Below are 547,467 nucleotides of genomic sequence, written 5' to 3'. Positions count from 1 at the left end.
TCAAGGGGTCAGTTTTGGTGGGTAGTGTTTGTGTGGTGCACCAGAGGACGAGGTCCTGCTGGGGGAACTGGAGCCCAAGGCTCTTTGGCCTTGGGTCCAGGTAAGGCAATGTTAAGGGTTTTCCAAATTGGGGTTTAGAGTCTTTTCCAAATTGGGGTTTCAGTTTCTAAGAAATGATTTATACAGTTCCAGTCTACTATACCTTTTTGATTGTTAGTTTATCTTTGTGTTGTTTTAAGTATTAATAAAGTTGGGTTTTGTAAGCGAGTGCTGGGTTTCATTCCTGAGCTACGTTACCCAAAGTAACAGTGGGTGCCTCAAGTAGAGGACCCACCGTTACACAAGCCTCGCATGGAAACTATCCTACTTGTACCGTAAACACATACTTTCCGGCCTTGTAGATTAATATACAAGGATTATCCGTGAAATAAGGTCTCCACTAAGCTCACGACCAAGCTAATTCAAATATCAGACCTGCACTTTACATCGTGATCCCAAGTAACTGGTAGTATTAGGTAAGAGTATTAAAAAATTGTTGTAATACTATTATAATACAACAAAAATGTATGAATAATTGGACTTATTCAATATCCAATAAATTTATTAACATCAACATAATTCACAAATGTACAATTCTTATCTTAAAAGAGTCATTCATACAGGGATCCAATTACATTATATTCAAAATTCATAAGCATAGTGCAGAAACTTGAGAGAAATTTGAGCAGAAATTTGAGCATGCGTCGTCTGCTATGGTTGTATGCCTATAGTTTAATGTTAAAATTGGACAGTTTTAATTTTGTAATTTAAGTGGTTTTTCAAGTTTTTAAAGTGAAAGTTGCACGTCAAACTCCACTGGAAACATGAGTAAATATTAATAATAAATAAACTTTAAAATATCTCAATCAGTTAACTTGTCATTAGTAAAATAAAAAACTTACGTTTATCTTGCTGAAAGTCACATGTTTTTCAAGCATTCAAAATAACCTCTCCAGTAAATCACTACTTTTTAATATCATTCTTCTCTGGTTGGATATTTCAAATTGAACACCACAGTATGTGATTTCACTGTTCTGACAGTTTGATTTTTGAACATTCGAAAGTGGATTAATAATTAAAACAGGAAGAAAGGTTGTGCACTTGATCAGAACAAGACCATTTCCTGTTTGGAAACAGGAATCAGGCTACCTCTCCACCTGTTGCTAGCCAACTTGGACCCTGAGCTCTTATCAGTGACCTGTCAACCATCTCTCTCTGTCCTGCCTTCCACCACAACAATGGTTTGTTTACATGACTTATCTGTCTGACTTATTTGTTGAGAACTGTGATAGTGAATGCATGAACTTATTTATGAAATATTTATTCTATTCAATATTTTAATTTTTAATTGAACTGTATTTGAACTGTATTTCAACTGTAGTTTGAACTGTAGTTTGAACTTATTTTATTTTATAATGAGTAAATGTACTCTAAAGACTTTTAAATATCCATGTGGAGTGTGTGGAAAAAATGCTAATTTTGGGGCAATTTTATGTAATGGTCAATGTGGGAAATGGCATCATTTCAGATGTGTAAACATGTCTTATAATAAAGTAAAAAATATACCATTAGCTGAAAAAAAATTATGGAAATGCCCAATCTGTTCCAATGAAACTACACAAGGAAACACAGCAAACGTTGATCTTAGTCCCACTGCAATAATGGAAGAATCTCCTGATCAATTAGACTGTTCATCTCTGGCTGAAGAAATTAATAAATCAATAATAAATGAAAATGATGAATTGCGTGAAGAGCTTTTTAAGGCCAAAAATGAAAACTCTCTATATGTTTTAGAACTTGAAGACAAAATAAAAGAAATGGAGGAGAATCTTGAGTTGCAAAAGAAGCTGCTTAGTGATGCAGAGGATAATTTTACTCAGCAATTAAAATTTTTAGATAGTAAATTGGAGAAAGAAAAGTTAGCTAACATGAATCTTTTGTCACAGATGGAAGAAGATATCAAAGCTAAAACTATAGTAAATCACATGCAACCAAAACCATGCAAAGCATGCACTATATATAAAGAAGAGACTAAAAAAATGCTGGAATCCATGAGGACATTAGAAACTATAATTAAATGTCTTGAAAAAGAAAATAAAGCTAAAACTGATAAGTTAAGTAAAATAAAATCACAAAAATCTCCATGTTTACGTTGTTTTCCACCTCTTGGCACTCCTACGTTCCTACAAACATCACCTTCTGCTAAAACACGACAGCGAGTAACTCCAACTAGATCAACAAAAAACTTACTAACCAACAATCCGTCTGAGCCTCAAGAGAGTATTTTTGTCAACGGTAATAACTTAATATCATCTTCACCAGCTCACAATTTTATTATACCTTGTGAAAATTCTTTTGAAATTTTATCTTCTGACATTTTCAATGATGAACAATCCAATGGGGATCTTCTACCTAGTAAGAAAAAAAATTACACAAGTAACATCACCAATAAGAAACAGAAGCCTAGGCCTAGTTCAAATAGACACACCTCAGTAAAATTACCGTCTGGTGTAATTCATCCATTAAAACTTGTCATACTTGCTGACAGTCATGGAAAGAATTTAAGTAATTTAGTACACCAACGGACAACTGCTAATGTTTGTTCATATGTCAGATCTGGGGCAAAGTTTGACAGAGTTACTGGAGAGGTCAAACAACTTTCTGGAGACTTGTCTAAAGATGACTATCTACTGGTAATAGCTGGTACAAATAATGTTGACAGTGCTGGAGAAATGCAACTTATGGAGGATGTAAATAGATTAATCCACAACTCTACCCACACCAATTTGATTCTTGCAACACTGCCTATGAGACATGACCAGCCGCAGTTGGACTTGAAAATTTCACATTTTAACTCTGAAATAGAAAACACAGCCAATGAAAACCAAATACAAATTCTTCCCCTCCACTTACTTCCCCGACATTTATACACCACTCATGGGATGCACTTCAATAGGAAAGGTAAAGCTAAAGTTGCAGAAATGGTTGCAAAACTGCTAATTAGGAAGAAGCAAAATGAACCCTCAAAGCACTCTTTTAACTCTAAATCAGTGGTTGTAGATCAAGGTATCGAGTTAGTTGAAGAACACATGAGCCAAGTTATAGACCGCTACAAACAGGACTCTTCTGTAGGTTTTGCTCACACTATATCGAGCGACCTTGACCATGCCAGAAATATGTCAGCTGGTGTTGCTGTTGTCTTCAAAAACAAGTTTGGTAGACCACGTCCCTGCGATTTTATTGCAGACAAACTCACCTGTCAGAATGTAAATCAATGCGCTTTTGTTTACAGCCTGGTTACCAAACCAATGTATAGTGGGAAACCAAAAAAAGACGACTACAATGAAGCCTTTTCTCAACTCACACGGGATTTTAAAGCAAAAGGACTAAAAACATTAATCTGCTCCCCCATGGGTTGTGTGAGGGATCTTATTGCACCCACTTTATCAAACACTTTATCAAAAAAATTATGGATTTTCGTCAAGAAACAGGGGCTGCAGTGTTCATCGTGAGCTACAATCAAAGATCACAAAGAGAGCTAAGACGGGGACTATCACATGGCGAATTCCAATTGAAACTAGATGTTCTGATAAAGGAATACAGTTTGAAGAACTCAGCTGATGATACAGTTACCATCACCCCCACTCCACAATCGGGAACTGATGCTAACATCTACACTCCTTGTGGGACTCACGAGGTTGACGTCAACACGCCCACTACACCACCCGAGGTTGAGGTCACCACGCCCACCACACCACCTGAGGTTGAGGTCAGCACCCCTACCCTACGAGAGGTTGATGTCGACACCTCCTCTAATGAATCTCTAAGCCAGTCAGCCATTGAAGTGTCCAATCTAAGTGAGAGTGAAGTTATTCCCCAGAAGTGTAGTGTTGACCGCGCTGCCAGTGTGTCATTTGCTCCCGTGGATCCAAATAGGCCTAAGAATAATGTTTAGCCTTAATAAGACTGCCAAGCAGGAACCACAAAAAAAACCATCAATTTTAAATGTAAATCCTTCACTCTTGTTTCTAAATATCCAAGGCTTAAAAAATAAAACATAGATTTTAGAGTCATTTGTACTTAGGAATAATATCTCCGCTATTGGTCTAACTGAACATTGGTTAAAAACAGAAGAGGTTGCTTTAGCTTATCCTGATGGTTTTTGTTGTGGTAGTGCTTACTGCAGAACTGATCATATAAGGGGGGGCTCTTTAGTTTTCACTAAAAATTCTTTGCAGGTTAAAATGTGTGATTTGGATCAGTTTTGTTCTGAAATGAGTTTAGAAGCAGCAGCGGTCTTTATCGAGGATTTTAAATTAATTTTCGTCTCTGTCTACCACTCACCTTCGGGCAACCCTGTGGTTTTTCTTGAAAATGTTGATAAATTATTGACTCATCTCTCTCGTTGGACTAATTATGTTTCAATCATCGGAGGAGACTTTAATAAAAGTTTTGACTTGACTCAGAACAACTACCTCTCTAAACAATTTCTTAATATGCTACGCCAGCACAATTTTCACTTCTTAAATCACTTCCCCACTCGAGGCAACAATTGCCTGGACAATGTATTAACAAATTGTAGTAAAAACGCAAATATAAGCTGTAAAGTATTTGATTTCCCCTTCTCTGACCATAATGGTCTTCTAATTAATTTGACTTTGAATTTGGATAAGGATTGTGTTAATCAATATGCTGCTTTAAACTCTTTTTCTAAAGTAATTTTGCCAAAAGATTCGGTTGGTTTATTAGTAGAAAAGCTTGGTACTTATGATTGGATACAAGTGCTTAATTGTATAAATTCAACAGCAGAAGATACGTTCAGAGTTTTTTTCAAAGTTTTAAAAGATAACATTTCTTATTTTTCTAAAGTAATAAAAATTCAAACTGAAAATTCGAAAAAAAATAATTGTAATACTTGGTATAATAGTGAGTTAAGAGTTATGAAAGAAAGATTAATTTTTCTAGATAAAATAGTAAAAAATAGTCAAAGCGTTTCAAATGAAACAAAACAAGCATATAATGGGTTAAAAAATCAATATAAGCATTCAATTAAGAAGGCCAAAATAGAATATAACACAAATCTCATAGAAAAAAGTAATAACAAATGTAAAACTGCCTGGCAAATCATTAAAACCAGTAGCAATTCTTTAATCAATACAAAAAAACCCAAAATATCTCCTGATGTTTTCAATACCTTTTTCATTGAATCAATTGAAAACATAAAAATGAAAATTGTTAGTAATGCTTACAGTTCAAAAGATTTAGTTAATAATTCCTCCATTACTCCTGTACCTTTTTTCTGGAATTTTATCACACCTAATGATCTAATAAAAGCCACAAAAAAACTAAAAAACTCTAGCAGTAATGATGTTTATCTCATGTCTAATAGTTTGCTTAAACAGATTATTGGTAATCTAGCTGAACCTCTATCTTACTGCTTTAATCTCTGTCTCCTTGAGGGTGTCTTTCCAGATGAATTAAAGGTCACCAGAGTCTGTCCCATTTTTAAAAAAGGTAAAAAAGATATTCCAGAAAGTTATCGCCCAATATCAATCATTCCTGTTGTATCAAAATTGTTTGAAATCATGGTTTTTGACCAGCTGAATTCTTTTTTTGAAAGAAACAACTTTTTAAGTGTATCACAATTTGGATTTAGAAAGGGCAAGTGTACATCAGACGCAATAGATAAATTGATTAATGAGGTACTAATGGTCTTTGAGAGGAAGTCACTTGCTCAGGCCACTTTCTGCGACCTGAGTAGGGCTTTCGATTGTGTCGACCATGATGACCTAATAATGAAATTAAGTTTTTATGGTATCAACGGATCTCCACTTTCTTTTTTCAAATCATACTTAAACAATAGAATACAAAAAGTCAATATTGATGGAGAATGGTCCCAAGAATTAAAAATGAAATATGGCGTGCCTCAGGGATCTGTTCTAGGTCCTCTATTATTTTTAATTTGTATTAACGACCTCCCAGAATGTATAACCAGTAAAACTTATTTGTATGCAGATGATACAACATTTTTAAATATTAATCCCGATCTTAAACAACTTCAAGAGTTAGCTCAAAACTCAATCAATGAAGCTTCTATTTGGTTTGAATCAAATGGCTTCCTCTTAAACAAAGATAAAACTCAAAAAATTGTTTTTAGCCTTAGACCCTGTGAATCAAATATGTTGGATGGTTATGTAGACAATGTTAAATTTCTTGGTATTTATCTGGATAAGACCCTTTCTTGGGGAGATCATATAGATTACATAAGTTCTAAGCTTTCAAGGGTAATTTGTCTTATAACTAAACTAATTCATTGTATAGATCAAAATTATATTAAAACAGCTTACTTTGCTTATTTCCAATCCATTTTCAGATACAATATTATTTTTTACGGAAATTGCAGTAGGATAGAGGAAATTTTAGTCTTACAAAAGAAGTTAGTTAGAATCATATCTTGTGAACCCCAACAGGAACACTGTAAACCCCTGTTCATTCAGCTACAAATTCCAACAGTAATTAACATTTATACAGGGTGGTGTTGTGACCCATCATTTCAGACTACTTTTTTATGCTGAATTTAATGCCGCAATCCGTTTTGCATTTTCATATTTGTTTTTTGAAATATTGGAAATTCAAGTAAGATAATTTTATATATGTCATCAAGAAAGCCTGAAAAACAAAAACGAATTGCGGCATTAAATTCAGCATAAAAAAGTAGTCTGAAATGATGGGTCACAACACCACCTTCATATTTAAATTAATTTATCAAACTTCAAAATGGCAGATCCAAGATGGCGGCCGAAAAAAATAAATCTGTCATAACCAAGTAATAATAGGTCGACAATGAATGGTGGTGTATACTTATCTTTATCTAGCACTATTTTGGGATTATGGTCTTAATTTGTAAATGCATAATGTTAAAATGGGCTAAAAATAAAGTTATAAAAAGTCCTCATAACTTTAGAACGGATCAAGATTTTTAAAAACTAATTGCGGCATTGTAATCAGCGTAAAATTCTAGCTTGAAACAATGGGTCACAACCCTGCCTTTACATTTGAAAAAAAAATGTTGTATCCAATATGGCGGATCCAAGATGGCGGCCAAAAATGTTTACCCAGTCAAAATGAAGTACTTACTACACTACAATGATCTGACGTGGTCCGAAGATGATATCTTAAGAAATGTATAAAAAAGTAGGGGGGGAACTCATTTAAAATTCACCCTGTATATTTGACTCTGTATCATATATTCTACAAAATCCCAACCTTATCAAACAAAATTCTCATGTTCATAATACAAGGAATAAAAACCTTGCTACCATAGATTTTTTTAGACTGTCTAAAACTCTTAAAAGTCATATTGTAATCTCACTAAAAATATACAACAAGCTAATACATTTAATAACAAAATATCCTAATAAAACTTTTAAATCTAAATTCTACAAATGGCTTTTGAACAACCCTTTTTATTCTCTAAAAGAATTTTTTGAAATGCCTTTTATTAATTTTTAAGTAGAGCTAGCAAATTTATCAAATTACTGTTGGATTTATTTGTTTATGGGGTTTAATAACTTTCATTATTCTAAATGCCTCACATTTTTCTGAACAATAAGATTATTTGGTTGTAATATTAAAGTATGTATTGTAACATGTCTCCTTGTGTGTAGTATTCTTGTAAATATTGTATATTGTATTCATTAACTGACTATGCTAGTTTTAGCAGTTTTTCGGACATTGTCAATAATTTGTATAAATTCACAAGACAATAAACACATTTCATTTCATTTCATTTCATTTCATTTCATTTCAAACAAAAATAACTTTAAAAAAATAGAAATAACAAGAAAATAATAACAAGAAATTTTTTTTGTAAATATTAAATGAAGCCCTGCTCCAAATATTAAGGTTTTTACACAATTCTTTAATTCCATGCCAGTCTAATAGAAGATTTCATTTTATGAAAATCTTCTAAATCAATTGAAATTTTAGAAAAAGGAGGATAGCAGCTTTATAAACTCTCTCTACACTTGACAAAGTCCCTTAGGGGACGAAATATTGTGTGCAAATTGTTTTCTACTTGTTCTATGTACCCTACCCACACTTTCAAGGTAAGCTAGCTGCTATCCTCCTTTTTCTAAAATTTAAAATCCTGGCCTAGAGCCTTTCCTTAAACAAAACTAATTCTAAATCAATTGATTATTGATGCATTTATGATACTAGCATAAAACTGTATATTCATTTCCTTTCATGTTTCTTGTAGAGTAATTCACCAAAATACATCTTCTAACCCTTAACTAAAAATTGTTTCAAAATAATAAAAAATACAACAAGCAACAGCAAGCTAAATTTTCAAAATGTTTACTACAAAATACAGTACAGACATTAATCATTTAAAAAAATTATATCTACGTTGAAACACTGCTAGTTAAGGTCACGTTAAATTAGAATACTATTACTGGAATGTACTAACAAAATTAATTTTTGATCTCGAAAATTCTTAAAACAATAAACTTCTGACATTTTTCTTAAAGCGTGTTCCTAGCAGCATGGATTGATAGGCAAGTAAAATACTGCCGCTGCAGAAAAAATGCAGACTAAATAACAACACCAAAAAATTATCTTAAATTTATTAGATTTGTTTCCTATTTAAATAACACCATGTTAAAAAGGAGTACTTAGGTATGCTATAATTGACCAATTTTTGTTTCATGTTTTCTTGTTCATGTTTTGTGTATGTAAGGATTCATAGCTTCTTGAGTAATTTAAGTTCAAGTTCATTCATTGTCTTGATGATTAAAAGTATCACAATAAAAATGTCTTCTCCTGCATGTACAATTTAACAATGTTCATAATACGGATTGTATAATGTAGTTTAAAGGTAAAATGAGTAATATTTTGCTTGAATCCCATGAAAAATTGTATGTGGGTTTTAAAATAAAACTGAGAATAAAATTATTCGTGGTGATTGTATTGAAGATAGAAACACAATGTTTTTTTTTTATAATAATCAAAAGAAACACGATATATAAAAACATTAAATTAAATAACTTTCAGCTGTCAAGAAATTAGGATGGGAAAGTAATATAGGAAATTGTAATTAGAACTAAGAGGAAATAAAATTGTAAATATATTGAAATCAATTTGGAATATAAATAAGGAAAAGTGATGAACTAGTATGCAAAAACGTTTGTACCAAATTTGATCAAAATTGTATATGATTTTGCTAAAGTTATCATGTAAATGGTCAAATTATGAACGGATGGGGTTTATAATATTTTGCTTGAATCCCATGAAAAATTGTATGTGGGTTTTAAAATAAAACTGAGAATAAAATTATTCGTGGTGATTGTATTGAAGATAGAAACACGATGTTTTTTTTTTAATAATCAAAAGTATGATATATAAAAACATTAAATTAAATAACTTTCAGCTGTCAAGAAATTAGGATGGGAAAGTAATATAGGAAATTGTAATTAGAACTAAGAGGAAATAAAATTGTAAATATATTGAAATCAATTTGGAATAAAAATAAGGAAAAGTGATGAACTAGTATGCAAAAACGTTTGTACCAAATTTGATCAAAATTGTATATGATTTTGCTTAAGTTATCATGTAAATGGTCAAATTATGAACGGATGGGGTTTTTGGCCTCTGGAGACATCAAAACGAAAAAGCAAAGCGGTCCTGGCTGGGTCTAGGTCTTACTATGAGACCTACGGTAATAGCTTATTCTCTATATGGGAAATTCGCTATAACAATTCAATAAAAATTAAACACTTCATTATGTCGTGGATCAACTAGTAGGTAGTCTACCAATGTCACCTTATTTATTTCTAATGACTTCATTAAATAACAGCAATATCAACCTTACAATATTCAACTATGCTTAGATAAACAGTTAATTTTAAAATTAAATGTATAAGTTATATAAATAACAAAAGTATCACAAAATACGAATACTGAACTATGTACAGGGCATTTAAAACACCATAAATAATATTTAAAAAAATAAATTGTACAGATATAAAATTATTCATTGGAATGTAACACTTATCAAGTTCTTTGAGAGATTGTTGACAGGCCCTTGATTGGCTTAAAGTGTAGAACCAGGTCAGCTGAGGTTTTCCAGATGAACTGTCGAACCGTCCTCAAGTCCATGTTAGGATCCAATACCTGAAAAAATGTTTATGAATTTTTATAACGATGGAATACAAAGCGATATAAATATGGTGTGAAGCTCTGACCAAAATCTCTCCTAGCTGAAAATTGAGTGTAAACAATAGTTAAGAGGACTGATACTGATTGAATACAATAATTTATTTCACATTCTCACACCTGATCATTGCACAGCAATTCCACTTTCTCCTCGGCCAAAGATCCGTTGTCCTGGTCCTCCATTCCAGGGGACACTGCCACGGAGCCTGAGTCCGATCCAAGCACCTTCTCATACACATGCTCGGCCACCTTGTGCATCTGTATGAAGTCGTTTGCTATCAGTCTGTCTCTGTAACAAGGTATCCAATGTTAAAAACACTGCGAGGTTGTTTATCACATAATAAATTGACTACATTGTGGAGTCCTACTATTCTAATTTGACTGTGATCGAAACCTATAATTATAATAAATTACCATCACTATTGCGGATGATAATCACCGTTTTGCCGCAACTGCGGGAGATGTCTTTCCGACCGCGTGACTTGATTCTTCATGGTTTCGCCGTGTTTTTCGATTTCATCTTGACTGCAGAAGATCTTCACAATTTGGCCATATTCACGAATATTCCGTGTAACCTCAGAAGATTTTTACAATATCGCAATGACTGTGCCAAACCTTTTTTGCGAGCTGGAGACAATGATTATGTCTCTTTGACCAAGGTAAATGTTTTCGTTTCCTCCAAGACTGCGGGTGTTGTTTTGGATTTCATATTAGCTTCAACTGCTATCAGGTTTAAAAACAAAAATGTAAACCCCATTGACACCTTCACTAGTTGAGATTAATCAAGTTTTAGACACAAGAACATGGATATGGTCAGCATATCAAACTATGCTGGTAACAAATTTGATCTTCGGCATTCCCCCCAAAAAAATTAAAATTTCAGTTGACGCAGAAAGGACTAAGCAAGAGACAGACCCTCGTCACCCTTTACACGGCCACCAACCTGCAGAGCGACGGCTTCAGTCCAGAAAGAGCTTTTTATCACGGACACGAGTCCTGTTGGATCACTCTCAGGCAATTGGGTGGCAAGGTGGGAGGCCACGTTGACTAACCCTCCCATACCAGCCAGGGAGGAACTGGCTCCTGGTGGAGGCCTGCATTACATGGTGTGGAAGACCCTAAATCGAATCAGGGTCGAGGTACCAAAATGCAAGACAAACATGCAGAAATGGGGTCTCTTACCAGACGAAGAAAACATCTTGTGTGCGTGTGGTGCTGTTCAGGATCCTGGCCATCTGCTGATCTGTCCACGCCTAGACCAGTCTTGCGCATTAGATGATCTTTTACAAGCGAATGACAAAGCCATATCGGTAGCTAATTTTTGGAAAAGCTAAGTCTGATTTCCGGACACGGAAAGTAAGTAAGTATTTCTTTAAAAGTGTTTGATTTTTTTTTTGCACGAAATTCTCCTAGCGTAGGTATTGACATAAAATTGAACAAAGACAGTTAAATTTGAATTTTAATGTCACGAACCATTTGGCCCTCAACCTTCTAGACAACAGTCAACATGTCTACAGACTAAGAAGAGAAAATGTTTTAGATTTTCCAACTCAATTTGTACAGCAGCTCTGAAGTTTCTTTTCTTTCCTATTTTTGTTAGTGCTAAAGCTGTTTAGCTGCTAACTCATGTTTTCAAATTTTTATTTTATTTCTATAAATGTCATCATATTTACTTATTGTTGGGGACCAAGCAGGTTTTTAAATCCCTAGGGCCGCAAAATCAGCAGCCCGCTTACTTACTTATAAAAACATGAATTAATATTAAATACACAATCAATATCCATAGCATTGCAATAGAATTGTTTTATTGTCACCACTACCTAGCAACTATTTAATTTATTATTATTTTTGCTGATTCATCAAATTATTTCTTTGCATAACCTTAAAGTTGTAGTTGTATTGACTATCAGTGTGCATTATTATTGTGGTGAATAGTGGTAATAGGGTATAGTGTGGTGAAAAATAGCGTTTGTACCAAGGACCAAAATGGTTTTGCAGCTCTCGGATCGTTTTAAGTTCTCGACTTCGTCTCGAACTTAAAAACTATCTCAAGCCGGCCAAACCTCATTTTCAGCCCTAGGTACGAAATATATGTTATGACTAATTTGACGTGCCAATGTATTTGTATGGAATATTAAATGGAAAATAAAAATTTCATTCTAATTATACTATTATAGCATGCAATCGTAATATTATGCTCTTCCAATATGAAAATCAAAATAGATCTCAAACAGATTGCTCTATGCCTTCACAATTTTGTTAACTAAAATAGAATATAGCCTTTTAAGCTGACAGTGACACAACTTTATTTGAGCAGAGATTGTGTTTAAAGATACAACAAAGCAAAGTACGATAACTACTGAAAATTTGCGGTTTAACAAATAATTAACATACCTCTTGGAATTCTTGGCTCCAGCAGAAGGCAATGGTATGAGATAGAAAGGTATTTTGTTGAACTTTGGCATGTTCTTCTCCACTATGATGTCCACTACCCATGAAGGTACAGTCTCATTCAGCAGTACAGTCTCAGTTTCACCCCCGGCATCTCTCACCAACAGACGATACAAAGTTCTTCCCCCCACCTCACTGGAAAATTTAAAAACATATCAGAGCTGTAAACATTTATACCATTGAGTTTACACTTGATGTAATTTAAATTGTATGATACTTCAACCACCAGTAAGCAGATAGGAACATTCAAGTAAAAAACAGTAATTAAAATTTGTAAGGAATTTCTGGTGAATGCGAATACGAAAAATTCAAAGTGAAAACCATAAACTATGAAGCAAGTAAAAGTGCAAAAGAACATCTAAGATGCTTGATAGCTGATTAGCTGAGAGCTTAAACAATTAAAAGGTTGCTGGATTGATCCTGAACAAATCAGTAGGTTTTTCATGACTTGTAACTGCACCCTGATCATTGCGCTTAAAAATAATTTATCCTGGCTAATAAAACAGCTGATCTTGGTTAGTATTGATCAGTAACAAAGATACACAGATCATCTTTCTTCATCCACCCTGCATTCATGTCAGGCATGTTTCTGTTAAACTTTTTTTCTCAGCTCGTGTGCATCTGCCCGTAGGGAAGATCTACGTATACTGTTAGAAAGATATTTTCCTGTAGGTGTACAGAATCCCTTTATAAATTAAAATAAGCTCAAAAATAAGCACAAAAAATAAATTTAAAATTAAAAAGAAATAACATAGGCCTTATGGGTTGCCATGCTGGTGACGAAATATAAACAGAAAATCAAAACTAATGGAAGAAATTCCAATCACATGTTTTATTTACAGCGTGGGGTGAAAATACAGAAGTCTTTACACTCGATATTTTTGGTTCAGTTTTCAACCAAAGAATTGGTTAATTGATGGACTGGGTTAATTTAAATCCCCATAGCCTGTTTATACTGGAGTTTGAAATGTCCATGTTATTCTCAAAGCCATTAAGTAATATTTTACAACATTGGTATCCATAGTAATTAGTGACAGATTACAGATTTTTAAATTATAAGTATAAATTTGGTACTATTATACGTTAAAATCTTAAAACAGTGTTACTCAGTTATAGATAAATTTAAAGATTATTATGTGACCTCATATAGCACAAAGAATTAAATGTGTTTTGTTGTACGGTATCCTATTATACACAATGGATTAGTCACCTAAAAATCAATGGCGTGTGGCCAGGAACTTTGAAGTACTCGTTTCCAAACTTGGACTGCTGAGGCATGTTGTGGGCATCGCCTGATATCTCAGTCTCTTCATCAACATGCACTGTTGTCCACCAATTCTCCAACAAGGCTTTCAATAATAGGTTTCCATAGTTGACTGAAATTCAGAAATTCTCTTTTGTACATTAGTCAACACAGTCATGTACTTTTTATAGAAATAACAATTACAAAGAGGAGGGGGCCCCGTGCGCATCGTACATTATTAGTTTTTTGTTTTTTTGTCCTAGGACGCTAGGCACGAGCCTTGGATTGTTTTTCACATTATTTCAGGCTAGACTTAGGGGTTGTGGCATTATCAATTGGTTGATGATAAAATCCATTGGTGATTTCAACCCAGGCCCCCAGGCACTGAAGCCCTGTTCTATAACCACTAGACCAGCTCGCTCCCCAACATCTTGCAATATAGTAGGCGAGTAAAAAAAAAAAACAATTTAGCCACGGGTAAAAAAAGGATGTTTGAGAGAAAAACCCTTATTGTATAAAGTATATAGATTAAAATCTAAAATTATACCAAACAGCTTGAAATTTTATAGGAATATTAAAGTATCAAAAATAAAATTGCATTGACTTACCTTTTTGGTCAACCATTTCATTGGGAGCAAGACCAGCTTCTTTTGACGAGACCCAGGCAGAGAAGCAGTCGTTTTCATCTTGTCCCAAATGAATTGTAAGCATCTGATTCAAACAATTAGTCTTAGAAAAAAAATATGTGCTGGCTTGTGCCAGCACATATTTTGTGGTTAGCCTTTTAACCATAACTTATTTTCTTGTGAAAATAAGTTATGGTTAAAAGGCTAACCAAAAGTAATAACTAAAAAGACTGGGTACGGTATAGATTACTGTTAGTATTGACCCTTGTTGAGATGGACTATAAATTTATTATCATTTAGAGACCGCCAAATGAACTATAAATGTATGATTTTACTAATGAAGTCTCTTTGTTGAACATTCTCATTTCAGTCACTTGCAATGAATGTATTTCTCAATTAAAAATAAAATATTATCCAGACCTTTACCATTACAAAATTAAATTTGTGATAAATGAAAAAAATAATCATCCAAAATAAAATGCAATTTTATGAGTTGTGCGTTGCTTTTGGTAAAATGTATTCTCAATGATCAAACTGTTTAAGAACTCCTTAAACTAGAGACGTTGAACTTAAGCTAAATCTGGTAGGTATCACTAGAATACAACATTCACATTACAGTACATTAAAAAAGTAGTAAAACTTACCCCAGTTTTGAGGTCTACATTAAACCAGTTTGGAACGTACACCATTTTGAATCTTGCTTTAACCTCTTCATCAAAATTTACTTGTCCCAAATCTTCAACCTTGCAAGCCTGTAATTAAAAAACATTTTTTTTAAAATTACTTATAATATAAGATTAAACAATTTCATCAATACCATAAAATGTTCATTATGAACAGAAAAAGCTTTATGAATAAATAAACTATTGGTAACATTTAGAGTCTTATCCAACTATTTATATTTGTAATTTCAAAGCCTTACTTAAGGATAATCTACTCCTCATTGAAACAATCTCATGATATTGTTTTTGGGATAGTTTTGCCCACTACGGTATTCATAATCAAATCAGAGGTCGCCTTGTTTTGGTTTTTCGCTCTCACAAATTAAAAATTAAAACAAAAAACCCCATCATAATGGGATAATATTTTCTTGGTACCTGACCATAGTCGACCATGATCTGCCTAAAAAAGAAATACAAAAAATTGGTCGAGGTTTGTTAAGATTATGATTTTTGAAAGATTATGTGATAAACAGACCAGTTATACTCTCAATACAAATTTGTTACTTGCTGTTCCATCTATGAAATAAGTTAATAGTTCGTATTATGTTTATTTACTAAATCTATCAAATAATTCATAACTAGTTACTTAGTACTACTATTATTCTGTTATGTAACTCTGGGTTATATTTTACTGCATCATTTTGCTTAGTTAAACAAATACTTAACGCCTACCGGTACTATATTTTATTAATTGATATTGATATATTTATTTTATGATAGAAAATTAAATTTACCTTTAAAACATCAAAGATGGCCACGTTGTTTTCTGTATCCTGTGTCAGTATGTGCCTCTTGTCATTCAAGATGTGGAACCTGCGTATCGCTGGACCTCCTTTGATGGTCATATCTGGCTTTGCGTTGATGGGTGTGACTCCGTTCATGCAATCACTCTCGTCCCCCGAGCCCACCCCACCATCAGAGATCCAGTCCCTCTTAGGTACCGCCTGCAAATCACAACAAGACGTCTCATTTTCAAATACCCTTGGTTTTATATCACCTCTAATCACATGTTATTGCAAACCGCTATAAGAAGACAAGCTTGATTACAAGTATTAATTGATAATCCTCATGAGAAACTTGCTATCCGGGTTCTACACAGTAAATTTCAATAATCTGGATGTATACTAGTCCAATAATCCAATCTAATAACTGATTTTTACTATATATAGCTGTTTTTCAGGTCACTGTTGAATTGTAAGGTTAATTCAAGTTTAGAAGTGGCTAGTTTTTCAGCTGTCTAACCTAAGAGTTTGAATGATTGAGTATCAAGTCAGGAAATCGAGCAGGGCTTTTATTATTTTCTTTCTTAAAACGTGTCCTCTCCCATTGCAAACGCTAAGCACGAGTATAACTGCAATATGCATTTCATACTTATACGCCAACCCTGTACGAAGGACGGGTACTCTACTAGTATAAAATATATTTCAATATAAAAATAGTTCAATATTGAATCAGTTTACTTACCGGTACTCTTATCACTAGGCAGTATACTCTGATTTTAGCAAATTAGCAATTTCTTTGTTAAGTATCAAGAAATATGTTTACAGATTAAATAATACTAACAATAAAATCAAAGAAAGTGAACACCAGATCTTCAGCTTTATTTAATACTTTCACGAATCATTAAAAAAAATTGCTTTCACTTGTATTTTAAACCTACAAAAGAATACTTCTTTTTAAAAGTTACCCAGTAGTTGATGGTAGATTCTGACGTAGCTACCCAAACCCCACTAAAGTCAGGTGGGGCAGCCATCTTGAGGATCGGAGCGCTCTCTTCACAGATGCAAATTGACTGTTTGTTTAGGTTCCGTAAGTCTGTCATGAGTACCTTCCGATCCCTACCTCCAGATATCACATGGGTGAAGTTTTCCGTTGCCTGATAAATAATTCATACATGGTTAGGGGGGAAAAGTCCATACAGTTTAATGAGTTTTTTTATGTTTGTAGAAAGAGGGAGAATTAAGGAGGCCTACCTTAGCTTAAATGAGAACATCAGAGTACTGGGACTTATTGGTCCACAAAATTCACTACAACACTGAAATTTTGTTCTAGTGTAGAAAAGAATACCTAGCATACTAAAATACTGATCATTGAAAAGTAAATGCACAAAAGTAGGTAGTTAGAATAAAGAGTATAAAGTATAATTACAAATATTTCTAATGAAGTATAATCATTGAATGGTTGAATCTTGAATCAAAATCATCACCCTTCTCCATAGTGTTAAATTTGGTAACACTTAGAGGCTGTCAGTAAACCCTATGTTCACTTTTGGGTTTCAAAGATTATTCATAGATTGATTTAAGCAAAAATTCCCAATTTAGGTGCAATTCACAAAGAGTTCAACAATCCTGTCATACCTAACACTCTACTAAACTATATCACAGACAGATGGCTTATTAGTTGTAAATCTCCCTTTACTGAGACAGGATATTACCCCTCTCCTGGCTAGGGAGAAAATGCCTTGGACTATTCAGTCATTGATCAAACTTAACGATCGACTAACTACAATGGTCTCCCAAAATCCTTGGCATACTAGCATTATACTAGTTATAAGCTCCAAAGTAGCAGTACAAGCCAGGAACTGTACGACTTGCAGCTGTTTTATTTAGTTAAATGCTCAAATGGATGGTTATAATTTAAAGGAAACCCAAGCGGCTGGTTAGGAATTATTTTGAAAAGGGACAGCATTAGCTGAAAAATTGAGCCAAGAGCTTATATATATATATATACACACAATTAAAAGACCACAATTACCCTAGGTACATAAGTTCTTAAACAAGTAAATTGACAAAAAATACTACATTTTTCTCTTCAATCTCTTCTCTGAACAAGTCCCTGTTGTGTGTTGTGATCATTTTTATCTGAGTATCTTAGCCCCTGAACTCTAATTTTCTCAAGTGAGCTCGTTGAACTCAAGCCCTACCCAAACTAGTTCATAGACGTGAGTAACAGGTAGGTTGGGTTTATTATTGACCCATAAATCAATATAACTTAAACTGTTAACAGCACAACAACATATTCCTTTATTCAACAAATCTTGATCGTCCTTACCAGCAAAGCCCAGACGCCCTCGGAATGTATTCTGAAGGTGTGAACACACTGCTGCTGGCCGAGCGACCACAGCTTGATAGTTCCGTCTGAACTGCCTGACAAACACTGAGTTCCGTCTCTGTTCACTACCAGGGCCTTCACGTTGTCTGCGTGTCCTGAAAATCAACAACTTGCATTGTAAATACAAATGTATAAAGTTTGTTTAAAACTTGTAATTTGTAAACAAATTTCTTATATATTATATTTATAATACCTTGCCGATGCCATTAGCTTGAGCATTTAATTTATAAATCGATCAAAAGTAATAGGTGTAAGTAATAGACCTAAAGAGGTTTTTGATAGTGCCTGTTATGATTGATAACTGATTACTTACCGATGAGTTTCATGAGTTTGTTGCAAGACCGTGGGTCCCAAACCCTCAAAACTTTCTCTGTACTTCCACTGATAATCACAGTACCAGGAGGGTTCATTGCTAGGCTGTAAATGGAGTTTTTACTTCCATTCAAAGAAGATGCTGAAAATTAAGCAAAAATGTTTACATTTACTACAGTTTAATTGAAAAATTTCCAAAACATGGAAGTATCACATAGAAGAAATGTTTATCAACATGTTTCAAAGGGTTATACATTTTTAGAGTTTTTTTTGTGATGTTACTTAAAGTGTGCAATGTCAGAAGTTCTAGTTACATTACTATCAGTACCTGGGGACCGAGCTTTGCTCAGGGAAAATCATTTGTTTACTCTGAAAGCAGTCTTAGTGTTGCAGATACATTAATCCATTCCCAAACTCCACACTGCTCGCCTTACTACTTCCTTCACCACTCACTCCCTACGTTGTGGACCTGTTTTCATCTCTTTCCACAGCATTTTAGTATTTTAGATACATTAATCTAATTGCCACAACCTAACCTAATCGCCCCAGCTTGTGAAAATTGGTCAGTATAATAAGTAACTTTTCAGGATTGTCCTGTAGATAATAGAAGTACACTAACGACATTTTTGAAAAATGAAATTTTACATCATCAATTAAACAACCTTTGAGTTTCTAATCAATAATACTAGGTGAGTAATTGTATAATGTTATCAATCATAGAGTAAGTAAAGTACAAATCTGGAAACAATGCATTTGAATATAAAAGTGAACAACTTACTAGTAACAGTGTTATTGCTGGCAGTGAGTGCCGTAAGAGTGTTAACGTCCCAGAGGAAGATTGCACGGTCGAGGCCAGCAGACGCAACTTGTTCCCTGTCCCGAGCGTACGCCAGCGCTCGCACGTAGTCCTTGTGTGTACGTAACGTTGACATGCAGAAGCCCTTGTGAGCGTTCCACACTTTCACAGTTGTGTCTGAACTAGCTGATATCACTGTAAAAGTATTAAATGGACGTGATTGAGCCATGCGAACGAGCTCATCTTGAAAATGAACGAGCATCTGACATAAAACCACATTAGGACAGGACGACGTCTGTCGGGCCAGCTAGTAACAATATAAATCCAACTCATAATCGAAAGGAAGAGATGAAAATTTAGAAATTGGTTACTAACAATTTATGACCAAAAAAATCCTCATATTTGTAACAAAGACATACTGTAATCAAATCTTAAGAGTAATGAGCATGCACAATCTAGCTTATTTTTTTATTATTTACGGGTTAACAATCATGAAGAAGCTTTACTATGATTCAAGATGAATTCAAGATTAAAATATCTTTATTAATTTTTTTATACATGCGTACATAGAATGGCGTCAATCCCAACAATGGCGTGTTACCGTATGTTTGGTTGTATAAGTAGCAGACGAATTATTGTTTATGATTAGATCTTTTATTTGGTTAAACGAGGGTTTAAATGAATGTTATAACAAAAGAAACAAATTGTAAACAAACCCAACCTACAGTGCACCAGACAAAACTAACAATAAATTTGGCTACAGCTGTTCCATAAGCACTAATAAGGGTCATATTACCTGGCTTCAGCGATACTAAGCGATTAGTTTTATACATGCTAGAACTCTGTAAAACGTACAGTTTTTCCCGCCGCAACATAGAACGATGTCGTTGACCCAGTCCGTGTGATGCTCCATGGACTGGATGTACGGATCCTTGGGTTGTTTGCAGTTCCACGTGCGGATGATGCTGTCTCGACCCGCTGAGTATAGCCTCTGCAATGTCGGATCATACTGGAGCGAGTTCACTCCTGCACGGTGTTGTTTTTCTACTTCATCCCGAATAACAAAAGATACCTGCGGTCAATGAGTAAACAATGCATCAGAAGAGATTGCCGCTTTACAATAATTTATAATTTCAATGATTGATACTTTAAGCCTGAGCCAAAGTATTGCAAAAGACCTGTTTTTCTTCTTTTTAAATTAGCATGGAGGAGGACACACATTTTTCTGTTTTGGTTTTATTTTGTTAAAATATGGATATATTGTTATACTGTTAAATATCACAAACCTTTAATGCACATAATTGTATAATGTAATTTAATTTTCCTTAAGTCCATAATGAATTTTAGTACGTCCAAGATGAATTTTAGCATGTCCAAAATAAATTTTAGTACGTTCAAGATAAACTTTAGTACTTCCAAGATAAATTTGAAAATCATATGGTTCAACTCAACTGTTCCAGGTTTTGTTGTAGCCTAATCTTGTTTGTCATTCCATGTTCTTGTTGTTATGTGTAAGTTTGTTTTTGTCCTTTGAATATTTAACAAATAAGTAGGGCCTATTGTAATATCTCTGTTACAAAATTATGTAAAAATGGTAAATCCGTGTAGATAAATAAATAAAATAAAAGACATATCATATTGAACTACAAATGTAAGTCATAAAAAACAGCATAACCTTTAATACCTCTGCCGCAGCAAACCTGCAGACTATACAAATTTCCAATTACCTCTCCACTAAAATGTGTCCTTTATATTATTAGATTTATTAGTATTATAGTATTTAAGTATTTCATATTTAAATAACATTAATTTTAATGAGTAGGCCTACTTAGATTTGATACCTAGGGAAGGTAGGCCAAACCAGGTGTTTTTCTATTCAAATGTTGATAGCAAAGTATGAGAAAAAACAAATAAATTGCCAAAATTTTATTAAAATTTATCCATAAACAAGCAAAATAGAGTTGATTTATTCTCAATAAAAATAACAGGAATTTAAATTTTTTTATTTGCTCTGTAACCTACGGTAATAGCTTTTCCCTAAATGGGAAATTCGCTAAAATAACTTTAGGGAGAGAAATTAAAAAAATTTTGAATGGGTCAAATGGGTCGAAAAAATGCTTAGGCCTAACCCTTTCCATTCCAGAAGTGCAAACCAGATGACCTAGAAAGCAAAAATTTGTAAAATCAAAATAAATAATTAATTTAAATTTCTTGCCCTTTTCTTAAATACCGGTAACTAAACAATTAACATAAAGTAACAAACTCTTTATTTATATCCATTATCTGAGGTCACAGCGCTTATGCAGAGGGCCATCATTGAACGAACTAGAATTAAGATGGTTCCCGCCAGAGAGTTGGCGGGAATTACCAGTCCTGATAAGATAAAGAAAACACTCTCTACTAATGGTTTAGCCACACCATTTCTACAGTGTGTAGAATACCTAGGCTACATTGACATGCTTTGTAGAAATCCAGGAGAAAACTTTAACTAATATTTAATTTAATGTAATTTGACGTTATTTTATACTTTAAGATTTTGTAAATCAAAAGTGCTCCCTCTTCCGATCAGCATCATCTACAAACATGTAGTATCCATCCGTCAGGATGTGAAAACGGGATTGAGACTGATGAGACAGAAATGAGATTTTACCTGGACTTTCTTGCGACCAGACTGACCACCAGACTTGTGTGTTGTCATCATTCTGATCTTTCATTGGCAGCTCTAAAACTAAACATAAAATATAAGTTAGTCAACATTTTAGTAAAAAAAGTGCCAAATTTCCTTTTGTTTTGGAAAACGAAAAGGAAAAAAATTAAATTTTACAGACCTATGCTAAGCCTGGCTAACAGTCACTAAGCTGTGACAGAGACTGATAGGGGAAGGTGTTGTACCATGGACCTATTTTACCTTTTTATTTTCTTATTTTGATATGACACTTTAAAACACAATAAATGTTAGGGAAAAGTAATCATTGTTCTTTAACACAATACATATATTTTATTTAACCCTTTATTTGAACCCAAAACAAATATTTTCAATTATTAAACAATTATTAACATTAGGACCAAGGTACAATACCTACGTTGTACCTCGGACCTACATATGTTGTACCTTGGACCACTGATTTTAAAGTAGAGGAAATAAATGTAGAAAACCATTTAAATGTTATAAAATTAATAATCAGTTTTTATTTGATAAAATATAAAAACAACTTACCCTTACAATACATATTTTAACCATATTATGTAAGAAATTTACTTAAGTTCACTTATAGCCTAGTTAAGGCCTGAGACGTCAAATATTCGTCTAACTGTCTTGGGGGCTGTCCTGTTCGTTTATAGCAAATTAAATTACAAATGCCTATAGTAGCCTAAACCTTTTTAACCAAATTTCTTTTTTTAGTAGTCTGCTTTTAGTAGCCTAAGCTACCAAAGCTTATAGCTGTGTGCTATGGATGGTTTGGTTGTCCATGGTACAACCTATGAACTAGGTCCAAGGTACAACACCTGGCCACAGGGCCGATTTACCAAATAGGCACGGTAGGCACGTGCCTAGGGCGCGAGGCAATTGGCTTTTATGGGGGGCGCCAAAAAATTGGGAAATAAAAAAAATTGGTAGTTGTATTTGCATGATCGCAGTAAACTTCCAAAAATCCCTCCCTGCCGTATAGAAATCGTAACCGACTCCCGCAATTGAGGCAAAATTCTGACTATTTTTCACGGTCGTGTATACATAATTATTGCCTTCCATGATCGCGGCAATATATGAACATTTCCCGCGGTCGTGAGGAGACAATTATCGTGTACCGCGAATGAGGCAAAATTCTGATTACCCTACGCAGCCGTGAAGACATCATTAATTGTACCCCGCGGTCGTTTGTTTATAGCAATTGCCTCCCGCGATTGAGGCAAAATGGTAATCATTTCCTGCCATCTTGTGGCAATCATCATCGTCTTCTGCGATCGCGGCAAAATTTTTGCTGTTTCCTGCGTTCGTGTGGACATCATCATCGCCTTCCGTTATCGCGACAATATTCTGATCATCCCTCGTGGCTCTGTAGATATTCAATTCAAATCAATTCAATCACCATCGTCTTCTTCGATCGCGGAAAATTCTGATAATCCCTCGTTGCCGTGTGTAGACATATTGTCGTCTCACGCGGTCACGGAAACGTAACTATTGTCATTCGCAATGGCGGTAAATTGAAAATTCCAGGTGCATATACAAAATTCACGCATATTTCCTGGTTCAAAAAAACTCAAGCATAATTCACGGATTCCCAGTTTTCCTGGTCGGTGGACACCCTGTATATATATATATATATATATATAGCAAAGGGGCGCTACTATATAGTTGTGCCTAGGGCGCTGACAGGGTCAAAAACGGGCCTGCCTGGCCATTTTGTAAAAACTTGGTTCTAGACTATTCTAGGTAAGGATTAACATGGTGTGAATCATATGAAACTGTAGCTGAGTTGTTGGTTTATAGCACCAAATTGCAAGCTGAGAAACAATCATTAAATCTAACATAATAAAAGAAAATTAAAAGTTGCATACACTTACTTTTACCTTATAAAAAATTGTTACAGTTTTCCTGTCAACAGGACACATACAATTCCAACTTTAACACATCAGGATAGACCTCTGGTAGCAAAAGCATTAACTAATGGTACAAGTTCTTCCTTTACTTAACAGATAGGCCTAGTGCTAAAATGAGTATAGGTCCAAAGTACAACACCTTCCCTACTCAGAGGGAGGGAGATGACCGAATGTTTAACAGTGATTAAAATAATGACAACCAGTATTACAATAAAAAATTCAGGAGGAAATTGATTTTAACCTAACATTTAACTAAGTATCAAAAACAAGTTGTTCAACTGACATAGGCCTAAAGGCCTACCTTACCAACCTAACCTGAATTGTGAGTTATAGCATAGAAAAATAGAATAAATATAGACTGTCAAAGGAAGGTTCCGGCGCCCACCGCTAGGAGTGCCGTGTAGTTACGACGCACACTGCTGCAGGCGAGAAGCGCAGGAGCCGTTTGCGACCAGCAGACGCTGCAGCGATGTGCGCCGTAACTAGACAGCAAACCTAGCAGTGGACGCCAGAACTTATGCTGACTGCAGCACAGCTGACGGTCTATATTTATTCTATTTGTCTATGGTTATAGGCAGGCCTACTGCTTCAGGATGTTATATGATCCATTTTAGTTTCTTTGCATTTTTCTAAAGACACACTTTAGCTTAATCTCCAGCATAATGTTTAGTGTTGACCGTACATGTTGAATTGTAAGAATTGATAGGTATAGATATCCCAAGAACAAAACAACCTGCGCAGAAACGAAAAGATCACGTGGTTCGCGCAGGTAGGTGTGGCGTAGCATTCAAACCTGCGCGGCTCGAAACGGCCCAGGGTTCTTTTGTTTCTGGTATTACTATAGGTTACTGTTTGCTCTCTTCATAGCTCCCCCTCTCCACTGCCTTGTCATCAGGATACACTAAGTTATTACAACTAAGCTTCCAGCTTTGTTTTGTTTATAGTAAGCTAAGTATTAATAACACTCATCCCAACGTTGCTTTTACCAATAAGTTGTTCAAAATTTAGTAAGTTAGAATTCCGGGCATTTTTTAGATATCCCAATCAAGACTCGGTTCCAGGTAATTACGAGAATTGACTTATGGCCAAATTAGTCGGCTAAAATGACTACAGTTGAGTTGGCAACGCTATCTGCTTCCCATTGGAGCGACGAAATTGTGCATTAAGTTATGTCTCCATTGTAAACTTAGCCTAAGTTAGATTTGAGTTGGTTTGGCTGTTTCCAAAAATGTAAGTGAAACCTATGTGGATTTCGGCTTCAGTATACAAAATACAGCAATAAAACACTATACTCTTTACTTATCTTTATCTAAAATCAATTAAAACAACTAGGCCTAGTAATAGGTTACTTAGCATGGAAGTTAATATAAAAATTATTTTCAAATGCCTACTTACCTACTACAATATCATTATCGGTGTAGACTAGGCTCTCCGCTCTAGTGAAGTTAGGTTCAAACTCAAGCTATAACAACGAAATGTGCACAAATTACAAACCAATAGTATTATTATAGCCTCTTTTGGGTTAGGTATAACTTCAACAACATCCCCTAGATCAAAATGTTTTTCTATTTTGATTTTGATTATAGGACCAGACGACAAGACAAGTACTGTACTACCTAACCTAAAACTTGTTGTCGTTCGTTATTCTTATTTATTTTGACATGATCAGACGACAGACTATACTATCACAAGTGAGATAATAATCATTGATTATCAGTGATTACGGCCAAAAAATGTATAAAATTAACAATTTACTAAAGAAACAGTGATCTATTAGCTTTGACTATAGTATCCAATAGTCAATGCTATTAGCAAACAGATATTAACTTAATATTAGTGGCGAATGGTACACAAACGAAACGATCAAATAATATCATAGATAAAACCATAGATAAAACATATCTATGATAAAACATAGTCCCTTAGTAGATTTCCCATCCTTATGGAACAGCTGAAGCCAATTTTATTGTTAGTTCTGTCCGGTTTTCTGCAGATGTATGTTTTGTTTACAATTTGTTTCTTGTTATTTCAAACCTCGTTTAACGAAATAAACCCCTCTAATCATAAACAATAACTCGTACACTACTTAAATACTTGAGGTCTTCATCCTTGACCGACAATGTCGGATAGATTGCGTCAACGCATATGAGTTTGTCAATAAGAAACATATATTTACAATTTAATACAATATTTACATTTTACTGTGGCATGGCGGATATATTTTAGCTAGGATCTAAAAAGAGGCTCCTCAATGAGTTCTCCCAATGAATACAATGGCCTATCCACTAGGGCTCCATGAACAACCTTTTTAAATTTCGGTAGTTCCAATTTACGCACTCGAACTGGCAGGGTATTGAAAACCTTTACTGTATTGCAGAGCGGGGATAACTTTTTAGGGTGCGACTCAAGCGACAGCGTGGCATATCCAGGTCTTGTGCTCTTCTTGTGTTGTAGCTGTGCTGATATTCCCTTTTAGAATATTCTCCTTCGCGTTCTTTTAGGAGGATAAGTATGTCATAAACGTATTGATTGTAGATGGTAAGTATCTGCTGATCTTTGGAAATAGGCCGGCAATGGCAATGCTCAGTGTATTCCGAGGATGTTATAATTCTGAGTGCCTTTTTTGGAGCAGCAGTACATCATGGGCTGCAGGAGCGTGTCCCCACAATACCAGTCCATACATTATGTGGCTGTGGAAGAGGGAATGATACACAGTCTTTAAGTAAGGCTGCGTTATGATTGATCTAAGTTTCCTTAATAGGTACAAAACTCTGGAGAACTTTACTAGCTATATAACCAAACAGTGAGACACAAATAATGAGAAACTAACTAGTCTAGGAGCTAGGCCAACTCCCGTGTGCACTTTAATGTGCCCTCAGTTTTGTTGCGGGGCTTTATTTAACACCTTTGGGAGCTTAAAAAAATACTGGTCACGTGGTCCAAATCATGGTCGTTTGGCCGCCATATTGGAAAATGGCCGCCAAAACACTAGATTATTTGCTAATACGTATCTCCGCACCCAGCGGTCCGATTTTAATTTTCTAAAGCTCATTTTACTCCATATGTGATTGCAAACAACTTTTGTATTTACACTTTTTTGCTAAACCCATTATTTATTGAGATAAATTAACATTTATAATATTTCCAGTAACGTTGTGGAAATAATTGTTGGTTAATGCGTCCATTCGTTCCAAAAGCTTAAAAGTATCGATAGCCCCAGTATTTCGCTCCGCTACTGTCGCTAGCGATATAAACTGTCAGCTGTTTACATGTCTGATTCATTGTTTACGGTTTCTTGTTTGTTTGTTTAGTTGGTAAAATATGGTTGGTTTTAGTGCAAGGTCGCAGAGAGAAATAGTTTATAAACTGCGATGTGAATAAACTTTAAGTAGGTATTTACTTATACTTATCTTAAGTAAATAGTCCAATGTGAATAAAACATAAGTAATTTCTTTTTTTAAGTGTTTACTTTTTTCTATAAGTACCTATTTACTTTAAGCACACAAAGTTAATTTAATGTAAAATTATACTCACCTCTAAATAAGTATTTGATTTACTTAACAATTAGGTTTTACTTTACTCAATAAGTATTTACTTATAAATAAAGTTTATTCACATCTCAGAAAGAGTAGATAAACTTCAAGTGAAATAAGATGAGTGACACCGTGAATCTGGTCCACCATAGAAAGAGACGTAGAGACGTTGATGAAGACATTGACTTGTGCATTTTCTGTAAAAAAGTCAAACGTCCGTTGCAATTAAGTTCAAGCGAAAAAGGTATAAAAAACATTAAAAGTGCGACTGAAGTTATTAAGGACGATGTGTTGAAAGGCATTAAAGATGAAAATAGCATAAAGTATCATTTAGCCTGCTACAGACCTTACATATTGAAAGGAAAATGATTTAAAGAAAGACAAGAAAAAGACACTCAGTTTCGGAGTGAACGATTTGAAGATAAGTCACTCAGTCTAATGCAACCAATTAAGAGACTAAAAAAAAGAGTAGTAAACCCCATAATCCGTTAGAAGAGGACGTAAAGAATGAAACCGCCCATGCTCTGCGTTTAATTGACATTTCACGGTGTCGAGGATATGACATAAATCATCTTTTGTCCTATGAATTAACTTCTACATCTTTGTTTTTGACCAGAAATGGATTTCTGACAAAATCAGATAAATCGCAGCTGGTTCATGAACTTGAAAAAAGTTACAAACACCACCAAATTCCGAAACTCCTCAATCACCTGGCAAAGCAACAGTTATAGATTTTATGGCATTTGCAAGGAAGGTACCAACTAAATCTTTAAAACTGAAGACATATGAAGAATTGGTACGAAGCATTTGGAAAGCTATATCCCAAGCATCTTACAAAAGTGAACGCATCGATATTGTTTTCGACGTTTATAATGAAAAAAGTGTTAAAGGGTTTGAGAGGTCCAAGCGATCAAGGAAACAACCTGTAGAATATGGAGCCCCAAATGACAACACGCCACTTCCTGTGGATACTGACGCTTTCTGGGCCTCATCTAAAAATAAAGAATTGTTGCAAGCTTACTTTTTTGAATGGATATCCCGGAAAGAGGATTCATTCACTGCGTCTTCTATCATTTATCTCGGTGGTGTAGTAAAAGATGGTCAGCCAAGATGTTTTGCTATTGAAAACGGGATAGTTGAAGAAGAGCCTACTTTGGAACCCGAACATGAAGAAGCCGATGACAGGATCTTAAGCCATATTTCTCACATAACATTGTCTTCAAAGTTAAGCAACGTAGTTATCTGTTCTACTGATACAGATGTTTTTGTTAGTGCACTCTATCAATACCAACAGAAGTGGAAAAGCTTAGGACTTAAAGAGCTGTGGATTGCTTTTGGAGTAGGCAAAACATCGCGGTACATCCCACTTCACTCCTTTGAAGACAGAGTACCACTTACTGTTTTAACAGCTTTACCAGCCATTCACTCTTTAACTGGCTGCGACACTACAAGCAAGGTTAGTACGAAATTAGCAGCTTTAAAAACAGCTGAATCCTGTGCAGGAGACCTCTTGGTAGAGTTTGGAAAAGGGCCATTAAATGAGGACATGGAAAAAAAGCAGAAGAATTTTTGGTTCGAGCACTTTCTTCAAGTTCATCAACAATGGATAAATTGCGTTTTCATCAGTTCCATCACAAGAAACTACGAAACTTTCAAGATTTAGCACCAACCTCAAGATCTATCCGTCTTCATAAAAAAAGGAGCTACTTGCAATGTTACAAATGGATCCATGCTTTGGAACCATCTGAGAAACTTAATCCCTTGGACTATGGTTATGTAGAGGAAGGTGATTCTCTGATTCCACAAGTGACAAATGATCCAATGTTCCCTGAAGATTTCCCTAAGCCATGTAATTGCCAGACGTGTTTCAGAGAAACTGTATGTCCCTGTAGAAGATTGAAAGTAATGTGCTGTGACTTTTGTAAATGTAAGAGTAGTGTTTCAGACAATTGCAAGAACCCTCATACATAATTTTGCAATTCTTGTTCTTGATAAGATTTGAAACCCTAAGTTTTGGAAGACTATGTCTCTATATAACTTTTATCAGTAGGTAAATAGTAATGTCTCTATGTAAGTTAATAGTAAATATATATTTTAAACACACGTTTAAGTCTTTTAATATATTTTTAATTGATAGTTTTAAGCTTTTGTAACGAATGGACGCATTAACCAACAATTATTTCCACAACGTTACTGGAAATATTATAAATGTTAATTTATCTCAATAAATAATGGGTTTAGCAAAAAAGTGTAAATACAAAAGTTGTTTGCAATCACATATGGAGTAAAATGAGCTTTAGAAAATTAAAATCGGACCGCTGGGTGCGGAGATACGTATTAGCAAATAATCTAGCGTTTTGGCGGCCATTTTCCAATATGGCGGCCAAACGACCATGATTTGGACCACGTGACCAGTATTTTTTTAAGCTCCCAAAGGTGTTAAATAAAGCCCCACAACAAAACTGAGGGCACATTAAAGTGCACACGGGAGTTGGCCTAGCTCCTAGACTAAACCCTAAAATAATAGAAACAAATTGTAAACAAAACACGACATCTACAGAAAATCGGACAGAACTAACAATAAAATTGGCTTCAGCTGTTCAATAAGGATGGGAAATCTACTAAGGGACTATGTTTTATAGGTTTTATCTATGGTAATATGTAACCATAGGGGTTTCTATAATCGCTTTGTTAACCAGATCTCCGCCATTTGGAATTTTATTATCTTTGGATTGTTCAAACCGCAATAGTATGTATGGTAGAAGTAAGAGATATGTTATAGAAACAAATTTATTTGGCCCAATTCAAAATTTTTAAATAATGGCAGTTTAACTACATATTTTAATAAATTAATTCCAAAAAATAGCTGGTTTAATGAAAAAATGTCAGATCACTTTTATTTAGAATTTAAAATATCCTATAAAACGACCAAGATAAAAAAATACCCCCGCCACAGCAAACCTGCAGACTTAGCGAATTTCCATTTGCCTGATTGGATTTAAACTAAAATGTCTCCTTAAAAATATCACATTTATTCCCTATTTAAACAGAAATAGTTTAATGAGTACTTAGGTTTGCTGCAACAGGGAGGGTAAAAAAGTTTTTTTATATGTAAAATGTTAAAAGGTACTGTGGTTTAGTAAGAAATTAATGTATTTTCCAAATTTGATCAAAATATGTTCATAAACAAGCAAACTACAACAGTTGACTTATCCTCCATAAGAATAACATGGGAATTTTAAAATTACAATTTTTATGAATTTTCTCCGTAACAATTAGGCGCATAATAACGCTTCAATATACTAAATTATTTGGTTTTTAAGCTCTACAAAATGGTTTAAAAATAAATTGTTAAATTTTGTGTTTTTAGGGTCAAAAATGGGAAAAACCTATTTTTATCCCATAAACCCCCATTCCCATAGTCCGATCATGCTGGTTCGCGAACTCATTCAACTTCATCCCGCCTTACACCTTCAAACCAAATTTTATCAAAATCGGACAAAAATTATTTAAGTTATCGTGCGGATGGACACATATATATATATATCTAAATATAGATATATAAAAATTTGAACGAATGGTGTTTTTGGCCTCTGGGGACATCAAAATGAAAAAGTAAATCGGTCCCAGGCCTAGGTCTTACCATGAGACCTACGGTAATAGCTACTTCCCTATAGGGAAATTCGCTAATATTGAATAAAGAATAGCTTGACTTTATTACCTCATTTTAAAACAAAAAATTAGGATATTTCAATTATACTTATATTATTTTGATCTTTTTTACCTTAGGTTGTTTCTTAGGTACCTAATTTTAAATGCTAAATCAAAGTATTCATACCATTTTTTCATAAAATCAGCCATGGTAATTTAATTATAAAAATTAAAATTGCCACCATTTTGAATTGGACCAAGTAAATTTTTTCCTGAAATAAATCATTAAAGTGATTTGTCATTTACGATTTTTTTTCACTCGTAGAATCATTTCCCGGAGTTTGACTGTTTAATTACAGGACATTCTGTACATACGGCTAGATGAGAGTGACAGTGTTGCCATTTATAAGCGCAAGCGTAAAGTTTAAAAATGGCTATTAAACCTTGGGCGGGAGTTATCAGAAAAACTACTCCAATCCTCATACACATTTGGTGGCAATTTCAAGCCCTGAGGGTATTTTGATTGGTAATCTTAATCTATGCTTGATGGTGATTTATTGAATTGTTCATTTTGGCATCTTCAAGTGTATAGATGGACCAGAGAACTTATTAATTGTTTTTTTTTTATCTGATTCTGAACTAATATCAGTTAAATCATTAATTTGAAGTTTATTATGGTTTATAATGGTTTAAATACCTGCATTCAGTAATCCAATATGCTGCTTGTGGCAACTATAGTTTCGGTTCACAGGGAACCATCTTCAGGCCGTACAAGGCGTCGTTATTCACTTCCATATATGAAGGTCGTCATTTAATAAATAAGTACATAGAACACGAACACACGAAAACGCACATTGACACGAACATTTAACATAAAAATACCGAGTACTCGGGAACATGAGACAGGTGACGCGGCCGGGTGGAAGTTCTCCTTCCACCCGGTCGCGTCACCTGTCTCATGTTCCCGAGTACTCGGTATTTTTATGTTAAATGTTCGTGTCAATGTGCGTTTTCGTGTGTTCGTGTTCTATGTACTTATTTATTAAATGACGACCTTCATATATGGAAGTGAATAACGACGCCTTGTACGGCCTGAAGATGGTTCCCTGTGAACCGAAACTATAGTTGCCACAAGCAGCATATTGGATTACTGAATGCAGGTATTTAAACCATTATAAATATTCAAACGTAATCCGGAGGCTAACAACTCTTAAAAATGAAATTATTATGGTTTTGTATTTAAACAAAAATCAGTAGACCAGCAGCGGACAATTTTTTCGTTTTGCAAGTCTAGTCCATCTTTTAAGTTAATTTAAAACAAGCATTTTATGTTAAGCTGGGTTTTCCTAGGCGTGGAAACGGAGCGCGGACTCCTCTTGTCTTAGGTAATTAAATGTTACTGTTTTCCTAGAAGCGGAGCGGCATGCCTTGTTAATCGCTTTTCTACTCTCCGCCCTCCGCTCTCCTCTTCCGCATCTAGGAAAACCTGGCTTTAAATTTAAGTGATCATATTCTGAGCTTGAGAATCAGCTAATTTCTATGAAATTAAACATTATATCTAAGTTTTGCTTTTTGTACTTGGATTAATGATTTTTGTTAGAATGACTTAATATTTTGCAGATTGAAATTGTTGTATTAACTGATATAATCATTACAGTATTATTATTTAGTATGATGATTTACTGTCAATAAAAAAATAAAATACCTATTTAAAGTCTGATTTTAATATCTCTGTACAATTTACCATTTTTTTCAAAGAAGGTAAAATTTGAAATGATTAAAAAGTACAGAACCATAAAAAATCAATACAGTGACATTCATACCCATGTTAATACTATTTACCTACGACAGTTTTGTAAACTAGCCGTTTCAGATCAGTTCTTAGAATTGAAAAGATTCTTTTAACACGGGTAACGTACCAATGGGGTTCAAGGATTGGGAGAAAAGACTCAACTCACGTAAATAGGTAGCAACTCATATAGATATTCAACTCGTATAGATGGATTCAGGAGCAGAATAAGTAAGCGTTTAGTATCAAAATATTTTTATTTGTTTTCATCGATTTCCATGTTGTTTTTACTTAACTCATTCATTATTCTGGTGTCTATTTTATTGATGTCTTGACCATTCTCATTAGATTCTACAGGACTAGCTGGTCTGCTCTTTAAACAACCTCTTTTCAGGAACTCTCTGGAAAATCTTCTTAGCTTGAACTGCTGTAGAAATCTGAGTTCACCATTCCATCTGCGCAAAAACTCTACTTGGACTGGTAGGAGAAGATTGGGTAGTTCTGAAAATGAATTAAATCTGTTTAAGACTATCTCAACCCTTAGGCTACGGTCACAACTAGGCAACTCAGTTGCCGCAACCTGGTCGCAAGAGCAGGGACATATTTCCGAATAGGCGGAAAGGGCGGCAAATTTTAGGGGCGGCAAAATTTTGAGGGTAAAAAAATAAAAAAAACTAAATTTTAATCTAAAAAAAAAAATTAGCAAATAATTTTGGAAACGGCAAAATAGCCATTTCAAATATTTTGATTAAGTATACAACTATTTCAGAACGCATCCAAGTCAAACAAACGTCAATAAATTATTACACAGCTGTGTAGAGTTGTCCGTGCCGTCCGTGCTGCCCTATTGGTCTGGCGGACACGCTCGCCGCGGGTGCGGGTCGCCGTGCCACGTTTTCTGTGGTGCCGGCCGCTATGTCTAGTGACAAACGTAGAAATCACTCCCTTCTGTTTACTTCATACACCACTACGCAGCGGCAGCTCTATAGCTCAAACACAACTAGAACTTTAAGGTTATGTGAAGAAATAATTTGAGGAATCAGCAAAAGTTAAAATAGATAGTTGCTAGGCAGCGGTGACAATAAAACAATTCTATTGCAATGCTATGGATACTGATTGTGTATTTAATATGCATTCATGTTTTAAAAAGTAAGCGATCAGCTGACTTTGCGGCCCTAGGGATGTAAGAACCTGCTCGGTCCCCAAATGACGATGACTTTAAATCGTCATTTGGGCTTAAAATCGTAACTTTCAGCCACCAATTAACACATGTAAAACAGCTAAAAACATCATAGTGTAATGGAAAGTTATTAAATTTGTTGATGCAGCATGCAATATTACAAATTATTTTTCCACAAAACCAGCTGACAGGGCATGTATTGGCCATTGGGGTGATATTAGTGAGGTCGGGGAGTGCGTTGAAAAGTGGGAGCGGGAGGGGCGGCGGCAAACTTTGTTGCCTAGAGGCGGCAGATACTTAAATACGTCCCTGCGCAAGAGGTGATAGCACTAGAGCGACTTCTAACTGTTTGGATGACATTTTTGGTTTTTAATGAGAGAGGAACTGTTGCTATTTGTTAAATATCTATAAAAGGAAGGGGAAACACAGATTCGGAGTGCACTCCCTGAAACATTGTCATTTGGCACCCTAACAACATTGTTTCTAGGGATGATGTATTTTCAAATTGCACATTATTTGTAGTAGGCTATTTTCATATGAACTATTGACACATAGCTTTATCTAGAAAATAATCAAGCACACCAATGTAAAAAATAAACAAGGTTTAGAATTCCTATTGCACAAGATGATACTTAAGCTTACACTTGCACGCAAATATATAAATCAAACAGTATACTTTCCATAATGTTCTTACGTAGGCCTTCGCGGCCGATGTCATAAGAGTTCATGGTGTTTTTTGACGTCAACCGCATCGTCCCTACTAAACTATTGCCAGACGTTTCGCCCTTAATATGAAATGGTAATGTTAATGTTAAATTAATGTTAGACACTTTTATTCTTTGTCATCTAGTGTGGCCATGGGAAATCTATGTCCTAGGAATCAATGAGCATTAATAGCCGATGTTTACAATACATCAATGTTTTTCCACTGATGTTTGACGCTTTTTGACGTTGATGGTAAGTACACATGTTTTTTTACACCAATGTTTAGGACTAAGTATGTTTGTTTTAGTAGTAAGAGTGTTGATGTTTTTGTTTGTTCACATAGTATATAGTGAGATATTTTTATAATCAATGCTAAGTGAGCAATGCTTTTTAGAAGCAAGATCACGTGTTTAATTTCATTCAAACCATAATATTAGCCAGATGTTATAAATCATTGTTTGTCTATGTTTGATTTTATCATTTAAAAATTAAAAGCAAGTTAAAGCTTTGAGTTTTTTATTTGTTTTATTGTTTGAAAATGTTATTTTATGTACTGTAACTAGAAAGTTAAAAGTTTTTGATTGGTACATTTATTGGAATCTATATATTTAATACACAGTTGTAACACTGTTTTCTCAGTAATTACTGGACCGATCTACAAGATGTCTCAAATTAAAGGGGATAGTGTGTAGATTTGCCGAACTTCCTTAGAATTTACGTTTTTTCTAAGGGCTACGACCTACAGCCCTTTAAAGGTTGAGTCAATACAATTCTTATTGAAGAATATAATACACAGTTTATAAATTATTTGTCAGCTGTTTAATGTTTGTCAGACATTTGTTATTATTTTTATAACCTCACTTTCAGTATGCAATTATTAAACTTGGAGTTTCTATTTGTAAACACACGATTTTCATCAAGGAAAGTGTATTTGTTAACTTATTTTTGAAATGTTTTAGTTTTCCTGCAAAGTGATCTGAAGGGGTAATTGATTTTAAGTTTGAGTATGGAATGTGAAATAATACCCTTAGTAGGGAACGGAAACTTATTGTTTTGATCAATATAATTTATTTTGTACGGCCACCAGAATAATCATGGGGAAATCCGCTTGCAAGTTGTACATATAATTGCTAATGAGTGGGAAACGTACAAACATTTTATAGTAGGTGACAAATCTTACTCAAGATCAGTGTTAGACGTTCAGTGGTACCAAACTTTACCTTCTCGAGATGGCGAGTACGCTTGGATACGTGGAACTACAATATATCAGTGAATATTTTTTTTCAAGTACACAGGGAAGTTGGCGAAGAAGTATGTGACGACTTGATGTTTAATGGCAATGTTGACTCGGGTCATTATAGCGTTATAAAACTTTATCATTAACCCCAGGGTGTGAAAAGTATAAAAAGAAAAAGAAAATGTAATCATTAACCGGGCGTAAAGAGACATACCAAACGAAAAAAAATGTAGAGAACCATCAAACTAAAAAGGTAAAGAGCAGTGTTGGTGTTAAATGTGCTCTGGAAGTCCCTACAGAAAAATACCAACTCTTTTGAGTTGGGGTCGTTAGATTGGATTTGTCACTACTTCAAATCTATGAATTTCGAGTCAGAACAGACTAACTGGGACACAAAAATGTTTTAGTTTTCCTGCAAAGTGATCCGAAGGAAAGTGGTAATTGAGTTTAAGTTTGAGTATGGAATGTGAACCATCGAACTAAGTAGGTAAAGAGCAGTGATGGTGTTAAATGTGCTCTGGAAGTCCCTTCTAAAAAATACCAATTTTTTTAAAATTGGGGTCGTTAGATTGGATTTGTCAGTACTGCAAATCTATGAATTTTGAGTCAGAACAGACTAACTGTGTAACGCACATTTTTGTGTACGTTAGAATTTAAATAGATTTGAGCGTCGGATAGACAGTCTAGCAGTGTGGGGTTTCTTTATCTAAGAAAATTCCAGGGGACAGAGTTAATCGGGAGTTATCAGATAATCTTGTAATAATATTAGGCCGAATGTGTAAACAAAGATAAGGGCAAACCTTTTATTAGGCTACTGAATACTTTCGGTAATTTCTAATCTCTCTGGGATAGATGGATTAAAGCTTCCAAGTCAAATTAGGATTACTGAAAGATATGGACAATTTAAAATAAAATACGTAATTGATTCAGAGTGTGGTATTTCTCATGCGAGGCCAGCCCACAGGTGTTGGTGGTTTAACCACTCATCATAACATCATAATCAATTACGTTGATCGGAAAAATTGAATGACTTTACACTGGTGAACGGTGATAATTAACAAATTTCTTGACTATTCAGCTCGAATACTTTAATTGATATAATTTGAAATAGCCGTTTGTCGAGTAGAAAGGACACGATTGACTAACCAACAAAGGGAGGTTGGTGTCAATAAGCTCAGGACTGTTAGTGGAGGTTAGCAATATACAGCAATGTACTCTATGATACCTGTACTATGTTCTAATATCAAAGCCAATTAGCCTTAGGAGTGGTAGCGTCAGTTAAGATTCAAGTAGCAAGTAATTAGCAGATTATTAGCACACTGTATGTTGACTAACTAACGGTTTAAGAAGGTTAGCGTCAGTACAGGGATCTCGGGGAGTATTAAGCTGACCAACTAGCTGGAAAAGTGCTAGTGTCAGTTAAGAGACAATTAGTAGGTAATTAGCGGATAATTAGCAAACTGTTAAGCTGACTAACTAACGGTTTAAGAAGGTTAGCGTCAGTACAGGGATCTCGGGGAGTATTAAGCTGACCAACTAGCTAGAGGAGTGCTAGTGTCAGTTAAGAGACAATTAGTAGGTAATTAGCGGATAATTAGCAAATTGTTAGGCTGACGAACTAACGGTTTAAGAAGGTTAGCGTCAGTACAGGGATCTCGCGGAGTATTAAGCTGACCAACTAGCTAGAGGAGTGCTAGTGTCAGTTACGAGACAATTAGTAGGTAATTAGCGGATAATTAGCAAACTGTTAGGCTGACTAACTAACGGTTTAAGAAGGTTAGCGTCAGTACAGGGATCTCGGGGAGTATTACGCTGACCAACTAGCTAGAGGAGTGCTAGTGTCAGTTAAGAGACAATTAGTAGGTAATTAGCGGATAATTAGCAAACTGTTAGGCTGACGAACTAACGGTTTAAGAAGGTTAGCGTTAGTACAGGGATCTCGGGGAGTATTAAGCTGACCAACTAGCTAGAGGAGTGCTAGTGTCAGTTAAGAGACAATTAGTAGGTAATTAGCGGATAATTAGCAAACTGTTAGGCTGACGAACTAACGGTTTAAGAAGGTTAGCGTCAGTACAGGGATCTCGGGGAGTATTACGCTGACCAACTAGCTAGAGGAGTGCTAGTGTCAGTTAAGAGACAATTAGTAGGTAGTTAGCGGATAATTAGCAAACTCTTAGGCTGACGAACTAACGGTTTAAGAAGGTTAGCGTCAGTACAGGGATCTCGGGGAGTATTAAGCTGACCAACTAGCTAGAGGAGTGCTAGTGTCAGTTAAGAGACAATTAGTAGGTAATTAGCGGATAATTAGCAAACTGTTAGGCTGACTAACTAACGGTTTAAGAAGGTTAGCGTCAGTACAGGGATCTCGGGGAGTATTAAGCTGACCAACTAGCTAGAGGAGTGCTAGTGTCAGTTAAGAGACAATTAGTAGGTAATTAGCGGATAATTAGCAAACTGTTAGGCTGACGAACTAACGGTTTAAGAAGGTTAGCGTCAGTACAGGGATCTCGGGGAGTATTAAGCTGACCAACTAGCTAGAGGAGTGCTAGTGTCAGTTAAGAGAATTAGTAGGTAATTAGCGGATAATTAGCAAATTGTTAGGCTGACGAACTAACGGTTTAAGAAGGTTAGCGTCAGTACAGGGATCTCGCGGAGTATTAAGCTGACCAACTAGCTAGAGGAGTGCTAGTGTCAGTTAAGAGACAATTAGTAGGTAATTAGCGGATACTTAGCAAACTGTTAGGCTGACAAACTAACGGTTTAAGAAGGTTAGCGTCAGTACAGGGATCTCGGGGAGTATTAAGCTGACCAACTAGCTAGAGGAGTGCTAGTGTCAGTTAAGAGACAATTAGTAGGTAATTAGCGGATAATTAGCAAATTGTTAGGCTGACGAACTAACGGTTTAAGAAGGTTAGCGTCAGTACAGGGATCTCGCGGAGTATTAAGCTGACCAACTAGCTAGAGGAGTGCTAGTGTCAGTTAAGAGACAATTAGTAGGTAATTAGCGGATACTTAGCAAACTGTTAGGCTGACGAACTAACGGTTTAAGAAGGTTGATAAAATAGTGAAAATCAATACAAACTAGGTAATGTTTGATTGCCGTCTCCTACCTTCGCCAGATGAATTCCAGGACACTAATTACTCCAAGGGTTCACGCCGGCCGTAAAAGGATTCTAAGAAGGTTAAAACTCGAACTGCTCGGATTTAGAGTCGTAGATCAACTGTCCGACCCCCTGGAGTCGATCGCGGCCGCAGAGATGGTTAGCCGCTTGTGCGCATGTCCGGTGGTGTGCAGGAATCGACACGCCGGTCCGGCCAAAAGAGTCCACGGCGCATGGTCGGTGGCCTACACGTTAAACACTGTCAACTGGACTGGCGGGCTTTTCAAACACTCTAAACTTGTACTAATTCCCCACTACATAAAATTAACTAATCATATAGGTAATTTTCTCAAGTAATAATTTCTGATAACTAATTTAAATATTTAAATTATTTATTTTCAAGCTGAGGTGTAATCTTATTCTAGTATTCAGGCTATTTCCTATTAAATAAAATACACTTTAGTAACATAGTAAAAAAAAATATGTTACATTCTCTTCTCAACTTCTATAACAAAAAAAACCCTTAAAAAAAGAACTAAAACTATCTCGGGAGTAGGGAAGGATAGATGTGGGCCCACCGGAAAGGTAGGGTGCTTCCACTCATAGGTATAATGTAAGGTATATTTTTTTTTTGGAAATAAAATAATGTAGCCCTTTTTTCCCAAAGTAAACAAAATATATTCCTAGTAGCCTTACACTTTTTGGCTCTTATCCTACTCTAGACAAACATTTAACACAATTGACAACTCCTTGGGTAAAGACTTAATTAAAAATATCCATGATACAAAAACAGAAAAAGGAACAAAAAACAATCACTTCTAACGTAAAGGAACAAAAAAGAATCACAGCTCCGGAACTTATTCACTTCTACCACTTCTTGGTAACAACATCAGAAAGATTTAACTAAAAATAACCATTTTTCTAAAACGAAAAAGATACCTTAAAACAAAATAACTTCTCTGGGCCTTATTTATTTATTTTTTTTTTATATAAATATATTTTTTTTTTTTAGTAACCTAGCAAAAGTTTTCTGGGCACCTGCAGTTTGGTGCCGTCGGGCAGGTAAATTGTCCTCTTCTTGTTCCTCCGCCGCCACCTTCTGGGCTGGAACGTCGACGGCTCCTCCCTCGGAGTGGCCACATGGGGTTCGTCCGGGACAGTGCTGGTCGTAGCCTCTTCTTGCTCCGGAGTGGCCGTACAGTCCATGTCTTCCAGAAGCTCTTCTGACGCCTGGACTGACAAGCAAGGGGAGGCAGGCGAAGCGACGACGACTGGTGGAGGCAGAAGATCTCCCTCAGCTACTCCGACTAAGGCGTCCTCGATCACCTTCTCCCAATCCTCCTCCCCTGACTGCAATGCTGGCTTCGGGTCGATGGGTGAGTCGCAGGCTTCGCCCAGGGCCTCCATCAGGGTGTTCAAATCCATGGCTGGTGAGGGGGAAGGTGCGCTGCCTTTGGATGCCTCTTCCATCCATTCCCAACCGGACAGGTCTATTGGGATTTCTCCTTGGAGACTTACGCTTCCCAAATGTTGGTTTGTTAGGGTCTCGACTATGTGATTACGCCACCACTTGGTGTCCAACTCGAAGGGAGCGTGCGGGATGGGTTGCTTCCTGGACAGCAGCTCAGCAAACCATAGTACAAAGATTCCACAGTCCACTCCATTCTTTTTACGTGGCCCTAAATCAGAGGTGTCCTGCAGATGCCAGGCTTCCGGGGACCAGGGAATGTCATTCACCCGCGCGTATCTCTGCAGAGCGTGAAATAGCTGTCGCATCTCCTGGGGGTGTTTGTATCCCATCGAGTCATACGTGTGAACCTGCTTCTTTTCTGGGTGTACCTCTAGTAGTACTCTAGTAGACGCAAATAGCTGTCTATATGCAGATCGTTTAGGTAGCCCCCTTTCTCACCATCTGATAAGGGTAGTAGACGCAGTTTGTCAATTTCCTGTTTTGGGACCTTTATAAGCTCTCGCTCCATGCCTGTAACAGAAAGTGAATGTGTGTCGGGATCAGTAGGATACGACAATCGTCGGGTTAGTAGGGAGGAAGGGGCGACACACCCGCGGTGCAGGAGTGCGAGGTGTCTAGGAGTGAAACAATTTAAGGTCCTTGGCATGAGCCACGCAGGTAGTTTGGTTCCCCTGACATTCCAGCCTAAACATGTTTCGCCCTATCCCTGCGATAATTTTGAATGGTCCGTCAAATTTTGGTGCCAGCTTGCCTGTTACGTGATCAATAGCCGAAGAGAGAACATGCGTTCTTTTTAGCACAAGTTGACCAATTTGGAATGGATTCTCACGATGACGTAGGTTGTAATAGCGGGCCTGACGGTTGTGCGATGCTTGCAGACTAGCTTGGCACTTATTCTTCAATTGCTCCATCAGCTGAATGCGTTGGCGATGTCTATCGTCTGTAGAAACATTCTCATTGGCACCTTCCTCCATTAAGGCGCCGTAGAGTGAGTGAGGTGGCTTTAGTTCCCGACAGAAATTTAACATGGCAGGGGTATACCCTGTTGACTCGTGAACTGAGGTGTTAACAGCAAATCGAAATTCGTCAAGGTGGTCATCCCACGCGCGATGATCACCCTTCACGTATTGAGCGATCATTGTTTTTAACACTCTGTCGGATTTCCTTGGGGAGAGTACGGGGCAGTAAACTGGTGAGTAATGTTCCAACTCTGAGTTAGTGCGGAAAATATCTTAGAGGTATATTGGGTGCCATTGTCGGTGACAAGAACTTCCGGGGCACCATATCGTAGTAGGACAAGATCCGTGAATCTTTTGGAGACCTGATGACTAGTAGCGTTTGTCAAAGGTGCTAGCTCCACCCACTTGGTAAAAGAGTCCTGACACACCAGTAAAAAGCGATTTCCTTTGCGAGAACGAGGAAGCGGCCCGACGAGGTCACTAGTGACGGTATACCAAGGACCGTGAGGTTGACGAAAGTGCATCTTCCCAATGGCTTTCTGTTGGTCCACCTTGTGCCGTTGGCATATCTCACATTTTCGCACATAGTCCTTGACAGCCTTCCGACAGTGGGGCCAGTAATAGCGGGCTGTTAATCTCTGTATGGTTTTGAACATCCCAAGGTGTCCCGCAGTAGGGGAGTCATGAGTTTCTTTCAGTACTGAGGCTTGAAGATCTGGAGGGACACACAGTTTCCACCAAGACGAAGAATCGCCCTTAGTAGACCGAGATTTAATTCTCTTGTACACCTTCCCGTCTCGAAGGGTGTAATTCCTTCCATACTTTCCTTTCGTTAACTTTTCCCTAATGTCAACTAGCCAATTAGCCTTCTGGGGATTTCTCGTGTCATATTTTGGGTCCACTACGCTATCCTGCATTGACCTCGTGGTATTTCCAGTGGTCGCACAGCTTAATACTCTTTCTTCTCCCTTTACTTCAGGGCATTCTAACGTCGGGTAACGAGAAAGGGCGTCCGGGACCTTATGTAGAGCTCCTTTCCGGTATTGTATGTCAAAGTCCAGTTGTTGCAGCTCGAGGATCCAGCGAGCCAGTCTCCCAGATGGCTTCTCTAGTGACATCAACCATTTTAGGGCTTGGTGGTCCGATATAGCCGTGAAATGGTATCCCTCTATGTATGGTCGGAACTTCCGAGTGGCCCAACGAGTGCCAAACATTCCTTTTCGGTAGTGGAGAATTTTTTCTCGCCATCAGAAAGAAGACGACTTGCGAAAGCAATCACCTTTTCCCCATCATCCAACTGTTGGGTTAATGCAGCCCCGAGTCCTTCGTTTGAGGCATCGACTTGAAGGGTGAAAGGCTTAGTGAAGTCTGGACAGCTTAATATCGGAGCCGAAGTAAGCTTTTGCTTCAGAGTCTCGAACGCTTCTTGTTGAGCTTCACTAGAAACCCATTGACCATGTTTCTTAAGCAGTTTTGTTAGTGGTGCTGATATCCGGGCAAAATCAGGAACAAACTTCCGATACCAAGATGCCAGGCCAAGAAAACTTCGGACTCCTTTTACGGACTTTGGAGCTGGAAAATCAACAATAGATTGAGAAAGCGTTATATTCCCTGGAAGAGTATTTTTCCACCTCCCTTCTTAGCATTAGTAATTAATTCAGTTTTGATTATTTTCATTTCCTGGTTCTTGGTTTTTAATGTACATAATGATCCAAGATATGCAAATTTGTAAATTATTAATTTAAGATAGATTTAAGTTTGTTGACGCCATTCAATGTACAAAACTGTACTTTATGAATAAAGCATATTTGATTTGATTTGATTTGATTTGATTGTACCTTCTCGGGGTCCGTACCAATGCCTGTGTCGTCTACAATATGGCCCAGATATTTTAATTTCTGTTGGCAGAAGTTGCATTTTTCCACATTCATTACCAGCCCAGCCTCACGCAGTCGTTTGAATACCAATTTCAGAATTTCAAGATGTTGGTCAAAATCCTTGGAGACAATAATGAGATCGTCTAGGTAGGCGAAAGCATGGGGTTCAAACTCAGGTCCGATTACTTGGTCCAACAAACGCTGGAATGTCGCTGGCGCAGAGTGTAGTCCAAAGCACATGACCTTCCATTGGAATAATCCCCGGCCTGGAATCGTAAAGGCTGTGATTGGTCGGCTCTTCTCCTCCAAAGGCACTTGCCAATATCCATTGCGTAGGTCAATGGTTGAAATATATTTAGCTTCCCGCAGCTTGTCGAGTATAGCATTGATTTGTGGCAAGGGATATGCATCCTTTTCCGAACACTAATTCACCCGACGCAGATCCACACAAACCCTATATTTCCCAGAGGGCTTTTTGATGAGTACTAGAAGTGAACTCCACGGACTTGAAGATGGTTCAATGACGTCCTCCGCCAACATTTGATCAATTTCTTCGTTAATCACGGCCTGCATCGCCGGATTCCGGGGATAATATCGTTGCTTAATCGGCGTGAACGATTTTAGACGGATTTGATGTTGTAACAGCGTGGTGCGGCCCGGAACGTCTTTGAATAGCTCCAGCTCCTTCTTCAAAAATTCCTGGAGACGCTGATTTTGAACTTCGGTTAGAGTTGAGATCGCATTTGTGGAAGGTGACTCATTTCTCATGGACTGTTTCTTCGGGGGTATATACTTCGGTATCTGGATCAATTTCTCTGCCTGGATAACGTCCATACCAATAATCATCGGTGAAGTTAGCTGAGGTAAATAGAGTGCTCGTATGATGCATTGATGTTGATTAATTCTGGCTGTGAATTCAAAAGCCTGGTTTACCACCGCACGAGAATTATCAGCCAGGCTTAGCGAGATATTTGATCTCTTGGCTTGATATCCACTCGTAATCAAATGTTGAGCTACCTTTTCTCCCACAATAGTAGCTATCGAGCCCGTGTCCAACAGTGCTCTAAAGACTTTACCGCTGATGTCAACCGTGATGAAGGGCCGAGTGTCCGCAGATTCGTGCTCTGTAAAATTATTTACACTGAAATTCTTTATAAATTCCAACCATTTCTTCCAGCTGGCTAGTTCTGAGGCTTCTCCTTCTCGAGACTCGGGTTGCCTCTGCTGTTCCGGCCTCGACTCACATTTCCCGATAGACATCGACAATCTATGGTACGAATCCCTTCGGTTTTACAATGGACACATCTTAGTTTCTTTGGTAAGCGGCATTCCTTATACGCATGTCCAGGTTTTTCACAATTGAAACAGCGAACTATCTTCGGCACCGGGCAGTCTCGATATAAGTGGTCACTCTTCAAGCAGTTCCAACATGAAGATCTCGTATTAGGTGCAGAAGCTGGTGAGGGAGACGCCTGGTGCGAAACCAATTTTGTCCGAGCTACCTTGTGGCTATTGTTTGTACTCCGGTTGGGTTGCAATCTTGGTGGGGGATGTAGAGATTTTCCTGTGAACTGTGATTCGTCACTGGGGGACGGATGGTTTAAAGGCTGACTTACGGCATCTATCTTGAAAACGTTTGATGAGCGAGTTTTAGTGTTGTAGGCTGTTTCCGGCACTAACGCTTGAGCAGGGTTCGGGGGTGGTCGGAAATTTTTCTTCTCCCGGAGGTAAAGTTCATATCCTTCAGCTTGATGAAGAAAGTCTCTAACCGTGTGAAAATTCTCTCTTCGCATTATAAGCTTGTACTCTGGTCTCATGTTTGAGTAAAGTTTGTTCAGTGTCTCGTTCACTGAAAAGGTACCTCTACGACGCATAAGGGTGGTGAGAGCAACCGTAAATTTTCTGATTGGTTCTAATTCACCTTGTGTCCTTTTTAGGATTTCCAGGTCCAAATTTCTCAAATAGTCCGGGGGGTAGTATTGTTCCTTAAAACTGGTCAGAAAGTCGTCATAAGTGTTCAAAGAGGACTTAATATTCCTATACCAGAAAAGGGCTTCACCTTTCAGGAGTTCTGGTAACACCTTCATCAGCATATCGCAAGATATGTCATATGATTCCTGTAGTTCGCACAGTCGCTCCATAAATGACACTGCGTCGTGGTCACCGTCAAATTTAAGGCCCCATTTCCTGACCTGAGTGCAGACTTGGGATACGTCCTTGGTCTTAGTGTTCGGGGAGAAGTTGTTAGCTTCTACTTCATTCTGTTTTTCCAAATTCGCAAATGACCGATTCTGCTGAGATGATCGAGGAAATAAGTACTCTTGAAATTCTGAATGTGGCCCTAGATCGGTGTTTCCCTCTTGGTAGGGATGGAAAGTAGCTTGCGGTTTTGTGACTGGGGAGGTCCCTTCGTGGCTAGACGACACCTTGAGCTTTTCTTGTACCTCTCGGAAGCTTGCAGAAGTGGGAAGGCCTAGCATTTCACGGATACTTATCTCCTCGGCACTACGGATACTATGTGGACGAGATGTTGGAATGGGTGGTCTCCATGCGGAGGCAACTTGGGTGTTGTCATAGGATGGTGGTTGAAGCAGTCCACTCGCTACTCTGCCAAGTGGGTGTACAGGAGGTTGTGTGGTTGCCGTCAGAGTTGATGTTTCTTCGTAATTTCCCCCGTTTCGGATGAATGAGCTGAACCTTCTTCGAAGAGTATCCACGTTTCCTTCAATGGATAAATTAAACTTCAACATTTCATTTTCAAGTTCATGTCGTCTGAGAAGATAGATCCATCCTGTTCTGGGATCCGATTCGCTAGGGGATATAGTATCAGTTCTCGCGGGTGGTATCTGTAGACCGGGGCAACTAGCAGTCATTGCAGCCGGGGTCTGGTCTATTGACGTAACTAGTTGCTTAGGGATAGCTCCCGTAGCTGTTGACGGTGTCGTCGATATCAAGCCGGACGATGGTATCTCTGTCGTCATTGCGGTAGAAGTTTCTGCTAACGGAGAAGGCGTTACCGGTGGTGGAGACAACGTGTGAGCGCTTGTTGTTGGTGTCACCCGCGAAGATGTACTAGTGGTGGTAGGAGCACTAGCTATTCTCGTTGTAGGTTGAATTTTCGAGGATCGGCCATTTTTTGAGTCACTTCCATTCACTCCCATGAAGAGAAGATTATTCCAAGGTTTGATCAAGTATTTCAAAGGAAACATCAATGAACTATCCATTGTTAGTTCAAGGTTTGTAGCAGGCAAGCGGCAAAGCAGAGAAAACTTTTGCAAAAGCGTTTAGTTTAGCAGGGATACTACTAGGATTATATGGAAAGGGTCGTTATATACAGGACAAACAACCACAGAGAAATATTCAGGAGTAGAACAAGAGGTGGACTGGGAAACTTCCTATTTAAGTGAGAGCTTACAAGTCACAAATTCCCTATTACAAGTCCCTGTTCGGGCGCCATTTTGTAACGCACATTTTTGTGTACGTTAGAATTTAAATAGATTTGAGCGTCGGATAGACAGTCTAGCAGTGTGGGGTTTCTTTATCTAAGAAAATTCCAGGGGACAGAGTTAATCGGGAGTTATCAGATAATCTTGTAATAATATTAGGCCGAATGTGTAAACAAAGATAAGGGCAAACCTTTTATTACTGAATACTTTCGGTAATTTCTAATCTCTCTGGGATAGATGGATTAAAGCTTCCAAGTCAAATTAGGATTACTGAAAGATATGGACAATTTAAAATAAAATACGTAATTGATTCAGAGTGTGGTATTTCTCATGCGAGGCCAGCCCACAGGTGTTGGTGGTTTAACCACTCATCATAACATCATAATCAATTACGTTGATCGGAAAAATTGAATGACTTTACACTGGTGAACGGTGATAATTAACAAATTTCTTGACTATTCAGCTCGAATACTTTAATTGATATAATTTGAAATAGCCGTTTGTCGAGTAGAAAGGACACGATTGACTAACCAACAAAGGGAGGTTGGTGTCAATAAGCTCAGGACTGTTAGTGGAGGTTAGCAATATACAGCAATGTACTCTATGATACCTGTACTATGTTCTAATATCAAAGCCAATTAGCCTTAGGAGTGGTAGCGTCAGTTAAGATTCAAGTAGCAAGTAATTAGCAGATTATTAGCACACTGTATGTTGACTAACTAACGGTTTAAGAAGGTTAGCGTCAGTACAGGGATCTCGGGGAGTATTAAGCTGACCAACTAGCTGGAAAAGTGCTAGTGTCAGTTAAGAGACAATTAGTAGGTAATTAGCGGATAATTAGCAAACTGTTAGGCTGACTAACTAACGGTTTAAGAAGGTTAGCGTCAGTACAGGGATCTCGGGGAGTATTAAGCTGGCCAACTAGCTAGAGGAGTGCTAGTGTCAGTTAAGAGACAATTAGTAGGTAATTAGCGGATAATTAGCAAATTGTTAGGCTGACGAACTAACGGTTTAAGAAGGTTAGCGTCAGTACAGGGATCTCGCGGAGTATTAAGCTGACCAACTAGCTAGAGGAGTGCTAGTGTCAGTTACGAGACAATTAGTAGGTAATTAGCGGATAATTAGCAAACTGTTAGGCTGACTAACTAACGGTTTAAGAAGGTTAGCGTCAGTACAGGGATCTCGGGGAGTATTACGCTGACCAACTAGCTAGAGGAGTGCTAGTGTCAGTTAAGAGACAATTAGTAGGTAATTAGCGGATAATTAGCAAACTGTTAGGCTGACGAACTAACGGTTTAAGAAGGTTAGCGTCAGTACAGGGATCTCGGGGAGTATTAAGCTGACCAACTAGCTAGAGGAGTGCTAGTGTCAGTTAAGAGACAATTAGTAGGTAATTAGCGGATAATTAGCAAACTGTTAGGCTGACGAACTAACGGTTTAAGAAGGTTAGCGTCAGTACAGGGATCTCGGGGAGTATTACGCTGACCAACTAGCTAGAGGAGTGCTAGTGTCAGTTAAGAGACAATTAGTAGGTAATTAGCGGATAATTAGCAAACTGTTAGGCTGACGAACTAACGGTTTAAGAAGGTTAGCGTCAGTACAGGGATCTCGGGGAGTATTAAGCTGACCAACTAGCTAGAGGAGTGCTAGTGTCAGTTAAGAGACAATTAGTAGGTAATTAGCGGATAATTAGCAAACTGTTAGGCTGACGAACTAACGGTTTAAGAAGGTTAGCGTCAGTACAGGGATCTCGCGGAGTATTAAGCTGACCAACTAGCTAGAGGAGTGCTAGTGTCAGTTAAGAGACAATTAGTAGGTAATTAGCGGATAATTAGCAAACTGTTAGGCTGACGAACTAACGGTTTAAGAAGGTTAGCGTCAGTACAGGGATCTCGGGGAGTATTAAGCTGACCAACTAGCTAGAGGAGTGCTAGTGTCAGTTAAGAGACAATTAGTAGGTAATTAGCGGATAATTAGCAAATTGTTAGGCTGACGAACTAACGGTTTAAGAAGGTTAGCGTCAGTACAGGGATCTCGCGGAGTATTAAGCTGACCAACTAGCTAGGGGAGTGCTAGTGTCAGTTAAGAGACAATTAGTAGGTAATTAGCGGATACTTAGCAAACTGTTAGGCTGACGAACTAACGGTTTAAGAAGGTTAGCGTCAGTACAGGGATCTCGGGGAGTATTAAGCTGACCAACTAGCTAGAGGAGTGCTAGTGTCAGTTAAGAGACAATTAGTAGGTAATTAGCGGATAATTAGCAAATTGTTAGGCTGACGAACTAACGGTTTAAGAAGGTTAGCGTCAGTACAGGGATCTCGCGGAGTATTAAGCTGACCAACTAGCTAGAGGAGTGCTAGTGTCAGTTAAGAGACAATTAGTAGGTAATTAGCGGATACTTAGCAAACTGTTAGGCTGACGAACTAACGGTTTAAGAAGGTTAGCGTCAGTACAGGGATCTCGGGGAGTATTAATCTGACCAACTAGCTAGAGGAGTGCTAGTGTCAGTTAAGTGACAATTAGTAGGTAATTAGCGGATAATTAGCAAATTGTTAGGCTGACGAACTAACGGTTTAAGAAGGTTAGCGTCAGTACAGGGATCTCGCGGAGTATTAAGCTGACCAACTAGCTAGAGGAGTGCTAGTGTCAGTTAAGAGACAATTAGTAGGTAATTAGCGGATACTTAGCAAACTGTTAGGCTGACGAACTAACGGTTTAAGAAGGTTGATAAAATAGTGAAAATCAATACAAACTAGGTAATGTTTGATTGCCGTCTCCTACCTTCGCCAGATGAATTCCAGGACACTAATTACTCCAAGGGTTCACGCCGGCCGTAAAAGGATTCTAAGAAGGTTAAAACTCGAACTGCTCGGATTTAGAGTCGTAGATCAACTGTCCGACCCCCTGGAGTCGATCGCGGCCGCAGAGATGGTTAGCCGCTTGTGCGCATGTCCGGTGGTGTGCAGGAATCGACACGCCGGTCCGGCCAAAAGAGTCCACGGCGCATGGTCGGTGGCCTACACGTTAAACACTGTCAACTGGACTGGCGGGCTTTTCAAACACTCTAAACTTGTACTAATTCCCCACTACATAAAATTAACTAATCATATAGGTAATTTTCTCAAGTAATAATTTCTGATAACTAATTTAAATATTTAAATTATTTATTTTCAAGCTGAGGTGTAATCTTATTCTAGTATTCAGGCTATTTCCTATTAAATAAAATACACTTTAGTAACATAGTAAAAAAAAATATGTTACAACTGGGACACAAATATTTTTTCCTTATGTTGTCACAAGGGGAAGGTAAAATGAACTCCTTATCAACATTGTGAGTTTATGGAAAATCTTATCAACAGTGACTATAAAAAAAGTATTAAGGGTCAAAAGAGACAAAAAACTATTTGACTAAAATATAATACAAATCTGCATTTGAAATGGCCAGTTCTAAGTCTCACTTGAATCAACATCTTTCTGGTAGTGGTAGTCTACATAGTTTTAAAATCCACGACTCCTTTTCCATCAAATTGGACCGTTAATACCCTCTAACATTGAACAAAGTATGCCCAACTTTATATATACGACGTAAACACAGCTTTTACTCACAGTATGGGTCAAAGATTCGTGAAATGCGACCAACTGCTGATGCGTGATTTACATGTAGGCTAAGTGACTATCTTTATTCCATAAAACAAATGTAATGAAAAAAAAAACTACGAATAAAGGAATATACTTGAGCAAATTATCTAAATAGCATAAATAGCTGCTTATTAGGTTATCAGCATTGCCCAGTTCGTATACTATTTATTTTTCAAATGAAACTCGAATTAATATAAAACATTCATTTGGTTAAAATAATATATCGGTTTGATTAACATAAAATAGTTTATACAGGCAAACTATCAGTTCTATTTCATGTAAAAATTAAACAGCCCCTAAATAAAATACAAAGATAAACAGTATTTGTTAATTATTATTTCTTTTTTTGCTGACAATATTCCCGTGGCGGAGCACGGGCGGTTAACTAGTTTAATCTTATTTTACACGATTTTTCATTTCAGATTTCAAAAAGCACCATTTAAACATACATCAACCCCGGACGAAGGACGGGTACTCTGCTAGTATACTATAAATAAGTATATAATTTAATTATTTATATTGTAATATCTTTTCAACATAACTGAAATGTATTAGTTTTAATGAAACGTTGAATGTTGGTATTGGAATGAAATTGAATTTTGTATTTCTTCCATTGAAACACTCCAAAAATATTTCAAACTGGAGGAAACTTAAACAAGAGTAGAGAGAGATTGAGATGACTATTTACATTGTTGAGGTACTTGTTCTAAATACGTTTCAGCAGCCTCCTGCATAATCAATTAATACCGATAATTCATCTTGTAAATAAATGTGGAAGAGAAATTGCCAATCTAGAATGTCTCGCTGGTAGCAATGTTAATTAATTAGGTGAGGCAGAAAGAGGACAAAAAACTCAAATTGACAACCATCTTAACTACCTATCAATATTTTTGCCCTGGTATCATTGATGTCTTCTACATTGTTATCGGCAGCCTACATCAATTGTTGGCCTATCGATGCTTATCCCTACCATAGCCTGTGTGATAAATAAAAAAAGTCATACAATATTTTTCAAGTTGAGAAAAATAAATAGTTTTATAAAACATTTAGTAGTTATCAGGGTGAGTGCACCAGCGAATGGCCATTTAGTTTGTGTAAATTATATTAAGCTTTTGGTTTTGCCTAGTCCATCACAAACAGTGGTTTATCTTTTCATATTGTCTTATCAAATTTAGTAACATCAATCTTGACACATTTAGTAACATCAATGTAGGACATGGTCTTTGAGATTCTCTTAACACATTTTTAAAGAATTGTTTCAGTGTTTTCACTAGATGAGGAAAAATTACTTATAAATACTGTATTTCTGTACCCACCTATTCCGGCTGCATTATATTCCTCTTCTTCTTGTTTTTTTGTCAGTTTGATGACATCTTCTCTACTAGCATGTTGCCTGTTATTTTTCCGTTGACCTACAGAATGCTTCAACTGTATTTGTTCCAATTCTTCATCAAATCTTCCCAGGTACCTAAAACGTTATGGTTTGTTAAAAATGTTTTTTTTTAATTGAACGATTAAATTGGAGTACATAAGACTGTTTCAAATAGTAGTTCAAAACATTTTCTGAAAAGTAAACGGCTTACTACCAAATTTAAATTCAACGACTGATTATTGTTGTTTTTATGAAAAGACTAGCTGACCCGGCGAACTTCGTATCGCCTAAGTTATAGACTTCCCCTAAGACAGACCGATGGAAAGAAAGTACCGTTACGTTTAATTTTCAAGATGATCTCGTTCGCATCGCTCAATCACGTCCTAGTTGAAGTTCGTTCGCTACGCTCACTCACCTTTGGTTTGGAGCTCGTTCGCTACGCTCACTCACCTTTAGGTTGGAGCTCGTTCGCTGCGCTCACTTGCCTTCAGGTTAGCTCGTTCGCTACGCTCACTCGACTCCAGGTTGAAGTTCGTTCGCTACGCTCACTCACCTTTTGGTTGCAAATTAGCTGTTGTCATAAATGTAAAAGAAATAATAGTGCTGCACCCTGTTGGTAATCCTTGTAACTTTAATGCTATTGAACATAAAAAAAAACAGAACCAACTTGTTTAATTGAAACAGCTGTTAAGATTCATTAATTCCATTTCTCATAAGGTTAACATGGGAAACTCCAGAGCCACTGGGGCGGAGCCCTTTTAAGAATTTCGAAACGGGAAATAGTTTACGTCCGATTCGCATACCTACAGAATTTACACACCAAATTTCATAACGATCGGTGAAGTCGTTCCGGAGGAGTTTGCAGACAAACACTGTGACACGAGAATTTTATACAGGGTGATTGATATAAGTGTGCCAGCCGTTTTATTCGAAAACTATAAGAGATATCAAAAAAAGTTAAATGGTAAGTGCCTTGGATTTTTTATTAAGCATTAAGCATATTAAGTCAAAAAAATTATTTAGCCGCCATTTTTCCAATATGGCCGCCAATTTTGATTTTTCTTATGGAACACCCTGTATTATATGATGTATTCTGGCAGAAAAAGTAATTTTAAGACGATTTTATTCTTGTGATTTTTTTCTTAAACCTAACCGTTTCAAAGATAATAATGGTTTAAGTTGTGAAATTTTGAATGGGTTTCGAGCAAAACAGCTGGCATGCTTGCTTAGGCCTTTATCGAAACTCTTTCTCATGCAGAAATTTCAAAACTTTAACCATTATTATCTTTAAAACGGTTAGGTTTATGAAAAAAATCACAAGAATAAAATCGTGTTAAAATTACTTTTTCTACCAGAATACATTATAAAATACAGGGTGTTCCGTAAGAAAAATCAAAGTTGGCGGCCATATTGGAAAAATGGCGGCTAAAATAATTTTTTTGACTTGACTATAATTTTTTAAATAAAAAATCCAAGGCACTTACCATTTAACTTTTTTTGATATCTCTTATAGTTTTTGAATAAAACGGCTGGCACACTTATATCAATCACCCTGTATATTAGATTGTATTTGGAAACATTTTGAATGAAATAAAGATAACCTTTTTAAAATCCTGTTTCAAAAATTGAATACTTTGCAATTGGTTCATAAGGATGGTTTTACTTGGTTGTTGTTGATGAATGATGCTAATCTAATGAAACAAAAAGTTGTCTTATCCTAAGTTTTTAACTCATTGGCGATGCAAATTTTTAAATTTCTCTACTAACACAATAATTTTTAGTCCTTTTATGTCTTATTAGTATTTCAAAACAATTTGTCCATTTTCAACAAAAATAAAAGCCATAAAGAAAAATCTGTTTTCTATTGCTCTAAGGCCCGGTTCACACGAACGACAAACCTAGCAGACTAGGCTTGGACTAGGTAAGCACTAGGTAAGCACGACTGGGTAGCGGACCACAGGATCAAATGGAGCCGTTCACACGAGCCTAGGACGCCGACTAGCTAGTTGTGTTCGAGCTTGATGTCCCAAAACCTAGTCGGGCCCCGCTTCCCAGTCCGTCGTGGCAACTACCCAGTCGCCCAGTCGAACTGCGTAGCAGTACATGTAGCCTTATGGGAGCGTTCACACGAGCGATCGGGTAGTCGAGCTGCAGCTCGCATTCTTACCTTTGTTCTCATTGTGCACCAGTGATGGAACCGAGTGGTTTTGATATCTATATTTTCACCTAGTCCGTAGACATGTCGCTCGTGTGAACCGGTGTGATCCTGTGGTCCGCTACCCAGTCGTGCTTACCTAGTGCTTACCTAGTCCAAGCCTAGTCTGCTAGGTATGTCATTCGTGTGAACCGGGTCTAAACCAATGTAAAAAGAAGCGAAACACGTAGTGTGCAATCCTTACTAAACTCACTAAATGCCGTCAACTTCCACCTAAGCCAGTTACAGTTTATTTAAGGTAACCCCTCCACTCCAGCAACGCCACATTAGCAAGCACAAAATGGATTGCGAAATCTAGGGGATTCAAACCCGTGCATGTAGAAAGAACTCTACGCTACACTCGTCAGTGCAACACCTTAGTCAACTGAGCTACCATGCCACTGTCGACTGAATGGGTCGATTGCCAGTATAAGCAATTGTACGTTAGATTTGACATACTAGTTGGGTTCAGCAGTATGACTATCTCTCGGCAAAATGTGGCGACGGGTCTTTGCAATGGGTCAAACATCAAGTTTACTATTACAATTATAACCATTATTAAATACGCGGAAAAACAAAGTTATAATGCAATGAATAACAGCTTACTTTTCGATTAAAGATGCAATCTCACCATGGCTTATTTCTGAGACATCTGCTGGAAGATTGTTTTGAAACCACAAGAACTTTTCACCCGTCACATTTAACTTCATTTGATGTACCATCTTTGATTTCTTTCTTGCTGATTCTCTGTAAATGAATATTTATTATTAATGTTTATGTTATTACATTGTAAGTTAGGAATGAATGTACTTTACATCCATGCTTTTACATCCTTTCAGTCTCATATGGACTTATTATAAACACTAAATACCTAATCCTTTTTTAAAGAAAATATCTAATTCAACTTAGGAAGATTTGTTTAAGGTTTGGTTACACTTGACAGGAAAAGAAACAGACAAACTTTGTTTAGTGTGACAATAAAGGACAAAGCAAGGAAACAACACGGACAGTCTAAGCCTGGATGATCTTTGTTAGCTGCTGTGAGGATAAGCCAGCTGTGCTTGGGCTACACTACATAGAACACAGACAATTAATTGTCAAAGTCTTTGTCTGGATGATCTAAGCAAGTTTCTTGCTCTTTGTTAGCATTGGCATTACATTGTTGTGTTGGTGAGGCATTATGTCCACTCGATACCATGTTTCTATTCCTTTTATTAGTCTTATGAACAGTCCACAAAACGTTTACTGTACTTCTTAGCTATGCACGTAGTTTATAAATCACTTGAAATTGTTTTCCAAGGTCGAATAAAATAAAATCATCTTTAATAAAATTGTACATTAATATATGAACAGAGTTAGTTTGCAGAAATATAAACAAGCACATTATTTTTCTTATTAATTACATAGGATGCTTACATAATGTATAAGTTAAAAACAATCTGTGGTTTAATCATAGTTATTGAAAGATGACCTATTCCTACAATATTTATCTGTTATTTATCTGTGTCTACAATTTTGTGTAATTGATACCTGATGACTACAACGTGTTTTGCTGTCAAATTTTTATTTTTTTTTGCACACATTACCTAAATTATTTAAACCAGAAAGAACATTATATATCTAACACATTTTCACCAAGGAATACAACCTTTTCCAGTTTGATATACAATCATGCAATGCAGTTAGGTAATGCAGGTATGCTTACTAAGTCTCCTATGAGTAGGGACTCATAGCAGCAATGGTGTGGGTTCAGATTCAGGTGCCCACGACTAATTTTCACCAGTACTGTACAGTTCAACTCTCATAGTGTATCGGCTCAATCTTTGCTGAGTAGGCCTATGTTCCATGTGTAGACCCGAGGCTTGTGTGGACAGAAAAAACATAGAGGCCACCAACCTCCTTTTAATACAAAAAATAGTTTTGTTCTTTCTGGTTCAGTGTGAAACTCCCCAAATGCCATTTGCAAGGTTTATAAGGAGCTTATTAGAAATAATCTAACAATCCAACTTACTTTTTTGCTTGTTTAGTCAGCTGACGAACTTTCCTTGAGTTGGGATGTGATAGATTTGCAACGGAGACACTTTTGACTTTACCCTGAAATTAATGCAATCATGATAACCTTGTCACAGCAATAAAATAGGCTACGATTAAAAATTGCAGTGAACATAGATAAATAAAATTTGTTTTGGAATTTTGGTATAACATTTTTCTTTTGTCTATCACGCCCTGTTTCGATTAGAGTTTGAAAAAACAGATTTAAATATTTTGTTGTGTAAACGTAACTCGAAAAAAGTTACCACATGTATCAAACTTCACGAGAAAACAACATTTCTGCAAACAATGAAAGTTATATGTTGACACTGGTGTATAAACACTATTGAAGAAGTTATTTAGTTGAATATGATTTGTCAACATCTTAAAACCTTAATACTTTTCAATGAAATTGTGACCATAGGCTACAAAGTAGACATTTTAAGCCAATTATGAGTGGAGATGAGTGTAGTAAAGTGTAAGTGTGGGTGAGGTTCATAATGTCCAAATTTCACAAACTCCAACGTCTAAAATATTAAATAAACAGTGCGTTTCATAACCTCCAAACTTCATAAACTCCAAAACTATAACTTTCAAATAAGCACAGTTTCACAATGTCCAAATTTCACAAACTCCAACGATAATATATTAAATAAACAGTGCGTTTCATAACCTCCAAATTTCATAAACTCCAAAACTATGATTTTCAAATAATCACCGATTCACAATGTCCAAATTTCACAAACTCCAACTTTTAAATATCAAATAAACAGAGCGGTTCATAACCTCCAAGTTTCATAAGCTCCAACGGTACAGTCTCTGCCATAAGTCAATCGAATTGGCGGGATACCGAGGCGGACGGGCCGAATGAACCTCTCTGTTTTACACAAACATACATTCACTCAACCTGCTCTGCTACACTTCTTTGTTAACATACAAATTTCAAATTGATATATTATTTTTCTGGAAAAACCAGTGCTCATTACTATGTAGCTAGTTTTTACCTTAACATAATTTTTATAATTTATTTAGGCAAATTAAAACAGATGATTGTTTTTTAACACCATAAAAAACATGAAAAATGTAGTAAGCGAGGAACTTTTTTATTTTTTGGTCAGGAAAAAAATTCCTGCGGCAAAGTTTTAGATCAAAGTATGAATTTTATTTTTTATTTGAAGCTTTTTTTGATACGGAGCCTGCTTGTATAATTTTTAAGCGATTAAAAATAGGCATAAAATCGCTTGGCGCGGCATTGGCGCTAGGAGTTTGGCCGGCTCAGCATCAGTTTACGGGATATAGAAACTGAGTTTCTAGCATTTAATTATCATTATATTACATCAAATATGTCATTACATTACGAAGAATGGTAACTTAATTTACAGGCGTATGTTTGTGCATTTTAATGCTTACCGGTAGTCTATAGTTAACAAAATTCTTTGATATAAATGCTTCCCCGATTGTAATTTCGGATATTGTCTTCGTGAAATGTGAAAAGGCATATAAAGATGTGGAGATAATTTAAGTTCTTAGTAAAACCCACTGAATTAGCGACCTGGCCCAGTTATTATTTCTACTTTTATTCTCCTTTCGTTAAGGTAAACTAAATTAGTGTAAATGCATCCCTTTGACTAAACTTTACCCTAGATTTGGTTCTGGTCAAGGTCAAAATAATATAAACAAAAATAGAAACTACTCTTATTCTAAGTTTATGTGGTGGAATTCCTGCTAAAAGTGCGATTGACTTTACATTCTATCGAAATAGGCCTATTTAAAACGTTCAGAGGGTTCATAGTTGAGACCATGGTTGAGGTCTAACATTTTTGCCACTGCAGTGCATGGTTTAGGGTTTGATTACCCATCTGTCGAAACCAATCACGAAATTACGTTTCTCCAGCATTGACATGCATATAAAGAAAAGGAAACTACCTCAAAATATTATTGTTATAGGTTTTGCCCTGTACTTTATTCATACTATGCATGCTAGGCTATATGATTTTAACCCCTTTTCCTTTCAGAAACAGAATGTACCTAGTTAAAAACCTTCTCCAAACAAAATTAATAAATATCGCTCACTGGAACTTGTCATAGTAATTGCTTTAGTGAAAAAATATATTGTCTCTACGAACTTTTTTAGTTTAATTCTCAGGTTAGTTCCAGAGTAGCCGTTGAGGTCATTCCACTTTAAACAAAATATTGATTAAACACTAAAGTAAGCGTCAAATGTTTACAGAAACGTTTAGAATATATCATCTCATTATAATGTTTTTGAAATAATTTATTTTTGTAAAAAAATACAACCGACTTTAAACGCTCTAAAAAGAATGAAATAATTTCAATAAAGTAAACTTTTGTATTAGGCAAGCTCACGTATTAAAAGTCGGCGCGGCTCTATGATGATTTTTGATACAAAATTGAAAGAGGGTGTCCATATTGCAGGTGACTATCTATAACTAAAGTTGTTAATCTGCATGTCTTTTTCATAGCTATGCGTTAAGTGTTATTTTATTACCGTAATCAGAGATCGGCATTATAGTGGTATTAACGAGCATCTTTAAAAAGATTATAACACATTTAAATGTTTCTAACATGGAAAAGTAACGTTTTAATACCAAACTAGCTTCTTTTCCCTATCATTATATAAAATTAAATTATTTTCCTATTCATATAGAACATTTTTGTGTGTTATTTTCATAATGCATTTATTCTGAAGTAAACATAAAATACAAGACAATATTTCCTTTAATATATAAACAAAACAGTTCAGTATGTTTTTTATATATTTATGTTATCCAGCTAAATTTATTGATTTTCAAAATACACACACAATATTTAATTTCAATCATATTTGCAGTTTGAGCTGCGCCGACTTCAAATACGTGAGCTTTCCTAATACAAAAGTTTACTTTATTGAAATTATTTCATTCTTTTTAGAGCGTTTAAAGTTGGTTGTATTTTTTTACAAAAATAAATTATTTCATGATTTTTAGTGACTGTATAATTTTGTATATATTAATTACTTGAGGTTTTTTGATAAGCAAAACTGTTTGAAACAATCAAAAGTTCAACAGAACAATCATTATTTTAAAACTGTTTTAGTCACCTGTTCAGGTTACATAATCAATGGGTATGAAAATAAACATTTTTAGATATTCCTTAAGAAAGAAAGAGTTGTCCATTACATTAGGCCTAATGAAAAACTAATTGTCTTTTCTTGATACATTGAAATGTCAGACATCATCGTTTCCTGCAATCGGTGTACTTCTACATTATAAAAAGAAATACAGTAACATCTCAAGCCTTTTGGAACAATATGAAAGTTATTCCTCAGCTACCAGCACTAAAAAATCTATAGTACCTTTGGAAAATATTATATGAAAGATTGGTTCAGCTAAAAGTGGTGTAAGTCATGTAGGGGGTTTTGTTTGCTCAAGATATAGCCTAGTATAAATTGCAAATCATCTTCCTCTAGCACTTTCCGAAGCAGGAATAATAGTATTGATATGATATAGTAACTGGGTAGAGAATATCAATAAACATTCCACATCTGCAAATGCATGTTTAGTAATTAAAATATTTAACACTTTTAAGACGATTGACGATTATGCACTGTCACACTTCTTAGGTCGTGTAAGGAATAATTGCATTTAATTTAGATTTAACAGAATAGTTAAAGATTGCAGATAATTAGAATTTTACATTTCTGCTGCCATTATTATGTAGCTTAGATAGGTGCCTGCCACAAACCGCCATGGAATTAGTAGCGCTAGAATATTTATATTTGTAAAAAGAAAAAGAAAAAAAATGTAAATTTTGTTTGTTACATTTTTGTGAATCAATTGGACCTCGCCGACAAGTTTTGCAAACTTGGCGAGGCCAGATTTTGTATTATCACAAATAAATAAATTTGAATTTGAATTTTTTGAATTTGAATTTTGAATTTATATTTAGACCTGTTTTACAAATGCTTTGGTTTTCACAATACACCTTTATTTGTCAATATCATACAGCTATTCACTGAAACATATATGTTTTTTTTAAGTCAGAATATTCAATACTAAAAACAGAATTACTGTACACAAATCAGATCAAATGTTAAAATACATTTTTTATAATGTTTTTTTTTTAACCCAGTGACAAGACCTGTATTATACAGTAATTATTTACCTATTTTGCCTGAAGGTCATGTAGTTAGAATTAACACTCGATGCGCATTTCGCCGCTCAGTGCGGCATCTTCATAGAGTATCTTCTTAAACACTACTGTTACTATGTACATATTTACACTATATTTTCGAATCACTTAAGCGGTCACACACTGTCATAACACTGTCACTGTCAACCACTCAGATCCAGTACAAGTCCATCACGTCAACAGTGCGGAACGAAATGTACCCCGCCGCTCGTGTCGCCGCCGGGCAAACGCGACCGCGAATGTGACCGCTTAAGTGATTCGAAAATATAGTGTAAATATGTACATAGTAACAGTAGTGTTTAAGAAGATACTCTATGAAGATGCCACACTGAGCGGCGAAATGCGCATCGAGTGTTAATTCTAACTACAAGACCTTCAGGCAAAATAGGTAAATAATTACATTTTTTATAGTAACCAAAACAAAATGCATGGCAAGAAATAGTTTATTGATCAATATGAAGCAACTGTTTCATGAAGAATTGTCTCTAGCTTCATTTAAATAGTTTTAACTAACAGCTGTAGGAATGTTATCATTATTTATTGCCTTCTCTGCACAAATGTAAACAATCTGCACAAATGTAAACAAAATGAATGTTGAATATTTAAGGTTTTCAGAATTTTTCATCAAAACAAATACTATACTTAAACATAATATATAAGGTACCTAATAGAAATTCTCCTGGATATTTTGGTGGTGGAACCACACTGATCGGTAAAAGAATCACAGAGAAATTTGTGAACATACATAGAAAAAAAAAAAACATCGCCACAAACAAATTGAGAACCTCCTCCTTTTGTTGGTAGTGGGGAAGTCGGTTAATAAAAACAAAGCAGGAGTTTTCCATTTAATATTGAATCCATAATTAATTAGTGAAAGTGGTTATTGATTGTTAAACATTCCTTCAACACAATAATACGCTTGAAATATGAAGACATGTAAACAAAGTAAAATAGTTTTGTAGACTTCGTAAACATATGTTTTAAAATGAAAATACCCCCGCCGCAGCAAACCTGCAGTTGCGTTACATACATTACATACACTCCAGCCAGCTGTCTTATTCTATTGCCTAGCTGTTTGCCCGTTCTACGTACGGGAATCTTATAGTAAGTTAAAACCTTATATTCAGAACAGGAGTTGCATATTTAGTGTGCATTTTTCGAGATATGATGGAAAAACTATAATTGTTTACGATTACATATAAACCTTCTCAAATACAATATCTGACAGTTTTTAAAGCCAAAACAAATGCTTCGTAACTAAATGTCACCCGATCGTGTTAGTCCATATTTTATATCTAACGATGAAAGGAATTGCTTTACAGTATAGATCTATGAGGCATAGCGCTAAGGTAGGCCTGTAATTGAAAGTTACTTTTCACACTGGTTAAAAGTAGTTAAACACTACCTCAACCTCACTACTGCACACTTTATTCGGGTTGAAATTTTTATTAACAATGGTGCTCTTGTCTTTTCCACGAAAAATAAGGACATTAATGCGTTACCAATAGACATACACACACAAATACAGAATTGAGTCCACACAACATTTTGGAGTCGAGACAGAAAACGCTAAAAATTATACAGTAAGGCATAAATTAAATTTAATGAGCAATAAGGTGCAGTGTTTATAAATAAATAGTGAAAATAGTGATGTGTTTGTAAGTTATGTAAAAATGATTCTTACTGCTACCACCGGTTCTAAAAAAAGGAAAGGAAAAGTAGTAGTATCAAAAACCAACGTTTACATTTGAGAAAAGAACTGTAAGTAGTACTTACGACTAATTCAAACTGTACCTATTATAGGTGTTAATCTGTTGGCAAATATATAAATAAATAAATACACAGGCCACAAAACATGTAACATGTAACGTTAACAACGTAAAGCTTTGAAAACTCACTATGGTTTGCTAAAAAAAACTTTCACTTGATGTGGTGCAGTACCGAAGTTATTAATCTCCTTTGGTTTTAAATTTGTTTTTAGTTTTCGAAAATCAAAGTTATTTCCCATTAATAACATTATTTGTAAGCAGCTTTTAATGTTAACACATAAATGACAGTTTGAAGAAACCACCTTCATCCAAACAAAGGTTTCTTATTTAAAAGATTACGTAATCTCTAAACAATAATCGGTACATATATCCAGCAAACATTCGGAGGAAATGTGACAAAAAACGCACAAATCTGGGGTTTTGTACGTTTTTAGTTTTATTTCCTAAGTAGGAAAAGTACCGATATCGTTGTCGAAATGTAAGTAAGTAGAAACCAAAAGTGACACATTGGAAAAGCGAGTTTAGCTACATCTGTTAAGTTAAACCTCTGTTACGGTACGATCACAGCGAAATCAGAAAGATCTTCCAAGATCGCAGCAACATCCACGATCACCCACTGCAGTTGTAATTTTTTACATTGCACTTTACACAACTGTCCTTGAAGCCCTGTAAATGAGGGGAAACCTTTGTAAGCTACGGTATTGGTGACGATGATAAAAAAAATAAGTTTCCTTGCACTAATACAACACTGATTCACGGTATTTTCCCCGGTTATCAAAACTCAAGAACAATCGTTGCACTTGCGATTAATTAAAGCGGTTAAAAAAAGGCACAACGTTTTTAATCTCACTTGGTTTGGATGTGCTGACAAAACTTGATCGGAAATGGTTGTGGTATTTGTAAACAACTTTGAATGTAAACATATCAGTGGCAGCTAGAAGTGAGAACTAATCCAAACAGCTGATCAATATTTCATAAAATGTAATAGTAAACATTGGGAGAAAATTTGACAAAAATCGAACAAAATTGGGGTTTTGGTGGTTTGTTATTTTGTTTTCAAAGAAGCGAGGCCATGTTTTTATAGCCAAAGACACTCTCACCAATCCAGTAAATACAGAAAAAATATTAGAACCTTTATCGGTACTCTAGTTTTCTAGGAGTAGGCCGCGTAAAATGACATTTTGACGTTACAGACGGAGTCACAGAATGGACAGACAGACATACAGACAGAAATTGAGATAAGACTAGTTTCGGCTTTCTTAGGCTATGAAAAAACCCTTAGGCTATTAAAAATAACCAAAAACTGCATGATTCTAAGCAATGTACAGACAAAACTGTAATTTTATTTATATAGATGTTCAATAGCATAAAAGTTACAAGGATTACCAACAGGGTGCAGCACTATTATTTTTTTTTTATTTATGACAACAGCTAATTTTCAACCAAAAGGTGAGTGAGCGTAGCGAACGAACTTCAACCTGGAGGCGAGTTAACGTAGCGAACGAGCTAACCTGAAGGCAAGTGAGCGCAGCGAACCAGCTCCAACTTAAAGGCGAGTGAGCGTAGCGAACGAACTTCAACCAGGACGTGAATGAGCCATGCGAATACTTATGAAGTTAAACGGGGCAAAGCTCGCGGGTACAGCTAGTATATACATATATAACAATTTTAACGAATGGTGTTTTTGGCCTCTGGGGACATCAAAATCAAAAAGTAAATCGGTCCCGGGCCTAGGTCTTACCATGCCACCTACGGTAATAGCTACTGTACTTCCTTATAGGGAAATTTGCTAAATAGAAACTAAAAACTATAAAAGGTACCTATCTAATAACTTGTTGAATTATTTACATTGAACACTATTTTTAAATAGAATATGCAATGATCGTTACAACAACAACAACAACAACAACTTCATACCTTAATATTTTATACGACAGTCAAAGACTCCACTGTTTGTGATTACGCATTTTTTTTTTTTGTAAATAAAAGGTATACAATGCTTAGCTCTCCACTGAAAAGGCAAATCCAAATATAAATTATCACCTTGTCAAAACTTTAACATTATTGAACTAGCCACATTAAGTTGCAAAGAGAAACGAGACTGCTGTCGAGTAAAAAAGTGTAAATACTCGAGTATGAACTTTTATTGAAACGTGACCAGTATACCTACAATATGATGAATAAGTTAAATCCTATTTATAAAAATGTATTTCTGCGTGTATGTATGTTAGCTTCTACCTTTTTATGTAGTTTAAACTCATCCTTTTAGTGGGTAGAATAAATAAAGTACAAGGTTTTCGGCACTTTTCTAACAAAGGGCTATTTTTACACATAACAAAAAAAAAACTACTTATGTAATCATCATGAAATTTTAACAGCTAATAGAAAATATACTTATAAAACATATTTATATGTTTTAAAATTTTTCATCGGTAAAAAACATCTCTTACGATATTTGTAATGGCTTTTTAATTGAGATACGGAACAGTTAAGAAACTCAGCTGAAAGCTTGAATTAAAGCTATTAAAAATATAAAAATGTAAATTTGATTTGCACATTATGTGCTAACACATATTTGAGTCACACAGCTGAGTGTTCTTCAATCATTAAAATGCACGTATAATCAGTACAGTCCACTCTTGGTAATTCAAACACTTGATAATTCAAAACTTTCGATAATTCAAAATGAAGGCTCAGTCCCTAGAGAATCTCTCAATATTTCAAAATTTTACCATGCATTTTGATACACTCGGTATTTCAAAGTCCAAATAGAGGGCAGGTCAATTTGTAACACGCAGTAATTCGAAGTTTCGTCGAAAAAACACTCTATAATTCGAAGTAACTCAGTAATTCGAAGTTTCGTCGGTTAACACTCTTTAATTCGAAGTCATGCTGTAATTCGAAGTTTCGTCGAAAAAACACTCTATAAATCAAAGTCACGCAGTAATTCGAAGTTTAGTCGGCAAAACACTCTATAATTCGAAGTGATCTCTTCCTGTTATAACAGGAAACTATACAGTACAGTACATCCTGTTCCCATGGTAGGCTAGTGTTGGACGTTTTGATGTTTTTTTAGTTAGAGCAGTAGTCTGAGTTAGTTCGCTGACTTGTTTTTCTAAGTTGGTCTAAGTTACTTACACAAACGTAGTTGTCGACAGCTGATAGTTCAGCTATTGGCGAAATATATAGCGCTAAATAACAGATTTTTTTACAACTACAGTAATTGAAAAATAAGCGTTGATTGTTTAAAAGTGTACTAAAATACAGTATGATGTTTTATTGTAACGTGCTGTACCTTTGTATGTATTAAACAAACAAACTCTCTGTAATTCAAATGGTTTATTTTTCTCCCGATAAATCGAACTCTTGATAATTCAAAACTCTTGATAATTCAAATTGATATGCTTGGCCCACCAATTTTGAATTATCAAGAGTCTACTGTAGTTGAGCGCTGGCGAACGGTGCCTGCTATCTGACTGTGGCAACCACTGTAGAGACTTCTGGCTCAGACTGTACCGTTGGAGGTTATGAAATTTGGACATTATGAACCGCACTGTTTATTTGGTATCTTAACGTTGGAGTTTGTGAAATTTGGACATTGTGAAACAGTGATTATTTGAATGTTATAGATTTGGAGCTTATGAAATTTGGAGGTTATGAACCGCTCTGTTTATTTAATATTTAAACGTTGGAGTTTGTGAAACTTGGACATTGTGAAACAGTGATTATTTGAATGTTATAGATTTGGAGCTTATGAAATTTGGAGGTTATGAACCGCTCTGTTCATTTAATATTTTAAGCGTTGGAGTTTGTGAAATTTGGAGTTTATGAATCGCTCCCGTAAGTGTATGTTAGTGTAGTGGTAATGAGAGTAGTTTTAGTGGCGCGATCTTGCAGTCTTGTTAGTGACTAAGGTCGACATATTCCTTAGACACAGCTATTAATTTAGCCCATACAGCTAATGGCAACAAAGGACCTACGGTACAGTTTATAGTGGAATCCGAACCACATTTTGCCTTGGTAAAATCAAACAGTGGTTAAACTAGCTAAAAAATGTTCTATTAACTCCTTCACATACTTGTTTAAAAGAGGTTTTAAGGTCAATCCATATCAAGTGATCCAGAAATAAAATAATTGGTTGCTTGACCATTTTTAAAATAAATAATAATTTTATCCTAGATACCTCTATCAATTCTGGGTTCAACTTGCACAACTCGGTAACCATGAACACTAGAGTGATGAAACAAAAAGCATTTTAATCTGGAAGAAACAGCCTAAATATTATGTTCTGTACATATTTATTGAAATGTGTATCAAAAACAGTTTTAAACCCATCTCAACATTTCATAAGAAAACGGAAAAATTTCAACTTTTGAAGGCGTATTACCATTGGAACGAATAAAATCTTAGACTTGATTTTTTTTGTGTGTGTAGCAACTCAGTAGAACTGTTTGTATTTCAAATATCAACCATGAGACCTAATTCCTTTAAAAGTTATCATTTTTCAAAAACTGAAATTTTTTGAAAAATTCAAATTTTGAGTCTCAATATCTTTTTTGGGACAAAGTTTAAAAATCTGAAATTTTTACCAAAAACCCCTCTTATGGTTGTTATACTGCTGTATGAATTTCATCTTTGAGATTTACTTTTAAGCTAAGTTACAGTATCATGAAAATCGCAAAAACCCCATAAGCTCGGCCAACGCGGCTAGTATTGTAGGTAGCTTAAAAATTAATTTATAGGTGTTTGTAGGTAATTAATTATTTTATTTAATGTAAACTTATCTTAATGTACATTTCAAAAATCCAAAACAGATTTTTAACTTTGTACCCAAAGTACAAATTAGGCCTATATGTGCTACGGTACTAAAAATAAATAAAATCCTGCTAAATTTTAAGTTTTATTCATCATTTAACTTAAATAAAACTTAGTTAATTCTATTTATATTGAGGTCTTAAAATTTATTTTCCATTTAGATTTAATGTACCGTAACCTATATAACACAAATCAATACTAAAGTGTTTATTGTGGTATTTTGAAAAAAATAAAATCACTCATATCCTGTGGGAACTGTTACAGTCTCCAGTACCTACAGGAAGTCGTAAATGAGTCACAAAACACAGTTTTACTTAACAAAATAATTCATTTTTATAACAGATGAAGAAATCACTCAACACCACAACAACAAACTCCTGGACCGATTTGAGAACTGTTTAAAGATTACTGGAACAAAAAGCTTCCATTGTTTTATTCCTGTACCGGACAGTAGTAATGTTAGGTGCTTCGTAACCTCACTAGCAACTGAAAGCTGTAAAAATTACACTTCATACCAAAGACTCTATTGCATTTGTGTATGACAGTGGTGGGTGGCAGAGGTGATTGACATCAGTTATCAAAATAAAGATCCAGCAGGACCAACAACCAACCGCCTTTAAAACAAATTAGAAAGACCAAGCTTGGGTGCCTATGAACAAAGTTTTGAGAAAATTAAATCTCTTTTAACTGACAAAAACCACTGGAAGGACAAACCCAAACTGAATGAAGAAACATCCAAACTTCCTAATTAGCATGATCAAAGTAGAACAAAAAACACTAACAAGTAAAAAAAGTTGTATACTTTAAGAACTTGTCTTTCAAACAGCTTTTGTATGTGAAATTTCTAATATTCTTTATTAAAATGAAAGTGGTTCAATAAATTAATAAATGAGTTCAAAATATTTAGGCCTATTGAAAAAAAAGGTGTAAACCTGAATGAATCTGATAAAAAGTTTTTTTTTAATTTCACATAAGACAAGAAATTTGCAAGAAAAGGCTATACATTACTTTAAAGTAAGTTAGGTAAGTTTACATTAAATAAAATAATTACCTACACCTATAAATTAATTTTTAAGCTACCTACAATACTAGCCGCGTTGGCCGAGCTTATGGGGTTTTTGCGATTTTCATGATGCTGTAACTTAGCTTAAAAGTAAATCTCAAAGATGAAATTCATACAGCAGTATAACAACCATAAGAGGGGTTTTTGGTAAAAATTTCAGATTTTTAAACTTTGTCTCAACAAAGATATTGAGACTCAAAATTTGAATTTTTCAAAAAATTTCAGTTTTTGAAAAATGATAACTTTTAAAGGAATTAAGTCTCATGGTTGATATTTGAAATACAAACAGTTCTACTGAGTTGCTACACACACAAAAAAAATCAAGTCTGAGATTTTATTCGTTCCAATGGTAATACGCCTTCAAAAGTTGAAATTTTTCCGTTTTCTTATGAAATGTTGAGATGGGTTTAAAACTGTTTTTGATACACATTTCAATAAATATGTACAGAACATAATATTTAGGCTGTTTCTTCCAGATTAAAATGCTTTTTGTTTCATCACTCTAGTGTTCATGGTTACCGAGTTGTGCAAGTTAACGCAAACCCTTACATGAGCAAAAATTTGCGTGTTCCGCAAAACAAAAATGGCCGCCATAGGAGTAACAAAATAGATAAAAAAAATTTAAAATCACTTTTGAACCCAGAATTGATAAAGGTATCTAGTATAAAAATATTATTTATTTTAAAAATGGTCAAGCAACCCCTGTTGGATCACTTGATATGGATAGACCCTTTATTTCCTCTAAGTTAATAGGCTATTTACTAAGTTCTTTTTTTTTTTTTAATAGATCTAATTTGGTACAGAGTTTAGTAGCCTATGTGGAATCTGAAAATGTGTTCTTTACGTACAAACCAAAGTTCACAAGTCAAGGTTAATTATTGGTTCCGAGAGTGCCAGTTAATTTGTTCCTACATTAGGCCCCATTCGCCTATTGGGTCTGATGATGATTGGAGTCTCCAATCAAAATTGATCACCACTTACCATCTTAAGTATACCGTCTTGTGAGTAAACAGTATAAGTGTAAATATATTATTATACATTTTTATTTTTTGTGCTTTCAGGTAACAAAAATTACTTCAGTTGGGGGAAAATACTTTGAGAGGAGAAGTTATGAGGATAGCAAACATCTGACATATAGGCTACACATATCTGACATAGCCTATCATATAATGTTCCTACCATCCAATATGCTTAACATAAACAAAAGTGAGGGTCATTGATTGTCCTTGATATCAAATCAAATTAAATATCAAAAAATCTTTATTTTATAATCATAGGAATGGTGTCAATACTATAACTAAGACTAAACCTATAAAATAAAACATTAGGTCTACCGGGACTAATATTCTTCTAATGTAGCTACAGTAAAAAGGCAAATTTGGTAAAAATATTCTCTTTCTTTATGTAGCCTAATGCAGTCTGTTGTAGACAGTTAGATAGGCCTATATAATAAATAAGTCAATAATACAGGCCAAAATCCCAAATAAACTCATAATTGAACAAATTTATCCAATAATTAAAAAGGCCAAGCTAGAGACCTAAACAATTACAGACCCATTTATAATCTGCCGATCATCACCAAACTCCTAGAGAGAGTAATGTACCGGTATAACCAATCACGCACCTCGGCTCCAAAAACCTCCTCTCCATAACTTATGCAACACGGCTTCAGGAAGACCCTTAACATCACTACCGCAATCTCAAAATTAGTCACTCACATCACCGATATCTGGGAACATCCTCAGAACAAAATTAATCAGTGTAAATAAATATCCAAGGCGAAACCTTGGAATGGGTCAAAATTTATCTAAAAAAGGCAGACGGCAATATGTATAAATTGAAAGCCAACGCCAAAACACAATTTTACCACCAGATCATATCAAGTTGAATTCCCCAGGGATCTATGTTGGCCCCCCTCCTCTTCATTTAATAGGCCTACATAGCTTTCCCTCCAATCTCAACAATAACCTAAAATGCAATACTTTGCCAATGATACCACCATTGTTGTTCCAACAAATCGTAAAGCAGACAATGTTAACTTAACCAAATAACAATGGATAGAAAACAACCTGTGAAAATTATGAACCTCATAATTAAGAATAAAACAGTGCATATTAATTTCCGAATAAATAACAATAAAAGAACAGAGATGATTCAACCAGACTGAGCATTCCCACAATCAACTAAAAAAAATCCATGGAATCTATCTAAGTTACATTGATGGAAATCTAAGTCAAATCAAATCATTTATTGTCCATAAACATATATAAACAATGCATAGACAAAAGTCACAAATGTCAAAAATAAAAGTCATACAGGAAAAGAATGCAATTTCAATGTATAGGCCTATAAAACAATAAGTATTACCTCTTAGTGTACAAACCTGGGCTCAACTTAGATCACTCAAAATGTAGTTTTCCAAATTGACAGATCCATATAGATTAACTTACCTAGGTTAAAAACTGTCTAACTTAATGCACTCTTGGTAGGTACCGGTACTGTAACTTACTCTGTAGTAGGGATGTTGCGATACCACTGTCTTTCCGATATTTGGTATCGATACCATATCGCAAAAAAGTATCGATACCGGCTCAGTATCGGAACTAAAGTATCGATACCGTCAGTATCGTATCCATTCGATACCAGTGACGTCATGTTCTGATTTCAGTACAGTGCAGCCAATATAGGATTCGAATTCAAGCTGCTAAAAACTTCCTAAATATGTAAAACGATAAAATTAACCAAACATAGCTAACCTTTGTTTTCAATTTTACCTTAAAGTAAAAGTTCAAGTAGGCCTAATCTTACCTTATGTTCTATGCCTATATAATTTATCTTTTCAATAGACAATGAATTACCAACGTAACACATTCGTGTGTACCATCAGCCTAAATAAAAAAACGTTTATTTTGTTAAATAACTTTAAGTGCCATCTTTTTAGTTTATTTATTTGATGTTAAATAGTCGACGGTTTCATTTTATTTGCCTAACACAACGTTGCTAACATTGACTTGTAATAAAAATAACTCTGCACCCAAACCCGGTATATATAGTCAATGGTTTTAGTTATGTAAAGTGCTATGCTATGAATGAATAGTGAATCATAATTTACTCAAACCACATATCAGACAAGCTAGATAAAAAAAAAATTAATTGGGTTAAAGTTTGTTTCTTTTTTGGGTCATTGTTGCTCTAGCCTTGGAAAATAGCCGCAGAAGGCACGAGCGTGGCAATTTTACTCAGATTTGTCAGAAATTACCTTCCGATACTTACGATACGATACTGGCCTCTTGGTATCGATACCAAGTAAATATCGGAACAACCGATACCGATACGATACCAGCGGTATCGCAATAAAAGTATCGATACCTACTGGTATCGATAGTATCGCAACATCCCTACTCTGTAGAAACTGCAACACCACCAATAAGTTAGATCTGGACACCACAATGCTAGCCTACCACTCCATCTACGCTTCACACTTGAGAAATGGAATTGCAGCATGGGGTTCCACATCTGCCCAAAACCTCTAACGAATAATGATCTTACAGAAAAGGCCATAAGAACAATACTTAAGTTAGATTGGACCCAAAATAACATTGCAAACCACACTTCATCCGCCTTAGCATCCTTACCATCACATCACTGTACGTCCTAGAAAATATAGTTTAATTACTCATTTACTCCATAACTTAACACCAGTCCGCACACAGGAACTCCAGAAAAATAATACAAGACACAAAGCAAACATTGGCCTAGAACTATCCTGACTAGCGAAAACCTGTCCAGACAGAAGAACCATGGTGATTCCCCTGTCCAAGCTTACGGATTGTGGTGACTTGTGTGAACCTGGCAATAACTCCAGCCATAAGTAGTGCGCGCGCCCGAAAAAATCTATTGCTGGCCGTTTTGCGGCAAAATACAGGCCCGTAACATATTACTGATGATGTCACCAGATAGAGGACACTTTAACGGACACAACAGTATCAATAACATGTACCTGGGGGATAAGAAAGGGGGGGTAAAGTCAGCAATAAGTAGAGCGCGCGCCCGGAAAAATCTATTGCGGACCGATTTGCGGCAAAATACGGCCGCGTAACATTAAACCAATGATGTCACCAGATAGAGGACACATTAACGGACACGACAGTATCAATATCATGTACCTGGGGGATAAGAAAGGGGGGGTAAAGTCAGCAATAAGTAGTGCGCGCGCCCGAAAAAATCTATTGCCGGCCGTTATTCGGCAAAATACGACCGCGTAACATGAAACCGATAATGTCATCAGATAGAGGAGACTTTAACGGACACAACAGTATCAATATCATGTACCTAGGGGATAAGAAAAGGGGGGGAAAAGTCAGCAAAAAGTAGAGCGCGCGCCCGAAAAAATCTGTTGCCGGCCGTTTTGCGGCAAAATACGGCCGCGTAACTTGAAACCAATGATGTCACCAGATATAGGACACTTTAACGGACACGACAGTATCAATATCATGTACCTGGGGGATAAGAAAGGGGGGGTAAAGTCAGCAATAAGTAGTGCGCGCGCCCGAAAAAATCTATTGCCGGCCGTTATTCGGCAAAATACGGCCGCGTAACTTGAAACCAATGATGTCACCAGATATAGGACACTTTAACGGACACGACAGTATCAATATCATGTACCTAGGGGATAAGAAAAGGGGGGGAAAAGTCAGCAAAAAGTAGAGCGCGCGCCCGAAAAAATCTGTTGCCGGCCGTTTTGCGGTAAAATATGACCGCGTAACATGAAAACGATAATGTCACCAGATAGAGGACACTTAAACGGACACTACAGTATCAATATCATGTACCTGGGGGATAAGAAAGGGGGGGTAAAGTCAGCCATAAGTAGTGGGTGCGCCCGAAAAAATCTATTGCCGGCCGTCTTGCGGTAAAATACAACCGCGTAACATAAAACCGATATACCGGTAGTCATCAAATAGAGGAGACTTTAACGGACACGACAGTATCAATATCATGTACCTGGGGGATAAGAAAGGGGGGGTAAAGTCAGCCATAAGTAGTGGGTGCACCCGAAAAAATCTATTGCCAGCCGTCTTGCGGCAAAATACGGCCGCGTAACATTAAACCGATGATGTCACCAGATAGAGGACACATTAACGGACACGACAGTATCAATATCATGTACCTGGGGGATAAGAAAGGGGGGGTAAAGTCAGCAATAAGTAGTGCGCGCGCCCGAAAAAATCTATTGCCGGCCGTTATTCGGCAAAATACGACCGCGTAACATGAAACCGATAATGTCATCAGATAGAGGAGACTTTAACGGACACAACAGTATCAATATCATGTACCTGTGGGATAAGAAAGGGGGGGTAAAGTCAGCAATAAGTAGAGCGCGCGCCCGGAAAAATCTATTGCGGGCCGATTTGCGGCAAAATACGGCCGCGTAACTTGAAACCAATGATGTCACCAGATATAGGACACTTTAACGGACACGACAGTATCAATATCATGTACCTAGGGGATAAGAAAAGGGGGGGGAAAGTCAGCAAAAAGTAGAGCGCGCGCCCGAAAAAATCTGTTGCCGGCCGTTTTGCGGTAAAATATGACCGCGTAACATGAAAACGATGATGTCACCAGATAGAGGACACTTAAACGGACACTACAGTATCAATATCATGTACCTGGGGGATAAGAAAGGGGGGGTAAAGTCAGCCATAAGTAGTGGGTGCGCCCGAAAAAATCTATTGCCGGCCGTCTTGCGGTAAAATACGACCGCGTAACATGAAACCGATATAGTCATCAAATAGAGAAGACTTTAACGGACACGACAGTATCAATATCATGTACCTGGGGGATAAGAAAGGGGGGGTAAAGTCAGCCATAAGTAGTGGGTGCGCCCGAAAAAATCTATTGCCGGCCGTCTTGCGGTAAAATACGACCGCGTAACATGAAACCGATATAGTCATCAAATAGAGAAGACTTTAACGGACACGACAGTATCAATATCATGTACCTGGGGGATAAGAAAGGGGGGGTAAAGTCAGCTATAAGTAGTGCGCGCACCCGAAAACGGCCGGCAATAGATTTTTTCGGGTGCACCCACTACTTTTGGCTGACTTTCCCCCCCCTTTCTTATCCCCCAGGTACATGATATTGATACTGTCGTGTCCGTTTAAGTGTCCTCTATCTGGTGACATCATCGTTTTCATGTTACGCGGTCGTATTTTACCGCAAAACGGCCGGCAATAGATTTTTTCGGGCGCGCGCTCTACTTTTTGCTGACTTTTCCCCCCCCCTTTTCTTATCCCCTAGGTACATGATATTGATACTGTCGTGTCCGTTAAAGTGTCCTCTATCTGGTGATATCATCGGTATTATGATACGCGGCCGTATTTTGCCGCAAATCGGCCCGCAATAGATTTTTCCGGGCGCGCGCTCTACTTATTGCTGACTTTACCCACCCTTTCTTATCCCCCAGGTACATGATATTGATACTGTCGTGTCCGTTAAAGTCTCCTCTATCTGGTGACATCATCGGTATTATGTTACGCGGCCGTATTTTGCCGCAAATCGGCCAGCAATAGATTTTTGAGGGCGCGCGCACTAATTATGGCTGACTTTATCCCCCCTTTCTTATCCGCCAGGTACATGATATTGATACTGTCGTGTCCGTTAAAGTGTCCTCTATCTGGTGATATCATCGGTATTATGATACGCGGCCGTATTTTGCCGCAAATCGGCCCGCAATAGATTTTTCCGGGCGCGCGCTCTACTTATTGCTGACTTTACCCACCCTTTCTTATCCCCCAGGTACATGATATTGATACTGTCGTGTCCGTTAAAGTCTCCTCTATCTGGTGACATCATCGGTATTATGTTACGCGGCCGTATTTTGCCGCAAATCGGCCAGCAATAGATTTTTGAGGGCGCGCGCACTAATTATGGCTGACTTTACCCCCCCTTTCTTATCCGCCAGGTACATGATATTGATACTGTCGTGTCCGTTAGAGTGTCCTCTATCTGGTGACATAATCGGTATTATGATACGCGGCCGTATTTTGCCGCAAATCGGCCAGCAATAGATTTTTGAGGGCGCGCGCACTACTTATGGCTGACTTTACCCACCCTTTCTTATCCCCCAGGTACATGATATTGATACTGTCGTGTCCGTTAAAGTATCCTCTATCTGGTGATATCATCGGTATTATGATACGCGGCCGTATTTAGCCGCAAATCGGTCATTTATAGATTTTTTGAGGGTGCGCGCTCTACTTATTGCTGACTTTACCCCCCCTTTCTTATCCCCCAGGTACATGATATTGATACTGTCGTGTCCGTTAAAGTGTCCTCTATCTGGTGATATCATCGGTATTATGATACGCGGCCGCATTTGGCCGCAAATCGGCCAGCAATAGATTTTTGAGGGCGCGCGCACTACTTATGGCTGGAGTTATTGCCAGGTTCACACCAATATTGTGGTGAAGACATTGAAGGTAAAAGAAAAAAGTATTAGAGCTTAAAGAGACAGGTTAGTTTACCAATAAGTTACTTATAGTTAAATCAGAACAAAACTAGGCCTAGCAACAGTGATACAAATTAGGGCTGTACTTTACTTTAGGTCCTACACTCATTCGAATGAAAATATCATTATTCGATTGTTTCATTTGGTTAGTTAGGTTAGGTTAACCTTATAACTAACCAAACGGTAAATCGAATGAAACCCAAGTTAAAACATCTTGATGGGAATAGGTTTAAGGTTTACGAACACTGATTAAGAATTATATAGGTACATACAGCTCAGCGATTAATGTACATAATTTAAAACATTAAAACTAGGTAGTCCAACTTACCATTTTGGTTATATAAACCTACGGAGTACGGTATTCGGTATTCTATTTTTTTTTCTCGTAATCGTGGTAGTATGTATTTCAAAACGGCACACGGGAGATTTCTCAGGTGCCGTTTGACGTCACTTTAGCACGGGTCACACTAGGCTGTTTGCCAGCCGCTGGTAATCAGCAGCTGGCACCAGCATCACCGGCTCACCAATCCAGGCTGGGTCAGCTCAGTAGTCCAAGCAAACTAAACAAACTTACATAGGGATCGTTAAAAAAATTGCAAGAAAACGTTTTATGGTTTTATTTTGTAGAGTTGGGTTTGCAGAATGACATACTAAAAGTTGCCAAAAATCGGTGCACGATAAAACCACTAACACTAGAATTTAAAATGGCGGCTATTTCCAACATTGGACAAACTAAAAAAACCTATTTCACATGCATTTGTTATGCACATTTTTCGAGATAATGACTTGGGACCACCGCCTGTATTTATTGGGTGGTTAGTATTTCATTTTGATGGGGAACATGTTTTGGCCGCCATCTTGGATCCGCCATATTGTACATAGATAATTTTTTATCAATGTAATGATAGTGTTGTGACACATCATTACCAACTACATTTTTACACTGATTTCAATGCCGAAATCCGTTTTTAAATATCTTTATTCATTTAGAAGATATATTCAAACGAAAACTCTCCACCATACATTTCTTATGGACGTTTCGTAGTTTGATAATTGTTTTAAAATTAGTTTTCTTATATCTCCAGTTATTATTGACGCTTGTAGTTCGGTCTAGGCTTAAAATATTCAGTAATGTAAGGGCTTTCATTTGAGCTCTTGATCATTAAGATCAGACGAGTTAAAGACCAGCTACGAACCTCAGAACAATATTAAGTTTAACTTTATATAAATATATTTTTATTAAAAGATTTATAACTCAGGTTGTTAATACGTCACCAAGTTCTTTCTGGTCTCAAATTACTCAGTGAATGTTTAGCTTTGATTTTATTAATCACTAAACAAAATCTGACAATTTTAAAATGAGTCATGGTTCTTAATTTAACATTAAAATGTATTTGTTTTGAAATTTGTCTTTAGTTAAGGGCATATATCCCAAACCCTAATAACTCCCGGAAAGTAATCCATGTCTAAAATAAAAGTCAATATTTTGGCGAATTATTTAAGACTATAAAGAGTTTTGGGAGTTATTTAAAATTGGGTATATACGTCTTTAACTAAAGACAAATTTCAATATAAATACATTTTAATGTTAAATTATGGTCCATGACTCATTTTAAAATTGTCAGATTTTGTTTAATGATCGATAAAATTAAAGCCAAACATTTATTGAGTAATTTGAGACCAGAAATAACTTTGTGACGTATTAACAACCCGAGTTATAAATCTTTTAATAAAAATATATTTCTAAAAAGTTAAATTTAATATTGTTCTGAGGTTTGTAGCTGGTCTTTAACTCGTCTGATTTTAATGATGAACAAGAGTTCAAACGAAAGCCCTTACATTACTGAATATTTTAAGCCTAGAACGAACTACAAGCGTCAATAAGAACTGGAGATATAAGAAAAATAGTAAAAAAAAATTATCAAACTACGAAACGTCCATAAGAAATGTATGGTGGAGAGTTTTCGTTTGAATATATCTTCTAAATGAATAAAGATATTTAAAAACGGATTTCGGCATTGAAATCAGCGTAAAAATGTAGTTGGTAATGATGTGTCACAACACTATCATTACATTGAAAAAAAAATTCTATGTCCAAAATGGCGGATCCAAGATGGCGGCCAAAAACATGTTCCCTATCAAAATGAAATACTAACCACCCAATAAATACAGGCGGTGGTCCCAAGTCATTATCTCGAAAAATGTGCATAACAAATGCATGTGAAATAGGTTTTTTTAGTTTGTCCAATGTTGGAAATAGCCGCCATTTTAAATTCTGATTTTAGTGGTTTTATCGTGCACCGATTTTTGGCAACTTTTAGTATGTCATTCTGCAAACCCAACTCTACAAAATAAAACCATAAAACGTTTTCTTGCAATTTTTTTAAGGTCATATCCTATATTTCTCCGACTACAGTGTCAGCTGCGAATTTTGTGGTCACATTAAGCTGACAGTCGCGGCTTCTTTCAATTCGCCGCTGATGCCAGCCTAGTGTGACCCGTGCTTAACTGATGTCACTTTGAGGGAACACAAAAATACCGCAACGATACGGTTATGAGCCATCGGCCTCGGTGGTGTAGTGAATAGCGAGGCGGGCTGGGAATCCGAATGTACCGGGTTCGAATCCCGCTCGTAGCACTAACTTTTTGCCAACATTTTTTTTCATATCAGCAAGTTTGGTTGGTTTGGTTAGGTTTTGACAGTTTAATTTTATAATTAAAAAATTATAAAATTAAATTTTAGGCATTTGTAATTTTATTTTATGAACAAAACTATTTTTTAGATTAGTAAACCTTCATTCGATTTTTCCATCATCAGCACGTTTGGTTAGTTTGGTTAGGTTATGACAGTTTAATTAATAGAAAAATTATAAAATTGTCTGTTTCTTCAAACGCAGCAGTTAGTGACGTCAGCAGTTAGTGACGTCAAATGGCACCTGAGAAATCTTCCGTGTGCCCCACCGGTATGTATTTTCTAGTATTCATTCGTGGTAGTATGTAGCCTATAAAATAAGTTAATAATGTAATGTTAAAGCCCCCGACACACTACCAGACCAGACCTCCAGACCAGACCGTCTGGCTGCAACCAGACCGTCTTGGACGGCTCTACACACTACCAGACCAGACGCGCCAGACGGCCTAACATTCGTAATTGAGAGACCGTGGTGAGAACTCCAACAAATGGATGAAGATTGTCAAGATGGTCGGCCGTCTGACAGACAGCGCTACACACTCACAGACCAGACAAAAATAGTGGTGGGGGAACCTCAGACCGTCTGTGGTCTGAGGGTTCAACCACAGACAATCAGACACGCAGACAGTCTGGTCCGAGAAAATTGGTCTGCAGACAGCCCCACACACGATAAGACAAGTGCTAGACGCCAGACCAGACGGTCTGGTCTGGAGGTCTGGTCTGGTAGTGTGTGGGGGGCTTAAGCTAGGTCCCACTAGAAAAAAATTGAACATACATAGGCCTAGTACAATACGTGTGTTGATGTTAAGTTGAGTTTACAGAAAGTGAAAGAGAAAGACCGATGATCGAGCCCCAGGCCGAGCGAGAGACCTTTTTGGATGCTGATTGCTGATGCTGATAATGCTAAAAAAAATTAGTGATGTGACGAGTTGAGTTGGCGAGTCGAGTTGACTCGAGTCAAGACCCGAGTCGAGTCAACTCATTCACAACTCGAGTTGGTACCATCGAAGTATATAACACAACTTGTGTTATATACTTCGATGGTTGGTACGAACTCGTACGGAGATTGCCAAAGCTACACGAACTCGTAACGTAACGAGTCCGACTCGCAAAACTTAAACAGGCCGCGGCTCCACTTGCCGTAGATTGCAGCGCTGCAAATTGTAGCCGGTCAGTTGAAGAAATGGGAAGGCAGCGATCAAACGAAGGCGGCTCCACTAGCGACAGTCTGCAGCGCGCTACATTTTACGGCGCGCCGTAGAATGTAGCGTCGCGCGGGAATGGAACTCGGACCATTTTCGCGCTACATTTTGCAGCCAACAGGTGGCTCCACTAGCTGTAGATTGTAGTGCCGCGTCAAGTCACGTACAACCGACAGGCATACATGGACAAGACACACACGCTACAATCAGTTTAGACTTTTTAAAGTGTCCTTACTTTTTTATTTTTGTGGATTGATTTGTAATCAATGAAGCCTGAACTGGACTGTGAAGTTATTACATTAGAAATTATTAAATTATTACATCGGGAGTGTGGGAATCTTGTTTTATAGAGGTTGTGTAGGAGTTTCCTACTTTATATTATAAAGTAAAACAGTAGTGATTGGAGACACAAATACGTGAAAACATTCAATGTTTTTAAGTGCAGCAGTCGTACAATTGTTATAATTATTAGCCCTATAATAAAAAGCTAATAATGGCTGTTTTAGATTATTATTACAGTAATAGGTACAACAAAAACTCACGAAACTCATTGATATTCGCCTTACATTGGTTACTTAGAAATATTACTTCTGAGGGTGAATGAGTGTAATAAAATTAAAATAGAATAGAAATAGAGATAAAATGGCCATTATAGTAGAGTAATTCGACACACCAAGGATTGTTGAAGCGAGGGTTCACTGTATAAAATTAATTAGTTAAAATTCAGTACCTACACTAAAATTACCTTAATTTCTTTGAAAGCCTTTCCTATACTCCAATTGCTTCTTTTAGTTTGGTATCCTTCTTAAAACGTGTTGATACTGATTCTATTAAGTAATCAAACTAGTTTTGGGACATTCGATAATATTCAAAAAACTTGTCTGAATACTTTTGTAGTTTAGTATGCAATGTGTGGAACATCCCTTCGGACTTTCTGTTGCTTAATATTGGATGGATCCACCATTTTCCTGCTGTGATCGGCGTCATCTTGATAAAGTACACCACGATTACTAGAAACTAGTAATCGTGAAGTACACTGATAACAACAACAACACTACGAATGTTAATTTGCGGCTTTATACTAGGCCAAGTTGACCTCCGCGCTACACTAAACTGCTAGTGGAGCCACGGTGCTTATGAGGACGCTGCAGATTGTAGTTCGTACTCTGCTGCTAGTGGAGCCACCAACTGTCGCGTGTAGCGCGCTACAATTTGCAGCGCGACAATTTACGGCAAGTGGAGCCGCAGCCTTAAACGCTAGACGCTACGCTATTGGCTCACAGCCTCAAAGCGAGTCAAGAAACCGAACTCATACGGAGAAAGCCGAACCTTTACGAACTCGGGACGTAACGAGTTGACTCGAGTTGACTCGCTTTCGGCCAATAGCGTCACAGCTTTACGAGTCGACTCCATAGATTCAACGCTATTGGCGGAACGCGAGTTGAGTTGACTCGTATACCTGAAACCCTATTGGCCGAGTGCGAGTCTGGCGGGATCTGTATCAGTTCAAATTGTATAATTCACTGGGTGTTTCAAATAGGGTCCCACAAAGAGATTTAAGTAAATAAATGTAACTCGGATATACTTAATGGGATAAAAATAAACAAATAAATAAAATGATAACAATTTAGTGGTATATATTTTGAAGTGTTCAGAAATACGGTACAAACATGCACAATAAAATAGTATGCACTTTTTTTATCTTTATATTATGTATCTTACCAAAAACACTTGCAGCAGTAAACATAAATGATTTAACTGTTTAAAATTGACTATTTTCCGGTACCGAGTCGGCCGATTCGCAAAACTATAACCCTTCATTATAAAACTATAAAAACCTCCTAATTACACATGCTAACAGAAACTTTTTAAAATAGCGTAGCTAAAAAAACAAGCAACCATAGTTGACCACATTTATTATTTGATAAAGGGTTAGAGGGAAAATTTCCAATACATATTCCTAAGTGAATGTACCATAGTTTTGAGTCCTTATTTGACTAAGGATAAGGAGGAGTTGACATGGTATCTTGATAACTTTATTATTGTAATTTGGTTAATACAATAAACACTTCCTCTATAGATTGAGTTTTACTAACTGTCTTGATTAGATCATGTTAACTGGTTTTCATGTGGTTTTGTGGGGTGAATATGGATTTGTTGCATATTTATCATGAAAACATCCAACAAAATTCAGATATTTTCAGCTCTACCGGTACATATTCTTTAAAGACACCAAGAGAGTTGTCAAGATCCCTTTTCTTTAGTTTGCTGGCGATATAAAACTGTTTGTGGAAAGTTGCTTCCCTCCATGACTTTGAGTCCTTGCTCAAGGCTCTTAGCTAAGACTTGTCCAAAGCAAAGATGATGGTAAATTCCACCAAGAATAAGTTGAAAATTGTTAGCATTAAATACAATTATCTGGATATTGAATATTTCCTAGATTCTTATTGACTCGTCATATGAGTCTGTGCCAGATATTCACCACATCTGCGCCAAGACCTCTGGCATTCTTGAAATGATCTGCTCTGCAAGACACTGTTTGAGCATCCATGCTGATCCATGACTGCTAGATCCAGTATACATGTAATTTCTATGTGTGACAACAACTAGGTTACTACTGTGTATTCTGGTCGGCTTTACCAGTGCAGCCTTATTCACAGTCTTCGTTTCGTCCCAATACAGGAAGAATGAGCGTACACCTAGTATATATATTACCATATTTTCTTATTTTTATATTTACTCATAGTGTATTATTTAAAGTAGTGGCCACATTGGTTGGCTTCCGGGCGGTGGTGAAGGAAAACAGGCAGAAGAAGACACCGAAATTGGGAAGAGAAAAACAAAAAAACCCAAGTAAAAGTAAACAAGAAAGAAACGAAACGAGGAACGAACGTCGTAAGTCTGGAATTGGAAATTGGAATTTGGAATATTTGGAATCTGGATTACTGGAATAGTGGAATGGGCGGTCGGTTCTTTGCCAGTGCCGGTGCGTCTAAAACTAAAGCTAAGCTAACCAACTGAGGCAAAATCAAGGCAAAGGCAAAGGAGGAGTCTGGGCTGGGCACCGAGTTCAGTTATCATAAATCAGAGTTGCGTTGTTAGGACTTAAAGATCTGTTTGATGAAAAGTGTGTTTTAAGTAACTTTGGTCTAGCCTATCTTGGTCAAACAGCAATCTTAATCACACCTGTTGATCTTATTTAGGATAGGACCCACTAACCATGAAGAAGCTTAATCAAGAAGAACCTCGCTGCGTTCAGTGCTCAACGAGTTTTTACTTCAGAGGTGAGTGAACGTCTGAATTTATTTAGGCCTACCTTTTCCATGTGATTTTTAAGACTTTTTAATGGAAATTATTTGATGGACTGACTGAAAGTTACCTAGGCCTAGGCTAGACATCCTTACAACTAAATTGTCTTGCCCTAGCCTAACTTATGACACAGGTGTAGCCTAATCTTGGTTCCAAGTCTCATTGCCTTTTTTAGTACATATTTAACTTAAGTGTTAAGATGATATTCCTTCTTCCAAGGAATGTAGTTGGTCTCATTAGGCCCTAGGCCTCTTTGCCGTTTACTGTCAAATAAGACATATTATTTTCTTACCGTAATGTAAATTAGCCTAAGTTAGGCTAGCCTAGGCCTAGGTAGCCTACTTAACTTAGTACCTGACTAGGTCTACTCCATAGGCCTACTTAGCGGTAAGTTAGGACTAAAGCTTTAAATGTGTTTAACCCTAGGACTGCCTTCCGCCGACTTTTTAGTCTGCGGTTTGGTGTGTGCGCTCGTTCCCCAGCCAGGTTTGGACATTAATTTCCAAACGCTTACGGTATTACACAATGAAAATGATCCAGAAGCGTAATAACTTTTATAACGTTGGAAAGAAGAGATTCTGAACTTTTATTTTCATAAACGAACGTCATAGCACTAACTTAAGCTTAAGTTAACAGATCAATATAAATGCTATATTTTAATTTGAACAATATTTTGCGCGCTTAAAATTTTCAAGCTGCAATCGACAAAATCTTGTACCCTAAAACACGCTTTATTGATAATAATGTACAAGTTTAATTTTGCCTAAACAGGAAGTGTTTGTTACCATTGGAAAGAACATGAGTTGTTCTTTGTGTTTGTTTAGAGAAATTTGTCATACGTTAACTTAGGGAGTCTGAAAAATATATTTTTGATAAGTTATCAGCTGTTTTGTTATGTTTTTGCTCAAACCGCCGGTTTCTAAATCACGAATAAATATGTTGATAGCCAAATTGACATTAGATTGATGAGAGTCATCTATTTGAAGATATGAAAATGTTCTATCTCTATGTTTTGATGCCTTTCAGTACCTACCTATTAAGATTCAGGTGGGTCGCTGGAATCATAAAATGGAACGAGCATTTTAAAAGTATTTAAATAGTAAACTTGAGGTAAAGAAAAACAAACTTGCTGATAATCAATATTAAATATTTAGGCTAATAGGAAACGTCATTTAACAATAGGCCTACAAAGTTAAATATCTAATTAATGGACGAATTATAAGTTTTTAAATTTACAATTACAACCTGAATTGTCAGCCAACACAAGCTCAGTATTATAATAGGCAACGTCTTCAAAACGTTCAACAATATACTCGGTGAATTACTCTACTCCAACACAGTACTGTAACTGTACAATATATTTAGGTGGTGTAGGTACATTTTTATAGAGTTTAAGAATTCAAATAACTTTAAGTGCTCGAATAATACTTTGGCAAAAAGTATCTGGTTTCAAAATTAGTTCACGAAATAGGGCAGACTAGGAGGCGTTGCTCGCCACTCCCAGGCTGCCTTCTACAATAATCGCCGGGAAAAATACCCTCAATACCTTAATTGCCACCAGCACCAAAAAAGGTTTTGTGACAATCTTATAATTCATTTTGATAGCCCCAGGTTTGCGTTTTATGATAATAATGGTAGTGTTTTGGCGGTTCTTTAACTCCACCATCGTCAGGCTTACAAAAGGACCCACTTTAGGAGGTGTTGTCAGAATATGTTACAAACATTAAACAAAAAACAATAAACGATAACAGATAGGCCTATCAATTAAACGTGTGTACATTGCCGCGTGCAGAACTGGAAGTAAACTAAGAATCAGGTTATGGCGGACCGACGTGGTCTCTGGATTGTCGTCTGTGTTATCTACAGCTTATATTGGACTAATTGTAGTGTAGTGACGGAGGAGAGTGTTGAAAATATAAAGGGATTCATAATTGAGTTTCACATTCAAAATTATTTCGACAATAATAACCACTTTAATGCTAGATATATAAAAATTCTACATTACTGCGGGAAAAAATTTCCTTTAATCAATTACTTTGGAAAAGTTTGAAATATTTAAATACATAATACTAGGGACAGCATAGACCAATTTTGAATGAAAACACTTGATTAATTATGAAATCCAATTATACTTTCTACACTCTTCTCAATCACTACAATGGTCCAATATCAGCTGTTGAAAACGCAGACGACAATCCAAAGACCACGTCGGTCCATCATAACCTTAACCTGATTCAGTTTACTTCCAGTCTTGCCGACGGCAATTTACACGCGTGAATTGATAGGCCTATCTGTAATCGTTTTGCGTTAAATGTTTGTTACGTACACTGATGACACCTCCAGAAGTGGATATTTTTGTAAGCCTGACGATTGTTGAGTTAAAGAACCGCCAAAACATATGTAGCAAGTAAAATTTGACCCTACCGTACATGTTAAGGATTGTCTAACTAGGTGCGTTTTTACCATTCTTACAAGCAACCTTAATTAAGAGAATGGCAAAATGTTGTTGGTGTTGATAGTGAACTACCGTACTTTTTTGGGCTGCTTATACAAAATTATACATTCATTATGACAGCTAGCAAAAAAATATCCCCCCGAAAAGTTTGTGCCACAGTACCTCCCCTCTGGGCACCCCTGGTGCGGCTACATTATTATCTGTGCTGATTTTCATCAGAGGTTAGTGTAAAAGAAGTGTAGGGCCTATTATCAGGGTGTATGAGTTAGTAGTAGTGTTTATCCATATTACGCTGGGATATTATTATTTATGTCCAAATTTTGTGTTATTGATATAGCCTAGTGATTGTTTAGAGGTTATGCCTATAGGCCTAGCCTAGGCCTTAATCATAGCCTAGCCTACAATGGTATTATGTGTGTCTCACGCCAGAATAATGCCTTTGTATATAAATTGTATAACCTCCTCTGATTATATTTGTATGTTTCAAATTTTCAGACCAAATTTGTTGATTTTCCCCAATTTCCGTATTTCCCCCCATAAAAAAATTACTGCATTTTTGAAACAAATCAATCACATTTTCATGTAGGGAAATAAATTACTTACATTTCATATATCTTAGATTGTCTGTAAAAAATTTGGTGTAGGCCCTAAAAATGCTAGGTGTGAAAATTATTTAAAAAATTTGAATTCATTTTTATATTTTAATATTTTACAAAAAATCCACCAGCAGGGATTCCTGGTATTTAATTTTATTTTATTCTAAATCTCCTTTCTTTGCTAAACAAAACAAGTATGATTATGACTAGGTTATCAACGGTACTTTAGGCACTGCAAACTGTTATAAAAACCTCTCCAAAATTGCCACGGCATTCAGCATTTTGGCATAAATCTGGCCAGGGCAATAATAGGGTTAAAAGGCAAACCCATTAGCTGTAGCTTTTAAGTACTATCAAGGCCTACATTAGCCTACATTTTTATCCTTCACAAATTAATCAATCATAAATTTTCTTAATGTTATTACCCTATAACTACAGCAGAACCTCTTTAATCCGAACTAATTGGGACCGGGGGTAGTTCGGACTATTGAATAGTACGGATTACAGAACATATTGTTGTTTTTACATAACAATAGCTAGGGGAAACTGAAAAATGCTTTATAAAGTAAAAAAAAGTGTCTATTTAATACAGAAGTAAACATAGGGAATAAACAGTACTGTACATTACAATTGAAATAAATACGGTGCGTAAATACAGTATACAATAAAGAACTACTGTACTGTGTTAGAGTACAGCAATGAGGCGTTCGGATTAGTGGACATTCGGATTACAGGGGTTCGGATTAAAGAGGTTCTACTGTATACAGTTAACTTAGTTGCTTGGTTTCAACCAAGCAATAGACATGAAATTGATTTTTGTGTCATGATGATTGCTCAAATTTAAACTGTCTTAAAAGCTCACAAACTTGTTCTTAACCGAGAAAATGTTAAATCCTAATATCTGTACTGGAAGTATCATCAAGATGTCACTGTTTTAACTTTTGGCCTTTTTATTAAAAGTCATTGAAACCATTTCTTCGCATTAAAACACTTTTGCTGTTACCTATTAAATAAATTTAAATAATTATGTACTATGTAGTCAACTAAGATTTTTTTTTGAAATTTGTACAGTTGAATGTTTTTAAGTTTTATTAAATTGCGGTTTACTGAGAACAACAAAGGATAGTGAGTTTTAACTAAATTAGGAGCTGTTACCAAGTAGTGAACTATGTACTTTATTTTTGTGTTGTGTTTGTATGTGGTTCAAGGGAACTAAATAACATGTTAGGTAAGGGAATAGTGTGGAGTTAGAGGGATTAAAGTTCTTATAAAGGCTTGTTTTGTTGTGTACAGTAGGCCTAGAGAATATTTTTCAGTTTTATTAAGCGGTTTACTGAGAACAACCAAGGTTAGTGAGTTTTAACCAAATTAGGAGCTGTTGTGAACTGTGTACCTTATTTTTGTGTTATGTTTGTATGTGGTTCAAGGGAACTAAATCAAATGAACGGTAAGGGAATAGTGTGGAGTTGAGGATGTTTTGTTATACATACCATATTTTGTGTTCCAGCACTTAGTGGATGACCCATGTTTCGGCTTCTGTTAAGCCATAGTCACATCTTTCAGGACCGAAAATGATTCATCCTCTGATTTTGTCAAATAATTAACACCTTAAGAGCACAGAACACTTAACATGAATACAAGAACAATATGGCAACAAGGCCTACATTAATACTGAAAAAATAGTCGACAGGAATGTTCCTCAATGGTCGGTAAAAGTGCACTAAATTACGCTGAGTCATCCACTTTATAGGACGAGACATGGTTTGGACGAAACCTGGTTTGTTTCAAACATCAGTAATAAAGTAGATTCCTGATTGATAATGAGCAGCTGAGTGATTGTGGATAAGCAGACATAACTTAAAATGCCCAAGAAATAGATAACATCGACTTGGAATTTATAGAAGTTGAATCTTTAATACCTATAGGTAGATGTTGGTACTAATAACTCGTTTGATATGCAATGTAGATATCTTTTAACACGTTGAGTGCGGGCTACATTTATTGATATAGTGCGTCACGACGAGCGCTCCTATAAGCCTACATCTATATATGTAGTTGTGCCACTCCCACTACATTAGTTCAGTATGAGCTCAGCCATTGCCGGGGAACGTTAAAATCCTTGCCAGTCTGTAGCTTAGAATGCGAGCTTTAGTTTGGTTTTGGTTGGTACTAAAATTTCCTGTAAAATCCTGTCTGGCAATGCTATTGTCCAGGTTTCGGGGATTTTTCTCTCTTCGAGTCACATTACAAAGACACTGGCTATGCATCCAGGCAATGCTGCTACCTTCGGGTGTATCAGTGAACTACGTCCAATCTCGGGGTAACGCAGAACAAACACTGCTGCTCTTTTGTGATTCGTCAGACTGAAATATTTGAATGCAAATTGCGTTCGGTGGCGCGCCGGAGCTTCGCCCCCATTCATTGGCGAATGCCTGATTACAGGTTTTCAGCACTCAACCGAGTGCTTTTATATGCAAATTTAATACCTACAGTAACACACAAAATGTAACTTATGAACTCAATAATTGTAATCGGTGACTCGACACTGGTTGTTGAAGCAACTCTTATCTGCAATAGTCAAACTGTGATATGATGGAGATGCTAAACTTCTTGGTCGTTACTGTATAATGTACATATATTTTTTTGCAATCGTTATAAATTCACTTGTGGATAATCGGGAGTCTACTGTTTATCAAACAACTCCTTCGTGACCAATCACAAAGAAGACTTGGGTCGTTTCTGCCGATAAGACTGCCGCCGGCGCAGTAGACCTGTGTCTGCAAAACTACAAAATGTTGGTTTATCGATGGACAACTGTACCAAAGATATACTTTCCCCTATTGGGTCTGATGATGATTGGAGTGTCCAATCAAAATCAATCACCACTTACTATCTTTTTTGTATATTTACCGTCTTGTGAGTAACAGTATAAGCGTAAATATATCTTTTAAGTGTTATAAGACGTTTCTTTTATTTACTCTCTATATACATTTAGGATAAAATTAAATGAGATACAGAGACAAGTATTAGTAACATCACACCTACAGGTCTAGGCTGTGGGTGATATTTTATACCAGTGTATCTTATACCAACACCTGTTCTCTTCCAGTTCATCACTTTAGTAAACTCCTTAAATAATTACCTACGTGTAACTTTTGTAGATGCTGTAAATCCCTATGGCCACAAATGCCCACGTATTCTTCAGTGTGGGCATTCAATTTGTGAAGGGTGTCTGACCAACGGCTTTAAGTCTAACGGCTCCTTGACATGCCCATCATGTGCAAAGATATCTGAAACAAAGAAATTGTGAGTTGAAAGGTTTATTTAAAATTTACATGTGTGTCTTCTACTTAAGTTTCTTTAAAAGATTTCCTCCTGACCAGTCCTAATGTGATCCATATCTAGTCCAGTCATATTAGGGTTTTAGGTGGAAATAGTTCCCTAGGTGGTAAAACTTTGCACATGTCTAGTACTAGTACCCAGTAACAACAAAATATTAAAAATCAACTCGTGCCTGCCGTGCTACGGCCGCCATCTTGGAAAATGGTGGCAGATTTTCACTTATTGTCCATATTTCACACAAATAAAAAAAAAAAACACAATATTGTTCACAAAATATTGTTTCACAATTAATATGTTTTTTGAAATATTAATTTCAATTTTTATCACTAACCGTTAGAGATAGGGTCTTCTTCAACTTTTGTATGAATAATATTTCTGTATTTCCAACAATTAGTGAAGTGTGGGCAAACAAGTGAAAATTGGCCACCATTTTCCAAGATGGCGACCGTAGCACAGCATGCTTGAATGTTGATTTTTGATATGTAGTTACTGGGTACTAGTACCCAACTACACATGTGCAAAGTTTCATCACTTAGGGAATTATTTCTAGGTAGAGGGGTATTTTTACCTAAAATGATTGGACTAATCTTGTTCCTCCTAAATCCTGTTACTAACCTGCCTTTTCATTCTGCTGTTTAGTTCTTCTTTTGACTGTCTTATGTTGAGAACAAAACCAATATCTAAACTAATGTCACGTTTGATACAAACTATATTTTGTGATGAATCCATCAGACTGTATGAAAATCTGTTAGTGACTGTGAAGCATCAATTGGTTTTGTTTTTAAACAGTTCCATTTATCATTATACAGTGTGCAGTTGTTGACATTAATCAGGCTGTGTGTGTGTGTAAACTAATGGATATTGTTACATCAATTAGAAGGTTTGTAATTGCATGATACCTACTAGAATACAACTGCTGGCAGAACTGAACTACTCTGTAGTATTTAAAGTAAAACTTAACAATCCAAATCGCCAAATCCCTTACAGAAAGAGAAAAAAACCTAAAATCCCAGCAATAGAGATATTTATTGAAGAAGGCAGAAGCTGTGATTTGACAAAATCCAAAACCTCTTTAATGCCTCTTCCCTCACGGAACCATCCTAATAGTTCTTGTGTGGTAAAATTTTGCCTATGTCCCACGATCTTGTAGGTCATGGAAACATAATAATTTAAACTTCCATGATCTGTGAATTTTTCGATTGCAAGATAGCACTTGGCTAGGTGCGTTCCTGGATCGCTATATATTTAAAGCTCACCTCACCTATTTCGGTATGCCCTGAATTTCGGTAAAAATCCAGTTTACCGAATTTTTTATTATCTGAACGGTCCCAATTGATTGGGTAATTTGAGTTCTACTGTACTCTAGTGCCATTTTATGCACGTTTTTAACGGTCTACTCTGTGGTAGTTAAGTCATTTTCATGGTGGGTAAGCCTCTGGATCGAAAATTGCAATATAAAATGGTTTATATTATCTTTAACGTCAAATGATCCGTGTTGTAGTTAGCATCAACTCGAGCTATTTCATGCGGCTGGGACAAATAAATATGCTTTCCTCATACACCAATGCCTACCTCGTGTGTTTGTCACTTGGCAAGTTTGTGTTTTTGTGAATTTTGTGTATAATAGACATTATATATCTTGACAAACTCATCCACAGATGAAAGCATATTTATTTTAACGTTCTACTACCTGAAGATGTGCCCCAGCGGCATGAAACAGCTGTAGTTGATGCTAACTACAGATGCTAACAGATCGTTTGATGCAAAGGGTAACAAAAAACCATTTTATAGTTAGTCATTGATTGTTGAGTTACTTCATAGCCTATAGTCTTTCTTGTTTGCGAAATAAAAAGAAAAAGAAAATAAAAAGAAAGTAAATGTTGCGTTTCTTCTGAATAAAAAGAACCATTTTACTATTGTATTGATTTTGTAATCCAAACTTTTACAAGGTAAAACCTTTAGAATCCCAGGATCTTTTTGATCGGCAGGTAATGTTTTTTAAACGCAAGTTTCAAATTTCATTGAAATATCTTCTGTTGTTTTAGCAAATTTCCTCATGGGGAATAAGCCTAAGGTTACCTTAGGTTTCATGGTAAGACCTGGGCCTTGGACCAATTTAGTTTTTCGTTTTAATAGTGTGATAACTCGAGGTAAAATGATCCTATAAGGATAAAATTTGGTGAAATTTAGTGTAAACTTACGTTTATTCAAAAGAGTTCACGAACCAGCATGATCGGAGTATAGGAACGGGGGTTTATGGGGTGTTCTATGGGGAAGAAATTGGCTATTCCCATTTTTGTCCCTAAAAATATAAAGTTTAAATTTAATTTTAAACTATTTTGTAGAGATAAAAACAAATAATTTTATATATGAAAGCATTTTTGCATGCCTGAGGGTTACGAAGAAAATTACTAAAAAGTCTAGCCTAAATTAAAACAACCGCTTTAGGCTAAATTAAAATAACCTAAATTAAAAAAGCTGCTCACCTTTGTTCCCTTTTTGTACTTACTATATACTATTGCTTGTTTATCTCCAGAATGTTAGTTCTGCTCTTATTTAAAACCACCATTCTTGTCTCAGTAATTGCCAATTGTTGTTTTGGTTTTGAAATTATTTTTGTTATTTGCTATGCATGCACTATTTATTATTACTTCTTATTTATTATAAAGCGCTTATTGATTCTTGTGTGAGTATGCATGCACTTTTACCAATTGTATAGCTTTGCATTTTTGTATGTATGGTATTTATTGTACAATGGTTTTTTCCGTAAATAAACAAATTGAATTGAATTGAAAATTCCCATGTTATTCTTATAGGGAAAAAGTAAACAGTTGTAGCCTAGTTTGCTTGTTAATGGATTTTGAATTGATTGAATTTTGCAAATTTGTTTATTTTATTCTAAGCTATCAACATTTCAATAAAATAAACGGTATCAGCCACATACACATATACCGCCATATACAGCCATTACACATATACTCTCTCCCATTAGCTTGTGATCAACCTTTATAATGGGTAAGCTGTTGGAGTTTACGTATAATATTTTATAGGGAAAATAACAAAAGTTGCAATCCTTTGAACCATAATTTTTACAATGCACTATATTGTTTAGAATTATAAGGATCATAATACAGTATACTAATTTTAATCAAAACCGGCATTGAAAAAGATCATATTTTCCATTATTTTATGGTGTTTTAATGGGAAAAACACTCAATCTAGAATAATTGATTGTCGTTATGACTCCGTGGTCACGGCGCGTTCGTCGTTATGACTCCGCGGTCACGGCGCGTTCGTCGTTATGACTCCGCGGTCACGGGACGATCGTCGGTATGACTCCGCGGTCACGGGGTGATCGTCGGTATGAGTCGCGGTCACGGCGTGATCGTCGGTACGACTCGCGACCACGGCATGATCGTGGGTATGACTCCGCGATCACGGGACGATCGTCGGTATGACTCCGCGGTCACGGGGTGATCGTCGGTATGACTCGCGATCACGGCATGATCGTCGGTATGACACGCGATCACGGCATGATCGTCGGTATGACTCGCGATCACGGCATGATCGTGGGTATGACTCCGCGGTCACGGGGTGATCGTCGGTATGAGTCGCGGTCACGGCGTGATCGTCGGTATGACTCGCGGCCACGGCGTGATTGTCGTTATGACTCCGCGGTCACGGTGCGATCGTCGGTATGACTCCGTGGTCACGGCGCGTTAGTCGTTATTCAATTCAATTCAATTCAATTCAAAACCACTTTATTCATTTCCTGTACATAATACATTGAATAGTGTCAACAGTTGCTTAGGCCTAATAGTTATGAAATACATTTCTAACATAATAAAATAAAAACAAAATTTTACAAACTTAATTTTTTTTTAAAGTCTAAACAAAAAATACATAAATTGAATTTGTTTTTGACTTCAAAGACTATTCAACTCTTCAAAAGAAAAAATAGCCTTGCTGATGAGAAATCTCTTTAATTTATTTTTAAATATTGTTTTGGAAGTCTCTGATTTAATTTCAATTGGGAGATTATTATAAAATTTTGATCCCGCATACATGGGTTTTTTCTCAAAAAGTTTTAGACTATGGTGGCCAATTGCAAGGTTTTCCCGATTTCTGGTGAAATAATTATGACTATCCCCAACTCGTTCCAAATCATGAAGTCTGTCCTTTACTGATAAAATTGTTTCATAAACGTACATTCCGTAAATTGTCATTATATTTTCCGATTTAAAATGTTCTTTATTAACAGAAGTTTCAAAATCTAAATTGCAGATAATTCTAATAGCTTTCATTAGCTTTTTTAGAATAGAATTCAAATTGTAATCACTAGTTGCACCATAAAGTGAAATCCCAAAAGATATACTTGAGTGGATATATGAAAAATATATAACTTTTAAAGTTTGTTTTTCACAAAAGGGTTTCAATCTAGATAAAGCAAATAATCCCGATGTGATTTTGGCAAGTAACTTTTCAACGTGACTGTTCCATTTCAGATTTTTATCAATTACCAATCCCAAGAATTTCATGTTGTCCATACTTAGAATTTCCGTGTTCTCGAGTCTGATGATTGGTTTATTTTGATCCCCTAATTCTCGAGTTTGAAAACTAATGAAATTTGTCTTATCTGGATTAAGAAGCAAATTATTAGAATTAAAAAAATTATTTAAAACTGCTATATCGGAATTTGCCTTAAGTTCAATTTCATCATTTGATTTTGCAGTGATTGATTCCGCGGTCACGGGACGATCGTCGGTATGACTCCGCGGTCATGGGCCGATCGTCGGTATGACTCCGCGGTCACAGGGTGATCGTCGGTATGACTCGCGATCACGGCATGATTGTCTGTATGACTCGCGATTACGGCATGATCGTCGGTATGACTCCGCGGTCACGGGGTGATCGTTGGTATGAGTCGCGGTCACGGCGTGATCGTCGGTACGACTCCGGGGTCACGGCGCGATCTTCGGTATGACTCCGCGTTCACGGCGCGATAATCGGTTTGAGTTAGCGGTCACGGCGCGATCGTCGGTATGACTTCGCCTCCTGCGTTCGCGGAACATCTCTCGCGATAGCGGCGTTATCGTCACTCGCGAAGCGGCAAAATCGCCGACAATCGGATTAAATCCCGTCCCGAAAAATTCCCGAATCGAATCCAATCCCATCTTGAATATCGGGAATATTTTTTTCCCGAAAATTTCCCGAAGTTTCGAGACCCGTCCATCCCTATTATGTTAGGTTAGCTTAGAACAGTTTCATTTCTTAATCCATGTAATAGACTATTTTGGCCTAAACAAGATTAGTTGTCAATATGTAATGGATCGGTAATAAAAAATATCGATATATCGAAAAAAATCATCGATAATAATGAATGTTCCCTTTAACGGGAAAGTACCCATCTTCTATAACATTTTAGAGTTCAATGGGTATGCCAGGTTTCTAAGCATCTCCTAAAAAAATTCAAAGAAAAATCTATTTTCTGGTATTTAAAATTTCATTTTTTTGCAGAGATACGACCAATTTTAAGAAGACTGAAATGCTCACTCTGAGAGAAGATTTCCCCATTAATGTCTACACAGTGGGACAGGTATCATTGAAAAAGAACAAACAGCAAATCATGGGAGATGAAATGATATCATTTGTTCACAAAAAGAAGAATATGTCGCAACAAAAAACAGGTATAGGCCTAAAATTGTTTAAATTGCTTTAAATAAGTTATATCTTAATAATTTTTTTCTAATAGATAAACTTCTACCAGATTGTTTTACACAAAAAAAAAATTAATTTAAATTGGTTAAATTAACTAGGGCTATAGGCCTAGTTTAAAGACTGTGTTGTATAGGAATATCCAACAATATAAATCCAAGGATTGCTGGCTTAGTGTTGAGCGTGGTCCAATGCTCCGAGCCCTACTCCAGATTGGCAGAAACCACTCATACCCCTATGCACAACAAATTAAAAATTTTAACATTCTTGCCAAAAGAATGTCTGATTGTATGAAATAATATAAAGATTACACTAGGTGAAACCCGTCGAAATCAACGGTTACTTTCAAGGCTTACGCTAATTCACCTAACTGCGATAAATTGAGTGAAATTATACATATTTTTAACATTTAGCATGGTTTAAAGATTAATAAGTGTAAAAACAATAATGATATTAATTGCGTTAGTTACCAAATATGGTTGATCATTCAATGAATAAGATACTACTGTACCTGTTGCTCGAATTCGAGCAATTGCGAAGCATTACAGGCGTTATTTTAAAACGAATAATGGTCATAATTTCCGATGACTATAAAAGTCGACTCAAAGATTATGGAAATACTCACGATGTACACAACAGTTAGATATAATCAAAATTGTTTGTAAATCCTGATTTTGTTTTTTAGAGTTTTCTACAAATGTTTCCCACTCATAGCCGCATTAGGTTTTCTATAATAACGATTATAAATGAAGAAAAAAAAACATTATTTCTATTTCTTCTAATTCAGTTTTATTTTTAGTAGGCCTATATCAAATTGTCCAGGATATCTCGCTTTTTTTCCATTGTAATAATTACACCAACCCAAGAATCGTCTACAGATGCAGTATGCCAACGAACATCATCTACGTGCAACACGCCTACGTACAATCTCCAAGAAGTGGTAAAAAAGGGCAGAAACCAACCCATACAATAGACATAAGATAAGTTAACTCCATAAGAAATAATTTTTAAGAGTTACTGTGATATTAGGATTTTCCACTGATTTGGATTGCACATTATAACATTACAACATTACAGCATAATATTGCAAAACATGACACGATGCAGAGGAAATTCTATTTTGAAATCAGAAAAAAACCTTTGCAAATACTTCATTTTGACAAATTCAGTAAATCACAATTCAAATATTAATAGCTGTTTCATTAAAAAGTAGTGTAAAATTATACATATGGTCTTAATGTAAACAAATCTGCTGAGGGGACTTTAAAGGCCTCTGGGGCAGAGCCCCAAGGGAATTTACCTCGTTTCTCTTTTGATGGCTCATCTACAGACCAAGACCTTTCTTTAGAGACACCTACCAAGTTTCTACGCCCAGCCATTATCTGAAATTAGCTGTGACAAAATCCCCTTTTTCACCCATAAGAATAACATGGGATGGGAATTTAAAGGCCACTGGGGCAGAGCCCCAAGGGAATTTACCACGTTTCTCTTTTGATGGCTCATCCACAGACCAAGCCCTTTCTTTAGACACCTCAACTGAGTTTCTATGCCCAGCCGTTCTCTCAAATTAGCTGTCACAAATAAAAACAAAAACAGTTTCAAATTAATATATAGATACCTCTGTCCGTCTTCAGTACTACTAAAAAATAGTGAGTTCCGTCATATCCGCCATACAACCTGTGTCGGTTTGTCCTGTGTGTGAATAAATGTGGCCGGCCTACAGCTTTTTAAACGTATTAAAAAGGTTTAAATACCTGCTATTAAGCAATCCATTTAATTGCAGTTGCAACTAGTTGTACAAGGACTTCTTCTTTCTTCACATGAAGAGCGTCATATTTAACAAGTAAAAATAAATAAACATTTACACACGACACAAAACACGTTACGGACACGAAACATTTACTGATCAGTTACGACAACAGACGACGCTAACCCGACGGAGTTTAAGTCCAGAACTCCAGATTTTTAAACGTATTTAAATGTACTCGTATCTATGTGTAAATATGAACTTTATGTGTCGACTTGTATATACGTTTTGATGAAGACTTCCGGTGGGTTATAGACTAATCAATTTGATGTGGATTTAATAATGGGCCTTTGACCTGAAACTAGTCATCCCCAGACTATAATTTTAAGACTGAAGACGGACAGAGGTGTATGTAACCTTCATATAAAATTTAAAATGTACCAATTTTGGCTGTTGCCCTGAAGTTATAATATATAGCAAATTTAACTGTATATGCCAAACATTTATCATGGCCTTAAATAATATGTTTACTCTTCTTGTTTAGTAGAAAGTCAATTATTTGAATCAATTTAGAGTGAAATAATAAAAATAGAAAAACAAAAACCTATTACAGTATTCGCAATCAGCATTATTTTTAAACAACCTAAAATAACAAGCTCGTTTACAGTTCCATTCTACCAACAGTTGAACATTTTACCCATTCAGCACCTTTTTGTTTTCAAAGTTCGTTGATTATTTTTTTGTTCAAAATCGAAATAAGGTCAACGTCATGTCAAGTATTGCACATCCGTACATATAAGAAGCTGTACCAATAATACACTTAAATCACCCAAAGTGCAATTCAAGTGCAATGCAATTTTTGTCCATTCTCTTTTCAATACTTAGGCCCAAAATAGTATGGCTATTTACCAATTCAAATAAAGAATACAGTAGTTTGAATTCAGACAGTTTAGCTGAGCAAGGATAATAGGTACTTTCCTGTTAAAGGGAACATTCATTATTATCGATGTTTTTTGTCTCGATATATCGATATTAACAAATTGAAACATATCAGCTGACAACTACGATAAATATTGTTCAGTATCAACAAACAATAATGAAATGAAACTGTTAAAAAAATAACCTAACATAACTAACCAAACTTGCTGTGTAACATTCCAGGTTTAACTTGCCTTTTCTGTTATCAAAAGGAATTTTTAAATAGTACAGCAAGTTTGGTTGGTTATGTTAGGTTAGCTTAGAACAGTTTCATTTCTTAATCCATATAATAGACTATTTTAGCCTAAACAAGATCAGTTGTAAATATGTAATGGATCGGTAAACAAAAATATCGATATATCGAGACAAAGATCATCGATAATAATGAATGTTCCCTTTAACAGGAAAGTACCGGATAATAATTTGGCTTTATTCTCAGAAGGATGAAAACCATACAGCCTATGATAAAATTTATATTAATAATATTTAGTTAAAATTGATTTTCTTTGTACTCAAATAACACGTGTCAAGGAATTAGGCCTACCATCATGTTTTCAATTTAGATGAAATGCCTCGTCTATATATACAGACTGTCCCAAAAGTCCCGGACCGGTTTTATATTTTCTAAACGACAACAGATAAATCAATAAGATTTACTACATCAACACCACACCTAAAAAACTACTTTTTTAAGGAAATATCAATTTTTTGTCATATCATGGGGACGCAAGGAGTCAGACAGAAATCTTAAATAGAAGCATAAGTTGACATGTACATCAAATTAAAGACCTTTACTAGCAGAATAAAATGCAGCAAATTTGAACTACGATATGAACTGACGCGACGTGACAAAGGAAAAATCAAACTTACACTTTAACGGGTATACCTCCCTTTGAAGTTAGAACGTGTCTTCCCAACAAACATATTTTTTTCAAATAAAATCTTAGATTAATCTGCATTACACTGATGAAATCACAGAAGTGTTTAACTAAAAAAGATCCACCAATACGATTTTAATACCATTTAAAGTTTCTTAATCTTCCAAAGGAAGAGATACCAGATAGCATACTAACAACTCCGATGACGTACAGTATGGGAATTATTTTATTCATTGAATGATCAACCATATTCGGTACCGTAACTAACGCAATTAATATTTCTCTAAATCCTAATTTATTGTTGTATTGTTGTTTTGTGGAAAGAAACTTAATTTCATTTTACTAATATTCCTTTTTAAAAGAAAAAAAAAAACTGGTGAAATATTTTAAATCTCTAGGGGTTGTACTTGAAAGACTATCTGCAACTGTGATGTTAGCATTATGATCTCTGCTGTTGTAAATACTTCCCCAGAGGACCTATATGACCAATTTGTTGTTTATTTGTCCAGTTACGTGTAAAGAATGTGCAGCGAGGCAGGCCGATTGCTCCTGTCGTCAATGCGAAGTAGAGCTTTGCAACTCCTGTTTCTCCACTGTAAGTTAAACATTCTACATAAAAATCTATTTACTATTGTTGTATGGGTAACAGAACTGTACCATAGAGATGGGAATATGACTTTCACAATTATAGAGAAAAACCTTACATCTATGGCATAGTTTGTGTACAAATCTGATTAAAAGTATATTGTTTATTTAAATGAAATGAACAAAATACAAATAGCGGACGTCATGGCTACCAAAATTAAAGCAAATCCCCCCCCCCCACTCCACTTGGAGAGGGGTGTTCTGATATAACGTAGGAATTTCGGTAGGTTAAGCTGTCAAGAGGACTCCTGACAGGCGTTCTCCTTGCAGGACATCTTAAGGTAATTTTCTCAAGGACTGTTCACACCGGTGTCAGTAGACATCTTACTACGTCTTCAATAGATGTTGCTGATGGAGCCCTTTGTGCTATTTAAATGAGCATGTTCTCACCACCATATTAATATGCGAGAGAAGTCGCTGCTACTATGCCAGCTAGCTGAGCGTTGCTTTTGTTGCTGGCGTGCACAGATGAGGGATAGAAGTAGGGTATCCCACTGTCTGTGGCATGAGTGTTGCGTTGAAGGGGTGGTAAAGGGGGAAAAGCGGTGGCTACGTAGCCAGATGAAGCAAGCGGTGTAAATAGAGCGCGGGCGACATAACTATACAATGAAGACATAGCAAGATACCGGTGTGAAGAGACCTTTTGCATACTAGCAGAGTACCCGTCCTTCGTACGGGGTTGGAATATAAGTATAATACCCCCGCCGCAGCAAACCTGCAGACTTAGCGAATTTTCATTTGCCTGATTGGATTTAAACTAAAAATGTCTCCTTAAAAATATCACATGTATTCCCTATTTAAACAGAATTAGTTTAATGTGTACCTACTTAGGTTTGCAGCAACAGGGAGGGTAAACAAGTTTTTTTTAATGTAAAATGTTAAAAGGTACTGTGGTTTAGTAAGAAATTAATGTATTTTCCTAATTTGATCAAAATATGTTCATAAACAAGCAAACTACAACAGTTGACTTATTCTCCATAAGAATAACATGGGAATTTTAAAATTACAATTTTTTTTGAATTTTCACCGTAACAGTTCAATATACTAAATTATTTGTTTTTTTAAGCTCTACAAAATGGTTAAAAAATAAATTGTGAAATTTTGTGTTTTTAGGGTCAAAAATAGGAAAAACCTATTTTTACCCCATAAACCCCCAATCCCATAGTCCGATCATGCTGGTTCGCGAACTCAATCAAGTTTATCCCGCCTTACACCTTAAAACCAAATTTTATCAAAATCGGACAAAAATTACTCAAGTTATCGTGCGGATGGACACGTATGTATATATATATATATATCTCTATATATAGATATATAAAAATTTTAACGAATGGTGTTTTTGGCCTCTGGGTACATCAAAATGAAAAAGTAAATCGGTCCCGGGCCTAGGTCTTACCATGAGACCTACGGTAATAGCTACTTCCCTATAAGGAAATTCGCTAAAATGCTTATTGCAGTTATACTCAAGCTTTGCGTTTGCAAAAAGGGAGGACACAGTTTGATAAAATTAGCTTTTTAAATTTACAGTATTCTATAGTATTACACATCTACCATAGCCATAATGTTCTACCACTTCACCTAAACAATAAAGAAAAATAAATTATCAACAATTCGCAAAATATCACAAATTATTCATGAAATTAAAAACATAAACATAAGTGTAAACAATCCTACTTTGACAGTTCTCATTGCGAATCACAGTTTTTTGTTGCTGCTTAGTTCAAATTAGCTGTTTTCATAAATGCAAATAAATATAGTGCTGCACCCTGTTGGTAAATCTTATAACTTTTTAATGCTTTTCCATATCAGAGAACCAACTTTTTTAGTTGTAACAGCTGACTAAATTAATTAATTCCCTTTAAATATGAATACTCATAAGGTTAACATGGGGAATTACAGAGCCACTGGGGCGGAGCCCGAAAGGATTTTTGAGATAAGAATATGCCTATATGTTAATCGGGAATGTAAGCTATCATCATGCCAAATTTCAGCCCAATCCGTCCAGTGGTTTATGCGTGATTGAACTTCAAACACACAAACAAACAAACACACAAACTTTCACATTTATAATATGTAACAATTCAATATTTTCACCAATATTTTTTTATAGAATAATTTAATTTCCACCATATGTTTTCATTTTATCTAAACGTTAATCCCTTTTCAAACCATATATAGTAATTAATTGTCCATGCAGACCAATAGGTAATCAATTTAATACAATATAATATAGAAATTTTCAAATAATAATATATCATGTAAATATATAATAACCTATAACTTTTGTAACAAAATTGCTTCAAATTCAACATAAATTTATTTAAATAACTTTTCAAAATTATAATTTAGCTCTCTAGCAAATGAAATGTGTTATAATATATATTTGTGAACAGTGGCCTATAATTTTATGTTATTAAGTCGGCATTGACATATGTGAGTGCAACAATACATCAGACCATCATCACTTCCAATAGAGCCAAGATAGTATGAAGATGCAAATTAGACACTACATATTTAATATTAGAATTTTATAAAGAAAAGTACATTATTCGGACAAAGTTTGTGAAATTTGTTGAAAGAAGAACCATCCTTGTGACGAACATTCATAATTTATAACATCAAGAACTTAACTTCAAAGAAGACATCAATTTTGGTGAGATTACTCCAATAGACTTTTACCCCTTTGGAAGCCATTAAAACTTTTTTAGGCCCAACCTTTGGACATTTGTACTCAAATTCAAAGTCAAGAACTTATAGAAGCTTAACCTATTCAAAATTATTATTAATTCAACCAATCTATAATTCGAACATACTTTATATTTTAAAACAAAATTTAATTAGGCTTATATCACAAGATTAATTTCAAATGCCGCTCGATCACCCCACCTGAGAAAGATCCTTGCAGTAGCCTAAATTATAACATTGAACTTAAATAATTAAAACCATTGTAATAGGCCTAGCCTAAAGTTTTTTTTTAAAGTAAATTCATTTCCCACTGTTTGTACAATTTATTGTGAACCCCCTTTCTTTTCTTTCACTATCAGATTTGTATAATAATTAATAAATTTAAGTTTCGATTTTGTACATGGAGTTTCCATTGTAGACCTAAGTTGAAGGTTGATTACAAAAATGGCGCACCAACGTATTGGCAACGAATTTAATCTTGTGATCCAAATGAAGCAATTTTGAAACCTTAGAACGAAGTTTGTTAGCAGTTAAGATAGAGAAATAACAACTCACAATTTAGTTAAAGAGATTTATTGAGTTAACATACCATAACTGTAAATAATATCCTTTTCCCTTTTGTGTAATCCCATGCCCCATAATTATAACTTAAGGTCCCGCAATACCATTACCATTCCCAACCCAATAACTATGACTGACACAGTTGACAACGTCCAAGTCCCCACTGACAATAATAACACTTCAACATTCACACAACACAGTTTGTTCGTAAATCCCGCACAACCCGACAACGTAATAACAGAACACGAAGACGAACAATCAAACAATCTACCCGGGCACAATAATAACGAACTTTTCACCGAGTTTAATAAAACCGAAGCAGAAGTAAACATGGCAGACGCCATTTCGCAAGCAGACACTGACACTGGAACTCGCCATCTTGAATGTCATTGTCAAGGCCAACCGATGCCGATCTTCGCCGACGACAACACCCGAACGCTACCGAAGACTTCCGATGCTATCCCGTCTCCTTCTCCCTGCCAGCTGACTCTCACAAAGTTAAACAGTGACGTCACTGCACCTGTCAATGCCTCACCAACTAAGTCGACAGTCGTTACGGATGATTTTCAATGCAAATTAATCTCATTATTCGAATTGCTTGGAAATAAAATCGATAAAGGTCTTAATGAAGTAAAAAGCGACCTAAATGAAGTAAAAAGCGACCTAAATGAAGTAAAAAGCGACCTAAATGAAGTAAAGAACGAGGTCAAACACGAATTAAACGAGGTTAAAAATGAATTAAATTCTAAATTTGACACTTTAGCAGAAAATCAAAACAATATGCGTAAGGAGCTAGACGAAATCCGTGCTATCCAACAAGTACAGACTTTGGAACTACAACAAATTGAACACAACATAATTAAAAAGGTGTATAAACAGAATGACGAAATTAGAAAAGAAGTGTCCAATATTGTAGCCAATGAACGCATTAAGACCAATCAAATCATCACTGACGAAAGTCGCAAAATTGAAACCAAATTGACCCTAAATATCCATGAAACATCCCAGAACACTAAATCAGATTTAGAAAATTATGTAAATTTAAAAACCACTGAAATCAGAAATGAATTAGCACCGGTAGTTGAGTACAACCAAAACACAATTCGGCAAACAACAGAAACACTTAATCAAGTAACTAACCTTATACATGAACAAGAAGCTAGATTTACTAACATTAAAGTCGAGCTTGAACAAAAGCTAAAACAAGAAACCACTTTTCTAACACCTCAAATCCATGTAACTTGTGGAAGTTCAATCTTAACCAATGATTTGACTTTACCTAAATTCAGTGGTCGATCCCATAATCCCCCGGAATATCTAACACGTCTGAAGAGGTATTACCAAAAATTACTTTAACGGCAAAGCACCGAGCAAAACCCCATCGAAACCTTAAAAGACGTTCTTGAAACAAGCCTTGAACACCAAGCTTCACGATGGTTTTCATTGGTAAAGAATGATTTGAAGTCATGGGAAGATTTTGAAACACAATTTATCTCGAAGTATTGGAATCGTGACCTTCAACGGGCAATCAAGCACAAAATCGAATCCGAACAATACAAGCCCAACGGAAAGTTAACTCGATCCGAGTATTTTATTGAACGAGTCATCACGCTACGATCCCTCACTCCAGCGCTGACTGAAGATGAAATAGTCGCTATTTTGTCAGACCATTTCTGCCCACTTATTCAAGACGCACGACGTGTGCAAAATGCAAGCAGTGTTTACGAGTTTGAAGCACTACTTCAACGACAAGATCTACACGACGCAGAGAAACGGCCTAAAAATAACTCCAGTCCATCACCATCCCACAATAACCAAAATCGAAACGATCGTCCTAATAACTACCATAACAATCGAAACTACCAGAACCGACCCAGCTTTCAAGTTCAAAATCATTACCAAAACACTAATCCCCATATCTACAATCCAAAGACAGAAAAATCTCAGTACTATCAAAACCACAGGCCCCAACATAATCCAAGTTGGCAGCCAAGATATCCACCACCACCACAACAACAGCGAGGCAATGTGAATTACATGACGGTTACTTACAATCCTCAACATAACACGAATCAATTCCATGACCGTGAGTACCCAACATCAGAGCAAGTCCAAATGTGTAATTCAATTTCGCAAGTTCCTTCACAACACCGACCGCCTAACAGTACGACACAACAGTACAGCGGGCAGCTGCCTTTAAACGGGTAGGCGCTGTCGAAACTGCTGGTCTGTATACAACACTGCCAATTAACGACAACAATCTAGAATCTTCAGCGCCTGTAACTCAAATCGGACTAAACAGACCAAATAATCAAATAAATAATTACAACCAAAATAACATAGAACCTTTATATATTAACACAATTTGTTGTAACCGTGAATTCCTATTGACTGAAGAAACGATAGATGAACTTTGTACTAACAATTTTAAAGCAAACTGCCCAGAAATAAATGTAAAAATCAGTAATATTCCTATCTGTGCTTTAGTTGACACTGGTTCTAACATTACCTGTCTAAACGAAAATTGGTTTAATGAAAATAAACATAAATTAGCTGAATTTGAAGAACTCCCTGTTAGTAACACATTCATTAAAACTGCCACCGGAGAGAAATCTAAACGGGTATCTAAAATCTTATTGCTGCCATTTGAAGTGAATAATCAACCAACATACATACAAACTTTGCTTGTACCGCACCTAGTAAGATCATTAATTATAGGAACAGATGTTTTAAGCTTATGGGATGCACGAATCGACTTCGAACACAAATCAATAAATATAAATATTAATAATAATGATGTGAATTTGAAGTTTGGAGAGGTAACTATTGACGGAATATCTTGCTACATTAACTACAATACAAGTGAAACATACAGTTATGAAGATGATTTGATATATAATAATACCAATGAAATAAATACACAAAGGTACAGTTCACAAATAAGCAAAACTCAAAGCAGCATTTCACCAGAGATAGTCAAAAGTTCTCTTGCCGATAATCAGTTAATTAATGAAGAACAGCGTTCTAAACTTGAATCTCTAATACTAAAGTATAAAGATGTCTTCTCAGACGAACCAGGAGTTTGCAACAAATACAAGCATACTTTAAAAGTTGAAAATCCTCAAAATTTTAAGAAGAAATCCTACCCAGATCTCAAGAAAACATACCATGTCTATCAGTACCTAGATAGCGGGGATAATGCTGAAATTAAGTGCAAATATGGACCTTACCACGTCTCTGCCCTCAGAAGATACATCACCCCTCAAGATTCAACCAATCAAAATTCCCTCCAATCAAAGCCTGAAGAATGAAGTGTTGTGATTAGTGCGCGCCTGTTGTGTACAGTCGTCAGTCATAATAGAAACAATTCCCCTCCCCTTTCCCCATAAAACAATCAAATGAATGTATGTATATACAACAGTAAACGAATCATTACATAATAATACATTTTAGGAAAATGATTTATAAAAAACAATAGGAGTTAGTGAAGGATAAAGACCTTGAAATCCATCTATGCTATATAGTTAGGAAACCCCTTTAAATATTGTGTTTTTTTAAATATCTCTCATTATGTTAGCTAGGATATTAATGTTTTGTTATGTTCATGTACTTTAAAGTAATAATTTATTGTTTTTTTTCTTTTCTTGTTTGTATGTTAGTTGTTATCAGTTTTAATCAGTGTAAATATTTCATTGTTAGTTCGAAATGTCGTTAGTAATTTCATTATAACTCCATTTCTGCGGGGATTTTGTAACAATTCAATATTTTCACCAATATTTTTTTATAGAATAATTTAATTTCCACCATATGTTTTCATTTTATCTAAACGTTAATCCCTTTTCAAACCATATATAGTAATTAATTGTCCATGCAGACCAATAGGTAATCAATTTAATACAATATAATATAGAAATTTTCAAATAACCTAATATCATGTAAATATATAATAACCTATAACTTTTGTAACAAAATTGCTTCAAATTCAACATAAATTTATTTAAATAACTTTTCAAAATTATAATTTAGCTCTCTAGCAAATGAAATGTGTTATATATTTGTGAACAGTGGCCTATAATTTTATGTTATTAAGTCGGCATTGACATATGTGAGTGCAACAATACATCAGACCATCATCACTTCCAATAGAGCCAAGATAGTATGAAGATGCAAATTAGACACTACATATTTAATATTAGAATTTTATAAAGAAAAGTACATTATTCGGACAAAATTTGTGAAATTTGTTGAAAGAAGAACCATCCTTGTGACGAACATTCATAATTTATAACATCAAGAACTTAACTTCAAAGAAGACATCAATTTTGGTGAGATTACTCCAATAGACTTTTACCCCTTTGGAAGCCATTAAAACTTTTTTAGGCCCAACCTTTGGACATTTGTACTCAAATTCAAAGTCAAGAACTTATAGAAGCTTAACCTATTCAAAATTATTATTAATTCAACCAATCTATAATTCGAACATACTTTATATTTTAAAACAAAATTTAATTAGGCTTATATCACAAGATTAATTTCAAATGCCGCTCGATCACCCCACCTGAGAAAGATCCTTGCAGTAGCCTAAATTATAACATTGAACTTAAATAATTAAAACCATTGTAATAGGCCTAGCCTAAAGTTTTTTTTTAAAGTAAATTCATTTCCCACGGTTTGTACAATTTATTGTGAACCCCCTTTCTTTTCTTTCACTATCAGATTTGTATAATAATTAATAAATTTAAGTTTCGATTTTGTACATGGAGTTTCCATTGTAGACCTAAGTTGAAGGTTGATTACAAATATTAGTAAGATATGTGTCTGTTAGCACGATAACTCGAGCAAAAATGATCCGATTTCGATGAAATTTGGTTCAAACGTGTAAACCTACGTTATTTAGGACGAGTTCGCAAACCAGCATGATCGGACCACGGGAACAGGGTTTTATGGGGTAAAAATTGTTTTTTCTCCTTTTTGACCCTCAAAACATAATATTTCCCAAATTTTCTCTAAACCATTTTGAAGAGCTTAAAAAAACAAATAATTTAGTATATTGAAATGTTTTTGTATGGTTATTGGTTACGGAAAAATTGTAAATTAAAAATTCCCATGTTATTCTTATGGAGAACTAGCTGTAACCCGTGGGCTTTGCCCCGTTTAACTTTATAAGTGAGCTTGTTCGCATGGCTCAATCACGTCCTGGTTGAAGTTCGTTCGCTACGCTCACTCACTTTTAGGTTGGAGCTCGTTCGCTGCGCTCACTTGCCTTCAGGTTAGCTCGTTTCCTACGCTAACTCGCCTCCAGGTTGAAGTTTGTTCGCTACGCTCACTCACCTTTTGGTTGCAAATTAGCTGTTGTCATAAATGTAAAAGAAATAATAGTGCTGCACCCTGTTGGTAAATCTTGTAACTTTTTAATGCTTTTGCATATCATAGAACCAACTCTTTTAGTTGAAACAGCTGGCTAAGTTTCTTTAATTTACTTTAAATATGAATACTCATAAGGGGAGCCCCAAAGGATTTTTGAAATAAGAATGTGCCTATATGTTAATCGGGAATGTGAGCTACCAACATGCAAAATTTCAGCACAATCCGACCAGTATTTTTCGCGTTTACTTGTCACAAACATACATCCATACATCCAAACTTTCTCATCCTTATATATAACTAGCTGTAACCCGCGGGCTTTGCCCCGTTTAACTTCTTAATTTTCAAGATTATCTTGTTCGCATGGCTCAATCACGTCCTGGTTGAAGTTTGTTCGCTACGCTAACTCACCTTTAGGTTGGAGCTCGTTCGCTGCGCTCACTTGCCTTCAGGTTAGCTCGTTCGCTACGCTAACTCGCCTCCAGGTTGAAGTTCGTTCGCTACGCTCACTCACCTTTTGGTTGCAAATTAGCTGTTGTCATAAATGTTAAAGAAATAATAGTGCTGCAACCTGTTGGTAATCCTTGTAACTTTAATGCTATTGAACATCATAGAACAGAACAAACTTGTTTAATTGAAACAGCTGTTAAGATTCAATAATTCCATTTCTCATAAGGTTAACATGGGAAACTCCAGAGCCACTGGGGCGGAGCCCGAAAGGATTTTTGAAATAAGAATATGCCTATATGTTAATCGGGAATGTGAGCTATCATCATGCCAAATTTCAGCCCAATCCAACCAGTATTTTTCGCGTTCACTTGTCACAAACATACATCCATACATCCATACATCCATACATCCAAACTTTCTCATTTATAATATTAGTAGGATACGTGAAGGCGATTTCTTGAAAACACTACTCCTCCGTTAATAATGGACGGATTTTTACAAACAACGTGTCAAAATAAAGTATTTTTTGTGTAGACGCCCCCTTTCACCAATTCATGTAATAAAAATCCTCGGGCTTTGCCCCACAGGCCATCAAAGTTGGATTTTCTCCCATAAGATTAACATGGGGGAATTTAAATATTTAATTGGAAACTTTGTCCCCACTAATTTGAGAGAACGGCTGGGCGTAGATACTTGGTAGAGGTGTCCAAAGAAAGGTCTTGGTCTGTAGATGAGATATCAAAAGAAAAACTAAGCAAAATCCCTTAGGGCTCTGCCCCAGAAGCCTTTAAAGATCCCTCCACAGAGTTGTTTACATTTTGGCCATGTGAATAATACTTTTTAATAAAACAGCTGTTCATTTTTAAATTGTATTTCAAACCACACATATTTATTGGGTTACTGAATTGTACCAAATAAGTATTTGCAATGTTATTTTCTGATTTTAAAATTAATTTTCCTCTTCATCATGTCATGTTTTGCAATATAACGTTCTATTACGAAATCAGTGGAAAATCCTTTGATAACAGAAATTCTTAAATTATTTCTTATTGAACTATCTTATATCTATTGTACGGGTTGGTGTCTGCCTTTTTCACCACTTTTGCCTAAATTTTATCATATTATTCTACACATATCAAATATTCATGTAGAAATATCTGCTCTTATCGTGTCTAATAAAATCCAAACATAGAAACATTGCCTAAAATGGTACCCATCTTGACAAATTATTTGCACCTGCCTATATTACGGACTTTGGCGCACTGGGTTGGTAACATTATTGAAAATAACACAACATTTTGGCTGTAAAATATGGTACAAAGAGAAAATACTATTTTAGCAGTTACTGTCATGACAGAAAGGTCATATTCCTTTTAAACTAGACCTCATAATCCTTTATAAGATACGTTGATTTACAATATGTAAACGTCAATATATACGCAACAGCCAATTTACAGTATTTTTTTTTTTTTTGGAAGTGTCCCATTGCTATGTCATTTGCATTATTTGTTGCCAATGAAGCCGCAAGACCATATAAACTAGGAGGTCCCTAACAGTTTAAGAATAAAAGCCAACTTCACTTCAAGTATTCCACTACACCTATCATTCCGTAGAGAGATTATATTGACAACTTTATGTTATTGATAAGGCTGAGACAACTAACTGACATCCCCCATGTCAAGGAATTCCAGCTTTAACAGTAACCCCACAATAAATTTCTCATAACTATGCTAGAGGGTTCATTCATTGGCACAGAAGTACGATATGAACTGACGCGACGTGACTAAGGAAAAATCAAACTTACACTGTAACGGATATACCTCCCTTTGAAGTTAGAACATTTCTTCCCAAAAAATATTTTCATTTCAAATAAAATCATATTACACTGATGAAATCACAGAAGTGTTTAACTACAAAAGACCCACCAATACGATTTTAATACTATTTAAAGGTTCTTCCAAAGGAAGGGATATCATATAACATACTAATAATAACTCCGATGAGTCGAATGACGTACGGTATGGGAAATATTTTAATCATTGAATGATCAACCAAATTTGGCAACTAACGCAATTAAAATCATTATTGTTTTCACACTTACTACCCTTTAAACAATGCCAAATGCTCAAAATATGTATATTTCACCCAATTTATCGCAGTTAGATGAATTAACGTAAGCCTTGAAAGTAACCGTCGATTTCGACGGGTTTCCCCTAGTTTATAATATTAGTAGGATAAGAAAACAGTTGTAGTTTGTTTATGGATATATTTGGACCAAACTTGGCAAATCTATTTATTTTATACTAAGCTACTAATATTTTATAAAAAAAAAACACACTTTATTACCCTCCCTGTAGGCAGCAAACCTAGATACTCGTTAAACCTAAAGTTATTTGAATAGATTTAATTGAAAATCAAATCAGACAAATGGAAATTCGCTAAGTCTGAGGGTTTGCTGCGGCGGGGGTATTTATTTGATAGTTTAATAAATTAAAACAGCCTTAGGACTTTAATTTTTAGATTTAATAACAGGGTTTTGCCTGATGTAAAGTAGTAGCCTATTACATTATCTAACTGTTTATTCTGCTGCGATTAGAAAGTACAAGTGAGTGTAGATAATTAGTGCTAACATTGTGATAAACACTTTGCTTCTAGATCATAGTATGCCTGAACAAAAGAGAGATTGTCAAACTTAAATTAGGCTATTACAGTCTATGGTCAGCCCTGAAAATCTTAAACATGCCAATCAGCAAGTTTCTTTAAAATTCAATCATGTTTACTGTCTTGATGGAAACAGATGAACAACCACTGCCGGCTCCGTTATGTCAATGTTTACTGCCTTCTGCAGACACCTTAAGCTACTTGTGTGCACATTTTCTATGTGAAAATAATTGTTGTTGTTTATCAATTACTGGCAACAGTGATTGACCAAATTCCTACAGGAACCAAATCAATGAACGCAATTTATTCATGGCAGGAGTGTCAGTCTTCTTTCAAAACGTTTTCCTATTTTATGATGAGCCTTATTAATTGTACCACAGCAGTAAGAATGGGCTTTACGCCAGTATGTAACCTAGTGGATTAAGTAAGGAGCACAACGTTGGTATCAGATTTGAAATAGCCTAGTTCGTTTGTCTTCAACAGGAGCTTGTTAGTGACCTTAATTTTAAAACAATCCTTGTATTGACTATATGACATGCTTAAAAAAGGTATGCAATACTACAAGATTGATAAAGATTACTAACAAGTGTACTAATCGTTTTATAAATATTTTGTGAACCACTATTGTTTGTGTGTATAGTGAATGTTATTTTAATCTGTTGTCAACTTTCAGATTCACGACAAAGTGACTCTCCGAAATCACGAGAAAGTGCCATTGATACTGAAAGAAACAATGGAGTTCTTCAAAGAAAGCATGTGCACAATCCACAGTGGAGCATTTCTCAGTATTTTCTGCAGAGATTGTAAAATATACATCTGCAAAGAGTGTGCAGTCAAAGACAGCCATCTTGAACATTGCTGCGTTGACACGTTTAACTTGGTGAGTGGTAATTGCAGCTTTCTCCTTAAAAACTAATATACAGCCTAATAAAACAACCGGGATACAATTCAAAAAATCCACTTAATCCAAAGACTTTTATTTAGAAACATTCCCAAAAAAATAGTGGTAAAAATGGTCTGGTTAGGGCTTTTATTAGGTTGACTTGATATAAACCACCAGTAAGGATATTTCAGTGTTTTAGCAAAGTTAGATGCATATTTTAATGTTGAGTGGTTCAAACATGAATTCCTATAAAACGCAGTAAAATAATCGGTTTAGAACTTTTGGATTTATTATTTAAATGTTTAAAAACAAGTGGGTGTCAGTTAATTTGTCAAAATCTGAAGGAAATGAAGGAAAGCAAGTAAAAGGGGGTTTCTTTATTTAAATTTGAGGTGGTGTGATAGAGGTTTTGAGTTCTAGGAGTATGGATTTTGTTTTTATTTCAGGGAAATAAAATAAAGTGATAGATCACCAAGAAAAAAATTTAGCCAAATCATTGCATTATTCCCCTTTAGAGTTGTTTGTCAGAAGTTGTACATCTCCTTCATTTGAAGAGAATTTTTTAACCAATTGTACTATGTTGATATTATATGATATGATGTAGAGTCAATCAACGTTTTATCCATTTTATATATTTAAGCCTTCTTAAAATCAACCAATGAATTTGTTAGTGTGGTGGCTCACATTTGCACATTGCAGATCTAATCTCTGATGTTGTTTCCTTTCATTATTTGCTGGCTGGTGAAATTAAGGGCAAATGATTCAACATATTACACAATTGCTGAGTGGTTATTTTGCATTTCAGAATGAAGAGAAACTACCAGAATTTTCAGAGCTCTTTGATGAAGTGAATGACGTGCTTAAACATCTGCTTGCAACAAAAAAGGTAAGTTATCCAAATTTTGTATTTTACTAGCTGCTGAACCTGTGCTTTGCAACAAGAATAGGACACAGAAGGGAGAATTTTGTTCTTTAAATCTGTTGTACTCTATAGTGGGACATGCACTATTTGTTTTGGAAAATGCAGTGTTTTTTATGTACAATGATGAAAAAGTGTCACTTCGTCTATCGGGATGTAATTAAAAATAACATAAAATAGCTCCGATATACAAAATGTCAGCTCATGAAGCCTATGTTGACAATCGTCCAGTAACTAATGAATGAATTAATAACTAACATAAATAACAATTATCTCATAATTAAAATACCACCGGATGTTGAATTGGTGGTGCCGAGCGGAGCTAGCGCCGTTTTCTGCTGTAACGGCAACTTAACCATCACATATTTTAATTGTGATGTAAAAGTTTTTTATTGCATTAACTTAGCGTGTGGTATGATAGCTTAATAATCCTTTATAATATCAGCCAGTATGTAGTTCCAGCACTTAACCTCCAGATAAAGTAGATTTTTGTGGTTTGTGTTTGGAAGGTATTTTATTTATTACATTACCACTTGACCGCCTGAGATATTCAGGATTTTGCTGCGATCGCGGATGACGATGATAACGTTTCCGAGACAGCGGGAGCCAATAACGATGATCACACAACCGCAGGAGATATTCAGGATAGTGTTTCAATATGGCGAACCAACCACTTTTTGTTCCAGAACTGTCTTTTGATGTCCATGCTACTAAATCTTCTCAATGAAAAAAAAAACCAAAGCCTTGCTCCATTACCAATAATATGATGATGCCGCTCTGCACTCTAGCGGAGAAACATGTCTTCTTCTATACTCTACTTGCGCTCCTTGTGGCAATATTCTTTCGTTTGAAGACAGTTTTCTATCATGTGCTGCCATCTGCGGCAATGTCCTGTACTATTTTTTATTAAGTTCTACACAATATTTGCTATCGGAAATTTCCACAGCAATTATTGATTGTTGTTTAACATACTTCATTTTCATTTTTTATTATTCTATTTTACTAGATGGACACCCATCACAACAACCACCTGAGATATTCAGGATTGTGGCGCGATTGTGAGAGATTTTGATAATGTTTCCCTGACCAATGGAGATATTCAGGATTTTCTATATTTATTTTATTTTTTTTTCATAATCACAAAAATCTTACAACATTTTATATACAAAGCTTGCTGCAAAAGCCAGGAACATTTGGCTTGTCTGCAGCTCATAGAGATAAACTTGTTCTAGATAACAATGTACTTTGTCCCTTGGTCAGTCCTTCTCCATATTACACTCTGGTTTTCCTTGTTTCTTGTCAAGATCTGCTATTATATTGTTGTTTTGACTTATTCTCTACCTTTCTATATATGACTAGCTTGCTTTAAAAACAACTTGAAACAATTATCTTAAATAAATAAAATACATTAAATACTTCTCAACTTTAACAATAATATAATGAAATAATTTTTATAACAATACAACAATACATAACTAAATAAATAATAAATTATAAAATAATTTACAATAACAACAATATTAAACCAGTTTTAATGGATTCCTTGAGATGTTACTGTGGGAGATAATGATTTTAGAGTTCTTTTACGCTATAAAGCTTACCAAGTAAATGTTTGTTTCATTTTAATCAAATTTTGATACTTAACTCTTACGTTTACTTTTTATTCTGGCACATCTTTAGTGAAGAACAAGATTAGTTCGACAAATCAGGAAAATATACAAGGGTCATTCAATAAGTAATGAGACAAACTATTATTTGTTCTAAAACAGTTTAATTGAATCAGTACAATTTTCGGTTTCTTTCAACAAGGTCCCCAGCAACACTTATACAGTACACTTGTCCCATCTTTCTGGTTGATTCTTTAGGTTGATCTCAAAGTCACTTTTGCACCTGGTTTTTTTACCCCTTCATTTGATTGAACATGTATCCCTCGTATATCATCTTTAAGGGGTCCAAACAGATGGAAGTCTGATGGGGCAAGGTCGGGGCTGTGAAGAATCTCCCATCCCAGTTTCTGAAGCTTTCCTTTCATCAGCTGTACCGTATGTGGACGGGCGTTGTCATGAAGCAAAATCACACATTCAGTCAAGTGCCTGGGCGTGAGTGACGTGACCTGGGGATTTGAATCCAATTGATATTTATGTTTTCTGCTTCTATTTTAATTTTGTTAAATGAAATGTGTTATTTCAATAAATATAATTTGGAGCCTACTGCATATCAATTATGGACTGAAATAGTTAGTTGAATTTACAATCCATTTTTAACAAACTAGGATAACGGGTTAAATACAATTTTAAAAATTTACTTGGTAGGCCTACCTGTTTTACGTGTGATAGTGAGGTTATGTAACATAATTTTCGGTTCATAAAGGTCTTACTGAATTATGCTTGGTGGCAGACAGAGACCGTAATTACCAACAATGTTTTAAACTGCAAGTGTTTTTGAAATTGCAGGGTATTTTTCAAGGAAGGGCAGTAGGATGTAAACAAACCTTTTAAATCACTGTCTCCAGCCAGGCCGGGCCCTCTCAAGGTCATAGACTCTCCCATCTTAGCCCTCCCTTGTCCTTTTATTAATACAATGCTGCGCATTGCAAACAAAATTGTGTTACGAAACATTAAGAAAAATGTCAAAAAAAGATATTTCTCTTGTTTAAAAACAGAAAACTGTTAGAGATTATTTTAAAGAAATTATTTATTGCACTTTGTGGCTTGTAAATATTTTATTTCATCTTAAATACTGTACATCTTAGTATTTAAGTGTGTCATTGTGTTAGAAATTTACTTATAATGGCATCGGAGCGCTCCAAATAACAAGAGAAGAGCACGAATCGACGTTCATTTGACCTTGGTAGTTCTTTTCTCCTTTATCTCTGGTGGTTCTGGCGATTCAAAATGGCCTATATGTATGTTAATGGGGAATATAAGCAATCAATCATCATGCCAAATTTCAGCCCAATCCGACAAGTAGTATGTGTGATTTGAGTCCCGAACTAACATACACACAAACCTCCTTCTTTATAATATCATAGTACTTGCATATAGTATGATTATAGTGAAATATAAATTTATGAAACATTTTTTTTAAGAGGTTGGCGGCCTCTTTTAACTTTACATTTGCCTGTCCACATGACTAACTGCCCGTGTATGGAATGCATCCAGCAAAGAATGGGGTGAGCCAGTACAGTACGAAGGTGAACTGTGCTGATAAAATGTTTCAGTGACCAGGATCCGAACCCACGACATCACTGCCTTGAGCCCAAAGTCCGTGAAGCTACCGACTGAGCTCTATCGATTTACTAAAATAGATATTTTTCTTTAAAACTTTTACTGCTAGTAAAATATAAAAATCTTTTAGGCAGTTCTAAAATTTGTTGGATGATATTTATATTGAATATTAATGCAGCCCCTGTTACACTAGGGTGGCCGGCTACAGGTTGAAAGTGTTTACTTACACTGAATTAAATGGAATCCTGTTAGACTACAATGGCTGCAGTGTGGCTATAATGAGCTACTTGTGTGGCAAGCTACACTGTGGCTGTTCTCAACTATATAGTAGCTGGTCACCCGGGCCGTGGCTGCTCCGCACAGTGGAAGTGCACTGTTTCACATTTGGATTAATGAGAGCTTGGTTATTGTTTTTGTTCATCCTATTCTACCTACTTAGTTTCACAAACTGTGTAATTATAAACAAGTTTTTTTTTACTAGTTTAGAATGTCAAAAACATTATTTTTTGAATTACAAGAGAAGGCTTACATTATGAACGATATAGTAGGACAAGAGACTGGAGAGAACCCATATAACCAGCAGAAAAGCTGATTCTTACTTTGCGGTAAGTTGTGGTTAAAGTGGTTGGTGGTTTAAAGGCCTTGTGTATGAAATAATGCGCTGCCCACTGTAGTGTAGTTAAGAACAGAAACAATAACCTGAATGTGCTCTGTTTTCTTCCTTAATTTCGTTTTCTTTGGTAGGAGAGCTAGCAACAACATGAAATCATTGTTTGACGGCATCTATACAACTAGAAAACTGATCGGCGTTGATCAGTCCACTGTTTAGCTCGGTGAATGGTGACGTAGCCAGCGACCGTGTCAGTTGCAAGGCTAGTGTGGTGGTTTGCCACTGTTGCAGTGGGCTTACCTTACTCAGTATTTTTACACTTGTCTACCATTTTGTACAGATAAAGATCACTCTTTTTATATTTTAATCTCTTAAGTTTCTTATCTTTTCCACCCCTTTCACCTTCGTAAAAAAAAAATAATAAAAAAAGGAAACTAGCAAAAAAGTTTAAAAAGTTCTTGAATGTTAATTGTGTGATATATTGTCACACCTGTTATATAAAAGGTACTGAAATAAATTACATTTATTACAAAACAGTTTATTTACAAAATACAATTACAACTTAATACTACAGCAAGAAGTAGGCCTACTTGAGTATTTATTGGAACTATTAACAATCTTGCTCAGTTGGTGGATTTCTATCTTGAAAATAATTAGTTTTAAGTGATGTTTACATTTTTATATTTTTAAGTAGAACTCCAGTTTGTTTTTTAATTCAAATTGTTCTTGATCTTTTTCTGAGCAAGAATAATACTTATTCATCTATATTGCACTAAATATAGAAAGCTATAAGCTTAATCTAAATCTTACATACAAGTGCCTGGGCACTATTTAATTCTATCACTATTTTTCTACTCTAAATATTTACATACAACACACTTATTTCAGTCTGTAGTATAATAAATTACTTTTATTGGACCTTGAGTTAACTAATTAATCTAGGGTATCAAACCACTTTGAATTTAAATGATTTGACAATTTTGTTTTCTCAATCAATGTTAAACAGATCTACTTTGCTAAAGTTACGATGTAAATACTATCTTCAGGTTTACCTAGCCCTTTAATTGTAACAGTTGCCTAGATATTTATGATTGATTATTCTAAACTTCTGTCCAAGTATAATACTGTGTATAATTCGTTCGCAATATTTTTTTTCATAATACAATTGAAAGAGTACATTTCATAATAAATTAAAATTCATATTCAGTTCTGAGCAATACCGTTTTCACATTGAATATAAATAACTAGCCTAAAATGTTGTTGCTCATAGAATGGAAATAATGTAATTGAAAAAGTATTTATTAAAATGGATATCATTACCTATTGTAGCCTACAATAATTGAATTCTTGATTACTATACCTTGGAATGATAATTTTTTTAATTTGGCATTTAAGTTCACTTAAGCAGTGGCGGCGATCATCAGAAATAAGGGACATAAACCACCCGAAGAACACGGAGTTATGCTTTTAATTTAGTTAACATTACATAAATCTGTCAATTGATCTTCTCTAAAACTTATTATTGAGGGGGGAAGGCAGCCACCACTGCACTACAGTATACTAAAATTTCTTCTGTAGAATGATAAACTCTCAAAGCTAAATTTCTTAACACATTATACAAAATCATTCCAACTAGCATCTTTTACACAAATTACTCTGAACATTTCTGAGCACCCTTAATATGATCGTACACTTCTAATTATTAGTCTTATCACACCGTCAGATTTTTGGCATTACGAAACATGACATAACCTAATGTTACTGTTCATTTGACTGCCTGGTTGACTTCGTCATTGAGCAGCACTTGCAGCGTGTTGGGTGATTTCTCCGTTGTAGAATTTTGTTGTTTCTTCGCCTCGATTTCTTGAAACTTGAGTGTCAGGTATTCATCTACAAGTGGTCCCGCATAGTCCTCAGGGAAGCTTGGTTTCACTGGCAGAATATATTTGTAGAGCCGTTCGTTCAGAACGTAGAGCTGTGAGGTGGATTCACATTTTACATTGAACCACCAGTCGCAAGTTAGCGCTACTTGGCTGAAAATAGTTCCGTTGGGACACAGGAAGGAGGCTTGACCACCATTTAGATCACAGTAGTGCCAGACCTGGAAAATTAAGAGTATTTTAATCTACGTGAACTACAACAATTGAGTGGCAACAATGCTAAGGAGAATTAAGTCATTGCCTAGTCCATACAGATTGACAGATATGATAGGTTGTCTGGGATATTTAGACAATTTAAAAATGCCTAAGCTTACTCTCAAATTATAAAAAAATACATACAAGAGGCTTGCTTATGTTTAGGACTATGGCATTACTGGATTATTTAAAATGCCGGATTAATGATTGCCCTCTTAGGAAAGCTGTTATTATGAGACCAGTGAAAATACCACTAATTTTGGAGCATCAAAAGGAAACCATTAATTGTTTTATTGAGCTTTCATTAATTTTATTGGTGATTAAAAATACTAACAAGAAAATAAATTTAACTCAACTCCTCGAATTTCATTGTACCTGACATCATCTATCAATTAATTGTGTCCGAAGTATGCTAATTATTGCTCCCTGAGTAACCTGTCCACTCGCTCCCTACTCTACCGAACGTTTTAACACGGCTCAAAACAGCATTAGAAAATCTTTATTCTTATACATTGATGCCAAAATATTAAATACCTCAATTCAACTAATCTTTACAATCTAAAAATAGCTACAAATTTAATATGGAAATGTAATGGGATCTCTAGTTTTGAAGCAGTAAGCTTATTGGGGAGCGAGCTAATCTAATGGAAGGGCATAGAGATTTGGTTCCCAAGAGTGGTTTGGACTTGGTTGAAATTGTGCCTATCATTAATCGCTTTTACCCATGTAATTATGTTGCAATCCTCTAGGCCTAGACTGAAATAATGTGTAAAATGTAAAGGTAGAAAAAAGTACATGAATATAATTAGGTGTCATTGATCATTGGGATTATTTTTAATAGTCTTGGTTGATGAACTAGCAGTTCCCAATCCAAAACCAAACTACACACAATATCACATCATCCCAATCTCTTAATTTTTACTGGCATAAATAAACGCACTGTATGTTGTAATTACCTGACAGTTTGTCTCTGGGTCGCCAAAGAAGCCCTTGTATCGCTGGCTCTTGCAGGTAAAGTGAGTCTCAGGTATTTCAGAATACGCAGGGTAGTCTATGCCAGCTCGGCCCGGCGTGCTGCCCTCCGTCTGCTGGGGGGAATAATCAGGGCTCACTCCGTTGTCATAATCTTCCTCAACATAAGCTCCGCCTGTCGGCTGACCTTTGACCTTTTGCAACAGCTTCAATAGATTCGTTAGTGTTTGTATACTGTAGCCAATGTTTGAAGGTGTCACTTTCTCTGGTAAAGCCTTGTTAAGTTGGTATCCAGCAAGTAGATCCAGCAGGTTATTCTGCTCTACTGTAGGCACTGGAGGAACTGACTGTTCGTAGTCACTTTGTATCTTCGGAAGCGTCGTCGGTATCGGAATGTGTTGGTTCTCCACAGGTATTTGTACTGGTACATTTTGTATCTCCGGGACATTAATCTCTTGACTTTTTGTAATCGTCATTACAGGGTCAGGAACATAACTCTTTATATTCTGGGTGTTCTCCAAGTTCGATTCGTAATTGTTGTGAAGCTGAACGTATGTGTTTTCTTTCAAAGGAGGGTACGTCGGTCTGAAACTTTTTTGAATATAAGGTTGTCTAATATTTTGAGGCCTGTGTCTAGGTTGGTAATAGTTTTTAGATTTATACTGTTGATTGTTTGAGGGGTTTTCATTTGCGTAGTGTAGTTTAGTTGTGAACTGTGTCGGTCTTTGGTCCTTCTGTGCGACTTGCTTGGCGATAGACAAGTAGTTCTGTGTGATCATGCGGGTAAGGTCTGATGGGTTCTGAGGCGTGTATTGGTAGTCACTCTGGGGTCGAGAGTAGACAGGGACTCGTCTGTAACCTCCTCCGACCAAGTATCCGACTGGCACTAGCTGATACTTCTGTTGTGGCTGCGGTTGATATTGTGGTACATAGTACGGCTGAGGACGCAAGTTGTTGTTGATTTGTTGTGGTAATGCGTCGTACTGTGGTGCTGCTGTTACATACTGTTGTTGGGGAGCTTGTGTGTTGTAGCCTTGGTCCAGGTAGTAGGTCATGTAGGGTATGAGTCGTCGGAACCTCTCCTTGACTGGCAGTAACGATTCCTCCTCCATCAGCTGGGTCATGTTTTGTTCAGATGATGTACACCCACTCCATGACAGAAGACATCCTGCAACACCATTGTGTATCTGTGTAAAAATGCACTCCTTGATTGTTTTCATACCATAAAAGGTTATTTACTCCATTTATTATACGTACCAGTAAAAGGGAAGTTTTACCATAGTTAAATATAAGAAATATTTTTTAATTCACGTTGGAACAAATTGATTATGATTCTGTATTTTCCTGATTCGGTGATAGAAAAAAAGCGTTACAGCGGCTAGTGTAACATAAAGCCACCATGAAATATGTTTGGAATTTAAATAATTATGATAATATTTGTTCACTTAAATGGATGTTTATACCCTGTTAGTTTTTAGATGTGATGTCCTTTGTCCAATGTAAATTATCACACAATTACAAACAACCCCTAATTAGTAAGCTATATCCATCATTTTTCTTTGGACGATAATTTTATGAACAAAAATGTAGATGAGGCGCATTCACCATTAACAATACTTATGTTTTATTTTCTTTTAAAAATTATAAAGCATACCCTTAGGCTATACAAACAGCCCCCAATACCGTACTTAAAAATTTAGGTGGCTGCTATTTGATACTGCATTGGATACACACAAGACACATAATTTGTTGGTGTCTAGCTTGTAGGGTTTGCTTTTTGAATCCTTTTTGAATTGGAAATTCACAAAAGTAACACTACTCAAAGAGTTTGTATGGTTACTTTAGGGCAATGGTTGCAATTTCAATATCAACCGAAAGTTAATTTTATATAATTTAAGATGTGGTGACAGCTGTTAGTAGTATTCCCGATAACAAGTGACAATTTGAGTAGTTAACTTTTTGAGATTTTTCAAAAGACAATGTTTACATAATTAAGTTGTCAATTTAGTATCCAAACACTGCATATAAATATAAAACACTATCAACTAGTGAACTAGATGAAAACCAGTCAATTTGACCATTTGAGGTCAGTTGTCAGATATTACAGTGGTAGGAGTGAGAGATTCCAACCATCCCAAGTATTGAGGTTGTCAATTGCTGGCCAGATGGGTGTGTTAGACCTTTCACTGACGATATATAGACTACACTGTGAGATGATTCTCTCTGTTGCATAATAACCTGCTTGAGATATGCTGTTATGCTTTTATTGCTGTCGTCTCCTCGTTTGAAAGTCTGTAAATCATCGACCACTTACATGTACCAATTGTTTATGGGTAGGGCAGCCTGAAGGTATGGATTTAATTTTTTGACATAAATCTACTTGTGCTTTGTTGGAGAAAATCCAGAGTGCACAAACATATAACGGCCAAATTCCAGGGCTTGTACATTTGTTAACAACTGAACACAAATTTTTTGCATCAGGTTGAAGTATGAATTTCTCTAAATATAAATTATATTGTAGATTACATCTCTCAGTAAACAATACAATTTGCCTCAAGTCACCCATGAACCAACAAAACTGTGTTTGTCGTCCTGCCTTGACCATTTCATATTTTTAAAGATACAGGAGTGGTAACAAGTTTTCATGACCACATTAAAATTTTTGATCGTGTTTTATAAAATGTCTACTTTTGATTAATTTGACCATGTATGACACAATTGTGGCTGGGTAGCTGATTGTTTATAGTGCTCGCCAAGTAAACAAAAAGTCACCAGTTCGATCCTGGGAAAAGAGAGACCCAGCTGTCCTTGATCATAGGGCGTTTAATAAATGGTCTGGCTAAGAAACAGCTGGTCTTTGTCAGTAACAAAGTGACACAGCTCATCTCGCTCCATTCTACACTCACACTTCATATATCAGCCTACAACATGTACAAAAAAATGTGCGTCCATGTTCTAAACAATAGGAATTGAATTGAATTGGTATTGTTCTGTGTCAACACCTAAAGTAGTATCTTATGGGTCACTGGGTTTGCATCTCTATTTTTGGGTGGGTCCACCTGGTCATCGGTGACCCGCCAAGTTGTGTAACACGTTGAACCATTGACTGGGTCTGGGATGTCCAAAGGCCACTTGCCCAGTTGTATAACAAATGATGCCCCCGTGACTACCGGAACTGTGTTTGTGTATTATGTGACCTCAGTGGCAAGTGGTATTTGTCATACCTACTGTGAGAGGTTCAAGGGTCATAAAGTAGTCGGGTTAATTGAAAAGATAAAGTGGCTAACTTGGATGGTCTAGTCTGTACTTCAGAGGTGGGATGAGTCAGTTAGTTGTGCAAAAATATATTCACATGTGGTTGTTGATTTTTGGGACGCTATTTTAATCCAATAAAACAATTTTTATTTTTATTATTCTCAGAAGGTTGTTATTTAAGAATAACTGCCACCTTTAATGACCCATGGGGGGAAATATTTGTATTTATTATCACGCAAAATATATTATAAATACAATTGTTCAACATATGTTTGGTACAATTAATTTAACTAGATACTTTTATTTTTCACTGGTGTCTGGTTTGCAGTACAAATGCAGGTCTTGTTACTCTCTAAGCTCCTTATTTTTGTAGGCAGCATCATTAATTTGTTAGCCCAATGACAAATAATGGCATCTAGGTGCAGAATATATCCCTCGTGGAATCTGAACCAACAACTTAAAAATTGAAAGACAAGAACTATAACTCTCGCCCACCAGACAATTCAAGCACATAATCCATTGGTGTATTCTCGTTTTTAGATTATAACTCTAAGAGCTAACTAATAAATCCTTTTTTCGATCATACACTGGATATTCAGTACAAGATCATGATATTTTTTTAAATTTTCTCTTATGATAGTTTATTTTTCTCTGTTTAAACCATGAAGACTTTCTCAATTAAATCTATATATATAATACGTGAAGCCGTATTTTGTTAACGCAACTCCTCCCTTATTTGTGGACCTATTTCAACGTTTAAGGTGTCAAAAGATTCGTCTCAATATGTAGTTTTGCAATAAGGTTTTAGAACTTTAAAATTTTTACTCTTAAGGGCGTGAGACCCTCTTAAAGGTCGGGTTTCCCCCATAAGAAATACACAGAACAAATTAAAAAAAGACAGCTGTTTATAATAAGAAACGCATTAGCTTTTTGGAAGTAAATATTGATGTTTTAATATTCAGTAGGTTAAGAACAAGTTAAACATTTAATCAGTTTTGTTGGAAGAACGGAAAATGCCTCAAGTTGAAAGAAAAAATGTTGAAAACGGGAGGAGGAGACAATTAATAATAAGGTATCATATGCGTATGAGGAGAGTAGAGAAAGAGAGGCCTGATTTAACAGATACACATCCATATACACATGCACTTGGTGAGATGAATAATATTTTCCATTTCTGCTATGCAACTTACTTTGGAAGTGAAAAATATACGAAGCACATAGTGTTGTCACGGTCGTAAAATAAACTTGCCTAATCACAGATCAAATGAATGTATGCAAGAAATGTTTACTTATGACACTGACAGATCAAGATATTTCAAAACATTTATTAGAAGCCATAATAATGCCTTGAGTTGATAAGTTCAAGTAGTAAGATTATACCAAATCTTGGCGGACTTTATGTTTTTATTGTAAACTTTTGTATTACTCGCTCTACTTTGATTGAGGAAAAACACAAATGGATTGTTTATTTCTAGGTTATGTTGCCAGTTCCTCGGACAAACGTATAAAAAGTTTTTTGACTGAATTTTAGTGGCAATATTAGACATAAGTGAAGGAATTAGTGTTTATGTATTCAACGATCAAGTAGTTACAGTCAAGATTATTGTTATGATTCAGGAGAGGCAAATAATATACGCTGTTCAAAAAGAGAAAATGAAAATTGCTATCCAAATCTTATAGCTACAAAGTTGTCCAACCTATTTCGACAAATGAATCCATACTTTCAAAACTTTAGGACAAGTATTAAGAGAAGCTCCTCTCAACAACGTGAGGACGTCCTGATGCGGGTCATATACTGTGACTAACACACAACACGTTAAAATACGTTAACAAACAAACTATCAATGGTGTTGCTGCTTTAGCCTATTCAAAGCAGATTATGGCTTTCCAGTTGATAACCCAGAGTTTGTGGGTAAAAAATTGAGCACATTAAATGGTTGATATCACCCCACTTTTCAGGATTCTCTACGGAGAAAATTAGTTTGATTAGAGGGATGTCTAGGCAACAGTTTTATTCAATTCTCAATGCTGAAAAAACTTTGTTGCAACATGTTAGCTCGAATTGAAGCAGATCGCTTAGCATTCATTAGAAGATATCAGTTAAAACTGAGAGCAGAAATAATGCATGTGAACCTTGACAGCGCAAATAGAGATATTTAAAATTAGTTTCTAGCAAGTGTTTAAACAACTCTAAGATGTAGGCCTAACTAGAATTACTCGAATTTAAGCATAACGGTTTCCTTGGTGTTATGTTTCATACTATGCGGCTCATTGAGCCGCACGGGTTCTCTAGTAAAACCTAATCCTTCTAAGTAGAGAAGTTCATTTAATCCCCTCAGAGTCCAGTAACAAGAGAAACAATTATTGAGAGCCGAGCTATCAGATTGTATTAATTGGTCTGACCAAGACAAGTGGCCAGAGTGAAGGTAATAAACGTGTGAGTGGACTAACATTGCATAATGTCTCAGTGATATAATAGCAGGGAAAGCATTAGGTACAGCAAGTTGACACCGTGTTTACTTTCTCTGAAGACACTCCCGAGACCCGACTGGTGCTTTCCCCGGGTCACCCGTGCCGCTGGGTCGGTCGAGATAACTTCGTGCTGACCTCGCAGTTAGCGGTTAATTATTGCTCTAGAGCCCATTCTCAACCGGCTATAAATATGGATTGCCTTTTACAGAGGTTGTGCCCCTCACTTGGTGGCAAATTATCACATGTTTTCATTACTGTATGCTTTGTTTAGGTTTGGCACGGTTTTATAGGCTGAGTTAATTGAGACGTTAAGAGGTTGTTGGGAAATTACAGCGTGATGTGTTGCAATTGCAAGATTCGAAAGGTTATTAATATTTCTTGTATATTTTTCACAATTTTGTAATATTATGGATGACTTCTTTTAAATTATTAATGAAAGAAAATTCAGATATTTTGATAGAATTATTTGGTTATGTTTAAACTAAAAATTGGTTTGTTTTTCAATCCTTTTACTTTTTTTATTCACTGTCTAACCGAACCGAGAATTTTATGTGAAGTTTTATTTAGTAACTGACTATAAAGAAGAAGACGTAAAAAAAACTACAAGAGCTTTTTATTAATTTTTTTATCATCTTAAAAAATAATCTTTATGTTAATCCTTTCAGTGCTATGCGACGATATATCCTTGTGCGTCTTTTTCCCAACGATATATCCTTGTGCGTCTTTTTCCCAACGATATATCCTTGTGCGTCTTTTTCCCAACGATATATCCTTGTGCGTCTTTTTCCCAAAAAGTGCTATGGAACGATATATCGTTGTTCATGTTTCATCCGAAAAGCGCTAAAAGACGATATATCATGCCGGCGCGACTTTCAGTGGTGTGAGTTTAAATGAACATATTTGTTGACTTGTTGTTGTTTTGAAACAGCGATGGATTTCTTTCAATGGAATAGTAAGTACCAATTAGGGAGTTTTTTTTGTTTTTTTTTAGTTTGACCTGGAAATTTTAGATTTAGAAACAGGAAAACCTGGAATTGCTCAACCTTTTATTTATATTGGATGCTGTGTACCTTCTGTTCCTTCTGTTTTTAGAAGAAAATTTTAACATATGGAATCAGTACAAGTTCATTCACTCAATAATGCTCACACAATTTATGGCTATGGTAAATATAAATACTCTACTATTTTTTTACTACAATTAATACCACTAAATGTGTCTTAGTGAGAGTTGAAAAAGTCTAGTCTTTGGTAAACTTATAACTTTACTTGATTGATACTGTTACTTTGATAGTACATCTGGTACTTAAACTGTTACTCCCCTATGTTGAGCAATTTAGAATGCCATCAAAGCGAGATCTTGCCCAAACTGAATCCTCCTTTAGTAGTTAAACATTCATTAGATACTTGTTATCTTGCATAACTCCAGTTGCCCTTTAAAATGCCCTGTAAAATGCCAACTATTTACTACTGCATACACTAACATTTAGCTTTCACTGTTATGGTTTCCTAATTGTTTACTTCCTCTTTCCCATTCTTTGAAAACAGATGAATTTTGTGTTAACACACGAACTTTGAAGTTTGAATTCTGTTTCCTCCACTTAAGACTCAATTTTAAAGGCTTCTACTTTAATGTTGTGATAGAGGTTTTAAATTAATCTCTCCCATTGAGAAGAATACTCTTAGGTGGCATGGTAAAACCAAATCTAAGACTAACTGACTTTTTCAATTTCCCCAGAGCACAAAAACATTTTTTCCCTAAATTCATGTATACATACATAGGTTGTATATCTTTTAATGAATATACCAGAGTATTGGGACTCACTACAAACTTGAAACTCTACTGATCTAGGTATAATAAAGTAAAAAAAATTATCCCAAATCTATTCATTCTGAATACATCTAACAAAATAGCAGAAGTAAAATAACAACAAAATTAGCAAAACATTCAACCAGCTTGATAAAAAAGTGCATTGCAATTTATGGACATAAGATTGAATTAAGGGTATTAATCAAATTTATTTTATTCTTGAGTTACCAAACTATCCTTTCTCTTAGATTTTACTTCTTTTTAATTTACTTTAATTTTCTTTGCATAAATTAACATTGTAAACAATTAAATCTAAACCGTTAACTGTTTTAAATCAAATTACTTGAACAAAAACGCTTCATTATCTTAATGTTTCGCTATTTCGTTCTGATTTGGTATCAAGTGGGTTTCTGGGATATTTTTAAAAATATGTGTTTTTGAAGCTGTAAAACATTCAAGTTGAAGCTTGTTTAAGATGTGTCTGGTATATTAATAAAAAATAACAACCTCTTCGTGGGATACCCCATTATGTATATACAATATCTGCAATATACAATAATAAAATTTGTCATAGATTTTTAAGGCCGGATATACTTAATTATTATGTTTGTGAACCAGCTAGATTGGTAAGCAGAATGTTATAGAGGTTTGGATTTTTTAAATAAAAAAAAAAATTTTTCATCCTCAAAACATGACAGTGCCTATTTTTTATTACAGTCATCATGTAAAGCTTAAAAACAGATGATTTTTTACATTGAAGCATTGTACAATCAAATATTGTAGAGAATAAAAAAACAATACTTAAAATATTTCTATAAAGAGAAAAGTATTCTTGTAGTTTGCCAATTTATTGATATACTTTACTTTGATAAAATTTTGCAGATTATTTCATTTCATGCAATGTACTATTTTACATAATAAGGTTAGTTCATAGAGTCCAATCCATCATAGAGTCCATATATAAAGGGGAGAACGTAGTGGGCATATTTATGGATTTAACAAAAGCTTTTGAAAGCGTAAATCATCATCTATTACTTGATAAATTATTGAACTTTGGTGTCAAGGGAGTTGCATACAATTGGTTTAAGTCATACCTTTCCGACCGATATCAGTATGTTGAAATTAACCAAACCATTTCAAATAGGATCACGGGCGCAGCATCGGACTTATGTTTGGTCTCATGTGGCGTCCCACAGGGATCGATTCTGGGTCCTTTGCTGTTCTTATGTTACATAACCGGACTTCCTGAAGTGCTACAAACTGTTCCCCATAGTAATTTATGTTTATATGCAGACGACGCAAATTTAAAAATCTCAGCAAAGAACCAAAATGAAATTGAATATTTAAGTTTTATAGAACTAGCTAATATAAAGCAATACTTCAATAATAATAGTCTTTTGTTAAATCCAAATAAAACTAAATTTATTACATTTTCCACAAAGCAAAATCGTAAAAAAATATCTCCAAATATAATGATTGAAGATGAAATTATTGAACAAGTGAATGAGGCTAAATTTTTAGGTCTACATATTGATGAAAACCTGTGCTGGGACAAACATGTCGAACATATATCAAGAAAAATTAACTCCGGTTTATTCGCCTTAAGGCGTATGGCCAGCCTATGCTCATTGCTTGTACTAAAACAAATATATTTTGCTCTGATTCACTCTAATATTTCTTATGGAATTGGCTTGTATGGTGCAACAACAATAAATAATCTGAATACAATTCTAAACCTACAGAAAAAAGCAATTAGATGTATGCTCAAACTTGAAGATGATGACTCCGCAAGAGAACACTTCAAAAATCTTAAAATTTTAACTGTGTATGGTCTGTATATTTTTGAATGTATCTTATTTTTTATAACAAAAACTTATGTACAACCAATAGGTCATCAATATAATACAAGAAGACAGACCGAAAAACATTTTGAAAAACATAGATTGGAATTTTTAAAAAAAAAGACAACATACATTGGCAATAAATTCTTTAAAGCACTTGCGAATGAACTAAGATCAGAAAAAAACAATAACAAACTAAAATGTAAATTGAAAATATATTTGATCAACAAACCCATGTACTCAATAGAGGAATTTTATGAATACAACAAAATTATGAAGCAGTAGTGGTAGTTTTTTTTTTTTTTTTTTTTTTTTTTTTTTTATAATTTATAATTGTATTGTTTTTTTAGTTTTATATTTGACGCCATTTCTTGTAATGACATGTACAAGGACAAATAAAGTGATTTGATTGATTGATTGATTGATTGAGTTTCTTAGCTCAAGTATGTTTGGGTTACTGTTATGACCTAGTTATGCTTCCTGACTGCATGCTCATATGATCACCATCGCCTCTTACTAGACCTTGGCCTGTTTATCAACCGCCTTACTACTCCTCAAACTTAATGGAATTTATTTCATACTCGGCACTATGTTAAGTTGGTGCCGCTTAAATGTCGCAAAAGATTGGCTGGCATTTTATATGGCCGAGTAATGTATGTTAGAAATGTTGCTCAGTAGGTTATTGAGGTTGTAAAATACAAACGTGGAGGAGGAACTTAATATAAATCTATGTCCAGTTTCTGTATGGACGGTTACATCAGTATGATTTTAATCATTATACATTTATTAGGGTATAAAATTGTATTATTGTTAACGATAAATTATCAAAGAACTTTTCGTAATAATATGTAACTCATTATTAGCAAAACCGTAAATTTAACAAAAAAACTATCAAAGAGGTGTTTTGTTAATAAAACGTAACTCATTAATAGTAAAACTGCACATTAGACAAAAACAAAAGTTTAAATTGTGGAGATTTTTTTGTATAGATATACTGAACATTTTTTGAAAATTGGCTCTAAAACTGGATGTTGAAAAAACTGCCCATGTCAGATCCCGGCCTCTAACGTTTTGCAAAATCCTATTTTAAATAAACAAGCCACTAAACACTAGTGATTGAATTTAAAGCACTTAAAAAATCCGTATCCAGTGATAACCTTGACTTTGAATATCTGTAAATAAATTATATCGGCTAAAACAAGTTTTTATATAGTTTTCAAGAAAATCTCAACAGGGCGCTATTTTAGTATTGTTTTAGTTTAAGGGGCTTTGAGGTCAATAACAAGACTTACAAGATTGCGCAATTCATCTACACTCATCGCCATTCATACTTGGCTTAAAACACCTACATTCGTATGGTTGCCATTACAGAAAAGTATTAAAGTCTTTTTTTCGAACGGCGGACTATTTTTTAACGAAGTCGTAATAAAAATGCCACATTCGGTACGCAAGTCGGGCTCTGCATATCACACTGCGCATTTTCGTGTCAATCAGTATAAATAAATCAACATTCATATATCGGCTCGCAGAAGACAAGGGAAATATTTATTCAATAGAACATCAATGCATAACAGTATGCTATTTGAAACGATTGCAGTCAACAGTCAAGTCCCTATTCCCTCGGTGGCCAACGTCCTTGTATTGTGATGGTAATGAGATTTTTCTTCAAGTTTCCCAATCTCCTCTCAGCCAGTTAACAATCGGGTCGTTTAATTTTAACTTGCAACTGTCTTTAACTGTCGTAAGGAATGATTTCTCTAGGCTACTCTCTATCCCCTCTATGTTTGCTATGATCAAATTATTTGAAGTGTGTAAAGTAAAGTAATAGCAAGAACAACATAATTGATACCATATGGTGTTTGTAGATCGATGACAAATGCTTTTATCGATCGCCGTTTTTGATTCCTATAGGTTTAATAATTCCTAAATAAGTGGTGGTATTTAGCATTTAGAACGGACTGAAGCGTTTTTACGACCCGCTCATTTTCCAACTTGGTTCACACTTGAGCTCAAAGGGTAGCTTTTTCAATTCACTCATTTCCACGGTAACACCGTTTTACAAAAGTAATAAAGGTTATAATATCCAACTTAAGTTGAGAACACGTCGGAGACGTAGTTTCCAGTAGTTTTACTTAACTTAAATCTCTTTTTAGGCTACCCTGATTATGTTAACTGTTATTGGTTATGCTATGCCTCGTGCCTTGTATTGCAACACAAGTTCATCATACACTAATTACACCACAAGCAATTACAGAGTTGCTAATTGGTAATTAATCGCTAAGACCTCGCGGCCCCCCTCCCTCGTACACTGTACAGCATTGTCGATAGTGGTGCAGGTAATAAACCACGGTGAAGAGACGCTAACTGCGGGGAAACTAGCAGAGAAACAACTTGTTGATTCATCGCCGCCACAAATTGACGATGAAATCTCTCTTGGACGTGGTGGACAACAATGCTGATTGTACCACTTTGTGGCCGTCTCGTTTCTGCTCGGAAGTGGTCGGTTGCGGTGTCTTCCTCTTTTGTGATAGCCACCAGATGTTATTCGTGTCTTTGTCAGTGTATTTTTAGTGCTTGATTACTGGAAATGTGGTTAAGGTATTGTAATTTGTCGAGCGATAACCACTCCCCTATATTTCAAACGTATTCATTCTTATCCACGGTAGACAGTTCTGTAAGGACAACACAAAACCCTCCGCTTGAGCAAACATCCAGACGAAGCGAGTTTCCATTTACATGGTTAGATATTCCCTTAAAAATTATCAGAATTGTTTCAATTTAAATTAAATAACATTATTGAGTACTTCGACTTAAAAATGAGATGCCCTCGCCATTCGATGTCACTGGCTTGCTCTTATGATTTATATAGAAACAGTATTTCACTGTCTTGGCGATGGTTATCTAATTTGCAAGTATGATTTGCTTCAGTTATGCTTTGCACTATGCAGTCGAATAAAGTTCTTTCACGTTTCAAGTTTCAAACCTCGGAGTTGACGGTTGCGTGTTAGAATCAGCAATGTCACTTGCGTTGTCCGTTTACATCATACGTATATTTCCCGTATACCTCTGTCCTCTATTGCATACACTGGTAGAACACAGCTCAGCCCTACATTGTTGCACTCTCTACACACAATGTCTCCTCACGACCGGCTGGCGGTAAACACCGGGTAACTGTTGTGATTTACATGCAGTATAGGCTGTGGACAGTGGTCGTGCCGACAGTTACGTCATGCGAGATGTTTAGATAGCCGACGCGTGCCACTAGGGTCACGGGTCATTTGAGGATAACTGATAACATCGTGATTACTTCCTTCCACGGAGTGCTTTCATATCCCACTCGATGCTAGATGGACGTGATCGATCTTCTGTTGTGGAAACTTTTTTCGCAACGTGTTTTACATCTGTGTAGTTTGGATTTAAATTTTTACGGGATAGGCTAACAGATAAGTTATTAGATTTTGTAATAAATAGTTTGTGTGTCTGCTCATTTTGTTTCGTTACAAATGCAAATATTGTTACGATCAGGAACCGACTGCTAATATGAGTGGTTTTATTGTCGTTGGCTATCACCTGCTGTGTTCATAATATAGCGATGCTTCTTGGATTTTTTTTCAATATACTGATCTTTAAGCTCATCGCGTGAACATTTAGAAACTTGATCAAGGGTCCAGGCTACATAGTATCAGGATAGACCTACATACGTTGTTTGGGATTCGCAACATTACAGAGGTTTTGAAGTCCGTCATTCACTCGCAAACGCAATATTTTCAAATGACATAACAATCAAAGAATGCAAATTAGTTTTGTTTTGTTTTGAGATTGCGTTATTACTAGATATAGGCAAGCATGTTTCTTTAAAACTTTTTTTCTCAGATCGTGTACATCGCAGGGAAAATCTACGAATACTGTTAGAAAAATATTTGCCTGTAGATGTGCAGAATCCCTTTATAAATTAAAAATGGCTAAAAAATAAGCACGAAAAGTGGATTAAAAAAAATTAACATGGGCCTTATGGGTTGTCATGTGACGAAATAACAACGAAATATAAACAGAAAATCAAAACAAATGGAAGAAATTGTAATCACATGTTTGGGGTAAAAATAGAGAAGTCTGTACATTACATATTTTTGGTCGAGTTTCCGACCACTGGACGACCTCTAGTTACTAGATATTCCGTATAATTTTCGTTTAAAATGTACAGGCCTATTGAACTGTTCTGATGCATTATTTGCATTCACATCACTGTCGAGGGAAGTCCGTCGGCGTCTCGTGAATAACCATAAAATAATGTAAATTAATCACCTTATACGATTGCGTAACATTCCGTTTACATTTTGTTCGATACAATCCATCTGTCTTGGGTGCAACCTGGTTTTGTCGTCCGATCCCTACAAGGCGAGCGAGGACGGTAAAAGTGGTACTGTATACATCAGCGGAGGACGTCTAGCCGGGACACGGCCTTCAGTGACCTCCCCAGTGCAACCGTTAACTGAACAGGTGGCCCGGCCTTTGACAAGTTAAAATTACACAAAGGTTGTCGGTATTTATTGTTCCGAATATTGATCTTCATGATATGATTGGGCGATAATAGTGCCGACGTTTCGGATACTTTGCAGCAATCCATCTGTAGGTCAAACTAAACTTTCAAAACGTCCGAATCATGGGGTGGATGTCCCCGAGATAGTTTCCTGCAACGCGGACGAAACGTCGACCACTAACTTCGCCGATTCAACAGCACTGTAATTTCCCGAGGATTCGACAATCTGCTTATACTTAGACCGTAGAAATTTACCATCGAGATTTATGTTGTTTACCTTTTGTTAAAATCACCGCTTCGAATGGCCTCCCCACGGTTAACTTGGCAAGTTATCTAGTCTTTGAAATTGAATCAAGATCTAATAACCAAAGGCTTTTGGAAATTTCTCTTTTTTACTTTCTACTATCTTAGAAGCTTAAAACCATTTAGTATACACTAGAATATACAGTACCATGCTTGTACTCTCTTTACGTTTTTCTGAGAAACTATCCACTTTACAAAACGGGTGCACGATATAACAGAATAGATCATAGTTTAGTTGTAATTTATTCATGAAAAGTAACAAATTACTCCTAGTCAACTCAATAGGGAAGTGGTACAGAGGAAAGCACGCCTCGGGCACGCACTGGGCAGAGATGTAGTCGGAAGTGACTATTAGAGAACAGAGCTCAGTAATTATATCTCGCACTTCCCTTCCGTTGTCCTACAGTGTGGCCGTTACTTTTTATTTGACGTATACAAATATTTGGATGGTTTTAGGTTATACCATTATAATAGGGGCGGGGAGCGAGCTGGTTAGAGGTTCCGGGCTCAAATCCCGCTAAATTAACAATGGATTTTTTTATCCAAGTGATAATGCTGCAACCCCTAGGTCTAGCCTGAAGTAATGTGAAAAACAATTCTGGGCTCATGCCTTAGCGTCCTAGGACAAAAATATATAACACGGACATCGGACAAATTTTAGTATTATGTGTTAAAACTGTCAGCAAATGTTTGACAGGAATCGTTACTGTGAAATGAGCCCCATACTCCTCTGTTTGTCCTTACTGAATCATAAATAAATCAAAATAGTAATACAACGTCTCTAATGTGTTTGTTTTTTAAACTCTATAATTCACTGATAATTGTTTCAAACAGAGACCTGCTAATTTTGACTTGCCGAAACTGACGGAGTAGTTTCATTAATGATTACCAGTTATTCACACGAGTCTCCATTACCGCGTAATCTTGTGCGACCTAATCATGTTATGTTCAACACGCAGCGCGACGCGTAATGGTGCGTGTGGCGGGATCGGTGTGCGCATGCGTGAGGTCCGCGCAGGCGCAGCTCGGTGTAAACAAAGCGCGAGGGAAGCCACGCCACAACACAACACAATGATGTGCGGTGTGCGGTAACCTCGTGAAAGTGGCCTGATGCTGGTCGGATGAAGCTGAGGAAACGTCGCACTTCCGATCATGTAACCTTCACCTTTCGATCATCCCGCACGACTGTGACCTCAAGATAGTATCTGTAGTTGCTACAATTATGGAAAATGCTTTATGTGCGGTGCAATGTGCAATGATGCATCATTTGTCAACTATCGTTTCAAGTGTGGTTCGAACTGGTTAAAGCGGGAGAGAGTTGGTTTAGTGGTATAGTTCAGGCTCGAATCCCACCAGTCGTCAATAGCGATGTAATGCCGGGACCCTCCTGGCCACTTTCAATTGTTTTATATGATCGCAAGTAATTTTGCCCGTAACCCGTGAGGTACCAGTGATTTTAATTCGTTGTTGCAAACTGAATATGTTCTGATTTATCGGGTTTTATCGTTTTGACCTACCGACTTTAATTCAAGTCAAAAAAATTTGGCTTCTTTTTGTACTGTCATGATGCAGTGACCAAGGTGTCGAACCTTAAGGATCGTCGCTTAAGAACTTAAAAAATGTCACTAGGGGTTAATGAAGTTTGTCACAAGATGAATAAGACGAAAATACGGAGAACACTTTTTTTTACAAATTCTGCACAGCCACAATATCTTGCTTAACAAACTGAACTGATGTGTAAACAATCTTTTTGGCAAACTACCTAAAGGTCCAATTATGCTTAACCACGTTCAACTTAATGAAATTTATAACTAAATTTAAAAGTTCAAAAAGGCCAATATATAATACATTACTTTAATCCACAAGCGCTTTCAGAAACTATGTTTTAATCGTCAGGTTTGTGGATTAAAATAATGTATTATATATTGCCCTTTTTGAACTTTTAAATTTAGTTATACATTTCATTATTCATTGCCAATATCTCCAATATAAGTTACGTTCAACTTATTTGATGTAAGATTGCATAAAATATACAAGATACCAAAATACGATTACAGGATAAAATAAAAACTTGCAGTACGAAGCTCAAGTTTCTCCAAATTATCCCTCGAGAGGTTTGTAATACTACATACATGCCGAACACTAGTCCCAAGGTTTATTAATCTGTTATGTTTACAAGCGGAAGCAACATGGTGATTGTAGGCTCCTATTTCCGATCACGCAGCTCGCCTGATAACTAGCAGATACTGCACGGAATAGCAGCAGATATTGACTATTGTCTGGTTAATGAAAGTCTGATGAGAGCCACAAGCCTTGACAATGGGTCTTGTTCGCGAGGTGGTTAAAATAATTACTTATAGGTTAATTGATGTCTGTAGGTAGGGTTATATGCTGTAGACACGACTTTGCCGTTGAGCTTCGAGGCAACTGTTGGTGGAAACTTGTTTTTTTTTAACATTTTCTTTTCGGTAGCATGCGTCAGAAAATCTATGAAAAAATCCGTCTATGTAGCCGAGTGACTGTAGTTCCCTTCAAATCTGGTAGATGGAAGCTGGTTCGATTTCAGACTAGAATGACGTTATTGTCATTGAGCAATAAACTGATGCTATCTAACAAAACGTATACCGTAGACATTAGCAAGATCAATGATTGGACTATCGCCTGACAAAACTCTTAACCAATGCCATTTACGTCAAACACACAAAAAATGCTTTTATACTTCAGTTATTTGAAGCTAGAAGCTGCGTGAGCGCCAGTCTTATGGTGTACGGAACAACATGCTCAAGTATTTGTTAAAAGGACTACAAGGACAAGTTACATGCAACATAAATACTAATAGATTGTGATAGAACTTCGTTCTGAAAAAAATAATACAATAAAAAAAATGACGGGGAAGCTGTAGTGCGAGCAACATACATCGGCACAGGCTATAGAATGACACGGATGGTCGGTTCTGATGATTACACATTGCTGGGGTGGCTGATGACGTAACTGTATATATGATTATCACCACAGCTGCCACGCTCTTGGCTCACTTCCTCTAATTGACGTACACAGTACTTTCTATCCATACGGTCCTCACTGAGGTGTCGATCAGTGTTATTTTTGGAGATTACACCAAATCACTGCTTTCATTGTACGGAAACAATCTTTGATAATTGTCTAATAACGTGTAATCATGATTTCACACGTATGTTTTAACAGTGTTCATAGTTTAACACGTGCCCACTGGTAGTTACAACGGGCGTGACGTTTTCTCAGTAGATGAGCTCACTGAAGCTTTTCTGGATCTTGTCATCTTCAGCCTTGGGTTGTACATCTTTGACACACACACTTGGTGTGTTCGAATTACCGACATGTCGCAGCTGTTGGTGATGGTAGGTTGTTCCGTTATGGGTTTTGAGGTGGGATGCGGTTGTTGGGACTGGGTTGGTAGGTTTGTGAGTTGGGTGGTTGTGAGGCTTGGGCTGTCGATGAAGTAGGGTTGGGAGAGTTACTACGGTGGTTGAGGTGGTAAAGACGTCTTTGAGGGGTGATATGGAGTAGGTGACGTAGACATCCCTGTTTCCGTTCCAGGTGTTTTAATTTAATACAATGCAGTCCAGTTTTGTCACAACCAATTGCGTGATTAAACCTATTAAATGAATTGTCAATTGTACTCAATTTATCATGGTCAAATCCTCAGAACTTTTATAGTACAAGTAACAATTCAAAGCATGGACACAACTTTATGAAGGCATCAGATCTTGTGACAAGGAGTGTGTGATACATAAACATACAAATTCTCAGTCAATTACAGTACTGTATTTCATCCTTTCAAAACAAAACACTTTCGTTAAACACAATCTGTATACAGTAGTATACACGTCTCTGTTCCAAGTGTTGACGTGACACGTGAGATGCAGCAAGATCTGTCACTTCGAGTTTTCTCCTGTCAGTTCCAGGAGACACTGACAGTGTCGGTGCCGTATCAGTCAAGTAGTCTGGTGACAAGGCTATGTTTGGTGTATGAGGCGAGTGTTGGCTGGCCCTGTTCGTCCACCCAACGGCACTTGGCCAACAGTAGGCCTGTGAGAATGTCGAGAAATACAAAGCCCAATTACGTTACAGAGGCCACCACTTCATTGGAACATTGCTAAGCTGTGGACGTTTTGTACATTTGAAAAAAATATGTCGGGATTTTTAAAACTGAAAACTTGTATAATATTTTACTTAGTTGTACTTGGGTTTCATTATTTAAATGTTAGCGTAGCATTTTACATATGGATTGCAGTTTTATTGATGTAGTGACAATATCGCAAAATCGCTCTTTGGTACGGTTTACGATAAGAAATTAAATCAGGTATTTTGTATCTGGGTAACATGCATGATGTTAATTTTATTATAAATTATAACTTGACATCTTATGAAGAAATAACTGTACATTACAAGTGTAATATTCCAAAATGTGTTGAGAGTAAACCTTAGTTCTGAGCTGAGAAGGAGTAAAAAGTATAGTCCAACTAGCGTTCTTTAAGCATTCAGAAATATGCTTGAAAATCGTGTTGTTCGGGCTTTTCTGTGGCATTTAGCTCACCTCTTTTTAGAGGAAGTTTATTCAAAATTACGTCTTTTGCCAATCGGTTATTACTTTCTGGACACAAGAGAGACCTATTAATCAAAGTTTTTTTTTTAATTTACAAAGTGTTAACCAGTATTAACTTCCCCACTAAAATTATTATAACTAGCTCCCCGCATCTACGAAATGTTCAACCACGTCAGACCACGATTCACTCAATCAACAAATCGAAACCATTACCTCACACAAGTGGATCCAGCTTGTCACATGATCTATAGATTTCGCAACAGTTGACTTACGGTCCGAACTAATTGAAAACTGCTTGTTAGGAGGAGTCGAAAGTTGCACAACACACAACGTTCGATAATCGATTATCGATAGGTAAAGGGAATGGCGCAACGGGGAAGCGATATGAATCTGTTACGGGCGAGGGCGGGGGCGGTCCGAAGATGCAAATGATGGGTGAACCACACACAAAGTGATAGTTCCGTGGAAATGTCAATGTAAGTGGCCTGGCGAGACTGGCCGGGTGTGCGTTGAGTTGTATGATCTACAGTGTCAAAGTATACAATAATCATATTGGGCTGACACGAGGAACATTGTAATCCATAGTACGTAAAGGACATTTGAACACAATCTGTTGCAGTATTCGGAATACTGTATTGTGTTAGCATTTTCCATCACGGTTAGTGAAAACAAGGTTTTAACGACGTTTCGGGTATCTTAAATCTGATCCTGTTCTTTTAGCTGGTTTTCTCGTCATATTCCACATCCTAAAACTAAACAACTTGGTAGGTAGTTACGCAATAATCCATTGTGACAGAAAAATTAACTTCATACACAGAATGAAACGTAACAAATGAAATACAACATACTGAGTAAATAATACAAATTGCATCATAATAAAAAATCTAATTATAGAGTCTCTAATTTGTATGAGGTAAGATAATTTATTTATAACAGTTATTAATAGGGATCTGAGATGTAATAAAAAAACAATGTTAACACTGTAGCTTTTTAAAACCTAAAACATATTCCGCGAAGGTCGATATAGACGAATCGACAGTTTTTGGAAGCTTAAAAAAAAAACACTGATTTAATTTGGTGAAGTTTGACCGGCACTCGAACTTCGGCAATTCTCCATAGTCGGTAGATTTACAGTACGGACGAGTATGAACAAAAACTATAGTAGGCCTACCAAATAATTAACACCTTCATCATTGCAAGGTAACTTAAAATTGACAGTAACAACAAATGACTTATTCAATTTTTCTTGTAATATGTTTCACTCTAATATGAAACAATTTGCAAATTGATACGATAATGACGCTAAAATAACAGTCTCAATCAAGCAAAACAAATTCAATAAGAGAAACACGGATGCGTTGGTCCAGTCAATTGGCAAAGTGGCGTGAAATCAGGGAAACGCTTCACTGGGGCTCCCAGGACGAATCGACGAAAGGCTGCGGTTGCAGCAGTGCTTTGTAGTCAATGTCAAAGATATAATTTGACTAATTTTGCCAAAAGATAATACACTTTCGTTCTTGTACAGTATTACCACGTTGACGCAGTGGACGTAAGTCTAATTGCAGTGGGTTTTGCATTGGCATAGTTTGTTCCTTTCTCTTGAAGATTCACACTTCTGACAACATTGTAAGTCTAAAGGCTTCTAAACCTGTTCATTTAAACATTTAAATAGCGACTTGAAATTAGATTAACTGTCAATAACCTCCCGATTAAAATTAGATGGCGAGAGGTTCCTAAATAACCGTCTTTAACATTTAAATAGGGACTGAAATGTTTTATTGGTAGTCAAAAAACATACATAACAGTACAGAGGCGAAATAACTCTGTTGAAATAGAAAGATGGATTTAAATGAAATAACTTCAATTTTAGTACTGTATTGAATAACTAGTGATATAGCCGCAAATATGTTGTTTGTTATTTTATTATTATTTTGTTTACTTACACATTGTTTCAGTATCCAATGTCCATTAGGATTACGGATCTTTTTTGTATTTGGCCTTTGAACTAGTTTACTTGTAAAATAAATCAATTATAATGCTGGCAAAGATTTGAAACTTGAAGAGTGAAAAAGTTAAACTCAGTGGAAAGTTATAAAAACGTATTAAGCTATGAACGAATGGTGTTCATTATGCACGACGTATACTTCGATGGTTTTAAAGACACCAGTAAGGTACCTTTACTTAGGTTATCGTTCGAAGCTTGTTTTTTCATGAAAGAGCGGAAAACGAATTTGAAACCCTGGAAGGTTTATACACAGAATAATGAGTAGCTTTATTCTACGACTTCTCTATATTTTTTGTCCCATACAAGTACTCTATGTACGAATGATGTCCACAATGCAAGGCGTGTATGGAGGATCCCGGTAAAGTACCCCGAGGGCCGAGAACCGTGTCACTGCCACAGACAATGGTGTTTCCCAACCACAGCTGTGTGGACAGTCAGGATACAACTATCACTGTGGGAGTCGACCTCTAGCAATCAGCAATGCTGGAATCATCTCGTGGTAAAATCACCCCCAGATTATAGGTTGTGGTAGGAAATCGTTCACGTCCGAGCGAACAATCGATGGCTTGTGACACAATGTCAAACATTGTTAGGACTCTGGAGATTTTAAATTCATTTATTTCTCTCGTTTGAGCATCGCAAGGGAGGAATACAATTAAACTTAACTACTCCATCCGCAGGAAACCTGCAAACTAAAGCGGGTTTACATCAGCGAACTATACTACGTAGTATAGTTCGTTGGTTTACATTCGTGTGGTTGGACTTTTACTTAAATACTTATTAAATAATTATGTTAGATTTTATCCAATTAACGTCTTACTAACGCTATTCCACGTTAATAAATTTGATATGTGCTTATTAGAATTTGTCCTCCTGCTTAAGCTGTTGTAGAATCATAAATCGTGTTTGTAATGCACAATAAATTCCAATTTTTATCAAATCGGTGTTTGGATTATTCCGTACATGTCTTCAACAATCACTCAAACACAATAAACCCCACCATCACCAAAAATTAACTTAAAGTCACTAAATAGTTTCGTCATCGTGTATTATTTGTTTTATACTCGAAATAATTAAATAACACTTTTGCTGTAAAACACCAGGTGTACTGAAGTTGTGTTGTGTACAAATAAGTAATTTGACCTGTTAAAAAGTAACTGCGCGTTTCATAACACCAAAACAGATCATTCTCTCAGGAACTGAACATCTGAAGAGAGCTCATTTAGTGCAAAACATCTGTACCAAACCACTAACGCTCATACCAGCGATGCACTATCTATAACTGATTAGATCCCCAGTACAGCAGTGTTGCGATATTCCTGACATGTTGTGGAGAATTTAAAGCGTACGTGGTACCCCGATATCCTCATTAATGTCTTGTATAGGCCGCAAATGCGTCGTAAGTTTGCCCTTATCTTTGAACATCGTAACATCGTGGTGTATACGAGTATCGCGCTACTATGGGATTGTGATCTTATAATCGGGTTGGTTCTCAGGGACTCATTTAGTGGTAGTTTACCTTATACAGCTTAAAATGTGATTAGACAAGGTGGTTTTATTTTATCGGAAATCTTTATGGATGACATATACAATAAAATACCCCTGTAACATACGCTAATTTTCTGACTGTGAATTATCTGCTTTTTTACTCAAATAGGTTTGTAAAACAATTTTCGGTTTATGCTCAGTTTAGCATTGGCTCAAAGAGTGTTTCATACTACAGTGTACTCGAATACAAAACATACCATACTAAATATCAGAACACAACAGTTTGTGTTTGGATTTCATGTAAGAAGTTCCCAATTAAATAAAAAGATAGCCTATGCCAAGTTCGTTAAGTTAACAATCTAATAAACAAGCGCATTCCACCTACAGCTCTTCCCTGCAATTCAGTCACTAAAATTGAACTGTATAAGGATCTGTGGCAGTTTTTTATCCGGTAATGCGTTAACAACGTACAATGAGGTAGGTAGGTCGACCACGGCAAGGCACTGGCTACTCGAGTGGTCACCGTAGAAAGCCACTGTGTATCTACAGTATGAGGTAACAGTTGCGCCGGACGACATGTGAATGCGTTACATTCCTCGGTGTATCGGTGGATCTCCTGAGAATGTCAACGGTAATAAGTTATTTGTTGTGTAATCTGTTATCCCGGTGCGACGTGACGTTACTGAGGGATGAGCTACAGTGTTGTGAGAAAAAATATCGCAAGGTTAAGTTAGTTCAGCGTTCCTCCAAGTAGATCTATGATTCGTGGTTTTGCGGAAATTTAATTCTAGCCCATTTCTGGTAACGAGTAATACTTTTTGTAAAATCATCGGGAATTATTATAAGGCAAATACTTAAAGTTAATTAATTTCTTTCGGCCTGATAAAGTAGTTTAACCATACCTTAACATGTGCCATACCTTGAGATAATTTAACCAGACTAATGTTTAGTTGTCGATTTGGCCTTTGTGTTAGCCCCTTATTATTGAATGATTTTTTTTTTAGTTGATCAAATAGCTGCATTAACATATACAGAGTTTTGTATTGCTGCGTCTAATAGACAAATATTAAATTAGTCTAGAAAATACAAATGAGGTTCCTATTAGATACGATTGTAATAAACACAGAAAAATGCATTCAATCCGACTTATTCGCCTCCAATAATAAACATAAAGGTGTGTACTTCTATTGCTATTTTAGTACTGTACTCATTATTAACTGATTGCGTCCCGTATAATAGCCTGAGGGTTGATTGTGGAATAGTCTTTTCTCTCCTGTGGGATAAGCAAAACAAAGATTCCAGTAATAACAGAAACGTGCGATAAAACCTCCATTACTGCCGCTGAGGTGAAGTGAACGTCACAAGAAGGGATTGCTGGGATAAGATAAGCAATACTGTGCCTGTAGATTCTGGGCCGCAGAAATGATGGCCTCTAGATAGCGGACCTTTCTCCCCTTTGTAAACGACAACGTGGTCCGACGTGGACACTGGACACGCCCTTCATTTATGTAACTCGCCGTTCTTGGTGATGTTTAAACATCAAGAGGTCAGGGTTTGTTTCCAGGAGTCGTATCAAGAAGGTCTCCATAGCATAGTAGCATAGTTTATGACACACAACGTAACATTTGCCTTAATAAAAACACGTGGATTTGTTGCTTTTGCAAGCTCAAAATCACAACCTTTGCCTTTCGTCAATACTACTTGGTCTGTCAATATTATAAGCTAAAACTAACCTAACCTAATCTAACTGCCGCAGCGCACTGTCAAAGTGGCGTCCCTCTGCTTGAAAGATTCGTTTTAAGAAAATGTGTTGTGGCTACTAACTCCTTTTTGGGGGAGCGAGCTGGTCTAGTGGCAGAGCAGGGGGGGTCTAGTTTTCGGTCCCCGAGGTCCCGGGTTCACATCCCGCCAAATTACCAATGGATTTTAACTGATCAAGCCTCAAGTTATGTGAAAAACATTCCCGGGCTCGTGCCTCTAGCGTCCCACGGGAAAGAAACCCCTTTTTGATTTGTACGACGAACATTTTTATTTATTAACTGTTTCACCTTTTCCGAGTTAGAGAGTAAATCTTAAATTTATTAGTACCAAGTGTCCTTCGACAACTTGGAAACTCCTCATTTCCTGGTATGTTATCACCAGAGAACATAACCGGTTCACGAGTAACTAGTGTGGTGGACACACGGTGAACATTTTATCGTCCAGCTCCTCGCTCACTAGTGTAACGAACAGCCGGGAATTATATCTGATGAAAGTAAAAACTACTAGTTTAACACTTGTCTAGCGCGGAATGTTGGCTTTAGTTGGTGACTGAGTCTTCGTTACTGGATACTTATCTAGTTAAAATACTAAACACAATCCTGATAAATACGAAATATTTTGGCATTAAGTTACAGTAATTGTTTGTTTTGATGAATTTATGTAAGAGATTTCTGCGGATAAATCAATTGTACAAAGTACTTTTAAAGATCTGAAATTGTATTTAAGTGGAACATTAAACAAGTTTACCATGTAAAAACACATTAATCAACTAATACGTCTGTTACTATGCAAAGTATCTGAACGATATACATAATTTGAAAGTTACAAAGACAAATGTCATCAAAGTGATACAAACAAAAACACGTGAAAAGATAACTGATGTATTCAGAACACGGACATTAAAGATGGATATTTAAGCTTTGACCAGATTCTGTATTCTAAAACGTCTCCATACTCTATTTCTACTTGTGATGCATAATGTTCGCAGAGGTTGTACAGCCTGAATTCAAATAACAGAATATGTATAGTTATCTTCAGTTTAGTACTGATCAGTCGAGTGAAACCTGGAAATTCTCGTGACATACTGTATTTATCACGTTTGCGAGGAAGTGGCTATGAGTTCCGACAAAGATCTGCCTCTAGGAAGTTTTTCCTCCGAAGACACTTGGGTATGTCTAACGTGTAACGCGGAAGTCACGAAACAACCCGAGTAAAAGATTCAGAGCCACGAAATGTCAACGGACAGATACCGGCGCGATCAAGGTTGACAAGACCTTGGTAAAAACATTTGACTTGGGTAATGGCGTTGATTAAATATACCGTACTGCAAACCGCTGCGTTCACTAGGCTCTAATCTGAAATTGTTTTACACATTATTTCAGTCTGGTCCAAAGGGGATCGCGGCAATATTACGTAGCAAAGGCCATTGGTAATTTTATGCAGGGTGTCCAAATTCTAGAAAGTCATGGAAAAAAATGTTGGCAATTGAAAGTCATGGAAAGTCTTAAAAATTTCCAATGATGGGTGGATTTTAAGGGACCATTCAATGCTCTAGTCAGCCGTAACCCCGACTGTTGTTGCGTTTTTCAGGATTTTACACAAATGTTCGACAGTTCAACTTATTACAGTTGTATTATTTTATGAGTTTCGAGTTTGATTTAGTTCATTGTAGTACCTATTGTACTCCATTGTTATCTGTTATTACATATTTCAGTATTTTCTGCAAAATAACATGTCTAGGCAGTATTATTCATGTTTGTATGTTATATTATAATTTTCGAGTAAAGTTCGTGAGTCATGAAAATCAATGGTAAATGGTCATGGATATTCATAAAAAGTCATGGAAATTTAATTAATGCCAAACTGTTTGTGGAGACCCTGTTATAACACCACCGTATTGTAATATGGTAACTATTATTCGTAATTGAGTGTTTGTACAGTAATAAAATAACATCCAACGCATAACTATGAAAAATATATGCAGATTAACACTTTTAGCTATAGATAAGTCACCTGCAATGTGGACATCATCTTTAAATAGAGCCGCGCCGACTTAAATACGTGAGCTTCACTAATACAAAAGTTTACTTAATCGAAATTATTTCATTCTTTTTAGAGCGTTTGAAGTTGGTTGTATTTTTTTACAAAATAAATTATAGTAATAATCAGATTAGGTTATTCCTACGTACCTACACTTTTGCTTTTAGTACTTCCATAATATTATTACTTCGGTAACCTACCTAGTCCAATTACAATAAGTAATGTAATGAGCATTTGAACGACTCGTTGAAGTGCTACGAAGACTATCGTGATCGTGACTCGGAAATAACGTGATTGGTGTAGATTTCCCACATCGGTATCGAACCATAAATTGTCACCTACGCCGTGGTGCAGACCCTGACCTTCAGACTACGGGGGCGTCGCTATACTTTGGGCGCGGTCCACAGTACAGCTTCACTGCAAAGATGCCTTTAGCTTGTTGGAAACAGAGAATATAGAACTTATCAAGTTAAATACAGACGTATGATGCTCTGTTGACATACATGCGAGACAATTGCACTATAGTCGACTCATCCAGTGATTGGTATTCTCATCAGAGCCTAACTAGTTCTGACCAACAAGGAATGCAGCTACTGTAGTGTGTGAAGGCCTTCAGTTACGTGGCGTTGGTGGTTTTGCTATGTGTGGGAACACGTTTGTTTATGATGCACAGGGTTGATTTGTTAGTGAATTGTGAATGTACTTAGTTGCTTCAATTATAAACCTGTTTGTCTTTTCACATCATAGAACGCTAGTCTCTAGCCAAGTCCGTTTTACACATTACTTCAGACTAGGGGGCATTATTACTTAGATAAACTCTATTGGTGACATGGCGAGATTTGAACCCGGCAACCGAAGACCCCTACTAGACCTGCCCCCTCAGCTCTTGAAGTTGAAGCAAACAGTATGTTGTTTTTTACACGCCTTATTTATGATCATCAGTTAGACACATCATACTTCAGTTTGACATTCAGCCTTGAGTTTAAAACCAGCGTTTATTCACTGGAACCAAAGTACTGTACTCAAGTATGACTTAATTTCTATAACATAGCACAAATAAGTCTATCAATGCACCGATTGGATTTAGTATAAACACCTGTACATAGACAAGTATAAAGCCTTCACAGTTAGTCACAAATGTGTGTTGGGGGGGGGGAGTTAATCAATTTTTATATTGTCCTGTATTGGCAAGTAGCAAGCGACCTGATTTCCATTGTAAGACGAAGTATCTTCTTTCTTCATCACATAGTCAATCTCCTACATCAGTCTCGGTGACGTTCACCATACACTGATCCCTTCACTGCTTACCAGTCACTGTCCCCGACCGAGGGAAACGTGATTAACGTTAACATAGCATCACGTGGGTGGAGTGCGGCAATGCTCCGAAAACTACTGTCACTAAGACCCACATCAAGGTCAGCCGATTCATTCATTTATTGTATCATCTCATAGATAAAAGGAATTGGCGATTGGTACGATTTTAACGAAGATGTAATGGAACTCCTAGACGTAATTTGTGGTAATTTGTTCTGAGAATAAAGTGTTAGATTTGGTAATAAGAAATTGTTTGAAAAAAGGTATAGGTTGCCGTCCCGGAAGAGTTTAATCTTTTATTGAAAAATTACTAAGCATTTCCTATCCGTCATTTGAATTTTACTAGTCAACAATCACCACTTAAGGGTGCGCTGCAACCGTTTGGCGCGCCCAAGGGTTTTGGTTCTTTGGTTCAATGTTGTAGGTCTTGCGCGTTTCAAAATTTTGATATTTTCAAAAAATGTTAAGCTCAAAGGTTGGTAAAAATGTTAAAATACGCGTTTTCGTCATACATTTTACCGCATAAAAATATATTTTCGAGAAAAAATAAAACACAGGAGGCTTTCAGTAGATTCAAGAATCTGGCGCTGTTAAGTGCAATAGTATAGGAATATCGGCGTTAAGCAAAATCGTACTGAGAAATCCGAACTGAAATAGAGCCCCTTAAATACCACCCTTAAGTACCCTTAAATAACCCCCTTAAGTACCCTTTAATACCATATCACTAGTGTTGACATTGAAGAACTAACTTTATTTTCCAATTCTTGATGCCGCAATTGTGAGATGGTCCTCTAATTAACCCTCCCAATTGTGATTTTTGTAGGAAATATGCATCTGTTATGTGACTGGTCACCTTAGCTTTCCCTCGTATACATCCATCAGTTGTAGGAAGATGCTGATTATCTCCCGCTCACAACAGTAAAGTGTGTTTCTAATGACCAAGGTACGTCTGTACGTCTGCCGCTAATACGTACGAGTGGCTCTTGAATTGAATGGACTGACCTATAGTTACTGTACGTGCATAAACATGTGGTTACGTACACCAGTCATCAACTACCGGGGATTATTGCGGGTTTCAAGTCGCCTATGTTATGTTAAAATCTTTTTGTAACGATTTTGTAACGAGTTGTATTTATTTACTTTCTTAAATTTGCCCCTTCTATATATCCTTATTCATTAGTATCACGATTACGTCTATCAAATTATTTCGATGAGAAGTACCGTTTGTACAGTTAGGTGTATTGGAAGTGTTAAATCATTTTGTTTGGTTTTCCTTCGTTACCATACTTGAATAAAACTACGTAATCGTAAGTTATTTCCTCTCAGCTAATTTCACGTGTATTACCTTGCACTAATTATTGATTCAGCATGTTAAACCTCACACCACGCTGCCCCGTGTTAAATCATTTTGTTTGGTTTTCCTTCGTTAACATACTTGAATAAAACTACGTAATCGTTAGTTATTTCCTCTCAGCTAATTTCACGTGTATTACCTTGCACTAATTATTGATTCAGCATGTTAAACCTCACACCACGCTGCCCCGTTTGCTAATGTAATCGCGAGTTCCATTTTTCGCGGATCTGAGGCGATTAGTAGCATTAAATTGATAGTGGTCGTATAATCCGTGGACGGTAGCCTGTAGCAAGACTTCCGCGACAAGGACCAGTCCAGTCTGTCTCTTGAGGTTTCACTGCTTTTTGTATTCCTCAGAACGGGATATGTGTGAATATAAATTAACCTGCCTCGTCATTAGCGTAGAATAAACACGATTCCTTATAAATTTATCACTCTTAAAGGGTCCATGGTGTCCACATTCTGGAATTTCAGGGATAGTCATGGAAGGTCATGGACAAATTTCAGATCATTGAAAGTCATGGATATAGGCAAAAAGTCATGGAAAGTCATGGAAATCCTTCCTATTACTATAAAAGTATATAGGAAGGAAAAATTAAAGTGGAGAGAGAACTTTGCTCGCCATGGGGACGGAGGAGGCTGGGTTTTCTTTTTCCTTTCTTATTTTGAATACTTACCATATTTTTGCAAAATTTATTACCCTATTGTTATTTGTTAATACATTTCAGTATTTTCTGTGAAATAATTTGTCTAGGCATTTTTTTTGTGTGTGTATGTTAAGTTATAATATTCGAGTCATGGAAATCGATGGTGAATGGTCATGGATAGTCATTGAAATTAATGACAAATTTTCTGTGGACACCCTGGGATCACAAGACGGTTTAAAAATTACATCGTTCAGGCTATGTTTAGGGCGTGTTTTTTTATATTTTTTTTATTACGAAACTTATATTAAGACTAACCAACCGAATAAAACAATCTAATTGGAGTAAAAGTTTGTCCTTAAGTAATTTGTCACAGCAAAGTACATATCGTAAAATATATCCTAACAAAACAAATCATTTAGTTGGTGTAAGAGCTCTCTAAACATGACTAAGGCTTCTGATGCAACAATTAAACAATGCCAATAGCTTTCTTAGTCTTGAAATCCCAAGTAGGTCTAACTGAATGTGACCACCACTTGCGTTCTTAATGTTTACTTTCATAATTACATTCCTTGAAGAGAGGTCTCCATTAAAGTCCTAGTGGTGAAAGACCTATCTTGTTTATGACGTACTAGCAGAGTACCCGTCCTTTGTACGGGGTAGGCATATTGTATAAATGCTTATTGTAGTTATGGGAGAGGACACGGTTTAAGAAAATTTGGTCTTTTAATTTATACGGTATCCTATAGTGTCCTACACTATCTACCATAGCCCTAATTTTCTACCACTGCACCTAAACCATGAAAAAAGTTAAGTTCTTATTGTGTACCACAACTTTTTTTGCTAGTTGCTTAAAAATAGGAAAATAGAAATAAATATCGAAAATAAGGGCAATTTTATAACATATTTTAGTGAAATTATAATCAGGCAAATGGAAAATCGCTCAGTCTATAGATTTGCTGCGGCAGGGGGGTTATTACTATTTACACAAAAATAAATAAAAAAAATAAACCTCATAAAACTCAGGATAAGAGCCTAGGTTGATACGGCAATGATTATAGAATCTTAATTATTTCCTATATCCATGAAATTTTTTTTTGCAACTAATTATTCCCTGTAAAATATTATTACAGCATATCACAAATATTAGAACAGACTCAGTATAATAGATCATAAACATAAACAAATGAAGTAACTGAAAGAATCATACTAATGGAATTTAAATTACAATAACATATGGTTTGACAGCTCCATTTAAGTAATCTTACTAATATTATAAATGTGAAAGTTTGTGTGTTTGTTTGTTTGTTTGAAGTTCAATCACGCATAAACCACTGGACGGATTGGGCTGAAATTTGGCATGATGATAGCTTACATTCCCGATTAACATATAGGCATATTCTTATCTCAAAAATCCTTTCGGGCTCCGCCCCAGTGGCTCTGTAGTTCCCCATGTTAACCTTATGAGTATTCATATTTAAAGGGAATTAAAGAATTTAGTCAGCTGTTTCAACTAAAAAAGTTGGTTCTATGATATGGAAAAGGATTAAAAAGTTATAAGATTTACCAACAGGGTGCAGCACTATATTTTTTTTGCATTTATGAAAACAGCTAATTTGAACTAAGCAGCAACAAAAAACTGTGATTCGCAATGAGAACTGTCAAAGTAGGATTGTTTACAGTTATGTATATGTTTTTCATTTCATGAATAATTTGTGATATTTTGCGAATTGATAATTTATTTTTCTCTATTGTTTAGGTAAAATGGTAGAACATTATGGCTATGGTAGATGTGTAATACTATAGAATACTGTAAATTTAAAAAAGAAAATTTTATCAAACTGTGTCCTCCACCCATTGCAATCGCAAAGCTTGAGTATAACTGCAATAAGTATTTTATACTTATATTCCAACCCCGTACGAAGGACGGGTACTCTGCTAGTGTTCAATAATGTTTACATTCAGGCTAGTGACATCATTATTTAAAATTTACAATCCTTACCCTCTCTGTTCTAATATTCGTGCAGTATTTAGTATGTTTGAACCAGCTGTGTGGAATTATGAAATCAAAATTCATTTGACAGTTAGTTCTGCTTGTTTACATTTTTAAACTTTGTAGGTTTGTTCTTTGTTACCATGGATACCATCAATCAATATTTACTTTTAAATCTCTCACCTCAATTTTTTTAAAGCCCACGGGGCAGAGCCCTAGGACAATATCGAAGCGGGAATAGTTCTATATGTATCCTCGGAGCTGTAGCTTCATTTGTGTGCAATTTGTACCCAGTCGGTTCAGTAGTTTTTGAGATTACCTCATACAAACACACACACACACAGACACCACCTCTTCTTTATAATAGTATAGATATAGATAGATAGATAGATATACTGTTTAAAAACTCCGAACCGCGAAGGAGTACCTCGTGGAATTAGTAATTAGGTTTAAGAAATATTCTAATAGGCCTATTCCTAAGGACCTTCTGTCGGTTTTACTTTTCCGAAAATATCGTGTTTCCCTTCAAGCGTATGGATTTTTACGACTGTAGATACGCAAATTTGAATCCTATCTAAATCAGACACGAGCAGTAACGGTTGTGTGGATTTCACGGTGGATCTCCTATGTCGTCTGCAGCACTGTATCATCTGTAATACCACGGCTATTGTATTGTAGTCACTATGGTACGAGTCGTGCGGGACTGTCTCGGATTAGATATGGTAGCAGACACAACCTGGTATAACCGACAGTACCTTGGGATGTTGAGATACCATATCTATATAACGTATTGCAATAGACAGTTCGGTCTTGTTTTCAAAACTTCTCCATTTCTCATTACGCTCATGTTGAGGTATTGATATAATTGAGACATTCCATCTATTGTCATCTGTAAAAAGGACCATCTGAAGCATATTTTTTTGTTTAAAATAGTATCGTTGGTTGAGCCACTCACTGAGTGCTTTTGCTTTACAGGCTTATGTTTTTTCTCTTGATTTTTGTTACTGAAATAGTTGGTGGGACATAACAGATGCTATGGTAAAAAAGTATGTGAATTTCACATAAATCAATTTAAATCTGCGCGCCCGGTCGGTGGTTCGATTCAAATGCGCCAATGTTCATTATAAAACTGGCGTCAAATCCAACATGGGGGTTGGAATATCAAATACGATATATTGTCAATACAAGGTTGCTGCTGGAGCAATTATTCAAACACCTAATAACTTTTAGTTTGGTTTGTAAAGAAGTGCATCTTTTAGAAGAAGCATCGAACTTTAATCAATACGGTTAATAACAGTTTTAGTACAATTAAAACAAAATTAATTTGCTTCAAATGGCTGAGTGAAATGACTAGATATGTGGAGAGTTTCTGGTTAATTATAAAATTGTACCAGCTCAGTTGGTGGTTGAACGATTTCAAGCTTAACATATTACTGCTCGCTCCTGTAAGGATTCTTAAATATCACTGACATTCAACAGAAAACTAAATACATTCCAAACTATAGTCCAGGGAAAATAATGCAGGCTAGACGAACTTAACTTAAACTTGCTCTCTGCACCTTTAGTGAGTAGTAACTTCATTAGTGGTCGTAAAAAACAACACTAGACGTTGGTCAAAGTCAATTCGAAATCTTTTAAATAGAGGCTAACTCATTTTATGTTTACACCTCGTTCAGCAGTGCTGTCTCCAACAATGTTGCAATACACAATCGCCAACAATTAAGAGTTATTCGCGGTGATCGCGACCTCTAGCCGCCGTTATCTAGTGACGATTAATGCCCGCGTTGGGGCGGATTGTGGAAATAAATTGTGCACAGAATAGTCCTACTTTCACCCCAGTCCTAGTGCTCGGTACGCGACAGGACAATGACAATGTTAATCACAAGTCTTGCCGATATTTGCGATTGTGCTGTAGAAATAATGCGGTGAAAAGGTCGGCCAAGTTGCTTTTACCATCTCAATTACTGCTTTGAAACTGACAAATCTAATTAAGTTTGCTAGAATGATAAAAACGTAACTGAACAAATTAATAGATGTACAAACCCACTGTCAAGGTTATGTTGCGGTAACCACTTTGTCACTGACCGTCGCGTTTCCAGTTTAGTGTATTTATAAACCAATAGTCACAATGGTCTTTGCAATAATATCGGTAAACGCTGTGGTTTTACCAACCTTGTCAAATGTTAAAAATAGTACTGTGTTACACATTACTACACACACATTTTGAGAGGAGACTTCCGGGAGAGTCATTCTGTCCTAAAACATGAAGCATTACAAAAATAGGTAATGTATTACCATTGTAGGGACCCACATAAAAATATAACTTTCTTACATTGTAAATAATTAGTCGTTTAATTATTTCACTTACTTTATGTTATTTTCCAGTTAAAAAGGCACTTTTATTGTTTTATCTGCAAGACAAAGCAAACACACTTCAAATGACAAACATTTACTATTGTATTTTAAAAATTGGTAAAAGTTACTACGTTTATTTTGAGCTGGATTTCAAAATCTGATGTTTTATATCGTTATATTTACGACTCTAATGGCTGACAAGTTGACTGTTGATGCTCCTTTTTGCAACTCCCAATCGTTACATGCCGAGAAACAGATAATTGATCGACAACTGATATTATTGATTTATTTATCACTATAAAATCCCAAGTTTAGTCGACATTGTGTATACTAAGTGCCCATATTTTCTCACTTATCAATTGATTCGTTCTCTCAATTTGTATTGTAACATTTCAATATTTTCTATCGGTTGAGTTGGAAACCGTTATATAAAAGAATATACTTGATAACTTACAGTAGTCAAGGTTTTATTCGTTTGAAGACTTCACTTTATAAACGTTTGTAATTCTCATGTTTTCTTTATGATGTAAATGATCACTCTTTAATCATGTTAGTTGTTACAATTATCAAAAGTATTAGGCCAACTTTAATTTTAAACAAAAAATTGGCAGAAAATATAAGCTTTTTGATGATAGTTAAATGAGTAACGAACAACAATTACAACATACTACTTAATTCCTTTTTAAATGCTTTCTTGGATTTTGCCTTTTTCACATAAAATGTTAAGGGTAGTTTTATGGTAATTTGCGATATCATTAATTGTAGTGCGACGGCAAAAAGTAGTATTATATCAGACATCGTACATATTTGAACATCACCAAGGTAAACACCCTTCTAATTAATATTTCTTATGGGCTATTACAAAATATTATAATATTACTTAGTACACTGCAATTAATTATAGAGTCAAAGTGTTGTATAACAAAGTGTTTACAGATTTCTTATTATATTGTTTCTTAAACTTGCAAATGTTATCACAATGATAAGCTACTTTTAATGATACGTTCTTCCTTCATATGTTACAACCGGACTTCCCTACATTTCATGGTGGTAATTGTTTCACCGATACCGTATTATGATTTTATTACTACGTAACGAGTAGGGGCCTCTACATGTGTGAGCATCAGGGTGACATTGTTATAAATAAGTAATAGTATGCCCTTTAGGGGTTATAAAATATATATAAGATTACGCAGGCAGGAAAAAATAATTTTATTACCGACGTAACATACTATTAACAAACTAAAAACCCTTACCACTCTCTTGTCGGCCATGAGGTGACATCGGCCATTTCACTATCGTATCACATGTTGGCTTCCAAAAAAAGAAGAAAAGAATTTACTTTATTATTTATTATTAGTGCAATTTTGAGTTAAAATACTGGAATGGCCTGTAAAAATAAATTAAACCTAGGGTATAGGGCGGGGCCCTAAAAAGAGAGTGGAAAGGGTTAGAAAGAAATATCTGCCCTTTGACTGTATATTTACAATAACATTAAATCTTTATACTTTAGATCACGAAGAAACTACGTAAACATCAATCAATTAATCACGATTTTTTTATAACTTTTTTGATTCAAAGTAGGGAATGTTATTTATAAAATACCTACTTTGTACATTAACAACTTAGTGATTAATTAACCTGTTGTGTATCAATAAATAAAAATTGTTTCATTGTAAAAATATAAATTATTAAATTATACTTTTAATGATTTTTGTGTCAATATTTGTTATAAAATGTAATTATAAAATACTGCTTTTATAAAACATAGCCTGTATATATTAGTAATATTTTTAAACGTAATGGTTGTCCCTACCTGTCAGCAATACAATGTTAACCCAGTCCATGTTGCCGCTTGTGCCGCACACTGCCACAGACTGACTCTACAGCACGCAGGCTGTGAAAGCCTCATCCTCCCCCACCCTGACCATGGCCGTACATCAGGTGTCGTTGGTAGCTATCAGAGAGGTCAAGTTGTCGATAATCACGTCGTATGATTACATCTTGTTCATATTGTGTTTTGTCGGAATATATGCAGAATGTGCAGTGTTTGGGGTTAATTTTAAACTTTGTGAACAAAAAGTCCGCTAGGTAAATTTATAAGGTTTTTGTGGGTTCTGGAGTTGCCAAACATACAAAGAAAATCTTATTATTGATTAATTTTTAAATTTAAATTATAGGGTAAAAAGTGGTCGGTGTTAGAAAGAATCAGTGTAGATAGAGCTCAGCGAAGTATATATCGTTTGCCACATGTTTCCATGTTCATCTTTTTGGTGGTTCTGTAACTAGGAAGATACTGGCCTGATCTTATTTTTTCTGAATTTGACCTTTTAGAACGGAGATGTAAAATCATATAAAATTCTTGTTGTCTTTTTGTATCCATGTTCTGTATTACATACATTAAAACGAATTTCATACGTTCAAAATTCAAATTTTAAGAGTGATTCGACATGCATTTTAGAAAGGCGTTTGTAAACTGAACTGTGAGATTCTTCGGTTTGGTTTTGTAATGGACATGGAACTCGCAAGAGCCTATTATAAGCTGGAGACTTTAACGATCGGAAATATGAAGTCGTCGCTTATCCTTGGGTTTTATTGAAGCAAACCTACAGTACTTATAGAAAGTAATTCATTTGTTACCAGTACACAAATGTAATTTAAAGACTTTTGCATTAGGCTATGTTTAAAGTTTTATTAATTTTTTTTTACAAAAAAGATTTTTATTTAGAAGTCTCAGTTTTCCTCAATGGTGACCATGCAGTAACGTTCATTTGAATATTCTGCTGAACACAACATACAAACATAACATTTTATTGTCAATCGGTTTTATAATTAATAATATAGGTGACGGGTTTTGATTTTTTGTTAAAGTAGTTTGCAAAACAGTTTTTCTCTTGTAACGGTGCGGCGCCTATACCGATTACAATGACATAGTACCAGACTGCCAGGTGGGGGATGTTGGATTGGATCCGGGACTGGACTGGAGTGAACGCCCGACCTTGGCTATCAGACAAGAGACGCCCAGTATAAAATGTATGTGTAAACTGTAGACTCGCCAAGCCACGCCGCGCGTTCTGCACTTTGCACGATGATTGTAGACAGTATTGAATAACTAAATATCGAGTGCATCAATATATCAGTGTATTTAAATGACAATAATGATTTCGCCACGTCTCTTAGTAAACAAGTGAATAGTTCTGTTGTTGTCGTTAAGGGCTCTGTAAAATTAACTCGAACTTAAGAAATTTACTGAGGACTGTCACGGTGTACCTTTTTTTTAAATAAAAGGGGGACATGAGGTTTTTCAGTAAATCCTCAACGAATGTCCTGTAGACTGACCCCTTTCAAGCAGACACTTTGAAATTAGACTAAACACTGTTTAAAGTGTAATAAAGGCCGTTTATGATGTAATGTCCATATCAATATCTCGGCGGATGCACTGCCAGTGCCCGGACTGCAGGAAGATATGACATAACTATGTCGTGTCGCCGCGGATCGTAATTGAAGACCCGAGGCTACAGATTGCTTCCGGCCTTACCTGGCTAGTGGCTACTGTAATCGATTAATTGTACCACATCACGTAAATGCCTGTCTACTAGGCTATCACGGTTGATTTGTTTTGGCCCCTTTCCATCACGCGCTGTGGGTTGATTGATTTAATTTGCTAGGTTGCTAGACTCTTGTTACGAAAAGTTGTCCAAGTTCATTCAGGCTAGGCTGAGAGGATCGTGACACTGCCGCATGGATAAAATCCATTGGCGATGACTGGAATTTAATTCGGGTTCCCGAGTACTGAAGCTCAGTGCTGTATCACTTATTTTCCCTTCCTAAATGTGTAGTACAGTAACATCGTTATACGGTACTGTAGTATGAACGGTAACGGTAACTACGAGCAGTATCAAGTAATCGCCTTATGGGGCAACTCTTTAGGAAAATCGCGGATATATAAGATGTGGTTTTTAGGTGTGTGTTAAGTTTTGAGGTGAAGCTCTTGGTGTTAAAAATTGGTTGGTTTCCACTGTCCCAGATAACAAATTAATGTTTAATATTTGCGTTATTTAATATTAAAATTTCTTACGGGTTTATAATACCGCCCGGCTATATTTATTAGGGATTATGTTGTACTTAAGTGACACACAAATTGAGTCTATAATTCGTGTTTCACAAAACTCGGATATGTGTTAATATAGTAATTGAAATATTATAAAGTTCCAATAACACTGCCTGCACAATGCCTACAGTAGTTGTAATCGTTGTCCATGCGAGTTAACCATTGTGTTACGTAATAACAAAATCCATATGCATTTTCGATGGATTCAAATATACTTTGCTATTAGCTTGTATCTAGAATACATATTAATTCCCTCCATTTAAAGACCATCCTTGATGCTCCATTATTTAATAACTGAATATAATATAGATGAATAATTATATTCAACTTACTAATGTCATGTATTTTTGTTTCAGGTAACAAGTGTTTAAATTGTCTTCTTTTGTAAGTACATATGTTTTACAGTTGTTTGTGCTCGTGGGGGTGGGGTGGGGCCTTGGATTAGCTCATTTCTATTTTACTGTGGTTGTTTGTTGTTCACATCGTAAGCAACTTATTTGAACCCACAATCCAATCTTTGTAGCGGTCGTACCCTCATCAGTACTTGTACTACTTATTTACAACATCCTGATATTCTGGTCTGTTATTGAACACGTTTGCCAATTCCGTCTAATTGAAGCATTCTCTGACCGTGAAACTCCGCAACTGTCCAATCGTAGATAAGTTGCCTTGTGCTTTCCAATGCGCCCACTCCGGCTCCTGGTCAGTTGTATGGAAACGAAAGCTGTGCGATAATTAGCATCGAAGCAACCGGTCGCAATAAACCGTCTGTGATAGACGAGAACTTTCGCTGATAAATGCATCGACGGAGTGGACCAGTGAGACGAAGGTTAGACTACTTTCTTGGCCTCGGGCGACCCTACACCTGCTACACGTAGATTCATTGGCAGATCGCACCAATCGGTCCAGATCATCTCAAATCGCTTAGGTGTCAAATTCCGACAACTTCCTTTCACTTCACGTCAATCTGTTGGGAAAGATCGGTGAAATTCTTGATTGGTGAAATTGTTCTCTGCGTACAAGAGTGGTTATTGGAATTTTAGAGCATCCTGTTTATATTATTCGGAAATTGTTCTTGTATATTTTTTAGTTTTGCTTGAAAATGTTATCTAGAGCTAACTGTCCCTACACCTACCTAATATTACTTTCGAAGACTCTTCGTAGATGACAAAAAAATTGTCAGGTTACTACTGTATATCTTCTTGTCAGTGTGTGAAGAGATCGGTGAAATGCTTGATTGGTGAAATTGTTTTTCGTACGAAAGCGGTTCTTGGAATGTGTTACATCCTGTTTATGGTACTAGAATTCGGAGAAACAAACTTACACTAATTGATTGTACACCTTGCTACACCGTAGGCCCTAGATTGCCAGATTAGTAAAATGACACATCTATGGCTCCAGATCATCTGAAATTGTCTAGATGGTGCAAAATGTCCGGTAACACTCTTCTGGTAATTTTGATGGTAAAGTTCGATGAAATTATTTTCTGCGCTCAAAGACTTGTTTTAATCCACAACCTGCTTCACCTAGCAGGTTGAGGAGATTCTTCGTAAGATGGCGAACACATAGGGTCAGATCATGTTCGTGAAATTACCCTCTTGTCAAATTTTCGTCAGGTTGCCTTCTCTGTTATCAATCTCATTGGAAAAAGTTGGGTAGAGTTCTTGATTGGTTGGTCTTGATTGGTAATTTTGCCTTCGTTCAAGAGTGGGTTTTAAAGCTTTGTAATATCCTGCTTATGATTGATTTAGTATTCGATATTTTTTCCTAGCTGGAAAACTACATAACGCTTGTTCGCTTAAACAATTCTATTAAATATCAAACTGGAATAATTCTGCAGGCAAATTGTAGTTGTATTCTCTAATGTTAGCTACGTAACTTAAGATCGTCTTTAGGTGGGCAATGGTAGGTCTAGTACCCATACGAGGAAAGATGCTTCTACGATTTTCTTATCCTAAGTTTCCATCATTTGGAATTTTATTTAGAATCGGGGCACTCACAGCCGCCTTTGGCACTTCCAATCCATAATATTCTTTGTTGTGGATAATCTAAAATCGTGTATTCTGTTTCTTTTAATTATAAAGATGAAGAAAACGTAAATAAAGCCAACTGCTGCAGATTTATCAGTAGATAAATGGTAGGAATGGTCTTGAAATTTCTCTTTCTATGAATCAGGGGTTTCCTGAGTTAATTACGAATTGATAACACGTCCTGATCTCACTCGGTCCCCGCGCCACATGAATGGGACCAGCCGTGCAGCGTTGGGTCAAATCACGACTCGTGATGTTGCCGCAAGGCCGAGCCTTTCATGGTCAGGGCTTTCGCTTTCTTCCGCGCGCTCGCCGTTCGCCTTGCGCATTGCATCGCGGAAAAGGAATAATTATCCCGTCATATTATAAGTTAATGACTGTGGAGAATTAAGTGTCTTAACGTGACGCCTTTTAAGGGGCCACGCCCTTTGAATGGGCTTGTTTTGGGATTCTTGAGGAGTCACGAGCACATCGGCTTGTGAAATGATTCCAGATGATATTTTTTAGAAGAGGGATATGTTTATACATTTTACCCCATGAAGTACTGAGTTGGATTTTCCCCTGACAAAAGTCCATAGAAAAAACTTACTGGTTGGCGTCGAAAAAAATAACACAATATTAAGAAGTTTGGTCTTTAAGTACTTATTCAAAGATGTCATACCTTTGAACTAACATGTGGTTGGCTACGTAGGCTATTCGATTCTCCATATATGCATAAAATATTGTACAACTTAATCCGAAGTTTTTACCAAAATGTTAACTATCTTTAATTGCCGCAGAGTATTCAGAGCCTTGACTTTTGAAGGTTAGTCTCCATTTGATGTTGTAAAAGTATTTCTTTTAAATTTTTAACCATCACTGGTTCATAAAGATATTCATCTCCTCAATACATAAACACACTTAACATTGTTTTACTTTAATGTTGGACTTTCTCAATGTCATTGATTTATTCAATAAGCATTCTTTAATCAAAATGTGGAGTAGCAATACATAAAAACACTACTATTGAGTTATATAGTTTGAGTTATATAACAATTATTACTGCATTATAGTAAGTTAAAATAGTTTTTCACGATCCTTCGAAGTAGTGTATAAACCAGGTGACATCGTATCAGTAATCATAATACATTCAACAGTCATTTCCAATCATTATAGGTCACTCACGGTTACTAAACAAACTTGAAGAAGACAATTTACCAAAACTCACTGTAAATGGAATTACTTTGCAATATCAAAACAAAATCAAAAGTCTTAGATTGCTGATGAACCACACATTAGACTGGACTGGCGAGGTGGTAGATACTTGTAAAAGAGTATTTGCCGCCATTCACACAATGAAGAAGATGCAACGACTCCTTCCTTTTCACATTAAACTCTTACTGGTCAAATCACCTGTGTTTCCACACTTCAATTACTGCAACACTGTGGTTAATGATATGACTGTGGCTTTGCAACAAAACTACAACGTGCACAAAATTATTGTATTACATTTCTGTTTGACCTTAGGCAGGACGACCACGTCACACCTTATTACATAAATGAATAAATTTTGAAATTAGATGACCTCAGATAACTCCGAATACTTTCAATCACTCATTCGGCTATCAATCTTGGAATTCCAAATTACATTGCAAAGAATTTTTAATGTTTGAATGAAAGAGGTGCAAGGGATGCTCTGGCTCGTCTATTTTGCGCATTCCTCGTCACAGAACAACTATTTATAATAAATCATTTGTAGTCACAGCATGCCGCCTATGGAACTCTATACCCGATGCCATTAAATCCATAGAAAACCGATCCCGACTGAAGGCGACACTGAAAGAATATTATCTCAACCGGATGGTAGTGGCGTGGCGGGATGGCGTGCGTTAGGCTTAGCTGCTGCAAAGAGTGTATGTGTGTGTGATGCTAGGAAAAGAAATGTATGTTATGTTGTTTATTATTAATTATGCTACGAAATGTGTATTTTACTTTTGTTCATATCATGTATTATTGTTATTACTATTATTATTTAGAGGTTAACTGAAAGAAAGGACCATGAGGTCCTAAGTTCGCCTCAATAAAGAAGGATTTTCATTTAATTTCATTTCCGGGTACCTTTTATTCATCAAACTTCTCCTAGGCCTTTGTCAAGTGATATTGAGAGGAAGCTACTGTTGTATCAGCGTGTAATCTGCATGTTTCTCAGTTTGATTGATGTTGTGTTTCTCCGTTTCTCCTCGGGTTGAAGTGTGATCGCCCCAGGGACAAGTTTCACGGTCACTTTCCCTCAGACCTCAGACCTGATACAAGGAAAGTGGTCCGGTGACCTCACATATGTATCTCAGGTTCATTACCATCGACCGCGTACAAGTCCACCAAGGCGGTTGATTGCTAGATACTAGTACGTGTACATTCTGTACCCCTCTACCGCTCGGAGTTGCGTTTGCGTCGATTTCACTTCGCTGTTCAAAATATTGCCGCTTAGATACGTCCTTTCAAAATTTTCCACTTGACTAGACAAGGTGTGTCCTTTCTGGGTTTCGGATCGCTGATGTTAAATAAAAATTTACACCTCGTTAATAATAAACAATTACAAATTTTTTGTTACTGACTTGTAACGGTTACAAAATGTACATCACCAGAATTTTTTAACTTATGTTCAGACGCTTATTGCTTGACTTTAAATAATTAAATTTTGTATTAGTAAAAATGACTGTGTCCTCTTGTAAAGTCTCTTATACGAAACGCGATTAAAATATTGATAAAATTTAAAAAAGATTTATTTCGAGTACACTGATCAATTACGATTTTTGTTAACATAAAAGGAGTTAAAAGATGTCTTTTTGAAATGATTGGGTTAGAAATATTGTTATGTATACTGTTTCAAGAGCATCGTAAATGTACGGCGATTATATCTGGGTCTAGGAACCAATCAAATCGATACCGGTAACACAGGAGTTGGTGCTTCCAACAGTGGAATACCGTAAGACAATGGTGTAAAGACAGATATGGCCAAAGAGGTGGCATTAATGCAGCGATCACCCGTTGCAAACTAACCACGATGGTAATTGTAGTGTGATTGTGTGATATCTCCACTAGATATGGCGTGAGCGCGAGGATATGGAATGTGCGTACAAATTGCAGTACAAACAATGCTCACCTGGCATGCAAGTGCACATTCGTAGTACAAATTGTAGCTATTAATTTTGGAGCGAGACTCACGAACTGTTAATAGAATGGGTGGAAACCAGAGATTAGATAATTAAGTTAGACACTCTGTGCATAGATTATGCTAGGCGATCTCTAGTTGCAAACGAGCTGCCGGCGGCCATTATAGCGTAATTATCTGAAATCATCACTTGATATGGACCGCAGGAAATGCAAGGCTATGGAAAGTGCGTACAAATTGCAACAATTGTAGATTCCATGTAAAACAATTTGTGATAGTGTAACGCACATCCGCAGATGCTGAGATCTTACCTATGTAGTAGAACGTGTAGCATGTCGAGCTAGTACCTTTTTACCAACCAATAATGGAAAGTATCGCTTAATTATGTAGATCATTCGCTGATCTTTCCTGCCATTAGCCGTTGCACTGCAGCACGACATGATGCAGTTGCAGTGTTGTTGGGCGTTGTCGACGCGTGCTGCACACGACCGCGTTCAATGTTCATGCAGAACGTTTAACACACGTCATGTTCTTGTCGTGTCGCTGCTTAATTGGGTGATTTCCAAGGAGAAAGGTTTGTTGTGATTGGTTTTTTGTCACTGGATTTACAACTGGTTGGGACTCGCATTGATTGTATAGGTTTTTGTTGACTTTTGACGTGAAAAAGCTGGAAATTATTATCATAGGAGACATTATCAACGGAGTTGAACAAACTGTTATCCACTTCAACGCACTCTTTAACTTCATATTTGTAATTTAATTGTCTTCTTCGGGAATTAGAGCCCCTAAAAAGCCCCTCTTAGCTCCATGGATTGAGCTGTGATAAGCGGGATGTTCTTTATGGGGCTTGCAAATTATTTTAAGGCGAATTAATAGTAAAAACACACCTTCATTTTGTTTGCGGTTCTCAAACTGAAGAACAAAGAGTTAAACTTAGCATTACAAATTAAGATTACAATTAACTTGAGTGGTGTTTTGTTGACACTGTTACCCTGCTGAAAACGCCATACAATATTGTTTAGGATTCTACAACATATTAACAATATAACTAGAGTAAACGGTTTATTGCTTTGATTATAAGCGTTAGAACTATCCAAGATTTCATATTGGATTTCCACTAGCCTTGTACATGCAGTATCGGTATGCAGACACAGAGACAGTATATTATGTACATTGTACAGTGAAGGTACGCCACAACAGGAAGAGATATGCTTCTAGCAACTAGGCTGTGACGACGGCCGCACGACCGCCTTGCAACATTATGCTAAAATATTATTTTACTAAGTACAGTATACTAAATGTTGGAACTCCCCCAGTTGACATCAAACGTACTCGGCCACAGTTAGTTAACAAGATACGGACAGTTAGTTCTTAACTTATATTTAATTGTTATAATATCAAAACCACTAAATTAAACCACCTAATTGTGCATTGGTGGCGCTTCAGAGGTTGATGCTAAAGTGATAGCTAGTAATCTATAAAAATCAAGTGATTAAAATGTGATACCTACAAATCTTTAACCCTACTTTCATTAGATGTGAGTGATATTATTTTCTCGTATGATACAGTTATTTGTAATTGTATAAAAAATATTTAGTTTATTAGAGAAAATTAAACTCTTCTTTTGCCACCTTGTAGTGTTCGGAGGGTTATTATGGGAATTGACGTGAATCTCTATTTCAATCTTAAAGATTAGTTTTAGTTCCCTTTCCACAGGACTTATTATTGTTTCAATATAACACAACCTATATTCTCTTGTTTATAAATGATTCATTAAATAATTAGAAAACTTAATATATAATCTACACTAAAAATACAGTACGTGATGACATAAATAACTGCCTCATTTAGTGGTTACTTAACAAAGTAATCCTTAGATCATTGAAGGTCGTCTCGATTTTAACAGTTTTACGAAACCGTTATTTGTATGCTACAAAGGCACCGAGACAAAATCTACCGTCGACGCATTATAAACATTCTAATGTACAAACCTAGGTAATTGTTGTCCACTTAGCCCGTGCTCCAGTTGTAGCCATCAAAACACCAAGTCGTCCATCATCGCGGACAGTCCGGGTCAGCTGGGGACTGGAGTGCGCAACCAATTAAAAGTAAACAGTGGTTGCACAATCCGGTCTCCGGTGGCTGGATTTAGCGTGATTGTCTACCGAGAGAGAGAGAGAGAGAGAGAGACTCACGACTAGCGGGAGTTGACGGAAGTTGACCACGTCACGATCCTACTTCAGTGGGCTGACTGGGCACTGTGGAACAATAATGTTAACGTGGAATACGCGGGTCGCCGGAATTTTACCCCCCTGGAATTTTACCCCCTGTGCAAAGCTGACGTCACTATGACGTAGTAACCTGAGTGGCCAAAAGTTTGTTCGCGGCCGGAATTTTACCCCCGCGGATTTCGAAGTCTAATGAAAATAGTCAGAGCGTGATTAATTCAATTAGCGATAAAAACCGGAATTTTACCCCCTGTCCATATAACTAGTGTTTAGACAACTGAAATGTACGGGCCGGATTTTTACCCCCCGGAATTTAACCCCCTGGGCAAAGCTGACGTCACTATGACGTAGTAACCTGAGTGGCCAAAAGTTTGTTCGCGGCCGGAATTTTACCCCCGCGGATTTCGAAGTCTAATGAAAATAGTCAGAGCGTGATTAATTCAATTAGCAATAAAAACCGGAATTTTACCCCCTGTCCATATAACTAGTGTTTAGACAACTGAAATGTACGGGCCGGATTTTTAGCCCCCGGAATTTAACCCTTTGGAATTTTACCCCCGGAATTTTACCCCCTAGCCGATTTTAGAAATTGAATGATTGGTTTTCTTATTTCTGTTTTTAATTAATTTAATTGTAAACATTTCATTATTTAGTGGAGGTTAATAAGTATGTAAATAAGTAATAGGCCATGTTAATAAGTATGAAAAACAATGTATTCAATGTAGTTTCAGTTGTACAACAACCTTCTTGTTTCTTCAGGCACAAACCATGTGCTATTTATAGTTTGTAATGATAAAGGTGATCGAAATACATATTGTGAAATGTAGTTGTAGGCATCCGGTATGCCTACAATGTATTCGACCAATTGTTGTGTTGACTACTGCAAGGAATCTCATCAACAGTACTTGGAAAGGTGAATGAATCATTAATAATAAAATGTTTACTATTAAATTAAACTAAACTTTACGTACCTCGTCTTGCAGTTCAAAAATAGTGTATGAGGTCCACTACATATGTTTCGCCATATATGGCATTCTCAAGTGGTTCAACAGAAACATTTTATCCAATTTGGACTCGTCAACATGTTTATTCAAATACGAAAATAGTCACATTATAACAACAAAATAAATAAACGAATAAAACATTTAAACATGTAGGCCTACAATACATAACCCGACCAACTGCACTGACTGAGACAGACTGTCTCATAAATATATCTATAATAAATAAATCTTTAATATATCCTTTTCAAACCGCACCAATTAAGAAAATTACAATGAAATTCTTTGACGATGTTGATAAAGTGATAAGATCAACAACAAAGGAAATCTTAGATCTTCCAAATGATATGCCAAATTCTATGTTTTATACAAGTACTAAAAACAAAGGGATTGGGTTATGTAAATCAATGTGGGAATCATCAATCCAACATATAAACATATGTCGCGTATTAAAACAAACGGGAAACCCCTACTTACTTAATATTCGTCAATCTGACGAAGAAATTAGGTTTTGTCTGGAAAAATTGAATTTAAGTATTGAATTTATTGAATCAAAACCCAAGATACTGCGAGAAACCTTACGAGACTTAGAGTATAAAAATTGGTGTAAACTTCCATACAAAGGGAATGGGGTGGTTCTTTTCAAAGAATGTAACAAGATCAATAAAAATTTGGCTAGAGGTTGTGGCCTCACAGAAGCTGAGTTCAAACAATACTTGAAAATGGTCGGAGACGTTATTCCTCTTAGAAGTCTTCATGGGAGATCCAGGGACGGGAACCAGTGCAGGCATTGTCCTGTATCTGAGAAATTTACTCTTGAAACTCTTGCCCACGTCCTTGGAAAGTGCCCATTTAGTAGTCTTCTACGAAATACCCGCCACCATACCATCAGAAAAATCATAGCTGATCAATTCAGAAAGAAAAGTTACAAGGTCTATGAAGAGGTCACGGCTATAGAAGAAGAGGGCTCTGTGAGGCGGAGTGACATCATTGTTATAGACAAGGAGAAAGATTTCGGTCTCATTATAGACCCAACAGTTCGTCTTGAGACAAATGAAAATCAGCCACAGGAAGTCCATGAAGAAAAAGTAAATATTTACAAGAAAACTATCCCATATTATTCAGAGAAATATAAAATATCAAAATTCGAAGTATATGGACTACTCATTGGATCAAGAGGAACAATTCCTCAACAAGTTGAGAAATTTTGGAAGAAATTCAAGTTGGAAAATCAAGTGCTATATTTAATATCTTTAACAGCCATAAAATTTTCTATTAATATTATAAGAAACCACCTATATAACAACTATCATAATTAGGTTTAATCAAACTTGCAAAATTTAATGTAATATTATTCTTTGTTCTACAGCAGACTACAATGTGTAGTAAGATTTCAATTTTTTTAATAAATTTGAATTTATATATATATCTTATTTAAACTAATAATGCTTATAGGGTCTATTAAAATATAGGCGGGGGCGAAATGTTTGCTATTGGGTTCTCTGGATTAGATGAGGAGGTCGTAGTTTTTTACATATGTGGTTACTACGATGTGGCCTAACTTAATGTAGGCAAGATTAGACGTTTGCTTGGGATTTACTCTGAATTAGGGGAGGAGGTTAGACTTTTGCTTGGGATTTACTCTGAATTAGGGGAGGAGGTTAGACTTTTGCTTGGGATTTACTCTGAATTAGGGGAGGAGGTTAGACTTTTGCTTAGGATTTACTCTGAAGTAGGGGAGGAGGTTAGACTTTTGCTTGGGATTTGCCCTGAAGTAGGGGAGGAGGTTAGACTTTTGCTAGGGATTTACTCTGAAGTATAGGGGGGGGGCTTAGACCCTCGCTTGGGATTTACTCTGAATTAGGGAGGAGGATAGACTTGTGCTTGGGATTTACCCTGAATAAGGAAGTTTAGAATTTTGCTCGGGATTTACTCAGAATTAGAAGAGGAGGTTAGACTTGGGATTTACTCTGAAGTATGGAAGGAAGTTAGACTTTTTGGTTAGGATTTATTCTTAAGTAGGGGAGGAGGTTAGACTTAAGCTTGATGTTTACTCTGAAGTAGGTGATAGAGATGAATTTTTGCTTGGATACTCTGATGTGTGAAGGTTTGACCCTCGCCTTTTCTTCAGGCTATTATGAATTTAGTGAGGAATTTCGGCTGGTATACATCTTTTTTGGGTCCCTTTGACTAGTAAAATAAATGGGCAAGAAATTGAAGGTTTAAGTCGTTATCTTGCAGATAATCCTCAACTGGTTAACGATAAGATCGTAGTTGTCAGAAACTCTTTCTTCACCTCTGCCTATACACTTGCACGCACAAAAAAATGTGTTTGTAGTGCCAAGTAACCTTTTGATACAATGTTCCTTTTCGTAAATTTTCATCCTGTTCGAAGAATACACTTTCTTACCGACCGGTTTGATCTGGGCGAGTTGTAGTACAATAATACCTTCAGACAAGTGCAGCGTCACCGAGCCGTAGATGTGTAGGCACGACTCGGTCACAAGCGCCGCTAAAACGACGGAAGTGAGTTGGAATTTATTGGAGGGAATCACGTACGTGTGTTGGCTGTTGGCAAAGCTCGTTGAGGATAAGATCCAACAAATCCCAGCTACAGCGAGACTGATTACGAAATAACTAAACCGTACTGCACGTCACGGCGCGGCGTCCAAACTACGGTCATAGTGAACGTGTTTATCGGTTACTGTTACTGGTTATTGCGGTTTACGAGTGCGCCTGCCTTATTTGGATTAGATGTAAAAGCTACAAATATATTGCTATTAAACATGTGAAATTACTCTATTGTTCATCAAACAAATGGTTGTAGTAGGTCAACCTGGCTGTAAATAATATGAATGAGTAGTTAGGTTTTACTGTGTTACAATATTGGTGAAAGGTACAAGATTATAAAAGATGTCGATCAACCCATGTCATCGTATCAATTTTTATTTTAGAATAGTTGCAATTGAAAACGTAATGCGTTTCCTTTATATTCAATGCAAATAACTGTTAGGTAAATGTATAAACGTGCTGCCTTCAGTAGAAATACATAATTGTTTTGATTTAAATATATATGGCATTAATACGTTTTTGGCAGGTTTTTTATCACTGAGAAAACGGCAAAACTTGGTACATCTTTTCAAACCATATAAAATTATATCCATTTGTGTAGTTATTGTTTGATAACTCTACCCTATTCCTTTACTCTTGATTTATATTCACGTTGTGTCTTATATATGTTAAATATGAGATATTCTGAATTCCTCTTTTCACTGTCCTGTACGTGATGATCGCAAAGGATGTGTAGAATTCAGGTTAGTTTATGCGGAATAGACGTAGCATCACAACCTTGTGAGGTATAATCTTCCCGGTGTGTGGCAACCAGACTAATAAAACAAGGTCATAACAAATTTAGACCTTGCCCTTTGGATGTCGAGCATCAGTAATGTTTGGGAACAAAATGTAGTCCCGACTGTTCACACCCGCCCGCGCGACATTTTACGCGGGAAACATTGTGGATCTCCTTGGTATTTTTAGCGGGTAACTGCTGCAACTGAAAGTCAACCGGTGATCTTTAAAGCGACTTCAGTATGGTTATTGAAAACTACACCGATAGGTCGAACACGCGCTACGGCTACTGTTTGAATTTGTGTAGTGGATTTTTATTATGTCCCCCTTTACAGTTTCATTTAGTCAATAAATATGTTTACATTTTATGTGGATTTTAATAATATAAGTTTGTAACAGTATTTTACGCAACGATTGCGTAAAGATAGTGTTAACGACACGAGCCTTGGAGAGTGCCTTAAAAACATTTACGAATGTCGTTAAATGTCGTTTTAAACTTAAAGTTATACCATAGTTTATACATAAAGCTACTACTTCTGCGACTACTCTAATAGAATACACGCTTTAGTCCATATAAATGACCAACATAAGTTGCGTAACTGATGTATAGACAAGGAGAAAGTAAATTAAAAGATTCTCACTTCCATCATGTAACAGCGTATGGGATAGCACTAACGACCGACGCTCCGACACCACTGACAACAAATACTACTTTCAACAATTATATATTCTTCCTTCGACAAATGTGTTTGATTCAAATGTGTCAGATTATCCCACGTTTTCCCTTTCACATCCTTCCCGTTCCTTACGACCCTCGTGGAAGTCCTTGGTCAGTTATAGAGGAGGAGGCGCTATGCAAATTGTGCATTGAGATTACTTTGATGAATCACAACATTGCAAATCCATCGTGATCGGACTCCGAATTGTGATGACGTGAATTTGATCGTAGTTTTGCGGTCAAGTATAAAGTTGTAAGGTCCAAGGAGGTGGAAATACTGCGAGGCGTGCTGTTTAGGTACATAAACATTTTTAGTAAAATTTTAGTTAACAAAAAAACTCCTTGTACAGGGTATAACTATTGTTTTCTTTACACATAAGTAGACTCCTCCTCTATATGGAGCATATGTAACCAATTTTTTTACACTTGTGTAACAGTTCAAAATGATGTTATGTTTGTGCTCTTGTGATAGTTGAGGTGGCATAAAAGATGGTGTAGTTTTACGGTGACAGTTTAGTTTGGCTTCAGTAAGGTCGCGTATTCGACAGACACCAGGGCCCTGTTTCATAAAGATACTAGTCTAGTAATTACTAGTCTAGTAAATACTAGTCCCGTATTTACCTGTCCTACTAATTTGTGTTTCATAAACGTTTTTATACCGCTAGTAAATACAAGTGTATTTTACTAGTCACGTGACCAAAAATACTAGTCACGTGACCAACTTTACAAGCGAACTGTCAACACTAATTTCTAACCTCAATCACGGGTTTTCTGGCGCTTTATAAAGGGTTTAAATTTTGTTTTCATTTGATACAAAAAGTAAATAGTTGTAGAAACGCAGTGTTTTCTTTTAATTAATAACTATATAGACACATAAGTAAAACAATCACATATTATTTATCAAAACGCTATTATTTATGTTCATCAATGAGCAATGAGCCCGCCGACGCGCCGGCGCGGCGCGGCGGCGCGGCGCGGCGTCGCGTCGCTGCAATCAACACGGTGATTGTAGTGTAGCCGGTTGTAGGCCTAGTTGCGGCCAACGATGTATAATAATAATAACTATCGATGGTTGCGGCACTCAACAGTTGGGTGGAAATTGATCTGTTGCTGCCGCATTCGCTGTGATTTGTATAGTTTTTGTTTTATTCTGACATATAAAATTAAGCTTGCTACGAGTAAAGAAAAGAAGGCTCAAATTTTGAATGTATCGTCTAAGGCCCCTAGCTGGACGGCAAGAGCGGCGCGACCGACGCGACCGACAACAGCGACAGATACAAACACATGTTAAGTAATGGGAGTGTCCTAGCTGAGCAGCAACAGCGGCGCCGCTCTTGTCGGTCGCGCTACAAGCGCTTCAAGATACAAACATGTTTGTATTTGGTAGCGCTACACCGGCGACGCGACGGATCAGCACCCAAAACAGCTGCCTCATTCTATGACGCGTCGCCTTGTCGCACCGCTCAGTGTGGACACACATTTTGCCGCCGACAGCAGCGGCCAATGGTCGCGTCGGTCGCGTCGCTCTTGCCGTCCAGCTAGGACGGGGCCTAAGGACATTTTGTTAGGAACGTTTTCAAGTACCCTAACCTATGTTTTCAAATATTCGAATGCATAAGAATATTTGGGTTAAAAACCATTCTGTGATATTCTAATTTTGAGTCCACAAACCATGAACAATAAGCCTAAACGTTTATTGATATCACAATAATTGCAACGCCGTTACAAGCAATGGAGAAGTAGGTTTTCAAGTTTAGTAAAACATGGTAAATGCGCTATTGCAGGGCGTAGCTCAGAGGTAGAGTTTTCGCTTCTCATGTGGTGGGTCCCTGGTTCAAATCCGCACCACTCACTATACTTTAGTTCCATTAATTAAACTTTTACATGTTTTACATTAAAATAACAGCTCTAATCAACATCTAATTTTTTTATTACTTTGAACAACAAATTCAGAATACCAATATTGATTAAAAGTAATGTTTTTATGGTAAGCAGTTCAGTCCAACGGCCAAAAATCAAATATAGGCCTACAAAATTGTTAGTACATCACAGGGTTTTAGCTATTTAGGGAAACAAATAATAAGCACCTAAAAAAATACAATGCAACTCCTCTTTAAAATTGTCTTACTATAATTTCCTATTAAAATTTCTTGAAACAAAACCTCTTTAAAAATAACCTTGGGTGTAAAATAATCTGATTAATGTTGCAATGTTAAGATACGTTTTTGTACATCTTTGTATGCAATACGGTATGCGGTTTTAATTTGGTTTCTCTCAAAGCTTAAAAATCTTTTCTCTGTGATAGCTAAATAGTTGATATAACCATAAAATTTAACTCAAGTAAAATTAGACTAAAATTTCACAGAAATTGATAACTTGTAATTATAATTAATTCTAATAGGGCGATTGTACATACATTATAAAATTAAATTTCACTCGTTTTGTACTACGCCACATTTATTGATTGTAATTTATATATAATAATAATTATCATTTTGGAACTGACAGATCTATTTTTATCTTAAATTGCAAACGTGAGCCAATTCGCACTTACAAAAAGAACTTAATAATTCATTTTTTTTTAAATGATGTGAGTAATGAAATAACTCTCTTTCCAAAAATACTAGTCTACTTCAAATAATACGGGCGTAGAGAGGTTGTTAGAAAATGGCAAGTATTTACCAGTGTAATTTACAAGAGTAAAACTTTATGAAACACATTGCTGTCTACACTAGTAAAAACCACTAGTAATACTAGTCCCTACACTAGTAACTAGTATTTTACACTAGTAGGTTTTTGAAACGTAGACTTATAAAATACACTAGTATTACTAGTCCATGGACTAGTAAATACTAGACTAGTAGTTTTATGAAACAGGCCCCAGTAATAGACGTCGGCGTACCCTGTTGGTGGCTCAATTAACCTATGTTTTATTTGTATTGTAAAATGGCTAAAACTAAACTTGGAATGTCTGCATAGTCAAAGAGGTCAAACCTAGAGAAAACAATACCAATGTGTGTGTGAATGGTTCAAACCGCACGGATAAATGCAAGATTGCAACACGGTGAATGTGTCCACTTTACATTATACATGTAATTATCCTTTGGATTCTCTCGCCAAGACGAAAAAACAACTTGGATTTCTCATAAACGATCGAAAAAGCTGTCCAAGACCCCCAGTTAGCAAGTCCGGTTTCGACTTTACGTTAGTTGTGTGAACTGAACCAGTTCCGCCGCCGTGGAAGACTTTTGACAAAAACGCCGGAAACTTTCCTTGTTGAGTAACTAGCGGTGACTGAACACATCCGTTCAATTAGGTTAACTGTGATAATAGATAAACAACATATGTAATCACCCAGTCAATTTTCAAGTTTACCACGTCTTTGTACAGCTACAGTACTTAGTTTCGTTTATTACTCCAAATAATTTGTTCGTGCGAGTTTATATTCGCATCGCAGAGAAGTCAAACTTTTTGTTCGCACTGGATTTTGATTCTGGAATTCTGTATTATAGCATAGATAAAAGGAGTACTCTTTTAAGCTATGATTATAGCTTCTGGACCCCTTTTATGACTGCTAGTCGCCTATGTCGGCAGCCGAAACAGCCTGAAGTGGAAATTTCGATTACAGACGGAGGTTAAATAGCCTATTTTCTAGAAATGTGTTGAAACTGACTGTGTTTAAATGTTGTTTCTTATCCCGTCCAATCGACTGGATGTGGATTAGGTTCTTCTCTTCATTTCGTAACATATAGTTGTAGCCTATTCATTAGTTGGAACCATTCTCAGCCAGGTGGTAGAGGTTGTTGCCTAGGATCACGCCGCTGTAGAGCGAGTAGAGCAGGTGGACGCTAGATGGTCGGGTAAAAGGGAACGGTAATGTGGTGCGATCAGGGCCAATTTGTTGAAACATGTCGTGGGTGTCACGCGACCAGAAACTTCAAACGTCACGACTACTAGCACTAGCAGACCATTCCAACAACAAACAACCTTGCAAACGCAGACTCATACACTACTTAACCAACAACAACTTCCAACCAATCACACCATAACTTATGCCCATAGAAACAACATTTACCTAAGAAACCGTCAAAAAAGTGAAAAGTATTCACTTTAAATTTACGAAATAATTAGAGTGAAACAAAACAACTAAGAGAATCCACTAAACAGAAAACAAACTGAGACGAAAAGAATAACTGGTCTAACTAAGCGTTTTTCAACAACCAGAAGAACCTGCCCAACGTCAAAAGTTAGATAATATTTGACAAAGGATATAGAACTAGATATTCCATTTCAATGTTAAATACATTCCCATGTCCATAGCATATTTTAGTTTATTTTAATTTGCTGTATATAAAAAAATAGGGATGAAACAATATCAAAAGTAGCACTCTCCGTGAGTGGCTCATCGTGCTAAATTTTGTTTCAATGAAAGGAAATGGCTACATCTCGTACTGTACATATAAACATCCAAAAGTCAAACATAAAAGACAATACAACCGAACAAACTAACCAACCAACAACTGTTGTCGACCTCCCTTGCGCTCTCCGCACGACCGCACCGCGTAGTAACTACTTTCCCACTCCCCCAGTTAATTTGTTTCCATGTTACCTTGCTCGGATATTGTTAGTTATGAGGTCGCAACGTTGATTTATTACAGTGATCGGATATTGAAATGCGATACTTATCTAGAGCTTTCGAGCTAGGTACAATGGTTTGTTCGGAGGTCTTTAGATTGTGGGTAATGAAGTTGAAGGATTTGTATTGGTTTGGGTTATTATAGGAATAGTTTTCCATTAGTATGTGAATAGGTATAACATCATTGCCTCTTAAGAGTTTGTTGTCTCTATCTTCTTTATGCTAATAAAAAAAGACTAGAAACTACCTAAGATCATTGTTTTATAAGAGCATAGTTTAGAATCGCAATTAAAGGTCCCCAAATGCACCCAGGAAGACGTTCGTCGATTAGCTTTTGTGTTCGAGGTTTTAACCAGTTGAAGATTTTGTTTGGAGGAGACACACCCAAAAATAAACTGGTTATCCTTGTGTGCCTTGCGATTCAACTGCTGAGAAAATATTCTGGGAGTTGGTCCGAACTTTCAATGGAAATAGTCAGGAGATGTTGGATCTGTATTTGTAACAGTTAAAATGCCATATATATTGATTGGCTTATTGGATAATAATCGCTTAATGTAATCTATATGTGAAATGCAGTACCTAGTCTTGTGTTACAGCAACTTCATCCTAGGTCACGAGAGGATACGTAGTGTTCCCCTGAATATCTAAAGTTTGCTGGACCGATCGCAAGTGGTGACGGTTCTAGCCTCAGATTTAATTTATTATTGACGATGATTCAGGACATGTAAGAAAAGGTTGTGGTATAGAATTTTGACCTAAAAATAAAATGCCTAACGTTGTTAAACGCAGTAAATAAAACGCTGATATATTCTGCAGCAGGTTTATGATTTTTTTTGTTTTTATTCAAAATTTTACCTCAAATGTTTTTGTAGAAGATCAATCAATGACCTAGCTCTAGCCAATTGAACTAGTTTCACGATTTGCCAAGGGCTGCGTGCAGCGTGATGGGCGCCTCGTGAACGTTACAGCCAATAGTTACAGATAGCAGGATTATAGGCTGCAAATGAGCGAAAGTCAAGGCTGGACGTGGTGTGGCCTTGGCAGGACCCGGGATAGAAGGATTCGCCTGTTGATGTTTACGTAACACTCACCCTCACTACCACCGTTAGACCAACAAGCTTCAAATGTAAACATTGGCAGCATAGCGAGGATAGAAGGATTCGACTGGTGACTGATCGATGTCGGAATGGAAATCGTAGACCACTCCTAGATGAACTAGAGGTTTAAAATTTTTAATGCTTGTTAATTGTGGGCCAAAAGAATCAATCAATTCTCATTTAAAAATTGTAATCCACCCAAAAAATTTAATTTTCCTCCACGTTATTCTTATGAGAAATAATGCCATTTTAAATTACTGACTTTCGTGTGCTAACATAAACCACTTCGTTTAGACTTTTCACTGTGCAAGAATGTTGTACCGGTGCGTGATCTCCAATTAGGAACATTTTCCAAAGCTGATACTATATAGACCCTCAATAGCCAGGCAATTTGAGGTTTATATCGTTGACCTTGGAAGACCCTAGAACAGAAGGATTCAAGGATTCGCCTGTTGACGTAACACACACACATACAACCCTCGCTACCACAGACAGGCTAATGAGCTTCTATTGTAACAGAGCCGACAATTCCTCTACGCTCCATTGTTACGCGAGCCCGTGTTGTAATGCAGTGTTGTTTGTAGAGTACGGAATATGTGGGTATCTTTAAACTTCGCAGAGAGATTGGTAAGGGTCTTAATTGAGTATTATAGAAATATTCGCAATTGATGTGGTGGATATGCCTAGAAATAGTTAAGTAATGTGTGTGGCTTTTGCCGATGTACGTATAATATAGAATCAGTTTTGTACTATATCAATTTAAAATATTTTAACTCCAAGGCAACACTTTCATTATATTCTTGCAACTTTGGATGCTTGTATGGTCAAAGTGTTGTTAGTGATGGTGTGTCTGACCATTCGAAACTAGAGTTCCATTCTGAACTCTTATCATTCATTTTACTCCACTAATAATTCTTACACAGCTATGGTGAAGAGTTTTTAGTGCTAACGCCATTATTTTGATTGTAAGGAACACAAACTATTTTAGAAAGCGGTTTAAAACGTATTGTTTTTTTTATATGCCAGGAAACTCAACACTCTTCTCGCAATCCCTTGGACACTATACACCAGGCTAGCAAACACTTACCGGGTGGTGCGAGGTAATGGTAAAAATACATTTTAACAAGCCTAGTTTCAATCACACACGCTTATTAGAGCAACTCCACAACGAAGAAAGAATTTAAACAGATACACTTTTATTGTCAGTTTAAATCTAAAAGTGTTCTTTGACCATACTGCGGACAACCATGGAATAATAGAATACACTTTTATTCAAACTACGAAAGTTACTTTGAAATCCATTTCCCGAAGTTTTTGATAAAATTGCTACATCGAGCCTACTTTAATTAAATTTGCTTGGAGTTCCCTTAAGATCCATTTATCCGGAGATTGTTTTCATATTCAGTTGGTCATATTGCGTCACAAATCACCGATGTACACTTTTTAAAAGATTTTGTTCTTACTTTTTTTACAAATTTCTATAGTATACTAATCACTGAATAAATAAAGAGGGACGCATCTGTTTATTCTGTGGTAAAACGCGGGGATCAACATAACATTATCATTCGCCTTCAGTTTGCCTCTGTCCACGCGTCTCTCGCAGGTACGCGGATTGCAGTTAAGAATTTGAAGGATTAAATTGCAAGCGGTCGTGAAACTCAGGGCTAGAGATATACAGTGAAACTCATCATGTTTTAGTGTTATTTATCCGTAACAATTCATAAATTCTAGATTGCTTGGTTGTGAACATATCACTATAGAATGTTGACAATTATTGGCGTTCTTATTGAAGCAATCGCCACCTTTCTGTGTCTAAGAGAGCCTATTGCCAATAATTAATTTAGATGGTTTATTTTTCTTTGAGCTTAAAATGTGAACGTTTCTTTTATTATAAACGGTTTGAATTCAATAAAGTTGTTGAGAATTTGCTACGTCTACAAATCTTTTGACGTGGGATGTTTACTTATATTGGTTACTTTAATTTTATTACAAATTTAATAAATGGTAAAAAAGCTTAAGAACAACTTAACTTCTCTAAATCAGTTCATTTTCTAGTAGTGTATGTTGTTTTTTTCTGAAAAATTTAAAAAAAGGAACATGAAAAATATATTTGCGTTCCACATAGCAGTGACCATAGATGCACTTCTTCAACCAATGTTTTATTATTGAGTAGAAATTAATGATAGTTTTCTTCGTCGTTGGATGGACTCTTTTAACACTGAAGAAAACAACCACAATGTATCCTAATTATTTTGCAGTTTTCTTGTGGCTTTGATATCGTTGCGATACTTTCTTGTAATTTCTCACAAATCAGGTATAAAAATTCATCCAACGTTTCTTGATTTGATTTATTGATTTATTTATTTTTCTTTTGAAGCAAACTGTAGGTCGTTAATTCAATTTCTTAAATCTTTGAACTAAAAGAGATTTAGATTTACATAACTATAAGGATATTCTAATAATCAGAGATCTAATAATTACATAAGAAAAATCACAGAAAAGATTAAATATACTGTATATAACGCCTTATAACGCCTTCGTCGCAGTGGCCGTGTTGCCAGACAGTCATGCACCTGGATTGTGGTTCTGTAACTGAGGGCGCTGCGTTATTTCCTCTTTGAAAACGAAAAATGAAAAAATAGGCTAGGCTATCTCATTTATCTACGGTGATTTAAACTAATTTCAAATCATAATGTCACCTACTTAGAACATTGTAAGACGTATAAAAGAATATTCAGTTTGATTAAATGTTTGAAATATTCTACACGTAGTACTTTCGTGAAACATTATTATTCAAACATTCTTAACGCACTGTAAAGTTAGAAGACACTCCTTTTTTTAAACCTTGTATTTAAAACATTTTGTTTTCATCTTAATAATTTGACCTGAATTAAATTTGATATTTATCTAATACATACAGTAAAAGTAAAAATATTTTAAAACCGTTGGGACTTGTGAATTAATAATAGAAATACTGTAAAGCCGGTAATATATTTCTAATAGTTTGCGTAGATTTTTCCTGCGATGCACCGCCTGAGAATAAAGTTTTCAAGAAATATGCTTTTCTATTTATAAATAGATACTAAAGCCATTGTGGTATATACCCGTGAAATAAATAATAGAAATACAATAATGTAAAGCCGTAAATATAATCATAAAAATTAATTAAAAGGCATTGTGATATACTCATGAATTTAATAATAGAAATCGTAACAATATTGCAATACAATGGTTTTTGGTTAGTCAATTTTATTTTGTTTAAGGTAGTCATTTAGTTTTTTATTGTTCGTATAAATCAGTATAAATCATCGAGGAAATAGTTAGGAATCTGCCAAATTCTTAACCAAATAAAACTAATCTATGAATAGGTTTCTCTGTACTCTAGGAATAAAGATTGTTCGAAATAATTGTAACCCGAAATGCATGGCTTGTCAATTAAGCGTCTAATTTAAATGGCCATTCTCACTTACATTTCGTGAACAAGCAATAGAATACATTATAGGTTATTTGTTAAACCTATTTTTTGTAGAAGTTGTAAAATTGGGACTGGTATGGGTTCCATAAAATATTTGATCAGTTGGAAATATTATTTTACCCAATGATTTTACACTCATAATTATATATTCTTAATTTATATCTTTTACATGCTCTTAACTGTATACTACCCTAGGAGGATTAAACATTAATACTACCTCGCATAGACCAAAAGAGAGAACAGTAATTAATTGTCAACCAAGAAATAAGGCGCCAATTAAGGTTTGTTTAATATTGTTCTTGAAACTGAGTATACAAATACACAATTCATATAATAAAACACTAGAGCTCACCCTGTGGTCGAAAACTCGACCAAAAATGTATGTATTATGCAAACTCGTCTATTCTCACCCCACGCTGTAAATAAAACATGTGATTGGAATTTCTTCCATTTGTTTTGATTTTCTTTCTATATTTTGTTGTAATTTCGTCACCAACATGGTAACCTATAAGGCTAATGTTATAATTTTTTTTATTTAAAAATAATTTTTTGTGCTTTTTAGCCTATTTTAATCTATAAAGGAATTCTGCACATCTACAGGCAAATATCTTTCTAACAGTATGCGTTGATTTCCCCAATAAAATATTTCCAAAATAAAATTAAAACCTGCACTGCACATATAGGACCGATAACCTTTCTTTTGGTACAACCCGCGTGTAACTGGGTACAGAGGTATGGTCAGGCTAGCTGTCATAAGCTTTAAATTTTGGTCGCATGTTAAATCTCCTTAAGAAAAGTTTATTTTTAATATTTGTTCCTAGAGGTTGCCTCGTGGTCGAAAACTCGACCTAAAATATGTAATGTACATACAGACTTCTCTATTTTCACCCCGCACAGTAAATAAAACATGTGATTGGAATTTGCTTTGATTTTCTTTTCATTATCATGGCAACCCATAAAGCCCATGTTAATTTCCCTAAAATTTCAAATTCATTTTTCGTGGTTATTTTTGAGCCTTTTTTATAAAGGGATTCTGCACACCTACAGGAAAATAGCTTTCATTTGGTACCAACCGCGTGTAATTTGGTCCAGTAGTATAGTCAAGCTAGCTGTCGTAAGTTTTGCAAAAGTTTTTTTTAAATATATTTAAGATAAGATAACATCTATTCTCCAAACTGTAATCACGTACATGTACAAACGTAACATTCTTACCTAAATCGCTTTTAATGTAAATGTTTATTTAACCGTACTTTTATGTACACACACCCGTAATTTTTCTAGTGTGAGTAGGCACATTGACGATTGTCCTCTTTAAGGCCATATTTATACCCTTGAATGTAATAACAGAAGTCATAAAGTACAATTTGAATACAATAAAACGATTGTATGCAATACTATACATTGACGACCAGGTTGGCATTTGCTAACAGGCAATGTGGGGTCGACGAGATATTGAAGGTACAAACTATAAACAGAAATGCTATCAGACTGCGCAACAACGCATGCGTACTGCCACTGCGTTATAATACAATACAACAGTGCGCATGCGTATAGGTGTGAGACGAGGCGAGGCCCGCGCATGCGCTATTGTGTGGCTGTCCTACGTGCGATCGCTGTCGCTGTTGGCTAGGGTTCAAAGACCCAGAAACATAGTGTCATTGTAAATGCATAATCTGTATGAGTGTTCATTATATAAAGGACAATGTCGGTAGAGAATTTTTTATTTTTTTTATTTTCTATTTTCACAAGGAGTTTGACTTGAGATATTTTCACTTTATGCGTGTTGTTTAACGGTTAGTTAAGTGTCAACACTTTTAATGTTGTGTTTTACTATAGATATTTCTAAGATATATTGTTTATTGGTGGTTTTCTTCAAGTGTATAATCTCATTGCAGTACATTGTTAATGTCGTCTGCTGTTGCTGTGTTAGCTTCGCTTATGTCGCTCCAAGTCTGATTAAATTATCCTTGAATTATTCGTTTTAAGACGAAGAATTTATTTACAAAAAATAACAAAAGATTGAAGCTTCTTAGCCTACACACAACCTTTATCATGTTGAGTTAAAATATATAAGAGATACTTTGAAAGAGGATACAAAGTAGTTCCCACAGTAATGGCAATTCCGTTGAAAATTAAAATCCAACTAGCTTTTCGCTAGCTATTGAGAAAGGGAACACGCATTAGACGTACTTCTCGTTATGGGGCAGTTTTGCGAAGTAATGGTTCGCTTCAGTGCACAGAAGGTAAAACTGGCGATAGTTAAGTGTTGGGATAATGTTCTGCGTCGTTCAAATGCCGGCTATGGGCTAGAGACTGCAGAGTTTGTTGCTGTGATAAGGCGTGCTACTTTTTAACTTGTCGCTTTGTTAAATAATGCAGGAGTTTTACGCTATTTAATTAGAAGAAATTTCCAATACTTCCAAAGATACTTAAACAGGGATTACTACATATTATTATTATTTATTATTATTGTTAGTTAATTACCCTACTACACATTTGAATACTGGTACAGTTTTTCAAACGTCAACCGACATCGAAAAACAAAAGTTTTAGTAAACTAAAAATGTATATCATAGAAGATATGAAACTAAATTTGGATAATTTAGCACAACAGTTTTTAAATCCTTAGATAAACTAACCGTCTCAAGTTGTTAAATGGAAGATAGTTACATTTGGCTAGTAGCTAGAATGTTATACTAATCTCTTAATCTGTACCAACAAAAAGTTTTACCGTCAAAATTGCAAAATAAATGATTCTCAGCATTGACTTAAGGGGGTCAGATGACAAAAATATTTTTAAAAAAAAAATTAGTTTTTTATTTTGTATTATTTTTCATTTAATGCTCTTTAAATTAAAGCCTTACTGTAAAAAATCGGATGGCTATGACATTTTTTTTACTTTTAATGACGCAATGTTGCTCAGTTTTGACTAAATATAATAAAAAAAAAATAATAATCTATACTTATTTAATACGCAAGCAGGTTTTTTGTGACAATTACTCCTCCGAAACTACTGAACCGATTGACATGTTTTTGGTGTCATTGGAAAGAGCGTAACGTGAAGTTGTGCAGGAAACTTTCTTTTTAGGGAAACAATTAGAGAGGCCCTGGGGCCCTTTAAAGTTTCGTATTTATCCATAAGATTAACATGGGAAACAAAATTTGTGATGGAACTCCAGCTGTTGTCAGAAATTAAAAGTGAAATATTTATTGATGGTATCCATAGTAACAAAGAACAAACCCACAAAATTTAAAAATGTAAACAAGCAGAACTAACTGTCAAATTAATTTTGATTTCACAATTCCACACAGCTGGTCCAAATATATTAAATACTGCATGATTATTAGAACAGGAACGGTATGGATAATAAACATAAATAAAATATGTCACTCGCCCGAATTTAAACATTTAACATTGATTAAATGGAACTATAGTTCGGCCGCTTAGAAAACGACCTGCGCGCTAATGCTAAACCAATGCTAGAGGAGGTCGCTTTCTAAGCGGCCGAACTATATCAAACTATATGTTAATGTCATTAGTATTGGATTCTTTCAGTTACGTCATTTGTTGACCGAGTCTGTCCAATATTTTTGAGCTGCTGTAATAATATTTTACAGGAAATAATTGATATATAAATTCATGGAAATAAGTGATAATTTAGATTCTACAATCATTGCTGTTATTAAAATTGTGTATCCGCAGCAAACCTTCAGACTAAGCGAATTTCCATTTACCTGGCTTAATTTCTACAAAGATATTCCCTGAAAATTGTCATTTTTTCCTATTTAAAAAACATTAAGTTAATTTTAATATGAGTACCTAGGTTTGCTGCTACAGGGAAGGTAGGTGTGTTTTTGTTGAAATGTTGATAGCTTTGTATGATTGTTATTGGTTTGCAAATCCTGTAATACTTTACAATTGCTCGAATTCGAGCAACATGAACACTAGTTTGAAGTTAATTCAAGTATTTTTTAACTTAAATCTTTTTTCAATAAATTAATAATTCCGTAAAAGTTAAATAAACTAAAATTTCTTGAAACTTTCTTCTTATTTTATAGAATACAAAGAGATCAAGTTTTATAAATATATCTCTTATGGTTTTTGAAATATTTGTTCCTAAATATTAGGCTAATAAAATAGCATTGCGAAGATATGCTGTCCGAGCCTCCTTGACACCGAGGTAGAAAACACTATCTTTTATATGGATCCAGTGTAATCAATTCTTAAATTAAAAACGAAACAAACTTTTGTTGAATGAGCCATTAATATTTAATTAACCATTAATTAACCCAAAATACTGTTTTCTCTTCGCTTTTGATATTTTACGTGATCAAATATATTTCTGTTAACAAAAGTTTGGCTTCTTTATAAATGGTGTGTAATAACAGGTATCCGTAATTGGCATCAGCAAATACTGTTGGTGGCTTAATTCAACTAACTATGTTAATATGTTTCACCCAAACTGACTACAACATGGGAATGAAATGTTTAAGTAGAAGTTGTAGCATTATCACTTAAAACTCCATCGGTGGTTGGTGGGACTTGAAGCCAGGACCTCGGGGACATCGGACTAGCACTGTACCATTAGCTGTAGTTGTAGGCGGCAACTTGTCTCGCAGATAGCGCAGCATCCTTGGTCCATACAATGGCCTCAGTCGGGCCCCGGGGTCCTTGGCCTTCACTGGGCAGACTACAAGTGATACTGTACCATTCATCTGTTGTAGTCAATGGTGTTACATGTAATAATGTTTGTTCTGGTTTCCATAATTTTATTTGTACATCGTTACAATCTAAGCGAAGTGATCCGAATTTTCAATCCTCTTAGACCTTTGATAGGTTATAGCATAGATTAAACATACCCCCTTATACTACGCATGATAGAACTTGTTAAAAGACAGTCTAGACCCTCCGTTCACCTGTGACTGTCCGAGCCTTTTACCATTAACCAGTCTCCAGGTACACGTAGGTCCAGGAGACAGTAGACAGGTTCTATCACACAAACTATAGATGCCAGTTTTGTATAGGAAATCAGTGACCTGTTGGTGGAAATAAGGCTGTTCCGTCACCGGTTTTACACAATCTTTGTAAATCGGTTCAAAGGACATGATCGTGTATGTTTTACACTAAATACTTCAGAAGTACAGCTGGCACGGGCTCAAAACCCGATAGTAACTGATAACTTCTAAGATTTAGCTCTACGCCCACCTTTCTAGGTGAAACAAATTGACATTGGTCTCTCGTACGAGAATAAATGTTCCTGTATCGGAGAAGTCCCTTTAGTAAAGGACATAAATCATGATAATACTGTACAACTACGTGCTACTCTACAGCATTCTACAACATGCCAGGAATACTTTTTACACTTTTGTGTGTTTAGCTAACTTGTTGGTAAAAAACCTAAACATATAATTATTTTCAAATTTGAGACCTAAACTATGGCAAAACTAAAAGATCTTGCTAGGAATTCTTATTTTCAATTTTGTTACTTAATGCATTTTCCACGGATAAGTAATAGAGCAACATTGTAATAGAAAGCTGCAAGAGCCGTAGCGTGTGATTGTCAATGTATTTTTCGTTTGGCGTTCTTCGACGCTAAAAATGGTGGACATCGTTGTATTTTCTTATCGAATAAATTATTGGGAAGGATAAATTATGGTACGGTTTTGAATTTCGTTTGTTTATATTTTTGGTTTCCTTTTTTTTCTTTACATAGTTTATTAACAGGTTATCGTTCAATACAAATAAATAACATACTTTTGATAAAGTGGGGTTTCTTGATGTACATAGTTGTAACTTTATTGCGTCTGTTTACATTGTATTTCATATGCTTCACGCATTCGCTGTCCGGCGAGTTTGTTACTACAGATACCTTAACTAAACTTACTACTACAACTACTAAACCTTGCATCCATCACAGTTTATTGGGCTACTTAGCTTCTGGTAGGTTCCGTAACTTGCGTAACCAAACCAGTCGCTGTGACCTAGATTGAGCACAAAAATATTATATTTTAATTTTATGTCAGTTTGATTTTTAGTCTTAAACATAATTTCTGTTATGTTGTTGAGTTTTATGTTAGAGTTTTTAATCGGTAATTTATTTTGGACCAATTAATAATAATACGACATTTGCGTAATTCTTCTTAAATATAACAAAACAATGATAAACAAAACATTTTTTGTAGACAACCCTGCTACACGATAACTTGGAACCAAGGAGTACAATAAGCAGTAAATTATTGATTGTTATTCGAATTCCAACCAGTAAGTGTAAGCACAGTTCCAAGTACAACCCTGAATGAGGACTGTAGATAACTGTCACTCACTCAGTGTTTCCTAACTTAAAACATATCACAATCAATCATAGATTTACCAACTACGACGAAAAGTGTAATTTTGGCATATCAATATTATTTAGGGCCGTTAGGGATTTTTCGGCAGTCCTGGCTGTTTGTAAGAGGATTAACACAAATATTCCAAGTGCTCAACCCAGGTGAAGAGCAACAATTCGAAGTTTTTACATATCAGCACTGTTGCACTCTGCACGTCCGAGATGTCACTGCTACAATGACTTTTGGGTTCTGAAGTAGACATTCCATCTATAAATGGACACTGTCGCAGAATTTTTATTAAAAAATAACATAGCTGAATAAGCCATTCATAGAAAGCACTACTCTCTGAAATTCTATTTTCTCTCTTAAATCTAGTTACTGAATAGTCGATTTGACATTTAATAGGCCATAGCTTACAAGTCGCCCAATAGAAATGTGTTATAATTTACTTCAGCGCAATCTTTCGGTGGCCCATTTCAACTACGTCCATTTTGATTTAAGATTCAGCGACAACTTTAACATAGGGGATGGAATGTCTAGCTCTATCAATAGTCAAGGCGGCTACTGTATATTGTCACACTACACGAAGATGTTCTCCAACAGCTGTTTGGTGATGAGCCTGTGAGGCCGTGTAGGGTTCAGCTTGGGTCGTCTGTAGAGCCGCGCGTTGATTGGATACAGCTGTTTGCTGAGGTCGCAGCGTACGTTGAACCACCAATCACAGACGAAGACAGCCTGTGAGAACTGTGTGCCGTTGGGACAGAGGAAGGTGGTCTGTCGGCCGTCGATGTCGCAGTAGTGCCACGCCTGGCAGCGAGTGTCCATGTCGGCGAAGAACCCAGGGTAGTCCTGGTCCTCGCAGTAGAAGTCTGTGTAGGGCACCAGCGACAGGATGGGGTAGTCGGCGCCGGGTCGACCTGGAACATTACATTGAGGAGGTTAGCGTAATCTTCCACGAACCTTTTAGAACCTAAGACAATCTGAAGATACTTAATCATAATTGGCGATACTTTTACGTACTGGGATGTGTAGGAGAAGACGAGAAAAGAAGTCAATGGATGAGACGACAGGCGTTACTGACTACGATAAGCTGGTTAATATTAAGGATAATTTATTAGCCCAATGGTCAAAGATAGCTGGGTTCAGCTTTGAAGCATAAACAGGATTTGAGTTTTCTCAGGATGGATCGAACTGGAAAACTACTAAGTATCAGCCACCAAGCTATTAATTATGCTCTAGTACGACACATTCAAATCATTGTGACTTCGCTCTAGGGAGGGAAAAAACTACATCGAAAACGCAAAGGTTGAAAATTAAAGTTATTTTAAATTATTTGTTTTTCTTAATCGAAACCCCTAAAGTTAGATCTAGTTTGGTACGCAACCCTATTGTTTTCATCCCTCTCTTTGTGTGTTCATCACTTTGGTGTTTGCATTTAGCGAACTTACCAACAATTATCTACTCGAAGGCCGAAAATCTCTATATGAAATGACAATAGGCGTCGGCAGGACGACGATGTGCATGACGGGTAATTTACACAAGGCGTAGGCTGGCAGATAGAGAGGGAGAGTGGAGTCAAAGATGTCAAGGCCCTTCCCCTCTCCGACAGTTCGTACACGGTACCCTGTTTTAGCAATAAACCATTTTCTTTAATCAATTTAATTATTTTCAGGCAAGTGACCTGTTTTCTGCTCAGTTATTACGTAAAGCTTTCGATGAAACGCGTTGTGGAAGACTCTTCAAGGAGAACGAAATGTCTGGTGATTCAGTAAATTAAGGCATTCAGTCACTCGAATAACAAGTCCTGTTCAGTCTGGAAGTTCAGTGAGAAGTATGATGTATGTGCAGCTGTCATCGACTTGCATCAGCTCTTGTGAACTAAGCCGTAGAAGGACACGGCTCGTCATAGAGTTCTTGCCTTGAAATGGATCGTTCAGCAAGAATACTTCCTCTTGAATAGATGACATCAGTCAAAAGCGGATGTATAGTAGTGTTAAGGCTTAGGATTGCTATCATTACTTGATTTTATTTTCAAATGGTCAGTCAGTAAAGTTATCAGAACTGTTGCCATAACAAGTATAAAGTTATTTGGTTTTCTCGTGTCGACTACTGAAGTCTTTTCCAACGAGTTTTCAACTCCGCAATGATAAATCGGCTCGGCTTTGATCGTTGGAGATAAAGTTTGTTCGTGACCACTCCAAGGTTCGCGGAACACTAGTCACTGTCTCTCGCAGATCGGATTGTTTGCGAACGCTACAAACCCCGGGTACAACTTGTAACAGAGTTTTAACAGAATGATTTATAGTTTGTACTCTCTAATCCCGCTGTTCTTTCTCGCTGATAATGCAAAAGAAATGTCAAGTTGGTTAACTTCTGAAGCAACAACTGCTTCTTGCCACATTCTTCCTACTAAAGTAAAACTGATAATTTGCCTCTCCATTAAACATATCGTTTCAAACTCACTCAACACACTATTTCAATACAGAAACCATTAGGCATTATCATTAGCACAAATCTCCAGTTGAAAAGTCCGAAAATGAAGAATGCAAGCATTGCTTTCTAAGCGTTATGTTTTTTAGTTTATTACAAACAAATATCGAGCACCTGTTTTGTAGACCATTGGTTCGATTGCAATTTTTCAAATTTTGTATTTGGATGAGTGTATGTGTTGATAAGTGTTGTGTTGATATGTAGATCTGTTATCACTCCTTGTCCAGCGCCGTTCTCATTGTGTGTTGTCAGTGTCGCAAGAGCCCGGCTGTGGCTGCCGTCGCCTCGGGCCGGGGCGGGGGTCATTGCCGACCATTGGCCAACCACTGGGGCAGGGCAGGGCTCAACACTCAACAGCTGACCTCCTAAACCGAGATTTGGCAGAAACGCGCTTGCCAACATGAGTATATAGTAGACGTAAAAGCGAAATATCAGATTAAAGTACTAACATAAATCCTTCCAAGATTCGCATCAGGTTGTGTCTCGGACCCTAGAGTTGTTTTATTGTTCTTACTCTTGCGTTTAAATTGTAATAGGTTTTAAAAACCAGTGTTGCAAACCGTGAACCGCTATTGACGTCAAACGTTTTTTCAGAAATAGGTAGCATACCAGATAATTTTATTGGACTGAGTAATTTTCCAAGGAAACCTAGACTTTTCATATCAAATGGATGGATGGGCCAGCCGATTCGAATATTACTTTTGAGAGAGAGACTTTATATGATTACTAGTTCCAGTTAGTTTCCGACCAAGAAAAGATGGAACGAGAGTCTCATAGAGTGTGATAATAAAGCCCATATAATATTTATGTTTTTTAACTGAAAGTTGATACAAATACGTCTTATAACACTTAAAACATATCCTTACGCTGATACTGTTAATACATTTTAGTTTATAATAAGACAAATGTAATGGTATGCCGCCGCTAAACAGATGCATCTCTTCCATTCTCTTATGTTTGTTATGTCACTTGTTTGAGGGATAGTTCCGGGTGACTTTCGCCTCAACACATCCGAGTCCCTGTCATGTCAATCCTATCTGATCTACAGTCTACAGGCCGGTGTTGGGTATGCATGAGTGAGACCGTGTTGTAACTGGGGTGGGATCACTGCTCTACAACTGCAACTACTTCTCGCTAGCTGCAGTGGTACAGCCTCACATTGCGTATAGTAAAACATGTTGTGTGATCAAGTCTACCTAAACATTGCATTTTGTATGTATTGTAGTGTTGAATAAAACATTAGTTTCGAGATACGAACTTTGGTCAATACAAAATTATTGTTATTACTGTACTCTAGTAGACATATAATCTTTTTGGACCAACTGTGATAAGTTTTTTTAAAATCGCAATGAACACCATTTTCTAAACAAGTCATCCACAGAGTGTGCTAAAGTCTCTATTTGTTTCCTTCCATCCAGAAGGTTGTTGATGACGATATATTGACAGTTTAATTTTTCCTTGTTTAAACCATTTTTTTTAGTGTATGCATTCTTAACCTCCTGGCGACACAGTTAATAGCCTTAAGTATAATATTTATTTTTGTATTTACACTGAAAGATTCGAGATAAGTGTCTCGTACGTGTGCGAGAAGAACCTTTTTGATCCCCGACATATCAACAACAATTTGGTGGGTTTAGACCACTTTCCCCTAAATCGTATGTGATATAGAAAATGCCTGCCATTTGCGTAAACGCCCACAATAAAGTGAAAAACTTAGCCTAACAACCTTCCCCTTCCTTTTATCTTCTATTCCCCGACAAAGCATTCAAATAATCCAGTTATAAATAAGTTAACAAAGATTTTATTGTATTGCAGCTAGCAGTACGGAGTACCAATCAATACTATGGTGATATTGAATATTACAGCACGGTGGCCGCGGTATGCCAGGCTGCGAGGAAGCGCTTGCCCGCGGTGAAAGTGTCATTATCCTGGCAGTGTAATTGGACCGTTTTGTTACATGAACCCCGCCCCCGACACCTTCAACCCAGTGGTATCAGTGTATCTGGATCTGGATCATCTCGTCCGTCGTGTTGTGTTACGGAAGCGAAATATGAAAGGACAGTTTCGTAACTTTCCAAACGTTGATGACGTTGGTTGTGATGTAGGAAAGGATTGACTTCTTGAATAGCTTCGGAAGCTGTTTTTGTGTTTTTATTCAGGGCTTGTTTCAATTTAATTCATTTCGGACATTTTAATTCTTACTGAGCCTTAAACTTAAAATAATATGCAGATCGAATTATTTTATATTACTATGACACCGACACGTACGCCGAATGCGTCGTTAGGGCAAAGTTGAGATGACAGCGTTTACTGACAAGATCAGGTGTTTCGTTAACCAAACATATTTATTGAAAGCCGAATTATGAAGGACAGAAACCTATAGTAATGAACTCTATTACAACAATAATGGGCAATTGGTTCACAGTGTAACCTTTTAGCGGTTGGAAACTGAATGTCCTTGATCAACTGGCGTTTAAGTATTGCAATCTTAGGTCAAGAATCGAGGTCCTGGGTTTACTAAGGCATTTGTGTAACTCATGCAACCGTTGTACTTCATCCATCATGTGTGTGTTTATGTGTGTTACGAACAACGTAATTCTGGTTTTTAATAACAATAATTAACTCAATTCGCATTTAAAACGTCGAGAATTGGTTAGAATCATTGGAATCTAAAAGTGAACTCTAAAAAATAACTTGCAATATTACTGATAATTTAAATTGTATTTTAAATAATTGATTGAATTTGATAATTGATTGAATAAAAAAAACATGCAAATTCAGGGTCGCATATTTGCAGATCACCGATTGAATATTTTTGTAAATGTAATAATGGTGTAAGATTTTGTAAATGTTTGAAACGTAAATGTAGTAAACGTTTAAACTGGAAAGTTAAAATGTGCATCGGACAATCGGTTTGTAATTTATTGCAGGATCGTGATGTCAATGCTACTCTGTTCACCGTGTTACAAGTACAATTAAATGTATACTATATTGTCTATTTTATGTATAATGTACTTTATATGAATGACACAATATGTTAAGGAATGGACCAGTCGGAGTAGACTTTACATCGCTTTCCAAACAGGTTTTAAACAAGCCGTGTGTTAACATAACCGTCTGCTGTCCGCTGCCCACCACCTTCGTGCTGTGCTATCTCGCTACCATGCTATAGCCACGACACGGCTACATCTTCCTACGCAATACGTTGAATTGTGTCTGTCCTGTGAAACACTTGACCTGAGATACAGACCTGGTATAGATTTGCCGAGCTCCAGGTACTCCTTGACAGAAGGACTGAGGAACCCTGGGGGTACGGAGGGTTGTTTGGGAGGACCGTTCCTCTCGTCCAGGGCCTGGTCACCGTCATTGGAGGCGGCGTCGACGTCAGGGTCAGGGGCTGATGGCGCTCTGGGTCTCTTGACTACACGACCCTCCTCCTCGCCACCTGCAAACATATGTAGTGAGAAAACAAAATCTGTTGAAAATGAAAGGACAACTTCGTGTGACATATACCTTGTGTGATGTCCAATCATCAAAGTACGTATCCAAATAAGGAAGTAAATAGTAATACTTATACAGAATGTTTATTTCTTCGGTCACAGTAATCGTGGGTCTTTGCTGAACAGTGTTGAAGTAATTTAACCTTATTCACGATTATTCGTCAAATCTAAATTAATCACCCACTCTTCGTATGTAGTTGAGGTTGTTGGACTTTTGACAAGGAAATCATCTGATATAGGTTTAGCTCTGGTGTCGTTGATAAGTAGCCGTTCCTCTAATGTATACAATCTCGTCGGTTTGAGACCCTCGACACGCCCACGATTGCGACAAGATCTCCGGTCAAACCTAGTGACGGCCCAGATGTTTGCAAACAAGGGTGACCTTAGCCGAGCCGAGGTGAAAGGTATCCAGGACCGCAACCTTGCCTCTCCCTTAGCAGTTTCCGCCATCCGCCTTACAAAGTACTTCTGCAGGAGTCCAAAAAAACTGTGATGGTCGCTGCTGACGAGCTTAGAACTTTGTTTGTTTAATTTAACAAGTTTGATTAAATGTGACCAAAGTAATATTTACTTCATATTGATGTAAAAAATGGACTTGTTATCAATTATCAATTATCAATCGTTCCTCTCCGTATTAATTTTGATATTTCGCACCCAAGAGTCTTGAAATTACTCGTCATGTTCTAGAATAGAAATTGGCTCTACAAATGCAAAACTGATTCATCACTAGTACATGTCTGCTAACACTTCATCGCAATATTTTGTATATGTATGCAAGGTTTTTTTCAGATCCATGTAATATACGTGTATTATTACTGCACCGTATACCTTTGTTTGCATTTACACTATGTGCGATTGCTATTTGGACCTGTCTGATATTGCACTATCTCGTTTAGCATACAATTTGTTTGAACGAGTTAGCTATCACCGCAGGAGTTTTTCGAATAAACTCGTGTTAAAGTCACAGAAGAATCACTTCTAACCGTCTACATGTTGGAGGGCAGCTAAAGTGCAATACAGTATATCTGAAGGTTTTAGGGTCGTGGTCGTGACATAGCGAGCAGTTCACTCTGTACTTTAACCATCGCCGCCTACTGGTTACTGGTTACTGGTTAGCCATATCGGATCACAGCTGATTATCCTGACATTATCTATGCGTTATGTTGCGCAACGGCATCAGAACAGATAACTTCAGCTAGGAAATTATGTTATGCGTTGTTTACCTGGCCGTGTTTCCTGTGTAAGAGTTTGTGTTTAAGCATGTATACAGATGAATTTTGCCGTTAAACAAGTTCAAGGAGTAGAAGCTTTGATTCGTTTTTCACTGTGAAACCCACAGCTGTTTTCAATACATGTGTTTCTGGGCTGAAGACATGCCTTTGATCTATCTATTGTGAAAAAGAATCGTCTGGAGTCTAGAAACAGCTGTATATTGTCTATCTCAAAAATTCGTCCCAAGATTTTGTCGAAAAAATAGTACCGATTTACAAAAATATTAACTTATCGTGATCAACATGTTTTTGTGGTTTTTACCGTGTCACGTTGTATGTTTGATTACAATTTACTCTTCTATATTTCAACACAAAAGTAATACGTGACACTTTTAAATGATGGTAAACGCTGTTCGTATATCTTGCAAAACAAGCCGTTAACAGTTAATTATATAAAGGTAAATTATTATACTTATTGTTTTGTGATTTAGTTTGCTTATAGTAATGGCGCATTAATTTATAACGAAAGTTGTTCATCACACGGGACAGAGGTTTTTTTTCAAACCCACGCTCATTTTCCAACCTCGGCTTAAAAAGAGACTGTTTCGACTGCTTAAAAGAGTCACTTTAGGGCCTAGTGACAAAATGTTCAATTTATTATGTAAACGTTATTAGACGCTAATTGTTACCGAAAAAGAATTGTTTGAGTTTATAGTTACAACTGCTAACAGTTTTCTCTTAAAGTTACATATATTCATTCGTTCATTGCCGTGTTGTTATTGAATTCTCTCGTGTCGCACGTAGCGTAGAAAGCTACATTTAAATGCTTTGTTACAAACAATGACTTCTACAAAGATAACTTTCTCTATACAGCTTAGCCTTTGATCACAAAGAACTCAAACCCACATTTGGTGACAATAAGTCTTTGTCGTATATTTGTCGTATATTCAAAGGTGGTGTTTAAGTCTAAGTGCATCTCAAAGTGAACAATCGTTCGTTCTCTGACATTTAAACAATATCTAATCAAATTCTCTCATGCGCTGTACCAGTTGAATTTTGATTTTACAATTAATTGAGCTTTGAATAATGTCGCCATTATATTTCATTTCAATTGCCAATACAGGGTAATAACCTGTGATAAGCTTCTACTTCTCTTATTCACTAAATTAAGTCAATGGACTGTATGTTAATCATTTTCAGTTGTACCGTCAAGAACGCCGGTAAAAATAGGAAAACAATTAAATGAGTATCATATAATACTTTTGCCTCTAAGTTTTCCACATATTTTGGATATCCTACACAGACTTGTACTAACGAAGGACATCCGGTCAGTTTAGTTAAATGATGACACCGGATTATAATAATGGGTAGGTTTAGGCGGGCTTTAGTTGGAGATAACCAAAGTGGCTGTGGACAAGTTATTGTTATGACCTCGACAAGGACTTAATAGCGACGTATTTGACTAAATGTTGTTGAGAAACGTTTTATTTCTTATACAGGGTGACTGCCGGGAACCGGACGTTTTTTAAATGAATAGTAAAACCTTATTTTATATAGTAAAATTATTTAATTGTTGAATATATATTGGTGAAAACATACCATTTCAAAAAACACATGTTTTATGGAACCTTTTATCCTAGTTTGGGTTTATTTCTTACAGATGATATCATGCATGTGATGGCCGTTAACCTGGATACAATATATCAGTAAACAACACCTGCATACGTACTGCAAAATCTTCTCTTTGTCCATAGTCCCTCTCTTTCAGTTTCTGTACCACCTGAATTTTTAAGGATGAAATTTCAATCTGATTTTAAAATTATTCTGACAGAATCGCGCTTCATGCGTAGCTCTTGTGCGTGTCTTCGTGCAGAGCGACCCGGGCTCCTCATCAAAGCAGTTCTCACTGTGGCAATGTTGTCTGGTGTTCTCACTGTTCTTGCTAGACCGGGTGGCTTATTCTTTGATACTGTTCCTGATGTTCTGAACTTGTGCACCCATCTTGGCAATGTATTCCGGCTTGGAACCGTGTCATTTCGCGCAATATTAAAGTGGCGTCGGAAGATACGCTGTGTTTTGATAACGGATTCGCCATTTTTAATAAATGTGTCATATGCAAAAACACGATGCTGAACTGACCACTGATCCATCGTGACTAAAATGGTAAAGCTCACTCAAAACAATGACATAACCTCAATCTCCCTAGCACGTGTAGCAACAATGTAACAGCTGTTGCAAATTCGTCCGGTTCCCGGCAGTCACCCTGTATTAGTTACAACAAAATGATGAGTTTTAATTGGCTCTCAGCACATAATCAATTGCGATGGGATTCATGAATTTAATTCAATTGTTGGTTATTGTTGAAGTTATTTAGCCATTTTTATTTAATTAATTGATTCTATTTCAATTTGCTGAACCGAATGGTTTGGTAAAGAAAGACTGATTACTTTGGGCGATTTTACAAGCTAGATACGGTACTAACCAGCTCGTGGAATAGCAGGTTAAGTCGGCGTGTAATACATGCAACTTATATTAAACATGCCTCCGACCTCATCAATACAGACTAATACTACAAGTTGCTTGTGCATCAGCAATTGCGAGTACGCTTGAATAGTTTACGATCCAGTTCAGTTAACATGGAACGTCACTGGCAGATTCGACTCAAATATCGAGCAAGTATGGCGAGTATACTGTGCCAGTTTACGAGCTGCGTGAATAAACGGTCAGTGGCTTGTAAACAGCGTGTAATCGAACCTTTACACACGTTACATACTCGCACAGCACTGTGTGATATTTATCTTTACTCTAGAGAGCACACAGTAAAAGTGGGGTTCAAAGTGATGACTGTGTTTGTGTGGATGTGTAGAGAGCTACGGATTACAACCGTGGTCCGAAATTGATGAAATTTGGTATGCACACTAATCCATGGTATCTTCTGGGCATTTTTTTCATCTATTCGAAACCAATATTTTAACGGGGATTTTCCAAAAACATTAACAAAATAAGGAGAAATATTTTTTTTTGCTAAAAATGACTATTAAGATTTTGATCAAAATGCTGTAGGAATAACTGTTCTAACATTATTCCGATATCTGTGACTTCCCTAAAAAAAACGTCGTTTACGTACAATTATGTTTATGTTAATTGCAGAAACTGCGTTAATCCCCATGATTAAATGTAAACAATCCTTTAATTAGAAATCAGCTTCGCAGAAAGATAAATCATGTAACGAATACTCGCCTACTGTACTGGTTTACTGTACTTAGCGGGGCCTAGTACAGACCTTAACCAGGTGACTTGATCCTGCGCATCCCAGGTCACGCGACAGTCAAAACCTGACCGTGCGCAAACAATCGACAATATAATAATAGAACGATAAGATATTGATGATATGAAGTTAGTTCCACTGTCCCCGTGTGGTATGCTACAGCAAGCCAACGGTGATGTCTGACATGTACGTCATCTCTATGGTAATGCACGCCAAAGTTTCATCCAAGGTCGATCCCTGCATAACTTATCTCGGATCTTCTTCACTGTTCCCGCCATCGAAGGTCAACTACTCAGTTTCCCGTCGTAACCCGACTTGGTGAATACTGTCCTGCGCAGTTGCAGATCTTGCACCTAGTTCGAGTTGGACAATCTTCAGTTGTCGACTGGTTAAAAAAATCGCAGCATATGACGTATTTTATCTCAAACAATAAGTATATATTGTGTAACTGGTGCAAATCACAAAAGGTGGGGTTGGATTGTAAAACTAACCATAGATTTGTAAAACAATTTATGCTAATGAAACCCACTAGTCCTACGCTCTCTGATCCGACACCTTCCGACGACATTGTTGTCGGACGTCGGATCCGATTTTTCTCCAGTCTGCGTGCACCAGGCCTAGATTAGTCACTGTCTAGCTTCGTATGTGACATGAGTATTGGCGAACATTTGATCGAAGCAGATTGGGAGTATCCCTTTCTTTATACAGTAGGTTATAATATCAGCCTGAAGATATTCTGATGATTTCAATGATGCAAGTTCTATAGATTCGAGTGGTGACTGGTTCTTAAATTGAGGACCAACTATTATAGAAAAAGATTATGCGAACGGAGATCCATCGTATGATGGACAAATGACGACCTCTTTTGCTACTTCAGCGGCCAAAATTTACAAAAAAAGCCTGATACATATAATTTACCGTCGGTTACTGACGGGGCCCGTCGGACCAATGGGTTATTGCCTTAAAAAGTGCGGAAGGCGCCAGAAGGTGTGGGAGACTTGTCTGATCGGAGATCGTCGGGCTAGTAGGTTCCCTGCTTAAGAGGAACTTAAACGAAACGAACAACTGAATGTGTAGATTTAGCAATCAGGGACATTGCATTTCACAGGTTCTCAGAGTTAAGAACATTAAAATGGCTTGTACATGGTTATAAGCTTGGAATGGTTTGAATGACAAATTGGTCTATAATTTTTGTTGAGGGTTCTTGTCAACTGAAAGAGTAAGTTAGACTGACTGTAGTAATCTGCTATTCGTGTACGTAACATCGTAGCTAAATTGCTTGTAGTTGTTGTTTATAAATCTGTAAAGATTCACTTTGTTTTCTCTAAGAAAGACTTCAACGAACGATATGACCGAATGCTGTAGTTTATACTAACAAGGGGCGATTCATTTCAACAGTTACTGGAGCTTTAGGGCATTGCGGACCTGTAATTTTAGTTTTGAATTACACCTGACGTGCTCAGAGAGGTTTGAAACACAGAGTTGTATGGTATAAAGTGAACAATAGTGCATTTATATAAACTAGTGTTCTGTCCATCAAATGAAATCATGGTCATGACTGACTTGTAATTCATCTATAGTTAGATCGGAGTTTACCACTCTGAACAAGGGTCTCTTAATGAGTTTAATTCAGCAATATAAATCATAAAATACATTATAAAGGGATTGTAGTGTCACGTACGGTCGAGGCAGATCTTGCGAGAACCACCTAAACCTAATAATTGATAGTACAGCTGGCTGAGAAAGTAGAATCGTGATTGTGAATCGTCGTGAGCAGCAACAGCAAGCCACACCTCATACGAGATAATACAATGCCCAAGATTAGCAGATATCGCACAATGGTTTGCCGGCAAAACAGAGGATTTACTATCAACTTTACAGCCCGATACTCGATACTGTGCAAGTAGGTGAGACCGTAAGTATATTTCGCAATGTGTTGTAGATGGGAACGGGAGCAGCAGATCACCACTTCACCGCAGGATTGGACACGACCTTTCTCTCGCCAGCCTTGAACTCCAGAACCTCGTACTTTCCCACAATCTCATCTACGAAAAGCAGATAATTTTATAATCATTATTTACACGGCCTTGCCAAATTACCGTGTTTTAGAGAAAGGACAAACCATGCTTCGAAAACGTGGCGAATTTTCGTGGGATAATAAATGAGGTGGTTTCCGTATATGGTCATTTAGGAAATGATTATTGGTCGTTTACTATGGTGGATGAAACATTTGGCCATGTGAAGAAATAAATATCTCATCATAATGGTCAAGTTTTTACAAATGAATATTGACTATATGAATTTAACCACCGGTTGAGTGCTTTGGTGTAAGAGACTGACTTGTCGAATACGTTAACTTTGACCAAATCGAACTGAAAGCACGATTTATTTTTAGCTACAGCGGCCTTTATGTCTCGTCAATTATCGTAACTAAAGCTAAGACAGAAAATAGAATTTTAGACTGTGGCCTATTATGTGAGTGGATAATTCAACCAAGTTATTTTTGGTCAATTAGAAAGCTAGGTTTTTTTCTGTCCAAACATTGTATGTTGTAAACAAAAATGACATGACGACTCTCTGCGACATTTCACTTGAGAGGAAGCTTGCAAGTAGTTGAGAAACAATTCATTTAAGTACTGTAGTTCAGTCGTCGGTCCTGCCAGCTGCCAAGTCGTTTGTTACATCAGTAAACGATGATATCGCAACTATAGGAAGGGAGAGGCAGAAGATTGACGGACAATTCGGAGGCTCTGACACGGTGATGTGTGACTTGCGTCATCAGCTGATCGGTGCTCCCGCCAATATCTACACGGTCCGACAGACATTGGGGTCCGCACGATTAAATACACCATACACAACACTGGGCATCTCTAAAACAAGTCAAATATGGAGTCCCTCAGGGGTCTATTCTTGGTCCAATTTTATTCCTCTGTTATATAAAAGGCCTGCCTTCAGCTCTAACAAACTTAAACAGTAAATTATGCCTCTATGCTGATGATGCAAATTTAATAGTTTCTGGTAGATCAAAAAATTACATTGAATATATAGGCAATAGTAGCCTTGAATCTATATATGAATATTTATCTTGCAAAAACTTATTGCTTAACTCAGAGAAAACCAATTACATAAATTTTTCAACTGCCCAAAAAAACCTTATAAACCTCATTTAAAAATTGATAACAATTACTTAACTCAAGTGACTCAAACTAAATTCTTAGGACTAATAATTGATCAACATTTATCTTGGTTGTACCACATTGATAAACTAAAAAGTAAAATTTGTTCAGGTCTATTTATGCTGCACAACTTGTCTAAACTCTGCTCGTTGAATGATTTACTGAAGGTTTACTATGCTCACATAAACTCACATATTGCATTCGGCATTGAATTATACGGTGCAACAACCATTCAAAATTTAGATAGTATATTAATTTTACAAAAGAGAGCCATACGTATCATGTTAAACTTAGGAGAAAACCAATCGGCAAAACATTATTTTGCTAAATTAAATATCTTTACAGTGTATGGATTATATATTTAAACTATAATTAACCTAAAAAGTGAAATGAATACAAATACACTTCCGAAATTTGGAATGACACATAATTATAATACTCGGTATCGGAACTACCCAGCCATCCAGAGGCATAACTTAGAGTTTTATAATAAAAAACCCACTGCTGCAGGTACTAGGTTTTTTTATTCTCTGCCTAAAGAAATAATGGAAATTAATAATATTAAGACATTTAAAAAGAAATTTAAAATATTTATAATAAGCAAATGTTACTACTCATTTAGTGAGCATTTTGATAATATTTTATAGAATTAATTGTATTTATTGACGCCATTCTGCATTTATATTTGTAAAATGTAAATCTTGAATGAAGTGTTTCTGAATCTGAATCTGAATCTGAATCATCCGATTTGTGTTGCGGGGATGGTTTTTAATTTGTTGAACCATTGCAGACAGTGCAAAAAATCTTTGCAAATAAATTATAACTTAAATCTTTGACTATTAATAAAAATATTCAGTATCCAATAGTCAATGCTTAAATTATACTTCTTTAAGCAATGATTTTTTTTCATAACGCTGGGGACGTTTCACTAGGAGTTAGAACTCCTAATAAAACATTTGAATACATTTTGACATACATTTGAACATACATTTGAACATACATGTGAACACACATACATGAACATACATTTGAACATACATTTGAACATACATACATGAACATACATTTGAACACACATACATACGATACATTTGAAAAAATTTGAACATTTTATTTTAAATACTAATCGATAGGTTGAGTAGTACGATAAAATTATAAAAGCAAGCCTAGTTTGCGTAGCAGCCGAGTTTAATTTAATTTGCATTTCACTATTGATCCACAACTTATTTCTCGTAATCTATAAAATTGTCCTTGTAACTGATTTCCATCCGAGCTGTTGGAAGGAATCGGCACTGGTGTATGAATACTAATGAAGTCGTGATCCCAGATCAAATGGAGCTAGGTTTATGAGATTATTTCTATGGACAGTCTCGAAACACTTTTTGTGGCCGTATCGCAACATCAGCTGCAAGAAACAGGGTCGTTTGTGTGTTCCTGCAACTCTGTTGAAATCCCCGCTTTATATTCAGTTTGATTATATTCCCTCGTTATTATCTCGCAAAAACACAAATAACTAATTTGTGTGCTCTTGCCGTAGTTGCGTTAGGGGTTTGCCTCATTTTGTAATCTCGGTCTTTGTGGGGTTTTCTTGAGTCCCGACTTTAAGGACTATACTCCTTTGATCTATGGTAATACTTAAGACAATGCCTAGCCGTTTAATATTTTGTACCGTATACAGCCTATAAATCGGTTTTAATGTCTATGTACTTTCCATCGAATAAAAAGGGGGGATTGCGTCTCACCGCATTGGTTTAAATTTGAACTTAGATTTTTCTATAGAAGTGGTTAGTGTATCCTGCAGAGAAGACGTCTCCTACAACCTCGTAGTTTTGGTCTGTCGCACAAATCGAATGCCCGTTGATTAACCGTGTTACAGCGTGGTTCCTTGTCACGGCTCAGAGGAATTGAAGTAAATAATCCCTGAGAAATTCAGGTTTAACCGCAAATCTTGTTCACAGTTCAAGGCAAGCCTGAATTGCTTCTAGTTTAAATATGTTTGCATATTTGCAGGTGTACGGTGTGTAGTGTCCCTGGATGCTGGTATATTCGCATGATTATACACAGTCCCTTGTATCGTGTATGTTGAGAGCCTAGTTCCCGTGGTAGGACGTGATAATAATGCTAACAGCCTCATTAGACAGCGATTGTGCCTTCCTGTGGCTATGTGCCATATTTCATTATATCCCGCCGCAATTAATAGACAAAACTGTGTTTAAAATCGTTTGAACATGGAGTTTTTTTTTTATCGCCTGGATTATTCAGTTTTTCAACATTTGTGAAGTACTGTAGTGCATTTAACCTTCAATAATGACATAACATGTCTTTAAAACTTTTAAGAATGTTATAATCGTGCAACAAAGGGTCAAACGTGTTTTCAATTTGTTTTATACCAAGTTCACTGTAGTTGCGTAAAACGTACCCTATTTATGCAAGACACCAAAGATCTGTTGGTAGAAAGAATTGTATTAATTGTTACCGCTGTATAAGGTCTACATTCAACTGTTAAACATGGGTTTTTGTTTTTTATATGAAATATTACATCGTTATTTCTTTCATTAAGCTTACAAAATTGTCTCAACAAAGAATCTTAAGCAGTTGTAAAGTCGGATATGCGAAATTGTATACTATAGAGTATTGTATTTAACAATTGATCATTACTTTTGGTATACAGTAATACGTATCCTTAAGTTGAAAGCAGTTGGATTGTCGTCTAGTTTATAGTAGTTTAGTTGGCCTACTTGTATAGTTTCAGCAGTGCGAACACATACAACTTATTGAATGGTTCAGTACATAAATAACTATATTATTACTCGGCACAGTCTGTGATTGATGCAGTACGTGTGATATGTTGAATGACATCACTGTGAGGCAACTGGACATTCCGACACTCGACTCACCGGCTCACGGCACAACTTGTCACACGTCCTAACTGCTAAATCTAAAATGCACTTTGACTACATTGTCTTCTAAAGAGTATTAGTTTATTTTGTCAAAGTTCGTCCATTGCGTCAAGTTTTAATGGATTTCCATTAGATAAAATCCTCACCTATCAAGCTTAGTTTTCATTTTGTAATGACATTTCGGTAAGATGACGAACTTACATCAAATGTCTTGATTTACACATAAACCAATTAACCAAATCATACTGGTTTGGAATAAATGACGGGGAATTGTCCAATTTCTAACCCAGTTGTGTTTGTTAAGTCTTCCGTTTTGTATCATGATTGTGTCAATAGATTCAGAATCTTTAATTATAAATTATAGATTATTTGTCATCAGCAATATCACTTACCAGATCTTAATAAACCCATATGCATTCAGCATTTTTAATCCTACGTTAGGCCGATATCCATAAAATGCTGCCACTGTAACTTACCCAGTCACTATTTATTAGTCATTGACAAAGGTTTTCATGGAAAACAGATCTATTTTCTGTCCTTATGACGCGGGCTAATAAAGACGTTATTTATTCATTTACTCGTTTATTCCCCCTTTGCCTATTTGCCATATTCATTCATGTGATTACCTAACCATTGAAACTCCTACCAACACAAGAATTTTAAAAATTAGTTGAACATATTTCTAAATTTTAAGCCAACTTCCATTGAGAGCTAGTTCAGGCCTAATTGTTGGACACTGGGCCCGGGCCTCGGAGGTGACAATTGCGCTATGATCTACGTCATGTTGTTGCGTCGTCGTATTGAGGACATGGACATGGACGTGACGACGAGTGCATACTGAACTGTTGACGACGCGCCAAACCGTGGATGTACCAACAGTCAGCGTCCTTGAGCATACTTGTGGCTATATCGCTTACTGAACGATGTTTATGTATACCGGGTGTACAGAAAAGTACACCTATAAAAGAACTCCCTATTTTCGAGAACAATTATGATGGCGAAACATACAAAATCTTACATTTATGAATACATAATGTGAAAGAGAATATCTTTTTGTTTTGTTTTTGGTGCACCATTAGTTGTTCTACACAGGTCAAGACGATTTCCCACTTCTCGCGAGGTATTCGCCAACATTGCAGGTGCGACTGACGCAACTGCTCCGATGATCCTTTGTCGTAAATGGTTAATGTCATGGATATTTTCAGCATATACCACATGTCCCCTAAAGAAAAAAGACCAGTTGAGTCCAGTTGAAATCTGGGCTTCGAAGTGGCCAGGAAATTGGGCCATCTCTGCCTATCCATCGTTCTTCACAACGAGCGTCGCATTACGTTATGATGCGGGACGTCATCTTGTTGAAATAAATAAATAAATAAAAGTGAAACAAAACTTGAAGATATTATCTTTCACAACAACGTAAGACTTTGTATGTTTCACCATTAAAATTGTTCTCGAAAAAAGGAGTTCTTCAAACACTCGGTACAGCTATCGAAATTTGTTGTGCAATGAAATCTAATTGTTGTTGAAAATTTACTTGGATGCTGTACGAGATATTATAGTAAAAAACTATTGAACTAGTGAGATAAAGTTGAACAGGTGACTATAAAGCGAAGAGCTAACTAGTTCAACGAATTGCCATGGCCATACAAAAAGGAAATGTCGCAATTATTGTAAAAATTGGTATATTAAAACATAGGGTCAATCCATCTGAAGTGATCCAATGAAGGTTGCTTGACCATTTTGTATTTTCATAATTTTTTTATATGTTATTACCCTTATAATTATGACTTCAAAACAGTTTTTAAAATATTTTTATCTAGTTCCGTTTAGAAGTTGCGGCCATTTTTGTCAGGCCGCGCACGGCGTTTTTGGGCTTTGCAGGCATCAGCGATAAATTAAATATCTTTTTACAGAGTAGAGCTAGAACAATGAGACTTGTACAATTATTTTCAGTGAAGTCCCCTCTATATATAAGGTCCTTTAAACATTTTCTCTAAAACAATCATTAATGCCTTAAAATATTCATCTTATTTTGAAAATACTTTTCAACAAAGTGCTCTTTTTAAAGCCTAATTTTACAAAGAAGGAATAAAGTACCATAGCTAATGATTTTTATCCTGTAAGATATGGTAAAATACTTGCATATGTCAGAATATTAAGTCTGAATTCAGTCTCCTTAACTTTTTATAAGCTACTAAAAATTTAAATTTTCCAATTTTTCAAAAGTTTGACGTGCAATATTTCTGGTGGGCCAAACTGTAAAAATCCAATTTTTACATATGTGATGTGCCTATATAGTAGGAACATACAGCAAAAATTTCAATGTTGGTATTTGATCCTAAGCCGAGATATACAATTTTGAATTTAAAGGAAATTTCAACTTTTGCGCCAGCTTAATCACCAGATTTAAGTGGTATAGAAAATCTATACACAATATAGTAACAATGCAATAGTAAACTTGTTACATAATTAAAAGCTAGAATATGTACAGAAAAAATTATTAAGAACCAAAGTGGTTATAAATGGAATTAAAATATAAAAACAAAAGCGTTCGGTTCTATCTTAAAGATTTACAGTCAACGGTTCTATGTAACTTAAATGGACGGTATTTTGCGTTTAAGAAGACTCATCCAGAGTGTCAGTGTTATACTTATATTACATTATTAAAACTTTGGCAGATCAAAATTTTGTAAGCTGCGGCCTAAGTGGTGCATTTTGGCTAGACCCTCAGGTACACATTCTGTGCATGTGCTTGTGTACCACCAATATGTAAATTTTATGATTGATGGTGCCACTACAAAGAGTAACTGGAGACTGGAGTTAATAGTATGTGACACTAATTAGTATGACTGACTGTATGGTTATGGGCTTTTTATTACTGTGATCATTTCTCCTCGGTCTGTTGTAACTCACTGCTTAAACTCAATACTATCTGGTTGATCCTTCTAAGAATCCACCAACATTTCAAGTAGAGTTCCTGTTCCTGGACACTGTTTCCACCATACAGCCACACCTACCCAGAAGTGTCAAATGCTATTAACTCCAGTTACTGTTTGTAGTTAACATTAAGTTTGGCACCATCATAATTTATTTTACATATTGGTGGTACACACATACACACAGAATGTGTACCTGAGGGTCCAGCCAAAATGCACCACTTAGGCAGCAGCTCACAACATTTTGATCTGCCAAAGTTTTAATAATGTAATATAAGTATAACACTGACACTCTGGATGAGTCTTCTTAAACGCAAAATACCGTCCATTTAAGTTACATAGAACCGTTGACTGTAAATCTTTAAGATAGAACCGAACGCTTTTGTTTTTATATTTTAATTCCATTTATAACCACTTTGGTTCTTAATAATTTTTTCTGTACATATTCTAGCTTTTAATTATGTAACAAGTTTACTATTGCATTGTTACTATATTGTGTATAGATTTTCTATACCACTTAAATCTGGTGATTAAGCTGGCGCAAAAGTTGAAATTTCCTTTAAATTCAAAATTGTATATCTCGGCTTAGGATCAAATACCAACATTGAAATTTTTGCTGTATGTTCCTACTATATAGGCACATCACATATGTAAAAATTGGATTTTTACAGTTTGCCCCACCAGAAATATTGCACGTCAAACTTTTGAAAAATTGGAAAATTTAAATTTTTAGTAGCTTATAAAAAGTTAAGGAGACTGAATTCAGACTTAATATTCTGACATATGCAAGTATTTTACCATATCTTACAGGATAAAAATCATTAGCTATGGTACTTTATTCCTTCTTTGTAAAATTAGGCTTTAAAAAGAGCACTTTGTTGAAAAGTATTTTCAAAATAAGATGAATATTTTAAGGCATTAGTGATTGTTTTAGAGAAAATGTTTAAAGGACCTTATATATAGAGGGGACTTCACTGAAAATAATGGTACAAGTCTCATTGTTCTAGCTCTACTCTGTAAAAAGATATTTAATTTATCGCTGATGCCTGCAAAGCCCAAAAACGCCGTGCGCGGCCTGACAAAAATGGCCGCAACTTCTAAACGGAACTAGATAAAAATATTTTAAAAACTGTTTTGAGGTCATAATTATAAGGGTAATAACATATAAAAAAATTATGAAAATACAAAATGGTCGAGCAACCAAGTATTTTTTTATTGGATCACTTCAGATGGATTGACCCCATAGTGAGATTGTTGTTTATGTGGATAAATATTTCCGTGGTACAAATGTTTTTTCAGATAGAGACACTTTTATAGCTCGAGATTTAGGTAAACTAATGTGCGGAGTGATTCTTTCTTTTTTGGAAGCCACTGGTTGTATGTGTAAGTTTGGTCGAGTATTGATTGCTTAAAAACAGTCATCTCAGTTTGTGCTTACTATCCCTTCAAATTTGTTCTGTTTGGTATAATATGCCGTAAGTCAAAGTAAATTAAACCTATGAAAATAATGTAGAAAAACTCAAGCTTTACTATGGACTTGAAATGCAATATACCATACCGTATGTACTTTCAAATGTTACGGATTCTTTAGGATTTCTAACTACATATTTAGCAAATGATGCGAAATGGTTTTACTATGTGACAAAATACAGTGTTACATACTGTATTTCTTAAATATGGTGTGTTTTGAATTGTTACTACGCTGTTTTACTAGATATTTTTATACTTGCATTAGTTTCACAATGATCAATACAGCCTATATAATGTATCGACGAAATGATGATATTTTACTGGCCAGTAGGCCTAATACACTTACTGTTTTTGTAACATACACGTGACTTATGCAACAACCCTTCTCTTGACTTGAACGTTTACGACCCGGAGAAAGCTGAATGACCTTTGCTGATACGTTTACTGGACGGGGTTACTCTCGTTGTCTATATCGGGTGTATAGTTATACATAGTATCAGTATACACTATACACCACAGTAGTGACGGGAGGGAAAGCTACAGATTGACCTTTGGGCGTCGTCCGCCAACTTCTGATAACCTTTCCCGGTACATTTCCTTGTTGGAGTAACATTAATTAATTGCCATTGCCGTTTGTCACGCCGATATACAGATGGTCTTAATTAAAGCTCTGCGATATTTGTACGAAAATATTTAATCGCAAAAACTAATCTCTTAACTGTCGTAAGAGAGGAGTTGTTTTGTGGTGAAGCGCGGGATGCTCGAGGTTCTGGTTTCAAATTCTGTCAATCATGAATTTATTTTAACAATGAGAAAATGCCGCGATCCTCTAGTGCCTATCCTGAATTTAATTGGTTCCGGCCATCGATCTCTATTATTATAATAATAGAGATCGATGGTTCCGGCTAGTGCCCGGTGGTTCATAAAGGTTTTTGTAGTAGAACCTTTGACTACCACCGGTATTAATAGAACTGGATATAACTTCCTAGATACTGCGTGTTGACGTAAACTATTGATTTCTATCGAATACACGGGCAATGTATTGTTAACAACATCCTTGTCGCGTCAACCATCGCAGGAACAAAAACTTAAGCTCAAGAGTCCTCTTTACCCCTGCGAAAACACTAAAATATGCCTCGGAAGTCCCTTGCTCCTGAATTTGTATACATATAATGTTAAAACTTTACCCTACGGATTAACCAAGTGAATTAATTGTATAAGGAAAAAAATCTTAAAAGTTAATTTGACTACATCGTTACCAAGTTTCAAGACAATCTGTTGGCGTCCGAACCGGGGGACAAAATTAACATGTTTTGTCGGAGGCTACTGCGCTACTTGCCTTTTACCACCTTTTACAAAACTTGGCTCAGGCGGCAGACGAGCCAACGACGTGTCGTTTAGTCATGTGTTTACGATGTTTTCAGAATGACGCTACCCGCCCCGTCATTACCACCTTCCCCAAACCAAACCCGCAACTCTGCTGTGGTACTAACTGTGAGTAGTTTATTTAACGGCGTTGTATTTGAATAATAAAAACTGACATATAGATGGGACATGGGACGTTAACTTCAGTATCCAAAAGCAATGGCAGAACCAAGTTCTCATGTCCTAGATTTGCATAACTTATCAAACACAAACAGGTTTGCCTGCAGCTAACTGTGTGTGTGTGTTGGAAATACAATCGCACGTATAACCTCGCCACATTGTATGTTCGACAATCCAGGTTATGCTAATGTAACCTTAGCTGCGATCGCGAGATCTGGCATTTGCCGGTACAGCGGTACGGCGCGTAAATCATTGTCAGCGTTCGGTTCATTGTGTGATTGTGTCTGCAGGGTAGTGCGTAGTGGAAATGTTAGCGGTCTACGCATGTCCATAGCGCCCTCTCTAGGGTTGTGATGCAACTGCCCCGAGGAACCGACCCCGCCCGTAGTGCCGCGGGGTGTGCGGTGGTCGTTAGTCTGTATTGGGCTGATTGTGACGTCACGTATATTCGTGGATCGCGTCAAATGTTTCGTGGTTCTGGCCAATAATTGGGTTTGAATTTTTCCCGTTTAATATGAACACCCAACGTAGAATATCAATTTGAACTCTCATACATTCTTTTACTAATTTGTATAATTAAAAAAATACCCCCGCCGCAGCAAACCTGCCGTCCAAGCGAATTTCCATTTGGCTGAATTGATTTTCAATTGATCTATTTAAATAACATTAGGTTTAACGAGTACCTAGGTTTGCTGCTACAAGGAATCTAATAAAGTGTGTGTTTTAAGTAAAATAACTATTGCTTAGTATAAAATGAATATATTTGCCAAGTTTGATTAAAAGATATCCATAAACAAGCAAACTACAACATTTTACAATATTCTCCATAAGAATAACATGGGAATTTTTAATTTACCATTTTTTAGTTTTCTCCGTAACCAATAACCGTACAAAAACACTTTGATATACTGAATTGTTTGTTTTTTTAAGCTCTTTAAGAAGGTTTAGAGAAAAATTGGGAAATTTTGTGTTTTGAGGGTCAAAAGTGAGAAAAACCAATTTTTGCCCCATAAAACCCTGTTCCCATGGTCCGATCATGCTCGATCGCGAACTCATTCAAGTTTATCCCGCCTTACACCTTCAAACCAAGTTTCATCAAAATCGGATAAACATTACTCAAGTTATCGTGTTCACGGACACACACACATATATATATATAAATCTATATATATATAAATCTGTATCTTCTATATATATAAAAGGCAAAGCCCTCACTGACTGACTCACTCACTCATCACTAATTCTCCCACTTCCCACTTACCTAGGAGGTTGAAATTTGGTACACTGATTCTTTAGGCATTAAATAGGAAAACTAAGTGGTTTTTATTCTGATCGGACTTTCGGGCTCCACCCCAGTAGCTCTGGACTATCCCATGTTAACCTAATGAGTACTCATAAATGGAAGTAATGAATCATAACAGCTGTTTCAATTAAACAAGTTGGTTCTGTTCTATGATGTTCCATAGCATTAAAGTTACAAGGATTACCAACAGAGTGCAGCACTATTATTTTTTTAAATATTTGACAACAGCTAATTTGAAACCAAAAGGTGAGTAAGCGTAGCGAACGAACTTCAACCCGGAGGCGAGGTAGCGTAGCGAACGAGCTAACCTGAAGGCAAGTGAGCGCAGCGAACGAACTTCAACTAGGACGTGTGAGCGCAGCGAACTAGCTCCAACCCAAAGGTGAGTGAGCGTAACGAACGAACTTCAACCAGGACGTGATTGAGCCATGCGAACGAGCTCACGTATGAAGTTAAACGGGACAAAGCCCGCGGGTACAGCTAGTATATATATAAATCTATCTATATATACATATATAAAAATTTGAACGAATGGTGTTTTTGGCCTCTGGGCACATCAAAATGAAAAAGTAGATCGGTCACGGGCCTAAGTCTTACCATGAGACCTACGGTAATAGCTACTTCCCTATAGGGAAATTCGCTAAAATGTTACCGATTAGATGTTTTAGTTATCCAACTCTTTTCCATTGTCGTGATAGTTAAATTTTTACTTATTTAAAATATCACAATGGTTTAGAATTTTTACTGCGACTCGAAACGTTACATTTTCTCCAAAATCCAGATAATGGTTTTGGAAAGTTCTCTTGCCTACAGACCTGATCATTTCAGTTTAAAAACAGTTTGCAGCTTAGTAAATAATAATTAATCAAATGATAATTAATAACAAATTTTGTAGGTTATTTGTTTAAAATTATTCCATTGAATTTCTGTCAAGTTTAATCAATATTCAAGAAGTTCTATTCTTTTTAAGCACCAATATGTGACAAATTTTGGCTATTAATAGTAACCAACCTGACCTACAATTAGCTACGTCGATTTAAATGTCTGCTTGTTCCAATGTCTTATCAGTGAGCTGGTCTAGTGGTTTGAGCGCGGGGGTTCAAATCCCGCCAATCACCAATGGATTTTTATCTTAAACCACAACCCCTAGGTCTAGCCTAAAGTAATGTGAAAAACAATCCCAGTCTCCTGCCTAGCATGTTAGAGGGGGGGATGTCTATCAAATGCCATTCAAACTGTCTTTCCAATCTGTCCCTTTCATTAGAGGGGTTTATTACTACTAATCACTATAAAGGTAAAGGTGTTGATCGCCTTGTCATTTCAACCCATAACTGTATCATTTATGTCCATTGCCATAAAATACAGTTATTGCTTCAACCTTGTGTCATTGTTTATTACTTGGTCCAAATGATATGGTATAAATGGAAGTAAAACATAAGCAAGAGCAAATGACAAATTAAATTCACAAAGTAAATTCTTGCATTCTTGTCTTTTCATTTAATTTGAATTAAAAATATTCTTGAAGTCTAAAGCAACCCACAAAATTTATGAATTTCTTAACGTGAACCCAAAATGTAGAGTTATTTCTCAAAACGTACAGCATCTCAACAGTGATTAGTAATCGAATCACTACTTATGTAGAATGGTATATTTACAGAGACCAGTTACTTTAGTCCAGGTTTAGATAATTTCTCTAATGTAGTTGTACTAGTACGCTAAACCCCTAGCTGCAGAACCTTTTTTTTATTTATTTAAATTTTAAAGTTCTTTTTTGCAATGGGACAACTAATTTGTAAATCAGTCCAATTAATTTTTGTTTTTAATAGAAGTTAAACATTTGTTATAAACAATAGACATATTTCTTTTTATTATTTTCTTTAAGAAATACTACGTTAGCGTCATGTTTGTATAGATCTCTTGTTTATTTGTCTTCAACAATTAATTAATATTAATATGGCTTAATATGGACAGTAATACATTTTGAAGCTAACGAAAACAATTTAAAATCACCACCCATTTAGCCAACAAGATTATTTTAGATAACATTATAACTTAACTAATTATTTAGTGTGATAAAATCGTCACCTGTTCAGTGTTTTGATTTGATTCTATATCACAACATAACCTATTTAATACTTTGCCCATCCATAGAATTATTTACATTCTATTTGTTATTAATTATCATCTTTACAATAATCTACGTATTAAATCAGTTAAGTAGGTAATGGATTGTTTATTACTAAATTAACATATAACGAGGAACATACCGGTGTATGCGGCGAGCTGAGCTACTAACACACAGATCAGATGTGACACTCGCATGGCACTGTTCACTTGTCCATCTAGCACTAGACTGAATCCTTCCTTTCACACACACCTCCAGGCTTCTCCCACTATTTCTCTCCTGGTCCTCCCGTCTCCAGGATCCCACCACGCAGGGTTCGTTATGTTTGGTGTCAAGATCAATTGGCCGTTGATGAATACACCGTGTATTTGACGCTGAGTGTTAATTAACAATCTGATATATCTGGGATTTTAATGATGTAGATATTTTATAGAAGGGGATGTAAACGCTGAGATATCTGTTGCAAAAAGCGTTTTAACTGTATGTGAATGTCTCAAAGTAGAACTGTCAAAGATAGTTATTTCTCTTTGTTTTGATTTAACAAACGATCATTATAAATAATAATATTATCTAGCTGCTATCTTTCATTTCACAAAAAAACAATTGTTTACAGTTATTCAGAGTTCATTCAAACATTGTTAAGGTTTATACATAGTTTAACTAGCTGTAACCCGCGGGCTTTGCCCCATTTAACTTCTTCATTTTCAAGATGATCTCGTTCGCATGACTCAATCACGTCCTGGTTGAAGTTTGTTCGCTACGCTCACTCACCTTTAGGTTGCAAATTAGCTGTTGTCATAAATGTAAAAGAAATAATAGTGCTGCACCCTGTTGGTAATCCTTGTAACTTTAATGCTATTGAACATCATAGAACAGAACCAACTTGTTTAATAGAAACAGCTGTTAATATTCATTAATTCCATTTAAATATTAGTACTCATAAGGTTAACATGGGAAACTCCAGAGCCACTGGGGCGGAGCCCAGAGGTCGGAGGGTAAAATTCTTTCTTTACTCCTTTTATCTATGCTACTACCCAAAAGGAAGATGCCTGCCAAGTTTCAGGTTCTTAGGTCTTATGGTTTCTGAGATTTCGTGATGAGTGAGTGAGTGAATGAATGAGTCAGTGGTATTCAAGCTTTATATATATAGATTTTATTTGGGTCAGATATATTCGTTTGATCAAGATCTAGATGAACGCTTTATGCTACATTAAAATCACTTAAATCACAAATAATGTCGAGTTGATCAAAATATTTTTAATATAAAAAACCAATAGAAAATGTGTTTTTGTTTATTGTTTGCGTAGAAATCAGTGTTTGCAGCTCATGGTTGTACTGAAGAAATCCATTATCTTTCTTAAATTACTTAATACTTTTTGAATTTTTTCTATAACATAAATCACATATTTCTTCTAATCTAAAAAAATAATTAGTAGACAGTTATTGGACACTATTTAAGAAACAAAATTGTTTAATAAAAAAGGGTAAGCAAAATCACAAGTTAAAAGGGTACCAATACTATTAATTAATGTCAAAAAGTGTAATGTTCATGATAGCCATATTCTAGTCCCAATGATATTATACACTTTTGAAAGTAAAGCCGGGTTGACACGATCAAAGTTGACTAGGACCAAGTGAACTAGGATGTTACTTGGATGCTACTTTTACCGTGTCAACAGCTGATCAAAGTTTACTTGTACAAGTTGACTTTGTCCCAGCTGACTAGGACAATGCTCTATTCACTAGGATACGAGTTAACTTATTGTTTACATTTCATGTTTAAAAATGGCGGCGAATGTGATTGAAGTGAAGAAAGTACGTACTAAAAAGTGGAGTGACAGGTTAACAATTAAATTTGTAGAACTTTATGAGGCTGAGGAAGTTTTGTGGGACGTTAGAAGCGTCAATTATAAAAACAGAAATGCCCGTGACAATGCTCTACAAAGGATAGTTACGAACTTAAATATTCCTGGATTTGGAGTATAAGATGTCTTGAAGAAAATTAATAGTGTTAGAAGCACTTTCCAACAAGAAAAGGCCAAAATTAGAGCATCTAAAGGTACAGGATCTGGATCTGAAGATATTTATGTGCCTACTTTGTCATGGTATGACATTGCTGAGAGATTTTTGGGCGCCGCTATGAATACAAGGAAAACTTGTTCAAATGTGGTAAGTAATTGAACAAATCATAAGGTATAGGTAGTAAACACATTTTAAAACAAAGTATATTTTGTAAATAGCTTTATTATAACAATAATAATTATGATTGCCATAAATATTAATTTAGGTACATATATTTATATGTACTAACATATACATATAGATATCCAACTGTGATTAAATTATCATTTCATTTTGCCAATAAACAGCTCCATCTCTTAAAAAGTACTGTACATATTTTTGTCGACGGCGCTCAGCATAAGCTGAGTATCTATTACTCCCTTGTTGAGTAGGTAATCTTGCTAAACGACTTTCTTGTAGATCCAGCCTCCAAGACCCAGACCTTATTACTCCATCTTCACCCTCAATGTCTGCAGTTCCGGTAGGCATATACAGGCTTGGAGATGTCTTTATTAGCCAGTTGTGAAGGGCACATGTACTTTTCACTATTTTGTCGACTTTTTCTGGGCATAAGTAGATTGCAGTTCTGAAAATTCGGAACTTCATTGCCATAATTCCAAATGCATTTTCAGATACTCTTCTTGCACGGGACAACCTGTAGTTGAAGATTTTCTCGCCGTGCGTGAGTTTTAAACGACGAGAAAATGGCTTCATTAAATAATCTTTTAATGGGAATCCTTCATCACCGACAATTACTCCATGAGCAGGAAACCCTAGCATTTTCTTCTCCAAAATAACTTTGAGGGAACTGTCGTTAAAAATATTGCTGTCATTTACTCTGCCTTGCCCACCTACATCTATGAAGGTAAAACAATACTTGCTATCAACAAGTGCCAAGAGAACTGTGCTGAAGTGAGATTTATAATTAAAGTATTCACTTCCTGAATGTGATGGCTGTTGTATATTTACATGCTTCCCATCCAATGCACCATAACATCCTGGGAAATCCCATTCATTTTGAAATCCCTTTTCAACTGCCTCCCACTCTTCTTTTGTTTTGGGAACCTACAAAATTATAGGTATATTTTATTATTTATTACAATTAATTACAAATTTTTTAAAAGCCTCTATTCAGATAGTGTGTTCATTTCACTGTTCTATTTCAGGAAACAATTATTGATTGCAATGGTAATAGTGGACCGCAGGACAAGGAAACATTGGTGAAACCTAGCACGTCATCAGAAAATACAAAAAATAGGCAAACTAATTTTAACGATAATAGAGACATCGATGTTCTTGATGATGAAAATGAGCTCGACCAGCCAAGTGAAGTCACATTGATTGATGACACAACGGAAACAGCCCAGCGGTCGATATCAAGTACTGGCACATTGAAAAGACATCTTTCACCTACTTCTTCTAAAAAGGGCAAGAAAATGAAAGCATCAAATATACCTGCTCACATTGAGAAAACCATGGGAACTTTGAAGGCTCTGAAAGAAGAAGTAAATAAGAGGGAACCTCAGGATGAATTTACCTTTTTTGGCCAAAATATAGCGTGCCAGCTACGACAGCTGCCACTAAACCAGGCATTAGAATGCCAGTCTGAAATCATGACTATGATCCAGAACAGACGAATGCAAAATCTGGTGAATAATGAAAGTTCAAACCAGATAGTTGAATTGGTATTCCATAATGAAGAATTGTCACCTAACATTTTGGAAACCGCAATGCAAGATATATATTAAATTTAAGTTGGAAAGAAATTTACATAATACCTTGTTATTTGTGTTGTTATAAATTAACAATGTTATAAAATAAACAAGTTACTGTAGCATTTTGTTCAATATATTATTGATTTGATTATTATTATATCTTACCTGTATGAATTCTTCAAGTGCTTCATAAATTGCATCCAAAACTGTTGGAATAAATTTAGATATGGTACTCTTTGGAACTCTGTATAAGCACTCCAATGTCCTGAAACAGTCTCCCGTTGCTAAATAACGCAATGTTATTTGAAGTTTTATACGCGCTGGCAAGGCAGCTCTCATAGTTGTATTTTGTTTTTGAATCTTTGTGCTTATAAGCTCTAAAAGTTCTTCGAATTGTAACCTTGTCAATCTTAGGTGGTTCTTATACGTATCATGGTCTTCAAATTCCACTTCTCTAAGAAAATTCTCAGATGCACCCTGTAAACTACGTCTCAAAATCCACTCTCTTGTCCAAATTTTTCTTTTACGTCTTTTAACACGATTTTTGTACTCATTCAACTCAATCATAAGCATTTCTGCAACAGCATCAATCCCTTCCAACACTAAATCCGCCATTTTAATAGCATCTACTAGTATCCAAGTTGGATTCAGTGTCAACTCAGCTGATTTTAAACTTGGACCAAGTCTACTTGTACAGGTCAACTTGGTCCTAGTCAACTTTTATCGTGTCAACCCGGCTTACAAATGCTTTGATTTTCCTTAACAGAATTATAGAAGAAACACAGATTTATGTTGAATAACACAATGGAGTTAAAAAACTAATAAAAGATGAGTTCAAATTAGTAATTTGAGTGTTACTCACTTCGTTTTGAAAAATTCCACAACTAAATGATATTTTGCTCAATTATTGGATTTGAAACAATGCCCCTAGATATCTAAATTACAATGACATTGGTATCTGAACAAATATTTTGGAATGATATACTGTATAACCTTTTAGTAGCTGTTTAAAATTATTCCAAGATGGCAGCTAGCTTCCAAAGAATCTTAAGAAAGGAAAAGACTTTTTGAGAGCGAATCGTTGAGCTCGAAAAAGGTAGATAATAGCTGCATATTCTTGTTGTTAAATAACTCATTCGAGATTAAAAGTGGACGAGTAAAATCATTATCAGTGTAATAGGCACAGGAGATGGGATGAGTTGAGGGCATTGGACGTTGCGGCTGCGGCGGAAACTACAAACCACAGACGGTGTTTACCTTGTACAACTGGGTCAAGAATCAGCCACTTTGTCATGGCTCTTCCACTTCTTGCACACACTGTGCACTGTACAGTGAACATGTCACTTGACAACTTACGCTTCAAGCTGGTGTTGCGTTTGATGTTATTCTTTGACAGCACTGGTCATTTTGTAATAGTAAATTATTAAGTGTCAAGATATCAATTGTTTGTGCAAACCAGTAGCTAAAATTTGTTAAACAATTTTCTTCGATGGATAAAAGTATTATTTACTTCTTGTTAATCGAGTCTTATAATTAAGTACCGGTATGATCCGACATTTGTATCAAGACACTATTTTAGAATTGTCTTTTAATCTTCAACATTGGAAAAAGGTTATGCTACAGCCTTGTCTGTGGTAATGCTCAAACTACAATCCTCTACTATTAGCAGTTAGTTTTTAATAAATGTTCTTAAATAAAATATTAAAATTTTCATTACTTTTGGTCTAGTTGTTCTTCACAGTCATTGTCAACAGTAGGCCTCAAACATAGAAATGCAGATAGATTAATTTAAAAAAAGTTATGTCTAATGACATTCTTAAATTACTCTTTGTCAGCCTTTGTAGCTAACAAAATCTAGGTTTCATAACAGAAAAAGATCAGGTAGAAATACTGAAAAGCATTTTACATAGGCTTGATATTATATCATTAAAATATTTAAAATGTATGAAAACCATCTCAGTGTGGAAGAATTACTAACCGTATCGACTAAGTATCAATCAAATGTTGTAGACCTTTGGCCACAATTTGGGGGATGTTAAAGAAAATTGTCGGATCCTTATGATAAGAAAATGTGATGAATGCTCGGGAATAAATTTCTTAATAAAAAAAAACCTATAAATAATTGTTAAAATATTAAATTATTTAGCCAACCTTGAATTCTCCAGAACTGGTCGAAGTTTATTTTCTAAACATCTAGTGCCCAATTAATAGCATTGAATCAAAGCCGCCATTTTGATTATATCAGTCTCAAATTGGGCCTCATGCTTGGTCAGTGCAACTAGTAAAAATCAATTACACTGTAGTATTTTTTTTACTATTTGTATAATGCTATTCAAGAAGCTATTAAATGATAGTTTACAATGGATAAAGTGGTAGTTGCTGATTTAATGTTGCATGTTTTGTTACAGAAGCTGCAGAAGCAAGAACATGGAGGTGGTTCGTGTGACGAGGAGACGGAGAAGGTGGTGAGACAAGTCCAAGTCCACTATAACTACCTGCACGGCTTGCTGCAGAGACAGGAGGAGGAACTGCTCAACAAGATCCGTGGTGTGAGCGACTCCTCCAAGACTAGCTTGGCCCAACTGAACCAAGAGTTGGACAACAACCTTAAAGTGAGTACAACTGGACATTATATTCTTGTGTTCAAGTTGTTGCCGGTTATAGCAAACAATCAATAAAAGTGTTGTCATTGATTTTTCTGTTTAAAATTTGTATGAGCGCTTTCTATGTATCTCTTGTTAATTTAAGTTCCTCCATTTTATTTTATTCTTTATTACATGTTACAGTTTAGGTTTACAGTTTTTCCATACATTTAAAAAATCTGTTGAATCCTTTATTTTTAACAGTTTTTTTTTCATCAACAAAACCAAATCTTTCACTTAAGTGCTTTAACGATTTTGATTGATAAAATTTAGTATGCTGTGGGTCTATTAACTCCAAACACAATGGTACGACCCCTAATGTTGTACAAATTAAGGCTCAAAGGTTATTGCAACTTGTGCGATTTTACCCATAAAACACCGGCATCTCAAGAGTCAACTACAAATGGGGGTCAAGTTTGTGACAAACCTGACATTATGTACTAGTATTGTAATGGAGGCCAAGTATGTGTAACAAACCTGACATTCTGTACTAGTATTGTTTTTCTTGCAGGAAGTTGAGGACTTGCTTACATTGAGCAATGACAGTTTGAAGACATACAAGATCAGAGAGTTCCCTCTCAACTTTTTGATTGAGAAGTTAAGGAACGTCACTGCGACACCTTGCCACTTGGTCTTGGATGAGGGGGACTCTCCAAAGTTTGAGTAAGTTGAACAAATAGATATGTTTCGTATTGGTAAAACTATGTAGAATTTAATGTTTAAACATAAAAAATTCTCTCAGCGTCTGTCTGGTAACTATTCAATCCTTGTGCATATACCTAGATACAACACTATTTCATTCTTGTATGCGGTAACACTGCAGTCTGACGTGGTGATAGAACCATATTCCTCCAAACTGCTTATCTCATGGCCACAGTTATTTTTACATTTTTGTAATATACTTAAGAAGAGCTGTAATAAACGATCTCACTTTGTACCTGGATTAGTGAAGAATGACGTGAAGCCGCTGGCGCTAGTTCTACTCCAGTCCAGTCCAATTGGGACATACTGGATTGAATCCATTTATAAAGCCATACATATACATATATAACATCTTCCTCTTCAAACAAAGAAAACTTCCTCTTCACTTTTCAAATTTTTAAATGATATATAAACAACATTCTCTTCTTAAAATAATAAAACTTCTTCTCTAGTTTAATAAATTTGAAATGACAAATAAACATCTTCTGAGATAAATAACAAAATTAAACAAAACTTCTTCTATTTACAACTTGTTTACTTCAGTTTTCTTATTGTTTATATCTTTCAGGGGTTCGGATAGTCCTTCCTGAACGAGTAGTCCTACGTTGAGGGGAAACTATCTCCCTTGGAGTTATGTGTTCTTCTTGGCTACACATTTCATCTTCTGATGGGGTCTTAGTTGGAGAAGGGCTGTTGTGGGGACTGAGAGTGGGTGACTTACTAGTTTGTTGGGGTGTGACTTTGATCCATTCTCTGTTCCGTCTGAACTGACCTGAAGGTGTCTTTACGCTGTAAGACCGGTCTGATAGTTGTTTACTGATTGAACCAAATTCCCATTGATTATACTTGACATTTGGCCTTGATTTTACGATTACACCTTGACCTACTTCCAATTCTGGCAGATTCTTGGACTTTCGGTCGTAATATCGCTTATATTTCTTCTTCCTTTCAATAAGTTTCGACTTCACTCCACTTGGTACTTCGGGTGACAACAAACTCCTAGTTACTGGGATAGTAGTTCTAGTCCTTCTTGACATGATTCTTTGAGCTGGGCTAACACCCACATCCTTAGCAGGCGTATTTCTAATTTCTAAAATCGCCAGCCACAGATCCGCATCTGTTACTAAACTTCAACCAATCTGAACTAACAAAATTCGGTGCATTATCAGTCGTTACACTTACTGGCACACCCCATCTACTGAAATTCTTTTTGGAAACACTGATCAAAGTTTCTGAGGTCATGTTTGGAAGCTCATCTAATTCCCAAAAGTCAGAGTAGTAATCCACAGTTACCAGGTAGTTTTGTCCTCTAAAATCAAACACATCCATAGCTATGTGTGTCCAAGGCAGGTCTGGAGTGTCAGGAGTTTGCATTGGAAGGTGTTGCTGCTCTGGAGAGTTAAGAAGGCAGGCTGTACACTTCTCAATACACTGCCTGATGTCTTCTGACATACGAGGCCAATATAAAATTTCACGAGCTTTACGCAAAGAAGCTTCAATTCCTTGATGACCAGCATGAATTCTTTGTAACATTTCTGGCCTCATAGCTTTAGGCACAACTAAACGGCTACCTCGAAACACTATTCCATCAAAGACCACAAGTTCATCTCTAAAGCCCCAATATTCTCTTATTGACAAATCTAGGCTACTTTTCAGTTTAGGCCATCCAGAGATGATAACCGATGTAAGTTTCATTAACACTGGATCCTGCAGCGTTATTCGCCTAATCTGGCCCAGTCGTTCACTCGTGACATTTAGATGTTTAGTGGGATCCACCTTTTCCATCCTTTTAAACATGTTCTCTTCTTCAATCATCTTATAAACATGAGAGGTTTCTATGTCTTCTTGATTCCTACTACGATTATCATAAGGTATTGCTGCTCTGGACAATGTATCTGCCAAGGTCATTTCTGATCCTTTTTTATATTCCAACTCGAAGTTGTACTTCTGCAACTTTAACATCATACATTGAAGACGCTTAGGTGCACTAAGCAAAGCTTTTTTGAAGATTGTTACCAGAGGTTGGTGATCTGTCTGGACGGTCACATCTGATTTTCCACTGATATAGTAATGGAACCTGTTACAAGCAAACAAGATTGCTAAACATTCTTTTTCTATCTGTGCATGGAGGTTCTACCGGGGATAGCGTTCGTGACGCATACGCTACAGGTTGCCCGGATTGGAGAAGCGATGCGCCTAGGCCTATACTACTTGAGTCACACTGTATAGTCAGTGGTTCATGGACATTGAAGTATCTTAATACTGATGCGTTTGCAATGCTTTGTTTAATTTTATCAAAGGATCGATTATGAGTTTCGTCCCAAATCCAAGCTGACTCTTTCTTTGTTAACTGTCGGAGTGGTTCACAGAGGTCCGAAAGTGTGGGAACAAAACGGGCTAAATAATTAACAAAACCCTAAAATCGTTGGACATCTTTCACATTTTCTGGTTTCTTCATTTCAGTGATGGCCTGTACTTTAGACAAATCGGGACGCAATCCTGTGTTCGACAAAACATGTCCCATAAAAGATACTTCTGTCTGCCTAAGCTTCATCTTCTTTCTATTTAACTTTAGATTCTTCTCCCTTGCTCGTAAAAGCAACATCCTCAACTTCCTATCATGATCTCTTGAGGCTTCTTCTCCTGTGTCACCACAACCATAAATCAATATATCATCCGCGATCACTGCAACTCCTTCAAGATCATATAGTACTTCATGTAGTCTACGTTGGAACTCTTCTGGCGCGGGAGCTAGGCCAAATGGCAGGCGTGTCCACCTATATCTTCCATGTGGTGTCCAAAATGTTGTTAGCTTGCTCGACTCTTCATCTAGTTTTACTTGCCAGAACCCATTCTTTGCATCCATCACTGAGAAAACTTTAGCCTTAGATAAGTCTGGTAAAACGTCATCGATCGTTGGAATTTGATAGTGTGATCGCTTAAGAGCAACGTTAAGCGGTCGTGGATCAAGACAGATTCGCATCTTGCCGTTACGCATAACGACTACAATATTGCTAATCCATTCAGTAGGAGCATTCTCCTTTACAATAATGCCTTGACATTCTAACTCATCAATCTTTTCTTTCAACTGCTTACGAAGCGGTATGGAAACTTTGCGCGGGGAGTTTTTAACAGGATCCACAGTAGCATCTACTTCTAGGTGAAAAATTCCTGGTAAACAACCAAGACCCGTAAACACATCATCAAATTCATCAATTATATCATTGTCCTGCTGGTTAGTATTATTTGACAGCGAAGTATCAACATCTTCAACTTTGCACAATTGTGCTTTTACCTGCAAAATCTTTAGCTGTTTACAAGTCTCCGCAGAAATAAGGGGTCTTTGATACGCAGGAATGTCGACAATTTGAAAAGTCATATAATACACCTTATCATTAAAATAGCAAACAAGATCAGTCTCACCCACTGGTTTTATAGTGTTGCCACTGTAGCACCTCAAAATAGTACTAGAATCTTTAAGACTAGGCTTGCTGAATTCTGAAATTGCTTTACGAGCGATTTTATCAAAGTCAGATTTATGCATAACATTACACGAAGCACCCGTGTCAAGCTGACACTCAAAGTCACAAAAAACCTGGTCATGATCGAGAGTAGGCCTAGGCCTTGTACTGAAAGTTAGGTTAGTTACCCATTGTTTCTTGTCCGAAGCTGAATTAGATTTACTAGCTAAATTAAGGCTCTCAATTTTGTACAAAGATTCTGAACTACTGTCAGTTTCGTCAACAATGTTAACAGAGTGTTTGTTATCAGCAAACTTATTTTTTCTGGGTGCATTAGGCCATTTATTAGGTCTTGACTCGGAACTGTTACACATTTTTGAAAAATGATTTGGTCTATTACACCTATCACAAGTTTTTCCATAAGCTGGACATTTATCTCTTATCATTTCATGATTGTTCCCACAAAAAAGACAAGTTCTCCTATTTCTAAAACTAGGGAAATGTGTTGGCCTACCTTGGCTCTGATGTTTTCTTTCCTTCATAAAAACCTTGTTTACCTCCTGTTGCTGTTCGCATGCACCTTCATTTTTACTGATATGCTTCAACTGGTTATCAGTAGCCTCGTGAGCCCTGCATATATCAATGGCCGCAGACAAGGTTAGTTTGCTATCCGACAGAAGTTTCTTGCGGAGACTTAGATCTGAAACACCTAAAACTAACTTATCTCGAATCATTTCAGATTCTAGAGCTGAATAATCACAAGTCGTGCTTAACTGTCTCAACCGGCATACGTACTGTTCTATCTTCTCATTCGGTAACTGATTAGCTGACCCAAACACATATCGCTCATAAATAACATTTTTTTCCGGCTGAAAATATTTATCAAAGCCTGCTATTATAGTCTTCAATTTATCTTCTGTGCTGTCATCATCGCCTAGATCTAAACTAGTGTAGATTTTAAGGCAGTCCTTGCCTATTACAGACAGAAACGTTGCTACTTTAACTTCTTCATCTTTATCATTCAGCCCAGTGGCTATTGAATAGTTTTCGAATTGAAGTTTGAAAAACTTCCAATTGTCTAGGACATCACCCTTTATTTCCATAGATGATGGTGGAGGCAAATTCATAGTTAAATTTACCAACGTACTAGGCTTTACAAGTTCATCCTCAGAACCAGCCGTCTGAGATCCTTTAGGCATTTTAAAAATTCAAACAAATAAATGTAGCTTAAATGCATAAAAAGAAGTTAAATATTTACCAAATCAACTTGTCCTAAATAAACTAAGCCGATATTTTAGGCTTGGTAGTATTAGACCTACCGGTACTCTTAGAAAAATCTCACAAACTAGGCATAGGCCTACAATTTTTTAGCCTTTTAAATAGTTTATATTTTGTTCACACTTATAGGCTAGTAAATTAGGCATAGAACTGTATATTAATTTCATAGCAATGCATTTTCAACATAAGTTTAACTAATTTCAAACATCGAAGTAGAGTTGGCCTAGGCTTACTTCTTTCCTGTCAAAACTTGAACTTTTCTTGCACTCTCAAACATGAAAACTTCCATGACCTACTTTCAATTTTATGCCAACTGATTGGGCCTAGCCTACTATAAAAAGATCTAAAGTGCATATAAAAATTGAAAGTTTGTAAAAGAAAAATCCAACAGAGCTTTTAGTGGTAATTTACAATTAATGAGCTCTAGAAACAAAATTGAGATTTTCTGAGTCTAGCGTTCCGACACGTTTTGTGTTAAAACTTACTACCTTGCCGTGTATTTCAACCACGAAAAACAGACTTTTTAAAACTCGCACAGATTAAAAGAAACTTCACTTTTTCATCTATTATCATATATTCTTCAAGAAATCAATAATGGTTGGGTTTTATCACCGCTGCCACCATGTTAACTATGATAAAATATACTTAAGAAGAGCTGTAATAAACGATCTCACTTTGTACCTGGATTAGTGAAGAATGACGTGAAGCCGCTGGCGCTAGTTCTACTCCAGTCCAGTCCATTGGGACATACTGGATTGAATCCATTTATAAAGCCATACATATACATATATAACAATTTTCAAGTATGTGCATATTTATCAACAGACAATGTTCAATGTACGTGGCCTCTGATTAGTGGTGTAATTTACCCTTGAATCATCTGTCAAATGCGGTCTGATTTTACTATATTCAACAAGTCATTTCACTGCATATTTCTAAACTGATCAAAAATATTTTATTACAGTTTTGTTTATTTAGCCCATTGGGTATTTTCTTGGGCAGGAGGAAGAGATATTTATCCAGTTACCTCACTTTTCATTCCGGGAGGATTTTTAACTTCTCTCTGTGTATCTAAATAAAATATTATTCATTTTATGCTTACCGTATTGTTCCAGATTGGATATTGATCCTAATATAACAGAAGCTTTGGCTAACCACTGCTCGGTGACGGTCCCGAGTCATCATAGAATGTTCAAACTATGTTCTAAAGATGATCTTCCTGAATCATACACACCTGAGGATTTGAAAAATCAACCAAATCCATTCCTGAAACCAGGTATACTATATTACTTAGCTCTTAAAAGTGTTAAACAGAACAAGAAAACTACTCATACTCTCTTTATTATTCTACCTTCTAGGATAAATTTGGGAAGTCCCAATTAGTAATATTTTTTTAATGTAGGCCTATATGATTGATATTTTTATCTTTTTACTTATTGTTACTTCCTAAGAATTATACATATTGTAGAATTATACATATTCAATGCATATTGTTTGTATATAAGAGGGCTGTTTTTACGTAAAGCTCCTTAGTACGCCGCTTACTGTCATCATTATAGATTCCTCATTATCTCTAACCTATGATTTTTAAATAGGACAAAAATTAAATTTTCTTGTAGGCCTATTGGGAAAAAATAATTTGATGAAATATGTAATTAGAAATAAATATTGCTTTTATAGAAATTTCTTTATTTCCATATTTGTTTGTTAATTTCTATGTTTGATACTTAACTGTCAATTTTATATCCAGGCAGGTGGTGCTATTTTTTGGGTTAAAATAGCCATACAGTACTTAAGTAAGCCTTTTAATATTAGGCATAGGCCTACTGTTTTTGTTGATTTAGAACCTTTGGGAAAAAGTATATATTTTCATTGTAGTGTGATCATATTTTAAACAATTTTTGCTTTTTAGACCTCAAATTGATCAAAAGCAAGGACCCGAGTATTGTGACTCAAAAGAAGCTGATGAACGTGTTTGAACCCTCTGTGTCGCCTACCCCATCACAGATGAGTAACAGTAACAAGTCTCAGGCAGGAGCATTAGCAAACAAGGGGTTCCCGAGAAACAACAACAATTTTTCAGGATCCACACACTCCCTGGCATCTCACGAGAGCTTTGTGGATCGACTCAAAAACATCGAGCCACTGGCCGAAGGTAGTTAAATCAGTGAATGAGGTATCATGGATTATCATTACTGCAGCAAGTTGCAGGCTAAGCGAATTTCCATTTGTTTGATCAAATTTATACCCCTTGAACATTACAGATTCAGATTGTTCCCTATTTAAAAATATGTTTTATGAGTACTTTGGGTTGCTGGTACAGGGTAGGTTAATTTTTTTTAACATCAACAGTGTTGTATAAATTTGCCAAATTTCATCAATATCAATAAACAAGAAGCCTACAACAGATAACTTGTTATAAAAAAAAGAAACATAGAAACTAAAAATTTACGGTTTTAACTACCCTAAAACGATAACACTTTACAAACAAGCTATGGTATGCTATTGCTAAGTTATTTTTAAAGCTCTACAAATGGTTTTTGAGGATGAGGAAAACATAATTTTTACCATCGTGGTTTAGATATTTTTTTCAATTTGGCATTACTTTAATCAACCTTTTTAACTAAGCCTACTTGAAATTTCTAATTACCTATTCATATTCTTATTTGAAAGTTTTTATTTTTTTATTTTCAGATACTGTTGAAATGGTCCAAGTAAGTCATTTAATCTCTCCAAACAATTTCTATGTCCAGCGTTCTCGTAATATCCAGGACATAGCTAGACTAAGAGCTTACTTCTCAAAAAATGCCAACAGAAGTAAAACCTTACCTGCAACGATTCACAATGGTAAGTATTTCTTGTCTAACTGTTTGAACCAAATTGCATTTCTGTATTTTTTTTTTTTTTTTTTTACTTTATGGTCATGGAATTTACAGATTGTTTATTGCTTCACAGTTACGGTGGATTAAGTCTTCATCCCCCATAACCGACTTAATCCAGTTTCCCCCCCAGGAGTGTGATATGTTAAAACCAAATTTCAAATCGCTTTAACAATCTAATCTTTGCAAAAGCTTTGGTTTCCAGTAGGGGTGTGCGAGTACTCGAACCTTCGAGCTTTTTGGTCGAGCTTTTCATTATTCGGCTCGGCTCGAGGCATTTTGAAAAAGCTCGAAGTTCGAGCCGAGCTTTTAATACTAAGTCAAAACTAAAAAAAACACTTAATTTGGGTCGTAATTGGAAACAATGTTATCACAATTCTACGTTGTTCAATCATTCGAGGTTTGATAAGCACGAACCTCAGCTCAGTCAAGACGCAATGATTATCGATCGTAATTTTGAGGAGATAGTAAAGAGACAAACTACCACCTATCGCGTTGTCAACACAGCTATTCGTATCGTAATATACAACGCAGTGCGAGTGCGTGATTGGCTCGTCGCTATGACGACACACGGTTGCCGTGACAACCTACAGTGCGCACTGAGCACTGGGCCTTGTGTGGGAGGGGAGATTATACCAACAAACAATTTCAGGAATTCTATTTTGGGAGGGATGAAAGATAAGGAAGAAACAAAAAGTGGTCACGTGTGCAAATGTAGTGGGCGACACAATAAGGCTGTAAACAAGTATCAGTCGTGTCGTGTCGTTGTTCCTTGTTTGTTTACTTTTTCAGATTCCTTATCAAACGCCCCTATCTGCTATCTCTCTTTCTCTCTCTGCTCTCTCTAACAATGTACTGATTAAACAGATTGTGGTTGACGACTTTTCTACTTATAAGTTTCCCTGCGGTTATTTTAGTTCAATCAATCCCATAACCTTTCTAATGTTTAACAAAATAATTAATTATCTGTTTTGTATTTTATTTCCTTTAAACCAACCCCTATTTACCATCTGTATTTTATAGAATAAAATGTTTGTTTATAAAGTTTGACTGGCCACACAATTTTGTACCTATTTTATTTTGTATAAAGTAACAGTTACTTTGATGATTATTTAAATATCAATAAGTGGTGCGTGCTGTAATGAATGCTTTTTATTATCAAAATAAGTAATGGATTATTAATTTTTGATAATACATGGGTCATTGAATACCATAATGTGATGTAGTTTCCTATTTGTAACTTGCAAATAATAATAATTGAGAGTTAATCCTGGAAAATGAAAAATAGTGAATGCATTCATAACCCTGTTGTCAAAACAGCAACGCGGGTGTAAGGGTTTATTGTTTCAGAGGCTAGGGTGTTTCAAGGACAAAGTGCTGGGCCTCCCGGCTCAGGGGGGGGGGGGTGGTGAGACTGAGAGAGAAATGGGGGAGGAAACTGGTTTTGGCTATTTATTGATTAGTTCACCGACCCTTCTAGATAACAGAATTTAGTGACAGTGTTAAATCATCGTGTTCATTATTTCATTTCTTGTTTACTTTGTGTGTTATTCTATTAATTTTAGTGTTTTGGTCTATTTCCTCTATATGTCAATTATATATTTTTTAATATATAATTTTACTTTTTACTTTGTCTCTTCACCTTTTTGGATCCAAACCAATCATGTTCTTTTTGATTAATACGATTCATAAAACAAAAATATTTTGTGCATGGAAAACAACAAGAATAATCACGTGTTTTTATATTTATTTATTTATACAAAATGGAATAAAATATTCATAGTAGTTACAATACACATATTTAATCGACTTGCTAGTTGTTTTGTTGTCATTCAAGATAGCGCTGTTCTGTTATGAAAGACAATCTGATTGGCTCAGTCTGCACTGCATATCTCGTCAGGCCTTCAATCATATCCTTTTATTTCTTGCATCTTAATTTAGTTCAGTTCAGTTCTTATCGTGATTATCTACTATTTGATGTCTTGACAATTCTCAATGTTTTTAGACATATTAAAATAATATTGTGTTTATTTAAAAATTGACTGAACATTATTATTATTATGCACTTTTTGAAGAAAAATGTTTAATAATTTATTTTTTTGATAATGTTCAGAATTCAGAATTATGTTTGAAATTCCAGATAGGGTTAGTTGCAAAACATTTTTTGCTGAAAATAAAATCATAACACTCTCTAATATTTTCATTTTTTACAATTTAGTTTCCGTTAAAGAGAATCTGAATAAATTTGTTCCTTGCAACTCAATCCATGGGTATATCACCAGACAATCAAAAGATTTATATATTCCTCAAGCCAGGCTATCAAAATTTATCAAAAGTTATAAATGCTTGCAAATAAAACTATTTAATAAACTTCCAATATATTTTAGAAATCAGGAAAGTATTCATTTGTATAGGTCAAAATTATCAGATTGGCTTACAAGTCGTGCTTTTTATTCAGTTGATGAGTTTTTGAAGAATGAAGATTTTTTAACGCTTAAATGTGAGGCCAAGCAGTCTTGATGATTCTTTGTTCTTGTTATGGTCTTTTCCCTGTTAATTTTAAAGTTTTTATTATTACTGATGCTTTATCCTTTTAACTTTATTTTAACATTTTCTGTAGAATATTTAATATTTTATTTAACATATGTAACAAAACATGTTGACCTTGTCTATTGTAATGTTTATATTACCAAACGACAATAAAGATTTATTATTACTAGTGGCTTGTAGGGGCAATAGCCCCTATATTATGGTAATTATTTTGTACAAATTATTAGTCTCATGGATTACCCTACCTTGAATTATCATTGAACATTTTTGTAAATTATGATATGTATAATAGTTATTACATACCTGCATAATGCATTTTGATGTCTGCTCTATTTAAAATAAAAATTCCAAAGGACATGCGGTGTGTTTATAATATAAACTTTCTAATCATAATTTACAACTATGGAACATTTTCCAATAAACAATCTTTAAGACTATTAATTAAATCTATATAGATTTCTTTAAATATAGAAAAATTATCTTAGAAAAACACATAGGCCTAGAGATAATGTCATCATCGAAATTGTAAACTGCTAATTCTACGACAAAATCTCTCTGAAACAATTTGTTTTTTGTAGTATCCATTTCGGTCGATTACTTGGTCTTTATATGGTTCTAGTACTATTTTAACATAATCTGGCCTCTTTACTTTTCTAAAAGCAACATATAGTTGACCATGGGTAAACACTGGTTTTTTTTAATAAATGCCCACTTTTGTGAAGGTTCGTCCTTGCGCCAAAATTTTACCAAATCAAATCGTTCTTTGGTCCTACCTTGTGTAATGCAATCTCATTTAAAAGTGGTAATCTATACACAGGAATAAATTCATGTTCATCCGATGCTCATTTATTCTTCTTCCATTAATATTGTGCCAAATCTGGTGCCTGTTGTTTTCATTTCGAGGAACAATAACTCTGCGTGGTAGTCTTTCGACATTATACATTACTGTGCAAAAAAACAATCCATTGTAAAGTATTAAGCTTAAAAGTATCAAATTGTTTACAGTTCAAAAGATTTGATCTAATTTTCACTTTGTGTTGTTTACTGCTTCACACACAATTTTACAATAACAAAATAATAACATATATGCACATTCAGGTGTAGTTATAACTTTTTTCAATTTATATAATCACAGCTGTGTTTACACTAAATAAAAATACATACAATTAGATTCCCATGCTATTTAAATATAAATTTTTTTATTCTGTTACACCCTTTTGGCGCATAATTAAGAAAAATGAATAGTTTTCCCTCAAAATTCACGTCAAGACCTTTAAAATAAGACCCCTCCCATCCTTCTACGGCCATCCAGTCACTCACAATTTCTTTACAAAAATTTGACTTACGGAATTATATATATAGATTATTATTATAAGGTGACGCTAGGAAAAGCTCGGCTCGAAAAAGCTCGAGCTCGAAAATATTTTAAAAAGCTCGGCTCGGCTCGGCTCGAGGTTGAAAATCACTATTCGCACACCCCTAGTTTCCAGATGAAAATGGTGAGATTCCAAATTCAAAAATACTGATGAAACAAGTAAATTGTAAGCTGGACTTGCAACAGGTGTAATAACTAACAATGCTGTACAATAACAATGTAGGTACAATACAGTTTCAATTTCATGTTGAATAATGAGATTAATTTAATAATAATGAGATAGAATAAGATTTTATAGACTTGTATTCTGAATGAAATGATTGAATAAACTGAATTAAAAGTAAACATAAAACAGTTTAAATTGTTCATTAAAAAATCTATATTTATTTAACTCTGTAGTGTATTAATTTAATTATAAAATGAATTGCATATTTCTAATTCAGATTCAAATAGTTACAAGTATTAAATTTGTTAGCTCGATCCATGTACCGTTAGATATCGTACGATGTGACGTCATATGGCCTAATTGAATAAACTAACCTAACCCCATTGGTTGTTCCATCACACCACCTACCGTTCCCATTGCTACCTCGATCACCGGACACTCTTTGTACCGACAGTCATCGTCGTACCTCACCAGCTCCCGCACACCAATGCGGTTTTTCTTAACGTAAAATGTGTTAATTATTTCGAGCACCTGATCCTCCTTCGTTCGCATCCAGGTTTGGATGCGACAAACTCAAATAAATATAATCTTCTAAATTAATTCCATATTCTTGTTAAAGTTTTACATAGGTTTTGAGGTTAGAAATTTCTGGTTTCAACTGTCACTATTGTATATTTGAATTCTACACCATTGTCCGATCTATTCCAATGGATTGTGTCATAAATTTAATAAAATAAACAAAACTATAATTTTTTTACAGAATTTATAAAAAAACACTCGGTTGTTTAATGAATGGCATGGCGGACATACCTTCATCTCACTAGGGCAAGCCTAGTGAGAATGGGGGCCTATACAGAATAATCAGGCTCATCACTCTGTCGTCGCACACCTTAAAAACACCGGATTTCTTCTTCCACCTTGTGAATTTCATTGTATTTCTTTGCAGAGATGTTAACCCATTTGGTGTGGTGCCAAAAACTGCACATTCCTTCACAAAACAGAGATTTATCTGTATCCTTGCACATGGACAAACAAGCACCTAAGTCTCTCCGCCATTGTCACAGCCACCAAATATAATATATATTATTTCTTCTTCTTCCATATAATATTCTTAAAACTAACTAAAACTTACTTAATGTTATTGATTTTTTTTCAGAATTACTTTTTATTCACAAACAAATGTTACTTGGTCGATGATTCACATTCAGGTCTATATTTTATTAATTATATTTTTCAGCCGGAGTATATCTAGTGCACTATTCCCAAGACAACTGTTGGTATCGCGGCCGTATTGTTAGAACAGAAGGTGACATGTGTGAAGTGTACTACGTGGACTACGGAAATGTTGCACGAGTGCCAAAGAAATCGTAAGTCACATTAGTATGTATAGTTATTTCTTTCACTTAAAATAATCACACCTCTTTGTATACTATGATTTCTCTTTTATCATCATTATTTATAATTCATTCTAGGATCTATGGTCATTGGAGTTGTGCATTAGATGTCAATACATAATATACAAGATTTAAACAGCTGTTTTAATAAAAAAAATAAGATCCTTCCCTCCCACCTGTATGGGAACTTTCATGTCAAATGTTTACCAAATTCAGTGAGCCCCAAAACCTCAATCTCAGATCGTTTCTTATTTTGGCAGATTTTCAGCCAAAATAAGTAAAATGTTCTACAATGTGGTCAATTTTTATTAATTTGTATTCACTCTTTTTGACGATTATCATCACTGGTTTTATATTCTCTATGTATGTACACATTTGATATTTTTTTGTTCTTTACTGTATGTATTAATACTGTATTATTTTTCATTATAGCTGTTTTGGGTTTATACCTGTAGCAATTTCCTTTCCCTTTGCCATACCTTAAGCAGGCTTGGACTCTTGTGTAAATAATTACGAATGACAGTATTCATTTGTAAATATCCATTTACAAATTCATATTGTGTTGGCAACACTGCTTCCCTTACCAGTGAAAGACTTCCAGAATGAACTGTGACTGGTAATGTTGAGAAAGAAGCCAGTGGCCTTGAAACATTCAGTGTTCCCTTTGTGTTTTCTTTGTATACTAAGTGAAATGGGATGCCTAGAATTTTTAAGGTAAGCCTGCTTATCCTGCCCTTTGTCACCTTAATTCTCAGGCATTCATTTCCAATCAAACCTAGTATATCAACTCTGTAACCGTCAAGGTGAACATTTCATATTTGATTAAATTCAAGGTTTTTTGTTAATTATAACAATAATTTGAGCATATTACACATATTTTTATGGCAAAAGTAGATTATAAAGACACATTTATATGTAGGAAATGGGTAGACGTCTTGAAAGTGATGTAAAGCCACTAAAATAGCAAATATATCCGTGCACTATTAAATTATTATTTTTATTTTTATTACGTTTGTGCACTGAACCGATCTGTTCAAGTATTCTGGTATCGAGGATTGAACAATGAACCATAATTCTATCCTTATACCCAGTCTATCTAAATTCCAGCTACAGTACTTATTGTAACTCCGTCTTGACGCAGCAACTTACCCAATGTATAATGTGAACGTTGAATGTTTATTTGATTGGTTAACTGGAACGGTGGCGTCGTCCTGTAATCCAGCTACTAGGAGGTCACGAATTGTGGATATTTATAGAGATGCACTGTGGATGTGATGCTCCCTGGTGTGGACTAATCTCCGTACTAGTGAGTACTACGACTACCCGCAGTGCTATCCTGATAATTAGACCAATTTGTTAATTACAAGACAAAAATGTGGTTCGGATTCCACTATAAACTGTAGGTCCCTTAGTTGCCATTGGCTGTATGGGCTATTAATTAACAGCTGGTCTAAGGAACATGTCGGCCTTAGTCACTACAAGACTACAAGATCGTGCCACTCATCCATCACTCATAGGATTTGGGTTAAAATACGCACCTAGTGGCGTCCCCATCTTAATAAATAATTGATTAGTTGATTGATAACTTTTCACAGGATACGGACCATGTCTGAGAAGTACTTCACCATACCAGACCAAGCAATCCACTGCAGCTTGAACAGCTGTACTCCCATTGGAGGGAATTGGTCACGTGAAGCTGTAAAACTCTTCTCACAGATGACTAACAAGTAAATATGTTTTATTCTCTCTTCATCTGTTATGGCGCAGGTAGGGTAGATATTATGTTTGAACTGCATGGTTTAGCCTCTGACCTGTGGGTGATGTAAGATATTTAGTAAATGCTTGATAATACGGCAGCATTTATGACCAACAACAAACATTGGATACTTTGGCAGTGCTGGATTATTTTGATCATCTTCTAAAAACAGCTGTTATTGTGATGCAGTACTAGAACTAACTCCAATAATTATTTTGGAGTGTCAAAAGAAAATTGGCTATGAGTACATGTACTGTTTTTTGTTTGTTTTAGTAGTTAATACTCTATTGTCCTTCACTGCCTTGTCCAATGCAAACTTCTGGATAATAAAGTGCTTATTCTTGATATTAATCAATCTTATCAATGTCCTGTCACAAAGAATTCAAAGGTTTGAAATATACCACATTTTTAGTAAAACTGCTGTCACTTCTCTTAAGGCAATAAAGAAATCTATAGTAGAATCAAAAGTTTAATTCAAGGAAAACTGACCTTTTACTTAGTATTTCACTTGATTTCCCCCCCCCCCCCCATATCACTGTGAAATCGTGAAGGTCTTCTGCAGTCTTGATGAGTCACTGCAAAATCAAGTACATCCGAAGTCACTGTGAAATATAGAATGTGTTATGTGGTTTCAGCAAAACTGTGAACATCTTCGATCACAGAAAAATTCCGAACATCGTCCCCACGGATGGCAAATTTTTTTATTTTATCAAAAAAGTTTTCAAATGGCTGTACTGTACTAACTAAACTTTTAACCAGACACAGTTTACATATATTGAACTGAATTAAATCTTAGTTATGTCCGTCCAGCTGATTGTAGTTAAGTAATTTTTTAAATTAATAATTTACACAAAGTTAGTCGTAAGAATGTGAATAAAAATTATTTTGGTGGTTTTTTATGAGACTTTTGGGGTGAGCCGGTACAGAACAATAGTTGAGCTACCGCTGTCATACTACTGTATCAACACCAACCATAAGAAAATATGTTTTGTTCACAGTAAGGAGTTGGCAATGTACATTGAAAGAAAATTTGACATAAAAAACAATCTTCATGAAGTGCATCTTCAATTTGACGGGTCTTCTCTAACTGATGCTCTAATATACAATGGGTACGCAACTCGTGTAGCCAGTACTGCAGATTTCGGCGGAGGATTGTATAAGGTATGTTAAACATTACTTGCGAGGTAATTCAGTATCAGAATCCCTTTATTGTTGTTTTTAACATGTCAATGATAAAGAACACATTACACAGTAGTTTGCAGTACAAGATAGAAGATTTGTTTGGTTTCCATGTTTCTGATCGCTTGTGGTAGTTTATTAACAACTTATCATGTTTATATTTGCTGATTGATGGAGGAGCGAGCTAGTGTAGTGGTTAGAGCGCGGAACTTCAGTTCCTGTGGTCTCGGGTTCAAATCCGGCCAAGTCACCAATGGATTTTATCCAAGTGATAGTGCCGCAACCCCCAGGTTTAGCCTGAAGTAATGTGAAATACAATTCCGGGCTCGTGCCTAGCGTCCTAGGACAAAAAAATAATATTTGCTGATGATAAATTGATAAATTGGAAGTTGAAACCACTTGTGATATATGACTTCTTTTTACATACATTCATATTGAGATGTTAAGGTTTTGCATATTTCAAAATTAGAAAAAAGTTCCTTAAGAATTGTGAGATTTTAAAAACCTGGGCAGTCCTGTAAATAGTCCTAGTTATTTAAAGAACTGAAAATATTAAGAGTCCTATCAACTAAAATCTAGCAAACATTAATTTTAATTCTAAACTTGAATTTTGTATGAATGGAAATTGTTAATACAATTATTTAGGTTTTAAGGTTTTGCATAATATTTAAAAATTACAAAATAGGTCGTAAGAAAGAATTAGGATATTATGAAAACCTCAGCTGTCCTGTGAATTATTAAAAAAACTGAAAATGGTAACGGTCTCATTAATTAACATCTTCCGAAAATTACTTTTAATTAGCGATTTGTCAATAACCAAAATTGATCAATTCTCAATACTGATACCTGAAACATCAATTCTCGTTACCGATACAATTTTTTTTGTTTTACCAAATTTTCTGAATTGATTAGTTATGCTACACCAACCCCTGCCTTTATGTCTTTTTATAAAGTAGTTTTGCGGTAATGGGATGTTAAAGAAAAAATTAATGCAGGAATGAAAAATTCAAACTAGCCAATTTAAGATTAATGCCTTCTAAATACATTAAACATCCATCATAAGTAAATTAAGATCTAACAAAGAAAAATCAGAAAACACATTTTTTTATTACTAGAGATGTGCCAGCCTGTTATTTAGTCAAGCCAAACTCAAGGTAATATCGTAATCATCTCCCACCCATCATCGTCGCCATCTGGGATCACTGCAAAATCCTGAATATCTTCCTAAGCCAGGGAATCATTATCACTGTCTTTTGTGGTGGATGCAAAATCCTGTACCTAAATAAATTGCTCTGTGGTAACGGAAGCATCATTATTGTCTTATACCGTGTGTAAAAGTTTTTTTTTACTACTAAATTTATTCCCTACTAAATTTTGATCTTTACAAAATGGTTTAGAGAGAAATTCTATGTTTTGAGGATTAAATTTGACATGAACCAATTTTCACCCCATAAAACCCTGTTCCCATGGTCAGATAATTGGTGGTTCGTAAACTTGTTCAAATAAACCTAAATTTTAAATTTTCATGTTTGTACTGAATTTTATAAGAATCGGATCATTTTAACACTTTTAGTTACAGTGCTAATAGACACATCTATCTAGGCCTATGTCAATTCAAACAGATGGTGTTTTTGGCCGCTGGGGACATCAGAAAAAAAAAAGTAAACTGGTCCCGTCTCGGGTCTAGGTCTTCCAATTAGACCTAAGATAATAGCTTATTCTCTATATGGGAAATTGCTTATACCCTGTTTGTCCAAGTAGGCCTATATTAGATGATTTTTTTATAGCATTTATAATAACAATAATATTTAAATGATTACAGAAGGCTTAAATACAATAGGCCTATAGCTTTGTCAAATTATGGTATTGAACATTTTGAATTGGGGTTGGTCAGGTCATGAAATGTCTGGAAATTTTCGGGAAATTTTTAATCTCGTTATACGAGACAAGATTTCTTTTTGATTAAGATTTTTTTGAGATGAGAATTAAAAAAAAAATTAAAATTAAAACGCCTGCAGAAAGTCAATGCAATACCAGCAATACAGGAGCGTGTTGTAGTTGCGTTTCCTTTGCGAAGCTGTTCTTATTTTATTTTTATTTATTTTTATTATTTATACACAGTGTGAGGCATGTTTTACTACTATAAACAAAGCCAAAACAAGTAACTATTTTATACAAATTAATATTGCTTTTATTTTATGATTTATTTTATTTAAAGTAGGGATGGACGAGATTGGATTTTTAGTTCGAGACGAGACGAGACGAGATTTTTTATTTCTCATAAAATTTTGAGACGAGATCGAGACGGGATTTCCCTTCTCATACACAATGGGAAATGCACGTTCGGAATTTTACCTGATTTTGTAACATTGTTAGATGACTGTTTAAATACAAAAATAATGATAATAGGCAAGAATATTTACAATCTTTTATTAAAAAACATCAGCATAACATTTTTTTATTAATCACGCCTAACTTATTAAAAATGCCTACGAATAGGAAACATAGTGATATCAGTTAGGATAGAGTTCAACTTATCCTAAAATAAAATAAATCATAAAATAAAATATTAATTTTTATAAAATAGTTACTTGTTTTGACTTTTTTTATAGTAATAAAACATTCCTCACACTGCTAACACTTAGCAAAACTTCTCAAATGTTATTAAAATAATTAAAGTAATATTTACATTTGAAGAATTAATTAAATAAGAACGCCTTCGCAAAGGAAACGCAACTACAACACGCTCCTGTATTGCGGGTATTGCATTAACTTTCTGCAGGCGTTTTTAATTTTTTTTTTTTTTTTTTTTTTTAATTCTCGTCTCGATAAAAATCTTGGCCAAAAAGAAATCTCGTCTCGTGTAACGAGATTTAAAATTTCCCGAAATTTCGAGACTTGACCATCCCTAATTTAAAGATAAGTTTAACTCTATCCTAACTGATATCCCCATGTTTCTTAATCGTAAGAATTTTTAATAAGTTAGGCGTAATTAATATAAATTTTTTTATGCTGATGTTTTTTAATATAAGATTTTAAATATTCCTGCCTATTATTATTATTTTTGTATTTGAACAGTTATCTAACAATGTTACAAAATCAGGTAAAAATGTTGAACGTATATTTCCAGTTGTGTATGAGAAGGGAAATCCCGTCTCGATCTGGTCTCGAAATTTTATGAGAAACTAGCAGAGTACCCGTCCTTCGTACGGGGTTGGAATATAAGTATAAAATGCTTATTGTAGTTATACTCAAGCTTTGCGTTTGCAATAAAGGAGGACACAGTTTGATAAAATTTGCTTTTTTAAATTAACAGTATTCTATAGTATTTCACATCTACCATAGCCTTAATGTTCTACCACTTCACCTAAATAATAGAGAAAAATAAATTATCAACAATTCGCAAAATATCACAAATTATTCATGAAATGAAAAACATAAACATAACTGTAAACAATCCTACTTTGACAGTTCTCATTGTGAATCACAGATTTTTGTTGCTGCTTAGTTCAAATTAGCTGTTTTCATAAATGCACAAAAAATATAGTGCTGCACCCTGTTGGTAAATCTTATAACTTTTTAATGCTTTTCCATATCATAGAACCAACTTTTTTTAGTTAAAACAGCTGACTAAATTCTTTAATTCCCTTTAAATATGAATACTCATAAGGTTAACATGGGGAATTACAGAGCCACTGGGGCGGAGCCCAAAAGGATTTTTGAGATAAGAATATGCCTATATGTTAATCGGGAAAATAAGCTATCATCATGCCAAATTTCAGCCCAATCCGTCCAGTGGTTTATGCGTGATTGAACTTCAAACACACAAACACACAATCTTTCACATTTATAATATTAGTAAGATAAAAAATCTTGTCTCGTCTCTTCTCGAACTAAAAATCCAATCTCGTCCATTCCTATTTTGAATCCCATCTATGTTAAATAGAACTTGATACTAGTAATTGTGATAGAGGTTTGAAAATATAAAATGATTGATTGTCTAGACATTTTCATTTATAACTTGTCCTGATATATTTCTGTAGCTGATGCAAGAAATCCCAAGAATTAAGACGTACAAAAACATACCAGTGAAGGAGAAGGATGATTTTACTGGAGTAGTGACATATATCAATGTGCCAACACATTTTTATCTACAGAAGGTTAGTATTTAATTAGTCTTTCACACGTTTTCTACTTTGAGCTTTTTTTTACTTAAATGGTTAAAACAAAGTTTTTCAAAAAGATTTTTGATTTAAATGCAATCTTTTTATGCTTTTCATAGTCTCAATGAAATTTTTATTTAACAAATATTCCTCGTGTTTATCTCTCAATGCTTTTTCTTGTCATCAATGATTTTGGATTGATGTTGAGCTTTGCTTGCAGAAATAGTAAATGAAAATTGTGTTACCTTTATGGTCAAAATATTAAATGCCTTTGGCTAAAATTGCTTTACTTCATTGTAAAATCATTCTTATACTGATATTTTATTTTTGATTACAACAGATCACAGATGCAGGAGCTGTGCTTAAAAAGCTGAAAGATGAACTTGATGAAACCTACAACAGAAAAGCTAGAGGTGTTAAGGTGTTCACACCCGTCATTGGTATGTCGTCATTTAGGTTTTTAAGTCAGAATTAATCATCATTAACTCAGAATTATAATGAAAACTAGGGATGGTCAAGTCTCAAAATTTCGGGAAATTTTTAATCTCGTTAAACGAGACGAGATTTGTTTTTGGCCGAGATTTCCATCGAGACGAGAAAAAAAAAATTAAAAACGCCTGCAGAAAGTCAATGCAATACCCGCAATACAGGAGCGTGTTGGAGTTGCGTTTCCTTTGCAAAGGCGTTCTTATTTAATTAATTCTTTAAATGTAAATATTACTTTAATAACATTTGAGGAGTTTTGTTAAGTGTAAGCAGTGTAAGGAATGTTTTATTACTATAAAAAGTCAAAACAAGTAACTATTTTATAAAAATTAATATTGCTTTTATTTTATGATTTATTTTATTTTAGGATAAGTTGAACTCTATCCTAACTGATATCACTATGTTTCCTAATCGTAGGCGTGATTAATAAAAAAAAATGTTATGCTGATGTTTTTTAATAAAAGATTGTAAATATTCTTGCCTATTATCATTATTTTTGTATTTAACACGTTGACTGCGTGCGCCGACTTTAGTCGGCGTCGCCAGCGCTTCAATGTGGCGCGCGCCGACAAAAGTCGGCACCAGACCAACAGAAATATATTGAGTCAGTGTGAGCTAAGCCTCAGACGGAGACGTTATAATCGTTGCCAGGCTGCCAGCTTAGAATGCGAGCTTTACTTTGGTGTAGGTTGGTACTAAAATTTCCCGTAAAATCCTGTCTGGCAATGTCATCAATACAACACCCAAAGCCCGAGGTAGCAGCCCGCCACTCGGGATCGCCTGTAAAGTCGGCGCGCGCAGTCAACGTGTTAAACAGTCATCTAACAATGTTACAAAATCAGGTAAAAATTTTGAACGTGCATTTCCCGTTGTGTATGAGAAGGGAAATCCCGTCTCGATCTCGTCTCGAAATTTTATGAGAAATAAAAAAGTCTCGTCTCGTCTCGAACTAAAAATCCAATCTCGTCCATCCCTAATGACAACTGTATGTACTACATGAGTTTTAGCCTACTTATTATTTTTTTACACTCAATGCAATTCTATGAAATAGTAGATTAGCTCTTTAATTGAATTGAATACATAGTGATGATATTGTAGCTTTAATGCAGTAATGAATTCATTTGATTGGATTTAATGTTATTGCTAGTTTCTGTAAACAATTCTTCTACAAAACGAAAAACAATATTTGCCATAATGATAAGAAAATTACCATTAAATGTGGGATAGTTACTTGTTTCAACCTGGCTGGATTAGCCTCTCCGTTACATTTTCTTAAACATTAAATTTTAGAAAAATAAAATTATTTTGGAGTGATGACGCTATTTTGTGTGTAGGATTGCCAGTCGCAGCAAAGTTTGAAGAAGACGATTGTTGGTACAGAGCGATCATAATTGATACTCCAGAGGCCAGAAACGTCCAGGTTAAGTTTGTCGACTACGGCAACATCAGTATGGTAAACATCAATGACATTCGAGTACTTGAAGAGAAGTTTTTGAGGACAGCAGCTCAGGTAAGTTGATAGACATTTGCAAAGGCCATTACAGTTGTAAGGAGTGACTATAGTTATAGGGTGATTATCTGAAGGTCGCTGGTTTGAATCCAAGCGAGACTGATTCTGGACCTAGATATCATTTGTCCAAGTTTGGCCCGTGAAATTGTAAAATATCTGTTGTCTCTGTGCTAATTCAATATTAAAAACGTAACTGGATTCATTAAGCCTCGTTATAACTGAAAGAATAAACCAAATAATAAGATATAAAAAACACAGTGAGAATTCCAATTGAACCGGCAATCAATAATTTGACGCTTTCGGATTGAACTGACAAGTTAACCAACAAATAAGTCGACGGGCTTGTTGGATGGCTCATACTATGATGGACACCGTAGCACTAAGATTGTTAAAAAGCAAAGTTACTTTATAACTCTGTGTCATTGCAGGCTATGAAGTGTTCCCTCCACGAAGTCGAACCACGCCACTCCCAGGGATGGCCGACGTCAGCCAAAGCAGCTTTTGAGAAGCTGGTGAATGACAAGCTGTTGCGTGTTTACGTAGAGAAAGTAGGGAGAGATGAGAACAGTCCTGTCAGTGTGGTCCTGTACGACACGTTACCTCACAAACAGATCAACATTAGTGGTACTCTGGTGAAGACAGGGCACGCACTATCTACTGGACAGACGTAAGTACTGTAGGACCTAGGCCTAGCGGTTCACGACATCAGGTGATAAACGGTATTTGATTCTGGTGCCTTTGAGTAGCATAGTCCCACATACTACTACTAGATGAACTCGCTCCTAAAACGTTTGTAGGATAGGTGCGACTAAATTTTGAGTTCTGAATAGGATTTTAAATTTTCTTTTCAAATTCTTGATTTTTATATATTGTTTTAAATTCTTGTTTGTCTAATATAGAAAATTTGTTAAACTTAAAGTAAAAGAAAATTAAAACAAAACCCAGTGCATAAGTTATGTTTAAAAATAAATAAGTAAAAAAGTACAGTAAAAGATATTTTTTGTTTGACTTTTTTTTATTTAAATGTATGTTGTCACAAATATTTTTATAAATAAGAAGAAAAAAACTAACTGAAATTCAGGTGGCACTGGGGAGAAGAAGAAATATTATGATTCAGTCAGTTTTGTAGTCAATGGCAGTGAGTGATTAGACAGTGCTGTTCAGCCTTTACAGTTTTATAAGTGTTATCAATTTTTATTCCATTTTATTATTTTATCAACATGACCAAGTTTTAATTATTGTGATTTGTGACAGTCTTTTAAAGAATCTATTGACATACCACAATGTATTCATACATTGATCATGTGGTTGCATACAAAATAACCTGATGAATTTCTAAGGAACTAAACTAGTCGTCATACCAACAACTGTGGTTGGATAAGGTCATCAAATATCTATGTATATTAAATATTTATTATAAATATTTATTTTAAAACAGATTAGAATTAATTATTTGTTATGGAAGAGACTAAAAGCATTTTATGTAACGATGTATTTGTGTCAACAAATTATTTTATTTGTATGGATCAAGATTTTAAATATATTATGAGTACTTGGAGGCTAGTGGCCATCTTGGATTATTTCAAACAGCTGCTGACCAAAGTAATTGTAGTTTAAATACCTACTGCACTTTGAGATTAGAAATCTTCTGTTAAATTTTTAAATTGTTTTATGAGTAGGATGTCTAGGCTCCAAGGACTCTTACTTAAGTGAGGTTTATTTTATTAAAAAAATATGAAAATATTTGAGTAATAATTTTGCAGCTCGGCTCAAGCTGAATATGCCTGTGCCGTTCTACCTAGCGATCCCGAGGCAATTCAATCATCCGATAATAAATCAACTTACTCAGAGGTAAGTGTTAAACTGGTATCTATTTATTATTATATATTACGTAGTAGAATAAGTTTTTCAAAATGTTTTAAGTTTAAATTGCTCTGTAAATTCACCTAGAATCTGCAATAAGTTTTAAATTACAAATTAATCTAAATAAATGTGTAAATTGTGTCCTAGTAAGTACTGTGAGCCTCCTTTCACTTTGAACTAACTATTTTCCTGGCTGACTCTAAAATAACTTTTTCGTTTGTTGAAATTGACTTTTGTCGGTAAATGTTCAGTAGACTTTCGCGAATCCATTTCATTTGGTTATTTTGCAGTGCTGGATTATTAAAAATGCTGGATAACTGAATGCCTTCTAAAAATTGTCAATATACAGGTAAAAGTACAGCTAATTTTAAATTCTGTAAAGGAAATTGTTGGCTGGGCGAGCGATTATTCTGTATTTAGATTATTTAATGGTGCTTTTTCTTATTCTAGTACTCATATAGAAAGCTAAAGATATTACTAAAATTGAATGCCCCGAATTCAATGATTACTTCTGACTGCCAACTGCTCCTAATGTCTGCCGATCGTTCATGCCAATGCTGAAGGCACTAATATGGCTTAAAACTGTCAAAATAATTTTAAAATGAAATGAAAATCCTCTAGTTAAAGGCCACATGGTCCTTTCCTACACTTAACCTACAATCATTTTGTTGGAGCTTAAAGCCCCCATACACGGGTGAGCATGTTCGCGAGCATGTTGGCGAACATGTTCCTGAACATGCTCGGCGTTGGCAACAGACGGACGAGCATGCTCGCAAACATGCTTGGCGTTTCCAAGAGACGGACGAGCATGCTTGTGAACACGTTCGCGAACATGCTCGTCGCTCGGTAGTGGTTCCTAGGCCTATTCTTGCTTCTCTTGTGCTCTGTGACAGTCAAGTTGTGTGTAGGCCTATTTAGCCTACTCCTGCTTTTTTGCTGCAATTACAGCATTTAGTTTTTTTTGGAACATGCACATTATTTCTTAGACATAACTCAGGGGTGATTTATTTTTAGCCGATTTTGTAATCGGCCGATCTAAAAATCGACCGTTTATGCCAGGCCTTAAGTTATCGGATTAAATTAATCCGTCATGGTTTAAAAATAATGTTGGTTAAAATTCCATAGTTGTGCAATAACATTTCTCGTAGTTTTGCTTATTCTAGCCTTTCTTAGAATTATTTAATTGTGACAAATTACTACAGAATTGATTGTACACATTTGTGTAGTAATATACATATTGTAATTGATGAACCCTCTATTTTGGAAACTCATTTAAATTTGTATTTATCGCGTTACAAACACAAATAAATATTTGTTTAGCTTCTGTAAACATTGATTCTAAATCTATTACTGTAACTACACCATGATGATTACAAGTGCAATCTGTCTATTGCGGCTACTTTGTAATGGCGGTAACGAAGTAATCGTTTGGAACCGGAATGGTTACTTGTAAGTTGTAATGAGTCCACGAGTGTAACTGGAATCATAGTAGCGGCTACATGGATGGAATCATTTAGCCTATCTCTACCCAAGTTGCAGCGGCGAACATGCTCTCGAACATATGGTCGTTCCCACAGACGGGCGAGCATGTTCATGTTCGGGCTCGTCAAGTTCGACGAGCCGAGCGCCGAGCCCAACATGCTCGCCGCGACGGATCCCACACACGGGCGAGCATGTTCGTCGCCAACACCGTCACGAGCATGCTCGCCCGTGTATGGGGGGCTTTAGACTGATGCCGGATTATTGAAAGCGCCATACCGGGCTTTTACTGTACTTTTATATGTCTCATCCATATAATTTATATTCATATAAATTTATTTACAATAAATCTTAAATTACTTAACAAAAACCTTTTTTCATCTAATAACCTCTGAATTTTGGTTTTCAGACTTTGCTTGGTTGATTATTGGTTGAGTCCTAAATTATGAATTATATATAATTTTATGTTCGAATTACTTGCTATAAACCATGGGACAGCCATGGTTTATAGTAATCCAAACATAGCTGAAGTGAATTGTATATTTTAACGGACATTTATGAGGTTTGGGCCTCTAAAGCATTGTGGCATTTTGGAATTGAGTCCATCTAGTTTACCTGGGAAAGTTAAAGTCAATGGGATCCTTAATCTCAAAAAACTAAATAAATATGACAAATTTTAATATTTTAGTTACAGTAGAATCCAACTAGACAATTAAAAATTACTCTTCAAGTTTGCTGGAGCCGGGAAATTATTGTCCATGTATTGTCAGGTATTGTCCATGTACCCCACCCCTTTACTCTATTGTGTTTGCCCCTTTACTGAAAAATGTGCAGGTAATCAAGCTGAACTCTATCTCTGTTTAAAAAAAATCTTTACTAGCCAAAGGAAATCTTTGGATTTCCTTAGTTTGGCACCCTGGGTACAGTGTGTGATTTCTTGCCGGTCTCTTTCATCCATGTTAAATTTATCTATACTTTACAGAGTTCTGGTGTGTCCAAGGCCAAATCTAATCATTCTAAAGATCAAAAGACCAGAAAAGATTCTGAGAAGGGGCAAGAGATGTCCGTCAAGAGAAATCAAAGTGTGCAACCTGACTATAGTATTGACAACCGGATAAAAGTGGCACTACTGAAAGTAGTCTCACCGGCAGAGATATACATCTCGCTAGGAAATTCACAGAAACAGATCGCAAAGTAAGTTTGTTGTTCATGTTGCAATTTATTTTTCCAGCAATCATAAAATAAAGGTTTAGATTTTAAAATATATTCAACTAGAGAACCCGTGCAGTATGAAACATAACGCCGAGGAAAACGTTATGCTTAAATTCGAGTAATTCTAATCTTAGAGTTGTTTAAACACTTGTTAGAAACTAATTATAAATATCTCTATTTGCGTCGTCAAGGTTCACCTACATAATTTCTGCTCTCAGTTTAACTGATAACTTCTAATGAATGCTAAACGATCTGCTTCAATTAGAGCTAACATGTTGCAACAAAGTTTTTCCAGCATTGAGAATTGAAGAAAACTGTTGCCTAGACATCCCCCTAGGGAATTAAACAAATTTTCTCCGTAGAGATTCCTGAAAAGTGAAGTGATATCAACCATTTAAGTGCTCCATTTTTTACCCACAAACTCTGGGTTATCAACTGGAAAGCCATAATCTGCTTTGATTAGGCTAAAGCAGCGACACCATTGAAAGTTGGTTACCGTATTTTAAAGTGTTGTCTGTCAGTCACAGTAGGCTATATGCCCCGCATCAGAACGTTCTCATGTTGTTCAGTGGGATTTCTCTTTATAGGCCTACCTGTCCCAAAGTTTTGAAAGTATGAATTCATTTTTTGAATTAGGTTGGATAACTCTTGTAGCTATAAGATTTGCATAGCAATTTTCATTTTCTCTTTTTGAACAGCGTATATTATTTGCCTCTCCTGAATCATAAAAATAAACTTGACTGTAACTACTCGATCGTTGAATACATAAACACTAATTCCTTCACTTATGTCTAATATTGTCACTAAAATTTTCAATAGCAAATGAGTTTTTGAAACTTCTTATTTTTTACTTGAAATGTCTGGATTGTGTTGGTGAATTAAGTCAAAAAACTTTGTATAAGTTTGTCAGAGGAACTGGCAACATAACCTAGAAGTAAACAATCCATTTGTGCTTTTCCTCAATTGAAGTAGAGCAAGTAATACAAAAGTTTACAATAAAAACATAAGGTCCACCAAGATTTGGTATAATCTTACTACTTGAACTTATCAAAGTCAAGGCAATATTATGGTTTTCACTAAATGTTTTGAAATATCTCGATCTGTCAGTGTCATAAGTAAAAATTTCTTGCATACATTCATTTGATCTGACATTAGGCAAGTTTATTTTACCACCGTGACAACACTATGTGCTTCGTATATTTTTTCTCTTCCAAAGTAAGTTACATAGCAGAACTGACCAATATTATTCATCTCACCGAGTGAATGTATCTGGATGGATACCCATCTGTTAGAACAGGCCTCTATTTCTCTACTCTCCTTATACACATAAGATACCTTATTATTAATTGTCTCCTCCCGTTTTCAATATTTCTTCTTTGAACTTCAGGCATTTTCCGATCTTCCAACAAAACTGATTAACTGTTTAACTTGGTCTTAACCTACTGAATATTACTAACATTAATATTTACTCCCAAAAAGCTAGTGAGTTTCTTTTTATAAACAGCTGTTTTTTGTTTTTAAATTTGTTCTATGTATTTCTTATAGGGAAACCCGACCCTTAAGAGGGTCTCACGCCCTTAAGAGTAGAAAATTTAAAATTATGAAACCTTATTGCAAAACTACATATTGAGACAAATCATTTGACACCTTAAACGTTGAAATTGGTCCACAAATAAGGGAGGAGTTGCGTTAACAAAATACGGCTTCACGTATTATATATATAGATTCAAATTCTTTGTATAACCTGTTTGAAAAAAGTGGTTTCCAATAAATAATAATAATTTTGTATAGCCTACTGCAGTTAAATAGGTAAGATTTAAGCTATACCATTGGCAATTAAGTATACATTTATGTACAATTGTACATAATTGTTGGATGTCTATATGAAAAAACGTTTTTTTTTCTAGGTATTTTTTTACAGTTAAAACTGTTTCTGTCATATGCTATTAAAAAAATGTAAGAATGGAAGATAGATAGTTAGTCGTAGAAGTTTTAATAGAGTATCCTTGTCGGAATTTTGCAGGCTTGTTAAAGAGATGACAGAGTTCTACAAATCAGACAACAAAGAAGAGGAAAGAGATTGGAACGTGCAAGATATTTGTGCAGTTTTAAATCCAAAGGATGACAAGTGGTACAGAGGAGTGATTACCGAAACATCTCACACAAATTTTAAGGTAAGAACACCTTTGACTGAAATGGAGAACGTTAAATTATTGATCTTTCTAAAGGTAGGTTACAGTGCCACATCCAGGGCTCAAACGTTGCAGTAGGAAAAAATTTTACTAGGTATTTAATTAAAAATGGCGTTGATTATATGCAAATAACTGTAGAACCGCAATTATTGGGAGTACTTGTAGTGATGTGGGATCATACCAGAATCAGAAAAATAATGCACTAGAGTCCTGTTATTCTCTATCAAGCACATGTCATTGTGACCCATGTGATATTTTTATTTGATTCATGTAATGCTGCAAAATTTTGTTGTTGTAAATAAAGAGTTTTCTCTCCCTCTCTCTATTCCGAACCACCTGTTAGGAAACAACTGATGCTACATTTCAATTAAAAACAAAGTATGCAAACTGAAATTACTAACCATGTTGTCAAGCTTACCTGGTAACTGTGTGAATTGTGTGTGAAACCGGGAAATTTGGAATAACCAAAATTTGCTTATGGCCTAACATTCATTCATTAACAGCAGTCCATTGGTTCTTTTGAAAGGTTATCTTAAAAAGTAAGAAGATTTCGGTGTTTAACCCTCCGAGTGTCCATAGTTTAGGCCTTAAAGTCCGCCTATTTTCTGCGCATTTGCAAGGTTTTATTAAAACGGATCTGAGAAGCTTAAAACAATGTTAATTCTACTGTTCCATATACCATTTTGTTTGAAAAATCATGGGCTTCAATATTATATATAAAACATAAGGAACATTTCTTAAAAAAAAAGTTTTTAGGTAAAAAAAAAATATTTTGGAAAATTTTCAAAAAAAAACATAAGTTTGCGCTCAATGAAATTTTATAAATTATAGGTCTTATAAATATTTGAAAATAGCCACTTTGTTCTAAATTTTATGAGGATTACAAATATATAATCATATAGTGAGGTAAGTTATCAAATAAATAAGTTATGAGTGAAAAACAGATTTCAGTACATAGCGTTTAGCTAAGAATGCATAGCCTAACCATAGCTAGGAATCTGGCTGATAATTTACATCAATATCACTACCTACTTCTTCACTTCAGGATCATCAACCAGCCCTTCAAAATCACTTAAATCTTCTTATAATGCACCACGTATATCACAACTTTTGATTTTTAACACTAAAACAATGATAAACGTAATAAAACACATCAGTCATCGGTCCGAGGTTTACCAAGCTGTTTACAAATACGCACGTCAGCTGTCTGCTACAATATTTTCTGAACTAAAATGAAAAGCGCTTAGAGACAGACCTCCGGAGAAAGCTTAGAATCTAACAAAAAGAACGATACCTAACTCGATCCAGTTCAATCCGATTCAGTCAGTCATAGAGCCTTCGCTGTAAACGATGTTAGTGTGTCGAAAAATCGACAAGTGACACTACAGAAAGTGTGTCGTGAGTCGATTTTTCGACAAGTGACGCTCGGAGGGTTAACTCAGTGTTTTTATGATCGTAGTAGTAGTATATGACCATTTATAGCCATAAAAATACTTTGTTTTAAAATTGTTATTAAATTTTACTATATGTCTGCATACTTTGCATACTAGGATTGCAGGATCATGAATCCTGTAGGGATCACTTTTCCAATTTAAATTTGCTTACACTGCCATCTATGTACATTCTTTGTAATTTAATTTGTATAAAAAACAACCCCTTAAAATTTTCTAGCTATTCTCATCCATACAACACGAGGCACAAAAACAACCTAGTCACACCTCAAATCAGACTTTCAAAAACTTTAAATAGCCATCTTTACATCCAACATATTTTCTTCAACAAGCTACCCACTTGTTTTCGTGAACTACCTTTAAACCAATTTAAAAGAAAAATTACTGAGTTTTTAAAATCAAAAGCATTCTACACGCAGGAAGAATTTTTAAATAGTGACATATCATGTTTAGTTTAGATTCTAAATAGGATATTGTATATATTGAAATTTATAATTGATGTATGATCTATTTTTAAGTACTATTGTAACTAGGGATGGTCAAGTCTCGAAATTTCGGGAAATTTTCGGGAAATTTTAAATCTCGTTACACGAGACGAGATTTCTATTTGGCCGAGATTTTAATCGAGACGAGAATAAGAAAAAAATGAAAAACGCCTGCAGAAAGTCAATGCAATACCCGCAATACAGGAGCGTGTTGGAGTTGCGTTTCCTTTGCGAAGGCGTTCTTATTTAATTAATTCTTTTAATGTAAATATTACTTTAATTATTTTAATAATATTACTTTAATAACAATTGAGAAGTTTTGTTAAGTGTAAGCAGTGTGAGGAATGTTTTATTACTATAAAAAGTCAAAACAAGTAAATATTTTATAAAATTTAATATTGCTTTTATTTTATGATTTATTTTATTTTAGGATAAGTTGAACTCTATCCTAACTGATATCACTATGTTTCCTAATCGTAGGCATTTTTAATAAGTTAGGCGTGATTAATAAAAAAAATGTTATGCTGATGTTTTTTAATAAAAGATTGTAAATATTCTTGCCTATTATCATTATTTTTGTATTTAAACAGTCACCTAACAATGTTACAAAATCAGGTAAAAATTTTGAACGTGCATTTCCCGTTGTGTATGAGAAGGGAAATCCCATCTCGATCTCGTCTCGAAATTTTATGAGGAATAAAAAATCTCGTCTCGTCTCGTCTCGAACTAAAAATCCAATCTCGTCCATCCCTAATTGTAACAATGCCTATTACAAAACGTTATGTTTAATGGCTGCAAAAAATCTTATTGAATCTATTGAATCTTTGAATAATTTGGTAATCAGAGTGGTGTTTGGTCCCAATTACTTGGGAATTATTGGACTATGGCTTCATCTAGCCTGGAAAACCTAACTCTAAGTCAGCTTAGGATAAACCCTTAACTATCAGGATAACATCATCAGATTGTTAATGGCTGGATTTGATCCTGTATGACAATATTTTTTCTTAAACCATTAATCTACTGTTAAAATGTATTGGTAAATGGATGTTTTTTTTGCCTAAACCACTTACCCACTGCACAACATTTCAATAACATAACAATGTGTTTAGGTTTACATCAAGGACACAGTTGCATTGGTTGAGGCCAATAAGTCTATGCTACGGACACTGGAAGAGAAGTTTTTCTCTGTTCCGGATGGATCCCACAAGGTTCATCTAGGATCTCTAAAAGTCCCGGCTGGACTAAAAATGTGGCCGAGTAGCACAAGTGACTATTTGCGTCTCCAGATGGAAGAGTCGGAGGCTCTATACATTGAAAAACTGGTACACAATATTTAACATAAGTTTAAAGTTGCTGTTTTTAACATACAGTAGAGTCCCGCAAACTCAGGCACGCGATAACCTGGCAGTCTGGATAACTCGGCCATCACCTGGCTTAGAATATTAGTGATTTTTTGAGTCCGAGTTATACATGGACTCAAGCCAGCTCAAAATCACTCGAAACTCATACCAAGAATTTTTTGCACTATATCTGATGACTTAATACTGGCTTGTAATATAAATAAAAAAGGCAGGTAAAAAGCTTAAAAAAATTGTATTATTTTTATTTTTTACCCTAGTTCCTGATAACCTGGCATTTCACAAACTCGGCACCCAGTCCACATTACGCAGAGTTTACTTGACTCTACTGTATAACTTTCAGTATATGTGTTACAGTATATTGACTATGTCTATTGCATGATTGTTGTTGTATGGAAATTATTTTTGACTTCTGCGATAGTGGCAAAATGTTGACCATCTCCTGCTGAAAAAGAAACATCATCATTCTCTAAGATTCTAATCATCTCTCGAGGTCCTGTGGACAGTGTCATTGTCTCTTGTGGTCAAGGCAAAATCTTGAATATCTCCTGCTGTAACAGAAACATCATCATCCTCTTCCGCAATCGCGGCAAGATTCTAGTCATCTCCCGGGGTCCTGTGAACAGTGTCATTGTCTTTTGTGGTCAAGGCAAAATCTTGAATATCTCCTGCTGTAACAGAAACATCATCATCCTCTTCCGCAATCACGGCTAGATTCTAGTCATCTCCCGGGGTCCTGTGGACAGTGTCATTGTCTCTTGTGGTCAAGGCAAAATCTTGAATATCTTCTGCTGTAACAGAAACATCATCATCCTCTTCCGCAATCGCGGCTAGATTCTAGTCATCTCCCGGGGTCCTGTGGGCAGTGTCATTGTCTCTTGTGGTCAAGGCAAAATCTTGAATATCTTCTGCTGTAACAGAAACATCATCATCCTCTTCCGCAATCACGGCTAGATTCTAGTCATCTCCCGGGGTCCTGTGGACAGTGTCATTGTCTCTTGTGGTCAAGGCAAAATCTTGAATATCTTCTGCTGTAACAGAAACATCATCATCCTCTTCCGCAATCGCGGCTAGATTCTAGTCATCTCCCGGGGTCCTGTGGACAGTGTCATTGTCTCTTGTGGTCAAGGCAAAATCTTGAATATCTTCTGCTGTAACAGAAACATCATCATCCTCTTCCGCAATCGCGGCTAGATTCTAGTCATCTCCCGGGGTCCTGTGGGCAGTGTCATTGTCTCTTGTGGTCAAGGCAAAATCTTGAATATCTTCTGCTGTAACAGAAACATCATCATCCTCTTCCGCAATCGCGGCAAGATTCTAATCATCTCCTATGGTCCTGTGGACAGTGGCATTGTCTCTCGGGGTCAAGGCAAAATCTTGAATATCTCCTGCTCTAACAGAATCATCATTATTGTCTTCCGTGGTATGGGCAAAATCATGAACAACTCTTGCAGTAGTTAGGATTTTATTATTTTCTTTCTCATTTTAAGATACAATTTTGTAATTTATCTCAAAGCCATTTTGAAGAGCTTAAAAAATAAAAAAAATAAAAAAACTATATATATTGTAGTGATTTTTTACAGTTATTGGTTACGAACAAAATGTAAAAAATTGTAAATTTAAAATTCTCATGTTATTCTTATGGAGAATACTGGATATTGTTATAACTTGCTTGTTTATGGATATATTTTGATAAAACTTGTCAAATTTATTTATTCATACTAAGCTATTAATATTTTATTAAATAACCTCTTGATCAGAATTGTATGTGTTATTAATAAATTTACGGAAAGTATATAAAAGAAACTCTTATAACACTTAAAACATATATTTACGCTTATACTCTTACTCACAAGAAGACAGTAAATATACAAAAAAGATGGTATATTTACATATTAGAATGCTGGTTTGATGCGGGGTTTGGTGGGAGTATTTATTTTCTTATTTTCTTTGTTGAATCCCAACTTTACTGGGCCTTTACTTTTCTTTTATTTGTTTTATTTTTAGGAGATAAAAAAAATGTCCTCGTTCCTTCTCTTCTTTTATACAAAGTTCCCATTGGACCTATAATGTTGAAACTGAGAGCTTCTTATTACTTTTCAGGTCAAGCTTTGTTACTTTTCCATAAAACATATCTTTTTTTAATTCCAGGGAGATCGAGTGACCGACTCACTTCCTGTTCGTCTCTGGAGGAAAACCCAACGGCAAGGAGGAGCTCTTGAACCTGTGATTGATGTATGGTGCGATGTCAATGAATCTCTCGTCAATCTAGGCTTCGCTCTCTGGGACCGACCGACCAATGAGTTGTGAGTCCAGTTGTTAACAAGAGAAGAGAACACAATAAAACAGAAGTTTATATGTACAATCACACTTGTTGTTAAGCTAAGTTGCCAATCTTTACATCTTGATAATCTATCTATATATTATATATTTTAAAAGAAGACAAAATAGAACTAATTTTTTTTAAGCTAAATAGTAATTTTTTGTTTTTTATTATTATTTTTCTTAATGTTTTAGAATGCTCCACGATGATGGCAGTGACGATGATACTTCTTACGTCCAGTCATGGCTGGAAAACTCTTTTCAGGTATTATATTCAGAAACATACAGTGACCTAAGGTTTTACCTTTTTGGTACTTTTTTAATTTTTGGTATCGTCACAGAGCAGTATGGCACAGAGGAAACCATGTTATGGCAGGACCAAGCGCCTTCAGCTCCAGTATGTTGTGCCGGAAATATACTTGCAACAAGCAAGGAAGAACCCAAGTGTTCTCAGTAACTAGTGCTAGACCACTTAAGTCTTAGTGTAACATTGAATGTTTCCTCTGTACCTTACTTCTTGTTTGTCAATGACTTCATATTTATATAACAAAAGCCAATCTAAATGTCAATTAGCAACATGCTTTTTTAAACCACAATCAAAATTGTTCAAAGCTGTCTGTGGTTAATATTATTATCCCCAAATCAACATTACCATATGTAATTATCTACCTATTTTCCTCCACAAATTTCATCACTGTTAAAAACAAAGCTTGTTCTGTAAAATCAATTTAAATGTCTTCTTACTCATTTGGAAATGTGTTTTATTGGGTTAATATCAAAACTAGACTTGGTATACAATCCTTTCAAAAACCCACCTCATCTTATCATAGTAGTAATAATTGTAACTATTTCCAGTCTCAATAATTTTAGTGATCTTTTTTTCTGTTAATAATCTCAACATTACAATTTTGGACTTTAACTACCCAAAACCCAAATTGTAAAAGCATTTATGCTTACGAGCTTATAACTTAACCCTTTTAGTGCTACAGAGTCGCTGACAGCGACGATGTGTTTTTACATTAAACTGCGAGCGTCGCTGAGAGCGACTATTCATATTTCCTACAGTACACATGGTTGCAATGGACTTATTGCGTTTGCGCTGGTGTTTGTTTTGAATAAAGTTATTTCTAAAGTTATGTTTTTAAAGTTAGTATGTCTTGTGTTTCTAGTTATATATAGATAGTGTGTGGTTTTTATGGGATAAATAAATAGTATATTTCGTACCTAGGGCCGAAAATGAGGTTTTGCTGGCTTGACATAGCTTAACAGTTTGAGACGAAGTTGAGAACTTAAAACGATCTATAGCTGCAAAACTATTTCGGTCCGTCGTACAAACGCTTTTTTTCACCACACTATATCCTATCACCACTATTCACCACAGTACAATAATAATGCATACTAACAGTCAACACGACTACAACTTTAAGGTAGTGTATAACTAATTTGAGGAATCAGCAAAAATAATAATAAATAGTTAAATAAATAAATAGAGGCAGCGGTGACTATAAAACAAGTCTATTGCAATGCTATCAATACTGATAAGAAAATAAGTGAACAGCTGATTTTTGGCCCTAGGTATGTAAAAACCTACTCGGCCCCCAAATGACGATGACAGCTGGCATAGTTTTTGGCCTCCAATACACGTTTGTAAAACTACTTAAAACATCATAGTGTGGTGAAAAGTCGTTTAAGGGACAGATATCAAACATTGAATACTGATGCTTTGGTCTTTTGTGAAAATCTCATGACATTTGTTTTCTGTTTTAAAAACATTGTATGACGTGTAAAGGCATAAACCCTACTTCCGGAGGTAACCATATAATCACTGTTTAAAAAAATCCTCCAGTTTTTGTTTTATTCAGATTTAAAAACTCTTTTCATTGCAAAAAATAAAGATTCCATTTATTTGTGAAAATAATGTTTATGGTGCACCTAAAATATAACAGATTAAGCATTTTCTTTAGCACATTTATTTATGTAAAATAAAATACAAAACAAATCAAATAACTTATATAAATAACCCCGCAGCAGCAAACCTGCCGACTAAGCTAATTTCTATTCGTCTGAATTGATTTAAATTAAATCTATTGAAAAAACATCAGGTTTAACGAGTACCTAGGTTTGCTGCTACAAGGAAACAATAAAAGTGTGTTTTTTTTTGTAAAATAATAACTTTTTAGTATAAAATGAATAAATTTGCCAAGTTTGATCAAATTATACCCATAAACAAGCAAATTGCAACATTTTGCAATATTTTCCGTTAGAATAACATGGGAATTTAAAATTTGCAATTTTTTTAATTTTCACCATTGCCATTAGCCGTACAAAAACACTTTGATATACTATATAATTTGTTTATTTAAGCTCTTAAAAAATTCAAGAGAGAAATTGGGAAATTTTGTGTTTTGAGGGTCAAAATGAGAAAAACAAATTTTTACCCCATAAAACCCCATTCCCATGGTCCGTTCATGCTGGTTCGTGAGCTCATTCAAGTTTATCCCCCGTTGTCCTTTAAACCAAATTTCATCAAAATCAGACAAAAATTACTCAAGCGTTCACCGACACATATATAACTCTCTATATATACATTAGCTCAGTTTAACCAATGAGTTTAACCATTTCTTTTCAGACACAGGCAAAGACTCAAAGGCAGCTTCATCCAAAAATACAGATATAAATAAGAAATATTTTAATTCAATCTTTCTACATCCAACTACCGAAAAAGAAATTTTAAATGTTATCAAAGGCTTAAAAAAACAAAAAGTCTTCAGGGGCTGATGAAATATCTTCATTTTTACTAAAAAAAGGTTGCATCGTATTTGGTAAAACCTCTATGCCATTTAATTAATATGTCATTCACCAGTGGATCGTTTCCTGATGCGCTGAAGGTGTCAGTGGTCAGGCCTATATATAAAAAGGGAGATCCAAAGCTCTGCAACAGCTATAGGCCCATATCAGTTGTGTCTGTATTTTCAAAGATATTTGAAAAAATCATGGTGATTAGGCTATGGGACTTTTTGAAATTAAATAATATTATATCCGAAAACCAGCATGGATTTACTAAGGGTAAATCTACTACCTCAGCGATGTTTCAACTGATAAATGAGGTGGTTTGTGAATTAGATGCTGCAAACTACTCGGCTGGTTTGTTTTTTGACTTGAGCAAGGCGTTCGACACAGTGGACCATGACTTATTGCTCGATAGGATGAGTAATGTGGGCGTAAGAGGATCGGCCTTAGATTGGGTCAGGTCATTCCTTTGTGGCAGAAGGCAAAACATAGAAATAAGGGCAGTTGATGAGGCTGGGCGTGTTAGAGCCTACCCTTCTGCTGAGAATTCTGTTGCTAGGGGGGTACCGTCCTGGGACCAGTCCTTTTCCTTCTTTTTATTAACAACCTCTCTTCCTGCATAACCTCCTCAAAGTTATCCCTGTTCGCCGACGACACCTCTCTCTCAGTTTCTTGCTCCAAATTTCTAAATCTGGAACAAATTAGTTTTTTGGATGCAAATGCTATAATTCAATGGTTTGGCGACAGTTTATTGAAAATCAACACAGACAAAACACAGCTCATTAACTTCCGTTTATCAAATCATTCAAACCGATCAAACAGTGGGTTTAGTCTCCTTTTGGACGAAACTGAGGTCCACCCTACACCAAATGTCAAGTTCCTTGGATTGATCTTAGACGAGAATCTTAGATTTCATGACCATATCAAATACATTTAAAAAAAACTCAGTTCTGGTATTTTCGTTCTGCGTAACCTCAGGAACAATGAGAATCTGGAGATATTGTTGACAGCATACTATGGGCTAATTTATCCTCACTTAGCATACGCCGTTCCTATTTGGGGTTGCGAGTGCCAGCAGACTAAAATGTTGTTTAAACACCAAAAAATGGCTGTGAGAACTGTTTTCTCTCTAAAAAGGCGTAAATTATGCCATAAATATTTTTTTAATTCAAAAATTTTGACATTCCCATCTATTTACATTCTTGAATCTTTAACATTTGTGAAACAAGAATTTTCTAAATTTGACTTTTCTGTAAAACACCAATACACATTGCGCAATTCACATACATTACCAATTCCTAAACATTCAACAACATTTTTCAAGAAGCATTTACTGTACAATGGCATAACACTTTTTAACTCACTTCCACTTCCTCTTAAACTTGAACCAAACCTGCTAAAATTTAAAAAGCAATTAAAATCTTTGTTGATAAAGTTTACCTGTTTGTTACAGTGTCCAAGAATTTGTAAATAAAATCAGCTCGATGAATAGTGATGTAGCTTAAATATGTATATAGAACTGTATAGCTTTTAGTACTGCATAAGACCTCTGTAAATAGTTGTAATGATGACTTAGCCAATACAAATTGTACAATATTTTGTTAATTCTGGCTTCATAAACGATTTGATTTGATATATAAACATTTGAAGGAATGGTGTTTTTGGCGCCTGGCGGCATCAAAATGAAAAAGTAAATCGGTCCCGGGCCTAGGTCTTACCGTGCCACCTACGGTAATAACTACTTCCCTACAGAGAAATTTGCTAAAAAAGGGAGGTATGAGTTTTTTTTAAGAGCTTGCTTATTTGGTCAAAATCCTCTAGCACTTTTCAGCTAGCGCTGTCAGCAACTTAGTAGCACTAAAAGGGTTAAATAAGCATAAATTCTTGTAAGTAAATTTTTGTATTTCATGTACCAGGGCATTAATGAAGAAGAACCTAAAGACAAAACTCAAGCTGTGGTAAGTTTTGTACGAGTTTCCCTTTTTTTCAAGCGATTTGAATGCAACCTTTATTTTAGTAAAAAATCTAATTTGCATTAGTCTCTTGGTAGTTACTGAAGTAGTTATGCGTTTGTGTGTGTGTGTGTTGTGTTTCCAAAGCATAAAATATACTTTTACACCTCGTTACTTCAAAAATAGTAAATGGAAGGGCATTTAGACATAGAAGAAAATAAGTAAGAAAGTAAGTTGAGTTTCCTTATGTTTGTTTCTTTTAAATCTTTTTCTTTTTATAGATTTTCTATGTTTACATTTTGATCCATGTATTAGTTTGGTTTCTACCAGGGGTGCCTAAAGGGGGGTACTGTGGTGCACTTGCGCCACAGGAATTTTTGGGGGGACTTTTTGAGGGGATTTTAGGGGGATATTTTTTTGCTAGCTGTCATAATGAATATATAATTTTTATAAGTAGACCGAAAAAGTGTTTCTAAGTAGCTCCCTATCAACACCAACAACATGACTCCAAGGTCACGGCATTATCGTCGGTATGACTTCGCAGTCACGGCGTCGCCTTCTGCGTTCGCAGAACTATTGTGAACATCTCTCGCGACAGCGGCAAAATGGCCGACGACCAGATAAAATCCCGTACCGAAAAATTCCCGGATCAAATGTAATCCTGTCCCGAAAATCGGGAATATTTTTTACAAAACCTCCACTTCTGGAGGTGTTGTCAGAATACGTTACAAAAATTTAACACAAAACACGAAACGATTACAGATAGGCCTATCAATTCACGCGTGTATATTGCCGTCGGCAGGACTGGAAGTAAAGTGAATCAGGTTGAGGTTCTGGATTGTCGTCTGCGTTTTCAACAGCTGATATTGGACTATTGTAGTGTCTGAGAAGAGGGTTAAAAATATAATGGGATTCATAATTAATTGAGTGTTTTCACTCAAAAATTTTGCGCTGTCCCTAGTTTTATGTATTTATATATTTATATATCCTCAAAGTATTTAATAAATTTCCTTTCGCGCGGTACGGTAGAATTTCGAGACCATCATTTATATCCAGCATATTAATTGGTTATTATTGTCAAAAAATGTTAATGGAAAACTCAATTATGAATCCCATTATATTTTCAACACTCTCCTGCGTCACTACAGCTAGTCCAATATCAGCTTTTGATAACACAGACGACAATCCAGAGGCAACGTCTTTCCGTCATAACCTGATTCTGTTTACTGTACTACCATCAGTCCTGCCCGTGGCAATATACACACGTGAATTCATAGGCCTATCTGTTATCGTTTTGTGTATAAACAGATTGTCTGACAAGATGCGTTTCTACCATTATTAGTTATGAAAAGCAATCCTGGGGCTATCAAAATGAATTACTCCTTGAATTACTCCTGGGGGGGGGGGGGAAATACTCCTTTGGCTTGGGGGGGGGGGGGATTGTGCCTCTGGGTTTGGGAGGGATGGGCACCTCTGGTTTCTACTTCACAGCAGATTACAAATTCATAAACCTAAGAGATACTATATTCATTAACAGCATTACAATTAGGCTTTGCCTCAATCAAAGCATGGTTAAAACAATTTCTTTGTTTCATCTGTACCATCCAGTTGCAACATGTTCACAAATAAAACCTGCATGTGTACAGTTAATTTTGTGTGATAATACAAAGCATTGCTTAGTTTAAAATAATCATGGAAATAGAATTAATTCAACAAATCTAAAACCCATATTATATGATGATTTCATTTTCTTATTTTTTTCTAGAATACGTATTTAATTAACTCCTAGAGTTGATGCAGTAGTTGTAGTTTGTTGGAGCATGTTTACTACTTTTATCTGAACTTAAACTATATGATTTGCTTACAGGAAAGTTTTAAAAATCTATAACTACAGTTATAAAAATGTTTATTAAAGAAGGCAGAATCTGTGATCGCGGCAAAATCGGGAACATTTCTAATGGTCTTCTTTGATCCCAGCTACATCTTGAACATCTCAGACAATCGTCCAGACCATTAGCTCCCGTTCATGGAAACATTTATATAGTTTTCCGTAATCGCAGCAAAATCTTGAACATCTTCTGCCATCGCAATAATAAAAGCTCGGACCCATTCAGGTCCTATTTCCTATCAAATTCCCAGAATTTTGGTAAAAATCCAACTATCCAAATTGATTTAGACAATTGAATTTCTTCTGTTATTGTTTTTCTTGCTAATCCTGCTTGTGATTGCCCAGGTTCTGACGTAATTTACTGTCACCATGTTCTGTTTGCTTGCATGCATTTGATCAATATTGTAGAACATTGATTACGATTATCCAAGGTAATTGGGGGAGACCACAGATAACTAAAAACCTCGGTTATTTTAATATGGTATGAAACTATGTAACAGGCTCAAATAAAACACCTTGATACCAATAAATAGACATCAATGTCTTATTTGGATTTCTACATAAACAAAATACAATAATGAACAATCATAAGTAATTAACCTTCAGTTACAAAAGTGGTTTGGTTTAAAATCACACTTTTCTCAAACTTAATGAAAAATTTGCTTATTTAATGCCTGCAATAAATGCTGGTTCAGAACAGAGACATGTCGATAATAATCATCATCTAGCAATGATGTTACCGTAGTTAAAAAGAAATCATATTGATGTAGAGATGTAAAATACCCAGGTATTTACCCGGGTCAATGCTTATTTTTATAAATACGTATTAAAATTAATTAATAATATTTATCTTTTAACCTCTTGATAACCATTCTGTACAACATGTCGTTGTTGCATTCTGCAGTTGTTACTGAATTATTTCTGTTCATTTTATGAATGCAAGTAAGGTGTTAGGGCAAGTATCAATACACAATGTTCTTAAATTTATGTGGATTTAATATCATATATCATAACAATTTAAAAATTGGAACATTTAGTTTTGTTCAAAGAAAGGCTCCAAGCCATGATTTTTTTGGAGAATGAAGGGATAGCAGTACCTTACCATTGAAAATAGTGTTCAACAAATTAAAGTGAACAACAAATTAAAAATCACAGTGTATAATTTCTTGCATATTTCTACATATACAAGTCAAGTCATGAGTGTAATATTATTTGCGTAGGTGGCAGCAGAAGCACCATACGTTTCAGAAGTTGAGAATGTAAGTTTTATTTTTAATGTTTTACTTGAATGTTTTATTAATTTTAGTTTCTAGAGTTTGTTTTCAGATTGATTAGAAAAAGGACGTAGGCCTATTTAATTCAAAACATCTTGATTCATTAGGGTACATAGTATACAGGGTGTACCGTAACTCTCTATAAACACATGTATATAGCGTTATTGCTTAGGTCAAGACAAGATAAACCCATTTCACCATAGGAATATGGGTATGTGGTGCTTAGTTTACCTTCTGTTTTTTACAAACAAACTTATAACTCCTAAACGTTTTGAGATACAGCGTTAAGATTTCGCAAAAATGTTTTTCTTATTAAGACCTAATTTTTGTTTAAAATTATACTGAAAAGTATCAACCGTTTCAAAATGGCAGCCATTTAAAATATTTTATCCCAAACCACCGTGGCCGGGGGTATTTCATATTTTGTGATGGTCGTTTAACACAACTCCGTAAACACTTAAATAAGATGTTTATATTTTCAGGTTAATGTTAAACCAAAGGAGATCTTTAAGCCACCTAGAGATTCTGTGAGGAGTACAAGGGCAAACCGTGGCCGTTGTTTGTCTCAAAGGGCCGCATACATTCCCGCCACAATTGGTCTTGGAGAAATAGCGTCCATAACCAAATGGACACCAGCGGTGCCTTTTAAGAAGCTCAGCTTTGTAGCCAAACCGACATACGTTGACTATGAATGTAATATCTATATACAGGACAGCGATTCAGGTAAGTCAACACAAGTTGGCGTGTATTATTGTTGTTGTTTATACTTGAGGGAATCCTTTTAAAAAGCAAGACTAAAACATTCATTACATTTATGGTTAATAGACATGACACTTGATACTTACTTGATACTTGGTTACTTCAAATTGGTTGACCCAAATTAGACCATTTTAAGCATGTTGGCAAAATTTTATGGGCCTTTACTTATAAAAGGATTTATAAGTAATCAATTACTTTTGTCTGGCTGTGCCTAAAGTTTTATGTATCACAGCCCACCAGAATTATTTATTAGTGTTTAATATGTATTTTTCAGCAGTGGGATCTACTTTGGAGTTGCTGGAGAAGGCTTTTATTAGCCTTTATGACAAATCTGAAAAACGTCCTTATGATGAAGAGTATGCAGAAGGTCAGATCTGTATCGCTTATTATGAAGTAAGCAAAAAGTGGTACAGAGCGCAAGTAATAAAGGTGATTAACATTTCTTAAACAATTATTACAAACACAGTGACTAATAATATTTTCACTAGATTTTATGTGTTTTTTTTTTTGTCTAGATTATTACTTAAAATGTTAAACTATGTTAGCACTGGCAGGACAAGTTGTAGTTACTGGTGAACTGTTGTAAAAGTTGTCATTCACCATTATTAGAGTTTTGTTGAACAACAGTGCAAGCACACGTTATATTCAACTGCTGGAGGTACGTAATTATATTGTTTTTACTAAAAACACTTTTGGAACAGTCTTTACTCAGGCAGCAACTTCTTCCTTTTTCAGAACTGGTCACCATATAACCTGACTTTTGGACGACAAAAAGTGTTAAATCAATGTTATTTTAACTGTGACTCCATAGATGGTGTGACTGATTAAATTAACAATAATTTGATTTGAATTCATTGTTTAAAGGCAGGGAAGGAAGATGCCGAAGTGCTCTTTGTGGACTATGGGAATACAGAGACCTTGAACTATGACCAACTAAGAAAACAAGTGACCATGGGCCATATTCCCATACAATGCCATCGATGTAAAGTCGAAGGAATTTATCCGGTAAGTCATATTTCAAACTGGTGTATTCTTTCTGTTTTTGGTACTCAGTCTATTTTTGTTGTTTGAATCTCCAATGGACAGATGCATCTTCTCTCGATTTAGTTTAAGGTTTTTATCACCCTGTTGTCAGGCAAAAAGATTTACTACCATCATGAGTAGCATAATGTTTTGCCACATTGTAATAACTCTTCAAAAGCTTTTTCACCATGACACAGGAGGCTATGTAGCTGGTTTTGTACTCCATGTAAACCAGAAAGTAAGTATTAAAGTTTGGAAATGTTTTTTATTACATAAAATGGCCAGTGAAATCAGGTAGAGTCCGGTATATTTAGTAATCAGCCTTACAGGACACTTTTTTTTGAAAAGGCTTAGTATGAGTTCCTTTAGTAGTCTGATTAAACCTGGCCAGTAATTACTATTTAAACAGCTTTGGCCCCTGATACATGAAGGGTTGAGTGGATGAAGGGGGCAAGTAACAATTTTGTACCAATTGAGTTAGATGCATGGATGAAGGGTGTAAGTGATGCTCAATTTAGTACACTGACTCCCATAGTCCTAAGTATAATAACAGCTGAGTTATTTTTTTAACTTAGGGGTTAAGTACAGGAAATTCACCCAAATGGAGTGTATGAAGGTGGTAAGTGCTTCACTTTCCCCCTTCATCCACTTTAAGTTTCACTTACACCCTTCATCTATACTCTCAGTGTGCTTCACTTTGCCCCCTTCATCCACGTAAAGTTTCACTTACCCCCTTATTGTTAGGTAATAGTAGCGTACGTACTGCAGCTAACATCATATCCAAATCAGCTGACAATGAAAATTACCTTGAACATTCCTATTTGCATTTTAGTTGTTTTAAAAATGTATCGGACCTACCTTAGTACGAGTTGTTAGCTATTCTTTATAGGTAACTGTGTTATAGGTGTTTTTCTTATCCTGTTTAATTGATGCTGGTAGTTAACCGTAAAAGTATCGTATGCGACTCAATCAAAAGACACATTTGTTTATCAGTGTAAGAAATAGTCACTCTAATGAACTGGTAAAGTATTTAAAATATTTTTATCTTACAAACATTAGATATTTTTTCAAATGTACGACTATCTTAAAAACTACAACAACACAATTCATCAAAGTAACTGTTTTTTCTTCAGTGCTGGTGTAACCGAAAAAAATAAATACCCCCGCCGCAGCAAACCTGCAGACTAAGCGAATTTCCATTTCCCTGAATGGATTTACACTAAAATGTCTCCTTAAAAATATCACATTTATTCCCTATTTAAATAGAATCAGTTTAAAACATACTTAGGTTTGCTGCAACAGGGAGGGTAAAAGTGTTTTTTTATGTATTTTATGTAAAATGGTAATAGTTAGTAAGAAATAAAAACATTTTCCAAATTTGAGCAAAATATGTTTATAAACAAGCAAACTACAACAGTTTACTTATTCTCCATAAGAATAACATGGGAATTTTAAATTTACAATTTTTTTGAATTTTCTCCGTAACCATTAGGCCCATTATAACGCTTCAATATACTAAATTATTTGTTTTTTTAAGCTCTACAAAATAGTTTCGAAAGAAATTGCAAAATTTTATGATTTTTGGGTCAAAAATGGGAAAAACCTATTTTTACCCCCTAAAAGCCCCCATAAACCCCCGTTCCCATGGTCCGATCATGCTGGTTCGCGAACTCGTTCGAATAAACGTAGGTTTACACGTTTGTACCAAATTTCATCAAAATCGGATCATTTTTGCTCGAGTTATCGCGCTAACGGACACATAAATATATATATAAATATATATATAAATATATATATATATATAAATATATATAGCCTATATATAAATATATATATATATGAATTTGAACGGATGGTGTTTTTGACCTCTAGGGACCTCAAAACGAAAAAAAAAAATCGCTCCCGGGTCCAGGTCTTACCGTGAGTACTACGATAATAGCTTATTCCCTATATGGGAAATTCGCTAAAATGAATTAAGAATAAAGAATAAAAAGTAAAACAGATTGCTGGTGATGGTGAAAGATTGAGATGAACCGTCAATCAATAATTTGAAGCTTTCTGACTGAAGTGACTCATTTACCAGCCAATAAGTCCAGGGCATTGTTGTACACTATTTTAAAAAGGAAGAATAGCTCTCAGCGATGTTTGCACTCTTGCTGAGTACGACACGGTCACTGTGAGCGTAGCCATAGCAAGAGTCTATTATCAGGTGAAACAAAATCATCTATCAGGTCATCTATCCAATACCGCTAGGTCCTTCGTTGATATTGAGAACACAAACACACGCTAAAAACACGAAATACAAATGTAAAATACTGTAAAAAACTGGGCAGGAGTCTCCCATGATTAACACTGGCCAGTTGTTTACATAATTATATTAATTTTGTCATGTTTGTGTTATGTGTTCTCAATATCAACGACGGATCTAGCAATATTGGATGGATGACCTGATTGAAGTTTTTGTTTCACCTGATAATAGACTCATACTGATGTCCGAAATTATAGTAGTGTACTACTGGTAAAAAGATCACTTGACGAAGCCAGGTAACATAAATCATTTTAATAAAATATGTTTGGTTGAAAAACAAACCCCACAATAGGCTGGTTTATACCAATCATATCATAGAATAAATGTGTATATATTATTGTATATTGCCAACTGAATATGTATTACTTGTCATGTGGAATAATTAAGTGAATTTTCAATTATAGCTTAAAACTTGGTTCTGGAATTAAAAATTTAATTGATTTTTTTAAGGTATCTCCTGACCACAAATGGCCAGTAAGGGTTTTGGATTTTATTCACGGTTCCATCGTTGAACAACACTGCGAAGTGAATCTGCAAGAACCGACAGATGATTGTGAAGATTACATTGTAAGTAATGGACCAATTTTTCCATAGGATGACAACCGAATTATTCCTTTGCATTGACATTAGTGAAGAATTATTTTACTATGTACTACTGTATTAGTACTGTCAGTTAGTAGTTTTAAACCCTTTTAGTGCCACAATTACTATTTTGTTTGTGATGCCTCAGTATTCATAGTAATTTTCTACAAATTCAAAAATTGCCAATAGTCTTTTACTGTTTTTGGAGAGTTTTGAAATGAACCATAAAAGATTTAAAGAAGTCTTAAATTTGGTCTTAAACTGACAGCTGGTAGGGCAAGTTTACATAACAGCCAGCCCAGGGCGAGATTGTTTGAGATAATGAATATGACACTCCCTCATAGCTCCTTCAAAAAGTTGAGCTGCTGATCTTTGCATGGCCCCCACATTTAATTGTGGGCCCTGTTACCAGGATCTGGCTCGGGCCCCCCTACCAACCGGGGGGTCGGGGGGGTATGGAATACCCCCCAGCGTAGAGGGGGGGTCCGGGGGTTCTCCCCCGGGAAAATGTTGAAAATGTCATGTATTTTAGTGAGTTTTTAATGCAATTTAGGTATTAAATTTGTGAGTGGTAAATGGCACTTTTGCAGCCTTTTTTAAGGAAGAAAAGAGTTCTTCAAGGAGTTTTATAAGACTTAAAATTACAGGAATTCAGCAATTAAAACTATTATATCAATACACAAAAGCTCCATGCCTATTAATATTTTGTCCTTTTTATTTCCCTGTAAAAGGGTTTAGCTATCTTAACTGCTATAATTAATTGTACTTTGTAATATGGAGTAGGAAAAAAACTTACGTAAATTGAGTTTAACAGCTTACACCAATGAAATCATATTTTATTCAGTGACAATTTTCATCAAGAATTTTAATAATACTTCATTTTTTGGGAGTGGATCCCTGAGCTGCCGAACTTGCGCGAGTAGTACTCATGCCGAGTAGTCACGGAGAAAAACGAATGTGCACGAGTAAGCCGAGAATGACCGATGCTGTCGATGCCGATGCTATCCAATCCATGCTTTAGTACAGTATTATACCGAGCGAATTGGGAAGAAAACTTAGGTCAAAATTATTAGGCCTACAATCTTTCATATTTTTAAAACTCCAAAAGTAAAGAATTTTGAAGTTTGTGTCAAATAACCTAGATTGCAATTATTAATTGAAATATTCCATACATAAAAGTGCAACCGGGACCAAATGTTGATAAAACGGGACAAATAAGCGTCCCGAGAGGATTTGTCGGGATGGACCAGTCCCCTAAAACGGGACGTCTGGTCACCTTAGCTATGGTACATAGTACATGTCAATTTTGCAATACTTTACAAATTTTATTTTAACTTATAACTATAAGAATTCATTCTTGAAACTATCAGTTCAATTATAAAACCAAACTTTGTTTATTATGGGGGGAATGAGGTAGGAATGGCTAGGCGCTGGCGGGAGGAAGGGGTAGAGGGAGTTTGTGGAGCTCGCTGGCTGTTCTGCTGTTGTATAGTACATACGCACCTACGCACATATAGTATTTAAATATGAACTTCCTTAGAATCAAGAATTAATACATTTTAAATTATTTAACTTAGTTTTTTGTAAAATATATATATATTATTTTTTATCTTCAATTTATGATCTGCTGTAAAGTGATCTTCAGTGAGGAAAAAAGAAAAAAATGAAAAAATGGGTAGGCCCGGGCCCCCTGAGGGCCCAGGCCCTGTGACCAGAGTTGCGCCAGCCCTACCCTTGTGGGGGCCATGGATCTTTGTAAGCACTGGCTTTGTAGGTACATCTCAGAACTGCTTCCCTCTGATTACCAAATACATCATAAAGAACAAGACACAATCATTTACAATAAAATCTTGAGTCACTGTTTAACCTTTTGTCTTTCATCTGGTTACTGCTTAATGTCAGCCTAAATTTCATGCTGCTACTTAAAAAGTTAAAACATTGATTTTACTCTGCAAGTCTCATGTAGGGCCTACAATGCTTGGCCATTTTGTATTTCTGCACTATTTGCTAGAAAACAGCAGTTGCTTCAAGGTAGAATCTGGACAAGGCCGAGCTTAAACATTACAAAGATAAATATAGAATCCATTCAATATTGAAACTGAAATTTAACAAGATATTTATTACCAGGTTATGTTTTTAGGAAAAAATTTAGCTTGGATTAAATAAATATATATAATGGAGAGGACACAGCTAACTGCTAACTCACCTGATGAAAGGTTGCAGACGAGTCAAACAACACATAAAACACACACATAATAATACTTGATATTTTGCCTCTTTCAGAGGCTTCTTCAGAAGAAGGCCTAGATGGTAGAGAACAACAACTGTTACAAGAACAACAGTTTAAAATAGGATGACACAGTTTTAATTCAAAATGTCTGACAGGTTGTCCAACTGACACTACACAAAGCTCTGGGTTGAGGATATAAGGATATTATCTAATTTTGAGGTTAGGTGGGGTTCTGGAGTTGGTCACAAACTGGTGAGCTAATTCCCATCTTCTGAGCATTGAACTATTGCATTGGTTCTTTGGCAATGATTTTCTATCTTTTATGGTGAAACAGTCATCAAATAGAAGTTGGTGGGGTAAGGCATGTTGTGCAACTGGTTTTTCTTTGCTAGTTTTAACATCATGTCGATGGCCTTCATGCGTTTTCGGAGAGTCTCGGTTGTTAGGCCTATGTACTGGGCTAGACAATGTGAACATTGAAGCTGGTAGATAAGGTTTTCTGAGCTGCAGGTATGATGGCCTTGGATTCTGTAATTTTTATTATGGGGTGTGCTGGTAAAAGTTTCTGTAGGATGGTGTATCTGGCAATATTTACATCGGTTTTCATTACATGGGTATGAGCCCGGTATTGGTTTCTCAGATGGTATTTTTGATGGATTTGGGAGTTTTGGGTGGACTAGCATATTCCTCAAATTTGGGAGTTGCCTATAGATTATGGAAGGGGCTCTTGAAAGGAGGTTTTTGGTTTGGCTGGAGGACTCTAGGATTTTGAAACCAGTTTTGAGGAGGTTGTTAAGTTGTTGCAGGCCATGGTGTTAAGTGGTTATCAAATTTACTTGAAGATGGTTGGTATTTTTCTTTGTAGTTGGACGTGGGTTCTGAGCTGCTTGGATCTGAGATTTTACGAGAGTACCAGGATAGCCTCAGTTTTCAAAGGCTTTTTGAAAGTGGGTTTGGTGTTGTGTACGGACTTTCGGTTCTGAAATTAGGCGATTTCCCCTTAGGGCAAGACTGTAAGGAAGTGATCTCTTGGTATTATTCGGATGACAACTAGCTGAACTGTAATCCTAGTTACAGTTCAATTACCTCTATGAGAACCTCCGCCTACTGTGATCAGGGATCATAAAATAAACATAAACTTGATTATTTTTTGTAAAAAAAAAAATGCTTACGAAATCTATTTAGCATAAATTGAATGTAGTATTTGTCAAATTTTGTTTCATGTCTAATCAATCTATAGATAAATTTGTTGTGCTTGAGAAGAACTGTTTTGAATCGATTATAATTTGAACTGACTTATCTCTACTTACAGTTGATTGACCTAAAACTACCGTGTGGCCAAGACCTATGGGAAACACTCCTCAGTATGCACTATGCAACTTACTTTATTGATGCTGAAAAACTAGAAGACGATGAGGAGATCATCCAAGACCTGGAGATTCAGCGAGCACACACAAACAATAGTGATTCTAAAGTTTTGGCTGAGGAAATCATGAATGTCTGTTCGTCACTGAATAATATAGCCATTAAAACAGACAATCCACTCCTAAGTCAGGATCATATTAGTTTGCTGAGGGGACCAGAGGAAACTCCCAGCAGCTGGTACGAAGTTGTGGAGAGAGAAACTAATGTAAGTGTTTGAGCTTTACCAAGTAAGTGTTTCAGTACTAGTGCCAAACTCAAAGCAAGTAGCCTACTTGATACTACCTAAAAATAAAGGCCTAACCCAGTACTCTCTTATAAAATGTGTTTAAATCTGCAGAACAGAATCTAGGAATGCTGATGTCGCGGGCTGGTAGGAGAGAGAACTAATGTCACTACTCTGTTGCTATCAGCTGATATAAAAGTGATCGCAAAATCAGCAGGCTCCTAGACATTAGCAGTTAAAAACAACGTTTTTATTGGCTCATGAAACTTCTGGGTCTTTATTTTGTGGTATTTATTTAAAAAATGTCTCCTAGTACGTTTAGGTATTTAGAGTCTATCCTACCTCAGCTTCAGGTGTGGTAGTACCTAGAAAATCACTATTGGAGTATTTTATCCATAGCTAGAAAACAAAGAGAATAAAACATGAATAAAATGTGTAATAGTCAATATAGGGATACAAATACAGGGTGGTAAAAAAGTCCCTGGACAGTTAAATATTTTAAAAATAATGTAGATAGAGCTACAATACTTGGTACAAAGTTACAGGGCATAAAACTCTATTTTAACACATATTCAATGATCCAATAACTCTTCAGGGGGACGGCCCACAAGGAGTCGGAAGAAAATCTTAAATGGAAACATAGGTCAATATGCACATCAAATTAAAGGTCTTTTTTAGTCTTTTACAATGCCGCAAACCGCACTTTAAAAGGTTGATCCTGCGCAAAATGGCAGATGTTCAAAGATTTCTTGAATCCGCCATTTTGAATCTTTGAACGACTGCCATTTTTTACTCAGGCATTCTTTTGAGCTTGAACTTACGGCATCGTAATCTACTAGTGAAGACCTTTAATTTGATGTGCATATCGACCTATGCTTACGTTAACAATTTTCTTCCGATTCCTAGGGTTGTGCCCCCTGAGGAGTAAGCGTATAATAGCAATGTTAATTAAATGAATCTTTGAACCACTGTCATTTTGCACAGGATCAACCTTTTGAAGTGCGGTTTGCGGCATTGTATTTTACTAAAAAAGACCTTTAATTTGATGTGCATATTGACCTATGCTTCCATTTAAGATTTTCTTCTGACTCCTTGTGGGCCGTCCCCCTGAAGAGTTATTGGATCATTGAATATGTGTAAAATAGAGTTTTATGCCCTGTAACTTTGTACAAGTATTGTAGCTCTATCTGAATTTTTTTTTTTTTTTATATTTAACTGTCCAGGGACTTTTTTACCACCCTGTATAATTAATAAACAATCACAAATGCTACCATTGTCTGGTGTTGTCTTAGTTGTTTTGTATATTTACCTTGTGGCAGCAAATTTGATAAAAACTATTTTTTTCATTCATTGTTTTTTACTGCTTCATAGTGGTCAATCACATATTTGCTCAGCCAAGCTTGTTTATGTTGTTTTTTTTTAGTTATAGGACCTAGTGACAAATTGTTTTTTAATAACTGTCACAAAATACTTGTATACTAGCTTCTTAATCGTCAAATGATACTCAACAACCAAAAAGTTTCATAAATTAAGATAAAAAGTTCAGATAAGTTTTTAGCAGTAAAGACTTGCTTATTATCATTGATTATTAAGCATTTCTGTGTAACTTATAATTTGCTTTGTAAGTAAACAGAATCTAGATTGTGAATATGTAATTATTTCTATATTTCTATTTCTATATTCTAGGAGGAAAGGCATATTCTTAGATACAAAGACTTGATCCTGCCAGACAGTATAGTAGAGGTTAATGTTCAAGTGCTTTGTGTTGTCGCTGCAAACTCCGTCAAAATAATGATTACAGAATGTGACGACCCTGAGGTGAGAGTCAGTCATTTATTTATAGTGATAAGATGCAATTTAAAATCTTTAAATGACTTTTGATGAAAGTAAAAATAGAAATTTGTTCAAATAGTGAGGAAATTGGCACATTTTTACACAAGAAGCTTGCCGAGTATATAATTTTTTATCGAGTAAAAAAACACTTTCTTCATTGCATACTTTATTTTATCTACAGTTTTTGAAATTTTGCAACTAAAATATTATTGTACTCAACAAACATACAACATTGAGGTTAGGAATGTAATTTCTAACATCAAATTCGACAAATGAAAAATACTATCCATTTATAAAGGTACTTTAATCATTGCTTCGTTTTTAACATAAAACTTATTAATTTATAACATTTTTCATTTAAGAATTTAATTTAATCTACATACAGCCCATGTTTTGTTTGTAATTAAATTAAAATAATCGAAAATAAGCTTAAAATTATTTTTTTTTATGTCATCTGGAGGAAAGGTGTGGACAAAGTAAAATGTTCAGAAATCATCTGTTTTGCTATTTAATTCTAGTGAGCAAAATGATACTTTGTGTGTTAAGGTTGACAAACATTATTGTTACCTGGTTATTACATACTCAGTAGCCTACAGTTCTGTAGCCTGTTCATGTTGTGACTGATACTCTATAAAGCAACATTTCTCTCCAGGTTATGGAATACATAACAAGATTCCAAAAAATGGAAGAACAAATTCAAGAGGAGGTTGACTTGTTGCCAATGGTGGCAGATCCAGTGAAGGGTAAGCTTATCTGACGTGAATGTTTAGCCCTAGTTAAATCTGCTACACCTCTATCATGTAGATATTGACTTAATTCTTTAATTTCACCCATCTGAATTTTTCAAATCAATAGAGCAATGTGTCAGTTGTCGGTCAGAGGTTAAATAGCCCAGAATCACCTCTTTTATGCCTACCATGTATTTTCACTGCTTACATAATTTTGTTTTCCCAATTGTAGGTCACATAATATTAGCAACTAAGATATTTCACTTTTTTTACCATTGATTATTTCAGCAAAGGCAGATTTTAGTCTTTTTATGCTGGTTACATGGACCATTAATTTCAAATTTTAACTGCAACAAAATGTATAAAGTTTCATGTGTAAATTTTTTTCTTCAACATTAAAACCACAATTAACACAATTAAATTAATTAATTAATCAAACAAATTAATTAATTAAAACAATTAATTAATTAATTAATAATTAAATTATCACAATTTGTTTTTAGTTTTGTTACATTTTATATGTTATTTTATACTCATTTTATATGTATCTTGGTAACAATTAGAGTTACATACAGAAATCTTTTATGGATAAACCATTCATTTCTTCATTCATCCAACACACAGTGGTAAGCAATAGTCCACCGATTCATGTTTTCAAGATTTGTTTGAATAACTATTTAAAAGATTAAGTTAAAACAGTCACCAGGATGTGAATGCCCTCAGTACTAAACCAGTCCTAATTATGTGCAACTTATTTGTTCATTATTTGTCATTATCTTTGCTTTCATCCCTTCCTACTTCCTACCCAGAACAGTTTAGTTATAGTGGTGTGCTAACTAATAATGATCTCTTCATTCCCCAGATATGGCGTGTCTCGGTTGTTTCACCAATGATGATGTTTGGTACAGAGCCATTATAAAGGAAGTGACACCTGACAACGAGTTTGTGAATGTTTACTACGTTGACTATGGCAATTCTGAATCGATTCCTACATCAAGGTAAGTAAACTTAAGTTATATTAAGATTGGAAATTGCATAAAATCAGATTGTTGGGAATGGTGCGCTGTAAAAGACTATAACTTAGTAGCTGTTAGAGGATTTCCCATATATGCCCCTAAAACACCATAGAGCCAAAAACACCATCTGTTCAAATTCATATGTGTGTGTGTGTGTGTGTGTGTCTGTGTTACCACAATCATTCAAGCAAAAAAGACCCGATTTGGATTATATTCAGTACAAACGCGTAAACCTATGTTTATTCAAACAAGTTTGTGAAGCAGCATGATCGGACATGGGAATGGGGTTTTATAGGGTGAAAAAATGGTTTTTCTCATTGATGACTCATTAAACCAAATGTTATTGAAATAGATTTGATAAAAAATCAAATAAGAAAAATAGAAATTAGCTTAATACATATTTTTGTTTATAATTATTTTCATAAAAAGATATTTAGATAGAATTTTTCATAACTACAGATTTTGGCTGGTTTGCAACGTGATCCAATCAATTCCAATTTTTATGATTTATCTGTCATATCCTCTTAGTAAAAATTGGCAACAGCTGGTCCATATTGCTGTGATGTCTACTTCAGTATACTAAAGCTATCCAGAAAGTAAAGAACGTTTCGTTATGGCTCCGCTAGGCGCGCGCCAATCTCGTACATTTTGGTGCGTGCACACTCGGCAACTTAAAACCAAAACTTCTCAAGTTTCACGTACTTGTGGTTTGAAATTGTCGCACAACAAAGCGAAAGACCCGTTATCAGGAATCGGCGGTTTTTGCAAACTTTTCATCAACCTTAGCGACCAGTTCCATCAGTCACAATGCTCGGGCGTCCGCCCTTTGCTTCGTCATGACTCATGAGCGTCAGATCGGCCATTTTTAATCTGAATGCACCATTTTCTCAGATCTTTCAATCATTACTTTTTTTCCTTAAACTTCATACACTTGGCGATAAATGTCTATCGATTTTAAGTTTAATGCCAACACAAACCGTATCACTGACCGCACCTCTTAACTGGCAGTATTTTTAATCGTAGCGCTCATCTTAAGTTAAAATTGTGAAAAAACAGGCAGCACGAGAATGCTCCCGTTGTCACAGCTGGACACCGACTGAGTTGCCGAGTGGGCACGCACCAAAATGTACGAGATCGGTGCGCGCCTAGCGGCGTCATAACGAAACGTTCTTTACTTTCTGGATAGCCCTCGTACAATAGTCAATGATAATAGTAATCCTGTGACTGGTGTCTTATTTCAGACTGAGAGATATAAAGGCGGAATGGACAGAAGTACCGGTGCAGGCCGTTCAAGTGAAGCTGCACAACGTAACAGAAGGGCCAAACTTTGAGAGGGAGCTCTGCAGCATCTCCCTCTCCAGCTGCTTTAAGTACCCACCCTACGTAATGGCCATTGAGGTGAATACAGTAGAAACCCCCATATAATCCTGTGTTGCTTGAGTCAATGATGTGAAACCGCTTGTTTTTGTCATTAATTCTATTCGTTACATTTTTCAGTGTATTTTAATGTTAACTTGTTCATTATTGTGGGAGAGATTCACTATGTTGTTGCTGTGTGTTGATGCAGTCAAAATTACGGATTGTAGTCATATTGACATTCTTATAAAGATTACGCAATTTTGTATTGCTGAAACAAAACTGCTGTTCTATTAAAACCTTATCAGGCCTTAACCCTAAATAGTTTTCATAAATTGTTTATGAAAAAGGTCATAAACAATTTTAATTTGTTGCATGTTAAGGAAAATCCTGCCATTACCCTACTGGAAATCTGAATAAAAATTTGGCCCCGAATTAAAATTACAATCCCGCCATCTCTAGTTCTACAGAAAATTTTGTAAAAAAACAAATTCCACTTAATTAAAAAAAGTAATATCTGTCGCACATCAATGTTAGTTTAAGTAAACATTACATTTTATTAGCTTGCTACGTGCATGCACAATATTCTGGTAACTAAAATATCATTTTTAAGTTAGGCTGGTTCTTTTGAAGCTCAATTGTATGCGATTAATAATTTGAATATCTTAGATTTTTGCTAAATAAAAAGTACATTAGTGGTGCATATTGAAATAATAGTTTTTTAATAGTAAATAAGTAGGAACATTACTCAATAGTACTATATAGGATGGAGAGGAGGACAGCTAACTCTCCTGATGAAAGGTTGCAGACGAGTCAAAGAACACATAAAACACTCACATAATAATACTTGATATTTTGCCTCTTTCAGTAGTATTATTATGTGTGCGTTTTATGTGTTCTTTGACTTGTCTGCAACCTTTGATCATGTGAGTTAGCTGTGTCCTCTCCATCCTATATATTTATTTAATCCAAGCTAAATGCTTTTTCCTAAAAACATTACCTCAATAGTACTATAGTAGTACTATCAATACCGGTAGTACTACTACCAATAGACTACTATCAATATTAACTAGTAGTGTATTATCAATATTAGTGAATGTAGGAATGGTAGTATATTTAATCCAACCTAAAAATGTGTGTTTTAGAAATACCGTATTGAATTACAAAGCTAGAACCCTTTAATTTGCCTATTAGTGTATTTTTTCTATAAACCCTCCCCCCCCCCCATAATCCCTTTGGGAGGTGCAAATTTCTTAGTTTAGCCATAGACTAACCAACACAGGTAGAAATTTTAACGTTGTTAATCGTGTCTAGTTCATGTCCGGTGACACTGATTGCTAGTGTGTGGACTAAATTTTGTTTCGAGGTTTCATATTACTAAAATAACAAGAAACAAATTTTAAACCAAACAAGACCTCTACAGTTCACCCGACAGAACTAAAAATAAAATTGGCTTCAACTGTTTCATAAGGATTAGAAGGAGTATATTTCATCTATGGTTTCGCCTTGCCTTGCTACAGCCCTGTCACTACCCTGCCCCACCATTTTGTTTTATGAATTTGAAAAATTTTCATCATTTTTTGTAGTTTTGTATACTTGTCATAAATGTTTGTGCAAAGTTTCAATTTTGTATCTTTAACCAGTTTAAAAAAAGTATAATAAGTGATAAAAAACAAAAAAACAAAATGGCGGCTGTGCGTAACTAAGGACATCCAGACAATTTAAATATGATATTTAGATATGTTTCTTACTCAGGAACAATTCCCAGAAATATTGGTAGAGAGTTCTCGGATACCTTGTATACAACATGTTTAGTTTCTCTAGCCCAAAAAGGTAATCCCTGTAAAAGATCTGATATTTCTAGAAAGGTTATGACCCATCCGTAAGTTTGCACACATCATCAACCAAACTGTTTTGATCTGTAAATGTATAATAAAAGTTAAAAAGAGATTAACGTTCATACAATAGTGTACACTAATTTGGAAAAGTCCTGATGTGTAAAAAGTTGTTTTTTTATGATCTGATGGTAAAAATCCAACTAACAACCTAAAATTCATCAATGTAATTCAGTACGTTGGTAGACACAGTTGTATACTCATGCCTAAAGTCGGGACCACGTAAGTTTGCAGATGGTGGCAGCCAATCAAAAGACAAGGCTAATGCGACGTTGCCACATCGCTCGTTGACAACACCTATTTAAATATACTAAGCAATATTTTCAAATCAGCTGGTATTATTAGATTTGGCAACACCGCACGGTTCTCATTGGTTCATTCAAAACCATATCCTTCCTCAACTGCAAACTTACATGGTCCCAACTGTAATGCTTTGTTGATTGTTCAAAGTAGGTAACAATAACCTATAAAAAGTATAAAATCACCTGAGTAACTGCCAGAGTGATCCTGTTAGTCCTTACGGATTACGCGTTTCAAGGAGCTTAAGTCCTCATCATCAGATCTTGTACAAGAAACACATCTATCACTTCGAAAAGGTCGTCAAAAGTTTAAATACACAACACGGACACATAATAAATAAACTTGTTTTACAATTACGGGTAGGCCTACCGACAAAAACTTGCAATGTCCGACCGCACAGTTGTAGGTTAAAGTCATGAATGCGATACGGGAGGTGGGCGGGCAGTGGACTTTGTACTTCTCGGCTCTTTGTTCATCAGCTGATCTTGGTTTGTTATTATAGTATCATACAGAGCGTTGGACTGGAAACTGATTTTGTCGTTTAATAATGTGTTAGGTTGGGTTTTGGTAGTTTTATAAATTTCGAACTCTTCTAAAGCGTCTATAACGTTGCCTTTATTGCAAAAATGTAGAGGGGTTAAATTTGTGTTAAAATCACTGTAGTTATGGTTTTCATTTACAAGATGAGCTGCAAAATTGGATTTGAGATGATTACTTGCTTTAGGCAAATATTCTTTAAATCTAGTTAGAAATGTCCTGCCTGTTTGCCCAATGTAAATTTTGTTGCAATCGTCACTTGATAACTTGTAGATACCAGTTCTGTCGGCTGTATTATTTACTCCATTTTTATCAGCACTGCTTAGTAGTTTTTGTAGTTTATTTGAGGTTTTAAAAGCGATATTGATGTTCTTTTTTCTTAATTTGTTTGCTAGAATGTTTGGTAACTTATTACCAAATTCTGATGTTACAAAAACTTTCCTTTCTTTTGGTTTATCTTCATTCCTATTGTTCTTTTTCTTTAATTGTTTTTTTAATTATCTTGTCTATTATAACGGGGCCGTAACCATTTTTATGTGCAATGTATTTAATAGTGGTTTTCTCTTTATCAAAGTTTGCAGAGCTAAGTGGTATTGATAGGAGCTGATGAACGAAACTGTTATATGCAGCCATTTTATGCTTAACGGGATGATGTGATGTTTCATGGATTGTAGTATCTGTTAAGGTTGGCTTCCTGTAAATATTGAACATAAAAAGTTTGTCACCTCGTATGACAGTTAAATCCAGGAAATTGAGTTTATTGTCCGTTTCTAGTTCTATTGTAAACTGAAGTTTAGGGTGAATGTTATTAATGTATTTATTAAACAGCTGGAGTTGTCTCGTATTGCGGTCAAAAAGTATTGCTATGTCATCAACGTATGGGTGAAAAAACATAATCTTATCTCTATAGTGGTTGTTATCTGCCCAGATATGTTTTTATTCAAAATCGTTGGGGTATATTTCAGCTAATATTCCTGATAAGGGTGACCCCAATGCTAGTCCATCTGTCTGTGTGTAAAATTCATTATTAAAGGTGAAATAGTTTTGTTGTAAAACAATTTTTGTTAATTTGATCAATTCACTGATAGCTTTTTCACTGAGGTCGAAGTTTTATTTCAGATTGTTTTCTAATATTTAAATAGTTTCGGGTACTGGAACATTCATGTATAAGTTAACTATATCGAGTGAAGCCTACTTTTCAACTCAACTGTTTTAATTTTCTCAATAAAATCTGTACTATTTGTGAGACTATGGCTATTGTTCAGTTTCACTTGTCCTTTTATGATTCGTTCTAGTTTTTTAGCAATGAGGTAACCTGGAGCCGACATGTAATTAACTAAAGGCCGAATGGGAACATAATTTTTATGAAGCTTTGGTAATCCTTTTAGTTGTGGAGCCTTAGCGTTGATTTGCTTTAAAGATCTAATTTCCTTATCTGTCAATAACTCGTTGCTTTGGTTTAAAACCTTATTCAGGGTTTTTGTAAAATTGGCTGTGGGATCCTTATTTATTTTCTCGAGTTGATTTTGGTTAATAAAGTTTGAAACTTTTAGGTTATAATCAGATTTGTTTAGGATTACAAGAGAATTACCTTTGTCAGCCTTAGTAACAATCAAATTATTTTCTTTTATTTTGTTTTGTATGGATTTTAAAATTCTCAGTTTGTGTTTATGCATAATAGTTAGCTTCTTATTTTTGGAAGCTTTGTTCAGCCTAATTATTTTATTTTATTTCTCGTTCACTAGAATTCTAATGGTGTTCTGAGTATTATTATCATGTATCATCTTGATAGATGATTCAGTATGAATGATCTCTGATAGTAAACTATTCTTACCATTGTACAGAGACTAAACAACTCAAAATATGAAACAATAACCTCATTAACAATAGGTATTCGCTTATTAATTGTGATTGAAATGTTGTGTTTGGAATATTATTTTTAACTGTTGGCCTTGATGTCACAGAAACGATTCCCATGCTTTGAAGTGGAACTCTACAACAGTGATGGGGAACCAGCATATAAACCTCTGCTAGACGGTGGGATATTGTCCAGGGAGTGAAGCCTTCAGTGCCTTCTAAAATGTTCATAGTTCCTTTGTTATTGGTTCACACGGCAGTTGCTAGTCATTTGAACTGCTCTTTGTATTTCCACTAAGACTGCAGTTTGAAATGTTTTACCAAACTTGTATCTGCATTATGAGTTTAAAATTCATTCCAAATGCTCATAAAGTAACGTTTGATATAAGTCTTGTTATTTAGCAGTAGTTTGTTTTTTACTTAGTATATTTTGTCATTTAATTAAGGATGCGTACCAAGGACTGAATATTTGACAAGTTTAAATGCTTCACCTAAAATGTATGTTTCTATCCCTATTATAACAGAGAAGACTTAAAATTTTAAAATTGGCTTCTGTGGTTGGATTAATTTGGTAAAGTCAATTGCATTCAACATCTTATCAATACTTTTTAAATCGTTATTTTAGGATTGGAAAACACATCTTGCCCAAGTATTTAATCAGTCCTTTACTTAATAATTTTTTGTTAACAACTTGAACAATTGATGTATTTGTTACACTTTCGATTTTTCATTTATGTATTTGGTTTATGTCAATACTGTTAATCTATTCTACTTTAACGGATAGTTCCATTTTGTTGTGTTACCTTAATGTATCTTGGTTAATTTACTTAAATTAAGAAAACACTATTTATATGTAAGTTAATAAATAAATTATTGTCATTATTAAACTGTTTTAAGATATTTTGTAATTCAGTGCAATAAACAAATTCTACTGGCATACGAGTTGTTTGATCATAAATTGGTCTGTTATTTATGATTATAGGCTAATATAAAAATCTTTCCTGCGCCTAAAGAACCTTTTTCATGACATTCCTTTTTTTATCGAGTTTGAAAATCTTACTCAATAGCCTACTGGTATTTTATTTTTGTGAAAACATGAATGTTTTTCATAACAAATAAAAAAAGAAAAAAAGGGCATAGCTTCAGTTCCAGTTTGGTGTTGTTGCTACGCCAAGAAGGGTCCATTTTATAGCAGATTATTTAGCACAAGTGAAACCAGTTACATTCCAAATTGTTGATAATAGTTTTAAGCAATCTCCTTGTAACCTTTAACTTTAAGATTTCTTTTACAGTAAGCTACTGTAGGAAATAATTCAACGATAAACATATTTTGTGATAAAATGTTCTTGTTTGATAAATTTATTATTGAGACAGAATACAGTTTTGTATTTTGAAATATGTACAGCAAATGTTTTCTACGATTGGTTATTTGATATAAATAAAGATTTATAAAGATGTTGTGTATAATTTTAACCCTCATTTTGATACAGTCCAACCTCTTTAATCCAAACTAATTGGGACCGGGGGTAGTTTGGACTATTGAATAGTTCGGATTACAGAAAATATTGTTGTTTTTACATAACAATTGCTAGGGAAAAGTGAAAAATGCTTTATAAAGTAAAATACAGCATTTATTTAATACAGTAGTAAACATAGGGAATAAACAGTACGGTATCTATTGTAATCTTACAATAGAAACAATTACGGAGCGTATACCAATAAATACAGTATCCAATTAAGAACTACATGTCTGTGTATAGAGTACAGCATTGAGGTGTTCAGATTAGTGGATGTTTGGATTACAGGGGTTCAGATTAAAGAGGTTCTACTGTACATGAGTTAGACTAATTTAAATCATTAAAAAATACCTTATTATCACCATAAAATGAAATGAAAAATTGTCTTTATTCATATGGCAAACAGTCGCATACATTGAATGGCGTCACTAGGCTTAAAACTAAATCAAACTAACCTACAATTCATCGAAACCATGAAGTGTTAACAAATGTTTAAATTTATTTTTCAAATTTGGAAATGTTATCAATATTCCTCACCTCAGCTACATTGGTCTAAAAACCTGTTCCCTGCACGGGTGGTTTTTTTGTTCACTGACAGCAATTTCATTTCTGCTCCGGGTGAAATAATTATGACTATTACCAAGTTTTGGGACCAAATTAGCATTAGATAGTTTTTTAGTGTGTAAAATTGTATGAAAAACATAAATACTACACACAGTCATAGTTCTCGTATTTGAAAAATATTGAAGATCAGAAGTCCCATTCTAAATTCAACATAATTCTGATTGCACTTTTTTGAAGAGTAAGAATTCTATCCAAGTTTTGCTTTGAGGTATAGCCATAAATGGCATAAATACTTATACTATATTGATCATTTGATAAAAGCAAAATAAAGAATCTTTAATGTTTTTACTGAGCAAAATTTTGGCACTATTAATTAGGAATGTGTCGGTTCCACTTTTTTTCGGCTTGGTTCTTACACTGGATCGGTTCTCGATTCCGAGTACTTATACTTTCATTGATCGAAACGAAACTTGTAAGTGGCGGTACCTAAAAATATTGAATGTCAAGGAAATTAATAATTAATTGGTAATTGTAGATTGAACATTGAACTGAATAATGTAATAGGCTCATACAATAGTAGATATAGAAATCAAATGAAACCTAGACTTAGGCCTAACTCACTATAATCAATTGTATTTCATGCACATTAACCACATTAATGTAAGTTGTCATGAAGGAAAACAAACTATGTAACCTAGATTAAGGCCAAGCCAAACTGATAAGCCTATTTATTGTAAGTAGCGATGGACGAGACTAGATTTTTCACTTCGAGACGAGTTTTTAATTCCGGCGGGACGGGATTTTTTTTTGGGACAAGATTTAATGAAAAGTTATCAAAAAATTAATATAAGTATACTTTTTTTTTAAGTTCAGAAATCTCATCTTGAAAATATCTCGTTACGGTAGTATTTCAATCCCGCAGCTTTGAGATTTAAAAAATCTCGAAGTTTGGGTCTTGTCCATCACTATTGCAGATATTTCTAAAATAATTGTGGAAATGAAAGCTTCGCTCGATACAATAAGTGACCCACAGTCAGTATGCATTCCAGTGAGTACCCTTAACTCATAAACACCACCATCTTTTTCATAGTGTAAACTTTATGGCAGACCCCTTCTTGAAATACACTGCCTACCCTTTAATTTTTCCTTCTCTGAAGATTTATGCTACAAAAGACAATAAATTAAATTGGGTAAATAATGAGTAGAAAAAATGAAAACCATACCAGAGGTTAATGAGACACATACAGACATGTTTTATTACTGTACTCATTTTTAGACTTCCCATAGATAAAACAAAACATTCAACATTCAACGCTGAGTACTCTTTGCAATCTGCTCTTTCAACACCAGGATGCTCTGCCTCTGTTCAGGAGGTAACATTGCAATCTGGTCGTCTGACAACTGCAGTACTTGCATGATAAGTGCGGCCTGCAACACAGATTTAAATATCACATGGTGTTTACTCTCCGGGAAATTTGGCAAAACCGGGAAACCTTCAGGAATTTTATCTTACCTTGATAAAATTCCTGGAATATCCTGAAAAATTCCAAGAATTAACCCAAACCTCCGGAAATCTGGAGCCCAGTCATCGGAAACATCGGTTAACCGAAAGACTACCGCTGGTGTTGTCAAGTTTGCGGTAAACGCCTATCGGTGTCGCTGAAGAAACGATTATCAGTGTCGCCAAAACCGCAATAGATTCAAGATTCAAAGAGTCTTTATTCACACAGTACAAATTTTCGTTCATGAATAGTGTCTATTGTTACTTACTACCTAAATAATCAATAAGAAACATTTAAACAAAATACTATAGGCTACATTATTTTAAATTGAAATTACTATAATCTTCTATTTTGTAAGGTGCAAGGTCAAGTAAGAATGCCTTCAGTTTTCATTTTTGTCTCTTTTTGTTTTGAAAAGAATGAAATTAGTTTTACTAGTTAGTATTAAGTACTAAATTATGGTCTTTTAAAAACTGATTCAGACTTTTTAATTCTGATTTGATTTAGCAGACATTTATAAATCAGTTAGGGATTTCCCAGTTGTGTTAAGATTAATATCATCTGCATATATACTTATCTTACTACCTGGGTCTTTTAGAGAATTTGGAAGATTTTTAAGGTAACATATGAATAAAAGAGGACCAAGAATCGATCCCTGTGGGCCCGTGAGCAAATTTTGCATATATATTTTTTTGAAAGCAATACCCATTGCCGCAATCTCGAGAGACGATAACCGATGTCGCCGAAACCGAAAAATATGCTCACAGGAATTGCCGCGATCGTGGGAAAAGATTATCGGTGTTGCCAAAACCGCAAAATGTACTCACGGTGTTGGTGGAATCGCGGCAAACTATTGTCAGTGTCACTGAAATCGCAAAATATTCTCACGGGTAATGCGGCGATCGCAGGATACTATTAGCGATGTTGCCGGAGACGACAACTGGTGTCGCCTTACTTTTTTAATATGTTGTATAAACTATTATTCCTTGGAAAGGTTTTTAAGGTTGTTTTTCCTAACTTACCTTACCAGTTATAAAAAAAAAATAATAAAATTTCTAACTTACTACTTGAAGTACATATTTTAAATCCATTAGTTAAATGCATTATGTAATAAAAATGAGGATTTCTTTCAAAATCTTTAAAAGTTTGATTAAAATATAAAATGGTGTAATAAAGCTCAAAGTAGAGTTAGGGTTCCGATAGTTGTTCTTAAAATTCAGGAATTTGTCATGAATTCTCCTGGAAAACTCCTTGAATTTTTCAAACCAGATTTACTCAACACCCTGTATCAACTGTTTTAACAGTTTCATCACAGGCAAACGGTACAATAGTTCAGAACCATTTAACAGAGTTACGCCATTTGCCAAATTCCATCACTCAATTTAACTTCAAGCCAATATTGCAAATCGATGTTTTGAAGGCTATAAGGCGGTTAACGTCTGAAGCCACTGGTTCTGACAGAATCCCAATTTCTTTAATTAAACGTATCTTGTTTGCTCTCCTCCCAACATTAACTTTCATATTTAATACTTCACTAAGATCAGGTATTTTCCCAGAAAAGTGGAAGTCTGCGCTTGTCCGTCCCTTGAATAAAATCTCATCCCCATCGCTTCCGCAGACTACAGACCAATTAGCATTCTTCCCGCTCTTTCTAAGGCACTAGAAAGTCATTCACTCCCAAGTTTCTGACTTCTGGTACAAAACAACATCCTCAATAGCTTTCAATCAGGTTTTCGTAAATCTTACAGTACCTACTGAAACGGCAATGCTTCATGTAACTGATGACATACGATTTGCTATGGATCGTAGCCAATGCACTATCTTAACATTATTTGACTTCAGTAAAGCCTTCGATACCGTAAACCATAGCATTCTTCTAGCCAAACTCAAACTGTTAGGTTTCTCTGATAATTCATTAAAATGGGTGAGATCATATCTTCAGAGCCGAAAGCAGTGTGTTTCTCATGACAACTTGACATCCGACTGGAGACATGTTCCCTGCGGAGTTCCCCAGGGTTCAATTCTTGGTCCTCTGCTTTTCACCATTTACATCAATGACATCAGTACAGTTCTACACCACGCAAAGTTTCATTTGTACGCTGACGACTTGCAAATCTATTCTCATTTTAAAGTGAGCGATGCAAATGAAACTATAAACATATAACATGAAACTATAAACAGTGCTGTGATAATCACGACATCAACAGAATTGTTCAATGGGCAGAAAAGAACGGACTTAGACTCAATCCTGACAAAACAAAGCCAATCATCATAGGTCACTCACGGTTACTCAACAAAGTGGACTTAGACATTTTACCAAAAATCACTGTAAACGGAACCACTTTGCAATACCAGGACAAAGTAAAAAGTCTTGGTTTGACTCTAAACCGCACATTGGACTGGACTGACGCGGTGGTAAGCACTTGTAAAAGAGTGTTTGCCGCTGTTCACACACTGAAGAAGATGCAACGACTTCTACCTTTTCACATTAAACTCTTACTGGTCAAATCACTCGTGTTTCCACACTTCAACTACTGCAACACCGTGGTTAATGATATGGCTGTGGCTTTGGCAACAAAATTACAACGTGTACAAAATTATTGTGTTCGATTCTTGTTCAATCTTAGGCGTGATGACCATGTCACACCCTATTACATTAATGAATCAATTTTGAAATTAGAGGACGTCAGAAAAATACGAATACCATTACTCATTCAGTCATCAATCTTGGAATTCCAAATTATCTTGCAAAGAATTTTAAATTTTTGAATGGAAGAGGTGCAAGGGATACCCGCTCTGGCTCGTCCACGCTTCGCATTCCTCATCATAGAACAACTGTTTATAATAAATCATTTTTAGTAACAGCCTGCCGCCTATGGAACTCCATACCTCTGCCCATCAAATCTATAGAAAACCGATCCCGACTGATGGTGGCGCTGAAAGAATATTACCTTGACCGGATGGCCGTGGCTTGGCGGGATGGCGTGCGTTAGGCCTAGATGCAGCAGAGGGTGTATGTGTGTGTGACTGGATGTTAGGGAAAATGAATAGATTTATGCTATTTTATTACTAGCTATGTTACAAACTTAATTGTATTTTTTGTTATTATTTTGTTGTTATTATTAGTTTTTTAGAGGTTAACTGTAAGAAAGGACCATGTGGTCCTAAGTTCGCCTCAATAAAGAAGCATTTTCATTTTCATTTTCATTATCAACACTGTATACTCAGATAGAGCAAAAGTGCTCTGGTTCTTTTTAAGGTAATATCGATAATCTAGATGGGGTATAGTCCGAATAATTCTGGCTTATTGTCGTTCTACTGCACAATAAATTAGCTAATAAATAATAACGGTTGTTCATGGAGAGTTGTTCATGTTTAATCCAAACTTCGGTAATCGGAAACCAAAAAATATTTTTTTTTTTTAATTTGTTTATTCAACTTTTAACACAGCTGTACCTTGTCAAAGTATTCTGTAGCGGCCGGGCGAGATAGACTTTTTAGTAGAGTATTTTAGTAAATATTTCACCATTTTTGTTATTAACATTTTTCATTTACGTCCCGGGTTCCAATCCTCCCAAATTACAAATGGATTTATAAAGTGATAATGCTGCAGCCACTAGATCTAGCCTTAAGTAATGTGAAAAACAATCCCGGGCTCGTGCCTAGCGTCCTCCTAAGACAAAAATTTTTCATTTTTATATAAATAATAATATACCGAAATATTCGGTAATCCGAAATGGGTCCGGTCCCAACCATTTCGGACTAACGGGACTCTACTGTAATATTTTATTTATGGACTGCAAACTACTTCATAAAAACATCAGTTTGGCAAACCTCTTAATCCACTTGCTAGGGGGGGTCCTGTGTGCATTTTATGTATAGAAAAACACCCTATGGGATCATGTAGGTACTATGCCCGTTATCATTTTTCACTTGGGTGCCAGCTTGGCAGAGTGGGCATAACCTCAGAATCCGCCATTTTAAAAATGGCGGTGGCATTTATTACATGAAACTCTTAGGGAGCCTATATCTCGAAAACGGTCATATATAGCGGTTACACTTAATTACAACAATTGTTGCTTACACAACAAGGAACAACTTTTGTATTTACAAAAATGCCCTAAATATAACTATTTCGGAGCTGTTGAGCAATTTATGCTAATTTAACCTATAAATTGTAACCCTGTTTGACAAAAAAAATTTAAATATTTTAAAAAGACTATTTTTTTTTAATTTGGCTCTTAGCACTAATTGCTCTTCATATTTCAGGTAAAACAACCTGCAAAAAGCATTAGAGAAGCTTCTGAGAGATATGTATTAAAACAATATCCTAAATAATAGAATATTTTAAACTGAAATTTTTTGTTATTACATGACGCATAAATAAAAAAATAAATCTAGACCTATGTATATAATTATTTATTTTATTACAAAAAAAGCATTGGGTAAAGAGGAATTACAGCTGTTCCCTTTGTTGTCATCAGAAAAATACAACTGTTCACAATTTTTTACTTGTGTGGATTGCGACAGTCAACTATAGAAAAACTTCTACATTTACAAAACGAGCAACACGGTATTCCAGCTTGTACACATGGGCAGCTTTGTTTAGCACAGGTTTTGCAGTTGCACCCTTCTAATAGATTACTTGGGCAAAGCTGGAAATCAAGTTTTGGCACCAAAGAGTAACCACCATCACTGTATCCAAAACTCAAAGGATCGAGTTGAAAAAGGTGTTCTTCCAAGCAATGGATTTGGACGTATGTGCAATAAAACGCACGTAAGATATGCTGTCTAGTAGCTCTACTAGTTGGAGGCAGTTCTTCTAGAGTCTTCGTTTTACAGTGACAATACATCCAGTGTCTTAGGTCGTTCATAGTTGCACACTGAGTATCCTTTTTTAAAATATGAACTAGATACTTCTCTGCTTTTTTTACACTTTCCTCTATCCCTTCCTCCCCAACTTTTCCAAAATCCATTAGTAAAGTAGTTGGATTACATTTTAGTGCAGCACGCTTTGTTCCAAACTTGCTGGTATAGTCACAGCCCGTTAAAATATGGAGTGCTGGGAGAACTGAACAAAGGTCACTTCCAAGCCTCTTTCCTATAATGTGAAGTGGTACATATCGTGAAGTTCTTGCTGAACCAAGTCGCATCCACAATTCCTGTAAACCTTCCGAAGAGAATCCATTCATGAAGTGTAAGGCCAGCACTACGACATCTGTATCCGATGACAGAACTACTACTTGTTTGATTCCTCCTTTGGTTGCATGCATTATGTGTGGCATTATCCTCAGATCCGCCTCTTCTAGATTGAAAAAGGATAACTCTTGGTGTTCTAGAATTCTTCTGTCACTTGTTTTTGACTTACACGTAACAGTTTTCTCTCCCGTAGTAGCACTACAAAATATCGTCACACCTGGCCAATATTTATCCCCGTTTTCAAAAATAAATTCTTTCAAGAATTCCTGGAGTTTTGTTTTATTTTTGGAACTTGCCCAAAAACTTTCCAGTTTAACAGGAAGTGGTGTATTGAGGTCAATGGCTTGGATTTCGATTGATCCATCTGACGCACGACGGGAACGTTCAATACTCTTTGGAGACATATCAATGTAGGAATCAAATACGAAATCGATTCGCACTATGTCTTTGCCTGTTATCTGGTGTAGTAAGTGTATGAATCCAGTTGCAAAATCACCAAAAGTGTTCATATTTTTGGTCATTATTCTACGAGCATATCCCATAACATCAACAACGTAACTGCATGGTGCCAACAATGTCTTAGTAATATACTTGGGGTCGTCAGGTTCCAAAGTTTTCTCTAACTCATCACAAAGTGTACTTTTTTGTGCTTTTCTCATGCAACCATTTTCATCATAGAGCATTTTTGGGGTTACAATGTCGTAGGTAAGAAGCTCCTTTGTACTTAGCCCCCTTTCTTGGGCCAAGTTGATAACATGTTGTACTTTTGCTTTGCATTTATTCTTTGAAACTGATTTCTGATTTGAGCTGCAAACCTTTTGTGGCTTGAAAGGAGGTAGTTTTAATCTATGAATCACATCCGACAGTAAAGTAGTTTGTTTCAAAAACCTGTCACATCGAAGTGTGTCATATGCTTCCTTGCCAATATCGATAACATTAAGGATTGATGAACGTGAATGATCAGGTACTACCACTTTCGTAATTATGTTGTGAAGTGGTGCGTTACTAGATTCAAAAGGGTTCTCATTTCTCAAAATAAACTTGATCATTGAATTTACCATGCCCTCTGATTTTGTTGTGACAGGCTTTGTTAAGTCATGATGATTTGATCTAAGTTCATAACTGTCTGTTAAAGACACACGAGTGATATCCCTGTACAGATTATAAACCAAAAGGATTTCGTGGAAGATCAGCTCCCATTCTGTGACAAATGATTTTCTTCTGGTCACTCCAATCACACCCGCAGCACTCTTCTGTGATTTGTTTATTGTCTGCTCAAGGCAAAGATCCCCACCAACTGCAGTGAAGGCGACGTTGCTCCTTTGTACTACAAAGTTTCCTTTATTTACAAATTCATCATGCACCTCAGGAGCACTTTCAGCCAAACCTTTCATATCTTCTACAAAAACAGAACCTCATCTTATATAATTTGTACGATCAAAAGCAGAAAAGATATTCATAAAATGCTCGAGTGTTTGTACATACAGCTTCCAATTTCGTTCTCTATCTGCTCTTATGAAATCCTTGAGTGTTGATACCATGATGAGAAAATTGTCCCAATATTTGAAAGTTTCTGAATTCTCTCTCTGATTATTAACAAAGGTTTGAAAATCACTGTGTATTTTTTCACCATTTACAATGAATTCCTTTACAAATACCTTGCTTCTTTCAAAGTCTTTATCTTCCACACTTCTTTGTAGTTTTTCCAGAATATTAAGCTCACTTAAGTACTCATCTTGCTTTGCATGTTTGAAAAATTCTGTTATCTGTAATCTTTTCATAGCTTCATCCAAAAGAAGTACCCCTTTAAGGGACCGTACATAGTTGCTTCCTTTTAACACTGATTCAACCACATTCGGTCCAAATATATGAGACTCAATGAAAATTGATTCAGCTCCACCATCCTTTAAATAGTTTCCAATACATCCGAGAAATATTTTTGTCATGTGGAAAGATCCAAGCATTAATACTATGTTGTCAAACTCAGCAGGACGCAGAAACATGATTTCTCTTGCTATTCGGTAAACCCCTTCATCACAAGTCACAGGCAGTTTATTTTGCTTTAGCTGTGTTAAAACATTTTGTAGATTCTTTAACGATGTATATACAGTATCGTACTGAGTTACTGGATGAGGTATCATTGGAAGAAATCCTACGTGATGTATTCTTTTAAAAAGCGTGTCAGCAGTTACAGCATTAAAAGCGGACCACACAGGTATCGTCTGACTTGGTGTTAAGTTAATTTCAGAAAATTTTTCTAGATTCATTCGACAAAGGTACCATGCAAATTCTTTAAGCTGTATCGCCTTATATTCAGTTGCATCCATTGTTAACGAATTCTGAACTACTTTATAATTACTCGGGAGCTTCAATTTTACAGATGGTTTTTTGAAATCCTTCAGTTTTTGACAACCTAGTTCATGAGATAGTTTTTGTCCATGTTTCACTGTTGTGTCATGAACAAGTGGTTTTCGTAGCGGTACTTGTGGTTTATCTTGAAATAAAACCATGACGGTGTCATGAGAACCACCAACACCGGATAGCACAGCTTCATCGTGGTCGAAATTATCAAGTGCTGCTGTTGTGAACATATCAGTTGAAAAATGACTAGGGAGAGGCACATTAGAATTATTTTCGTCAACTATGTACGATGCTAAATCTGATCGATAACGGAGGACTTCATCGTAGCTTATGCTAACTCCTATGTGATTAAGAGACTTGATTATGGTACTACTTTTGCATGCAGCGTGTATGGCAACCCCATTCATCACATGGAGAGGTGTTTTTTTCTTCCCATTGTGCATGATATAGTATATTATTTGGAAAAGGCTACAAATCTTGAGATACTTTAAATGAGATACTTTATCTTCACATGCTTCATCGTGATTCGACGAAGGAGCCGGAGGTTTTATTTTATTGAGGGGGATGTCCAGTAATTCTGAGAAAAAACTCAAAATTGGTTCAGGTATGTGTATGTTTTTCCATGACGACTCTAAGTCCTGAGCATCACAAAATCGATTTGCTAAATCAAAATCAACTTCTTTAAATGATTGTCTCAATATTGCAGCAGAATCTGCTATCACATTAGTTGACCTAAGTTGTTCAGCAACATCAGCGGTAGATAGAGATGTATCAAAAACCAACTGAGACTTTTTAGAATCTATAGGACTGGTAAAAGATATCTCATCTCCAAATGTCTCTTCTAATTTTGATTTAACCGTTCTATTTTTAACTTTTTTGCTTCACCTAGTTTTGCATTAATTACATTTGTTACATCAGATAATACATATGCAATGCCACTTTTCAGTTGAGGTTGTATTTCTTGAAATACTTCTGTGCAGATTTCCTTTATTTTATTGTCTTTGGGAGGATTAATTTCAATATTTTCACTTGTATCACGATCATAACGGACAAGATATTTACTCATACAAGAGCTGTGATAGTACAAATTGGTTGCAAATACACTGTTTACGTCTGTCAAGTCAGCAGTTCTTGTATAAACGTCATCCTTGTAGAACTTAGTTGCTGATAAAAATTTCGATGCTCTTCCAACTTCACATATTCTGAACGTCTCCCTTTCACCAGAGCACTTATATTTACCACATATTACACATAGTTTGAAACTATTAGGCTCTTTGTTAGTACGGAGGCTCTTTCCAAGAATGTTTGATCGAGTTTTAATTTTGCTTTTTATGGTGGAAGTTTCTCTCACTGTCTTGTTTCTATCACTTTCGTTGAACCAATCTTTTGTATCTAATTTTCTCCGTTTTGAAATGAAAAGTCTCTCAAGCTTGACTTTGTGTGTGTAGTTTTTGTAGCATGTGTTGTTCATATGATAGGCAAATGAGGTGCCTTCAGTATTCTGCAATCGCTTATGAACATTATCTTGACGTATTTCAGCAGCGTGACGAATTCGTTTACATCCATTTTCAGTAGAATGAAGTTTTTCACTCGTCTCAAGTTGACATATAATACATAATTTTAAATTAAACGCAACATCAGCCGTTGAAGTTAATGTCCTCTTTAGTTTAATATAATTTACAGGTTTCTCCATACTTCACTTCCCTTTCACTCCTGTAAAACACACAAAACCTACTAATAAATTTTATCCTTATATCTTAAAAAAACATTTATTCTACCGTTTTCACTCGTTTCAAGTTGACAAAGTAATACATAATTTTAAGTTAAATGCAACGTCAGCCGTTGATATTAATATCATGTTTAGTTTTATATACAGGATTCTACATACTTTACTTCCCATTAACTCCCAAAAAACACACAAAACCCATAAAACGTACTAACAGATGTTACGGAAGGTAAATAAAAGATAGGTCTTATAACACTTAAAACATATATTTATGCTTACACTGTTACTCACAAGACGGTAAATATACAAATATTTATAAATAATAAATATATATTTACCGTCTTGTAACAGTATAAACGTAAATAGTGTTATAAGACGTATCTTTTATTTACCTTCCGTAAATTTAATAACACGTACAACGCTGATCAAAAATTTATTTAACAGATATTATCCCCATGTCTTAAAAAACAAGTCAATTTTACCGAATTTGTAAAAAAGTAATGAGTTTTATCTAAAACCCTATTTGAAGGCTTTGTGTAAAAATAATGCCGCTACCGATGCGCCAGCTAAATTCTTGATGAACAATTATGAACTCAATAACTCAATAACTCATTTATTTAGCAAGATTAACATTACAAATGCATTAGCCAAGTCAAATTTACTAAAAATAACTATTAACTAACTTTTAAAATAATTAAAATTAAAATTCATTAGGACTGTCCGTCAGCGAGAAAGGCGCGGACACTGTAGTAGCCTTTACCCACGAGAAATGACCTCAAGTGCCTTTTGAAGCATCCCGGATCTGATGTGGACTTGATTTGAAGTGGGAGAGCATTGAACAGTTTGATGGCATTATAGTTTAGATGTCTTTCAAAGAATGTGGTTGAATGGGCTGGAATTCTCAGATTGAAAGTATTGCGAAGCAGATACGAGTGGGTGGATGTGGTGTGGAAATGAGAATAATTTGACTTCAGAAAAGTGAGGACTTCTAGAATGTAAATACAGGGAAAAGTTAGAATTGCGGATGATTTAAATACAGCTCTACAAGTTTGTTTGTAGGGAAGGCCGTGAATTATTCTGATAGCTCTCCTTTGAAGGCGAAAAAGGAAATGGGTTCTTGTGCTTTCACCTCCCCATAGTGCAACTGCATATATCATGTGTGGATAAAGTACACCGTAGTAAGCAGTAAGAAGTACATCTTTGTTTGAAAATTTTGCTAGTTGGCGCAGAAGAAAAATTCCTGAACTGATCTTTCTACAGACAGAATCAATGGAACAACTTATACTATTCATTTTCATATTCTTTAAAAGCATTAGCGTAACAATAGAGTGTTACTTATTAAATTAATTTCATAAGTTTATATAGCTAAGTTATACTATACCATTTTTCACCAGCGGTAAGTAATAAATAGAAAGATTAATTCATTACATTATAAACTACTGAATAAAAAAAAAAACACTTTAAAACCTATTTATTTAGTTCACAGGTTGATGTGTATAAAACCAAAACTCATCCAGTGTTTACATAAATTGAATTAAAATAACTACCAGATGTTTACCAGTTCACAACAACTCTTGATAAACACATGTTATATTGATAATTATAAACACACAGTGCTGCCAACATAAGGTTTTCAGAATTAAATTACACTTGAACACTTGTTAGATTTTATAAACCAAGATTACCACGTGGATCCTGTTTTGCTTGATTACGTAATGTTTATTTTTGGGAACGCAAATAGTTAGTTATATTTTGGTAAATACCCCGTAAAAGCTTTTTTAATATTCTTTTCACAGGTTGTTTTACCTGAAATATGAAGAGCAATTAGTGCTAAGAGCCAAATTAAAAAAGAATAGTCTTTTTAAAATATTTAAATTTTTTTGTCAAACAGGGCTAAAATTTATATGTTAAATTAGCATAAATTGCTCAACAGCTCCGAAATAGTTATATTTAGGGCATTTTTGTAAATACAAAAGTTGTTCCTTGTTGTGTAAGCAACAATTGTTGTAATTAAGTGTAACCGCTATATATGACCGTTTTCGAGATATAGGCTCCCTAAGAGTTTCATGTAATAAATGCCACCGCCATTTTTAAAATGGCAGATTCTGAGGTTATGCCCACTCTGCCAAGCTGGCACCCAAGTGAAAAATGATAACGGGCATAGTACCTACATGATCCCATAGGGTGTTTTTCTATACATAAAATGCACACAGGACCCCCCCTAGCAAGTGGATTATCTGTTGTTTGTTACATAAGAGGTTGTTACTGACCTTCTCCTGATCAGTGGCAGCTCCGCCGATGTTGGCTGCTAGAGGTCCACGGGGGCCGAGGTTGGGGGCAGATACTGGCTGTGGTACAGGTCCCGGGGGCATCACAGGGCGGGGTACACCTGGCGGCATACCTGGTGGGGGCATACCTGGCGGCGGCACATCTGCGACAATACTGACTTAGGATCCAGTTCTATAGAAAATTGATACAGTAACCCCCCCCCCCCCTCCTTTCCCATAATTTTTCCACTGGGCTTCCCTACCTCCTAGCCAAGCAAGTCTTTGTTCTCATTGTAATTAGGCATTTAATTTATCTATCAGGTTATTTTTCGGCTAGTATTGTCTTTCCCTCAATCTTGCAACACACTTACGTTTTATTAACTTGTTTTATAATCAAGTATATTTCCTAGAGAAATACTATCTTTCCATTATCAACCAGTTTTATTAACATTATTTTTAAAATATAGGCAAATTTACTTACTTGCTCGGGGATCTCTCTGGAAGCGTTCACCCATTCCTCCTCTGGGGTCTCGGGCAAAACTGCAACAAAACACATTTATTATTATAAAAACAAAATGATGACATTATACGTTGAATACTGATGGATAGTGCTACGGATCAGATTAAGGGCAATTTGGTTGTTGTACAATTTGATTTAATTTTATTTTATTCTGAAATGATAGTGTATCGAAGGAAGCAATTGAAAATGAAAGCAACTGATGGAGTTAGGAAATAGCTTAGCTAGCTATTAGGTCAAAAAATTATACTTATCACAGACATAAATAAAGTAAACCTCCATTAACTTTTTAGCGACCAGGACAGTAGCAGATAATGAAAATTCACAATAATTGTGCGAGGTTTGGAATTTTACAGCAGTTGAGAAAAACTTTGCATACAAAAAATCAAACACTATAATTTCCATGTTTATAAACATTAGAGATTATTTTGGACAAAGCTAATAGAGAAATTACCAATAAAAAAAACTATTAAAATAACAGAAATGATTGATTAATAACACAAGTAGAGTGATAACTTCAAAAACTTGACTAGGTAATAATATGAGGGTCGCATTTAAGTAAGGGCCGTTATTGTGTAGAGCTCCGTGGTTTGTGCGTACCCCGCAACGAGGCACCTTCCAGCTTACTGACATCATTTGTAAACAGAATGACACCATTTGCAGCTTTGTAGCTTACGTGTACACTTCACTGTGTTTGTTTTAAATTGTTTTGGCATTTTTTAATCTCCCGCCACGTGCGAGATTAGGTCAGTGATACGTTTTAGACCTCAAGAATTATATCTGGTGCTTACATTCATCAGCAGATGACTGTAGTTTATGACCCTAAAGCAATAATAAAGGGTGAAATACAGAAATGAATTAGGGAGTTTTGAAATGTCCATGAAAATGTACATTTCAGAAGGAATTTAGTTTTTGGTGGGTACCCGGGATTACTGACAGAAGACCACAAAAGAAAAAGGTTATCACGGCCATGTTTACACTCCTAACATATTTCTGCACTTTACCCTACCTCCATTGCATTAGGGCCATAGCCTTCAGTCTAGTATGTTTCTCGTTATAAAAAAAGTATCACTAAAATAATCTTGCACACGGCTGGAGGTTAACAAATTTAAAAACACATAGTGAAATCAGCTGCAGGGGTGCACATGGTGTCATTCTATTCACAAATAATGCAAGTAGGCCTATGGAGCGAGAAGCCTCGTTGTGACATACACACAAACGACGAAACTATAGGCTAATACGGCCCTTACTTAAAAAACTACCATCGTATACTCACATCCCATCATAGAAGATAGACCTACCATACAAATTTCCTGTGTATGTACAGGGTGGCTAGTGAAATCAAATTGAAAAATTCCCTGACTTTTCCCTGACAATTCCATTATTTTTTTAAACTTTCCCTGATCGATAAATTCAAAATTACAATTTTAATACTAACTAATTCTTCAAAAGGACTAATCTTCTACTGAAGTACTGAAGAATATCTTATGTTTTTTTATATGAAAAACGATACGCAGTTTATAAAAAAATTTAATTTGTACAAAAACACAAAATTTATTTGCACAGACATATTTCTTAGTTTTCACCCACACGGCACACGTACTCTCACTAGATCGACCTTTCCTAACAATTATTAAAATTATTTTAAACCTTTTACAATTTTCCCTGACTTAATACAAAGTTCCCTGACTTTACCATGACTTTTCCAGATATTTAATATTCCCTGACATTTCCAGGTTTTCCAGGTCACTAGCCACCCTGTAATACTTGGGATTGTCATTTGAAAGATTGGCAGTTAATTGAGGTTTTACTGGATTGGTGAAAAACTAAGGGTTTTCTTTTTGTGAGTAGGACAAAAAAATCGCTACAATAAAATAACAGTTGGAAATCTAAAATTATCAAACAGCAGGGAGAACTTTAAATGCTACGATGCTACACACTAAAGTTTACCTACTTGAAACTACCTACCTTTCAGGTGGGTTTTCCATAAGCAAACTAATAAAAATAAATGCATTTCAGATTCTGAGATATGTTTATATTCAAACTAGGAATTGGTCAAGCTAAGTCATCCTATACTTCTTCTTGGTAGTAAAACAGTGATAGTCCATGAATACTATGAAACGATTGTTTTAAAAGCTGTAGAGAAAAAGCTCAGAAATAGAGCAGTAAGCTTACAAACTGTAAAACACTAAGTACCTTATTTAATAAAAGAAAAGGTTTGTGCGTATCTCCTGTTATCTAAAAAACAAAATAACGATTTGTTAAATAAGGGTCCCCAGTCAAACATGAAGATAAAATATAAGATTCGATTTCATTGTGATTGAGCAAGCAGTTAATCTTTAGGTCTCATCGCCACAATAGAAATAGATCACGATTTTAACGTCAAACCAAAATTTTCCAAGTTTTGAGAATTGACATTTCCTTGATCACATAAAAATCAAATGTTATGTGATATCAATTAAGGGTTGGAATCGGCCCACCCCTTTTTTAAGGTTTGGCTAAATTCACAGCTTATTCTAAATTTTCACGGTAGACAAAATTCACAAACGGTGTTCATGGTTGAGTGGGTAAAGTTAATATTTTATGTTATTTCTTGCATTTGGATTGAGATGAATAAAACGAAAGAAAGACACTCACTGGTCGGGTGGAGGTGGGGGAGGGTATTGCTGAGGAGGCATCCGCAAGTCTTGGTCTCCCATACTACGAGCCATACGCGGGTCCATGGCTCTCATATCCAGATCTCCAGATCCTGTACATACAAAATAACAGTATCATTGATAGATCTCGCTTCAACTTGCTTGAGACAGGTTTAAAAATAAATACTGAACCTTGTTGTTTTTTTGTTTTTTTTCTAGGACGCTAGGCTCGAGCTTAGGATGATTTTTCACATTAGTTCAGGCTAGACCTAGGGGTTGCGGCATTATAACTTTGATAAAATCCATTTGTGATTTGGTGGGATTTAAACCCAGGACCTCTGGGACTGAAGTCCCGCGCTCAACCATTAGACCAACTCAATCCCCCTTATTGTTTCTACATTATTAATTTAATGTTAGATAAGCATGTATGCTTCTAAAATAATATCCGAATGAATAGGTAGGTACCGATCCCCTTTGTATATTTTAAAAAGTTGGATGGACAAATCTAGGCAAAAGGTAGCCTTCAATTATCTTGAATTAAAATAATATTGAATTTCCAGTTCTACAAGGTTATACAACATATGAATTCTATAGGCTATGGATTTAAACAGGATAACTTAATTCTTGGCTGAAAAGCACCATTCTTACTAATGATAGGAGAAAACCAAATCTCAAAACCACCAATAGATAGGAAAAGATCCGGTATTGAGATTCGATCAGTAGGTTTTGATATTCAAAAATGAGTATTAATTAAATTAGTTTTTAATCTCATATCCATGTTAATCATGTTACAACATATCTCAGTGTAAACAAAATTATTTCAGTGTTTCTTGTTTATGAAGAATGTTTTTTGTTGTTGTTTATAGTGTTGTTTTGTTTTATTTATCATTCATGTTATTATGTCAAGGTCAGGAGATATTACATTTTTCACATATCTATTATTTGGATTTTTTTAAATAGCCAAATCATGTAGGCCTACAGCAATTTCCCTTACCACCAAACTGTTGTGGAGGCATGGCAGGCATCTGAGGCACATGCGGTGGTATCTGCGGCGGCACCTGAGGTGGCAGTGGAGGTGGCGCAGCTGGAGGTGCCCAGTGTGTCTCGGGTGCCGGAGTGTACTCAGGTCGGGGCTGTGGCGCTGGGACTGGGGCAGGGCGGCCAGAATCTCCCGTCAACAGTGGCTGCATGTTTTTATTAGCCTTCTGGAGCATAGCCTGCCAAAACAAAAACAATCAGTATGTTATTTTGCAAAGATGTCTTTAGGCCTGATTTTAGAGATTTTATGACCGGTTGACCGGTCGGCTTTATAAACGTTGATCAGCAGACTCAAACTATCGAGAGAGAGAGAGAGAGAGAGAGAAGAGTTCTACAAACACTTATCCTTAAAAGAACTTCCTTAATTTCGTGACACAAATAAAATAGACTTAATTTTTTTTTAACCTTAGTCTTCCAACTTATGGTTAGTCTTATGCATGTATTATTCACAATTCCTTTCAGCTGGCAGGAGGCCCAACCTAATTTCTTGGTTTTATTCCTCGAAACCTTGCCTTCTGCTAAGTCAAGACTCACCACTGCAGCCTGTGGGTCCACAATCCTCATGACCACCTGAGCCTGGAGCAGAGCGTAAGCCAACTGTGGATTCTGGAGAAGCATCTGTCTCGCTTCTGTTGGGTTGTTCTGCAAACGTTCATAATGTACAAACCCTTAATTAACACTTCATTTTTGTACATACGCTTGAAAATATATACAATAGCTGTGCAAGTTGTACTGTTCTATCTACGCTGAATCTAATTTTTTTATCACTTAAAATGCCAGTCCACAAGATGCGAAATATAGTCTAAATTAATTAGATTTGACTGTATGAATGAATGAATGTTAGATGTTTATTACACATAACGTACAGAGTTTACAGGATGTATTTTCAGGTGCTTTTTCATGAATAAAATTGTCCTAAGAAGATAACTCATCTCTTCCCTCCTAGATACATTAAAAATCATAATTAAAAAAAATAGGCTGTGTATATAAATACTAATAAATCCAACAGTAAAATATGACAGAGGATAAAAAATAAGCTTACAACTATTTAACGTGGTCTTCTGTATGAATTGTCTTTATTATTTCATGAGTTAGTCCAAGAGCAATACTTTGCCTGTTGATTCTTTAAAACTTCTGTTTCAACCAACTGTCAGAATTTTACCTCCCAGTAATTTTTTCTAGATCCTGGATCACCAAACAGAAAAGCACAACAAATACATATAATTAAGAAAGACCACAGTTTCCATTGTGACATAACCTATCTACCTGTACACACAGCTTCATCTGCCTCATGAGTTCAAACATCTGTTCTGGAGGCAGTGATGCTACAGCTTTACTGATGGCCTCAGGAGCTTTTTCGGGACTAACAGACTCTCCATACTGGTTCTCCACAACTGGTCCTTGCAGCAAACCTGATCAAACATTGTTTGTAGCTTATTAATTGTGAATCGATAAACTATATACACTAAAGGTAGCCCAGTGGCGGTTCAAAGGAAGCCCCCGCCATTGGAACTGTGATTATATTAATTTAAACAAACTTACATTTCGTCATAAAAACGTAACGGAGTTTTTGGACACAATTTTAGACGTTAAAAATGGTTTCAAAAGTCACCAAACTGCTTTAAAAATAGCAAATTTTTTGGGAGGACCCTCCTACAGATAAAAAAATTAAAATAAAATAAAAACAAAACAACACTTACTCTGCATTTCAAGACGAGATTTTTCAGTGCAAGCATTATCCACACGTAACATCCTTCCACCAATCTCATAACCGTTCAAGTTTCGCATAGCACTGAGGGCAGTCTCTTGATCCTTATACTCACAGAATCCATAACCTTTGGGCTTCCCTGTCTCTCTATCAAACACCAGCCTGTACAGAAAGATTACAAGTTAGAGGTCAACCACCAGTGAATATACCTTTTTCTTAACCAAACTAAAATATATCTTAGCCTACAACTATCAAATTTCCATTTAGCCTACCTGTATGGAATTCTACTAAAATATTCCCTTAAAATTGACAGATTTATTTCCTATTTAAGTAGGCTAACATTAATTTTAATGAGTAGGCCTACTTGAGTTTGCTGCTACACAGTGGCGTATCCAGGGAGTGGGCCCAAGGGGGCCGGGCCCCACCCACATTTTTTTTTTTTTTTTAGTCACGGGTTACGACGTTGAATGCTGAATGTTGTTTCAAATCATAGCTATACACCCTGTACACACGGCACAAGGGAGCGTTGCAATGCACGTTCTAGAAACGGTCAAATGAGTGCGTACACACTACAAAATATGTGTTGTTATTATATAAAATGCCGGATTACTGGAATGTTATCAATAAAAACACTTAAAAATGCAATTAAAACACGTCTCCGAAGATCGCGCGATCAGAAACCGCTATTGCTGCGATCGGGCATGACGACGATGACGTTTCCGTAATCGAGGGAACCGATGATAACGTGTACGGCCGCGAAAGATGATCATGATTTTGCCACTGACGTGTGACCGCGGGAGACGATGATAACGTGTACACGTCCACAGGAGATGTTCGGGATTTTGACGCAATCGTGCATGACAACGATGACGTTCCCGTGACCGTGGGAGATGTTTATGATTTTGCCGCGATCGCGCAAGTCGACGATGACGTTTCTGTGACTGTGGGAATCTAAGACTATGATGTTTACATGACCGCGGGAAATGATAAAATCTTTGCCGCGACCCTGAAAGACCACGATAATGTCTACATGACCGTGGGAGATGTTCATGATTTTGCCACAATCACGCAAGACGACGATGACGTTTCCGTAACCGCGGGAGGCGATGATAACGTCCATACTTCCGCAGGAGATGTTCATGATTTTGCCGCAATCGCGCAAGTTGACGATAACGTTTTCATGACCGCGGGAGAGAATGATGATATCTACACGGCCGCGGGAGATAATCAGAATTTTGCCGCGACCGTGGAAGACCTCCCGCCAAAAGACGCCGCATTACTGGAGTGCCGGAGTGGTACAGTGCCGATTATATAGGGTCTTCTGTACAATGTTTTATAATTAAAAAAATGACGGCAGCTGGTACATATAGTGTCTACTTCAGTATCCAATAGTCATTGCGTGTACATTACATATTTTTGGTTGAGTTTTCGACCACTGGACGACCACTAGTATGCTTTATTCTATAAGTTGAGTGTAGTTTTATTAGCTTGATTTAATTTTAATTGACGTAGGAAGTGGTGAAGGAAGTAGTAAAGGCGAGTTGTTCGGAGTGTGGGATCTGTCTATGACCAATAGATTAAGGTATTTGCAATTCAATAATGCTAAGGGAAGGGAGGTAAACAGGTCCGGTACGTAGGAAGTGGTGAAGGAAGTAGTAAGGCTTGCAGTGCTGAGTGTGGGAACTGTCTTTAATTAATGTATCTGCAATCCTAAAAAGCTATGGGAAGAGAGGGAAACAGGTCCATGACGTAGGGGTTGGTGAAGGAAGTAGTAAAGGAAGGCAGTGTTGAGTGTGGGAATGGATTAATGTATCTGCAATGCTAAAATGCTATGGGAAGAGACTGTAGAATGTAGGTTGAAATGATTACGAAGTACGAATTGATACATATGCCTTCGATACATGAAATCGTTTACAATAGAAATTAACAACTGAGATGACAACAGCAGATTTTTACTCCATAGAGGCTAAAAACTATTTTTACTCCCTGAAGAGTAAAAATGCTACTTTAGACCCGCAACGCATGACAAAAACAATATAGCCTAATATGAACCCTTGATGACTCCGCTCAATTTTGTGGATACCTCTGCAAACGCCACCTAGTTAAAATTACGTCACGCAGATTAATAGTTCAATAGTTTAGGCAACTTGTTTAGATTTCAGAACAGTAAAAAACTAATTTTTAGTGGTAATACACCAATACTATTCTCTACTTTAGAGCCTCCAGAGGTGTTGTAAACTTTAATTTAGCACCATAAAATACCAAAATTTTTCCTGGGGCAGGACCCCCCCTCAGTCCTGGGGGGTATTTCATACCCCCCGGATCGGGCCCCCCCCCCCAAAGCAGAATCCTGGCTACGCCACTGTTGCTACAGGGAGGGTAATAAAGTGTTTTTTTTAATTTTTTTTTATTAAAATGTTGATAGCTTAGTATAAAATAATCAAAATTGCCAAATTTGATTTAGGCCTATTTACGTAGTAAATAGCTAATCATACTATTATGCCTATTTAAAATAGGTAGGTATCTACAAAAACAAGCAAGCTACGAAGCTTAACTTATAAGTTGCAGATGCATTGAACGTGTTAATAAGTAAAGGGAAAGAATTTCTCTAAAAACTAAGTACTTTGCTATCCAGTAGCTTATAAATATTTTGTACAATAGACATATGAACATGTGTCAACGGAGGCTAACTTAAGTTATTTATGGACTTACTTGAATGAGAGAACTGGTCCAACTTCATTAAAAATATCTTTGAGTTTTTCCTCCGTAGCTTCATAAGGAATGTTTCCAACTGCAAATAAAAAAAATAAAAATAAAGTAGACCTAAGCTATAAAATAATATGCTAGGGTACCCTATCTAAAATTACATTGATGTTTTACGGATGGGGAAGAAGACAGGGGTTCAGTTTCTTAACTGGGCTATGCTAGTTTTGATTGAAACTATCGGTTCGATTAGTATACCTTCATACGATTTATTCATTATCAGCAAGTTTGGTTGGTAAGGTTAACCCTCCGAGTGTTAAGCGTTGTGTAATCGACACACAACACACCCGCCGTGGTGTTATGCATCGCTTTTGCGACACACAAACATTGTTTACGGCGAAGGCTCTGGGACTGATTGAATCAGATTGAACTGGATCGAGAGTGGTATCGTTGTTTTCAGCAGATTCTAAGCTTTCTCCTGATGTCTGTTTCTAGACGCTTTTCATTTTAGTTCCGAAAATATTGTAGCAGACAGATGACGTGCGTATTTGTAAACAACTTGGTTAACCTCGCACCGATTATGACTGATGTGTTTTATTACGTTTATCATTGTTTTAGTGTTAAAAATAAAGTGTAGTGATATGCGTGGTGCATTATAAGAATATTTAAGTGATTTTGAAGGTCTGGTTGATGATCCTGAAGAAGTGGGTAGTGATATTGATGTAAATTATCCACCAGATTCCTATATGGTTAGGCTACTGTATGCATTCTTAGCTAACGCTAAATGTACGAAATCTGTTTTTCACCCATACCTTATTTATTTGCAAAACCTACTTCCTTTTATTATTATATTTTTAGAATCCTCATAAAATTTAGAACAAAGTGGCAATGGTATTTTAAAATATTTGTAGACCTAACTTAAAATTATAAAAATGTATTGGGCGCAAACATAAAGTTTTTTAATTTATTTTATAATTTTTGAGAAATGTTAACCCCACAAAAATTGTAGAAAACTTTTTTTGTAATGTTTTATATAGGACATTGAAGCCCATAATTTTCCAAACAAAATATATATGTAACAGTATACTTTAGAGTGTTTTTCAGTTTCTAAAATACATTTTAATAAAACCCTGCGATTGCGCAATAAATGGGCGGACATTAAGTTTAATGCCATTACTATGGACACTTGGAGGGTTAAGTTATGACAGTTTCATTTTATAATAAGTTAAGTTAATATATATTTAAAAATAAGTTATCGATTATCAATCAATATTTTCAATTCGATAGTTTCAATGGATAGCCTATTAGCATAGCCCAGTTAAGAAACTGTACCCCTTGAGTTATCAACATAAGTCTATGATGTGATTTCCCGGGCTTGATTTAAAAAAATTCCAGGCACAGCCCAAGGACACCTCAGGCTAACACCTATTTAATATCTTAGGCATTAACCAAATATGAGATTTAAATCGTTAACAAAAATTATGTACTACTTCATAAAAACCAAGCCTTTTTAATTTCTGCCAGCCTGGATAGTTTGCACCTTGCAATACGATAGACCTACCTACTTTGTTTGTATTTGTATCAGTTTGTTTAAAATTAATTTGTGTATATTAAAATTCTGGCGCCATCAATCCCTTTTTGGGTAAAAGCTTAACACACGGTAGGCAGCAAAATGTACATAGGGATAAACAAAAACTCAGTGGAATAGGTAGGCAAAATTTACACGCAAGCCCTAAAATAAAATGCATACTAGGAGCCTATTGAAAAAAATAATTCTCCTAAAAATATTGCTTAAGTTAAGTATCAACTTAAATCCTATTATGAAATTAGAATAAGTTTAAACGAAAAGAATTGTAAAAGTTATGAGTTTGTAATATCTTAGCCGGTAAAACTATTATAGCTAAATTATTATTCTTTACCAAACACCGATCTCATAGACTTATCCAAGAGATTTTGGTCTCCCATGATGATTGATCTTGTTTGCTCGTATGAATAAAATTAATTAAAAACACTCTTTAGTGTGAACAATTTTACGTAAAAATATGATTAAAATGTTTTGTTTTGGTTATGTTGGTTGACTATAGAAACATAGGTTTACGCCATTCCGCCATACCATACCACTCACTACCATTCGGATTCGGATTCGACATCGACCGACATTCGGGATTCGGATTTCGGATTCGGCCAGTCCCTCTCGACTCTCGAATAAGAAGGCCAGTTAGTTGTGTCAGCAACACCGACAGCGAAAATACAACATTTTGTAAAGTATACTATAAACATTGTATAGCTTAAACATTATGTTTTTTTTTTCATGGTAACTCAACTCACATATTATTTTATGATGTATTTTAAGTCAATCACAAATGTAAGGTGAACGATAATAATTTGATGTATTAAGTAAGTGGTACTTTAATTTGGTACCTAACTCTTTATTTGTTTACATCACTTAATTACCATAATGATTATTTGCTGATGGAATTTGGAAAATTATGATTTATCAACCGTGAAACTACCATAGTTCGGCCGCTTAGAAAACTACCTGCGCGCTAATGCTAAACCAATGTTGGAGGAGGTCGCTTTCTAAGCGGCCGAACTAGATTGTCTCTAAGCAAGGCAACAGTTGACTTGCTACAGTATTGTATGTTTTATCTATGGTATTACTATAACCGAACGCAAGGAGTATGTTTTATCTATGCTGGAGTATGTTTTATCTATGCTATAACATAAGCTATTCACGTACCTATATCATTGCAAGAGATTCGACCCAGAAAGAACAGATCTCTGTGGACAATGCAAGACAGCTCTAATACAAAATAGATCTTAGCTCAAAAAGCTTTACCCTCCCTTTTGTCGAAAATGCAATGCAACAGGAATATCTCTGAGTTATTGGGACACACTGTATGTTTTTACAGAGTCCAGCAAATTAAAGAGCAAGGAGAAACATCTATAATAAGCTAAGGAAAGAAGATTGGATAACTTCACCATCTTTAAAAAGATCTGCCACGACTGGAAATTAAACAAAAAAATTCTTGTGCTAAATTTCCAAATCAATTGACAACTTCAAAGCCTATGTAAATCAATAATTGCCATGAGAAGTAACATACACTATGTACTAGAAAAATTATAAAATGTCAATCTATCTGATATACAAAAGTGACATTTAATAGTACAGTCGAGTACAGTAATTTTAGGGTTTTGGGTAAAAATAATTCCACCTAATATATGTTTAAATAACATTAGTTGTTATCTTGTCCCTAGGACTACTGCTGCATCGGCCGCCTTTAACTCATGCTGCAGGGAGGATTATTAAATGTGATTTTTATAAAAATGTTAATAGCTTAGTATAAAATAAATAAATTTGCAATGTTTTATTAAAAGATATCCATACACAAGCAAGCTATCCTCATTTAGAAAATCCGTTGGTTTATAGGGATGTATTAAATCAAAGAAATAAATGGACCTTGAATTTATTTCACACAGATTATAAGCGAAGCAACAATTTTCTTTTAGTTCTCCATGCTGGAAAAAACTGTGTTGCAAACATACTTTATAAATGTTTAATCGAATTGAAGGAAAGCGTTTTTCATTACAAGTAAATAAGTTAAAACCAACTGAGACACAGAAAACGTACTACTATAGTACGTTTTCTGTGACTGAGAGCAGAAAAGTAATATGTGTGATCCTTCACGACGCAATTAAGAAATATATTAAAAAATCAATTTTTTTACAATTTTAATAATAACCCTCTAAATGTTAATATGGTAATTCTAATTTAAGCACAAAGTTTTCCTCGACGATATGTTTCAGTTTCATAATATGCGAATGCGACTCATTGAGACACGCGGGTCACGGCCGCCTTTAACTCCGGGCCGTGGCCTTCGAAGTGTTAACGTCGCAAGTAGGGTTGTAACAGCTGTTTCGATTGGAAACCGCTATATTGGCATTTGTGTATTTACGAAAGCTTGGTTACTGGACTATGCAAATATTGACTCCGCTTTAAATATACAGATTTAGATTTTCAATTCATATTGTTTTGGTTTTCAATTCTGTATGTTTTATATTCAATATTTTAATAAATTATTTATGTTCACACATATAAATTGTAATCAATAAAGTGCAAATTAATGAGCTGATGTCATCTGTCCGCAATATTATCTTATGGGACGTCTGGCACTAAACAACCCTACTTGCGACGTTGCCAATTCTACTAGGCCGTGGCCGAGCACGGGTTCCCTAGTCGCTATAAATGAAAAAAATAGTAATATTAAAAAATCTGGATATTTACTCAAGGGAGGTACAGAAGAGCCTTCGATGACGTCAGCTGTCAGATCTCGTCTTGAAGGAACACCATTTACAGCAAAGATGCGGAGTACAGACATCGGCCTCGGTGGTGTAGTGGATAGCGTGTCGGGCTGATAATCAGAAGGTGCCGGGATCGAATCCCGCTGGCAGCACTAACTTTTCGTCAACATTTTTTTTTAATCAGCAAGTGTGGTTGGTTTGGTTAGGTTATGACAGTTTAATTTTATAATGAAAAAATTATAAAATTGAATTTTAGGTATTTTTATAATTTGATTTTATGAACAAAATTATTTTTTAGATTAGTATTCTTCATTAGATTTTTTCATTATCAGCACGTTTGGTTAGTTTGGCTAGGTTATGACAGTTTAATTTAATAATCAAAAAATTTTAAGATAAATTTTATAATTTTTCTTAATTTTATAATTAACTAGGCTTAATAGTCAAGTAGAAATTACACGCTGTGCTCTCTACTACAACGCTGTTAACGGAAGAATTTTGAACTAAACTATGATGTAATCGTTGCCTCATTTGTACCTCCCTTAAGTCAGACCCAAAAATCTGCGAAACGGCACACGAAAGATTTCTCAGGTGCCGTTTGACGTCACTAACTGCTGACGTCACTTTGAGGGAACACTAATACCGCAACGATACGGTTCTCAGCCATCGGCCTCGGTGGTGCAATGGATAGCGTTGCGGGCTGGTAATCCAAATGATCCGGGTTCGAACCCCGCCGGCTGCACTAACTTCTTATCAGCAATTTTTTCATATCAGCAAGTTTGGTTGGTTTGGTTAGGTTATGACAGTTTAATTTTATAATTAAAAAATTGAATTTTAGACAATTATAATTTTATTTTATGAACAAAACTATTTTTTAGATTAGTAAACCTTTATTAGATTTTCCATTATCAGCACGTTTGGTTAGTTTGGTTAGGTTATGACAGTTTAATTTAATAATAGAAAATTATAAAATTGTCTGTTTCTTCAGACGCAGCAGTTATTGACGTCAGCAGTTAGTGACGTCAAACGGCACCTGAGAAATCTTCCGTGTGCCCCACCGCAAAAATCTGTAAGCTACATGACTACATCTAAGCCTGCTCTAAAACAAGACAGAAAATGGAACCTAGTATCTTCTTCTATTCACGGCTGTCGTCACTGAGCTATTTATAATCTATATCCAATGGGCACAATTTGTTTTTCAGGATTAATTTTGCCAACGTGTCATTTAGAGGCTTCTGATTGACTATAACGAAGGTTTAGTAATTGAAAAATTATTTTTGTTCATAGAATAAAATTATAAATGCCTCAAATTCAATTTTATATATTTTTTATTATGAAATTAAACCGTCATAACCTAACCAAACCAACCAAACGTGCTGACAATGAAAAAATGTAATGAAGGTTTATTAATCAAAAAAAATAGTTCTGTTCGTAAAATAAAAATATAAATGCCTCAAATCCTATTTTATAATTTTTTTATTATAAAATTAAACTATCATAACCTAACCAAACTAACCAGACTTGCTAATAATGAAAAATCAAATGAAGAAAAAGACGAAAAAATATTTCTGTTCATAAAATAAAACTATAAATGGGTCAAATTCAATTTTTATAATGTTTTAATTATAAAATTAAACCGTCATAACCTAACCAAACCAACCAAACTTGTTGATAATGAAAAAATTCCAATAAAAAAATTAGTGATACGAATGGGATTCGAACCCGGGTCCTTCGGATCATTAGCCCAGCACCCTAACAATTACACCACCGAGGCCGTTGCCATCAACCGAATCGTCGCTGTAATGATGTTCCCTCAGCCAATCTGAACTTTTTGTATATTCTTTGTATGTAGCCATGTTGCATCATGCCTCCTATAAGTATTGGTATTTGCCGTTGGAATGAAATAAATAAATAAATCAGAAGCCTCAAAATAATACTGTAGGCAACACTAATCCTGAAATAAAAATTCAGCATCCAATGGCTGTCGTACTCGTATTCTTCTTCTTCGGCTTTTTATTAAATTATTAAATTCAATTCACTTCGCCTTCGCGTCCGCATTCACATTCGTATTGTGTGATTGAGGTTATGTCTATGTTATTGGGAGTTTGTTTTTGTTGGGCGAAGTTAATTGGTTAGGATAATTTTATTCTTGATTTGTGTTTTATATAAGCAACATGGGGAAAAGGAAATCCAAAAAGGTATTTTTAGTTTTAATATGGATATGACTCGCATGCCAAGGGATAACTTGTTACATTAATCTTAGTTTAGGCATACGAGGACTTTTAACGGCTGCACTTTACTTTAGGTCCTACACTCATTGGAATTAAAATATCGATTATACGATTGTTTCATTCGATATATCGTTGGTTAGTTAGGTTAGGTTGACCTTAACTAACTAACCAAACGATTTATCAAATTAAACAATCGATATGTCGATCGATATTTTCATTCAAATGAGTGTAGGACTTTAAGTAAAGTGCAGCGCCCTTTTAACTGTTTTGATTTATATTACTACTTTAAAACAATATTGAATCACTACATTAAGTAAAGTAAACACACACACACTGTAAAGTAAGTAAGTTAGCTGCACATAAGCCTAACTTTCTAGGTTTAGATCTGCAAGGCTGACACTCACAGTATTTAAGGCCTATTTAAGGTGTTTCTTTTATGCAATAAAAAATATGTTTGCGTGTGTTGTTTCATTCATCGCTTCAGTAAATAGCATTTACAATAGACTCCCTCTTATCCGGACTCCTCAGGACCGAGGCCAGCCCGGATAACGGTGTTTCCAGTTAAACGGACATCCCCAAAAAGCCTTTAAAACGGACCGTTCAAATGCATACTGTATACAGTATTTGACTTAAATTTAAGAGAGTACAGTAGAGTCCTGAAAAACTCGGCATAATGTGGACCGGAAGGGTGCCAAGTTTTTGGAATGTCTGGTTATTGGGAACTAGGGTTAAAAGTAAGAACAATACAATTTTTAATCCTTTTAGCTGCCTTATTTATTTATATTTATATTACAAGTCAGTATTAAGTCATCGATCAGATAGGCTATACAGTACAATAAATCCTTGGTACGAGTTGCGAATGATTTGACTTGAGCCCATGTTTAACTGGTAACTTACTAAAAAATCACTAATTTTCTGAGCCCGGTGATGGCCAAGTTATCCAGACTACTGGGTTATCGAGTGCCGAACTGAGTTTGCGGGACTCTACTGTATTGTATTTCTAAATACCTATACATCTAAAGACACGTGATCACTGGTCTCTAATCTTTCCCACAAGAACAGTGGTTCAGTAGGCCTACCGCCCACTTCCTGCTGATCTAGTCCGGTTTTAAACTGATGTCCTGAAATAAATTGTGCGGTTTAAGAGGTCTCATTTCCAACCTATGTGTTAAACCGATATCTGGTTAAAATGTGTCCGGAGAAGATAGAGTGTACTGTCGGGTCCTTAAGTTAGTACGGATGTCATTTGCGAATAAAGTCGTTAAACTCCAGTAGGCCTAGTATTTATATTTTTTATAGGCCTATTTTAAATTTTATTCCTTCCACGGCAATGCTAATTTACAATAGGACATACATTAATATAATCAATATTATAATTAGATAGGCCTACTTCTTGATAGTCCTACATAACTTATGAGACTGGTTTCAATAACAATGAATATACAAAACTTCTCTTGCAGAAGGCATTTATTCTATGTAACTTACATGCCTCCAAACTAATTTATGTCCGCTACTACCCTGACATGACTTTACTTTAATAATGTTCTAGAGTTTGATTCAAATAGGTTATTAGCTGTAAAAGCCTACTTCTACCACAGTTAATTCTACTTGTAAATGTCATCCGTCTTACCTGTTTTATTCAAACGTAATTAGGCTACACTTTTACAGCTATATCTTTATTACGTTACTAGCTGTACCCGCGGGCTTTACCTCGTTTAACTTCATAAGTATTCGCATGGCTCAATCACGTCCTGGTTGAAGTTCGTTCGCTACGCTCACTCACCTTTAGGTTGGAGCTCGTTAGCTGCGCTCACTTGCCTTCAGGTTAGCTCGTTCGCTACGCTAACTCGCCTCCGGGTTGAAGTTTGTTCACTACGCTCACTCACCTTTTGGTTGCAAATTAGCTGTTGTCATAAATTAAAAAAAAAAATAATAGTGCTGCACCCTTTTGGTAATCCTTGTAACTTTAAAGCTATTGCACATCATACAACAGAACCAACTTGTTTAATTGAAACAGCTGTTAAGATTCATTAATTCCATTTAAATTTGATTACTCATAAGGTTAGCATGGGAAACTCCAGAGCCACTGGGGCGGAGCCCGAAAGCCGATCAGAATAAAAACTACTTAGTTTTTCTATTTAATGCCCAAAGAATCGGTGTACCGAATTTCAGCCTCCTAGGTAAATGGGAAGTGGGAGAATTAGTGATGAGTGAGTGAGTGAGTCAGTCAGTGAGTCAGTGAGGGCTTTGCCTTTTATATATTTAGACTAGCTGTACCCGCAGGCTTTGCCCCGTTTTACTTCATAAGTGAGCTCGTTCGCATGGCTCAATCACGTCCTGGTTGAAGTTCGTTCGCTACGCTCACTCACCTTTTGGTTGCAAATTAGCTGTTGTCATAAATAAAAAAAAAAAAATAGTGCTGCACCCTGTTGGTAATCCTTGTAACTTTATTGCACATCATACAACAGAACCAACTTGTTTAATTGAAACAGCTGTTAAGATTCAATAATTCCATTTAAATATGAGTACTCATAAGGTTAACATGGGAAACTCCAGAGCCACTGTGGCGGAGCCCGAGAGTCCGATATCAGAATAAAAACAACTTAGTTTTCCTATTTAATGCCTAATAAAATCAGTGTACCAAATTTCAGCCTCCTAGGTAAATGGGAAGTGGGAGAATGAGTGATGAGTGAGTGAGTCAATCAGTCAGTGGGGGCTTTGCCTTATATATATATATAAGTTTTTTAGATAATGAATAAGTTACTGAAATTCATTTGCAGTGAAAAATAATGGTATAGGATAGGCCTATTTGGATTCAGGGGTAAAAAACTACCTATCAAATAAGGCACCGTATCAAAATTAAAATTTTGTGTGGAAGGATGCATACAAAATTAGTTAATTACCAATCCTACAGAAGACAGTTATAATTTTTATTCTATTCATAACTTGGCTGTCTACCTTGAAGTTAATCCCTCTTGATTTTCTTGATAATTTGGTTTAGGCCTAAATATGCCTACACACAAATTAATTGCTTGTATTTAAGTTAATTAGCCTGCCTAGTAGGCCTTTTTTGTGTGTGTTTTTATATCAATAGGATAATATTTTTTTCATCACTCCTTAACGAAAGTAACTATTTTCGATAACAGCTGATATCAATGAAAGTAGTCGTTTCTCAAGCTCTAATTTAGGGCGAGGGAAAATCGATCAGCTGATTTTCCCTCGCTCTAAATTTACTTTCCCTCGCTCTCAATTAGTTCTCCATTTATTCACTACGCGCGCCAGTGTTTTGTTACGGTTTAATTTAATGATTTTAATCAGCTGTATGTATTTTTAAAAGTTGTGTTATTCTTTTATTTTGATGTTTAAACCAAATTTATTGAGAAATATACGTAGGTTTCTTTTTAGAAGATTTTATTTTATTTTGATGTTCAATCAAATTAATTGAGAAATCAAATTGTTTTAATATACTGAGGTCTGCTATTCTGTGTTTGTGTATTTTTGCGTCGTGATGAAAAGTATCGTTCATAACTCGTACCGAAAGTTATTATCCGGCACTTGCTCCATTATTCCCGTCCTCGGCTTCGCCTCGTACGTGAAAATAGCTCTCACATACTCGGCTTCGCCTCGCACGTGAAATTGGGGTTCCCTGTGTTCGGCTTCGCCTCACACAAAAACTTGGGCGCGCGACGGAAAATGCCACTTTCGGTCCTAGTAATGAAATATACTATTACCTACGTCCGTTTTTTAAAGTAGCCATTTCAGTTCAGTTCTTAAAATTGAAAAGTTTCACTTAACAGCTGTTTACTTTCATATCAGCATAGTTTCATTTCATATCAGCATAGTTTTTCTCATATCAACACAGGTAACGGACCAATGAGGTTCAAGTGTTGAGAGAAAAGAATTAAAATTGTAATGCTTCGAACGTCAACTAATCAGCTGATCAGCTGATCAGTTGACCAATTTAATTGTTGATATGACTTGTTCCTGTTGATACTCGCGTATTCTTAACCCAAGTTTGTGGAAGTTAAAGGAAGGTAGATTAAACTGATTTAATAATGTCAGTTAGTGAAAGTGAAGTTGACGAGATAGAAATGAGAGAACAAACTGTTTATAATATTCTATAATATTCGATGCTGAGATCTAACTGTAAATTAACTGTTTCACTATAATCATTCGGTTGTAAAAAAAAAATGCAAAATTTTCCTAATTGTACCTGATGCAGTATTTATGGTAAGAATGCTGCTAGCAGAACACATTCCCGGAAAAGGTAACGTATTTTTTTAACGAAGTTTTACAAACACGTAATTACAGGAAATCTGCTGATTATACAATAAGTCGTTGCATCACTTTCCTTTCATTGGCACTGACAATAAACGAAAACATAACCTCTCTAAGAAGTAATGAGTAGTGATTTTTAGTAATTAAAAACCAGATTGTTAGTAATTAAAAAACTGTCGTAGGTAAAGTAGTGTACGCAACTCGCGTTAATAGTCTTTACGACACTCGTAGAAGTTTTTAAGGCACTCGCCGAGGCTCGTGCCTTAAATTTTCTACTCGTGTCGTAAAGACTAACTTAACGCAATCGTTGCGTAAACTACTTGTAATGAGAGTAAGAATGAATGAAAAAGAACTTTTATCACCTTTAGAAAGGATTTAATAACTTGAACAATACTACATTGAATTATAATGGATTTGTTTACAAACACAACAAAACAATAATAAAGAATTGAAGACACATGTTTTTTACTACATTCTTCCTCCCTAATGTTAATGAACGTAGTCATTTAAATAATTAGGAGGTCTTCTGCTTCTGAAACTTCTTCTCGGATATGTGTTATGGTTCTCTCCTCTAGAAGCTTCTTGTCTAGGTTGTAAATTCTCGGCAGTAGTATTCATTTCATCTTCTTGATTCTGTGCTGATGAAGGACTAGGAAAGTATTCAGGTTCAGGTTGAGAAGTGGGTAATAGAGTATTTTCTTCACTCTCAAAATCGGTTTGCTCTATGTCGGTTTGGTACTCACCAAACGGAGCAAGATGACGTGTAGACACGGTAGTTTCTCTTCCATCAGGCAACTTAACATGAGCATACTCGGCATTCCCGTGAAGAAGTTGGACCTCTTCAACAAGTGGCTCATACTTGGATGTACGATTGAATTTCTTCAAGTAGACAGGGCCGGAATTGAGAAGCCATGAAGGAGCTGAAACACCATTGTTCCCAGATCTACGTGGATGTAAGAACATACGCTCGTGAGGAGTTTGATTTGTGGCTGTGCAAAGTAATGATCTCACTGAGCTGAGGGCATCCTCTAGAACTGTCTCCCATTGGTTTATTTCTAAGTTAAGTGATTTCAATGCCAGTTCAATTGTTTTCCATAGAATGCCGTTATACCTTTCTACTTGCCCATTACCTGCTGGATTGTAGGCAGTGGTTCTACTAGTTGAGATTCCAAGTGAGTTCAAGTAGCTTTTTAAGTCTTGGCTCAGAAATGATGTTCCTCTGTCCGAATGTATGTAACTAGGAACCCCAAAAGTAGAAAATAATGTTCTTAGTTTTGACTTAAACTGTTGACGATGACATGTCTGAACACGGGAAAGCGAAAGGGAACCGTGAAAACTCGTCTACTATTACTAATAAGTAACGGTTTCGACTTGATGAAGGGCGGGCCTTTGAAATCGATATTCAGCCGTTCAAATGCAGAAGTGGCTTTAATCAAAATCCCTTTGTGTTTGAAGAATCTAGGCTTCACAGCAGCACACACATTGCAGGAGTTTGTTATTCTTCTGATTTCATCAATCGAGTAGGGCAAGTTCTTACTCCGAACCCAGTGGTACAAACGTGTCACACCTGGGTGACATAGATTCGCATGTAAATCAATCAACAGTTTTTCTTGATTTTGGATTGAAGAACATACTCTAGTCAGGGCATCTGCAGCCATATTATCTTTACCGGGTCTATATACAATATCATAATGAAAGCACGACAATTCCAGTTTCCACCTCATTATCTTTTCATTTTTCACTTTGCCATGACGGTTGTTATCGAACATAAAAGAAACCGACCTCTGGTCAGTAATCAGCTTGAAATGTTTACCAACCAAATAGTGACGCCATTTCCGTAATGCTTCCACAATAGCTTGTGCTTCTTTTTCGACAATTGAATGTCTTTGTTTTGCTGGAGAAAGTATCCTTGAGAAGAATGCAACTGGACGGTTCGATTGAGTCAAAGTAGCAGCAATGGTACTCTCAGATGCATCAGTTTCTACGATGAACTGTGCTTCAGGGTCAATGCAGCTTACTACAGATCCAATGATTTCACTTTTTATAGTTTCAAAAGACTGGAGCCCTGCTTTGGACAAAGGGAATGTAGTACGCGCAAGTGGAATCACTTTGGCAGCATAATCTGGTATAAGTGATGCATAATGTGAAAACATACCAAGGGTCCTCCTCAGTGATGCGATGTCTCTGGGCGGGGGTAAATTTTTCAAAGGATCTAGTCGACTGGGGTCAGGCTTGATAGTTTTGTTTGATATATGATAGCCCAACAAGTTGATCGATCGCAGTGAAAATGAAGACTTCTCATTATTAATAGGCCTAGTTAGGTTGTATTTGGATGCAGCTTCGATAAACTTTTTTAAGTTTATATCGTGTTGTTCTTGTGTTTTTCCACAGATTGTGACATCATCAAGATAGGCGTAAGTGTCTTGTAACTGTTCTGTTCGGATGACTTGGTCAATTACACGTTGGAATGCTGCCACCCCATTAGTGACCCCAAACGGGATACGCTTAAACTGGTAGAGTTGACCACAGGCCTCAAAAGCTGTGTAGTGCTTTTCTTCATTTCTTATCTTAACTTGGTGGTACGCACTTTTCAAGTCGATAGTACTGAAAAACTCATAATTTGCAACTTTGTTAACAATATCATCGATTCTAGGTAGTGGGTAAGCGTCCAGTAATGTAAAACGATTTATTGTTCTGGAGTAGTCAATGACCATTCTTTTTCTATGATTTTCAGTAGTAACTACTAATGCTTGAGCCCTCCATGGAGACATACTAGGCTCTATAACATCGTCTTTTAGCAATTTACTTACTTCGTTTTCAATAAACTTTAAATCATCGGTGCTATGACGATGATACTTGATTGCGATTGGCTTACATTCCGGTTTTAAATTAGAAAACAAAGATACCGGTTCTACAGTTGAGGCTGCCACGCTACATACGGTTAGTTGTGACTTGTTGCCACCAAAGACTACTTGTACTGTACTGTACTCTTTGTTAACCCACCGGGCGAAGCTGCTAGGTCAATAGAGTTCATCACTTCTTTAGATTTATCCAATTGCTTGGTTTGTAATTTTCCTGCCCTGCAGACCTTAGCAAAATGCCCCTGTTTACCACAGTTATGACAAATTGTATTTTTAGCTGGACATTTGACCCTAGGATGTCTTAGATTACCGCAAAAGAAACATTTTTCTGTCACAGCAGCTAGAGAACACTTTTCTAAACTGCTTGGAGTTGCATCAACATTCTGATTGCTCGCTTGAGTATCTTGGGACGAAGTTGCATTTACTATAGATTGGAAAGATTGAAAAGCTAATGATTGCTCATGTGCAAGTTCTAGGGATCTGGCTTGACTATATGCCTGATCTAGTGTCAACGAAACATTTTCTAGTAATCGCTGGCGAATTGCAGAAGATTTTATTCCTGCAATAAATGTGTCACGGATATAATCATCCCTATTCTTTTCAGCTGTCACAGCTTTAAACTGATAGTCTTTACTTAGTAATTTTAAAGCCTGGAGATATTGGTCAATAGTCTCCTCAGGTTGCTGCTGACGTGCAGCCTAATTTATTAAAAACCTTTCTAAAGGTGATAAAAGTTCTTTTTCATTCATTCTTACTCTCATTACAATTTTAATAACTTGAACAATACTACATTGAATTATAATGGATTTGTTTACAAACACAACAAAACAATAATAAAGAATTGAAGACACATGTTTTTTACTACACTACTATTAACTTTTACTGTAAGGAAACTGTCCAATCCGTGGTCTTAATTTAATTTGACTTAAAACTTTCTAATGGTGACCTTCTTGTTAGAAAGTAGCCTATGTAGCTCAAGCAATAATAATTTGTAAGTAGGCTTTGAACTCAATCGACAAAATGACATTTTGGTAAATCGATCTTACTTGAGACTCAACAGTGGCGTTCAAGGGTGGTGATCAGGGTTGTCACCTTACAACCCCAAAGACAAATGATACATATTGATTAAATTATTGCCTAAGTTTTATTACAGGATTTAGAAAAAATACAAATGAAAAATAAATAAAATTTAAATGTTTTTAAATAGGTACTGTTGTTTTAACATATACCGTTAAGCGTGTAAAGGTTAAGAAAAGCATTAACTTAACTAAAACTTAACAATTTTAAATTTAAATTAGCAAAAGGAAGCAGCAATATACAGTATCTGCAAGCCACAAGTGAGACAAGTGTTGCGCGCATGCCTATGCCATTGGACACACACACAGTTGGGGGTCCGAGACAATGCTGTTGATGGGTGGGGGAGGGGTGTCGGGGCGATGACCAGAGAGGCACTGTTAAGATGTTTCAAAAGTGAAAAGTGAATCAATTACGTAGCCTATGTGTATTTGTTTGAATCTTGCTGAACATGTCGGTCAAAAGAAAATGCCAGGATTTAATAGATATCAAACATGTTCTAAACCAGGAAATTAGATGACTGTTCTCCTCCTGTACCTGCAAATGAACCTGTTAATTCTGTTCAACTGCCTTTAGTAAGTTCATGAACCTCAGAAGAGACAGCCTCAATTGGGCTGATTTTTGTAGTAATTTTGAACGTTCCTACACCTTTGGAATGTCTGAAAACACGAGTTTGGAGTTCTAGCTTTCAAAATTTTGCGGGGGTACCCCCATACTCTTTAATCATTGAATCGTTGATTATCAACAACTATTGAGTCCTAGGTGTGGTTTTCAGTTCCAGATTTTAAACTTGCAATAAGTTGTACCGGTAGCCCAATTTCAACACTTTCATTCTATAAAATGATAAATTTTTTATTCTTATTTACCTTTATTGACAAAAACAAGATGAAAATTAACGGGTAGGCCTGCCTACATCTTCTACCCAGGCTTAAAAATCCATTGGCTAACAAAGACCAAATATAATTTAGAATCATTAAATAACATAATTTTTAAACCTGACGTTACTTTACTTGCTACTTTTTATTTAGTAAATGGTGTAAAGTAGATAAGAAATATATTTTGTTTATAGGGAAAGACGGTGAAGAATAATCCCAACAGAGGTGAGGCTGAGCCAGAAGAAGTTACCAGAGCTCCTCATTCATTTGTAATACACAGAGGTTCTGTTGGAAAGACAATTGTTGACTTCACTAAAGACTTCAGGAAAGTGATGGAGCCGTTTACTGCATCTTCTCTTAAGGCAAGTGTGTAATGAATAATCCACCCTTAATGCCAATACTCAAACCTTTATTCTTGTGTCTAGGTATACAGTAGAACTCCAACAATCCAAATTCTTATTACCCTGATTATTGTTGACCATCATTTACCGTCTGAATTAAGGCTGCTTAAAAGAATTAAAATTAAAAAGATAGCCTACTGTACTAGTTCTATAGCTTACCGTATTAAAAAAAAAGCTATTTGAACCATTCCTAAAATAACAACAAATGTTTTATTTAACTTAACACACTACATAGGTAACGTGTTAAAGTGTTGCCCTAGAATTTGGCAAATAGGCTAGGCCTAGGCCTACATTTAAATTCTAAAGTTCGAAAATATGTTCTATCTTTAAGATAGGCCCCGTATCCTAAAGATAGAACATATTTTCATACTGTAGTATCTAGTATTTTATACTAACTGCACTTTGATTTAGAACATTGCAATTTTCTGAATTGTTTTTTAATCCTTTGAGTTTTCTATTGTTAGCTAATTAGTAAATACCGGTAACTAAGCTGAATACAATAGACAATAGACAATAGACAATTAATCTTTATTTACACATTCATTAAGAATAGTAGTAGCGTCAATTTACAATTTTACACATCCATTTTTTTTTTAAATAAGGAGGTTAACCAAAGTGTGATAAGCTGATAAGTAAAAAATTTTATAATCAAAGCTCTCCACCTGCCTAAAAATTTAATTTTTAAAATTGTAGCATTGGTTTTGTATAAACATGTTATTTTGGGAAAATTTACAGGTTAGAAAGAAAAATGTACTGAAAGACTTTGCTGCAGTGGCTGGCCTACTTCATGTCTCTCATCTTGTAATGTTCACAAGCACAGAGTTAGGAAGTTATGTTCGGTTTGGCCGATTCCCACGAGGTCCTACGCTGACATTCCGCATGTTGAAGTACTCGTTGGCTCGAGATGTATTGGCCCAAATAAGAAAACAGTATGCATGTGACAAGGCCTTCAGAAATTTCCCATTGGTTGTTCTGAATAACTTCTCTGGCGAAGGAGCTCACATGAAACTGATGGCTACAATGTTTCAGAACATGTTTCCTACAATAAATCTAACTAAGGTGAGTAGATGAGTTATTTGTTAAACCTTTTATAGTTTGAGTGGGTAGCGTATTGGGTTGACAATCTAGACATTGCTGGCTTCCCCTTCCAATAAACCAACACTAACTTGCTAGCTCATGTGACTTGTACAGTAAAAGTACTTCACTGTCTTTAGACAATTGTACAGACCTGTAATCATTGTAATGAGCAGATAAGTTGATTAAATGTGACATAAACAAATAGGCTGGTCAAACATTTTCAGTAAAATATAGAACATAACTTAATGGACGATTTCATTCCAATGTAAAAAAAACCTTTTTCCCCTGTTGGTCTGAAAAAAAAAAACGCAATGCAATCCTTTCCAATGCAATTTGTAACGGTTCCTGAAATACAGTTTGATTTCGTAAAACAACATTCAATGAACTCTATATAAGTGAAGCAGTGACGTAGCCAGGATTACAAAATAGGGGGGGTCGACTGACCGGGGGATCAACGTAAAAGGGGGGGCCCGGGAAAAATTTTAAAAATATAGGCCCTAAAACGGTATTTTTTAGCTCTCTTAGCATTGAAACTAATCAACCCCAACGTCAAAACAGTGTGATAATATAATTTTACATATAATTAAAAAAAAAAATGTTATTTAAGACCTGTTTGCTGTTGCTGGCTACGTCACTGAGTGAAGGGGACATTCTTAAAGAACCAATTAAACTAATACCTATATGTCCTAGGATGAGTGAAATGTATAAATGAGTTCAGTCCGAAAGCTATTTTATCTTCTTAACATTAATTTGAAGAAATTATTAACACAGCATAGGTACAATGTAGAATGTTGCTTTTCTTTTAACAGTTAAATTAACTTACAGGTGAATCTGGACACAATCCGCCGGTGTGTTCTCTTTAATTACAACCATGAGGACAAAACTATAGAGTTCCGTCACTATGTGATCAGAGTGACACCCGTAGGTCTAACTAAGGGGGTCAAGAAAGTTGTCCAAAGCAAGGTGCCCAACCTAGGCAAATACAACGATGTGTCAGAGTTTATTTTAAGGTTAGTAAAATGTAAAATTACCCATAGATAAAACTAGATAATTGCCTATGGAATTTCAATAAAATTAGATATAGTATAGTATGTAAATAAAAATATGGTGGATAAAAATAGAAAGTCTTGTACATGGGCTATACAAAAAGTTGATAACAATTATGAAATAGTCGTGTGCTTACAGATCGCAAACTTTCAAGTACAAGATTCAAGTTGAAAAGTTTGCTGGAATTCCTTACTGTTTAGAAAAATAGAAAAAAACAATGTCTAATATTGTTTTTGCTGTCCAAATACTTAAAACCTATAGAAAAAGTGTTTGGAAACAATGTAGGTAATAATTAATGATCCACCCCTAAATAGTACAGTACATTCAGTTTAAAAATGGCCGAACTTAAGTGGACTGCCAAAATTTGGTTTCCTCATGAAAATGCCTGACCACTCTTGGCAAATTGCACACAATATTTCTTTCATTGATTGAAATGGGAGATTGAAGGGTGGATAGTTGAGACAAAATCTCCCATTTGGATGATTGAAGTAAACCATGTTTGCGATTTGATGTTTGAGGTCAGGGATTGTTGTGAAAAAACAGAATTTTGAATGACAACTGCTGTTTGGCTATTTTGAAACTGACACACCATTTGTAGACAAAGATTTTATTTATTACATTATCTCCGTACACTTCACACCATTGACGATAAATTTCCATAGGTTTCAAGTACCGGTACGTATGGCCAACAAAGCTGTTACCAAAAATTACCTACAGCCTCACAACTAACGCCTGTGGCTCTTGTTCTCCTTTGAGATTTTCAATTGTAACACCCTTTTTGAACTTTAATTTTACCATAACTGGCAAAACAATGACAGTTCTGCTGGAGTGGCTGGACTGTTATTGTGTAGGCAAAAGCGTATGCACAAGAAAGTGTGCAATCAGTGGACACCATTTGACATCAGGTTAACGTTTCTTACTTTCTGAACAACCCTTGTAGGCTAGTACCAGATCGACTACACCGACAAATTATTATCTGGTTATTATTATTTTATGAGTTTAAAAAATAAAACAAATACTGCATATCTTTATAGTATAAAAATTGTAGCCTAATGTTAAAGAAAAAGAGGGATCTTCTACTGTATATCGTAAGTTGGTTCTATAAACTTTGGTAAGATTCGAGTGTAAGTATATACTTAAATCATGGTCTCTTGCTTTTGCAGACTAATCACTAAACTTATAATAATATCAATGAAATATGCAGATTTTGGCATTATTAAACTGAAAACTATTTGCGTCTATGAATACCAATAAACAAAAGAGGCAACAATTTTTAAGGAGACAATACCTATGAGCAAATTGCAGGCCTACAATCTGGTTTTTGTTCTCTTAACTATTAACTGAAATCGTTTGATGTTTGTGACAGAGGAGATGTGTCGGAGAGTGAGGCGGAAGATGACGGAGACAGTCATGTGACTCTGCCTCAGAAGATCTCGGCCAGAGGTAACGTACAGGACGGCCAGTCGGCCATCAGGCTCAGTGAGATCGGCCCACGCATGACACTGCAGGTAACTACAGGAACATCTCATCCTTTAGTAGTAAAATAACACACAATATAGTAAAGAAACAAGTCAACAGTCAGTTCAGTTTGCAGGTTAAGTGTAAGAGAGGGCCATGTGGCCCTAACTTTGCCTGACTAAATAAATCATTTTTCATTTCATTTTCAGTTCCAAAAAATTTCTATTCTCGATACTGATAGTGATACTTGAAAAATTGATGCTTTATACCACTATTCCCTTTGCATTTAATTAATCTAAAAAATTCCACTGGTGTAAACCCAATAGCATAGATAAAACATCTCCCTTAGTAGATTTCTGAAACAGCTGAAAACTATTTTATTGTTGGTTTTGAACGGTGTACTGCAGAGGTTATGTTTTGTTTACAATTTGTTTCTTGTTATTTCAGTCATTTAAAACTTCGTTTAACCAAATACGATCTAATCATAAGCAATAACTCATCCCCTAGATATATAACCAAACAGTAAAGCACAAATTAAGAAATCAACTCTTAAATAATAGAAACAAAATTTTGTCGACACTAGCGCCCAGTGTCACCATACATGAACTAGACATGAAAAACGAGCTTCAAAATTTATAATGGGATGAGAAGTCTACTTGTGTTGGTTAGTCTATGACAATAGTTAAAAAACAATTCAAAAGTTGGAGCAGATACAATCTTACTAATATTATAAATCTGAAAGTTTGTGAGTTTGTGTGTGTGTTGCTCAATCACGCATAAACTACTGGACGCATTGGGCTGAAATGTGGCATGATGATAGCTCACATTCCCGATTAACATTAAGGCATATATTCTTATCTCAAAAATCCTTTCGGGCTCCGCCCCAGTGGCTCTGTAGTTCCCCATGTTAACCTTATGAGTATTCATATTTCACCCTCCGAGTGTCCCTTGTTTTGGCCTTAATGTCTGCCTATTTTTAGCTCATTTGCAAGGTTTTATTAAAACGGATCTGAGAAGCTTAAAAACAATGTTAATTATACTGTTCTATATACCATTTTGTTTGGAAAATCATGGGCTTCAATATTATATATAAAACATAGGGAACATTTGTAAAAAAAAATTTTTAGGTAAAATAAAAAATATTTTGGAAAATTAAAAAAAAAAATAAGTTCACGCTCAATGAAATTGTATAAATTATAGGCCTATAAATATTTGAAAATAGCCACTTTGTTCTAAATTTTATGAGGATTACAAATATATAATCATATAATGAGGTAAGTTATCAAATAAATAAGTTATGAGTGAAAAACAGATTTCAGTACATTGCGTTTAGCTAAGAATGCATAGCCTAACCATAGCTAGGAATCTGGCTGATAATTTACATCAATATCACTACCTACTTCTTCAGGATCATCAACCAGCCCTTCAAAATCACTTAAATCTTCTTATAATGCACCACGTATATCACTACTTTTGATTTTTAACACTAAAACAATGATAAACGTAATAAAACACATCAGTCATCAGTCCGAGGATAACCAAGCTGCTTACAAATACGCACGTCAGCTGTCTGCTACAATTACGATCGGCTCAGAGAACATACAGCGCTGAGACAGACCTCTGGAGAAAGCTTAAATTTTAAGGAAAAGAACGATACCTAACTCGATCCAGTTCAATCCGATTCAGTCAGTCATAGAGCCTTTGCCGTAAACAGTGTTTGTGAGTCCCTGCAGCGACGCATGACACTCGGAGTGTTAAAGGGAATTAAAGAATTTAGTCAGCTGTTTCAACTTGGGATGTAATAGCATTGAAAAGTTATAAGGTTTCCCAACAGGGTGCAGCACTATTATTATTTTGTGTTTTCATATATGACTACAGCTAATTTGAACTAAATAGCAACAAAAAGCTGTGATATACAATTAGAACTGTCAAAGTAGGATTGTTTACAGTTAGGTTTGAGTTTTTAATTTAATGAATAATTTGTGATATTGTATGAATATTTGATAATTTTATTTTTTCTATTGTTTAGGTGCAGTGGTAGAACATTATGGCAATAGTAGATGTGTTATACTATATCATACCGTAAATTTATGAACTTTGAGTATAACTGCAATAAGCATTTTATACTTATATGCCAACCCTGTACGAAGGATGGGTGCTCTGCTAGTCAATAATAAAGGGATGAAAAATATTTATATCATTTTTTCTGTTTGGATAAAGTGTCATATGAATGCACAGTTGAATATTAGTTTGTGAAAGAAATCCATTAAAATAAATTTGTATTTTGTTAGTAACACTGCCAATTTGGGTATTTATAATAGTTTCTTAAATTCTTTTTTCATTATATTCTAAGGAAAAGTTATGTGACTCATCTAGGATAATTTTCTGGGAAAGGGTACAATTTGTTAACTCAGGTCAGTCACCTAAGTTGAGAGACTTATGTAATGACACTACAAAAGGTTCATACAATATAACACTCGTGTTTCATCACAGTAAGTTTGATAGTTTTATTTTAACTAGCCTCTAGGATTATTAAAAAAAATAGGATCACTATTGCAAGATGATTTGATTTTGTATTGTTTTCCCAACAGTTAATCAAAGTAGAAGGAGGCTTGTGTGAAGGAGAGGTAATCTATCATGACATCATAAAGAAAACTCCTGAAGAAATTGCCATCATCAACAAACGGAGAGAAGAGAAAAAGTAAGCCCAAATAGTAATTTAATTTAGTTGAGTAAATGGCAATGCTATGAAAGTTAAAATTATTGTTGAAAAACCTAATAAGCATTATTAATGCAATTATTGTAGGGTTGAATTGATTCATCTCAAAATTTAGTTGCTCTTTGTTTCAAGTAGGTTTCCTACTACTTCATTTTGACCAGGCCTCCATTCAATCAAGAACGCTAGAAGTTACAGTATTCAACAATCATAAGAACTCTGGTTTTCAATTGGTGAATCAGTATAGAAAATGTATTATTAATTTGTAAGTAAGTGATTAATCAATTTTTTCATTCAAACTCTTAAATTATCTTTCAATATCCATCCAATCAATAAGACTATTGATACTTTTTTGTCTTGAAATAATTTAGCTTTGTAATTTTCACTAGACGGTTGAAAGAACAGCGCAAGAAGCAACAAGAATTGAATAAACAAGAAAAAGATAAGAAGAAAGATGAGCTTAAGAAAAAATCTTTGGAAGGGATTGAGAGGAAGAAAAAGGAATATTTGTCTGAAAATGAAAAATTGATGGTGAAGTCTGTGGAAGAGGGTAACATAGGGGAAGACGATGAGGAAAGTGACTCTGAGTGGTACCGTAAGGAAGTAGGGGAGAATCCTGATAAAGGTAATTATGTTGTAACTTGTGTTATTTACTTTACAAACTGTGTTTAAACAAACCCTGCGTTATACAAACACAAAATACCGTACCTTGTTATTTTATTTTAGGTTTGTAAAATAATGAGATAGGTAGCAGCTAGTTTACTGTAGAAGAAGTACAAAGGCCATAGAATACATAAAAGACACATATTTATATGTGTCTTCTTATGTATGTTCCATGGCCTACCTGTACTCTTCTACGAATTATTTTACTTATAATTACGAATTTAAACCTGAGCGAAATGTCTTTCTTTGAAAAAAAATGTTTGTAATGTTTGCTAAAAAGTGGGACACAGGTTTTGCAACTTTCTTTTACTTTAATGTAAACTATAATAAATAAAAAACATTATTTTACTGCCATCCTCAAAAGATTTTTACCTGTTCTAGATCTATTCTCTCAAAGGAAAACAGTTGGGATGAAGCGGAAGTTTATTCCACGGGATCTACACAAAAATAAAAGATTTAAAAGTGATTCTTCAAATAAGGATCACAAGGATCAAAAAGGTCATAAGGATCAAAAAGGTCATAAGGATGAAAAAAGACATCAAGGTCGTGGGGGTGCCAAGCTTCATGGGAGGAAAGAAGGCAGTAAGAACATGCAGTCAAAGCATAATTTTGGAAAGAAAACAAATCCAAAAGGAAGGAAGCGAGTCATGGGTAGTAAAGTCCACAAAGGCCAGAGGCATCGGTAATGGTTTTTTGTGTTAACATTTTCTGACTTTTCTATGTAAATATATTGTTTTTAAATAGAAAGTTCCTTTTTTTTCCTTATCTACCCTTGAAGTGATTTTGACATTTTAAATTCAGCAGTAAAGTCAGTGGTATAGTAAGGCGGGAACGTCTTTCTCATTTTTGACTTCCTAGGTCTTGCCTTACAGTTTCACCTCTTCCAAAAGTGTCCTTTTCCTTTGCCTCACCCTACACCATTCCCTTCTTTTTGTCTGCATCTTTATGGTTTCTTGGTCTGTCACACTCATTTATAATTGTGTTTGGCCATCTAATTTTTACGATCCATAAAGGAGCTCAAGTCACAATACAATATTTATGGAGGAAAAATTGAGAGATAACTAAAATGTAATAAATGTATGTAATTGTATATGATTGTAAAATGTACATGATACCTATCACAAATAGCAATTTAAAAAGTAAGCTTTTGACTTGACTGAATAAAAGTAAGTCAGCTACTTGACTGAATGAACTGACAAAGTTTCCCTTATAAGATATTTAGCGTATGAAGTAAAGCTACGACGGTCACAATCACTAAAGAGAGGTCTCCTGTTCTGAGGACGACCGGGTTGGAAAACTGGGTGGAACTGACATTTCGGCTTTGTTGCAAATAGTCATATTCAGAGCTGGTGGCAGTTATAACTCGGTTAGTGAGAACTCGGAGATCTGTTTTCAAGAATAAACATCCTGGAAGGCCAAAGTCTGTACTTTACAGAGGGACACATCACATTCACAGGAGTAGAAAAATCTTTTCTCCAAAGTCTAAAAACGATCAGAAAGAAAACATAGTTGCCTTTGCCAGATTAGTTTGCATGTGGGGCTACATTACCTAAAACAAGTCCATGCAAGAAAACCTCAAACCATTCTTGATCTGAAGAACAGCATCATCCATAAAATCTCTGCAACTAGGTACCAATGTCAATAAACGAAAAAATTGGACACTTGTGTGGACATCAGTCAGTGGAGGTTATTTGAAAGAAATTTTTTTCATAGCTGAAATCCACATACAAATTGTGTGTAATTTAGCTGTAATATCAGGGCATAAAATAACATGTTAACTGGGCGACACAAGTGTCGCCCAGTGTTTAGGTTTTGTCGCCCAGTGACTATGGGTGGTGCCGGCGTATTTTTTTTATGATTCACATTTTAAATGTATCGGAATTTAAAAAATAACATTATGTAAATATTTTAGAGTATTGGGCTATGATTTTGGCCCAAGATGTTGTGAAGGGAGCCTTGGCTTGTTACAACCTTCTAGAATACGTAATTAAGTGAGATTATATGGACTATTTACAAGCAAATATAATCGACAAATTCATTAAAAGATACGTAGCAATGTGTGATTTTCACTTTAACTTAAGACTTAACTTAACCGGACCCCCCTTTTTGATAGGGGGTATTCCATGCCCCTCTCAGACCCCCCGGTACTGTCGCCCAGTGGAAATCCCTTAAAATATGCTCTGTAGTAATATTGTTGTTTATCTGACTGCTACACTTTTTTTACATCTGCTATTTATGCACCACTCTTTACATGATGGATTAGAGACTGATAACATTAGAAAAATAAGTAAAACAACACCTTAGAGGTTATTATGTAAGTATACAGGGTGATCAACTCAAAGAGGCCACTATTGGGATATGGGAAACGGTAAGAATTAGAGAAAACTTTAAATGGGGGACATTCTTTTATTTTTTGTGGAAATTAAAAATATGAATTTAGTTTTTTTGAAATTCAGTCGCCATTTTCCAATATGGCGGCCAACTTTGAAATTTCTTATGGAATGTTATTAACTTTATATAATTTCTTAAGGGGGTATGTAATATGGTAATAGCTACTAGCTACTTTCCATTAAGAACATCCTTAAATAATATCCATCCATATTATTCATATTATTCAAACTTCCCTTCAGTTTGCTAGTGTCAATAGTAGCATGCTGTGATGAGTAACATAATAATTATTCTATTTTCAGTGGCTTCAATTTTTAGCACAGTTACTAAGCGCAGTAATGCATTGCGAATTGCATACAACACATGTGAAGGCGCTATTTAAAACTACAAACCTGTAAATCGGTTGAAGTTATTAGATCAATCATTTGTGCCAAGTGACTTTTATTACCGAATCAAATGACCACTTCGTAAACCTACCTGAAATTATTCATCTGTTTGTAAAAAAAGACTGAAATAACTATACATTTATCTTGTCTGCAGGCTTACTGCGACCATCCGTATATAACTACAGTTAGTAGTTAGTAGGTACTCCTGACCTAGACCTAGTAGTAGTTAGTAGTTATATATAGACATTGACTATATTATACAGGGTGTCAAAAACCACCCGTACACCCCATTAAAAACTAGGGAAATCTTTCCTTACAAACAGCAAATAATACGGAACTAAATACATTGGGCACGGTCTACCAAACGGTGATAATTTCAAATCCAAAATCAAACCGCAAGTGGCTTTTTCAGACCGGAAGTCAACTTTATCAAATGTAAACTACCAATTTTGATCACAGAATCGGATTCTACGTTAAAAAATACATAACTTTTGTCTATAACATGTTTTGAAAAAACTTGTTTTCTACCTTTAATCCCCTATTAAAGTCATTTATAGGTCATTCATCTGCCAAACTTACTTGAAAAAATAATAGAGAAAAACAAATAACAAAGATCACATAAAGGCATATGATGAATAGAATCAGCTGTTAATTGTAAACACTATAGTAATAGAGGAACAGCTGTTATACGCATTGCTTAGTTTCATTTTATTTTGTAAAGAAATCATAACTTTAGTAGTTTACTTGTTTATGTTCAATATTGATAAAAATTTACAAATTTATTTATTTCATCCTATACTGTATGGTCAAAAAATACTTTTTACCATCCCCGTAGCAGCTGACCTAAGCACTCGTTAAATCTAATGTTATTTAAATAGGGGATAAATATGTCTTATTTATGGAAATATTTTAGTAAAAATGTTATTAGACAAGTTGAAATTCGCTTAGTCTGCAGGTTTGCTGCGGCGGGGGTATTTTATTTTAACGTCAGGTTTTGGGGTAGGCCTACATTATACTCATTTCAGAAGCACATAATTGTCAATATATCACAGTGTATACGGTACATATAATAGAGAAAATAGGACAGGAGTATGGTATTGAGTCACAGTAAGAGTATAACAGTAAAAAAAGTCTTATCAGAGTCAGAGTGAATATTCTTCTTCTACGATCAAACTTGAAAGTTAACTTCAAAATAAAAAGTCACACATTCTTTATTGCACCTCGCACGATTTTGAGCGAATAAAATCGATAGGAGTCTTTTAAACTGCGTCCTTTGGAAGCGGGCCAAACAGTAAAAGGAATGGAGCAACAGATGACTACAGCAGCTGATACACTAGAGATTGGGAGTGTAAAGATTGAAGAAACCTTTTCGGCTAACATCTGCATCTCCAGATGCGCCCAAGGGATGTGCTGTGTGTGTGTGAGTGTGCGTGTGTGCACCAGGTGAGGCACGTGCAGCTGACTCCCCACCTGCCCAGTGCCTACACCCCCGGGCACCCTAGGGTTCCGCCCCACTGGCATGTGCCCTAGGCCTTGTGCCACCAGGCTACGTCCTCTATAGATATTTACCTAACCCGCCATGTTAAACTTCCCTATCCTAAGCGTGATGTATACAACTTCCTTACTTCTCGAGTGATGTAAAGTATCAAAAAACTCACTCGGTGATGTAATGAAACCCATTTAAATAACATTGAGTGGATAACTTAAAAAATATAACTCTATGGAGCCAACGACGTTTAACGCTAGAAATCAGCTGTGTGCTTGAATTTTATTGTTATGTTTTGAAGAATTTTCCTAACCTAGCTTTTGTTTGTAAATGAACCTTACTGTTATAAGATGAGTGAAATGGGTAATGAAAAATATTGTTCGTAACCTCCTGTATATTGTCGGGTCAGGTAAAATCTTGTACGTTACACGTTACGCAAGAGCGTGTTCCCTACATCACTTAGGTAAATTATGCAACTCGCTTCGCTCGTTGCACAACTTTCACCTGCGTGATGTAAAAACGCTCTTACTACACTTGTAATGTAAATAGCTATTACCTAACCCGCCATGTTAAACTTCCCTATCCCAAGCGTGATGTATACAACTTCCTTACTTCTCGAGTGATGTAAAGTATCAAAAACTCACTCGGTGATGTAAAGAAACCCATTTAAATGACATTGAGTGCTTAACTTAAAAAATATAACTCTATGGAGCCAACGACGTTCAACGCTAGAAATCAGCTGTGCGCTTGAATGTTATTAATTGTTATGCTTTAAAGTATTTTCCTACCTAACCTAGCTTTTGTTAGTAAAAGAACGTTACTGATAGAAGATGAGTGAAATGGATAATGAAAAATGTTGTACGTAAACTCATGTATATTGTCGGGTCAGGTAAAATCTTGTACGTTACACGTTACGCAAGAGCGTGTTTACATCACTTAGGTGAATTATGCAACTCGCTTCCGCTCGTTGCACAACATTCACCTGCGTGAAGTAAAAACGCTCTTACTACACTTGTAATGTAAATAGCTATTACATGTTTTAAACCTTGACAACTTGTGCATGTGTTATTAGTATTGTACTAGCTGTTGTACCCGTGCTTTGCAACGGGAAGAGGACACGAAATAGAAACATTTTGATACTTACATTTGTTGTATAAAATATTTACACATCCGCCAGCAATTTTAGAAACAAAATTCAACCTTTATGGTCTTCATAGGTTTATGGATTTTAAATCTGGTAAATGCAGGAGGAAATAACCAATTTGGTTTTGATTAATTTTAAACATTGTGTAGGCTAATATGAGAAACACTTACCAAATTTTCGAATAACATTTTGACATACATGATTTTCCATCTCCCTTATTCTTAATCCCTTTTCCCTTTATTTTTGACACTTTAAATTCCAATCTTGAAGTTTCAAAACTGCTAGAACGACTACATAAACACATATTTAAGGCCAATCTTCTTCAAATTAAATCACAAACAGCAACGGTTACATAATATATTTTTATAATAATTAACATAGTTTTAGAATAAATAATCTATGATAAAGTTTTAGATTATAAACCTACCAGTTGTGTAAAAACATTATAATTTATTTACATCAGCAGTCTGAAATTGTGAAATAAGCATTTGGCAGTTTTGATTGTTTACATTCAAAATGTCAACACAAAGGTAGACATTGTGATTTCCTCATGCCTCCATGAAGACCAATTATTAATATTTACTTTTTAAAACCTCGCCTCAAAACCTTGGACGTCCAGGGGGCGTAGCCCGAGAGGAACTCAAAGAAGTGCACCTATGACCTATGAGGAAGTGTGGGCCTATGACGTTCCTAGATATATGAACCAGTTTTGTGCTTAATTTTGGCTGTATCGGTTTGGTATTTTAGTCGTGACAGACACCAACTCAATTTTATAATAGTATCGATGGATTATCTAAGAGATTATTGCGGATATGTTCCATCATTTTGAACAAAAACCACGTTTCGGGATCTGGAATTTCACCCCGTCCTCAGGAGAGGAAGTTAAATGTGGAGGGATGTTGTACTGCTTAGCGCTTGGGACACCGTGACCAACTGTTCTGTGTACATATTTACATCCAAAGCCTTGACAAAAACATTGTAGATGATTTGTACTGTATCTTCATTTCAATGTTGGGTGGTAAAAACCGGTGTGATCTTTAAATGAAGTAACATAAACCTACTACTTTTCCATTGGTATGATCCTAAAAGAACGTGGTAAGTAGCCCATGTGATTTCACTAATGCGTAAAAGCACAGATAATATAACCCCTACTAGTATGGGTTATATTATGTGTGGTAAAAGGTAGGTTTAATTTAAGTCCGCACAGATGAGTTCAAATGTCTAACAAGAAGTCCTCTACATGATTCAGACTGTATTTCTGTAGAAAATAACAAGTTGTTAAATTTCAGTACCGGTAGTACTTCCAAGAAGGGACCACTTGAAATAAGTCTGTGGATTTCGTGCATTGCACAGCCGATTATCCGTTCGTCAGTATAATTAGGGAGGTTGTTCTATATGTTCCTGGGAGAGTTTTTAATGTTACAGTTTGGAAAACTGCACGAGTTTGGTGTGCCAAAGATAAAATGTTTATGTTAACTGTCGTGACCCTGTACGTGTACTGTTTGAGTTTATAATTGAAAAGATTGATACATTTTAAATCATTGATTTTGCAAGATATAGAACTGGACCCAAATTATTAACAATTAACGTATGCCTTAACTTAATGCCAGCATAGGACATTGAAATAATTATGCTTTTCAAAGCTAGTTTTTAAAACTGAAAGTAAGAAATGTTGGCGGAAATGATTTAAATGCGTCAGAATTAAAATGATGTCTCGCGGCGAGTTTCCTCAGCGAATACTTGTAGTTTAAACTCGTTAGGTGTTTGGAAAGTATCTGCGTCGCGATGAAGTTTTAATTGTTTATAACAACATCCTATAGGAACTTTATGAAACATTTAATTGAGTTTATAAATCTTTCACAATCTTATCGATGCTACACATTTTCCTAGAGGACCTGTAACTACGTAATCGTTTAATTTTTTCTGTTTTAGCACAGGCTAAGCATCTTTTTTAGCATGTTACTTGTTGTTTTATTGTTAATGTGTAGGTTTGTAAATTTAAAACGTCTGTTAGGTCTGAAGATGATTTTTTCGGAGTGTTCACTTAACACGTTCTCTCACTGCTCACCAATTACCATCTAATTCGAATCAGATGTACTGTATTCACCCTCGCTTATGTGAACAACGCATGAAGATTAAATACATCTACAATACTTGTATTACTACAATGTTATTTCAGCATTTATTTCCTACTAGCTGGCCCGACAGACGTCGTCCTATCCTAATGTGGTTTTGTGTCATTGCTCGTTCATTTTCAAGATGAGCTCGTTCGCATGGCTCAATCACGTCCTTGTTGAAGTTCGTTTGCTATACGCTTACTCACCTTTAGGTTGGAGCTCGTTCGCTGTTCTCACTTGCCTTCAGGTTGAAGTTCATTCGCTACGCTTACTCACCTTTTGGTTGCAAATTAGCTGTTGTCATAAAGTTAAAAAATAATAGTGCTGCACCCTGTTGGTAAACCTATTAACTTTTTAATGCCATTTAACATCACAGAATAAAATTGTTTAGTTGAACTAGCTGTTAAAGATTCTTTAATTCCATTTAAATATGAGTCATACTCATACCAAGTTAACATGGGAAACTCCAGAGCCACTGAGGCGGAGCCCTTTTGATGGATCTGCACCAAACTTCACACAAACCATCCTTGAATAATGCTTAATAATAATGCCTGAAAGTTTTATTACAATCTGTAAATAGTTTTATTGAATTTTGGTTGCTACGAAGAGAAAAAAATACAAAGAGATATTCTTTTAGGCTTTTCTAAAAAAAGTGGTTAATTTTTGCACTAAACAATCTATTGTTAGTTACTTTTAAAGATATGTTCAATTAAAACAATGACATTTTGTGCTCCCTATAGCTTCGATACTGACTAAGATCAACTGTTTTATTAGTCAGGATCATTTATTTAAAGTCCAATGATATGGGACAGCTGGGTCCACTAAAGCTACTGACTTTTCTCAAGATCGATCCGGTAACTTTTTTATTGTTAGGCGAGCCCTTTAACAGCTACCCACTTTGACGCAAGATGAAAGACTAGAGAAACTGATCAAATGCCTTAGAACCCTCACAGTAACATATTGAATGTTAATGTTGGTCTTGTAATGTTGAGTTGAATGCTCATTTCGCGGAAGGTCCATAACACGAAGAAGTCCATGAATCCACGAGTCGTGACGCCGAGTTTCTCAATTCCGACGATGAAGACATCAATCATGACCCACTCATGTTCTCACGCTGACATTTCACATTGACGATAAGCTCATCTGCCCTCCGTGTGTTACGACTAATATTTCAGAGATCAGAGATTTATGGAAGACGCGTGATGAGTCGAAACAATAGTGAGAGGCGTACACTCTTGCAAAAACTGTAGGGATTTGGGAAATGTAGGTATTGTTTAGGCAAATTACGGTTATTTCTGTCAAAAATAATACGGCATTAGTAACAAAATAGGTTGTACGTGGATTTAGGGACAAAACATCGGAACCTTTTCTGTTATTTTAATATATTTTGTTTTATTCTTATAATTATCTTCCAAATCTATTTAGGATTCGGTTAGGTTAAGTTGAGCTGAGGCATAAACCTAAACCTTGGATACTGTGGTGGTGAATTGACGGAAACAGTCCTCCTGGCGAGCAACAGGTAGTTAAGTGAGTATCTGCACTGCTATATAAACTCAGGGCTAGATATATATATGTATATCTCTAGCCCTGATATATACTGCTGAGTAGATCGGATAAAAAGCGTAGAAGACAGCGTTTAGAAGTTTATCTTGGTACCAATAGGCTTTCGAGGAACCCATAAACTAACAACCGATGTGGAAGCAGACTAACGTACGTTGAACTTAATACTTAATACTTTTCAATGAAATGGTGACCATACAAAGTAGGTATTTTCATGCCAAGTATGAATGGAGATGAGTGTAGGATGAGTGGCACGATCTTGTAGTCTATTTTGGCTTTTTGAGTTCAAAGGGGTTTCAAATAATAAATTCATGGTAACTTTGCTGTCTCCAATTCCTATTCCGTGTTTAATGTATTCTGTGAATAGAATCATTTAGCTTTTTAAAAAAATTAACAAATGAAACGAAACTCGAGACACTGGTGCCATGACAGTGGCAACTGGTGGCTTACAAGAACAACCAAATTAATTAGACGTCCAGCTGCAAAGCATGGGCGCCAGATGGTAAAGTTAAAGTGATAAACAGTGGCGCTGTCCTGCGCCGTGGAGGATCGCCGAACTAGCATCAACACCGCGCGGCGCGGCGCGCTCCCCTCGGCGCTTCACCAGCTTGGCTCTCATTCCGTCGCGGCAGTCCGTCCGGAGCGCGTCGTCCAACCCGCTCGTAGTAGTCAGTGCACGTGCATCGTTTGGTAGATACAGAAATGCAACAGTAATAGGAAGTTTTTAAGTTTGTTTAAAGTGTTTCCCTTGCTTTACTAGTGATGACGACTCCGGTAGTTCAAGACGTACAGAGTGTCGAGTACGGCGTTGCCACTCTGCTGGAGAAGATCGCAACAATGCGTAGAGACGATGCTCCTCCTCGACTTCTCCCTGCTAAAGCCGAGATGCGAACCTTGGAGTTCTGGAGGTCCATCATCTCGGAGTGTCTGGCGTCTTTCTTCTACGTGTTCGTGGTCTGTGGGGCGTCCGCCGCAGTGGCACCCACGGGCTCCCAGGGGTTGGTGGTCATCGCCAACGCGCTGGCCGCAGGGTTCTCTATGGCAGCGCTCACTCAGGCCTTTGGACACGTTTCTGGTAAGTCTCCTTGTAAATTGTATTAATAAAATGCTAAAAATTATTAACTTTTACTTATACCTTTACAAGAGTTATTTTGGAAAATTTTGTTCTATTCGTTTCTTTAGACATAGAATTAAAGAGTACGATTTATGTTTACACTTATTGTGCTAATTTTAAAAGTACATGTTCTACGTCATTTTAAGTTTTATGTTGATTAATCTTTTTAATCTTGATAATCTCTATATATGCAAAGGGAGAAGTTTTGTTTGGAAGTAATTATAGAAAGGTATGAAAACAAAAATATAGAAAAGTCAAGAACACGCGTCCAAAGTCTTATTATTCGAAGAATACCGTTTCACGTTGTAACAAAGTTGTATCGTCCATTTCTCATCTTTTCTTATTACTTATCTTATCTTATTTCTTATTGCAGTAGGCTAAACCCAATTTAACAATTTAAATTCAATACAATTTGATTGTATTATGATGACGTTTCTTTTACTATCCAATAACATGTTTACAGCACAGCGCCAGTACCTATATTGTTATATTACATGTCATAAGCATTTAACTTCACGTTTGATCTGGCAAAGATGGGTTGCATGGAAGTAATAAGGTCTATTGACAAATGCTCTGTTTTATATGAAAATGACTAAACCTATCCCAAAACCGAAGGACTGTTCAATCGTCTTGCAATAACACAATCGCCTCATCTAGGTATGTAAACCATACAAAACCGCATTTTTTTAGAATTAAATATCTGGTTTTACTTGAGTTACTAATTACCATATTCAAACAAGTCAAGTCTGACGGGATTTCAATCTATTGGACGTTGACGGTTCATCCAAAATTCATCATTGTTTAACAAAAGGCGACCTCATTAACGCTCGACTTTTCTTTAATGTATTAATTAAATCCAAATTCCTTGACACTGGATAAAAGTTTAATCGACTACACTGAACATAAATAGTGATAATTCAGTCGTTCCTTTATTAAGCTGTAAAGAAAAAGAAAAAAATGAACATATTTCTAAACATATATAACATACATAGAAGTCGGAGAATTTTGTTATTAATTATTTTAAAATTTAGTCAAAAGGACATTCTTTTGTTTTTTATATAGTAGCATCAAACCTAAGTAACTATTAGTATAACTATTAACACTAGGAAATATTATTCTGATTGCAAATATGAATGTAAGTGTAAGAAAAGGTCATGTGGCCCTAAAACTTTTCCTGGTAAAACAAAAGATTTTCATTATTGATCTAAATGCAAATTTCCCTTTATTTTAGACAAGTTTGATTAAACACTAAATAAAGAAAATGGTAATCTTACTAATCTGCAGGTTTGCTGTGACTGTGGTTTGTATTTTTAATATATTTTATCTTTCACCTTAAATTATTCACAGGGTATACACCTCTGTTGCAGACTATATAGAATTAGCAACAGTAAACAATACAAATTCTAACTAGGCTACACAACTTAATCATTCCCATTTACCTATTTAGATGTATACTATTTTACATTATCTTTTGTCCTCTTATTCTCCTTTATCCGCCAGAGGGGGTCCTCCGTGGTTCAGGAGGGTTTGAGTTCTAAGCTTTCATCTAGATGAATATCGGACCTATAGACACCGGGTATGGAGGGTCGTGTCTTTGAAACTCGCTCAACTGAGAACATCTCCTACCCCTGGCCCATCTCTCGTTTACAACTTTCGCAAATAATCTGTATATTGTGTATTTCAACGGATCGCAAACGATAAGCAGACAGTAATGTGTACTTTTTAGACGAACAATTCCCTTTCCAACACAAGTTAATATTTTTAATTCTCAGTTCTACATACATTAGGATTTTTCTGAAACACTTAAACGCAGGTTCGTATAAAAGTGTGCGAGCAAAAGGCAATTGTTGGATAAGAATGCAATGCTTTGTTTGCTAGCTTCTCGTAAAATTTATTTCCTTTGTGTTGCACTTTTCTGGATTTTCTTCAGTTTTCCTTTAAACTTTTGAGTTCTACTATCTGGTGTACATTCTTGAAAATCCAGTATATGCAAACTCCTATTTCGTTTGTATGCTAGACTGGTGAATATTAAGCTGCTGAACTAATCAATTTACTCTGTTAATATTTTCTAACATATTTTTCAGTCGAGAACGACGATTATGCTATGCAATTTGCGAATAACAAGAAATCTAATAGGATCAAATATAGTTTGAATGACAACTCGTCAAACTGCAATACAAAATCGTCAATATCGTCAAAATGTGTGATTATTACGATTATTAATGTATTTTTAGTTTATTTTTATTTTTAAAATCTATTTAGAAAGTAAATCTTCGTTGTCGGAGGTGCGTGTGTGATTTAACACCGAGACACTCAGTAGCATAATAGCTTTGGCCACACACACTGACACTCACATACACACAGACGGTCTAGACGCAGTGTCAGTGTCTGTTCTATTGTATGGTTTTATTCGCCGTGACAAGCCTAGCCAGTACCCGTCCCTGTCTTGTGTCTGATGTGTCTAGATTTCACTGTCTAGTGTCTAGCGATACACTATCTCGTCCAGTGACGCCTAACAGCTTCGGCCTATCTGACTGGGCCATCTCCAACAGAAACGTTCCTAAGATCGTCTAGCGAAAACTGGTTAAAAAAAATACAAAAAACCATCGTCCTTCAAAAAAAAAAACTTTCCTTGAATGTGAAGTTTTGCTAAGTGGAATAACTGAACAACGGTAATAAACCAGACGATGTATAAAGGATGGGTGTTTGAAGAGCGAGAGTATGAAGGACGAGTGTGAAAGATGGATGTATGAACGACACGAAAGGTTTTGAGTGGCCAAGACCACATTATTGAGACAGTATCTGGTTGTTCTCGATGTTTAATGTGCGAAGGACAGCAAGATCCAGTTACAATCTGTCAAGAAGGGTTTCAAACTTTTACTAGCATGGTTTGTTTGGCAAAAGTCTAACCAATAAGAAATATAATGTTACGTTTTATGTACCTAAGTAAAGGTACCTCTACTGTTAAAAAAGTTTAGACACTCATGTTTGGAGCTCTACAAAAAAGTAACTAAATTTAGAAAAATATGGATTACCGTTACATTAAAATTTCTTTGTTGGAGCATCTAATTCAAAATATAAGCAGACACCTAGTTGTTTTCTCATCCCCATAATGTACAATGCACAATGCAAATCTTTAAAATAAAAAATAATTGAATAACTTACTAAAATCCTATAAATAAAACAAATACATTTTCGCTACCAACTTGTATTAAATATTCTTATAACTGGACAACTTTTATTAAAAATCCTAATGGATTTTATTATTTCCCAAATAGATCAATATCTAAACTTAGGCTATACAAGGCTATACCGATAGTTGAATCCATTTATCTAAACACATTATTACAAATCCATTGAACTAAATAATTATGAATAAAAATCCGTTGAAAGAACCTATTGGAAGCCACAGCCTCCTACAGCGATATACAGTGTCGGGGATTGCCCAACTCCGCGCAGTGGTCAAATTTAATCCGAGGAAAAGTTTTATGGCCCCCGAAGGGTTATGCCCAACTCCGCGCGGTGGTCACTTTTAGGGCCGATTCCAACTCCGCGCGGTGGCCACTTGTAATATTAAGGTTAGGTACCCGTCAATTACGGACCCATCAAAAAGTGTTTGAGACAGGGTAAAAAGTGTGAAATGTTAATAGTTAAGTGTAAAATAAATGCATTTGACAATTTAATCAAAATATGTTCCTTTTACAGGAATTTACAACAGTTTACTTATTCGCCATAAGAATAACATGAGAATTTAAAAATAAGAATTCTTTGGCATTTTTTCTGTAACTATTATGGCTCTTTTACGCTTCGATATACTGAATTATTTGTTTTTAAGCTTTACAGAGTGGTTTCAAAAGAAATTTCAAACCGTTATACTTTCATAATATATACATAAGCCCCCGTTCACATGGTTCAATCGTGCTGGTTTGTGAAGTCGTTCGAATAAACGGTTTACACGTTCACACCAAATTTAATCAAAATCAGATCATTTTGCTCGAGTTATCGTGCTAACAGACTTACATATATCGACATAAAATATATATACCGGTATATATATATATATATATATATATATATATATATATATGAATTTGAACGGATGGTGTTTTCGGCCTTTGGGAAATAAAAACGAAAAATTTAATCAGTGAGTCCAGGTCTTACCATGAGACCTACGGTAATAGCCTATTCCCTATACAGGGTGATTGATATAAGTGTGCCAGCCGTTTTATTCGAAAACCATAAGAGATATCAAAAAAAGTTAAAAGGTAAGTGCCTTGGATTTTTTTTTTTTTTTAATTATAGTCAAGCCAAAAAAAATATTTTAGCCACCATTTTTCCAATATGGCCGCCAACTTTGATTTTTCTTATGGAATACCCTGTATTTGATGATGTATTCTGGTAGAAAATGTAATTTTAAGACGATTTTATTCTTGTAATTATTTTCATAAACCTAACCGTTTCAAAGATAATAATGGTTTAAGTTGTGAAATTTTGAATGGTTTTAGAATAAAACAGCTGGCATGCTTGCTTAGGCCTTTATCGAAACTCTTAGCCCAGGAATTTTAGAAAAAATAATGCCCTAAAATAGAACAAATTAATAACTAGCTGATTTTTGGTGTGGTGTTAGTATGTCATTAGGTAAGTATTTTCTGAAAGTTCCCCTCACTTCCTCCGCTTGCTTCACCCAGTAAAGGGCTAGAAAGGGTTTAAGTGACGTAAAAATACAAAAATATTTATTGAGTGACACCAATGTCACCAATTTTAGTGGTTTTAGTCTTAAATCATTCAGAATGAAAGTAGTCATGCTAAATAATCATCGCAACAATGATTCATAGCACTTTAGGGCGTTTTATTTTATATATTTTAATTTTATAGTAAATTTTAGGTTATTTAAAGCGTTTTTACTGAGAATTTCCGTTTTTGACAGCTACTACCCTAACTTATTATTTGTTATTTGTCCTAAAATATATTCAAGAAAATTTTAAAATCAATGAAACAATTATATAAATCATTAGTGTGATTTTGGATGGGCATAGTTAGACCAAAATATAGATGTAAAGTTAAGAGCACCGAACCGCAGCGTATGAATCCTTCGCACATTTTTGACGATTTAATTTCTCATTTATTAACTTAAAATGGTCTAATTATTAAATAAACTCACATAAAGAATGCTAGTAAATAATAATATTAAAAACCCTAATATCCATGGATACGAAAAAATAAATCATAAAAACTACAAGGTGTTGAGAAATTTAAGTTTGGATATTTTGGGTTGGCAGCTCTGAAAAAAAATGTTTGCCTAACAATGCTTTCACACCTGTTATTTTGTACGTACACAGCTTTATACGTAAAATACCCCCGCCGAAGCAAACCTGCAGACTAAGCAAATTTCCATTTGCCTGATTTGGATTTACACTAAAATGTCTCCTTAAAAATATCACAATTATTCCTTATTTAAATAACATGGTACTTAGGTTTGCTGCATCAGGGAGGGTAAGAAGGTGTTTTTTTTTGTAAAATGTTAATAGTTTAGTATGAAATGAATCCATTTTCCAAATTTGATCAAAATATGATCATAAACAAGCAAACTACAACAGTTTTATTCTCCATAAGAATAACATGGGAATTTTAAATTTACAGTTTTTTGAAATTTTCTCCGTAACCATTAGGACCATTTTCATAATCACGCTTCAATATACTAAATTATTTGTTATTTTAAGCTCTACAAAATGTTATGGAAAAGAAAATGCTAAATTTTAAGTTTTTAGGGTCAAAAATGGGAAAACCCAATTTTTGCCCATGTTTTTGCTTACCATGAGTACTACGTTAATAGCTTATTCCCTATAGGGGAAATTCCTAAAAACATAATTATGTTTGAAGTTGTTTTAGAAGACTCCTGGTACAATTGTTTTTTTACAATATGTGATGTGAATAAGTAAGTAATAGAAGAATTTTGCTTTATATAGGTGTTGTGATTGTTGACAAGTGGAAAATGGCGTGTATCATCTCTTAAGTCAATTTTTTCACACAAACTTCATAATAAATGGACTTGAATTAAAATACAGTTTTGAAGCTACGCAATTTTCGCTTGGTGTCATGGAAAGCTGCAGCTTGTGTGGAGAGAGCCTTCTCGAAGCAGGGAACCTGACAAAATGTCGTCACCCGAGGTATTCCTGATCTTTTACATGCCAGTGAAGAGCGTGGGGACAACGTTCGACATATTTAGGAAGGTAAAACATCCTTAAAGGTCCGTGGAAAGTGTCAAACGTATGTCATACACGACCATCATCCATTGCTGCAGCTAATTGCGTAGCAGTGTCAGTCATCTGATTCGTCCTGTTCGGACGCAGAGGGGTCCCCAGTCGTCTCTCTCTCTCGTTCAAGCATCGATTCGGTGTTTGACATTAAAGTTCACTGTTTGTTTTGTGGCAAAGATGCCTTGAACTGTGCCAGTACAAAACTCCCAAAAAAATATAGAAAGGTTGTGCATGAAGTGTGTACCCTACCAACATTTAACTCCGTCAAGAAACGTGCTATAGAACGTAAAGATGAATAGGGTCAGTTGATTTTATCCCGAAAAGCCGGTGTTGGAGATTTAGTAGCCGTACAAGCAAAGTATTGCCGTGACTGTTATTCAACATTTTTTAGAAACCCATCAGAAAAAGGTGTAGGTAGATCGGAAAACGTCATAACAAGAGATGCGTTTTTCAAATTATGTTGTTACATTGAAAATAACGACGAATCCCAGTTTAGCGTCATGAGCCATGGGACCTCCCACATCTCTGTAGGATGATGAAGATGTTGATGCGGGATTGTAGTTACAAGAAAGATTGTATGTAGGTAAAGAAGATGCTTTATTTTGGACGGGTTGAAATTCGCACCAAGAAACTGATCCGTACTTTTCTGAAATGTGCAGGAAAAATTGTAAACTTATCTTAGCTATTTTTTTATTTGTTGATATGTGAGTATTAGTTGTATATAAGATTTAAAAAAAATAAGGTAAAGAAAGTCCAATATTACATATCTCACAAATTATGCAAGAGTTTTATTTATTTTTTTGTATATATATTTTTTTTACAAAAAATAAAATATATCAAATAAAACGCTTTAAAGTGCTATGAATTGTTTATGCGGCAATTCTTTAGCATATGACCACTTTCATTCCGAATGATTTAAGACTAAAATCACTTAAGTTAATAAATGAGAAATTAAATCGTCAAAAATGCGCGAAGGATTCATACGCTGCGGTTCGGTGCTCTTAACTTTACATCTATATTTTGGTCTAACTATGCCCATCCAAAATCACACTAATGATTTACCGGTATATAATTGTTTCATTGATTTTAAAATTTTCTTGAATATATTTTAGGACAAATAACAAATAATAAGTTGGGGTAGTAGCTGTCAAAAACTGAAATTCTCAGCAAAAACGCTTTAAATAACCTAAAATTTACTATACAAATTAGAATATATAAAATAAAACGCCCTACAGTGCTATGAATTACTGTTGCGATGATTATTTAGCATGACTACTTTCATTCTGAATGATTTAAGACTAAAACCACTAAAATTGGTGACACTGGTGTCACTCAATAAAGATTTTGGTATTTTTACGTCACTTAGACCCTTTCTAGCCCTTTACTGGGTGAAGCAAGCGGAGGAAGTGAAGGGAATTTTCAGAAAATACTTACCTAATGACATACTAACACCACACCAAAAATCAGCTAGTTATTAATTTGTTCTATTTTTTTACCTAAAGTGCCTGGGCTATCTTTCTCATGCAGAAATTTCAAAACTTAACCATTATTATCTTTGAAACGGTTAGGTTTATGAAAAAAATTACAAGAATAAAATCGTCTTAAAATTACATTTTCTACCAGAATTCATAATAAAATACAGGGTGTTCCATAAGAAAAATCAAAGTTGGCGGCCATATTGAAAAAATGGTGGCTAAAATAATTTTTTTGACTTGACTACCATTTTTTTAATAAAAAATCCAAGGCACTTACCATTTAACTTTTTTTGATATCTCTTATAGTTTTCGAATAAAACGGCTGGCACACTTATATCAATCACCCTTTATATGGGAAATTCGCTAAAACGTTGGCCTGGGTCTGGATTCAATGAAAACCCTCTTCATAGACGTAAAATTTGCCAATTTTAATAAGATGTAAAAGAAATATGCTCGTAAACCAATTTCAGCCAATTTTTTCCCCAATTTGAGGTGTATAGCTAACTGTTTTATGAAACAGAGATTACAGCCAATTTGTTGAAGCAATCTGTGGTTGTTTACAAGACTAACATTTTTGAATTTGGTACTCAAGTTTATCAGTAAGCTCATAAACCCAGTGCTAATGTGAATGATTGAGTATTGTAGACTTTGGAACATATAAATTTACAGTCACTCTTTCTCACGGGCTTTTTAAAACTTCTTATATTAGTGGTTTTTAAGCTTCGTCTCCTGTTTTGGGTAGGCATATACCTTTTTACTTTCCCTTTCTTATAAATGATTAAAATATATCATAATTTCAAACTTAGAGCACAAACTCTCATCCGTCAGGGCTGTGAGAGCCAAAATTGACCACTGCGCGGAGTTGGGCATGTGCCGCGAGGGACCCGAAGTGACCACTGCGCGGAGTTGGGCAGTCGGTTTTGACAGATTTCTGACCACCGCGCGGAGTTGGGGTAAGCCCACAGTGTCGGTATCTGTGTCGAAGGAATGCAGAAGGCAGGTGTAGACTTTGCTCACACCTGTCGTCTGCGCTCTCTCTCTCTCACACAGCCTCTGGTCCACCAAACAGCTGTCCGCAGAGTGGAGCGGTCAGCTGTTTGTAGAGCAACAATGACTACAGGTAGAACACTGCAATGAGCGAGACGCAATATGAACGCTGTACTCAAATTGCCTAGACAACGCCTGACTATTTCATTAAGGAATTAATGTTTTATTTTGTAATGGATTGATTTTTAATTTTCTTTAATAATGTGGTGCATTGTTTGGAACGTTACGAGTGCTAAGAAATCTGTATTTACTTCAAGTTTAAATTTTATACGCTATCAAATATTATACTTTAAAAATTTACCCAGTAATAATCTTTTTCATGTTTATAAAGAATATAGTTAAATTTAATCTACTGACCTGTATAGATGCAGCAATGCAGGTTGACAGGTACTCTTAACATTAAAAGTTATTAATTTCATTGTTTATAGTGTTATATTTTAAAGTTATTGAATGGCTAAACATATAAGCTTGATCATTGAGCTACTACATCAAGCCTATAGTAACTATAAGCCTCTAATTAATGAATGTGAGGGGCTTTTGTAAAAAAAAAATTATTTTACTGGCTTAAGTATTAATTTTGCTTACATTACAAAACTGGACGAACTCTTTACACTTATTTGTTATCTGAATCTGTTTTTAACCTTCACTTTTCAAACTGTAGTACTCATATTTTACTGGTTTAAATAATATTGTGTTTTAAAACAAGATATTTGTCTATTTGTCTTTGAAAAGAACAAATCTATATACCGTAAAAATTTTTTATTATCATTGTAATGTATGTATTTTTGTGAATATAATTTATTCAATTCATCAACAAGAAATTTTGATTAATTAGAATCGTTTTTGTACTTGCTCGCCTATTTTTAGCGCACAGCTTAGTTGTATACAACCGATTAGTAGACACGACCTAACAGCAATACTGTATTATAAAAAGTCTTTGTTTTATTAGCATTCGACTTTAGCTATCGTTGAATCAACACATTAATATTTACAACCTAATTGTTTTATTGTGTACACATATTGTTTCCTGTGGGAGAATCCAATTTTCTCAAAGATGGAAGTTGAAGTCGCACTACAGTAGACAAGACACATTGCCTGTGTCAGTGGCAGCTTATCATAAGTGGCAAGTGGCTGGACATGGTACACTATATACTATCTACTGCCACTAGCTACTACCACTGGCTACTGCCACTAGCTACTACCACTATCTACTACCACTAGCTACTACCACTAGCTTGTTCAGCAGTGGCAATAGCAATATACCTTCATTGAATATATAAACTTTATAAATTTTACTTAAACTTACTTTCATTGTTTCACCTTCTAATGCAGCTGTCACAATTTGATAATGTAATGCTGTTATATTTTTTAAATATTTGTGGCCCTGTTCAAACAGCTTAATTAAATAATAAGTTTTTTTCCGCAGACTTTCCCTAATCTGGAATACAGTATGATTCAATCTTCAGTTTCAAATAATCAATCGATGCTTCTTGTTATTTCACAATTCTATATTATTCTGAAGAATAATTCCCTTACTTGGTAGTTGACGTGACGTGGCTGTTTATACTATTGTACTAACGTTTACTTTATTGCGTTTTAATTATGGTTTGCTATTTTTTTAATGTCTTACATGTACGCCTCGAAACTCATTTCTCATCATACTGTCCGGAAAGCAGCAATTTTAGTTCTCTAAAATCGTCTGAAAATCACCGTTTTCGGGTAACTTCAAATAGTAAACGGTTTCGGTACGCTAACATAAAAATTTAATCAGTGCATTATGAAACCGCTACTGATCACACAATTTAAGTTACGTTTGTAAACAACTAAAATGTAAACATTGATGACGACTTCGTATAACCTTAAATTATGTAGTCTAATTTTGTAACGGGTATTTCCACAGTTTGATGAAAATAGTTGTTCATCTCGCGGAGCAAAAGTGTTATTTTGGTACTTAATTGTATTTTCAAGCTCGACCTCGCTTGTAAAACATGATTGCATACCAAAAAGAGTCACTTTCGCTCCTAGTGATGAACAACTACGATTGTGCTAAAAATTACAGACGCTTCACTTAAAAAAATAATCAACTACCATAACAATATTGTAGTGTTTATCAAAACATGCTAAATACGATAACTGTCAATCTTTTTGGGTTTTTTCCTGAATAATTCTTAGCAAGTTCATTGATTTATCACATTGTACTCCAACTCACACAGTAAATTTCATGTCTAATCTTTTATAACTTAACAATAAAAAAATATTTAATAAAAAACTTTTAATTTACATCTTACAATAATTAATTACTCTTTGCACGAAACATTTCACTCGTTGAAGACTTCTTCAAATCAAAAACCTTTTATAAAACTGCTTCTTTGAGACTCGCAAAACAATTTTAATAAAACGTTTCCGATGTCGCTGCAAAAGAACCCGGCTTTCAGGTCAATAAGAGTCATAAATATCGAATATTTCTCATCGATATTGGACGGTCCGATGAAAATGACGAAATTCCACCGAGGCAGACAAGCAAGAGCGAGCCCGAATAAAATGAGGCGATGCTAACGATCAGCTGATAATGGGAGAGCGATCAGCTGATATTTTTATATCGATTGTGAACTTGAAAATAGATTAATAAATATAGTGTAATCTATATATTAATTTGAAACTGTTTTTCTTTGTGACAGCTATTTTGAGAGAACGGCTGGGCGTAGAAACTCGGTAGAGGTGTCTTAAGAAAGGTCCTGGTCTGTAGATGAGCCATCAAAAGAGAAACATGGAGAATTCCCTCGGGGCTCTGCCCCAGTGGCCTTTAAATTCCCATCCCATGTTATTCTTATGCAGGAAAACAAGGTTTTTGTCACAGCTAATTTGAGAGAACGGCTGGGCGTAGAAACTTGGTAGGGGTGTCTAAAGAAAGGTATTGGTCTGTAGGTGAGCCCTCAAAAGAGAAACGATGTAAATTTCCTTGGGGCTCTGCCCCAGAGGCCTTTAAAGTTTTGCTCTGCAATTTTGTTTACATTTCGACCATATGGATAATTTTACACTACTTTTAATGAAACAGCTGTTAATAATAAAATTGTATTCAAAGGTCTACTGAAACTGTCAAAATTAAATGTTTACATTATTATTTATGATTTTAAATGGATTCTCCACTGCATGGCAAGTTTTTTATAGTTTCAACATAATGATGAATTTATGATACGTTTGAAATGTTTTGTTCAAAAATCTATGCTTTATTTCTCTTAGAAAATTTTAAATTATGAAAGAAGTGTGACATATCAATTACAAAGGAACATATAACTATTTCTTATCGGGTTAGCTTATATATTGTAAGGTTGGCACTTGCCTTTTTTCCTACTTTCAATCACCATTTATTTTTAAATTCAAGAAAGAACCCCTGAGATTCATTTATTGGTATAACAGTTTTTGATAATCGGGTTGAAAATTGTGTCATAGATGAGTACGTTGAGGATGAGAGCTGTGTTCAAGTTTTGGAATAGACTAACTACGGAGTCTATGGTTTTGGTAAAGTAGGTAAACTAATGTCAATTCAGGTATTTAAAAAAAATGTGTACACAGTTTTTACTTTGATGTACACATGTAGCTAGGTTGAACAACGCATCTAAACCTCACTACATACAAAACATTCGAAAACACAACAGTGTCATCACATCTCATCGCATTTGCATAATTTGTTACCAATGCTGGACTAGGTTATGGATTTGGTTTTGAAATGTTCAAGATTTGTGATAAAATTTCCTACAATTATGGTTCATTCCAAAACTACCCCATAAGTTAATGAATTATCAAGTAAGAACAGGATGATTAAATACATGGGTCGATGTGGCAAGAGAAGGATTTAAAATTGCTGAGATCGAAGTAAGAATGTTACTGCTTTCTGGAGAATCAGATATTTTTATCAAAAAAAAAGATGAAGATTTACTTATAAATCCGGATACAATCTGAATGATTTTCCTAAAGCAGATGGAATTAGTGGTTAGTAATAAATATTGACTCTTTCCGTAACGTGATAGACTAATTATATGAACTCATTCTCCCATATAGTGAAAGTGGCTTTGGTATGAAACAAACTCATGAACAATTATAAGACTCCTAAAAAACCTTTTGGGCAACCTAAAGCTGATAAAAAGAAAGGTATGAAATATTGTGTTAAACGAATTCATCAATCACGTTTTTTAGGGAACACAATCGTCATACTTATTATTGCTTATCCTCCCTTCATATAACTAAGATTTTAATGACTTCACTCTATCCAACGCAGTTAGCTGAATTTACATAAAACCTCAAGATTAACCGTCGATTTCGACGGGGTTCGACTAGTTAACCATTAATATAACAAACTACATTACATTATACAATTTAGAAATTAAAATACTATAAAAACTGTACCACCTGCCACCCATTTTGTTTTAAAATTAAATTAGGCCTATCTATTGGTTAAAAATAATGAGTAAAGAAAATCTGCTTCAAACTACAGAATATTGTATATCTATGTACTGTTTTTCCTTTGTTCATCGAGGTCCATTTAATCTGTATATCTGTCTTTTGATGAACAATTTTTCAAATTACTTTATTTCAGTATGGGTTATACACATTTAATCAACACCACAGTTTTTTCTTGAATCGTATATAAGTTTAATTATACAATACACCATTAGGGTTAGGGTCAGTGCCATATAATTTGTTGATTAAAACAACCCAAATCTATCTGCATGTATATGTTAACTTTACAGGAGTAATCTCGATACCAAGTTCCTCTATGGCTTTCTGTTTATAATTGCACCATATAAATAGTAACTATTGTAACATGAAAGTATAAAGTATTGGATAGTTGTTTTTGATTTAGCATAATCGTGACTTTGATGGTAAAACTTTCCAAAAGTCGTCATATTATTAAGTGCTAATTAAAACTAATTTAACCATACATCTCCAACTCTAACTCATTGAAGTGGATCAATTTAAAACCAAACCCCCTCAATTATCTCTACAAGTGGGTCGCACAGTATAATCGCAACATATACAGGGTGTCCCGGAACTCTCTACCAATATTTTAGGGCATTGCTCCTGGGTAAGAAACATACCTAAATATCATATTTAAATTGTCCGGAAGTCCTTAGTTACTCACACAGCCGCCATTTTGTTTTTTCAGTTATTAATTTTTTTCTAAAGAATGGTTAAACATACGAAATGGAAACTTTGCACAGACATTTATAACAACTAGACAAAGCTCCAAAAAAATTATGACGATTTTTCAAATTCACAAAACAAAATGGTGGCCATTTAACATTTTTATAAAATCAACGGTTTTTGAGTTAATTAAGAAACAAAATTTTAAATGGCCGCCATTTTGTTTTATGAATTTGAAAAATCGTCATAATTTTTTTGTAGCTTTGTCTAGTTGTCATTAATGTTTGTGCAAAGTTTCCATTTCGTATGTTGAACCATTCTTTAGAAAAAAATTAATAACTGAAAAAAACAAAATGGCGGCTGTGTGAGTAACTAAGGACTTCCGGACAATTTAAATATGATATTTAGGTATGTTTCTTACCCAGGAGCAATGCCCTAAAATATTGGCAGAGAGTTCCGGGACACCCTGTATATATAATAAATATCGTAAAACTGCAAATACTCAGGTATTGAACAGTACCACCTAAAAAAATAGTTTTCACTTATTCGAAAGTGTTTGTTTCCAAAAGTTACTATACTAACTCAATAAAACAATTTTCATATAAGGTTGGTTTTTCATCAATGTTTAGTAAATTGCACGGACAGTATTTGTAAATAGTAAATTTAGACTGGTGACATTTTATAAGATTAGTATCATAAAATACAAATAGCAATCAATTCAATTGAGATTCAAACCAACGCAGAATTTAAACGAAATGTTCAAGTAGTAAGTAAATTTTAAAATGTAAATTATCTTGGATTACTCAGACTGTTGATTTTGCTGAACAATCGCTAGTTTACAGATCTTAGTGATCTGATTTATCGAGTTTGTACTGATAAGGTGGAAGGGGTCTGATTTGGGTCATTGTGTTATTTGTAAGCCAGCCAATACCAAACCAGCAAATCGTGGATGGGATCGTCGTGGTTTCTTTCCAAAAGTATATTTTATCAGCCCTTTGTAATCCTATCGAAGGAATCTGTAGTGGATAAAACTTCACGATTCTTCTTATATAGAATGATTATTGAATTACATTATTTTGTAAAAGAGTGTGTAAGTATGTAATGGCATTCATTTGTTTATGTACCCAAAAAATTGTATACTTAATTTTGTTGTGCTATTTATTATTTTTTCATATCCTAGAAGTCTGACTCCTGTCCGAAACCATTTAAACACATTTAGGCTAGACCTAGAGGGTTACGACATTTTCACATACTGGTAGCTTACATACACTGTTGATTGGCGGAATTGGAACTTGGGACGCTGCGCACCAACGTCGCGAGCTCTACTAAGGGACAGGCTCACTCCTAAATGTTTGAACTATTCTATTTAAACCTTTTATTGCTATTTTCACTTGGTTTTTGGGTCCAGTATGTTACAAAAACTTCGTAATTCAAATCAAAAGCTTTAAAAGAGAGGTTTACGACACCACTCAATTACACGTTCTGTCCTTTAGTAGAATCACCAATCGCCGAACGGTTAGTTTAATCTTTACCTGTCATAACGCACAGTTCAGTTTCACCATTCCCATCGTCCAGTGTTCCCACGAGACGTAGCGTGGCCAATGCCGTGTCCCGTGGTCCGTGTACCGACGTTCCCATGCTGTCTCTTGTTTGCTGTATCTCAAGCCAATATTGATTCTTCTCTCTGTTTTATCTCTCGTATTCTTTTACTGCTATGTTTAGCTTCCGCTAAGTGTTTAACTTATAAATGTTTATTACTGCGGATGCATTAAAAATTGCAGTCAGGCTAAACTGATGAAATAACTCTTGTGATTAAAACAACAAATTAATCATACACTGTGGGACAACTGCAATATCAGAACCGGGTGTTGAAAAGAAACTCCAAAATTTTATTTCATTTTTAAATTCTCTACTCTTTTTGGATATAACAGCTAGTTTTCTTAGCCAAACTTGGTTAAAAATTTAAGTTTCCTAGTGTCTACATGATTCTTTAGTTTTCAGACTTATCTTTAAGGTGCATCTGGTCACTAGTTTGAATTGCAACACGCTACGACAAATATACAATCGTCTTGATTAGTGTAGACTAGAGGTCGTCCCGTGGTCGAAGACTCGACCAAAAATATGTTTTGTGCAAACATGTGACTAATCTAAAATTCTACATGGGACTAAAACATGTGACTAATTCTAAAATTGCTTCCATTTGTTTTGATTTTCGGTTTATATTTCATTGTTATTTCGTCACCAGCAGGGCAACCCATAAAGCAATTTTGTTAATTTTGTTGAAAGTTTAAATACAGTTTTTGTGCTTATTATCATAGTAGCCCCTTGTATGTTTTATCTATGTTATTATTGAGCCTATTTTGACTTATAAGGGATTCTGCACATCTACAGGCAAATGTATTTGTAACAGTATTCGTAGATTTTTCCCTAAAATGCACACGAGCTGAGAAAAAAAGGTTTTAAAGAAACATGCTTGCCTATTAATAACATTAACTAATATAACTTAAAACACTTTTCCTATTGGTTATTCTATATGTTATTTTCTTTCTCATTGGTCATTGCTTTATTCTAATATAATTGATGACTCACTATTAAAATTATCTTTAAAAGCTAAGAGATATATTTCTACTCGAGTGTTACACAACCAGAACACAGGCGACGCATTGACAAGAGACGATTAATTAAGTCCCCTAACCTTATTTATATGCATATAACTGAGGATGTTATAGCATAAACCTGACATAATCCCGGTTCCAAGACCAAATGTCCCGTTTAAGCACCTACCCTTGCATAAATCACTTACCCTCGCATATTGATTATCTTATAAATTGTACGCTCTGGCCTAATACTGCTGATATACTGACATTGTCTCCTAGAGGGAGATTGCGGAATATTACTCCCTTGCGCCTCTAGTCGTAAAATATGTAGTAATATAGTAGTAAAAGTGTCATGTGCTTTGTCATTTGGACTTGGGCTCGTATGAAATCAACATAACATATTATCTATACCTTGTTTTACATAATTTACTCGGTTTCATAATAATGTTTTTAGCTTGAATGTCCATTTTGATATTAAGCGTAATGATAAAATATGTCACAATCAGACCAAACTATGTAGGCTACAGTTGTATTTACTGTGTAAATTTAGTATAAAATAACCTAATCAAATAAAGTTTTTCTTTCTTTTTCTGAAAGCTTCAATAAACATCCAAACTTGATGGATTTAACCTATATCATTTAGATTCAAAAACCTTCGGGGCATGGACACAAAACCCGGTGAAATATGGTTTTTTTATATACCATTGAGGAAATAAATAACTGAATAAATCACGTGAATAATTTGTATTTCATCCACGTGGCCGATATACCTACATATTGAACAGCTCTGTCACGTAAACCGTTGTTCAGCGTCCGATGGAAACATAAATAAAAGACCGACGGGATGATTAATGTATTCGCCCACTGTCTAACTGAGAACACAACTAAATCAGAAACATTTTTTTGATTATTTTCATTTTGTAATGTTGGTAGTGGTGCACTAAGTCTGAATTTCCCTCGAGAGCTTGGGTATCTCGTCGGTGACTTCCAAAGTCTCAGTTTTTGCTACGTCATTGTTATCCATAAAAGAGGGTATGTAAGGAAAGTGGGATGTATGTTTGGTAAATTTATGTTGGAATGATATATGATTTTACAAAGGATCGCTAACGACACGAATAAAGATTCTATACAACGTGGATCGTTAATAATTTTTAACCTCGAACAGCCCATGTACACATGTTTTGTAATGTCTTGTAGAGTGATGAATACAAGCCATGTTAGTTTATGGTATATATAGTCAATAGTTAATACTATTTAATACTAATTTAGCCTGACTTAAGAACCAAACCCCGCGATATTTTATTAATTCGCGACGCAATGATGTGACCCTTTAGTTTAATAAAGTACGGACCCTTTCTATCCGTAGCATTACTCTTGGACGGATGCTTAATTCTGTACTAGCAATATGTGCTTATGGCCCGCCGCACATTGGAGCGAGGCGAGGTGCAGGCTAGGTGCAGGCGAGGGGCGGCTGATTCTGTAATACACATGTTTAAATGGAGCACCGCACATTGAGCAGAGGCTGCGCGCAGCCTCCGTGCAGCACAGCTGCAGCCTCTGTCAGGCCTCCGCGGCGTTGTGGTTGGAATACAGTTTTCCTGCACCTCGCTCGCGCCTGCGTTGGTTTTCTAGTGTTTTGTGCGTGAAAGATATAGTAATGGAGCATTTAATTCAGATGGCTATAGTTGTTGAGCATTGCATTCTTTTTCGCTAGTGGCACTTTTAATAAAATTATAAATATCATCAAACGTTGTTTGTTCACACGAAACAAATGCTCGTAAAAAGACCGGTCTGGCAGTTCAGTAGTTAAAACATAATCTCCACGACTTAATCTTTTTTCATCTACCGTAATCACATTTCAAAAAAAATATTAGTTTTTCGGATAGCGAATAGAGTAAAGATAAATTATTCAACTAACAATTAGAATCAGTAAATGTCAAAAAAATCTTCCCCTACTTCCGAAAGTACGACCTAAGCTAGGAAACCTCTGTCCCGCCTCGCTTCAATGTGCGGTGACAAGAAAAAGTCTTCGCTCCCGCCTGCACCTAGCCTGCATCTCGCCTGCACCTAGCCTGCACCTCGCCTGCACCTAGCCTCGCTCCAATGTGCGGCGGGCCTATAACTACTAGAGCTGTGAACCAGTGTACTACAATTTTATACGTGATATATTTTAAAATTGTAAAAAGCAAGACGCAAGCGACAAATACTTGCCTTACCAATATTTGTAAAATCCGTAATAAATTATATATGAACGGTTCGAGGTTCACAATTATATTTTTATCTGTCTATAGCCAATAATGTAATTAAAATAATAAGGTGGCACTTGGTACTTTTAAGTGTTATTATTACAATGCATATTATTTTGGCTTATTGTTGTCATCATAAACAACAGCTAATCTAGCCTGTTCAAGTTATTCTTGATCAGCTGATTTGTTACAACGTGATAGTTAAAAATACATATTTAAATGGAAAAGTTAGATTTTTTCGTATCAGCTGTTTCTACTACATTGTTGTAATGCCAATTAGCTTTCGCTCGTAGTTTGATTACAATTTCACATGAGAGATGTTTCTACATTCGAATTATAGCAAAATAATAGCAAGAGAACCGCGAATCAATCCTCAATATTCTAAATTTGAACAACAATGTAAGAATCATGAAGATTCATAACCAATTGAATGTTTCCTGTATCCAATATAGAATTTTTAAACCAAGGTACACGTGAACAGTTTTTGTAAAATAGGTAAGGTAGGACGCAGCTAGGAGTAATTTAGTCCTGAAATGAAAAATGAGTGAGAGACGGGTTGGATGCCTCGCGTAGCTTCGTCACTGACTAAGATAAGCTGTTCTTTAGCTAGGGCCATTTATTTAGCCCAATGATCAAGAAAAGTTAAGCCAGGCTATAAACAATCAAAAAGCTAGTGATTTTTTATCAGGGTCATTTTACTAATCTTAGACTGATCATATTATTGTTATGTATTATTTCCATACTCTCTTCATGCCTAAATGTGTAATTTGTCTTTTACTGCTTATATAATGGGTTAACGTATCCGTAAAAACTTTAACTCAGAACCTCAGCGTCAGTTGTACAGGATGTTCTCTAACTCTTGGTTGTCCACAGGTGCCCAGGTGAACCCTGCAGTGAGTGTAGCCATGGCGGTCACTAGGAACATCTCCTACCTGAGGGCGGTGTTGTTCATCACAGCCCAAGGTGGGGGCAGCATAGCAGGGGCGGCACTGTTGTATGGGTGAGTGTCATGATACTATGTAGTACTGTATTGACTTCAAACTTAAACATTCATTAACTTCATAAACCCATACATTTATAAACCCTTAGATGTATTATCCTTGTGGTTTCAAATGAAAAAAAAAAACGCTGATTTTGATGAGTGCTAAATCTCCGGTAAAACCTAGAGTGCCGTTAATGGCAACTTCTTTTTACCTTCATCTACTTTCAAATTGTATATGGTACACTTTACTCTCCGTCACATTTTCTGAGGAAATAATATTCTATGGTTCCACCGTTTCATTTATTTATTTATTTTTCTGGACAAAACATCTAATAATTCAAATATGAAATACAAGAAGAGGAGGGAATGGCTACTTAACATTCTACATTAGTACCTACGTTAATTCATAAAACATAACACTGTCCGCTCAACATTGGGAACTGTGAATTAAATGGTGTAACTTAAAACTGGCACTCAGTCGCCTACACGAGTAATGTTTGATGGCAAACTTCAGTGGCAGTTTCTTAGTTATAACGGCGCTTCCTTAGTTCAATATGGACTTTGTTAATAAATGTGGCAGCTTCTGGAAATATTAGGACCGTATTGCCACCATAACGCTCGGATTGCTTACTTGCGTATAATTACTCATAAATAGGCACATAAATTTCGTCCTACGTCTTGGGTTGTAGTTTTACTAGAAGTGAACAGCCTGTCCATTTATTCTTAGGGTAAATCTTTCAGGAATGGAATTAAACGTTTCTGTCTGCATACTGCATATATCTGACCTAATATCCAATTATGGTACGTTTTATAAGCATGTATTGTGCATTTAAAAACAATTTTGATCTATAAACATATAAATGCATTGTCCAATTAAAGTTTGTGAATTTCTTAAAGTAATTATGAATTTTAGTTGTAGGATTTTTCATAAATACAGTTATAGTTATATAACGGCAAAGTGGTAACATAACTATAGTTCAGTGTTAAAAATTCAACCAAAAGTCCATAATTATTTTCTGTTGTCAAAATTAAATTAATAACCCATATACAGTCCACTTTATTATTTCTAAAATAACCTTATGAATACGCTACATCTTATAACTATAAGGTCTATACAGTCTACAGTCTACTCGGTAATAATGTTACAGTTAAGCTATCATAGTAAATTTAAAATTACGTCTACAGGATTTTGATTGCACGTGAGAAATTTTCATGTTGGTACTGGCTGGATACAGAAGAACTATTTAACATTTTGGCTGAGTTTAATGAACAATCTTAACTATTTATGGCCAACAGTAACTTTTCTTGTTTCATTTACGGTTGTATCAATAGATCAACCAGTGATGTTTTAGCTAAGTTCGGTCATCACTTCTCATTTAATATTTATGCAGTAATTGAGTATATCAGACAACTATTCCAAATAAAGACATTAAGCAACATACAATTGCATACATGTCTTTGAAACCTATTTTTCGGAGGGCAACTTTTTTCCTTAGCTTAACGTTGTAAATGGATAACCTAATTGAAAATAAAAATTCTAAATTGACAAGTAAATTCAGATAACGCAAACCTTTCGTCGTATTTATGAAAACGTTTACTTTACGTTGAAGCTTAATGTGGCGGAAATAAGCGGTCATATACAACATGGACAGAACTGTTCACAATATTGCTGTGGAAAATATACGAGTGTCCTTTATAATGTTACACCCCCCCCCCCCCGGTGGTGTGTATCTGCAGTGTTTGAAAAAGCGAAATATGGGAATGATGTATTGCGAAACGCAATCCCTTTAAATGGTGTTTAGTTCGTGTTTTGAATGTCGAGTTGAATTTAGAGCGAATTTTTAAAACTGTGACGACAAGTACACTCATGTGGGAGAATTAAAATTTGGGATTACGGGATTTGCGTTAATTTGCGAAATTACGTGGGATTTGAAATTAACATTGGTTAGTAAGAAGGTTTGGAAAAAGGAGTATTTTTGTAAGTATATTTTACATAACGGGCCACGATAGGTTCAAACACCACAACGCCATTTTCAAACACCTGTTTTCTTAGTAGATTGCTTATTTAGTACTGTAATATCTCTTACGCCCAAGTACTTTCTCTTTGACCCCCCTAAAATGTTTAGTTGGTTTAAGTATTAACGAATACAGTGTTTTGACTTTGTATGAGTGAATACAAGTTGTTGTGTGTTGATGTTGTTATAATTATTGTTTTAGGGTGGTTCAACATAATAATTCAAAATCATAGATCTTACTCCTAATCCAGTAAATTTGTAGGCTATTTAAATTTACTCATAGCGAGAAAGTTTTGGGGTAGTTTATATTTTTTCCATTTCCTATGTATTTTGGGGTGCTAAATCCGAATCTGAGGTTTGCCAACAAAAATTCTTGACGCAACATTGACAAAAATAAGAAAAATATGGAAAAAATGATATTTTTTGTAATATTTAGCTTATAACTCAGAAACTATCAACTTTTTGTTATTAGTCTATACTATAAAAATTAAAGTACACAAAATTTGCTACAAAATGTACCCCTAATGTGGTAATCCCCGATGAACCGTTTAGGCTCCAGAGCAATTTGAAATTTGGAGCATTTTGTGTTAGTTTTTAAATTTCTCCAATTATTCTGTCAATGACATATATTCATTGTATATGCCCAGGCAAAGGTATTATATAAATCCAAAGTGTTAAAATTGATTAATTTTGTGTTACTGAACCGTTGACTTTTCATTTAGTGTACAGAAATGTTACACAAACTGTTGCCGTTAAAATTATCCTCGCTCAGAGGGTTGTAATGAGGCAGGTTCTGGTAAACGTTTCGATGCATTATTTGTAAGCATTCTAGCTTGTTCATCTGGACAGTTAAAAATTTTAAAAGTAAAGAAAATTACACATAGCCTAATAATAAGTAATACCAAAATCATAATTATCAAAATTAAAATGACAGCAATCTGTTAATCATGTAATATCGTATGCACCAAATGACGTGATATTTAGATATACGTAAATAATAAAATGTTATGTAGGCATATACTGTTGCTAAGCATTTATATTGTGTGTAGATTTAATAAGTTAATAAATGAAGGAATGTGCGTTTAGTACTATACTTACTTTCTTACTTACTTAGACTCTAGCATCACAGCCCATTGTACATCCTCAATCGTATTGGCACCCATTATAAAATTTTCTGTTTAAACTTTCAAGACCGATGCATGGCTTAGAGTGATTGGCACTGTTGCCATAGGCCAATACTTTTTTTTCATCCCCCATTCATTCACCCGAATGTAAATGTAAACTCTAAGCGAGCTATGTCCATAAAGCTGCTTGAGTTGGGGGCAGTGAGGCAACGTTGGATTTATTTTTCTAGCCAAAATTTGTATTGACTATCTTAAGTCAATTAACCCTTACCACTCTCATGTAGGCCTATGCCCTACGCCATAGAACCTACAATCTATCAAATCTACACACAATGTAAATGCTTAGCAACAGTAGATGAGTACATAACATTTTTATTATTTACGTATATCTAAATAACACGTCATCAGGTGCATACGATATTACATGATTAACAGATTGCTATTATTTTAATTTTGAAAATTTTGATTTTGGTATTACTTATTAGCCTATTATGTGTAATTTTTTTTACTTTTAACCTTTTTTTATTGTCCAGATGAACAAGCTAGAATGCTCACAAATAATTCATCGAAACGTTTGCCAGAACCTCCCTCATTACAACCCTCTGAGCGAGGATAATTTTAACGGCAACAGTTTGTGTAACTTTTCTGTACACTAAATGAAAAGTCAACGGTTCAGTAACACAAAATTAATCAATTTTAACACTTTGGATTTATATAATACCTTTGCCTGGGCATATACAATGAATATATGTCATAGACAGAATAATTGGAGAAATTTAAAAACTAACACAAAATGCTCCAAATTTCAAATTGCTCTGGAGCCTAAACGGTTCATCGGGGATTACCACATTAGGGGTACATTTTGTAGCAAATTTTGTGTACTTTAATTTTTATGATATAGACTAATAACAAAAAGTTGATAGTTTCTGAGTTATAAGCTAAATATTACAAAAAATATCATTTTTTCCATATTTTTCTCATTTTTGTCAATGTTCCGTCAAGAATTTTTGTTGGCAAACCTCAGATTCGGATTCAGCACCCCAAAATACATAAGAAATGGAAAAAATCAAAACTACCCCAAAACTTTCCTGGTAAAAACACTAATTAACTGAATTATCCGAAAATTTAGTTCAAATGTTTTAATAATGTAATGTTGATAAATATACTATGATATTATCCTGTATAATTTGTTTGTCTAAAAGCATTACTCAATGTGTCATAATCTGTCTTACCACACTATTTTCCATCAAAGAGGCACACAATACAAAATTATTACTGTAGTTAATAGATACGTTTTCTTTACAGTTAAATATTTACAAACGGGAGTGTTCTGCTCAATTAAACGAAACACACCTGCTTCCTCGATCCTCGTGGCTTTATGTGTTTGTTGAAGTTCTGACTACAAGCTTAAATACAATTAAATTGATTTAATAAATCAATAATTATAATTTTTATTTAACCTTTGAACAAATGCTAAAATTAAAATAATAAATCTATGCTAATTTAATATACACAATTTTTATTGGGTAACAATGAAGTATTTATAATCAACAACCACTTCTGTTGAAGTAATTCTATTTATTTAATTTATATTTCCAACTATGGAAGCTCACTATGTTTAAAAAGTGCAATTAGCTAACCTAATTTTACATCTTGCCTTTTGCAACTGTAGTAAATAAACTAGTTCGTTTAATTAACAATGCTGTTCTACAACATTTAATGTAGATAGTAGTGACAATAAGTTACAATTATTCGTGTATATTTTCGACATTACACACACATTTTGTAGTAATATATTTGAAATAATTTAAACTAAAAATATAAAACACGAAAAATAATAAACAATAAATTACGAGCATCATATACAATGTACAATATCAGTACTGTAACAATATTAGACTATAGAATGTAATATATAATGGGTATTTTTGCGAGGGAAAATTTGTTAATTTTCAAAACAATTAAAGAATGAAAAAACATTTTGGAATGATTAAGAGTTGACATTTGGGTTAAGAGAAAGACGTTTTAAATAAACAAGTATAATCTTGGAAGTCTCGGCTTTAAAGATTTATCCAATGATTAAAAGAGGGTTAGGTCGTTCCGGGGAAGGGCTCAGCCGAGTTGGTAAATAAAATATGTCCCTGTAAACATTGAGGCAGAGCAGAAGGAATCTCTCGTAGTGCATTTACACTAAAACTCACGATGATTATAGATTCTGGGGGAGGCTTTTTCCTAAGTTAGAAATAAAAATTACTTCACAAACTGAGTTTGGTACTTGCAAGCTGTCAAAAAAGCAAGTAAAATAAAAGGTATAATTAGATAATGAGTGTTTCATAATCAACCTAATAGTAATTCTCAGATTAACTTTGTAAAAAACTCCGTATATTTCCGTTAGGCATCAAGAATGTGTATGTTTTACATTTGCATTTTCAAAATACGTATACGAACACATACAAAACCAAATAAAAACGCAAGACTGTAAAATACGTATCTCAAACTAAGCGTTGATATAACTCCAACATTGATCTAGCAAGGAATCGAACCAGCGACCTTCAGATTCAATCTATAGGAATAATTCTTACATAGGTTGGGCGAAGGAGACAGTATGAGTGGGTGATGTCCATTCTCCGTGGCCAAATTTGGGAAATTTTTTGTTGAAACCTGATCCGAGTCCAACGGGACTGGGACATTTATGGTTGTCCCTGAATCGAAAAATCTCACCATGTTATTCGTTATTTTGGTTTTCTTACGAGGATTCGTGATTATTTTCATAACTTGTTACAATTGAAACATTTTATAGCAGCTACTTAATTAATTAATACATTTCCAACAACAAGTTTATTTTATTTGATAAACTATTATCTACATTGTTTTGATAAAAAAAATCGCTTTAATGTTAAGAACATTTTAGAACTTTTCACTTTCAAATTTTAAAGGATATATTTTTGTGCCGCCCCAGTTTCTAGCACTTGAATTACAAATTATATGTGGAAACTAAACTAATGGTGGGAATCCAAACCACTAGCACAAGAACGTAACTAAAGGTAGTTAATTTACAAGGATGGTACAACTTCGGTTATAGTATTGTCATCAAATTACGAATGGTGAATGCACGGGACAACGTATACAGCTATGATTTTGCCAATAGAAAATTAGTGATGATTTCAATTTCAACGTCCAGAGATCAGTTCCTCTAGCAACGAATTGTTTCTCAACGTTAAAACAAGGTATGTTACCTTCTAAGTGCGTTACGCCTGGTAATCAGACTTTTAGGGGAATCACGAAAACTAGACACAATTATTTTGTAATCAATAACGACCTTTAATCTGTTTTAATACTTTAAAACACTAAACCACCACCTTTATGGGAGGCGAAGAATTAGAGGGATGAAAGGACAGATTTTACTAAGGCAATGGGATGGACCTAACATGCTTCTTTTCTTGGTTTTGTTTGCAAATAAAGAATGAGGTTAATATCCGTTCTGGGATTAGTCACCTCGGGCATTGTCCGTTCCGAATGAAGGCGTCGTTCAAATGAATGATTGCCAGGTTTATCTGTTTGTAAATTAATGTAATTCGTTGATATTTTACCTCGTGATGGTTTCAAACTTTGACGAAGATGCAATTTGTATATTGTCTAGTTAAATGAATGTTTTCAACTGTGAAGTTTTGATAGATATTTTGCCAATTTCGTTAGCTTAACGTTAAAAACCCTTTAGTTTTTCCATCATTGGCACTCAGAGGTTATAAAAACTTTCGTTCTTTACTGGAAATAGCTCTAATCCAGAGTGGTGGATTTTATGAGTTTGTAAGTTGTGTTGAGAAAACTTGTTTTCTGTCAGGGACCCCATCCTGAAAACCATCACAAGAGATTGTGGATTAGCATTTATAATTTAACTGGCGCAGAGACAATGAACTAAACCAGCGTCTAAATCAGAATAAAAAATATTCAAGGAAGGAACCCAAAAATTAAGAGTTATCCTCCTTCTATGAGGATTAGAACTGTTCATAAACTCTCTATACGTGAGTGGTCACCTACAGCTAGCTTTAGATATTTTACATATTATTTCAATCCCGCTCCCCAGTGACCACCAAAGTTTGGATAGGGGGAGGGCTGAATTTCCAGAACATCCAGATGACCCAAAAACATTGAACAGCTCATTTTTCGGTTGGTAGTTATTTATCTGCTTTCCAGATCTACTTTGTCTTTGGATTTGGGTAGTGGTGTGTTTACTAGTGACACAATCCACTACTGGGATATTGAAAAAGATTCAACAAATTTCTATTAATAGCGTATAACATACCTCTGTACGAAAACATACAAAATTGAATTTGACAAAAATAGTTGAACGCCGCTTGACGAAAATTAGACTAAACAGCCCTTAGCAGCAAACATCTCCTTATTTGGCAAATATAGCAATAAGAGAGCGAAATGACAATCAAGTCTTGTCACAATTACTGTTGACTTTGTGAGACAAGCAAGCAGATGTTCTCATTTGGTTAATTAGGACTCAGCCAGCTTACTGCCTTGGGCCTTCAGTACCGCAGATACTGTTTACTGTGTTATTTTTAAATTGTAGAAATACAATTTAAAATAAATAAACCTAATTTAAGTGAAATATATCGTGTACTTTTGCTATTGAGACAGATTGGCTGACTTATTGGTTAACGATTAAAGAGAGTTTGGTTCCTTTACTAAATGTAAGTACCAAAAAAGTTTTTTCTTGTACAAATCACGTGAAAATTAGATACAGTACCAGTATCTATTTCAAAGTCTCAAGCCGTAGTTTTAAATACATCGGTATTATGAATACAACCTGTGGTCTAACAATACCATTTTTGACTATACGGGGAGCGAGCTGTTCTAGCGGGGAGCACGCGGCTTCGATCTCCGAGGTCCTGAGTTCGAATCCCACTAATCACCAAATAGCTTATCTGTTGGTGGTAATAGTACAACCCTCCAGGTAGCCTTTAGTAATGTTTTAAGCTGTTTGGGGGTTCAGCCTAGGGAAGGTCGGACATAAAAACTATTTTGACTATTTAAACCCCCAAATTTAGTGACACATATCCAACCATATACCCACATTCTCGGTCTCATTGCCTCCATCAGATAGGTAAGCCGACAGATGACTGTTGCCGTCCGATATTAATTACCTCGGTGTTGGCTCGCAGTCGTGGCCCGGCACCAATCCGTCGTGCGGCCGCGCAAAGATCAAACTTAATTTCCGTGGGAAATTTCTCTCCAAGTCGCGCGCGTCGTTCTTTATTCGTTTTCTTGTTGTAAGCTAACAAGGTGGTATCATCGTGGCCATTCCCACGCTTTACCTTACGCATCTTCACACACGCTCACGCACACACACGCGCGCGCTACGTGTGAGACTATACAAACACACAGCCACTTTCACACGGTACGCGTTATGCAATTCATTCATTCTCTCGTCTTCACCTTTCCGCGATCGCGACCGCCGCGGGACGGATGGGTTTGGGTGAGAGGTTTGTACATGGAGAGATGTGGTTGGTGATCCTGGTGGTTTCTTGATTATAGTCCAACCTCAGTATAACGAATCTGAAGGGACCGAACTGAATATTCGTTATATCAAGGATTTTGTTAAAACGAGGTTCGTTATATAGAGGTTAGGTTTGCAGGAATTTCGCTAAGTCGAGGTTCAGAACCAGAGTCGGTCAATATAGGTCGGGATTTGACCTCATTAAAATACAATTAAAGTAGCATAGGCTACGCTACAATACTTTACAGTACAGTGTTTACATTGTACAGTAGAACCTAAATTATCCGGCAAAATAAAGGGGAGGGATCTTGAATATATTGCGCAATCATGACAATGGCATTGACCTTGGTACAGGTTAAAAACTGTAAGTTTAAAATCACAGCTTGTTCTAACCCTCCTAAAACCTAGCCAAACACCGTATTGCGTAGTCATAAACCATGTAAAGAACAAAACAAAACAGTAGAAAGTTTTGTAAGCTACTTCTCGTGATAGGCCGGTAGGCTACTTACAGTACAGTACTGATTTATCACAACAGAGGAATGTCAATAATAATCATTAACTATAGCATTGGTGTTGCTAGTTGAAACAAATCGTATTGAAAACAATAAATTATTAGATAAGTCATTATAAAAGAGTATAATCATAGCGCGCGCAGCGACAGCAGACAAAGATGTAAAACGGAGCAGACGAATGTTAGCGCAAGCGATGATGTGACCTTTCCATTTCATTTGATAAAGAAACGGATTTTCCCAAAACAATAATTGGGTGGGGGATTTGTTATATCGAGGGAAAGACGTAGATAATTCGTTATGCAGAGGTTAAATTCGCAATGTAGAGGTTCTGACAATGATAAATTCGTTATATTGAGGTGTCTTATTTTAGCCGAAATCACGAAAAATTCGTTAAATCAAGGTCGTTGTTATGCTTTGTTCGTTATGTAGAGGTAAAATATACATTGTGTCTTATGGAGAGTTCTAGGGGATTAAAAAAAATTCGTTATATCAAGGAATTCGTTATATAGAGGTTCGTTATATCAAGGTTAGACTGGTTAGTTCATTGTCAGAAACATTAACATTTGTAATTATAACTGTCCAACTGTCCAGCTGCATCGAAAAATTAAGTGTAACATAGTACGAAAAAACTCAATTCCTTACTCAAAAGAGAATGCATTACATTATGATGACACAAACAAATAATCTATTAAAGGAGTGCAATAGGTTTATTCGATTAATAACTACTAAACACATAAGGCGATTAGTTTTTTTTTAGTTTTTTTTTCAAAGTGTGAAAATGTGAATCAATATTATTACGAAAAATCGACTTTGCCGCAGTCAATTGTTTTAGTTTTTATTTGGAAAGATAAAATAAATAAATATATCGCTTCTGTACGTAGTTTGTGAAAGCTTCTTCAGTTATGATTGTATTCTGAATGACTATGTAGAGTTTGGAGTTCTTCCCTGACAGCTAGTTTGATTTGTTGGTTTGAATATCTTAAAATCCAACCCTCCTCCACACCAAATCCTCGTCATTTCCGATCCCGACAATTCCCATGTTCAATTAATACCTTCCAAGAACCCTAGCATCGCCTGGGAACTTAACAGTCGTGAGGGGGCGTCATTTTCAACATCTTTTATTTCCCCACGAAATTACAGGATAAAAAGTTCACAGTCAGTACCGAATGGGGGCAATTAGGTAGTTTAACGCACAACAAATATATTTTCGTCGACGTTGTGTTTGGGTGGGAAGTATGTAATTTATCTGACGTTTATAAATCGAGAGGTCGTCGTGGCGCGACCCTCGACCCGTCGTGAGGCCGACTCCCGTGCGTGAGGCTAGCTAGCCTCTACACCTGGGAATCTCGAATCAATCACGAAACTCCAACACGAAATCTATTACAGTATGATCCAATCGTACGCGATTTGTCCGGTAATACGAGAAAGATAATAAACGCAGCCCGAGCTATATGGGATATTGGCGCGGTTCTCACCACTGGTGCTATATTGGTTTTGAACACGCCACTCGTAATCAAAACCATCCCGATTTGGAATTGAATTTATTGAATTCTTCATTTGAACCCTAGAGTGACGTTTTGATGGATTATGTGTGATGTGGAAACTCTTAATGAATCTTGGATACTCTTCGATATTCATTCAGTTTCAACACTCACTTTCATCTTGATGGATTCTCACGCAATGGGGGTGAAAATACGATGAAAAAATTACTGTGGGGAGAAAAGATTAATATAGAGAAGAAACAAAAAAATAGGGAATAATAGTCTATGTAATGGGAAAGAAAAGTCAAGTTAGATAACTAGCCGAACCACCTCGCTGATGACATGTGCTACCAAGGATAACCACATGAGATTTTAATTTACAGCCTGATATGACCTCAAAAAACATATAATCCAGTCTCATGGGAGCACAATGCTCTTCTCCAAAATATTAATTGTTCAATACTACATGCAACTAGATTCCTGCAGACGTATATCCCTTTTGCCTCCAGACTTTCCCAATAACCCTGACGAACGTTGTGTGCGACTATGATGGTAGCGTTAGCGCGTGCTGGTAGCAGCCCAATAGCCAGTTATCCACAGATCCATTGTACCAAGGAGTGCGTGGTACGTGCAGCAGGATTTGGTCTCTAAAGAACACCAGAACACCTGGGTCTAGGCCTAGATCTCCTGCAGCTGTGTTCCGCGCCTCCCTCGCTTTCTACATCTTCCAACTCACCAATAATATCCTTTTGTACTATTGTTGCGCACCATGTTAAAGGTTCAAGGGGTGATTTGAGTAATCTATGGATGAATTTTAAGTTTAGGAACGTTAGTGTTAGATAACAAAAAATCGAGATTATTCTGGTTCATAAAATAAATGTGTAGTCCACGGACAAAGAAATTGTGCTCAAACCAGTCTGTCCGTATCAAAATATAAACTTCTGTTCAAGTTTACTTATACCCCTTGTAAAAGATAGTCAATTGTCTGCTGGAACATATAGTTATGTGACAATATGCGTTGCCAATGTATTGTTAACTCTTCATTGGTGCTTGATAGTTACATTAACCACATTTATTGAACAAACATATCAAATAAGATTCCATTTATGCGCCATCAACCATACTGAAAACATACGCAAAGCAGGATATAATCCATTTTACACTAATTAAATTCTAAAATTAATTTGCTGAGGAGATTTTTCAATTCAACAGACCGAGTCTTTTTATCATTCCTAAAGTTACAAGTACAATTTGTATAGTCACGTTAATGTTTGATTTCACAAACTAAAGTCACTTCTGAAATCTTAATATTATCGTCCATTTTCGTAATAGAATTATTTTCGTCATCAATTTTCCAGTAGAATAATTATAACTAAATAATTTTCCTAAACTTGCTAACTGCTCATCGTAATGACGTTAAAGTTTTCGCTCAGCTCGGTATTTCAGTATTTCCGAAGCTCTCGTCTTGTCAGGTGCAGACTCCAAACTCGGAGACAATGAGACGATCGATTTCAAACTTATTACCCTCTTCAATATTCTCCCAAGTTAATCTAATCTACAAATCTTCTCGTTAAAGATTACTACACGGATAATACGAAATTGTGATTAACTTTGTATTTACATTAATCACTAATCAGCGTAAGTTTTTAATACTTAATGCAAGTTTTTCAAGCAGAATGTTTATGCTTAGTGGGTTTACTACGAGCGAATGGATTTTGCTCGTTGTCTCAACCAAGTTTATTTACTCATAACCGTTTCAGCCTAGTGTTTTAAGTGGCTATGTTTACGTAACGGTAAAAGATTAATGCATGAAATGGTAATGAATGAAAAATGAGCCTATCTCTCCCCATTCCATAGGATTAAAATTCGTTTATTCAACCATTGTACTATTAGTTTGTGATTGTTTTATAAATGTTTGCAGGTTGGAATAAGAAAAATCCAACATAATCCTATAGAATGATGATTATTATTATCATTGACTTTGTTATGGTAATATAGTCAATGTTAATATGGAACGAGCAAAATTAATATAAAAATTTAATTAAAATTAAGTTAATTAATATGAAACTCCGACTGTCGTAAAAATCATTATACTATTAAGTTATTAAAATAAGCGTCGAGCTTTAACTCCAACAAGACTAAATCAATTGAAGTTTGATCGAGACTTTTAAGAGGCAGTTTCGGACTAATAGATTACATTATCCTCCTTGCTTTAACTTGAGTTTTTGCAAATTCTCTAATGAAATTACAGTAATGATGGCAGATTTTAACGAGTTTGTGTTTATCAAGACAAGAATACCGGCAGTTGTTTATTCAGATAAAAACTCCAAGTTTACAATCGATATACAATCAATTCTCTAGGTGGCCGAGATTTTTTAGGGTTCGATTTTAAACGTAAAAGTAGTTTTTTCGTTTCCAAATGAGTATATTTTGAACCTCGAAGCCAGTTTTTATAATATTACTACCATGTGAGATGGACACGCCACATTGGTTCGTATATAACCCAAACATGAGAGAAAGACAAGTCTAGAATGGAGTGAAATGATCTGTATAGCTTTCTTATTGACTAAGACTTGATTTGTTTCATTGGCCAAGACCATTTATTAAAAAGCCCAATGATCAAGGACAGCTGGGTCTAGTTTCATAACCATCAAATCCCAGAACCATCAAAAGCTACATATTTTTCTCTGTATCAGTGACCTTTTTGGTTACTTGACGAACACCACATAATAACCATTCAGGTACCCAGTTATTGTTTGTGTATCATATAATGCTGTATAACAAAAGGTCGAAGTTAGGTTAAGTAGGCTCCCTGTCTACCTATACACTCTGTGGCAGTGTTTTACGTAACCTGTGAGTGTAAAGTGTTTGTTCCAACCCCGATGTCGATGGTTTCCAAGTTTCTGCCCCGGTGTTGGGCAACCGATGTCCGGCGAGGGTAGATCCACGATCCTTTGTCGCTTCACAAAGAGTTTCCGCCTCACAAAGAGGACCAGGTAGATTTCGATGCCACCTTTCCATCTCCGTGCTCTCTTTTTGTGTCGCATCCCTTGAATTGGGCGTTCCAGCGTTCCAACGTTCCAACGGCTCCTTTCTTGTCCCAGGGGTGGAATTATAGGCAATTTTGTGGATCGTTGAGGATTTCACGAGGTTCTTGTTAGTGGGGTACAGTAAGTGTACGCATTAGTGCGTGTGGTCCCGGTTACCAATATGTGTGAAGTGGCTGGCATGTGTATATTTGCAGAAATGTTACGTTGAAAAAGCCAAACATATGTAATTAAAATGGTTTATCGATGCTTCATCTGGATTGTGGCGTCCTGGTAATGCGCGTGTACTGGTAATGGGTAATCGTTTACTGTATCTTATTGTCTGAATTGGAGCGCCACAAACACACGAGTGATCCCATGACCAACTGTCTCCTTGGAGTTCTGAAATCTACTAACACAAAATAATTGCAAGTGAAGGTGAATGATTGGAAAGTATGTTGAATGTTTGATAAACTGTCCAAGAATAGTTTCGGGTAGTTCAAGTAGTTTTGACACAGACAATTGGAGAAACTAATTAAACAAAAGTTTGGATAATTAACTACTACACAATTCCTCAACAATTATGCACGTGTTCCAGGTATAAATTACAGGTGCCATTTACAGGTGGCCAGTAATAGGCCATTTGTAAGGAAATATGTCAGTTGGCTATTGACAAGAAAACAAAGAAGGACATGTCTAGGTTTCAGTGAAGTGGTCTATCAAATTTTTACTAACCCATCTTTCGCGAAATCCATCAAATGACCATTTTACGTAAATTTCCATTTTTGCATTCATCATTCTTAACGTCCTAGTTTTCTTTTCTTTCTTCCTAAATAACCCTCTTACGTATTGATAGTCTCTCGATGTAATATTTATTTTATCCACACTACAGACTATGGTTGTTAGGATGGTATTAGACAAGAATTCGTGTAATAGTCCTTCAATAACGGCTCATTCAGGCACTGGCCCAGTTTGTACAGAGGGGTGTTTAACACAACACTGTAGGTGTAAGTTCACCTTTCAGATACTGGATATTATGAGGGTTTATTATGCAAATCGCAACATCCTGACTGACGGACATTACTGAACTCTCCGTAACGAAGCTATTGTGGAGCTACAAGTGAATCTACATGACGAACTGTGTACTTGTGCTGAATATCTAGTGGAGTTGTAAAAATGTCGATAATTTGAATTGTCTATTTCATCACAATGGATCGTGGATAAAAGAGTTTAATGATTTGCTGATGGATGAGAAATGAATACAAAATATCCAAACAGTTTTCATGTTAATTTATAAATTGACATGGTGTAACAATTTATTGAAATTAATGTCTTTCATTGAAATTAGTGGGTTTTTCGTAGGCATTTTTAAGCCATGTGTGTTATTGTTTATGTCGCAGTTAGTGGTTTCAGATGGGGAGCGAGCTGGTCTAGTGGTTAGAGCACGGGACTTCAGTCCCCAATGTCCCGGGTTCTAATCCTGCCAAACCACTAATGGATTTTATCCAAGTGATAATGCCGCAACCTCTAGGTCTAGCCTGAAGTAATATGAAATACCCCCGCCGCAGCAAACCTGCCAACTAAGCAAATTTCCATTTGTCTGAAATGATTTTCAATTAAATCTATTTAAATTACATTAGGTTTAACAAGTACCTAGGTTTGCTGCCAGGGGGTTTATAAAATGTGTTTTTTAGTAAAATATTAATAGCTTAGAATAAAATAAATAAAATTGCCAAGTTTGATCAAAATATATCCATAAACAAGCAAATTATAACATTTTACAATATTCTCCATAAGAATAACATAGGAATTTTAAATTTTCAATTATTTTAATTTCCTCCGTTACCAAAAACCGTACAAAAACACTTTGATATACTAAATTATTTGTTTTTTTAAGCTCTTTAAAAAGGTCTAGAAAGAAATTGGGAAATTTTGCGTTTTGAGGGTCAAAAATGAGAAAAACCAATGTTTACCCCATAAAACCCCCCGTAAGACCCCGTTCCCATGGTCCGATCATGCTGGTTCGCGAACTCATTCAAGTTTATCCCGCCTTACACCTTTAAACCAAATTTCATCAAAATCGGACAAAAATTACTCAAGTTATCGCGTTCACGGACACACATATATATATATATATATATATATATATATATATATATTTATATATATATATACATATATAAAAATTTGAACGAATGGTGTTTTTGGTCTCTGGGGACATCAAAATGAAAAAGTAAATCGGTCCCGGGCCTAGATCTTACCATGCCACCTACGGTAATAGCTGGGTAATTCCCTATAGGGAAATCCACTAAAACAATCCCAGGCTCGTACCTAGCATCCTAGGACAAAAAATAACATTCAACATTCAGCCCATCATTGACGTTATCACATTGACATTCAAACTAATACATTTCATCCAACTCCCATGACGTCAGCAAAGATACGATTGACGCAAGTCACTTGTCTTGTATTTACAACACAATCCTTTATAACTAAATCGGGTTTAGACAAACTAATAGTTGTAATAGTTGTTCGTTTTGTTTTTTATGTCCATACATAATTCAATACAAACAGATATAGTTTTATTTCTTAAGTTTCCCCTGTTACCATTAACACCGACAGACAAGGATCGGTCCAACAGTGTGTGAGAAATGTGATGAGTTGTGGTGGAGACCTCGAGATCTCACAACGTCCAAGGCCGTTCTCACGACATATTGTTGTTACATTCTTCGCATCGTCTCACCCGATCAAGTCTCTTATTGCAATCGTCCGCAACTGAGCGTCTTCCATTCTGTATCGACAACCATGATTGTCATTTGTTTTTTCTCTTCTTGTTCTGATGAGATTCTTTTCAAGATACATTGAGCATCAAGCTAATAATTGGTTCAAATACTGTAAACGTTTACCGGTTTATAATTTGCAAACATCATTGTAGTATCTATATATATATACAGTATATAATATTTAAATATAATCCCTAAACTTCAACTGCAAATTATAGCAACTCGAAGCCCACAAGGAAACCCTGAAAACCGAGAATTCAACTAAACTATTGAGTTAAAAAATATTAAAAACCATATCTAAAAACTTAATTTTAAAATAATGTATAAATACTTAAGCCGTTATGTACGTAGTACCTTGGCTATATTGAGAGCACAGGCTGTAAATTGAATCCTTCTAATTTTACAATAACAATTAAATAACGCGACTTTTCGATAATTTTTTAACCGATAAAATTCACAGAGAACGAAAGTATCTGTTTAGTACAGTTTTTAAACTTATTCAAATTACAAGACTGTATTCACATCGTACAAAAAACAATTGAACAAGTTTCCTGCAAATACATCTGCATTCACTGTGCACTAACAAAACAACGAATATGAAGAATGGGCGAATTTGGCACCGAGTTTTTGGCAAGATTCCTTTCATTCCCCGAGCCTTTTATTATAAAAATAATTTACTAGACAAAACTTAGGTCATGTAAACTAATCCAACATTTCTTTATTTGTTACAATTTATTTACTATTTGCATTTAATCTCTAATATATAAAATTCTCGTGTCACAGTGTATGTCTGCAAACTCCTCCGGAACGACTTCACCGATCGTTATGAAATTTGGTGTGTAAATTCTGTAGGTATGCGAATCGGACGTAAACTATTTCCCGTTTCGAAATTCTTAAAAGGGCTCCGCCCCAGTGGCTCTGGAGTTTCCCATGTTAACCTTATGAGAAATGGAATTAATGAATCTTAACAGCTGTTTCAATTAAACAAGTTGGTTCTGTTCTATGATGTTCAATAGCATTAAAGTTACAAGGATTACCAACAGGGTGCAGCACTATTATTTCTTTTACATTTATGACAACAGCTAATTTGCAACCAAAAGGTGAGTGAGCGTAGCGAACGAACTTCAACCTGGAGGCGAGTTAGCGTAGCGAACGAGCTAACCTGAAGGCAAGTGAGCGCAGCGAACGAGCTCCAACCTAAAGGTGAGTGAGCGTAGCGAACGAGCTCCAACCCAAAGGTGAGTGAGCGTAGCGAACGAACTTCAACCAGGACGTGATTGAGCGATGCGAACGAGATCATCTTGAAAATTAAACGTAACGGTACTTTCTTTCCATCGGTCTGTCTTAGGGGAAACCTATAACTTAGGCGATACGAAGTTCGCCGGGTCAGCTAGTCTAGTAGTAAAATTGTACTAAATCTTTTTTAACAAAACACCTATCTAAGGGTTGCACACTATTTCTTCTATATTGACTAGTTTCAGGAGATTAAAACATTACTTTAGAAGTTAACCACTGTGAACATGGAGAACAGTCACAAATCGACACTATCGTACTGTTCCCCATCTTATTGTATCGTAAAAGTGAACGAGAGTAGTGTTTCAATGTGTTTCTATAAATTTTATTTAAAAACCGGATCCTCAAAAAGAGAGGGGAAAAAGAATCCATACGGCAAATGTACTTCACTTTCCATCAATATCAATTTACGTCAACCCGCGCCATGTAACTCGATTAGTACATTTAAAGGACACGGTTAAAAACAGATAAAGTGACGTGGTCACGGCCACCGATGAACACAGGGGGGGGGGAGGGGGGCAGGTGGCAGGAAGTGACACCGAGGGGAGGAAACACCTGAAGACATCAGCCGCGCCGGGGCTCCGCCCTACTGTCTGGCTGGAGCCCAGAGCTGTTCTTCTGCCGAGGAACCAACCTGAGTATTCGGACGACCGTTGGGCTTTAAAACTTGTAATCACCCCTTGATATCTTCATCTCGCCTTGAGCTTGAACTCAGGACAGAATACGTTTAAACGTTTCTGCAAAAACAGATGAGCAAGAGGGTTTACAACGATTAAACAATTTACTTAGGCTGCCCCTTAGAATCTGGTTTTCAACAATTCTTAGAGAAAATTTATGTCTTTTTGCAATTATGGATGCTTATAGAGGGATTGCGATGAGATGACTCATTGGTGTTTTTGTGCAAATCAAAATTCAAAAGCACAGTCCATGTCAGCCATGTAAGTGACTCCCTCCTCGCACCGCTTCACCGCAGGACGTCACATCTGGAGCCGCGTTTGTATGTTTTACTGCCGCGTTTTATCGAGCGTCACGCCGATGTCCAAGCGCCCCTCTTGACAATGTGTCACCTTATGGTGCGATCTGGCGGACTCTGGTGTCAAATTATTGATTAGTTGAGTCTATTTTTTTCATATACAAAATTGAAAATGAACAGGCAAACTGACAAAAAAAGATTAAAACCCCTCTGTTTCTCTATTTATGTATGTCCCAATCATATATGTGTTGTGCAAGCTATCAATAAAATTCTAAAAGATAAGTCGAGACTTATTCATTACAAAACAACTATATTTGTTATACATCCATACTCCCAGTGGAGTTACGAGTTTTTACTAAGCCCCTAATATTTGTCTTGGCTTTTTAGGGATTTTTCAGAGGAACGTCTGAAGAAAGGAAACATGCTGAATCAGTTTAGTAAAAGTTTATAGGACCTGTAATAATATTAACAAACAAACATTAAGTAGCTTAAGGAATATTTAAGGAATAAAAAAGACAATGCATTTTACTGGTAAGTTTGAAAGAGTCCGAAAAGCTTTAGAGCAATTATTTTTTTGATGGGGTTGTTTACGGGGGCGTAGGTTTCCATATAAACTGTATACGTATAATCCAAATACTTCCTTTACATACAGTAATGCACAATTTATTTTTATTTGGGAAGAACCATCTAAAGTGGAACACTAGCCGGAAGAAGTATGGGCAGAGTGAAGCAAACGCGACAAAATTAATGCATCCTCTCGAAACACATTCTTCACGATTATCTTGTTTGTAAACCTTTCTACCACGTTTACTTTCGTTCCCCATAAATACCTTCGACGAAACATGAATCGTCCAGTTCACTACACACTCAGTACAGTCAAGGGTATGTTTAGGTGGGGATGTTTTATCTAACTGCTCACACTGTGATAGGTTGTTGCTCAGTTTGAATAAGACTTACATTTATCATGTTTAGACGTCCAGATCCTCAGTAAACAAGGATGAAATGTGGTCCACGTGGCACACATCTGCATGTTTGAGCACGTCTGGGCGCAGCTGTCAAAAAACTGCCCCCGGTCTTGGTGTCACTCTGTAGAAGAAATTGGGGAAAAAAACTCACTCGAAACTAATGTCTACCGTGTGTGGAACGTTTTTAACTTCTTAAAATAATCTTTCGAGCTGTGGGTTTAATGTTTTGAAATTGATAGTTGAAAAGGAATCTTTTATGTTTGTGTAATCGTATACATTGGGTTTTACGTCGATGATTTAATTTTTATAATTTTTTAGTTGAAACTGAATTAAAATTAGAACAGTAGTTGGAATTGCTACAGAAAATTCACTATAACTTTTGCTATTCCAGTAATATTAACTATTAAATTCCGTGCTTCCTGAAGTATTAAATTTATTAGAGGGCGATTGTTGTGGTTATACATGGTAATATAATCACCATGCATTTAATGCAATGGTAAATGGGAAATGAGGGTGGAAAGAACTTTACTCCAAATCATTCAAACATAGATAACGAGTTTTTTTATAATGCTTATTGAGTACAAAACACTTAATTTTTGTCAATAACTTTTTTTTGTATCTATGAATGTACTATAAACCATACTATATAAAATTATAATATTTCTTTCTCAACAATTGTACGTGTTTCTATCTAGGAACAAATACTTCATTTGACCGCCTGTTTGCACTGTACTTGAAACAATGTTGTTGAAAAGCTAAATATAGATGGATGTAATATAAAATATTTATAGCATATTACCTGAAAAATTAACACTTAAACTAATTATATTTTGTAGAAATGCTCCTGAATTTAACTTGAAAGATGATTAATGTTCCCTGTTATGTAACTTTTCATGTGAATATTTGATACTATAGTTACATTGTTGTAAACACTGGAAATTATCATATTTATCATTTTATAACATGTTTGTAGTGAGTAGGAGTTTATAGTACAGTATGGCGTTATTCAACACTCGCCTCGTAACCTGTCTATGAATTCTCCATTTTACTCGCAGTCACGCTTTCCGCTCTGCAAACTCCTAAGTAGTCTTCAACATTACAAAGAGTTTTGTTTCGAGCGAGAATTAACTCAAGTTTTACACCAAGTTTTAAATCCTTTTCAGAAAACCATGTTGCATGTCCCTATTACATATGAAATTTACTTACCGTACTGCAATTTACTTAACAAGATCACAAGTATTTCAAAAGTTTGAATTGGGTTGTTTAACTGTCTAACTTATTCTGGATATGTATTGACATACTTGCCCAAAATAATAAAATCAGTTTTCAAAGGTTTAGTGTTAAATTATGGGACTTAATTAAGTGCGCTCGACTTCAAAATGTTGAGATAAAACTTTTACAATATTTATATCATTTTCGTGATTAACTAGCTGTATAAAGGAGAGGAAACTCTTTCGGGGTTTCAAAATACCGGTACTTACAGAAATATTATTGGTAGAAAAATAATAAAATCATCCGGTGGCTTTTAGCGACGGCAATGCTTCAATACAAAGAAATTTACCATCTTCTGTAGTACCTATTCTTTCTAGACAGGTTTCGACAGGTCTTCGAACCTCCGGGCTTTATATATATATATATATATATATATATATTACCCCATAGCTATATTAAAACCATTGGTAATTTCTGTCATGAATACCATGTCATCCAGTAGATGGTTCCCACTATAACTACTGGACTACTAATATGAATAATGCTAAATTATTACCATTATTATATCGCACGAAACGAACAAAATTAACTCGACCTTATCGCATAATTTCAGTCAACTTATACAAACGCCTAAAGCATTCAAATTATTTCTTTGAAATTCCATTTACTTTTAAACTATATTTATAAACTATTTTTGTAATCTCCGGTTTTGTGTCTCTGTGCACTCTTGTTTTGCATCCTCACTGAAATTAACTATTTTAATTGTTCAATCCGAGTGCGTCTCATGCAAGAGTGGTTCACAGAGATAAAGCTTCGTTCTGAAATTATTTAGTGGAAGAAACAGAGGAGAATAAAACCCCCAAGGGAGTCGGAAGACCGAATTCTCCAAGGAAATAATTCATCCCTGGTCGCTGCGTAATTTTATCTTGTAAAGTGACTGTAATTTTGCTCATAAATCTGAATAAATGTCCGTGTTCATAATGCTGTGCCCTGCGTCATCCAGTTATTTTTAAGTATGCAAATTTACGCGTTGTTAGCTTTTGTACGTGATGGATATCGGGTTATGTTAATAATCCTACTAATCCTACTAATATTATAAATGAGAAAGTTTGGATGTATGGATGTATGGATGTATGTTTGTGACAAGTGAACGCGAAAAATACTGGTCGGATTGGGCTGAAATTTGGCATGATGATAGCTAACATTCCCGATTAACATATAGGCATATTCTTATTTCAAAAATCCTTTCGGGCTCCGCCCCAGTGGCTCTGGAGTTTCCCATGTTAACCTTATGAGAAATTGAATTATTGCATCTTAACAGCTGTTTCAATTAAACAAGTTGGTTCTGTTCTATGATGTTCAATAGCATTAAAGTTACAAGAATTACCAACAGGGTGCAGCACTATTATTTCTTTTACATTTATGACAACAGCTAATTTGCAACCAAAAGGTGAGTGAGCGTAGCGAACGAACTTCAACCTGGAGGCGAGTTAGCGTAGCGAACGAGCTAACCTGAAGGCAAGTGAGCGAAGCGAACGAGCTCCAACCTAAAGGTGAGTGAGCGTAGCGAACAAACTTCAACCAGGACGTGATTGAGCCATGCGAACGAGATAATCTTGAAAATTAAGAAGTTAAACGGGGCAAAGCCCGCGGGTTACAGCTAGTAAAATATAGTTTTGCAAAAAAATACCTACTATTTCGGTTATTGATATTACAAACTCATTGTTTCTATCACTGGAAACATTAGTAAATGTATACACTTATTTTAAAATATTATCAGGATAATTTGCTCCTAAATGTGAAGAATATTGAATTAAGTACATACTAATTTACAAATTCCAATTAATATGTTATTAAATACTTACTCATTTAAGCCCTCTTCGAGTTATGTTTTACTGCAGTACGACTTGCTCCTTTCATTATTTTAAAAGGTTCGATTGCATAAAATATAAATTTTAAACGCAAATGTCTTTGTTTGTCCGACGTATTCCTTTCTTATATAACTACTACAAATATTGTCTACAGATTAATTAAATTAATTTAACCTATTGCTGCATAATATAAGATCATTTTAACAATTAAGGAGCTAAAACTCACACTCATTTAACCAGCCACTGTGCTCTTATGGCACGGAATGCTGTTGATTCTCTTCTAATATAAAGAGTTTAGCAGTTAGTACGTTTTGCTCACTTAATTAATTAATTGAAATTACAGTGCCAGTGGCACTTAAACATAAACCCAGATGTTTTTCACTATCTGTAGTCAATGAAATTACTCAAAATCTTAAACATCTTTTGATAAAATATACGAAAAAACACTTAACAATTCATACAAGTAAATAGAGATAAGTACACAGTTTCCAGCAATTATAAGCAGTTTTATTTTCACGACAACTGCGAAACAAAATCTAAACAACAAAAAAACAACAAAAATTGGCAATAAAAACTCATAATCAACCAATATCACAAGATTTAGTCCTTAGTTATTGTCGGATCCTCCGTTAATTGGCATCTGAGCTTCTAATGACCAATAATGGGGGAGTGTGACGTCATAGACAGCTGATTGCGTGTTTCCGGCAGATCACGTGACCAGCACAGCTGCAGTGCTGCCACCTGCCGACCATTGTTGTCGACGCATCCTTTGAATCTTCGGCTTCCGTGTGTAAAGACAATGAAAACAGGCGTCTTCCGAAAAGGAAGTGAATCTGGTACTCGACGACTCGACGAGCATCCGAATTATGATCATACAACTTTGTAATGTGTTATACCACTTTGTACGTCAGTTTTCAAATTTAATTGAAGATTCCACATGTCCAAGATAAAAGTAAAAATTAAATAAGATGGTTAACATTATTACCATTTTAAAACGAAAACGTACCTTGATGATGACCACTACTAAGTGGTTTACTTAGTGGTCCATGTTTTAAGAAGATACTAATCCTAAAATTGATTTTCTCGGGTGGGTTCAGTCTATTATCTGTGGTTCAGTGTACGTGAAATCAACGAAAACATCAATCATTACATTAGAGGGTTTAAAACAATCAATAGTATTGTATCAGTTGTATCATAATCTCCTCCTCTACAAGACCGTGGCGAGACAAGTCGTATCACCATTCGCAATTCCTCTCAAGTGCTTAATTATATTAAATATTAAATTTTCACGGAAAAGTAAAAAAAACAAGTGTTTTCCTCAGGAGGAAATACTCTGAATTAATTGAGTATTCCTTCACTAAACCAAATGCCAAAATGACCTCCTAAAACTGTATTTAGTTTCAATTCAATTACCACTAACACTTTTACTAGAGAGCTTAAAATGTCAACAAATCACAATCAATCCTCACAAAAACCTCTAAACTCTCACCTTTACTCAACACACTCCACCGGGCCGCAATTTTGGGAACGCAAACGCCAAATGTCGGACAGGCCTTTTTACCAGGAATTCACCAGAAACGTTGACATTTGCCGCAGAATCGTAAGAATCCGGGGATTACGTTGTACGTGTTTCTATAGGACAGGACAATTACTGTAATTGGAGCTAAGTGTGGAATGTGGGGAATTAAGATGAGGGTGAAGACAACATATGGTCAACAGCTGATTACTGTAACAGAGCCGGCGCTACGTGACAGCATTCACCATAATGTATAACATATACGATAATGATAATAATATACCATAATATATACTGTATACGATAATAATATACCATAATTTTCCCGTGTACGCCTAGCGTCCTAAAATTTAAAGGAAGGATGAAGGATGTGTAAAAACCTACACCATATCAATAAACCCCTCGCTAATCTCTGCATACCGCCTGCACAAATAGTTCATTTATACCATTTATAGTATCAGGTAATCAACCCCATCGGTTCCCCTTTGGACCATTGTCATAGTCAGATTCAATTACTCTTTTCACTGGCTCGTATGCAGCGGAAGCCACTAGGGTTGTGCAGGTCTGAGGTCCACAGGTACATCCAGTGTAATGTAGAGAGCAGGGCTCGTGGTATAACATCTGCCCAGCAGCTGCTGCTTCCATTAGAGATGTTTTTGTGAATCTACGCCCAACAGATTTGACGAGGAGGGTACACACAAATCATCTTGAACGGTAAAGAAAGAAAAATATGGATTGGCTTTTGAACGTACTAAAATTACATCAGTAATGATAGGTACCTTAAAACTATTGGTATGTTTAACTAATGTAGAATGTTGTAGATTTCCCCATTCCTCGTTCCCTTGACCTGTATGTGATGTGATTATTTTAGAATGTATATTTTTTTACCTGTACCTTTTATCACGACAAGGTTTAAAGTGAATACTATACAAGTATTTAATTTGTACATTAACTTCACAATGTAGAGCGGAAAAATACTTGAGCCGAAAATTCTATTTCCTATTTTACTATTCAGGGTGAATTGCAAGAACCTACCGTAACCTAATCTAAGTTCGGTTAAAATGGAGATTCAGAATTATTTTGTAAGAATATAATTTTTAAACCGTTGTTTGTCAAATATTTTCTACATGAAAGTACATACAGTAGATATTAACATAAGTCATGAAAAACGTGTTTAACAGAATGAAGATCATTGGGCAAACTTATAACCACTATATTGGGAACCAGTATTTCAAATACGAAACTCATTTAACTCTTATTTCACCTCTAGGTTCTCAAATTCATCTCAGACTGACAAACGTGAATTGAGCGGCAAAAAGTCGATAACCAAAAGTTAGAAGTCGACGGCGATTCTCCCACGGACCATGAATCGAAGAATGAGAGAGAGTGACGCCTCCAGAGTTTACGGAAGGGTACGGCACAAATAGGCGTCTGATGAGCGTCATGATGAGCGTTAAATCTCCCACGCTCACACACACTAACACACATACATACACGTGCAATTAGGGGTGGGAGGGGTTGCAGCATTGTTGTGAAGTGCGTCTTGTGTCGATACGGCAAGTTATCAAACCCTAGACACGAGATGACGGATGTTGAAATTTGAAAACCGGAACACAATTAATTTTAAGCGTGTCAGGGTGTGATAGAAGTAGGCCATAGTGCTGCTATCGTTATAATGCATTGTGAATTGGCGAATTTAATGGGCAATCAATAACGTTGGGGTTGCAAGTTCAATTTTGAAAGTCGTATGTAGAACATTGAATTATTTATGTGTCAAAGTAGTACAATGTACTAGATTTGATTCGTTTTAAATATCCCATACATGTTTAAAGATGGCTTCGATATGAAATGGTAAATATCTTAAAATGTGTAGACTCACTTAATGCATCTGACAATATTGTTTCCAGAAAATGTTGTTTTATCATATCCAATTTTTGCATAAATGAATTCCGAATTTGTTTGCCGTTTACAATTTATTGCAGTCCCACGAGCTACTTTCATTGTTTCGCGTCTCAATTTTGATACCATACAAACTAAAGAAATAAAACTCATATTTTATAGTAAAGTTGTCAACTATCCGATGAACAAAAGTCTATACGGAACTGCAAATTTGTCACTACAACACCAGACGTGCCATTATTATACAAGTACTGTAGAACTATACTTATACAGTATACACAATGAATAGTAAGAACTGACCTTTGGTAAAAAATCTAAGTGAGTCTTAACTGGAGTAAATTTTTACATAGCAGAAATGATTTTTTGTAAAAAAAAAATACTCCACACACATTTTAGACTTATTTCCAAGAGTAGTTCACCAAGTGAGAAGCGATGCTGTGGTTTTAAAGGATTGAAGAGCGTTGAGCCTGTTTTATTGCCTGTTCGTCTCCCAATACCGAGATGCTGGCTTTGGTGTTGACATTGGCGGCATTTTACACAGATCTTGTGATATTTGTAGTATCTCGCACGATACATCCTAGTAGATAGTGTATTGTGCATATTTTACTATCGTTATGCACAATACAATATAATTACTCGTGGTTCATAAATTGTTTATTTAAGTAGTTGTAAGCATAGTACACAATCGATTTAAACGACATAGTTTACTCTACTATTTACTTATCGCAAACAATGATTTACAGTATTTAAATCTAATTTACCCCCGGAATGGATAAATTAAAAATATGCATCTCAGAAATTTTACAGTATGGAGCTCTGCAAACAAAAAAGCTTACGAATTTATTTACACCAAAACTGTATTCACCCACACGACTTCAATAAAAACGAACAATTAATTCAACCACTTATCAATTAAGAAGTCAATTTAATTTCGTAACTATACTTTCATAGCCAATGATCCAAATCACACTATCTACCCTCTTAACGATTTCCGATTTAAAAACTGTCTCTAAACATAGAAGTGGATATAATTTAGTTTATACGTTGATTTTGAAGCGAAACGAGAATTTCATATGGTATCTATTCGACAACAGTTCCATGATTTTTATCACAAAGTTATTCCGATGCGTCTATTCCCTGCCTTTTGGAGTTTTCGAGAAGCGAGCTGGTCTAGTGGTAGAGCACGGAGTTTCGATCCTGAGGTCCCGGGATCAAATCTCGCCAACCACCAATAGATTTTAGCTACATGATGATCATGATATGGTTGCATGATGATGCCGAACCACGCTAAAACTACCCTGAAATTATGTGAAAATGGTTCAGGGCTATAGGCTAAACCTTTGTAAGATGTGAAGCAGGGACATTCAACTACAGTTGACAACTTGGATGCAAGCCTGACCACAGAAAACATACTAGCATATTAACCTACTACTATAGGTTATAGTAGTTTGTTTTCTGTGGCCTGACTTACCTGTGCTCTCTGGTTACAAATGTGACCTATGCTAGCAACCAAGTCATGGTTAGACAGTAGAGGCTAGAGGCGTGATGTTTTCTGGAGCATCGATCTTTGTAACTGTACTGTGATGAGAGTACGGGACATTCAGATGAGACGAGAGACGAGCAATTGCCGTCAACGGTCAGTGGAATTGTCTCTAACGTGATTGGTTACTTGGAAATACTTCAAGTAGTCAGTCAGTAAAGTGGTCGAAGCTAGAGATTATAATTGCCAACTACTTCGTTGAATATGTATGCTGTTGATGGATTTGTAACGGTTGTGGATGGTTTCTAATAATGCTGAGAACATATTTGGGTCGGGCCGTAAAAATCCTGGAGTCCGGAGTTGACTAAACCTTTACATGTGGTTTCGTGGTTATGCATACAACCTTCCTGTTTTACATGTATTATGTAGCTCATTAATTTTGAGAAGGACATTTCCAACGTGGAGACAAGGCTCAAACATTCGGTACTTAATTTGCATTCGTGTAAATACTTGAACAGAGCCTTAAAATTAATGTTATTTATTTTCTTTGTCTTATACAGTTTTAATGGTTTTAGCATCTACTGTTGTCACTTAAAAAAACATTGATAGTAAATGCATTTTTTTTTATGAAATACACGTTGTACGGTTGTTCTCGTCTATACTCCTCTTTACATACTGTAAAAGCATTTATTTACTAGTAGTTGCACGCTATGTTTTGAGTATTTGTTTATTATTAGTAAACAACTTAATCCATTGTATTAATATAAATTAACACCACCAATCAACATTGCGATGCGTACAACACAAGTCATACTGAGTATAAAGGTAGCGTCTTTGACTGATAAGCAACATATTACTGTTCTGAACAGACCTCCGATATAATCTACTACCTTACCACTGCATTTGACAATGTCATGCCCATATAACTATACTGTAATGGCACCTCTCTGTTCTTAGATCTTTATAAAAACTAAATGAACGGACAGTTAAGGCATTAACATTTCGATACTGAAGTAGATATCCCTTCTATGGACCAGCTGTAGCCAATTTGTATTAAAACGAAAGTTCTGTGAGCAAGTCACAGATTGCGCTAGTGCATGGAAACAGCATCTCTGGAGAAGACATGCATCGAATACAAAAACTGTAAAATTCTGCAATTCGTTTCATTTTTGGGCTCAAAAGATTGGAACATGTCTCTTCATTCAGAGCTGCAGCAGGGATGGCAACTGTAGGCACTGTTTGCAGGATCATGACGTGCTGCATGGTGCACAAAGCTCTTGTACATGAGCCACAATATTACCTTCTTGAGAGGTTCTCTTTCCGGGAGGAGGTCTCTTAGCGCAGTACCCGCCATGGAACCTCGCTTTACTTTCCAAGAGTGATGCTGGAGTTTGGAAGGAGAAGCTTCTCGTACTTCGGCCCAAAGCTGTACAACGACCTTCCCTCTATCCTAAAAAAATTTGCCTTGCCATCCATCTTTAAGAGTAATTGTACACTGATGATTAGTTGTTGTAGTTAGATTGTTTTGTTTATGTTTTGTTATTGTTTCTATTTATTTGTTTCTTAGTTAAGTTATTGTTACTTATTATATAACGAGAGTTGTTCTGAAAAGCAGTTGCACTGACAAAACCCTTGATCAGTAAAGGCATTTTTATTTATTTATTTAGAGTCTGAAATTCTATTTATTTATTTATTTATTGTCACTGAGTTGATCTTTTGTTGACGTGACACAATATATGACTATAATAAGTAGTCTTACCAGTTTGACTCGGTTAAAAAGCCCGCACATTTGACAGGAATCATTAATTTACATCAGCACAAGCTAACGGTGATTCGATTCAACTACTGTATTTCCATTTTGATTTTTTTTATGGCGACAATTTTATGGGGATACTGCAGTATGTCTAGTTATGGTTAGTCCAATGGGTTAGAAAAACTTAGAGCCAAAGGAAATCACAACTCACACAAGAGTGTATCGATACAACTCCCTCACTTAACGTACACATCCCCTGGTCCTATCCCACGGTGGATCGTCCCTCCTAGTTCATCGTAGGTGCGTCCCAAGATCCCCGGGGACCTTGTCTAGTAACAGATGACGTAGGCCCGAGTCGGTTCTCACAGACAACACCACTAATCAACAGATGCGATGCTCACAAGTGTTGCGTGATTATTAAAAAAGATTATCTAAAGCCAGTGATCCGTGTGGGAGTGATAATAGGTTGCGCCCTTGTTGCGATGTAGCGACAGGGGTGCGCCTCCCCCCCTCTCCTTGTGTTTTAGGGCAAGTGCGGTTTTTAACAATCAACCCTCTCTTGTGCACTTGCCGCAACAGTCGACAGTTGGCGAGTATTTGTGTTGGGGTTGACGAACAATTGAACAGCAATCGGATGAGGATTGAATCGCGTGTGGTGGTCGCGGAAGATTTGATTTATTAGTGTGTTGCGGATGGAGTGTTCCTGGAAGTGTATGTATAGTTTGGTTTGAGGAACCTATCCGGAAATATGTTATAGCGGACAATTTAGATAGGTGGAGTGGAATTTAGAATGACCTCAAAAACTTGAATATATGGTTTGGTACGTTAAGGACTCAAATTTAGCAACGGCAAAGGCCCTTTCTGTAGGAAACCCTCTTTGTAAAAACTATATGCTAGACAAAAAATTGTAAATTTGAGTTAACAGTACGAATAACAATACATCCAATTGTAAATTGTAAATTTTTAAATTAATTGTAGAGGGAAAATATAACACACAAAACAAACTTATATGGAATTTCTGTAGCGGAATATTTTTATGAAGTAAATTTACATGTAATGTACGGTCGGAGAGACTACATAAAGCATTACACTTCAATCATTTCATTTAATCCAAACATTTAATGACGTGACGATTGTTTGGTTATTTTATTATTTGATGAGAAACTAATGTCATTGATAGACAAAAAAATTAAACTGGTGTGCTTATTACTATGCTTGTCTGTGGTAATATTTTCAATGCTATTGGTTTATGTTTTATTAGATGATCACAGATTCTTGAACTATTGAAGACGAGGTACAAAGAGGTCGCGATTAGGCTGTATTGAACCACCACAAAAGACCGAGTCGGCAACAGGAAAGCAATTTGACGCAAGGCATGCTGGGAAGACGATCCTTTCGATTGGAGGGAAAATCATCGCTTTAACCCCTTATATCTTCCATTCTTTAGATTGGGGTGAAAGTTTAAGTTGGAATGATAAATAACTCTGGCTCCAGAGAAGGAATTGACTTGGTTTGTACACAGACTGACTTCACGTTGTTTCATGTTTTTAAATCTATACTTATGTGCAATTATTTTAATTAAAACATGATTCAATAAATGGCATTGTTTAAGATTTAAAATAAGTTATTAAACCTATGTTGAATAGTAGTCAATTAAGTTTTTTGTATTAATCAGTAAACTACTAAAAACATTATTTTTAGACACATATTTTAATCACAACACTCACAAGTACTGTCTTTCTCATTGAAAAAATGCTGCTATCCTGTATCCCTTAATAGCTACGCCATTGTGCAAGGCATTAATGTAGCAGTTTATACTATTTAAACATATAAGTTCTTCTTTATTGAGACGAACTGATAATCATCACCTTGTGGTTCTTTCTTACAGTTAATCTCCAAACAAATATAGACCGACAAAAAACATGAAACGTGTTCAACTAATTTGAAAATTTACAATATTTTACATTATTTGTTACGTTACTTGTCTTAGTTGTGACTTTAACATATTTCCTAAACACCGAGAGAAAAATGCATTTTGTAAGTAACATTTTGACACTCTCATTATACCATTTTGACGATGTATCCAATGTTTCTAACTAACGCATCACGCTCGTACAGTTTTAATTTGCCATCAATTATTACGTTGTGCGATCTCAATTATCCGTTGACCAAATACCTTGGCAATTGCGTTTTGTCGACATAATTGCTACTAATCATGATTACCGGGTCGGAATATCGATTTATTAATGAGGTTATGTTTGATTACTGTGTCAAAGAGACAAAATAGAGTTTCCTATGAAAATTGCGATTCCATTGTGATAGGTTAAAGCCAATCAAAATAGTGTTCTACCATGGCTGAATGATGGAAATAAATTAATGTTTATTACTGTATTCATTACTAATTACCAGTTACTTATTATTGATCGGGGTTTTAGTAGTAGAGCGCGGGGCTTCGGCCCCAAGGACCCGGTTTACAATACATAATTAGGGACAGTACAAAATAAGGTATTTGAAAATGGCACTGTTTATCAAGGCTGACTTGCAACTGATGTTCTTGTTATTGAAGTTCCTTTGCATAACCTAATAGTAATAGCTAACAAGACAAAAACTACATATTTTCCACGAGTTTCAAAAATGCATATTAAGGTGTGATAAATATTTGTCAGTGTAAATTAAGGTCTATCATCCCCATCCTATTGTCTACGGTTCAGCTCTACTATTATCTAGCTCTATAGTGGAGCTAGAGCGGTTCTAGCCAGTCTAGAGCAGGCTTATCGAGCCCTAATTGACCCTAATTTAATCCCTCCTCCCATATCATCGCGGCTTTCATAGCCCTTCGTCCCTATATCGCCCTCATATCTCCAGCTTAAAGCGTTCCTCACAATCACACATTGTTTGTTATCAAATTGGTGGAGATTAAGTCTTACTAATGCAGTCGATCTGGATGATTACATTGTGGCGAACACAATTTTGATCTCCAGCAAGCTCGATTGACCCTATATTTTTAAAATGTTTGTTAATATTTTGACATTTAAGTATAAGATTACATGTTTATCGTTGTTTACTGTGCCTAATGATTAATCGGATCTACGAGTCAGGAGAATTATTTAACGTTTTCTTATTTTAGTTGCAGACACAGGAGTGTGATTTGAATAGATAAAAAGTATCATAGAAATAATGTGTGGATACACAATAAAAATTTGAATTTGTGTTTGCCTAAAGAGTTTAGGTACCTAATCTCGATCATCCTTGAATAATACTCAAAACAGTTGCACCACAACGGAGTCGTATCAACAACCAAACAATCCGATACTACAGAAAAGATCGCACAACTTCGACCTGTTTGTTTGAATCTTGAACATCAGCAAATTCTTTCTGCACTAAATGAAACGTTCTTTTCTAGGATCTATTATCACTCAGAGGTTGGTCCAGAACCTACTTTGTAACCTGTTATAAAAGGGACGGTTCTGTTACAGGGTGACGTTGCCGTCCATATACTTTAGTTACCTTGTTACCTGTTACTCAACGGACCGTTCTGTTCCAGGGTGACGTTGCCGTCCATATACTTTAGTTACCTTGTAACCTGTTACTCAACGGACCGTTCTGTTCCAGGGTGACGTTGCCGTCCAAATACTCTAGTTACCTTGTAACCAGTTACCTTGTTCCCTGTTACTTTTAGCGAATTTCCCATATAGGGAATAAGCTATTACCGTAGTACTCATGGTAAGACCTGGACCCGGGACCGATTTTTTTTTCGTTTTGAGGTCCCTAGAGGCCAAAAACACCATCCGTTCATATGTATATATATATATATATATATATTAGATATATATAGATATATATATATATATGTGTGTGTCCGTTAGCGCGATAACTCGAGCAGAAATGATCCGATTTTGATGAAATTTGGTACAAACGTGTAAACCTACGTTTATTCGAACGAGTTCGCGAACCAGCATGATCGGACCATGGGAACGGGGGTTTATGGGGGCTTTTATGGGGTAAAAATGGGGTTTTCCCATTTTTGACCCAAAAAACATAAAATTTTGCAATTTCTTTCTAAACTATTTTGTAGAGCTTAAAGAAACAAATAATTTAGTATATTGAAGCGTTAGAATGCGCCTAATAATTACGGAGAAAATTCCAAAAAATTGTAAATTTAAAATTTCCATGTTATTCTTATGGAGAATAAGTAAACTGTTGTAGTTTGGTTGTTTATTAACATATTTTGCCCAAATTTGGAAAATGTTTTTATTACTTACCAACTATTAACATTTTACATAAATAACACTTTTACCCTCCCTGTTGCAGCAAACCTAAGTATGTTTTAAACTGATTCTTTTTAAATAGGGAATAAATGTGATATTTTTAAGGAGACATTTTAGTGTAAATCCATTCAGGGAAATGGAAATTCGCTTAGTCTGCAGGTTTGCTGCGGCGGGGGTATTTCCACTATACTTTGTAACCTGTTACTCAACGGACCGTTCTGTTCCAGGGTGACGTTGCCGTCCAAATACTCTAGTTACCTTTTAACCCGTTACCTTTTGCCCTATTACTTTTTCCAATATACTTTGTAACCTGTTACTCAACGGACCGTTCTGTTCCAGGGTGACGTTGCCGGGCCGGAACATGTTCCCGGGGGATGAGAAGAGGATGCCGGCGACTCTAGCTCAGGTCCTGGTGGCGACTCAGACTCCTTGGCAGAAGTTTGGTATCGAAGTCGTTCTCAGTTTCGTCATCGTCTACACCTACTTCGTCACCATGGACTCCCAACGACGCTGGTTGACCGGGCCTGGGCTCAGCATAGGAGCGGCCTATCTCGCGTGCAGCCTCGTAGCCGTGAGTATATCTTCTATCTTTACTTTTATTTAACCAATGACATTTTTACATTATCTTATGTATACGTTCCACTATTAGCTTTATTTATGTTTTTGTTTTGTCAAAAGAATGTACAAAGTGTGCTTCAGTTATTTTCTTATTTCTGACTGACAAAGCATCACTTAAAACTCCATTGTCAAATTAATAAATACGACCAGAATAAATAGTTCTGAATTTGATCTGTCTGTGCAATGGATTCAGAGCAAGCATTATGGATTGTCTACAGATTATTATGTGCTTAGTAATGAAGGGTTGTACAAATAAGAAGTTAACAAAGTTTATAATTTTGTCAGAAAACATTTTTGGATTTTTGCATGGGAATGATTGTAACTTCAAACTATAGTTTTGTTGCTTTATACCTTTAATTTCATGCGTTAGTGAACATCGCCTAATTTCGAATGGTGGCTGACTATAAACACGATCCTCATCACCTCATGCGTATTTGTAAGGGAAATTGTCGTACATTTTTGAAATAAGGGATGACAGGTACAAGTATAGTATGGACGGTATTGTTGTATGCAAGGCAAGGCTTGTTCTTGTCATCTTTCAGTCCAGTCTCAAAACAAATTCGAGGCGTCATGAAACATGTAAACTCGCGTAACTGTAACACAGAAGGCCATGCATAATTAATTGCAGTTGGCTTGCTTCGCTACGTCCAAGTTGTGAAAGTAATTTGTAATCCACTCATTTGGTTTTAGCCTCGATGTGCTGCGTTTACACTCTGCTTAGCATAAGCCCCGGCATAGAGTTGCAATATGAATTATTCTTTGCCACAAGGCATTTTGTCTATTAAACTACTAGTTTAAGAGTTTTCCTGTTTAATACAAATTCTCCCGGCAAATTCCAGCGTTCCATCAAAGTCCCGCGCTATTTGGACTATTAACCGCGCAATTTACATTTGCCCCGATGAGAATATACGACAGCACACTCGGCAATAAAACTTTCCACAACTCCAATTTGTTCTGACGAGTTAATCCGCGGCTCGCAACGTTTGTACGCACTATTGGAAATCGCACCGTAAGATCTTAATGTACAAATGCATTCCGTAAAAATAACTGGTCTTTCTCCTCGAGTGGAATTTGACATTGACCGTAAAATCCACAGACATGACAGGCTGTATCCTTCTCCGTGGACTCCCTTTGAAGTCGCCGCCGACGTCGGACTCCGATCCTGGAGCTAATAGACAAATTTTAGGCGCGGAATAACTGTGTGGTAATGTGTTAATGAATTTGGCGACTTAAATTTTTGCCTTGTTGTGGTTTATCAGCATTTTTGTCGGAATTCGGATTCCATCCTCCGTTTTACCCAGAAGCTCTCAACAAGGGAGTTTATCTGATGGAAACAGGAGATCGACATTTGTTGCTGGTTGGATTTAGTGCTCGTTAAACTGAGTGCGTGAGCAGATTGTGTAGATGTTTGATAGTTCTGTTGGTTGATTTTTTCTAATTGTTCAGTTGTAAGCTTTTTTTTAGAAATTTCCTAAAGAGTTAAGTCTCACTGTTTGCTTAGAGTAGTCCTTGCGTCATTTTAAAAAAAAACATCTGTATCCTACTCCCAACATAGTCCTGATTACCCAATTGCTAAAAGTTACATGAAAATCAAGAGGGATCAGCAATCATGATAGATCTGCTGGGCTTGTCTTACAGAATTGATATACAGTAAAGTGTTGATTAAAAAAGTGAACATTTGGTTTTTTACGTTTTGGACTCACAATAGAAACCAGTAAATGGTCGGTGTTCTTAAAAATGAAAAGAGACTATCGGCTGTTAACAGTAGTCAGTGCTATAAGCTATACATTATTTGGTGGGTAGGTTTACTGTACTTATGCAGTCATGAGAGCATAAATTGTTATTTCTTGTAATCAATTTTTCCCATAGAACCCCCTCATAAAAAATCCACTGCCGATTTTTTCAGTGGCTTGCCCTAATGACAGCGCCAAAACTCTCAGAAGGCAGTTATACTATGTGTGAACCTCATCGCCTACGCCAGTAGCGGCTTGAGTCCAAACGGGCGAACATTACTCATAAACCAATTGTTTGAAGACAGTTTATAAATGTGGCGGGTAATTACCACGGATAGTTTACGAGTGGCGGCAACCGCACGACTGTGTGGGAATGCGCGCTCGTCTTCACTGCCTTCTCCATCACGTCGCCGCGGCCAGCAGCGTACTATATGAAGTGAAAATCTTTGGCGGCGCTGAGATGATGAGTCTTTACTTTTCAGGTTGTCCGTTGTTTGATCGGTCAAGTATTTGTGGTTTTACAGAAGACTACAAATAATTTCTAAACTATTTGAGTTTACGCTTGACATAATGCCGTCCGTTTGAATGTCTTTTGCTTTGTGAAGGCGGGTTTTAGCGAATTTCCCATATAGGGAATAAGCTATTACCGTAGTACTTATGGTAAGACCTGGACCCGAGACCGATTTAATTTTTCATTTTGAGGTCCCTAGAGGCCAAAAACACCATCCGTTCAAATTCATATATATATATATATATATATATATATATATATATATATTTATATATATATATATGTGTCCGTTAGCGCGATAACTCGAGCAAAAATGATCCGATTTTGATGAAATTTGGTACAAACGTGTAAACCTACGTTTATTCGAACGAGTTCGCGATCCAGCATAATCGGACCATGGGAACGGGGGTTTATGGGGGGTTTTATGGGGTAAAAATGGGTTTTTCCCATTTTTGAACCTAAAAACAAAAACTTTTGCGATTTCTTTCTAAACCGTTTTGTAGAGCTTAAAAAAAGAAATAATTTAGTATATTGAAGCGCTGTTGTATGCCTAATGGTCACGGAGAAAATTCAAAAATAGTGTAATTAAAAATTCCCATGTTATTCTTAAGGAGAAAATGAAAATTGTTGTAGTTTACTTGTTTATGGGTATATATTGATAAAATTTGGCAAATTTATTTATTTCATCCTATACTATTGACGTATGGTCAAAAAACACTTTTTACCTTCCCCGTAGCAGCAAACCTAAGCACTCGTTAAATCTAATGTTATTTAAATAGGGAATAATATGTCTTATTTATGGAAATATTTTAGTAAAAATGTAATCAGACGAGTTGAAATTCGCTTAGTCTGCAGGTTTGCTGCGGCGGGGGTATTTAGATTTCATGTGTATTTTACCGAGCTTCATTTGTGTCGTGTTCTTGCTGTCTTTTTATAGTTTCAAACTAAAAATTTAGACTAGTTGTTAGTATCGAAATTCGGTGCGAGAGGTACGCGTTCAACCCACCGGCATAACTAAACAAATATGGGGGTTTGACACTTTCGCGTAAACTTTGTTGAACCATCTTCTTTCAAAATACCTCTGGCGTAGACACCATCAATTTAAAAATGCTGCTTTTTGCTTTTGTTGCTACCGGTTAGCAATAGTAAAATGCTTTGAAAGTGTTAACTGCGAAAACTTAAAATTAACCTCTTTTAGCTTCCATTAACCAGTGGGTAGGTAGTGATAGTTATTCACCGAATGCTTGCAGTAAAATAAATCCAGTAACAATTCAAGCCATGAATATTCAATAAGTTATATTTGGTTATTACTGTATTCATGTAATTTGTAAAGACAAATATAAATTATTCAAGACGAACCTCGACTTTATTTTTTGGTAAGTAAGTATAATTATTTCGTTTTCCACTCAACAATTTTCATTTAAATTGAAGCGATGTCAATTACTGTGCCAATAAACGAATCCCAAGTCAAAGGCGATCTCAAAGACCGCAAAGCTGAACGCTTTTGAAAGAGCTATTGGTCGTGCTCAGTCACCTAGAAGTTCATAAAAAGCTACAGTCTGAAAGGAAAAAATCGCAAACTATTTTCACAAGTCTGCATATCTCAATATAATCGGAAATTTGCCAGGTTTACCATTTTTAATGTAGAAGACTTTTAACTTTAATTTAGCCAAGGGCCTTAGTAACTTGATTCACGGGTGTCCGCTAGGCGGACTACATCCCAAGCACGCACTTTAACCGTCGATATATGCTTTCATATAAGACTAATTCAATTGTATGCTTCACTACAAGTTTTGAAGCTACAAAAAGTCCATATTTTTTGCAATACTTGATGTGTTTTCAACTAATGGTTTTCCTATTACATAACCAAATCAGGTGGGGTCGGATTTGTGTACTTCATGAGAGTATTGTTTTACTATTTAAAACTGTTTGAAGTAAATGCAACGTTTCAAATTGCGAACAACTCCCATATCAAAATGTCCACTGATTTCACAAAATACCAAATACATTAAAAGTTTTACCGCATCTTTCAAGATTTTAAAGACCAATTAAATATCAAGAAATATAGTTCTGCTTCGGATTCTTCGGTACCCGGCGCTAGACGAGACGGTGGGGAATGTCCCCTCGGAAAAATTTGGAATATCTCCTTACGTTTCGGTCTTAAATGTCATCTCTGAAATGCGTCTTGGTTTAGTAAGCGGCATTTTGTAGCTACTAAATCGAACCTGGGAAAATCGGTGGTGGAAGTAACTAAATTATAAGGATGTGGAGAATCTGCCTCGGCGGCGACACTGAGCCGTGATAGTTGGAATACCGATCCGGACCGATCACTGATCACCAGTGAGGTGAGGCTACAATCTGATCCTCCTTTATTTACTGCGGTGCTTCGGTACCGGTTCTGTTAATGAATTATTTGCTGGGTAGACTTGTAGATTGACGTTTTCTAAGATGATTCGTTAAGGGTTAATCCTACGTATTTACCATTTCGAATTACTGTTTTGGCAATTTTTTGTATGCAAAAGAAGATAGTAAATATTTAAAAAAAATCGTTAACATCCAAAATGTGTTTACATGCATTTAAAATATATTTCATACATAACAGTTCAATCCATCAAACCTAACCAATTTTAACTTTAGGTATTGTTTTTGTTTTTTGTAACTAGGGAATTCCTCCCTCATGTATCTAGATGTTCGGTAAACAGAAAATAAATAATAAAATAAGTTTTTTCTACTAATTAAATAATTATTATCTATGATACTTGACCCAATCCCCATTTAAATGCTTTCTATGTCTTTGTTTGCTGTAGTTCCTCCGTTCATAGACTCATAAATTCCTCCATTTCTTTGTTGAAACTTTCCTCTGAGACGTATCAAAATGACCCTTTGTTTTTTCTGTTGTAGACGTCAAGCAGCCCAGCCTACAGTCCCAGCAACCCAGCGCTTAACCCAGCCAGAGCTCTGGGTCCAGCATTTGTCATGAACAAATGGGATTACCACTGGGTGAGTTCTTCTTTAATTTGTAACTTAGTTGCATATAAAACTTTCTTGTTGAACCCTTCTTACATTAAACCTAAACCATAGATTAAACATACTCCCTTAAACATTAAACATTTTTAACTTTAAAACATTAAACAGATTAAACTTACTTCCTCCTAAGGGAGTAAGTTTAATCTATGCCTAAACTCTACCTGTGCTTAGCCGTGTCGTAACACTTCGGCCCAAGTAACACTTCGGCCCAAGTAACACTTCGGCCCAAGTAACACTTCGGCCCAGTAACATTTCGGCCCGAAATCCTCAGATGTGGCCTGCGGTCCAACTCTCTACCTGCCCACTAGTAACACTTCGTCCCAACAAAATATTTGACAGGTCTTCACTAACTATTTGGGAGGATTTAGGTTAGGTTAGGTTAGGTTAGTAACTCCATGACGATTGGGCGACATTCCACCATAGGGTGGTTGCAAAGTATACAGGTCATGTGCCTCTTACTACCTGAACTGCGTTCCTCAACCCTTGTAAATTTTTTGTCGGGCCGAAATGTTACTCCATTAGCTTATTTAACCATCTGTAAAAGCGAGTGGGACGAAGTGATACTGTTTTTCTAAGAAATTTGAGTTTGGCCGAAATGTTACTGGGCCGAAGTGTTACTACATCGTGCTTAGCAATAGCATTATAAATTTATAGGCACTCATTGATCTGTCAAGAAAGTTTACAATTTGAGGGATTAGTTTTCCATTGTTTCAATACTCGATTGCTTTTTAATTTCTACCTGTATTGTATGCATAGATGTGGAAGGTCTTTTGTTTTGAGCAAACAAACCAGCCTGTGTGTCGTTTTGTGATGTTTTTTTTTTATAATTAAATTAATTAACGATACCAAATATTGAAATTTAATTTGTTGATTGTAATTGACGATTAAAAAAGAGGGATATGTACCGGTAAGAGAAATAAATAAGTAACAGTTATTATTTTCCAGGTGTTCTGGTTCGGCCCCATTTTGGGAGGAATCGCTGCAGGTCTAATCTACGAGTATATATTCAACCCCAGAAGACACGGGAACCAATCCAAGGAGTCTATTGATGGAGGTAAGCTTTGATACATACGCATACTAAAAGCAGAATAAATATTTGTGTTAAATTAAAATAAACAGAGAGAATAGTTCATCTATCAAGTTTGTTGCTCAAAAGAAAAGCTATTTTTCTCTATTTCAACCATTGCAACACATAATTATAGTTAGTTATCTTTAACATTTGATATTTACCTGACTAGAATTTTAATTAATGATGAAAATCATTAGGAGTACACTATTTCGTATTTTCCTCAATAAACAATTAGGGGTTTTCTAAACTAATCTTCCACATCCTGTACACCGGTGATTATTAGATTAAAGTAACATTGACTTGAATGTTTCAGACTCTTCTAGTATTCACTCAGACGAGGACACTTATGATGAGCTAGACAAGCCGCGCTCAACATACAATACTCTGCGCTCAGTGCAGCCTGGCGCAGCGCTCTACGGACCTGTCACATCAGCTTCACCTAATGGTCAGTTCATACCCTATCAGTTTATCAAAGTTCATATTTGGAGTTCGTGATTTACACTTGTGAAAACCATAAGGTTTCTGTAGAATTGTTACTTGATTTGTTTTAGCAAGAAAATAAAGAGTATTACTGTATCACTATCCTGTAACAATAAAATTCATGGTAAAAATGTCAGAACGACATTAACTGTATATTGGAGAAGAATAGTTGTCTGTCTTATTACTGAGAGATACAACTTCAATGTTATATGTTAAATCCATGAAACCTTTTACTTAAAAAGTTATAGTAAAAACAATATACCGTGTTTTGAGCATTATAGCATTATAGTTTTCCTGATGAATTCCAAAGAGTTAATCTCTTTATAACGAATAAAGGTTAGAAATACAATGTCTTAATCTGCCATGTAGTCGTCTGTTATGTTAAGATTATGTGTTTCGCTCCTGTAGCATCATGTTCATATCACTACGAACACAAAATCCTTTTTAGTCGCACATTAAAAATTATGATAGTCGACACCCACAAAAACAAAGAAGAAATTTTCTCCTTTTCTTCTTTTTATCTTTTCCACATTTTCCTTTTTCTCACAACAATCTAATAAAAAAGATATAAGATTTCCCAGCAATTTATACAGCATTTCCTAGTAAATATATTATAGTGATGACTTTCTCTGTTACAGGAGCACCAGGCTACTGCGCCAGTCTGTACTCAGCGCCGCCGTGTAAGCTAGACCGCGTGGAGTCCCTATACGGAGGCACCAAGTCACTTTACGCCAAGTCTCCTCCACTCACACGCGCCAACCTTAACAGATCACAATCCGTCTACACCAAGTCTTCCGGACCCATCGTACACAGAGAGGGTAGGATTAGTTTTGATCAATAGGCATTACTTAATAGTGTAGTAAATTTATTGTAACAGCTGCTTTATTGTATTGCAAATGAACAAATCTATATCTGCAATAACAACATCTGACCTTATCATTTTGTGTAGAGGCATTGTTATTTAGAATCAAGTTTACAATTAGTTGAAAAATATATTGAAACCATAGAAAATCCTTCAATTAGAACCCATACAAATATAACACTTTCAAACAACGTAATACTTCACTCGTTTAGTAGTACTTTACCTAGTAAAATGCGCTTCACATGAAATTTATGAAGGACAAACTCGTTTCTTGTGTCTTGAGCAAACTGTTAGGAGTGACAGTTTAGAATCTATATGTAAAAATAGTGCTTATTTGGTCACAATTTATTTATTACTCTTTCACTCAAAACTGGTAGTTTTGATCAATGCTACTGATCCAAAATAGAAAAAAAACTGAGACATTCATTAGCCCCATAAGAATTTTCATTCTCAATGGTACTTCTATATGCAAAGATCTAAAAATTGATTAAATATATATAAAGAAATTATCGCCTAGGTTGTTTATGGTGTTGATGTTACAAATGTAATTTATAATACACACCCTAAAGAGTAAACGATTTTTTGGCTATAATAGATAGCCATTTATATTAACTTTAGGTAGGTTGGCCTATATTTAACAATTATATTCATGCAATCCTAATGCTCTATCTATATTTGCAGGTATAGTACCTCGGCCAGGCCCCCTGGTCCCTGCTCAGTCCCTGTATCCAATGAGGCTCAACAGTACAACCAGCAACACCAACGCGGCCAATCAGAACCAGCAGAACCAACAGCGTCTCGGTGGTGAGAGCGTCTACGGTGTCCGATCCATCAACAACGGCACCGGTGGAATATACGGGAAGATTCCCGGCAGACCAGAGTCAGTTTATGGAACAAGACGGCAAGACTCGGCGGACTCCAGTTACGGATCCTACCAGAGTAATCAAGGAAACCAGCAGAACCGTGGAAATTATGCCCAGAACATCAAACAAGCTAGTAACTTCCAGCAAGGAAATGTTCGTCAAAGTCCGCAACAAAACGTAGGAATCCCCGTGGCTGGGCCCCCTCCCCCCTACCTTCAGCAGCACCCCCGTAACTCTCCCAATCCTCAATACTGACCTCTCTCTCGGTCCGTTAGCATTACCAACGTCAGGTGCTTACGAGTGTAGAGATAGATGTGTACAGTGTAAATATTTGACTTTTAACCAACTTATCAACTTAGCTTTAGATAGGCCTAATGTGAATACTGTAAATAAGTGTTGAATAATATGTGCAGTTAGTATTTTTATATGACCTATGTTTACGTAAATAGCCAGTGTAAATAGTCATTAGGAAAATCTGTAAACGAGTCTTACGTATGAAATTAGTTATTGCAGTGCTCGATTGTTGAAATACCTTTGTTGAATATTTGTAGCATTTATTTTTGTATACATCAGAGTAGGTTTTAATATATTATATTACACTATTTAAAAATTAACTCAAAATGTAATGTAAATATCTTGGTAATAATTTGTGTAAGAAAGGTTGTTTTTAATTTCGTTGTAACTTTTCAAAATTATAAAGAGAAATTGTTTTTTTATGTCCTAGTTTCAAAATTATCTCCATAAATGTGCTTAAAAAATTAATAAAAATATTTGCGTATGGTCTATTGATATGGCTGCCTTTTTCTTTATAATTATTAAATATCAGCTATGAGTTATATATAAGAGAGTTATATTGTGAAAACTAAAATATATCTGAGTACCTGTTCTTTGGTTTCCATGTTGGATATTATTATTATTTGTACTCATTAATATGTTTGTATAAAAACTACAACGCAGCCTTCCTTTGATTATTTTACTTTTGACTGCACTATAGCAAATATAGTCATGAATCAAGGGTTAAATATTAGGAAGGCCTACATCACAAAGCCCCTTTTAAGCTTTTTTTATAAAGATGGCGGAATTTAAATAATTATAATAATTTGTAGAGGTATTTAATTTTGAAAATTATATTCATGTAGTATAATAGTTCAAAAATACTGTATAACGCTTAAAGTGGTTTTATTCGAACCATCAACACAAAGTGGCATTTAATTTGATTTGATGAAAAATCCAATCTATTTGCCTTTAAATTAGATGTGTATTATAAGTATAGATAGTTATTTACATTTTCAAAATTACAAAATCAGAATTTCAGTTTTTGAGTTCCTTGATAGTAATATAGTGAGAAATCTATATATTGCTTTGCTTTAAAATGTTATTTGTAGTCATAATTTTTTTGTTCTGGAATTTTTTACTTAATAATTTTTTGTAAAAAAGATAACAATATTAAAATATTTTTGTTGCCTGGTACCTATTGAAGAATGAGTGTTTACAATCCTTAGCTATAAGAGAATCAACACTATAAATATTTTAAGATAATGTGTTTTTTTTTTTTTTTGTCAAATCTGTCTAAATATATCTGTTGTTCTATATAAAAAAGTTGTGATAGTGCAACAATGCTTGACTATATCTACCTCAAGGAGTTTTCCCAAATATGTATAATAATTGGAAGAAATGTTACTTTTTAATTCATAGTGTAAGTAATTTTTGTATTGTATATTTCTTTTACCACTGACTGTCTATAAATAATAAAATATTAATTATACAATATTTTAAACCTATATTTTAAACCCAAAATCCATCCTCTAAAAATATAATTTTATTTGTTTACTACTAATATAACTCACTTATGATCAATGTATAGCCTTCTACATATTATAAAACACTTTACAATTCTTTAACATGGAGGTTGTCCCACAAAAAGCATTAGATCTGTTTACAATGTATGTCCTGTTTTAAAACCTTAAATATATTGCTACTTCTCTCCATAACAACCTCCAAGAAGAATTGACTAAAGAGACACCCTGTCTCATGGCAAACTCGGCATCATCAGCTTGAAAAGTGATTCAAAACAATCCATACGTTTTTGTTAGCTGACCATATGACCAGATGAAGTTGTCTCCATAAAGCAAAAAGTTTAAGAAACAATGAAACGGGTTCGGAACGTTGTAAGATATGACTGGTAGCAACAATAGTGTAAACAATGTATTTTAACAATGTATTATGTTATGTTACTGATTGATTTATTAATATTTTACAGATAAGATGACACGCCAGGGCTTGTGTATTTTAAAGCAAAAGTTAGTGAAGGAAGGATGAGTGTTAAATTTTGTATCGTCCAAAGAGTAATACAGGCTCATCTATCTTATATATATTCATCTATCAAGTATGGATATTTAAAAAAAGACGTAAACATGACACTTATAAAACAGTTGTCCTTGATTATTAGTATAAATTTACAGATAAAAAAAATTATTTAAAAAATGTTTATGCCTAAAATATAAGAAACAAACATTTCCTTGTATCAAGAAGAACTGGTTTGTGGCCTGAAAACTTTTTAGATTACAGGGAGTTTGTAAGTTGGAAATTGTTGACAAAATATCTCTCTTATATCCTCTACCATACAATGAAGTGCAAATGAGAGATTCACATGGATCAGCTTGAGAATAACTCATTACATGTAGTAGTGGCTGAATTGATCAAGCATGGTGAGTCCTCTAGGACACAGCGGGTAGAGGGTAGAACAGTTCTGTCCCTCTAGTCCAGCCCTCCACGCTGCCCCATACTCGCTGTCCTCGTCTGGATCTTGCGGCCTGTGAAAACATCATGTTCAGCTAAAAAAATAATTTAAAGCTACATCTTAAACACTATTTGTAAATATTTTATTATGTTTATATGTACTATGCTTTTGACATTATTTAGGTTTTTTAAGGGAACGGTCTAAACCCTGGTCTTGTTACTATCTAACGTCGACCTTTTACTAGAGCATCGTTGATTGATAGCCCAATATAGTGGTATCTGGTTCCAGAAACAATCTTGCTTGGATTTGAACCAGCAACATTCAAATTTGAAGGTGTGAACTATAATGACTCAGGGAAGGTATGGGGGTTTAGGGAATCGGAGAACATTTGGTGCCGTTCCGGCCAAACCTCACACAGATTGGCCGGGGTTGGATCGGCAGATTAAACACATCTTAAACTCCAACTCTCACTTAGCTGCAGAGAGCTACCTTCCGCCACGAGGTGTTAGTCCACCTACAGAACCAAGTGAGGAGGGCCCTATACTAAGGTGTTATGCAAGCCGTGCTGAGAGTCTTGTGACACTGGGGGCCTAATATTCAATGTCTTAACAGAGCCTTCTGGGAACCAGGGGGAACCCAGTCGTATGTACCTCTCAACTCTCTAATTGGATCACTGGGGAGATGGACCTTAGATACCCAGTACTCGTGGGAACAATATGGATGTTTTTGATAAAAACAACAAAAAAAATCCACTAAACCATTTTTGATGTGCAAGAAGAGTGTGACCGACAGGTCGAAAGCATTCCTATTGCTGGACTGAGCGTAGACGATCTGACCCCAATGGAGGAGGAAAGTCTACTGAAATCTGACGGTGAAGGCAAGCTCACAGAAACCGGAAAAGAGCCGATAAAACAACTTTCCAGGAGCGAGATGTGAACACAGAGGATAGCAGATGCCTTAGCCAAGGGCGAAAAGGTGCTCTCCAAAAGGAGATTTGGCTGGCGTGGGCTGCTAAGCACCCTAACCTTGCTCCCAGCGAAGCCGGTTCCTCTGGGAACCAGGATGCTGGTAAAAAGCAGGGAGAGGGCGGCACCCCAAAAACGAAGAAAGGGGGAAAGAGCACCTGACACCTGGGGATGCCAGGGGCGAGAAGAAGAAGACGAGGACGAAAGAGGGAGAGGGGTCGAGAGTTTCACAGAGGGCACCAGCTCCCACCTATTTGGAGAAACTGTCCGTGGAGAAGATGACCATCACCAGACTGAACACCCAGACATGAAGCTGTCAGAAAATCAACAGGCAGAAGCCAACAAAATCAAGGGGGAGCTGTCCAGGCGTGCCATTCGTGGCAAAGACGTCAGGATAAGCAGCTTTCATATTAAAGGCGGAGCCTTGGGTGTTGGTTGTGCTAACGCAGCCACAAAGGATTGGCTGGTCAAGCAAGTTCAGGAGCTGAGTCCCTTTGGGAGAATCCCGCTCCAGCTTGCCCCAGCCAGAAACCTTGTGAAAGCTGTGAAGGTCTCAATGTTTGTTCTGTCCCCACCTCAACAGGGGCAACGAACGTATTTATGTGTCCAGCCCTATAAGGTCTGCGTGTGAGATCCCTTGGCTTATTGAACGCAGATCAAAGGGAAGAACAGGTAAACAAAGTCCAAAGGATCTCATGGTTCACTAAGAACCTGGGATTTTACGGAGAATGAGGACCTATGAATGAGGGTGCTCAAAAAGCTGTTTCAGCTGCCATGCAATCCCATGGTCTATCATAAGCATGGCCCTCTATAAAAAAATAATGACTTAGTACCTAGACAATTATTAATTTATAAATAGATTTGATGACATAATGAGTTTAATTTGCTGATCTGACTTAAATATCCACTCTAGTTAGAAGATAAATTATATTGAAATATGTTAAAAGACAACATATACTAATACTCACGTCAGTAAAGTTTGTAATAGTTCACCGATGAGACCACTATGCATTATGGGAGATTCACTACTTTCACAGACTGAGCGAAGCAGGCAAGATCCGTCCAACCCACTGCTGTAAAACAAACGTTACGTAATGATTTAATGAGATAATGAAAATTTACCTTCATCAATAGATTTTGTTATTATTTAAGGGAAATTTGTATCTAGACAGTGCGAGGTTTAAGGCTGCATGAGATGTAAATAGTATATTTAATCACTAGGGGGTAAAGTGACTCTTTTCGATCCGAGTTTTAGTTTAACAACCGACGTCAGAAAAAGGGCAAGGGTTGAAAAGACACTTTTTGCCCGTATGATGAACTATATTATTTGTCATATTGCAACATAATATAACAAACTAAATTAGAAAACAAAAATACTTTTCACAAATAGATAACCTCTCTAAACGGCTTAATTTGTTTTCAATGTTGCTAATGCATAAAAGCAGCTATTTAGAAAGTGCACAGAGAAGTAAGATACAGAGGATACATTCAATGGTACACTGAAGTGGTGTCTAGCAGTCGCTGGTATCTAGAGCAAATTCTATTTGTTGTCCGCTCCTGCTCTAATTTTCCCCCTCGCCATCACATACTACAGCATTCACGCTGTAGGAAGACCCTCTGAGCTACAACTGCTATACAAAAAAAATCCTATGTGGTCATCGCCGTTTTGGCTCTTCATCCTTGCTCGTTACAAGTACATTTCCGCCCCAACATTCCAGAGCTAAATGCGCACGGTTGTCCGATAAGCTTGTATCCTATGTATCCTGCTTCTCTGTGCTAAGTGATTAATTTATTTTGTCTCTTACGATTATGTTAGTGTTTACTATACTATTGATATGTCAAACTATTGACAAAGATGCAACATCAATATATTATAGTTTGCATTATAATGAGATAATCACTGTAGCAGCATGTCCTGGATGATATTGTATACGTGTTTACGAGTGACTGCTCGTTGTTGCCGCTGGTTGTCCCTCGCGCCTTGTTGTACATACGCCACCTGTGACGCGTTGGTGACTGTAGGATATTGGAACTGGAAGTTGTGAACGTAGTTGATCCCCATCGGCATTGGAACATCCACAGGAATAGAATATCCCATGATCAGCTGATAACATTTATCAGAAAACATATTAAACTGGATTTTGGATACACATTGCACAATGATATAAGGAGACAGTTCTTAATAATATGATACAACACAAATAAACCATTCTTCAGCAGTCCTAACCAATCCTCCTAAACTCTAATCCGAGTTAGGTTTGCTTGCTGGCACAATTTCTAAGAAACTGCTCTGTCGATTCCCTCTAACTCCATGGAAAAATCTTAGTTTCAGAATAGAAATAATACTTATGGACAGCTTTATTAGTTAGTATTTTAAGTTAGTTTTTCGTTACAACTTTTAGTTGAGATTTTAACATTTCAACATAATAATAACAACAAAAATGTAAAAAAATAATTATTTTATTGTATTATAACATGTAACACAAAAAATGATTTAGTTTAGGGTGAAAAGTGAAAAGTATTTAACTTGACTCGTTACTTACCTTGAAAGTTCCTCCACCAGTCATAACAACAGAGGCACTGGAGTATGAGACAATAAATGTTAAAAGTTGTAAAACAACTGTCCTGGAAACAAAGATAGAGAGTGCAGGGTTACTGTCTATTTGCTAAATACAGTACTTTTAGAGCTAAAGAGCAATATATTAAAACACTTTTGCAAAACTTATGACAGCTAGTCTGACCATACCACTGGACCGAATTACTCACGGGTTGTACCAAAAGAAAGGTTATCAGTCCTATATGTGCAGGTTTTATTTGTATTTTGAAAATATTTATTTTAATTGGGCAAAAATGGAAATTAAACTTTTCTTATGGAGCTTTAACATGGGGCCAAATTTTTAAGCTTACGACAGCTACCCTGACCGCTTACTACTGGACTGATTTACATGTGGGTAGTACCAAAAGATAGGTTATCGGTCCTATATGTGCAGGTTTTATTTGTATTTTGAGAATATTTATGTTAATTGGGTAAAAATGGAAATTCAACTTTTCCTATGGAGGTTTAACGGGGCTAAGTCTATATATATCATATCAATAGACAAGCATATTTATTGAAAAACTTTTTTCTCAGCTCCTGTGCATCGCAGGGAAAATCTACGCATACTGTTATAGACATCCCAGAAACAAAAGAACCCTGGGCCATTTCGAGCCGTGCAGGTTTGAAGAGTACGCCACACCTACTGGTGCGAACCACGTGATCTTATCGTTTATGTCCAGTTTGTTTTGTTCTTGACATGTCTAGAAAGATATTTGCCTTTAGATGTGCAGAATCCCTTTATTCCCTTTATCTTTATCAGAATCCCTTTATTATCTTGTATTTTTAAAATACATGCTAAGAAATGGTTTTATATTTCTTCAAATTTCTTCTATTTTCAAATTTTTAAAAATATTTTTTGGAAATAAAAAATACTTTGACTATTAATTAAAATAGACTAAAAAGTAAGCAAAAAAATGTATTTAAAATTAAATAAAATTAACATGGGCCTTATGGGTTGCCATGTTGGTGACGAAATAACAACAATATATAAACAGAAATTCAAAAAAAATGGAAGAAATTCCAATCACATTCAGCATGGGGTGAAATTAAAGAAGTTTGACACTACATACTTTTAGTCGAGTTTTCAACCACGGGGCGACCTCTAGTATGTAATGTAAATAATGCTAGCAGATGTTCATTGTTCCTCATTGTCTACAGATAGTGAAAGAACAATACGTCATGCTATGTTAAATGGAAAATTAAAGTTATTAATCTAACAACGATCATATACTCACATCAGACAAAATTATGTAAAAAAAAATAGGTTGAATAAGAGACAAAAGAATTGAGAACCTATTTCCCTGGTCCGTGGACATCTACTTTAAGCTAAAAGTCATCGGTTTAGCTTAACTTAGGAGTTTAATATCAAGATTATGCACTATATAAATTTAGATTACCAATGTAACCCAATTGTTTCAGATATATACCACAACAACAAAAGATCAGAATAAATAGTATTCCACAAACAAAGAAATTATAAAAAAGGTATGATTCAATAACAAATTTCAACATCAAATTGAATTGAGTGGTCCAATGTTGGCAATAAAATTAAAATGGATAAATTAAAAAGAATACCAACGATGAAGGATAAAAAAGTATCTTACTTCATTCTGGCAGTTGATGATTCGGAAGAGCTCCTATTACAGATGTATACCTCAGTTATTGACCACTCACGACCAAGTAGCTTAACATGACTGTCTTAACAAGCTTCCATTCACAGCTCTTGGTGAAATGTGCGGAACATGTTAGTACTGCTTTATGCCGTTAGTTAACCATTTTTTACTACGACCTGTGATGTATGCATTTGCATTTAAATCATATTAAAACATGTTTATCCTACTACTAAACTATTGATTTATATTCAACCGTAGTTTGTGTCTTAATATAAAAAAAATATTCTAAGATTGATAATTTATTTCCTTGGTGGATCAGTGTAGGATCCAAGCAATGAAAGGCTGAAGAGGACTTCTATAGACATACCAAGAACAAAACAACCTGCGCAGAAACGAAAAGATCATGTGGTTTGCGCCGGTAGGTGTGGCGTACCATTCAAACCTGCGCGGCTCGAAACGGCCCAGGGTTCTTTTGTTTCTGGTATTACTATAGAATAGCCTCAATCCAGTGGGGTTTCAGTTACCTGGACTGAAACATCATGAAACTAACTAACTAGGAAGTATTTTGCACAATACTTTCAACTCTACCTCTTATCGTTGGATTACGTTTGATTTGCTAATTACATTGGGTGTGACAACAAAGAGTGGTCAGGTTAGCTAGTTTTGTTTTTAGCTAGTGGGTTAGCTACTGTGGTATTGAATAATGAGTGCTAAGTATTAATTTAATGGTTTTAAAACTGGTGGTTTATTTGCTTTTGCTCATTGGTAGTTTAGGTTCTATGGTTAAAGGACCAGCTGATATTATCAGTATTAAGGCTATCATCTCATGCACATCATCTTCGCCATTGACTAATGGGTATCAATAGTCATAGCCAATACTCATCTCCTCCTTGAAGTATGTAACCATGTGTTAACTTAATCTCACAACAAACCATCAACTTGTATATAAGTATAAAATAATATGCTTCTATGTTGTAACCTCTTATAAACTTACACTATATACCATCAAGTAGTAAGGGCGAGCAGTCCTGAGTGTGGGAACTGTTTATGACGATTAGATTAAGGTATCTGCAATCCTAAAATGCTATGGGAAGGGAGTAAAACAGGTCCGCTACGTAGAAAGTAGAAAAGGCGAGCAGTCCGGAGTGTGGGATCTGTTTATTACGATTAGATTAAGGTATGTGAAATCCTAAAATTATATGTAAAGGGAGTAAAACAGGTCCGCTACGTAGGAAGTAGGAAAGGCGAGCAGTCTGGAGAGTGGGAACTATTTATGACGGTTAGCATAAGGTATCTGCAATCTTAAAATGCTATGGGAAGGGAGGAAAAAGGTCCGTGATGTATGAAGTGGTGAAGGAAGTAGTAATTGCGAGCAGTGTGGGAACTGGAAACCGTCTGTAACAGTTAGATTTATGTTTTTGCATTACTGAAAGCTATGAGAAGGGATGGAAACATGTCCATGACCTAGGAAATGGTGAATGAAAGTAGTAAATGCTAGCAGTGCGGAGTGTGGGAGATGTTTGTGGCAATTAGACTAATGTATTTAAAATACTAAAATGTTATGAAATAAGATGAAAACAGGTCCACGAAGTAGGAAGTGGTGTAGAAAGTAGTAAAGTGTAGCATCGCAGAGTGTGGGAACCATTGTGTTAGTTAGATTAATTTATCTGTAATACTTAAATGCTATGAGAATGGAAGGAAACAGGCCCATGACGTAGGAAATGGTAAAGGAAGTAGTAAGGCTAGCAGTGCAGAGTGGCATTTACAATAATGTATCTGAAATCCTAAAATGCTATGGGAAGGAAGTAGTAAGAGCGAGCATTGCGGAGTTTGAGATGGATTAATGTATTTGCAATACTAAGACTGCTTTCAGAGTAAACTCTAATGATTTTCCCCGAACAAAGCTCGGTCCCCTGGTACTATGAAATAAATCTTACATTTATAAGGGAATATTTTAGTAAAAATCCAGCTAGGTAAATGGAAATTCGCTTAGTTTGCAGGTTTGCTACAGCAGGGGTATTTGAAAATGGTACAGCTCCTATGGTGATAGATTGTGAAACCGATATTACTATTACTCAGCATATTAGAGCAATTGCTGTTTTTGTAACACATTGAAATATATTCTTCGATTATAAATCGCAGAAACTGGGAATATTTGTCTGTTCCTTTTTGTGGATTTGATCAAACCTGCTTTATGACCTTGGACCAAGGTTGGCTTTGCCATAAACCATCCTGCTTAATCAGCTGATATGAATATGGTTATTGTTGGCAAATTGCTTGTATGGTCTTCGTTCATTCTCATACGTGACTTCGGAGCGTACTCCTAGTATTAGTTTGTACTTTATTATGAAATGGGCCCCAGTTCTCCTACATAAAAAGGTGTGGATATACACACATCAAAATGTAAAATGTAAATGGAAATAAAAAATTGAGACATATAATACAAACACTTTTAATTCAATAAAGTTTAAGTATACATGAGCAAGATTTCAGAGAAGTGACGATAGAGAGTCGGATACGAGGGTTGACACGATGTCCAAGAGTCCCGTATCACAAGCTGCGTAATGCTGACTGCAAGGTGCTGCGGAACTATTGCTGAGCAGAGCTCTGCCGTAGCGTTCTGCTGCGTAGTAATGCAGCACACTGGAGTCTATAGGCTCATCCTCAGTGGAGGTGGGACTGTGAACATTATTGTGAGCGATTACATGTTTATAATTATCAAGAAGCTTGAATTGAATATAGTTAAAACAAAATTCCTTGCCAAGTAATCTATCGATCAAAACTGCCCATGAACAAAAATACAAGTCACACCCTCATGAACCGTGTACATAATATGCAACAACTATTCTTTTTTTCATACTTAACATATCATACGTAACATTAAAGCTGCAATCCTGTTAGGACAGGAACTTTCTATATACCTACTGTCAAAAATTAATCAGCTGTGCTTAATTTGTATTCTGTTCTTTCAATGTATTATTTAATCTTAAGGGGGTTCCCTACCTCGGACTGTTTTCAATTTTCTGCGACCCTGGTGAGTTTAGTTGGAACTACAAGACGACAAAATATTCCCTAGGATTGCTGTCTGCTGGTCGTGTCACCGCCAGGACGCTTCCGCACTCCGCAGTGGAAGTTTAACAAATATGCTACAACCTATATGGCTGAACGTTTTTATATTATCAACAGGTTCTTGGCTATATTTATTTATACTGCTTAACTGGTTTATAATAATTAAATGTTATTATGTGTCATGGATAAATCTTGGGGGAAATATTATGAATGAAGAATGTGTAAAATTGGTATCCCTCCGCGAGACAGTAGTTTCGATAAAGGCCGCTAGAGTCCGTCAGAATCATAGCACTTTTCGCCGTGCAAGGTTTTACGCGGTTTCATTTTGCACATACAAAAAATAATCTTTTCTTGAAACTAAAAGTGACTTGATATTTTTAGTTAAATTTCGCACTGATATTGCTTTATTAAAAATCGATAATTTCAAAAAAGATATTATTATTCAACTGTAAAGTTCACTAACTTTGACAAGTCGTTGCCCTTGATTGCGTAAGCATAGACATTTTTTAAAAAGCAAACTTAGTAGAACCACTCTTTATATACAAAATGGTGTATGGTTCACAATTTAAATGTTTAAACTGGAATCGCTATATGATACCGCGCGAAGCGGTTTTCTGACGTTTTTCGGCGGGGGTAGGGAACCCTCTTAATCAGATAATATGCATATTTGTCCATAGCTTAAAATTTTGTTTACAATACATTAAAGTTTGCAACAAAATCTTTAAGACATGTTATGTTGACAACCAGTGTTGTCTACAAATAATGTTTAAGCATAATGTTTAAAACATTATTTGTAAAATTTAAAATTACCAATGTATTTAATACCACAATGACTAACGTGAGCAGGATGTGGAGCAGTTCTCCCAGCAGCCCGTTGTGGTGAAGAGGAGTTTCGGCCGCTTCACAGACGGCTCTTAACAAACAACTTCGACCTCCTATACCAAGCCTGTGCGATGCAGATGTGAGAGTTTAGTCAAAGGAGTAAAAGATTAAAACTCCGAGAGATTACTCAAAACACATTTTTCCTAAAACAGCTTGGGAAGATTATTGGAAAAAAGGAGTTATTTCAATATTATGTTAAGATTACTGATCACATATGTTTTCTAAGTAAATAAGATGTTGCGGTTCCTTTACTTGAAATTCCCCAAGCATAGATAGTATAAAAGACAAAAAATACCCCAAGATTAGGTATGTAAACGGCATGAACCCGTTAGATAACCGTTACATAAGGTGATTCTTCCTTTTAACATTTTAAATAAATTACCTTCTTAACCAATTGAACTTTTTGAAGAACAAGGATTTATCATCAATTTGATTATACCAATTTTCATAAAATGTTCCGCCATCAAATAAAAACAAAATCTATTTTAGAATGTTTTTACCAGTTGTTTAACCGTTTAAAAGTAATAATTGATTATCAAGTTAAAAATGTCAATATCATTGTAAATATAACCTAGACAGTACAGCCTCAGCAGTATAGTAGAGATGCCAGCGAGAAGCTCCGATCCCACGGCGAGCAAATGCTACATAAGGATCAGTGAACTGCGTGGCGTTGGTGGGCAGGACGTAGTTAGTCTTGAGGATAAGTCCATAGGTGAGACTGGTACGAGGAGCGTCAATGGGGACACCAAACCCACAGATGATCTGGGTAAAAGATTAAAAGTTAAATATTTTGTAAAATAAATGGAACAGTTCTAAGTTTACCATCAAAAGTGAGAGGAAAGTTTTAAAAATTGTGATGATTGGCCTCATTTGGGAGAAAAGATACAAAATATATAAAACAGAATGACTTGAAATAAAATGAAATGAAAAATGTCTTTATTTAAGAGGCGAAGTTAGAACTAGCAAGTCCTCTCTACCTATCCTCTATAAATTGATGAAAGTGACTTGGTTAAAAAATAATAACAATAAAAAAAGAATCTGCTGAAATTGGCTTTAAGTTACTGTTAGGAAACTTCTTATCATATTGTTATATCTGAAGCATGTGTGTTTACATGGTGTTCATCTTTGCTCCTTGGTAACATTACTAACAATGGTTTTACATAAATGATTTGATTTATTTTCTATAGCTCGTTTAAAGTGAAATGATAAGGAATTAATTGTAAACATTACAATTCACTCTCCAATTACCCGACAGGAAAATATACAATAACTGTTTTTGTTTCAAGCCATTGCATCTTCTGCCACAATTCTGTTAACAATGTGTGCATTGTTGTAATTGGAGCTATCTGTTGGAAATTAATATAAACACATGACACTTAAGTGCCAACTGGAAAATGCCACTTTTGGTACTGGTAATGTAATATACTATTACATTCATTCTAGGGCACACCTTACCTGGAGTTTATTCCCGAGTCCTGGAGGAAAAACAAGATAACGAGGATGACGACGTACATGAACTGTCTCTGCTAAAGCTTTGCATGTTAGTAATAACACAAACACAACACGGACAAGAATCATCTCTTGCATCAACGTTTAAAGGCAAAAACTAAGTCAAAAGTGGTACTTCATAATCAATTTATGTCAAAAGTTAAAATTGTCATTGTTTAACATAAACACTTTATTTTTGGTAAAGTTCATACTTATCCAGAAAAATCTTTTGTTACCAAGAACTCCTCACACTATAATGCTGAGCTTTTATTTGAAGCACTTATGCCTAACGTCTTGTATGTGCTAACAGTCATAATGACTAACTTCAACCATAGGTTCATTGGTTCAGTCAATGCCCTTTTCACATTGTTTGCTCTCGCATTTATAAAAATTTGTTTGTTTAAAAAAAACTATTCTTGACTCAGTAAACCTTGCAGATTAGACAGATTTCAACTTGAGGTTTTGATTAATTTAATCAATTCAAACAAATTCATAAAGTGATGAAATTTACAAAGATCCAAGTTGGGTAACATTGGCTCAATGAACACTTAGGTTAACTATTCTTACTTAGGATGAATACTTTGGTAACTATTTTCATTTTAGTTACTTTTTGGTTTAGGAAACACAAACTATTTTATTTTGATTAAATTATAAAAGCACAGAATATTTAGAAAAATAAATAAAAAAATAGTTTTAAATAAATGTATTAATTGATATGCTACAAAGAAACATTATATGTACAAACTGAATGATGATTAAATCAACTTCTAGAGGTTGAAGTCTGAATATCTTTCTTATAAAAATATATTGAAAGGGCAAACAAAATTATTTCCAAGCTCTTCCATCCGCAGCCCATCAAAACCATGGATCTGAAATAAAACATGTTACAAGTTAATACAAAATTTGAAATACTTAAACCGGAGCCAAAGAAATATAAAGGAGATATGCATTGATACAATGTTGTAATAAGTGTGAATAAATTACAACAAGAATTGCAGAGCGTTACAGCATTTGTGGCTGGAGTAAATTATTCATTAAATCTAGTATTCAGTGGAATTAAGTTTGTAAAGAAACTTCAAGATCATGGTTGCAAAAAAGGCAACACACTTGCAAAAGGGAACTTGAAGAAGCAACCATGCTTTTAGGTGAGGCTAAACTTAGTGTGATGTAAACGAGTGAAAATTTAAAAACGTACGTTTTCAGGAAAAGCACTTTGCAAATTTTTCCCCCTTTTTTCAAAACTTTTATAATTTTTTTTTATTTCATTACCATTTGCAGTTTCATAAAATGTCCATGGTAACGCAATATCTTTGGTAGTTTCTTTTTAAAAGAGCATCTTTAGTGGAAAAACACAAAATCCTGTCACGACCATAACGGACGTTTAAATGAATATTAAAAATAGTTAATATTATTTTTATAACTATGTTTTGCTATAAACTAATTTACTTTTATGACCATTATACAATAAAAAGGTCACTGAGCTTTTTGTATATTTGGTCTTTCTAGAAAAAAATAAAAAAACTCAAAAAATTGAAAAAAAGCCAATAAAATCTTTTTAAGTTTGTATAACTCTGAAAAAACTTACCTGAGACCCGAAAAATTGTTATGTTTGTATAGAGGTGTGCTTCTTTTGTGTATGAAACATTGAAATATGACGATATTTTAATTTTTGAAATTTTTATGATAGAAATCATAAACGTGATGGTCAGGGACAAGCGGTACGGTCGTGAATTTTCTGAAATAATCTAAATCTTTCTAAACAATCATTCAATTATCCTGTTAGTTATAATAAAAATATGTGTTTCAATTGAACTAAACTGTTCAATTTACAATTATATTAAAGTTATTGTCACGACCAAACACACTATAATCCATAAGGCTGGATTGGTCGTGAAAAAACCCGCGATGGTCGTGAAACTTTGGTCGTGAAATTACGTGTTATTTGGCTCTGTTCTGGCGGTAGCCCTGCACCTCATGTTCGAGGATACAAAGTGGACTTCTAGGTTAATCTAGCAATTGAAATATCTTATAAACAAAAATTAACACCATGTCCACTTCATCGAATGACTACGTACGGTCATGGACACACCAAAATTACAAAAAACACAATCTATCCTTTATTAATCTTGTAATTCCTCCTTTCAACTCGAAACGACCGGCACTACAATCCTGACGTACACCCCGAACTAGTCTCTAAAACCAACTGACTCCATCGACGCCAGGCTTGCCACTGTCGTGTTCCAAAGTTGAAAATATTTCCCAAATGGTCGTGACGCCAAATCGAGGGACAGACTTATTTTGTCATGGTAGTCAGTTTGTAATGACAATAAAATTATAATATGCTCCTTTTTTGTAAGTTTAATAACCATTGATCACATAAAAATATGGCATTATATATTTCGGCATGAGTAATTAGTCTAAAAACAGCGTGAAAGTTGGAAAATGTACCCTAGGGACACGTCATGGTCGTGAATTTTGGGACTTTAAAAATACGAAAAAAATACCTAGAACCTATTTAAAACCAAATAAATGTGTGTAACATGTTGCCCCCGTCCCAAAAAATATTAAAACACATAATAATAAACTACAAATCCAGTATCTACGAAATAAAAGGCCAGGGACATGAAAACGTACGTTTTTAAATTTTCACTCAAACACTAAGTGAAACAAAACCTTAGAGTAAATTTAAAAAAATAAATTGATCCATAGCTATTTTAAAAGAGAGAGAAAAAAATTTTTTAGCTTGAATGAAAATGGCTATTGAATAACTGTTGAAAAAAAAGCTATGTACACAGGTAATTGTAAAGATTTTGCCTAGTTTACTTATCAGTATTTGCCGCTAAGACCATTTGTACGTACAGAAGAAAAAAAATCAAAAGCAAATAGAGTAGCCTACAAACAGAAAATTTCTTTAATGAAAAGTATAATTATCAGTTTCTATACTGTGTCTTGCAATCAAAAGATGATGAATCAGATTGACACACATTAAACTATAGTTTATATTATTACTAAGATTGTGTATAGTTGACCTGCTGATCAAGTAGTGGTCGTAGAGGATGCATGAGCCCTCTCCCTCACTGCAAGCTCCTGCGTGCCAGTACAGACAGGTGCCGTCGATGATGATCCCAAACAGTAGAGGTCCCGGGATCATACCCAGCATCCGCACCAGCATCCACTGAATCCCTAGCGCTAGGGACCTCTGGTCCGATTTGACACATCTGTGCATCGTTAGGGATCATCAGAAGAAGTAACCATCTGCTGGTTTATAGGTTTAAAGACTTAAGTCTAGTAGTAAGTACCAAGTGAAGATGGTGAGCAAATAAATTAAATGACTTCCTTGAAATCTTCTCTGTACTAGATCTACTGTAGATTCCATCTAGATGGTAGTTGATTGAGTGTTAGTCAAAGATATCCTTTTCTAAAAACAATACATTAAAAAATCGCAAAAGAGTTTACTGTAATAGAACTCTGTAACAATGTTTTTACCTTATAAAGTATAGGAAAATACAGATCATCAGATGCTATGGAATATACCAAAGAACAATATATTGGAGTTTTTCTTACTAGCTTTTGCCTCTGTTTATTATTTTGATAGTGAACCGACTTTTGTAGATTTAGTTCTACTAAATTAGTCATTTGGATTTTGTATTTGCCAAATAATAAAAATCTAGCATCTATTCACCTTTGGAATATACATATAATTTTTCAAATTCAAAGAGTAAAGATTTTTCCAAGGCAGCGCAAATGGACACCCAAAACCGCTGCGGAACCAAACTTCATATTGTTGCCCACAGGTGTGGTTGAATTGCAATTCATATCATAACATATACATTAAACTCATATTATTTACTTGAGCAACATTAATTAACACCCTTACCTCAATGTGGCGGTGAGCGCAGGCATGGCAGCAGTGAAGGTAAAGAACAGAGAGAGATACATGAGGATGAGGAATAGCGGCAACAAAGGACAAGTAGACTTGCACACCTGTGTAGTAGCCTGTACACCATTGTCCCCAGCCTCCTCTATACAGCTGCAGTTAGAGTAGAGCTAGACACAACACTTGATTAATGATAGACTTACGGCTATAACATAGAGAGGTACATGAGGATGAGGAACAGTGGCAACAACGGACAAGTAGACTTGCACACCTGTGTAGTAGCCTGTACACCATTATCACCAGCCTCATCTATACAGCTGCAGTTGGAGTAGAGCTAGACACAACACCTGATTAATGATAGACATTACTGCTATAACAGAGAGAGGTACATGAGGATGAGGAACAGCGGCAACAAAGGACAAGTAGACTTGCACACCTGTGTAGTAGCCTGTACACCATTGTCACCAGCCTCCTCTATACAGCTGCAGTTGGAGTAGAGCTAGACACAACACTTGATTAATGATAGACATTACTGCTATAACAGAGAGAGGTACATGAGGATGAGGAACAGTGGCAACAAAGGACAAGTAGACTTGCACACCTGTGTAGTAGCCTGTACACCATTGTCACCAGCTTCCTCTATACAGCTGCAGTTGGAGTAGAGCTAGACACAACACTTGATTAATGGTAGACATTACGGCTATAACATAGAGAGGTTTATGAGAATGAAGAACAGTGGCAACAAAGGTCAAGAATGGAAAAAATAATTTTGGAATTTTTCAAAAAATTTATGGTGCGGTTAGAGGCTTTGAGGATCTTGAAACCCTATTTTAAAATGCCATTTAACGAAATTAGTCCTTGCCTTGGTGGTAGACTGTGACGAGTGTAATGTTTTTAGTATTTTGCTTTTCATTTTTTGGTTGCGGATGGTCTTACGCTAAATGGATTTGGTTCTCCACCAGCTTTCTAGGATAACCTCTTTTTACGAATGTGTCAGATATTTTGTTATTGAACTTGTTTAATTCATTATTGTGGCTGTAAATCCTTTTGCCTTTGATGGATTGACAGAACGGTATGGATCTTTTGGTGTTCTTTGGGTGGTTGCTGTTGAAATGTAAATATTGTAGATGGTTGGTAGGTTTGAAGTGTACACCGGTTTATCTGAGTCCATCTTGAATTTTTATTTATAGGTCCATGAAAACTATTGTTGATGTTGAGATGCAATTTGGAAATTGCATTTAGTATATTATGCATGGATATATGCTAATATTGCAATTTGCAATACTAGTGATTTATACAAATAAAACACCATAAAACACCTGTTGACAAGCTAATTGGAGAAAGTGTGTCAGTTTGCTGCTTTTGTTTATTAATCACCTTAACATGTGCAATTGTGCATCTAAGCTTATTTTGACGATTTACTAAATCTTACAGTAATGTCTCCTGCAGTCTGGGAGCCGTGGCAGCCAGCATGACAAGGTGAGAAGTATGTGAAATTGTTGATCCCACAGATCGGCATGAACTCCTTCCCCGAGCATCCACACTTCTCATTACAGGGGTCTGATAGCTGTATCACTTTCCTGTAAAAGATATCAACAAAGGAATTAAGTTTGTTGAGGGAAATAAAGGTTATTTTGAATATTTTATGCAAATCTACAGATCAATTGAGTTGGGACATAAAAAATACAAACATTTTTAGCTTATAGGTTGAGGTTTTAAAATACACAAAATATGAAGATACCTAATGAATACAGTCTAAATTTAAGTTTATTTAACAGTATTTATTCACTTTAAAAGAAGAAGTATAAAAGAAGTATTAAGTCTTTTCCTACCAAAAACATTATTTAAGTAAAGCAGCTGTACAGTGGCAAGGGACTAATAGGAATGGAGTACCATATCTGATATTGTTTAGTATTTCTTCCTGTACTCCCCTAATGTTTAACCCCAAAGTCAAATCACATAAAATTACCACATTGCATTGGATAGTGAACAGCTCAACCTCTAAAAATCAATACTAAAATACATTTAAACTAATTAAGATTAACAGCACCTATCAGCGTAGTAGGGCATATTGACTCCGACCATCTTTTCGTCCGCGCAGTAGATGAGAAAACAAAAGGCGCACAGCATCGACAAACTACAAGTACCAATACACAGCCTCAGTGTTCCGATGAACCTCAGGTCAAACTTCTTCAGTATCCCACCTCCAACCATACATCCGAGAATGGCACTTGGTACTGTAATGATACCTGAGTGGAAAGCGATTGTATGTTAATAAATATCACACATTAATAAAACATTTTCACCCTCTTATTTAAAGACTTTCACACATTTTACAACAATAAGACTATATTATTCAAATTTTCTCAGTTTCATTTTAAGGTTTTCATGAGAATTAATTTGGTCTTAAGAAATTCTAACATTCCTGTGTACAAGACAAAGAGTAATGGGTAAATTTTTAAATGTAACGTCAATAATCAAAGCAAGAAAACGTTGTCCGCTTTGGTTTATCCTTTTTAAGAAAACTGAGCTTGCTATGTACTCAATCCGTATAATACTCAAACTAGATAATATAAATGATCAACAATTTAATGTGGTTCAAAATGTGTGTTCTCGAAGTCCCCATAACATTTTTGTATCAGTTTACCTATAGTTTATTGAAACTTGTAATCCAATTTTGATAAGGGACCCCTGATTGAACTTTCAATAAAACATATATTCCATTACTTCAACATCATTATTTCAATTCAACATTTCTTAAATAGACAAAGTGATGTTGACAACAAGTGTTTAGTGTATTGTTCAGAAGGTCCACAATAGTGAACTTCTCAATCTGCTTTGGGTATTTAGTTTCAATATTTTGTCAACTTGACTTATATAGGTTGTGTTAGCAAAAAAAAAAAAAAAAACAAACAAACAAAAACTAATAAATAGGTACTCTATGTCCTTCAAAAGCAGATCTTCAACTCATAGTTAAGTAAAAGTTTTCTTTGCCCGACCAATACATCCTACCCATAATCATAGCAGTTGATTTAGATGATAAGTTGAATTGGCTTTGAATAATTTTTGGAACAAAAGCTCCAGAACCGGCGACTATGAGGCCCTCGCAACAGCCAGCAAAGTTCAGCAGGATCAAACTTGTATTTCTCATCAGTTCACTCAAAGCTTTAGGCAACTCTTTCAGTTTACTGTACGTCACATTCCTTTCTCTTCCTACGACACACTCTGATAGTTTTGATTGTATTGCTTCTTCCCATCCTAAAAAGTTTATAAAAATAATTGTCAGGTAGGTATTATTAAACAACAGTCTTGATCAAGCAATCGTGTTAACTGTTAACACCTATAATGATAAGGAATGCTTCAATTTGTAACATGCTACTATGAGAGGGACAAATCTGGTCTCAAATAACAGGGTTTTCAACTTAACTATTGTATCATAGCTCTCTTGGCCAGGTTAACTAAAATCCTAGGTTAAGCGTTAAATTATTCTATCATTATGAAGTTCATTTTAAGCCCATTTGTTTGTTTTTGGGCACAAATCACTCAGATAACAATATTGTTAAGTATCGGTAACACAAATAAGGCTAAAAAAAACTCTCAAGGGAAGAAATAAGATGAATTACATGACTAGATGGACCTAGAAAAAAAATGAAACATAATCAAATTTTGGATGAATTAAAATGTTTAAAAAATATTTCAACATTTTTTTTCTTCAGTAAGTCGTAACTGTGTGTTTGTGGGAAATAGAAACAGTTTTTACTGAGTTGTTATTGAAGTTGTTAGCAGGCGGCACTTTTGCATCTATATCCGATGCAAAAGTAAAAGTTGCAATAGTAAAATCCGGTGCAATAGTAAAAGTTCAAACAGTCACTGCGTGTGGTTCAAAGTTAATATTTTCACAAGAATGTGAAATGTGCATGCATTAAGGTATATAAATTATGTTAATGTAAATTTTAAAAATTATAATTACTGAATAACTGACCTGGCATTCGTGCGGGCAGAGCTAAAATAGGGACGGATAGGATTATACTGGCGAATCCAAATATTACAAATCCCAGCCACCAAGCACCAACCCATGTTTTACTTGCTGGAGTTAAAAACCTAAAACAGAATGTGTAACAATTTGCATGTTATATTTGAATTAACATAAGTATTTTTTATTACAAAAACAAAATTTGTAAAAAAATTGTATCTATATTGCAATGACAACCACAAAAAAATGCTTTTGTTTTAAATATTTATTAGATATTTAATTTGTAAAATCAATCTTTATGTATGGCACCTCTGATGGCTCAATTATTATTGTTACTGGAAAAATTATGCTCATCAGCTATACAAATATTGGCCTAATTAAGTAATGGCAAAAGAGGGGAAAACTATAACATTTGGCTAAATTTATTAATACAACCGGTTGTGATATTATGAAGCAATTCCTTAACTTCTAGAGTTTTATGAAAAGTATGTACCTACACATTTTCAGAGACTGACAAAAAGTCTTCTGGTAACTGCAAGAAGTAACCTCCGACCACATAACCTACGGCAATCCCAAAGGTTGCTGCAGTATAATATACACCTAGAATCAGATAAAGATAAATCACACACAATTAAAAGAGGTGTTAAGTGTGCTATTTAACGAATTTGAATAAACACTATTCCAACCATCGCTGGTAGACCTTTGCCATTTTTCTTTGGTCATTCTTTGCAAAAAATAATAGTAAAATATACATAATACAGAAATATATAAATAATATATATCGATGTATGTAATTATAAAATATTTCCTTTTATTACCTATAGTTATTCCAGTTTTCTTTTTCACGACTGATTCGTCCAAAAAAGTTACCCCTAAAGTAAAGAGGGGGCTAGCTCCGGCACCATGGAGAAGATTTCCGATAAAAAATATCCACATGAAGGAGGACAAATGGGTCCCGTCACTATGATCGCAGTTCTGAAATCATTGAGCAAGCTTATATTATGTATGTATTTAGTAAAAAAAAAATTGTTATTATAACTCTATTAATTGATGTAATGTTTATAAAACAATATAAAGTTTACAGGTTAGTGCCAAATTTCATCAAAATTGGATGATTTTTGCTTTTGAGTTATCAAGCTAATGAACATATACAAATATATTGAATTTGAACAGAGGGTGTTTTTGGCCTTTGTGGACATCAAAACGAAAAAGTATATCTGTCCCAGGTCCAAATCTTACCATGAGACCTACGTTAATAGCTTATTCTATAAAATGGGAAAATCGATTTAAAAAATCAGTACCTTATGACTCGTATTTTCGTTATCAGTACAAATTCCAGACGAATCTTGAAAGTACGCCATGTGAGTATTTTTTGTCAGGAAGTATGGTGATGAAAACACTAAAGCTCCAATCCCCATAATGAAGACTCCTAATCCAATCCATTTCGGCTTGGAGGCGTGATGTCGTCCCCCCAGGTAGGTGACGGGAATCAAACATAACAGTGAAGCTATATCATAGCCCCCAGAAACCAAGCCAGATTTAAACGATCGCAGGTTAAATCCGTGTTCAATTGTTGGAATCATCAAGTGTAAAATCCCATTTACAATTACACCTAAAAGTAAATGAAAAGTAGGTAAACTACCTCATATTTGCAAATCATTTGGGTTAGTTTGGTTACTATGAAAATCTTATTAGAAGCTATGCTTATGCTTAGGCTATGCTTTTGACTGTCGATTCCTACTGATGAGATATTTAAATCGTAGTAGTAACAGACAACCCCATATACCATTTACTACAGAAAATAGTGGATTGTTGTGTTTTAAACTTTAGAGCCCCGCCTTTACTTTTGTGGTACATACAGACTTCATTGCTGAATTTACTTACTTTTTGCTGTTCTGTTGTTTACTAATTTTGAAAGTAAAGTATTTCTGAAATATATAATTCATTGTTCGAAGTTCATTTTTGGTGGTGGGCTTATGGTGATTGAGGGATTATTGCGGACCTATCCCATCACGATCAGTCAAACTTGTTTTTGACTAATCGTGACGGAAAGTATTCCCAATAATCCCTCAATTTCCATATACATTCATTTTTGTGTTGAGTTAACTGATGGTTTGGTATTATTTTAGTTTAGATGAAGGTCTGGCCTCAACTACAGAGGGAGTCTTCCATGCAATAAAAGATGTCTGATATTAAAATAATATAGTTCAGTGAATATATATAAAAAACAATAACATTATAACAAGTTAAATACAATATTAAGGGCACATTTTTTTGCAAGATACGACTAACAAGCTATAATCAGTTACCTTGTAAAAATGCTGCGGATGAAATAATGGCCAAAGCCCATGCAGTTGTGTTGAATTTCTGCAGCCAATCGGGTTTGAATGTCAGCCACCCACATCTATAGTCAGGTGTTTCTCCCTCTCCTCCTTCACTCATTGAGTCATTAAATAACAACTGGACATACTCACAATCATCCCTCCTATAATATTATTATGTAAATTATTAACTTAGGTTTTATTAACAACCAACATATGTTTACAGTTTTTGTAAATTTTACACCAAAATGGATTCCTCATTCCATTTTTAGGGGAGGAGTCCCACATTTTGTTTGACAGTTTTTTATGTATGAAAGCACAGACAAAGTAGACCATTAAATTGATCTATAGTCTGTGGTAAAAGTTTGTTATATTTTTTTGAAATTAGGATTTTACTCTGTAAAAAGCAAAATCCTTCTATTGGTCACCATCAGCTTACAATTTTAAACTAGGTTTGATCAATTGATATTGATGGTGAAAGTTAAACTCTTGTTTAAAAGCAATAATAAACAATGCACTGTTTCATTGTTAAAAATGAATTGACCAAGTCTTAAACTACAATTTTGTAAAATTTTAAGGATTCCAAATTGTTAAAACACACAGAAAAAACTAAAATAAACTCTATTAAAAATTAAAAGAACATAAAATCATTAGGATAAGTTATATCCGATTGATCCATCCTATTTATCACAATCAATAGGAGTTCGGTTTTGGTTTTTGTTGCAAATGATACTATGTCCGATAATGCAATGGATTTGGATATCTAAGTTTTGCTAACAGTTTTGGTGATTCTTCTAGTACTATTAAATTAGACATCTTGCTATAATCAACAATAAAGAGAAATAGTGATGAAAGACAAAATCTAAAAAATATATCTTTAAAGATTGTAGTTTTTAAAAGTAAATGTCAGAGAGGTTATTTATTTAAATCAGCTTAACCAAGAGTACAATATAAAGTTTAATCTCTATTGTAATTTTAATATCCATGATTAAGTTAAATATTGTGGTAGAGTACTAACTCACTGCTACAATTGTTTGATGATACTGTTTGAGATATAACTTTGTACATATAAATCACAAAACATAACAATAATTGATTCTTAAGATTTCAAATAGAGGACAAGTATTAATATTTCTTCTCATAGGTTAGTAAATAAACAACTGAAGAAGATGAAACAGTGGATGAAACTATAAACAGCATAATGATGATTGTTTATTTAAAATTACAGCTGAATGTTAAATGAACTGAATCTGAACAGGTATCAGTGAATTTATAGTCAGTGACAGTAAATTAACATTAATTACAGTTCATTTTCAGCAGTGTTCAAATTTAACTGAAAATCATATTGCTTGATGTTTGTAGGATATTTACAAAATTATATTTACAGCACTCTTTGTTCTATATACATTCTGTAACAGATTTTATATTCCTGTTATCTATACTTATTTAATACGCAAGCAGGATTTTTGTGACAATTACTCCTCCGAAACTACTGAACCGATTGACATGTTTTTGGTCTCATTGGAAAGAGCGTAACGTGAACTTGTGCAGGAAACTTTCTTTTTTGGGAAAGAATTAGAGAGTGAGGCCCTGGGGCCCTTTAAAGTTTTGTATTTCTCCATAAGATTAACATGGGAAACAAAAATGTTTATGAAACTCCAGCTGTTGTCAGAAATTAAAAGTGAGAAGAAGGACATATGTTAATTTTAAACAGTCAATAAGTTTCTAATTTGACAGTTTGTTACAAACATTTACTGACTTGGTTGAAATGAAATGTTTACTATTTGAATTTGGGTTGGCGTAAATATTACAATTGAAAAAAGCGAGAGAGCCTGGATAAATTGATATATTACAAAGAAAACTGAATTAACACTGTGCTGCATTTCTTAGTAATCATTGAAATAGCCGATTTGCAAACTATGGAAACATAGGAGTCATAGAACACCACCAAGGAGAAGAAATATAAATAATGTTTTTTTATTGTTATTTATAATCGTTGTTATGGACAACCTAATGCGGCTGTGAGTAAGGCTATTTGAAGAAAACACTAAAATATAAGATCAGGTTTTGAAAAATGATAAGATATTTACAAGAAATTGTTATTATATCGATCTGTTATGTACATCAGTATTCCCAAAATCTTTGAGTCGTATCTTTTAAAGTCGTCAGAAAATAACACCTGTAATACTTAGCAATTGCTCGAATTCGAGCAACAGGGACACTAGAACTTATTTAATACGCAAACAGGATTTTTGTGACAATTACTTCTCCGAAACTACTGAACCGATTGACATGTTTTTGGTGTCATTGGAAAGAGCGTAACGTGAAGTTGTGCAGGAAACTTTCTTTTTAGGGAAATAATTAGAGAGTGAGGCCCTGGGGCCCTTTAAAGTTTCGTATTTCTCCATAAGATTAACATGGGAAACAAACATTGTTTTGAAACTTCAGCTGTTGTCAGAAATTAAATATTAAAAATCGGTTTCCATGGAAGCATGAGAACATTCACAATGTTTACATTTGTTTTGACATTTAAATGTAAACAACCAGAACCATCAAATGTCTATTTCACAATTTCAGACAGCTGATCCAAAAAAAATAAAACAACATGAGTATGCTTATGATAAATAACACCATTTCAGAGTTCTGCCAGTTTTTGCCTAACTCTGTTCTGTAGAGTTTAAAGTAGCCTACACCTTATTGTCTACAAATTGGCTAAAAAGCTTAGGTATGGTGCATTATAAAAGCTGACAGCCTTTTTACGTTGACTTAAATTGTAAGCTTACCATTTCCCGTCCATAGGCAGTTTGATAGTTAAAAATTAACCCTTTAAACTGGAATAGAACTGTTATATAAATTGTGAGTATTTCCATTAGTTAATAATCTTTTAGTCAACTCTTTTAAAATAATCGGAAATTATGACTGTTATTAGTTTTTAAACAAGTCATTTGTTTATAGATAGCTCCTGTACTTCTTTGCAATTGCTCGATTTCGAGCAACATGTACACTAGTAACACTTTATAACAGTTTAGACTTAGAGTAGTTGTTAATATACTTTACCTAACCCGCCTAAGCGTGATGTATACAACTTCCTTACTACTCGAGTGATGTAGGTAAAGTATCAAAAAACTCACTCGGTGATGTAATGAAACCCTTTTAATAACATTGAGTGGATAACTTAAAAAATATAACTCTATGGAGCCAACGACGTTTAACCACTGAGCTATAATTATAACTGGAGGTAGCACTGAATGTCAAAGATGCGTGTCGCCAGCCGCCATGTTTGCGTGAGTCTGGTGTCATAAGAAGCCATATTATTGCTATAACTATTATTATACTTGGCTTAAAATACCTACTTTGTATGGTCGCCATTTCAAAGAAAATTATTAAAGTATTAAAAGTATTCAAGTATGACAAAAATACTCACTGCTATACCAACCTAGTTATAAGAAGCCATGTTATTGCTATGGTAAGAAAACTTACTGCTATACCAACCTAACAAAATCAGCGACACGCTTTTGACAGACTTCTGCCATGGCAGTGCTACCTCCAGTTATAATTTTAGCTCAGTGCGTTTAACGCTAGAAATCAGCTGTGTGCTTGAATTTTAATTTTATTGTTATTGTTATGTTTTGGAGAATGTTCTTAACCTAGCTTTTGTTTGTAAATGAACCTTACTGTTATAAGATGAGTGAAATGGGTAATGAAAAATATTGTTCGTAACCTCCTGTATATTGTCGGGTCAGGTAAAATCTTGTACGTTACACGTTACGCAAGAGCGTGTTTACATCACTTAGGTAAATTATGCAACTCGCTTCGCTCGTTGCACAACTTTCACCTGCGTGATGTAAAAACGCTCTTACTACACTTGTAATGTAAATAGCTATTACATTCCTTATAGGGGTTTGCCTACAGAGGTTGTCTCCAGCCTAACAAAAGAAGAAGTACCACCTTAGATAAAAAATATACTGTATTTGTATTAGTAGATTTCTCATCCTCTTCCATTACTTTAAAGTTTAAATGAGCAATTCATTTTTCATCTCACAGATAGCTTGCTTTAGAAAGGTTATACCAAGCTTAAAACAAGTTGAAAAAGTGTAAACTAACTTCCGAGGCTTAAAACACGCCTATTAAACTAGCTTATAAGATGGTTTACCCAAGCTTGTTATTTTAGTTTTTTAAAACACAAGTCAGTTTTTAGCCTGTAGCTCCAAGCTTGGGTTAGGCTTGGAAACCTAAGCTTATAACAAGTTGAAAAAGTGTAAACTTCGAACCTTAAAACAAGACTTATTTAAGCGTAAGCTGGTTTACCCAAGCTAAAACTAAAGTTTGTAAGTTTAGTGTTCTAAGCTTGGAACAAGCTTGGAATAGGTTTGTTACGCAGTGTGGGTTATGGATCGGCTGAAGAGGGTTTTATGTTATAGTTCTGTCCGCCGCACTATGGTACCATCATTAGGAAAAGAGAGGGAATAGTTAGACTTTTGGGTCAACCAATGCCCAATAAAAGAGGTAGCGTTTCGTTTGCAGCTGAAGTCGGGGCTGTGGGGGATGGAATGATCGAATTATGGTAGGCATTTGCCCAAAAACAATAATTTCTCAAGTTGTGTTTTGCTCACATTGATTAATGATGTTCAGTTATAGGCATATCGGGGAGCGAGCTGGTCTAGTGGTTACAGCGCGGGTCTCTTCACTCTTCAGTCCCTGAGGTACCGGGTTCAAATCCCGCCAAATCACCAATGGATTTACTCTAAGTGATAATGCCGCAACCCCAGGTCAGGTCTAAAGTAATGTGAAAAACAATCCCAGGCTCGTGCCTAGCGTCTTAGGACAAAAAAGGTATTAGGCATATTTGCTACATTATGAAGTAGCATAATAATATGTAAATATGCAGCAATTTGTCTGCAACAATAGTGTATCAATGTAGCTAACTGTAACCTTTGATGTGCCTTCTTGAATTAGGATGAAGAACTTAAACCATACCAATATTTTTTACTAGGTACGTCTTTGAAATATCGTGGACTCTGATTAAATACGAACTGTGATATTTTATGCATACAAGTACCTATGTGATACTCATACATAGTGCAACTAAATTATAGATTATGTATAAACTAATGATTAATCAACAAATAGCACAAATCAGTAAGGCTTCATAGCTGTATTCTTTACCAGCTGTGCGCTAAATACAAAACCAATGATAATTCGGGAAGAGAAGAACTTCAAATTAAAGTCGTTGTCGTCAATGTCGTCTGCTTCTGCTATTCACTAGTGCGCTGCGCTCGTTAGGTTAGACTAGGGGCATCTATTTATTTAGGGCTGTCACTGTCAACTTTGAGTGTCATCAAATTGTTGAATCATTAGACAAGAGAAGTTTGAGTTGCCTTTAAACCTGACAATTAACTAAACATATTAAGTCCACAAATGAGTTCTTCTAACCTTGGTAATACGTTGCAGTTCCTGACACTAGTGGGTCGTCTTAAAGCAAGTATCAATTTGTAGGTTATGTTTACTATAGCTACTAAAATCAATAGTTACCGGCAATATCTTGTACTGTATAGCTGAATTACAGTAAAATAAATAGTTATTCATCCAATGTAAAAAATAAGTTACTAAATACAAGTTTAGATTGCCATTCAGATGATCCATAGGCCATTCATTCCATCATAACAGTAAAATAGGTGTAAGGATTGTCACAGGTTAACTTTATAGCCTTCTGTATTTTGGCGCTTCCCTTATAAAAGTCCAACTTATGACTTTGCATTCTTTATTCAAATATACATCTCACCTATTTGACTGGGACGGTAGCTCATCCTGTAATCCAGCTACTAGGAGGTCACAAATTGTGGATAGGCCTATTTATAGGCATGCACTCTGGATGCAATACTCCCTGGTGTGGATTAACGTCCGCACTAGTGAGTATTTCGACTATTCACAGTACTAATAAGTCATTTATTGGGCCAAACTGACAATAACTTGCATTAGCCAAGTCAATACAAGAAAAAATAAATTTAACTTAGTATCTTATTACACCTAAATTCCTTACCGGTACTGAAAAACTATATACCTAACTAAATAAACTGAATTGCCTACTACCCTGATAGTTAGACCAATTCATTAATTACAGGGCAAAAATGTGGTTCGGATTCCACTATAAACTGTAGGTCCCTTAACTTAGTTGCCATTAGTTGTATGGGAAGATCGCGTCACTCATCTCCATTCATACTTGGTTTAAAATACCAAATACCTACTTTCATATGGTCCCCAATTCAAAGTAAGGCATTAAAAAGTATCACCAGTTAATATTTGACACAAAATTGACCTTTAGTATCTGACTACATTATACCATCCAAGATAACTTAAAAGCATAATGATTTGTTCAATAATCTAACTTAGGCCTAACTTAAACAGATATGAAACATCTATATTGATTGTAAGTTAATAATATGATGTGTTGTACTAAAACTAACTTATCAGTTAGTTACAATTGTCAAGACAATCTGAAAGATAGCTTAGTTTTGTTTTCACAATAAAATTAAAACTAGAGTGCCTACAATTTTATACTAAATAAAATATTTTTTTGTAAGCAGGCCTGGGTTAGAATATTGTTCAAGACATGTCTGACTTTAACAACAAATAGGCCAGGTCTCATGCGTATAGGAAAGAAATTGTCCATTTTTACCCTTTGGTATTCAAAGCTGTTTTGAGTGGCAGTAGGCTTATACATATTATGTCTTACAGTGGACGGATTATCTTGTGCAATAGTTGTGAACATTAGATATGCTTTCAAAGAGTGACATGTTTTCTTTTACTTGACACGACTGACCTACCAAGATGGAAATTTGGGAATGTTACTGTTGTATTAAGTATGTTCTTTTAGTCATATGATTTATGTGTTTAAATATCTTTTGTTGACTGATGTTTTTTGAAAACATGTTTTGGTAAACATTGGTTTAGTTGGAAATAGAGTGTGTTGAAACAAGATGTGTGTTTAATATTCTTGTATTAGAAATAGAACATGGTGGCAGCTTAGTGGATTTTTATCGAACTGAAAGTCTAAAACCACGCATAATGTCAAGTAAGGGCAGAAAAAAAAGAAATACTCGGAGGCACAGGTATGAGGATAACGCTGAGGAAGATGAGGATAACGGTGAGGACGACGCCCAAAGTGAACTCAACTACGTTTCAGAAAGGGACTCTAGAAAGACTAAAGATGAGTCACGAGGTTTTGCATTGGGACATACGAACCGAGAAAATGATGCAGCTATGTATACTCCTACTCCAATGGTCAATATCACGTTACCAACTCCAGAAACGTTCTCTTTTACTCCGAATGAGTGGCATTCCTGGAGGAATCGCTTTCAAAGGTACAGACGGGGTTGCGGTCTGGATAGCACTTCCGACACTCGGCAAATCGATGTACTTTTGTTTGTAATGGGTAGTAGAAGTGAAGATATTTTCGATTCGTTTTCACCAAAACCTAATACTTATGACGAGGCTCTTAGGGCTTTTGATGAATACTTTGTGCCAAGACGGAATATAATTTATGAAAGATCAAAATTTTTGAGACACAAGCAAGGGAGTGATCCATCTGAAAAATTTATAACAGATTTGCATGGCCTTGCGAAAACGTGTGCATGGGGTGAACTAAATGATGAGATGATGCTTCTCGTCCTCATTATTGGTATGAAAGATGAGGGTCTGAGTGATAGACTCCAGCTGGAATCTCAATTGACTCTGGAGAAAGCAATTAATACCTTGCGCCAACATGAGGAGCTAGAACGCCAAAAACGTGAACTTGCCAATACTAATGTTTTTTTGGTAAATAAAACGTCAGTTCAAAACGGTAGACCGAATCGGACAGAAGGAGTTTGTGACCAGAAATACATCGAGGATGCAGAAAATACAAAGAAGTGCAGGAAATGTGGTTATGATTGGCACGGATCACTGGCCGAATGTCCTGCTAGGAAAGCCAAATGTGACAAATGTTCCGAGATTGGACATTTTTTTCGATGCTGTCCCTACCGCGAAAAGTGGATGAGAAAAAACAAAAACGTTGTTAAAGAAATCGAACAGCAAGTTTCAGACTGTGGAGATCTACAGGTTCCTGAGATTTTCATCGGGAATATAGAAAACAATGACAGAGCCTGGGCCCAGGAGGTAAAAGCAAGCTGTGGAAACCAAGTGTTAGGGCTTATAAAATTTAAACTTGACACAGCCGCTGATGTAACCATGATTCCAGTAGGAGTTCTTGGCGATTTTATTAAGACTCTGCCTCTAGGAAAGTGCAAATCCCCTGTGTACAGTGCAAAGAAGAAAGAACGAATCAATATTTTGGGAACTTTAAGGCTGAAGCTTGAACATAAGGGTGTATCAATTTATGATCATGCGTATATTTCTGAGGAGATCACTGTTCCACTTCTTAGCAGACGTTCCTGTGAAGAGCTGAACCTGGTGAAGAGGATCTTTTCTGTAGATTCATCAGATATTGACTGGGTTACTAAGTACCCTAATTTATTTCAAGGATTGGGAAATATGAAAGGAGAGTACAAGATAGAAATGAAGGAGAATGCAGTTCCTTATGCTATATCTACCCCCAGGGTTGTACCAATACCTTTAAAAAGCAAGGTGAAAGAGCAGTTAGAGAATATGCTTGAAAAAGGAGTGATTGTCCCAGTTGAACACGCGACTGATTGGTGCGCACCAATGGTAGTTTGCGCAAAAAAGAGAGGTGGGGTTACGATCTGCGTGGACCTATCCAAACTCAACAACAGTGTGAAACGTCGGTTTTATCCCATTCCAAAGATTGAACTTTCATTGTCCCAGATCGCGGGAGCCAAGTACTTCAGCAAGATCGATGCGAATTCCGGGTTCTGGCAACTGAACCTTGCAGAGGAGTCTCAAGATTACACAACATTTATCACCCCTTTCGGGAGGTATAAATTCTGTAAGGTACCTTTTGGAATTACATCTGCTCATGAAGAGTTTCAGCGCCGTATGTCAAAAGCTTTAGAAGGGGCAAAGAACTGTTTAGTGCACATTGATGACTGTTTGATATGGGGAAGAACGAAAGAGGAACACGACGAGTGTCTTAGAGCCGTTCTAGAGAGAGTGCAAGCTAATGGAATCGCTTTGAATAAGCAGAAGTCTGAGTTCTGCAAGAAGACTGTGACATTTTTGGGGTTTGTGCTGTCTAAGGAAGGAATCAAGCCTGATCCAAGCAAGGTACAAGCAGTTGTGGACTTACCAGCCCCAAGTAATGCTAATGAAGTCCAGAGATTCATGGGCATGATCACTTTTCTGGCTAAATTTATTCCGAACTGCAGTGAGGTTATAGAGCCAATTACGAGCTTGTTAAAGACTAAAAAAGATTTCTTTTGGGGACCAACTCAGGAAAAAGCTTTTGTCACAGTGAAACAGATTTTATCATCAGAGCCATGTTTAACTGTTTACGATCCGGAAAAGCCCTCGATTCTTTCTTGTGATGCTTCAAAAAAAGGTCTTGGAGCGGTTTTACTACAAGTTGAAGGAGAAAACAAGAAACCTGTGGCATATATATCTCGGACTCTAATGCCTGTTGAAGAAAACTACAGTAACATTGAGAGAGAAGCGCTTGCGTGCACTTGGGCAAGTGACCGTTTAAAATGTTTCCTGATGGGTAAAATGTACACAATTGAGAGCGACCACAAACCGCTTGTCTCAATTTTCAAAAGACAAAATTTGGAAGAGCTCTCACCGAGGCTACAGCGATTCCGAATGCGTATGATGAGATACGATTATCGCATGACCTGGACCCCAAGAAAAGACCTTGCCATAGCAGATCTGCTATCGAGATGTCCTATTCCGGCTAATGAAGATGGCGAATTGACAGAAGAAGTGGAAGCCTTCGTCCATGAAATCAGTATGATTAGAATAAACACTACAGACGAAAATGTGACAAAAGTACTTCACTCACAAATGAGGGATCCAATATGTGCACAACTCAAGCTAAACATTTTAGACAAATGGCCTGGAAAATCAAGTTTACCTAATGAGATTCAAGAATACTTTAACGTGAAAGGCGAGTTAAGTTGTATTGATGGGTTATTGCTTCGAGGAACTCGGATGATAATACCTCATGAACTACGAGCGGAAATGCTTGAGAGGCTTCACAGTGGGCACTTGGGAATCACAAAAACAAGGAAACGTGCTTTGGAAACCATGTGGTGGCCTGGAATTTCTCAAGAAATAGAAAGAAAAATAAGAGACAATCTTCCATATACTTTGGTTGGAAATCCTGTTGAAAATAAAGAATTTTTTGAGAGGGAGAATAAGTACCAGTCGAAGTATAAGATGCAATTTGATAAACGACATGGAACGAGGGGTTTAAGTGAATTAGAAGAGGGAAGCATGGTATGGATCACAGATCTACGTAGACATGGTAAAGTAGTCAGGAAATTGAACGAACCACGTTCCTACCTTGTGGACATTGACAAGAAAACCATTCGACGAAACCAGAAGTTCTTAGTTCCTGCACCATACTACGGAGAAGATTGCATTCTTTCAAACTGTTCATCTACGGCCCTTAATTGTCCATCTAACTCACGTGATCGTCCAGACGCTGGCACAGTTACCCATTACGGAAGGTCCATCAAGATACCGAGGCGGTACCGAGCTTCATGAAGATGTAGACATCTTGAGGCGGGATGTTGTATTAAGTATGTTCTTTTAGTCATATGATTTATATGTGTTTAAATATCTTTTGTTGACAGATGTTTTTTGAAAACATGTTTTGGTAAACATTGGTTTAGTTGGAAATAGAGTTTGTTGAAACAAGATGTGTGTTTAATATTCTTGTATTAGAAATAGAACAGTTACAATGTGTTGTCCTGATTAAAAAGTATCTTCTTGGCATAAAAACTGCATAAAAAAAGTGAGGTACCTAAGATAGATACTTTTCCAGCGAGTTCTTCCTCACTCTACCGTGAGCTCCCGCGATGTTATCTTCCTCCATGCCACTCAGTATGTATCGGCTGCTGCATGTCAACAGCAACTAATGGTGTTCTCATTTAAATCCAAGTAAGCTAATACAACAAACGCCTCACGTTGTTATAAGAAATTTTGTTAAATGGTATTATTATGTGATTACCATTTATTCATGATAACTTCTTTAAAAAATAATTTACGAACTATATATTTTTCAGCATATCAAAAGAACAGGATGGGTGTTACGTGGAATAGATCAACCAGAAAGTGTGGCTGGCCATATGTATCGAATGGCAATTATGACATTTTTAGTTGAAGAGTCTCATCAACTGAAAAAGTCAAGGTATCTTATGATATAATATTATCTTTTAGATTTGGTAAACTCTTACTATTCATTACCTTTACCTAACAATTTTCTTCGATTTTACACAGCATCCACGCTGTAAAAATGGGTATATTTATTTCCTAAACTCTAACAAACATTTACATTTCAGATGCATGGAACTGGCGTTGGTCCACGACTTAGCGGAATGCATCGTAGGAGATATCACTCCTTTTTGTGGTGTGTCGGCTGAGGAAAAACATCGTAGAGAAAAGGATGCGATGTTAGAACTATCGAAGCTTGTCGGCTCATCTGGCAGTTACCTTCTACAGCTCTTTGAGGTTTGGAACAGTTTCTAAAATAATATCTCCAAATTATAACCAGGGCAGATTTACAAGGAATCCAGCCTCAAATGGTTATCAACATTTGAAAAGTGGCTGCTTTTAGATTGGATTTAATCTGGTTAGCCTATATGAGTTCTAGAAATGCTATTAGCGAATTTCCCATATCTAAGGAATAAGCTATTACCGTAGTACTCGTGGTAAGACCTGGGCGCGGGACCGATTTTTTTTTAGTTTTGAGGTCCCTAGAGGCCAAAAACACCATCCGTTCAAATTCATATATATATATATATTTATATATATATACTAGCTGACCCGGCGAACTTCGTATCGCCTAAGTTATAGGTTTCCCCTAAGACAGACCGATGGAAAGAAAGTACCGTTACGTTTAATTTTCAAGATGATCTCGTTCGCATCGCTCAATCACGTCCTGGTAAAATTCCCATGTTATTCTTATGGAGAATAAGTAAACTGTTGTAGTTTGCTTGTTTATGAACATATTTTGATCAAATTTGGAAAATGTTTTTATTTCTTACTAACTATTAACATTTTACAAAATAAAAAAACAGTTTTACCCTCCCTGATGCAGCAAACCTAAGTACTTGTTAAACTAATTCTATTTAAATGGGGAATAAACGTAATATTTTTAAGTAGACATTTCAGTGTAAATCCAATCAGTCTAATGGAAATTCGCTTAGTCTGCAGGTTTGCTGCGGCGGGGGTATTTTTCTTAGTTAAAATTGTCTATTAAACATAGATAATATATATGTGTATATATATATATATATATAGGTAACTAGCTGTTGTACCCGTGCTTTGCAACGGGAAGAGGACACAAAAAATAGAAACATTTTAATCTGTATCTCTTGCATTTAATAGTTACACATCCGCCAACGCTTTTTAGAAGCAAAATTCATCTTTTATGGCATTAACAGAAACGTTTAAAGTTATGACTTTCAAATCTGGTAAGTAGTGGATACCACAATTTTGGTTTTGATTAATTTTAAATCTTGTGTAGGCTGGTATGAGAAAAACTGACCAAATCTTCGAGTAAAACTTTGACATACATGATTTACCAGATTTACCTTCATCTCCCTTAATTACTCATCTTTTAATTTATTATTGACATTTTAAATTTCAATTTTGAAGTTGCAAAAATACTAATTATTAAATTTAAATATCTTTATATTAAACTCTTCTTTATATTAAATCACAAATCCTTTCATCTTCAGTTTTTTCACTCACAATAAATCATTAGCAAAACTAAGTCAGCTGTTATAAACTTTAGAAATATTGCTGTGCCTTATCAATACAGTCTTTTGAAATATTAAACAAACTTTATCTTGTACTATAAAAAATTTCAAACAAATAATTTAGCATTAAAGACAGCAGACAAAACTAATATGATTATCAAAGCATCAAGGACTAAAAAATGTAATAGAAAATACAGTATGTTTCATTGCATCTCTAATTCTACTATACAAAAATATCAACAAACAAGTTAATATACAAACCAGTTCTTTTAATCAGTTCCATCGTCCATTGCCTTTACATTTTCATACTTACCATTAAGAAAACATAGTAACAGATATTTCATTGATTTTAGAAACAAAAGAACACTGTGTACTGCTTAGTTTTATGATATTTTCCTTGGTTTAATTTAATCATTGGTGTGGCAAAACACAAAAATGTATCAAATAAAGTACCCCAAATGTGAACTGAAAGCTATGTTAAAATAAAATAAGAGTATTTTGTATTACCATTTGATAATTGAATATAGTTACACATATACAACAGATTTTAGAAAACAAAAATCAACGACAATTAAGTTATTGATGATATTCTTTAGTTTAATCTAAGCATAGGTTTAGCAAAACACAATAACTTAATTTACCTAAATATACATATAAAAACAATGTGATGTGCAAGTTATGTTAAGTTAATCTAACACATGTGAAGCAGATAGAATTTATTTAAAGTTGCCTCCAAATTCATACAAAACATTTATACATTGTAATTTTTATACCGTTTCCATGAAAACATATGAATAACATTATTTTCACTTAAGATTATTAACTTAAGACGTTTTAAAAAATCCAAAGCAGAGCCGGATTTGATACAGCAACGGTTATAAAATCTTTTTTTTCTATAATCATTGACATAGTTTGAGGATAAATAATCCATGATGAAAGGTTAGATTAAAATAAACCTACCTCATACTTCTGGAAAATATTATATTTATATTTAATTTCTTTGTATCAGCTGTTTGAAATTGTGATATATGCAGTTTAGCAGTTCTTCTTGTTTATATTTAAATGTCAAAGCAAATGTAAACAAACATTGTTAGTGTTCTCATCACAGCCATGGAGACCAATCAATATTTACTTTTAAAATGTTCACCTCAGAACTTTTAAAGCCAAAGAGGCAAATCCTACAGTCAGTATCGAAATGTGAATAGTCCTATAATGGTCCTTGGTATGGTAGCTATATTTTTGTAAAATTTAAGCCCAGTTGGTTCAGTAGTTTTTGCACATATTAGTAATACACATACAGACAGACACCATTAGATTTTTATATAATAGTATAGATATAGATTACTAGAACAAAGCCATAAAGTCATTGTGTGCCTAATTTGTTGGATTATGATAATTGATTATTGCCACCATAAAATTGTTGGCTTAGAGTTTTCTACATCAAAAATATTTTTATGTCCAATTGGAATGTAATAACAAATTGTGCAGCGCCAGCATTTGGCAAACCCCTAAACTATGTCAGGTCAAGGAAACAGCATTAATTTTATAGCATTAAAACAATTCAGATTTCAAATACTTAAGGACTCCGTTTTTATAATGATAAATGTCCAATGTCCTTAACTTAATTATATTTTTTTATAACTTTTTAGGGTTTTCAGCTAATTGAATCACTTTTTAATCACTTTTAATTGGATCACTTTTTTAAAAATCTCCCTTCGTTACTTTCTGTTGGGAATCATGAATATTTTTTCTGAAAAGGGTCCAACTACATTAAAGCACACCAGAAGAATTTGAAAAAAAGTCCAACTACAATAAAAGACACTAGAAGAATTTGAAAAAAATGAACTAAAACGGCTTTACAAATTACTTTGTAAAAAACATGAAATGAAGATGTCTGAGTCTGGGTAAGTATGCAATTTAGGACATACCTTGACAATCAATTTTTTTACTCATTTAGGACCAAATAACCAAAATTTTAAGTTGTTGACATATTTTTGAGACTTAGGGACAAAAGTTTTATTTTTTACTCTGAATAAGAATGTGAAAAAGTTGGGTAGAACAATTAGTTGCTTTTATTTTGCCATCACTGTTGACACCATCGAATCTAAAAAAAAAAAAAAACTAGCCATTTTACCAAAACTTTTAGTCTGAAGTGTTTTTATTTAATGGAGTGAAAATGTACACCTTTTTCCATAGTATTTCGTTAAATTTGCATGAATAAACCTTTGTTACAACAAAGAATGTAGATGGAAGATTAGTATTTGATTTTCAAACTATTTACAGGAGTACGAGTCCCAGTCTTCAGAAGAGGCCAAGTTTGTCAAAGACCTGGACAGGTTTGACATGGTCTTACAAGCCTTTGAGTACGAGAAGTCTGCTAACAAACCTGTTGATCTTCAAGAGTTCTTTGATAGTGTGAAAGGTAAACTGAAACATCCCATGGTCACTTCTCTTGCAGATGAACTTGATAAACAGAGGAACAACTACTTGCAGTCAAACAAAGAATAGATGTAGTAATATGTTTGTCAAAATAAAAGTTATAATTAATCTTAGGTGTTTTAAAAGTATTTCTTAACCCTTTCACTGAGTTTCATAATTTCTAGCAAAGATAATAATTCATCGGAGGACACTTTAAGGTTGCGTCATTAGCATATAAAACACTGGTTTGGTGATGAGATGTGTGATTCCCAGTGACAATACTGACTTCTTTACGAGTAGGCCTAGATACGATAACTTCAGCCGTTGTTTGCTATCTGTGAGGCATTAAACAATTCCTCTGGTCCTAACTTATTTGTGTTTTATTAGATACAAATCCACTTAGTTCTGTATGTGTGACTACAGTGCAATCTAACAAGTTCATTTATCCAATTTTAGAAATCTTAACCCTTCCCGGACGGTCTATAATATGTATACAGAAGACAGCAAAATTAATTTTAAAAAACACTTTTTTAAATCTGCAGTTTATAGAATGTTGTAGTTGACCTATGCAGCACTTTTCTCCAAAAATTTTTTTTATTTAGATTTTTTTCTCTTTTTTATTTTTTTATTTCCTTGTAAAAAAACTTGTTAACATTTTAACATTTTTAAAATTCTTTTAGAAAAACATTCCTAGTAGGTACATCAGTTAAAGATATAATTGAATAAAAGACAGTTTTTACGAAGATTAATGTTGTTATATATAATCAACTATAACAATAGATGTCGTAATAATCGGCGGATATATTCGCCTACCGTCCACGGAGCCTAAATAGATAGGTGGATATACTCCTACCTTCCGCTATGATCAAAATGATAGCAGATATATCAGACTATAGTCCGGAAAGGGGGGATATTCAATAGGATATCTTAACACAACCTACTGTCAGCTCCTGCTTGCACTGATTGTCGAGGTCACGTGTTAATTATTTGCTGTATTATCCGTGTTTTCATAGTATCATGCAGTCAATCTAGTATTTTCAGAGTTTTTAAGGGATTGGCAGCACCTTTTAACCTTAATTTTGCCCATCCACAGGGGCCTCAAAGCAATGGGGTGAATACAGTAGTAAGTAGAATAAACTGGACTGATAATTTTTTTTAATTTGCAGTTGTGAGACATGAACATGAACCCATATCTTCACTGGCTTCTTTTTCACGGGCCTTGTGCTGTTTACACAGTAGATTGTTTTACACAATGTATAGGAATAGGAATGTATTGCTTATTCGACACAGTGGCGGATCCAGAGGGGGGGCGACCTGCATTTTACTGCATGTAATACAGTAGTGCATACAAATTGCATAAAATAATTTGTCACACTAACTTAGGACAAAGAAATTGTATATAACTGCCATTTTGGAGACTTAGTTTACACAAATTTTTGGAGAATTTGTTTACACAAACCCCCCCTTTGTGGCTGTTCTTGATCCGCCACTGATTTGACATCTCATGCTTCTCTGATCCATCTATTTACTTCTCAAACAACCCATTAATCAACTAAAGCTATTTTTTAAGCAAATCTCACCAAAAATTTGAAAGGAATAAGTTTGAGACAAGGTAAATGAGAAACACTTGTACAACACAACATTTAATGATTGTTTGGTCTATGCTGTACAATAGGCTCTTCGATGACAATAGTGTTACAAATCATATCGTACCCAGCTCTGTTAAATGGAAAGTAGTAGAAGGCAACTATGAATGGGATGAAAAGCGCCAAAACGAGATTTTTAATGAAAGATCTTGCAAAAGCCCAGCCAAGCCCCAGATCTGTCCCAGGGTAGACTACTACGATCTCGTCATTGCCTGGCAGGTTTGTGACATTTTCACATCGTACAACCCTCAACCCCATCATTGACTTGCCTGGTGTCGCTCCTCCGATCCTGCCTGCGACACCACCTACCAGCCAAAATGTCTGGAACAGAACTCTATGGTAACTCGGAAGTTTTTTTACTAAAAATGAAACAGATGGATTCAAATTAAAATCTATTAGTTGTTCCAAGGCAAAAATTTTTTTTTCAAATCTTAAGGACCCTGGTTTGATTCCAAGATTGTCTCTGGCCTGAGATGCCACTTTTCATTGGACTATCAAATAATGATTCTATCCATTAAAAGGTTGACTTAACTTGCAATAAACAAAAATGTCAATGACGTAGAAACATCAATATAGGAGTTCAAGCTTATTGATTGTTTTCCAAACTATGAACACATTGGAAAGTTATATAATGGGCTCTCATTTAAATAAATACTCATTTGGTTTTTTTTCAGCAACATCAGCTAATTTGAACTTTTGTCAATTTTTATTACACCCCAAATGAAGCCATTGTAAAAGATTCTTGCTTGCTAGATCCCAATGCGTAGCTGGGTTTTTTTCGCTTGTATGTGAGTGAACACAAAAGAGTTCTTAATTTACTGATCTATATGTTTTATTATAAGTCTTAAGGGTTGAAATGAAAAAAAAACTTACCTCAAAAATACACACGACAACCCTGTGAACTACTTCCAAGATCATGATATTGTGAGTGACTTGTAGGGCAACTCTGTAGTCCATCCTCCTCATATCTACCTGCAGACTGTCTAGGTCGAACTTTGCCAGATCTCTGTAAAATAAAATAAATTTTCTGTATACAAAACAATTGAATAATTATACTTGCATTGAATATGTCATGTTTTTTAAAATGTGTAAAAATAGTGAAATGCCTACATAATGGTTTTGTGACCAAAAATGGGATTCACATTTTGTGAACCACTGTAAATTGTTGTTTCTAAAGGGTTGATGTCATGTGCAGTAGTAATTCTTAAGGCTATTTAGTTTGAAACCAAGGGATAGGCCTAATACTCTGTTCAAAATTGCTTAAACCCTCATTTGCTTTTAAAATTATATATATATATATATTTCCTGAGCAAAATTAATCAAAATATATATAAAACACTGAGTTACTGCTTGACTGGACGATACAATATGAATTTACAGTGTAAAAACAAGTGCTGTCCTTAGATTATCTAAGATACTATTGTGGCATTTGCACTAGCATTGCACCATTGATGATCAAGAACTAAACAAGTACGGTAAAGACAATTAAAATCTGTGTGATGATATGGACAGGGGCGTCATTTGGGGAGGGCAGCCGGGGGGTCATTTGCCCCCCCTGGTTCCTGGGCTAGAAAAAAATATGCTGTAAATGTTGTGCAAGAGAAATTGGTCATGAATCTAATAAAAACGAACATAATATTAATACATCATGTTGCTATTGATCACGTTTCTAAGATAACTAACTTACCAACATATTATATTTCTGTCTGTTGTCAATAATTGCCAGTTTCATTAATTTTCTGACTAAATTTAAATACTTTTTACTCAATTTTGTTTTTATTCTAACTTAAGTGCTTTTGACAATTAAAATAAGCTATACCCAATAAAAATAAAATAAATAAAATAAGCTTAACCCCCTCTTCTTTATTTCAAAACTGCAAAATTTTCCGGGGGGCCCCCAGTTTGCTGGGGTATTGTATACCCCTATACCCCCCGGTGTTTGTCCCCCCCCCCCAAGGATTTGATGACGCCACTGAGTACAACATAGAATAGACATACATAGAAGTCAAGATGTTTTATTAATAGGCCTAGTCTACTTACATAATTTCAAAAAAATCAATGGCAATCCAAGTAACTGCTAGTTTCAATATGAACAAGATGAGAAAGTCCAGAAACTCTGCTAGCAGTCTCTTCCATAACGCTGGAATCTTGCACTCGATTCCTAAAGTAAATAACAAGAAAACAATTTAAAAGGCAAATGTAGGTATTTTTGTATTGATTGTTTTTCACCAACGCTAATGGACTCAACATTGACAATAATTTAAAATATTGGATGTTCAGAAACCTAACTGTATCCCTCCACTCCTAACAATTCTTTCCACAATATCCTGGTGTTGATGTTCCTAGCATCAACCAGCCCAGCCACCAGACTGAAACTCCAAGTCCAGTTACCTCAGCCAGTCAGTTGGGTCAGTTTTTGTCCAGTGTTACCTCCAGACTGAATGAATTTTGTAAAATTTCAATTTCAGCAGAGCTCCACCAAATGTACTCACTCACTGGCGTTGTTCATAAAGCTCTTAGTTTCTACCAGGCCTAAACTGTCTGGTTGTATGCCTCATCTACTTACGCTCCTGCAATGTCTGTTCTCACGCTGTCCCACCATCTTCTTTTAGGCCTTCCAGGTTGTAAACTTATTACCATACCATTAAATTAACAAAATCATTTTAGTTTGGTGTGAACAGTAGGCCTACCCTACGGTATGCTTATGTCTAAATACAGTTTTTGAATTTGGCATATTAACTTGGGCCTAAATTATATATAATTTAACTTATATAAGTTAAGTTACTTATGTTTTAACTAAATACTTTAATATTTTTCTTATTAAATGGCGACCATACAAAGTAGGTAACTTATTTTAAGCCAAGTATGAATGGAGATATGACAAATAGGAAGAAAACCCAAAAACAACCTTAAAAATACCCCCGCCGCAGCAAACCTGCCGTCTAAGCGAATTTCCATTTGGCCGAATTGATTTTCAATTGATCTATTTAAATAACATTAGGTTTAACGAGTACCTACATCAAACCAAAGGGGGTAGTGTATGTCGAGTTTAACTTCAAAGACAAAGCATACTTTGGTAAGCTGTATGTTATTGGACAAAATGTTGAACCTATTTTCGGAAGAGAGTGGCTTAGGGAGATTAACTTAAAAATTGGGGATATCCGAACTATTCAAGAAAACTCGTGTGATCTTTCTAAACTCCTTACAGAATTCTCTGATGTTTTCAAAAAGGAAATTGGTTGTATTCCAAATGAGAAGGTTCATTTATCCCTTCAAGAAGGTTGCAAGCCCATTTTCATCAAACCCAGACAAGTTCCATACTCACTTAAAGGAAAAGTAGAGGACGAACTCAATCGACTAGAGAATGCCGGTATAATCACTAAGGTGAACAATGCTCAGTGGGGAACGCCAATTGTCCCAGTGGTTAAACCCAATGGATCTGTAAGAATATGTGCAGACTATAAAACTACACTGAATAAAGTGATACAAGACGACAAACATCCAATACCTAGGATAGAGGACATTTTCGCGGAAATGAATGGAGGCAAGCTATTTTGTACCTTGGACATAAGCAATGCTTACCTGCACATGCAAATGGACGAGGAAAGTTCAAATATGCAAACTATAAGTACTGAAAAAGGTCTTTACAAAGTCAACAGAATGATGTTTGGGGTTAAGGTAGCACCATCAGTATGGCAAAGGTTCATGGACAGAATACTACAAGGAATTAGCGGTGTTAAATGCTTCTTTGACGACATTATCATACAAGGATCAAATTATGAAGAAACTGTGCAAAGATTGAAGCTAGTCCTAGATAAAATGAGGGAACATGACCTTAGATTGAATTTTGAAAAGTGTAAATTCTTTCAGAAAAGGATTGCTTACTTAGGTCATACAATTGATGAAAATGGACTTCAAAAAGGGTCTGAAAAGGTAAAAGCTATTGTTGAAGCAAAGCGACCTCGTGATGTCAACCAATTACGTTCTTTTATAGGTTTGGCAAACTACTACAATAAGTTCATACCTAAACTGGCAGAGAAACTAAACCCATTGAACAAACTCTTACAGAAGGGCAAGAAATTCGAATGGACCGATGAATGTGAAAGAAGTTTTGAATCTGTTAAAATGGACATTGCCAAAGACAAAACTTTAATCCACTACAATCCATCATTACCTTTGATACTGTCAACAGATGCATCACCAACTGGCTTAGGAGCTGTAATTTCACACAGGCTAAATGATGGAACAGAAAAGCCAATTGCCTTTGCATCTAGATCACTGAGTAAAAGTGAGAATCAATACAGTCAAATTGACAAAGAAGCGACTGCCATTTATTGGGGTGTGAAAAAGTTCTTTCCATACTGCTATGGTAGGAAATTCATTCTTGTCACAGACCACAAACCTCTTGTATCTATTTTTCATCCTTCAAAATCCCTACCTGCAATGTCAGCCACACGTTTGTTAAATTACGCTCTTTTCCTTGCTGGTTTTGACTATAAAATAGAATACAGAAAAACTTCAGACCACTCCAATGCAGATTTTCTTTCAAGATTCCCAGTAGAAAAGTTAGAAGAAGGTGAAGATCTCTATTCAAAATTTCAGATGAATCAAATATCTATGCTACCACTTACCAAAGAGACAATTGCAGAACATACGAAGAAGGATACTTTTTTATCTAAAGTCAAGATAGCCCTTGAAAATGGAGATGATCTTGAGACAATGGGATTAAACAACAACGAGTACACATTACACAAAGGATGTGTTTTTCGAGGTATAAGGGTTGTGATACCTTCATCTCTTCAGAAAGAAGTACTCAAAGAACTACACGTGGGCCACCTTGGGATGACAAAAATGAAAGCAATGGCAAGAAGCTATTTGTACTGGAAGAATGTCGACAGAGACATTGAAGAGTTGGTCAGAAACTGTAAGATATGTTCCCAGAAGAGAAATGAACCTCCAAAAGACAGGAATCACCCATGGGAAGAACCATCTGGACCATGGGAGAGAATACACTTAGATTTCCTTGGGCCCATGAATGGAGGTTACTTCCTAGTCATCATTGATGCCCATACTAAATGGCTAGAAATATTACATACAAAATCTACTACAGCAGAATGGTGTATCAAAAAGCTACAACATCTATTTACAACGTTTGGTCTTCCAGGTGCAAGCAAGGAACTATGCATCCAAAGAAAAGTGGAGATTAGGAGAGATCATCAGTCGAGTGGGCAATGTCATGTACAGAATAAAAATGGACAATGGATTGATATGGACCAGACACACTGACCAGATCCTCCCTCAGAATTAAGAGGGGAGAGTTGATATATATTCAATCTAGTGTCAATTAATAATATTCTATTTTCCTATATTTTAATACCAGCTGACTGGTTAATTATTTATTGTTTTCTGTTGTGAGTCAGTTGTACAATTTAATGTTTTGTTTTCAGTGTTTGTACATTTTACAATGTTCAAATATATTTCTCAAATGTTTAAAGTTTGTTTAATTTAGACACAATACGTACAAAAACACTTTGATATACTGAATTGTTTGTTTTTTTAAGCTCTTTAAGAAGGTTTAGAGAAAAATTGGGAAATTTTGTGTTTTGAGGGTAAGAAGTGAGAAAAACCAATTTTTACCCCATAAAACCCCCCATAAAACCCTGTTCCCATGGTCCGATCATGCTGGATCGCGAACTCATTCAAGTTTATCCCGCCTTACACCTTCAAACCAAATTTCATCAAAATCGGATAAAAATTACTCAAGTTATCGTGTTCACGGACACATATATATATATATAAATCTATATATATATATATATATCTATATATATATATATATATATATACATATATAAAAATTTGAACGAATGGTGTTTTTGGCCTCTGGGGACATTAAAATGAAAAAGTAAATCGGTCCCGGGCCTAAGTCTTACCATGAGACCTACGGTAATAGCTACTTCCCTATAGGGAAATTCGCTAAAAAAGAATCTACATAGTAAGGGGACTAACTTATGACTTAATTAGGTAGTTAAAGAATTTGATTTCAGCTAGAACCTACCGTGGCTAAAGGTAACTCTTGTTTGTTGTTGCTGAAAGCCAGCGTTATTACGTCCAGTAGGATCATGGAGAAAAGGGTTTCTGACGTTTCCTGTGTGTTCATTTCCTGTATTAGAAGGAAACTGTGACATATACTGATTACACATCAAAAAGTAAGGGAAGCTTGCTGCTACACCCTGCCACATATATGCTTCATGCAGCCACTTTTCAAGATCAGCAAAATATTTCTCATGTGTAGTAATTTTATCTGAACCTTTACTACTCTCAGAGTTTCCTTGCAGTTTATTTGCGGTCATGTTTAAAAGTTAGGTTTCACAATCTGCAAAATCACAGGGAGACAATTTAAAAAGAGTTACCTATGTTAACTTAACACAATGTTTGAAGGTTATGCTTTTACCACTAAATGAGGATTGACATTGAAAACAGTTATTTTCTTTTCAATATTATATTGGTTTCTAAATACAAGAGCATTCTATTTAGATCTGTTAACAACTGCCTTATTTGCCATACTACCAATAAAAACAATTCAAAAGCAGAACTGCAGAAGGGTTTAGAGAACGAAGTGATGAAAATTTGACACTTCACTCACTAGTCAAGTCAAGTCACAACCACAACACAAACATAACACAACCACAACACAGCAACACAGATTTTTTTCCTCATTTCCACTTGACAGGCTGACAGCACAGACAATATAATACTTTAATGCTGACAGCCTTATCAGTGTCACCACTACAAATAATATTAACTGTATTTGTCTAATTGTTGTACATAAATGTTAGCATTGATTATAATAGAGCATAGATTATAATCTAACTATGCTACAGTGTCTTCATTGCGTAGTCATAGTTTCACTTAACATTTTCATAGCTAAAATTAAGGAATGTGACTTCTCCCCCAGAACAGTTGAGCATTGTACCGGCCACCTTTAACTACAGGCCGTGGCCTGGTAGAATTGGCAACGTCGCAAGTGGTGTTGTTTAGTGACAGACGTCTCATAAGATAACATGGTAGACAGGTGACACCAGCTCATTAGTTCACACTTTATTGATTTAAATTTAAATTTATGAACATACATTTATTAAAATATTTAAAATAAAATATACAGGATTGAAAACTGAAACAATGTGAATTAAAAATATATATCTGTACATTTTAAGTGGAGTCAATATTGTCATAGTCCAGTAACCAATCTTTCGTAAATACACAAATACCATTATTAGCTGCTTCCAAACAAAACAGCTGTTACAACACCACTTGCGACGTTGCCTGCCACTTCGAAGGCCGCGGCCTGAAGTTAAAGGCGGCCGTGCTTGGCCGAGTGCCGACGCCATTGCCATCCATACATATCAAATTTCATTTTATTTTTTATCTCTGGGCATTCGCCATTTTACAAAAATGTGGAGAATTGTACATGACTATAAGAATTCATTTATTTATTTATTCCAACGGACACCTTCATTTTATCCGTATGAGAATAATCCTAACATGAGATAGTATTCAATAGACTATAAAAAATGATTATCCATATACATAGACAACGTACCACAAACGAGTGCAAATATAAAAAGTAAAAATACGGAGTATGAACAAAGAAATTATTTAATATGAATAGAAAAACTAGCTAACAATGAAAACGAGAGAAACCTGCGTTTTATTTAGTAACAAATGGTAGAGTGTGCATCACCTCCTTAGTCACCCGCCAAGTTTTTATTTTTATTTTCAAAACCTTCACATTTATTTCCTTGAAAGATTCAAGTTTTATTTTGTTGTTGTAAATAATTGATATTTATATTTAAAAATTGACGCAGTTTATCCAGCTATGCTGGTCAACAACGCAGCCTTGATAATGAGGTAGGTAACTTAAATCTTACAAGCATTTTTAATAAAAATCTTTCAACTACCTATCTTAACTTAGGTATCATGTTTTTATGCTAACTCAAAGGCTGTATCAGTTTATACTTGAATGTGTCCATTTAAAAATATATATCCTAAATAAATACTTTATTCAAAGACATAAATAAATATTACAGTACTATGTTTTTGATTGTTTGCCCGATTGCACGATGGTGTTGGCAAATGGTTGGCAACAATGTTTCTGAAATAAGCTAACGAACGAGCGATTCCCAACACTGAGCATCTGCGCGTATGCCTCTGCCTGCCTTACAGCTGGTTAGTAAGTTACTACAGTCTCTCAGTCTCAGTCATTAACAGCTGGTCAGGAACGTAGCTTCAGTCGTTGTCTTCTGCAAAATTCCATCAAAACCGTGAAAGCCAAGTCAAGTGTTTTGTGTCGTGTTGTTGTGGTATATTATTTGTGATTTAAAATAACATGTCCGATCCTTAAAAGTTTCACATTCAAGATGTACAAATAGGTACCCTGTTGTGAGCGAAAACGTATTTTGTTTGTGTTTACTTCGGGCTAAGTGAACTCTGTGTAGTGCATCAAGTGTAAAAACGTCTGCCAGGGATATAAGAGTTTTCTGAAGGTAACTCTTGGTTAATGTTATTTTTATCCGTTGAAAAGTAAAAGTATACTAGACTAAGACTGTCATTCTTTCAAATTGTCTAATACAGTAATTGCCCTGGCGCTTATAAGCATTGTCAATTGGGTTCAGCTTCAGGCTACCTTAAAAAACAGTCAAATTTGTCCGTGTTGATCTTCATTAACTTAAACTTGCCCCATTTTGTCTACAGTTTGACATTTTCTTAAGATCCCAATACGGTACATTTAATTTACAGTTTATGAAATCGATTGTAATTTAAAGGGGTACACTTCCATATCTGTTGGTACAAACAACCGAATGAGTAGGCCTAATATTGATTATTCGATTGTTTAATGGCCTACATATATCGTTTAGTATATCGTTTAGTTAGGTTAACCTTACCTAGCTAACCAAACGATATATCGAATAATCGATATATCGATCGATATTTTAATTCGGTTGTTTGTGCCAACAGATATGGAAGTGTAGTCCCATTTGGTTCTAATGTACCTATTGTCTTGTCTTTAAATCTTTAGTATGCTATATATCCTAAGTAAGTTTAAATCAACAACTTCTCGTAGTATTTGTTAACATTTTTTGTTCTTTAAAAAATGTGTCCATTATTTTGTGATTTTGTTTTACTGTTTAGTACAACAAAAAAACTAGGTAAATAAATAAAATAATGCATGGGGTACAGTATAGTTCTGTAGAGGGGTAACTTACCGACAGTTTTTGACTCTGCGATACCTATATTAACTTATCGATTTAAATATCAACCTAGGCCTACCGTATCGATTTTGATTTGGTTCAATATCCATCAATAACCACGAATAACCAGAATTCGGGAGTACCTAACTTATTAGGCAATTAGGGCTCTACCAAACAAGGCTATGTATGTCCCCAACCGAAGTAAGAGTAGCCTAACTTAGTTTAGGATAATCTGTCAAATATGCCAATTGGACATAAGGGTGAGCTTCTAATAGCCTGTGCAGGTGGGCAGTAACTTTAATACCTACTTTAATAGCCTACTTTACTTTGAAATGGTGACCAAACAAATGCTGGTATTTTTAAGCCAAGTATGAATGGAGATGAGTGTCTAGGATGAGTGGTCTGATCTTGTACTCTTTTTAGTGACTAAGGCTGACATATTCCTTAGACACAGCTGTTAATTAATAGCCCATACAGCCAATGGCAACTATGGGACCTACAGTCTATAGTGGAATCAGAACCACATTTTTGCCTTTTTATTAACAAATTGGTCTTATTATCAGGATACCGGTAGTACTGCGCTTAGTGGTAGTACGTTAATCCACACCAGGGAGTATCGCATCCACAGGGCATGCCTATAAATATCCACAATTTGTGACCTCCTAGTAGCTGGATTACAGGACAACGCCTCCGTCCCAGTCTAATCAATTCTAATGGCAGTAATTTATACAAATCTAAAAGTACCGGTACCCTTGTTCTCGCGCCACTCATCCTACGCTCATCTCCATTCATACTTGGCTTAAAATACGTAGTACTTTGTATGGTCACCATTTCATTGAATAAAGTAAAAAAGTATAAAACTGTTTGAGAGATAAGTGATGGTTTTGTTATACAATTAGTCAAAGTAAAAGTCCTTACTCCGCTAAGCAAAGCTTGCAATAGGATACTTAAATTGTTTTTTGTCTAAAGTTCTAACTAGAGGTTACTAGAGGTTGTTTAGTCTAACTAGAGGTGTTTGCTGGTCTAAGACTAGGCTAGTAAATTGCAACAAATATGTTAACTGAATTTTATTCATGCCATAGGCCTAGTTTTTTTAACATAAATTAGAATCATTGAATATGTCTTGTCAAATTGTATAGTGCTTGTAGAAGTGTAAGTATGCCTATTAAGTATTTTTGCATTTGCAGCTAATGTAAATGGTTCAATGCTGTAAGCTTAATTTGGAATTTTATTTTTACTACTTTTTTAATTTTATTTTTTAATTTTGATGTCCCCAGAGGCCAGAAACACAATTTTTTCAAATTTATGTATACATGGGCTATACAGGGTGTTGAAAATGTCTGGAACCAACATTATATCTGGCGAGTGGTTAAAGAAAAACAACTGATATTTTGTGTACGGATATACTATGGTTTTACCTATCTTTTGGTGCCTTATAAAATTTTTTACCACTTATAGGGAACGTCCTGTGGAGGATGCAGTAAAAAGTTTTAATGGAAGCCTATGGTAAATGATACATCATTTTAAAGACCATTTTTTTCTGAGTAAGGATCCGCAAGTTTCATCTCAAAAGGACCACCCTAGCAAAAATGGCGACTGTTTGAAATTTAAAAACCCACTTATAGGGAACGTCCTGTGGAGGATGCAGTAAAAATCTTTAATGGAAGCCTATGGTAAATGAGACATCATTTTAAAGGTGATTTTTTTCTGAGTAAGGAGCCGCAAGTTTCATCTCAAAAGGACCACCCTAGCGAAAATGGCGACTGTTTGAAGTTTTTGAAAATAATTGAAAGCTTAATTGGTATTTCTGTTAAAAATAAGTTTAGTAAAACAACACAAACAATTTAGTTAAATGTTTTTTTTCAGTCATTTTTCAGTTCACCACGTGATAATCTACTGTACTTCGTAACTGGCTTGTAATAGCATTTAAAGGAAACAAATACGGACCATTTAAATAGCAATGTTTTTAAATTTCAAACAGTCGCCATTTTTTCTAAGGTGGTCCTTTTGAGATGAAACTTGTGGCTCCTTACTCAGAAAGATATGGCCTTTAAAATGATGTATCATTTACCATAGGCTTCCATTAAAACTTTTTACTGTATCCTCCACAGGACGTTCCCTATAAGTAGTAAAAATTTTTATAAGGCACCAAAAGATAGGTAAAACCATAGTATATCCGTACACAAAATATCAGTTGTTTTTCTTTAACCACTCACCAGATATAATGTTGGTTCCAGACATTTTCAACACCCTGTATATGTGTCCGTAAACACAATATAACTTGAGTAATTCTTGTCTGATTTCGATGACAATTGGTTTAAAGGTGTAAGGCGGGATAAACTTGAATGAATTCGCTAACCAGCATGATCGGACCATGGGAACGGGTGTTTTATGGGGTTTTCTTATTTTCGACCCTCAAAACACAAAATTTCCCGATTTCTCTCTAGACCTTTTTAAAGAGCTTAAAAAACAGACAATTCAGTGGGTTATATCAAGGTGTTTTTTTTACGATTATTGGTTTGGAGAAAATACAAAAAAATGTAGGCCTAAATTTAAAATTCTCATGTTATTCTTATGGAGAATATTTTAAAATGTTTGTAGTGTTTATGGATACGGTACAGTATATTTTGACCAATCTTGGTAAATTTATTTATTTTATACTAAGAAGCTATTTTACAAAAAATCACACTTTATTTGTTTCCTTGTAGCAACAAACCTAAGTATTCGTTAAATCTAACTAATCTAATTAAAAATCAATTCAAACAAATGGAAAATTGCTTGGTTGGCAGGTTTGCTGCAGCGGGGTTTTTTATAATTTAACTTGCACTTTTTAAAGCTAGTATTAATTTTTACTACTAAATTTCGACTCCCTAACCCCCCCCCCCCATTCATCCCTCTCTACAATTCATTATTATTTCTGGTAAAAATACCTAGCTGATCTCCCATCTCATATGATATGGAATAGTGGATGATGATGATAAATTACTCACTTAGTGATAGTTTCAACCCCACCCGTGAAAAAACGAATGTTTACCCCTTTCAAAGTAGTCAAACCTGATACTCTTCCATGACTATTTGCCCTAGAATCGTTGTATTCAATATTCGATTCCGCCGAGTTGGACGTCGGAGTTAGAAAGTACAGTACAGTGAGTGTACACGGTAGTAGGCATGCGATCGCTCGTGCCGGTGCCTTGTGCTAACTGCATCGCTATCTCAGGATATGTAAATCAACTGCTGAATATAGCGGCAATGACCTGGACACGCTACTTGCCGTTCCTTTCCTCTGCGAACGCCAAACCTCGCTACAAGGTTCAATATTGAATGTCTTGGACGGTGAAATAAATTATTGAACACACTTTTCAGCAGTGTTTGTAAATCACGATTTATTTGGTTTTGGTTTTTTCTACCTACTCAAAATCGGCATTGACAACTTTCTCGTTTCGTGAGACTAGAGAGCACCTACTGAAGAGTAAAATGTAAATGTGGCTTTTTGATACAAGTTTCGATCAATTTTTAAAATACGATCACATAATCGTTCAATATACCACACCACTATGTATTCCGAATTTGTTCGTAAACACAGTTGAAGTTTTAAGTTGTGTCTTAATTCTTGCTTAACATAACCCAACCCAATTTAAATATTCAAGCAGGGTGGGTTATTATAACGTTTAAAATAAAAAATAAAAAAAAACAAAAAAACATAAAGGCCCGGTGAAGTCTGCGAATCTTGTCAAGGATTAGGTTGTCTTGGCTTAGATTAGGTTAGAACCAATCACATAATTTAAAACTTCAATTGTGTTTTGTTACATACAGATAGTGGTAGTGAACTAACGGAAAAGTTCCAATTCCAAATAGGACAGAGATTTTGCTATTTAAAAATAGTATGACTTTTGTTAGATTTATGTCTGTTAAAAAATGAACAAACTGTTTTTACTCAATTTTATTGTTGACTAGTGCAATGACGACGGTTACATGATCACGGTGGCATTGTATCAACAGCATCGCGGAGGACATCGAGGAATCGCTTCAGGAGGCACTGGATAATCACAATCGCACAGATTCAGTTTCGGCGCGAACGGACATTCCGGGAGTTCCGTCTCCTCGGTCAGTCGCTTCTTGCTCAACTCTTTCTCCTTCTTGGACCTCATGGGGACCCGGATGTGCAGCGAGTGTCCTCGGATCTCCGCCACTATCTCCTTGTAGTTCCCCGGCTCCTCTGGCTGTGGTGGTGGTGGTGGAGGGAGGAGTGCTGGAGGGTAACACATCGGGTTCATGATGGGTCGGTCAACCCAATCACCGTACGGGCTAAGTTGATCAGGAGTGGGTTGTCGTGGAGGTACGTAGTTCGGGTCCACCTCGATCTTCGGTCTTTTAGTCGTATCCCCGGGGATCTCCACGACTTCCTTAGCTTCCGTTCCTTTGAACATGAACGCGTCCTTGGCGCCCACTTGGAACTGCGTCACGATCAGCGGACCGAAACACGAGAGTCGTACGAGTACTGAGATCGCTCCGATCTTTTTGATGCTCTCGTCCAACAACTCGTATGTTCCATGGTCCGTCTTCGCCACTGGAAGGTCTGAATCTGCGCTGGATTTTAAGATTGCCGCGAAACTACGGTCGAGGTCGATTATGGAAGTTCCGATCATGATTTTGCTCGTTGATCTGTCTTCGAGTTTCCTCAGTACCTTTAAAATCAAATTAAATCATCTTTAGGTACCGGATCACACCAATGGTATAGATAACAATAAAAAAATGTTCCCAAATTAATTATGTAGCCTAAATGAAATCATCTCAGCAATGGATTCTAAATTGAACATCTTAAAAACTATTACCGGTACGGTACCGAATTATCTGGCTCTTAATTTATAGGGGAATCCATGTTTACAGACGTTATCCCCGCATAAGGTGGGGTTTCTTCTTATTCAATCTATGTCTATATTTTTCATTTTATTTTATTTTACATTACATACCAGTGACAGAACCATTCATTTTTGTTTCTGGTGTTAATATGTACTGTATTAGTTCTGTTTTAAGTGAATCAATAATTTGAAACAAAAATATAGAAAGTATAAACTGATAGAATACCTAGTTAAAATATACTCTGTTCGATTGATCTTGTCATTAAGTTGAACATGATACTGGCTCTTTAAAGGAATTTTCATTAGGTCCATGACAGACGTGCCTCCTAACACTAAGTTCATTTTGTGGGATTGTAAAAATAAATTTACTCTAGCAATTCGATTATACATAACGTTTTAGGGCGTCCCTAAATTAATTTGACTTATTCAACATGTTATACCTTTACGTGGACGTAGAAGTTGGAGGGTATATTTTCGGAGCTGAGTGAGAACATGCATGATTTGCCGCTCTTGAAGGGAATCTCGAGATCGTCGGAGGTGCTGCGGCGTGGCGGAGACTTGTAGAAATCCTCTTCGCACAACATCAGTGGAGGATTGTCTAGGAACTGGAACATAATACAAGTCTCTCGTAGCTTGGACTTGGTGTCGACATCCAAGTCTAGGCTGGAGGTGGAGATGTACACGCTGTCGACAAACACCTCAACCAGGAACAGTTTTTCGTAGTCGTACGCCATTATAACTCTGAATTTTGATACGAAATAATTTAGATGTAGGGAAGGAATGGAGATAAATATTTACACTAATTTAGAATTCCAATATTGATGTTTGCATGTCCGGACAGCTGATTTGTAATTATTTTCCACTTCGGTGGCTAAGTTTGTCAGCGTTTAATAATCATCAATACATTCCATTTTATACTGATGAATGGATTATAATCACATTCGATTCGTTCTATCGCGAAAACTCTGTTAATCAATTTTAGTCTATGGTTATTCTGCTGGATCAAGGTACTTAACAATTGGGGTTTCACCAGTTATTAGCGAATTTCCCATATAGGGAATAAGCTATTACCGTAGTACTCATGGTAAGACCTGGACCCGGGACCGATTTACTTTTTCGTCTTGAGGTCTTAGAGGCCAAAAATACCATCCGTTCAAATTCATATATATATATGTCCGTTAGCACGATAACTCGAGCAAAAATGATCCGATTTTGATGAAATTTGGTATAAACGTGTAAACCTACATTCATTCGAACGAGTTCGCGAACCAGCATGATCGGACCATGGGAACGGGGGCTTATGGGGGTATTATGGGGTAAAAATAGGGGTTTCCCATTTTTGACCCTAAAAACACAACATTTCACAATTTCTTTCCAAACCATTTTGTAAAGCTTAAAAAAACAAATAATTTAGTATATTGAAGCATAATTAATTGTGTGCCTAATGGTTACGGAGAAAAAATTCCCTTGTTATTCTTATGGAGATTAAGTCGACTGTTGTAATTTGCTTGTTTATGAACATATTTTGATCGAATTTGTAAAATACTTTAATTTCTTACTAAACTATTAACATTTTACAACAAAAAACGCCTTTTTACCCTCCCTGTTGCAGCAAACCTAAGTACTCGTTTAATTAATTCTATTTAAATAGGGAATAAATGTGATATTTTTAAGGATGCATTTTAGTGTAAATCCAATCAGGCAAATGGAAATTCGCTTAGTCTGCAGGTTTGCTGCGGCGGGGGTTTTAGTTTGAATGTTAGGGGAAACATTGTATTTATTCTGCTTTAGGTCGTTATTTCACTATAATACAACCAAGTATGCGTTGTGTGAATTCGGGACTCAACAGATTATTAAAATATCTCTAAAACACTAAATTATTGGGGGCATGTATATTTTTCTTAGCGTGTAATCTTTGTAGTGATAAGTATCAATATACAGTATATTATTATGGTTTGTATAAAATCAGCTCACGAGCTTCGAAACGAAAATAAAATTCAACGTGAACGTATCATTATCATTACTATCAATTGAGATGGGGGCGCCACCTTGGTGCGCATTTTAACCAAATACGAGTAAACGATTAGTGTAGAATAGAGTAAGATTATCTATGTAGCATTGTTAAAATTAGCTGTTCCATTAGCCTGGTCCCCTTCATATCATAACATATCTTTATAGTAACCACTTACTGGTAAATAATAATACTAGAATTTATCATTTTCCTGTATTTTTATGTGAATCAAACGACAAACAATGGGGATACTATTATTAACTCCAGGGAGTGTCTGTCTGTCTAAAAACATACAAATAAAACAAAAATTTTATGTAGAATTCTAATGTCAAGCAGTCGTAGTAGCAACAACAGTTATTTACGGCGTTTCTTCCCATTTTATTCCGACAATCCCCGAGTTCAATATAAAAGCTACTGTTTTATGACGGTTGAACATCCCACAAGGTATAGCAGTTTCAGTTCCTTCCTACCTTTGTCGATCTAGCAGTCAGGAACGTTGGATTCGAAGCACTGCAGTGCGCTTTTACCATCTGCAACCAAACTGTATTCTTAACTCAACTTTAACTGCAGCGCTCGTGTTTTATTTTAACAGCACGCAACTACTTGCAGATTATCCCTGCATGTTGATAAGTCTTATACAGTCGTTTTGTGTTTTAAAAAGTGTATAGAATTTGTATAAAAACATTTAAAAGATGTGGAGTTTAACAATTTTACCACTTTACCGAAGGTGCGATGCGTTTTACAAAGTTTATATATTGCTCAAATTATCATCTACATCAAAGCTTGAGATACTCGTCAAGGACCAATAACATGAATCAGCATTTACACAGTAATAATTGCTATGTACACACCATTACCATTTTCTACACAAAATAGTTATTTTGTTCGATTGTGTTATATGGTATAAAATTTTACGAGAGCAGATTTTAAAACACATATTCAAGTGCGGTGTTGCTGTGGTACATATTCGTTTGTTTAAGACGCCGTTCCCAAGCCTGCTGGAACTGAGAGACAAGTGTTGTTTTATTTCGTTTACGAGTGAACCGGTTCGCCCAACGTCTTCTTGAGTTTCTCTTAGAGAATTATTTGACTCTGTGACGTAATTTTCCTGGCGGACGACAAGAGGTAAATTACGCCACCGGTAAGGAAACGAGATCCCAGGATTCGCCCTAGTCTGGTCGCGGGGAGTTTCCCAGGAGTCGATAGTGATTCGGATAGCCTAACTTTGATAGCCCTGGTTGTCAGAGCTCGAGACGAACGTTGCGGGTTACTAAACACCCTACTCGAAATCACCACTCTAGCCTAGGGCTTGTGGGGAAATAAATAATTTTGACTTGACTCTGTGGGCAAATATCTAAATGACACACTACTAGCTAACTTAACAAATCAACAAGTAAGCTAAGTAGGCACTCCGCTTACCTACGGAGTTACGTCGTCACCCTGAAACAAACAAGGTTAGTACAAGATAGGCCTAACCTAGCCTAACTCCCACAGAGTCTGAATTTACTAGACAAGAAAACGAGTTGGCTTAAGTTGTCCAAGTGAGACACGAAACGGGAGAAAAACTGAAACTAAAAATAAAACTGCTTCAAGAGCTGATACGAAAAAAGAAAAACTAAAACTTCAACTTCCCCACGTGTTCAACTTAAGCAAACTTCTGCAATAATTATCAAGCAGAAACCTGTCTGCTGGGGCCAACTTCGGGGCGTTCGGGAGCTTTATAAAGGGGTTCAAGAATTTAAAAAGAAAGTCCCAGATATGGATTACGAAACGTTAATCGAAATGATCTGTCACCAACTCCGATACTTTAATTAAATGAGTTGGTTAAAGCGTATGACGAGGTCTGCGAATCAGGCCTAGCCTAGGAACTTCGACAAAGTTCTGCCGAAACACAAGTGACAAAAGAAAAACCTAAGTAGTCTTAGTTTTACACAACTTACCAAACGAAGTAATACTACTGTAAAACACTTTTAGCACACTCGATGCACCACGAACTTAATGTAGGCGAACTTTAAGCGACGAACGAAAAAGAACAAAAACTCTTCAAATCGAAGACGAAAAGACGTATCAGCGAATCCTTCAAAAGCCGGGAATACGAATGACCAAAACTTCACAAAACTTCTTCTTACTTCACCTTCGTCTCAGAATCGAGACGAAAGTTAAAACGATTCCTGATTGGTCAACGAGTTACCGAAACAAAAAAAAAACTGGCAGCGAAGGCAGGCGCATGGCAGCTTTAACAGGCTTACAGCCGCGTACCGCTCAAAGGTGACCTCGCTGCTCATCTTCTCTCCCGTAGCCCGGCCTCAGATGCAGTCGAACAGCCAAACAACCAAACTGACACCAACGTCGTCTGCGGTCTTGGAATTGGAGGTTAGGTACGACGTCAGTTTAGTGTCGCGACTAGGCTTACTCAACAGCTTATGTTTAGCTGTTTAATGTTCGTGGTCTAGATCGTTATATTTTTACCCCCCTACCCATTTGACTCGTTACACCCCCTCCACACTTCGGAACCAAAAAAAAGAAAACCGAGAAAAGAAAAAAAAACTGTTGAACTTTCCTGTAGATGGCACCACAGTAGGATCGTGGTTAAGGATGTTGACGACGAAAAGCGGACGAACCTAGAAATGAGGTAGACAGTCTGAGGCCTAATCGCCTCAGAGGTCTAGACGGAAATGACTCGGAGCGAAGAAAACCGAAGATGGTGGGGTTGACGAAGGTAGGGTAGTACGGATTTATCACCCCTGGCAGGGGTTATTCTGCGGGTTCTATTAGCACCACCTCCCAGGTGGTTATTAGGAGTCGACGGCCCCTACAACTGCCCAGGGCGGTTTAGCGGGGTCGATTGCCTCCTTGCTGCTGGAAGCGCCGCCTCAGCTCCGGCAGTCGGCCTCGGACGACTCGCAGCACCTGGCTCGGTCGCAGCCGCACGTATCGGTCGCCTCCCAGCATAATTCTCCAGCGTTTGTTGCGCCGCTGCTCCGGTGTGAGCTGGTTGTAGGCGGCTACCAGCCGTAGTAGGACTGCCCGGGACAGCGGAAGGGCGTTCCCGGTGACCGTCTCTTCGGGCTCTGTCCGGCGAACAGGGGCTCGGGCCAGGCCACTCGGTCGAGCTGGTTCCCAGATGATGGGGGACGGTCTGCGGCGCGCTGGGCCCGCTCCGGCTCCAGCTGGTGCTTCTCCCAGACGGGGGCGGCGAGGAGGGGAGTCGCGACGGCGACGCTCGGGCAGGCGACGAGTCGGCAAGACAAGACGTGGGCGAGGCAGTGCGGCGGGGCCAGGATGGCGACTGGGTGGCGAGGCGGGACGGCAGCTATGACGGGATGAAGAGACGGGACGGCAGCTATGACGGGATGAAGAGACGGGACGGCAGCGACGATGGGGCGGAGAGGCAGGACGGCGAGGATGACGGGGCGGGGAGGCAGGGCGGTGATGACGACGAGACGGAGAGGTGGGGCGGCGATGATGACGAGATGGGGAGGCGGGGCGACGAGGAGGACGAGATGGAGAGGCGGGGCGACGATGAGGACGAGGTGGAGAGGCGGGGCGACGAGGAGGACGAGATGGAGAGGCGGGGCGACGATGAGGACGAGGTGGAGAGGCGGGGCGACGAGGAGGACGAGATGGAGAGGCGGGGCGACGATGAGGACGAGGTGGAGAGGCGGGGCGACGAGGAGGACGAGATGGAGAGGCGGGGCGACGATGAGGACGAGGTGGAGAGGCGGGGCGACGAGGAGGACGAGATGGAGAGGCGGGGCGACGATGAGGACGAGGTGGAGAGGCGGGGCGACGATGAGGACGAGGTGGAGAGGCGGGGCGACGAGGAGGACGAGATGGAGAGGCGGGGCGACGATGAGGACGAGGTGGAGAGGCGGGGCGACGAGGAGGACGAGATGGAGAGGCGGGGCGACGATGAGGACGGGGCGGAGAAATCTGAATCCGCCGCCGAGGTGACGAAGCGAACCGGACTCGGAGCGGAGGCGACGCAGCCGGCGGAGAGACGACGGCCGGCTGGGGAACCACCGTCGGCGAGGTCGGTCGGTCGGGCTGAGGAGACGGCTCCATGGCCCGTGGCGATGATCGGGCCGGGACCTCCCCCTCCTCGAGGTCTGAGCATTCCAGGTCGAGGACGTCCCCGGGGTCCACCCGGAAAGGCCAGGACCAGTTGGCTGCCAGGAAGTCCCCGATCTCCTGGTCCAGCACCATGTCCTCGGGGTCGAGGATGTCTCGGCTCGGCGTAGACGGGCGGGGATCGGATGCCATCGTACCTACCCAACAAAACCAGAACTAAGCGGGACCACGCAAGCTAGGTACTACAAGCTAGGTACTACAAGCTAGGTACAGGTGCTACAAGCTAGGTACAGGCGCTACAAGCTAGGTACAAGCACTACAAAGCTAGAAGGGAAATCAGTTAAGGGATAAGGTAGGCTATATTAGTATATAAGAGTAAAATAAAGCGTCACTACAGAGTTAGTTAGTAGCCACAACTAAGCTCCACCACCTTACCACTAAACGCGCGCACAGAAAGGTTTTAGGTCTTTGGCATGGACCACATGCACCGCCGCGGAGTCCTCATCACGCACCTCGTAAAGGTTAGTTCCCCGACAGCCAACAACTGTGCAGGGGCCGCGATATTTCGGCGCTAACTTCCCGACAATCGCGTCGGCAGCTGAAGACAATACGTGAAGTCGTCGCATCACTCGCGCGCCAACTTCGTGCGTCACCTCCCTACGACGGAGGTTATAATAGGTTGATTGCCTTTCGTAGGCGGCCTTGAGGTTCTTGCGTGTCTGCGCGATCAGACGCTGAAACTCATCCAGTCGTTTGCGATGGGTCTCGCTTAACGAGGGACTTTGGTGAGTTTCGGACACCTCAAACGAAGGGCCACGGACGGCACAGGGAGGTTTCAGTTCGCGACCAAAACACAGCATCGCAGGAGTGAATCCAGTAGAGTCGTGGACAGCTGTGTTCAAGGCGTACTGAAACTCCACCAGGTGGTTGTCCCAAGACCTATGGTTGCCTTTTACGAACTGTGCAATCATGGTCTTCACCACCCGGTTTTGCCTCTCGACTGGGTTCGACTGCGGGCTGTAGGGGGCCGTCGTCTGCAGCGTGATGCCCCACTCAGCAGCCAGTTCTCGAACCAGTTTACCGACGAACTGCGTGCCGTTGTCCGTAATCAACACATCCGGAGCTCCATGTCGAAGTAGGATAGCCTTCAGCTTTGTCACCACATTCTTTGCGGTTGCAGACGCAATGGAGGCGAGTTCCGTCCATTTGCTGAAGGTATCCTGCACCACGAGCAGAAATCGCTGACCCCGTTGTGATCTAGGCAATGGGCCTACCAGGTCAGCAGACACTGCGTACCACGGCCCTTGGGGTTGTCGGAAGTACATTTTCCCAGCTGGTTTCGTTTGGGGTACTTTATAGGCCTGGCATTGGGCGCAAGACCGTACATAGGCCTTCACCTCACGACGCCAGTTAGGCCAAAAGTACTCCCCACCAACTCGGGCTAACGTTTTCTTCACCCCAAGATGTCCTGCCGTAGCCGTGTCGTGGTTTTCGTGCAGCACCACGGATACTTGGTCGCTTGGCACACACACCCTCCATGTCGTAGGTCGATCCTTCCTCGAGACTGCACGGTACAGCTTACCGTCGCGAAGCTGGTATCTCGAGTATCGCCCAGGGTGTTCGCTGACCAGATTGCAAAGGCGGTCATACCAAGCACTGTGGCTGCCCGGCGGGTTACCATCGTTGTCCACGTCGGAAGATGGGTCGTCAGTCTCCTGCTGCGTCGGACCAGGAGCTTCGTGATCGATAACGTCACCCGCCGGATCATCGCCGAGTGAAGGTTCGTCACCTTCAGCATCGGTTAGGCGTCGTAACCGCAACTGTTTCCTAGCACCGCGTCTGGTTAAAACTCCGACCTCAAACGTAGGTTGATCGGGTTCACCAGACGAGCTGGGCACTTCAGGGACCGGCTGACGAGACAGGGCATCGGCCACTCTGTTCGCTGTCCCCTTGCGGTACCTTATCTCGAAGTCGAATTGCTGCAACTCCATAACCCACCGAGCCAGGCGCCCACTAGGCTCACTGAGCTTAAGCAGCCATTTTAGGGCGACATGGTCGGTTATCGCAATGAAGTGGTAGCCTTCGAGATAAGCCTTGAATTTCCGAACAGCCCACACGAGAGCGAGACACTCCTTCTCGGTAGTTGTGTAGTTCTGTTCGGCCTCAGAGAGTAGCCTACTGGCATACGCAACGACCACTTCTCGGTCGTTTACACTCTGAGTTAACGCTGCTCCCAGGCCATAATTCGAGGCGTCGACCTGGAGCACGAAGGGTTGGCTGAAGTCGGGACAGGCGAGAATCGGGGCCGTCACCAAGGCGTGCTTCAGAGCTTCGAATGCCTTAGTTTGTTCGGGTCCCCAGAGCCACTTGGCGTTCTTCTTCAGCAAACCTCGAAGCGGAATGGTTACTGAAGCGAACTTCTCGACGAATCGCCGATACCACGACGCAAGGCCTAGGAAACTGCGAAGTCCCTTGACGTTCGTGGGTGCGGGGAAATCCTGAATGGCGCGGACCTTCTCAGGATCCGTGGCAATTCCATCTTGGCTCACGATGTGTCCCAAATACTTCAGCTCCCTACGGGCGAAGTGACACTTCTCGGGGTTTAAACGAAGGCCCGCCTCGCGTAGGCGGCGAAAAACAACCCCTAGAAGTTCTAGATGTTCCTCGAAAGACGTCGACACCACCACAAGGTCATCAAGGTACGCGAAGACCTTCGGCTCCAGCTCAGGCCCGATGACTCTATCCAGAAGGCGCTGGAAGGTGGCACCGGCAGAGTGTAGGCCAAACGGCATGACCTTGAACTGAAAAAGGCCTAGGCCTGGCACAGTGAAGGCGGTCACGGGGCGACTGTCGACGGCCAATGGCACTTGCCAGTAGCCTTGCTTCAGGTCCAAGGTACTAATAAACTTGGCCTGCCGGAGCTTCTCAAGGATGGCGTTAATCCTAGGCAGAGGATAGGCGTCCTTGATCGAGGAGTCGTTCACCCTGCGCATGTCGATGCAAAAGCGGTATTTTCCAGTCGACTTCCGGATCAACACGATCGGAGAGCTCCATGGACTCTCGGATGGTTCGATTACACCATCCTTCAACATGGCAGCTACTTCATCGTTGATGACCGCTTGCATTGCAGGGTTACGAGGGTAGTGGCGCTGTTTGATCGGGACTGCGTTTGGTTTGAGCCGGATGACATGCTCAGTCAACGCCGTAGGTCCCACAACAGCATCGAAGAGAGGAAGTTCTTTCTCGAGAAAATTCTTGAGATGTTGTTCTTCCTTAGACGTCAGCGGTTCCAGTGTGCCCGTCGCACAAGGAAGGGTCGTGGTCGTGTCGAACGTGCCATCGTTGTTGACGTTAATTCGTATGAGGTTAAGGTCTCGAATACACCTCATACCTAATACGACGTCCGTAGTGAGCCCCGGCACGAAATAGGCTCCGAGTATGAGGTTTTCACCTAAGATCTGGGCCGGGATGTGGTACTTCGTCTCAATCCGACAACGTGTACCATCAGCCATCCTCAGGTCCGCCGAAGATATCTCAGGTTTTACCCCACACTCGTCGAAGTGACGAACAACCTCATCCCCGACGAGGTTTACAACTGCTCCGGTATCCAACAGAGCTTGGAATCTCTTTCCCAGGAGCAAGGTGTCGATAAAAGGTCGGATGTCGGTTGACTCAGATGATTTTCCAGCCGACACGTACGAGGTGCTCACGTAATTGAGCTCGGTAGAGGTCGTAGGCTGCTGCGCTGTGGGCTCAAGTGACCTCACAATGCCTGAGCCCGATTCGGTAAAGGCCCTTACGTACTGGAGCCATGAGCTCCATTCTTCGGAGGTAGTGCGGCCACGGGACGTGGGCTCAGGCGACCTCCGGCGGTCTGAGTCCGTCTGGCGTTTCCCGCGCGACAACCGCAGCTCGTAGTGGCCACTCCGACTTGTTTGCAGTAGTAGCACCGCAACACCTTCGGTCGATCGCAATCTCGGAAGACATGCCCACGTGCATCACAATTCCAGCAGACTGGAGGGTTGCGGTTACTCGATGGTCGGGATGGATTCGTAGACGGTAGGCCCCGGTTTCCATTATTAGGAACGGTGGCTGTCGTATGCTTTGGCTGGTTACCCCCACTCCTTGCAGGGTAATCACCAGTGCGGCCGGTCTTGGGCGAGGTAGGTTGCGGTTTACGGTCGGGCTCAGAATAGTCCATCACCGCAACATCGACGAAACGGTCCATTCGACGCCTGGGCGTGTAGGCCGTCTCAGGCACCAATGCTTGAGCGACCGGAGGGGGAGGGCGGAACAGCTTACGCTCCCGTAGCAGCTCCTCGTATTCGTCGGCTCGCTCGATGAGGTCGGGTAGCGTGACAAAGTCATGACGTCGTATCATGAACTTGTATTCCGGCCTCATGTTCAAGTACACCAGGTCGATAGTTTCCTGGTTAGAGAAAGTGCCGCTCCGTCGGATCAGGGTTGTCAGGGCAATCACAAAATCTTTAAATGCCTCTGTTTCACCCTGAGTGCGCTTCCGTATCTCTTCATCCAAGTGGCGATGATAGCCAGCAGGGAAGAACTGGACCTCGAATGCCCGCCTAAAGTCGAGGAAGGAACGCCACATCATTTTGTTGTTCCTGTACCAGAGGAGAGCTTGGCCATGTAGAAGCGAAGGCAAAGCCTTCAAAACGTCCTCTGGCGACAGAGAGTAGGCCTCGCGCAGCTCCTCTAGACGCTCCAGAAACGAAACCGCATCTCGTCTGCCGTCGAAGCGCAAGTTCCACTTCCGGACCTTGTCACAGAGGGCGGACGACGTTTTAGCAACGTCATCAGGTCGGTCATCACTCCGTAGGACATACGAAGACCGGACACCTCCACATCCATCCCTTGGCCGAGACGGGACTGTGTATCGGGAGGTTAGCGGGTCGATCCCGTGGACTGGAAGCTCGGCGTAGTCCTCCTCACGTCGTGAGCCCCGCTGTTCGAGGTTCAACACCTCGGCTAACGTGTGCTCTAGGCTGCGCATGTCAGCATTGGGCGATAGGCCGAGCATCTGCCGCATGCGGTCCAAAGTGTGACGTACCGGATCGGCATCAGAATTTTCCGGGAGCGAAGACCTCGGAGCGAAGTCGAAGGCATGTCGAGCGTCAGTCAAGTTCTCCAGTCCTGCGAGTGAGGGTTCATGTGATGCCGAGGTGACCGCAGCAGGTGGGCTCTGACGCTGGAATGTAGCAGGGGGTAGGCCTACGAGTCCATAGGTACCGGGTGGTCTCCACGCAGTAGGCTGAGGCATTGACCCCGTTCGGTAGTCGAAAGGCGATGGGCGTGGAGTAGGCTCCTGCATCGAACTCCGGGCCTGGTTATCTAACACCTGGCCAGTCGTAAACACCTCCTCCTGGGAGGTTGGAGAAGACGGTGCACCAGCGTTGCTTCGCCAGTACGTGCAGAGACGTTTGCGCATTTCTGCCAGTGTACCATGTGATGGCAATTGGTGTCGCGCCATCTCCACCATCAACTGTTGCTTTGACAGCTCATGTATCCAGCCGACACGTGGATCATCCGTTGGGTAGAGCGGAGCAGTATAGCCGGTCGAGGTCACCGGTCGTGTGTACACCGTTGACGTAGTAGTAACTGTTGATGCACACGAGCAGGTAGGGATAACCGATGACGTAGTCACCACGGCCCCAGCCATGGTTAGAACTCCTGGCGTCGTTGTCAAAATTTCAGGGAGTGAGTTAGGCATAGCTGCAAAGTATTAGTGCACAACAAGACAAACAAATTGCAAAAATAGTTTAAAAGGCTGAAATTGATTAACAATTATGAAAATCCACAATAGGCCTATTTAAATTCAGGCCTAACGTTAAACAGCACTAAATAAGTCCAAACAAGACAACTTTAAAAAAAATTTTTTTTTTTTTTTTTTTTTTACCAACCTAAGTCCCAACTAGGTACTCAAAACCCAGAAAATTTGTTAAAATAGGACCAAGTCCAAACTGCTCCAAAATCCAATAATAAAAGGCTAAAATGCAATAGGCTACTATAAAGTAAACGTTTTACCTAAAATAAATAGGCTATCACACAAATAGGCTAAAATATTTAACGCTAAACACCAATAGGCCTAGGCTAGCAATAGGCTACAATGACGAAACCAGAAAATATGTAGGCCTAAGCTACCTAATAAACTAGAAATGCTAAGCTAGACCGTTAACGTAGAATAAAAAATAACAGTAGGCCTAGGCGAATACTTGAAAGGCTAGAGCGGTTAACGTAGGCTAAAATCTTACAACTCGACGTCAGCTGCTACAGCGATCTTAGCTTGAGCTCACCAAGTACTATCAGACTATCCAATCACTGGTCCAACTGCTTCGGGCGCCATTTATGTGACGTAATTTTCCTGGCGGACGACAAGAGGTAAATTACGCCACCGGTAAGGAAACGAGATCCCAGGATTCGCCCTAGTCTGGTCGCGGGGAGTTTCCCAGGAGTCGATAGTGATTCGGATAGCCTAACTTTGATAGCCCTGGTTGTCAGAGCTCGAGACGAACGTTGCGGGTTACTAAACACCCTACTCGAAATCACCACTCTAGCCTAGGGCTTGTGGGGAAATAAATAATTTTGACTTGACTCTGTGGGCAAATATCTAAATGACACACTACTAGCTAACTTAACAAATCAACAAGTAAGCTAAGTAGGCACTCCGCTTACCTACGGAGTTACGTCGTCACCCTGAAACAAACAAGGTTAGTACAAGATAGGCCTAACCTAGCCTAACTCCCACAGAGTCTGAATTTACTAGACAAGAAAACGAGTTGGCTTAAGTTGTCCAAGTGAGACACGAAACGGGAGAAAAACTGAAACTAAAAATAAAACTGCTTCAAGAGCTGATACGAAAAAAGAAAAACTAAAACTTCAACTTCCCCACGTGTTCAACTTAAGCAAACTTCTGCAATAATTATCAAGCAGAAACCTGTCTGCTGGGGCCAACTTCGGGGCGTTCGGGAGCTTTATAAAGGGGTTCAAGAATTTAAAAAGAAAGTCCCAGATATGGATTACGAAACGTTAATCGAAATGATCTGTCACCAACTCCGATACTTTAATTAAATGAGTTGGTTAAAGCGTATGACGAGGTCTGCGAATCAGGCCTAGCCTAGGAACTTCGACAAAGTTCTGCCGAAACACAAGTGACAAAAGAAAAACCTAAGTAGTCTTAGTTTTACACAACTTACCAAACGAAGTAATACTACTGTAAAACACTTTTAGCACACTCGATGCACCACGAACTTAATGTAGGCGAACTTTAAGCGACGAACGAAAAAGAACAAAAACTCTTCAAATCGAAGACGAAAAGACGTATCAGCGAATCCTTCAAAAGCCGGGAATACGAATGACCAAAACTTCACAAAACTTCTTCTTACTTCACCTTCGTCTCAGAATCGAGACGAAAGTTAAAACGATTCCTGATTGGTCAACGAGTTACCGAAACAAAAAAAAAACTGGCAGCGAAGGCAGGCGCATGGCAGCTTTAACAGGCTTACAGCCGCGTACCGCTCAAAGGTGACCTCGCTGCTCATCTTCTCTCCCGTAGCCCGGCCTCAGATGCAGTCGAACAGCCAAACAACCAAACTGACACCAACGTCGTCTGCGGTCTTGGAATTGGAGGTTAGGTACGACGTCAGTTTAGTGTCGCGACTAGGCTTACTCAACAGCTTATGTTTAGCTGTTTAATGTTCGTGGTCTAGATCGTTATATTTTTACCCCCCTACCCATTTGACTCGTTACAACTCCATATTTGTATCCTTCTGGAAACAAACCTATGAATAAAAATTTTGGTTCTCGTTGTATTATGATCGCAATTCATTACAGGTTAACTAGTAAAAGTTGTAGAGTAGGGCTACATTCAGCTAGGATATAATAATCCATCTATACTGTACTTAACATAATACGGACTTTCTCCATATTCCCTTTTCTCCCGTCCTACTTAACCGTGTATTACGATTATGGTGATATTTTAAAGCTTATGATCTATGGGATGAATGGTAATGAAAGTTAATTTCCGTTAGGACCACCCTATCGTTTTTAAATGTATTTCTAGGGTTCACTTTAAAAAGTCCAGTGATGCTGACCAACTTAAAGGTTCAAATCTTATCTAATTCAACAGCTGGTCCATCAATAAAATGTTTAACCACAGACAGGTTGTTAACAAGAGACTGAGAAGTTGATAAATATGTATTTAAAAAAGGATATCGAACTGTGTTCGACGATTAACGTAACTTAGATAGGTAAATCACTCAATGTTGTAGATGTAATATAAACCAATTTAATTTTCTGTAAATTTGTAGTTTTATTAAACTAATCACTGTTTTAAACAAATATATTCTTTTTAAGAATATTTGTCATTGTATTGAGCTTGTTTTGCCTCGGAAACATATTTTGAACCCTATTACAATGTGCAACGGGTCCATTGAAGATTCTCATGAACGAAAAACTACAGTGCACGTTACTTTTACCGTAGTAAAGTAACACAAACCAGAAAATGTGTTTTTTTTATCGAATAATAACAGATCTAGAGTATTCGTACGGTTTTCAGTTTATGACAAGTTTGACCCAATGGCTATTAAAATCGTGACTAAACACAGCCATCTTGCTCTTGGATGATTCACGAACCTACACACCTTCATCAACATTTTGTTTGAAAACACAAAGGGCAACAATCGTGTCCGTGTAATGTGAAGTTAGTGAAAACGCCTGTTGCCAACGTTAGTAGCCATTGTTACTGTTTACAACCTAATAAATGCGTTTCTGGTTGTAGCGTTTGTCGCTTTAGGTCTTTCTTTCGGTAATTCCTAAACCTAGAACTGACTCGTGGATATTATTTTTCACTTTAGAACAGTGGCCACAGTACGAGAGTGAGTGAGTGTTTTGAGGGAAATCCGTCCGTGATGGATTGACTAAGAGGGATGGTGTGAAACAGTAGCCTTGTAGGGAATCGATCTGGCAGAGGGAGGAATGGTACGATAAATCTACAAGCTTCAGCGTTCTGAATCTGTCTCTCCGCAAGGTCACACGATCACCTGCGTAAAGTACCATCAAGACAAGATTACTTCTACTTGACTGAGTTATACCATTAAAATATGTGAGTTTGTGGAAATGTTCAGACAACTGTGTTTGGTTCGAAACTCGACCCCACTGATAATAGTTGGACTTTTACGAAAAGCCTAAAATACACACCTAAATGTGCGTAGGCTACGTAAGATTAGGGAGGCAGAGATGCGTCACACCACCGACTAACCAACACAAGTAGACTTCCCATCCCATTGTGAATTTTTAAAGCTCGTTTTTTGTATCTAGTAGTCTAGGAACTAACAATAAAATGTCATACGTTGTAAAATTTAATAGTGTAATTAATTTAGTTTCTTTCACCGCGACTCTGTGCGCAGAGGCAGCGTATTATCACTGGTACCGTACAATGTATGCGTTGTGTTGTACGGTCCACGGATATAACATGTAACTGTTCTCTCCATTAAACAATACATGCGATGATGCGAGTATGTGGTAATGCATTAATGCACCACTCTGCGGACCTTTGACAAATGTCGTCGAAATGTTTGTAAACTCTGCTATTTGTCTGCAACGAGCATTCAGGTTTATATTTGCACAGGGCTTCCAACTTACAAAACAGTTACGATGTGAGTTGTTCAATCTAAAGTTTATACGTTGTTACTAAAGAAGCTTATGTGCATGTTTTTGGTTGATTATTCGGTTTTATATTACTCTGTGTATAATTGGTTAACACATAAATTCGGACAACCGAGAAATGGTTTAGATCACCGTATCACTTTTTAAACTATTTATTTAAGTTTATATGCAGAAAATTGACGAAATATGATCGAACCAGCTACCTTCGGACTTGAATGTAAGCATTGAAATAATTTCGGTTGTGTAAATAAAATGTACTACGAGATAAACTGTTTAAAGGTGATAAACAATAAACAATGAACAATGTGTTAATAATTGCTTACCTCTTGAGCAGATCAGTAGGTATTGTTAGTTTTAATTTTACGATGCTGTGTTTTATAACGATTGAACAATCCCCCATCAGTAAACTAAATTTGGACTAGATTACAAAAAATATTTTCTTAAATCATTTATTAACTTAATTCTTCTTGTTAGTGCCTTAGCGTAGTTTGTAGGGTTTAATAATTGTTCATCAAAACAGATTATTAAATACTAACTAACATAACAGCTAAACAGTGATTTCAAGCTTTGACTATTAATACAACTTGTATCCAATAGTGAATGGTTCAAGCGTATTGTGAAGAATTCCCTCAATCTGTGTCGAACAGCTTCTCGAGTCGTAAACGAAACTCGGGCTGTAAAATTCGTAAACTAATTTTTTCTCTACTTAATCTCGTTTTGTACGGTTTTGACAGTTTTACAGAAGTTTAACAGCCGAAGTTCGCCAAGTGGCCCGGTTTATGACAGTAACGAGGCAGTTTTGTAATGTCTGTCAGATTCTCGGCGACGCGCGAAACTCTAAACAATCTGGTTCCGCATCCGGCATCGACCGTCGCCATTGTTTCATACTCCATGGAGTTGAGAAGCCTCTCGCAGTATCCCTTTTCATAGAGCAAGGAACAATGTGACAAACAGGGATCGTGTTACATGTCACATTGATCCGTGTGCATCGATCGTCCATGCTGCATGCTGCAAAAGACCACCTATAATTTTCATAGTAAAATACTTAGAAATTGTTCACTATCAAATTGTTAGGAGCATTTTGGTAGTTGTTCTTGACTTAGTTTTAGATTACAGTGTATCTGCATTTGACAAGATTCAGATTTTAACTGTTTCGGACTTGTGATTTTAAAGCTTAGTTTTAGATTACCAGTATTCGACCAAAGATTCAAATTATAATTAATTTATCGTGACCTGTTGTTTCGGACTTGTGCTTGTTATGCGTGTTTCTTTTCTGATTATGGATGGATGTAGCTTTATTGATATTGACATTCCAATAGAGTATTGCTTTGATTCACATAGCACAATCCTATTGAGGGTGCAATAAATCACACTGTTTAACCTTCACCTTTCAGGGGGTCAAATTTACCAGAGATAGTGTTACGTTTTGCCGAGTCTGGACATTCAGTCCCAGCACTAATGATAGGTTTATGTGGGACTGTTTGTCCCAAAAAGCGGATACAACTATATAGATCTCGTTAGGTTTAGTTACCTTCTGGCTGAACCACAGCTATTAGTAACACAAAGGTACTGTTCCATTGAGATCGTTGTAATTTTATTGTTGAAATGTTGTGCATCAACCGGCGGACTATCAGTTCCAGGGCTTATGTTTTACCTCACGTTTGCCTACTTTCTAGCTGTTGCTTAATGTGGATTTGTGAGGGGACTTGTTGTCCAGAAACACTCAAATATTTGACCATCAATCCTTAGAATGTTGCCAGTAGACTCTGGGATTGATTTTCCTACCACAGCTTATCAGCATTTGCACGTACTCTCGTAATTGTTATAATTATTTTCGGCACCGGTTCACTGTACATTGTCATTGGTCGCGTTACGCGTGACGTGATCAACACACGCGTGACGAGTGATGCAATGTGTCAAGCTCACGTGCTCACACTTTCTCTTCGCTCATGTCGTGACGTGATGTCCAGCAGCTTTATAGTGTGAACGGGCTTCTGTCACCTGTTATTGTAAATGTTTATTTCAGCCTGGTTTGTTTGGGAAGGAATGAGAATACAGTAAGTCGTCTTATGTTAAAATATATTCCCTTTATCTTGAATATTTATTTGAATCCATGTAAAGTCATTAAAAGTTATTACCTTCATTGAAATAAAATATTTGTGCAGTTTTTATTACAAAACAAAACAACAAAACAACAAAACAGTTATTATGTTTTTAAGGGAACGGTCCAAACTCTGGCCTTGTTCTAGCTTGACCCTGTCAACCCAATGACAAACTACATCTGGGCCCAAAATTGTTCTTGCTTTGGATTGAACCATTTTCGGATTTGAAGGCATGAACTGTGACCAATTGACCATACAATTAAATTTAACCTTAGGACTGTCTTTATCTAAAAAATAATGTTGATATAACGAGGTACTAAAGTAATTTTCAACGGAAACGGTTTTCCGGAAAGAATAGTTGTCTCTTCGCCGTGCTTGTCAGTAATCCGAATTATGTAGGCAATCTTATTCACTTCTCAGTCATTGTATGTATCTTAGTGATTTTACTTGTAATTGATCTTGTTATGTATGTTTGATTTATAGAAGTTCAGTTGTTAAACAACGATATACAGTAGGTGTAAACTGGCTAGTTACATTACTTTTTAATGTTTGATGAAGACTGCTTAAGTACAATGTTAGTTTTTTCTTCGTAGGTGCAGGACATTGTCGGGGCTAAAGGAGATGTAGCAGGCTGCACACTTGTGTACCGTAACGGTAAGTCCATCACACATTGTTATATCCTGTGCATACTGTGTGCTGTATATAGCCTCTGTCTATCTGTATATCACAACACCGCTTCCTGTCAGTCATCACACATCCTGCGGTTGACTTACCAAATAGTGACTTACTTATCAAATAGAAGTATTTAATTAGGCCATACTTTGGGCGTTCGAATAATGAGCCCGCTAAGCTAAATTCATATTTAAGATCACTTACTAAATTTTGCCTACTTTTGATTTAGAGTGGTGTTAATTTGTTCGAAAAGCTAACTTTTCCTATAATAATATCGGCATTCGAAAGTACGGTAAAACCGCGAATACTTCGAAGTTATATATGTTTTGAACTTAAATTACAACCATCTAACAATACAACAAGCTGGGTTTCTTCGAATGTTTTCAACAGTTATTCAGTGATTAAAATTAAGTTTACTGCACTTTTAAAGCAATGTGTTAGAAGTTTTTTTACAACATCAGTTGTCAACAGAAGTTTCAACATTTAGTCGCAATTTCTGGTGTAACCTCGGCTAAAGATTATTTCAGCAAAACCAAAGTGTTAATTTATTGGCGTGCTAAGTAAAAAACGTGTTTGCTCTATCAGTTTGTTTATGTTTTTATCCTAGACACATCATCTGACCAAGAAAAACTGACAATGAAAAACACAAGATTGTTTGCATCACTTATGACGACGTTTAGTGATATTTTCATTTGTCTTATCAAGATCAATGATTCGTTTATCGCTAGCAATCCAATTTGTATTTGACGTCTGTTTTTGTCTTTATAGATATAGATAATTAACACTGTTTGTTTATGTGTAAATCCTTAGCGAATGACATTACTAAACCGGGGATTTGATAATTGCGAGGTCTCGGGGCAAACCTAGACATAGCAGTGTATTTTCACACTTCTTGTGGCTTACGTCCAAAACAAACTTTGGTGACAATACTGGCAATTGTGAGTTCAATATCTTGAAGTTTAATTCACCAGATTGTTCGTAATAGTCTTCTTTAATAGATCGTGTTTAAACGTACAAAAACTGTTTGAAACTCGGTAGAAATTCTAACTGCAATAGTGACTATAAAAATCATGAGTGTTGTTAGTGTAACCAATTATCTCTGTTAAGATGGTTACTTACGTTTTTTATGTCAAAACACTCATCATTTGTTGCTGAGAAATTGTGATTGTTCTCACAAACCTCGCCATCCACTCACTGTCCAACGGTATCGGTACTCGTGATAAACTCCGACAGAGATCCAATCGGTAACAGCTATATCGACCCAAACACCTGCTTATGATGCGATAGTTTGACAAGGTTTATAAACGTGATCTAGTCACATCTGTCGATGTCGATATAGTGTATTGTTGATCTTTCGATGATTCGATAAAGTGTTATCGATATAATCGTTCTTGTACATTTTTGAAACCAAAGCTCTCTAGCTGTCGGTTTACACTTAAACCATTTATAATAGACCTATGATAAACGCTGTAGTCAGATTTAGACAGAAGGCAAATAGTGCAGTAAAAATAAGAGAAAAATTCCATAAACCTAAAAAAAATTAGCACAACCGGGGAATTTGGTACAGATGTTGGGTGTACCTTCCTTTTGAACATACTAAAAGTCCCCTAAAATTGAAGCTGTGCTACGGCCGCCATATTGGAAAATGGCGGCATATTTCTGTATTTTTCGCTATAGTGACTTTATTATTAGAGATACAGGAAAAAGCTAAATATACAAAATGTAGGTCATCTAAAAATACACAGTTTTTGTATTTACCATCTTTCTCTAGACCCAATGGTTTTTGAGTTATTTGTTATTAAGTATGGATAGTTCTTTCCATTTATCGAAAATAGGTGAAACACATGGAAATTGTCCGTTACTTTCAAGGATTATGATAATTTATCCTATTTAGTTAAATAGTGTGATACTATAAAATCTTAAAATTTAAGCTTATTTTATGAGTAAAACAACTCTGCCACAGCAAACCTGCAGACTCAGCAAATTTCCTTTTGATTGGATGTTTTATTAATAATTGTATTTAAATAAAATCAGATTCAACAGGTACCTAGGTTTGCTGCTACAGGTAGGTTATTATAGTGTGTTTTTTTTTTAGTAAAATATCAATAACTTAGTATAAAATAATTAATTTTCCAAGTTTGATCATAATAAATCTATAAACAAACAAACTGCAACAGTTAACTAATTCATAATAATAGCATGGTAGCTTAAGATTTACAATTTACAAATTTAAATATACAAATTTTGGTTGTGTTTACTAAAAATATGGCGATTATTCGTCACGATTCGAATACTAACCGAAGGGGTTTTCAAAAGGAGATGAAGCAAGTAATTTAAGTACTGTAATATTAACTCGTACCAAGTATCGGAAATATTGTATGGAGTGAGGAAATCAACCATATTTTGTAAACTACGCAATAGTCATATTAATATTTTATACTCATTTGTACCCATTTAATAAATTAACATTTTAATATTTTGATGGCACTACCACCTTCACTCTGATATCAACTAAGTGGGATGAATAATTGTCGTAAACCTTGAAAGTAACCGTCGATTGCGATGGGTTTCACAGATTTTTGATAAATAAAACTAACTATACCATGCTTAATTAGTCACCAACATGAACTAGACACGAAAAACACCCTTCCAAATTTACAATAGGATGTCAAGTATAGTTAGTTAGTGTGGTGGTGCCATCAAAATACTAAAATGTTAACTATTAAATGGATAAAAAATAAGATAAAATATTAATATGACTATTTATTGCGTACTTTACAAAATATGGTAGATTACCTTACTGCATACAATATTTTCGGTGCTTGGTACAAATTAATATTACTTAAATAACAGGCTCCATCTCCTTTTGAAACCCCATTTGGTTAATATTCTAATCGTGACGAATAATCGCCATCTTTTTAGTAAACACAACCAAAATTTGTATGTTCAAATTTGTTTATTGTAAATTTAAAACTCCCATGCTATTCTTATGAATTAGTTAACTGTTGCAGTTTGCTTGTTTATAGATATATTTTGATCAAACTTGGAAAATTAGTTATTTTATAGTAAGGTATTGATAAAAAAAAAAAAAAACACTATAATAATCTTCCTGTAGCAGCAAACCTAGGTACCTGTTGAATCTGATTTTATTTAAATACAATTATTAATAAAACATCCAATCAAATGGAAATTTGCTGAGTCTGCAGGTTTGCTGTGGCGGAGTTGTTTTACTCATAAAATAAGCTTAAATTTTTAGATTTTTTAGTATCACACTATTTAACTAAATAGGATAAATTATCATAATCCTTGAAAGTAACGGCCAATTTCCATGTGTTTCGCCTATTTTTTATAAATAGAAAAAACTAAATATACTTAATAACAAATAACTCAAAAACCGTAGGGTTTAGAGAAATATGGTAAATACAAAAACTGTGTATTTTTAGATGACCTACATTTTGTATATTTAGCTTTTTCCTGTATCTCTAATAATAAAGTCACTATAGCGAAAAATACAGAAATATGCCACCATTTTCCAATATGGCGGCCGTAGCACAGCTTCAATTTTAGGGGACTTTTAGTATGTTCAAAAGGAAGGTACACCCAACATCTGTACCAAATTCCCCGGTTGTGCTAATTTTTTTTTGGTCAAAACATATTTTTACTGTACTAAAAGTTGTTGGATTGAATCGCAAACAATGTGCGTTGTTGCCGATTACTTTGTTACTATAGAATACACAGAAATTTAACAAAGTTAAGTCTAAAGCATGTCGCAGCAAGCAGATAATTTATGAAAAATAGTTTACGAACTACAACAGCGCACTCAGTGTGGCACATTTACCTATGTTGTTTCAATGAGACATTTGCTACAGCTGGTCCATATAGATAGGATGGATCTATTGTATACATTCTCATATGTTACAGCTGGTTTTAGATGGTATAAATACTTCAGTATCCAAAAGTCAAAGCTTTCAGACTCAGGTGATCTTATTGCTAGTATCGTTGTTCTACAGTACAGCTATGCATCGAACACTGGTGTCCAACAGACCGTAACAGATCACAATGTTGCCACACCACAGTCGATGTGGCAATGTGACAACGCGGAGACTAGCCGCTCCGTGGCAAACTTTGTGTCACACTACTTTGCGATACAATAAAATATTTCAGTTAAAATCATTTCTTCCTCAAAAGTTGATTATTACTACACTAATATTTTGCAATACTTAGTTGTACAGTTATATTGATAACTTTCCAAGTTGAACTAAACCCGACGTATAGTATTTATTATCGATAGAGAGTCTCGAGAGATTATAGTGGTACGCTGACGCACAATTCGTATTTCAAGGCGAAGATTGGTGAATGATAGATTTGTTACTGACTAAGATCAGCTGGTTTTTAGCCAGTATATAACAGCCTGATGAACAAGGAAAGCCAAGTCCAATTGGGAACCATCAAAAAGATTGACTTTTATCGAAGCAGACTCTTTTCTTATGTAAAATTTACAGGCACGTTTACAATAAATTGACGTGGCTGGGATGAGCCACCGACAGATTGAGCTGATATCAAGTACTAAATTATTACTGTCGAATACACAGATTTTTCGACCTATCGAAACTTAAAGGACAAAATAGGAAACTGTAGCTCGATATTACAGATATTATTACTCGATATAAGTCACGATATTACTGTAATGTCACAGTTACAGTCACTAAGGGATAAGCAAAGTTTAAGACTTTATCAGTAGACCTATGGACGAGATGTCAGATTTCTACTTAAGTACCCAAAACCAAGAGGTTGGTACTGCCTTCACTAAACCACGAAAGTAATATTTAATGCGCGAATGTATAAAGATTTGTGATTAGTGAAGCCAGTTTGACAGATATCACTACTGTATGTTGGCCAAAGTCTCAGTGATTTGTGTCCTAATGATCAACTTGTCAGCGATCAACGCCCTCGTGATCTGCGACAGTTAGTTTGGCTACGATGTAGTCATTGACTTTCGAGCGGAGGTGTGTTTATATATCAATTATACGGCAGCCATTGTCGATCTATTCAGAATACTTTTGCCCCAGCTGAAATAGTGGAGTGGTTAAGTGCTTGCTTGGTAATCAGAAGGCTGCCGTTTCGGTCATATCTTGAGTAAAGTCAGAAGCTTTCAGAAGTCAGCAGGTAGATCGAAATTAATTGTACCCAGCTGTCCTTGATCATTGGGCTTTTTTAAAAGATCCTGACTAAAACAGCTGATCTCAAAGCTACACAGATCATCATTTCACTTTTCACTTCATTCTCTGCATTCAGTTGGGCTTAAATACATACCTTAGTACGCGTTGCTATTACGAAGAATTTATCATTGATAATTCATTGATTTTTATAGAAGAATATGAAAATCGGTGCAATTTACTATAGTGGATAGAAGTACAATTAATCCAATAGTATTCTTAAATACTGTATGCCGGGATAGTGAACATTTACCAACTTCGTGGTAATCTTGAAACTATATTTAACTTTTGATACCACTACTTTGGCCAACATTTGATCTTGACCATATTAAAACACGTTTTTATCCTGAACATATTATTTAATTATAAACTACCATTTCTTTTCTCTAGATACAATCGATTTGACTACGCGGCACGGGTCTTATCATAGGTTAATCATATTGTCTTGTACACCTTTTTGGCGTTTTGCCAGCGACTGTGGATATCTGGACTACTTCCATCGGCCTCGTCGCGTGTCGTAGGCCGGGGCTCAGTTAATGTCAGGGACAATCCTCCTTCTGACCCCGGCTTTGACCTGTTTATATGTTTGCTTAGCCTTTGTTGGCATTCGACGCTGCAGCGCTGCACACACATTTGCATTGTACTGTTGAAATAGGTGCTACGGCTATATTTGACTTTTTAGATTAAAATATGATTCATGTGTAAATCCTCTATGTGTTAGGGATGTTATGTTTTACGTAGATGCTAGTTTACATCGAAATTTTCTTTTGTTGACAAAGTAAAAGTTGATCTTCATATTTGTGTCGCGGACACTCGTTTATTAATATTCTTTTTTATATTAGCTCTCAACTAATCAACTACGCTATGATTACTCTTTGATAGTATGAACATGGAGATTTGTGTCTCTCGAAGATGTGGTGATCACGGAACGTTTTGCGAATGAACGCAATGTCATTGGTTTTCATTTGTATAGATAGAAGTTGGGTCAATACACCCCGCTGTGTCAAAAAATTAACATTTGTTCCACACGTTCCACATTATCACAAACACCAATTACTAATATCACAATATTCTTGAGGGATTTGGTTAAAATATTGAAGAAAACGTAGGTAATGCAGTGTGTGATAAGTGACGTAATAGTTGTTGGATTATATTTATTTTTGGGGTTGGAGAGAGATGTTAGACTTCTCGTAGAAATGATTTATATCAGAACTTACAGTTGTTTTGAATTTTTTTAACATTATTTATGTAAACCACCAAGAGCACTGTCATCTATACAATTTTCCAGCTGCTATTTGTACCAATAAACACAGCATTGTATAACCCCGTAGTCATACACGGAAGCAGCTCTGCAGTAGTGTAATGTATCAATGTAGATTGTGGACATGAGCATCCCGGTTTGCCACTTCACACGGTTATTGCACAACAGTTGCATCAGGTATCTCCTGTCTTCAAGCTCCGGCAGAACAACAGGACATGCCATCCTTCAAGTACAAGTAGACGTGAAAACCCCTTTATATGCCAGACCAGGGGTGCCAAACCCCCTTCTTTCACTCCTTTGAGTTGGCATTTAAAGCGTATATTGAAAGCGAACTCATTCATCCAATCCAAAGAGGATTTTAAACTAAAAGTGAAATTTCTATATTATTATAGTTTCCAATTTTAGTTAGGTGTCAGCTGGAATCCTTACACAAATAAATGAAGCCATTGTTATTAGGTTCCTACTCCTCCTAGATCGGATTTTTGACAGATATGCATAGTTATATAATACATCTTTACTGTAGATAACTAAATTTTTAACGATTTGTGTCCATGCACATTATAAATAGTGTAATGTTCTCCGAACACACCGAAGACCAAATCCCACAGCCGAGCTGGGCAGAAGAGAAACCAGTGAAAACTTTCCGCGTTCTAGAGACCAAATAGGATCTCGTCTGAACCATACTCGGTCGTGCACTTGACTCGCGAGTCGCGACTGTCGTGAGAAAACCTGTTTACAAAGCGAGGCAAGCCTCTGAGGAATACGGTAAACAAGACACTGAAACCTCTCCTTGCACGTGCGGAGAGCAACTTTACTGATCCCTATTGAGGGAATTAGTACCGGAACAGGGACAACTTTATGCGGGATCAAATGGTAACAAGTAAAGGGTAATACCATTGACTAAGGAAACCTGTGGTAATACGTGTGGCGGCAAGAAACTGTTTCCAACTGAGGGATTTAGTATCGGAACAGGGATATCTTTGCAGAATGCGGGATAAAATGGTACGTACCTATGCCAAGTAATTCGTGTGGTGGCAAGAAACTGGTTCCCACTGAGGTATTTAATACCGGAACAGGGACATCTTTATGCGGGATAAAATGGTACATAATATAAGATGTTTTTAAAGATGTTGATAGTTCGTGGGTATTTTTCTATCAAAGTACACTATCCACATTATAATGGGACGGAATTATTTTGACCGCGTCGAGGTTATTCATTGATCCAATCTCGTCCGATTTTGGAAGTGTAACTATTAAAACTAGTTTTGATTCCGTAGATTATTACTAGTTTGACCAGACAAGTAGACATTGCGTTGTAACACTATTTCCAGTGAAGAACTTGATACTGTTTTCACTTGTTGATGTCAACGTTGAGAACTGTGGGACGTTTACTTGTACAAAATCCATTCATTTAGTGTGGATGTGGTGGTAACTGAAATTCTTCGCTAGGCAATGATTTTGGCCTGTTTTTGTTGTACATAAATAACATACGTTAATACCAGTTATACTTTGAACAAAGAGTGTTACAGTCATTGTCTAAACACATATCGGCCTTGTATATGTGATAAATGTTTATAAGTTTACCTAAAATTGGATATCGTCATCTCAGATAAAGTAGGATTACTTTCCCTTTTGAGGTTAAAAACAAATCAACCAAATACCAAGCAAGTAGGTTTGTTCGGGACCTAGTTTGTTTCCCCAATTTAATGATATAGTTGTATGATGCGCGTTTCAACGAGTTAACGATGAATAAATGGGCATTCATTTTCATTTAGCTAATGACTTTTAAAGTATACCATCAATGAGTTTTAGTTTCAACCCAAAGTTTTAATCGATATTATTTTTATTCTGATAGGCTATAACTTACTGTTAAAAGGACGTTGTTAAAAAATAAGCGTGAGAAAAACAATTTTATAAATCCTCTGAAAACTGCGTTTTAATCTAGGTCAGAATAACATTAATCGAAATTTAAACTATAAAACCAAAAAACGGTGTGTCATTTTCCATATTTATTTGCTTGTATTTAAAATCATTAGACGAGATGAATACGAGTACACTTTGTCTTTCTTCTTTGTAAAAACGAGCGGTTTTGTACGGTTGAAAGTCGTCTGTTGACAGTTAGTTGACAACTCACAAAGACTAATGCGAAGTAAATGGATCTATAATGTAATGCACAACCAGTTCCAGGAAAACATCACTCATTGCTGATAGACCGGCGAGGTGATACGAATTTTAGAAATATTTCTTACAAAACCCAAACCTATTTACTTTATAATCGATGACGATGATATTTAAATGCATCCTCCGTAACACTTTCGATTATCCTCAGGTACAAGAATGGCAACGTATACTCTGAAAGGCACGCGTACATTGTAGACATACGAATTAAAATTAAATTACCCATGTGGGAACGTGTTTGTACAATTTTTTTAAAATGAATATTTTTGTTTTATTTAAATTAAAATGTCCTCTCACCTCAAGTGTATATGCTGTACTACATCTACATTGGAAAATGGAGATTTCAATGTTTTACTATACACCGTCACCAGTAAAGGACTGACTCTTGTTCTCCCAAAGACAAAGAAGTTTATTTCTGATTCCAATCACAAATTAATTTTGTAAAGCTTTCTGTACAATTTAACACTTTACCGTTGAGATGTTTAGTGTTGCCGGCCACTACGTTGATTTCATACAACAATATTATAATATTGCACTTTTTGTACACTTGAATCATGCAATCGACCTATTCTATTGCCAATTAGAAATAATGAAATTTAATTGGTATGCCTTCACACCAAACATTACCTCCCCCTCTTTAGTGTCATGTTTTCCGCCCCCGTAGGAAGTTGTTAACGTCATTGCGTGTGAGTACAGTATCATACATTGTCGGTTAACCGTGTTAAAGTCGCTGGTATCCTTGGCGTTTTCCTACTTTGCTAGGACCTTCTCACTGTCCGTTTCCTGTCGGGCTTTGGTTTCCTTTGAGGACGCCGCCGTGATGAATACAGTGTAAAACGATAAATTGGCTTCTAGGGTCTGTAGCTCGAGTACTTAATACTAATCTTATATAACGTACATTAAGTACGACGTCTGAGGTAAAATTAATCATACAATTAGGGAAGGTCTCACAGTTTCGGTTCGTAGCTTCGATGTACATAAGTATCAGAGATCTGGTAAATTTAAGATAAAAGAAATTTAATATGAATCAATCAGTTAAAATTAAAAATTAACAATGCTATTTAAATTAATAAAAGCCGGTCCTCTGGCCCATCCTCAAATTCTCTTAGGGTCCGCCTTTTCTTTCCTTAGACACATGCTGCTGGTCCTTAATGTCGCACAGATAGTGTTTTACCCTTATCCAGTCCATCGCTACTGTAAGGTTTCTTCCATCATTGCGAACAACACTTACATAAAATAATACCTCCATCTGAACCTCCCATACACATTTACAAGCCAAGTCTGCTTTCAGTGCTGCAGCATCCAATGACACTTGCTCAAAGATGAGTGGTTCTCGAACACAGTTTCCCCGTGCCAGGTCCATCAAAATTCCAAGAGTATCCCTTACTTCGTGAATTCATATTCCTGTAGGTTCGGTAATTTAACAGCGTTATAGGAATGGGAGCAATAAGTGCTCACGATCATGATACAATAATTTTGACGTTAATTAACTTATAAATTTAGTCCTTGTAATAAATTATAGCGTTTGAGGTGTATGTATAATTCTTTACGTGTACAGTTTTTATGTATACTCGCTTCTGGCGTTTAAACATTTTATTCATTAACATTATCATAAGTCGGAACAGCCAGACTGCTTAGTAAACATTTTGTTTTTCGAAACAATTTTTTTAGGAAGTAATATATTTTGAGCCGAGATCCATAATTCGGAACACCAATGCAATCCAAGCCGTAATACATAAATAAATGAATAAATGTATAACGATAAACCACTTAAGGTAAACAATGGATATGTTGTTTTATGTATTTAAAACTGTGGTGTACGCAAAACAAACCGTAGTCGTTTTTCATGTGTTTACTAACTTTTTTTAACGTAGTCTAAATCTTATCAGTGACTATAATATAATCCACATTGTAAAAATGACTTAATAAATTTACAATTTAAATATTTAACTTATAAACTTTCAGTTGAGTTTTTGGGTGTGGTGAGGTTTATTGAAAATATAGTTTTAATGTTTGTAACGTGTTATAGAACTAAAGTGTTTTCTATGTAGCCTAATACTACTAAATTTATCCTATTATTTCAGTACTACCTACGTACACAACAATTATTAAATTATGATCGTTTGCATATATTTTTGGATGAGGTTGTTTGCCAATTGTGATCTTAACAATTAAACTACATGATTTCTTTACATATAACGCTATTATTTAAACCGCTAACTCTTTAACGTCGTGGATATAGTTTTATAACTTTTACCGTAGACAAGTGCAAACCACTGAGTAAATCAAATGCTTTTTTTATAAAGCCAAAAGTACCCATGAACTTTTGAGAAAACTAAAAGTCTCACCCCCATAAGCCATATACTTAAAATGTTCGTCATTACGAGAAACCTTGCGCAAAACTATCCATTATTTCATAAATTGCCCTTTGAGGTCGTAATTTCTTTCTAATGGGAACTCTCCATATACCTAATGTTAAAAATGCCTCCGGTGTACTTATTTGTATGTTATCCTTTCAGTTATTACCTTATTAAAAGCAGGTGTGATTATTCGTTTGTACCACTGTATTCTGTTTTGTTAACTTAACCAATCAATAGTTGTATTAATACTTATGAAGTCAAACGGGATGAAGCCCGTGGGTAAACAGCTAGTTTAAATAATGAACGTTTGGCTGTTTTTTTTCAATGAGTTTTGTTGCCACTTGCAGATTTTATTTATTTGTAGTACTACTATTTTAAACCTCTTCTTTGATTTATTCTATCCACACAGTTGTATATAACATGTGCCGTAGACAGTAGACAATACAGTAGGTTCCCAGACTTGTGGGAGCCGTGATGGCCCTGACACGGAATTGTCTATTGGCCAAATACATTGTTCACTGTTGCCTTGGATATTCATAAGAAGCTTGATGTATATAGACTGTGCTTTAAAATGCCAACTCAGGATCCATATCTCATCTGACTGAAAATGTAGACTACTAGTGAAAGATATATTCCATTCTTTCTTTAAGGATTGGACCAACGTGTTTTCTTTTCCTTGTTTTGTTTATGGTTTTAGTAAATGAAACCTTCCGACTATATGTTAATTGTTGTTAGGATATAGGTAGTTGGTTGGTTTCGAGAGTGTATATTTTATAGGCGAATGCTATCTATAGGCAAGTATTGTAATTTGCTAATTGGTTAATTTAAATATATTACATGCTTCCTTCAAGAACTGTTCCAAAGTATTTCCTTCTTGTTTTTTGTATGGTACTTCACAAAGGTGGCTTTCCAATACAGAGTAATTACATTTTAATATCGTTTTTGTCAACTATTGAACATAAATTGTGATGTTGGTATTCTTTTCTTTAGTTACATGAAATGGGTTGGTTGGTAAAATTTTATTTACATCTTTTACAGCATCCGAATGTTATTATATTTTGAGATAGCGAACTGTAACAGTTCCCTTGTGTGTGGCAATGTGTTTTGAAGGAACTACATTCATCGTCAGTGGACATTTACCTGTAAGTCTACCTGTTTAGACAGCACTAAAAAGAATTTCCTTTTCATATTATAACATTCCACACTGAATCGGGGAAAGTATTTAACTGTATTTGAAACGTAGTGGATACTCTGATCAATTACTACTAGATGGAACAAATACGTTACAATTGATTATTGCCACTACAGTTTACTGTCGTATATATTTAAGTCACACAAAGTTGTGTGTTTTTGAACCTTGTCACACATATATGGGAAAGTGTTTCTTTGCTTTGTGGTTAGAAAAACTAAGTTCATTCCAACAATTCCACAGATATTAACACGTAAGTGTTAAAAGCACTTTTGTCGGAGGGTTTTTAGGTCGCCGCGCCTCAAAACTTCCAAATCACATTTAGTTGTCATTGTCGTCCTGTGTTTGTACTTACTTTAGTACTGACGTTTTAGTTTGAGTTTATCTTCTCTATTTTGATTCATGTAATCTTTAAAAGTGTTAAATTTATTTAGTGACAAAATTCTAACTAAAAGGATTACTATGTAGCCCTGATTACTATGTACTGGCTGTTGTATCTGAATTAGAAGAAATGTAGTTCAATTTACGTTGTACCTCAAATGTTCTACCTGCAATATATTACTCCCTAGGAAACGACGAACTGTTCTGCTCTATAAGGAGGATTAGAATGGTTTATCTTTACCTATCCACTTAAATGTGTGGGAAACATGGTTTCAAAAGTGCCTAAATATGTGGGCGTTTTCACTACAGGTAGGCCACTTGTAACATTGTATTCCACTTCTCGTACTTTTTCAGTCAGCTTAGTCGATTAGCGATGTTTTATTGTTGGCGTACGTACACAAGTCGGGCTCATAATACTTGATTGACTCATTTGGTCGGTTGTTGAAGAAATGTAGTGCTGTTGCTCTCAGTAAAGATCGATGGCTCAAGGGATTATGTACATATGTAGCTATGGGGTTTTAAGTTCATCCATGTTAATCCATGTAAAATCCAAAGCTTTTACGAAGTTTTTTTGGGATCTGGACTATGATCTCGTCTGCTAATATCTAACAAGATAAGTATGAAATATAGTCAAAAAGTTGAACATTGATAACACAGAGCACCGTTTAGTAGTCAGGGAGAAACAAAATATCCTGAAAGAAAACCGTGAGTACATCAGAGTTAATTACTCTGAGTTAGTGCACAATGAACTCGTCTGCACGAGACCACGACTCGTTTAAAGCTTTGTTTTACACGAATTCAGATGTAGTAGTAGTAGTACTGCTGTACAGATGTGGTACTGTTGTTGTACTGTTTTACAGATGTCGTACTGTTGTACAGATGTGGTACTGTTGTTGTACCGCCGCACGTGGACGTGTTGTAGTCCGGAACATCAGTTCACCGCAGCCAATCAGTAACAGTGTCCGTCCTCTCGCAACATAACTGTATCATCCGTCGCGGTCTCGTCTCTCGTCGTTCTACATCGCAGTGACCGGGTAAACTGTGGAACAATTAGTTGACTATTGGCAACGCTGCAACAGTTTTCAAATGTTGTTCCAATGAGACATAAATCTGTAGATTTTTATATGCTTGTGTAGTTTTAGTAATCAAACGTTAGTTGTTGCTCGCGTATCTGCATGTTGCGTTTCCGTGATGTGACCATATGTCGTATGTGTAATGTGTGTCCGTATTTGATCAATCGTCGGCCAATCAAGCTGACTCAATGTGTTCTCTGGACTAAGTTTGATGACAGTATCTCACTGCAACATGTAACACGATTTTTACTTTCGGAACTGCCACTGACAGGTATTGGGTATCGGAAACCCCATTTAATCATGTTTGCAGTTTCGGAGCTATCGTAATAGGTCTAAATGTCATTACAGTTGAGAAAAAAGCTGCCCTTTCTGTTAGATTTGTTGAATGTGGGCTTATTTGACAAAATTCAATAGTTGGCATCATCCCGGTCTGTCGGGCGCTCAAATCGCATATATTAGTTTTAATTTAAAAACTGGCTGACAATTGAACGTAGAAATTGAATGAAAACTTATATCACTAATCAAAGATATTAACTTGGGGTCAAACAACGCCTGAGTTAAACGCTAATTATCATAAACTTGAGATATGCCACTCACTATAGATGATACCACAATACAGTACAGTGTGCTGATCCACTGTAGGGTTTGCTGATGCTGCTGGTGTTGTAAGTCTCGGCCAGTGTAACTGCTGAGTGCTGACCCTAACCTATTGATCTCTGCTGCTCCACTGACGCGTCCGAATATTGATACATGTGCCACACAATACATCATTATAACAGTACAGTGTGCTGATCCACTGTAGGGTTTGCTGATGCTGCTGGTGTTGTAAGTCTCGGCCAGTGTAACTGCTGAGTGCTGACCCTAACCTATTGATCTCTGCTGCTCCACTGACGCGTCCGAATATTGATACATGTGCCACACAATACATCAATATAACAGTACAGTGTGCTGATCCACTGTAGGGTTTGCTGATGCTGCTGGTGTTGTAAGTTTCGACCAGTGTAACTGCTGAGTGCTGACCCTAACCTATTGATCTCTGCTGCTCCACTGACGCGTCCGAATATTGATACATGTGCCTGTTGACACGGCAGTTTATATTGCAGCGTTGGATGAGCCACTTGCATGGGATACAGTATAACATTACATTTTCTGCATTGATGTTTGTTATTGTGATACTTGGTGAAATATAAAAGATGCCGAAATGAAAGAATATGATAGACATTGCACTCAGTGTAAGTATTGACAAGTCAAAGTTTTGTTTCCTTTGAGAATCTAATGACGGATGTTAGTGAATGTTAGTTGGGGTTCATTAGAAACTTGAGCTCCACTGAACGATATGGGTTTGTAGCTGGTTATAAATATGTTGAACATGATTGGGTACCCCTAATTAGGAACAGTCGAGACTTAAATTAATCGAGATCAATATATAAATTACACTCTTACGTTTCTGTTCGATCTTTAAGCTTCACTAGAAAGTTAAATTCACTCTACTGGTAATTTATAATTTAAACGACCGATAATATTCCTAGAGAATGAAGTTACAAAGTTGGAAACGCACGTCTCTGGCTTAACGGTGTGAAATGATTTAACACCTTATTGTATTCCTCGTTTGACGACGTTTAGGAAACAAGGACATTACACTCGCTTTACCCATGTACAATGTAAGCTTTTCTAATTTTACCAACACGTGTTAAATGAACTAGCTGTTACCCACGGGCTTCACCCCGTTTGTCTTCATAAGTATTAATAAAACTATTGATTGGTTAACATATAGCACTGTACTTGGTACTGTACAACTTTTAAACTACACCATATTTTATTAAGCTATCACAGTTAAAAACTAAAATCAATTACTTTGGAGCGAAGCCCACTCTGTGTTTAGCTCATTTTACTTTTTCTGTTTAAATGCAAATTAGACTACAGCTAGTTCTACTTCAGTATACAAAAGGACAACTTAGACGCACTCAATTTACTAAAATCGAAGGGTCTACAATTACTTTGGGAATGTTTAAAGTTACAATTGAGCCGGGGTTCCTATTAGGCGGTTGACCAGCCAACTACAGTCGTGGTCAAGTTCAATAGACAGTTTAAACTTGAACGTAATGTGCTAGTTCAGCTTCAACGTCAGATTTACGTTGTGATAGAGATACGAAGTTATTAGTGGCGCCGCCATATGAATTGATCATAAAACCTTGTTGGTTATACGACTGTGATAGTGCCTTTTGAAGTTTAACTGGGCGATTATTCAGTGATAAGACATGCAGTTTCACTGAGTGATCTAAGGAGTTACAATTAGAACTATGAGCAAGCATTGCTTTAACTGATGCGATGTGTTTTAATGTACACATTCAGTATTGGATAAAATTATCAGTATATTTCGGTAATACATCATACATTTCAAGACTGTATTGAGTAAATGAGATATTCAAAGTTAACATGAACTTTTTTAATTAGCTGACACTTGTTATGTGTCCAATTATATAACAATTTAACTTTATTACATTACTTTGCAACTTCGGAGGCCGGTTGAGCGAAGCCCTGCAAATAGATTACAGTACATGGACAAGAAAATGCCAAAAGAATCTCTATGAAATTGAATAGAAATAGTGACTGACAACATTTTGATAGTCCTTCCCCTCTGTAGTGTATTCCAACTTAGGTTGGGCGTTTGTGTGTTAGTTGTTATGTGTTAGTTGAGTATTTTCACCTGGGGACGGATCAGATTCCAGATCCCGAAACGTTGTGTATTGTTTTTACCATCGTGATGGAAAATGTCTGCAATAAACTTTTGAACAACATTTTGATAGTGATAGGAGTGCAATGATTATTAATGTGTTGAATGGATAAGCATGCATTGTGGAGAGGTAATACGATAGCTATGTAATATTACTCGACGGACAATACTTCTGCAGTAGGATTACATAGTGTATGAACTACAGGATTATTCTATGCCTGACAGATGTATGCCTCTTGAAATGTCAAAACTAAATCCTTTCACAAAGTATCGTGCAATAATCCCAAAGTCCATTTATTTAATCTCCTGCCTTTGTCAGTCGAATATGTACTTTCAACAATCTATTATCTATCTATATATTAATAGGCAAGCATGTTTCTTTAAAACCTTTTTTCTCAGCTTGTGTGCATCGTGGGGTAAATCTGCGCATACCGTTAGAAAGCAATTTTCCTGTAGGTGTGCAGAATCCCTTTATAAATTTAAATAGGCTCAAAGATAAGCACAAAAAATGAGATTGAAAATTTGAAAAAATTAACATGGATTTTATGCGTTGCCATGCTGGTGACGAAATAACAACGAAATATAAACAGAAAATCAAAACAAATGGAAGAAACTCCAATCACATGTTTTATTTACAGTGTGGGGTGAAAATAGAGAAGTGAGTACATTACATATTTTTGGTCGAGTTTCGACCACTGGACGACCTCTCGTACTTATTTAATACGCAAGCAGGTTTTTTGTGACAATTACTCCACCGAAACTACTGAACCGATTTACATGTTCTTGGTGTCATTGGAAAGAGCGTAACGTGAAGTTGTGCAGGAAACTTTCTTTTTAGGGAAATAATTAGAGGGTGAGGCCCTGGGGCCCTTTAAAGTTTCGTATTTCTCTATAAGATTAACATGGGAAACAAATATTGTTATGAAACTCCAGCTGTTGTCAGAAATTAAAAGTGAGAAGAAGAACATATGTTAATTGTAAACAGTCAATAAGTTTGCTAATTTAACAGTTAGTTTGCCACAAACATTTACTTACTCGGTTGAAATGAAATAGTTACTATTTGAATTTGGGTTGGTGTAATTATTACAATGGGAAAAAAACGAGAGAGCCTGGATAAATTGATATACTAAAAAGAAAACTGAATTAACACTGAGCTGCATTTCTTAGTAATCATTGAAAGAGACGGTTTGCAAACTATGGAAACATAGGAAAGTCATAGAACACCACCAAGGGGAAGAAATAGAAATAATGTGTGTTATAAACACTAAAAAACAAAATCAGCTTTTGAAAAATGTTAAGATATTTACAAGAAATGTTGATTATATCGATCTGTTATGTCACATCTTGAGCATTCCATAATCTTCGAGTCGAATCTTTTATAGTCATAAAAAATATGACTGTTATTCGTTTTAAAATAACGCCTGTAATACTTAGCAATTGCTCGATTTCGAGCAACAGGGACACTAGTTAATTTAACTCCGAGAGTCTACGTTCAAAACTTCTATTTTAGTAGCGCTCCAACACCCCTTTAGCCTTGTGGGGTCCCCCAGGAGTCAAATACTGTCGTTCTCTAGAAGCCCAATATGCTTATCAGCACATTTTATAGTAATCGATACCTTTACCAGGGTGGTAAAAATGTTGTTTTTGGTAGGGTTTTTAGTAAATAAAATTAAAACGCCTTTATTATCAAGTGGTTCTCAGTTAACTACTGGTTTCCAGAATAACTCTTCTCTGTAGTTACATTACATATTACATATACAGGTTAAGTGTAAGAAAGGGCCATGTGGCCCTAACTTTGCCTGTGTATATAAATGATTTTTCATTACATTGCACTGCACCATAGACTTGCATCATTGCAGTGGACAACCCGTCTATATGGACTAGTTGTAGCAGATTTATTACTCAAATATAGTTGAATGAGCTATACATACAGTACAAATTTGATTCATTTCCGGGGTTTCGATACTTGTACTCGATGTAACATAGAAGATGAAGTTCCTTTCAGTATGGCTTTTTAAACAGTTGGAGTATTCAAAAGAAATCTGTGATTAACATCAACCCACTCTGCCGATAGCTCAAATCCACGATTCAGCGGAGCTTTCAACCTTAGATTGAAACGAATTCAATGCAAACTCATCGAGGTTGCGTTTGTTGTATCCCTTATTTTTCGACATTTATAAGATGTTACATAAGAGATGCAATAAGTTCAACCATTGACAATTGGATACTGAAGGCCAACTATTTAAATTGTGATTCTTAAACTGCTACATTTTAACCATCGCGATGAGATATCTTTAATAACAGTCAAAGATTGCACCTCAAACATTTGTTAATAAAGTCAATTACAATAATAATCTTAAACCTGATTAACAAAAACTAGATCAGATTGGCTTCTAACTTTACATTCAAACGAATTCGTGGAAAGTATTTTGGTACTGTGATCTTATTACCCTGCTGCACTGAAGTCTCTTTACAATGATCGAAGCAACCCCGCGACCACGATGATCGGACGAGTAGTTAGATCGTTCACGGTGGCGTTTCCCGCCATGCTGTAATTGCCTGATTGACGCCCTCGGCTGATCTGCTATGGCAGTCAGACGAAGGCCAAGGCCTGTTACCTGCCTCCGCTCTGCTAATTGACATCGAAGTCCTTCAAGTTCTGATCAATATCAAGAAAGACAGAATGCGACTTGCCATATTTGGTCCTCAGGCTTTTATTTAACAGCTTAGGTTGCCGAAAAATATTCAACCTTTATTAGGCTAAATAAAAGTTTTCGGTTACATTTATTTTGGAATAATTTGAAAATCTAGCTCGCGTTGTGCCTAGTGTGCGTTACAACCATTGACTATATATACCTGTTACAACATAATACGCATTCAGGGCCTTAATCCCGGTTGCTCTTTAAAGTTCTGATGCTAATGTAGACTAATTGAGGGTTGTATCTTCTTTAATATGTTAGCTGATTATTATACAATGTATTTGTAAACTGTAAACTATGTTCGTTAACAAATAAAGAGGCATGTTTGTGTATGTTTGTTCTGTTCTTTCCTACGGACATCAAATCAATATGATCGAATGTACTTAGATTTATTGAAGACACAGACTTACTAGTTGAAATACTTCAATATGGCACTCTCCGGGTAACGTTTGTTATCATAAATGCAGTTCCTATTTATATTTAAAAAAAATTGTCGAATGTGGATTAGAAGGTTCTATGTACATGCACTCCAGGTTTATTTTGAAAGTCTTAATAATAAAAGAGTTCGTGTTTGTGCAATCGACTTCTCATAATTCCACCATCTAACTAAATTTGAACTGTTCACGTATCCGTTCACCTCATCAGCACTAGAGAATAGTTGTCCCGTTAAGTCAGTGCGTCATAGCTCTTCCTTTACAAGCTTGTATAAGCGTCCAGATCGTGACTCCTAGTGCGTTACTCATCGCAGTCAAAGGCGACAAGTCCAAAACGGAGTTGTAAGGTCGAAGAAAGTTGTGAAGGAAAGCGTGGACGTCGACGAGTGTACCGCTACGTGTGATTGATTGTCATGCGACTGAGGTGCGTCCGTGTCGTAGGTTTGGGGTTCCTATGTCTGCAATACAGTGTGCAGTCTCACCTGTGTAACCCTTCCATGGTACCTAGCTGAGTGACTCAACAGTAGTCAAACCGCACCACAGAGCTCAGCTGAGGGTTTTAATAAAACATTTGACAATAATGATAAAAACAATATCGTGATATTTCAGTCCAGTGAGCCGAAACCCCACCAGACTGGGACTGTTATAGGGCCAGGTCCTCGTTATGGAAAATCAAATAATTGTTTTTTATGGATGTGCCGGGATTTGAGCCCCTCCTTCCCGCACCGAAGTCCGGAACGCTAATTAAGCTAGCTACTCTTAATATTCCTCCTTTATAAAGGAGGAATTATTAATTATTAACTCCTTTGTAGGATGTTGAGCTCGAGACAAACCTATTCACACATTACTTTAGGCTAGGCATAGAGAGTAGCAGCATTAACACATGGATAAAATCCATTGGTGATATGTATGATTCGTACCCGGAACCTTGATGGGAATGAACATTTTTTAATGTTTGGAAATTTTGATTTTTAATTGTAATTTTCCCATTAAAAGCCATAACATAACGGAACATCTGATTTTCACAAGAGGATCGAACGATTTTGATTACAATTGAGTATGTTATGGTCCATTTTAACTCTAATCAACTGTAAAAATTAGCCTCTGTAAACTGTAACCTCAAAGCTGTAAACAATTTTACCCATAAGTTAGTCCCACCGCTCGCCCATAATAAGGGCTGTTGACAAGCTAATGGGAGAAACTGTGTGTTTTAAGTCACTGTATCTGATACCGTTTCTATTTTTGGACGCTTGTCCAGGTTTCTTATCAGACCAGAAACTATTTAGGCAATTCCAATCAGTGACATATGATTGATACCATCGCAGTTTAAGTTCTGTAAATTGCAACAAAAACTGTCTAGTTTATAGCGGTTTTGGGTTTATTTTAATACCGGTAACTAATTGGAGTGCATAGCTACCTGTGTGCAGATACTAAGCACTTTACATTAGTAAATTGGTACACATAAAATACGTCATCGCACTACCATCCGAAATAATTTCACATCACTTTTTAGGTTATGTAGTTGAAACAGGTTTTACAGTATATAAATTGGTGTACAGCAACTTACGTGGTTCACGATGTTATTACTTTCATAAATGCCAAACCTTCCCGCGCTCATCCACTTACAGTAGACATCTGAGGTGTAAAGCACCTTGAACATTCACCTGATACTTTGGATATTACATTGTAACATCAAACACGCGTTGACCGAAATCCAAACAAACACTACCTCCAAACTTGTATTTTTACAAACTCTTTGTGTGTATAAACTTTAGTCCAATTGACATTCATTTAATAATTAGATATAATTTGTTTGGTAGAGTCAAAAGTTGAACTACTACAAACAAACGTGAAATACCGTATATTAATTTTAAAATATGTTTATTGATTGAGGTATTTTTTACAGGATAATGGAAAATAATTGTAAAACATGGACTCAGTTCGATTATAAACCATACAACGAAGGGGCCCGAGTGCAAATTGTGCATTTTAATAGGGTTCAAAACTAGTCTCCGTTGCATACCAAATACTGCAATACCATTTTATCTTTAAAAGATCATGCTTGCTTAAGACAGTTATTATAATTATTTTACATTTATTCATAATAATAGAAAAAGATTGATCACGATCATATTTGCAGAACAATGGAAATCATAATCCAGCTATTTGAACCCAAATAGTGGTTTTATTTGCAAATAGTTGGATAAAGAGTTATTTTTAATTTTTGGAGAATCTGTGAATACATACATCCATATATAAAGCCCGAAGTACCCATGAACTTTTGAGAAAACTACAAGTCACACCCCCCATAAACCATTTACTTAAAATGTTCGCCATGACGAGAAACCTTGCGCAAAACTATCCATTATTTCATAAATTGCCATTTAAGGTCGTAATTGCTTTCCAAAGGGAACTTTCCATATACCTAATGTTAAAAATACCTCAGTGTACTTATCTGTATGTTATTCTTGCAATTTATTACCCTATACAAATCAGGTGCGATTATTTGTTTGCATTACTGTATTCGGTTTTGTTTATTTTAGCTTAACTTAACCAATCAATAGTTTTATTAATACTTATGAAGTCAAACGGGGTGAAGCCAGTGGGTATCAGCTAGTTTTGTATATATTTCAAATGTTTGATGTTAAAACTCCTGCAAAAAAACTTACAATATAGTTATTATAAATTCAATTGAAAACGTATGGATTCATTGACGTCATGTTTACAGAAATGGAAATCATAACAGCTTTTGGAACAGCCAAATTAATCTAGAACGAACAATAGAGTTTGTCCTGTGTAATAATATTTTCCCAGTTTATTGTGAGGACGGCCACACATTAACATCAACAAAAGTGAATCCCTTCGCGACTATAACGTCAATATTGGAGTCTGGATGCTTTTGTGTGAACATTGGGGCGGTTTACGAGACTTTACTAGTGTTGTTGTAGTAAACAACAAAACTAGAGAAATCAAGAATGACATTTTTTTAAATTAAACTTTTATATCTTGATTTAAACTTTGAGAATTCTATTTTCGCAGGGCTAAACGTATGTTTAACATTGGAATCTAGAAATAAGACGCGTGGGACCGTGGTTGCTTATGCTTATGCATGTTATGAGATCGTTGTCATGCTGACTTGACCATGTGTCATCCAGTTTCAGGTTACCGTACTTGCGATGTTGCGATTGTAATCCGATTGCAATAGGTCGTATCGCTAGGTAATCAATTAACTTAGGTATTTTATTGCGATATCCCAGTCTTGAATTTTAAATAAATTAACACTTTTTCAAATGTAAGGTGGTATATAAGTTTCCTGAAAGGTTTCTTTCTGCTATGTCCAAAGTCCAAGTTGTTAAATCCTACGCACGTCGCTTTTCAAATTCGTACTTCATATAACAATAGAGGTCATTTTTAGGATTGGACTCAGGAAGACTTGATGTCGCAAGTGGATGAATGACAAAAGCAAAGTGTAATTATTGAAAGCGAGTGTGGGCGTGGAAGGATGGTGAAACTGGGGCGGTCCGCGGTCCGCACACAAGTCTCATTTCAGCTGGAGCCATTGTTGGAATACAACTCAGAAGATGTCGTGTCATGAAAACTTTGTTGTTTACTTAACGCGATGTACATTGTCCGAAGAATCTTTTGAATAACAAGTTTTAGTATGGTTTACAATACTAATAGTTGTTAATTCAGAGATTGATCTGATCTAGGTAATACGATATTGGCTTTGTGTTGTATAATATTCATTATGTCGTGCTGATCTTCAGTAAACTCTGAGAATTCTGAACCTACTTAATAAATGTAAGGACATGTTTATGAGCATGACTATTGTAGTTTCATACACCTTGTGTTGTTTGTATACTTAATTATTTTCTGCTCCTCTCCCCCCGTAGTAGTGTTGTGTATACACTAAACCCCTTTTGTGAGGGCTTGTAGTTGCGTTTTAGAAAATTGGTTGAAGCCCATTAAGTCTCTAGAACTTTCCTCAGATTTTGAACACAAGTAGACAATATAAATCATTCTTCTAACCTGCCGTTTTTGCTCGTATCCACGTATTTCGGAAGCAAGAATTATAAACTTTAATAAAAGTGGTTCAACCCCCTACTTGTGGGTATGGCGGGAATTTAATACCTCACTCTCGCGACGGAGTTAAAAACGTCAATATTTAGTCTAGGAATACTCCTAAAATGATATAAACTAACCTTACATATATCGAGTGTTTCTACACCACGTTATATCCTTAACAGATTTGGAGCAAACGCCTTTATTTTGGGCGCAAATAAACTTAGGTCCACATAGAAATGTTAGATAGCCAATAAATGATCAATAACATTGGGATTTAAACCAAGAGTAACGTATATTTGAGTATGATGTGATATTGTGCTTTAAACGATTCCTGGATACAATGACACACAGTAGTCCTCCCTTTCACACTGTCACCCTGTGTGTACTCTTCCACCCTCAATACCTCCACCCTCTCACTCTGACGTCTTGGAGCACCCCTTGGGCGACCACTCCATATAAGAGAGGGCAAGGGGAAAGTTGCTTTACATTTTTATACATTTTTTGGTTGTAACAGTAGCCGGTGTTTGAGATTCACAGTAGTAAATTAAACGTTAGTATGGTTTATTTATCAAATATTGTTTTAGTTTTTTCAAGGAAGTTTTGTCATTGTTGATTAGTTTTAAATTCTCTGGCAACTTATTAAATAACTTTGATCCTATTACCGGTATTTGGGGATTTTTTGTTTGTTTTGGTAAGTCTGTGCTGTTTAACATTATTGTTAAAGTTTCGAGTTTCTTAAATTAAGTTAGTGGCAATCATTTCTGACTTTTGGGGGGTCGAGTTTCAAAAGTTTGATGGTTTACAGAATGTAGAGGGGTGGTAGGGTGAGGATTTCATTGGATATTAAGAAAGGTATGCAATGTTCCTTATACTGAATCTGTTATATTGTTATTATGGCTCTCTTTTGGATTGTAAGTAGCTTTTCTATTAGATTGTCTGTAGCAGAGCCCCATGCTATGATGCCGAATCTCCAATGGCTTTCAAATAAGGCAAAATGTGGTATTTTTGCAGTTTTATTGTCCGTTATGGAGCGTATTTATCTTATTGCGAATGATGCTGACGTCCGTTTATTTTCTAGATGTTCAATATGTTTTTGCCAGGACAAGTTTTCAATACAAAGTTTACAAGTGTCAATAGTAGGTTATATTATATGAATATCGCCAAGCAATCGTTTTCATAAAGCTAAACTACCACGGTTTTGCAGACCTGGACGGGTTGGACGGTTATTTTAAAGTTAACATAACGTTAAGGACGTTCCTCTTTATTTCCACTTGACATTAAAGTACTTTTGTTCACACGAATCTTACACTCAAATAAATACACTCAACAATAACAATAAATGTCTATGAAATCATTATTTTGTAATATGTGTTCATTTAATCAATTTCATAAAATAACTTTATTAGATTTTATGATTAACACATTTAGTTCCTGGATGAGGTGTAGTTACCCAAACTGGTACATAGTTGCATAGTTTATGAGGGAATAAAAAATAACCTGGATTACAGCTACATCGGTGTGTATATCTGGACACTATTTACTTTACCTCACCACACTTTATAAAGTCAAGGTGAATACATAAATAGAATTGCAAATAACTTGGCGTGTGCTGAATCTACTGCAGTATAAACACAAGCTTTAACATGAATTAGTTATCAGCAAATGGATACTGCGGATACAATAATGTTAATGGACTAATGTAATAGTATCGTTGTTGCATAGTGTAGTGTATATCGTATATCGTAGGGGTGTGTTAAGCGTAGTGAAGGTATAAAGTACCAGAGGGTGGGTCTAGTCCTCTTTTACAACCACAGGTGGAAATTATAGTCTGTGTGATGGAACTTGTCTTCTGACCCGGTCTACCTGGAAACTGGCCAATATAATGTCAGTCTCAAGGAAGAAATGTCAGAAGACAGGTTCTATTATACATACCATAATAAACAAGTTAACCACCGTTAACTGAGCTGTCTAGCTTTACTGTTTTTCTTTACCTTATAAAAAGCCGTATTTGGCATTCTGTGTATAAATGGATATATCCTCACTAGGGGCTTAAAGATACTTCTAATAGTCAAATGAGAAGCACTTTTTTGTCACGGTTTTAACAATTGTGTTTGTTATTAACCTAAAATCCTAACTAGACTATTAGAGAGGAGTGACCAAAAAGGTGTTTTAAATACACAAACGTTTTGAACTTAAATGTTAACGTTGATCCATAGCAGTTAAGTTATTTTTGGTTAACCGGGAAATCTAGATATGAAATTTTAACTAATTGAAAATCCGGACTCCCAAGTTTGCCGTACGATTGTTCTGTATGCTATTTATTTTTAACTTATTGAAGAATAATTTCCATTTATTGGAAATTCATAAAAAATAAACCTCTATTGTCTAACATAGATTTAGGTAACCTCAGATATGTCTGTCAAACAAAAATGTTTATGCATTCCCACACCGTGTACTACACTGCTATAGTCTGTATGAGTGAACCTGTTTACTGACGCTGGAGATCTACCAGGGAACTGGTCAATGGTGCATGTTCCATGTCAGGAGACAGGTTCCATAATACAGTACATACTATAACAGTACACTGCATTGAACACTGATCGGCCCGGGCATAGAGGTAGAGGTTAGCATAGCACAGACCCCAAGACACGCTAGGGCTAGACTATGTTGCAGTAAGGTCAGGACGCCTGCAATGCCGCTGCTGGCAACATGTCAATCACAGCTGACAGGTCGGCTGCGGCGAAGCGCCCGCCACAAACTTGCCTACTATTATCAAGCTGTCACGAATGTGGACTACATAACAATTTCTTATTACTTGTTGAAAACTCAATGTTAAACTTAGCGAAAATCACGCAAAATTTGCTGATCGATAATAATATAATATAATTTGACATAACTCCCTTCCATTGACATGTATGTATACCATTAACGTATAATTTTACCATTACATTTTATTCCTGCTAACAATCTTCTATTTAAATTGTAATTACGTTTCTATTAGTTCTGACATTGTTTATTGTACTGTTGTATGTAATGGCAAAAAATATTTTCAAACAATGGTGCTACTTCGAAGTCTTAAGGCTGAATCGCTTCAAAATCGAGAAAAAATTTTAAGAATTTTAATTCATAAAAAATTACGTGAATTAATTCACGACAAACTTAAGATTATAAGAAAATAAAGTAAGAAATATTAAACAATATGCTGATTAGCTTGCTATTATGTAATAATGTTCTCACATGCTTACTTAGATAGCTTGCTGTTCTATTATGATTTATTATGTTGATTTATGGAAAACCTCTTTTTTATTTCCTTATGAAACACAAGGCTGGAAGTATAAAAACTCGTCCATCAAACCCAGTTTGGATGAGATTCGAATACATTATGTATGGTATAAATGTAGATCGTGATCGTAATTTAGTTTGACCTGCATAATCACAGTACAAGGAGGCCGCCATGCTAAATAAATCAGCTGATATATTCTCAGCTGACTGGGTAGTCACAGCTGTTGTGATATGAGTCTATAAAATCACTTACGTTTTCATCTAGTGTTTCTATGAATTTTTATTTTCTATGTATTTGGTTTAACATGCTCATATATTCAAACATTCTAAAGGTATGTTGATACTGAGAAATTAAGAAGTAAACAACCTTGAAAACAGTGTATACGACGATAATAGCCTACACTATGGAGATTAGAAAAAAACCTATTACTATGTAACAGTTTTTAAGAGTTTTACAGTGAAAAACAGATGGATTCAACAGAGTGCGCTTGTGTCTATTACCGATTTCTTTCTTTCCCCACGGACTTTTTTTTAACCAAGCCTAAAAGTACAAATGATTGTAAACCACAGCATCTTTGATGAAACGTCAATCATACCACCAAAAACCCTTACCAAAACCCCTAAAAGGAGAAAATTATCGAACTTGAACAGCAGGGCACTACCATTGTGAGTAGCTTGTTCAACATTTTTCTATTTGAAAAATGACTACAACCAGTCCATGCAGATGGGATGCATACTTCAGTATGAAGAAGTAAATAATAGTCAGAACTTTATTTTGTTACAATTTCCCTTGGCTGGGTATAAGGTATAAGGTAGATAAGGTTCGGCTCTTAGGAATTGATTGATTTGAGGTCAAGTAGGTGATCGAAGGTTCCGTAACCTGTGTTGGGCTCGCAGGTAACTTGTGTGTGTGATCATTTAGAAAATGAATGTTGAAGAAGTCTCTTGAAGTGATCTATACAATTAAAGATCACTGTAATTATGTGGTATGTTTCATGACTAAAAAGTGTCGCCACGACCGAGGTTGGAAAGTAAGAGAGGGTAGAAAAGATACTTTCTGCCCGTCAAATGAACGATTATTTTTTGTTATAGCCTACTGCGCCATTATTTAAGCCAACGGAATCACAGAACGTTAATTTCGTGTATGATTCACTTGTAAATCTGTCCCAAATTATTTACGTATTGTTCTGCTATTTATACAAACAGCTTTTACAGTTGTCACGAGGTAACGCGTATTACTCCGCCAAGACCATTATACATTTAAATCCGTCACATTTATGATCGTGTCGATAAAGAGTAAATGTCGACGTTATTTCAGTGAAACACACACTGTGGCACGATATTTACCACAAAAACAGTTTGATATCGATACATTTGTTTTAATCGGGACTTTTTCTTCCGCTAAATTAACCTTTTGAGACAGAAAATGTAAGCCATAGCTGATGTTCGCTTTATTCGACTCCAGCTGGGTCTTCGCTCATAAACTTGTTTGAATTAGGCATACAGCAACACCACACTCGCCTCTTTCTCACGCCTGCCTAATATCATTGACTTTGGAAGTAGATATCCCATTTATATGGGCCAGTTAGCGTTTTTTTTGTTAAAACAGATCATATAGGTGAATGAACGTATTTATATGGTGTGCGACAGTCTAAAAATTCCATGATTTGTTACTTAGTTTTTGTTACTATGGTAGTTTATGTGACGGAAATACGCTATGGCTTACAATAAGTAGGTTTAGTCTTTTCAGTTTAGCTCGGTTAACAAGTTGGCGCATTCAGTACATATTAGCCCACTCTGTCGGTGGGCGGACATCAATTACGCCAACTGACCGGAGTCAGGTAGTCGGGTATTTCTGAATTGCGCCAACTACTCCAGGAAGCCACCCGATAGTTCATTGACTCCGCCAAGTGGCGGCCTTCTTTGACTGTATAATCGAGTGGGTTAGGTTAGGTTAACTTAGGTCGGGATAGGTTAGGACGACACCTAAAAAAGGACATGCCTTCTGGCGGCAGCTCACCCCTACCTGGATTGGGCTTGGCGCAACTATGGATCTTTTTTGGGACCTTTTGATGGCTTGGCGCAATTAAGGAACTCTTTGGCGCAACTAATGCACGACCTCTGTCGGTAGATCAATTTAATTTGCATTTATTTGCTGGATAACACTTTATGGGAATGCATCGACAAGTTATGTATCCATAGTTAAAACAATTTCTAGTGATTTAACGCAGATTTCTGTTCACTTCATGCCACCCTCTGTTATCAGCCCCTTATCACACTCAAGGACGCTCCGCCGGGTTTCCGCTCTGGTTTTTCGCCACGGTTTGCGAGCTGCGAAAGTAATTAGTGAAAGCTTAGCTAACATTCTTATCCTTGCGTCATTGCGGGTTGGGAAAAAGTTTAATTAGTTTTTTGTGGTTTATTAGACTACAAAGGAAACCTGTGAAACTCTTGAATATATTTCATCCTTTGATGACTACGGTGTAAAAATATAGTATGAGCAGCTGAGTGATGCTCGCCTTCAAGTATGAAGGTCGCTGGTTCGACTCCAAGCGAGATCGGTTCTGGACCCAGATACCGTTTGTCATTAAGTTATCAATTAATAATGCTATCTAATACAAGTTTGACGACGTAGACAGGTGCTTCACAGAAAAAGTAAATAATTCCCATAACATTATACACATGAAATCTATCTATCTATATATACAGACTGTCCCAAAAGTCCCGGACCGGTTTAATATTTTCTAAACGACAACAGATAAATCAATAAGATTTGGTACATCAACACCACACCTAAAAATCTACTTTTTTAAGGAAATATCAATTTTCTGTCACATCATGGGGACGTCCCGCAAGGAGTCAGAAGGAAATCTTAAATAGAAGCATAGGTTGACATGTACATCAAATTAAAGGTCTTTACTAGCAGAATATAATGCTGCAAATTTGAACTCAAACGGACAGCCAAGTCAAAAATGACAGTGGTTCAAAGATTCATTTAATTTGCATTTGGGGGCACAGCCCTAGGAATCGGAAAAAAATTGTTAACGTAAGCATAGGTCGATATGCACATCAAATTAAAGGTCTTCACTAGTAGATTACAATGCCGTAAATTCAAGCTCAAAAGAACGCCTGAGTAAAAAATGGCAGTCGTTCAAAGATTCAAAATGGCAGGTTCAAGAAATCTTTGAACGGCCGCCATTTTGTAACGGGTGATCCTTTTGAGGCGCGGTTTCCGGCATTGAACTCTGCTAGCCAAGCCCTTTAAACTGATGTGCATATTGACCTATGCTCCTATTTAAGATTTCCTTCTGACTCCTTGTAGGACGTCCCCATGATATGACAGAAAATTGATAGTTCCTTAAAAAAGTAGATTTTTAAGTGTGGTGTTGATGTGCAAAATCTTATTGATTTATCTGTTGTCGTTTAGAAAATATTAAACCGGTCCGGGACTTTTGGGACAGTCTGTATAATACGTGAAGCCGTTTTTTGTTAACGCAACTCCTCCCTTATTTGTGGACCGATTTCAACGTTTAAGGTGTCAAAAGATTCGTTCCAATATGTAGTTTTGCAATAAGGTTTTAGAATTTTAAAATCCCTACTCTTAAGGGCGTGAGACCCTCTCAAAGGTCGGGGTTTCCCCATAAGAAATACACAGAACAAATTTAAAAACAAAAAACAGCTGTTTATAAAAAGGAACTCATTAGCTTTTTGGGAGTAAATATTAATGTTTGCAATATTCAGTAGATTTAGACCAAGTTAAAACGTTAATCAGTTTTGTTGGAAGAACAGAAGCAATATTGAAAACGGGAGTAGGAGAAAATTAATAATTAAGATATCTTATGCGTATGAGATTAGAAAAAGAGAGGTCTGGTCTTGCAGATACCCATCCATAAACACATTCACTTGGCGAGATGAATAATATTTACCAGTTCTGCTATGCAACTTACTTTGAAAGTGACAAAATATACGAAGCACATAGTGTTGTCACGATGGTAAATTAAACTTGCCTAATGTCAGATCAAATGAATAAATGCAAGAAATGTTTACTTCTGAAACTGACAGATCGAGATATTTCAAAACATTTATTAGAAACTAATAGTGCCTTGACTATGACTATGTTCAAGTAGTAAGATTATACCAAATCTTGGCGGACATTATGTTTTTAGCGAATTTCCCTATAGGGAAGTATTTAGCGAATTTCCCTATAGGGAAGTAGCTATTACCGTAGGTGGCACGGTAAGACCTAGACCCGGGACCGATTTACTTTTTCATTTTGATGTCCCCAGAGGCCAAAAACACCATTCGTTCAAATTTTTTTATATATATATATATATATATAAAAAAATTCTATATATATATATAAAAAATTCTATATATATATATAAAAAGTATTTTTATATATATATATATATTTTTATAGTTTTATTATATTTTTATAGTTATAGTTATAGTTATAGTTATTATAGTTATTATTATAGTTATAACTATTTTATAGTTATATTTTTATAGTTTTTTATAGTTTATATATATATATTTTATATATATATATAAAATTCTATATATATATATATAAATTCTATATATATATATAAAAAGTCTATATATATATATATATAGACTTATATATATATATATATATACGTCCGTGAACGCGATAACTTGAGTAATTTTTGTCCGATTTTGATGAAATTTGGTTTAAAGGTGTAAAGCGGGATAAACTTGAATGAGTTCGCGAACCAGCACGATCGGACCATGGGAACGGGGCTTTACGGGGGGTTTTATGGAGTAAAAATTGGGTTTTCTCACTTTTGACCCTCAAAACACAAAATTTCCCGATTTCTCTTTAGACCTTTTTAAAGAGCTTAAAAAAACAAATAATTTAGTATATAAAAGTATTTTTGTTCGATTATTAGCAACGGAGAAAATTTAAAAAATTGTAAATTTAAAATTCCCATGTTATTCTTATGGAGAATATTGTCAAATGTTGTAGTTTGCTTGTTTATGGATATATTTTGATCAAACTTGGCAAATTTATTTATTTTGTACTAAGCTATCAATATTTTACTAAAAAACACACTTTATTAGTTTCCTTGTAGCAGCAAACCTAGGTACTCGTTAAACCTAATGTTATAAAATATTTAACTGAAAATCAATTCAGACAAATGGAAATTCGCTTAGTCGGCAGGTTTGCTGCGGCGGGGGTATTATTGTAAACTTTGGTATTACTCCTCTACTGCAATTGAGAAAATACTCAAATGGATTGTTTATTTCTAGGTTATGTTGCCAGTTCCTCGGACAAACTTATACAAAGTTTTTTTTACTGAATTCACCAACACAATCCAGACATTTAAACTAAAAAATAAGGAGTTCCAAAAACCAATTTTCCATTGAAAGTTTTAGTGGCAATATTAGACCAAACATAAGTGAAGGAATTAGTGTTTATGTATTCAACAATCGAGTAAGGACGGTCAAGTTTATTTTTATGATTCGAAGGCAAATAATATACGCTGTTCAAAAAGAGAAAGTGAAAATTGCTATCCAAATCTTATAGCTACAAGAGTTAAATCCAACCTATTTCGACAAATGAATCCATACTTTCAAAACTTTGGGACAGGTATTAAGAGAAACTCCACTGAACAACGTCAGAACGTTCTGATGCGAGGCATAGCCTATAGGCTACACTGAGACTGACAGACAACACGTTAAAATACGTTAACCAACTTTCAATTGTGTTGCTGCTTTAGCCTATTCAAAACAGATTATGGCTGTGCAGTTGGTAACCCGGAGTTTGTGAGTAAAAAATAGAGCACATGAAATGATTGATATCCATCCCACTTTTCGGGATTCCATACGAAAAAAATTGGTTGGCTTAGGGGGATGTCTCAAATAAAAGAAATAAAATTACCCAACTTAAATTATTTAACACGGGTTATCAGTTAGTAAGGCAACAGTTTTCTTTAATTCTCAATGCTGGACAAACTTTCTTGCAACATGTTAACTCGAATTGAAGCAAAACGTTTAGCATTCATTAGAAGATATCAGTTAAAACTGAGAGCAGACATAATGTAGGTGATCCTTGACGACGCAAATAGAGATATTTAAAATTAGTTTCTAAAAAGTTTTCAATCAGCTCTAAGATGTAACTAGAATTACTCGAATTTAAGCATAACGCTATCCTCGGTGTTATGTTTCATACTATGCGGCTCATTGAGCCGCACGGGTTCCCTAGTAAACTATATTAAACATATTTTGTGTAGTTGATTTTATGTCTCTAATATAAGATATTTTTGTCAGAACCAATTGTAGAACAGATTTTAATGACCAGAGATATAAAAACTCTCCTTACACAGTGACACACACTTTTTCTACATTTTGTTTTTATGTTTAAGCAACGTTTTACTGGAGTGTTAATGATAACGGTTTTTCATTAGTGCAGTAAAAGGATGGCTAATATTTTTAAATACATTATCTAACATTATTTATTAAATAATCATTTTATTTAGTTTTGGTAAAGGATAAAGTTAGTTACTTATACTGTACGGTAATGATAAAAATGGACCACAGTTACTTATCATAGTCAACGTCTTTATTCTATTAAACAAAACAAAACATAACAGAACAGGTAAAAGTTTTGTCTCAGTCTTTTAAAAACAAAAATTGCAAATACACTTAAGTTGGAAAAAATTGGACATAAGTCTGTATTGTAGCATTTAAATAAATAAACACAAAAAGGCAGCCAGTCTACAATTTAAAAAAAAACACAACCTGTAAAAGGAGTAAAAAACTAAACAAATATGAATATTTTATGTACTAATCTAATAATATTTTTGATACGTAAACCAACTCTACAACACACAATTATGAAGAGTTCCATACGGTATTGAGCAAGTTTGTGAACCATTTGATAGGAGACTGAAGCCACACAAAGTTTGGACAACACTAATCGCAAGAGTCCATCAGCTTAGGCAAATCTGGCCCGATCAATCAACACCCATTAATGTCAGCTTCATTGATCGATATTATTATTCAGGATTAACAACTATTTTGACTGCTTATCATCCATGAATGTGGCTGTGTGTGGATTACAAAATTGTCTTTAAGAAGGGAGTTTCATCTTTTTGGGTGTTTAAGACTGCACCCTTAAATAACCGGGTTTATTTTTCTAAATTGAATTGTAATCAAGTAATATGTTTGACTTGTAATATTAATTTTTGGTTTCATAAAGAGGTGTAAAGCAAGAATATGAGTGACCATATTTTAATTAGTTGTTTATTTTTTTATATATACTAATTCAGTACTCCAAATCTTAACAAATAAGGGACCAATAAATAAATATAAAATATAAGACACAGTATAGCCGAGTTGGTCAACACAGTCCGTTGATTACCCATGTCCATACTGCATCTCCTATCATTATCTCTGGTTGGAAATATTTGTTGATTTCCTCGATGAAGATTTACTTCTCACTACTTGTAAACTGCCCTTAGTGCGATAAAAATAATTATGTTTGTTAAAAAAAGGTAGATTTTCAGTTGCAACACTTGTGGATAAAGCTTAATTGCACTATCTGCAGTGATAAAAAAAATACTCTTCCCTAACTTTTTGTGGACTCTGTATACAATATGTAATATACGGTATGCTGTGTGTGTGGAATATATATAAAAAAAAAACAGTTTGCAGTCTAAATTTGATATGCTGCAATGTATTAATACTACACTCAGGCAGTTTGAAACCAAAATGAAGGTCCACAAATTGATAGCACTTCAACCATCATCAGGGGTAGCCAAAATAATAAACTTCAATACCAAGCAGTTTGTTTGTGTTGACAGGGAGATAAGCCAGCATGGCAGTGAGCAGTGGTGGAGTGGCCACTGGAGGAGGAGTGTGTCACGGACACAGGCGCCAGGAGAGCATGTACACCATGACAGGGCTGTACTCAGAGACGACAGACACGGACGCCGAGGCCGACACTGACGCCGGGACTAGTCAGTGCTACGACACGGTCATCAAGTGTCACAGTCGCAACCCGTCCAGTGGACTTGTGGACAAGTATGTACTTTAGATGGTTTTACTATTGGTTGGTTTAACATCGTCTGTAAGATATAATCCTAGATATTTTCCGTTATGATGGAAAAAGAGTTGACCTAATTTTGTTGACTGTTCCTGAGGCATGGAACATCAACTGTTCTATACTAGATTCAATGGTAGCTTCCGGTCTAAGGGGTAAGACAAAGAAACAGTCGGGTAAGTTTCTGGTAAATGCATTGTGTATTATTGAACCGAAACTGCTACTTTAGACAGGACTCAACAGAGTGAACAAAACACCACAAAACGGCCCTCGCAGAATGCGGTGAATCCTTCTAAGGGCGTACAGTTAAGATTTTCTTGTTGTAGCATTTTGTTTCTCCTCATGTTGTGTTATTTCCTTTGTAGGTGTTTGGGCTGCACTACTAGAAACAAAACAGAAAATACACACATTGGAACTTAATGCACTTTCAATCGGGAATTGTTCAGCTGTCTGGACGCAAATACTCCCAAAATAAATTTTTCCTAACAGTTTCCATTCCGTGTCTCGTGTATTGTGCTAACACCAGAAATTGTCTGTTACGTTTTGTTCCTTTATCCTTTTATTTCAGTGTCCTCTCTTTTTCCTTTCCTGTCTAGTGTAGCCGAACCTTTAATTCTCAATCAGGGTCCTTCCCGTATGTCCAGGAGGGCTCGAATGCAATGCATCTTTTTCTCTCCATCTCCCCTTTACAAAATGTGTCCTGAACATTTTCATTTATTTCTTTAATGAGGACTTCAATTTGTTTTTGAATTGTGAGATGCCACAGCAAATTTGTTATTGTTTCAGTCCATCTTATACTCTATTTTTTTAAACAACTTAGTTGGATGACTTTAATCAGATTGTGTTATAATATAGACTAAATTATATTTTTCACTTAGTTTTTGTTACTGATTATTTTGCTGATGTTCTAGCAATGAGAGAGCACGGACAGAGGCGAAAGAGAAAAGTCACCCTTCGTTTGCCGAGGTGGCGGCCATCTTACCTCAGGACATACAAGACTGTGGCATCTTAGCCTGTAGGCCCTTCCTCATACAGGGCTTTGCTAGTATTAAAGTGAGTCTTAAAAAAATATTTAGTCAAGTTTAAGTTAATACATCTTTACTTTAATATTTTGTTCGCTATTTTGTTACATTAGACTCCCTCTTGATTGACTTCTTGGGACATTGTAAAAAAAAAAAGTTTTAACTACCAGAAGCATTTCACTCGTTTATGACTTGATACTCGAATGAAAGGCTACCTCTCAAAACCACACATTACGTGTAAGTTACTGTAGTATTATAGTAAACATTGATGAAATACAGCAATATTGTTTGTTTGTATGCTCAAAAGCACTATACAAGCGTATTGTGACTTGTTTGTTTACAAGCTATGGATAAAACAGTGAGTATGTGTGAGTGTTTGAGTAATATACTGGTGGCATATTACTCAATGAATTGCATAGAGGGAGTCTTAAGGGTGCTGAAAGTTCTAGGAGTACCTATAAATATTAACTTCCAACGGAAGGGTAATTTACACTTCCCAGCATCAATACTCAGGCAATGTTATTTACCATATATTAACAATAATAGTGATATTTAAACAGCATATAGTATGTCTTGGTAAGCATGAAACTACCCACCTTAAAAACGAACATTATTTGCTTTAAAGGTGAAAAATTAAATACATAATTTAGTATAAAAATTTTCCATATAGATTTTGTACTTCTTTGTTTGAAGTTCATTTTTGGTGATGGTGAGTTAATGTTGTTCAAAGGTTTATTGCGGACATTTTCAATCACGAATGTAAAAAACAATACACAACGTTTCGGGATCTCTGTACCCTCTGTAGTGTATTCCAACTTAGGTTGGGCGTTTGTGTATTGTTAGTTGTAATGTGTTAGTTAAGTTTTTTTCACCTGAGGACGGGATCAGATTCCAGATCCCGAAACGTTGTGTATTGTATTTTACATTCGTGATGGAAAATGTCCGCAATAGATTTTGTAGTTTATACTTTATGTACAATTTGATTTTCTAGAAACAAATAAAATGTTGATCTATAGCCTTCTCTAGTGCAGGAATAGAATAGGATCAACCGAGCCAAATGATTGGTTATCATGCAACATGAACTGGTCGGTTGTCAGCGCAGTATTAAAACTTGCAGTACAGTATGTGGGTTTTCGTTTTGGAAATGAAATCTAGCAATATTTTACGTACCTTCTATTTTATAAATGTATTTCATCCTCCAAAATAAGTTTTTAGTATAGCCTATTAACCTGATGATGTGTTTAATACTTTCCTTGTGTATATCTTGTAATCTATTTTGTGTGTGCAAGTTTATTAGCATGAAACAGATGTTTCAAAAGGTAAAGAGGTTTTTGAGAAATATTTCCATACACAATTGGTATGTGAAAAAATGTATGTTTCATATTTTTTCAGGTTTTTGTATTTTTCCTGTCGTTTCTCGTAACTCTGCAGCAAGCGTTGAGCTCTGGCTATATCAACTCTGTCATCACCACCATAGAGAAAAGGTAATGTAATTTTTTTAAACAATTTTTCAAAAGTGTAAAAATTATACAAATTGTAACATACAAATTATTAGCAATCATCAGCGTATCATGCGAAGATGGGTTAGATACTGTGACGATATTATTACTCTCAGTTTTATTTGATGGTCAACACTTTCAATGTAGACAGGTCTCAGGCGTAGCTCTTACCATGATGATAGTAGCTTTGTTATAAAAACAAGATTTAATTATGAAAATAGCATCAAATTAAGCACCTAGGATTTTAATGTGCTACAACCATTCATCTTAGAAACCATTGGTTGCATTCACACACTTGTTTTATCATCACATTGTAATTGCAACTAAGAACCACGTAGAAATTTATGATTTATGTATGAGTTCACTAATATATTTTCATATTTAGATGACTTTTGTCGCAGGTTATGTTTTCAGCAGGATATTTAGTTGTACTGTTTTTTTTTATACGATGAAGAAATATGTCAAAGTAAGGGAAAAAAGGAATTTAATCCCTTGAATATAAACATGTTTTTTTCATATCTGGGTTAGTTACTGATCTCCAAGATAATGACTGAGTGTAGTATTTTCCATTACATACATTATAGAATATTGATAGCATAATAATTGTACAGGTTTGAGATTCCTTCAAGTCTATCAGGTCTGATCGCGTCGTCGTATGAGATCGGCAACGTGATCACCGTCATCTTTGTCAGTTATCTCGGCAGTCGCAGGCACATTCCCGTCTGGATAGGCATTGGTGAGTGATTATTCTAAAAACATCAATATATCCAAAACAAATCTTTGAAATAATATACGACACCTCATCTTGGGTAGAGGAAGTTTTACTTTTGATATCCAACCCAGTTGTGAACAGGATTTATCTCAAAGTTAGCTTTATATGCATAAGATGGATCATGGTAGTGATTTATAAAGATATACCTTTAATCAGTGTATAACTAACTTTATTAATATCTTTAGAACTCCTTAGTTGTCTTTAGATTGTTCTCAAAACTGATTAGTAGGGTTGAAAAGTCTAGAGCATATGAAGTAGAAAGCTATAATTTTGAGATTGGTCAATTAGGCCTATACAAAGGTTTGAGCTGGATGACTTTGAATAGTAAGGCTTTTGTACTATCACAAGATTCAAATACCAGCCTGACAAAATCTATTGTAATTGTAGACTAATTTACTTTTGTCTATTAGGTGCGGTCATCATGGGGATTGGTTCCTTGATCTTCATGCTGCCACACTTCACAGCCGAGCCACTTCACACTTCCACACACCCCAACTCCACTTCAGACAATATCTGCAGGGTAGTCCCTGTCCGGGAACAGGAGATGGACTTTGGTCGGCTGTCTTCAGGTAAAGGAATTGTTTTGAAAATACACCAGGACTTGGACGTTCTTATTTTGTTCTTTGATTGAACAGTGGAGCCTTGATAAATCACACCTTATAAATAAAAATCCTCGATATATCAAATTTATATGATTCTCCTAAAACTTGTGATCCTACCATATGTTATTCTGTGACTACTGACTAAATTGTGTTTCAATAATAATAAGGCAAGAGGCTTGAAAGTGAATCTGTTGTTTTGAAAGTATTCACCCAAGACTGAACAGATTCTTTAACATGTCAAGGTTCCACTGTATCTTGTACTGTTAGCCAATATTTTTTTTTTTTTTTTAGGGAGAGGTGGGAAAATGCATTTATGCACACAGGATGCTAGCCTGTAGTGTGGGACTCCAACGGGCTTAAGGCCCAGAGACTACCCACTAAAAACCTCCTCTACTCTTCGGACACTAGCCTGGGAACACTTGTCGCACTTCATCAGAACTAGGCCGAGTTTGCCTACGCCCGAGGGGCTTACGCCGTGTCTAGCCGTTTATTTCTTATCAAATCTAGACTATGTTCCGATCTAGATCATTCTTTTTAGCTTGAAGGACATTCCGGACAAAGTGCGACCAGCAGTCCCAGTTGTCCTCACCCTTCAGCAAGGTCTCACAGATCGATTCAATCGACAGCACCCCAAGATGTTGAATGGCCTCCTGGCGAAGCATATCCCATTGTGGACAGTGGAAAAAAGTGTGTTCCGCGTCGTCGGGAATGCATGGGCAGTAAATGCAGTCAGGTGAATTCGTTTTGGCCATCAAGTGCAGGTACGACTGAAAATAGCCGTGACCTGACAAGAACTGCGTGAGGTAATAGTCAACCTCACCGTGCCGCCGTTCTACCCACGGTTGGACCTGCCTGATGAGTCTGGCAGTCCAACGTCCTCGAGTCTCCCTTTCCCAGCTTTCTTGCCACATCTGAAAAGTGCGGGAGCGCTCTTCTGTTCTTGCAGCGTCCTTTCCGATGTAGCCTTGTCTCTGGTAGATTGCCTTCCTCTCCGCTGCCAAGAGTTTGACTGGGATAACTCCAGCGATCACCAAAACAGCCGGTTCGGACACCGTACGGTACGCGGAAGCGACCCTGAGTGCCGCCTGACGCTGCACTCGTGCGAGCCTCAACCTATACGCCTCCTTGTTAAGCGCGTCTGCCCACACCTCAGAGCCGTAGAGAAGCACGGACTGGACTGCAGACATCAGTAGTCTTCTACAGCTGGACCGGGGACCACCGACATTGGCCATAAGCCTACTAAGAGCAGCAACACTCCTAGCAGCCTTGTCCGCCGTACGGAAGATCTGGTCCCTCCAGCTCAGCTTGTTGTCCACCATGACACCAAGGTACTTGGCGGTTCGCGTGGTTTGGACAACTAGGTTCCCAACTCGTAGCGGAACGATGGTTTCAATCCGTTTTTTCGTGAGGATGACGATCTCTGTCTTGCTCAGAGCGAGTGTCAGACCATGATCAGTCATCCAGGCGTTTACAACGCGCATGACTTGGTTCAGTTTCAGTTGGGCTAGCTCAACGTTGCGTGCAGCAATGAGGGCTGCGACGTCATCGGCGTACCCAACTAAAACGGTCTCCTCTGGCATCTCAGATCTCAGAAGGCTGTCGTAGGCAGCGTTCCACAAATCTGGGCCGAGTATCGAACCTTGCGCGGCACCGGAAGTAACATCCATCGTCCGCGAACCATCTTTAGTTTCGTAATTAAGAGTTCTGCAGCGCAGGTAGTCCTCGATCAGCCTCAACAGATATGCTGGTACGCGGAAGCTGTTCCTCAACGCGCTCAACATATCGACCCATCTCGCCGAGTTAAAAGCATTCTTGACATCTAGCGTAACAAGAAGCACGATACGGCGAGAGTAATGATTGAAGCTCTCGGCACGCTCTACCGCTCTGTGTACCTCGGATATCGCGTCGATTGTTGACCGACCCTTTCTGAAGCCGTACTGACAAGGAGACAAATCTCCGGCAGCTTCCACGGCAGACGTCAGGCGGCAGCGGATCAGTTTCTCGAAGAGTTTTCCGGCCACATAAAATATACAGAGGGGTCTGTAAGACGACGGCATATTCGGGTCACCTTTCCCCTTGCTGATTAGCACAAGCCTAGGTCTTTTCCAAGGAGTTGGGAAAACCCCTTCGCACAGGCATGTGTTGTACATTCTCAGCAGTAAGAGGGGGTTAACTGAGAATACCTTCTTGAGAGCCTCACTGGGAATACCATCAGGACCAGGTGCTTTTCTATTTTTCAGGGAGAGGACAGATGATTCCAGCTCTTTAATGCTAAAGAGTGGAATGTCCCCTACCTCGCCATAGTCGAAAAAAGGCCGCCGAGGATGAGACGGAAAGAGGGCGGTGACGATCCTGTCCATGGCGGTGCCCTCCATGACGGAAGGTGGTGATCGGGCGCCGAGTTTCTGGGTTACAACCTTGTAGCCCAGTCCCCAAGGATCAGAGTCAACATCCTCCTGAAGCCTCCTCCAACAGCTAACCTTGCTCCTGATGATAGCCCGACGAAGAGCTTTCTTCGCAGCCCTATAAGCCGCTGACTTAGCCTCGAAATCCGGGAATCTTCTGGCCCTCATAGCGGCACGTCTGGCTTTCAGACAAGCTTTCCGAAGGTTCGAGATCTCTAAAGTCCACCAGTACACAGCTTGCTTATCGCGACGGCGTCCCCTGCGTGGCATGGCCTGGTCACAAGCCGAGACAATCAGTTCCATCGTGGACGTTACCAATGCCTCGGCGTCAACAGGTGCAGCAGAATTCACCAGCGCTCCCCGTGAGATTACGTCAGTGAACTTCTCAACATCCAGCTTGTCCGTATTCCATCGGCGTGGTCCAGATCGTGATACAGGCGCCTGATTATGGTGTTCATCCAGTATATCAAAAACGATGTACTGATGATCACTTGCCATGAGGTCTTCGATGACTCTCCAGTTGGAGATCCGTGCTAGTAGTGATTCCGACGAGAAGGAGATATCGGGGATCGTACCTCTCATGCCGGGGCGCCGGAAAGTAGGCGTGTCGCCCTCGTTTAAGACGACAAGTCCGGCCCTGGCGGCAAAGTCCAGGATGTATTTCCCCCGGGAGTTTGTAGAGGTCATACCCCACTCCACAGCCCTCGCATTAAAATCACCAGCAACAACGACATGCCCAACGGTACCCCGTACACTGTCTTCTAAGCGGTCAATCTTCAGACGGAATTCCCGAATTGGCTCGTTGGGGGTAAGGTAGACACTAAAAAACGTGACGTCCCTACACCTGACCCAAACGAAGCCTCGGCTGCGTCCGTGATCTCGCACTGGTGCTTCCGTGCTGTTTCAAACCCAACAAGCGGCAGTACCAAGAGAATCTGGGAACCAGAAGTGTGGGTCCCTGTCACGGTACTGCTCGCTGATCAGAAGGGTGTCCGCACCGATCTCTTGGGCCAGCTGATCTAAGAGGGAGTCAGCCGTTCTGGACCTCTCAAGGTTACCCTGGAGAATCCTCACTTCCTAGACCTAGCCTTCTCAAGGTCGAGTGCAGCCTTGAAAACACTGCATCGCCCAGACCCTGGAATGTGACCTAATGAGGCGTCCTTTTGGCCTTTCTCTGCGCAGAGAAAACAACGCTCTGCTGCGGTACAGTTCTTCCTGTTGTGGCCCGAGCCGCCACACCTGAAACAGTTCTTGGATAGGTCGGGTCCTTTACAGTTTCGGGAAGAGTGACCAAACCCGAGGCAGCGAAAGCATCGCGGTACAACCACCCTCCGTCTGAGCCTGCAATTGACCCATCCAATTCTCAGGTGTGTGAGATTAAGCAGCTTGCTGGCATCTTGGTTTCGCATTTCAGCGATAGCTATGCGTTGCTCGCTGCGGTTGGGCCGCGTAAGCCATACTTTAAGGGAGTCGGCATTTTGGATATCAGGGATGGCCTTGTTGATAGCCTCCCTGACTTCAGCCTCAGTCGAAAGACCGTCAAGGTCCCGGATCTCCACCGAAGTCCTAGGCTCGAGTTCCCGAACAGTACCGTGGTCCCCCAGAGCCTCTCTGACCTTTGCAGCAAAAGCCACTCGGTCACCAGATTTCCCCAGCTCGAGGAGAACTTTCCCATTCTGGGTACACCTGATTGACTTAACAATCGTATCCGTCTCCTCTGGCTTGGCCTTAGACTTGAGTCGACCCAAGACTTCAGCAAAAGAGCGCCCCCCTAAGGGGTTGATCAGGATTGCCTCAGCCCTGGGCTTTCTCGGCCTGGGTTTCTTTGAAACAGGGGTGGCCTTTCCACGAACCTCCCTCGCCGGAGCAGGGTCAGCAATCTTTCGATCTCTTGCTGCAGGTTCTTTGTTAGAGACAGCCCCCATTTGTCTCAATTTCCTCTTTGCGGGAAAGCCTCTTCTCCCAGTTACCCAGTTGATGGGGCCACAGCAGAGTTCATAGAGCTGCTTCCGTCAACCGTTGGGAGAGAGGCAAGCTCCCTGGTTTGCTGAGGGCGCTTCTTTAGAGCTGGAGTGTGCTCAGTAGGGGGTGTCATCTGGGTGGCCCTGTCCTCGACCTTCTGCTCGACATCTGACAGAGGCTGATTGGCCAATTCAGGAAGATCGGGGCTCTCCGCTGGTGAGCTCCTTGCCCGTTTCCTTTGATTCCCGCCCTTGTCGTTCAGTTTAGGGGATAAAACTTGGTTCACAAGCTCCCGTTCATTAACTAAAGCCTGTCTCATCAAGCCTTTAATTTCGAGAACTCGGGCAACCCGATCCTTCACCTTTGGGAGACCGTCCTTGATTGACCGGTTTACGTTGGTCCGGAGCTTCAAGGTTCCCTCCATATTATTGATGAGGTCCATCATCTCTACCAGGAGGTCAGACTCCTCCTCATCAGCATCGTCGTATTGTTGACGGTAACGCTGAAGTTCGGGATCCGACCTCTGGGGGCTGATTTTCGGCGCTGTACTTTCCAGGAGGGTTCCCGTCAACGCCGGTTCAACGTCTACTTTTCCTTCTCCACTTGTCAAAGGAGATCTTAGTGGGGGGAACTCATTTGAGCCCTTAAAGGTTGCAGGCGGTGGAGTTGCCTTAACGTTGTTCGCTGGTGGCGACCTCTTGACCTTGGAGCTACGCCCAAAAGGGCTCCACTCCTTTTCCGACTTCGATTTTTGCTCATTTGAGCTGCTGTTAAATAATGTGTTGGGTGGGGGGTTTTGACAAGCCATACATGTGTTTACCAGCGCATCGTGCGGCAAGAGACGGCCCGGATTTAGTCAGGAGCGGGTATACCCTCGGGGACAATCCCCTACCCCAGTTCCCGGGGCCCGACCTCCGTTTGCCCAGCACCGGATACCTGACGTGCCGGGGGTCGCCTGTTGCAATGCAGAGCCCGACCTCTGCATCCATGCCGCACTTCCTGACCAAGGACCGAAGTGGCTGGCTCCTCACGACACACTGGGAATACCCATCGGCAGTGCAGAGCACACATCAACCCCTGCAACACAACAGGGGCACTCCCAGGGACTCCCAGTGAGGACCTCAGTCACCCTTTTAGTCGCCTCTTACGACAAGCCCGGGAGGGCTGCGATCCTATTCTAACCCCGAAACCGCAGGGGGTATTGTTAGCCAATATTAGGTATTTGCTATTTTCTGACTTTCCACAAAAGGATTTAGTCCAGAAAACAGACGTTTGTTGCCTGCTTAATGAAACAGGATTTCATGACGTACTATATACGTATATATACGTACTGTACTGTAATGCATTTTTACCGGACACCAGCTGATAATAATTTGGCAATCAGTGGTTACAAATGAAAACGTAACCTCTTTTTAGTATGAGTAGTGATTGTTAAGTCCTTTAGTTGGTGGAAATATTTGGGTGGGTGGATTTGTACAGATTTTTTTATCGTTTTGTTAGTTTAGAGTGGTATGGCAAAAAATATTGTACGCCACTCGTCCAAATCTGTTTATTGCACTGGTATGGTAACTATGGGAACAACCATACTCGTCTGGTAAACACTTATTTCCCTATTAATTAGTGTACAATTATTTGCTATTTCTGTATACCGATGTTCTGTTGTAGGCCTGTCATCGCCTCCTCTAGGGCCACACAACAACCTAAGGGAGAACTGTATAGAAGGCATGCCCAGCAACCGAGGCCCCGTCATGCTGTTTGTCCTTGCTCAGCTACTCCTCGGTTGCGGGGGTTCGCCTCTCTTTACACTGGGCACTACCTACATAGACGACCATGTCAAGGCAGACAACTCTTCCATCTATATAGGTTATTATTATCATTTTATAGCATGTCCATTAAAGTAGGTCTTAATGTCTATGGCATCAATTTTGTTTTCCAGTTGGAAAAAAAATATTCTATTAATGACACACATATTAATGACATCCTTTTACTCCAGAAAAAGGCGGTTCGAAGCATTGCTGGAGAATGCTCAGATACACATTGTAAACCTCTTTTCATTAATTTCAGGATACCAACCATAGTAAATCTTTATATATTCCAAATTCTAATATATACAAAGTCAAACTTAGATCAATTCTCTTTCCGAAAAGACGTACACAATCACTATACAAGAGGTAGGGATAAAATAGATATATTGCAGCACAGATTGGCAAAAACCAAACATTCACATAAATTAAATTGTATAATGTTTTTTAATAAGCTGCTGAAGAAGCAAAATTAGTTTCTTACAGTATTTTTTTAAATAAACTGTATGACTGGATTGTTAAAAATCCCTTTTACAAAATTGATAATTTTTTAAGTTGTGAAATAAATATTAGATTTTGAAGAGTAAGTTGAAATAAAGCTTTCATTTTCATGTAAGTGGCTATTTAAATTTAGATATTTTATACTGTAAACACTGAATCACCACCTTGTAACTATGAATAACAATGACATGTCCTATTTCTTTTATAAAGATCAATGGAAATAAATATTTCTTATTCTTATTAAAACATATTTTTTAGCTTCATGTTTTATTCTTCTTAAAAAAAAATACCCCCGCCGCAGCAAACCTGCAGACTAAGCGAATTTCCATATGTCTGATTGGATTTACACTAAAATGTCTACTTAAAAATTTAACATTTATTTCCTATTTAAATAGAATTATTTTAACAGGTACTTACGTTTGCTGCATCAGGGAGGGTAAAACTTTTTTTTTTAATGTTAATAGTTAGTAAGAAATAAAAACATTTTCCAAATTTGATCAAAATATGTTCATAAACAAATAAACTACAACAGTTTACTTATTCTCCATAAGAATAACATGGGAATTTAAAATTTACATTTTTTGGAATTTTCTCCGTAACCATTAGGCGCATAGTAACACTTCAACATACTAAATTATTTGTTTTTTTAAGCTCTACAAAATGGTTTGAAAATATTTTGCAAAATTTTATTTTTTTTGGGTCAAAAATGGGAAAACCCTATTTTTACCCCATAAAACCCCCTGTAAACCCCCGTTTCCATAGTCCGATCATGCTGGTTCGCGAACTCGTTCGAGTTTATCCCGCCTTACACCTTCAAACCAAATTTTATCAAAATCGGACAAAAATTACTCAAGTTATCGTGCGGATGGACACATATATATATATATATATATATATATATATATACTAGCTGACCCGGCGAACTTCGTATCGCCTAAGTTATAGGTTTCCCCTAAGACAGACCGATGGAAAGAAAGTACCGTTACGTTTAATTTTCAAGGTGATCTAGTTCGCATCGCTCAATCACGTCCTGGTTGAAGTTCGTTCGCTACGCTCACTCACCTTTGGGTTGGAGCTCGTTCGCTACGCTCACTCACCTTTAGGTTGGAGCTCGTTCGCTGCGCTCACTTGCCTTCAGGTTAGCTCGTTCGCTACGCTCACTCGCCTCCAGGTTGAAGTTCGTTCGCTACGCTCACTCACCTTTTGGTTGCAAATTAGCTGTTGTCATAAATTTAAAAGAAATAATAGTGCTGCACCCTGTTGGTAATCCTTGTAACTTTAATGCTATTGAACATCATAGAACAGAACCAACTTGTTTAATTGAAACAGCTGTTAAGATTCATTAATTCCATTTCTCATAAGGTTAACATGGGAAACTCCAGAGCCACTGGGGCGGAGCCCTTTTAAGAATTTCGAAATGGGAAATAGTTTACGTCCGATTCGCATACCTACAGAATTTACACACCAAATTTCATAACAATCGGTGAAGTCATTCCGGAGGAGTTTGCAGACAAACACTGTGACACGAGAATTTTATATATTAGATATATATATAGATATATAAAAATTTGAACGAATGGTGTTTTTGGCCTCTGGGGACATCAAAATGAAAAAGTAAATCGGTCCCGGGCCTAGGTCTTACCATGAGACCTACGGTAATAGCTACTTCCCTATAGGGAAATTTGCTAAAAAAAAAAAAATCACTATGACCAAATAAAGAATTATTATGTCAAATTCAGAATTCCTCACTTACGTTCTGGAAGTTTGATATGTCAAGATGGAAGCAAGTGGAACTTCGTGAAATAAGTTATGACTGATAAAACAAAATTAATTTCCCTGCTATACATATTGAGTAAAAAGTAAGCTACACTTGGCGATCTTGAATCACAACCAGTAAAACCACGGTTGCTGCTAGGAAATCTGGGAAAAAGTGTGAATTTTTTGCCCACCCTGACATTCTAAAAGTTCCTAAGACACTTGGATAGCGCATGACTTTCCAATAGCTTTTAGAATAATCGTGATACTCATCTATTAAACTGATTTCCTATTGCTAAATGTGTAAACCAGTTACTTTCGTTTAAGGTGTATCCATTGATATTGTATTTAGTAAAACTGTATGAGATGTGACGCAAAATTCTAGGGGGGGGAATAAACTAATATTCACCTAAGTCAGGCTAGGCCTACCCCTAGAACCAGCCACACTCAAATTTCTTCCCCGGAGTGCTCAGAAGGAGCCGAGAAAAATCCAGGGGTCGATACGAAGTTGTCACGGCTTTGACTGATCAATTTATTAAAATTTAATCGAAGGCTCAGAGCTCTAGAAGCGCTCAGGAAATCCTGCAGACGCTCAGTTGGAGCTATTTCATCCTCGCCTTCGCTAACGTGTTTTGATAAATTTTGCCTAACTTTTAGTATGACTCTGTAGGGCTGACAAGTATCCAATCTTAAGCCAATGTGATTTAAATACTCGTAATGAACTTTAAACTAATTAGTTGAAGACGTTGGTAATTGATCTAATATCGAATAAAAGTCAAAACAATTCCTACAGAGTCGTCGGGGCCTAATTGATACAATTGGACGGAGAATTTATCGTGATGTCGTTTAAAATAAATTTAGTATTAATTTACGTAGCTGATTGTTCAAATCAGCCTGCTCCCAAGACTCGATTCTTTCACCCGCCAAAGACGGGGTTTAGAACTCAGACGACGAGTCTCGGGGTATTAAAACGGTGAAAACGAGATATAATTTGGACGTGATAATTATTTGTTGAGCGAACGTAGAAATCGTAATTTCGAAACTAATGAATTAAAATTAAATAAACGATAGCCACCGCTAGTCCACTGGCAGGCAGGAACTGGCGGGTCAAGACTCAAAGTTAAGATATTAAATTTAATAATTCGAAACGGAATATTAAGAAAACGATAAGGTATAGTAAGATAATTATGCGTAAGATAAAACAGAAATAATGTAAAACGTCAAAATGGGCCTAACTAATATGGTAGCTAACCTTCGTAATAATATCGTAGTGTCGTTTCGTTGTATTCGTAAACCCGTGCGAGCTAGTCGGTGGTCAAACAGCGAATAATCTTGTCCGGCTCAAATCATGATTTCCTCGGTCGAGGCTTAATCGCTCTGGTGGTGAGTTCGAGAACTAGCCAACAGCTGATCGGAAATTCACCTGTTGAGCCGGTCTAGTTGTCGTCTGTCGTTGGTCAACAAACACCATTTCGAGGTTAAGTGATGTTGTCATCGGCGTTAAATATTCGTAAAACCGGTCGTTTTAACTTTATTATGTGAAACGGAGTGCTATTATGAATAAATATATCGTTGTGGGTGTGTTTGTGTACTTCACTGTTATTAAAAGTAGGCCTACGTTCTTTGGCCCATAGCCCAAGCTATGGCCAACACATAGGCCTAGGAGTAGGATGTTGTGGATAAAAAATCGGGTAAGTTATGGTGTTTGTTGACTAGCAATACGTTTTTACCCCCTTTAAAATTTGGTACCTCACACCCCTTACCAACAGCTCATATGAGGTTAGCTCATACTGTTTGACCACCGACTAGCTCGCACGGGTTTACGAATACAACGAAACGACACTACGATATTATTACGAAGGTTAGCTACCATATTAGTTAGGCCCATTTTGACGTTTTACATTATTTCTGTTTTATCTTACGCATAATTATCTTACTATACCTTTTCGTTTTCTTAATATTCCGTTTCGAATTAATAAATTTAGTATTAATTTACGTAGCTGATTGTTCAAATCAGCCTGCTCCCAAGACTCGATTCTTTCACCCGCCAAAGACGGGGTTTAGAACTCAGACGACGAGTCTCGGGGTATTAAAACGGTGAAAACGAGATATAATTTGGACGTGATAATTATTTGTTGAGCGAACGTAGAAATCGTAATTTCGAAACTAATGAATTAAAATTAAATAAACGATAGCCACCGCTAGTCCATTGGCAGGCAGGAACTGGCGGGTCAAGACTCAAAGTTAAGATATTAAATTTAATAATTCGAAACGGAATATTAAGAAAACGATAAGGTATAGTAAGATAATTATGCGTAAGATAAAACAGAAATAATGTAAAACGTCAAAATGGGCCTAACTAATATGGTAGCTAACCTTCGTAATAATATCGTAGTGTCGTTTCGTTGTATTCGTAAACCCGTGCGAGCTAGTCGGTGGTCAAACAGCGAATAATCTTGTCCGGCTCAAATCATGATTTCCTCGGTCGAGGCTTAATCGCTCTGGTGGTGAGTTCGAGAACTAGCCAACAGCTGATCGGAAATTCACCTGTTGAGCCGGTCTAGTTGTCGTCTGTCGTTGGTCAACAAACACCATTTCGAGGTTAAGTGATGTTGTCATCGGCGTTAAATATTCGTAAAACCGGTCGTTTTAACTTTATTATGTGAAACGGAGTGCTATTATGAATAAATATATCGTTGTGGGTGTGTTTGTGTACTTCACTGTTATTAAAAGTAGGCCTACGTTCTTTGGCCCATAGCCCAAGCTATGGCCATCACATAGGCCTAGGAGTAGGATGTTGTGGATAAAAAATCGGGTAAGTTATGGTGTTTGTTGACTAGCAATACGTTTTTACCCCCTTTAAAATTTGGTACCTCACACCCCTTACCAACTTCACAAAAAAAGAGAAAAAAAGATTTCAAACGAAGGGGGGTTGGTCCAAAGGTCTCGTAGAAGGGGTAGCTAAAGAAATGGCGTTAGATCGGGAGAGGTCGTGTACGAGAGGGAAAAAGAAACGAAGCAATATAAAATCTTCTTGAAAACAAAATAAAAAGGACTTCTTAAACGAAAATAAAAACCAACTGGTATAAAAACACCTCTCGTAAAATCGGAAAAAAGGATGAACGGTAAAACAAAAAAAAAATACTTCTGAATCATCGAACGTAGAGTAATGATTCTTCGGCCCTCAACGTTGGTGGTAGGGCTTCAGGTCCTTCACGTGAACCACGTGTGACATCCCCGTGCGCACGTCTCTCACCGTGTAGAGGTTGGCCCCACGCCGCTCCTCAACCTCGCAGGGCCCGTCGAACTTGGGCGCGAGCTTCCCGACTACGGCGTCGGCCGCGGAAGACAGCGTGTGAATTCGCCGCAGCACGCGATCACCGTTGCGGTACCTCACCTCCCGCCGGCGGAGGTTGTAGTACCTTGCCTGCTGTTCGTAGGCGGTCTTGAGGTTGGCGTGGACCTTCTCGTAGATGCGTCCGAATTCTTGCGTTCGTCTATCGTGAACTTCGGCGAGCGTCGGCTGTCCGTCAACGTCGGGTGTCGCCTCCAACGTTTTCCCTCGGACAGCTTTCGGCACTCTGAGTTCGCGGCCTAATGTTAACATCGCCGGCGTGTAACCCGTCGAATCGTGGACGGCGGTGTTTATGGCGAACTGGAGCTCGGCGATATGGGCGTCCCATGACCTATGATTCTCCTTCACGAACTGAGAGATCATGGTTTTCACGACACGGTTGACTCGTTCTACTGGGTTCGATTGCGGACTGTAGGGAGCTGTGTTCGTGAAAGTTATGTCCCAATCCGTCGCCAGGTCCCTAAAGAGGTTCGAAACGAACTGAGTCCCGTTGTCGGTGATTATGGACTCAGGTGCTCCGTATCGAAGGAGCATCTCTTTAGTTTTGCTGACAACGTTCTTGGCCGTTGCTGACCCGATAGGACATAACTCAACCCACTTGCTGTACGTGTCCTGGATCACCAGCAGGAAGCGGTGGCCCTTTCCCGACCTGGGTAGTGGACCCACTAGATCGGCGGACACCGTGTACCACGGACCTTTCGGAGCCCGGAAGTACATCTTCCCTGCCGGTTTCGTCTGCGCCACCTTGTACTTTTGGCAGGCATCACAGGATCTCACGTAGGCTTTCGTCTCCCGACGCCATCCAGGCCAAAAATATTCGGGCCCTACACGGCAAAGTGTTTTCTTGACACCAAGGTGTCCTGCCGTAGCGTCATCGTGGTTCTGTCGTAGTACCGCCTCTACTTGCCCTGGAGGAACGCACATTCTCCAGGACAGCTTACCACCACTCCCATGGCGTTGGGAGGTTCGGTAAAGGCGGTTCTCCACGATTTGATATCGCGGATAGCGTCGAGGGTTCGCGGTCACAGCTGCGTACAACCGGTCGTACCAATCAGTCGGAGGGACGTCGTTGGCTTCGTCGGGGCGTGCGTCGGATTGCGTCGTGTCATTCCGTTGGTCTCCCGGTCTCGTCGGTTCCCTGCGTCTGGTCGTGCGTCGCTCGCGAGGCGCGTCTGTCACCTCCGATGTGAGATGACTCACCGCGACCAGGCCCGATTGGCCCTCGTTGGTCACGGGTTGCCTCGACAAAGCGTCGGCGACGCGGTTCAGGGTTCCCTTCCGGTACTTGATCTCGAAGGTGTACTGCTGAAGTTCCATCACCCACCGCGCCAGACGTCCGCTAGGCTCGTGTAGCCTCATTAGCCATTTCAGCGCGACGTGGTCGGTTATTGCGATGAACTTGTAACCCTCGAGGTACGGCTTGAATTTTCGGGTCGCCCAAACCAACGCAAGACACTCTAACTCCGTCGTTGTATAGTTCTTCTCTTGGTCCGTAAGCAGTCGGCTAGCGTAAGCGATTACGACTTCGCCGGATTCTTGGTTCTGTGTGAGAGCGGCTCCAAGACCGATGGTCGACGCGTCGGTCTGGAGGACAAACGGGACCGAGAAGTCGGGACAGGCCAGGACAGGAGCAGAGGTGAGGCGTCGTTTTAGTTCTTCGAACGAGTCCTCCTGTTCAGGGCCCCACAGCCACCGAGCGTTCTTCTTCAACAGTTGTCGCATCGGGGCGGTTACTTGGGCAAACCTGTCCACGAAACGACGGTACCAGGACGCGAGACCGAGAAAGCTTCGAAGGGTTTTGCCGTTCGTAGGTCGTGGGAACTCGTCGATAGCACGGACCTTCTCTGGGTCGGTCGATATCCCCTCGTTGTTGACGACGTGTCCGAGATATCTGAGCTCCTTTTTGCAGAAGTTACACTTCTCTGGGTTTAAACGTAGGCCAGCCTTTCTAAGGCGTTCGAAGACCACCCGGAGGATCTGCAAGTGCTCAGTAAACGTGGCGGACACCACAACGAGGTCGTCGAGGTAGGCGAACACCTTCGGCTCAAGCTCCGGACCGATGACCTTGTCCAGGAGGCGTTGAAAGGTCGCTCCGGCGGAATGGAGTCCGAAGGGCATTACCGTAAACTGGAATAGGCCTAACCCGGGTACGGTGAACGCGGTAATCGGTCGGCTTTCCTTCGCTAACGGCACCTGCCAATAGCCTTGTTTTAAGTCCAGTGTACTTAGTTTCTCCAGAATCGCGTTGATTCTGGGCAGCGGATACGCGTCGGGGACAGAGCACTCGTTAACTTTGCGCATATCGATGCAGAAACGAAATTTGCCGTTGCTCTTCCTCGTCAGCACGACTGGCGAACTCCAAGGACTATCCGATGGTTCGATAACACCATCGCGGAGCATCGTCGCCACCTCTTCGTCGATGATAGCTTGCATCGCGGGATTCCTGGGATAATACCGTTGCTTGACGGGAGCGGCGTTTTCTTTGAGCCGTATCGTGTGCTCAGCCAACGCCGTCTTCCCCGAAACGTCGTCAAACAGTGGTAGTTCGCGTTCCAGGAATTCTGTGAGTCTCGCGTCTTCTTCGGAGGTCAAATTTTCGAGGGCGTTTACCGGATAGGACGGGGGAACGTCGTCGTTGCGGAGGTTTCGTACAGCGGTGTGTACACTGACAAGAGCGAGGTCAGTAATACACCGAATGCCGAGTACCACCTCCACACTCAGGTTCGGGACATGTAGGGCATCCCACGAATACGTCTGGCCCGCGATTTCACCGTCCACTCTGTACCGATCCGAGACACGGCAACTCGCTCCGTTGGCCATGCGTAGGTTGACGTCAGCCTGGTCGGGTACGCTGCCGCACGTCCGAAGGTGACGTACGGCGCGATCTCCAATCAGACTGACCGACGAGCCGGTATCTACGAGGGCGCTGAACGTCTCACCTGAGATGACCACGTCGACGAAGGGTCGGTCATCTCTGGGGGCGCGTTCGCGGTTGACGGTTCCCGTGAATTCCGTTATGAAGCCAAGCCAGCGATTCCACTCCTCGGAGGTCGTGCGACGTTTCGTTCTACGGGGCTCAGGCGACCTCCCGCAGACTGAACCCGATGTCCGTTTCCCGAGCCGCAGTTGCAGCGACGCGTCGAGGTGCCTACTCTTTTGCAGTGGTAGCAACGCAGGACCTTGGGCTTCGTACACTCACGGAATAGGTGTCCGGTTTCGTCGCAGTTCCAGCACACGAATCGCCGTGAGTTTGCCGACCGTTGGTCTACCGTGCCGGGTAATCTGGTCCTCGTAGGGTCGGGCGTCCGCCTTCGCCTATAATCGTCTCGTGGCGAAGGGTCGCGGGAGTTGGACCGAGCAAACGTCGTTCTCTTGCAGCCGTCCTCCAAGGGTTTACCAGGTCGTGACCTGGCCGTCACCTCGGATTCCTCGGCATGGTCGTCCGACCAGCGATCAATCGCCGCGCTGTTGTAGACCCGGTCGACTTTCCGATCTCGAACGTAGGCGGTTTCCGGGATCAGCGACATCGAAGGTGGTGGCGGCGGACGGAAGGTCTGTCGGCAACGTACATACGCCTCGTACCCCTCAGCTCTTTCCAGCAACTCCTCCAGAGTACAAAAATCGGTACGACGTAAGACGAGTTTGTACTCCGGGCGCATGTTGCGGTATATGAGGTCGAGTTTACCCTGCTGCGAGAACGTACCGCTCCTCCGAATCAACGTTGAGAGCGCGACGACGTAGTCACGAATGGATTCGCGCTCGCCTTGTGTACGTCGCCTTACCTCGTCGTCTAGATCTTGTCGATATAATGGAGGGAGGTATTGATCTTCGAACTGACGTTTGAAATCTTGATACGTCCGCCAGCTGCCGCGACAGTTCCGATACCAAAGCAATGCCGGGCCGTGAAGAAGTTCCGGCAACGCCTTCGTCACTTCGTTGAGGTCGATCGAGTAGGCTTCCGCCAACTCCTCCAGACGTTCCAGAAACGAGACCGGGTCCTTCTTGCCGTCAAACCGCAGATTCCACTTGCGGACCCGATTGCACAACGACGGCGTGTCGTCTCCCACTCTCGTCCCACCCCACGGGTTGGGGTTGTCTGGACGTGAGGTTGAGAAGTCGGGTTGGAATCGCGACGTCCATGGGTTGTGACCACTGGTTTGTCCGGTCTTCGAACCCGTGATGCGGAAGGTGGGTCCGTTGCTCGTTGGTCCGGTCTTCGTAACCGCGGCGCATCGTCTGGGCTTGTGACGGTATGATAGGCTGTCGAGGAAGTGTCAGGTCGTGCGACGTCAGGTAAGTAGTTGGCCGTTCTTCGTGACTCCCAAACATCGCGCGGGATTCGCGTTCCGTCGGTAGACCGAAGGGCACGGGGTACGATAGGATGTCTTCCCCGGTCGACGGGATGTAGGCCGGACGCTTTACCAACGCCGCGAGGGCTCGTCGAACGGACTCAGAAGCGTTCGGAGAGACTCCGAGCATTTCTCGAACGCTGGCCATCTCCTGGTACGCGGAAGGAGGTGCCAGCCACTGTTGGATTTGCGTATCGTAGACTGTCGAGGCTGTAGGCCCCGATGCCGCTATCGCCGTCGGGTTCATCGGCTGACCGATGCTTCCCAACGGGTTCTTCCAATAATCACAAAACCGTTTGCGAAGTTCGGCAACGCTACCCTCAGTTTCTAGATGATATTTACTCATCTCGGCTATCAGGAGCTGTTTGCTCAGAGTATGAATCCAGCCGACGCGTGAGTCGTCCAACGGTGATTTCGGGATGCTCTCCATCGTCGAAGGTATTTGGGAGATCGTCGTCGTGGTCGTGGTCGTCGTTGACGTTTGAATTCCCACCGTGGATACAGTCACGTGGCCGATCGGTAGCGTATCGGGTCGGGCAATAGTCGTCGGGGTACTCGAAGTCGTTGATTTTGTTTCTCCAGTCATTTCGTCTAAATTTCAAAGTCCAAAACCGTGTTTTCGAGTCCCTGTTCGGGCGCCAGAGATGTGACGCAAAATTCTAGGGGGGGGAATAAACTAATATTCACCTAAGTCAGGCTAGGCCTACCCCTAGAACCAGCCACACTCAAATTTCTTCCCCGGAGTGCTCAGAAGGAGCCGAGAAAAATCCAGGGGTCGATACGAAGTTGTCACGGCTTTGACTGATCAATTTATTAAAATTTAATCGAAGGCTCAGAGCTCTAGAAGCGCTCAGGAAATCCTGCAGACGCTCAGTTGGAGCTATTTCATCCTCGCCTTCGCTAACGTGTTTTGATAAATTTTGCCTAACTTTTAGTATGACTCTGTAGGGCTGACAAGTATCCAATCTTAAGCCAATGTGATTTAAATACTCGTAATGAACTTTAAACTAATTAGTTGAAGACGTTGGTAATTGATCTAATATCGAATAAAAGGCAAAACAATTCCTACAGAGTCGTCGGGGCCTAATTGATACAATTGGACGGAGAATTTATCGTGATGTCGTTTAAAATAAATTTAGTATTAATTTACGTAGCTGATTGTTCAAATCAGCCTGCTCCCAAGACTCGATTCTTTCACCCGCCAAAGACGGGGTTTAGAACTCAGACGACGAGTCTCGGGGTATTAAAACGGTGAAAACGAGATATAATTTGGACGTGATAATTATTTGTTGAGCGAACGTAGAAATCGTAATTTCGAAACTAATGAATTAAAATTAAATAAACGATAGCCACCGCTAGTCCATTGGCAGGCAGGAACTGGCGGGTCAAGACTCAAAGTTAAGATATTAAATTTAATAATTCGAAACGGAATATTAAGAAAACGATAAGGTATAGTAAGATAATTATGCGTAAGATAAAACAGAAATAATGTAAAACGTCAAAATGGGCCTAACTAATATGGTAGCTAACCTTCGTAATAATATCGTAGTGTCGTTTCGTTGTATTCGTAAACCCGTGCGAGCTAGTCGGTGGTCAAACAGCGAATAATCTTGTCCGGCTCAAATCATGATTTCCTCGGTCGAGGCTTAATCGCTCTGGTGGTGAGTTCGAGAACTAGCCAACAGCTGATCGGAAATTCACCTGTTGAGCCGGTCTAGTTGTCGTCTGTCGTTGGTCAACAAACACCATTCGAGGTTAAGTGATGTTGTCATCGGCGTTAAATATTCGTAAAACCGGTCGTTTTAACTTTATTATGTGAAACGGAGTGCTATTATGAATAAATATATCGTTGTGGGTGTGTTTGTGTACTTCACTGTTATTAAAAGTAGGCCTACGTTCTTTGGCCCATAGCCCAAGCTATGGCCAACACATAGGCCTAGGAGTAGGATGTTGTGGATAAAAAATCGGGTAAGTTATGGTGTTTGTTGACTAGCAATACGTTTTTACCCCCTTTAAAATTTGGTACCTCACAAACTAAATAAGTTACAAGTTTAGCTTGGTTGTTTCAGGTTGTATGTACAGCATGGCTGCATTTGGACCAGTGCTGGGGTTCCTTCTGGGAGCCTATCTGCTGTCCTTCCACATGGATGCCTTAGGGAACATAGCTATCGATATAGGTAACATAAACATTTTTGTTGCATTAATTCCTAAAAGATCAAGCCAGTTGTACTTGAGCATGTTGGAATTGTACAGTTAAACCACATTTTTGTAATTAAAAAAAAAATTCTTCTCGTTTGATTTGAAAATAATAGTAAAATTTGTTTTAATTTCCTACTCCTTCGGTTGTTGAAACTTATCTTGACTTGTTTTCCACCTGGAGGTTAATCAAGCTGTGGTTAGTTAAATATTCTAACCTTTTGCCGAAATAAGAATCGGTAAATCCTAGTGAGAAAAATTAGTTTTTAAGTATGTTTCCCCTTGGTTGTATGTTTCAAGTATGTTCAAAGTTAATAAAGTTTGGTTTTAATGGACAGGGACTGGGCAATTTCCCAAAAAGATGGTTATAAAATATATCTAGAAGTTTTACAGATAAGTTCTGTATCTTGTTAAAGTATATAAAATTGGCTTCAAATATTTAGTTTTGTTTATAGGTGCAAATTTAACAGACATAAGGAGAATGAAAGTTATAGCGTAATTGATTTTTTTCCTCAAGACAGTCCTCATATTTCATGCATTACACCAGTAACACATTTCTTCTTTGTAAGTGCTTGTAAGTGCTACATGTAAAATTTAAATTGAATTTTAATTTTAAGACCATTCCATTCTAATTTTCCCACAAAAATTCATCCCATCGTTCATTTTTATTATATTGATTTTTAGCCTCCTGATCGCATTTAAGTACTATAAATTGGTATAAAACACCTGCATTTATGCAATATTTGACCGCAACGCTTTGATTGCATAAATGTAGGTATTGTTTACCAATTTCCAATTTATAGTCTTTTTTTAAAACAAAACAAGTAAATGAGCTAAATGTTTCAGGTCCTGGTGATCGCCACTGGGTCGGCATGTGGTGGGGAGGATTCCTCGTCTGTGGTTTGCTGCTTATCATCGTAGCCATTCCATTCTTCTCCTTCCCTAAAGTTCTCACGGTAAGCTTTAGAATACTTTCTTATTTCAAATTTGTTTAAAACGTACTGTTACATAAAAATTAGTTTCTTGCTATTCATGATATAAATAAATTTTATTTCCTCTTACATTGATCTTAAAGTAATAATCTTCTACAAGCAAAAGTAGAAACAACGTGATTCTAGGAACTTGTGTGATCGAAAGCACAGCATTTTGGAATTTAGGCTCACGGTGTTGGCAAACATTTAGCAAGCAATTTTAAACATCTTGATACATTATATTCTAGATCAGCGTGCCAGTTGTTAGGTTGTGTGGCTGTTTTGGGTAGTAGTAAGCCATGTCTTACATGAACTAGCTGAACTCTGTTTCTATAAAGAAATCCTTGGATTACTTAAGTTGCTTTCTAGAATGATCTGGAAATTGTGAAACACTATTTAAAGGTTTACAATTAATATTTTTTATATGAAACAGTGTTTTACATTGCTGTTATTGTTTGTTAAATCCAAAACTACTTCACCGATTTTCAATTTTCTTTTAAGGAACGGCTCTAGGTTAGAATTGTGATTTTTGGAAAAGGGAATAGCACAGCTAGCTTACCTTTTGATAAGTCCAAATTGATCGCTATGTGATTTTTTCAGAGAGAGAAGGAGAAGATCAGGTTAATGGAGAAGTCAACAAACTCCGGTCTGACGGGCCGACCCCCTGAGACGTCCACACCTCAACAGCCCGGCAACCGCAGCGACTCTGGCTACGGCAAGGATGTCAAAGGTAAGAACATCATACCTTAAAATGGTCAGTTTATAGATAATGAAGCTAATTGTTAGCCATCGGAACACTCCCAGGGTCATTTTCGTACATTCTAATTTTGAACCTAAGAGAATACGTTGTTGACAGTGGATTTTAATTGCACCAAATTTTTTCAGCTCAATGAAGAGCAGGTAATACAGGCTTTTAAATGAGCTTGTTTGACAAAGCATCTTTCATAAAGTACATGTATTATATGAGGCTTTTTGTAATTCTGTGTCTCAAACGAGCTTTTGTCGTGGCCAAGTTTCAAATCTGAGATCAGCACTGTGTTCTTGACTTTTTCCACTACTATTATAGCTGATTCCTATCCCCATGATCTTGTGATCCTATAATCTTATGATTAGTCTTGTCTTGGTAGATAGGAGGAGTAGACTGGTCAAGTGGTAGGATGTGTTGCTTCGGTCCCTGGTGTCTTATGTTCTAGTCCTGCCAATCACCGATAGATTTTATGTAAGTGAACACCGCAACCTTCTAGTCTAGTCTGAAGTAATATGTAAAATATTTCCGGGAAGGAGCCTAGTGTACTAGGTTGTGAAGGTGGGACATAAATACCAGGTGGGGAGTAAATGAGCCAAGTGAAAGTACAATGCAGTTAACTACTGAACCGTGTTGCAGACATCCCAATGTCCATGTGGAGACTCCTGTGTAACCCAGTGTACGTGGTCACCTGTCTGGGAGCCTGTATGGAGCTGGTCATTGTGTCAGGGTTTGTGGTGTTTCTGCCCAAGTATCTGGAGACTCAATTCAGCTTGGGGAAGAGCCAGGCAAGCGTCTTCACAGGTAATCACAGTTTTACAGTAAGTTGTATTTAAACAAACATTTTCATTTTTCTACAGAATTTAATAAAAGAAAATAAAATAAAATTTGTTGTTTTTATTTCATTTTGGTGAGAAACTAAATAATTTAGTCGAGTAGTTAGGTTGTAAGCAAGCCAGGCTTCAAATCTAGAGGTTGCTGGTTCAATTGATTGGGATAGTTACTACTCAGGATTTGATAAATACTACTCAGGTCCCCAATGTTTTCAGGTTAGGTCGGGCCAACATTTGGCTTGGGTGATCGGTTTGGGTCGGAAATAGTTCAGACCAAGCTCAAGTTGGGTCAGTGAGAGGTGTGCGAGCCATTTTATCTTCAAATCAAGTCAAGCCAATCTTTTATTTTTGCGATCCGAAAAAGCGTCTGTGAAGATGCACGAAAATTGACGATTTTGTCGCTCTTGTCAGTTATTTTTCACGTTTTTGCTGGGATTACAGGAGACTCCTCGACTGCAGAAGATGTAAACAAATTCATCATAACCTAGGAAGACGTTCGTGATATCACCGTAATGTGGTAGAGGTTTTGATTTCGTCATAACCTCAGAAGCTGTGCTCTGTCTCACTGAGTTCGCGGAAGATATTCTCAATTTCACTGTTATTGCAGTAGAAAATGTACTTTAAATCAGATAATCAGATTTTAGGCTAGTATTTAAAATTAATATTTAAAAAATCAACATTCCCCAAACCAAACTAACTCTGGCCCAACCTGAATTTGGTCTGAGACCCAAATAAAAATTTCTTACCCGTCCCGACCTGACTGGTCCACAAACCCCTAAAATTAGCTGGCTAGTTAAAAACATTAGTATTTATGTGCAAAGGCTGCTGGTTTGGTTATGAAAAGGATCGATTTTGGTAGTTCATCAATTCATAAATGTACTGTTGTCCAATATACACTTAAATAGAAGATTTTATCTTTATCAAGACTTCCTCTGTGATTTCTCTTACCTTACAAACTTTTACTTAGCTAATAATTGACACATTCCCAGGTTCAATCGCCATACCAGGTGCCTGTATAGGCATCTTCATGGGAGGCTGTTTGTTGAAGAGGTTTGAGCTGAAGCCCAAGGGCGCTGTGCAGTTTGTTCTCATCTCTAACACAATCTGTCTGTCTTGCTACGGACTTCTCTTCTTCCTGGGTTGTGACAACGTCAAAATGGCTGGCACAACAATCCCTTACTACAACAGGTAAAAAAAGAGCCCCTTTTCTAGAAAAGTGATATTTTTTAATTGTGTCAAAGTTAAAATGGAATAAAATTGTTCCATTGTTGTGTCATTTATTGAAGTACTTTGTCTTGGAGTACACTTTGGAAGATGGTTAGGGTACAATAATATCACTGATGAAAGTTCCAAGTACTTCCAAGTATTGAAACCTAAGAGTATAATAACAGAAACATATAATTTAAAATCTTTCCTCTTCAACGTTTGTTTGTTCTCTCTTCCTATAAAACAAAGTTTGTGTCCCCCCACAGGGTACGTGAAGAATATGTGATATTTATGCTGCAGTACTATCGACTTCCTGGGACCGTTTATTCATTTTCGTTTGTTTTAGTTTTCATTTTCTATCAGAGGCGTAACTAATTCTTGGTTTGCCAATTAAAACATCACAAGCGCAAAGAAATAAGCTTAGACCTACTACTGTTTATCAAAATTCGCTAAAATACAAGAAACATTTGTAAAGAACTTGATTAGAAGTTATTCAATTAAGAATAAGTCCCACTATTCATGGAGTTTAAGTTATACATGGATCCACTAGGTGTAAAATCGTAAAATGTGCTACTTAATATTTTGCCATTGGCTGTATGGGCTATTAATTATCAGCTGTATCTAAGGAATATGTCTGCCTTAGTCACTAACAAGACTACAAGATCGTGCCACTCATCTCTATTCATACTTGGCTTAAAATGCCTACTATCTTATGGTCGCCATTTGTATACTGCTTGTCGCTCATTTTGAGTTAAAATTGTCTGTAACTTATCATTATTTTATTTATTTATAGTTTTTTATTTTGCTACAGTGGCTGTTGCTAATAGCTTGTGTTGATACAGCTCCAGAGCCGAGCCATTCCAAGTGAACCTGACTGCGGCCTGTAACTTTGGCTGTGAATGTCATACTACGGACGTAGAGCCTGTGTGTGGCAACAATGGCCTCACATACTTCAGTCCGTGTCACGCCGGCTGTACGGAGCTCAGCTCTCGCTCCAACTACACCAACTGTGCCTGTATGTACCTCACTCTTACTACTCTACATTTGTGTTAGACTTTGGAGCTGAGGTTTGTTTTTTTGTTTCCATTGACCAGATTGCCCTGTATTAACGATTAAATGCTTTCACACACACATTTTGATACGAGGGGTTCTGGGCTCTACTTAAGGGTCTGTGGACAGAGTCTGTTTCTACTTAACAGTTAGCCAGAGAGATCGGTTCCTGCCAGATAATTTTATGCGAAAGCGTAAGTCAGATAATTCATATCGTAGGTGTCCAAGATTCTTGATTTTCGGCTAACGATTTGGTCTCATGAACTTTTCACTATTATGATTTGACTGCAAGAGTCTTTCTTGATTTCAAACATTTCATTAAAACCGCAGGAGTCGTTCGCAATTCCTCCACGACTGCAGGGGACGATCACAATTTATCCATGGTAAGAAAAAACTATTTCGCCCTCAGATACGATAGTGAAAGACAATGTGTACACTGTACAGTAATATTGTACAAACTCAAACTGATTGTAGTACTTACCAAAGTCGTCATTTCAGACCTGATCTGACTGGAAGTTTAAGAGTCCTTGGAGCCTAGACGTTCTAACTCATAAAACAATTTAAAACTATGACAAAATTTATAATTCCTTAGTGCCCTAGATATTTGAATTACAATCACTTTGGTATTTTAAAAAACATTATGAGATTGTAAATAACTCTTCAGCCGCTGTTTGAAATTAACATTGATTTTATGGCTCTTATTCCTCCTGTTGCACTATCTTCCCATTTCTCATATTGTTGATGTATTGCATTGCAGGTATCCAATCCATGGTAACCTGAGCTCAGTTAATGCTCCGTTCTCCTCCGAGCTGGGAGAGGTGACAGTTGTGCCTGTAGCTACTGCAGGGCCATGCAACTCCTCCTATCGCACCATCTTCCCATTTCTCATACTGTTGTTGTGTTACAGGTATCCATGGTAACCTGAGCTCAGTTACTGCTCCGTTCTCCTCAGAGCTGGGAGAGGTGACAGTTGTGCCTGTAGCTACTGCAGGACCATGTAATTCCTCCTGTCGCACTATCTTCCCATTTCTCATGTTGTTGTTCTTTATGACGTTTGTGGTCGCTGTAACACAAATGCCTCTTCTCATGATAGTACTGAGGTAAGGGATCCAAAAGGTAAATTAATAAATAAATTTGTAGGCAATTTGTGTTGATCTTGCACTCTCAACCAAATTATTGATCTTTGATCATGACACTTTTTTTTATTCCTAAAAGTGCAATGAAGGGTAAAAAGTGTTGTGTAAGAAAGAAAGGGGCTGATCAATGAATGATTGGCCCTGTGGTGGAGTGAATGCCACATACAGCTGTTTTGATGTTCAAAAATATCTCAAGATTGTTTCTAAACATTTTCTTGAAAGAATTTATTCTCTTTTAGCTAAACTTTCAAGGCTTTAAATGTCCTGATAGCTTACTCACTTAGAGCAACCAAATGAAGTTAACAGTGTTGAGTGCTTTGGTCATTTCAAGAGAAGCAATTGTAGGAAAGGCAGAAGGGAAACGACCATAGGAACGCCCAAGGAAAGATGTGGGATAGTGTCACTAAGGATACCGTAGAAGTGGGGGCAGCAGTGGAAAAGACAGAAGATAGAGAGATGGACAGCAGTTGTTGTTGCGGCCAAATCTCAACTTGGACAGAAATGGCCATGGAATAGTGATTCAGTGCTTTAGTTTGCTTTATTGCTTGTCAACTTAATTTTTCTAATTCATTTAATGCTTCCAGGTCAGTCAATGAGGAGGAGAGATCGTTTGCCCTAGGAATGCAGTTTGTGATCTTCCGTCTGTTTGGTTATATCCCTGCTCCTATATTGTTTGGCAACCTCATAGACTCCACTTGTCTGTTCTGGAAGTCTACCTGTGGAGAGAAGGCTGGGCGTTGTCTGCTGTACGACATTGAGCAGTTCCGTTACAGGTCAGAACATGCATTCCTAATCCCTTTAATTTTTTTTTGTCCGGAAATACTATATTAGGTGTTCAGAACCAGGTTAAATCAAGTATAATATATTTACGAGATAGGTTTGAAGAGACAGGGCTTATTGCCTGTAAATAGGGGAGAGAAAGAATAGGATTAGCAGGCTTACCCTAAGAAATGTAGGCATCCTACTTCATTCACTACAGAACACAGAAGAAACTTCAACTTCAATGACAAAGCGGTGAGTGCTTGTATGTACATATCAGTGATTGTTGTGTATATATCAGTGGTATTGTAATGAGTTTGTAAGATTGTAGTCTCATTACAGGTATGTGGGACTCTGTTGTGGTATCAAGATCCTAGCATTGTCGCTGTTCCTGGTGGATTGGTGGCTGATCAGAAGACACAAACACTTGGAAGACCAACCAACTGCGGCCGTCGGGGATCTGGTCACCTCCGGCTCCATCATCAGTCTGGACAAACGTGAGTTTCACCTGTAATATTGGGAGCGAGCTGGTCTAGAGCAGAACTTCGGTTCTTTAGGTCCTGGGCTCAAACCCCCAATCACCAATTGACTATTCATGTTATAATGCACTGACCCTATAGGCTGAACTTAAAGTAAGGTGTAAAAATAGTTCCAGGTTTGAGACTAGCATTCTTGGACGTGAAAAAAAACTTACTGGAATAAATAGCTGAATGTAGGAAACTTGTTAATACTAACAGTAAAATTTTTGACACCCTTACATTACAAAGTTTCTCTTTCTACACAATCCAAGTTCTTTAATTCCGCATACACATCATGAGCTTTTCTGGTTACAGTGTTTGAGGAGAAGCCCCCCACAACGTCAGCAGCCAGTTCTCCATGTGACGACCCCCCTCGAGCCCCCCTCTGTCAACCAGAGTCAACCAGTGGAGAATCTACGTGAAACACTACTGCACTAGCGTCGCCTCTTTTTGTACAGACTAGCACTAATAGGTTTTTATAGCACAAACTTTTGTTTTTATTTTAAATTACGGTAGTTTACATTTTTGTAATTTTTTTACAAACATGGAAAAGTCAATTTAAAGTACTACGGTAACGATGCTTGAGAGTGCTTCACGGCGGTTTTGACTCACATTTTAAACAATTCAACCGCTTCGGTAGATTTGTTAGCTGTCGACCCTTTTGTGGTGTAATTTTTCACAGCTTTTTATCGTACAATATTTTTTTATCGTACAATATTTTTTTTCTGTGTCGTGAAATGACTGTCAAGGATGAAATCTTATAGTTCATATCCGAATGTTTATAAAGTTTGTTGAACGTTTAATCTTATTATCAACCTTGATCAGAGTACACAGTTCAACAAACTTATATTTTTAGCTTTTAAGTATCATCTTCACTTCATTCTCTAGCGTTTCATAATTTCACTTTTGCTCAACCAATTTTTAGCTGTGTTATTTTCTGTACATGGCTTAAGGAGGATTTACTAACTTCAATTAATATTGTTTCCTTAAAAGCTATGTGATATTTGATTTAGTAAATTAAATTAAAAGCGAAGAAAGGGTTACAAATACGTGATTTTTGAACAAAATAGTTAAATTATTAGTGTTGTTACAAATTGTATTGAAAGCGACGTTTACGTTAAAATATCTCCAAGTGAAAACTTCAAATGAGTACTTATGCAGTTGTGTTCTTGTTATATTTCAATTTTCTGTTCAAGTCAAGTCGTGATGAAATTGTGATATTTCTGTTATCTAGAACCGTATTGTTGGCAAATTTGTACATAATGTATAAAAATGTTAACTTTTATTTTTAAATAATTGATAGATGGACCAATATCTGCACGTTGAAGGGTTTTGGTAGGCTAAATGTATATTTATTTGTATTGATTGGTGTGATGTGGTAGTGAATATGAAGAAATTGAGTGTTAGACTTTCATCTCGATCAATTCTTTAATTTTTTTAATTATCATATTCCGGTAGTGTCTTTCATTATTATAGGCTGTTTCCTATTTTTATCAATTTTTTATACCTTATAGGTTATGTGGTGATTTGACAGTTTACGTTCACAAGTTGAGCAAAATCCAAATAGAAAATAAATAGTGTAAGTAATTATTTTTATGTTTTTTGTAATAAATTATACATTGCTACTAGATTAATACTTACCTTACCTGATCAAAACACTATCATTGTTCAACTAAGTTGGAGCACAAAGATCGCAAGAATTTTTTGTATAAACTCTAAAATGTATTACATTTTAAGTGTACCAAATATTTATCACATATGCTATGATCATTATAAATACCTTTAAAATCGTTCAGAAAGGCTTTAGGCTGTTTATAAGCGTTGTTTTTTGTCAAAAATATAATAAGTTTTTCTGTACTTAAAACAGTAGTCTATATGTTACTCCAAAACTGGTTATAGTTATCGATTCAATCATATTTTATCATAGACAAATACTCATTATATTTTTTGTCTCTATGTCACAGAATTGCTATATTGTTTTTTTTTACTACACGAACTAATTTTCATGATCAACAGATGTCAGAAATTGAATTATAAGTACAGGTATATAAATTAACAAACTATGTAAAATACAATCGATGATATTTTTCTAGTCGTTTTACTAAGCCTCTATACTATTTGCTAAGTGCTATGCTACACACAAGGGTAAATGGTCATTTAAATGTTGAATGGGTAACAAAAACCTAGCCTTTTGGAACATTGCAGTTTGGTAATGAAACTTGAACTGCAATCTAATTAAATGAAGATGTTAAACACAATGTGTTTATGTTTATCGTTAATTAAGTTACACAAGCACACAAAACCTCTATAAACTCACTTCCTAGTTCTACTCTTCTATAAACCTTATGACATGTGTAAATCAAACATTGTGAAGGACTGTTACATATATTTTACCTTAGAAAAAATCTCTTTATAGGTTAATTAGTTTAAGGTTTTTTTTTGTAATTTTAGTAGTAGGCCTACTTAGTGAAAGTTGATCTTCCTTTTGTACAAACTTAGATAAGCTCATAATATATCAAAACATTTGCCTCACTAAAGATTTAGATTTTTAAAATATCTGTTAACCGACATAATGTTAAAAAAGAATAGGCATATTTTTTAAATATCACTTTAGAAAATCAAGTAAAACGGTAACTATACATTGTGAAATATATTTGTATCGGTTTGAATAATGTTCACTACGCTTTTAGTTAGTGAATTTGAATTAGCATATAGTTATCATTCCCTCATTGCTTGAAATAGACAATTTAAGTAGTAGTTTAAATTATCAAAGCATGTTGTTGAACAAGTCTCTTTTTTTGTTGATTTAAATCACAAAATATGTTAACGTTTCAGAATAAAGCTTGCTTTTAAAATTTAGAGCATAATAATCCTTGTGAGCAAGAAATTTAATTTAATCTTGTGGGGTTTGTGGCTAAGCGATAAAGTAGGGGATGCAGAATACTACCCCCCCCCCCCCGCCCCCCCAGGTGAAACGTGACATCACGAAATCTGCCAACTAACCAATAATTCCGTTTGACAACAGAAAAGGCATGTGGGGAATCTCAAACAGAATCTTGAAATGTTACAGCAAGTTTGGTTGGTTAGGTTAGGTAGTTGTCGGGGGGGGGGCAGTCTTCCGGCGACCCATGAAGTAAATGGTCAATTATTTTTACTAAATTCAAACTATTAAATGTTGCACTTGTACAACATCTCTTTAATCAAAAACTAAGGGAAACCTGTTATTTACAATTACAATAATACCCTTGCTGCAGCGAATCTGCAGACTAAGTGAATTTCCATTTGTACTTCCTTCAGTTTTGCTTGGATCTGAAAAAATACTTCAGTCTCATTATGTAGCGTTGTTTTAAATAACTATTCAGTGTAATTGCCACAATATATACATCAAATGGTAGCTAGGACATCAAACCCTTTACAAATCTAAGTTCATGGATTTGATTGTTATCTGTTTAAATAATATGGTTCACAGATGCATTAGTAAGCCTTAGGGCCTTAGTCAATACCCCAGCAGGTTAAGTTAAATTAAACATCTAATGGAATATAAATTTTAAATGCAAGAAATTTGAATAGATTGAATATGTTTGAAATTTGTATAACAGTTAAATCATTAAAGTAATATCCATGAATATTTCCAAAATATTACAATCCAATCAGTGATAACACAGAAAGTAATGGCTTCAATTCTTTACGTTAAAAAAATTGTAAGTTATATGAACAACAGCGTGAAAGGGACATTTCTTTTATCTTGGACATTGGGAATTTTTGCACAATGTATGTGTTAATAGGAATTAATCTGAATGTTTTCTGTCTTGAACATTAAATTTGTCATGTAGTCTACTTTTGTATCGAGAGATTGCAGATCATAATTCTTCACATTGTTGTCTCATTCACCACTGAATAAAGCATGAATGTTGTTTGTTTACTTGATAACCGAGCTTCCAACAATGTTCCTTGGAATCAGATCATCAGTATTTGGTTATCTTAACTTTTCAAATTGTGATATTCTTAAAACGCTAATGAAACTATGAAAGACAATGTATGACATAATTTATTGTATTTTTTTCTATTGTGTTTGGTGTTAAAACCTTTATTTATTTGAAATACATTATTATCAATAGTGTTTTGGTCTCTATATGTACGGTACTTAATATTATGTTATGATTTGTAACGTTTTTAGTTATGTAGTATACTATAATTTCATTGATTTTTGAAGAGCACTGATGTTTTGTCTTTGTAAATAAATTATGTTCTTATTTATGTTTTGCCACTTATTACCCTTTGTGCTGGTTTGTTTCAAAGGGGCTGAGATTACTTACAAATGTTTTGTGAAGGATTTTAGTTTTGACAATGCTTCCAGGAAGTCTTCTTCCAAATATTTAAAGCAAAAAAAAGTAGACTACCATAGTTCAAAGCAGAGTAAAATAAAGCAAAACATACGGATCTTATATAACTAATATGAAATAAATCATTAAGTCTACGAAAAGGGAATATCATTCTACTGAACCAAGTACAGAGAACCATGTGGTATATGATCAAACATAAGTCAGCTGATTGTCAATGTGGACTCCCAGAAATTTTACCACACAGCATAGTTCATCTTCAGGGAGCCTATAATAGGATATTATCTTGAAGAGGTCTTGGGCAAAACATAAATTATTGGGTTTCATATTAATTCTAAAGAAAACTTGTGGCTGAGAAACACTCAGCAGCAGTGTTGACTGTTTCTGACCATAGTGACTTGAGATGCAAAAGGTCACTGTGACAAGAGAGCAAGGTGGTATCATCTGCCTAGAGATATCTGCAGCTAAGATTCATGGGTGGATCGTTTACGGCAATAAAAAACAGAAGGGGTCCCAAAATATAACCCGGAGGAATCTCGCAGTTGTTGAGGACGATGGAGGACCATTTGCAATCAGCATGTACCGCCTTTCTAATAAGTTGTTAAATAAGACCACAAAGTATTGAGAGCACTATTTTAATTGCATAAAATTTCAGCTTGTGTAGCAAGATCAACACAATCAAACCCCCAACAACCCCCACAATCTTTGTACCCTTGATGTAGTCAAAATACCTTTCTTCGAAAGGCCTGTAAATGATCCATGGCATCAATTGCATCCACAGTGGATCGTCCAACTGAACTCTAAAGCCAAATGTGTCGTTTGTTAAAGACAGGGACATATTTCCGAATAGGGGACTAGGCGCGTGCCTAGGGTGGCAAATATTAGGGGCGGCAAAATTGTGGAAGATAAATTATTTAAAAAGGAGGTTTTAATCTAAAAATTTCATCACTTATCAGATGTTGAAGATAGCTTCTTTTATGAGCTTGTAGGCCTACATCATAAATCCTATATTGAAAGTGTCAAGGCATAAAAAGAAAACCCCAGCTAAGATGAGAACAAAAATGATGTTAAACCCAAACTTTAATTTCATGATGGGTAGCCTCTGGACCATACAGCAACAATAATAATGGTTTAATTTACCTCTGTCAATATGGTCCTTGCGTAGTTTGTCACTACTGCAGTTTCGTGCTTGTGGATTGTGTTTTGTGTTTTTTCGGTGTGTTAAATTGACGACCTTCACGTAAGGAAAATGTTTTAACTTTTTGTGACCTTCACCTGATGATGTGCTCCACGAGCACGAAACTGCAGTAGTGACAAACTACGCAAGGACCATATTGACAGAGGTAAATTAAACCATTATTATTCAAACTTTAAACCGAATGTCCCAGTAAAAAACCTAACAAAATCCCTCCACTAAGGCTTTTGAAAGAAATTATAGAAGAATATCTTCAATCAGTTTAGTTTGTCCAAATTTAGATGTGGCATTAATGATATTTGAAAGCACGGCTATATATCAAACTGCTTACCAGAAATATCGTTTTCATGCCTTGGAAGGGCAACATGTTATGAAGCAGATCTTCTGCAGAAAGACTTAGTTAATTTAGCAGTCTTGAATATTCAAGAACTATAACTGCTGATCTCCTTGGACTTAACTTGGACTGTTACTGTTATTTTTATTTTCTAGGTTTCAATCAAGGAGAAAAGTGTGAACTAACTACTACCTTAACTCATTCAATATTGTTTATTCTTTAAAGTAGGATCTGTCATGTATGTATAATGGTTATAACCTTTTCATTGAACACTTTTAGTCAGATCAGATCCACATACTTTTTTATACAAATAACTTTTTTTGTTTTGATAAATTTAGTTTTAAAATATAACAGATTTGTGAATAAAATATTTGTGATTGTATATCTGACTAAAAGTGTACAATGAAAAGCGTTATAAAGAACCCTTGTATACGGACGTTTTTATGTGCCGTTTATGCGCCGCAAAACGAGATTATGACTGTTCTGGCTTGATACATACATTGCATTTCTTAATGTATGCAAAACAGAATCGCGTTTTGCATGAAAACGGGGAGACAAAAAGTCTGTAAAAGAGGGCTTAAAATGTTATTAGATTTGTTGATGCAGCATGCAATTGCCCATTACTTTTCTACAAAAACAGCTGGCAGGACACGTATATTTGGGGTAGTCTTATTGTGGCCGGTGAACGCGCTCTCTAGCCTTGGAACGCGCTGCTACGATGGTAGGGGGGAGGGGGCGCACGATTTTTATTTCAGCTGCAGTTTTTTAATATGGACAAAATGAGAGTTTAAAAATTAGAAATACAAAAAATAAATAAAAATTTTAAAATTTAAAATTAATTTTTTAATTATAAAATAAAAATGTTATAACCTAACCTAACTAACCAAACTTGATGATAATGAAAAAATTGAATGAAGGTTTACTTATCAAAAAAATAGTTCTGTTCATAAAATAAATCTATAAATGCTTCAAATTCAATTTAAAATTTTTTTTATTATAAAATTAAACTGTTATAACCTAACCAAACTAACCAAACTTGCTGATAATGCAAAAATCTTTGATAAAAAGTTAATGCCACCGAGAGGTTTCGAACCTGGTACCTTTGGCTTCTCAGCCCAGCACGTTACCCATTAGACCACCGAGGCCGATGACAACTAGCCGTATCGTTGCAGTAATGGTGGTCCCTCAGCCAATAGAATACTCCGACGTTGACAGTATTAAAAATACTGCAGCTGAAATAAAAATTCAGCGGAGGGGGCGGAAGCATGGTTTGAGGGAATAGTTGATAAGATATCTAACTTATCTTTATTTTGACTAGAGGTTGTCCAGTGGTCGAAAACTCGACCAAAAATATGTATAGGCCTACAGACTTGTCTATTTTCACCCCACGCTCTAAAAAAAAAAACATGTGATTGGAATTTATTTCATATGTTTTGATTTTCTGTTTATATTTCGTTGTTATTTCGTCCCCAGCTTGGCAACCTATAAGACCCATATTATTTTTTTCAAATTTAAAACTCTTCTTTGTTCTTATTTTTGAGCCTATTTAAATTTATAAAGGTATTCTGCACACCTACAGGAAAATATCTTTCTAATAGTAATGCGTAGATTTTACCTGCAATGCACACGAGCTGAGAAAAAATGTTTTAAAGAAACATGCTTGCCATTTAAAAATATACTAGATGTCGTCCACTGTTCAGCGGTCGTAAACTCGACCAAAATATTATGCAATGTGAATGTACAGACTTCTCTACATTCACCCCACTCTGTAAATAAATATTTGATTGGAATTTATTTGATTTGTATTTTGATTATCTGTTTATATTTTGTTGTTATTTCACCACTAGCATGGCAACTCATGTAGCACATATTAATTTTTAAATTAATTTTTCTAGTTTGTTGGGCCTTTTTTTTATTTATAAAGGGATTCTGCACATCACAGGAAAATATCATTTCTAACAGTATGCGTTGATTTTCCCTGCGATGCACACGGGCTCAGAAAAAACGGTTTAAAGAAACATGCTTATCTATTAATATATATAGAGATTGATAGAAGATTGGGTCTGATTTTATTTGCTTTAGTTTTTTAGTGAATTTTGCCCTGTACATTTTTTTATTATTATGGCAATGAACGATTCTGACTCTAACGGTGACAGAACTAGTTTTAGGTAGGTTGTAATAATAAAATTATCCTCATTTGTTCAATTTCTTACGACAAAGGACTACGGACATATGTATCATGATATCATGTAGGACCTGTATGTATGTACACTATGTATCATTCGGCGGCCGTGATCATTCGAGTCTATCGACTATCGATCGAGATATCTAGTAGACTGTTTCTAGACACATCTGTTTTAACCTACAGCAGACAGATTTTTCAGTAGTTTTGTTGTGGTTCAGGTACAGACGAGTCAGGAAATCTTAATTCATCTCAGTGATGGTCGGCTGTGTTTATTTGGAATTTTTAACATTAGAGTAAAGTAAAAATGGCATTTACTAATGATGTTGGTTCTGAAGGCGATTGGAGAGAAAATATATCTTCTCAATTACAAACCCGAAACCGGCAGCAGTGCAAATGTTTTGAAGATCTTATAACTTATCGTAAGTTTACAGTTTTACTATCAGAGACATCTTTCACTAAACATAACCTACAAACAAAAACTTTCGCTCTCTCTTAAAAATTGGGTTGTCAAATAACTTTCATTTGAAAGCTAGGTTATAACTACAATTAGTTAATTCCTGAAAATACAACGCCCATTTATAAAGGGGTTTAAATTAATAATTCAGTACAGTAAATAAAATACCATACTACATCGGTTATGAGCATCTGGTACAGTTTATAAACAAATGAAGGCCAATGTTTAAGTTATTGGTAGAGTCATCAAGAGACCTCAGAGTAACCCAAGTTGAACATCCTGAGTACAGTTTCTTAACTGGGCTATGCTAATATTGATTGAAACTATCGATTCGATTAGTAAACCTTCATGCGATTTTTTCACTATCAGCAAGTTTGGTTGGTTAGGTTAGGTTATGATAGTTCAATTTTATAATAGATATATTAAAAAATATCGATTATTAATCAATATTTTCAATTCTATAGTTTCAATCAATATTAGCATAGCCCAGTTAAGAAACTGTACCCAACATCCTTCCTATACATATTGATGGTGACTAGCCTACTGTGTTTTATTCAATCAAAACTTCTTCCCATCCTTGACATCTTGAAATTTCAACACATTATTCAGACCTATGATTTTAATTTAATAGCCTATTAAATATCTTAAGCTTTATTGTAAAAATTGTGACTTGGTGGTCGCCTTTTAATCTAAAGGTCACTGGTTAGATTCTAAGCGAGATTGTTTCTGGAATCAGATTGCATTTGTCATCGGGAAACCAATTAATTAACAATACCACCTAACAAAAGGCTAATAGATAGGCTACTTTCTTTTAATACTTTCTTATTAAATGGCTATAGTACAGTAACAACACGAGGGTTTGGATTGTTCTTTTTCAAAAACGTAACAAAATAACGATGGTGGGGATTCCACAAAAAATAACTAATAAACATTTGCCTATTAACTTAATCATCAATGCCTATTGATGAAAATAAGTTAGGCCCTATCTGCAGATTAGCCATATGGAAACATTGGGTAGCTCTCTACGCATTATAACTTAGGCCTATAAATATGAAATGTTCCTCTAAATTTCAAACTTAACTTATTGTCATGCTACCCTCAAACCTAAAACAATTTACATAAATCAATATCAAAGTAAGTTAGCCTACTGCCTAAAAACTGCCAATGTTACCACTAAGAACGTACTATATATGATAAACTTATATTCATTATTCATGTGTAACATATAGGCCTATAAAAGGTTGTTTATAATCACATGGGCTTTAAGTTACAACATGTTTTGTCCATCAAGAGTCACATTAATTCCTAAGTTCTTAAGTCACCTGACATGTATTATTCTTAATTTGCATCTTGCGAGTTAAACTTAGAAATAATATAAAGATAAAGTAATTGGCACCTATACAATTTGTGGTGGCTGCTACATTTTGAAGTAGCCTATATCTCCTTCTACGATTTGTCATAGCTGCCTATTGCAAATCAAATACAACACATCTTAACATAGACACAGAAAATAGTGTAGGCCTACATTTACCTGGCTTAGGAATGTAGGTATTAAGGATGGAGGAATGAATACACAACTAACTCACCTATAAAAAAAGTTCCAAGTAAGTTTATTGAAAGCACACAAAAAATGATCACAGCACAATAAGCTTGATATTAATTCATCTTTATGTACCGGTACATGCTATCAAATTTTCTTTCCAGACAATCAACTATTTGACACAACGTTATCGTTGCGGAATGAAAATCTACATCTCAACATCCAAATAGAGAAACTGAGACAAGGTAGTCAATCTCCCGGGGCCCACGGCAGTGGAGGGGACTTCACCAAGATATCTGCCTTGGAACACAAGATTCTTAGTCAGCAAGAGGAGCTGACGGAGCTGCACAAGCGGAGGAGCGAGAACGCTCAGTTGATCATTGATCTCAACAACAAACTGCAGGAGAAAGAAAAACATATTTCTAGACTCGAACTTAGGTAAGCGAAAAAGGCTAGAAAATACCACCTTAACCTATCATTGTCTTGAATTCAGGATTTATTGGTACTGTACACCATTGATATCCACGGATGAAAACACTAAGTAGTTTATTCTAACACATATTGCCACATTCCTCATTTATAGAGTTTATTGATTCTAGATCCAATAAATGAATTTGGACTGTTTTTGTTTCTTTAATAAACGGAATTTAAAAACACAAAGCTTGAGATCAGACCTTATGCAAACTTTGTAATTTTATCACTCTACAACTGCTGAACATAGGCTTATTGTTTAGAGCCAAACTTACTAGGGTTATTTCGACAAACAGTGAGCAAGTTTTTTCAACAAACAAATTTCAATTTGATAATGCATGTATCATTTTAAACTACTCTGAAAACAAACCCCGGGCCACGCCGGACGAAATCAGTATTATAATGATAGTGTTATCTAAATGTTTGTGTATACGTACAATTTTTAAGGTTTTTATGTTCGTGTCTTGGTGGCTTTAATTACGTTCTTGACGAGATCCAAGATTTGAAAATGTTGTCTTCCCAACGAAACATGTAAGCTACTGAGCAATCTTAATCAGTGGGACTATTTGACGGAGAATGTTTTTTCTACCACTGCATGGAAATTATCAATCAATATTTATTGTCTGTAAACATTTTAATAATTTAATATAGACAAAGTCAATGGTTGTAGGCCTATTAATGCAATATAAGTTATGAACTTCAAAACAAATTTATTAGGCCTAATTTAATGAACATTCAGGACAAAGAAAATTATAACAAGTTTAAACATTTGAGTGATAACAATAAATTAGACAGAATCAACATGGAACCAGCCAAGGTTTTTTTATAGG

The 547,467-nt window shown here is 36.3% G+C and overlaps 17 protein-coding genes across 19 annotated transcripts in view; 7 read left to right on the top strand and 10 right to left on the bottom strand.

Annotated features, from left to right (window-relative positions):
* Nucleotides 1-9,485: 9,485 nt before the first annotated feature.
* LOC128990050 (WD repeat-containing protein 48-like) lies at nt 9,486-25,684 on the bottom strand. Its single transcript, XM_054412277.1, has 14 exons — nt 25,510-25,684; nt 22,166-22,243; nt 20,371-20,587; nt 19,498-19,710; nt 18,721-18,861; nt 18,348-18,502; nt 16,984-17,172; nt 16,031-16,240; nt 15,219-15,326; nt 14,557-14,659; nt 13,916-14,081; nt 12,649-12,840; nt 10,375-10,543; nt 9,486-10,212 (listed from the first exon to the last, which is right to left on the bottom strand). Exons 2-14 carry the CDS (start codon nt 22,214-22,216, stop codon nt 10,093-10,095), a joined length of 2,034 nt encoding a protein of 677 aa, XP_054268252.1. The 5' UTR covers nt 22,217-22,243; nt 25,510-25,684; the 3' UTR covers nt 9,486-10,092.
* Nucleotides 25,685-32,694: 7,010 nt separating this feature from the next.
* LOC128989513 (translation machinery-associated protein 16 homolog) lies at nt 32,695-69,846 on the bottom strand. The gene is made up of 6 exons (XM_054411410.1): nt 69,762-69,846; nt 56,280-56,362; nt 54,875-55,015; nt 52,019-52,170; nt 33,379-33,588; nt 32,695-32,774 (listed from the first exon to the last, which is right to left on the bottom strand). Exons 1-6 carry the CDS (start codon nt 69,822-69,824, stop codon nt 32,695-32,697), a joined length of 729 nt encoding a protein of 242 aa, XP_054267385.1. The 5' UTR covers nt 69,825-69,846.
* A 25,034-nt stretch (nt 69,847-94,880) lies between these two features.
* On the top strand, nt 94,881-279,858 carry LOC128990915 (RING finger protein 17-like). Of its 3 annotated transcripts, none has more exons than XM_054413572.1 (34): nt 94,881-94,930; nt 99,071-99,156; nt 111,601-111,807; nt 112,616-112,696; nt 217,664-217,864; nt 218,406-218,557; nt 224,451-224,611; nt 225,248-225,490; nt 226,030-226,182; nt 231,543-231,672; nt 233,295-233,426; nt 234,454-234,616; nt 238,678-238,794; nt 239,138-239,237; nt 240,618-240,793; nt 241,222-241,460; nt 242,557-242,644; nt 245,118-245,329; nt 247,371-247,521; nt 250,585-250,797; nt 252,985-253,139; nt 253,351-253,420; nt 257,862-257,903; nt 261,006-261,044; nt 261,542-261,782; nt 262,093-262,247; nt 262,683-262,823; nt 265,600-265,716; nt 269,274-269,591; nt 271,296-271,427; nt 272,095-272,185; nt 273,033-273,168; nt 274,428-274,584; nt 279,239-279,858. In XM_054413572.1, exons 1-34 carry the CDS (start codon nt 94,882-94,884, stop codon nt 279,332-279,334), a joined length of 4,944 nt encoding a protein of 1,647 aa, XP_054269547.1. In that variant the 5' UTR covers nt 94,881; the 3' UTR covers nt 279,335-279,858. The 3 variants fall into 3 exon arrangements, with proteins under 3 accessions (XP_054269547.1, XP_054269546.1, XP_054269548.1); XM_054413571.1 differs by having other exon boundaries at nt 217,661-217,864; nt 279,239-279,857; XM_054413573.1 differs by lacking the exon at nt 257,862-257,903 and having other exon boundaries at nt 217,661-217,864; nt 279,239-279,857.
* Nucleotides 117,157-155,303, bottom strand: LOC128990917 (uncharacterized). Its single transcript, XM_054413574.1, has 3 exons — nt 155,244-155,303; nt 119,658-120,841; nt 117,157-118,667 (listed from the first exon to the last, which is right to left on the bottom strand). Exons 1-3 carry the CDS (start codon nt 155,272-155,274, stop codon nt 118,332-118,334), a joined length of 1,551 nt encoding a protein of 516 aa, XP_054269549.1. The 5' UTR covers nt 155,275-155,303; the 3' UTR covers nt 117,157-118,331.
* On the bottom strand, nt 185,435-191,992 carry LOC128988396 (uncharacterized). Its single transcript, XM_054409648.1, has 3 exons — nt 191,863-191,992; nt 191,293-191,487; nt 185,435-186,469 (listed from the first exon to the last, which is right to left on the bottom strand). The coding sequence occupies exons 1-3, from the start codon at nt 191,990-191,992 to the stop codon at nt 186,132-186,134; spliced, it is 663 nt and encodes a 220-aa protein (XP_054265623.1). The 3' UTR covers nt 185,435-186,131.
* Nucleotides 279,859-282,477: 2,619 nt separating the features above from the next.
* On the bottom strand, nt 282,478-304,956 carry LOC128989773 (cleavage stimulation factor subunit 2-like). The gene is made up of 10 exons (XM_054411814.1): nt 304,789-304,956; nt 302,879-302,957; nt 300,159-300,328; nt 299,725-299,870; nt 298,993-299,100; nt 298,415-298,637; nt 297,422-297,533; nt 294,749-294,807; nt 294,271-294,431; nt 282,478-282,640 (listed from the first exon to the last, which is right to left on the bottom strand). Exons 1-10 carry the CDS (start codon nt 304,832-304,834, stop codon nt 282,521-282,523), a joined length of 1,224 nt encoding a protein of 407 aa, XP_054267789.1. The 5' UTR covers nt 304,835-304,956; the 3' UTR covers nt 282,478-282,520.
* Nucleotides 304,957-309,231: 4,275 nt separating this feature from the next.
* Nucleotides 309,232-326,596, top strand: LOC128989978 (protein Peter pan-like). The gene is made up of 8 exons (XM_054412160.1): nt 309,232-309,366; nt 318,682-318,849; nt 319,624-319,947; nt 320,791-320,975; nt 322,379-322,520; nt 325,062-325,171; nt 325,576-325,811; nt 326,231-326,596. The coding sequence occupies exons 1-8, from the start codon at nt 309,343-309,345 to the stop codon at nt 326,533-326,535; spliced, it is 1,494 nt and encodes a 497-aa protein (XP_054268135.1). The 5' UTR covers nt 309,232-309,342; the 3' UTR covers nt 326,536-326,596.
* An 8,971-nt stretch (nt 326,597-335,567) lies between these two features.
* On the top strand, nt 335,568-399,199 carry LOC128989702 (neurogenic protein big brain-like). The gene is made up of 8 exons (XM_054411703.1): nt 335,568-336,005; nt 355,682-355,808; nt 389,807-390,038; nt 395,231-395,329; nt 396,302-396,410; nt 396,739-396,870; nt 397,544-397,723; nt 398,449-399,199. Exons 1-8 carry the CDS (start codon nt 335,693-335,695, stop codon nt 398,883-398,885), a joined length of 1,629 nt encoding a protein of 542 aa, XP_054267678.1. The 5' UTR covers nt 335,568-335,692; the 3' UTR covers nt 398,886-399,199.
* Nucleotides 399,200-401,170: 1,971 nt separating this feature from the next.
* Nucleotides 401,171-406,584, bottom strand: LOC128988475 (uncharacterized). The gene is made up of 5 exons (XM_054409804.1): nt 406,536-406,584; nt 404,879-404,960; nt 404,237-404,439; nt 403,304-403,408; nt 401,171-401,443 (listed from the first exon to the last, which is right to left on the bottom strand). The coding sequence occupies exons 1-5, from the start codon at nt 406,538-406,540 to the stop codon at nt 401,305-401,307; spliced, it is 534 nt and encodes a 177-aa protein (XP_054265779.1). The 5' UTR covers nt 406,541-406,584; the 3' UTR covers nt 401,171-401,304.
* Nucleotides 406,585-409,033: 2,449 nt separating this feature from the next.
* Nucleotides 409,034-412,073, bottom strand: LOC128989512 (uncharacterized). Its single transcript, XM_054411409.1, has 4 exons — nt 412,008-412,073; nt 411,067-411,257; nt 410,452-410,559; nt 409,034-409,223 (listed from the first exon to the last, which is right to left on the bottom strand). The coding sequence occupies exons 1-4, from the start codon at nt 412,071-412,073 to the stop codon at nt 409,034-409,036; spliced, it is 555 nt and encodes a 184-aa protein (XP_054267384.1).
* A 670-nt stretch (nt 412,074-412,743) lies between these two features.
* LOC128989511 (solute carrier organic anion transporter family member 4A1-like) lies at nt 412,744-423,265 on the bottom strand. The gene is made up of 12 exons (XM_054411408.1): nt 423,177-423,265; nt 422,143-422,318; nt 421,135-421,445; nt 420,652-420,808; nt 420,331-420,433; nt 419,843-419,961; nt 418,873-419,118; nt 417,911-418,109; nt 417,293-417,440; nt 415,861-416,030; nt 415,013-415,201; nt 412,744-412,852 (listed from the first exon to the last, which is right to left on the bottom strand). The coding sequence occupies exons 2-12, from the start codon at nt 422,273-422,275 to the stop codon at nt 412,744-412,746; spliced, it is 1,884 nt and encodes a 627-aa protein (XP_054267383.1). The 5' UTR covers nt 422,276-422,318; nt 423,177-423,265.
* A 4,173-nt stretch (nt 423,266-427,438) lies between these two features.
* Nucleotides 427,439-437,581, top strand: LOC128990289 (5'-deoxynucleotidase HDDC2-like). Its single transcript, XM_054412614.1, has 4 exons — nt 427,439-427,632; nt 433,332-433,456; nt 433,608-433,776; nt 437,313-437,581. The coding sequence occupies exons 1-4, from the start codon at nt 427,573-427,575 to the stop codon at nt 437,535-437,537; spliced, it is 579 nt and encodes a 192-aa protein (XP_054268589.1). The 5' UTR covers nt 427,439-427,572; the 3' UTR covers nt 437,538-437,581.
* Nucleotides 437,582-439,085: 1,504 nt separating this feature from the next.
* LOC128990237 (protein FAM8A1-like) lies at nt 439,086-445,746 on the bottom strand. Its single transcript, XM_054412538.1, has 4 exons — nt 445,152-445,746; nt 441,134-441,254; nt 439,967-440,099; nt 439,086-439,414 (listed from the first exon to the last, which is right to left on the bottom strand). The coding sequence occupies exons 1-4, from the start codon at nt 445,444-445,446 to the stop codon at nt 439,091-439,093; spliced, it is 873 nt and encodes a 290-aa protein (XP_054268513.1). The 5' UTR covers nt 445,447-445,746; the 3' UTR covers nt 439,086-439,090.
* Nucleotides 445,747-447,340: 1,594 nt separating this feature from the next.
* On the top strand, nt 447,341-537,746 carry LOC128991023 (solute carrier organic anion transporter family member 5A1-like). Its single transcript, XM_054413731.1, has 18 exons — nt 447,341-447,639; nt 471,662-471,722; nt 506,442-506,661; nt 507,592-507,733; nt 509,095-509,186; nt 509,813-509,937; nt 510,384-510,542; nt 516,608-516,805; nt 528,774-528,881; nt 529,747-529,856; nt 530,472-530,601; nt 531,256-531,420; nt 532,439-532,637; nt 533,498-533,670; nt 534,613-534,805; nt 535,426-535,614; nt 535,943-536,097; nt 536,434-537,746. The coding sequence occupies exons 3-18, from the start codon at nt 506,456-506,458 to the stop codon at nt 536,538-536,540; spliced, it is 2,451 nt and encodes an 816-aa protein (XP_054269706.1). The 5' UTR covers nt 447,341-447,639; nt 471,662-471,722; nt 506,442-506,455; the 3' UTR covers nt 536,541-537,746.
* On the bottom strand, nt 452,272-454,025 carry LOC128991024 (uncharacterized). Its single transcript, XM_054413732.1, has 2 exons — nt 453,644-454,025; nt 452,272-453,029 (listed from the first exon to the last, which is right to left on the bottom strand). The coding sequence occupies exons 1-2, from the start codon at nt 453,935-453,937 to the stop codon at nt 452,337-452,339; spliced, it is 987 nt and encodes a 328-aa protein (XP_054269707.1). The 5' UTR covers nt 453,938-454,025; the 3' UTR covers nt 452,272-452,336.
* LOC128991025 (eukaryotic translation initiation factor 3 subunit A-like) lies at nt 458,400-460,116 on the top strand. The gene is made up of 2 exons (XM_054413734.1): nt 458,400-459,538; nt 459,573-460,116. Exon 1 carries the CDS (start codon nt 458,538-458,540, stop codon nt 459,453-459,455), a length of 918 nt encoding a protein of 305 aa, XP_054269709.1. The 5' UTR covers nt 458,400-458,537; the 3' UTR covers nt 459,456-459,538; nt 459,573-460,116.
* Nucleotides 537,747-540,861: 3,115 nt separating the features above from the next.
* Nucleotides 540,862-547,467, top strand: part of LOC128989510 (autophagy-related protein 16-1-like) — a 19,024-nt gene continuing 12,418 nt past the window's right edge. Inside the window, exons 1-2 of the mRNA XM_054411407.1 lie at nt 540,862-541,033; nt 546,331-546,604. Of these exons, the coding sequence (XP_054267382.1) occupies nt 540,862-541,033; nt 546,331-546,604 (446 nt within the window). The remainder of the gene's footprint in view (nt 541,034-546,330; nt 546,605-547,467) is intronic.

The sequence above is a fragment of the Macrosteles quadrilineatus genome, unplaced genomic scaffold (assembly GCF_028750875.1).
Source record: "Macrosteles quadrilineatus isolate MER2022 unplaced genomic scaffold, UCM_ALF_1.0 Scaffold_3__2_contigs__length_128488019, whole genome shotgun sequence".
NCBI lineage: Eukaryota > Metazoa > Arthropoda > Insecta > Hemiptera > Cicadellidae > Macrosteles > Macrosteles quadrilineatus.
Note: the sequence above shows the minus strand (reverse complement) of the source record. Positions and strands in the feature narration are given on the sequence as shown.

Bases quoted from the DNA above. Each gene is read 5' to 3' on its own strand.
- LOC128990050 (XM_054412277.1), bottom strand. From the start codon at position 22,216: ATGATGACAACACACAAGTCTGGTGGTCAGTCTGGTCGCAAGAAAGTC. The intron at 18,503-18,720 runs GTAAGTAATCAG...GTTGATTTTCAG, and splicing joins CAAACTCATGAAACTCATCG to GACACGCAGACAACGTGAAG. The intron at 16,241-16,983 runs GTAACTTTTAAA...TGTGATTTGCAG, and splicing joins AATCTACCATCAACTACTGG to GCGGTACCTAAGAGGGACTG.
- LOC128989513 (XM_054411410.1), bottom strand. From the start codon at position 69,824: ATGTTAAGGGTCTTCCTGAAGCCGTGTTGCATAAGTTATGGAGAGGAG. The intron at 56,363-69,761 runs GTGCGTGATTGG...CATTAATTTCAG, and splicing joins AGGAGGTTTTTGGAGCCGAG to GGTAAAGTCAAAAGTGTCTC. The intron at 33,589-52,018 runs GTGGGTACAGAA...ATTCATTTTCAG, and splicing joins ATATAATGCAGCCGGAATAG to AACTACCCAATCTTCTCCTA.
- LOC128990915 (XM_054413571.1), top strand. From the start codon at position 94,882: ATGATATCATTTGTTCACAAAAAGAAGAATATGTCGCAACAAAAAACA. The intron at 240,794-241,221 runs GTAAGTTGATAG...GTGTCATTGCAG, and splicing joins TTTTGAGGACAGCAGCTCAG to GCTATGAAGTGTTCCCTCCA. The intron at 241,461-242,556 runs GTAAGTACTGTA...ATAATTTTGCAG, and splicing joins GCACTATCTACTGGACAGAC to CTCGGCTCAAGCTGAATATG.
- LOC128990917 (XM_054413574.1), bottom strand. From the start codon at position 155,274: ATGGACTGGGTTAACATTGTATTGCTGACAG. The intron at 120,842-155,243 runs GTAGGGACAACC...ATGGTGTTGCAG, and splicing joins TAACATTGTATTGCTGACAG to GATGTCTTCTGTCATGGAGT. The intron at 118,668-119,657 runs GTAATTACAACA...TTAATTTTCCAG, and splicing joins ACCCAGAGACAAACTGTCAG to GTCTGGCACTACTGTGATCT.
- LOC128988396 (XM_054409648.1), bottom strand. From the start codon at position 191,992: ATGGCGGAAACTGCTAAGGGAGAGGCAAGGTTGCGGTCCTGGATACCT. The intron at 191,488-191,862 runs GTGGGCGTGTCG...ATATGTTTGCAG, and splicing joins CCGGAGATCTTGTCGCAATC to GTGGCGAGGAGGAGGGTCGT. The intron at 186,470-191,292 runs GTCTGTATCTCA...GTAATGTTCCAG, and splicing joins GCTCGGCAAATCTATACCAG to GTCGACCCGGCGCCGACTAC.
- LOC128989773 (XM_054411814.1), bottom strand. From the start codon at position 304,834: ATGGGAGACCAAAATCTCTTGGATAAGTCTATGAGATCGGTGTTTG. The intron at 300,329-302,878 runs GTAAGTCCATAA...CTTTCTGTACAG, and splicing joins GGACCAGTTCTCTCATTCAA to GCTGGTGTTTGATAGAGAGA. The intron at 297,534-298,414 runs GTAAGGGAAATT...TTGTATGTACAG, and splicing joins GCCTCCACAACAGTTTGGTG to GATCTGGAGATCTGGATATG.
- LOC128989978 (XM_054412160.1), top strand. From the start codon at position 309,343: ATGGGGAAAAGGAAATCCAAAAAG. The intron at 322,521-325,061 runs GTAACTACAGGA...TTTTCCCAACAG, and splicing joins GCCCACGCATGACACTGCAG to TTAATCAAAGTAGAAGGAGG. The intron at 325,172-325,575 runs GTAAGCCCAAAT...AATTTTCACTAG, and splicing joins AAACGGAGAGAAGAGAAAAA to ACGGTTGAAAGAACAGCGCA.
- LOC128989702 (XM_054411703.1), top strand. From the start codon at position 335,693: ATGACGACTCCGGTAGTTCAAGACGTACAGAGTGTCGAGTACGGCGTT. The intron at 336,006-355,681 runs GTAAGTCTCCTT...GGTTGTCCACAG, and splicing joins GGCCTTTGGACACGTTTCTG to GTGCCCAGGTGAACCCTGCA. The intron at 396,871-397,543 runs GTCAGTTCATAC...TCTCTGTTACAG, and splicing joins CACATCAGCTTCACCTAATG to GAGCACCAGGCTACTGCGCC.
- LOC128988475 (XM_054409804.1), bottom strand. The intron at 404,440-404,878 runs GTAAGTAACGAG...AAATGTTATCAG, and splicing joins CTGGTGGAGGAACTTTCAAG to CTGATCATGGGATATTCTAT. The intron at 401,444-403,303 runs GTGAGTATTAGT...ATGTTTTCACAG, and splicing joins CTATTACAAACTTTACTGAC to GCCGCAAGATCCAGACGAGG.
- LOC128989512 (XM_054411409.1), bottom strand. From the start codon at position 412,073: ATGATTCTTGTCCGTGTTGTGTTTGTGTTATTACTAACATGCAAAGCT. The intron at 411,258-412,007 runs GTACGTCGTCAT...TCTTTTACCCAG, and splicing joins CTTTAGCAGAGACAGTTCAT to ATCATCTGTGGGTTTGGTGT. The intron at 410,560-411,066 runs GTTATATTTACA...TGCATCGCACAG, and splicing joins GCTGAGGCTGTACTGTCTAG to GCTTGGTATAGGAGGTCGAA.
- LOC128989511 (XM_054411408.1), bottom strand. From the start codon at position 422,275: ATGAGTGAAGGAGGAGAGGGAGAAACACCTGACTATAGATGTGGGTGG. The intron at 419,119-419,842 runs GTCAGTTATTCA...TAAACTTTTTAG, and splicing joins TCTGCCCGCACGAATGCCAG to GATGGGAAGAAGCAATACAA. The intron at 412,853-415,012 runs GTCAACTATACA...GTTTTATTTCAG, and splicing joins GACCACTACTTGATCAGCAG to ATCCATGGTTTTGATGGGCT.
- LOC128990289 (XM_054412614.1), top strand. From the start codon at position 427,573: ATGAGTTCTTCTAACCTTGGTAATACGTTGCAGTTCCTGACACTAGTG. The intron at 427,633-433,331 runs GCAAGTATCAAT...TATATTTTTCAG, and splicing joins CACTAGTGGGTCGTCTTAAA to CATATCAAAAGAACAGGATG. The intron at 433,777-437,312 runs GTTTGGAACAGT...AACTATTTACAG, and splicing joins ACCTTCTACAGCTCTTTGAG to GAGTACGAGTCCCAGTCTTC.
- LOC128990237 (XM_054412538.1), bottom strand. From the start codon at position 445,446: ATGACCGCAAATAAACTGCAAGGAAACTCTGAGAGTAGTAAAGGTTCA. The intron at 441,255-445,151 runs GTAGGTTCTAGC...TATTTACTTTAG, and splicing joins AAGAGTTACCTTTAGCCACG to GAATCGAGTGCAAGATTCCA. The intron at 440,100-441,133 runs GTAAGTAGACTA...TTTATTTTACAG, and splicing joins ATTGATTTTTTTGAAATTAT to AGATCTGGCAAAGTTCGACC.
- LOC128991024 (XM_054413732.1), bottom strand. From the start codon at position 453,937: ATGGCGTACGACTACGAAAAACTGTTCCTGGTTGAGGTGTTTGTCGAC. The intron at 453,030-453,643 runs GTATAACATGTT...TTGATTTTAAAG, and splicing joins ACTTCTACGTCCACGTAAAG to GTACTGAGGAAACTCGAAGA.
- LOC128991025 (XM_054413734.1), top strand. From the start codon at position 458,538: ATGAAGAGACGGGACGGCAGCTATGACGGGATGAAGAGACGGGACGGC.
- LOC128991023 (XM_054413731.1), top strand. From the start codon at position 506,456: ATGGCAGTGAGCAGTGGTGGAGTGGCCACTGGAGGAGGAGTGTGTCAC. The intron at 509,938-510,383 runs GTGAGTGATTAT...TTTGTCTATTAG, and splicing joins TCCCGTCTGGATAGGCATTG to GTGCGGTCATCATGGGGATT. The intron at 531,421-532,438 runs GTAATCACAGTT...ACACATTCCCAG, and splicing joins CCAGGCAAGCGTCTTCACAG to GTTCAATCGCCATACCAGGT.